At 44.8% G+C, this 576,716-nt stretch overlaps 1 protein-coding gene and 2 pseudogenes across 2 annotated transcripts; 2 read left to right on the plus strand and 1 right to left on the minus strand.

Moving 5' to 3' along the window:
* Positions 1 to 18,129: 18,129 nt before the first annotated feature.
* On the minus strand, positions 18,130 to 337,643 carry LOC146862017 (broad substrate specificity ATP-binding cassette transporter ABCG2-like). Of its 2 annotated transcripts, none has more exons than XM_085641178.1 (16): positions 337,502 to 337,643; positions 281,072 to 281,298; positions 221,971 to 222,030; positions 217,815 to 217,929; positions 199,052 to 199,204; positions 184,491 to 184,648; positions 163,241 to 163,392; positions 156,638 to 156,742; positions 154,941 to 155,188; positions 138,723 to 138,805; positions 121,528 to 121,617; positions 78,247 to 78,371; positions 69,498 to 69,652; positions 62,485 to 62,574; positions 27,997 to 28,106; positions 18,130 to 18,823 (listed from the first exon to the last, which is right to left on the minus strand). In XM_085641178.1, exons 2-16 carry the CDS (start codon positions 281,278 to 281,280, stop codon positions 18,676 to 18,678), a joined length of 2,001 nt encoding a protein of 666 aa, XP_085497304.1. In that variant the 5' UTR covers positions 281,281 to 281,298; positions 337,502 to 337,643; the 3' UTR covers positions 18,130 to 18,675. The 2 variants fall into 2 exon arrangements, with proteins under 2 accessions (XP_085497304.1, XP_085497305.1); XM_085641179.1 differs by lacking the exon at positions 337,502 to 337,643 and adding an exon at positions 313,590 to 313,729.
* Positions 337,644 to 452,547: 114,904 nt separating this feature from the next.
* LOC146862018 (glutathione peroxidase 1-like) lies at positions 452,548 to 453,708 on the plus strand (annotated as a pseudogene).
* Positions 453,709 to 457,685: 3,977 nt separating this feature from the next.
* LOC146862019 (glutathione peroxidase 1-like) lies at positions 457,686 to 458,852 on the plus strand (annotated as a pseudogene).
* The last annotated feature ends 117,864 nt before the right edge of the window (positions 458,853 to 576,716 follow it).

A 576,716-nucleotide genomic window follows, 5' to 3' on the forward strand; every position in this document is an offset into this window, starting at 1 on the left:
CTGCTTTTTGCAGCATACACAGAAAAAGGAGCAAGCCTCCAAGAATAGTTTTTTGTGTATGGAAGTAAGCCCCAAGCACAAAAACTATTCTGATCAATATAGGCGCCCTTGCGTTGTGACGCAAGAGTGCCTGCGTCGGCGCTAGGCAGCCAGAAGTGCACCGGCACTACATTATGGTAAAACTGGACCATATTCCAATACATAACGCACATTTCTGCTGTTTCTCTTGGATGCAAAGCAGCTGATGGAGCCTAGATTTCACCTAGGTTAGGCATTGCTCTGTTTCAAGTTTCAGACAGACTGCATTAAAAAAAAATGGCACGCAGAATTTTGGTGCAAGTAAAAGCACATGACACATGAATGAGGCCTGGTCAAGATGCTTTCAGTCTAAAGTGCTTTCATGTAAAAACATGCTCAATTAATTAAAAAGCCATGTTTAATGTGATTAGTTTGGGTTTAATCTCACTATAGAATGCACATTTAATTTAGAAGATGTGTTTTGCACTTTCTGAATTAACATGTGTTTTTGCAGAGTAGAAAAAAACTTGTGATTTCAGTTTCCTTTGGAAGGCTCACTGTGGCCTCTTTAGCCTTGAAGATAAGAATGGAATGTGTGTTCTCTCCTCCCAGCTCCTTTTCCTTGTAATCTACACCCTCTGCTCCCGTCTCAAGAGACCTTGGCTTTGTTGCATATTTAGATAATGCATATTCAGTTCATAACACATCTTTCTTAATTAATCAACTATGCACCAACACTACATGTGGGGCAAACGCATTTTGCATAAAAAGCTATCTAAAACATTAGAGCATTTTGCTATGAGCATGTATTAACTGTTTGCGCTTGGAAAATTTGCACTACTGCATGTTTATGCTATGTTGTACATTGCACATTTTGCATGTTGTGCACGAATAATAGAAACGCTGCTTTAAATTAATAGCTTTCGCTAGGTAATAATTAATACAGGATATTAGAATGGTGGGAGGTGAACATGATGGGCTTTATTAATAAATTAATATTCTTTTCTGTTTGTTTTACTTTAGTATACCTTTGGGCCCACAATAATATGGCTGCCTAAGAATCCAGCATGGCTGAGAATTGTTAGCAGTGTGCTGAATGGGAGACGCATGCGCAGAAGAATGTGCCAGCTGCATGAACTGCCAAGTCCCTCAAGTGAGACACATAGGTCAAGGCCACAATTATCTGCACACTCGTGTCACGTGCCAACGTACCAGTGTTTGTGGGAGAGTGTCATCCCTGTGTGCGATGTGAAAACAAGACAGAAATAAATTGATACATTTTGTCGCTTAAGATGTTGCAAGAGATGTTCTTATTGATACATGTTATGTATATTATTCTTAGCATTAAGCCCCTATTGATAGAACCGGTATGGGGTGGACTTGCGATGAGAACAGGATGATGAGACCCCCTATGTCACCTGTGCCAACCAATCACAGTGCGAGTTTCTACTGAAACTGCAACATTGTTAGTGTAGTCAGACAAGAATTAGAGTATATATAATGACCCCTTAGGGGCGTGTCAGATCAGATCTAACCAGATATCATTTGGGTTAGGTACGTGAACGTCACGGGAGCAGACTGGGTGGAGATTGCGTCCGAGGAGACACAGAGAAAAGGGGGGGGGCTATGCTCAGCTTCTGTGTCAGACACAGAGAGAGCAGCTGAGAGGATCAGAACAGGTTTAGATTTAGATGCTAAAACTTTAAATTTCATTCATTGACTAACTGGCTTTGAAAAGATGTATTTGTCTTATGCATTTATTTCTCTTTATGGGATATTTTTGCCCATTATTAATTATTAATTAGCCTTGCAAAAATCACTCTTGAATTATATTTTCCTGAAACTCTTTAAAGAGTTCTGACTGACATTTTATGCCTCATTCCCTTTCCTTTATGAAGTGCTTTGTATGCAACCTATAATATGTTCTGTATTAATTCTATTTTTCCTATTTTTCAATTCTTTAACCTGATTGATATTTGACTAATGAATAAAAGTCAGAGAAACTTAACTTTTGACTAGAAAATAAAACCCTTTAAAACTACTCACAACTCTCATTATTGCCTTAAATATTATTTGCATTTCATTTTCATGTTTATGCAAAGTCTCCTTCTGTTGATAACACGGTGGCAAAGGTCCATCCCCTGTAAGCGGTAACCCAGAGGTAAATGATGTTTTGTATTGAGGGATTACTATGAAATCACCGCTGGATCACAGCACATCAACTTCCCTTGCTGTGTTGTATTGCGGCAACGTTTAGTAAATCTGGACTTATATGTGGAAGAGGCCATGTCACAAAATAACACATTTTTTCAATTTGAGCCAGGTGATCACATGACATTATAGCACCCTGCTCTAGGGGAGCCGATTTAATCTGAGTCTTGACAAACTGTGCACAAATTTTGAAAGCTCAACGTGGCTAAAAAGATTACCTATATGTGCTGGGGAGGTCATAGACATTTTGTTGACAAATTGAGGGTGTGGGGAAATGTCATGGATTTGGCTAGGCTTAAGTATTGAGCACCAGTGTCCCCATGCAGTAACTAGCATCAATGGCACAATGCAGTACAAGTTTACTTGACCCCTTGCGATTATTAGCATTACACGGATAAAACAATACATACACCAATGGTCCCAGCCAGGAACGTGCATCAATGGAGTCAGTGGATGCCTCAAAAGTTGAAGGCAACACATAAATCAATGACCGTAAGAGTATTATGTATTAACAGACCAAGGCAGCACATGCATCAATGGCCCCTGTCATTACATGCATCGATGATGGCAGGTAGTATATGCATTAATGGTCTCAGGGAATAACACTCATCAATGGCATCAATGCTGCCAGACAGTATTGAACATCAGTGGGCCCCAGGCAAATCATGCACGAGTGGCCTTAACGAGTAAGTGCACCAATGGTCCCACACAGCACAGTGGTCAGTGGTTACAAGGGGTACATTCATCAATAGCCCAAGGGAGTACATGCATCAATAGCCACAAGCAGTATAAAGTCAATGATATTATGAAATGCACACAACAATGGTCACAATCGGTACATGCATAAATGGCGGCAAGCAATACAAGTGTCAGCTGGGAGTGATCATGGTACTCCAGCCAATGACATGTTGCTCACGTTAATCAAGTGACCAAAAGTGCCTCCTTCACAAAGTTAACCTTAGGCCACATCTGCCTTTGTCTGTGCTTGTCTAATATGATACAATCCACCATCACCTTTGTGCTGTAATGCCTAGATATTACAAATATACTGTACCAAGGGGTGCAACTCTGTCTACTTCAAAAACTTCAGACAATCCAGACTGAGTCCATTAACTTCTGCATCTAGGCATAAGTGATCACAACTCTATAGTGCTTATGGGCCAATACATGGAACTTAATCAAAGTTTTTCTACTTTGCTATCCTAGCTATCTACTATAATAATAGATGTACTTCCAAATATGGTTACACAAGTTTTAGAAAGACCCCACAGTTACCATCTCTCACTTTAGGAAAATGTATGTTGGTGTTTTTCCTCTGCGCAGATGGACAACACCATTGGCAAGGAAAAAGATCGTACATGACCACCAAGGACTTGGAGCAGTGTAAAGACCTGGATGTTCCCTAATAGATGACATGAGACAGTCAAACTCAATCTATTGATGGTCTAATTTACTCTCTCCAAGGAAGTAGAGGTTCATGCGTCCCCCATAGGAACCACAGCTTTGCTTTATTACCATCAAACTCAGGTCACCCTAAAGGAAGATGGTATGTTTATACTTACCCAATATTATTCAACCTGTGCTCCTCCAGCACAATCAAGACACACGCCCAGTTTCACAATCAGCACGATTTGAGCAGCTTTGCAAAATTCATGCACAATGTCCAATGCTTCCCATTTAAACCAGTCAGTGCGATAGCTGGCCAAATAGCCATCTGAAGTAAACACAACCAGGGCTTTCTTTCTACGCTGCTCGGCTTCTCTCCATGCTTATGTGCAGCCATGTCTTTGCCATGAAACTTTGGTGTAGGACTGTATGAATATTTAACTACACAAATTGTTACTATTAAGGTAAATCCCTGCCCATGTGAACTATAGATATTAAAGGAAACAAAGGTCACCTTATCAACCATCACCAGATCATCCATGCACAAAACAATGCAGCAGCCTCCTATTCAACCACTAAGAAGCGTTTGGGGGCCTTGTCAGGGGTGTATGGCACTTTACAAAAGCTTATAGATCACCAGATGCCATACAAAGGACTCAGGAAGTAAGATGCAGCATTGGTCTCAAGCAGTACAAGATTGACGGGAACAAGTATTTCATGCATCTATGACCTCGGGCAGCCATACATCATTGGTCCCAGGATGGGCATGTACTTTGGCCAGAAGCAGGACATGCAACCATGGCAGTGACCACCACCAACAAAGTCCAGACCTTCATTAACACCAGTCTGAGGAAATTCATCCAAATCTCAGTGGCGGTTCCTCCGCAATGGCAGAGGAGTGTCGCTCCACTGCCTGGCTCAGAGCCAGCAAATGTGAAATAAATGGTTCTTGCATCTTTTTGGTTTGCATTTGCTGGCTCTTAGCCAGTGCTGTAGGGAGGGGCGGGGCTGAAGTATGGGAGGAGGAGTGCTACATGTACTCCACTCCCTAAGTGCTCCTGTTCTATTGCACACCAATACTTGGGTCAAGATCAAGCTGGGATCTGGGACGCACCTTTCAAGGCGAATTAACACCACCAAAGGCCTAAAACAAGGGTGCGTTCTAGCTCCCATGCTGTTTAACCTCTTTCTAGCAGACCTGCCAGGGGTACTTGATAAAACCAAATCGCATGCCCCGCGGTTGGGGAAACATCTTGTTATCAAATCTTTTATATGCAGACGACTTGGTTTTAATAAGCCGGTCTCCAATTGGACTCCAACACCTTCTGGATACCACCAATACATTTTCACAAAATAATGCATTAAAGATCAACTTAAACAAGTCAAAAGTAATGACAGTGAATTATAACAAAACAAAGAAACTTTCATGGTTCCTGGAAGGGCAGAGGCTAGACCGGGTAACCAACTACAAATACCTTGGGGTACTATTGGACAGCAGAGGTTTATTTATACCTCGTTTAGAGGCCCTGTGTTGGAAGGGCACCACGTTCTACTTTTCAATGAAGTCCCTGAAGAAAGTCCTCCCTGACCGAACACTAGATCCTCTCTTACAAGTGATCAGAGCACGCCTGCAGCCAATGCTCACATATGGGAGTGAACCAATGCAAGGTAAAGATGCAACAGTTTTAGATAAAATAATCAGTAGAACATACAGAGCAATTTTCCAGCTGCTCAACTACGTGCCGCCTGCCCAAATACGTCTTGAATGTGACCTTCAGAGACAAACAGTGGAGAGAAGAGGCGCTTATATAAAAAGCTGGCGTAAAATCAGAGGCGCAGAGCAAGGATCCTTAAATGCCCACCTCTGGACTGAGCTGTCAACCCAAGAAAAATCATCAGCCAAGATGTACCTATTGGAATCATTGGAATATCTCGAACTGACACACCTCTGGGAGTCATCCATAGATAATAAAAGCTTCAAAAAGGTAGTAAAAAATGTAACAAAATTGATATCAACAATAGAAGATAAGGAAATCCTGGTCAAGAGGGCTCATGGATGGACAGTGCTGAATGATTATAAAGCTCCTAAGCCACAAGCATACCTGAAAATGGGACTTACACAGAAGACAAAATAATTTTTTTTAAACTGCGCTTTGGCACTCTACCAATTCTTCCTCCCTGGCACCCTGGAAAAGGAGAGAAGAAGAACAGCCCTGCCGTTTTTGTGGAATAGGAAAAGAGGACCTAACACATATAATCTGTATCTGCCCAAGCTTGATGGACATAAGGCGCACCTTACTCCGAGTAATATGGAACCAAAAGGGCACAAGAAGCTGCAGGCAGGCTGTGAAGCTGTGATTTAACCCAGAGGAGACCCAACTAAACTGCCGACTAACAAAGTACTTCGACATAGTGGCTAGGAGACTTAAGACCTAGCAAAAGGCGTAAGAAAGAACAGTAAACAGTTATAACATTTAATCAAGTACAGTGACAGCCTGTCTAGAATCAGGCCTTGTTAAAATTGTGTCCTGTACCCAGAAGCACAAACACTTTATCGTCCTCGAAATGGACTGCACCGATAACAAACTGAGACAGCCTGTCTAGAATCAGGCCTTGTTAAAATTGTGTCCTGTTCTCTGAAGCACTAGCACTTTATCACCCTGGAAAAGGACAGCACAGATAATAAATCTGAGATTGATACGACCTTTATTCGAGATTACATTTTTAAAATGTAAAAGTAGAAAGATAATGCTGAACATAATTTTAACGTTGAATGTTTTTATATTGTGAGTTTTAATTAACAGTACAATAAAATTATTATTATTATTAAGTGCTCCTATGGCTGGCCGTCTCAGGCCGACCAAAACACACATGCACAATTGGGTTTTCTCCAGCCCACCTGAATTGAGCAGCCAGGCTGGAGAAACCCCACAGACTCCCTGGACTGAGCGGAGCATCTTTCTAGCCCGCTCAGGCTAATCCCCGCCCTGCTCTGCAGCACAGTGATTGGATGGGAGTCTGTCCTAGGGGCTGCTGAACTAGGCAGGAAGAGGAGAGGTGGTGTGACACATCGCTGGAGGCGGGCGATGGCTACAATTCTAACCACCACCGCATGCAACCCCTCCCGCACTCCCTTCACGCCCCCAATCATCCTTTGTTTATGGCGGTCCCCACTGCCAAATCTGTTGACCAAACACCATCAGCAGCAACAACCTTTGGCAGCACGCTTCCCAACTTCCTGTCCATGAAGAAGTCCTAAAAAGATGCTGGGGCTGGATAGGTCACATCCTCCGCAAGTTTGCGTCAAACACCACCAGGCAAGCCCTGACCTGGAACTCTCAAGGGAAAAAAAAGAGAAAGGCCAAGAAACCCTTGGGCCGACTGCAGGGAGACGGGCTACACATGGAGTCAGATTGAAAGAAAAGCCCATGACAAGATGACTGCAGAGTCCTGGTTGATGGTCTTTACCCCAGGAGAGTAATTGGCATAAGTAATTAATGCAATGGACTCAGGCAGTATATTGCAGCATTGGTCTCAAGCAGCACAAGATTTGATGTGCACAAATATTTCATGCATCCATGACCCCAGGCAGCCATACATCACTGGTCCCTGGATATACATGTATTTTGGCCAGAAGCAGGGCATGCAACCATGGTGGTGCTCTACGCTCAACACTGTGCCAGCCACAATGCCCCATACTGACAGTCAGTGATGACAGTGCATGCAAATCAATAGGTCACCTATTGTAGTTACTGCTATGGGCTAGTTTGGTTGTAAAGTTTAGTGAGTAATGTTTCTCTTACTTTGCAATATGTGCAGTGCCACCCAGGATTGATCTGCAACAGCCAGGGCGGACTTGGGGATGTATCTGGACTGTAATTTACAGGAATTAGTGACCCAGGAGTCAACTGGGACCCAAGGATTTGGACAGTGGGTAAGACTAAGTGAGTGGAGGAGGGCAGCACAGCAGATGAAGGCTCTCCGGATCCTGCAAGCGATTGGGTGTCAGAGCTTGTACCATGTATGTCTCAGCATAGTTGGAGACAGCACAAAAAGCACAAGGTTAGTTCTTGCTAGCCTTTGAGATGTGTGCACACTAAGCCCAGCACTACATTACAGAAAAAAGTACGTCCCTGCTGCCTCTAAAGAGGCAGAGTATGTGCAGGAAACATGGGCACTGTGTGACACTAGCAGTAACGAGGCAAGCATTGCGTCTCTAGAGAAGTGGAAGCGTAACACTGAAAAAAAAGTGCATCCCTCCTCACCCGTACTCAAAAAACTCCTGTTGCAACAAAATGGCCCACATGTCATGGTGGCGCTGCCGTCTCTTCCGTTTCTGCCGAGTGGCTCGCGGTTCCAGGAGGTTCCCAGGAGGAGACCAGTGGTACGCTGCTTCGTTCCGCTGCCGCAAGGGCCCCACGCCTCTCGGGAGGAATCCAGCGGCACATCGTTGCCCCTCGTGTTGCTTGCCTCTCGCTCCCTCGTTGGACCTTGGCTTGCCCAAAGCGTATTTTTGGAATCCGGGGGTCCTGGTGCCTTCCGCTGCTTCACTGTTGCACTGCCTGAAGGGACAAAGACGTGGATGCGGACGCTGCAGCACCGGCTGTATCTCTCTCCTCCGGGGGGCCGGGAGCTGAAGGACGTGTGGAAGGAACAGAGAGAGGGAGGACCAAAGCGACCAAGGGACACGAGGCAAACGAGGAGTATATAAAAAAAACGGAGGGTGCTGCCTCAGGCACAGCTAAGCAGGTGAATGCTCCACAGGAGGAGGAGAGGGTTGGAGGGCTGACTGAAAGGAACTTTCTTTGGGATATGATTCACTGGTGCACCCCGGAAGACGCTCTATACTAGTCAGTCAGAGTGTTCACCAGTTGGGCCGGTATCTACAGATCTATTGTGGCCCCGCCCCCTATACCTTTCTCAGGACCACTCCAAGAAATGCGAGTGTAGGACCTGTTCTCAGCTCCTACAGAGAGTGTGACCCAGGTGAGTGCAGAAGCGGCCTGGCTAAGCCCAGGTGCGGCTTGTGCTCTGCCTAGGATCTCCCACATGCTTGGCCACATAACCACAAAGTCATAGAATACAAGGTGTGCTCTGCCTGCTGTGGACATTTGCGAACGTATCTTACCTGTGCCCTGGTTGTGCTTCTTGTTGAGTCCCTGGACCCATGCTGTTGCTTGCAGTTATCGTCGTCCCCCTGCCGCTGCCGCAGTTATAATCCCCGCGGCCGCCGTGTGCAGCGGGACTACAGTCCCCAGGATCCTTAGCGGGGGAAACCCGCCAACGTCAGCAGCTTTGCGCACAGAGGCGCATAAATCAACAGTCAGTCCCCGCGACGCGGGATCGCGCGCGGGTCGGCGCCGGGCTAAGCCCGGGCCCTCTGTGGCTGAAGTAGGCTGGGCTGGGCCTATGTATTTATATTTAATTGTACAATTTTATTTTGTGTTGTATTCAGTGTTACACGTTTATTGTATTGCATAATAACGGTGTGAACATCCTCCTGCTCATTAGGTATTCTTCGTAACTTACCTTCAAATTTTCAATTATTTATTGTTTAAATTGTTATTAATCCCACTCATTCGGGGTTCTGGTTTTTCCTGTTCCTCTTGTACAAAGATGTCGGCTAAAAAGTTACGTTCGGGGAGATTATTAGGGGGAAGGGCTTGTACGTTGTCAAGATCCAACCGTCTTAGTAACAAGACCGCCAGTAATCTGGTATTAAAGGGTCAATGCCAGTTGCCACAACTATGGGAGAAGAAGGGCCCTTATGTGGGGAATAAAGATTATGCGGACTCTCTGACTACTGAAAAATCTTGCCCAGTGCCCCCTGATAAGTCTGGTGTCAATAAGGGTGTTTCTTTTAATTCTGAGTTTGGGCAACAAAATAATGGGTCTGCTATTTATAAAGGGTTATCACCCATTGATCCCATGGGAGGTTCACAACTAAAGGTGGACAGTAAGGGAGAATCTCAGCTGTTTAGTATTGACCTGGAGCTTTGTGGTCGATACCTAGACGATGGTTCTTTGAAACTACCTGAAGCCTTTAAGTCCCCGATTGGTGCTACTCCCTCTGGTCTTTTGCTTTATAGTAGTACTCCCTCCTTAAAATCGCCAGATATTTTTTCTCAGTATAATATTTCCAAGAGCCCACTCCTTAATTTATCTGGCATTGGTCATATGGGTCTTCCTGGCTATCATAAAGTGGAAAAACCGATTTCTGAATCCTTGATCGCATTGGAACATTTGCTGGCTTCCATCTTACAGTTATTGAGTAAATTTGTGGGAAGCTCTGACTGTATTCTGGAATCAGTTACTCAGATATTAAATGTTTTATTGTTAAAACTCCCGGAAAAGGTTCCTGATTTAGTTTCTAAAGTAGGTCTGCAGGAGCATGTGGTAGGTGGTGATCACTTAACTGTAAATGTAAATTCAGTTCAAAATAATCCCGTGGCTACCCCTAAAAATGAGCCCTTTTTAGCTTCCAAATTACCCCTATCTAATTGTGTAAAGATTTTCGACCCCGAAATTGAAGAAGAAAGTGTAGAGGTCGCCACTCCAAAAGCTGAAAAAGAGCTATTTTCTATTTTTGTGCCTGAAATGAAGGGGATAGGGGTGGTTGAAAAAGGAAAAATCAGAAAACAAAGAAAGAACATAGGAAAAAAGAGGAAACCAATCCGTAAATATAGGAAGAAAAGGCAGAGACAAATAATTTTTGAGGATTCTCAGGTTTTAGACACCAAGGCCCATATTTCTGGAGAATCTGTGGGTAGGGAGGCGGCCACTCATTCTTATGACATTTTGAAGCCCTCAGCATTGGGCATAGAAATCTCCCCTGATTGTCCAGTCTCTCCTGGGAATGGCCCCCCCATTGGATGTGGGAGGGTTGGCAATTCCTCCCTTGGTGGTAGAGTTGCCCGGGTTGGTCCCTTCGTTGTCTGCATCTCTTGATCCTTCCGCCCCTGCTTTCCATGCCCCGGGTGGTGGTGCGGTATGGCCTTATCATCCACCTACAAAAATATCACAAGTTTTTGTAGACACTTTGACTGTGGATTTTTTATCGTTATTTGATTCAGATTTACTTTTAAATAGAGCATGGCTACTTAAGTATTTTAAGGATATAGAGAGCCTAAAATTAATTCAATCTAACGATATTGATCTAGTCGTTATATCAGGAACAGTCGCCGCACCCTTTATTAGGGTAAAGATTTATTCTAAACTTATAGTTAATCTTATTTTGCAACAGGCTGAGAGTTTTCAGTGTAGGGGAATTGACGTATTACCTGTTCTGTCCTTTGAGAGAATTAGCTTTCCTCATAATAGACTCTCTCAGCAGGGCATTGTCCAAGATAGTCTCCCTCCCTTAACTGATGATTTAAAGATTTCGGTCTCGAAAAATATACGTCTGGTGACGCAAGTAAAGCCTGTTCCGTTAATCCAGAATATTCCCTCAATAGAAGATAATCTACTGTGGAACTGGTTGCCTGGTGCTTTGGCTACTAAATCTTTAGACAATCCTAAGCTCTTTCGACACCTTTAGCAATAATTTAAAAGTTATCTCTTGGAATGCTGCCGGGATAAACAATAGTCCCGAGAAATTACAATACTTGTTTTCTTTGAAAGTCAGCATTATTTGCATCCAAGAGACTTGGTGTGTCAGCAGATTGTGTGGAGGGAGAGATTATTTCGTTCTTGAGGCAATGGCTTTGCCTTCAAAGAAAGGGCAAGCAAAAGGGGGAATTGCGTGCCTTTTGTCGAATAGATTCAAATGGAATTTTACCCATTATGTTGACCCAAGTAACCTTTTCCAGGCGGTGACCCTTTGCTCTTCTATTAGCAGGGGAAACAATAATTCTTTGGTAATAATAAATGCATATATTCCCCCGGATGAATGTTTTAATTCCCTATTGAAGCAAGTTTTTTCATATATTAAACAGATTAAAGAGGTAGAATCGCCCCCCCATGTGTTATTAGTAGGTGACTTTAATTGTAAGGTTTCTAACTCTAGTTTAGAGTTATTTAGCAACAAATGCAAAGAAGAAGCATATTATATTCCTCAGATTCTCTTCCCTAATAAAATTAAAACTAATAAGAGAGGGAAGTTGTTGCTGGAAGAACTTTCTGCAGCTGAGGGGTTAATAGTGAACGGTAGACTCCCTTCTGACGTCCCTGCAAAATACACTCATAGAACCTCTCAAAGCCAGTCAACCCTGGACTATGTAATCACTGATTATGGTATTTTTTCCTTAGTGAAAAATTTGGTGGTTTCACCGACAACTTTTCTCTATTTTTTCCAAATTCCGATTCATGGTCCCTTAATAGTGATATAGTTAATTTTCATAGGGACTCTGGAAGATGTTTTTGGAATTTTAAAGCCAAGAAGGGCCTGGAGTGTATTTTAGGCAAAACTATTTTAGAATTGAATGATTGGCAGGGTTTTGAATTGATTTATTTTGAGAATTTTATGAAGGAGGTTATTCGTGCTGCTAAAAGATCCACCTCTTCCGTAAAAAGGATCCATGTTCCTAGTTCAATTATCCCTTTAAATAAGGAAATAAATAGATTAGTGCGGGAGCAATTCCTGTGCAGATCCATTGAAATAAAAAACAAAATATATTTGTTAAAAAGAAGGAGAAGCAGAATTAGGAAGAAACTTAAAAAAGAAAAAGAGGACTCTCTTTGGATAAGTTTACGGGAGGCTGTCGCTCATGGCAAAGTCAGACAATTTTGGTCCCTTATTGGAGAGGGTTGTGGTGTCAGAGTTAGTCCTCTCCCTATTCCTATTGCTGAATCGTCATGGATCTCCTTTATTTCCAGCCTATATGCTGGGAACGGCGTAGTGTTGGAAAGTGAGCGGCCCTTTAGAGCCATTAGAGACGTTGAGTTTTCCATTGAAGTTCCTTCAGAGAAAACCATTGAAATGGCTATTAAAGATATGCGTTCCTCTGGAGCAATGGGGCCTGACAAACTTCCTATCTCGATATTGAAGTTAGACCCTGTTTTATGGAGCAAGATACTTTTTCCTTTATTTAGAGCGTGCTTCCTTAGTAAAACTGTGCCTTCTTCTTGGAAAGGGAGCATTTTGGTTCCTTTATTCAAGAAAGGCGATAGGGATAAGCCAATGAACTATCGCAAGATAGCCCTTCTTGATGCTATTGGAAAAGTTTTTTCCAAATGTCTTCTATCTCTAATTACTGATTGGGTTGAGGTGAATCAGATATTACCCCTCGAACAAACTGGTTTCCGTAAGGGGCATGGCACTTTGGATAACCTTACAGCCCTGCAGGTTATTTTGGAGAAATATGTAAGAGTTCGGGGAGGAGGAGTGTATGCGGCTTTTATTGATTTCTCCACAGCATTCGACAAAGTAGATCGCCTTTTGCTGTGGAGAAAGTTAGCAGCTTTGGGTATGCCCCCACCTCTATTAGATCTAGTTCGATCCTTACATACAGACACTTGGTGTCGAGTGCTACAGGGTGGAGAAAGGGGCTTATCACGGGCTATACCATCTATTAATGGATTAAAATAGGGTTGTCTTCTGGCACCACTACTGTTCTCCCTGTATATTGCTGAGCTTCCAGCTTCGCTTGCATCTTGTGTTGGCATAGCCCCGGTAGTGGGGGGCTCTTCTATTTCCTGCCTTTTATATGCAGACGATATTCTTATCCTTGATTTAACTCCTAAAGGTTTAGCTAATCGTCTGCAGGCTTTACATCATTTTGCAGAGACCCACTTCATAAGGATAAATGCCACAAAAAGTAAAATTATGTGCATTACAGGGAGGAAAAAATCTAAATCTGAGAATTTTGGCTGGTCAGTCGGTGGTCAGAAATTGGAGGTGGTTAAAACATATACCTTTTTAGGAAAAATAATTTCTGCAAACCTGAGTGAGAAACCTCATATCGATAACAATTCTCGTAAAGCCCTGTCCCAAGGTAAAAGTTTGAGTGCTCTTTATTCCGCCACAGGGAGAAGACACTTTGCTTGTTTACTCGAGGTTTATAGGGCAAAAATTCCATCAACCCTCCTGTATGGAATAGAAGTGGTCGATCTAAAGCATTGGGGTTTTCTACAGACGGTCGAAGGAAAATTATTAAGGTCTATAACCTCTCTTAAGTCTGCTTATTCTGTAGCTTCCTGCAGACTTGAGTTTGGTCTCCGTAGCAGTTGGGTGCAGGGCCTATCTGCCCTTAGTACGATGGGTTGCCAGCCTCGCTAGAGGTGAAATGGGGACTCTGAGATTCCTTCTCAAGGGGGAATTGTTGGGAAGTTTTAGAGAGTACTCTCAAATTGTTAAAAATTTCAGAAAGGCTGTGGCTCTTCTTGAATTAGATGAGAGCACTATTTTTGTTATCTCTCCCTCCCAGCTAAAATCTCTTCTGAAACAGGCTTCCTGGACTCTTTGTTTTATGTTGGACAAAAAGTCCATGGTAGCTAAGAAGGGAGGTGTTCTTCTGACTAATACATACCTTAGGAAGTTTGTCCAACCCTATGTCATTTGGAATTTACCTCATGGTATTCGGAGATTTTGGTTCCTCTTGAGGCAGGATCTATTGCCACTTAATACTCTTTTGGCAAAATGGTATGGGTCCTCTCCTTTATGCAACTTATGTAATATGTCTGCACAGGATCGTAATCATGTATTGTTTATATGTCCGGTATTGCGTCCACTTCGCTTAAAGTGGTTAAGATCAACATGTTTGCAATTGGGTATCCTGGATATGAACTCTTTTCTGCAGGCTTTATATACTCCTCCAAATGAAATGTTTTGCTTCAATATTTTTAACTTTTTTAAAGGTTTTTTAGCTATTTATTGATGAAATATGGAGGTCTGTGTCGTAGTCTGTCTTTTTCAGCGGAGAGTGTTGTAATTGTTATTTTATTCTTTGGGAATATGTATTTGTATTTGTGTATTTTGTTTATGTGGCCCTCTTCGGAGTGCCAAAACATAATAAATAAAATTGAAGCCCACATGTCATCAATGCGCTTTATGGGATTTACAGCACCGAAGTTTGGATCGCGAAACATTTTTGACTGGCTGGTGCTATTTCATGTCCTTGGTGGTAAGTTAAGACAGTGGTTGGTGCAACCACCTATTACCACCATATTATAAACTCAGTTTTCTGGCGCAGGTAGCGAATAAGAATGTTTGTGCATATATGCGGTGTGGCATTTTGTTGTAGTGGTGATATTTCCTGTTGTTTTTTGAGCCACTCGGTTTCTGGGTTGTATTACTGCATTTTGCTGTGGTTGTTTTTTATTGTGGCTGTGGTGTTTTGTTGTATTTTGTCCCATGATGTGTTAATTGTGTTATCTCGCTTTGTGTATGTTAATGCATTATGTTCAGTTATTGATTATAGATATGTTAATAGATACTGCTACATTTCCAGCCAAAAGCAGCACATGCCTTTAAACTTCCCATGAGAAGCAACCATTTACCATTGTTTAGGGTGGTAAAAGAGCACTGATACTGTCCTTCAGGTATTTAAGACAACAGTCAGCCCATAACTGTGGCAGACATTATCCCTTATTACAAGTTAGGTGGAGAAAATTTAACACGTTTTTATGTTCTAATTGCACTTTGCCTAAGTATGAGTTGTTAGGTTTTTTTTGCTCACACTGTATGGGAGGAACTGACTTGATCTTTCCAATTGGCAATTCCAGCCAGAAACATCACATGAGGCTTTGGCTGCAGCCGCCATGCTGCACTGCGCATTTTTTCCGGGTGCATTATTCCTAGTCCTGTGTAGTGCTAGAGGCACTCTTGTGGTCTGACACCCTATGATGACCTTTGACTACCATTATTTTAGTTGACTTTGGTGTGTTATTTTATCCTAGCCTGAATGTACGATGTCCTGCATATGCCTGTTTCTCTTAAAAGTATCTTTCTTGTAATCTTGCAGTCTTTGAGTGGGAGCTGTCACGGAGTAGAACAGCCTTGCCATGAACAGAATGTGTGGGATGTGCATTTGAAAGTGTGAGGGAGAGAGAGGTGTGGAATGTACTTTTTGGTCTTGAAGTGCAGTGTTGTGGGCAGTGATGCACAGATGTACTTGGTGTTGTACATTGAGAGATGAAGTATGTGATGCTATAGGACATTGAGAGATGAAGTATGTGAATCTATAAGCGGTTGTGCACAATTGTGCATTGTGTTGCACATTGATGAGAATTATGAAGTTCTTACTATTGGCTTTGACATGGCCTCATGTCATCCTGAATTCTGACTCTGCCTTGCTTTAGCTTTTTCTGCGTGTACAGCAGTGCTTGCAAGTTGTTTGGGTTAATCACGTTCAAGGATTGTTTTTGTGAGAAATTGATTAATGTACCCGGAAGGCTTTGTGAGCTTCGTCAAGATAAAGGCTGGAACATGCGAGATTTGGAGAAGGGGACGTGGGAACTCCTTCCTGCCATGGGAATGCTTGCTTGGAAGCTGGCCAGTTCTGGTAAGATTCCTCTGGCGCGGGGGAAGGTCTCTCCTGAACCTTCTAATGTGTTTTGAGATTATAAAGCTGAGGGTTGTTGACTTAGAAACTGGGAGTTTGGAATCCGAACGGGGACGGACGGGTCTACTTCAGAGCGTGGAACTCTGGTTGCTGAGGCTCTCAACCACAGCTGTTTAACTTCCTCAGTCAGGAGTGGGCTGAGTTGCAGTGTTTGCACCAGGTGAAGTATTGAGTTTTGGTTATTGCCATTGTGATGTTTGGCCAGTTGCTTTGATCATTTGGGGTGTTTTCTTTGTGATGTGTGAGTGAGTCATGGTGCACCTCCAAAATACTCATTTGATGTATATATAGCTTTCTGATCTCTTGCAAGACGTCCCAGTATATTTGCTTGAGTCTTATTTCATATTCTTTGCTGCTTGTTTATTCATCAGTATTATTCATGCATAATATTTACCAAGTGTGTTATTATTGCTTGCATATAAACATATATATCTCTACATATATTTGAATGTTTTGCATTTGGCATCTGGGAAAGCCTTTCTGTTAGAGTGCATTGTGTAAAATAAAACCCCAAGTCTTATTCTAAAAGAGAGAGTCCTTGCATTTTGTAAAATAAAACCCTTTTATAAAGGTGTTGTTTGATTTGTGTTTATGTCTCCTGCTTCGCCTTGTGGGTTTGAGCTACCGTGTGGAAGATTCTGTATTATCTGAGAGGCGAAAGCAAGACAGTCCTGCTAGACAAAAGCTTCCCCTTCCTTCCCTTATACCCCCCACTACCCTTTCCTCAACCCCACCCCACGACACAGGGCCGGTTCTAGGATTTTTGGGGCCCCGGGCTAAGGGGAATGTGCGAGGCCCCTCTAATTTACATAAATGACACCTTCAGGGCTCCGGAAGCTGCTTTGTGCAGACTCCTCCTGGGCTGCAGCTCCCTTCTCTGCCACCTACAAGCACCTATTTCACAGCTCATATCAGGCTGAAGGTGTGAGAATAGCTTGGGGGCTGAGAGTTAAAACAGTGCAGACGGTAAAGTGCTGACAATGCATGTCCCGCAGTGTCTCTGAATGGGCAGCCAGGCAGGAGGCCTAATTGCAGGACAAAATGCGTCTCCTTGCAACTGGCACAAGATGAATTGTCCCCCCCTCCCCCCAAGGCCTCCCTACACCACCCCTGAGAGGCCCAGGGAGGGGGCCCCTCTTGTAAGCTCAATTGCAAACGGACACCTTTCTTCAATGGGATCAGCAGGGGCACAAGAGGTTTGGTGGTGTGTTGCACTGCTGCGGGCCCCATGCTGGTGGGCTGAGAGCGAGGCCCTGGGCAGCTGCCCATACGCCCATGCCTAGCGCCGGCCTGCCACGACATGCCAGCACATATATTTATCACCTACTCAGAGCAGGCGATGTTTGCAATAAAACCCCATGGAATGGCGAATTACATAGGTTTTCAACGGGGGTCCTGCACTGTGATTCCCCATTTCATGGGGCTCAACATATAATTGCACAGTACTGGGGTGATATTACAGAAAAATGGCATGTTATTTTACTGTGGCCCCAGCACCGTGCACCATATAATCGGGCCATTTGTCTTAACTCAGTGCCCCCGTTGCTTACTTTATGTAGTCCTGCCCCTAGTGGCTGTAATTTGAGCTATCCCAGAATGTGCAAGACATTTACAATAATTAATAGCTGAGAGGTGCGGACCTACTACCTTTTCTCTGTACAATGTGTGTCGGTGGTACAAGCTCACAAAAGCAACCAAAGCTGTCTCGACCGAGACCTAAAAAGAAAATTTCATTAACATAACGGGAGGCCTATTTTCTTCATACTGAAAAAAACACAACTCATTGTTTTTTTTTCTTTCTCTAGACATTGACACGCTTTCCCTTCCTGTTCTAGTTGCAAGTGTAGCATAATTCTTACAAAGAGTCCGAGAATTCAGCATGCTAGACATGTAAATAATCTTCATTCAGCGAGAAGCCTTCTTAGACGCAGACAAGTAATCTCTAGGCACCGCCATGAAGAACCATCATCTCTCGCCCACACTTATTCACAAAGTCAAGTACAGACACAGGAAGCAAATTAGGAACACCATTTTAATAAGGATTTTTTTTTTTTTACAAAAAAAAATTCAAAGGAGAATTTTACAAGAATTAATTTGATTTCAAATTAAATATTGATTAATTTACTGTACATTGCTTATGACACGTTCTTGAGCAAAGTAAGAAAAATAAACGAACATAGTTTAATAGTGTTTTATCATACAGTCTATGGTAACAGCACTTTTTTTGCAAAGATATAAAAATACAATCTGTTGGAAGCAAAATATTCATAATTGAAAGGATAATAGAAATACGATAAACTAATGAGGCATTTTTAAAACACATAATTATCCTATGTAACTGTGCAATAAAATGACAGCTGTTTGATGAGAGGCATTCCTGAAATACGTTTCCAAGCAGTCCCCTGTCTCAAAGACCCTTAAGTAGTCAATAAAATCCCCTGTCTCAAAGACCCTTAAGTAGTCAATAAAATCCCCTGTCTCAAAGACCCTTAAGTAGTCAATAAAATCCCCTGTCTCAAAGACCCTTAAGTAGTCAATAAAATCAGTCCAGGTTGCTCTCTCAAGTCAGCTTCTTCATGAAGAACAGTTTCAAATAGGCAATGCTAAGAAATATGATGGTCATACACCCCAGGGCCACGTGATTCTGCCATATGTCCCACGGAGTGTGACCAAGGCCCTGCAGGGTCAAAAACTGCTCGCCAGTGTATCTGAAAGTCAACAGAGAAAAAACACAGAGGTCAGTAACCGTCTCATTGGAGTGTGCATTGTTTTCATGATGGGTTATTGTTTACAGGGTGCTAGCTTTACATTGTGTACATCGATCGCAAAAAAAAAAGTTAGTTTTTTGTTGTTGCAGCTTTATATAGCGCGACTCAGCCCAAGGCGCTTTACGTTAGCGCCAGTTACACTACAAAATGTCTGTCTCATTCCACTTCACTGGCTGTTGCAGTATTTCAGATGCAAAAAGTCACTCCCATTGTCCTTGAAGGCTACCACACAGACATGTCCAAAATAGACCACCACATCAACTTTATACACCTTTTGGGAAGAATGACGTTGTTTTTTTTTGTTTTTTTTAAACAGATTAAGAGTCCCATATCTCACAGGTAATCCTTGGCCTCGGGCTGAAAGGGCCCCTGCTCCACAAAGGTTAGGGGTTTCCGTGCAATACAGGGGTCTGTGTTACACCCCTACCGTGTTTTTCGAATATCCGTTCATCTGGAACAACAATAACCAGCGATCAGAGGTAACTGAAAAGTAAAGAGCAGGTTTAAAAACCCTCATAATAAATACATCCGTAAAAGGGGCAGAAGTGCTGAGCTGCTGCCCGGAACGTGCTTAACTGGGGCCCTAGCATGATGCCATTCACAACCGTGTCTGTGAGTGGCCCTTTTAATTGGCGTAAGATGTATATTGCACCTGATAAAATCAGCCTCCACCTGATCAAAATGAATTGGGAACGACTTGTTGGGAATGAAAAATACGATGATAAATAACCAGTCTTTGAAGAATACCATAAGGGATCCCCCCTCCTATCCAAATATTGGCAGGATTGACTTGCAGTTATTTACCACATGACTCATAATTACGAGATGTGCGGTACCAGCAGTTACCGCACAATTCACTAGTAACCTGGCCACCTAATAATTAGGTCCTTACTGTGAAAATCCCTGTAAAGTGAGTGCATGCGCTGCAGACAGCAGAGCACAGCAACTAGGGCAGTAATCACCTGAATGTGTAAGAGACTACTCCATCTAGCCGCAGATTACTTTCCTTAGAATAATCCCCAGCCGTCAGACTAGATCCGGAAATTGACCGTGAGCAGTACCCCTGCGCCGGTAGGTGGTGTCGTTTGGCTCCGTGTGGCGCATTGGTGTCGTCCGCAGTGCCTATATAGGTACCACTCAGGCATGCGGACATCAGATATTTTTTGCGATTTTCCAAGCCAGAAGCATGGTGCCATGAAGTACACTGACTAATGGTGTGGAAAACTAGGGCTCTGAAAGGGGAAAGCCCTGTCAATAGAAATCAGTTCACAGAGCGCGTCAGGATCTATATCTATGTCTAGATAAGAGTCTCTACCATTACCGTAAAGGCGTTACCCAACGTAAGTAACATGTTTATCTTCTAGCTGCAGATTCCTTACCTTAGAATAGACACTTAAGAGATACCTCCACAGAGGCAGGTCTGAGGACCAATTTCCATGAGGAAGTCCTGCAGGACTGAACAGGCAAAGTGCCCATCCCTACGGACCTGACTGTCCAGACAGCAGTGTTTGATAAACGTGTGCAGAGAAGCCCCCTAGCTGCCTGGCAGAAGTCCAGGACCTTAACTCTTCAAGCTAACGCAGTGGTTGCTGCTTTAGCTCTCATAGAATGAGCACACAAACCCTCTGGAGGGTGCTTCTTAGTCAATGTGTAGCAGATTTTGATACACAGTACGATCTATTGTGAGATGGTCCTCATCTGTACAGCACGTCCTTTTTTTGCTCTGACATACTCCACAAAAAGAGTAGGTCGTCCACCTGGAACTCTTTTGTGTGGTCAAGGTAGAACAACAACGCTCTTTTTGGGTCCCAACAGAGAGTCACTCCTTTTCCTTGGCGAGATGAGCAGACCGTGAAAAGTAGGCAGAGTAATGGTGTGGCCTACATGAAATGGAGTGACCACCTTCGGAAGAAAGGACGCTCTCGTACGAAACACCATTTTGTCTGGGTAGATGTTAAGATACGGAGGCTTGGATGACAAAGCCTGAAGCTCACTGACCATCCGGGCAGATGTTATTACCACCAGGAAGGCCGTCTTGATGGTAAGGAGCCTGACAGGACAGTTTTGCTCAAATGGAGTGCACATCAGGAACGTCAGGACCAGATTAAGGTCCCACTGAGGCATAACGAAAAGAGTGTGACGAAACATATGTTGCAGACTTTTCAAAAACCTATATACAATAGTGGATTGAAAAAGGGAAGGATTGGTCAGGCAAGTGAAGAAAAGTAAATATTGCAGAAGATATCCCTTAACAGTACCCAGAGCAGAGCCTTGGGAAAAGGAAAGAACAAACAGGAGAACCTGAAAAAGTGGGGGCAGAAAGGTAATCAATATGTCTTTCTGTACACCATGCCACAAATTTTTCCCAAAGGCAGGCATAAACCGTCTTGGTAGAAGGACGCCTGGCTAAAAGATAACACTACAGACTTCAGGAGGAAAGTCAAAAGCTGTCAACTGTTGCCAATTAATCTCCTCGCAAGAAGGCGGTGTGTTGACAGGTTCAGGTGGAGAACTTTCCCGCTGCTGCGACAGAAGATCCAGCATAGTCAGAGGACTGATGGCCATGCTCAACTGGTCAGGATACCTGTTCCTCCGTGCCCAATCTGGAGCCACAAGGATGACTTGAGCCCAGTCGTTCCTGATCTTGTTTTTGAACTCTGGACAGGAGTGGTACGGGCCGAAAGGCATATAGGAGGCCTGAACTCTACTTGAGATGAAAAGCGTCTCTGAGCGAGATTCACTTTGGAAACTCCAGTGCGTATAATCGCTGACATTGCATGCTCTCGTCATTGGCAAACAGACCTAACCAAGCTGAAACCCCCTGCTGAAAAAGACCTTACATCACCTCCGGATGGAGACCCCATTTGTGATCCATTAGGCATCTTCTGCTAAGTTCATCCCCTCTGGTTTTCAGAGAACCTGCCAGATGTCGAAACACCAAGGATGTGTCTTGCTGTTCCAGCCATGTCCAGAGACGCAGGGCCTCTTATCACAGGGTCCATGACCCCACCCCAACCCACATTGCTTGTTGCAATATCATGTGGCGGTGGTGTTAACCATGAACACTTGCACTAGCCTTACCTGGATGAAAGGTAGAAAGGCTTTCAATGCCAGTCGGAGCTCCAAAAGATTGATGTGGAGTCTGGATTCCGCTGGAGACCAGAGTCCTTGGATCTCCACATCTCCCAGATGGCTGTCTCATCCCAGGAGTGACGCACCTGTCACTACCATCGGATCTGGTTGGGAAAGGGAAAGGGGTCTGCCGCTGACACAATCGAAGTTTGTAAGCCACCACCACTGCAGGTCCTTTGCAGTTCCCTCCAATATCTGGGCAATGTCGGAGAGCTTCCCCTGATGTTGCACCCACTGGAACTTCAGGTCCCATTGCAAAGCCCACATTTGCCAACGATATTATAGCCTCAACATCCTGGACTCGCCATTTGGAGTATAGGCCCAAAACTGCACAGTTTCCAGAACAGCCCTGATGAAAGGGAGCGTGTTTGAGGGAGTCAGGTGTGACTTTGGCACATTGATAATGAATCCCAGCAAATGCAGGAGGTCTGTTGTAGTCAGAAGATGGGAGACAACAGCCTTGGGAGAGCCCATCTTCAACAGAGAGTGATCAAAATAGAGGAAGACTGGCATCCTTAATCTCTGCAGATGAGCTGCAACCACTGCCATCACCTTGGTGAACGCCCGAGGGACGCTGGTGAGACCAAAAGGGAGCATGAACTGAAAATGCTCGTAGCCCACTGTGAACCGCAGGTAATGCCCGTGGGCAGGCAGGACGGGAATGTGAAAGTATGCATCCTTCAAGTCCAACGCTACCATTCAGTCTCCAGGGTCCCAGGCTTAAGTAAGAGTGAGCATCTTGAATTTCTCCTTCTTGAGGAAGAAATTGAGAGAGTGCAGGTCGAGGATAGGATGAAGGCCTTTGTCCTTCTTGGGCACCAAAAAGTAGCGAGCACACTCTCTATGAATCCTTTGGCCAAAAAAGCAGTCACTTCCCGGCAGATAAGAGATAGGTGGTCTTCTCTCAGCCTCTTGTAAGTAGGTGGATTGTAGGAAGGTGTCGTCTCGAAGGGGAGGGAGTAGCATCCTGGACAGTCTGCAAACCCCACCTGTACGATGTTATAGACTGCCAGCAGCGCAGTTTATGGCAAATCCTGCCGTCCACTGTGTGCCCATGATGATAAACGAGCTGACTAGGAGGGTTTGGAGGCTGCGGCTGCTGAGGGGTTGGTGGACTGATGCAACCGCTGGCCACCCAGCCCACAGGGCTGGTAGGTACCATGTCCATGGCCACGCAGAGACTGGAACGTTTGAGCACTGTGGTGTCATGGCCGGTAAGGGCACAGCTGTACCCCCCTTTCATGGCCATGCAAGAAGGATGGGGGGTGACGAGGGGTCATAGAAAGCCCCAAAGACCCTGTCATAGCCCTGCTGTCAATAAAGCGCTTCAGTGCTAAATCCGCCTTGTCTCCAAAGAGATGGGAGCCATCAAAGGGCATGTCTGAGTGAAAACTGGACATCCCCAGACAAGCCAGTAGTCCAGTGGTTCCCAAACCTTTTCAACAAGCAGCTCCCTTGACATATTGGCCATTGGTTGCAGCTCTCCATTATGTTTTTTTTTTTTGGGGCAGCTGGGAGAAGTAAGTCCGGCCGCGGGAGCACTTCCATTTTTCTCCCTCAAAATAATTGGGCTGAAGCCGATGAAAGTATTATAATCATACAGCCTCCCTCTTGCCTGCAGCCCCCACAGGACCAGCAGTGTGCACATTCACGGGTGCAGGTGCAAGGCCCTTCCCTCCAGCCTTTGCTGGACACTCTGTGCCAGTGGTGCTCCTAGAGTGTCTCAGAGACGATGCATTTACCTTCGGCCTCATCTTGGTATGCTTGCAGGACGCACACCATGCACACATGGAGCAGCGGTCATCCTGGGCCTGCTCTCGCTTCTCCACTAAAGCTCACTCAGTATGCCAGCAGCCCTCATTCTACATCCCGGTATTGGGGGATTCACTTTGTGCCTGCTGCCCCATCTCCCCTCAAGCCCCATCAGTTTGTCAAAGGTGGGAGGTCATCACCTTGGAATTGCTGCCCCGTGTACACTCTATTCCCCTCACAGTGCTAACAACCCTCACTCAATGCCGCAGCAGGAGAGGGATAACCTTTGGCCCGCGGCCCCTTTTTCCCTACCGATTCCTTGGTGTGCCAGTTCAGTGCTGGGGGTGAAGGTGTGTCGCGGATGAATATTGTTATTGTTTGTCTTCGTTCTTATTCGTTATTTGACTTTAAAACGACCCCAAACAACATTGGATGTTGTGTTTAGCAGTGTCGATTTGTGTCCTCGTCATATGTAGTTCTATTTCTGCTTCCATGAAAATTAGAACAAACTGTGGGGATGAAACCCTGTTACTTCCCCGCACTGTTCTTCTGCAACTTGTAAGGAGGATGAATTTTAATTTCCTTCAAATAAAAAACAAAGTTTCACGGAATGTTTAACGTTTTATTATTTTTGCAGCAATCCCCGTTTGGGGTCCGTATTCGACTTGCTCCGATCAAGAAGCCAGGGAGCTGCGCTATTGTGCTTCCTTTGATGTCCTGGACTGTAGTTCGAGCTCAGTAGGTTGAGCCGAGATTAGTGTATAATATGCACATTACAGATTCTAATGCAGGCTGGGTGGACTCACACTTTCATTCATCTTTGCACTGAGTTAGAAGTATGATTATTCCATCCCAATACCATTTGTAAGATGCCTTATTTGAATAGTTAGTGGTGTAATAACTGTGCTTCTAATAGCCCATTGCAGTAACCTCGTGGTTACAGTGAAGGCTACAGATCAAGATATTGCATACTGTTCTCTCCCTGTGTAGATAGTGGGATGATGCACCTATTGTAACCATCTCTGTGTAACCAGCGTGAGGCATTTTAGAATCCCCTTATGGAGGAATCAGCGTTTTTATGTTTTGGTTCCTCTAATGACAAGTTGTTGCATAAAATACATCCTGAAAACTGAAACACCGATAAAGGCATTTTGCTATATAATGTACTGTAGAAAAGAAATATTATTTCTGAACATTCTGAACTAAGAGTCTTCACCTGGAAAATTAAGACGCAGGCGAATTCTGATATTCATTGATTTATGCCCTTGCTTGATTGACTCGTTATAAGGAAAGGCAAACCAAAAACAGAGATGCGGGAATATATGAGGGAGCTTTAGTGATTCCAAAACTGGTGCGCATTGGTTCGCGGCTCCCCTGGCTAATTTTAACGGTGCATTGGGGTGCCACGCTGCAAAGATTGGGAACCGCTGCAGTAGTTCTTAACCAGGTGGGGTGCTGCAGGGCCACTGTCGGCAAAACAGCTCTGCCTAGTGGGTCAGTGGTGTCTAGTCCACCGCAAATGGTGAACTCAGCTGCATCCCTCTTGACAAAGACCTGGGAAAGCACGTCTCGAGCCTCCTCCAGGACCATTGGCAGCACCTACGCAACCATTTCCCACAGAGCACAGAAATAGCAGCACAAAAGGCACACAGTGTTTACAGACCGCAGTTCCAGGCTGGCGGAACAAAACATCTTCTTCCCCAAACTGTCCAGCTGCTTGGATTCCCTGACTAGGAGTGCATTAGGGAATGCACCAGGATTTACATGGGACGTCGAGGTGTGGACCACCCAGCTCTCGGGGTAGGGTGAGGAAGTTTGGGTCCCTTGGAGGGGGGCGGTGTCATCGGGCAACTGTCCTATTTAAAAGTGCCCCTGTGTAGGGGGTTGGACCAGGTCCCAATTAGGACGTCCTTAAAGGCTTCATTGAATACGAGTAGCTGTCCTGAGAAGGACAACCTGGTTGCAGCACCTCTGTCAAGACATTTGTCTTGACTGCCACGGAGGGTAGACTAAAGTCAAGGACCTCAGCTGCCCTCCGCACTACCATGGCGAATGACGCCCCTTCCTCCATAGCCACAGTAGGGGTAGAAAGCCTGCTAGTGTCTGTAAAAGTGTCCAGCCCACTGGCTTCACCCAGATTCTCACACCAGTCCACATTTCCTATCTCATAAGGCTGGTGGCAGTGATCCCTCCCATTCCTCCCTGAGTCCTGTCCAGTAAGAATAAGGCTCATACTCCAACCTGGACAGCAAGGTTCCAGTCGGTGCTCGGTGTCAGAGTTGGGGAAGAGGATTGGGATGGCGGAGCCACTGGCGTAAATCTTGAAGGGCCCCCCCCCCGAACCCACTTGGCTTGAAGGTGCACCGGGAAGAATGGGCTGCCCAAATATGAGGTGCATGCCCTCATAGAATTCTTTTAGAGTAGGGCGGGGGTCGCTCCAGCTCATGGAAACCCGTGGAGGCAAGGAGCCGGCACAGGTGCTGGCTCAAGTGCAGAGCTAGGCCCCCAGTGGTGATGCTCTCTTGTCTTGTCGGCCGCCGTGAAATCAAAGCACGCTTCAACTTCTTCTTCATGTGGGACTTTGAGTTACTCAAATGGCTCAATGACTTGGAGTGCGATGACGGCCTCGGGCTCCACAACCGCTCCTGGGACCTTGATCGTCGTGGCATTGAGTCAGCAGAAGCTTGAGGGAGCACTCCCTCAAGGTCTTTGGGAGCATAGTGCAGCAGTTGGGACAGGCCTTCAGGTCGTGGTCCCGATCGAGGTCTTTGTCTCATAGCCACCTGACATAGGATGGTTCTACACTGCCTTGTGCTTAGCTCTTCATATACAGGAATTAAATATTTTTGTGCATCTTTAGCCTCCACAATCCTCTGCTCCACGGCTGATTTCCTTTCAAGTACCTCGCCATCAGCCTGCTCAACCAGGAATCTTGATGCCCAGCCAATCTCTAGCATGTGACTAGAACCATTCTGCACTACAGCAGCTGCCATGTTAGCCATCAACAACGCACCCTGTGTTCCTGTGGCCATCAATCAATCAATCAAACATTTGTAGAGCGCACTACATACCCATGAGGGTCTCAAGGCGCTGGGGGGCGGGGGGCGCTACTGATCGAAGAGCCAGGTCTTGAGTAGCCTCCTGAAGGTCAGCAGGTCTTGGGTCTGTCGTAGGCTCAGTGGGAGGGTGTTCCATGCCTTGACGGCGAGGTGTGAGGAGGACCTCCTTTGCTGTACATCCTCAGACCTCAAACTCTACTGTTTAGTGATGCAGCCTTCTCAGTGATAGCTGCCAGTGAGTGGGAGCACTTTCAGCTTACCTTCTTTCAGTCTCATCATTACACAGCTTTTGCTTTAAGTCTTAAAATTCTTTATAAATGTCAAATAACATAACAAATACCAATATATCCCATCTCCCCACCTAACCCAAATATTCAAATTTGCATCAAAACATTAGATACATTTCCCAGTCGTGTACATAATTCTCTCCACTGCTGACACTTTTGCTAAGGGGTACACCTAAAGCACAGTGTGTGCACAAACTTACCTCGGAATTCAAAGCTATGAATGGTATCTCACACCGCGTCACCTCACTTTCTATACTCAGCCAAACAAACCTCGTGACTGTACCTGAGACATTCTTGGACCTTGAATGTTCAGAGCAGTCAAATTTCCAGATCCTTCACCCCCATCACCCAAGATGTACCTACTCTAGGGGCATCAAAACTCCCGAGTCCCGTTTTGATTTCTCTCAATGCCCACCTCTTTGAAATCAATAGCTCTAATATCTACCACTCTCTCTCACCAACACATTTCTTGCAATCACATTTTTATATTTTTATACTACCTCTGACATGAAAATACATATGTATGTAAAAATATGTAAAACATGTCTCCTATTTTGATGCATATTTAACTTCCTTTTTATGTCTGTCTGCCTCTCAATGACTGCTGATCACACTTCCATCATTTTATCAGTGATTTAACATGTAACCCACTCACAGTGCAACACACCGCACACCTTGTTTGAGGAGCTTTAAAACTGCAATACTAACAATACCTTATTTGGATGTCTAACCTTTATCCAGCACCACCCTGACTGCTGATGGAGTCGTTTGATATTTTGGAAGCTGGAACAATCAATATTTCAAAGTACCAGAAGAGTCTGCTCTGTGGAAAGGAACGTTACAATGTGGACACAGAGGATGCATTAAAAGTCAACACACTTACAGACTGGAGCTGGCACTGCTACTACTGCAATTTCCATCAGTGAAGCTGTTGTTGCCGTTGGATTGACTTTGGTCAAATACCAGTCCTATAAATTCATTCACTTCTAGAGCCTTGCAGAGAGAATAAAACATAGAATTGATTAGAGAGAAATTTAGGGTGAATTCTTTCCAAGCATCTGTTTTAGAGCAACATCACAAGTCAAAGTGTCTCCATTGTTTGGTTCTATGTAAGACTGGAAATGTTATTTATGTAGACCTCAACAGAAATCAACAAAGCACAATAGAGGAAATAGAATAGTGGACATACTAGAGTAGATATAAATTTAAAAAGGCAATTAGAAGCGTGCTCATTAGGATTAGACATAATTAACATTAGTGCGTTGTTCAAACTTTTTATAGAATGCTTTAAGACTAAAGGGCGTAAGAACATGGTACTCTGTAACCTTGAAGCAGAACCACCGGAGGGATGAGGGAGCCAGAGAAGCTGCAGTCACAGAGATTCTAGCTGGAAAGGTATCTTCCGTTGTAAACATATACGCCCCTCCCCACCTTACTGAAGGCTTTCTAGAGCATATAAATTGATTGATTTCCCAACACCCTGATCACAGGCAGCAACCCTAATTGGGTTGTCCATCTGGATAGACCTAATAGTGGCACCTCACGCATCATGATCCGATCCCTCTGGCAAAATTGCTGTCTGCAATGAACTTCCGAACTGTGCAGCACCAAACCTATCCATGCACGAGTAGTTACCCTTCTACCTGGGCAACCATAAGTCATACTACGAACTAGATTATTTGTTTATGCCCAAGATAAATCTGGGTGAGGTTTAAGGATACAAATAATGGCCCAGGGGCTCTCAGACCAATCACCCTTAAAAATGACACTAGATGGGACACATGGGTATAGTGGGAGAAGTTAGCACTTTAATACCTGGTGGTGGACAGACAAGTCGTTCAATCTTTATGTCAATAAGACGATAAAGAAATGCTAGGCACTAAACGCTGGTTCTGTACACTTTGGGGGGTGTTTTTGTACATGTAGGGCAGACTTATTAACTACATAGCCTGTCACAACAGGTGTCAACAGGAAGTAGGCTCTTGAATGGAGGCTCTCCTCCTAGAGTTGGAAGCAGCATACGTAGCCGCACAACAGCCACAATCCGTAGGAACATTAAACACCATTGCACTGGTTTGGCCCAGACACTGAAAGTGGAGTTATGACTAGCCTGGCTAGTGTCACAGATCAGGGTCTACCACAGGGACAACAAGTCCAACAGATTGTTGCGCTAGTGAAAAGAATCTCACCGGAATGTGTGTAGCAGAACACCCTAGAATGTGAACACCATCCCAGAATGCCACCGTATAGTTGGTGTTTTCGACACACACTCCACAGCCGTAGCCAAAATGCATTGGACTGTACATGAAGCAATAAGTAGAGTTCAGCTGAGGCCTCCCCATGCGGCAACTAAGTGCAGAAAATGAGCTGCTTTAGAAGTTGATATTAGTGAGGGTGAGTTGTCAGAGGTCCTCTGGCAACGGCAAGGTGCGAAAGCACCGGGCTGCAATGGCTTTCTGGCTGAATTCTTTAAAATCTTCAATGTCATGTGCTGTTGTACTGCCATTTAAGACTGTGCTCGATGAGGTGCAGGTGATTGGCCTGCTCCCCCCAAGACCTGAGCAGAGCTAAAACCTGGTACTCCACCGGACCTCTTCCGCACATCATACACTGACACATCTCACTCAAACACTGAGGTGAAGACTTTTGCCAAGGTTCTGGCCACTAGGCTGGAAAAGGTCATTCAAATTAGTCATTCATCCGGACCAAAGTCGCTTCAAGCCAGGTAGGCCAACCAGGCATAACATCAGGAGGCTAAGGAATCTTTGGTGCAGTCAGCTGGCTGCGGTGCCCAATGGCCCTGCTGTGGTGAATTAGAAGAAGGGGTTTCACTCTGGAATGAGAGAAGATTTGTGGTCTTGGAAGGGTCCACATAAGTCCTTAGTTCAGACAATACATGTGGCTCTTATATACAGATCAGCTGGCCAGAGTCAGAGTAAGCAGCTGCACATCCGGGGCATTACGCACACAACAGGGTACAAGGCAGGGGTGCCTTCTCTCTCCGCTGGTGTTTGCCATAGTCATTGAGCCACTGATGGATGGCTTAGGATCAATGCACAGGATTCGGGTTTTTGAGTGGGCTTCAGGAGTATCAGACTGCGTCTCACTGCATGCAGATGACCTGTTCATCTAACTCCCTCAGCATCAAGACTCCGGAGGGGGAGTCCTCCAAGTTTTACAGACATTTGCCAAATACTCCAGGATGGTGGCAAACCCCAAGAAATCTGTGGTATACCCAATTGGAGCAAAGATGGAAGACAGAGTGGGCTCACAGCCTGAGATCTTGAGCAAAAAGTTAAATACTTTAGTGTATATATCTGTGAGGAGGTGGCAACGGCAGAGGAGCTTAATATCCAATATCAAACCAATAGATTGCACAGCGATCCTAACCTCTGGACTCCACTCCCAATGTCACTTTCTGGGAAAGCGGGAATTAATTAAAATCTGCTACTGCTGTACCTCCTATATCAACTGCAAACCCACCCATACTAAATCCCCTAGAAATTATTTGTGGGAATAAAAACCTAAATCCATAGATTCCTATAGAACAGCAGTCCTCCTGGGATAGCAATGGCCAAATGGTATACATCATGATAAAATGGTGGGATTCGGACCACAGATATTCCTTCGTAGTACCTCACCTTCCACTTGATTGTGGTAAACGAAAGGCCTGATTAGCTTTATGAAGAACTTGCATGTGCAGTGGGCCAGGATGAAGGACCATGGGCTGTGTAGAATCACTACAACACCTTTAAGGGTGTAAGGTGGACCTTGGACATCTCCCTAAGCAGCAAGGGTAGTGATATGGTTATGACGGGAAACACAGCAATACAATGGATGTCACCAAAATCTTTTTGGGTAAGAAGAATGTATCCAAAATATGTCACTGGTGATAAAGACACATCTAATCTTAAAAAGGTAAAATCTGCATCGAAGGTGGATGATAGAGAAGTCGATGATGATGAATATCAGGAAACGGAGATAGAACCAAGATCAGATGCCACTGCTCCACAATTTACACTGATGCAACCAAATTTTCTACTTAGGGTCTATACGATACCGCAGCAGTTGTGGCACCTTGGCAGTGCAGACTCAACCTGCTGTTGTAAATGCCAAACTGGAATAAGGGACATTCTACACAGGGTGTGGTCCTGCCGGGTGATTCAGGTATATTGGCGGGGCATAATCTGCACTGTCAGAAATTACCAACTGGAGAATTGAGATGGACCCAAAACTTGCTTTCATACACATCACCTCTAGTCTCTACACAAGCAGACACAAACTGGCCCTACGTACCCTGGCATTTGCTGTGGCAAAGCGCAGCATTGCATAAGATGGATAAATCATGATCTGCTTAAAAGCCTTGGCACGGGGGATGGTTCACTGAATGCCTTGTGAAAAACTATTGAGCTCAGGGTAGCTCATAAAAACACTCAAAGGTCTGAGGGGACTATATGGAGTACTGCGAAAAATAATCTGAATTAAATTGGTACGAGAAATAGGTGTTATACATACTAGTGTACTGTCATCAACAACAGACCCAAACCCCTGGGGGCAGCAAAATGTTACTGTGGGAAGACTGCAATCAAGTAATGATGTACTGGTTGATTTGTCATAATGTGTTTGGTTGTTCTGAAAAAACTAAAAAAAATCTTTTGGAAAAAAATATACACAATCAACTACTGAGATCGTGTACACCATATTTACATAAAGTGCTGAACCGTTGTTTAAGGGAAGGACCACGGATGCCCCAGTTACAATTTTTAATAGCAGACCCCTTATCTTAACAACAATATCGTTCTTCTGATCCTATGCTCTGGCAATACCTCTAAATAAAGTTGCATTCTAATAACCAGGTTGTGTCCAATCAAGCTTTATAGAATTCCACTTTTGAAAATGCACTTGAGGTACTGCCTTTTTCTGTGTCGATTTCAGCTGTCCCTTTACAAACCCCTTCGATATTTATTTACGCTTTAAAGCATAGAAACATTTTTGAATTCCTATTAAATTAATGAGCAGATCACAGTGGCTTGGGTCAAAGCAAATGTGCTCAACTGTGCGAATTCCAGTCATAGTGCTTGGATCGACTCTGAGGCCCCAAAGTAAAGGGCTTGCATAATAATTTCCCTTTTATTTTCTGTATCGAGATCCATGACTCAAAATGTATATATTTGGGCTGTTAGGTGATTGGGATGTGAGCCCTGGTCAAGCAGTAACCACAATACTTATCAGGCTGAGGCATAAGCCAACCCTAAATTAACCTGTGATCAACACTCTGGTAATCTGGCACAGAGCAGTCAGACTTAACTTAGAGGCAATATTTAAACTATTTCTGCAACACATTAAACAGTAAAAACACCACACATATAAGATCCTACCCCAAGTTAAACAAAAAAGAGCAAAATGTAATAAAAAAAAACAAGACCAAAATGTCCAAAATAGTATCAGTAGAACGGGAGTTATGAATTTAAAAAAAATCAAGTTTAAAACAGCGCATAAGAGTACAGCGAACCAACCGTGGCCATCTAGTCACGTTAGACCGGGCCAAAGGTAAAGTTCCAGGCTGACCGCGATGGTGCACATGTGAGATACAGTTCCAGATTAGTCCCACTGAAGTTTTACTTTTCCAGGGTTTGTGGCAAGAGTCCTGTTTGCATTGGAGAGGGTTGCGAGGAGCACGTAAAGAGTCATGGGAGGCTGTCTGCATGGCGCGCAGAGCAGGCTGGGCGTCGCGGACAGGCAGACTGTGCTGCTGTGAAAGAGCTGGGCTGGCAGTGCCTTGCGCTCGATTACGGTGTGAGTTGCGGGGTCTCGGTGAGAATGGGCCCATTTGCAGTCGCGAAGAGCCCAAAAGCTTGAGTGAAGAGCCTATGAGCCACACCAAGGCTCCAGGACAAACCAGGCACCACTTGGGGGTCAGGAACTCTCTGCAGTTGGGTACTGGAGCTGGTTGGGGGAGTCTTTTATGTCCTTGAGGCTCAGATCGGAAGGCCAGCAGACTAGTCCTTGGAGTCACTCTGGGGTCCTGGGTTCAAGAGGAAGTTGCAGGTCCAGTTCTTCCTAAGGCAAGAGGGCAGCAGGTCAGCACAGCAGGGCAGCAGGTCCTTTACAGCAGTAGTCCAGCAGAGTGACAGTTCATCCAGCAGCAAAGCAGTCCTTCCTGGCAGAGTTTCCACATGTTCAGAAGTGTACTTAACCGTTAGTGTCTTAGGTCCTTCTTTTATACACAGTTGTGCCTTTAAAGTGGGGGGAAACTTTTAGAGGGATGCCTTTGAAGTGTACAGACGCCTGCATTCCTGGTCCTGACTCCAGACTAACTACAAAGGGTGTGCAGCCCTTTGTGTGGAGACAGGACCCATTCAATTAAAGTGTTATAGGACTGGGCCCAGCTCCTCCTGCCCATTCTTCCAGTGATGGCCCATCCAGTTACACCCAAGCTCCCAATTGTGTGTGACTGACTAGGAGGAATACACAAAGCCCAACTGTCAACTACTCCCAGTCATGTTACTCAGACAGGCTGCAGGCAGAAAATGGCTAAAGTAAGAAGAATGACAACTTTCTAAAAGTGCCATTTTCAGAATTGTAATTTAAAATCCACCCTAAATTAGGTTTTAAATTGTGATTACGGAGACACCGAACACAAAGGGGTTACTTGTTACCATTAGGAAATTAAATTTATAAAAATGTAATAGGGTAATCCCAATGTTATCCTACAGGAGAGGTAAGCCTTGCAGTAATGAAAAACAAATTTAACAGTTTTTCACCACCAGGACATGTAAAACTTAAATGTAAGTGTCCAACATTTTAAATACATTGCAACCGTTCCTCTGGACTGTCCAGGGTCTTCCCTAGCAGTGATTTATTAGTATTAAAAAGGAATGTTTGGGCCTGGCAAAGGTTCATTTGGCAGGTTGGAACAGTAGTTTAAAGCTGCACACACAGGCTCTGCAATGGCAGGTCTGAGACATGTTTAAAGTGCTATCTAAGTCGGTAGAGCAATCAGTGCTGGAGACCCACTAGCAGCATTTATCTTATAGGTCCTGGGCACATGTAGCGCCACTTTTCTATGGACTTAAAAGTAAATTTAATATGCCAATAAAGTATAAGCCAATTCTTTAGCACTGGTAAAGTGCACAGAATCCTTAGACCAACAAAAAAGAATTCAACAAAAAAGAAATAGGAGGAGGAAGGCAAAAGAAATCTGAGGATTGCCCTGCAGTAAGGACCAAGTCTAACACGGCCCCCCTCCAGCCAAAAGCCAGGGTAGACTAATCCCTGCCCAGGTGATACAATATGGATGAAGGCCCTGTCATGCAGGAGCATTTGTCAGCTCTATGCCTCTCCAAACTCAGTTGATCCCTCTATCTATGAACTCCTGAGCCACTAAACTGATTCATGGGGAACCCTACTACTAGTCTGTGGAACCCATCTGGGCAGCACCTAGCCTTAACTTCCACACAGATGCATTCCAGTAGACAGACAGTACCACCATGGCCAACTAAGTGATATGGCCCATTCCAAAGTGATGCGACCCATTCCACCCCTTCTGTCAAACTGTTGGGGCATATCTGCAAAACAAAGACAGAACACGTGCTTCTTTGCAATCAAATTGTACAGCGCCTGATAATCCTTTACTTCACTACCCTTCATCCAACTATCCAGTGCCTTGCAAAAGGAATCCACACAAGACACTGTTGGGTCAATGTGTGATGGTCTCTAAACCTCTGTCTGTACTTCTCTGGGGTCAGACCATACTTCCTGACAAGGGCATCCTTCATGGAGGATACCTCATCCAGACTCCTTTCTCTTGGGCCAGTACAGTGTCCCTCCCCTCATTTGGGATAAATGCCTACAGAGACTAAACCCCCAATCCTCCTCAGGGATCTTGTGCATCTGTAAGGCAATCTCATAAGCCTCAAACTACTCCTCAATATCATCTCGCACAACAAAACCAGGCACCAGACCTTTGGGAATATGGGCACTCTTGTCTACAGAGGCAAACCAATCTTGGGATGATCATTCAGAAAGGGCCAAGTCCAAAAATGTTCAACTGCATAGGGAAATGAGGCAGGGATTTTTAGCTTTCGCAAGTGAATTATGTGCTAAAATGCCTCTCTCAAACTATTTCTAAAATACCCTCCTCCCCCAAATGAGCCAAGGCTTTACCAACCTGCTGATTAATCAATTAAGCAATGAACTCAATACCCCACAACAAATAAACATAATATCCATTGCCTGCTCCTTAACACCAGATCCCTGGTGAAACATCAATTAGAGTTTCACGAGCTTGATCTCACGCTGAACATAGACATTGCCTTTCTAACAGAGACATGGGCAGACAAGAGCTCTGACCCCAATAATATTGCTGCTACACCTCCTGGCTACACTATTTTTTAGATCAGAGAGGCAACACAAAAGAGGTGGAGGTCTGGCGATTTTATACCGGGATAATTACAAGACTAGATTTGGACCATTACAAATGTTGGACCTTGAAGCTATGACCTTCTCGATCGAACCTCCAGCCTCACTTGCTATCAAAGGAGTTCTGATATACCGCCCCCCAGGAGATAGGAATTGCTTCATTGATAAAGTCAGTTCCATCATGGAAACCGTTATTATTAATGAAAGCTATATGGTGCTGGGAGATTTAAATTTTCACTTAGAGAATATGGAAGACCCTAACTCACTTAAACTTATTGACCTCATGGACTCATTTCATTTTTCATAAAACTTTATTCGGTTTTACAATGTGAAAACCATAAAAGTCACAATGTATATACACATCCCATAAAAAAAAAAAGAAATACATTAAAATAATTTACAGTCCATAGCCATAAGAGATTACAAATAAAATATGGCAGGTACAATAAGTACGTTTCCGTGCTAAAAATAGGGAACACATAAGAGGTATACCTTAAAACTATGAGTACCTCCTCCCCCTGAAATAACTAATATTCCAGGCAGGCCCTGGTTCTCACCAAGGATTTCAAATAGCCTACAATGAAGATTATACAGTCTGGTTTCAACAGCTGTAAATACAAAAGTGCTGGGCGAACCTGGCTAAAATTAAGCCTCTTTAAGAGGGGGAGTAAAAAATGTCTCCGAGGTACTTCATAGAATTTACAGAGGAACATAAAGTGTAGCAGGTCCTGTGGAAACAGGTTGTCGCAACCACAGGGTGCTAACACCTGTCCTCTGCTGCACCCTTTCGGAACGGCAATTAAAAGATGAAAAAAATCGAGACGAAACCTGGACAGTAAAAACCGCTCATAGGTGGTCAATGTTCCCAAAAGGTATGGCTCAGCCAATGGATGGGTTTTTAGGGTCAGAAATTTACGGACACTTGGTTTACATAATTCCTGTTCATCTCTTTCTAGCTTCCTGGTGCAAATAAATGCTTTTTTAACCAGTTCCACATCTTTTTTTGTTATAGTTGACGGTTTTGAGAAAAGATCCGGGTGCCCCAACTCCGTAAGGCGACCTCTAACATACTGCAACCATGGAATTCTGGACATTTGTTCCAGGGTCATACAGTCTGTTAGGATCTGCTGGGTGAGCTTTAGCTCCTTGTTTGACCAGCACTTAAGCCAAAACACTAGGGGACGCAAGGCAATAATATCAGCTAAAAATGGGGCCCCCAGTTCTTCATGAGCTATTAGATTAGATAAACAGGTTGGCATTCCCAATAGGTGCTTTAAAAAGTTATTCTCTGCCACCTCATGGACTCATTTGGACTGCCCTTAGTTAGTAAAGGTCCAACACACAAAGCTGGCCACATATTGGATGGTATATTTTCCAATTGGGAGAATCTTATGATATCTCCATACCTCCCATTAACTTGGTCAGATCACTGGGTGGTTACTTGGTCACAAAATTAGGACAACATAGACCAACAACACTACATACTACTAGCAGAGCCTGGCACAAAATTAAGCCAGACGCTCTGGCAGAGGCAATTGCCACTGCCTCCTGCCAACTAGAGCTGGATGCAGCCGCAGATCGCAATATTGAAATCCTCTCTTGCTGGCTGTATACCATGGTGGACAAAATAACTCCCATCTCTCGAACATCAAAAAAAAGAAAGGAAATTGTCCCAACCTTGGTCTAATGAGAATTTAAGACTATCTAGATAGGAATGTCGTAGACAGGAACAAAGATGGAGCAGAAACTATGAGGCAGAGGAGAAAATAGCATACAAAGTGAAACTTGCAAAACATAAAAAAGATATGATAAAAGCCAAAACAGACTATTTTACGGAAAAAAATAAGAAATGCCTGTGACACCAATAAAACTCTTTTCTCGGTGGTCAACAGACTGGTTAAACCTAATAAGACCAGCCATAAGGAATCAAGTCAGGACTTCTGTAATGTGCTGGCAAACGTTTTTCAAAAAAAGGTGACTGACATCTATGATAAGTTCACAAGTATTGACTGTCAGAGTAAATTTAAACCAAATCCCAAGAAAGATCTAACTAGCTTTTTTTAATTTAAAAAGCCCTTAGATGAACAACTATCAGACCTTATTTTATCAATTAAGTAAGGCTCTCCAAATGACCCCTGCCCGCCTAGTATAATACATTTGATTCCTACACAATTGGCAGTGTATCTGGGCTCTATCATAAATATTGTGTTTGCCAGCGGAATTTTCCCTACTCAATGGAAACGGACTTCAATACTCCCTCTTTTAAAGAAAGACAATCTTGATAGTTCAGAACTATCGCCCCATTGCAAGATTACCCTTCGCTGCCAAATGTATTGAACATTTAATGAACAAACAAATTACTCAACACACTGAATCTAATTTCATACTAGATGAAACACAACACGGATTCAGGAAGCATCACAGCACTGAACCAGCCTTAATTACTGCCACTGAAGACATTCGGTCAATTTTAGACGAAGGAGGTGCGGCTGCTCTGGTGCTGCTTGATCTCTCGGCGGCCTTCGATAATCAGCCATGAGATCTTTGCTGTCCGTATGCAAGAAGCAGGAATAAAAGGCACGGCACTCGAACTTTTAAAATCCATTCTAAACAATCGGCAACTTAATGTAGCAATGGGATCAGCAACCACTAAACAATTTTCTTTACCATGTGGAGTTCCACAGGGCTCTGCCCTGAGTCCCACACTTTTTAATCTATATGTTGGACCACTTGCCTCAATAATAAAAAAAGCAGGATTCATCTTGGCTTCCTATGCACACAGATTGTGGTGTCTTTAACAAATGGAGAAAAACACCCGGTGAGGCCTTTAAGATCTGTATGAAGAATGTGAGTGACTGGACGGATGTCAACTGTTTGAAGTTGAACACAGCTAAAACAGAGGTCATCATCTTTGGTAATAAACATTCTCTCTGGACACCTGACTGGTGGTCACCTGCACTTGGTGTGCTAACAGCACCCGCTGCCAAAACCAAGGACTTGGGTATCATTATAGATAAAGAACTTAAATTTAAGGCCCAAGTTAACAAAATCACAGCCATCTCTTTTTGTGCCATTAGACTAATTAACAAGATAAAGCAATTTATACCAGAGGATCTCTTAAAAACAGTGACCCTGGTTCTGGTCCTCTCCCGCTTAGATTATTGCAATAGCCTTTACCTTACCATCAATTCAGGCCTGATCAACAGGCTCCAGATTGTACAAAATGCGGCGGCTCGCCTCATTTTGAATATCCCTAAAAACGTCTCCCAGTCAGGCAGAGATGTAAGTTTAAAGTCCTATGCCTGGCTTTTAAATCATTGCACAATCTGGGACCAACACAGTTTAGGAACAAACTAAAATGGTATGTTTCCAATAGACCCTACGGTCCAGAACAGCTAGGAACATGGCAATTACCCCCTTCAAAAAGGCTACTTGGGGAGGCAGGAGCCTTTTCAGGTCAGCAGCTATGCTGTGGAATACATTACCCATCACCTTAAAATCAGCTCCCTCCTTGATCTATTTTAGGAGAGGTCTGAAAACCTGGCTGTTTACACAAACCGCCTAAATCGCTCAACATGTTTACGGCCTTGTACAGGTGTTCTTACTGTTCTCAGATCATGCATAGCGGCAAGATGCCTTCGGGTATAAGCTGCGCTTCATAAATTTTAATTCAATTCAATTCAATATTATATTTATTACTCAAGTAATCACTTTGTCTATGTAGATTAAAATATGGATATAATGCGAACCAAGTTAAAAGGATCAATAGTAAAATGTGCAAATATCAGTGAAAAATCAAATACATGGACACAAAAAAGGAGCAGGAAAATAGCCCTACTTTAGACCATTCCGTTTCCCTATCCACGGAGGCACACCCCTATCTGCTCCTATTAAGAGTTTATAAAAAAGTGGAAAAGTGAAGGGCACTTATTAACTTTAGAATGCCTGAAGGTATCTCAAGTGCAGGAATTTGTTTCCATTAAGTGGGGCTATCGACTCAATCAAATACTGTAGAGAAAATTAATAAAAGTCATGTAGATCAGCTTACACCTGGTTCCAACATAGCTTTCCAATACAGTTTGAACTGAGACTATTCAATCAAGAATTGCTAAACAATTGAGTTTAAATCCTGTGGATTAGTAGGGTATAATATCCGTCTCAATGGCCCAAGTCTGGTGATGCTCTAAAATGCTCCTACCAAAGATCTCCCCCACACAGTCTAGGAGCAATATTTGTACATATTTTAGAAGTAAAGTTTGTGAGCTCTTTTGTATAACAGATGTAAAACACTTCCATCCTGTGAGCTGGGATTGGTTTCTCCATTAAAGAAGTAATGAGATAAAGGGGGTAATAATTACCCCAGAGGAGGGGATTCCTTTTCATGGCTGCTATTGCGATCTGGCCGGGCCCCTTCACACCTGAATACATAGCTTCACAAATAATTCCATCTATCAGTTATGTTGTCAGGGGACTGAGCAAAAGGAAACTGGTTAAAGAGTTCAGTTTCTTGGGATGACCGAGCAATACCTGTATATTATTTAATGCACAAAGATTTGAAATATAGTCAGTCTTCTCTTGCTATTTACTATAGATCTACATAGCCAGGACAGAATTCACCAAATTTGTCTTGAGCTGCAATTCAAGTTAGGCCACATTAGCTCTGCATTTCTTCTGATAAAGAAGTTTTGATGTCATGATTCTAACTTCCTCAAGGCTCTGAACAACATGCCAGGTTCAATTATTAATTCTGAAACTGCTTGTGAGTCATGCAATTATCCTCATCAAAACTTAAACAACCTTTTAAATCTGTGTTAGTTCTTTTTCCCCTTTTGGTTTGATAATATCCCCCTTACTGTTATTTAACAAATACACAAAAGCAATCAGTATTCTGGATAAGGATATTGTATTTTTTAGATTCCAATGTATACAGCCACATAATTTCTCACCCTCAACATGACATTGACTCAGTTTTCAATTTGATGTCCCATAATGTGGAACAGACATTTTTTTCCTCAAAGCAGAGTGATCGCTAAGGGTATTCTCTCATACCTGTGCATTAGAAAGGAGCCCAGAAATTCCACAGGTGGTATTTATATATATATATATATCAGGGACGGTATAGGTAGTTGGACATTTTACTCGTACAAAACCAGAGAAATTCCTCTGTTATAGTTAGTAGAGCTAACAACGAAGCAAAGCAGAGTTTGCAATGACAGGGCGGGAGCCGCGCTGCTCCAGTCCTGTCACTGCAAACAGCAGTATTCCGCGGACATTGCAGGAGCCAGGCCTGGGGGGTGGCGGTCCCTAGGGCCATCAAAGGCTCCAGGAGAGGGGCTGCGCGGCCCCCCTCCCAATGTTTGCATAGCCCCAGGGGAGGTGGTTGTCTCCGGGGCCTGGGGTCTGTAAAGGACCCCCGTATTTAAATATAGAGTGCCCAGGGGGAGGTGGTGCTGCCCTGGGTGGTGTTCCCCGGGACAGTATGGGGGGTTCAATCCTCACCACACTAATTATTTATTTATTACGGGGGCCCCTACTACATAAATTAAATTGCCCCCGGGACCTGGCCCACCCGGGGGCTTTGAAAAACGAAGTGCGGGAGAACGCGCTTAGTCAGGGTGTTTTACGCCCTGCCCCCTTTTCTTGTTTTGAATGCATCTCTAACCTTTTTCCTTCTCCCTCCATACCGAGTCACAAGATGGCTGCAAACACTTCCTGGTTTGAAGTGTTGGCAGCCAATCAGAGGCAAGCTTGTGCTCAGGAGGGCTCAGCTAAACAGAGCTCATAATTTACAAATATCAATATCTGTAAATCTTTAAATATCTCAAAAACTACTGAACGGATTTACACCATTTAAACAAAAAGCGTGCTTTCCAGACCAAGAGCTATCTCTCTGCCAAATTTGGTGTAATTCCTTTCAGCAGTTCAGGCTGTAGCCATGTCTAAAGTTTCCTATGGAAATTAACATGGAGAAAACACGTTTTGGGACCCCTGTTTTTACTCACCCCCCCTCCCCTTGACGAATCACCCCTAAACGTTCAAGACAGGAACTGACCTAAATAAACAATTAGTTTTGAAAATTTCGTGAACATTCGCCAAACAGCGTCAAAGTTATCGGCAAATCAAAAAATACTTTTCCTATGGAAATTAGGTTCTATCTATAACTACCTACTGGTGACCGCCAGTAGGTGATATATATATATATAGGCATTTTTGGGTTTTGCGTGCATGGACTGCACAACGCGGCGCCCCCCCGACCTGGATTTGTTAAAGGTATCGGGGAGAGGGAGCAGATTGACTGCTAGTGGGCTGACCAGCAACGATGGAGTCTGCCAGGACGTTTCCCACAATCCTATAAGGAGCTGGCGGCACCAAACGTATTATCATATACGAAAGCGGGTCACTGTACCGCGCTCTGAACTATGGACTGTCTTGTTTCTTCTAGTGGGAGTCTAATGCACAACGTACGAGGATCCTTTGTTTGGAAAGAGGCTAGTACTGACTAGGTGGAACTTTCCCTGTCCTCTTTCTGTTGCTATAACCTTCAGCCAATGGGAATCCTCGGAAAGATCTTTTATCAAAACCCCGCGAAAACCTACCTTTTGAACTTTCAGCCAAACACCCGGCATTGAGAATGGCATCCGCCGAAACGTGTCTGCCAGGAGCTGATGGTGTGGACATCGCGTTGATTCTTTCTGTGCATCCTGGAGGCATTAAAATTGTGTTGACCAGCCCAAGCAAGTGTCAGACCCGTTTTTAGTGAAAGCGGGATTTGAGATATATATATATATATATATCTATACATACACAAACACACACACCCACATATAATTGTTGATAATCTGGTAATGACCTTGCACATAGGCTTTCCAAACAACAATTAGCTAGTAAACAGCTCATCTCTGTATATTTAGTGAATTAGTTCACACATCACACTTTATCTGCTTTTCAGTAGTGCTGGAATGTTGATGCAGGAGTATTTTAAGCAACCTTCAAATCTGTGTTTCTGTATGTGAATGAATCATGAATAGACTTTAGATCTGGAGTCCTTCATAATTAGAACTCGATCAGCACAGTCCATCTCAATTACTGTTGTAATAAAATTAAAACAACATCAGGATTGAGCAGTATTGTGGCCCTCGGGTGAAGCTAAACATTGAATAAAATAAAGGACTGTTTCTGGCCAGATAATAACATGGAGAAATCAAACATAAACCCTGAACAGCATTTCTAGGGTGATCAAAAACCCCACACTTCCAGGACTATTCTATAGATACTACAGTGGCTATTACGACCCATTCCATTACCTTTCTTTGAACTGTTTGCAGGGCTACTACTTGCATCATATTTGTGAACTGAAAAATTACCAGCAACCCAGGTTTCTTGATTTGAAATAACAATAGCTTTAAAGCCTTTTAAAAATCTGATTTTATGATCTCCCTGTCAAATTCTGTGACAAAATCGGCAAATGTTGGTTACAGCAAAGCAGAGGCAAACTCTTGGGGTTTGTTGCATTTAAGCACAACTACACGGACCAGACTGAGCTACTCTATGATGGACCTATTTAGTTGGTTCTTGGGATATTAGATAACTGTCCCTCGAGTGATATATGCAACTTTTGATGGGAGATAAGTCAAAGGCTCTAGATACATCCTAGTTAAATCAGTTGCTGGAATAACATCAATTTTCGAACTGCAGAAAAAAAATCACAATCGTTCTATACAATTGATAGAACTATTTTTGTTGTGACTAGACTTAAGGAGATCGAAATCATTCTGAATCGTAACCAAGCTGTGCTCAGCATTCTCATCTGGGAGCACATATGGAGAAAATTTAAGATTCTTGTTCTATTTAATTGGGTCTGTCATCACAAAAGAGATCTACAAAGTCAACAGTTAATGTTATGGTATTCTCTTTTTCTGAGGTCGGTGGGATGTTTTTTCTGTCACTACTATATATCTGAACAGAATGCTTCTGTTGTAAGTAGAATGCAAAAAGAACAATTGATGAACAGAAGGTTGAACAATGTCAAACAATAACCCCGGTACAGAGATTTGGGCCTGAATCCATTGTTTTTTTGCTCCCAATGCCATTCCAGTTTAAACCCAGTCATATCCAAATCAGCCTTGACCCTGCTCCCCAAGGGAACAGTCCAGCCCGAACAGACTGGTCAGGTCCTCCCTGGACCCAAAACTAGCATCCTGGGTCTAAACTGAATTCAAGCTAGCCTGGCTGATGAGAGGGGATGCCCCGAAACTGGTCCCAGGATGCTTGTTTCCAGTCCTGGGAGGCCCTGGCTTGACCGTTCGGGCTGGACTGTTCCCATGAGGAGCCAGATCTAGACTGATTTGCATATGGCTGGGTCCAAACAGGGGTGGCACAGTGAGCAAAGGAACAATGGATTTAACCCAGATCCTTGTGACTGGGTGTGAATGTTTGCATTGTTCAGCATTCCGTTCACCATTTGTTTCTTTTGCTTCTGTTGTAAGTAGGTCACTTATCCTATGGCCTCAGAGAATTGACATCTCAAGTAGCAAATTAGGTGTTACAAATAATTCCTCTGCAAGTATCTGTTAATAGGAAAACAGTTATATAAATCAAGAGTCTCTTTAGCAGTATATACGGTACTGCTAGTTGTGGAGCACTGAATTCTATGTTGGGTTAAATAAACTTCAAGGAATTAGACTAGGTAATTCTAGCCTACCAGTTTCAGCATAATAAAAGGGCAGAAATAGAATTATGTAAAGCTGAGTTCTCAAAATAATGTATAATAGCAGTGGTTTAGGCTGCCTTCAATGAAACCTGGAAAGACAAGGAAGTTGGAACGGTTAATGGAACTTCTAGAGAGCATACATGCATACAGAAACTGGCTAGATGCTTAGTTCCAAGAGGCAGCCTTATTCTCTTTGACACAATAGTTCTGAAACACTATTTACTAAAGTTTAACTTCAACCATCACTCAAACTTTAAACTAGAATTACAAACACCATACAAAAATCGTTATCTAAATGTGCCATGTTTAGTCATATGCATCAACTACTACTTGACTAAAGAATCCTCTACAGTTCATCCATAAGGGCCAAACATGGACTTTAGCATTGTCAACGGTGTTCCAGTGCTCTCCTCTGACTCTTCCAAACTTCTGTGGCCTCTGACAATCACAGTTGCGATGAAGCCACTTGCTCGCTCCAGCTTAACTCAACTCATCTTTTCTGATCTCTGTTAGAACAAAACCCCATGGCAGATTAATCTGTCACCAGAACTGAAAACCTTAAAATCTCAATTAGCCTTATGGCAAAGTGACCCAGAAGTAATCCAGAGGTTGTCACTACAACCTGCACCGAAAACTGCCTTTTCACACTAATGCACTCGTGTGCATCCCACACTGCATGCCAACTCCTCTGTCGCCCAGTTCCCTGAGTGATCAATGAGCGAACCAGCAGAGAGAGGATTTGCAAATGAGCAGAAGGGCACATGCGCACCCAGCCAGTACGGTGGGAGGGAGGAGTAGTGCTTCAATCCAATGAATCAAAAGTTATTATGTACATTTTGTTGGCAGAAGATGAATAAGACTAACCTCTACAAGATCAGATTGCATGGAATGAGTTTGGGGAACACACTGAAATATTAATACCATTTTTAACGCAAGATTATACTCCGCTATGGTGAGGACCTCCAGTTGACCAGTTGCATGTGTTTTATATTATATCTCAATGTACTATACATAATTTGGATACTAGAACATATGCATAGATCAGAAAAGGCAAAAGAAGAGAAACCAATACACACCAATAACCCTTTTTAAATGCAACTTCAATAAACAATCAAAGGAATTTTAACCATTGCTGTTTTTGACTGTTCAAAACCTATACCTACCGCTTGGATCAAGTAGAAACTATCTGTAACTCACTCCCTAGGCACTGAATAACACTGTCACAAAGCCATAGTAACAGAAAAAAAGATTTCCAGAAAAAGGTGAAAACTCTGGATAGACCGCATAAAAAAGGACGATTTTCTACAGAATGGAATTTAAAATGATGTGAGACTTTTCCACGACTGGATTAGGTTGAATGTGAGAATCCAAATAGGTGGATTTGATGTACTGTCTTGCAGGACAGGCAAATATAAGTGAAAAATATTGCTAAAATAGTTCATCGGTAGGAATATGTGTTAATAACTTACTTGTGAAGAGAAGCAGTACAGGGGAAGGGAGCTAGTGTAAATAGTTCAGTTTAATTGCTTTTTTTAGAAGATATTTTTATTGGCGAGTCAAAACAGAAATTAAACATATGGAACAAGACAGGCAAAGCAATACAATCAACCACGCCTCTCCGGCCATATGTTCGTACAAGGATAAACATTACAATCTAGAGCCAAAGTAGTTTCACCAAGGACCCCACATTTTGCGATGTTTATGTGGCCCTGTGCTGTGTATCCCGGGTCATTCAATTTGTATCACAAGTCCATAGCCCGCTGCCAGGCCTTCAAGTCGGGGCAGCAGCTGAAGTCCATTTCTGAGCTATATCCCTTTTACCAAGTAACAAACCCAGCCCCACAAAATATCTTGCAGATCGCTTCCGACCCAGTTCATCCAGCAGTCCCAGGAGGCCAATCGGGGTTGAGCAATCAACTTGCCTTCCCAAAATCCCCGACAAAACACCCAAGAGTCGGGACCTGTATCTGTGTATGATTCGGCATGACCGGACTACATGATGAAAACCCGCCCGTCCGCTCAGCACCTATGACATGAGGACATTGAGAGGTTACTCGACCTAACGGTGGCAATGTCTGATATGTAGCATGCAAAACATTCACATGAATCATCTGGAGCTCAGAGGAGATGGCCCATTCTCTTGGGCCATAAAAGCCTCCCTCCATACCCGGCCTTCTAAAGAACCAACCAAGGATTCCCACCAGGCGCGGAGGTTAGCAAGTAGGTTGGGAGAGTTAGTGACCAGGGAGCAGTACATTTGAGAGATCCCACCCTGCCGCACAGGAGCCATGAGAACCTTACCGTCCATGGGATTGAATTCAGGGACCTCCCCCAAGGAGGACCGGTGGGATGACAAAGCGAGGTGAAGCTGCAAGAATTTGAAAAACTGGGAGTGGTTTAATTGGAAGTCAGCCTGCAAATCAAAGAAGGACTGCATATGTGGGCCATGCCACACGTTGCCCAAATGTGGGATCCCGAACAGGTTCCATCTCTTAAACCCCTCCAAGCCATCCACATGGTGAAAAAGAGTACCCCTCCAGAGGGGGGTCTGGAGAGTCACCATATCTTTCCAGCCGGTCCTTTCATGGCAGCCTGCCACACCCCAAAAATCACCTTGGTTAAGTCTTGGAGGGAGCAGTGGATCAGCAACCCGTACAGGCAGTCCAGGATTGCATCCCATGACATAAGCAACAGTTACACCCAGTATGCTGTGAGGCCCAGAAGTAGAGTTGCAGGTTGGCCACCGACAACCCACCGTCAAAGGTGGACGGTACGCATTTAAAGACGTTGATAGGGGAATCCGATGGGCCCACAGAAAGGGGAGCAGCAAGGCCTGTATGGAGCAAAACAAATGGGGGGAGAAAGCAAAAGACATACAATTGATGGAAGGAATGCAGAACAAATCAAAACATTCACCCTCAGTCAAGAGATCTGGGTTAAATCCATCTTTCTTTTGCTCACCATGCCACCCCAGTTTAGACCTGGCCATATGCAAATCAGTCTTGACCCTGTGCCTCATGGGAACAGTCCAGCCCGAACTGCCAAGCCAGGCCCTCCCTGGAACGGAAACAAGCATCCTAAGACCGGTTTCGGGGTTTCACCCCTCATCAGCCAGGATATCTTGAATCCAGTGGCACAGTGAGTCGGAGACCCACATGTGGGCATTCCCAGTGCACTTAGGGCGAGAAAGCAAAAGACACACACATGATGGACAATATGCAGAACAAATCAAAACATTCACCCCCAGTCAAGCGATCTTGGTTAAATCCATCATTCTTTTGCTCACCATGCCACCCCAGTTTAAACCTGGCCATATGCAAATCAGTCTTGACCAGGTGCCTCACAGGAACAGTCCCGCCCGAGCTTCCAAGCCAGGTCCTCCCTGGACCGGAAACCAGCATCCTAGGACTAGTTTCGGGGTGTCACCCCTCATCAGCCAGGATAGCTTGAACCAAGTGGCACAGTGAGCCCGGGACCCACGTCTGGGCATACCTGGCGCAACCAGTACCTGGGGATGCTGTGGGGAAAGTTTTACAAAACATATAGGAGGCGTGGTAACACCATCATATGAAACAAGGCAATCCTCCCTATGATGTTAAGGGAGAAGAGAAGACCACTGCTCCAGTTCTTTGCCTTTGCCAGCTACCAGGGACAGCAGGTTCAAGGACCAGGCAAGATTGGGAAGGAGCGAGATGTAAACGCCAAGGTACAGGAAGCTTAACTGACAAAGTGGTACAAGGGCCCACCAGTCGTGATCTTTCAGTGAGCCCATCAGTGGGAATAACAAAGCCATAGAGTGGTTAACCAGTAATCCAAATGCCTGGCCATAAAGGTTCAGTATGTGCAGCATTCTAGTGCCTGTTGCCACTGGGTCATTCAAGAAGAGCAGCACATCATCGGTACAAAGCACGATACGGTTCTCTTCAACTCCCACTGGAACCTCCGTAGCTGTGCATCGCAGCGGACCCACATTGCCAGAGGCTAAATTGCGAGGTCAAAGAGAAGGGTGGACAGGGAACAGCTCTGCTTGGTATCCCTCTGAATCGTGAACACCTGCGAAAGGACACGATCTCCCGAATCCTGGCTGGGGGACCAGAATATAGCATACGGACATAGAATATAAAGTGGTGCCCAATGCCCATTCAAGCCACAACATCCCAAAGAAAATCCCAGTCAAGGGAGTCGAAAGTTTCTTGGAGGAGAAGAGAATTGGATCCTGGCAGCAAATGGCGGTATGTCACCTCAGTCTGCAGTCTGTACGCTGAGGATATAGTGGCGTGAGCTGATATTGATTGGGGTGGATGAGCGTGGTGAAGACCCGGAAGAGGCTGTTGGTCAGCACTTTGACATATATTTTAAGCTCAGAGTTGATAAGTGAAATCAGGCAATAGGACACACAATTCACTGGAGACCGCACCGCATTATGAAGGACCATTAAGTTTGCCTCATTTAACTCTGCCGAGAAATGACCCTTGGTTAGCACATCGTTGCAGAGTGCCAACAAGTGGGGTGATAATGCTGGCTGAAGTTTATTGTAGCACTCGAGCTGGAAGCCATCGGGTCTCGGTGTCTTGCCGGAATTCATGTCAGAAAGGGTTGCAGCAACCTCTTCAAGGGTAATCGGTTCATCCAGGTTAGAGGCATCTGCCACCGTATGAGAATGCAGTGGAAAATCTGCAATCAGAGGGGGAAGAGTACTCTTGGATGGTGAGCATATAATGCACAGTAGAAGTAAGAAAATGCTACGGCGATATTGCTGGTCTCAGTTACCAATCCACGCTCAAGAACCTGGATACTAGAAACCACCTTGTCCGCTAGGCCCCAGCCAGGACAGAACTTTGCCTGCCTTAACGCCCTAACCGTGGACCCTGCTCTGGGAAGCCTTCCAACACTGTCTGGCCTCATCCAGGTAGAGCTGCAGCAACAAGAGCCTATCCAGTGCGAGCGGACTGTGCCTCCGCCTGCACTATGCAGGCTTCCAGTTCTTCAACTGCAATAACCTCTGCCTGTCCTGGTGTGGAAAGTGTGTACAGGCGACCCTCTCATGAACGCATTATCGGTGGCCCAAAGTGTGACCAGTGAGTCTACTGAACCCATGTTTAGCTCCTAGAAAGCGCCTAGTTCCTGCGACAGGTATTCCACTGCAGCATTGTCCATAAGGCACCACACATTAAAGCACCAGATTGGATGTTTACCTTGCGCCTCATGGCCCAGGTAGGCGATAACTGGAGCATGGTCAGAAATACCCTGGGAAGGATCTCTGATCCCTTAGTAAGGAACAAATTGGTATTGGGCATGAAACATAGTTGATGCAGAAACTGGTCTTATGATCTGCTGAGGTATGAATGTAAGCTTGTGTGCGGTGTTCAAGTTGTGCCAGACATTGCAAAGGTCAAGGCAAAAAGTCCAGTGTGTGAGGATTAAAGCCGTGAACTGTCGACAATGGAGGACATCTTCATATTAAAATCCCCGCCCACAATGGCGACTCCTCAGGGAAGGCACACCAATACCTGAGTCACTGTGTCTAACACAGGGCAGGGAAACTGGGGGGGAATATAAACGCACAACAAATTGTGGGCCTTACCATTAATTAACCCCTCAATAGTGACATACCTGACCAAGGGTCTGAAGAGCTTCGGGTGATCACCATAGGGGGACGTTTGTGAATCAGGATAGCTATGCCGCTTGAGACTTTGATAATAGACCTTGCATACCCATAACGGGCCAGGAGGGGGCATTGTGTACCAAGCAGGTGTGTTTCTTGTAGGAGCACATTAGGGGCATGACGTTTAGCAAAACTCAAAACTGAACTCCGTTTAATGGGATCATTAAGACCGTTGACATTCTATGTCATTAATTTAAGAGCCATGGAATCTCGAGTGGGGCACAAGGGTCTGGGTAAAACCCAGGCGTACATCCAGTGGAGAAAAAGGACCAAGGGATCTCAGCCTGCCTGGAACAAAACAAACACATGTTCTGACAGTCTCAAACACCCCGAACAAATCAATCGATCAGGATTTTTATGGTACTGCTAATCACCCGCAAGGGTATTCAGGTCCTGGAGGTTCTGATGCTCAGGTGGAATCAGTCGAAAAGCCACGTTTTGAGTTCCTTTCTGAATTCCTGCAGGGAGGGTAAGGTGTGGAGGTGGAGGTTGTTCTAGACCCAGTGCAGCCAGGTAGGAGAAGCATTGTCAGCCACTCTTGCTTCGGAGGATGCGGGAGGTCTGGGCGAGTGAGAGGGAGGCAGAGCACAGCTGTCTGGAGGATAGGTGAAGCTCAGGCGGTGGTTGATGTATGTTGGTCCCTGATTGTGCCGTGCTTTGTAGGTGTGGGTTAGCAGCTTGAATTGACAGCTCTTGTTCACGAGGAGCCAGAGAAGTTTACGGAGGTGAGGGGTGATATAGGTCCAGCTGGGAGGATGAGTCTGGCTGCTGAGTTCTGTATGGTCTGTAGTCTTTTCAGTGGGTGTATGGTGATTCCTGTGTAGAGTGTGCTGCCGTAGTCCAGGAAGCTGGTGACAAGGGCTTGGGCCTGGTGCTGACTGGGAGTCATTTAAAGATTTTCCGAAGCATGCGAATTGTGAAGAAGCAGGCTGAGGATACTGCATTGACCTGGATTTTCATGGTGAGTTTGCTGTCCAGAATGATGCTGAGCTCCTGGCGTGGTCAGTTGCAGTGGGTGAGGGCCCCAGTTTTGCAGGTCAGCAGGAGTCATTCAATGCAGGGTTTGTAAATGACTTCGGTCATGCACAGGGTGAAGTTGGTCCTGTGGTAGACAGGTTTGCGGATAGAGACAGAATAAGCTGGGTGTCGTCTGCATCTGATAGGATGTTGAGTCCGTGTCGATGTTGGCCAAGGAGGTCAAGTACGTGTTGAATAGGGTAGGGCTGAGGGAGAACCCTTGGGGGACGTCGTAGATGATGTTCTTGGGAGCTGAGGTGAAAGGCGGACTCTCGGCTTCTTCTTATGATGCAATCCATTTGAGGGTGTTCTCTTGGATCCCAATATGATGGAGCCTTTTGATCAGGGTGTAGTGGGACATGGTGTGGAAAGCTGCCGGGACGTTGAGGAGGATCAGAGCAGCCATTTTTCCTTGGTGTAGGAGAGTTCTGATGTTGGTGGCTGTAATCAGTGCGGTTTGCATGCTGTAGTTGGAGTGGACACCTGATTGGGATGGGTCGAGAAGGTCGTTGTTCTCCAGGTAGTCGGTGAGTAGACGTTGAATGGCCTTTTAGAGGACCTTGGTGGGAAAAGAGAACAGGGAGATGGACCTGTAGTTCTTGGGCTCTTTGGGGTCCGTGGACATTTTCTTTTTGGTAAGGGGTTGACTTCAGCATGACAAACCTCCCCCCTCCCCAGTTGCTGTTAAATAGAAAACATAATCCAAATTCCAATGTAGCTTTCAACCCTTTACTGCCATTCACAAGCAGAACCGACTGTGAATTCAAATACCTGCCAGAAAAATGGGAATTTTTTAAAACTAGTAATAATGCAGTTATTTAAGCTAGATTATTTCAGCATTTAAATAAATCACATATGCATGAACATATTTCAATAAACAAAAATAAATTCAGTGATTGCCTTAGTGCAAATAAATTTGCATTTATCAGGAAAAATTATACTGTTTTGAAATGACTACTACATGGTTAAATGTATTGTAGAGTTTCGAACGTCAAACTGTGTTAGGGAATGCCATTTCATGAAAAGAAACATTATCTGTAATTTTTCATCTTTGACCTTTTGACTGCAACTGGATTTCACTTTTTGAATAGCCACCTTGTTAATGGGAGCTGAGTAAAATAATGCTTAAAAATAGGTGGCATCTCTTACCCCTGTGACAAGAATTGAACCAATTTATTTGGAAACTGCCTCTAGCTAATCAATTTATTTGTAAATTTCCGGCGATTATGATCAATAGCTATACCAAAGCAGACAATGGGAAAGAGGGGCAGGGGGAAATTGGATCCAACTCGTAACTTGGGCTGCATGCGATATATCTTATCACATTCACCTGTGTGATGCCGGTAGATGCCACTGTTTTTAATATGTAGCAAATCAAATCATCAGCGGGAATAATAGGCGAGAGGCACTTTAGAATTGATTAAATTCAGTTTGCTGGTCTGCCACACCATAGATTAGCCCTTAGTGAACGTACGGCATGCATTTTGAACACCGTTTGACATCAAGGCTCAAATGTCCATCAGCAGGTACAGACAAGGGTCAATGGAAAATGGATTTCGCTACTCAATTTAACATGCCTACATCCACGAGGTAAGCTATAACATTTAAACAGTGCTTTAAAAGGGATGGCCACTGGATTAATGTTCATGCCCACGGTTATCACAAAGTAGTGGTGACAGCATGTCGTCTTCTGTAAATTAGTTACATGACCAGAAGTTTTTTCTCTATGATAGTGAAAGTCTATTTCATCCATTCTTGTGGCTGGATGGTGGAGATCCAAACACTGAAGCACTACCTTTAGAAATCCGATGGACTTTGTTAGCAAAGGGCTGCAGTTTAATTCTTACCTGCACTGTAATTTTATAGATGGTTAGAGGGAATGCAGTTTCTGTTGTCGAAGGTGAGGGAGTTTCTAGGCGGGACCTGCCCTTTTGTCTATCACTGATTACTGCTTCAGAAAGGCTGATGATAGTCAGATGCAGAGAGCTCATATTCCTTTGGGACCTTCTTTTGGAGACTTTTGCTTGGAGACAGCCACATTACTACCTACTGTGAGAGCTATCACCCTGTGCAAAGGCTGTGTCTGAGGATTATGCAGAAAAGGAAATTTAAGAGAGACCCATCACAAACCGGTTCTGAAGCATTAAACGTCAATCCATATTCCCTTTTCTAGAAAATATGATTACAATTGGGATACACACCACTCCATTTTGATGCAGTTACACATTTTTCATAACCATGCAAAGGAGTGCTCCACAAAGTAGTCAAAGGGCTAAAGTGTGTCTTGGACTAATTTCTGCATAAAAGCCATTCTCGCAAAGGTGAGGAACATCACCTGAGGTCTGCACTTTCTGCTGGAGGAGGAGCTTAGGCTCTACCTAGTGGCTATAAGGCAACCACACCTGCTGAGAGAGAGTGCCTAGCCCTGAAGTAGGTGAGACTGTCCATGAAGAGAAGCCCAGAGTGTTCCTGGTGTGAGGTACACTCATAGAAAGAAAATTGTCCTACAGGTGAAAACTAGAAGTAACTTGTTTCATGAGAGGCCCCCCATTCTTTATGAGTGGTTCTCATATAAACTGCACCAATACTTTGTAAGTAGGAGCAACACTGTGCCATATGACAGCCTGATATGTTGCTGCTACCAATGCTAAAGCGGATTTTGACAAGCATAGAAGCCCGCAAATGCAGAAGACGTATTATTGCTGATAAATGTGTTTGGAAGCCACAAATGCCTTGCGGAGGTATCTGTCTGCATTCGGCCCGGAGGGGCCGCAACTGCTGAAGATATTTCGCTGCGTAGGACTGACTCACTGAGTATTCCAAGCAATTCCTGTCCTGAAGGGAGGTTCCGACAGTGAGAAGCTGCCGCTGTGAAGAGCGGTAATGTGGGTTGAGTGTGCCACACCACTAGATCTGCAACAACCTTCCAACAGCTAAAACAAGGAATCTGATATGAGAATATATGACTTTTGTCCACATCATCCGGGGAGACAATAGACATTAGAGAAATCTTAGGAAGAGGAGATGGCACCAAGAGGGACTGCAGCACTTCACTGAATATTGCAGCAGAGGTTACAACGCTGCAATTCCAGTAGAACAGTATTTTATTTTGCTGTGAAATTAAAGTAATTTTTTTAATTAAAAAAAAAAAAGCACTGGACTGGACAATACATTGTTAGTCGGTTGTTGAGTTCTCAGATCTTGTTCCTCATACTACCTTTCTGAGAAGCCTTTAACTCCTCACCATCATTATCATGACAGTCAATTTTGGAAAGGGTTGTACTTGGGCCAATTATCAGAGCCACAGTAGGATTTACCCAAGGATATGGGAAGCAAATTACCTCACCACTACAGTTGCAACCAAGTAGCTTCTGTCTGCCCTGTGCCCCCCCCCCCAAGCAAGATCCAACAGACTCTAAAAGGGGTGTGATCTTAGACGCATATCTAAGAAACCACCACAGGAAACTTATTGTTATGAAAGGCATGACCTAACACATGTGAAATAGAATCCTGTGCTTGATAAATTTGAATACAAATAGAATCCTGTGCTTGATAAATTTGAATATAAATTAAAGGTATAAGGGAAATTTATCAGTAAGTTAGCCTTGGCTTTTTGCTGTCACTACCCTTATTCAGTCAAGGGTACAAAGGAGGCAAGTTGATAAAACAACTGAAATAAATTAGTATCTTAGGCCCTGGGACACCAATGGTAACAAGAGTCACACAGTGGACTTCAGGTGGTGATCAGCTGCAGATTTGGCTTGCGACAGGCAATCCAATACATTTTGTTTTCTTTAAATGGTAATGGGCAGAAATAGGCTGCTCTTTAGGGTCCTGCACCAATAAGCATTTTCTGCTCTTGCTCACTTACAATACTGTAAATAGCTAAGAAAAAAGGTTATGGTGTGGCATCCTCTGCTGAGATGCAATAAGAGTACTACAACACTGTTAGGAATGTGATGACGACTTCAGAATGTTTTGGGGCATCTTTCAAAGTAAGGGAGAGAGGCTGTGCAAACAAGAGCCAGTGACTTAGGAATTAGTTATGGATAAACGCAGATGTTAAAGCTCACTTATTGCACTGTTGGATTTATTTTACCTATTAACATGGAGATACCATCAGCAGGCAATGTTCTGCCTTCTTTTGGCCCTTCTGATGTGCTTCAGAGTCAATGATGCCTCCTGGTATTTAAACTTCTTCCCTGCTAGTAGCTCTTACTGTGGTATTTGCCTGTTTCACTGATCTTGTTGACACTGGGTCGATCTTGAAGACTCCTGTTCTGCTGCTGGAGACCTGGCACATTTGTTCAAGTACAGCATCTGGTATTGGACTTGGGGACTGGTTCATTCTCAACTCCACTTCCTGTTTCCCCTGTTACTTGGTGCTAGGAGAATGTTTGACAGATACCAAATATTTGGTGATGGTTTGTGTGAATCATGAGCCCCCACTAGATGTGCTGCATAGATTCCAGGCCTCTGGGTGTTATTTTACCTCAGTTCCATGAGGCTAGGTGTTCTTTTACCTCTGGTGCAGGCATCAAACTGTTGCCCATCACTCTGTCACATTGTGGTGCTTCTCATTCCTCTCACTCTGGGAAAGGGTACTGCTTAGATTTTCATTTGACATTCAGGGTAGTGAGGGAGAGCAGGAGACTATGCAGTAGAAACAGGTACAGCAAAGATGAAAACCCCACTGAGTGGACAGTGAGTCAGAGAACAATGCCAAGTTCAAAGGAAGTGGGGCCACAGGCAGGGACTTGCCTTTTTAGTGGGAGCTGTGGCAGGTGGGCAAATTACCCTCAAGTGGATAGTGGCAAAATGATCACCAGAGGTAGGCCAGACCACTAAGTTGTCTCCCCAGAATCACTGTGAGAGCAGGACCTGTAATACAACCTTAAGAAAGAAAAGCTCCCCTGACCTATGCAGGACCCTGAAGACATCTAGACTCTCGCTGGATGAAGATTAGACAAGGTCAAGCAGGAAGTCTGTATGAAGACTAGGCACATACTGGTGCCTACAGGCCAATCACTGCCATTGAAAATCCTAGAGTACCACTGATCTGAATTCAAGGGTGCAGAGAGAGAGGGGAACTGATTTCAGCACACTGGTTTACATCTTATTTGACTGTGTGACATAATTACTGTGAAAAGAGACAGAAGTGAGACAGAGCCAAGGTGCTACTTGCTGATGCCGAAGATCTGTTTCAGCTATCTAGATCTGTTCTAGTGGTTGGGTGTATTCGTGAGGTGAAAAACCTGTAGCTAGAATTATTGATCACAATGGCACTTTATACCACTCAAACAACAGGAATGGTTGAGACACATGATAAAATGCTGAGAGAAAAAATACATTGGACAAGATCAAATGGGAAATTTTGGAGCAAAGAACTGTTGACTAAAATAAAAAATGTATTGGCCACCCCCAAATACAACAACCAGGGTTGTTTAGAGTTAGGATACCAATCTCAGTCATGAGTTCAGCTTGGGTGATTGAAAAGAGGTCAAGAGAAGGCAAAGTAATCTCCAAAAGAAAAGATTGGAGAAATACAGAGAGCAAGAGAACATAAAAACTCAGAAGGAATGGTTTAATCAAAAGTGGCAAACGTTACCAAGATAGAACTGGGAGACTGTAGATAAAAAGAAACCCAAAAAGTCGGAATTGTCGGTCTCATGACAGTTATTAAATGATTTACTAACTCTGTAAAGACTAAAGAGTTGAGGATTTAAACAGAGTAATTAAAATGAGACAAAGTAGTGAAGGAAAGTGAAGATAAAAAGAAAAGTAGGTCTTGTGAAAGACTTGTGGGAGGTCACAAGCAAAAGGGACAAGAATAGGAGTGAAGAGAAAGAAAAGGAAAAAAAAAAGAAAGGAACCATGTGTATTAAGTCATCTTGAAATTCCTCAGAAGTATTAAACATACACATACATATAAATAAGTGTTAAATAAAGATTTCTATTTATTCTCTCTGTAGTTATAATGTAAACTTGTAACTCTAAGTGTCCTGGTAATAGCATTTATCGTTAAAAATAATTGTGAAGGGGCAAGGTGTGTTGTAGCCCGTGCTGGGAAGTAACAAGGCGACTGGAACACTTTGTCAGGAATGTATCAGTAAAGTGATGATCTCTGTATAATGTATTGGGGCTTCTTTCTTGTACTGGGGAGAGTCAGGGAATGTGCAACCAAGACACCTGGAAGGCCAGAATACCATTCGGCTGTGGGAATAACGGCTGTGGCTGAGGCATTAATGGTAATAAACTTAAGTTGTTGAAAACTCTATTTTTGCACTAAGACATTTGTCATAGCTTTTCACATTAGTAGTTGTCAAATAGTTACACAAATTCTTGTAAGATTCACCTTGTACTTCATTTCCGCCCTATTTCCACTGCACCTGGGGGTCAGGGCAGGGGTGCCAATTCCCCTTACTACTCGCACTAGCGATCAAACCTCAGGTGGGATGGCTGAGAATAGACGCCTTGTTCAAAGGCTTAGAATGGGCAACAGGGATCTAAGAAAATATTGAATTATATGCGGACGAGGTCCAAAATTTTCTGTACGACACCCCCGGGGTCAGGGCCCGAGCCCTTCAGAATCTGTGGATTTTTGGGGCTTTATCTGGGCTAGGTATCGACAAACCCAAATCAGTCATCTACCCGATGCGATGTCCTCCATTGGTGCTGCACTGGATGGACGGTATCCAGGTCCTCACATCAGGGCTTCCAGTACCTGACGTTCTATGTGACAGAGGAAAGTGTGAGAGCCTGGGTGTGCAACATCTTGACACACCTGGAGTAAGTGACTCGAGATGAACGGTTCTGGACAACCTTACCATTATTGATCCTAGGGCGCTCGGTAATATGTAAAATGGTTATTCTGCCTCACGTGCTATTTCAACTGCAGAGGTACTCCTTTCCACTCCCACACACCCTGTTTAGGAGACTGAAGGCCTTGCTGAGAGACTTTCTGTGGCAGCACTATACCACTTAGGTAGCTCTTTCCAAAAGCTAAAAAACCCAAATACAATGGAGGCATCACAACCCCCAAAATACTCTGGTACTACTGGGCATCTCATCTCATTATTATCAATGAATGGTGGTTTGATACTGTGGTTGACCCCGCCTTTGCCACCAAAAAATGGGCAATGCAAGAGACCCCTCTTTTGCATCTGTTATACGGGGGGACACCTAAGGGCGACCTCTCGATCCTAACTCATGTGACTTTCCAGGTATGAAGGGAGACCCATAGAGCTCTTGGATGGGCAAAAGGTCTAACACACGAGACTCCACTGTGGTATAAAGCCTGGCTGCCGCAGGTCATGGCTTTAGAAAGCTTTAAACCATGGGATGTAATAGGCATCTCAAGGTTAGGAGATGTCCTATTGAGTCTAACAGTGAAATCCTTCCAAGAACTGCAGGCGAATTATAATTGAACCCACTCACAATTTTTCCAATACTTACAATTGCATCATGCCCTCATCCCATACATTAAGGGGCTCATGGACCTATCAGCCCATAGCTCACTTGAGGATAAGATACTCCTAGGTGAGGTGACCAGACACAAAATTTAACAAGTATATCGATCACCACTGGTACTCAATACACTTGATTCCTTTGGGTGCCTCCGAGAGGTGTGGATGGGAGATCTGACGAAACTGACCGATAATGACTGTAGTTATGCCTGTGCCTCACCCGGCATAGCAGCGATTGCTTTGAGATTCTGTCTAATACAATGGAAATTCCTTTGTAGGATACACCACAAGCAGGAACTGTTGTGGAGAGGGGGCGCTGTTGCCTCGCCGATCTGTCTGGGATGCACTGTTGAACTGGGCGATTTCCAACTCACAATCTAGTCATGCATGCATCTTACCCCATTCCAGGAGGGGGTGTTGGCATGCCAGAAATAGGTGCTAGTATGGATGCTACCCCAAGACCACAAATGTGCCCTTCTCAATGTTACAGAGGAGACGTATGCAGACACCGCACAGTTTTGCTGTGGCTGGAATAGGTGGTGGCTAAATGGGACATCACTAGGGTCTGAAAAGATAGAGATCCCCCATTCTTAGAGGTGGAAATCCAAGCTGGACCACTGCACGAGCCTGGAAATCCCTATTGACAAGGTGAGAGGCTACCCGCTAAAGCATTATAAGTGAGGCTTTCAGTTTTCTGTTTTTGCTGATTTTTACAGATAAATACAGACAGAAAACAATCTATTTCCTTTATGTATTTATTTTTAAATATGGAAAAATACATAAAATTTATACAGTCTGCAATGTCACCTGGGGTTGGAGGCAGGAAGAAGGTATGATCAGTGTGGTATGCCACTGTTTATCCTGTACTCTTTAACGAAGGGCTTCGTTGGTCTGGCACATGTTGGTTGATACGGTTATTTGTGCATATGTCTGGTGTATTGTTTTTCAACAAAAATCAATTAAATGTGTTGAAACAAAATATTCAGCTTGTGCAACATTCTTTATCAACCTAATATGTGATCCTTGGGGGAAAACACATAAATTAGTTTGTTTGTGATAGAAAAAAGTGTTTTATTCAAAATGGGACATATTCGCAAACTGTATTTTGCAGTATGTTTAGTAGAACAGTACTACAAAATACTATTCACAAACCTATGAGTGTAAGAATTCTCTGTAGGGAGATCCTCACACATGTATGTTTATGACTTCGAAGTAAGTGTGGGAGGAATTAGGGAGAATGGCTGGAAGAAAGGAGCACATTTGCTACGAAATCGGAGGGTTTAGGGAGAAGTACGAGGGGCTTAGATAGGGTTAAGGGATAGACTTGCACCCACACACAAAAAAGTAAGCCCATTATTATTTACAAACTGCAGTTCTCATGTTACTGCAGCTAAAAATGGACACGACCCAAAACAGTAGTAAATTACTCCAGCTCAGAGGTGAAGTAAGTTCAGCACCACACATGGCCAACCACTGGTACTGCAACACCATCCCATAGAAAATCATTGATGTAGGACTTTTTTAGTTTTCCCTATACTTTAGCATAGGGAGACTCTAGAGATGGTAAAGTATATGGAAATGTAAAAATATTTATTAAACTTGGAGAAAGTAGCAAAAATATTGTTAAAGTAAATATTTATGTACATAAAATGTACATATTATTATAAAGGTAAAGGAAAAGAAAAAAACTGCAGCGCTATTAAACTCTAATTAATTAAAATATATTAAATTAAAAAAGTTTTTCTAAAGTTAAATTGAAAATTAAATTTCTTTCCTAAAGTAAAGAAAGATATTTATTTGATTATGACTTAATAATTATTAAAAGTAATATATTATTTTTGGATTTTTTCCTTAACAGTAAATTATACGTGTATCTATTTTTAACGACTTTAAATATTTTGATTTAATGTAAAAAAAAAAATGTAAGTTGCTATCACCAATATTGTCTAAGGGAGGGTTTTGCAGTACCAGTGGTTGGCCATTCGTGGTGTGAATTAACTTCAATTCTGAGTCAGACTAATTTACTACTTTTCTGGGTCTCTTTTTGGCTATAGTGACTTTAAAAACACAGTTTGCGAATAGGAATGGGCTTACCCTTTTGTGGGTGGGTGCATGTCCCTCCTGAAACCTCATCCTACCAACACCATAACCCTACCTTACTTCTCTGTGAACTCCAATGACTGTCTAGTAAAAACGTCCTGTTTTTCAACTACTGCAGCTGGTACCTCCCACATTAACTACTCAGTAGTAAACTTACCTTTGTAAGAATCTTCCAATAAAAAAAGATAAGACTAGGTGGAGAGTTACACTCGTGGGTTTGCGAATAGCATTGTAGTACTTTAGTAGTTCTATTGTTAGTACTGCTAAACATACTATAAGTTTGTGAATAAGCCTCTTAGTCTTCAATAATTATACTTTCAATAATGTACATTGATTATTTTTCCCTCCTGTGAGTTTTATTCGTAAATCCCTATTGCTTCCAAAAACAGAGTCTCTAGTAGCAGTTTAAAATATTACTAAATAATGCTATTTTATTAGGAAAGTCTTTGTTCCTTCTAATTTCTGTTTGCGGACCACAAAGCAATGGGGGATATCGGTTATAGTCAATGTTCTATATTTGCCCTGTGCCTCATGTGTTCAAGTGTGGCAAGACATGCTTATACCTAGACTGGGGCAGTCAGTTTATATGGTAAGACTCGCTAGGCAGACTTGATGAACTATAACTCGCCCCTCTACCATGCACAGTGTTTTTATAACTGATGTCATTTGAGATGTCATGAGTGCTTAGTGAAAGGTATGAATTAACATTCTATCAGTGATTAATATGAAATCCTAGAGGTGAATGGAGAAGGCATGAGTTACAGTTCATTTAGTCTGCCTAGCAAGTTCACAACACAATGTACGGAGGGGCACAAGTAATATTAAGTTTTGGGTGGTGTGCAAATTATAACTGTAATGTATACCTATGACTTTCGAATTTCCAATGTGTGTGTAGTTTAAGTTGTTTTGTATACAAATAAATAATTACATTTTCCTAACTATAGCCAATCCCCAACCTTTGTTTTGTTCATTAAATTTCTATTTTTTTTGTTTGGAAAAATTGTTTTCCAGTCATATAATGTTGTTTATTTTGGTATTAATTATTTTAGAGGTATACATTTATTTACATCTGAATAGTACTGGGTACTTCCATGAGAATTTCTTGGTGAGTGGCATAGAGTGGAGTGGCGTAAAGTAACGTACAGTGGGGTGGAGTATAGTGATTTGGAGTGGGGTACAGTAGAGTGGCACAGAGTGCTGCGTCTTTGAATATAGTGGGGCAGAGTAGAGCACAGTGGCGTAGAGTGCAGTCGAGTGGCATCGAGTAGAATGGCGTAGAGTGGTGCAAAGTAGAGTACTGTGGCCTAGAGTGTAATGAGAAGAGTGATGAATACTGCATTAGATTGCTGTAGAGTGCAGTGGCATTGTGCAAAGCAGGGTACAGTGCAGTGGCACAGAGTACAGTGGCATAGAGTATAGTAGCCTAGAGTAGAGCAGTGGAAAGTTGAGTGGTGTAGAGTGCAATGGCGTGGAATGGTGCAGAGTAGAGCTGCACAGGATGCAGTAGCATAGAGCGCAGTGGCGTAGAGTGGTGCAGAGTAGAATAGTGGCATACAGTGCAGTAGCGTAGAATTGAGTGGGTGGGAGGAGAGTTGTGCAGAATGCAGTAACATACAGTATAATGGCTCAGAGTGAAATGGTGTATAGTGGTGTGTTGCACAGTAGAGTAGCATACAGTACAGTAGCATAAAGTCGAGTGGTCAAACTACAGTAGAGTGGCGCACAGTGCAAAGGCGTAGAGTGGTGTGGAGTGTCGTAGAATGGAGTAGAGTGGCATAGTGTAGAGTGATATAGAGTGGAGTGACAAAGAGAAGAGTGGCATACAATAGAGTGGAGTGTGGTTGATTGATGAAGAGCTGCAGTATGTGGCGTGGCATACCATAGAGTGGCACACCAACAATATACTTTGGTGTTAGACATGTTCTTCACGATAGTAGAATAACGTAACAAAAATAATAGCATAACTATTGTAGAGGGAAATGTTCCACTTACTCCTAGGCCATATCGAGGAATACTGAAGTATTTCAGCCAGTTCAGCCAACCCATAATAGATGGCAAATTAACAAGAAGGCCAGAGAAAAGCTGAGAAGAAAAGAAAAAAAGGTCAACAATTAGATTCCCTTTGATTAATGATCTAAGTCCAGCACCTTAATGGATTGTAATTTGCTTTAATTTAAACATAGCAGAAAATAACCATAAATAAAAACACTTTCCCCAGACCACTAGGGAAATAAACTACAAACAACATGTGCCCCAGACAGCACCCACCAGTCATAGTTCAGTTCGAGAAATGCCTCTTTCATAATCCTCACCGCCTATTTCTTTGCTGTGAGGCTAACTTTTAATTACAGAGTTGTGTTGTGGTTCCATATCCAGATCCCCCTAAGATGACAGTAACAATTAACAATTCCTTTAATGGGGAAGGCACAGAATAAGTTGAAAAAAACCGTCCAAGTTTAGGGACTGGAGAACAACACTTGCTTCCATGTCCTTAATAGAAATGTAATATCTTACAAACTAGATAGGAAATTTTAAATTCTCTGTCAGGACTTGAGTCCTCAATTATGCTGTTTTAATACCCACCAAGGCAATTTCTGAGACAGGTTAAAAATAAAACTTCTTAAATGCAGCTTCTGTTGAAACACTGTCTCTCATGATACCTTCAAATCAGCTTCCTGACAAAACTGATGAACGTCACTTTGATGCCAAAGATTTTGCAGTTGAATCAGATCTAAGAAGAAAAATATTTAGGAAAGTCTCCTGCTTGAACTGATGGACCCATCTTGTTAAAAGTAATTGAAGATGCTGGGAAAAAAGGTTGCCAAACGGAATCTACAGCAGTTTAGTCTTTCTAGGACAAATGGGTCCCATTATCTGCTCTAATATCTTCAGACAATGAACTTCACACAATTAAGAGTGCCATGGGGAAGCTAGATACTCGGTCAGTGGAGCATCCTTCCAGCCAAAATTCAGTGCTTGGAATTTGAATCACTCCTACAGGAAATCAGTCAGAACAAAATGGGTAACTTGGGTGACAACTCCTTCCAAGAAAGACTATGATTACTCACTAGTTCTCGAATACATGATCCACTCTATTCCTATCCTACTGCTGGGTGTATTGACACCCCGGTGGCCAGCCAATCTGAATCTATGCAAAACCTGCCTGCCATACTATGCTCGCTAAATAGATAAACATTGACTGGCACATAGCTGTCCAAGATGGCCTATCTAGAGGAGTTCACAATGCAACAGCCCTTCCTGTTATTTACCAAGAAAAGTTCACTAAAGGCCCTAGAAGCGTTCAAAAGGGATTGACAAATAGCCCATTTGGCATCTAGCTCTAAAATCTATTCATCAACTATATTCTTCTGTCCAGGGAAAAGTGACTGCATCTCAACTCTACGGGTTGCAAGAGGATTTTAGTCGAATTCTATTCTGAAGGCTCAAACTAACTGTAGGACCCACATATCAATCATTATTCCCCCGGCATCTGTGAAAAAACAAAAAACTCTTCCGCCTAGAAAAGTTCAGCTACAAATGTTCCTGTGCTCGGATGGGCTGCTTTGGCAAAACTGACCTGATTCTCAACGGGAAGAAGATATTAAAGCTCCTATTGGCCTACCAACCTCTGCCTCTACTAGGTGCCTTTGCTCTCTGTCGACCTAATATTTGGCTGTCGCTGAAAGAGTCTCTTGACATGTCTTGCCCTTCCAGTAATCTTACAGGACAAGACCGTGTGAATTGTTTACATTACCTTGAGTGCAGTGAATGCGAACTTGCTTCAACCTTTGACAAAAGCATTTTCAAAGTGGCATCCTTGGGCATTAGATCGATCTTCTGGTGAGGCTATTTGAGACCTACTCACATCTGAACGAAGCCTCTTTTTTATTAAAATGGTGGCGTTACGTTCCCCAGCAAGACCTAAGGCACATTATGACCAGCTCAGGAGTATCTCTGAATAATTTTGTAAATTGGCTTCCTTTTGTAACTTGACAATTTCCAAACTTTTTGGGAGCAGCCCATACAAGTCCAACAATCTGACCTGGCATGCTCACCAAGAACTGCTAATCTTTTTAACTGAACATTTTGGAAATGTGCCCATGTATGTGAACATTTAGATGGCAACTCCAGGATGAGTGAAACCTTGCTTCCATTAAGGATCTAGGATATGCTGCCCTTAAAGGTTCCATGACCTCTCTAGAGACTTGTGGAGATGTCAGTACAGCACACAGGAAACCAACTTGGGTAAAGGTGACCACTGTGAGAAGGTGGCCTGATATATGCTATATATGCCCACTAGTTCTAGTGGGCACCTTGTATCAGTCCAAACAACCCCTTATGGTGATATGTTAAAGACAACCTTATGTGAAAGCTATCCTAGTGGTAGCTATGTAGAGCAGCCTTCAGGCTAAGTCTTGAAGGAATGTAAAGCAGCTTGTTTTACCAGTCTATAATCTCTTGAATGATCAAATGAAAAGACAACCACACCAGGTATATATTAAAAATATATGTATTTAAGATAACACACCCCTCTAGTCTCTTTATGAGACTAGAGTTCAAAGTACTTTAGTTACAAGTGTTTAAAAGCATCAGTAAAAGCACAAATACACGTTTGGGCCCTAGGGGCGTACCAAACCATATACTAAAAAAGTGGTATAAGAACCACAACTGTAATAGGCTCTAGGCCTATTGCCTCTAGAATCGCTGGGACCCCAAGGAACCACCCAAGGCGGTGACACAGGGGACCCACGGGAGCCGTCGCAGTGTGAAAACACAACCGCGGGTTCCTATTATCTTCTATGGGGAATGTCGCGGTTGTAATTTTAAAGATTAGGGACACTTCTAAACGAGTCAGGACCAAACCCTTTTGGACTTAGACAGTTCTAGGGTTAGCACCCACGAGAGCACCGGAGTACTCGAGTTACCTCACCCAGGGAAGCCGGGTGCATAGGTGGCTTTTGGTTTCGGGTCGCGTCGTCGATTCCAATGGAAGCCTGCAAAGAACTGCTGCTGCCGTGAAGAGGAGAAGTGTCCAGAGAGATCCAAGCCTGGATCTAGGATGTAAGGAACCTGAAAGCAGAGGGGACAGAGTCTGGGTCACTTGCCAGTGACCTAGGGCAGGATGGACCAATGCCCACAGATGTCGGGTGCTTCAGGTGAGTTGATGGGTGTCTTGACTTTTCAGCCACGAGGTCCAGGAGGCGTCGACAAAGTCCATGAGCTGGATTTGAGCTGTCCCACAAAGTCTGTCGATTGCTGCGGTGTCGGCGACCAGGAAGGACCTAACAAGCCTTGGCAACGGCAAGTCACAGGGAATCAGAGAAAGGACTGCGGTGTAGACCAGCAAGGTCTGATGGACTCATCCAGCAAAGGAAAGTAAGAGCAGGTCTGGAGCAACCAGAAAAGCCCAAGCAGAAGTGGAGTTGCCTTCGTGGGGACCTGCTAGCCAACGGGCTAGTGATCGCAAAGGAGCCTCAAGCAGTCACACTTGAAGCTAGCCCACGGGTCACTCGTGGAGTGGAGGCCAACAATCTTTGATGCAAGAGGTGCTCAAGGCTGGGGCTACTTGGAGCCCAAAGCACAACTTCGAGGATGACCAGGAAGGTAGTGTTGCTGCAAAAGTTTGCGGTGTCCAGGGGTCATGGTTCCACATTACCCACGATAGCCCCGGGCCTCAGCTTTGCTGTGGACTCAGGGTAGCCTCGGTGAAGTCTGGAAATCCACCTCTGGGGATGCAGAGACTTCGGCGTCTGGCAGAAGCTTCAGTATTGCAGACCAGTCAGTTGCTTCTTTGGTGCCTGCCAAGCAGGGGAGTCACTCCTTGACCCCAAGGGAGATTTCTACCGTCTTCTTGTCGTGATAGAAAGTCGAAGGTCCAGGATATATGTTGCAGAGGTTCGTCCAGGGTAATCTAAAGTCCTAGGGACTGGATTCCTATACTTATACTAAGTTTAGGGGATGGACTAACTCTAAGGCCCCACCTATGGGTGGACCTGGGGTGGGGGTGGTTACACCCCTTCCCCTTTGTCCAGTTTCACGCCAGAGCAGGTGCTGAGTGCCCCTGCAACCGGTTTGAACTGGGCTATGCACGGGGACACCTTGTGTGCCCCAGGCAGTGTCTCAAAAGCATTCTCTGAATGCACCCACCCTGCCCCAATACACAACTGCCTGTCTGGGGAGGTGGTTACACCTCCCTGTGACAGGAAACCTATTGTCCAGGCCTCCCCTGCTGGAGTTTCCCCCAGCAGCAGGAGGCCAGACCCGTGTCTGTGGCAGTGGCATCCATTTTGTGATGCCAGGGCTTTGGAAAGTTTTAACCGGGTTTAGCCAGTATGAACATGTCTCTCCCTCTAGAAGGGTGGAATGCTACCCCCGCCACCAGGACTGGCGGGGGGGCAGTATTCCACAGTGTTTGACACCCAACACAACATGTTTTGATGCAGCCATGCCAAAGTTAGCCTTTACCGCGAGGTTATAATGCACTTAAGAATATATGGTATGGCTGTATTACAGAACAGCCATAAGGAAGTATTTCCGAATGCTGCAGAGGGGCTCAGCTCATGCTTGGGCACCCTCTCACATAAAACCAAGAACTCTGCCTTCAGGATTGTCAAGACCTGCCATAGGAGTGGCTTATAGGTTTATATGTGTCTGTATAAGGTAGCGATATAGGTAGCCTATACCACAGTAAGGGGTGCAAGCACACCCTTACCCAGGCTGCAGTAGCAGACCTGTGGTGTCATTTTGAAGTGCTTCCCAGGGGTGGCAGAATACATGCCGCAGCCCCTGGTAGGCCTCTGAGGTACCTATGCCCTAGGTACAGAGTATACCATATACTAGGGGCTTATAAGGCACTCCAGAATACAATTAGATATGTACCTAATGTACATGGAAACCATTTTAGAGAGGAAGCATCTAGGCTGTGGTCCTGATTAGCAGGGTCGAAAAACAGTGAAACACCAGCAAAAAAGTGGGGGTATCCATGTGAAGCAGATCCTACTCTCCTACAACCACTCTGTGGATCGTGGAGGCCATCTGTGTCAAATAAGTCTTCCAGTTCCTGCGGTCTCCTCTCTTCCAGCAAAATGAATGAGGTGTCAAACTACTGTGGCTTTTTCTCACATCTCCACTTTCTCCTAGCTCCACCAAACAGATGTCAGCATTGGGCCCTTTTTAATCCCCTCTGTCAAGGCTCAGGTTGAATCTTCATCTGTGTTGTCCTCTTTTCTTTCGGGCTTGGAGTCAAGTTGTTAATTTAGGACGAGAATCAGGAAGACCCTCGGCCTGGTCATGGAGGCCACCTAGCAGAAGGTCTGATGCACTCCGTTAGGTTTGAAATGGATTTGAATCAAATCAATAGATTTCCCTCTCTTTATTGGAGCTTTGTCCTGGAGGGGCCCAAAGGGTGCTTTTGCACCTGAATAATCATTCGGAGTAAGCATTTGGGCGGGCTAGGGAAAAACAAATCAGAAAGTTGTTTCCCAAAGTGTTTTAGAGCTGCACAAACAGCCTTTCTCATCAACCTTAGCAATGAAAGGTTGACGTCTTTTAACAGACCAGCATCCAAACACTGGCCTTCCTCCTCCTATGTATTCACCATTGAGCCAAGAGGCAATACTGCTGGAGGGCATCACGGCTCGCACCTTGCCCATCGCAGGGTGAATGGCTGTTTGCACAGCCCTCATGTCTATCTGATAAGCATAGCAAGCAGAAGAAAAGAAAGCGAAGGGCTCAGCATCAGAACAGCAGGCTGTGAGATAAAGCAGGAATATGTCTCTGTACATCTCTCCCGCCTGCACTACCTCTGAAACACAAAGAGCTTTGAATTTCCACAGGTGTCGGGATATCTGGAAACAACTCCATTCTCAATAATAGAGGCAAAGGAACGAATACACAAGGCGGGCCAGGTGGTGGTTTCATTCAGACACTGAGTCCTGGAGATCATTCTCCTTCACTTGAGAGGTGAGGGAATGGCCATTTAAGGACAGAAGGAGGGATGCAACAGCGAACCATGTGACACCAAACTCTCTGTGGAGCAGACGCACTGCCCTAACTGTGACTGTGGTGGCATGAGGGGCGGGCGTTCTTTTTGCAGTCGTCATTTAGCTGTTCGCACATCTAAAATGCCTGCCTCAGAACGAGGCACAAGAGGTTACAAATTATCTATCCAGATATGAACATCCTTCTCTCTCAGCCCTGTGTTTCTTGGGACCTAAGGGATCACACCAGCCCAGCTGCCGATGCTGCAAGAGAAATGTGGATAAAAACAAACTGGTTAAACTCAGGGAGTCCTCTAGAGATGAACAACAGGGTCATTTGAGGCCGGCAGGGAGCGCTGGCCTATCCACCTAATTCAGATTTCCCACCTGCTTGGCAGGGATCTCTGTACTGTGAATGCGGCCACCACACGGCACTGAAGGTTTGACAAGCAGGCACAATGTTGACAACATCCACTATGCAAATTAGATCCAATGCACATACATTTCTCACCCTGTATGTCAGAGCCATTCTCCATTTTGCCTGCCCATAACTGCCATGCCTTACATGTCTTGTGGTGGACGGACCCCCAGCTCTGCTGACAGTGGGACCCCACTTCTAACTGTGGCGAGAGAAGCACAGGTGTGGTGGGACAGCAGGTAAAATAATTCCCAAAGTTTGACCATCATGGTAATGTAGCCCCAAACAGGTCTTCCACACAAACACATACAAAGGAGCATACATTTATTTGTGTATAGCTACTTGGGAGGACACAGACTTTTATTTGTGCCTTAGGTAGAATCTGCTGGCAGTGCACAAATGGAACAAACCATTTTATACCCATTTTTGCACTACCAGTGATTTAGATGTGAGAGCAAGTGCTCAATACACTTTACTTCTATCTCATAACATTTAATATTAGCCACACTTTTAGATGCATTATAGAGGTTGTAAGTAGCAGTCTGAAAAATCAACAGGGGAAATAATATATATAAGATCTGAAGAAGGTATATCTGATCAGAACTCACAAGCATTAAGACGAAGCAGACGGTGATGAGAAGGTTAGCCACTGAGACCACGTCCTGTCCTGCAGAAATCGCAAGCCCCATGGAAGTGGCTGTGTAGGAGACCATTATAACTGTGAACATTGTGGTAAAGAAGGCTCCAGCAGTTTTCCTTAACCCTATGAAAGAATAGATGTTAATGGCACAGGTATAATCTTCTAATAGAGGTGCCTGCCTAAAATACTCATATGATAAAAATTAAATTGGCTAGTTTTACAGAAAACAATATTTGCCAGGTGACTCATTCCTTAGCTAGACTATCATTTGAAACAGTTGACAATATGTTTGTATTCTTATTTCAGTGATATAACAACGTTTCTACCAGTTGTTCTAATAGTAGTGCCTGCCCTCGAGGTGGAAATATTAATTACCTGTTAGAAAAGATGCCCTGTGGATGAATTTCCTTTACTCTTTTTTGCATCTTGGGTGACAAAGAGGAGCTATCTAAGGGTTTTGGGGTGAAGCGAGGCAATTATTCACCGGCACCGATGCCCCTCTGGGAGCAATACCAATGACATTTATCGCCAAGTTCCTGAACTACACAGAACGACACAACATATTGCAAGTGCTGGGATTTAAAGGGAAATCTTGTTCTGCTCCCAGAACATAGTGTTTTTCCCGGACTAAACAAAGCAAGTCCGGCAGCAATGAAAACCCTTCCAAGGTGTCAAGCAGAAACAAAGGGACAGGTGTACTAATGCATTTTCTTATCACATGTCGCATACACTGCGATTCAGTAAAACATGCTACGGAATATCTAAATGGGTTAAGAAAATCATAAGGAATTGCTATTTGGAAGGGGAGCGTTTTGGGCGTCCCTTTCAAATAGTGATTCCTTGTGGTATTTGTTGGACCTGGCCCTCTTTGCAGGGTCCCCCTCAAACATTTTGCTTTTTCCCTCCACTTTTTGCTGAATTTGTTTTTGTTAGCCCTAGGACTCTGTGCACTTTACTAATGCTAACCAGTGCTAAACTACTTGTGCTCTCGCTTCATAAAATAGGTTTAATTGGCTTATACCTAATTGGCATATTTAATTTACTTATAAGTCCTTTGTAGATTGGTATACCATATACCCAGGGCCTGTAAATTAAATGCTACCAGCAGGCCTGCAGGAGTCATTGTGCTATGCACTTAAGTAGCACCTTACAACATGCCCCAGGACTGCCAGTGCAGCCTGAATGCAGTTTTAAATTGCCATGTCAACTAAGCATCAAAATCCCCTTGCCAAACCTCAATCTCCCCTTTTATTACAAATGAGTCATTCCTAAAGTTGGCCCTAGGTGGTCCATGGGGCATGATGCTATGGAATTAAAAAGTCAGACATAAACGTTCAGATTGAACATGTCCTGGTAGTGAAAAACTCCCAAATTTGTTTTTCACTACTGTTTGGCTTGTAATAATAAATCCTATTTAATGGGAATGTTAGATTTTTTATTACAATTTTGCAAATGGCACTTTTAGAAAGTTGCATTTTCCTGCTCTTAGCCCTTTTGTGTGTAGCCTGTCTTTGTTTCCATGTCTAGTTGCAACTGACAGTTAGACTTTGTTAATTCCTCCCAGACAGTCACACAGTATAGGGATTACTTGTGCCTGAATGGGCCATCTGCTGGCAGGAGGGAGCGTGGAGATGAGCACAGCCTCACTTACAACTGAACATCCTGTGCTCTGTCTGCACAAAAAGGACCCAAGGACCTCAAATTATCACTACAGCCAGCATGGAGCCAGGGCAGGGAAACCAGGAGATTCCATGCACTTCCAAACCACTGTCTAGAAGCTTCTCCCACCTCCCAGAACCAAGGCACCAGGGTGTAAATATAGGGCCTCAGACACCAATTCTTCAGTTCACTACTAGACCTGCGCGAGGACTCTCAGAAGACTGCTTGCTGCTGTTACCTGCTGTGCACTCAGGCAGACTGCTGCTGTACCTGGAAGGACTGCTTTGCTGCCTGGAGACTGCCTTGAACTTTCAAAGGCCAGCCCTGCTGCTGAGCCCTGCATCTTCACCTGCACCCAGGACTACAAGAAGTGACTCTAAGGGCAAGTTTGCTGGGGGGAACAACCTTTACAACGCAATTTTTACAACACACTACCATTACAACGAAACTGTTACAACGCGAGTGCATTGACAACGCAGGACATTACAACGCAAGTCTTTACATCGACTTGCACTAGATGGCGTCTTAACATTAAAAATAGTGTAGTTTACTATCCCAACACCTTCCCTACTGTTACGTGGACTGGAGTTGGAATAGTAAATTACACTTTTTTAATGTTAGCACGCCATCTAGTGCAAGTCGATGTAAAGACTTGCGTTGTAATGTCCTGCGTTGTCAATGCACTCGCGTTGTAAAACTTTCGTTGTAACAGCATGCGTTGTAACAGCATGCGTTGTAACGTCATACATCCGTTTGCTGGCCTCCTGTTCAGAACAATGAGGATATAAAAGGCTCTCACCATCTTGAACCCAAACATGGACCCAGTCTGAGTGAGTGCTGAACCCCCAATAGGTGTCCCACCAGTCCTGGACCCTTGGTTGTGGTGCTAAAGGAGACCACGTCATCAAAAACCAAAACTGAGGACTTTGACAAATTTTGGACCAAAGGTGCTCTGAGAACCAGGAGGAGACTTGGACCAACCTGCTCCCCTACCCGCCCAAAGTGCATCGCCGGTCAGATTGACCTTGCAACTTCTCCTGCTACATTCTTCCCTGCTGCATCAAATCCTTTTTTGCGTTCTTTTGCAAAGGGGTATACGACCTTGAGGAACGGTTTTCAGCAATCGCATTGTGCTTCGTCTGGCTGGAGATTTTTGACTTCCATTTCGGCGACTAAGTTCGAATGTAGAAATCTTCACCGCAGGCTCACATCAAGGCCATCCAATGACAACGCTCCCTCCTCTGACACCTCCAGCAGCCTTGCCCCGCTGAACTATACCTTCTCGTATTTCTCAGAATTTCTTCAGTGTTCAAAGGTAATCGCAGACTGGGCCCCATCCACTTCTTTTATCCAAACCGTGCTCCATTGCGGTCAGGGCCGGACTGGCCGTAGCGGGCACCGAGCGTTTCCATGGTCGGCTGGAAGGGTGGGGGCCGGTTCTGTACCGGTAGGGGCCATTTTTGTTGCAGGGGGCGGTTTTGACCCCTTGTAACAAAAGTGCAGCAGCAGCAGTGTTCGAGCCCTGGCAATTACATACGACCCGTCTGGTTTTCGATCCCAGTCCGACCCTGATTGTGATCGGCCATATAATTTCGACATTGACCCGGTCTCCCAAGACTAGATGTCCGTGATTGGCAATTTGGTCTTTTAGGCACTAGATTTTTCCTAAAAACTTAAAAAACTCATAACTATGGTTCTCCTGATTAGATTTCTGTTGTTTGGGTGTCAAATATGTTTTTTTAAATCCACCCTATTTTTAGGTCTCGCCTGACCCAGCGCATCCGCTGATCTGGTGAGACTTTTTGTGAGGGCTCAAAAAAATGCTACCATGGCCAGCCTACAGCTACAGTGCATGTGCGCGGGCGCGCGCTTAGGAGCCGAGGCTGGCAAACCTCGTCATGCTCATTAAGCGCCCGCGATCACTTTCACTTTCGCCCGCGATCACTTTCGCAGCACCCCTTTGATGTTCTCGTTCAAAGAACATCAAACATCAAAGAACATGTTGTTGTGTTAATGCTTTTCTGCGCTCGTTTGACTTACAATGTGCTTTCTCTTTCTACAAACTCGATGTTTGTGTTCCTTTATTTTGAGATGCTTTTAGTATTACTGTTTTGTGACTTAAAGAACATTAAGGAAATGTTACTGTGAAACTGGACAACGTTCACAGTGTTTATTTCTGATCACAGCGGCTGCTTCATGTCCATTGCACCATTCAGGGAGTCCTTTCCTTAGCGCTTTCATGAGGACATGATGAGGAAGCTGGAAACTTTTGGCACATTTTCTTTAAAAGCACAGCATGTTGGCGACTGGTTAATCGATTACACCTATGTAGCGCTTTAGATCTCAAAGCGCTATGGTGGGTGCAGCAGTTACAACTCATGAAATATGGGGTGCAACTCACAAGGAGGGGGCAGGTTTGAGTGCACATTGGCTGCAATCAAACTCTTAAGATGATGGGCTGTGTGTATCCATTATCAGCACTCAGTCTTCGCTAAGTGATCTTGTTTGTTTTGTTGCTGTGTTAATGCTTTGCTGTGCCTGTTTGACTTACAATGTGCTTTCTCTTTCCACAAACTCTATGTTTGTGTTCCTTTATTTTGAGATGCTTTTAGTATTACTGTCACACACACAACCACACCCACAACCACACGCACAACCACACACACACACAACCACAACCACACACACAACCACCACACACACAACCACACATACAACCACACACACACAACCACCCCCCACACAACCACACCCACAACCACACACAATAACCACACAACCACACACGCAACCACATGCACACAACCACATCCACAACCACACACACAACCACACACATAACCACACCCACAACCACACACACAACCACACACACAACCACACCCACACAACCATATTCACAACCACACCCACATCCACACACACGCACAACCACAACCACAACCACACACAACCACAACCACACACACACACACACACACACACAACCACACACACAACCACACACACAACCACACACACACCCACAACCACAACTGCACCCACACACAACCACACACACACCCACAACCGCACCCACACACCACACCCACAAACACCCACAACCACACAACCACACGCACAACCACAACTGCACATACAACCCCACACACACACAACCACACACACACAACCACACACACAACCACAACCACACACATAACCACCACACACACAACCACACATACAACCACACACACAATCACCCCCACACACACAACCACCCCCCCACACAACCACACCCACAACCACACACAATAACCACACAACCACACACGCAACCACATTCACACAACCACATCCACAACCACACACACACACAACCACACACACAACCACACCCACAACCACACACACAACCACACACACAACCACACACACAACCTCACCCACACAACCATATGCACAACCACACCCACATCCATACACACGCACAACCACAAACAACCACAACCACACACACACACACACACAACCACACACACAACCACACACACACCCACAACCACAACTGCACCCACACACAACCACACACACACCCACAACCACACCCACACACCACACCCACACACAACCACAACCACACAACCACACACACACCACACATACAACCACAACCGCACATACAACCTCACACACACACAACCACACACACACAACCACACACACAACCACATGCACACAACCACATGCACACAACCACACATCCACACACACAACCCCACACACACAACCATACACACAGCCACACCCATAACCACACCCACAACCACACAACCACACCCACACACAACCACACGCACAACCACACCCACCACACCCAACCACAACCACACATACAACCACACATAAAACCACACACACACCACACACAACCACACATCCACACAACCGTATCTGCACACACAACTGCACCCACAACCACACCCACACACACAACCACACAACCACACCCACACAACCACACACACAACCACAACCACACCCACCACCCCCAACCACATCCATACACAACCACAACCACACACACAACCACACACACAACCACACCCACACATACACACAACCACACCCACAACCACACACACAACCACACACACACACAACCACACACACAACCACACACAACCACAAAACCACACACACACAGCCACACACACAACCACACACACAACCACAACCACACATACAACCCCACACACAACCACACACATAACCACAAAAACCACACACACAACCACACATACAGCCACAAACACACAACCACACACACACACAACCACACACAACCACACACACACAACCACACACACACAACCACACATCCACACACACAACCACACCCGCACACACAACCGCACCCACACCCACACACACCACACCCACACAACCCCACACACACACAACCACACCCACACAGCACCACACCCACACACACAATCACACCCACAACCACACACACACACACACACAACCACACACAACCACATATCCACACACAACCGCATCCGCACACACAACCGCACCCACAACCACACCCACAACCACACCCATACAACCACAACCACACCCACCACACCCAACCACACCCACAACTACACACACAACCACACCCACAACCACACACACACAACCACACACACAGCGACACACACACCACACCCACACACACACACAACCACACCCACACACACAACCACACACACAACCACACCAAGCACTGGCATAGCCAATAGGTCTCGCCTTTGGGACCTTCTAAGTGTTTAGCCACGCAACAGTTGATGTGGTTGCACCAAGGATATTGTGCTGCATAACTAAATACTTAGAAGGTCCCCAAAGCGAGACCTATTGGCTATGCCAATGCTTGTTCTAAATTGGTTTGGGACTTTTCTTGTGCTGTGTTTTCACTGTACTACCGCTTGTGAGCTGCATAAATACTTTATGCATGGCCTCTAAGTTAAGCATTTTGTGCCAAACTACCTAGGTTAAGCATTGATTACTTTATTGACTTTTTGTGGTTCAATCTACAAGGTATTGTGAATCTTGCTTGACCAGGGCTTACACCCCAGTGAATCAACAACCCAATCTCTCATAGTATGTACTATTGTTTTGCAACGAAATTCAGTCGCAAAACAGTTTATATTTTACCAACATCTCATAGGAGGTAGTAACCTGTTTGCATACAGAAAATCCCTTTGTGAATGATCCATAAACATTTTCTTAGGAGCAGGTAGTGGTCTATGAGATCAGTGCGTACTTTTAACAATTGTTTTGATACACTTTTCTTTTTAAAAAAATACTAATTTTTCCTCTAAGGAAAAGGGATTTAACTTTTTTAATTGTTTTATTTAAAAAGCAATCCCAGACATGGTGTTCTTCTGATCTTAGCAGGCCACTATGCCTGATGGATGATATTCACAGTGATCACAATTTGCAATCTACTTCATAAATATAATGAGGTAGGTGAATTGCGATCCACTACGAATTGGGTTTTTAAGAACAGACCTATTAGTATATAGGTCAGTTTGCAAAAACTGAATGGATTTGGTAAAAGTAGGTACTCAATTTGCGACCACTTTTATGGACTACATTCTTAGTACATCTGGCCCTAAGACCCATGCAGCTTGACAACAAGCCATTATATCCCGCCAAATTAAACAGGGATGTTCAAGCAACGTCCCATTTCTTTAATACTTTTGAGGCCACATGGACCTGTGGGGAGGCACATGGTGAACAGTGACCTTGGGGCCATGTTGATGATTTTGGTGGAGCTCCAGCTATTTCCATTGAAAAGAGAGTATATTTTTCACCAATGCATCTTTGGAAAATGGGTAGAATCTCCTCTTCTCAATGCTTTAGACGTTACCCCACCATTGCCTGTCCCTAAGAGCTCAAGTATTCCACCCTGTCTCTTGGACGAGTAGAGAAAGACAAAAGTGTTTTATATGGACCAAGATAGGACTTCACAGAAAAAAATATTCAAATAGCAAAAAAAGAGAAAACCCCATGTTTATTCCAGAATAGACTCATGTCAACTAACTGACAGCATAGGTTATTGCAAACTGCAGAATTCCACACCTGTAGTTCTTAAACTATTGTCTGGGAACCACTGGGGGCCATGGCTGCTTATAAAATTATATATTAACAGATTAATGAAGTGTATGTGAATAAAAAAGCAACATGTAAAACTGAAGAATTTTAAATGTTCCTAAATAAGAAGAAATTTGAGGATAAAAATTAAGTTGGGGTCCATAGATTTATTTGCGGGATTAGTGCAAATGCAACAAACAGAATGAAGTATTGACAATCAGTGGCCCCATATGACTTTAGAAAAGCCCCAACCCTTCCCATTAAAATGATTATTTTTTATTGTTTTACATTTGTGTATTAAATAATATATTTAATAATTTGTGTATTTGTTTGTTGACTGCTTTCTTCTGATTTGTATGTATTGTTTTGGGGTTCAAATCATCGAAATTGCTTAAGACAGGGGTCCTCGACTTCTAGTAATGATTCATTTGGCATCTCCTGATTCTGATAGTGATTCATTGGGGGTCCCCAGATTCCAGTAAATGATTAAGTGGGGGGTCCACAGAAATCAAAAGGTTAAGAACCACTGTTCGACACATTACCAGAATCTCGGATTTGCACTTTATTGAGGTTAAGAAATGTGTGGAATTTACACAACTTTACTTGAAGGCAAAGTTTCCTGTAAAAGTATATTTTGTTAAGAAAAGTCTCATAACAGAGAATTTGCCAGGCTTTTCTCTCAAAAAAACATATTTTTTAATATTTTCTTATTCATGTTTTTTTAAATGTTATTTAAAAACCTTCTCAAAGAGCGTGAAAATTAAGTTTCCAAACTTCACACACTCAAATTATCCAAACACAGAACAAAAAAAGCTTTCTAAAAATTTGAGAAATCTCATATGCCAAATGTAAGCTCACTATACATACTTGTAGATGAACATAGCAAGGGAAGCTTTTTTTGTTTGTTCTATACACAATATCATACTTACCAATCATGAAATAAACAATGCAGGTGAAGATGATGCTTGGCAGAGTTCTCATGGGTATTAAATCAGCAAGTACTTTGGCAACAAAGTATGCAGAGAGCCGATAATACCCGCTGATGTACTCATGTCTAAATTCAAAACACAAAAATAAAAATGTTAATTTTTGATTTGATAAAAAAGTTTGGCTTTAACTGCATGCACTCTGTGACGTGTGAAGAAGAATGTGTTTGAGTGATGAGTATTAGTGTTTATGCTGATGAAGTCCATTATAAAATAAAGATACAGCCTAGGTTTACAGCCATTAAGGCCTTGGGCCTCAAAAATTCCTTCCAACAATATATTTTGCTAACTTAGGGTCTCAACTGGGTTGTGGCGAAGTGGGAGGAATGTCATAAACTAGTGGCACTCCAACCCCACCCAACCTGCAGTTCCCCAGTCCTATCTACAGTTGAGAACCAATTTGTTAATGTCAGTGGAGCCTCTGTGGGTGTTCGCCCAGGTAACCAGTGACCTGGTAGTCCATCTGCACAGGGTTGCTGGGCTGCATGGAGTCATACCTCCCTCTGAATTGAAATTGCACAATAAATATCAACGCAGGAACTGTTAACCTATGGCTGTCTGTTTTTATTTATTTCCATTTTTCTACAGTGCAACTTTACCACGCTCTACAGCCCTTCACACAAATGTTATGATAGCTATTTATTTACAATCAAATCAAAACAAGATTCTAAACAAGTGCCATAAGAGAAAACCAACTAAAAAAACAGGATCAGGAATACACTGAAGAAAATGGTTATAATCTGAGAATCTAGGAAAAGGTAGGAATACACAGGGAAAGGAAAATGGAGAAGAGAGAGTGGCCTCTCGTGGATATAATGAGAAGAAATGTTAAGAGTTATTGTGAGGAAAAGTAGAGAATGGGGGCAGGAGATGTGAACAACGATGCATGTATGTCTTCAAGCCTGGGTATTAATCGTATGGACATACTTTTAGGTCTTAAAGAGCTAATACATTGTACTCCAAATTAATGCATCTGCCTGTAGTGCTAAACGTTTTTCCAATCTAGCGTTTTAGTTGAAACAATTTGTTGACTTAAGTTGCCTCCTTCCACTGACCGTGATGTGCTCATTAAATAGTCAAATTCATCGACCATAGCTATTTAGTCTCACTGAATGGTGCTGTGCATGTGTACTACTTCAATTGCCTGTGTATTGGCATAGGTATAGGGCACATTTCACCCCTTTGCCATATACTAGTGACACAGTAAGAAAAATAAGTGTTATATTAGGTGGCACTATTATAGTCTTTGAATAGGTTATCACTGCTTCAGAGACTTTTAATTGTGTGCTGGACCAATCGGCGGCAATTTAACTTTATTGACAGCCCCCCATCATGAGGGACCCTCTGGATGAATATCCCTTTTCTCATGCCTCAAAAACCTGATCAGTGTACACTGGAAGTCCGGAACCTGGTATGAGTGAATTAGGTTTGGTTTAGGTGTTTTTCCGAAACACCCACACTACACTAATTTGCCCTACATTCCTCAAGACATCTCCGATCAGTGTACAAGCAAAAAACATGCTGAAATTCATACGTGTCCTTGGTTTTTAACTTGCAGGGATGCAACTTCCATTAAAGGCGACAGGCATTAAACTAATATGTTTTTAATTCCTTGAGGACTTGACACTCACACAATCACCTTAGGTTCCCGAACCCTTTTAGGGACTTCTTTGAGTGAGGGTTTCTTAATTGTGGGCCTCTGTTGAAGAATAAATACATTTGGGATTACATCTCCAGTATCCCACACCACAGATAGATCTCTCATTCCGTGAACCTTAAACAAGCACCATTGGTGAGAATCTCAGTACACAGTAGGAGTCCAACTGTTGCTCCTGTGAGGTGTCACTTCAACATCACAGTGGTTGTACCTTTAGCAACTTTTAGATTTTTTGTGTATGTCTGACTGCTTTTATTTCTGAGTCTAACATTGGTTAGTCCAAGAAGAAGCAGGTAAGAGGACTTTGTTTCCCATCACCCATCCGCACAAGAAGTGACATCATTGTGTTTGCCATCATCCATCTGCACAGGAATGGACATCACTACCAGATTTCTCCTTACTTCAGTTAACTACTCCAGGAGTTCCACCATCCAGGTGCCCCCAGCAAAGGGTGAACACAGATGCTGGTTTTGCCTGTTTGGGTCTGTTAGGGGCACGAACGGACTTGGGCCAGAAACCCTGTTTCACTGAAACCTACATAGGCTCACCCGGAAACCCATATTGCCAATCCCCACAATTACACTTACACCAAGATGACAGACACACACATTATTCTCAGAACACATACACACCCTCTCATATCACACAAACTACCATACACCTTCAAACTTCAGAACACAAATTTCAAATAATGCCCACTACCACTCTGCAGTACTCCATGCACCAGACATCACATACATCATTTGGTACAAGCTTCACGCCCTCTTCATTACAGAATCAATGGATCATCTCCACACCCCTAGACATTGCAGACATCCTTCTTTCCACAGCTTACTTCATCCATTATGTGGACTGAACACATAACAAGGGAGCAGGCCTCCCTGTCATCCATAAGTCCTCTTTTTTACAAAGCGACATGGCCAAAGAGGAGATAAAGGTGCTTATCTATGATCAATTAATACAACCCCTGGCAGATCATCCTGCCTGTTCTTCAACTGTCCTCTCTCTAGAATTATCTTAGAATCCCATTAGAACACTACAGAATCCCAACAGTGACAAACAGTATGAAAACACTACAACTTATGTCCTTTACCAGAAATAGAAACATATCAACATTACAGAAATATTCAGGCAACAAAAGTGACTTTACATATTAACAAGCATATGCAATTCAATCGGTCTCACCTTTGGGGCCTTATATGTATTTAGCTATGCAGCACACTAACCTGGGTGCTGAAACATCTACTGTTCTTTAACATGGAGGGAAAGTAAGCACCAAACTGCTTGACACTCCAGGTATGGGAACACATGGAGAGAAATATTGCCTTTCAGCGGCAAATGGTTTAGTCCTAAACTCTGTTTTTAATATAAAATCAGGGCCTTCATGGTCACGTCACTGAAAATACAAGATTTGAAAAAAATATTATTGCCTAAGGGTGCTTGTGGAAGACAATTTCTATGGACTGGAATCTAGAGAATGCTAAAGTGATTCTGGCATTTTACTGACCTCTGCTGTCGTTTTCTATCAAGAAAGTTAAATAGAGGCAGTTGCCAGAAAAATAAAAAAAAGAAAGTTCTTAAGCAGAAAGCAATTCTGGTATTTTACTGACGTCTACTGGTTGTTTTTTATCAAGACAGCTAAATAGAGCCAGTTGAACACGTAGAAAGCAATTCTGGTATTTTACTGACCTCTACTAGTCGTTTTCTATCAAGACAGTTAAATAGAGGCAGTTGAACAGAAATAAAAGTCCCTAAGCGGAAGCAGACAAGTCCTAGGGCTGATCTCCAGATCCCAAAAAGTACATACACATATAAGTATATACTAAAGTATATACATGAGGTCTTGAATGCTCAACCTAAAAATGGATTAGAAACATTCATCTTTACAGCATCATATGGGAAACAAAGTGCATTATGTTTTTTTTTTAATTTTGAACTTATTTAAAAAACTGCATTGTGCTTTGTTGTTCATTTTTAACTCATTTACAAATACAATGTGTGATTACTATTATACGAGTTCTTACTGGCTTACTGGTGCAATACACATTTTAACGCCAACTTGCCTTTCACTCACCATGTGGTTCTCAGAAACTTTAGAAGTCTCTTTGCACCTCCGCGCATCATATTCTAAATCACTGCACACCAACACTTTTCTCATATTCCACCACTTTCCATCTGGAAGACATACGTTACCTCTTGCTCGGCACACCCTCATGAGATGTGACCATTTTGACATGCCTTTTCTCTAGTTAACAAGTCTCACTCGAACCCAATCACCTCCCTTCACACTCTTACACAACCTACAATTTTATATGGTGTCTTTGCGCATAGTATGCTTGATAATCTTTAACTTTTTCTCTCACATCGCATTTGTCAAATTTAGGATGTGTTGTCTTCTGAATCCAAGATGGGACAACCGTCGAGCACGGCACCCAACCTTTTAGAAGAAAAAAAATAGGCTCACCAGTAACCAAATGTGGAGTAGTACGAAAACTCCACAACATTTTGTACCCCTCTCCTTCAAACTAGGCCGGCAACCACGGCCAGTTGAAAACTCTCTCCTTCTACCCTCTTAAAGCGCTCCATCAAACCATTTTCACTGGGATGATAATCTGCAGTTCTATGATGTTTGATGCCCTTTTTTTTTTAGGAAAGCTGTGAATTCCCTTGACAACAGCTGTGGACCATTGTCTGTCACAATTTCACCAGGGTAACCTTCTTGTTTAAACACTTTTTTGCACACTAAAAGACTTGAAAGTCCTTCACTACTCTCAAAAAAGCTAACTACGGCCATTTGGAAAAGTAGTCAATCATTACAATTCCATGTTCACTATCATCATCACCCAAACAACCATAAGGGCCCCTTACATCCATTACTACTTTTTCCCACGGCCTCCGGCGAAACTCTACTGGTTCAATGGGTGTAATTCTGCAAGTGATAGAGCCAATTGGCAGTTCATGGAGTTGCTCTCCCTGCATCTTTTGCGGAAAACAAATCAATTAACGGTTTGTGATCAGTTCGGAACATAAAATATGTCCCGCGAACAAAGATTTTGAAATGATGAACACTCCAACATGCTAACGCCTCCTTCACAACCATACAATATGTACCCTTTGTACATGAGGCAAAAGCCACCCCTCTCTCACAACCATTTCTCAACTGCATCAATGCTGCACCAAGTCTATGTTCACGGGGATCAGCAACAATGATTATCTTATCTTACAGATCGAAAGGTTTCAAAGCAACTGCTTTACTGATTTAGATTGTCAAACGCTCTTTGACACATATCCGTCCACTGATATTCCACTCCCCTCTTCATCAAAATGCTCAATTCTTGCAGTTTCTCTGCAAAACTTTCCACAAATTTGGAGTACTGTGCAAGACCTATAAAATACCGTACTTGATCTTTATTCACTGGTGGAGGTGCCTTTTCTACAGTTTCCACCAATTTCATCTTCGGTCTTACTCCTTCATTCGACAACATGTGCCCCATATATTCTGTTTCTCTCACCTTAAACTTACACTTCTTCAAACTAATCATCAAACCTGAATCCTCCAACTTCCTCAGCACCTTCTCCAACACTGAGTTATATTGATCTTTATTGGCACCCCAAATTTAGACATCATCCTGGAAGCATAGGACATTGGTTACACCACTCAGGATTCCCTGTTTAATTCTTTGAAATGCTGCTGATGCTGAGGCTAGACCAAACAGCATATGGATGAACTGAAACGCCCCTTCAGGAGTTACAAAAGATGTCAAATGTTTCGACTGAGGCTGCAAACAAACTTGGTGGTATGCACTTGACTAATATAGTGGGGTAAAATACTTGGCGCTCTTCACACTCATCAGCATTTCATCAATTCAGGGTAAAGGATGTCAACCCAAATACTGTTGTTGAGGTCTCGGAGATCCACACCCATCCACAGCTTGCCATTAGGTATGTGAACCAACACAATGGGACTGAGCCATTCCGAAGATTCAATGGGCTCAATCCCCCATACTTCACACAATCGCTTCAGCTTTTCTCTCAACTGTTCATGCAACACTACAGGCATGGTACGAACCTTGTGTACCTTTGGCATCGCTCCCTTTTTCAACACAAGGCGGTGCTCAAATTTATAGAACAGCCCAACTTTTCAGGAAACACCCTGGGAAATTATGAGCACCACTTGCTGACCACTTCATCTTCCATACGCAGTACCTGGTCTGAGTGATCTGGGTCAAGTAAACTTCCCAACTCATGTTGCTCTTTGCATCCCAACAATATTCTCCCAATTTCAACTACATACACCTTCCCAACAGCTGTTATGCCTCAATATTCCAAAGTAGTCTTGAAATACCCCACTGCAGGTAATTTTTCCCTGCAGTATTCCATCGGTTTCACATTTGTGAGAACCAATACAAAGTCCCCCTAATGTTTCCAAGTCACACTGTCCACAAAGGTAAAAGGTGAACATGAATCTGCCACATATCATATTATCTTAACTCCTGTTTACTTTCAGCACACACCTCGGAGGATGATAAATGTTTTTCTCACTATCCATGTTGCCTTTGTACACGTTTACATCACAAACTACTATTACTTCCACATCGTTGTTGGATTCGGAATCAGATGTCTCCTCTTTTTGGCTTCCTAGCACATTCCCACTTTGTTTTTCACTGCCCCAGCCTACATCCTGTATACCCATGAAATATGACCTAAACTTAAACCACACAGCCTTTGTAGTTGGGCATGCATTTGATTCTGTCATGTGTCTCACACTGCAGCACCTGTAACAATTTTTCTTTCTTACATCTACCTGTACTCCCGGTGCTACATTCTTCGTACTAAATATGAACTTATTAGTGACCACACAAGTCTCATTATGTTCCTCCTTCAGCCCCACTTTACTCCTTTTCAATTCCTTTGCATAATGAAATGTGTTTTCCATGTGTCGTGCTATCCTAATTAACTTTTCTAAAGATGGATCTTTTAATCCCAACAATTTCTCCTGTATATTTACGTTCTTCTTGCAGATACTTAAACTTACATGTAATGGCCAGTGTTCTCCACACCACTACATATTGTCTATCCTGGTAATTGAGCACGTCAAAAGAACTTGTGTCTCTCCATCACACACTTACTTCCCAAACTTTTCCTCTAACACTTTCATTGAACTTAAGTATTCATCTGCCAATGGTTCATCAGCGTCTGATCCTGCTTCACCCTCCTCTTCCCCTCTAGACATGGGTAAGGTTTTCAATACCTTCTGACCCTCTACCCCCAAACAATGCTTTAACAAGGCTAATTTCCTTTTTGCCACTTACACATCCCCTCCAATAGCCTTGAGATAAGTTTAAAAGGCTTCCTTCCAATCCTCCCACATCATAACGGGCAAACCCGGTTCCTGTAGAAACATGGGAGGAGCAGAACTATTTTGGGTCGCTATAACTATGCAAGTTGTACAACACAAAGTAAAACAATTAAAGTAGTCACTGCCGTCTATAGAGTCATCGTTCATAACAACAAACTTAAATGAATAAAGTAGTCACTGTTGACCAACTGCTTTTTTTTTCTTCCTTAAAAACTAAAACCGGTCACTAATCCTGACGTCACCATAAGGTTCCACTATGGGGCTCTAGTCTTATTTTCTGCTGCTTATTTTAAAGTCCTGTTTCTACTTTGATGTTTGCATTGACTGGAAACACATCCCCCTTTTCCTGTCTGAGCTGCGCACTTATCAGAATCACTCGGCACAAGAGGTACAAGTACGCTGCACAGATGTCTCTCACAGCTCACAAGATGTAAGGGCTATTCTCTTTTCTTCTTTATTCATGCCATATGATGCCTTGCCCTCGACTGTGTGGCTGCAAAGTATCCAATCTAACAACCTAAGCGCGTTGCAGCTTACAGGCATGCCTCGTGGTGCAGCGCCCGCACAGCTGCACTACTCACTGCACCAGTAACGTCACGTGGCCTATTTTAATCATGCATCGTATTCTCAACAAATTCTTTTAATTTGGGCAAATGATTAGCTCGACTGGCACCCAGTTCGCAGCCAACACTTCTCAGCTCACCGGCACACAGCTCACAGTCAACACCGTGCAGTTTGTGTGAACAGGATTCTTTCCTCTGCCCTCCACTCCTCCATTCCACTCCAGCAACCGTTACAGCCTACAGTAACTCAAAGGGGTTGCAGACAGTTCTCTTAACAACACGTATCCCATCCTCATTACCACTTTTGCATAACCACATGGCCAAAGAGGAGATATAGGTGTTTATTTAGGATCCATACATACGATCCCTGGAAGATCGTCCTGTCTATTCTTCAAACGCCCTCTCTCTAGAATTCCATTACATCACTACAGAATCCCCACAGTGACAAACAAAGAAAAACACTACAACACTCTTGGTCCTGCAGCCTAGGCAAATGACACTCAACCACTTAGAGCTACTGACATACCACTTGTGACTCTCTACAGGTCAGACCACCTCCTTCCATTCATATACAGGCCTCCGGGGCAGAACGAGGACTTCACTGATGAATTTTTAAAATCTCTCTGCCACCTCACCCATCCAAAACACCCATAACTTCTCTAGGGTGACTTCAACCTCCCAGGCAGCTCAAGCTAAAAATAACACAAGAGACACCCTACTCAACATCATCAACACAATCAACGTGATACAGCACATCCTCTTGCCGAGATACTCCAAAGGTCACATCCTCAGCCTCGTCATTTCAACATCACCAACAATCCAATGCAAACCATCCATACTCTAAGACTCAACAGACCACCCTCCCATCCCTATCTCGCTGCTCAGCATCCTGCCAACAAAAAAAGTCACCCCAGACGAGAAGACCAAACCTTCATATATGTAGGGTGTTAACAGATTATAGTTACATATAAATCATGTGTTGGTGGTGGTATGCTCATTCTATTAATTCTGGAGTTCTCAGGTGATTTTACCATGTGAAAAATGCTGACCCACTTCTGGGAATTGGATCAGCTTGAGAGAAATCAGTTTTCTCTAATGAATTTCTTATAGAAATTATGAAAGTTGCTCCAAATGCTAAAAATAAAAAAATTTCCCAGCCATGTTAGAATAACTTCTGACATACTGAGTAAAACTTCTTCCACCACAAGATCAAGACGCTCTACGACTACTTCGACAACCAAGACCACGGCACCGCCCAACAACCCCCCCCCCTCCCCCCCTCCCCCCGCCCCCAGTGATGCCACCCAGCATCCACTCCGGAGCACAGCACATCTTCCACAGGGCCGCCATTGCACCCGAACTACAACAAAATATCAACTGCTCCCTCGAGACAGCCACATTCCCCGACAAATGGAAATGCGCCGAAGTCAAACCCCTCCTCAAGAAGCCCTCAGAAGACCCGACAGATCTCAAGAACTTCAGGCCCATCTCACTTCTCCCCTTCACCACCAAAGTCATTGAGAAAGTCGTCAACACTCAGCTAGCGCACTTCATAGAAGCCAACAACATCCTTCACACCTCTCAATCCTGATTCAGCAGCAACCACAGCACCGAGACCGTTCTCATAGCCACAACCGTCGACATCCGCGCCCTCCTTGACCAAGGTCACACAGTAGCCTTCATCCTTCTAGACCTCTCAGCTGCCTGCAACACTGTCTCCCACCGCACACTAGCTGGCCAGACTCCACGACGCCGGAATCCAGGGAATGGCCTTAGACTGGATTCGATCATTCCTCTCAGGCAGAATACAAAGAATAAGACTCCCGCCCTTCCTCCCTGAATCTACAGAGATCAGATGCAGAGTACCCCAAGGATCCTCCCTCAGCCCCATGATCTTCATCATCTACATGGCCTCCCTCACAACCATCGTCAGAAAACACGGACTCAACATTATTTCATACGCCAACGACACCCAGCTAATCCTCTCCCTAACCAAGGAACCCAACATCACCAGGCACAGCTTCCAAAAAGGGAAGAAGGACGTTGCAACCTGGATAAGCAGCAGCTGCCTGAAGCTCAACTCGGAGAAAACAGAAGTCCACATCCTCTGCTCCACCCTTTCCACAAGGGACAACACCTGGAAGTCCCCCGCCTTCGTAAATCTACCCAGCCCTACAGACCACGCTCGCAACCTCGGCATCATACTCGACTCTTAACTCACCATGAACTGCCAGAACAACGCCACGTCCTCCACTTGTTTCAAAACCCTTTGCATACTTTGCAAGACCTTCAAATGGATCCCCCCCGACGCCAGGAAGACTGTCACCCACGCGCTCATCACCAGAAGACTCGATGAAGAAAATGCCCACTACGCTCAAATCAACAAAAAACTCCTCTGCAAACTCCAGACCATCCAGAAAGCCACAGCCAGACTCATCCTCGACATCCCATGACATGACCACATCACCCAACACCTACGCAACCTCCACTGGCCCCAGTCAACACCAAAAATAACCTTCAAACTGCTCACACATGCCCTTAAAGGCCTCCATAACACCACACCCCAATACCTCAATGAACGAGTCTCCTTCCACGCCCCCAAGAGAAACCTTTGCTCTGCCGACCTAGCCCTAGCCACGGTCCCCCACATTCACAGGGCCCGAGTGGGTGGCAGATCCTTCTCCTGCATCGCAGCCAAGACCTGGAATGAACTCCCCCTCTGTATCAGACAAAGCCCGAAACTGCACCAATTTAGGAAGGACATTAAGACCTGGCTCTTTGAATGACCTACGTAGCTGCTCATACCCTCCCCTCTCCGCCTTGAGACCCACACAGGTGAGTAGCGCGCTTCAAAAATCGATTGATTGAACTTGCACTTCCAACAGCAGCACCAGCCAGCCAGTTGATTTCCCAGTGTTCTACTGTAGCACCCCAACATGTTCTGATGAACAACTTCTATATTTATGACAGATGTGTGGCACACCCAATACCTTCTTGATTAAATCAAAGCTGTACAACGTAAACCATTTCCTTTAAAAATGAACAAGATGAAGAGGTTATTTTTGCCACAGAAATTAAAGTTAGTGGTCTATAAACTAAAATGAGAAAAATCTTCTATGATTTCTGAAATATCTTTCTCATCAATGTCAGTAAAACACTCTGACATGCAGACTGAAACATGTACTTTCAATACCAGCAGCAGTCTATCATTTAACTCCCCAGCATTCTACTGCTGCTTCCCACACTGTTTTAATGAAAAACTATATCACTAAGATTTTGCATTTATGTCAAAAGTGTTGCACTCCTGAAGCCATCTTGATGGATTCAAAGCTGTAAAACCTAAAGAATTTACTTTAGAAATGCAAAAATTTATGGGGTTCTTTTGTTGCAGAAATTATGGTTAGTTCGCCAAAAAGCTAAAATGAGGACAGGGCCTCTACAGAGCCTAAGCAATTAAATCAAGTCCTGATGTGGATTGGATACAGGGTCTGGCATTAGGCTATGAGTACGATTGATTTTTCATCAGTGATCTCATCATTGATGTAATTTAACATGTTATGAGTGATGTAATATGTGAGGTTATAAGCAGGACATGATGGATATGCAAGTTACAGTTAGTTCACTAAAATATAACCGGTTCATTTCAGTGTTTTTTTTATTTATTTTTTTAAATATCAGCTTGTGTCTAATTCTACTAACTATAATGTCAATTTAACCATTGTTACATATACTAACTATAATATCAATGTAACCGTCGTTACACACACACACACACACACATATATATATATTCTTTTGTAAATGAAGTAAGGCATCTATAGGTAATCAGTCCAGTAGCCAGTAGTGTAGATTATAAACACAGGTTTATTCAGTCTGTTACATCAGTTCCAGGTAACTGGTAAGATGGTAAGTATGCTCCACCGGGAGTAGCAACCTGCTAATCAGCCCGACTCATTCCAACTGACCACTCATACAAACCATGCACTCATGAACATTCTATTACATCACATCCACACTGGCTGAGCAGCAGCGAACTAAGAGATAACAGGATACTGTTGTGTGTAGATTAAGATTCCGTATATAGGTTTCCCGATTTATGCCCTTATATAGGTACAATCCATATTGCCCTTATTTAGGCCTAGAAAATCCAGCCCTTATTTAGGCATTGTCCATGCTAACCAAATACAGGCATGGTCTCCTACATCCGTCCATCCACATCACAACTAGTTCTTGGAAAACCAGACTCTTAAGCCGTTAGGAAATTCCCTTGTTTGGATATTGATTTCTCCAAGAACTCATTTAGTATGCATGAACATCTATTCCTTAGGGGTTCATTCATGACGTTCCGATGCCTGAATTTTACGTCAATACAGGTATTCTTAAACACCTTCAAGGTATAAATATACCTGCACTTGCCCTGGCAAACCACGGTTCCGGCACGATTCAGCTCGACTGCCTACTCGCGGTTCGCCACGGCAAGTTCCAAAGGAAATCGAGTTCCAGCCTGCATACTCACCAGACGCTGTCATCCTCTTCGCAGAGAATCCAGCTCCAGTGTTTCTGACTCCCCTTGCGGGGTGTTAGATATCGAGTCCCGGAAAGAGATTCCAACCTCGCACATTCTAAGGTATGGAGCAGACTAGAACTTAGAGAAACTTTTGGCAACTCTTGGCAAAACTAAAACTATAGCTATAGCTAGCTATACTTTAGAAAACAGCCTCTACTTCTACCTCGTACTACACTTAGGTTAGGTACACTGGGGTAGAACTATTTAGAAGCATCAGATGAGTATTCACCTTTTAGCCTGTGTTATTTATGTATGTATTTTAATTAATATATGTCATAGCTACAAACCATGCTATTGCAGTATTATTTTATCTTACTGCTAACTCTGTACATATTGTACTTTGCAGCCTGTCTTACGATTGTAGCAGTTCATATCTCTTGCATGAGAAATAAGACTGTTCAATAAACCCTTTTTATTGAAACGCCCGTCTCTCTATTTCTGTGCAACTCTGTAGAAACGAGGCATGCACGATTGATTGAGTGAAACTGTTATCTATTGTTTCCTCGGTTCTGAGATTGTTCCGACTCTAAAGGAAACAAAGTTGTCATGTTTATGTGGTTGTCAGAAACTAATCCCTTCTTGTGTATTCAAGAAGTTTCTAGTGACCTCTGAGTTAGCTGGCACACACAAGTAATTAAGTTTAATGTACTCGATAGAGACATACTGACCTCAGTCCTATATCAAATCTATAGTGTATATTATTCCAATGTGCAGAGCCTATCAGGGATATAGGAACTACACTACAATACAACATATCTCCTCCCTTCAGAAAATATAAGCAAACAACAGGAAGCTTGGTGAAAAAGTACACATTCCACACCTTCTGTAAATATATGTAACCAATCCTTAAATTATAAAGAAAGATGCATTACATAAATTATTCAATCAGATCGTCCTCTAAATATAGTCTCCACTCCTCAACTTTTAAAGAAAGATCACATCCCATAAATTGTTCCTACAGATAACACTATTGGACTTAATTACGATGTCGGGCGGATTAACGTCCTCTGGTCGGTGGGTCCGACCGCATTATTTGTATGCGACCGCAGTCGCCTACAAATAATGCGGGCAGGGCAGGGCAGTCAGAAACATCAATTTTTTAATGCAAGCTTATGCGGCGGGAGGAAAACGCCCGCAGAACAAGCTTCCATTGAAAAGTGGATGTTTTCAAACATCCCTGCACCGTGTGGCAGGCACCTCACGGTGCGTGCCCACCTTGCAGGGATGTGTAGAGGGGCACCATAGGTGCCCCCCAGGCCACAATGCGGAGGGCCAAGGAGGTAAGGGGCCCTGCTAGGGTCACTTTCCAGCAGCCTTTCCATGTCAGAAAGGCAGATATGGAATGGCTGTCAGAAACCGGCATCATAATCCCGACAGTGGAGCCACTGTCATTAAAGAATTATGAGGTGTTTCCGATGCCCCAATGGGCTCCTTGAGCCCGTCGCGAAGTGTTGGACAGTCCCTCTGCCTGCTGCCTCCAACCGCACGCACTGTAATGCAGTGGTGGGACCGCTGCAGCAGACAGCGGTCAGACTGCAAATGACAAGCCGTAGGTTGCGTTCAGACAGCCATCGAAATCGAGCCCTATATAGCTTTGCCGCTCATTAAATTGTAACGAAAGAATAAACTGCATAAATAAATTATTCACACACTCTATACTTCTTCTGCTCCCGCTAGAGAACTCCTGTAATATTTCGATTGTTCCTACAGATAACACAATATATTTTCTCCACTGTTTAAATTGTAAGGAAAGAACACATTAGATATGTAGCTGGATACATCATATAAATATATCCACTCCTTAACTTGTAAAGAAGAAACACATTAGATAAATTATTCATACGAATCACACCTTGCAGGACAAGGAAACCAACACTCTCCCTACTGCATACCTCGCAGGACACCATTACTGCATACCTTGTTGGAAAATGAACTAACGCACTCCCACTACCGCATTCTTGCATGAACAAAGGAAATTACGCTCTACCACTACTGCACACAAGGGAAGCTCTCCCACTACTCCACATATTGCAGGACAAAGGAACTAACACACTCCCACTACTTTATACCCTGCAGGACACCACTACTGCAACCTTGCAGGAGAAAGGAACAAATGCACTCCCACTGCTGAACACAGCAGGACAAAGGAACTAATGCGCTCCCAATACTGGATACATTGCAGGACAAGAAGTGAGGCTCTCTCACTACTGCAAATTATAGGTACCTTCCAACCATGGGTATTCCACTAACAGGAAGTCTTCGCTCTGGGTGTCTTCCAACCCAACCCATTCCCACACACAGTGAATTATGCAGTGGGTATATTCCAACACACATTCCACACACGGTCTCAAAATAAGGCCTAACCCAAACACACATCCACATATAAAGACATTTCACTGTGCAACGCAAAATTGTAATACGCACTCCTTACTGCAAAAGACACATGCAAACACTCACCCACACACTGCTCACATGTATCACACACTACAGCAAACAATAGCCCATTAGGCAAGGTAAACAATAAATACAATAAAACATTCATGGCAACAAGCATAGGCAGATGTAGGGCTTAAGAAAGATGCACAGTGTGTTACATGACATTAGCTATCAATAACAGTCAGGTGTTGGATGAGCGACCTCTCACCCGAGCTTCTTACAAAATATCCAAACTCTCAAAAACCATCCAAGTATTTCACAAAGCATTGTGGAAAGTCCAAAATAATTTCTTTGTTGTAGGCAGTTCTTTTTTGTTTCATAGGTGTACCTGTCACTGAGGAATGCACCAAATACGTGATGACAGGCTGGAACAGATATTATCAAAACGACAATGTTAAGCCATTTCCCAATCCAAAATGGCGGCTCAACGTAATGAGGTATGGCAAAGCAGCCAATGTTGCCAGATTGGGCTATTTCCCGCACAATTGGGTGACATTTTTCCCAATTGTGCGGGATAAACACATAGCTGGCGGGGGGGTACTTTTTGGGCTTATTTCCAACAGTTGTGCGCAATGTTTTCGCTGGGGCGGTGCCGACAATAAACCAACTAAGCAAACCAGTGGTGAGCAGTGGCATTCTCATCAGCCAATGAACGCAAAGCGCGCTGCATGGCGGAGACATCATTGGAGGAGGAGGCGGAGCATGCTAGACCTCTGCTGAAGGTAGCAGTGCGTGTGTGTGTCTGTGTGTGCAGATGCAAGCGCACCTGCTGCTATTGCTAACTTGCTGGACACAGTCTCTTTGGGGAAGCGTGCCGTCAATCTAGTAGCGAGGGAAAGCGCTACTAAGGACGGCCCTGGAAATACTGGATGCCCGCCCCCCGTGCGCTTTATTAAAAAAGTGCCGCTCGCTCGCCGCTCTCTTCATCGGAATAGGCGGCCCGTAGGGCCTGATTCCTAGCAGTTTACTGGCAGCTATGTGCAGAACAAATAGACCGACCAGCTGTCCTGTTCTCCAGCCTCAGTGAGTACCTGTCAAGCTGGAGGTTAGGTGGGGAGAGGGACTTTCAGTGAATATTAGAGCAGTTTAGGTGTGCTCAGGCACTTCCAGGGTTTGTTACACCGCTTAGAAGCGTTAGGAGTCAGTAGGATCAGGTGATTTGCCTCAGCTTCATTTTCTTTTCATAGCTTGTCCTTGCTTAAATGAGTGTCATTTCTTATGTTCATCTGTTTATATGAACTTAATTTCTTGATTTTGCTCGCAAAAAAGTGTCACTCTTAGTGTCATATATTTAACAGTTGAATGTCATTCATAAGTATTCTGAAACCTTGAAAATGTCACACCTAAGCACTCTTAAAACGTGGCAACTATGCAGTCTATTTTCATGTTGAATAGTGCCCTTCCATTTCTGGTGCTTTACAATAGTTTTAAGATCTTTGTAGAGTTTCTCGCTGCTGAAATGGCTGTAATTTGTTACATACGTTTCCCTCATCTTCGTTGCTTGATTTTTGTTTGCTTGCGAGAAAGTGTCACTCATAGTCATTGAATGTCACTCATAATTACATTGAAATTATGAAAATATCACACATAAGCAATCTGAAACCTTGCCAGCTATGCACTGTGTCACTTTTCTCTCGGGTCTCAGACTGTCAGACCTGGCCTGGTGGTGCAGCCCTGTGCTGCTTTGGCCGTCGACTCGTGGGGCCTGGCCGCAGCATGTAGAAGCAAGCACAAATTGAAGTAAGTTCATTTATAGTAAGTATGAATGATAACTTTGGATCTAGCTATTGCTATATAATAATCTCAAATAAGTGGTTTCTGATTACTATTTCTACATAATTTGAAAGTTGCGAGTTTGGGCTGGTTTTTGGGCTGAAACTGGTCTAGTTGGGCTTATTTTGGGATTATATTTGAGTGGCTTTGGGCTTGGGACGGGTCTAAAAATCTGGCAACACTGAAAGCAGCAATCAACCAGTGCGCATTCCACAGCCTCTATGACCTCAGACGGCTGCGTGTGTAACATTTCACCCTGCTCATAAATTCGAGCACAAGAAACAGGCAGCAGCACCACCACCAGACAGAATGTGTTGTGAAGAGCACGAGCGGCACCCTAACGGTTGGGGATTTGCGGGCAGCCACAGCCTTGCAGCAAATTCAAATGCCGCAGCAGCCCATTTGAATGCCGCATCATGCACACACACTCCGCCGCATCAGTCACTTTACCGGTAAGCGTGAGCGCACCATGCCTGAAAGGCACGTAAAAAACTAGCACGTTGAGGCTTACCAGAGCATATTTAAGGTTAAATAATCCATATTAATCCTCAAAGCACCTCTATGTCATAGGATAAATATCATACACCTAACTTTCCAGGCCAGTTAAAACATTGTTGGTTCCTCTACCGTAAACACTGCCATTGGTTGAAAAGTAGACTGACCCCAGCCCCTGCCAGTTCCTTTACTAAACAATGCCAATTTCTCAAAATAAGCGCTACGGTGTCCTTTGAAATAAATGCAGGCGGTTTCTTTAAAGTTCCTCACAGTGGTGCGCTTCAAGCTGACTCCACATGAACGCTGCAGCTTAAATACGCAAAGTATTCTCATGGTACAAATCCTAACAACAGGACTGATCCGGCAAGACCCTACACTGGCCCCATCTGTCTCATTACGCGATCACTTCTTAACAAAAGTATTCACTTGCTGTTGCTGTGTCCAAAAAGGTCACAGCACCTAAAGACATTCACGGCTCGAGTTTTTCACAACTTGTTGTACTATTTATATAACAGCACTGCCGGTTTATTGCAAGTGCACCTCCAATAAAATAAATGCTGTCACGACACTCCAGATGACTCTTGTTTTTGAGGTTAACAATCATAGACTTCCAAATGACTGCAGGCTGTCTGACTTCAAGCCACACACACCCATAACTTCAATTCTGTAGGCTGCCTGTTGTGATGAACACCGGTGGGGCATCCAGGACATTACTCAGGCGTTACTAGCTAGCTTCTTTTAAGTTCTTGTGCAGTTTCTTAGCTTCTCACAAGTGGTTTTTTTTTCTCAATCTTTGCCACTGTTTTAAATGAAGTAAGGCCTCTGTAGGTAACCAGTCCAGTAGCCAGTAGTGTAGATTATAAGACCAGGTTTATACAGTCTCAGTTACATCAGCTCCAGGTAACTGGAAAGATGGTATGTATGCCCCGCTGGGAGCAGCATCCTGCTATTCAGCCCCACTTATTCCGACTGACCACTCATACAAACCATGCACTTATGAACATTCTATTACATCACATCCACACTGGATGGCAGCAGGGAACTAAGAGATAACAGGATCCAAATATCTGGGTATTTATATTACACGGTGTTGTTGCTACTGGGTAGTTATAGTTAGGATTGTGTTTCTATAGGAAATTCCTTTTTATAATAACATTGCCACTGTTTGATGAATCTCCATGAAACATTTGAAAAAAGTACTACTTTTGGCTAATATGCGCATAGAAAGTTTCGGAGTGATCTATCAAGTGGGGGCCAAGAAAACAGTCATGTCCCAAAACACTTTTTCTGAATTAATTTTTCCATTGGAACTTTAGACTCAGCTGCAGCCCAAACCGCTAAATGGATTTACACCATATTTGACAGAAACCCGGGTATTGGTCCAGAGAGAGTACTTTTTGTGATTTGATGTAAATTCATTCAGTACTTTTTGAGCAATTAGTGTCAAAAACATTGTATATTTCACTGTGCCGAGGATCCGCAGAGCCAACATATCTCCTGCTGAGATCTGACTGGCTGCCACCACATCATTCAGGAAATGGTGGCAGCCATCTTTAAACTCAGGACTTAGTTCTACAAAAGTGCAAAGAATGATTTGCATATGGCTGGGTCCAAACTGGGGTGGCAGGGTGAGCAAAAGAACAATGGATTTAATCCAGATCTCTTGACTGAAGGTGAATGTTTGTTTTGTTCAGCATTCTGTTCATCATTTGTTTGCGCAGGGTTTCTCAACCCCAGTGGGATGAGTATGCCCAGAAGAAGGGCCCTTGCTCACTATGCCACTGGATTAAAGCTAGCCTAGCTGATGAGGAGTGATACCCCGAAACCAGTCTCCAGATGCTCGTTTCCGGTCCAGGGAAGACCTGGCTTGGTAGTCAGGGCTGGACTGTTCCCATGAAGAGCAGGGTCAAGACTGATCAGCATATGGCTGGGTCCAAACTGGGATGCCAGGGTAAGCAAAAGAACGATGGATGGATCTCTTAACAGGGGGTGAATATCTGATTTGTTCAGCATTCCGTCCATCATTTGTTTGTGCTGCATTGTTCTTTACTAGCAGCGGTTTCTGCATGAGGGTGGGGAAGAATCGCCCCCCGTTCACCGCAGCTGCACTAAACATGAAAAATAAAATTGCAATCGAAATATTTAATTGGCATGTTATGTTTTATATGGCACGCCGCAGCAGCCAGCCTGCCCCAAAGCAGGGGAAATGGGGGCTGTTTGGCCGCATAGAGGACTGGAGGAGATATATGTATGCTCCAAAGTACACATGGCAGTTTGGCTGGCTCTCTTGCGCTGGCCAAATCGACATGCGCACTTTGTAGCTCTTCACCCAGCTGTGGACACCAAGCACAGCCATCCAGAGCCTGAAGGAGCGTCCAGCCAATCATGGCGCTTCTATCATGCTGGTTACTGGCATAAGAGTAAGATTGGTTAATGGAATTGGCTGGAGCAGGAGCACTCAGAGCCGAGAGAACTGATTGAGGACGAAGTTGGACATGCAGCAAGCAAGGTAAATGACTATTTTTTTTTATACATAGTCACTCACCTTGCCTGCATGCACCCACCACCCATTTGCCCATCCCACAAATATATGTACCTGCCAGCCGCCCCTGTTCTTTACGCAAGTCATATTTCTTCTTTGGTGATCAAGCTGATGTGTATGTGTTCAACCGTAATTGAGTTGTGCTAAGGGCACATATATTGTTTATAAGCATTCTTTCTTTCCACTTAAATTTGTATTTCTTCCATACAGACTATTTGCTGGTCAATGGGAGACTAACTGACTCTTCTTCATATTATAATAAAAATAATACCAGCATCTGTAAAGGGCGCAGCTACCTCAGGCGAGGTGTCTCAGTACTGGGGGCCTTCGGGAAGAATAAGTGAGGTACTGCCCAGTCTCACAAGGTGCTGAGCTAACCTGTTGCCAGCGCCGGGGATTGAACCGTGAGCCCCTGTGTTCAGAGTCAGCCGCCTAGGCCGCTGCACCACACCTCTTCCCTATTATGCAGGGGGCCCTCATCATTTTGTGTTATGCCACTATTTATAAACAGAGAAGGCCTGCCACCTTCTAGGAATAGGGCAGAGACTACAGCACCCTGAGTCACCTTTATTTTGTGCATTATCACCTTCCACTGCCTACTGTCACTAACACTGCACCTCTGCTCTGGTCTCCTTTCACCATGGCTCTTGCTTGTAGGTGGCGGCCATCCTTACTCTCATAGCACGTTCCTCAGAGCACACAAAAATCTGTTGCAGAAGGAACTCAAGACATCCTTATAAATTGGCTTCACTTTTATGTGGGGCCAACCTAGAGCACTCAACATTCTGGAGCAACATAAATTAAGTTCAACAAAGACTGTCAGAGTGAATGGCACTCGGAAGTACATGCAGACCCATCAATGAGTTGTATATCAACCTATTCCAGACTCTAATTTACTGCCAGAGGATTAGTTTTCCTTCTCTGTTTCCAATGGACTGGATTAAGCCCAATGCAACCTAATTTCACGAGTCCCCCACCCTCTGCTATTATCGTACCCACCTTCTTGCGATTCCCTTCTAATATTTATTTGTCGCAGCAGAGGAGCAATTCTGCTTTTGGCTCTGCTTGGGAACTGGACCTCATGCTCATGGTGTCCTATGTGCTGTGCTTTCACCATTGCCTATTTGGAGGCATCAGTCATACCTTGTATGGAGGACAACCAAGATAACATGGAGGGGATCCCAAGATTGCACCTATCCAGGACCTCATTACAATGTACACTGCGCCCGAGAATGCCACTCTGCAGATTGTCTTCACTCAAGCATGATCTTGTCAGGTTCCATGTGTAATTATGCATGTGTAATACATGCAAGCCTGCTTTCTCTGTATAAAAGCCGGTCTCTGATTTCCTTGTTACAGGTGACTTGTGATGTCTTTAGTCACCTGTAATAATGAAATGACATGGCTGCTCAACTGTAATAAGTTATTACGGCAGAGTGGATCCGGAAGCCAAGGTAAAAGGAAGGTCACAGAGCATCATTACAACCATTGTTTAAACTAAGCAGCAAAAACAAAAACCTACTTTTCATTCTTGCAGGGCTTATTTCTCAAAGGAACAGTGGTGAGCAAAAGGAGGCATGTGAACATATACATATATATTTTTTAATAAGAATCGAATAGTTCTCTATTGTTTCAGCTGAAATAGCCATACTATACAAACATTCATTATAATTTGTTAAGTTCAAATAGGTGTGACAGTTGTCACAATGCAATTATATATAAGCTCCATTCAACACTGTGCTCGAAAGCAATTGTATATGTACAACTCTTAAAACATCTAGTAAGTTCATCTTAATTTGAAAACCCAAGTTCATGTTATGACCTCACGATGGAACAAACACAGTAGTGGTAAATAAATTACTCGAGTCCATCCTATAGCAAAGTTTGAGGGCTTCCTTGCAGTGTTGTGTGTTACATTTTTAAAAATAAGTGACGTAAATAGCAGAAGCGCCCTGTGCAGCTAAGAACTCTGCGGTTGGGGGGGGGGGGGGGGCATTCGACAGACAAGAAGGGAAAATATTTATTTATTTACTTTTTCCTCGTTGTCGTCTGTCAAACACCCCCCACCCCGCCCTACCACTCTTACCTGCACGGGCCGCTCCTGGTAAATAGTACCTTATGTGCTGCATTACCTGCAAACCTGAAGTGAGCTATTGTCTGTGGACCTCCCAGGGCACAGTTACAGGTGTCTAAATGTTGTCCGCAGTCTGACAATTCTTTAGTGAACAACAGTACCTGTAGAGTAGCAAGTCTGAATTTGATGTATAGGGAACTTTTTTCTGCAGGAAAGGTCATATCAGTGTAAGGCTCTAAACAGGGCTATAGTTTATGACTTAGATGAATATAGTAAAGGGATTTTTTCCCAGTCTCATCCTCTACCTTCACATGGCCCCAAAATTGTTTTTTTTACAATTAGTACAGTATCCCTATTCATCTGCTCAGGACTTTAAGTGGGAAGAAAAACTAGGGGATGTCACTCAAAGGGGTGTGGCCAATGTAATTAAGGGGGGCTTAAAAACACATAAGCTAGAAATCTATGCTTAGCATAGTGTGCCGCCTACTTCTATTTTGCTGTTTCTGTCATTGCATCCGGATATATGATACAACAAGTAACATCATACCTACAAGTGAGGACTGTTGCCTTTAACAATGGTTAAGATAAATAAGCATCAACTATGGCTTGTACATTATATTGAAAAAGCTTCCACTTAAATCCCTGGTGACAACAACGTTGCTGCCCCTGAGTTTCAAAAAGAGAAGGGAAATCCAGAGAGAAAATGACTCTCTTTAAAGGATTTCCCTTCCCCAACAATGCTCACTTGGCATGACATCATGCCGTAACTTCTCCACTAGTGAGAAGTGAGCAGTGTGAGCACGCGCACCTCGATGTGCCTGCTGTCACTGCAGGCCTGAAAAAAGGACCACCTGTGCCAGGGTACAAAACATAGCCAGATAGAGACCCGTTTTGAGGCCTCCTTTAAAAAACTGCTGGTGCTCAGCACCGGTGAGACCTGGCCCACTTAAAGCCCTGCTGCCAGTGTACGTAACTTTTTTCACATGAGAGAGTTAGTATATTTCTCACATGACCACTGTGCAGCCAGCTGCCATCTCCAATGTTCACTAACAGCAGAAGCTGCCAAGGATTCAGGGTGCCATCTGTGGCATTTTCATAATTTTAGTGTAATTATGAGTGTCATTTCAAATATGTGACAGTCAGTCAGTATATATCTACCATCCTGTCTAGGCTAACGCATGTATTCAGAGGGCAAAACATGCCACAGGTGTTTTCAGATTTCCATGATTGCCTAAAAGAGATTGAAAATGTCTGCTTTGGAAGGGCCCCTACACACATGTAACTATTCCACATCCTATCACCTACATTTGTTTGTCTCTGCTCCCACTCCGACCCCTGTCCTCCTTTGCACTAGAGCTTTTCAGATACCAGTTTCCAATATTCCACTCGCACTCCTGGAGTCCTACTCTCAAGCATATGAGGCTACTCAAGCAACTTTGGTTACTGTTTGGTTTCTGTCACCAAACTTTTCTTGCGGGGAGAACCCCCCCCCAAACTCCCCCTATTAGTGGTCGCTCACTGCGCTTGCTCACTATACACCTTATGGGGGCTGGTGTTACTTGTACTTTGTGCGCTCTGATTCACTACTCTTGTGTCTGTTTTTGGTGCTCTCTGTAGGAATGTCTATGGGTACATATGACTGGGTGACCCGTTGCTCTTTAAGGTCATCATCTACTATTTACTGGCCTTTGAAAGTTAATCAAATTAAATATGCAATGAAAAAGTGCTGTAAAATGCACTATTTTGGTCTTTTCCCAACATTTTCTTGGGGGGAGAACGCCCCCACACCCCCTAGTACTGGTCAGGCTCACTGACTACGCTCACTCGCTACGCACGGGCTCTTCTGCCAAAATTGGCCAGGGCTACCTTGAGTTCCCAGTCTGGCCCTGGCTGTATCCATGGTCCCCATATTTTTCGAATTTACACGGGCAACCCCGGGAGCGGTATAATGACTGTTCCGCCAGCTAGCTCCAATCTAGATCTTCTTTCCAGTCCTTTGTCACCAGAGTCCTGCTTGCCCCCCATAGCCTAGCTAGGTTGCGCTTCACCACTGCTGCAGCCACCCTGAGCCAGGTGTTAACATGATTTGGCCACTTCTCTTCCACTGACACTCCCAGCAGTAACCCCTTGGCTTCTAATGGCACTGACACACCCGTCAGCTCCCTCATTATTTCAGTTATTTTGGACCAAAAAGTTTATATGTAAGGGCAGGCCCAAAGTGTGTGGTAGAATGTGCCCAGCTCACCAGATCCTCTGGGGCAAAAGGCTGAATCTATCCGAACCATCTTAAACACTCTCAACCTAGACAAGTAGGACCTGTGCAATATCCTTAGCTGCACTAAATGATATTGAGCCCTCATCGCTATCTCTCTTGGGCTCTGCAATGCTTCGCTCAACTCTTCATCCTCCATGGGTCCCAGGTCTGCCATCCAGGCCTCTCTAAGTGGGGCAAGACGGTCTGGCATATTATTCATAATCTTTCTATACATCAGAAAGACAGCCTTGGAGGTCATCGGGTCTAGTAACAGTCTGTCCTCCAAGAGGAGCAGACTGTGACAACTTCCCCATTCAGAAGATGACATTCCATGGCGTGTTGCAACTGCCAGTTACAAAATATTTTGTCTGTGCCAGGTCATAATCAGTCTGTAGTGTCCCAAATATAACTAGGGTACCTGCCCTCCATACATCACATAACATATCGATCCATATTGTGTGCCATTTTGTGTATGTTCACAGTTTCTTGACCTCACCCAGGTTGTCGCTATCCAAGAGTGGGGTTTCTGTCATAAGTTTCCCCTCTCATCCCAGGCATCTATTGGCTGCTTTTCATGCTCGTAGTATCGCCAACGTGTGAGGCGGGAGCCGACTCTCTCCCCCCTGCCATATAAGAGCGCTGGAAAATCTCTACTCCCCATGGCCAGGCAATCCATTCTATATGCGGGCTTCATCCGGTCCCAAAACACCAATTCATTCACTACTACTAGCTGGACTGTCCAGTAGTAGACTTGAAGGTCTGGAACTGCCAGTCCCTCATCATAGACACCGGCTGTAGTTTCGCCAACGAGATTCGGGCTGCCCCGCCATCCCACAGCAGGGACCTCAAAATATCATTAATTCTACGGAAGTAAGATTCTGGGATTTTAAATGGTGTATTCTGAAGGATGTATAACACTCGCGGGAGGGTCATTATCTTATAAAGGACCCCCTTTCCCATCCCCAAGAGGCGGAGTGTACACCAATGGCCTGAATCTGCCTGTAAGCAGTCGATTTTAGGGAGAATGTTATGAGATAAAAATAGTTGTTCGTCACTAGTGATGTTAATCTCCAAGTACGTGAACCCATTCGCAATCACCGGGGCTGGGCATCGAGTTGTTAGGGACAGGGGGCCCGGGGCGAGTGGGAAAATCAGGGACTCGTCCCAATTAATTTGTTATTCGGCATAGCTCCTGAATAAATCAAACTTATGCAGAGTTCTCTGTATCAAGGTACGGGGTTTACTTACATAGAGTAGGATATCGTCCGCATAGAGTGATATCTATTCCTCCCAATTATGATCAACTACAATTCCACGGATGAGCGGATCTCCACGTACCCATGTTGCCAACGGCTCCAGTGCCAGAGTAAAGATCATGGGAGAAAGTGGACATCCCTGTCGTTTGCCCCTCTGTAGCTCTATCACACTGGAGACTCAGCCATTTACCCGCACCCTGGCCTTGGATCCCTCAGAGTAGACGAACCCAGGCGCAAAAGATAGGGGCGAAGACCAACCAGGGTAATAAAGCACATATCTAGTTCCACTCCACACTGTCGAAGGCCCTTCGGGCGTCGAGAGATAGAACTGCCACATCCTCCACCCCATATGCCCTCGTCAGGTGGAGCAGCCCATAAATCTGTTTTAAGTTTAAACGTGTACTACATCTTCGCATAAAGCCGGATTGATCAGGGTGTATAACTGATGATATAACACCTGCTAATCTGTTTGCCAGGACTTTGGCTAGGACTTTGGGCTCTGCGTTAAGCAGGGAGATTGGCCGGTACTATGTCCACTCCGCTTGCGGCTTGCCTTTTTTGGGAATTACCACTATGGTGGCAGTTATTTGGTCTTCGGGTAGTTGTCCTTTCTCCTTGGCCTCTAGGAACATGTTCAGGAGGTGTGGTGCCAGTTTTTAGGCTGCTTTCTTGAACAGCTCAAGAGGCAAACCATTTGGGCCGGAAGCCTTACTGGACTGGAGTCCACTAAGAGCCCCCGCTATTTCCTCTGCCATTATGTCACTAGCTAGCGTCTCCCTGTCCTCTATCGCTAGGATACTTAGGTTCATTGGTGCTAGAAGTTCTGTGCAGTCTGCGCTAGATCTATTGGACTTGGGTGCGTATATATCCTAGTAGAAATCTGCAAATACATTGGCTATTTTCTTATCTCCTGTGTGTACCACCCCTTCGTGGTCTAGAATTTCCGTCACCCAGCTTCTCTCACTATCTCTTTTTTCAAGCCAGGCGATAAATGTTCTGGCCTCGTCTTCTGTAAGAAAGTGGCTCTGTATATACTGCACCAAAGTAAGGTTCAGTGTGCACAGAGTCCACGGTCCCCAGAGGTTTGGCAGAGGATAAAGTTAGATATAACCTTACTTTCTAAAGTGGTAGCTTGGTCGAGCAGTAAGGCAGTATCAGATGACAGTGTAAAGCATTTGTTGTACACACTCAGTCAGCAAATGGTCTCACACACTCAAGAACTGAACTCTAGGCCAATTGTTTTGTATATAAAAATATATAGTTGTTTTATTTTAGAACTAACAATAGGTATCAAAATACTTTCTCAGAATAAAATGCTATAGTTGTATACTTTCAATAAGCAATAGACTTTTAAATGCAATAGTTACAGTTGTTGCAATAGGCAACACAATTCAAACACAATTATAACATTGAGCTCAATGGGAGTTTTTAAGTAAAGGCAGTTTCAGTTACTTTGCGTATGATTTTCTTACTCAGGGTTGGATCCTGGATTCAGCCCTTGTGCATTTCCTGTAAACAGTTGAAAGAAATCGTTTTTGTTACACAGGCGATTTTTTAGGGATATTTGTATGTTTCAAAAATCGACACTTAGAAGAATTTCGGGCTAAAGCCAGGCAATGTTATCCTATGGATGAAAATCGATAAGTACAGTTGTAATTACTTTTCAGGGTTAGGGCTGGGCACCAAGATCCAGCACTGGGATCTCTCCTGATAACAGGTGAGTAATTTCGTTTTTCATTGATCGGGCGATTTTTAGTGAATATTTTAAAGTTTCAAAACTCAACACTTAGAAGTATTTCCAAGTGAAACCAGTCAATGTTACCCTATGGAGAAATTGTAGGTTATCGGCTTTCAGGTAAGTACTCGACTGGCAGAATTAAGGTTCTGGACATAGACTCCGGGGTCTCCCAGGGTCAGGTTGGTACAGTTGGTACACCCTCAGCAGCACAGGGGCAGCCGGGTGCAGAGAGAGTTAGGCCCAATGTTTGCCTATGGCGGTAGGGGGACCTTGGTTGGTGGCTGCTAGCAGGCAGGCCACGCGGCTGTGGGATCTGGGCTCCTGGTCACTTACACAGGGCAAGTGAGGAAGTAGAATAGGATAGATGTTGCACTCCCAGGGGCACTCGGGCGGCTGGGTGCAGGGTGCTTTAGAGCCGCCGGGCGCTCAATGTATTTCAATGGAGAAGCTACCAGATGATCAAAGGCTGCAAGTTCGGGGACGGAGATTCTTCAGGTGCGACCACCACTTCGAGAGGTAAGTTGGGAAGCTGTAGGTCAGGTAGGCACCCAGGAGCTGGGCACAGGGGTCTGCAGGGCGCCGGGTGCAGGGGTGTCTTTTCACATTAGGAAATCTTCCCCTCTGCTGGTCGCAGTTGGAGGGGTCCCTGGTTCTGAGGCTGCAGGCGTAGTTAGGGGCATCAAGGAGGGTCCTTGGGTGCTGGATTCTGGGTCAAGTCACCGGGGGGACGTCCTCGTGGTCTTTGTCACAGGCCAGGCTCGGCGGGTGCAGAGTGTGCAGGAGTAGCGATTCCTGGCTGGCACCAGGGGTTTGTTACTTGCTTTGAGCAGAACCACTGCTCGTGGGAGTCCCAGTCTTTTAGAGTCACAAGGCAGTCCGGTCCTCCAGGGTGTTTGAGGTTGCTGACCACTGGAGACGCCGGGGTTTAGAAGGAGCAGGTTCGAGGGTCGACAGGCCTGTAGGGCTGGGGCATAGTCAGTTGGTGTCTTCCTATTGTTAGCAGCTGCACGTCAGGTCTTCTTTCTTCTTGTTCTTCTTGCTTGTTTTGGATTCGGGATCTGAGGAAGGAAGGTTCAGGGGGCCCCTAAATACAAAATGTAGGGGCGTTACAGGTAGATTAAGGGCAGGGACCAATGGGTCCCTTCCTGTACACCCCCTATCCTGCCACTCTCCAGTGGGAGGGGGGCAGGAGCCTAGCCCTGATAGGGCAGGGCTCCCCATCTTCAAGATGGTGAGAGCCTGGAGATGTGCTTCACCTCACCTCCCCCACCTGAGGGGTGGGGTTGGCAGAGGCTGGCACACCCCCTTTCCTCACTTTGGGTTTCCCACCAGTCTTCCCACCAGAGTGGGAGCTGGAACCGGTGGGGACCAGTTGCTGAGTACAGCAAGTGGTCTGGGGAGGCTCACAAAGGCGGCATGTCTTTGAAGCGTTCCCCTGCCCATCCTGGGGGAGGTGACCTAGCACCTCGCCCAGGACGTGCATTGTTGCAGGCCCAGGAGAGCGGATGGCTCTCTACCCAGGGGTCCAGCAACATGTCTGCTGGGTGGCAGCCTAGGCAGCCTCTCAGGCAGGACGTGGACTGTGGGTTAGGTTCAGGGGGCAACTCTAAGTTGCCCCCTGTCGTGCATCTTGCATTAAATCCCACACTGGCATCAGTGTGGGTTTAATGTGCTGAGTAGTTTGATACCAAACTTCTCAGTCTTCAGTGTAGCCATCATGGTGCTGTGGAGTTTGTGATAATGACCTCCCAGCACCATATAATCTTAATGGCAGCACTGCCTTACAGTGCTCAGGAATGGACCTAGGTACTGTAGGGGTACAGGGCTCATGCACCTGTACCCTCACCACTGGCATAGTGCACCCAGCTAGAGGGGTGACTGAGGTATGCCAGGGCAGTTTGTTTGTGGGCATGGCACACAGAGATGTGTGCCATGTCGACTCTGTTTTGTTCTGCACCAAGACACCCAGCCTGCAAGGGCAGTGTGTGTGTGTCAGGGTACAGGACCTCCAAGGGTGGCACAATAAGTGCTGCAGCCCTTAGGGGCCTTCTCTGGTCACAGTGTCCTGGGTACCTATGGTACCATTTACCAGGGGTTGACATGTGGCCAGAGATGCCAATTGGGTTTAGGCTTCAATGCAGTTTTAGGGAAGGAGCACAAGCCCTGGGTACCTGATTGGCAGGAGCCTAGGGCACACTCAGTCACAGTACATCAGCAATTCAGCAAAAAGTGGGGGCATACTATGCAAGAAAGATGGCCCTTTCGAAAGGTGAGGAGACTAACCTTGCCCTATGGAGTCTTCATTGTCTAAGTGGAAGAACCTGGAAAGTCCATCTGCATTGGCATGGGCAGTCGGGCAGTCCCAGGTCTGTGGTCCAATTCAAAGTCCATTCCCTGTAGGGAGATGGACCACCTTAGTAGTTTTGGATTTTCCCCTTTCATTTGCATTAGCCATCTGAGAGGTCTGTGGTCAGTTTGAACCAGGAAGTGAGTACCAAACAAGTATGGCCTCAACTTCTTCAGGGACCAAACCACAGCAAAGGCCTCCCTCTAAATGACACTCCAATGCTGCTCTCTGGGGAGAAGCCTCCTGCTTATAAAGGAATAGGTTGGTCTTGGCCTTCATCATTGGTCTGGGATAGGACAGCTCCTATCCCTAGCTCAGAGGCATCAGTCTGCACTATGAACTGCTTGGCATAATCTGGAGCTTTTAGAATTGGTGCTGAGCACATTGCTTCTTTCAGGGTGTCAAAAGCCTTTTCGCAACTAACTGTCCAGTTAACCTTCTTGGGCATCTTCTTGGAGGTAAGTGTTGTGAGGGGAGTCACAATGGACCCATATCCCTTCACAAACCTCCTGTAGGACCCAGTCAAGCCAATGAATGCCCTGACTTGGGTCTGGGTTGTGGGAGCTTCCCAGTCCATGATGGCCTGGATCTTGGGTTGTAAGGATTGTACCTGGCCTCCTCCAACAAGGTGGCCCAAGTACACCACAGTGCCCTGCCCTATCTGGCATTTGGATGCCTTGATAGTTAGGCCTGCAGTTTGCAGGGCCTTTAAAACCTTCCCAAGGTGGATCAGGTGATCCTGCCAGGTGGAGCTAAAGACAGCAATATCATCAAGATAAGCTGCACTAAAGGACTCCTGCCCAGCCAGGACTTGGTTCACCAACCTCTGGAAGGTGGCAGGGGCATTCTTTAACCCAAAGGGCATCACAGTGAACTGATAGTGCCCATCAGGTGTGGAGAATGCTGTTTTCTCTTTTGCTCCTGGGGCCAAAGCCAATCTGCCAGTACCCTGCAGTTAAGTCAAAGGTACTGAGAAAGTTGGCTGCCCCTAGTTTGTCTATCAACTCATCTGCTCTTGGAATGGGGTAAGCATCCGTCTTGGTGACAGAGTTGAGCCCTCTATAGTCCACACAGAACCTCATTTCTCTATTTCCACCCTGTGGATGAGGTTTGGGGACTAGAATCACTGGGCTGTCCCAGGGGCTCTCAGAGGGTTAAATAACCCCTAACTCCAGCATCTTGCTGACTTCAGCTCTGATGCTTTCCTTGACTTGGTCTGACTGTCGATAGATCTTGTTCTTGACAGGTGCACTGTCACCAGTGTCCACATCATGGGTACACCAGTTTGTCAGACCAGGGGTCAGGGAAAAGAGGGTAGCATACTGTTGCAAGAATTGCTTGCAATCAGTCTGCTGTTTGGCAGAGAGGATGTCCGAAAAGACCACACCATCTACTGACCCATCTTTTGGGCTATAGGAGAGGAGATCAGGGAGAGGTTCACTCTCTGCTTCCTGTTCCTCATCAGTCACCAGCATGGTGATGTCAGCCCTGTCATTGTAGACCTTAAGGCGGCTTTTGGGTGTCCTGCTAGTGCCCAGGTCAACTAAGTAAGTGACCTCACTCTTTTTCTCTAGGATAGGGTAAGGGCCACTCCATCTATCTTGGAGTGTCCTTGGTGCCACTGGCTCCAAAACAACCCACACCTGTTGCCCAGGTTGAAATTCAACCAGTGCAGCTTTTTGGTCATACCAGTGCTTCTGAAGCTCCTGGCTGGCCTCAAGATTCTTGGATGCCTTTTCCATGTACTCAGCCATTCTGGACCTTAGGCCAAGCACATAGTCCACTATGTCTTGCTTGGGTTCTTGGAGAGGTCTCTCCCAACCCTCTGTTACAAGACAGAGTGGTCCCCTCACAGGATGACCAAACAAAAGTTCAAAGGGGCAAAAAACCCTACTCCCTTCTGTATCACTTCTCTGTCAGCGAAAAGCAGGCATGGCAACAGGACATCCCATCTCCTTTTGAGTTTTTCAGGGAGTCCCATGATCATGCCTTTTAATGTCTTGTTGAACCTTTCAACAAGGCCATTGGTTTGTGGATGGTATGGTCTAGTAAACTTGTACTGCACTCGACACTCCTTCCACATGTGTTTCAGGTAAGCAGACATGAAGTTGGAACCTCTGTCTGAAACCACCTACGAAGGAAACCCTACCCTGGTGAAGACACCCAGGAGGGACTTAGCTACTGCAGGGGCTGTAGTAGTCCTTAGGGGAATTGCGTCAGGGTACCTAGTAGCATGATCCACTACTACTAGAATGAATTTGTTCCCTGAGGCTGTGGGAGGTTCAAGTGGACCCACAATGTCCACACCTACCCTTTCAAAGGGAACCCCCACCACAGGTAGTGGTATCAGGGGGGCTTTGGGTGGCCACCTGTCTTGCCACTGGTCTGACAGGTAACACAGGAGCTAACAAACTACTTCACCTTTTGGTGCATCTGGGGCCAGTAAAAGTGACTAACTAGCCTTTCCCATGTTTTGGTTTGTCCCAGATGTCCAGCTAGGGGGATGTCATGTACCAAAGTTAGGAGGAACTCCCTGTACTTCTGTGGCACTTCCATCCTACTGGTGGCTCCAGGAGTGGGGTTCCTTGCCTCAGTGTACAGTAATCCCTCTTCCCAATAGACTCTGTGGGTGCCACTGACATCTCCCTTTGCTTCTGAAACAGCTTGCTGCCTCAGGCTTTAAAGAGTGGGACAGTCTCGCTGACCCTGGCACAGCTCTTCACTAGAGGGTCCCCCTGGGCCCAAGAGTTCAACCTGGTAAGGGTCACGCTCCATAGGCTCAGTTCCCTCTGGAGTGTCCAAGTCCTCTCCCTGTGGAGAGGGGTCCTGAGTTGTTTGCTGTACAGAAGCTGGTCCCCCAGTCTTCTTACCTTTTCTCTTGGTTGGTTGGGCCATATTTTCAGGCTCCAAACCTACTTTTTCACCCTCCTCTTGCCCTGTGCTCTAGTTTGCACACACACCAATTCAGGGATACCCAGCATGGCTGCATGGGTCTTTAGCTCAACCTTCAGCCCAGACTGAGGTTTCCACGTCATTTCCCAGCAGACATGCAGCTGGTAACTTTTGAGAGACCACTACCTGTTTCAGGTCAGTAACCCCCCTCCCCCCACCTAATGTCACCATAGCCATTGGATGATTAGTGGTAACACTGTCAGCATTGCTGACTGGGTAAGTTTTCCCAATCAAGTATTGCTCAGGGGAAACCAGTGTGTCTCTCACCATAGTGACACTGGCACCTGTACCCCTCAGACCTTCTACCCTAGTTCCATTAACCCAGGGGTATTGTAAATACATCTTTAAGTTGGGTGGCCACACAGCTACAGTGGCAAACTCAACTTCCCCTTCTGAAACTAGAACTGCTTCAGTGTGCATCTAGATTTGCTCTGGGCACACTGTTGATCCCATCTGTAGACTGGCCACCCCAGGTGTAGCTGTACTGGTTGCCTTAGGGGCTTTGTTGTGGGGGCAAGAATTACCTACAGTTAAGTGCCCCAACTTCTTACAGTTGTTACACCAGGCCTTTGTGGGATCAAAGTTCTTCCCCCTATAAGGCTGAGGCATATAGGGAGTAGTTTGGGACCCACCCCCCTGTACAGGTTTTTGGGGCCCTTTAGAAGACTCAGACTTTTTATCTTGGGGATTCTCACCACCTTTCCCCTGGGGAGGTTTTGGAACCACATTCTTCTGCTCACCCCCAGTGGTTACCCTTGTCACCCTAGTCTTGACCCAGTGGTCTGCCTTCTTTCCCAATTCTTGGGGAGAAATTAAACCTAGGTCTACCAAATGCTGATGCAACTTTTCATTTGGGCAATTACTTAGTATATGTTCCTTCATAAACAAATTGTAAAGTTCAGTAAAATCATGCACATTATGTCCAGCTAACCAACCATCCAGTGTCTTTACTGAGTAGTCTACAAAATCAATCCAGGACTGGGTCTTGGTTTTGTGAGCCCCCCTGAATCTAATTCTATACTCCTCAATAGTGAGCCCAAATCCCTCAATCAGAGTTTTCCTCATGAGGTCATAGGACCATGCATCTAGCCCAGAGAGGGTCAGAAGCCTGTCTCTGCAGTTACCAGAGAACAGTTCCCACAGGAGTGCCCCCCAGAGAGTTTTCTTCACTCTTCTCATTTCACAAGCCCTCTCAAAGGCTGTGAATCATTTTGTGATGTCATCACCCTCCTCAAATTTAGGGACAATCCCTTTGGGGATTTTAGGATCAGAAGTTTCCTCCCTATCCTTAGTTTTAGTATTGCTGCCACCATTGATGGGTGCTAAACCCATCTCCTTTCTTTCTTTCTCTAGAGCCAGGAGTCTGGACTCTAGATCCAATCTTTTGGCCAGCTTTGCTAAAAAGCTGTCCTCTTCACTGGGGAGTTCCCCAGTGGGTTCTCTGAGACCTGGTCTACCTATGTGGTTTCTAGGTCCCCAGAGGATGATTCTTGGAGTGAAGGGTATGGGGGCCCTCTCCTCCCTAGGGATGACTAGAGGGGGTCACTATCCCCCTCATCCTCTTCTCTTCCCTTTCCTCATCTGTCTGGTCATCACCATGTTCAGATGGGTGATTCTTTGCATACTCAGCCAGCAGCTCCTGGAGCCCTGGTTTGGTTGAATGCAGGCCCATTGGTATACTTTTAATTTGCATAAGGACCTCAGTTCCTTGAAAGACAAGTGTAAGTAAGGTGTGAGGTCGAGCTCCTCCACCAGGTCCTGCATGGTATTACTTTCACTAATAGCTGGGTTTCTTTGAGACATTCTAACCTGACAGTTCTAACCCTCTACCCTTGACTACAGTGACTTTTATTTCTCTAAAATTCTAATGGGACTTAAGCAAGGCCTTGACAAGACTTTTAGTATTTTTGGAAAGACCAATTTAGGGAATCAGAATTCTAAAGGCAATTTTAAGAGTTCTGTTGTGTGATCAGATGGTAACCAAGTAGTACAACAAATGCAAGTTTGTATCCCATCGCTGATCCACCAATGTAAAAAAGTGGCTCTGTATATACTGCACCAAAGTAAGGTTCAGTGTGCACAGAGTCCACGGTCCCCAGAGGTTTGGCAGAGGCTAAAGTTAGATATAAACTTACTCTCTAAAGTGGTAGCTTGGTCGAGCAGTAATGCAGTATCAGAGGACAGTGTAAAGCATTTGTTGAACACACTCAGTCAGCAAATGGTCTCACACACTCAAGAACTGAACTCTAGGCCAATTGTTTTGTATATACAAATATATAGTTGTTTTATTTTAGAACTAACAATAGGTATCAAAATACTTTCTCAGAATAAAATGCTGTAGTTGTATACTTTCAATAAGCAATAGACTTTAAATTCAATAGTTACAGTTGTTGCAATAGGCAAAACAATTCAAACACAATTATATCATTGAGCTCAATGGGAGTTTTTTAAGTAAAGGGAGTTTCAGTTACTTTGCGTATGATTTTCTTACTCAGGGTTGGATCCTGGATTCAGCCCTGGTGCATTTCCTGTAAACAGTTGAAAGAAATCGTTTTTGTTACACAGGCGATTTTTAAGGGATATTTGTATGTTTACTTTTCAGGGTCAGGGCTGGGCACCAATATCCAGCACTGGGATCTCTCCTGATAACAGGTGAGTAATTTTGTTTTCGTTGATCGGGCGATTTTTAGTGAATATTTTAAAGTTTAAAAACTCGACACTTAGAAGAATTTCCAAGTGAAACCAGTCAATGTTACTCTATGGAGAAAAAGTGAGTTATCGGCTTTCAGGTAAGTACTTGACTGGCAGAGTTAAGGTTCTGGGCATAGAGTACAATTTCCATTACTCCTTTTCGTAGAAGAGATAGAACCTCCTCTTTTAAAAAGGTGATATGTTTCCGTGGCAAGTTTTGCATTATTTTTTAAAGTTCTTTTTATTTAACATAAGTGGCACAGTTATGTCGTTCATTTACATTGCAAATATTAAATACATACAGTCCTACAGAGTACAGATCGTGTAAGTTTTGCGTTCTTGGTGGAATTGTGGGTGGTGTTTGTTTGAGGTCTAAACAATACCCGCCTTCGATTATGGATAGTACCTGTTGGTCCGTGGTGATTTCCTGCCAGTGTGGACAGAAATGTTTTAACCTTCTCCCTACTGGTGTTATATGTGGTTGGAGGAGGTGTAGGTGGTCACTGTTTTGAAGGGTTGGGAGTTTTAATAGAGGTTGCATGGCCTCTACCTCTATTTCTATATTTTGTTTTATAGAAGATCCTATAATAAATGGACTCTGATAGGAGCCCTGTTGTTTATGACCAGTGCTGGAATCAGTGGAGGAACCACCTCTGGCTGCACCCCTGCATTGACCCCTATGAAAGGAACCATGGTGTTGAAACGTGTGTAGGGCCCCCATTGCTTTAGCAGTTTCAGTGTCTTTTGGTTTAGAGTTTTTCTAGCATTCCATCCACCTGTGGCCAAAATAGATTTTGCCCATCAACTGGTAAAAATAAGCAGGTGTTTTACATACGGTTTAAAACCGGAAACCCTGAGCCATGCATGGCGTCTGATAAAGACACTGGAGTTAACCTCATGGGTGCCTGTGCCTGCAGAGTCTAAGGTACATTGTATAGTGGCACTAGATATGGCCCGGCCTTCTTCCAACAATTGTGTAGTACGTTGTTGGTATTGATCAAGGAGGTGTTGCACCAATCCTGAATTTCATCCCATGTGGCACGATTATATCTGGAGAGTAGCCCCACATTTGTAATACGCCGTGGTTGGCTGCTTGTGCTGCAACACACTTACCAGCGGCATCATATTTCCTACTTTCTTCACCCATGAGCCTTGTGAATTTGCAGTTTTTCTGATTGTATGTACCACTAATGAATCTGGTGTGTTTTGGCCCCAAATATAGTCAGGTTCCAATGGGCATGCTTTATATATTTTTTTTAATTCTCGGGGTAATTACCCTGGATTTAAATGGCTACTTAAGTATGTCATGTGTGGAAGACAGAATACCTTAAAACATAGGGACCGACTCCATCTAATCTATTAAGCATCTCAACTAGAAAATCATCTTCTTATGGGATAGTGTGATATGCAGCAGCCCTACTAATAAGATCATAGCCTGATGTTGTATCATCTGGTGGAGAGGGTTTGGATTGGTAGGTGTTATGATCTGTATCATCCAGTGGATCGGTATCATAAATATCCCATGGGTCAGGGGCAGTGTTGTGGTCTCCCTGTGGATCTGTGAAATAAGGGGTATTGAATTCCACAGGTTGATCATCACCAGTAGGTGACTGATCTGGTGAAGTATGTGGTTGCTCAGAAGGCAAAAGTTCTGGAGAGGGTGTCTGCACTGGCCTTGCTGGTAGAAGGTAGAATAGGTGAAGATGGAATAGAAGGTGAAGGATTAGGAGGATGAGAAGGAGGGAAACAAATCGGGCTTGTGCCTCCGTCCTTGTTGATGCGCTGGTTCAGACCTAGGAATGTCCTCCTGAAATGTGTTCTTCCTTTTGGGAAGCATTTGGGAAAGAGGTGGTGGTGGTGGTTTAGTGCCTAGTTTATCAGTGTCCAGGTGCACAAAAAGAGTCTTCTGTCCCTTGTCTAGTTTGTTTTACAAGAGCTCATGAATGGGCCACAATTGTTCCTGCTGTGGCTCTGTGCCACCTTTGGTGTATTTTGGCATGGAAGACATTGAAGAGTTTTTTTGTGCCGGTTGCAGTCTTTTGGGTATATGCTTTTGATGCTGAGGACTTTGAATATGACCCATTTTTTTGGTTGCCGTGCATTTTTGGATCAAGGCTATTTTCGGATCCGATGTGCACTGCTTTGGCTCAGAGAATTAACCTGATTAGTGTGCCAATGTGTTTCGTTGCTGGCACCAAAACAAGCTTTAATGCTTTATATTTCTCAACGTTAGCCAAAATCTTTCCAGGTGGAGTGGCCTTGTGTTTGTGTGCCTGTTGGTGGAGACCTTCATTTGCCCAAGGGCAGTGGGGCTCTGACAGCCAGTTTGGGTGGTTTAGTAGGGGTTTGGGCATCTTTCACCAAGGTACTCATGTGCCTCTATGTGGAATCGGGGTCGGAGTACGAGCTGTTCCCACTGCTAGCTAGCAGTATCTGCACATTTCCGGGTCCGCTGTTTCCAGTTCGAGGTCTGGCAACTGCTCCCGAAGATGTATGGTATGTCTTCTGTGTGTTGCTGCATGGTGGTGTGGGCCCAACTACGCTCCCTTCACTGCTGAATTGTTTTTTTCGACGGAAACACCACGCAGGCCTCACAGGAAGCCTCGTTGTGTTCTGGTGAAAAACAGATTGCACACCATGTTGATCGTGCCTGAATACTTTGCGTGACAATCGGGGCAAAAGCTGCAGGGCATGTTTTCCATCCCTCGTAGACGGTTCCCAGTAGAATGGAGGCGAAGAAGCTTTGGAAGGTCAGGCCCGAGTGGGTGCTGATAAATGACCAATAACCCCAACTAAGTTGTTCGGAGAGAAATCCTTTGTATTGGGGAAAAAAAGAGTTTCTGCAAAGCCTCGGTGAGAAGCTTCAGTCCCAGAGCTGCAATATCGACGTCCAAAACCGATGGCAATTAAGCACAATCTAACAAAGAAGACGCACAACATTTGGAAAACACACTGGAGGAGTAGTCATTATACCTCGTGACTCAAAGACATCTTCAAAGAAAAACAACTATGAATCATCCAAGCCCAACACTAGAATGTGGGATAATACTAAGCATATGTATCTACAGCCGACACATGCTACGAATTCAACCATTGGCAAAGCCAGTACATATGGTATTCATTTGACAACGCAGGCAAACACAGGCATGAATAAATGTATTCTGATGCAATGGCTGATGTGGAGTATGTGGTATTGTGATCATGTGGTATTAATGGTGGTGCAGGTAGTACAGATGGTCATGTGGCAATGCTGGTGGTGATATTGCTGCTGTTGGTTTTGGTGGTGGTTTATTGGTATTGTGGTGGTAGATTTTGGGATAGTATTGGCAGTTGTTTTATCGGAAAGGTGATATTGGTATTGGTGGTAGTGAGGTACTGGGTTTGGTGTGGTACCAATACTGATGGGGGCAGGGTACTAGTGGTGTCTTATTGTTGGTGTTAATTATGGTTGTGGGAATTGTGGTGGTGTAGTATTAGTAGTTTTGGTGGTGGTGTGGTATTGGTATTTGAGTGTTTTTGGTGGTGGTGATGTAGTTGGTACTAATGGTATTAGTAATGGTGCTGATTTTAGCGGTGGGATTGGTGGTACTGACAATGTAATGTAATGACATTTGAATTTGTGGAGTGCTGCTGATCACCCATGAGGTTATCCAAGCGCTGGTATCAATTATCATTCTGGTTTTGTTTTTTGGTTGTACTGTTGGTTGTTGTTTTATTTTCAGTGGCATTAATGCTTGTAGTATTGCTGTGCTGGTAATATTGGTAGCGAACTGGTAGTCTTGGTTTGGTGCTAGTGATATGGGTGGCTGTAGTATCTTTGGTGAGGTATTAGCCGAGGTCCTTTTGGTAGAACTGTGTTGGTGGTATTGGTGGCGGTGGTAGAATTGGTGAAGGTGATGGTGGAGGTATTAGTTATTGTATTGATGGTGATGGTGTTGGCAATGGTACTGGTGAGAGTAGTGGTGTTAATATTGGTGGTGATGTGGTATTGGTGGTGGTATGTTTAATTTGAGCCAGTGGCTGCAGGTGGGGTCGACCAGCACTCCTTTATTGGGGACCGGCACTTACTTTTATTCTTTCGACTTTGATGCAGTGCAAGATAGAATAGGAAGAATGGAAAAGGAAGAGAAACTTGGCAAACAGTGACAAAGGGAGAAAAGTGGAATGAAAAAGAACATGCTAGAATAAAATAAAGGGGCAGGGTTTGTATGGTGATCGAAGAAAGAGGCATGAAGTTGAATCAGGACTACACAGACTCAGTGTCTGGCAATCCCAACATTCGCCAATGCCGGCTGTGAGCTTCTGAGAAAAACTTTGGGCACCAGGCCTTAATATTTCACAAATTAAGCGCTGGGGACTGGTGTAATTAGTGGTGGGGTGTTTTTTTCAGAGAGTCGCGCCTATGTTCGTGGTGGGCTATTCGTAATGCTGCCATGCTTGCCATTACTAACGCTACTATTTGTATTGTTGGAACCTTTTAGAATTTTTGGACCTTTTTAAAAATACATTTGTTCATTTTGTACCTTTGCACTTTGCTCTGTGATCCTCGCTCCTAGCACACCCTCACTTCCTGCTTGAGCACTTCCGGTGACATTTACAGTCTAGTGCCCAGAAAAAGCCAGCTGCCGCACAGCAGGGCTGAGTGGTGGGTGGGAGGAGTCGCAGGCCTCATATACCAAGCTGTAGCAAGCGCGCAGCGGGTGCGCCACAGGCGCGCCCAAGGCAAGCCCGTCTGCGCCCGTCCGCGCCCGAACGGGACCAGGGGCCAGGACCGCTGGCTCCTGCCTCCTGTATTCCTTGGAGGAACTCCTGCGATTAAATCAAGATATAGTGCCACTTAATAACAATGTAGCAGCTGCACTTAAATCGGAAGGGCGGTTAAGGCTACAATTGGGAACGGGGAACCAAAACCACACAACCCCCTACCCGAGGCCGCCTGGGCCCGCTAGCCCTAGGGGACTTAGATTTGCTACCCTTAACACCTGTTCGTTGCAGAAACATATTCTGGCGGTCTTCTCACTACTTCAAGATGACACCCTGGATATATTAGGAATCACAGAAACCTGGCTTGAGGAATCCTCAACCCCGGACCTGGTAGCCGCTATGCCTCCGAACTATGCGGCCCTCTACCACAATAGACCTGGCAGTTCTAGAGGGGATGGGGTTGCAATCCTTTACAACCACCTTCTTAAGGCTGAGACTCTTTGCGCAGAAAGCATAGAGGGGGCTGATGTGTTAGGGGCGAAGTTCTGCTCTCAGACGGCCTGTTTTGTCCTTCTGATAGTGTATCGCCCCCCGCGAACGCCGCCCAGGTTCGTTGAACTCTTTACAGAACTAGTCCACGATATCCGTTCATGATACCAATGTATTGCAGTGATGGGGGACTTCAACTTCCATTGGGACCAGATTCCCAAAGAGAGCCAGGCCAAACAATTGGAAGAGGCATTGATCGCGCTAGAATTCTGCCAACTAGTGAACAGCCCCACCCATGAGAAGGGCCACACACTTGATTTGGTTTGGACATCCCATCCGCTCTCCAATCCCTTAGTTATCAGTCCTTGTGCTTGGTCTGACCACTATGTAAACTCTTTAAACAAGCAACCCGTTACCCCCTGGAATGGAAAGTGCTACGGAACTGGAATAAAATCAGAGCCGATGACCTGGTTACTATCCTCAGTACATCTACCCCCTTGAGTATAACTCAGGGAGACCTTGACGCACAAAGCGCTGCCCTTTTGACAATGCTGAATAGCGCTATTGAGACGCTAGCTCCAGCACGAAGGGAAAGGACAAGGGATAAAGGGAAAGGGGCGCCCTGGTTCAATGATGCTTTACGAAATATGAAACAAACTCTCCGCCAATGTGAGAGCCTGGCGGAAAGCGTATGACCCAGGCGCTCGGTTAGAATACCACCCAATGTTTGCAGACTACAAAAAGGCGATACTAACAAGAAAAGCAGAATTCTATGAAGCGAAAATTGGGGCTGCTAACAACACACAGAAAGAGATTTTCCAGATCCTGAAAGAGTTAAGACAAGAGAAGGAACAGAAGCCTTTGTTCTGTAGGGAAGATTGCAATAAGTTCCAGTCCTTCTTTACATTAAAAGTGAAGGATCTTCTGATGAAAATCCATCTTAACCCTATGCTCCCCTGCCCGTTAGTACCTGCACTCCCGCCCCCCATCTTTGATAAACCTCTGACCGCCTTCCCCATGCTCACGCATGACTCCCTGGCTTTACTAATAGGGCAAGTGAAATCAGGGTCGCCTGCTGACCCTTGCCCACCAAGGTTTTTCAAGATGGCATTTCCCGGGATAAAAGCTGAGGTTCTTTCACTGCTCAACCAATCCCTGGAAGCAGGGCACATCCCTAACAATTTGAAGGAGGCACGCGTCATTCCACTCTTAAAAAAATCTGGGGCTGATACAAAGAATTTGAAAACTTTCCGGCCAATTTCCCAACTTCCATTTCTTGCAAAAGTACTGGAACAGTATGTACTCTACTCATTATCACACCATCTTGAGGATAACCATCTCTTACAATTTAACCTGGCTGGGTTTAGGGCCCACCACAACTCGGAATTGGTTATGCTGTCAGTACTAGATGAACTAAGAGTGAGGGCAGATAAAAAGAAAACATGTGCCCTGATTTTGCTGGACCTATCTGCGGCATTCAACATGGTCAATCATGAACAACTTTTGTCGCGGATCTCAGAGCTGAAAATCCAGGATACGGCCCTAGTGTGGCTTACATCCTTTTTGAGGGGTCGCTCCCAGAGAGTACAGCTGACTGACCATGTGTCCAGCCCAGGCACACTGCCATGTGGGGTACCACAGGGTTCGGCACTGTCGCCCTTCCTTTTCAATGCCTACCTCCAGCCCCTGATAGCTGCGCTGAATCAGATGGAGAGCCAGATCTACAACTATGCCGATGACACCCAAATTATCATCCAGATAGACAACTCCCCGACCGCCCACTCAAGAGTTCAAAATATCTTAAAATTCACGGTCAACTGGATGACGGCCAATTCCCTCAAAATCAACACAGATAAGACAGAGGTACTGGCCGTCAATACTGACACCAATCCCTGGAACGCTCTCTTCTGGACACAAGAGCTAGCCAACTATCCAGAGCCAGCCGTGGCCATAAAAAGCTTGGGAATCAAAATCAACGCCAAACTATCCATGACCCAGCAGGTGTCAGCAGTAGTGGGCACATGTGTCGGCTTGCTGAGGCAGCTACGTATACTTGCCCCCCTTCTCACCTTCGCCACACTCAGACTGGCTGTACCTGCCTTAATATTGTCGAGATTAGATTATGGCAACTCCCTGTATATAGGCCTCCCGGGAAAACTGCTGGCCAGATTACAGGTTATCATGAATGATGCTGCCAGACTAATCTTCAGAGTGCCTAGACGAGCTCATGCCACCCCCCTTTTACGCCAGCTACACTGGCTCCCGGTCAGGCAGAAAACAAAGTTTAAGGGCTCCTGCATTGCGCATAAAGCCATCTATGGCCAAGCCCCGAGGTATATCAAAGACCGCCTAGTCAAATACAACCCGAGCAGAATACTACGGTCTGCAGAGAACACCTTGTTGGCCTGCCCTCGCTTTTGCTTGTCCTCCAAAGGAGGAAGTGCTTTCTCAACCTCCATCCCCCAAATTTGGAACAAGTTGCCAGAGAATGTACGCAAGGCGCATACTCTACTTCCCTTAAAGACCGTACTCTTTTTGGAGACGTGGGGCACAATTTAATTTATACCATCTCCACCCGGGCTAGGGCAGGGCTCTCTCACAGCGCTTAGAGACCTGACGGTGATAACACGCTTTACAAATGACAATTAACATAACATAACATAATTGTTTTTGCAGCATTGATGGCGACATTGGTGGAGGTATTGTGGTGTTGATGGCAATATTAATGATGATATTGTAGGTGGGCTTGGGGGGATGGTGTTGGCAGTAGTGGTGCTTAATGTCTGTTAAACCTACACAAAAATACAGTAAAATCAAATACATCAGTTTATAATTATATCAAGATCCAGCGATGAACAATGATAAAATACTGATATTAGTAATGTGGTAATGACTGTCTGGTATGGTTGGTGGAGTCTGGTATTGATGATGGTGTTAGTCGTAGTGGCATTGCATCTAGGAGACAAAGAACGGAGCATAACGAAAAGTATAATTGTGGAGTGCTTTTTTAGATGCCAAATAGTCTGTTACACATCGCAATAGAAGCACTATTGAAGAGATGGACATCAGACATTCAATAGCATGACGTAAGAGAGAAATATTCATCTGGGTGGAGCCAAAGCCCACTATATATCCATTTTAAAGAATTGGTTATAAAAGGTCTGGCAGACAGTCTGTATCCAGACCTAAAAACTATTTGAAAAAGTAAGATCCAAGCCTGAGGTGTGTGTGGTATGGTAGAGTTCATGTAAAAAAAGTTTTAAAAGTAGACACTGAGATTTTTAGAATGACCACAAACATATCTTTCTTCTTACAACATCAACTTACATGAATATCTTCTTTTCCACAACAAAGAGCTCGATAACCGATATACTGCTGAAACAATGATGGACAGCAAAGAAAAACAATACACCCGCTCTGTGGGAAATAAAAGAAAAATAGGCTGCTTTAATACAGTACTTCTCACTTGGAGGGATCTTTATAGTTATTAAATATAAGCACGTTGACTTTATAAATGGTACAATAAGCATTTAGACACACCAACATGACCTATGAATGGCTAAATGGAAAATGTCAGCTCAGTGACGAGTTAGTGATTTCCATAAGCTTGCACTGAAATATAATGACTTGTAGATCGGCACACTAGTTTTCCCCTTTCGACCCCTGTCTCAGTGTTGGTGGTAACTGCTCAGCCTAGGCTGCATGCCTTATTGCGCACCATCAACAATCATCATCCTCATTCATTTACTTTATTTCAATCATAGACCATAAAAGCAATAATCATGATAATTCAGTATGAATAAGTTACTTTAAATCATGTCTGAAAGCAGTACATTAAGGGAGAATATTACAAGCATAACAATAATTAAAACACTAGTCAAATCCATGAAATCACATAGCACAATTCTGGAAGTACAGTTAAATGTCCTCAGCTGATGCGCTGGGTTGCAGTGAGAGGTAAAAGATGTTAAAACTTTACACCGAATGGCCCAGATGTGCTCTAAGAATTTGGCAATTGAAAAAACTATAACTGCTGACTTAGAACTGGCGGGGACCAGCCCAATCGGACTATTACTTAAAACAAAGCATTGTGAAGGCCCAAGGTGGGTGCTGACGTGATGTGATCTCTGCCCAGTGCTCTAAATGCTATCAAACAATCAAAGTTCCTTACCACACATGAACATTGCTACATGCCCATGGCCTTTGTCCTACAGTTTAAGTGTAAATCATGTTTCACAGTTCAATCCTGCAAAGTCCAAAGCCCCCCATCACATAACGCGGGCAGTGGGAGTACTAATTTAACACCTGTTTCCACTACATCTTTGGACTGACTGGTGTTTTAAATAGTTGAAGAGCTAGATAAGCTGTACTTTACCACATTAGACCACATTAGACAGTGTATATGGCTGTTTGTCACTGGAACATCAAAAGAAATCCCAGTTTGTGGCTGGAATTTCAGAGGCATTTGTTGACATCTCTAAAGTAATAGGTAAGCACAACAGAGGACAACACAGCAACATAAAACAAAGAAAAATAAACAACACCACAAAATAGTCAAAATACAAAACAACCTCAGTGCAATACAACAATAACACAATGAATTAATACAGTACAATAGCACAAAACAACACAACACATTATTATCACCACAACATGCAAAACAATAAATATGAATCAAATTATCTGTACCTCAGATCTCCAGCTATGCTATCTTTCATAGATTCATTTACGGATCATTCCCTAGCTCGAGGTTGGAGTCCCACAATAACCTTCAAATAGCAAATATCCCTTAATAATTGCATGAATGGCATGACCTTTTTGTAAATTTAGCACTCAAACAATCTCAGAGGGGAAGACCTATACTTTAGCCAATGAAGACTGCTCCCTTGCCCCAGAGGCCACAAATCTCCGATTTTGTAGCACAAGAATATTTAAAAAATAGATAGGGGAGGATTGTGGGTCGCAAGGGAAAGTTTGAAAGACACTAACACTGAAGAACTGCAGTTAACAGGTGCGTAAATAGTTTCTTCACCAGCACTGAATTGTTGCAAGCTTGAATCAAAATAGTGGGCAGTCTAGAAGAACTAATAGAACTATACAACAAGTCACTAAATCCACGAGAAGAATGCATATATCAACATTTTTCATCAAATCATAGTGGAAAAAACTCAATTGATATCATCTACTGAAACAGATTGAGGAGAATGACTTGTCCACCCACAGACTCAGGCATTAATGCACCATGAATGTATTTCCATGTCACAACCCTACATATATCAGATAAAAGGACCTCTGACATACAGAGCTGCAGCCATTCCAGCTCTCTTATTGAGTGCACTGTTTCAGTATCATTGATCACATGGGTAGCTTTACTATAATAAATGGTAATCGTTGCTGCTCTCCATCTGACCATTCTTTGTTTTGATAAGGGTTGGACGCTTCGAGGATGACCAAAAGAAACAAAAAGCTGATCAGTTCTTCTGAAAGTGTTTACTCTGTCAATGTCGAATTTGAGACACCTTTGTATGTCGAGCAAATGTAAGGACTTTCCTGCATCAATTGTTGGGTTCTGAAAGAATGGCCTTATTACTACTGGTTCACTGAGATGGAAGTCTGACATCTTCGGTATCAGCAGCGGTCCGTGGAGGGAGTTCCGTGGGGCGGAAAGGCGGGGCGGGGGAAGGGCAGGGTGGGGGGTACTAAACACCGGAACATCGATAATTGGAGGTAAGTAAACAATTAAATAAATAAAACGAATTTCGTAGCGCGCCCTGCATCATAAAATGCGGTGCAGCGCGCACTACGATATTCGTTTTGTTTATTTAATTGTTTACTTACCTCCAATTATCCATATTCCGGTGTTTAGTACCCCCCACCCTGCCCCTCCCCCGCCCCGCCTTTCCGCCCCACGGAACTCCCTCCACGGACCGCTGCTGTTCGGTATGAACATTGAATTGGTGCTTAGCACTACTCTTTGTAAAATGTCATAAGACAGGTTAACACTAGCTGAGTAGCTACTTTCCAAGAGAGAAATTTAGGGCCAGATGTAGGTAAATTCAATTTTGCGAGTCCTTAATAGCGATTTTTACCGAATCGCTATTAAGAACTCGCAAAATGGAATGTATGTGGGAATCGCAAAAATATTTGCGATTCCTTAATATTCCTTAATTGCGAATCGCAAATTAAGATTCACAATCAAGGAATACCTTCCCATTCATTCCTATAGGCCAAGAGGGCCATAGGAATGAATAGGATTTGCGTACGCAATTTGCGAGTAACCAAGAGGCACTCGCAAATTGCGTGTGCAATTTCAAGGGTGCAAGGGTTCCAAAAGGACACCCTGTTGCACACCTGAAATGTGCATGTGTGCACATGTGGCGTATTAGGGCATGTATGTGTGCCACATGGCACTTTGAAAAAAGCCAAAAAGTGCTTTTTTTTAAAGGAAATCGCAAAATACCACCAACTTGAAGTTGGTGGTAATTTGCGATTCCTTAAGGCAAAATCGCAATTTGCGATGCCTACTAGCATAGCATTTATGGAATTGCAAATTGCGATTCTCTAAATGCTTGCATGCGCAAAATAAGCAATCGCAATTTTTGTGATTCCTTATTTTGCAAGAGGGTATTTGCCTACCTACATTGCTCACAGCCAAATTGCGAATTTCAGTGTTTGCGATCGCAATTTGGCTTCCTACATCTGGCCCTTAATGTCTTCCCTGTAAACAGGCTCAGACGGACTTTTCACTATATTTCTAAAAATGTTACTGAGTTCCTATTTGGTTGCCACTGTTATGACAGGCAAGAATGTCCTAAATATCCCACTGAGAAGCTTTCAGATGATCCTTTCTAAAAAAACAAGGAAGTATCCTCAGCCATTCAGAATCATGAAACGGCTTGATAGTGTCTTTTGATTTTATTGGATAGAGACTTTAAGTTAAAACACCACAAACAGAACTTTTTAAAACCAGCTTGGCAAGTCTCGCTTCTTGCCTGAGACAACATAAAATGACATTTAGTGAAATATCTAGGTTAGATAATGCCAGGTGTTCAGGAGCCTTGCTGATAACTTGAGTTTATATTGGATGATAATGAAAGACTTTCCCTGAGCTCTTGGCCAAAAAATCTGGTGGATTGCCAAGAGAACTGCTCATGGAGTCCAATACATAAAGAAGGTCTGTGAATTATTACTGGTGAGAGCCAGCTGGCATATATAGGAATCAGTTTACAGCCCAAGGTTGCCCCCTATCTCCAATTATTTTCATGCTTGCAATGCAGCAACTGGCTTGTGCACTCCGACAACACGCCACGAGTTGAGTGATACAGGCAGACAATCATTGGCATATAATATATGTGTACATAGACAACACTCTGGTGTATCTATGTGAGGATGCCACTGTACCTCTGAGTCCCATGGAGCTACCGAGGCAGTTCGTGGATGCCTTCTGGATTGAAGGTGAATTAGGATAAATTCCAACTATTCCCACTGACATTCCTTTTCCCAGCACAACAACCGGCACTCCCGAACACCATACTCTTGGGACTGTGACACTCTCAAATATTTGGGAATCCTGGTCTATCATTTGGACAGGGATCTGCTGGATGGTAACATTGGAAAGGCCATCACTAGTGCAAGAACTTCCCTTCCATTCTGGACCACATTGCCGCTCGCCCCTCTGGGTCGCACAGCTCTAAAAAAAAAAAACGCTACTTCCCCAGATTGCTATACTTTTTTTTGGGCCCTTCCATTGCCTCACCCCAAAAATGTTTTAAAGACTTGCAAACACTCCTGATTGCACTAATATGGGGTAATTGTAGGAAGCGAGTGACGATTGATAAATATGCCCCTCTATCAGAGGGTGGCTTGGGTGCCCCAAACTATGAATATTACTATGCACCCACTCAGTGGTTGGCCAAAATATTTTGGAACTGGGCCACTGGTCAAATAAGATACATCCCCCTGCTGTACTGGAATAATTGCTGGGTTCAGTGGGAGTGGTCTTCCGAGGGGCTGGCATATTCTTATGCACACAGTCCGTACGTGCTGGAATACCTATCTGCTTAAGAAGTGCCCTCCCCCTGATACATCTCTGAACTATCTCTCCTGGCAATGCTGGGCTGCATGGAATAGGGCTCCAGACTGGAGGCCACCACATGGATACATTTTGTGTCTCACAACATGGGGAGACCGCTTCACTGACAAAATCCTCTGCATATTTGAGAATCTAGTGGATGACTAAGGTATACGCCAGATTCTTTCCTCCTTTACGCATCGCTAACCCATCACTTACATACTGTTTGGCCTAGAACGCATGACGAACCAGACACATCCAAATTCCTCCAGGTAGTGCTTACACACCAGGTTGGCAGCTGCGCTGTTACACAACTATACAATTCCCTACCTTCGAGTCCCTCACTACTCTCCATGCCTACTGGGAAAAGGCACTATCCGTTACACTAACACACAAACAGTAAACACAATGTTTAGGGGTCCCAAAGAGAATTTTCATGAAAGCCAGACTCAAATATACTCATTTTAACTATCTTCACCATACTTACCTTTCTCCCCTCCGACTGGTGCGTATATATCAAGGGGCATCGGACCCCTGACCATGCTGCCAAGACAGTGCAGCCAATTTTATCCACATGGTATGGACATGTCCCCAATGGATTCCCTACTGAGATATGATAACTTTTCCGAGGCTCTCGACAGATAACTCCACACAGATGGTTTTCATTATCTCTTAGGGGTAACCTCCAGCACGAACAGATCTCTTGACCTGGAACTGGTCTTGGCCAAGCGAAGAATAGCAATGAGCTGGAAATTGGCAGTGTCCCCCCAATCCGATTGTGTCTCTCTGATCTGCGTGCTGGAATTAAGGTAGAACAGGAAGCGCACACACTGGGACAGGCCGACAGACCTCATCTCACCCCCCAGACTAACAGAAATATCTCGAGGTAGTGGAGTCTAGATTTGTGGGTGCCCCATCCTGAGAGGGTTTGGGAAACTTGTCTGACCCAGGGACCAGCGGCATGACCATCTCTCCCCCCACACGCCCTTACATACAATGGCAAAGTCCACTAATCAGAGACACTGAGAAATCAACCTCCTCCCTCGTTCTTGTCCCATTCGAACACCATAACACAGCTACCAGCTGTCACACGATTATTTATCCACATTTTGAACTGTTCTTATAGTGCTTAGTGATGTGTTTTATAGTGAGCAATTGTTTTTGTTATCGCTATGACCTGAGCACATACGTGCAGAATCATATTCGACCTATCTGCAATGCACACATTGAAACCCCTTCCACAGATGTAGATATCTTTTCAGGAACATTGCTTAGATACATGAGCGTACTCCTTGTTGGGGGCGTGGCTTACCACGCGGCGAGAGCGGACATGCCCGGGTAGAGCTCCTGCCTGAGCTCGCCTGCACCGGGCCTTTTATCCGCCAAAAACCTCCTTTTCTGGCCCGAAACTGCCGGCGGACCTGCTCCGGCGTCTCCTGCATGCCCTGGCCAAATTTGGGGCTCATCGGAGGCACCGCGCACCACCGACGCCGACGGCGAGACTGGGGCCGCCCTGGGGAGCCCGCGCCTGGGGAGAACGCCGGCGCGAGTCCGCGGCTTGAGGCGCCGCGCCAGGCCTCGAGGGACCCGGCAGCCTCCCGCGATCCAACACCATAGCTGGCCCTAATCTGCTCCCTGCTACATGCCCTGACCAAACTGGGGCTCCTTGGCGACGTTGCACGACGCTGCCACCAACGACGGGCCTGGCGCCGCACCGACGAACCCACACCTGGGGACGGCGCCTACGCGAGTCCGCGGCTTGAGCTGCCCTCGCAGGCCCCACGCTGCGGCTTAGGATACGCCCTGCGACTGCTGTCGTGACCCCCTGGGCGACGGCGACCCTTGGACCCGAGACGCGACGCGGGGAACTCGCCCCCCCCCTCCCCCCCCGCTTTGACCTGGGGGCTGCTGCACCGTAGTCTGGCCTCCTTCGCACAGGCTCTCCATAGACCACCATGCTGCGCCGCCTGCGGCCGCACTCGCGCTGACGAACCTCCAAGAGATTGGACCTGATCGGAGCTACGCGGGTGCCCTGCTCCCCTGGGAGGAGACCTCCGCCCTGCGCTGCTTGGAGCTGCTGGCTCTACGGCGGGTGAGGCGCGGCCTCCACCGGCGATCCCGGAGACGCCGGGGTGACCTGCTGCGGCCGACGGGCCCCTGCCACACAACGCCGGGGGTCATTGCCTTGCGCTCGCCACCAGCCCCATGCCGGGAGGAGCGCGGACACGCACTGGATCGGGGTCTGCGGGGGCAAAGGGGAGACAAACGAAAACGGCGCACAAGATGGACACCGACCACGTGGCGGCGAAGCTGGACAGCGTCTTGGCGGCCATGGAGCGGATGGAAGAGTCGCTGCAACAGACGCGCGCCTCCCTGGAGGCCAGAATAGATGGCGTGGCGATTGACCTAACCCATCTCCGCGCCGACCACAAGAAGCTGCAGGCCCGCACTAAGACACTGGAAGATGGAGTGGCGGCGGTTGAACCATTGGTGGCACAAACAGACAAAAAGGTGCGTGACCTCCAAACCAGAATGGACCTCTTGGAGGGCAGGGCTGAGGATGCAGAAGGACGGGCACGAAGAAACAACATTCGCCTCGTGGGCATCCCAGAGAAATGGGAGGGAGCGGATCCCGCACGTAAGGTCGAGGACTGGCTGCGAGACCTTCTTCCAGCTGGCACACTTTCCCCCCACTTCGTGGTGGAGAGAGCCCACCGAGTGCCCATGCGGCCGCTCCCTCCGGGCTCTAACCCCAGGTCATTCCTCCTTCGAGTACTCAACTACCGAGATCGGGACGCGATCCTACGCGAAGCCAGGAACCTCGGGGAGGTCACCATCGAGAACGCTGCGGTGATGTTCTTCCCGGACTACACTGCGAAAGTTCAGGGACAGAGACGCTCCTTCCTGGCTGTCAAGCGGAGGCTGCGAGAGGCAAACCTAAAATACTCGCTACTTTTCCCGGCTAAACTACGAGTCGTGCTACGTGACAAGACCCACTTCTTTATGAACCCTGAGGAGGTTGCGGCCTGGCTGGATGGAGGTATGCCTGACGCGCCGCGAAGGGCGCCGGGGGCCAACGCGATGGGACAGTCCAGGGGCCCGGGGAGGCGACGCCGCCGACGATCATCCACGCCACCGCTACACGGGGAGGCAGCACGCCACTCCCCGCCGGCGGCTCTGGTCCAACAAGAACAACAAGATGCTTTACGCAGAGTGGCGGAAATCAGCAACTCCCCGGCGCCGTCGCTCCACCCGGGCGCCAGCCCAGTAGCGTCTTCTACAGATGACGAGGCGATATATGGGTTACCGGACACGCAGAGCTCTGGGGGACCCCCGGAGGTCACACCCCAGACTGTGGATCTCTTTGGTTGACGGCGGCTGGCCCTGACTGCTGCTCCCTACATAATGAGAACCCGCCAGGGCTCCTGCCTGGCTGCCCCGCTTGGCCCTGGGGCTGTCCTGGACCTGCCACCGATCACACTGCCGCTGCCCTGGGGAACCGAAATGCGGCGCTGGCCACTGTAAGTACTTTACCTACTTGTTCGTTTGCAGCTCACGCACCTCCGCTGCGGACGCGGGGGAGCGCCGGCCCGCAGCAACTTGACCAGCCTGGGAGGAGGGGGCTTACACCTCCCCCTGACACTCTTTCACACCCCGGACTAATACCTGAACGTACAGCTGCCGCAGCATGGAATAGGAGACGCTGGGCGTCCGCTGGCCAGTGGAGGCTTGCATGCAGCACCCGGGAGGGACACTGGGCACACCCGTAACTGCATTGTTTTGTTTCCTGTTTGAACGCAACCACGAGCACCCCCTTAGACTGTATAGTTTGCGAGCTCACTTGAGTGTTTGGACGGCGACCTGTTGTGTGGCCGACCTTTTGGTATTTGGACTTTGTTGCCATGTTAAGGCTTTTTGTATTCCCCCTATTCCCTACCCCACTACCCTGTTGGAGATCATGGTACTGCGAATATGACACCTATGACAGTTGCACGGCTGGGACGGGCTACTGGAGCTGGGGGGTCTCCGACCGGGGGACCACACCTTGGGAGGAGGGATGGCGCGCAGGCATGAGTAGCTGACATGACTGATATACAAATATGCACCTGGAACGTCAGGGGAATGCACACACCAACCAGACGCTATCAAATCTACTCTTACCTAAAGCGCCACCGCATCAACATAGCACTGCTCCAAGAGACCCATTTAAACGGTGCTGAGGTGCAAGCGCTGCGCCGTCGATGGCGGGGGCAGCTTTACGCTACGGAGTACTCCTCCTATGCGCGTGGCACGCTGATATGGATACGCCCTGGGACCCCCTGGGTAACTACGGAGGTGGCGGTGGATGGGGAGGGCAGATATGCGGCTGCGCAGGGCAGATTAGATGGCCAGCCTCTCACGCTAATGTCCCTCTATGCCCCCAATGTAGATCAGGGCGGCTTTCTGGCGCGAATCTCACAGGTCATGGCACCATGGCACGCAACCTCGTGGGTAATAGGGGGCGATTACAATTGCACACTAGATACAGCGCTGGACCGCTCCTTCCCACCCCCCGCTAATGCCTCTACACGGGGAGCCACCAAGGCGTTGCTGGAGTGGGCTGCACAGTGGGACCTACATGATGTCTGGCGGCAACGCAACCCGGGGGCGCGGACATACTCTTACTACTCCGGCGCTCACGACTTGCACGTCCGCCTGGACAGGTTCATGGTTTCCGCTGCCCTCCTACCCCACGTGACAGACACACAATACATGGGCCGCACGCACTCGGACCACAACCCACACTTCATGTCACTGGCCTGGGCGCGTCCGCACCCTCCTGTCCCCACTTGGCGTTTGCAGCCTGCGCTGCTGCTGGACGCGGCTTTCCGAGACAACTTGCTCACATGCATTGCGCAATACTTCGAGGACAATGCTGGCACGGCGTCAACTCCACAGACGGAATGGGACGCCTTTAAGGTAGTACTCAGGGGACATTGCCTACGCGCACAGGGACACATAAGGCTCCAATTGGAGAGGGACCTGACCAGCTTGGAGTCGGACTTACTGCCACGGGAGGAGGGGGCTGTGGCTGGCGATGGGGGTCCGCTACAAGAGGCCCGCGCAGAGCACGTGCGCCTTTTAGAGCGGCTCCGAAACATAAACTATGCCGCGCACTCGGCGAGGACGCATCACCTGGGCGACAGACCTGGCAGACTCTTAGCGTGGCTCATCTCTCAGGAGACCCGCTCGACACCAGTGGCGGCTGTACAGACGGAAGGGGGGGACTTAGTGTACACGCAAACCGGTATTCACGAAGCCTTCACGGCTCACTATGCAGGGCTGTATCGCTCCCGTTTGACGGCTCCTCCTATGGCTATTGCTGACTACCTCTCCCCCCTGCCAATGCCGCACCTAACTATTGCGCAGCAGGACGAACTAGGTGCCCCCCTGGAACCTGATGAGCTCCGAGAAGCCATCTTTAACCTGTCAAATGGTAAAACGCCGGGCCCGGATGGACTGCCGGCCGAGATGTACAAGGCCGGCTCGGATATTCTCATTCCGGAGCTGCTGAAGATGTACACCGCTGCCCCCCACATTAAATGAAGCCACGCTGGTCTCTATTCTTAAACCCGGCAAGGATGGTGCACAGGTGGGCTCTTATCGCCCATTGGCACTCCTGAACACAGATTATAAAATCTTGGCCTCTACCTTGGCTAGAAGACTGGCCCCCCATGTGCCCACCTTAGTACACAGTGACCAGAACGGGTTCGTCCCCACACGCCACACTTCCTTTAACATACGCCGCCTCTTCCGGGTGCAGGAGTACGCTACACGGCAGTGGCCGCGAGCGGGATGCCTCATATTGGATCTAGAGAAGGCTTTCGATTCTGTGGAGTGGCCGTACCTGCGGGCGGTTACAGAGAAATATCGACTGGGGGGGGGATACCAGACTATGATTGGCCTGCTCTACGGCAGACCGACAGTCCGGGTTCGCACGGGCCGCCTCATCTCGGACACCATCCGGGTCTGCAGGGGCACCCGCCAGGGCTGCCCGTTGTCGCCACTGCTGTTCTCACTGGCCATGGAGCCATTGGCCACGACCCTTAGAGCACACGGGCTGGAATGGGGAATCCCGCTGGCGGATGGAATACACGCCGTGTCACTGTATGCAGACGATTTGCTACTGTACGTCAGGGACATAACCGCCATCCCTGCCTCCCTCGCTGGCGTTTTCCGCACTTTTGAAGGAATATCGGGCCTCAGGGTTAACTGGGCCAAGTCGGGGGCGTACCCCTTCAACCCTGATGTACAGGAATGTGACATCCGGCTGGGGGGAGACAGGCTACAATGGCATCCCACCACTTTCCGATACCTCGGGATCCAAATCTACCGCACACCGGCGGATGTCTTGGAAGGGAACATTTGCCGAGCGATCGCTTCTATCCGAGCGCAAATTAGCTTTTGGAACACCCTCCCCCTGAACGTGCCCAGCCGTGTGGCGCTAGCCAAAATGATTGTGCTACCTCGCCTTCTCTACTACTTCGCGAACATGCCTCTGTATGTGCCCGTCAGGCTCTTTCGAGACCTAGAGGCACTGCTCCGTTCGCTCATCTGGAACAAGGGAAGGCCGCGAGTGGCGCTGACTAAATTATATATGCCCACAGACTCGGGGGGTCTGGCGGTTCCTAATCTGGAGCTGTATTACCTCGCAGCGCAGATGCAATGGGTGGCGGGATGGCTGAGCGGCAAACACCTCGAAGACACGGCCACACATATGGCTACAAGGACGCAAACGCACATTAATGCGCTGTTCCATCCGATAACCCGCGCACCCTGCCCCTCCCAGATCTACCTGGCAGTGGCGCGCAGATGCTTTCTGAGGAGCCTTCGTCTCACGCGCGCTACGAAACCTTATGCCCCTAGCGTACCACTTTTGGGTATGCCCAGCCCGACGGGGCCGCTCACGGAGACTCGCTTAGCTGGCTGGGACCAGGCGGGAGTGGACACGCTGAGTGACCTATATGCTGATGGCGCATTGCTCACGTTCGCCAACCTGTCTGAAGACTCGACCCTCCCGGCGGGGCAGTTCCTCCTACATGCTTCCATTCTGCGCACACTCACGGCTTCCTGGGGTGACATGACAGATGAGCCTCCGACACATACCTTTATGCAATACCTACACGTTATGGGCCATGGCGCGCACGTCGTACACTGGCTGGCGCAGGCGCTGCAGACGCACTCGCAGCCATCCACAATAGCATCGAGGGAGCGCTGGGCGACGGACAGGGGAAGAGACTGGACGGATAAGGAATGGGCGATGATACTGGCCGGCCCAACGAACATCCCACGCAACCCCCGCTTTAAACTTATACAGTACTACATCCTGCAGCGCGCATACCTCACCCCTGATAAAATTAACAGATATTTCGCGAGGACAGACGCAACCTGCCCGCGCTGCTCCTTGCCGGGAGCGGACCTTTTACACATGCTATGGCACTGCCCGGAGATACAGGCATACTGGGGCACGGTGCTGTCACTGCTCGCGTGCGGCGCAGATGGGCGGCTCCCGCACACATGGGAAACGTGCATTCTAGGGCTCTACAGGCGCACAAAAGACAATAAGGTGCAGGCACGCTTTTGGGACATGGGTCTTATCACGGCCAAACGCATGATTACCAAGCGCTGGAAGGCAGTGGCTTCCCCGCACGTACGCCACTGGAGAGCCTCCTTTGTTAATTGGGCGCAAGCAGAGAGCGCGGTGCTCCTTCGCGAGGAAACGGCAGGGCTCCGGAAGTTCCCCATCGCACACCTCTGGGACACTCTCCTTGGGACATTCCAGGGGGCTTGCCGGGATAGGGGGATAACCTGAATCCCTGAGATATGTTGCACCCCTGCTGACGGGACAGCGCCGGCCTTGGGGCTGCTGGGAGGACGACGCTTATCTCCCCCCCCCCCCCCCCTTTTTGCCCCTGCTTGCCCCTGACGCCCTGGGGATACTGGTGGGCGGGTGCGGACGCGGACACTAGGGAGTCTTGACCTCCCTGAAAGCCCTCTGTCTCTTTTGTTCCCCTCTCCTGACTTGCGACCCCCCGCGCACATCGCGCAGTCCTGCCGAGCCCAGCCTGACAGCCAATGACCCTCCTGCTCTGCCGCAGACCGATCTCCCCCCCCCCCCTTCTTCACTCCCCCTCTCCCCCTCAGCCCTGTTTGAGTTTATGACCTTAACCCTAGCACATCTTTTTGCTATGCATACACGGGATAGATAAGGACTATGATGCTGCACACCAGGCTCGCCAGCTCTATGCGCTGCCATATGTGTAGCTGTGAGCTATACTGGGTTATCCTTGCCGCGCTGCGGCCTGCACTCTGAGCGCGCTACTGGCGTTCGACCACCCGGAGGCCTCTACATTCTGGGGACATGGTGACGTCCGCTGGGTCACTGACTTGGGGCTTGGGTGGCAGCCGGCATAGCTGTGGAGTGGGCTAGATCACAGCGCCATCCTCTACCGTTGATAGCATGCACCTGAGACACCTCTAAAACTAAAAAAGCACATACGTAACATTCCGCGCCTACTCCCTTTACAACGCACACACCCCCCCTTCTGCGTGCATGTCATCCTGAATAATGCCGCCGGACCTCCGGGTTGTCGGCTAAATGGCCGTGTTCTTATCTCTGGTGATGTACACTTGATTTAACTGCTTTACCACCTGGACAGTGAATGTGCGTTGTAAGATGACATAAATGTGCACAATAAAGGTTTTAAAAAAAAAAAAAAAAAAATGAGCGTACTCCTTGTTGTCAAATATGTTGTTGCTCACAGTATCAATAAAAAAATATTCTTAAAAAAAACACAGCTCACAGAGCTTTTGCTTGATTTTGCTGCTCACCCGTGGGTCAAGAGGAACTGGTGAAAAAGAGAAAGCAAAGGTTTTTCAAAATGACTTTGAAAGGTATTCCCCCTCGCGGTCTTAGTCCCGGTTGAGAAAGTACCAGTTATTTTCTATTGCTCAATGTCATAAATAGATCTAGATTTTGTTGGCCCCCCCAGCAATCAGGGCCGGACTGGGAACCAAAACCGGCCTGACAAAGTGCTCGGCCGGCCCCCACGGGGCTGGCCGAGCTCTTTGCCAGGGCCGGTTTTCGGCCGATTTTGTTACAGGGCCGATTTTGCAGCTACGCCGTGTAACAAAAACGGTTCCCAGGGGCCCAAAACCGGCCCCCACCCATGCGGCGCACGGGGGGATTGCCCGGTGGCCAGTGCCCGCTACGGCCAGTCCGGCCCTGCCAGCAATGGAAGATCTTGGTTTAACTCTCTTTCAGGACTCGCTCAAAGATCTCGGCTGAGAGAGTTTGCCCATGTGTTTTGAACCCCATTCCTTGATAAGAATTGGAATGTTGGATACCTTGTGTGTTAATGTAAAACTTCATTGTTGTATTGTCAGTTTTTATCAAAACTAGTGTGTGTGTGTGTGCTATTCTTGTAATTCAGCGCCAAGATGCCCACGAGGAATGTGACGTTACAACGCGATGATTTACATCACGGTACATTACATCGCAGTTATTACACTGCAAGTCTTTACAACGACTTGCGCTGGAGGGCGCTGGACTTAGGAATAGTATGATTTACTATTCCAACTCCAGCCTACGTAACAGTAGGCAAGGTGTTGGAATAGTAAATCACACTATTTTTTAGTGCATAGCGCCATCCAGCGCAAGTCGTTGTAACGACTTGCGTTATAATGGCCACGTTGTAAACGTATCGCGGTGTAACGACCGCGTTGTAAAGGTCATTTGCCGCCCATGGGTAAACGTGCACTCTACAAATAAATGGTAGGATTGAAGACCTCTTTTGATCACTTTGAGTTTGAAAACATTGATGTGGAGTGGACAAACAATGTCGCAAACAGTATAGCTTCTCGATGGAACAAAATACCTACTGTTTGGTTGAGCTTCAAATGCCTCCATATCATAGTATCCTTTACTACTAGTGTGATTTATATCCTGTTGTTGAATGGTCTGGTGACTTGCAACCAACGTGCATCCAACACCTCGTAAGGAGGATGCATGCCAGTGCTTACTGTGAGCCGGTTGTTTCTTGTGCTCAGCACTGGCACTTAATTATCAACACCCGCACTTTTCATGAGCAACAGTTAAGGACATTTATGGTAGGCACGGAGTGATTAGGTGATCCAGAATCACAGGATGTTGAGCTAACTTTGAGATTCGAACCAGGTTCCCCAGCTACACAGCCGGCAGCTCTAGCCATTATGCCATATTCTCTCCCCACTACCATGGTTAGTAGTTGGTTCTGTTAGGACGGAGCTAATGAGAGAAATGGGATGGTGCAAGCTGCCTCCTGACGAGAGCCCTGGCACTTATTTTGTTTTTTACAAATGAATCACTGATGCATGCATAGACCGCAAACGGATGTCAGTGGAATGCTTGTAGTAACGGAGTTCAAAACGTTTGGAAAGTATTTCCATTACAGAGTGAATTTTTTTATCTTAACTGCAAGTACCTTGCAAATGGCTACTGAGATGGATTGAACAAGGCATTTAGCATAACCGTATTGTAATGGGTGAAGTGTTTGATCTCCAGTCATTTGGGTCCAAAGATTTCAGTTTTGGAGACTTTGCAGGGGAATGGCATGCACGGAAAAGGTTTCGCTTGTTGATTCCGACTACCTACCAGGGCAATTTTGTTTTAGAAGCCAACAGAACAACATGGGCAACCCTAGTAACTAAGCCTTTTAATGCACAGAATATATACACAGAAAGACTTAAGCCCTTCTAGGCCACCAGCAGTTCATGCAGTGGAGATCAGGGGTGCTGTGGGCCAGGGAACCCTGGAGGTCAGTGTAGAACTGCTCAGGGCATCTGAAACTGATTAGAAAATTTAATAATAGTAACATAATAATTAAGTGTATATGAGTAAATGAACAACATGTAAAATGTTATATTTTAAAACGTTCTGTAAATGTGAAGTCGTTTGAAATTGGGGACTAAATATTAAGTTGGTATCCTCAGATTGATTCATGGGAGCAGTGCAAGTGCATCAAACATATAGTATGGGCAATGGGGTGCCTCAATTGAATTTAGAAAGAGTACAACCTACCCATTAAAATTAGAATTTTGATTTTTTACATATTTGTTGTGAGCTGGAAAAAAAATCATAATTTGTGTATTTGATGAATACTTTTTTCTGTATGTTCGCACATTGTTTTGCGATTCAAATCATCGAAACTATTTAGGCTAGGGTTCCCGGTTACCAGTAATGACTCAGTGGGGGTCCCCAGACCCCATTAAGGATTTAGTAGGGTCCCTGGATTCCAGTAATGATTAAGTGGGTGTCCACAGAAGTCAAAAGGTTAAAAACCACTGATGTAGATTGTCTATGATAGGGAAAAAACATATGGGCAGATTTATGAAACATTGTACTCCGGGATTGTGTGTCAAAAGTGAGGCAAACTTATGTTTCAAAGTAAAATGCAATTTGGGGTGGAAAGTTGCCTGAATGGAACACAAAGCAGTGTGTTGTGCCACTTTCTTTTACTTTGTGATAAGAGGGGCATTCCATGGGTGGTAGTTTACATGGGTGCCCAATGAAACCACGCATGGTTTTGATGCAAAAAGCTATATATTGACATTAGACAGAGTTTTGAACAAAGAAATAATGCCTCTGAGTAAACTTTTCTGATTTTACATGTTTGCTGCACTGTCTAGGCATAGTATTTTCTAGCACTTTACTATTCGATGACTTAGATCAGGCTCCCTGGTTATAATCAACGCTTGCACTGAAACGCAATCTGGATCTTGAACAATATCAACCCACATAAGCAAGCGAAACAACACTTAATACACATGCGATAAGACAACTCCACATGTAATTGCCGTAACGCTTGTAGTCCCGTCAAGAACTTGATACTCACATGTTTGCACTATTTTGTCACACCCTATCTATGGCTCGTCCTTTCTATGAACTGTCTCCCTTACTCAGGAAGTGTTTCTTTTAATGCAACGGATACATTCATTACAATTTCACAAATTTCAAGCTGTTTTATACTTTAATGGACTTAATTGCCTAAATAAAGTTTTGTTAAACTTGAACTTGAAACTGTAAGGGTACCCTCTGAGTACAAAACCTATGCAAGACTCATGCACACACCCTTCCACTTTGGTGCAAAAGAGTGTGCGTGGTGCTCAGCACCGTGAATGTGTCCCAGTGATAGCGAGAAAGCAGGACAGTGATTTATCCTAATAATGTACCTCGGGACCTGTTCAAATAGCTCATCTCACACTAAAATAAAAACATATTTATTATCCCTAATTCAACTGTTAAGGTCAAAACAAGTTTTACAATATTAATAGATTATTGAAAAGGAACCTCTAACTTCTTCATAACTTCAAGCACTTGTTGCCCATTTTGACCAGGACCAGGCATTACAAAAATACGATTTTATTCACGCACCTGTTCTGCTTTCCAGATTCATCCAACTTCACTCCAAAGAATATGGCACCAACAATTAATGAAAGAATAATAGTGACGATGATCTAAAAAGAGGAAAGTATTTTAATATTTTATTTGAAACTACAGTAATTATAACTATCGTCCTACACAATTAAGTTGTGTTTAAATATTCTCCCTCCAAATTATGCAAAACGCCGACTATCCCGTTTAACCCCTTCACTGCGGCGGGAATTCCGCCGCAGCGCTGGGGGGTGCGGGGGGGCAGCGCGGTGGCGCTGTGCTCATGACGGAGCCACTCCGTCATGAGCCACGGTTGAGCTGTGCTCATGACGGAGCGGTTCCGTCATGACTCCGCCCAGTTGCGTTGTCCCCCCGCACAGGCGGGGAAACAGCGCCGCGTGGGCGGAGCGGCCGCCAACGGTCGTGGCATGACGGAACCGCTCCGTCATGAGCACACGGCAACCGTGGCTCATGATGGAGCGGTTCCGTCATGAGTGGGGAAGGGGTTAAGGAAAACAAGAAGACACAACTCTGAACATTTTGTAGTTTATCTTGCAAAACAGTTTACCAGTCATACCTTTCTCTATGTAAACGTGTGGACTAGTAAGAGATAGCCAGGTCAAGGAATCATTTCCAGATCTAAACCATGACCTCCCCTTGAGCAGAGAGGGATACCAACCCCCACAACATGGACTGCTGAGAACTGGCTAACCAACCACTAAAAAAACGTTCAGCTTCTGTCAAGCGAGGAACTGCTTTAACGAAAATGTCAATCTGAGATCAAATATTTTTCTGTAGCATTAGAACACATTTTTATAGGGCTTTCCTACTTTTTAAGTGCCTCAGTGCACTTTCCGATAGGGCGAATATGCAGATACTCCTTTTGTTGTGCATGGTCGCAGGAAAGCTTGCAGAGGGATTCCCTATGAAGAGAGTGTTTCGGTTTCATGTGTGATGTCTAGAGGTTGTCCTCCAGACTTGTGCATGCTTTCATAGCCGGGCCGCGTGCATGGGGCAGAATGTGAAAGCAGTGTGAGGGAAAGCGTAGCATCGTACACAAAAGAGTATTACGTGTAGTCAGGGAGTTAGCCCTAATTGTGCAAGCAGCCACATTTTTCCTGCTCTTGCAAAGTTCAGTAGTTGCGGATAATCCCTTTTTTTTTCAAAGCTTGCTCCAAGGCTTTCGCGTCTGGACAGGAGAGTAACTTACGCCAGGTTGGGTTTATTAGGAGATCACTGTAGAGTGATAGCAATCTAACCCATGCAGGCACTGGTAAGCCACCAGTAATACATAGAGTCAACCTAGAAGCAACAGACGCCCAATCCCTGGAGGTGCTGTTAACCCATCAGTACTACTGTGTAAGCTGCATGCTAGGAGAAACAGAAGGCCAACTCTTAGCGGCACTGTTCAGCCAACAGCAGTGTAATGTCTGGAATCCACACAGGGGCAACATAAAGCCCAAACACAGGAGTTGCTGTTAAGCCACCGGTCCTTCAGTCAACAGTAATGTAGAATATGCCCACCCAGAAGAGACAGAAGCCTAATTCCTGGGGGCGCTATTAAGCCAGCTGTAAAATAGTGACGTAGGTTAGAGGATAGTGCTATTGTCAAAGGTTTTTGATGTCTACCCAGCAGCAGAAAACTCAGTGGGACCACAGAAGTGGGTCGAAGCAGTCCATCCCGAAGTGGAGTAGCAGCAACCTAGGATACAGCAGACACCAAAGTAGTAGAGCTATATGTATGTGTCACCTCAAAAGCTGAAAAGGGGAGCCATTATTTTGGGTGTTGTTTAAGTATACTTATTGGGTAGAAAGGGTGAGAAGATAGAAGAGTATTTGGAAGAATAGAAAATCCAAGGACAAGAGATGATGGGGATAGACAAGAGCGATAAGAGAGTAGACAGGAAAGGTTCTGGCAAAAGGTCCTTTCAGACCAATACTGGAGAACGCCACTGGAGCACACCGTTCACCTTCCAGCCTTTACCTGGCTTCCTGGGCTAGGCACACAGGGAGAAGGAAATCAGAGAGGTGGTGTAAGAGGCCGGAAGGGCCCATAAGGGAAGCATACCATCAGGGAAAATAGTGAGACTCTGGCCATGATCCTGCAAGACTGGAGGGACATAGGAAAAGGAGGAGACCTATAGTACCTGGCGCGGCGGGCACAGGTAACTGCAGTGGGGCGGTGATGGGGGAAGTCAACAGGGGATGGAATTGGACTTATTTATTTATTTAATTTTCCCTATTAAGTCCTCTGACGACTCCCCCCTTCACCCCCGCCTCGTCCTGCCTCACCGCCCCACAGTGGTTACCTGTGCCAGCCGCGTCTGTATAGCACATTACAGGAGTGAACCTGTAGAGGGAGTTGAAGGAGAAGAAAGAGTGTAAACAACAACTTCAATGCACTGTTGTTAAATATAGTGACTCCAAAAATGCATTTAATCAACTTAAAAAATATAACATTTGCCTTAGGCACAATACCAATTAAAAATGAAGGCCTATAGATGTCCCCAGGAATAGTCAGTACACATTTCTTCAGGCACTTTACTTTGTTATAATAAGCAAAGCGTGCATACCATTAGGACCACCAAAGCCTCCAGAAAGACAGACAAGCTGGATGTTTCATGACCATGCCACCTGCTATGGAAGAAGAAGGCACATACAGGCAAGAAGAATCCAAGCCTAAGATACATGGAAGGACTGGAAGAGGAAGTTTGAGATGCAGGATGGGAAAGAAGCCAAAAAACCTTGGCCATGCCCAAGAAACCTGGAGTCTTATCATAACTATACATACATCTTCCATGTTCTAGTCCTTATTCATCGGGCATACTAAAACAAGAACAAAATCTTGAGGCCCGGTCCAGATAATGCACAAAGCCAGGACCTGCCACTGTGTGTCTCCACGTTACAAGAAAACAACTCTCTTGTCCCAACCTCGAGAAACCTTAATTTTGTCATTGCAATGAAAGAAATACTTAATAAACATTCAAGGCAAATCCTATTGTAGACAGGCGCTGCAGCCTTCTACGAGAAGTACTGGAATCAACGATTACTGGACATCTAATCAGTCTACAGAGTGCAGCTCTACATAAAGTGACTGATTACCAGTGACAACAGTGATTAGCATGTTTGCAGACAGAGACAGTGTAACATGCATCCAGGTAATGCAGTTTAGCCTGCTTCGTAGAAGGCTGAGAAGAAAATGAAGTAAGGTATCACCACTTCCTAGGTTTATGAAGGATGAGAAACTCCTGCCTGAACCAGGTCTATTCAAAAACAGGAAATGTGAAAGTACAACCATTAAAAGTGCTTGTACAAAAAGAAATGCAAGTCACTGCCGTTAAGGCAAACTTCAGAATTGGTATCTGTCATTCACATATTACAAATTCTTGAAGCGCAGAACCCACAACAGTCACAAACCTAAAGAAAGCATCCATGCCAGTATCAGGGATCTATGCAAAGAAAGACAATAGAAACTTCAAAGCAACTGGGCCACCTGCAGATCCTCATGGACCTAGAACTCCCAGGGATTTTTCTGAATTACTAACAAGCTGGCTGCTGTGTGCAGAAAGGTAGTCAGACAGCCACATGACCATCTACTTTTACTCCTTCTTGCTTGTTGTGAAGGCTGTCAACTCCAGCCACAGAGCAACTTTCTATTGGAATCTTTTAGGAGGGCTTTACCTCAATTTTTTGGGTGGTGATGAAATTGCATTTAATCTTATAGGAGATACCGACTGAAAATAGATACCGGCCTGCCTTGATTCTTAGCACCTGCAGAGACGGTCTCATGACTGTAATTCTGAGAGACCTACTGCTTAGTCATGCTTTCTACGAAATACCCTGATGAGCAGGAGCACAACCAGTCACCTGAAATAAAGGTAAAGCCGGATTACGCTGCCAACAGCCTGTATTGCTGCAGGGGCTAACAGATTCAAAGCTAGCTTCATTAGATGCTGCCTTGGAGAATGATGAGGTATCCTAACTGACCGCAAAATCTTTATAACCTAATAAGAGAATCCTCATCGCCCAAACGAGTCTGTCCAAACCAGATACTAGGGTCGATGACAAATCACTAGAGGAATTCACCTTTATATCTATATTCAAATCATACAGTGTGCTTAGAGGCCTCTTTAAACAGACTGAAACAGTGTATATAAATCCAACAGCGAAGAATGAAAGGTGATGGATGTTCATCCACTAGCCTTCAGTCTCGGAAGCGAAACCCGCAGAAGATTGGGCTGAGAAGATTCTGTCCACCCGATTGCCCTCAGGTGAGACTGTATCAATATGAACTGAGTGAAAGATCAATGAGTATTGAATCCACTTGGACAGGTTGAAGACATGTACCCCTGTTCCCCAGATAGAAAAAAAGAGAAGCAGAGCTATTTTTTGATACGGTCACTCTAGGGAGCTTCAGGTGGTCACCTACGAAGACTGAGAAAAGGACATAAAGAAGCAAACAAGACCACAAAGCAATTCCATCCCTCAAACTTCTTATTCATAGACAGAAAGTATATATTAACACAGTGTTCATTGGGAAATATTGTGGTTAAAACCTTAACATAGTACACAAATATAACATAAAAAGGGAGGTCACTACATTCTTTGCACATTTCAACTACAGTTTTAAAAATCTTCCTTAACATTATAGCCACCCTAGGACTTGACATCTGATACAATGCATCAATGCCATGTGTAACATGTGTTTCCCTTTAAGCAGATTTTTATGATGTAGAAACTACTGCCTTAAAGCAATGGACAAATGAGAACATAATGCATCTTTAGACATGCAAATTCCATACCACATTCACAAGTATAACTTCTACCTGCTTTGTTCTTTCACATTAATTTCTTATATGCCATTTGTCCTAACCTGAACTTCAAAAGATGACATGTCAGGTCAGATGCAGGTACCATCAGTAAATTTAGAATAAATTCCAGACTTGGTCTTTACCACCACTAATGTTCTCAGTAAGCTCTTCAGCCTGATATAGGACTGACCTTCTTGCATGAATATGTTTGATATCCTGAGCCCACTAGTGCAGACTCCATCTGTCCAATCTGGCCACAAGACCCCTTACCTTTCTTATTGCACCTAGTAGGCCTTACTGTAGTCAGTAAGGGAAGCTTAGGAATTTAGTACTGCCTCATGGCTGACTCAGGAAAACTAAGTTTCTTGATTCTGACGAATTCAAATGCACTCCAACATATGCTAGCATGTGGGATCTTAAGTCCTTCATCACACATTTAGACCAGTATTTGAGGAGATCTCTCCACAGTGCTCCCTTTCTCCAGGGAAGCAAAAATGTGTTTGAGGTTGAGAAGATTCCAAAGGCTAATTCCACATGCTTATTACACAGGATGCAGGAAGAAGCTCTTAGGCCATGTTGCATGAGACACATTCAATGAAAATGGTGAGTCTTTCTTTGTACCTTGATATGTCCTCTCTTTTTGTTTTTGTCACCTGGAAATCTGTTCCTGTGACAGCTTTAAAATCATACTGTAGGAATGTGCCCTTTTTGTATGGTCACCTTCACACTTTTTTCTCCAATGCTGAGGATTTTGCCTCTGAAAGTAAACTGGCGTCTACTAACCATATGATGTATGTGAATTGGTAACCCCAATTGGCAAGGACATTACCCGCTTTATAAGTCCCTAGTATGTGGTATCAGTGGTATGGGAGTTAAAGCGGTCCCAAGGGCCTGCAGAACAGATTATGCTAACTTGAGTGACTCAGGTAAATATAAAGAGATGACAGCAGGCCTACTATTGAAAAGTGCAGGAACAGTGCCAACTGCTCCAACTCGACTTTGCCTTCACTTTTGAGAAGTGGCATAATATGGGTAGAAAAGGTGCTACCTTCCTCAGGATGTGGCCACCCCATGGGAAGATTTGCTACTGGGGCTAGTAGCCCATTGGCTACCAGCAGCCACACCCCAACACCCTAAAACTAGGATTCAAGGGGCTCCCCTGGCACCTCAGGTCTGCTTGAATTGTCACCAAGGACACAAAAGAGACCCATGACTGCCACTTCAAGACCTGCACAAAGCAAAGGCTTGATCCTCTGCACCTGTGACAACTGCACAACCACAACTCGTCCTGGGCCAGATATCAACTCCAGAGTAAATAAAAACCTCTCTGCAAGCCAAAGGCAACTCCAGAACTCCCTTGGACTAGACGTAATGGTCCCATGCAACCCGCAGGCAAATCTCACTCTCAGAGCCAGAGAATCACTTTCCATTGTGTCCATCAAGAGATCGTCCAAAAGTAAATGGTTAGTGCATTGTGGGAAATGTAGTCCTGATATCCAACAAGATACAGGTGGCTAATGTTTTCCACCGGACACTAGGACATCGAAGTAACAGAAAGATGTGTTTGCTACTTCCAAGGTGTGTTGGTGGCCAGCCCCGCTACCCCTACCTTTACGCAAAGCTGTCCCTTGACAGAAATGCGCAACACCTTCAACCCAATGCCCCAGTGGCCCCGTTTTCAAGCTTTTGTACTCATTTCCTCACCAGGGTTGTCCATGCAGCAAAACCAACATCCATGGCTCCCGTGGTCAGCACCACTCTGTGATCAGGCCCAACAAGCCAAGAAAAATTAAACTGACAGTCGAAGCCTATATTTCTTTTGAGTCCTGTCAATCACTTATTGTTCATGTTGGTACTCTAAAATGCTTAACACGTTCCTCTAGCGTGACTACTCTGTGCCCCTCTACCAGAACTGAGCTATGGATTTATTGGTGTAAATCTAAAGGACCTATTTAGAATAGGGTGAAGATATTGCATAGTGAAGTCTAACCAGCCTCACTACATGATACCCCACTTTCCTCCACATACTCTTGGAATGTTTGTCAGTTCTCCATAGTATAAATCTGCACCAGTTCAAAGGAATTCAATATGGGTGCATATTGTTCTGCTTTTCTTTGTGAAGAGTGTCCAATGTGCACACCGTTAGCACAGATGAGTTCATTTTGCTCTTGACCATGCAACTGCTCCACACCTGGTGCAAGAAGTTGGAAGAGTCAGCCGGTGCCACACGGAATGCATCGTGCAGCACAACCAGCATTCATGCACCAAACCCAGAGCAGCAAGCAGGTGTAACAAGAATATCACCCAGTGCCTGACAAACTATTGTCTAATAAACAGTGAGCCTCCACTCACAACTCCAGTTCCACCAGGCTAGCATCAAACCTGCTTGGAAAGTTGCCCAGAAGCTCTGTAATAGTCACTCTAAACCACACCCTCTCCTCTTTGTGAAAATAGTGTCCTTTGATCAACCCTCAGCATTAGGGCGACAAGTGCTAATAAGTACCGCTCCCATTAATCACTCTCCTCAAGTGGGTGGTGGGTCAACTAGGGGCAGAGCAAGGTCAAGGACCAGTAGGGACACCCCGGCATCAAGTCAACTATCTTCCAGGATACAGGAAAAATCTGAATTGAGATTGAAGTAAAGCCCTAGCTTCCTCTTGGCTGTAGCCTTTTTGTCTTGTGCTATACTGTAGATGAAGGGGGTGGGGGATAGGCCTTGGAATGTCCCAGGCCATTTGGTTTCATCCAGTCGCTTATATGGTAAGTGACAGATCTACACACTCATGGTCATCACTAAAGACTATGTACAGCTGTACGTCCTACAGGTAATGGAAAAGGTCACATTCAGGGCATGAAAGGTACAATAACACTTCCACAAACAATTGTATGTCATGTTGCCCACCAAGCATTTCCTGCCTCCATTTTCCGATTATCTGTCATAGTCAGTCTTAAGTAATAGATCCTTCCCCAGCATCCCCTCAGCATTGGAAAAGTACTGTCCCTTTAAAAAAATGGAAATCAGTGCCCTGCTTTCCTATCATGCCTTTGGCTTTTTCCATGTATCCTAGAAGACACTGTGCTCGCCGGATCCTAAACAAACAATTTTTGATGACTGCTGAAATAGTGTTAGGTCAGATGTGTCTAATTTATGAGGACATGGCCCTACTTATGGTCTAAATGGAAACAAAATGTATCGAGTACCTCTTTTTCAAAATGTAACCAGATTTCTTAGAAATCACTCAAGCGCTAATTTTTAAATGCAATAAATGACAAGGTTACAGTAAGACACTGTATTACTTGGTTAGCCTACATGGATTAGGAACTCAGGAAACACCTGACTAGGTATGAACAGGACCTTATATGAACCTAGAGCAAAGAGGAGCAGGTCAGGAAGCTCAGTGAGGTATTCGCTGAAATATTTTGCAATGCCAGGCCTGGGGTGGGAGCTGCATTATTAATTTCCAGTTCACTGTCTAGAATATCAGTGTAGTGGTGAACGAGATTCATATCAGGGCGCTTTGGAGAAGGAGTGCCAGATGCTGTTTAATTAAATGTGTGTCACTTATGCATATTAAGGATATAATCATGATATCATAGGATAGTCCTACTGCTTTCCTAGCACCATAGTGGTTCACAACTTTGTCTCTTACGCTTACCTGCAACACAGTGGTGTTGCTAGACATTTTGCTGCCCGGGCGATCCATGAGTTTGCCGCCCGGTGCAGGTAAGAGTGGTGGGAACAACAGACCACGACAAGCGGGGAGGAGACAGACGAGAAAAACTTTCCTTGCGCTCACCGCCGCCCCCAAAAAAGAGCTGCCTGGGCTGACTGCTTCCCCCTAGCTTCGCCACTGCTGCAACAGTAGGACATTGGAATGGATGAACAGTCCAGCTCAGACACAGTGAGCAGTGACTGGCTCGGTTTCCAAACTCTGGTGTCATACATTAAATCCAAGAAATTTCGAGTTAAAACTTATAACATGCACTTTTGAAAGTATAATGATATAACAACCGGGGCAGCGATGTGCTCTGCACAATCCTTCTTGAAATGACCACTAATCAAGTATCTTTCATGGATTAACCATGACCTCTCTGCCTCACTCCTCATGAAGAGCAGTCTAACTCGACCCTGCTCTGGTAAATGGTGAAAGGCTTGGCTACTTGAACTTTTTTCTACAACTGAGGCTAATCTAAACCAGAAAGAGACTTTAGCTACACATCCAAGCCTTGTGCTGGAGATGCAGCACTAGGGAAAGTATTTGAACCCAACACCCCTGAACCCTCTACCACCACCAGCGCAGGCAGATCCACACTGCCAAGCTTCAGATCGTCCTACGGACACAGCAACAGAAACATTCTTATTATCTCGGTCTATGCCTGAACCAGTAGAAGCTATAGTGCTGGTAGAAGTCATTGATGTTAATTAGGGGCCGCCAGAGGTCACAACTGCGACCCCTAAGCCACCCACTGCGACTCCTGCCACCTTGCTTGTGACTCCTGGGGTGGCGCTGCCGCGCCACAGCATTAACAGCATCATCCAGTCCGGGGTCCGGTGTTCCGTCGGTCAGAGCTCCCCGTTTGTAAGTTTGTGCCCTATTGTTTAGTGTGCGCATGCGTACAATTCTAGACACATGTACTATGTATTTTGTCATCCAACGTGTATTTCTAATCTCCCCGCGGGATACCAATGTATTTGTTCACAGAGCAGTCAATAAGCAGTGGCGCGAAGCTCCTCCAATGACAGCCTTGGAAGCTCCAGTGGCGCGAAGGGCTACCAATGACAGCCCTCTTATCAAAAATGATTGCTGTGCCCCTGCGCTACCTGCCCACGTCCTGGAAGCCTTTGCAGGCAGCAGTCGTGCCCATGCAGACATCGTACCCATTGTTTTAAGTAAATCATATTTAAAATATAAAGCACGTGTTCCAGTATTTGCACAGTGAGTATCCATCCACATTTGTTTACGTGGGGTTATTCTATGCATATGTAGAGCTCTTGTTTGGTATCTCGTTGGCATCATTTCTTTAGCATAATGAGTGGTGCCCGCTGCCATCCCAACTGCGCTATATCGAGGTTGACAGACAACTTAACACACCCTGCAGAAAGATAGAGCAATTTCTATTGTAGATTTTTACCATGAATCATGTTATTCATGGAAATTCATGCCATACCTGATAGATTTCTAAAGAAGCTCGCGCAATGTTGTTTGCATTTATTTTTTCAAGAGTTTCAGTCGCGCACTGACACACCCCGTGCACTACAGAAAATGTGCGGGTCATGCATGGGTTGCAGACCTCAGTATGTATTGTTTGCCTTACTGTCTTTTGAAATAAGTGAAGTTTGAAGAGGGTGTGGAGTAACTGCCAGAGTTGCCAACCTTGGAGATACGAGTCTCTGCGTTGGCTCAACATCCTTGGATTCTCAGCAAATAATACAATCTCCCGGTGCCAACCAAAAATTAACGTGTCTTAGTGTAATGTAACTGGTACTATTGTAAAGTGCTCCAGTACCTTCTGGTCGAGTTCGCACTACATAAAATGGCAAGAAATAAATACTGGTAATGGGAAAACACCCCCGTGCCATTAAGAACGTGACCCGGTCCAGGTGTCTCTGGTGGCACTGGGCACCAGGCAGCAATAAGAGCTCGGGCAAACCGTCAGGCATCTGCAGCGACACCATACAGCTCTGCAGAACACCACACAATGATTCTCACTTCTGCTTGGGACGCAGCAAAGGGCTGGCATTACTGGGCCAGACCGGCGTGGGCGTGCAAACATGTCTCGTTTATCAGTCTTGTGCTTTGCGTTAATTATAGAAGCACACTCCACTCGTGCCAAAGTCCACAACAGTCAATTATCTTCTATTGCACTTTACTGCACTTCTTGGTTCACCATTTGCATTCAGGGTCAGGCGTGTCTGTAGGGCAATTAGGCAATGCCCGATGGGCTGCCCTTCAGATCAGTAAGTGGGTCAGGCTAGACTGGTGGTAACGGGACCAGCAGGGGTCAAATAACCGAGGTGAAGGGTGTAAGATGAGCAATCTTGCACATACATGCGTTTTGATCTGACTGTAATTAAACATGGACCACTGCTAACACCTCCTTCGCATAGGGCCTGGGCGTTTGACCCCCCCTAGAAGCTCAGGCAGAGAATAACCAAGGTACTATGTTTAATCCGATATGTTTAGTCAGACTGCTAGTTTATTCAAGTAGAGTGCTTTACCAGGCACTCCTAACCAAATCTTTAAAATAAATTGTACATCATTATGTATTTCCAGTGATTGTGGATGTAGTACTGCCAAATGGTGGTAAGAGAAAAATAAGTGGAAGGAAGTTAATCCTTGCAATAGTGTAAAAGTGAAACATATCAAAAGTACTCAATAGAGGCATATTAAAACCGGACCACCTATGGGCCAGGTGTTGTGGAGCAAGGCAAACTAGCGGAATACGTTTTCCACTAATTTCCTCTTCTCAAAGAACACAGGGTCCTTGGGGTGTTGTAGCTCACGTTATCCCATCAGATGTATTGGTGGTTTACAATAGGAACCAAATATCACTTGTGTGCCCATGTGGGTAAAAGGTACTTTCCAGTTCCGGCTGTAGGTCTCATAGCCTCGTTAAATCTAATACAACCCGTTTTTTACAGCCATGGCACAGTAATGTGTGACAGGCAGAGTAAATCATGGCTGCCAGCTGATTGCCTGATAACTCTCAGACCTCTTACAGACACTGCTACCCCCTCAGGTCACCTGTGCAATGGTTTCCACGTCGAATCAGATTTAACATTCAGCCAGCCATCAATGTTTATGTAGGTGCCTAGTCAATAGCTGTTTTTAGATGTACCACTTTCTAAATTTCCACAAGCTGAGGCTCGATACCTCGTGCATATTTAGTATGTTTCATAGAGTAAAGTGTTCAGTCAGTATTCGTTTACATTTCACAGTAGAGGTTCTTAGTCATAAAAGCACAGTTTGCTTGAGAAGAAATTTGGCAAGCACTGTTTTGACTCTTTTGGGTCCCAATTTGGTCTGGAGTCAAGTGTGCAGACGAGCAGACTAGCATGGGACCGAGAGGCCAGGAAACATTTGCATACTGTTTTACTTTAAACAATGCTCCCTGCATACGGTGTTCAGCTATGGACGCAGATTTGTTTCGACAAATCTCTGTGTGTGAAATAAGAGAAGTTGTTTAAAATGTGTTGTCACCTATGGTTCATTTTGGTTTTTAAAGTTATGCAAGTTCATTGCACGCGTCATGCAAAAAAGAAAAAATTATTTGGACTAGGCTATGTCCTGAAACATGTATGTATGTATATCTGAGCTCCCCGCACGGCAGCAGTGTACTCTGATTGGTCAAAGGGTTGTCAATCTGTAGTGGCGCGAAGCGATACTAATAACAGCCCTGGAACAAAATCTAGTCAGGGGCAAGAAGAACGCATCTATCACGCTGCTATGCAGAATCGGCCTTCTCCGGATGGGCCGGCAAAGGACAGCTACTCCTCATTCAGTCTCTATTCCTTTTGAGGCCTATGCCAAAAGTCTATGCAGGATCACAAAAACAGCAGCTGCCATGCAGTTTTGGCCTTCTCTTGATGGCCAGGCAAACAACAGTTACCTCTCAAACAGTCTCTATTCCCCTCGAAGCCTAGGCCACCTGAAGAAATCTGCCAGTAAAATCTCAGGAGCCAGTACCCTATGAAGGGTAAAGACAGAAGCTATCACGCTGCCAAACAGTATCGGCCTTCTCCAGATGGCTACGCAAGCAACAGCTATTTCCCAGTCAGTCTCAGTCTCTTCTCACCTTAAGGAATATATGCCTCCCGACTATATCAGCCAGTTGCCACAGAAGTCAGTAACCTATGCAAGCACACACAGACATCAGTTACCATGCTGCCAAGCATATCCTCCTCCTCCTCAATATGGCCAGGCAAGCAACTGCTGCTCACCAGTCAATCTGTTTTCATCTAGAACCATTCGCTGTCCGAAAACATCAGTCAGTGATCACAGAAGAAAGTATCCTCAGCAGGGGCAAGAAGACAGCATCTACCACATTGCCATGCAGTATCTACCTTCTCCTAATGGCCAGGCAAACAACAGTTACTCCTCAATCAGCCTCTGGCCTCCTTGAGGCTTGTGCCACCTGAAGAGATCTGCCAGAGATCGCAGAAGTCAGTAAAGCACAAACTTGCTGCCCATTTAGGTTTTTTTCGTTCATAGTGTATATGCAGCCCCATCACATCAGCTTGTCAGGTGTAGAAATATGGAAACCGTATTACAAAGCACCGCTAGCCACCGTGATGTCCTGCAGCCAAGCACTTCATGTCCACCTATGCGTTCTCTCATTAAGACTGGCAATTATCAGTTTATCAGTGCATCAACTATTCTTTGTACCAACCAGCATCCTTTTCAGAGATCTGTATATCATAGCTGTGGCACGGTCAGCCTATCCTGCATTTCATATCAGCTGAGCATCAACATACCCTCAAGTCAGTCTCTACATAGGAGGATGCCCCAAGCATCACAAGAAGCAGCTGCTGCTCATACCAGCAGATACACTGCTAGGTGGGAACGTGTGAGCTGTAGGCCTCTTTCTATCTGCACAGTCAGCGCCCACTTCTTTTCAAGAAAGCTGAGCAGCAGCATCTCTTCTTATCAGTAATGCAGTATCAACATGACAGCCAGTATCTTTGGCCATGTGAGTAAAATCTGCCCACATTTTCTTAATTCTCTTTAAATTGCTAATGCAGATATTAATCAACACATGTTCTGTACCAGCGATGCGCACGTTTTCTGTAGAAGAAAGTAATAATAGCAAAGAGGGAAAGGGTCGATGGTTCCACCGGTTTAGAAGTATGTACACCATGTCATGGAAAGGAAGGTTGCTGGGAGAACTACACCTGCAGTAAATAGCACTGTTATCTATGTGCCAAGAGACTTCGATTTAATTACAAATTATTCTCAGTTTCTAAAACCAAATGATAAAGTGAACTTGTTTTGAATATTATAGGGCTATCAGCCTTCCCATTTTATACAATATTTGATAATGATAATGGCTGATTTCAACATGACTAGTGTATTTTCCATTGTTGTACACTATTTGATAGGTTCTTAATCAATGCTACATTATCTTTATTGTATATCTGAAGGTACCCCCTGAAACAATGTATGCAGCTGCATTTTCAATAGGATTTGAAGTATTTCTGTTTATAGGGTACTTCTTTTGCATCTGTAGAGATTTTCTAGCCTCTGTGTGTGCTGTAAGTAACCAAAGGTTAGATGCATCACTTCCTGTGATAGCACCAAGTCAAAGGTCATGCAATGTTGCTTCCTTTGATTTCATGAGGGTCCAAAGGTAAGGTGATGTCACTTTTTGTGATGTCACCAGGTCTATGTTCCTATTATGTCTCTTCCTGTGACATCATCAGGAGGGGTCAACGGCAATGTGATGTCACTTCCGCTACCCGTGAAATTCTTATGAATCGGCGTCCATGGTAGAAGTCAGATGGCTAGGAAGCTGTAATGGCTTATGGACTATGCTTTCACTTGCCCACACTACAGTTTGTATGTACCACGATTCCAGGAGTTGATTTGGGTCCCAAGTGCTTTTCTACCAGGGCCTCCAAGTACTAGAAAACATTTCTGGGACAATGTGGTAGGATGTTTTATGGCTCTGTAAGATGGACACACTATTGTTAAGGGCAGTAATATGTTTAATATTACTTCAGTTTCTTCTACTGCAGGACTAGCATCAATAACCAGCATATAAAAAGGTTTATAGCAACAATATGTTTTCTTTGATGTTTTCGACAACAGTGCAGGTAGGTTAAACGTTTATGCAAAACAGAGAGAAGACATTTTGTTTTCAATGTAGACATTTACCTAAACTGTCCACACCACAGTCCCTTTCAATGTAGTGAGCAAAGGAGAAAAATACGCGTGTACAACAAAAAGGGAACATCATGCTGTTCAAAACATGTCTGAAAAATGTGCCTAGCTACACATCCCACAGGAAAATGCGCTAGTTAGGCAGTTCCACTCTGTCCTAAAAAGGTGAAACAAATTGTAATGTGGAGTGAGACATGCATGGTGGGCACAGGCTATGGCACATGAGAAGGCAACAGATGTCTCAGTGGGCTAAACATATGTAGCTTTTTTGCTTGCTCTTCCTATAGGCAAAAAGTGGTGGTACAGCAGTCCCGTAATCCCAACTTCAGAGCATCTTGTGTTAATAATTTCCTCAGCATTATAGCCCACTTTAATTGTCAAGCACTATCCAGCCTGGTTGTCCATGGCGCCATCTTGTAGCTGTGGTGTACCAGAATATAGTTATCAGAATATTGCCTGACAAAAAAATTGTGTCCTAAATATTGTTTGCTGAAAAACTGCCCCTCTCTACAACTAATGGGACAATGCTTTTGTGAACAATATTTGGGCTGCAATATTCATGTCCGACGTTATTTCCGTTTATCATATTCTGGCATACAACTGTAGCCTTAATGCACATGGGATGTCTATAATATAGACGGAGTAATGTGCTGTAAGGCTAAAAAAAAACATCATGGAATTATATCAACCATTCCATAACCCCCCTCGGAGGGGGTCAATATAAAATATGCATGACTTTAAGGGCTGAGAAAGACCTGCAGTGGGCCGTAAGCCAAGTAGAACATTCCACCAGTCTATTTCTGTCCATCTTAATTAAATCCAAAATCACTAAATGGAAATCAGCATGGGGACGGCCTCATAGGTCATGCAGTGTACTTCTTCTGCAGCTCTAGGTGAATGAATGGCAGTTTGTGGTGGGCCCCAGTTTGTCGGTATGCAGGTTCTCACAGTATCTGCTAGTTAGCAACAGCAGGAGTTATGGAAGCCGACAGAGCTTCTGTCTTTCCCTGTGTTCTACCAAACTGCGTCTTTCCTGCAATTTAGAAAAAGTAAAGGGAGAGGCAGGGGCTTCAGGGGCCTACGTCGTCGTCGTCTTCTTTTCCGTTGCTGCATGGGACTTGCAGCAAGAGGTGTGGGAGAATGAATGCACAAGTCCCCTTTCTTTTTCTATGACCAGTGCCATTGCCCCTCCCACTCCAGAGCAAAATCTCTACAGATCTTGTGGAGAGGCAGAGGAAAAGCAGAGGCTGCAAATTAATGTAGACCGTGACATACCTATGCTACTGCTTAAGAGCTCGCTGCCTTCCCATGGGTTGCAATGCTTTTATTTTTACTGTTTATCTCAGTTTTCCTCTGTTTCTAAGGTTGCTTCAGAGGACATCCTATATACCATAAATAAAGACTTGACTATTTTCTTGTAGTCTAGTTATATGCATTCAAATGTTGTTCTGAATAAACAAGCTCAGCTTTAGTAAGGTTGAATCAATTTAAATCATAATATACAAAAAAAGAGCCAGTAAACTTACCTGAGCTACTGAAGCTTGTGGGTTGCCTAACAAATTTTTGACTGTTCGTTTAGACACCCACTTCAGCTGGTGAAAGAATGATGTGGTGTATGTTATCTGTCTGCTAAATATATTGGTCTTCACTCTTTCTCCCACGGCCATTTTCTGTAATTCAAATTTGACTTCATGGTAAAGGTTAGTGTTCTGATAACACTCTGCTAATTTCTCGACAACCGTTTTGTCACCAACTTCCTTTTTTTCAATGGGATCTTTGGGTGAAAGAAAAAAGAAACATTTTTAATTTTAACCTGGTATACCATTCACAGAATAGCCTGTACACCAAATAGTGCATTAAAATTGTCAGCAATATTTCAAACTTTGAGAAACATATTACAAAGTTTAGCTGATACATTTTGACAGAGGAAAATACATCATATGAAATAAAAAGGGAGAGAAGGAAATTCTTCTCTGTATCTCTATGAAGGCCAAGAAGTAAGTGTAGGTGCACTGTTGACAGGAAAGTCTCCTGCCATAATACAGACTTTTGGGAAACGATCTGTTTTATAAACTGACTGTCCCTGATTAGCTTGAACCTTGAAGGTAGTCATTGGAACTTAACTAAAGTATTAGTGCGCAAAAGATATCTTGACATTATTTGGGCTCTTTGGGCATTTTGGTAACTGGGACTAGATAGTTTTAATAAATAAGGGCATACTTATGCACAGAAGAAACTTGAAAATGTCACAGTCGACTGCCAGAATTTAGATTTCAGAGTTAACTATGCTTTTTATGAACATCCTCAAATGTGAACGTTTGAAACAGTATACTACTTTACACATCACCCATCAAGCTTTCTTATATATCATTATGTAATTTTAGAGCAGTTTTAAAGGTGGCATTCTAGTCTGGCCATGGCTGTTTTAACAGTTTCAGTTCTATTCTTTTATGGCAGGTCATGTTTACATGTGGGGTTATCTTTCTAACCCAAACCCAGAGGTCGGAAAAACGTCCACTGGCCCCAACCTCATTTGACATTGAAAATGGGCACAGCCAAGCAAAGCACCATGGAGTGCAGGAAAGGGCAGGTGGATAACCTAATGGGTGTCTATATGATGGCACACAATATCCAACAAGAGGAAAGTAACTGTAAGTAGCCCGTGGAAAGCGTTGATAGACTACTGACAAAAAATGCAATTTACAGAAACTCTTCCGGTAAATACCAGCTAGGATATTAGATCTACTGGTGGTTCCTCTCGTCCAAATCCTTAAGTGAAACATGCAGTGTATTTGCAAAACAAACTACTTTGACCACACAATGCTTTCTTTATTTTCATCTCAACATTTTGTGATCTTTTATTCTCTGAATACTTGAGAGTGCTGGCTGAGTGTGTGGAAATCCTTGTAGTTAAAATTATGTGTAGAACATATAGGAGTAGTGTTCTAGGGAAAGCAGAAATAATCTATGTGCTTTTGTTTTTGCCAAAATACAATTTGGATACAACAAACATTTTATTAAAAAAAAATTAAAGATCAAATTAAATTTCTACATTATTTGTGAAGGTATGAAAGCAATGTTTCCATGTATTTAAAATCAGGCAAACAAACTATATTCCTTCAATGATACTGACTGAAGGAAAAAATGATGTATGCAATGCCACAGTGTGACTGAGTAACATATTTTTGGAAATATGCATAAAAAACAATAAAAATCCACACACCGAAATCATCGCGATCCACATTATTAAATGCCACAGCCGTTGAGTCCCCATTGATGATATCCAGAAAAAAGTCTGCTGGATTGTTGTATGGCTCACATTCATACCCTGCAAAAAGAAAATGTTGTTTGCACAATGTATAATTTGTTGTTCAAAGAAAACAAACATATGCAATGTCTGAAACGAATTATCTGGGTTTATGTCAATACTTGTTATTACAATGAATGATCATACAAATTAAATTAGGCAAGAAGCCTTGGACAATCATTTTGGACATATATCGGGCATCATTCAATGTGTCACAGTATTTGGAGTGGTATAGCTACAGAAGGAAAACTCTAATACTGTTGTGTGTAACATTTTCTTGGTTCAGGATTTCCTCCCCATTCAGGGTCAATGCTATGTTAACGTTACGTTAAAATGCTTCAATAGCGCAAACAGCTACCCACTCGGGGTTTCATGACACTTTTAGCAACAGATAAAGTTTATACAGACAACAGTGGTTCAAAACAGCCAGATCTTAATTAGTCTGCAACAAGTGGGCAGTGATGTGCAGGATCTCAGGCGTTCTAGCCGAGAGTTCCAGAGCTTAGGGAGGAGGAACGTAAAAGAGCGACCTCCCATGCGAGTGAGTTACATCTCATGGAGGCTTTATCGGACTGAAGTAGAGGATGTTACCGGAGTCCAGGCGAGATAGGATAAGAGCCTCGATGACAGATCTTTGGGCAGATATGGTGAAGTTCTAGATGAATTTCGTAAGCCATTTCAGGGTAGCAAAGCAAGTCATGGAGACCTTTTTTACCTGTGACTTCATGGAGAGCTTATTGTCTATCAAGAAACCTAAGGTCTAAACTTTGGAAGCAGGAATAGGTATATTACCCAGTGCCGCTGGCCAATGTTGGATTTTACCATGGATCATCACCTAGTAATGGTGGATTAAGTATTAATACTGCATGCTTTCTGCAGTTCAGAGCTGCAGTGCCCAAAAACAACTATAGCTTTTGTGCACAAATGGTGCAAAGTCCCAACTCTTCCTGAATCGAGAATATTGGCACACTCATAATGAGGGCCACAACCACCAGACTGATGTAAAAGGGATTGGCTATAAGTAACTTTTGACTAATAACATTGTATTATAAAGAGACTTACCATTCAAGAGTGGTTTCTCTTTTTAATCCTTTCAATTACAAGCAATTAGTTTTCAATCAAGTGCCTGAGTCACAAAGGTATTTCAGATTAAGGACCAGAGAAAGTGAAAGATAGGTTATTAGGAAAAAATCGAATGTAGGAAACATTGTGCATTTTGCATCTTGAAAGTATATTTGTCTGGGTTAATAGTCTTCAAAAAGAAATTGTGTTATTTCATTATAGGTTACTGGAAATATATAAATGTTAATAATGGTATCCTTAGTTCAGAATTCCAAGCTTTTAAACAGGGAACAATATTCAGGCTGTCAGCCTTAGGGTGGTCTTTCCCCAAACCTTTTGCCTACTTACCTCCAATTTTTGTAGGATTTCGGTTTTGTTGGCCTTAGGATTCTGTGCACTTTACCACTGCTTACCAGTGATAAAGTGCTTTTGCTCATTCCTCTAAATGTGGCTTGATTGGAATATACTTAAATGGCATATTTAATTTCCCTTGCAGAATGGTATACCACATACCCAGGGCCTGTAAAATAAATGCTACCAGTGGGCCTGCAGCACTTATTGTGCCACCTACCTAAGTAGCACTCTAAAACTTGTTCCAGGCCTGCCACTGCAGCCTGAATGCAGGGTTACACTGCTATGTCTACCTGGCATTTAAAACACCTTGCCAAGCCTTAAACTCCCCTTTTATTACATATATGTCACTCCTATGGTAGGCCTATGTAGCCCAAAGGACAGGGTGCTGTGTACATAAAAGGTAGGACATGTACTTTTAAGTTTTACATGTCCTGGTAGTGAAAAACTCCTACATTTGTTTTTCGCTGCTGTAAGGCCTATCCTTCCCATAGGAGAACATTGGGAGTTGCTTATTACATTTAATAAGCTGTAATTCCTAATTGAGAGGAGATAGAGCTGTCATGTTTAGTCCCTATGGAATGGTAATGATACATCATTAATGCCAAAGTTGGATTCATTGTTTCAATTTAAAAATGCCACTTTTCAAAGTTGGCAATGTCCTGCTCTTAAACATGTGTGCCTGCAGACTGTCTCTGATTGCATGTCTGGGCTGGGAGACAGCTGGGCTTTGTGCATTCCCCCTAGACATCCACACACAATAGGAGCTTAGGTTAACTTGATGGGCCATCCTGGGATGATGGGAGAGGGGAGCTGGACACAGCCTCACACTTATACCTGAAAAGTCTGTGTCCTATCCACACAAAAGGGCTGCATAAACCCCTCTAGTGAGTTAGGGCAGGAGGAGAGGATCTCTGTGCACTTCAAAGACTCTTCTTTGAAGTCTACCCCACTCCAAAGGCACCCCTGGGTATAAGAACTGGACCTCAGACCCTACAACATCAGTACACTTCTGGACCTGTGGGTACTCTGTCAGGAAGAAGAACTGCTGACCTGCTGAAGGACTGCCACTCTGCTGGACTGCTGCTTTGGAAGAACTGCTTTCTTGCTGTGCTGAATTGCTGCCCTTCTGGTCTGGGTGAGAAGGACTGGAGCTGCATCACTTGACCCCCAGAACCCAGGGTGACTCCAAGGACTAGTTGGCTGGCTTCCTGATCCAAAGTCTCAGTTGACATAAAAGACTCTTGCATCAGTGAGTCTGCCCTGTCAAGTAGTGCCATACCAGTCCTGGACCCTTGGAAGTGGCCTAAGGTGCTTGCTTCACCCAAACCCACACATCTGTTCTCAAACCGGTGCATCAGCGCAGTTGTCTGGATAAGAACCAGTGCATCGCACCTGTTGCATGACCAAAACCACCACATCAGCAAGGATTGATGCACCACCTTCAGAACCAGCACTGGGTGACGCTCACCTAGACTCGAGGTCTTCCCATCTCTGAAGGCGAGAACTCCAGATAGCTGCCCTTGCGCTCATCGGAGCAGACACATTGCAGCTGCTTCACGGATCAGGATCAGTGCACTGTGAGGATGGACACAGACGCATCGGTTTGGCTACATTCCCTATCCTTTCCATCGACAGGGTCCTCGAAACAACTTGGACTAAGGTGCTTTTGCCCAGCGGGCCAATCCTGGTCCCTGTAGCCAGCAGGCGTGCCATTGTGGTCATCCTGAACGTTATTTCTTTAAAATTCAATTACCCGGTTTTACTCACTGGATTATTGTAATTGTGGTCTTGTTTTATTTAATAAATTAAGAGCTATTTTTCTAACTTGGTGCGGAATCTTTTTCTTTGGTGTTTTCACTGTTTTACTGTTTGAAATGTTGCACAAATACTTTACACATTGCCTCTTAAGCTAAGACTGACTGCTCCGTGCCAAGCTACCAGAGGGTGGGCACAGGTTAAATTAGGGTGTGTTTGCAACTTATCCTGACTAGGATTGTGGTTACTGCTCGAATAAGGCTTTACCCAGTCAGCCAGGAACCCAATTTCTAACATATGTTATATGTTAAGTTACCAAATTTGTAAAGCTCGGCAAATACATTGAAAGGTGTACTGGCTCCATGTAAACACAAAAAAGAAAATATCCAAATCAAAGTACAGTGACAGAGCTGTCAACCAACTGGGGATAAGCTTGACTGGTCCTAATTATTGAAAAGCCAGGTCTACAAAGCCTTCCTGAACCTTAGTAAGAAGGGGCAAGAAATAAGTGACCTGGTAGCTCATTCCGGAGCTTTACTGCCAGGCCAAAAAGGCTTTACCACCTGAGCAAGACCTCTAAATCTGGGCACAACCAACAGATGCACTCTATAGAAATGCAGACACCATGATAGTGTGCAACTGCGAAATCTTTGTAACACGTACTCAGAGCCACTGTAATGAACTGCTTTAAATACAAGGCAAAGGGATTTAACGATAACCCTCTTTTTCACAATGAAGGGATTTTAGGGCCTCAGACATTAGAGAAAAACTAGGGATCCCAAAGACCAATCTGGCCACTGCAGTTTGTATTCCTTAGAGTTTCTTAAGAAGACCTTCATCCAGCCCCATGAATAAAAAATTGCAGAAGTCGAGGCGACCTAATATAGTCACTTGGATCACCACTCGGTGAGCTGATTTAGGAAGAAAGGGTAAGACCTTCATAAGCATGGGGAGAGGAGTTGGCCTAACGGCTAGGGCGCTTGACCTCGGACCTGGGGAACTGGGTTCGAGTCTCGGTAATGACGCTGAACATCCTGTGATATTGGGCAAATCACTAAATCTCCCCATGCCTAACAAAATATGAATGTATGACCTCAAGTAATGTAACTGGTGTTATGTAAAGCGCTGATACCTGATTAGATTCGGGTCAAGTTCGCGCTATATAAAACTCTGAAAAAAAAAGGGTAAGGAGGAAAAACCTGTTGCTGCAATATGTTTTATTTGGCTCGATAGGAAAAGTTCTGATAGGAAAACTGCCTGGGACCTATTGATCAGGTAAGATCTGCACCACTCCAATGTCTTTCCTCCAGTGCCAAATCCCTGTAGCCCATGGATGTCGATTGACCAAAATGCCTGGGGTAGTGGAAGTGACAACACATGCCCTTTCACCCCTTCCAATGATGTCACAAGAAATGACATCACAGGACCTTTGACCTGACAACATCACAGGAAAAGATAGTTACATCGGGGCCCTATGTCATCACAGGAAGTGACGTGACACAGCCTTTTGATCCAGTGCCATCTGATGCATGATCTTTGTTTGGCTGCACCACACAAAGACTGGAAAATCTCTAGCAAGAAAATATTAAATACACTGTATACAAATATACTTTATTTAAAACGTGTTGAAATGGCTTCCACATGCATTTCCTCAAGCAGGGAGTATGTGTCTTGTCCCCAGGTAGATCGTCTGTGGCGACAGGTAAGGGAAGCTACTTCGGGTGGCACGTAAAGCGTTGTCCACTCAGGAAGAGAGAGTTTCCCCCCTGCGGCCTATCTGATGACCGCCGGGCCGCTTCTGATCCCCCAGATTTCCTCCGCATCTTGACGCCTCAACTGCAGACCAGGGAAGGTAGGTGAGGGCACTCTCGATGTCCAGCAGGTGCCTCCAGAGGTGCAGTGCAAGGGGCCACCGTTGACTCCTTGGGAAGGTCGGCCCCCACCGTTGATGCAGAGAGTGCCCCTCAGCGGCGGGGAAGAGGAGACCTCAGCTGCAGGAAACTTAAACAGGAGTTGATTGGCGTGTTTCTCCACTACCTTTCCAGCAAATGGCAAAAGAGAGATCAGTCGAAAATGTTTAAGAATTTCAGGATTTGTGTACCCCTTCTTTAAAAGCAGCACTACCAATGCTTTTTTCCATTCCCCTGGAACACAACCACTCTGCAGCGAGTTATTGCAAATCTCAGGTAGTTCAGCCAAAGGCTTCAGCTGCCACTTTCCAGTGACAGGGGGACAGAGGATCCAGTGGAGACCCTCATTTTAGGGCAGCCGGGATTGTAGTGAAGATGTCAGGCATTAATGGCTCCCTATTCTTACAGACAGAATATGGCTGTGAAATCTGTAAGGGTCAACAACATATCAAATTTGGAGACTTGCATGACAGAACTGTGGGAGGATATTTCAGAAGAAAACTGGAAGAAAGTAGAACCCAACACCTCTAAGCGAGCCAATGACCATAACACTTGCCTCATCACAATAATGAACACAGAAATGATTAGACTCCAGTGAAAGCGGTCCCTACTTGCTTTACGAAACAATGATAAATGCAGGTCTTGTAACAGTGGTCATGGCACTAATGTCCATAACTGTAGTGGAGTGATAACATTTTGGACAAAAGAATTTGAAAGAGATAATTTTGTCATTATGGGGGATCTTCTATAGCCGAAATCTATAGCAATTTTACACCTTCTCCCTTGAGTTTCTGAAGCACATAAGAGAGTTTGGGATCAAGACCTCGATGGCGGTCAAAGGAATGATCCTGAGACAGTGGTAATTGAAGCACACATCAGTTGTCAACTGAATATGACTAAGTGAATGACACGTCTTAAAAAATCAAAAATTGTTTAGTCATAACAACATGTTTGATGCTTTCAATAAATTATATTATACAAAGTGAGAAGATAGAGGAAGCATGTTTGTAATGGACTATCACATAGAGAGTCAGGTCTGTCTTGTCTCTTTTGTTCTTCTTCCTGTTTTTCCTCACCACACTCAGTAGAAGTGAAATTCCGGTTAGGTTTTATAGAATGTTTTGGTCTATTAGGTAATAAAAATGTATAAATGCCTTAGATGCACCAGGGCGTGGGAGATGCTCTCAAAGGTATAAATTAAATGTGCATGCTTATATTTAGCCTGAGTTTACACTTAATAGCTCTGGAGTATGTGCTGAAACAAGTGTAATGAAAACAAAATACTCCTGAGATTCAGCACGAATCCTTTATAAATGTCAGTGCATTTTTGTTCACTTAAGTAGCTATTCGTTTTCGAATCAGATGTGAAGTGTTATTTCTGACATTCCATTCAATACCATTTAGAAACTCCTGAGATAAATCATTAAATTGTACATACCAATAGAGCTAAAATATGATAAAGCTTCGTTAGAAGGGCCATGGTACATCATTTTCCCGCTAGCGAGCAATGTCAGCTTATCAAACAATTTGAAGATGGAATAACGTGGCTGGTGAATAGAGAAGATGATATTCTTTCCTTGCCGAGACATCCTAAAAGTAAACAAAGAAATAAAACACCAACAATCAGACATGGTTCAATCCTTTCTATTTGAATTCATAGAATTATGAACATTAATGTCACACTTTTCATAGATGCCCTGTTCCCTCGCATTTATGTTGGATCAGTCACAGTAAGTGGATTGTTTTAAATTCATACTTTTCAAAGACAACTTAAGGTGGGATCGATTTGGCAACTAGGACTCCGGAAACAGTCTGCTTAGATTTAAAATCAATCTGCTGTTTCTAGAATTTGCACAGCTGTCCTCTAGACTTTTATTACTAGAGGCTGTTCGGAATCCCAAACCGAGTAATGGAGAAGTGATTGTTGATTTTGAGATGTCCATGAGCTTCTTTAATTGTAATTATAGTCATATTGGGAGCAGATATACATGATTCTTTGGCCAGCCTCAGGCCGTTTCGTACATTGATGTTAACACTTTTTTGTCATAATTGAGGAAGCTAGATTTTAGAGTGCCTTCTCTATAATTAGCTTTACCAATATCTATTTTGTTTACTAACCTTTTTTCGAATTTTAAGGTAAACAATTTCCAAATATATTTGAAGTGGAAAATGAACTACAGAGAAAATGGAGGTCCAGGATAAGTCCTCTCTCACACACAGTTGTAAAAACGTCCCTGATTTTTTTGTTTCTTCAGTGGGCCTCAATATAGTTATGGTTTGGTTTTCCAAAGAGGTGCAACATCAGAGAATCCATCCATCCATCTGGCTTCTCACATGGTCTCCCCATGCTTTATGAATATATGTGATTCACCAACACTTTCAGAGATTTAAGAAGTTGCTTGGACGTTAAAGTGCTTATTCAAAGGTGAAAATATATATTCCTTGTTAAAAACAGCAACCATGTTTATACATACACAGTTAATTCCTGTTGCGATAATGCAATAATTAATTAGATCTTCTGTGTAAAGACTCTTCGTGTCACCTTTCACCTGTCCTCAAGCCCTCTGAAGATCATCTGAGTATTGCACAGAGACAAGGTACCAGAAACCCCACTCAGAGACCAGTAGACCACAAGTCAAAACAATGTAATGTCATTTAAAACATTCATCCTTCCTTATTTGATGAGACAAGAAAAATGACGTTGGAATGCCTATTGTTATTTCCGAGGAAAAGAAAAGTTACAGCAAATACAGACTTTTATTTTTATGATGCAAATTTGCCTCACATCTTCTGTTTTGATCAATAATGTTGGCCATTTTGATTATCAGGATAACTGATATTACATCAATGTGTTCTGAGGTGGAGTGTTATTCCTGCTTTAGCCCGGTGTCATGAGCAGAGTATTAGTAAGATGGGCTCTGCTGGAAAAGGCAATTTGGCCAAATCTATCTGAGTAGCCTCCATCTCCGTTCTATTTACCAAAATATACCTTTTGATTATCAATTATCAAGGCCTACCATTGACTCTTTTGAAGTATGTTTCCAAAGATCTTGTTTTTTTGTCAAAACATGTTTTACTATTTCATCTTTAAAAGGAAAGGGACCCCCATAAGGGGAATCTGAGTAATCAGAAACCATAAAAAATAGACAATGTCTCCCTTTTTGTTTTAGAGATATGTATCCAGGATATCCCTTTCATTTAGCAATATAAACAGGTGCACATATAGAATTAAAATCTGAAACCAGAAAGCAGTTAGTGAGTTCTTCCATGGACAAAGCTGTGTGATTTTTGAAACAATAAATACAAAAACATACATTTCTAAACAGTCTTTTAAGAAAAGGTCACAGGCAATATATAATTTTTTCAGCATAAGTGATAAACAATATTTTTTCCTATACAAAACAGACATCACGGAAGATGTGCTGTAGACCCAGTGATTATGTTTTTAAGCAGACTGCTTCCATAAAACAAATTAAATAAAATAACGTTTGTTGTTTTTGATATTTGATCAGTGCTTTGAAATCTCCTAGAATTAGCTTTGATTGTTGGTATGTCATACCTTGCTAATTTCTACTTTGGGTAAGAACCCCCTAAATTATATCAGCAATTCTTCCATGTTTTAATAATTCTTGACCCAATAAAGAAAATGTTCTCATTCGTTTATTTGGTTTAATGCTTCATTGGTAGGCTTTTTGAAGATCTACAAATTACAAATTATCATCTCAAAGAACTTTGCTTTTATATGAGAAACCACTTTATTGGGCTTCTACATATGAAGATGATGCATGATGTATCACAGAGGTGTGTCAGAGGCAGCTGAACCTTGCGTGGCTCCAATAGTGGGAAAACTTTCAAGTTAGAAAACAGGATACAGCCTTCGGTAATGCGTAGGAAGTAGATTGAGGTGTTCCATTAAGAACCAGGGGATTATGGGTCTAGACCCGCTATAGGTATGTGGAGGTGGATGTATGTCGTTACAACGCACACTTTTACAACGCATGCACTTACAACGCATTTTTTACAACGCAAAATCCATTACAACGCATTCCATTACAACGCATGACACTACAACGCATTTTTAAAAACTACCTTTACAACGTATTCCATTACAACGCATACTACCTTTACAACGCATACCATTACAACGCATAATATTAAATTGCATTTAAGGTAAGTATTAGATAGTATAGGGGTAAAAATTACTATTCTAACTCCAGGGGGTGCAACAGTAGGGTAAGTGTTGGATAGTATAGGGGTAAAAATACTATTCTAACTCCAGGGAGTGCAACAGTAGGGAAAGTGTTGGATAGTATAGGGGTAAAAATTACTATTCTAACTCCAGGGGGTGCAACAGTAGGGTAAGTGTTGGATAGTATAGGGGTAAAAATTACTATTCTAACTCCAGGGGTGCAACAGTAGGGAAAGTGTTGGATAGTACAGGGGTAAAAATTACTATTCTAACTCCAGGGGGTGCAACAGTAGGGTAAGTGTTGGATAGTATAGGGGTAAAAATTACTATTCTAACTCCAGGGGGTGCAACAGTAGGGTAAGTGTTGGATAGTATAGGAGTAAAAATTGCTATTCTAGCTCCAGGGGGTGCAACAGTAGGGTAAGTGTTGGATAGTATAGGGGTAAAAATTACTATTCTAACTCCAGGGGGTGCAACAGTAGGGTAAGTGTTGGATAGTATAGGGGTAAAAATTACTATTCTAACTCCAGGGGGTGCAACAGTAGGGTAAGTGTTGGATAGTATAGGGGTAAAAATTACTATTCTAACTCCAGGGGGTGCAACAGTAGGGTAAGTGTTGGATAGTATAGGGGTAAAAATTGCTATTCTAACTCCAGGGGGTGCAACAGTAGGGTAAGTGTTGGATAGTATAGGGTTAAAAATTACTATTCTAACTCCAGGGTGTGCAACAGTAGGGTAAGTGTTGGATAGTATAGGGGTAAAAATTACTATTCTAACTCCAGGGGGTGCAACAGTAGGGTAAGTGTTGGATAGTATAGGGGTAAAAATTACTATTCTAACTCCAGGGGGTGCAATAGTAGGGTAAGTGTTGGATAGTATAGGGGTAAAAATTACTATTCTAACTCCAGGGGGTGCAACAGTAGGGTAAGTGTTGGATAGTGTAGTGTAATATTATGCGTTGTAATGGTATGTGTTGTAAAGGTAGTATGCGTTGTAATGGAATGCGTTGTAAAGGTAGTTTTTAAAAATGCGTTGTAGTGTCATGCGTTGTAATGGAGTGCGTTGTAATGGATTTTGCGTTGTAAAAAATGCGTTGTAAGTGTAGTGCGTTGTAAAAGTTGCGTTGTAAAGGTTGTTCCCCTGTGGAGGCCAAACTGCACACCCAAGTGAAAAGGTGGGTTATCAGGGCACTTCTGAACATTAGGGGACTTATTTAGAGTTTGGAGGTTAGGATGCTCAGTCACAAATTTAACAGATATCCCATTTGCCTCTTGACAAGTGCTATAAGATATAATGCACTTGTAATAAGTCGAACAAGATATTTTAATGCACTTGTAATAAGTCGAACAAGATATTTGTCACGTTTGTGATTGAGTAAACCATCTGCCAAACTCAAATTAGGCTCTTGGTCTTTTTGTAGTCTCAAGAGGAGCACGTGTATGCTTCCAAGGATGGTGCTGTGATAGTGGGGAAATATTCTTAACTTTGGAGATAGAATGGGCAAGCTTGCAGCAAGCAGCTGTGGGGGTTGTTTTTCTTTTTTCATAATATACACATAAACTGAGCTTACACTAACCAAGGTGGCATTTACATTATCCTCCATCTTGCATTGACATGCTATTCTTCGTGTTCTAAATAAACAATTGTGAGATTTACAATAATTAACAGAGTGTGTTCCCAGAGGCTTTCTCTCACTGTACCTAACCAAGGACACTTCAACTGTCCCAGGCTGTCGTTATGCAATGATCAATTGAATTACTCGAGTAAACTGTGAGAATGACTAAAATCCAATATATTATTACCATGCGAGAATCTGCAAATGCATTCTGTGGAAAAAAAATTCTGCTTGTTCGTTCCCTATTGATACATATTCTGAGAACCATGTATTTGTGTAGAATATATGAATGTCTTTGTACAAAGTCCTAAAAAAATGACGTGGTTTTTTTTTGTATTCAGGAGACCCCACCTTTAGAAGGCAAATCTATGCTGGATTTCAAATAGATTTTTATGATTTGCTACTAAACTTACTTATGGCAAGTTCTATGTAAGCTGCCTATTAAATGTCGGAATTTAAAAAGTATGTCCACCCTACTTTTTAAACCTCCCAAATTCAAAGAGAAAAGATCTTACAATCTTGCTTTCACCGATTTTGCTCCAAGAATTTGGAACGCTCTGCCTCTTGAGATCAGATCAAATCCTTCCACTGCATCTTTCAAGAAACATGCCTATTCTTGAGTGAACATTAACAGCATCAACTTGTTCTCATGCTCGGTCTACAAATTTGAATCTTATTCTACACCGTTGTTTTGATTTATTGTATGCTTGTAAAGTGTTATCTTTGCTCTAAGGCACTTTTGATACTTTACTGGTCGAGCCAACTCCCCCAACCCCGGATCTTGATTGTTTCCCCCCTTTGTTTGACAGTGTGTGGACTCAGCTACACCATTTGTACCATTGTGTTTGGTTTTATTCATACTTTCGCCACATCTGTACAGTGCTTTGAGACCCGTAGGGGTCTTGTTCGCGCTTTATAAAAGTTTCAAATATATAAATAATTTAATTCTTTATATAAATTTTTGAAACAACAACTCTTGTCTTTCATTCTTTCAAGAATGTTTCAGCATCGGCTACTGAACTTAATCTAATAGAAATAGTGATGGCTCCAGTCGAGGAGCACAAAAGTCTTTATTGGGACTACTCCACTCCCAGTCCTAGCCATTGGTGTGCCCCATTAGTTGGAATTTAGGGTAAGTTTGCGCGGCAACAGATCTGGTAGCAGAGGTGATGGTTTGGATTGGAGCCAACCCAAAATTGACAAACTAATCAGTTATAGAACAGAGTAATGCACCTTCATGGTCCAGACAGTTTCCCTGAGAACTAAATTGATCCAGTCCCAACCTGATACTACATCCGGAGAGTCAAGGTGGCTGAAGAGAAGAGAAAAGCGAAACCAAAGAGGGAGACAAAATAGTGAGGAGGAAGAAACCTTCTTAGATGAGCTCCTTAGCACAAACTACCCCCATATAATGCCACAGGTGTTGCACCAAGTGCTACTGCCCCGGTAACGACAGACGGAACAGTTGCAAACTCCTCTACAGGGGTCCATGCACCCCCAAGTTATACAGAAACTACTGTCCCATCATTTGCTCAGACCCTGTGCCCTTAGCAGTAAGCACTATGCCTGTGTCAAGTGACATAATCATTTCACTGGCTGAGGCACTTGTTAATACCATCCAGAGTCAACCTATCCCAAGTAGACCTCAGGACTCAGCACCAAGGCCTGGAGGGATGGTACCGATATCCATACAAGGATGGAACTCAGTCAATAGGAGGTCAGATAACTAGTACAGAGGTGCCAGTTAACTTGCTAAGTGTATGACAAATCTCACAACAAAGCAATCTGGCCCAACTTAAAACAGAATTTCAATAAATTGTTAAGGGAAATGTGGGGATGATGTATGTGGGGAGGGATTCTCCAGGACATTATGGGGAGGATGCGTTGTTTTACATGAGCAAGGAGACAATGAGAGTGGCAAAAGAGGCGCATTCAAGGATGGAAAAGGTGGTGAATGAATGCAGAATTGTTATAGGCCAGCAGAAGAAGGTGCAAAAGAATTCTAGGAAGGTAAAAGGGTGAGAACGAGAGGAGAATGTTAAAATTGAGAAGATTGAGAACACGTGTGAGAGAATGAATTGAAAACATCAGGGAATGGAGTGATACTGAAAAGTTTAGAGAGTTGTGGTTCACGAAGGAGAAGGTCAAGGTGAATCAGAAGATGGAGATGTCCTAGGATGGTGAAGAAGAAGTCACAGGAGGTGAGCTCTGGGAAGTGCAGGGAGGAGCAAATGTACATGTCCCCTGTCCCATGGTCGAGATCAGACCTTTTCCATTTTACAAACACACTTCCAAAGCTCAGAGAGAATCCTGAAGAACGGTACCCCCAGATGGAAGAAATTGTGACCATCTCCAAAGTTCTGTGGGAAGACTTGAATGTGTTATTTGCGTTGACGGTCCTATAGGACCTGTGAGCAGAGTGTATAACAGCAGTCAATTGGCCAACACAAGAACCACCTCGTGGCATGGACAAATGCCCCTTCACCCAACGTTAAAACCAAATACGACAAGGTCATTAAACACCTAAAGATGAAAGTTCCCAAAAGGAGATGAATTGACCCAACATTTTCAGAATCTCTCAAGAGCCAAAAGAGTAGGTGTATGCCTACTTTGAGAGACTGATGCAGGTGTTAGATGAATGACCACCTAGGAGATAACATGGGAGGAATTTTGCATCCTTTGTGGATGAACTGAGGCCAGAGATAAGCAACCAAATTGTCCTTTGATGGCAGAGCAAACCGGTTGGCGAGATCTTACAGTATATGAAATATTGCAGAGACATGTTGTAAGCAAAGTGAAAGAGGCTTAAGGAGAAGTACATTATAGCCCAAACAGAGTTGTCCCAGAATAGAGGGGCTAAGGGACTTAAAGTTTTGTTTCAAGGACCATACCCCAGTGTTGGAATGGCAGTGCAAGGAATCTCCTTGAACTACAGTGGGAATGTTCTAAATCCAGGGTAGTGCAAAATTCCTTTAACCCAACCCAGATGGAGGGAGGTTTTCCATATCCCGAATCAGGCCACAGAGTACCCCAAAATCCGATGATGTCACAAGGATGCCCAGTCCCCATAACGTTCAAGACTTCCATAGATTTCAACATGGACCAATGACGCTGCCTGAGGGGGGAGGAGTAGGGTGTACTTGGCGTAGTCCTGAAAGTGGATGTGAGTGGACTAAATGTAGATGGATAGATTAATTAACATCCATTATCTTTCCTCACAGACACAGGAGACACTCATTCAAAAGTTAGAACAGGTGAGGTCCTAATCTACCCCTCTCAGGAAAAGAAGTCCAAGTCATAGGCATTACAAATCAACAGCATGCCAACCACATTACTGTTCCTGTGCCAGTAAAAATAGGAGTTATTAGAGCCCAGTACTAATTTATGATTTGTGATTCTAGCCCCGTAAACCTGCTAAGTTGTGATCTTCCCTGCAAACTCAACTGCTTCATCTATTGCACGCAGGATGGGGATCAGAATCTAAATGCAAGCAGATAACGCAGAAATGTAAATTGCAGTCTCTGGAATCTGTTGTCAGGTTATACCCGGGCATCACAACTAAGAACTTGGCAGTGGATTTGAGAGAGGAGGTCTGGGATTTCACTGGAAGAGAGATTTGATTGATTAAAGGTGCTAAGCCCCTAAAGGTGACCCTTTGACCCAATACTGTCTTTCTGCAGATTTACCCATATAAAATGACCCCACAATCTATCGTAGGGATCACCCCTGTCATTGACAGTATAATAGAAAAAGGCATCTTAAAGAAAGTTATCGGGAGTCCATGTAACTCCCCAATCATGACCTTACAGAAAGGAACAAAAAAGGGAAGGTTCATTCAAGACCTCTGAAAGATCAACAAAATTGTTGTTCCATGCTATCCTGTGGTACCGAATCCAGCCTTGATTCCGTTACAAACTCTCCCGGAGGCTGAGTGGTTCACAGTCATTGACCTTTGTCAAGCCTTCTTCTCGGTTCTGTTATACGAAGAAAGACAGTTTCTCTTGTATTCCAGTTGCAAGAGAAGACCCTAGTTTGGTATCGTGCTCCACAAAGCTATACACATAGCCCATTCTACTTCAATCAGATACTTTAAAGAACCTAGAGTCTCTGCAGTTACTGTGTAGTTCGACATCAATACAATACATGGGCGATCTTTTGATCGCCTCGATGACTAAGGAATCTTGCAAACAAGACACGATTGCTTTGTTCAACCAATTAGCAGAGAAAGGGCATAAAGTCTCACCTGAGAAATTATAATAGAGGGAAGGTATGCACTTCAGACATCAGATAGAGAAGGGAGTGAGGTGATTTTCCCATGAGCACATAGAGACAGTCTGTAAGATGAGGTTCCCAACTAGTCGGAAAAGTGAGAATGTTTTTGGACATGGTTGGCTACTGCTGACAATGGATCCCAAACTCATCCTTTGTGGCAAACCCTTCAATAAGGCTGACACACACTGATGCCAATTACCCGGTTCTAAAGGATGAATACAACAAAAGAGAGGGCCCCTGTGCGGAACTGATAACAAGCAGGCGAATCATTCGCATTTTGGCATTCCGGTTCTAAAGGATGACAAAAGCATGGAAGCCTTCTAGGAGTTCAAAAATTACTTTGCAGTGCACCCACACTTGAAATGCCAGAATATGTGAAAGAATGTGTGCTTTTTTGTCATGAAAGAGATGGAGTGTTCTTTCTGCACTATCACAAGTCCATGGGGAGACTACGCGCCTAACAGAATACTTCTCAGCTACTCTTGATCCGGTGGCAACAGCGCTGCCGGATTGTCCCAAAATGATGCAGCAGTGAGCCTTAGCATACAGCAGATTGAAGGGATCGTGATGGGCTACCCCTTATTTGTAATGGTACCCCACTCCATTGAGATCCCATGACCCATTCCAGAACTCAACACCTGACAGACAGCGGTCTAACCCGCTATGAGAGAATCATTTTGACAATGGAAAATGTTTCTATTTGGAGTCGTAACACACACTAAACTCTGCTTCTCTATTACCAACTCCAGAGGGAGCTGTGTTAGCATTACTGAGTTGTGCACAAAACAGAGACCCAACATACTAGATGTGCCCCTTCCTGAATCTGACCTGAATCCTGGGTCTTGCTTGATAGACTGATGCAGTATCTTAAGAGCCGCTTATGCTGTATGTACAATGAGCAGAGTTATAGAAGTGTCTTACTTGTGCCATGTAACGTCTGCACAAGTAGCTGAACTGATTGCCCTTACCAGAGCCGGCTGTACCTCAAAAGGCTTACAAATCATTACTTACACTGACAGCCAGTATGGTGTTGGAGTTGTGCATGACTTTGGCCAGCTATGGTCATAGCGAGGATTTCGGACCTCAGCTGGTACCCCCATCCGGAACGGGTTGTATGTTTTGAATTTGTCAGGTGCTCTGCAAATGCCAAAGGAAATTGCTGCTGTGAAACATAAGAGTAGCAGTTGTTTTGGTCACCAGAGGCAACTGTTACTATGCCGAAATTGCCTGATACTGCACTTGAGTCCAGCACCTTCCAATTAGATGAACCATGTAATGCAAAAGGAGGAACTGGATCCAACATGCTCCTGAATACTATACATACTTTCAATGAGTTGAGAGAACTGCAAAATACTGCCCCACAGCTAGAGAAAGACAAATGGGAAAAGATGGGATGTGTGAGGGATGTCAAGTGAGGGAAAACAAGTTCTTCCTGATTCCCTCATGCCTGCAATGGAGTGACATATACATGGTCCAAACCATGTGGGCAGAGATGAAATGGTGTCTACCTTCTGCTTATATGGCAATAACCCTCATTTCAGAACAATGGCAGAAAGTGTGTGCCAGAGCTGTGTTATCTGCCAAAAACAAAATGTGAGCAAAAGAGTTGCGGTGGCCATGAGCAACATCAGGAACTCTGATGGTCCCTTCAACCATCTCCAAATTGACTTTGTGGAGATGCCCCGATGTAACCAACTAAGGTATAGCCTTGTCACTGTGTGTCTGTTTTCACAATGAGTTGAGGCATATCCTACCCATAGATGTGACAGTCTAACAGTCACCAAACTATTACTGTAGGAGTTCATACTGCAATTCGGGATGCCAGTTCATCTTGGATCGAATCAAGGAACTCACTTCAAGAGTGAAGTGATGAACTTACTGTGTTCAACTTTAGAGACTGACCAGAGATTCCACTCTAGCCACAGGCCTGAGTCCCTGAACGGGGCAATCAAAGCTGAACTGGCTAAAGCCTTTACCTCCATGTCGCTCAAATGATCTGATGCTCTTCCTTTAGTGCTAATGAGTATCCAAAATATCCCCTTGAAAAAGAACTGGATTATGATTGAAGCTATGTATTACATGAAAGCAATATGTATGTCTTGAAAAATGCAATAAAGTTTGTTTGAATAAAAAGTAAAAGAACTGGATTGTCTCCACATGAGGTGATGATGGGGAGAGCTATATGAATCCCTACTATCCCACCGCAACCCTTGTGAACATCACAGATGACCTGGGAAGGACTGTCCACTGTGATGCGTCTATCTATAATAAGGCTGACCCTGCTACTCCATTTGTCCGAGTTTCGCCAGTACATGACCTGAACCCTGGTGATTGGGTTCACATCAAGAAGTACATCTGCAAGTCCTGCTTGCAGGAGCGCTGGAAAAGGCCTTACAGGGTGATCCTGGTACTGCTGTCAAGTGCACTGGTCTGCCAAATTGGATATATGCCTCTCATACCAAGACGGCGAGGCACAAAGAGGAAAAAGTGAAGACAGCATCCACTAATTCCTCAAATCGCCCCAGGTTTGAGGTGTCTGAGACCAGACACAGGGTTCAGAGTCTCCATAAGATGTGCCTCATCCAGAGTAAAAGACTGATGATGGTGCTGTCATTCCAGCGACCACTGGGATACCGACCTCTGGATTGAGGATACTCATTCATCAGGACAGCAAAAATTCATAGAAGGCTAAATAAATCGGCTGCAGCAAATCCTGCAAGGAGTAGAGGGTGGGATGGAATAAGGAAGCTCCAACTTGGAGAGTGAATCAGCTTCGTCAGAGCCTGAGATCTCAAGCACTTCCCAGGCTCAAGGTCTAGCTGAAGAGGGTTGCCTGAAAACTACAACCGCCCGAAAAAGACTGTTTACATCTAAGAAGAAACAAGAGTCAATTAAGGAAGATTCTGAGTGACAAGAATGGGTTGACCACATTGACATTGTGGATGAAAGCCTGGGCTTGATCAATACCAAACGACCCAAAAGAGAGAGAAAGATCAACTGGAAGTATTCAGGCCCAAACTGGACATAGCTCACAAAAATCAAGTTTGACTCTGCTTGACTGACATTGACAAGCCTGCCCGTGACCAAGACATGCCACAACAAGAGCTTTTTCACAGTGACTACTGATAAATGTTGAAAAACTGTCAGAAAGTTAAGGTAACGGTCAAAGGACGTTAGATCCCTTAGACCTCCAGTTGATGCAGAATAAAACTCCCGGTAGCTTTCGAGATAGGGTAGAGACAATAGGATAGTACCTGGAGGAATAATCCTTTTATTTGAGATTTCCTTGGTCTGATTTATTGTAACGGTTATGGAAGTATGGTATTGCTTAGTTTGCTCTCATCTTCCAGCTTCTGCAGTCAAAGGAGCAGCGGATTTTTACTTCCCCCGTCCTACTCTTTCTCTTAATCCGTTTTCTTAAATCTTTTCTATCAGGAAGATACCATCAAATTGTTCTATTCAGACTTTAATGATCCCTCAGCGAATGTGCCCGTTGTCAATGGGGAAAATCTTTATTCAAGGGCTACTAAACATATTTCTCGCTTTTACAAAGGGTATCAATCAAGGGATCAGCATAAGTATAGGATGAAATTCTGTACCACTATGAAGAACATGACCATTACTAATCAGAGCCTGTATGGTGTAACCTACAAAATTAATAAAAGATGAGAGGGTGTTTGTAGATGAACTGAATGAAAGGATAAGGATAGATGAAGAAAGGAATACAAGTGCAGAACACATCATTGAGAAAGGCATAGAGAGTTTAAAGGAACCGCACTCAAGACTAAATATTATTGTCAAGAAGAAGCAGGGCGCAAAATATTATAAAAATGTTAGTAGACCTGCAGGTCTAGTAACTTTAATAATCTACTTAACCTCACTGTAATGTACTTGACCCGTGAAGTGGTCTGAAATTGTGTGATCCTAGACAAATATTTTGTCTTATGGAGCCGCCTTTTTTCTTTATTATCACATAAGAGAGCACCTTCAACTATGGAAGTTCATTATTTCTGCTGTCCAAAAGAACGCTTTACTAACTAGATAAAGTATTTGCTCAATGTATAACAAGAATCAAGGCCATATAGGGTACACAAGATCTCTGGCTTGCCTCTTAGTTCAATAATAGCATTGCCATCTGGGCAGGAGCAGTAATTCCCGGTTCATGTTTAAAAACACACGTTTCATAAATATATTACCAAAGCATGATGTTCGAATGCCCTGCCATTTACAGATAGCATATTTTCCATTGAAATAGCCACAAAACCGTCCCACTAACATGTAGTTTTACTGATAATAGCTCATAAACAATGTTTAGAAATTGGGTATCAGGAAAAAAATATTTAAAATTTGCACATCACCAAGTAAAGTTCTAATTTGTTTTGATCCTATAAACATATTTTTTTCACCACAGAATTACAAAAATGGGCCTTCATAACTAGTGAAATATATTTGAAATGTTTGAACAGTTCACTTAGCTATTTCAGTGTTGTGTTAGAAAAAATCCTGACATTTTACAGCCTTTTGTTTCACATGCTTTGCACAGTTCAATTGTCACACAGTTCACTTTTTGTGCACAGCTCAACGGATCGATCTCAGAGCAAGTGTGATGCGGTGATTGCACTTTAAACCGCAAATGAGCTGAGCTGCATAATTTTGAAACGTTTGCAGTCTGAAAGTTGAGTGCAGATTCTTGAAAAATATCTTTAAAACAGCTAAATTATATTGCATCAAAAAAGACATATTGTACAATTCAGAAACGGCAGGATCTTACCTGGGGAGTAAGTTAGACTGGTTCTTATACTGTGAGAAACTTGCAATTTGTTCATAGTCATGACCATAGAATCATACACTCTTTACCCTGCATAGACCTTACATATCCATCTCAATATGATAAACCTCAACTTTGGTAACAAAATATTTGATTATGCTAGTTCTGCCAGAAATGTTAAAGGTAACATGCACAGGAAAGTCAGACTTTTTTTAACATTTAAAATGTGATGGGTATAATTGGTCAACCTCTTTCAGAGATTTTTGCCAACGTTATTCTCCATTAAATCAGGTGTGAGCTTTTTATGATTGTCATAGGCAACAGCCTCCCTAACGTCTGTTGTGAGTTCAGCCCATTTTCGTATTAACATTGTCTCTGAATCGCATCATAGAATTAGAGGAGGAATAATTGAAACAAGAGAGTCATGATGCTATAATATTAAAGGAGAAATTAATGGCATGTTCATAGAATCACAGATGTGAATAAAGAAATTTACTGGGGAGAGAAGGATCACTGGCATGCTTTCAGGTGGAGGGGAGGGGCAATGCTAATCTTCTGGAGCTCATCCTGGGAGTTTGCAGTAACCGGGTTATGTTGCATTACCCACAACAGCCTGGTAGTAGCCCAGAAGGAACATAACAGAGACAATGAGTTCCAGGAGCACTTGCTCCTCAATTGCAACCAGGGAACCAGATCCTGTAAAGCAACGGGGGCACTGGAAGTGCATAAATTCAAGCTGGTACCTGCATAGCATCTACTTGGCACAGGAAAATACTAGGCAAATGGTGAACCTATGTATTCGCCCTTTGTCCATGGAAGAGGATGGGCCGGGTCATCCCTCTTCCCTGGACCATAAGGTGAACTTCAATGCATGCGTGCTCATGAAGGAACTCCCCCACATCTCTAGGTATGGTAATGTGTTTTTTTCTGAAGGCCTTTTTAGCTAATTTATTTGAATTGATTTCAATTTTCCGCTTAACTTTAACTTTGGCCAGCTTCTACTTATAGGCTAGCGGTACCCGGGCAGCCATCTTGAGTGGAGTATTTTAAGTCTGAGATTTCCTAGAAGTCTGGCCCTTAAAGTTGTGTCCTTTTGTGCAGTAATGACAGTGAGCTTCTCAATTTGCCACGGTCTTCTGAATAAATATCAAAGCTGTGGAGAGATCTCAGTGTCACAAGACACATTGATGAAACCCTTCAGTTGTTGAATGATTTCATTAATTAAGTGGAGCATGTACTAGATTTACTTTTATTTAGCAAAGCCACTTAGTGAGACTTTGGCCAAAATGTCTCTAAAGTTTACGAAACTTTCCCAGAATAAACTGCAAGAAGTTTAAGAAGGCTACAATTTGGGACACACCATTTAAGGGAACTGAAGTAGTATAGATGGGTAGCTGTGATTTATGGGGATGTTTTTCACTGAGGGGTTCTGAGTGATATCAGATGGACAACAAGACTGAGACTCAATTGTTCTCAGAACTGTGAGGTGAAAAACCTCCCTGTAATTCATTATTATCCATTTACAATTTTATGTGATGTATGGCCCACTACCACCCACCCCAATGTCCTTCCACATGTACCCTCCCCATTTGCCTAAACTGAAAAAATAATTTGCATACTGCCACTCACCCACGCCACCCTCTCTTAAACTCTGCTCGCCTTTGCCCAAATACATAAGAAAATACTTAGCCACCTGCTAACCACCCACATTACCCTCTATGTTTTTCTTCTCCCTCATCACCTATGCCCCGCTCTCCGCTCTGACACAGACTATTCCTTTGTCATGATTTGGAGGTCTTCATAGAGTTTTGGCTTTGCCAGTTTTCTAAACTGGAGCAGGGTTGGGGCAATCTTGATGGATACAGAGATTTCATTCCAGATAATTGGTACAAAAACGCAGGTCTGTTGCCTTGTTTTTTTCTTTGTTGCACTTTTTCATATCCAGCCTGAGAGTGTCCTGTTGCAGGAATGCAGAGAGCTACAGGAAATAATGAGCTGGTCAGACAGCTAGGTGGGAGTATCAGCAGTGCTGGCTCTGTAATAAAGCAGACCGTTTTAAAGATGGTGTGGGCTGACAGGGGGAGGCAGTGGAATTCCACGAGGGTGGGGGTAATGAGGTCATAATTCTTCAGACCATTGATGTGGCTTGCTGTGCAATTCTGGATACCCTTATGGAGAGCAGGATGGAGCATTTTTGGACATTTCACAGTGGCAAAAACAACAGCACACTCTTGAACCCAGCATTTGCCCTGCAGTGATTACCTTTTTTTTGTTTTCTTTTTTTAACAGGTGGTGCCCTACTTGTCCCCTCTCTAAAGGCATTTCGTCACCTCCAACTGCAGTGATGTTAAATTATGCGATGCAGTGTCAGGGGTGCAATGTCTGTTGGCAAAACAAATGTAGCACAAAGTTTGCATACCAGCGTGGAGTGTAGGGGACAGTGTGTTGCCACAATCCAGATGCTAATGTAAGAGTTCTTAAACTGAAGTTTGGAAGTTGCTTTCTAAGAGGAACAGCATTATTTTGTTCAGCAGATACAGCTTGAACCAGGCTGTGTTGGGGTTCTTGGTAGTATCTTCCTGGATCTGGAAGCCAATCTGAAGGGCAAATATGAAAGACTTGGCATTGTTGAAAGTGGTGGTTTGAATCCATTTAGGTTCATATCATTAAACCAGGTTTGGACTGGTTGATGCTTGTTGTTCTTGACCAATAGTAGGAATTCTAGTCTTGGTGGAATTGAGCTTTAGGTTTGATCTGGAAATCCAGGTGAGGATGAAGGGCAATCTGCACTTGTAATACTGGATTTCTGTAATAGAGGAGATTTTTAAGTAGGGGTGTGTACCTTTGACATCTTGGTGAATTTTGATGCGGTTATAGAGGAGTAGAGTCCCAAGTATCTCCAAGTAGAAGTTAAAGAAAATGACTCACAAGATGAAACTTTGGGAGACTCTGCAGGTGTTAAGGATCTTCTGGGACATGGTGCATATGTGACTGTAAGAGTGTCAGTTGCATAGATAGGAGGAGAACTAGTAAAGGGGATTGACAGTGAATCCTTTTCAAGACTTCAGCATGTGGCTGAGAATGAGATGATCAACAGTGTGAAAAGCTACATAGAGGTCCAGCTACATGAGGAGGCAAGGTTAGGGGGCTATAGTTAGACCTTCTAAAGTTAGACCTTCAAATCATTTCATGGACCTAATTCTGGGTGGGTATTGCTTAGTACCTGATTTTCCAGCTTATTAGTGAATCTCACGCTTGCACAAGAAGAGTTCCCTAACTTCCTCAAATTTGGTCATGCCAGTCCCCTACTGCACAAACCTTTGATGGACATGAGGGAATCTCAAAAAATGTCATTTTGACTCGGGTCTTAATGAAGTTATTTATATCTGTGGGGCACCAAAATTTACAAAACAAATCACAGATAGTGATCTGTTTGATGAGATTCAATCGGACTTCTGACTGAACAGAACATATCTGCTTCAGTCAGTCGATAACGCATTTCGCAATCTAAACTTCTCATCATTCTTCACTTCTCTCCTGAAACTATCTGGATCTCAATCGAATTCTCTAAGAACGCTTGGGAACTGATGGTGTAGTCAAACTCTACAAACGGTTGAAGGTCGGATTAGTTACACCAGTCCCTTAAAAACTGTGTTTTTCCTTATCGTCACATTTGATTTTAATTCTAGATTCAGTTAGTGGTATCTTGATTGTAAACCTGCATCTCTGACATCCTTGGGTGTCATCCTTGGTAAAAGACACGACCTTCAAGCACAAACAAATGTAATGACTAGGAGAGGACTTTTTACTACTATTTCTTTAGGGGATTTGTCTGTTTCTCTCAAAACATGACCTAAAAACGCTTATACATTCTCTTGTGTTGTCCTGAATGGACTGTGCCAACTATGACCGGGCTTCCTAAAGTACACCTTGACCACTTGATGGCAGTGTTAAATGCAGCGGTACGCTTTAGAACTGGAACTAAATAACTCCAAAAATGTCCATTCTTGTATTTACTGCCCCAATAGCTCCCCTTGAAAACCAAGGCACTCTGCAAGATGGACTGTTTCACCCACTATATTTTACCTACCTCCATCCAGTGAAGCATTAGATTGTTGGGTGGGCTCATATCAGTAAATAATACTACAACTCTTCTCTTAGAACCCTCAGATTTAAAAGACAAACTCACAATGGCAGAATCCTTTTTGGAGAATGTGACAAAAATTTTGAATTTTCTTTCCCTAGGGTCACATCCTTCTGCTTCTGTGCCTTCTGGAATGAGTTAAAACATATTATTCTCCAAAGACACTTCCTGTCCCTTCTACTTTCTGTATTTGTGTGCCTACTTTTCTGATGCTTTCTTTAATTTACTCCCGGCTCGTCTCTGTATTGTAGCCTCTCTGTATTGTAGTTCTTTGCATTTTTCCTCCTCTCCCTTTCCTCCCATGTGTTCTTTTATGTTTTCCAGCTTCCTTCCACAATACTACCCATTTTGCTTTACTATTCCTACCAGTCCCACAGCTGTTCTCTTACCTTGGTCTCCTTTTTATGCATGTGCAATCATGAATCAGTTCCAACGTTTTATCTTATTTTTGCCTTGAAAATATGTCCTGGTATTTATATATATCCTGTTTGACTCACTTCTACTGTGTAATTGGTTTCTTCGAACATGCAGTTTTGAATGTCATTGTGGGCAGTTTTGAACATTACTGTGGCCATGTCACTTTCTATTGTAACTTTGTCAGTCCTACTATAAAGTAGTCCAACACCTTTGGGTCATGTCCACCCAATATAAAACTACAAAAATAAAGAATTAACTAAAGCTCAACCCAGTCTCACCTAAACCATACATTTCCAACATGAAATGGCAATATGACTTATCTCAGGGTTTTCCCCTTAGGGCACTCCAAGGAAGGAAATCCCAAATAAATTAAGCAGCACAATTACTCACTATATGACAGAGATCCAAGAAGATACATTTATTATAAAGGAAAGTTTTACAGGTCACCCTTCTTTCTTACCAGTCCGGACATTTTGATGTTTTGGAAATCTGTTAAGTAATTGGTAATTTTTCTAATAGTTAGCTGAATTTAGAGAAGCATCCCTCTTTCCCAACTTTATTAGCATCTGCATCAAGATTTATCAATATGAAGAAACTATCGCCTAGTTTTAGTCTGCGCTTGAAAAGAATAAGGCTATGTGCAATGAGTATGACCCGCTGGTTTTGTCAGAGACCATCCCTGAGATTTGCAATAGGGCAAGGATGGGGTCCAGAGTGTATGAGTCCAATCAACTGGATGGGTAATGTTTATGTGTCAGCCAGGCATCAACAGGGCCTCAGTCATGAGAAATTTCCCCCTTCAACAAGGGTAGGTTTGTCGCTGGACATTTGCACTGATCTTCTGTAGGTAGTAGGTATAGCTAATGTATCTGATTTTAAAGTTTGAATGCAGAACTAACACAAGCACTAACACTTTGCCTTCAAATTTCTCCAATATTATTTCAGTATACAGAACCTCAATATCTTTGGGTGGTTTAGATAGAGAAATGAACACATATCAATAATTTCAAGATGTGTGTCAGAATATTGCTATCAAAATTATAATTTGACAGAAACATTATGTTCTAAATATCTTTTATAAAAATATCATCCCCTTTAGGTGGACAGTTTCTATGATTAACTGCAATGGGGCGATATTTTTGTAAACAATGTTAATATTTTTGCCTGATGATAATCTGGTTATTATATTCTGGTAACATTTTGTTATTTCTGCCAAATATCAGCAGTACTATACAGGTCTATATAACTACTACTTCCCAGGAATGCATATAGTGTAATCAGAGAAGCCTGCCTGCAGCAATTTGGGTTGAAATGACATAATTCATCATACTGTACTAATATGATTTCTAGATATTTAACTTCAGAACTATACCGATTTACGGATTGTGGTTTCTAATTACATAATTTAAACTCTGTAATCTTTAACAAAATTAGATAGTGTTGGACTTGGCCCTTTTGGCAGGTTTGCCCCCCACTAAACATTTTGCCTTAAAGTCTGACATAGTGTTGGTGGTTTTAGGCCTCTGGGCACTTTAGCACTCTGGTCCAGTGTAAAGTGTGTGTGCTCTCTGTATATATTTGGTGAAGGTGGCCTGCCCTCCCATAGGAATGCATTGGGGATAAGTGTGTCCGTGGTAATTCCTGGTATGAGAGGAGCGCAGGGTCGAGTTTAGTATGTATGAACTCGTGAGAATAAATGCTGTGCGATGGTATGCACAGATTTATGATGACTGGTGGAGAAATGCCACTTTTAGAAGATGGCATTTCTGTATGCTATGTGTCTGCCTGCCTGATGTGAATTGCATGTCTGGCTTGTGAGTGACAGGAGCTGAGAGGTGTGTGTGTGGCTCCAGGAGGGGCAGGGTGAGTCAGCGCTAGGCTGAATGGGACACCTGGGCTAAGAGTAGTGGGAGGGGTAATCCCCTGACTCTGAATAGGATGGTGCCTACCCTAGTGAATGCTGTCTCTGCCCCCTGTAGTGTGTCTGATCACCTAGCCCCCACCTGACAAAGGGGAAGAGGAGCTTGCAAAACAAAGTGCTCCAAATATCCCCCGAACCAGTTTCATCTGGTTCCCCCATGCCCTGCACTGCAGACAAAGGAATTCTGAGTATAAGTATAGGGGGTGTGACCCCATGGTGTTGTTCAGTTCTGGTGTGCTGATCCTGCTGTGGCATGCTGCTGCTGGGGCCCAGGAGGACCTGCCAGGAGGGCTGCCATCCTGGGCCCAGCATGGCTCCCTTGATCCCTAAAGGAACTTTTTGCTGGACTTACTTCGCAAGTGGCCATGTCATGTGTATATAATCCCCTGTAAATATTGCCCAGTGCTAGTTGGCACAGTGTATATTGTGCGATTACTATTCTAATGTTTTTTATGATAATACAAAGGCTATTTTTGATATAACCTTGTGTGGAAGTCCTTTTGTGGTGTGCCTAGTATGTTGTTGCTGTGGGTGTTGCGCAAACGCTTTACACATGGCCTCCGGGATAAGCCTGACTGGTCGTGCCAAGCTACCAAGGGGGTGAGCAGGGGTTATCTTTGGCGTGTAACTCCCTTGCCCTGACTAGAGTGGTGGTTTCGCCTGGCTTGGGCACAAGCCTTAGCCAACCAGAAATCCCATTTCTAACAGATAGTGATTGTGTTGACTTGCTATGGTTGAAGTCTATACAAAAAACTTGCTTCCAAATTCAGTAGTGCATAAAAATTGGCAATAGTGAAAACTGGGATTTCGTTATTTCGTATTATTCTGCCTGCCACCACAGGAGTCTAGACTACGTTTTGGTGGATGGAAACCCTCAATGCGATGTGAATATGAGATATTTTCGGGGATCGTTTAGTAAACACTTGCCCACATTTTGGTTAATAACAAAATGGCCCTGTCCACTAATAATAATGTATGGGACAACCCAAAGAAGTTCCTAAATGAAATATTAGTACTAGAAAATTCGTGATGAGATGTTAAGGTTCTTTTTTTTAAAGAAACTTGGCCGGAATATTCTTAATGCATTTAGACAGGATTTCTTTTTTTAAAGCAGTCTTTAATTTCATGATCAATTTAACAGGCTTTACATCACAAATACGAATGACGACTGATTACAAATTATCTCTGGTGGGTAGCCACAAGAAAATGTGTGCCCTCTGCTTAGGTCAATGAAACATATTGCATCATACACGGCAGCAACAGCTCGATTTTACTGTCTTGGAAGACACTGCTCCATTGCTCTCATAATGCCGCGCTGATTAATATTATTAGTCAGCCAGTGTTGTTCTATATTCTAGTTACCTTTTCAGTAGCAAGAGGACGGCGTTGGCGGTGCTGGCATCCAATCCCGTGGTTGGCTCATCCAAGAACAAGATGGAGGGATCTGAAATGAGCTCCATACCAATGTTGGTCCGTTTTCTCTCTCCACCAGACACGCCCCGGATGAACTCGGTGCCAACCTATGGTTAAGGAACCACAGAAGCATATTTCACAAACAGAACCTATGATCAACATGCTTTATCTCCAGGAGTTTTGGGCCCGCCACACAGGATACCCCTTTGACCCAATTAATGATAAAAGGATATCATTCAAAGCAAATGTGCATAATTGCCAAGTTTTCAGTTTGTTTATGTGTGACATTTCTGTAGTTTCAGTGTGCATATGAGTGACATTCAGCAGCTAAATGTGTGACACTTTGAGTGACACTTTCTCAGAAGTAAATCAAAGCAGTAACTAGTCTGTGAATTTTTCATTATAGCATCTACATATTAACATGCCAGTTGGAGCAAAGCCTTCTAGATTTACAAAAATGCAATGAAAACACAGCATGATCGGTGTTACCGGTTAGGGGCTATGGCCGATGCATAATGAATACCAACCAAAAAAATGCCAATACTGATACCATTCCTTCTCTCTTTGTCCAACACCGCCTGGCCTGAAGGACGCCGTGCTTGGGATACTTTTTAAGGCGTGGGTCAACATTGACCGTATACTGTTCAAGGAACCTATCCTATAATACCATCTTGACTAAAGACTCCAGACTGAGGTTGCAAAGCTCCTGAAGCTGCCCTCTTATGAACAGAATTCCATAGGGGCACAAAAAGACAAGTGTGTCCTTTAGACGTTTGATCCCAATACTGTAGGGACACAGAAGAAGGACCATAAGGTCTGCTCTACTTGAGAAGAGGAAACACTCATTGGAACATGACTGATGACTGATGAGCCCTGAAGAAGTCCTTTAATAGGACGAAACACGTTGGCTACTGTGGAGAGAAGAAAATAAAGATTCAAAGAATAAAGAATTGTGTGAACTATTTCCCCTGGTGGAACTGATTTTTTGTGTGTAGTGTGTGCGGATAAAATCATTTTTTGCAGAAGTCCAGCCAAAAAGCAGGTGTCATTGGTCTACTGGTCCCAAGTTATGTTGAAACCCAAAACCAGCGCTTCCCTTCAATTGCGGCTAGTGTCCGACTTGGGTGGTGACTCTTTCAGGTCCACCAGACCCAAGTACAGCTGTTTGAGTATAAGGACTTGGTCTCCCAGGCTGCGCTTCAGCCATCATTGACGATCAAGCGATTGTGGCTACCAACTCAACAATGCTGTAACAGGAATACCGCCACAGAGTGAACCCGGTCTTCTAATGTTTGACCCTCACTCTTTGTTTTAACCTTTCCAATTAGCAAAACAAATAAACTACTTTTTTGACTCAATTGGGAATTTTTAAATTCACTGTCACCTCACACGAACCCCGCTCCACAGTAACCTGGCGTTGTAGCACACTGGGATGGCCTTCGGCCATACCCAGTGGAGCCCGATGATGAAGCATGTCACCAGCCAGGTTGGTGAGTGAGGGCTTTCTACTAAACCTTCTATGGCTTAGTTTTCCTTAAATAACATAAAGTGTTGTTTTGAGTCAGCAGACTCGTGCTCCTATGACCCTAAGAGGTTGTGCCCAAACCACACGTACTCTGTTGTTTTCTGAGTAACAGGAAGTCAGCCAACTGACTCTGAAGTTTACCTCTTCTGTCTCGGGCTCAGAGACGACTTTCCTTGGGCAGGGCACCACATGCATAGTGCTCTCTTTGCTAGCACAAGGATCAGCAGGTGCAGTCCAGACTTTGGTGAAGCCTCTCTTTGCCAGGTCCAGGGAACAGCAGGGCAAACCTTCTTTGGCCCTCCTACCAGTGCAGATGTGTTCTGAGATTTGGGTGCAAGGGGTGCCACTTTTATGCCACAGCTTTGCCTCTGGGAATATGGTGATGACTAGCCAATGGGCTACAAGGTCCCCTGCAGCCTGATTTCCTGCAATGTGTTGCATCTGGCTATCCCAAAGTACAATATTCTGCCCACCCCCAAGATGGCAAAACCCTTCCCTCGGAGTGTGGAGCAGCCCCTCTTGTGTGTGTCCACCATTTGCCTTTTAAAGGGTACTTCCCCTTTGAAGCTCACCTTTTGGGCTCACAGTCTGTTAGGGCTTCCTGCCATAGAGCGGTAACATCTCTTTCAATGGTAGGCCTCTATTGTAGCAGAAGGCTGTCTTGTGGCCAAGAAATTGTAACTGGACACATATTTACAGAGTGGTGACTGTCTACAGTTGCCTTTTAATCAAAAGTTACATTATATTTGAATTGGGCATCAAGTTGGGCTAAATGTAGCAATTCGGTTGATACCATGGAGTACCAACTTTAGTAATCCCATTCAGAGGTTAGCACAGTTCAGTTGTAAGTGTGTAACAGTGTACTTTCCAAAGATGCTACTAGCCTTTACACAGTTAAAACAACAATTTGGGGGTTTTACGCTTAGGACATAAAAACACATCCTACTTTTTTTATATAACTCACCCTCCCTTAGGGCATGATAGACCTATGTTAGAGGTAACTTACAGTAATTAAAAAGTAAGGTCTATACTTTGTAGTTAGTTGAAATAGCCAAGTGGAGTTAGCAGTTTAAAACTGCTCTTACAGTATGAAGTGGCAGGCTTGGAGGCATGTTATACTTTGTCACACTGGTGGCGGCACACTAAGTGCAGCAGACCATGATGGACACGTTAACTTACAGGCCTTGGGTATCCCTGGTACCATATACTAGGGACTTATAAGTAAGTTAACTTATGCCCATTGGGTATAAGCCAGTTAACCATACACTTTTAAGGGTGAGAGCACTGGCACTGAGATCTGGTTAGTAGGCCTCATCACACTCTCAGAGTAATTACACCAGTACATAATTGTCAAAACAAGAGGGGCAACAAGTGAGAGTGAGCCTGCAAAAAGCCATGCATTCTCACACCCCACGAGCTAAACGCGCAGGAAAATAAACCAGACTGTTGTTGGTTCTCTTCGACTATTCAGCAGGAAGGATGGGGAAACTGGCTGGCCTTTGCAGGGTCTATTCATTCTCACATTGTTCTGCAAGGATCAATCCCTAGAGGGAGTTGATCCACCTCAAAACTGACAGGCCCTGATATAAAGTGGGCCTTACATAGGACTGTGCCTCTATTTATTCTTCCTTTTACATGGGTCAATGACTCCTGGTCTCACTAGCCCCTAACGTAGCTGGGGCAACACCTAACTTACCCACTGAGGCAACCCACTCGTGTGTAGCCCCACCAGGATAAACAAGGTCAGTGGGTCCATTGTACCTCGCATGATGGGACTGAACCCCTATGACAGAGCCAATGCTGCCCCAAAGGCAAGGAACCAGCAGAGACCATTGAGAGCTGTCAATGCCCAGAACCACACATCCAGCTCTTGACTGACAGGTGGATATGCTACCTTTGGGTTAGCTGTTGGCCTCACAGCTTGACAGGGACTCAACAGGTCTACCTTGGGGTGCGACTTATATATATTAAAAAGGAAGGTCTGGACTTAGTCATCAGTTTAAATGGCAAAGTTAAGTTAGCAATTTGAAACTGCTCTACCAGCCTGCAGCGGAAGGCTTGTCACACTTGTGGTGGCACAATAAATGTTTCCGTCCATGGGGGACACTTTAACTTATAGGCCCTAGTTACCCCTGGTACTGTATACTAGGGGCTAATAAATAAGGTAACTTATGAAATTGGGTATAAGCCAATTAAACATACAAATGTGAAGATTGATTAGGATTAGGGAGTGAGGGCGGGAGGCTATGACAGTGGAGAACCCCGCCTCCACCTAGCCTCAGGTGACCGCTGCTCCTCCTCTCAGTAATGGAGCACGCCGGGCAGGAGAGCTGAGAGTCTAAACGCCGAGCAGCTCTATGGTGGAGACACGAGCAGAAAACTTAGGCGGCTCGTTGCTGTGTGGCTGGCGTGTGGTATAATTCTCTTCTCGAGTCTTGGACATCGATATTGAGTCCAGTGGATGCAGCAAATTTGCGGGAGGCGGAGCGGTCGGAGACGCGACGCCGGGTGCTGAGTGCCGGGCGCTTACTGCCAGGTCTTTCACGGAGCTGGCTTTGCATGGAGCACAGAGAGTGGAGAAAGCAGCTGCCATTTTTTCATCTTAAAGGAGAGGAGGGGGAGGAGGTGAGGTGGCGGCCCCGTAACAGCCAAACTGATAGTAGTGGGTGAGCGGCAATTTGCGCAGTGGAAACAGGGCAAGTGGTAGAAAGACTGCTACCATGTCATTTTGCAATAAGTGATGCAGAAAAATTAGGAGAAAAAAGGGATAAAGTGTTTTTCAGACCGTTCTATGAAGAAAATTAACTCTTAACTGTAGCACGAACAATAAAGATGAGGAAGCAGCTAAAGCTTGCGGCAGCAGCTGCCAAAATTGATGCCGCGGCTGCGACTAAAGCCAAAAAACGCATAGTGCAAACCAGACTCAATCAGCAATCAGCCAAAGCGGGTAATAAAACTCTGCATGGGGAGATGAGCTCTAGCCCTGAAAGTTCGGAGACAGATGCCTCTGAAATTCAGCACGGAGTGGAAGATCCTAATGAGACAAGTATAATAGAGGGCTCAGAAATGGAGAGGAAAGATAAGGAACAGGACATAACAATAAGGGTTCTCTCAGCCCGGAAAAAACAAGAGCTGAAAAATTCTAGAGACTTTCCTCTATTTGTAAAAAAGAACCTCTTACCTATTACCGTTCAAGTACCCGTGAAGCATAGTCAAGGTTTGCCTGGGGAGTCAACATTTGATACCATTAGGAAATACAGCACAGCTCTCCTACACACGATCATCACCACTAATGTCTAGGTCACCACCGCCGCCGTCGCCTCCCCTCTCAGGTACTTCAGCTCAGGTGTTGAGAGCAGGCGAGACATTGACTGAAGGAGCTGTCCCTGTTCTCGATCAATCTAGTCCACTGGTTGCAACAGGCCGGCTTCCGCACTTCTCCTCTGAAAAAACTGTAATACAACATCAGCTTGAGGGTTGCTCACCTTTTGGGCTCACAGTCTGTTAGGGCTTCCTGCCATAGAGCGGTAACATCTCTTTCAATGGTAGGCCTCTATTGTAGCAGAAGGCTGTCTTGTGGCCAAGAAATTGTAACTGGACACATATTTACAGAGTGGTGACTGTCTACAGTTGCCTTTTAATCAAAAGTTACATTATATTTGAATTGGGCATCAAGTTGGGCTAAATGTAGCAATTCGGTTGATACCATGGAGTACCAACTTTAGTAATCCCATTCAGAGGTTAGCACAGTTCAGTTGTAAGTGTGTAACAGTGTACTTTCCAAAGATGCTACTAGCCTTTACACAGTTAAAACAACAATTTGGGGGTTTTACGCTTAGGACATAAAAACACATCCTACTTTTTTTATATAACTCACCCTCCCTTAGGGCATGATAGACCTATGTTAGAGGTAACTTACAGTAATTAAAAAGTAAGGTCTATACTTTGTAGTTAGTTGAAATAGCCAAGTGGAGTTAGCAGTTTAAAACTGCTCTTACAGTATGAAGTGGCAGGCTTGGAGGCATGTTATACTTTGTCACACTGGTGGCGGCACACTAAGTGCAGCAGACCATGATGGACACGTTAACTTACAGGCCTTGGGTATCCCTGGTACCATATACTAGGGACTTATAAGTAAGTTAACTTATGCCCATTGGGTATAAGCCAGTTAACCATACACTTTTAAGGGTGAGAGCACTGGCACTGAGATCTGGTTAGTAGGCCTCATCACACTCTCAGAGTAATTACACCAGTACATAATTGTCAAAACAAGAGGGGCAACAAGTGAGAGTGAGCCTGCAAAAAGCCATGCATTCTCACACCCCACGAGCTAAACGCGCAGGAAAATAAACCAGACTGTTGTTGGTTCTCTTCGACTATTCAGCAGGAAGGATGGGGAAACTGGCTGGCCTTTGCAGGGTCTATTCATTCTCACATTGTTCTGCAAGGATCAATCCCTAGAGGGAGTTGATCCACCTCAAAACTGACAGGCCCTGATATAAAGTGGGCCTTACATAGGACTGTGCCTCTATTTATTCTTCCTTTTACATGGGTCAATGACTCCTGGTCTCACTAGCCCCTAACGTAGCTGGGGCAACACCTAACTTACCCACTGAGGCAACCCACTCGTGTGTAGCCCCACCAGGATAAACAAGGTCAGTGGGTCCATTGTACCTCGCATGATGGGACTGAACCCCTATGACAGAGCCAATGCTGCCCCAAAGGCAAGGAACCAGCAGAGACCATTGAGAGCTGTCAATGCCCAGAACCACACATCCAGCTCTTGACTGACAGGTGGATATGCTACCTTTGGGTTAGCTGTTGGCCTCACAGCTTGACAGGGACTCAACAGGTCTACCTTGGGGTGCGACTTATATATATTAAAAAGGAAGGTCTGGACTTAGTCATCAGTTTAAATGGCAAAGTTAAGTTAGCAATTTGAAACTGCTCTACCAGCCTGCAGCGGAAGGCTTGTCACACTTGTGGTGGCACAATAAATGTTTCCGTCCATGGGGGACACTTTAACTTATAGGCCCTAGTTACCCCTGGTACTGTATACTAGGGGCTAATAAATAAGGTAACTTATGAAATTGGGTATAAGCCAATTAAACATACAAATGTGAAGATTGATTAGGATTAGGGAGTGAGGGCGGGAGGCTATGACAGTGGAGAACCCCGCCTCCACCTAGCCTCAGGTGACCGCTGCTCCTCCTCTCAGTAATGGAGCACGCCGGGCAGGAGAGCTGAGAGTCTAAACGCCGAGCAGCTCTATGGTGGAGACACGAGCAGAAAACTTAGGCGGCTCGTTGCTGTGTGGCTGGCGTGTGGTATAATTCTCTTCTCGAGTCTTGGACATCGATATTGAGTCCAGTGGATGCAGCAAATTTGCGGGAGGCGGAGCGGTCGGAGACGCGACGCCGGGTGCTGAGTGCCGGGCGCTTACTGCCAGGTCTTTCACGGAGCTGGCTTTGCATGGAGCACAGAGAGTGGAGAAAGCAGCTGCCATTTTTTCATCTTAAAGGAGAGGAGGGGGAGGAGGTGAGGTGGCGGCCCCGTAACAGCCAAACTGATAGTAGTGGGTGAGCGGCAATTTGCGCAGTGGAAACAGGGCAAGTGGTAGAAAGACTGCTACCATGTCATTTTGCAATAAGTGATGCAGAAAAATTAGGAGAAAAAAGGGATAAAGTGTTTTTCAGACCGTTCTATGAAGAAAATTAACTCTTAACTGTAGCACGAACAATAAAGATGAGGAAGCAGCTAAAGCTTGCGGCAGCAGCTGCCAAAATTGATGCCGCGGCTGCGACTAAAGCCAAAAAACGCATAGTGCAAACCAGACTCAATCAGCAATCAGCCAAAGCGGGTAATAAAACTCTGCATGGGGAGATGAGCTCTAGCCCTGAAAGTTCGGAGACAGATGCCTCTGAAATTCAGCACGGAGTGGAAGATCCTAATGAGACAAGTATAATAGAGGGCTCAGAAATGGAGAGGAAAGATAAGGAACAGGACATAACAATAAGGGTTCTCTCAGCCCGGAAAAAACAAGAGCTGAAAAATTCTAGAGACTTTCCTCTATTTGTAAAAAAGAACCTCTTACCTATTACCGTTCAAGTACCCGTGAAGCATAGTCAAGGTTTGCCTGGGGAGTCAACATTTGATACCATTAGGAAATACAGCACAGCTCTCCTACACACGATCATCACCACTAATGTCTAGGTCACCACCGCCGCCGTCGCCTCCCCTCTCAGGTACTTCAGCTCAGGTGTTGAGAGCAGGCGAGACATTGACTGAAGGAGCTGTCCCTGTTCTCGATCAATCTAGTCCACTGGTTGCAACAGGCCGGCTTCCGCACTTCTCCTCTGAAAAAACTGTAATACAACATCAGCTTGAGGGTTGTCTTCAGGCCCAGAAAACTGCATCAGTTTTTTCTAAAGATAAGACTCAAGTTAAGGACAGCTCAGACCCACCAGAGCTGCTACCGCAAAAAGATAAACTTGGGTCGCAGCCAAGACTCGAAGAACCTGAGTCTGAAACTCAAAATGATTCGACTAACACACGCCAGATTAATATCAAGACGATGTTGAATCTAATACTTGAAAATATTCGAGACATGAAGAAATCTCAAGAAATCGGGATAGCGGCACTTCACTTTTGACTGGGGAAAATCGAAGAGGCAGTTGCGAGTTTTCCCCTCAGAATTCAGGAAGCCGAAACGAGGATATCCCAACTAGAGGATCAAATGAATGCTATGCTCCAGCAAGTAAACCTGGCGGCTCATGATAAAATAATCTTGGAGAACAAAATTGAAGAACTCGAGAACCATTCTCGCTGTTCAAATCTGCGGAATGTGGGGGTCCCGGAGGGGCGCGATGGAGCCTATACGTATCAGTGGGTGGAGACATTTTTCAAGCAAAAGGTCTCCGAGTTTCTGGAGATTTAACATTGACCTGGGCACATCGCGTTCCAGCTCATCTCCCTCCAAACATGAAGTTCCCTCAAACAATACTAGTCAACTTTGCGAATTACCGTGTCAAGGAGAACATTTTGAGGATTGGGTTCTTGATTTATTTTACACAAATGAAGGAACAGCCAAAATGTTCACTGTTTGGGGGGGGATTTACAGCTGCGGCCCGGGGTCAAATGATTGCAGTATCTGCAGGAAAGATGAAAAAACATTTAGTTAAAATTGCAGAACTCCAGCTATCTCTTCAAAACGCTTCTAGATTTCATAATTCCCCAATACGGGGTCAGTGGGAAGAAGCAAAAAAGACATTGAGAGACTATTTTATTCTTGAGGAAATGAATAGCTCCCAAACCTATTTACAAAAGGTTTATGAAGAAAGTCAAATGGTGGGGAAAATGCTAGCTTGGTCAACAAAAGAAAGACAGGAATCAGCCTGTGTTTTGGAGATAATAGACCCCAAGTCTAATACAGCAGTAACAGAGCAGATATTGCCCGGGTCTTTGTTGAACATTATCAACAACTATACACCTCTAAAAATGTTGTCTGGCCTGAAGCGATTCATGAATACTTTGCAGAAGTTAAACTTCGCTGGGTATCTATAAACTCTGCTGCCCATCTACAAAATGAAATAGCAACATCTGAGATTTTGACAGTTATAAAGTCCATGGCGGGGACAAAAGCCTGTGGGGAAGACGGCTTACCCATTGAGTTCTATAACATTTTTGCTAAAGAGCTGACACCCTTTCTTAAGAAACTATTTAACCATATTAAAACTGGTGGTGCTGTTCCTGCAGAATTCAAGAGTGTGATCGTAGTCAGTTTTACGAAAAAGGGTAAGCAACACAATAATGTGAATTCATATAGACCCATTAGTCTCTTAAACGCAGATTACAAGATCTTGATGAAGATATGGGCACAGCGATTTACCCCTCTGGCTCAGGGAGTAATTCATGTCGATCAAACGTGTTTTGTCGAGGGAAGGACTATGTCCTCCAATACTGGCTACTTGATTCAAGCACTAGAATATTTTAAATGTTAACAAGACACCAGCCTGCATTATGATGGTTGATGCGGAAAAAGCTTTTGATTTAGTTAATTGGGATGCTTTATTTTTTGGGCTCGAAAGGTTTGGTCTCCCGGTTCAAGTTATCTCTACACTACAAAACATCTATCGGGGCTCAGGCCCAGCTAGTAATTAATGGTAATCAAATAGGGTCAGTGGATATTAATCGGGGGACAAGACAAGGCTGCCCCTTATCACCCTTATTGTTCACCTATAGAACCCCTAGCGATTAAAATAAGGGGAAATATGAATATTCAAGCCCCGATTCCAGGCATGGTAAAATTAAAGTTATTTGCCGATGACCCTATTCTATTTCTCTGTCCAGAAAAGTCGAATACAGACCAGACTCTGGCCGAATTTAGACAATATGAATTAATTGGGGGTTATGGAATTAATCCAACAAAAAAATAGATTATAATATTAAACACTGGAGTCGAGTTCTTGCCAGATAATTTAAAACAGCAGGCTCTTAATACTGATCCTATACGCTATCTTGGGATCTTTGTTACAGGCCAATATGGCCAGCTTGTTAAATTGAATTATGAGGCAACTAGTATTAAAATACAAAATTTATTGGAAAAATGGGTAAATCTCCTGTTAACTCTGATAGGTCGTGTGGTGCTTATTAAGATGTCCATATTACCTCTATTAATTTTTCTTTTTTCTAACATCTCTATCAAGATTAATGCTAGCTATTTTAAAGGGCTCGACTCCATGAAAAGATCATTTATCTGGAATAAAAAGGAGTCTCGAGTTAAACTTTCGATTTTACAACTAGATATAAACTCGGGTGGCTTAGCATTACCGCATGTCCGCACATATTACGAGTCAGCATTCATGGATTTTGCAGCTTGTCTTTTGTCTAATACAAGATGTATAGATGATTTTTTCATAAATAAGATGATCCAAGAAGCGGGAACACAAATCCCCACTTTTCTGAAAAGTTCTAAACTTCCCAAAAAAACAGGTACAAAACGCTTCTGAATTTATCGAGAAGACTTCAGGTTTTTTTCTTACTGAGCGTTTTTTTTGGTCTTTAAACTTAATAATTAAATTAGTCTAGAGACTTGGGTCTTTATAGCCATTCCAACCATCTTAGAACTTGGCAGGATTTTGGTTTGGGTATAGTCAATCAGTTTTTTATTCGGGAGAGGGTGATCACTTGGGAAGAAGTTCTGACCATCTGTAATGTTCCGAATAAGTCTTTATTCTTTGAATATCTCCAAATAGTTCATTTTTTAAATAAATATAAGTTAATATTGAGTTGTTCCCCTTCTAAGACAGCTACCGCTTTGTATTCCGTTAATATGAAAGGGGTGAGAAATGGGTATCGTCTGATATGAACCCAAAATGAATCTTCTTTGGTGGAAACGTTTCTGGAGAAAGCTGCTTTAGAAACCCTATGCTCTTTCTCTAGGCAAGAATGGCAAATCATATCAACGACTGGAAAGAAGACTCTAAGAGCTGCTAACTTTAAGAGAATGGCCTTTCTTTTGCATTGGATGGCCTATTATACTCCAAAGGCCTTAAACAGAATTTACCCTGAGGTTGAAAATAGGTGTTTCTTCTGTCTCACCCCAATGGAAGTGGGTTGGAGGCACATATTTTTTACCTGTCCAAAGCTGGGGTTGTTTTGGGGAAAAAACTTTGGGCACTTTAGTCTGGCAATTCAGAAACCTTTCACTCCAATAGCAGAAGCCGCCCTCTTTGATATAACAAATCGGGAGGTTATACTGCTTAAATCAGAGGGCTATTTTTTAGCTATTTCAATGTTGGTGGCTCGTTCCTTAATTTTACAAAACTAGAGATCCGTGGAAGCACCTTTGTATGAGAAATAGCTTAATCAGATGAGGCGTACCAAAAGATTTGAAGAAGTTTATGCCAAACGAGTGGGGGCAATCAAAAAATGTTCCTTTACTTGGAAATATTTTACTGATTGTGAAACTTGAGTTGTCTCAGTTAATTGATGAGTAAAAACAAATTCGATTGGTAAGGAGTATAAACTCAGGCTTATAAAGTTTTTGTATTCTGTTGAACAAACTGTATGGTGAGATATATTTTTTGTGACGATTTCTTTTGAATTGTATTTAAGGAATTAAAAATTTTTTGACTCGTATTTATTTTATTTATAATACGAAATCATGTATTGTCTTTCCTGGACGCCATGCTCAATAAAAATATATTTTTTTTAAATGTAAGGGTTGGAGCAATGGCACAGAGGTCTGATTAGCAGGCCTCAGTGCATTTTCAGAGTCACTACACCTGTACCTTATAGTAAAATAATCAGAACAAAAAGTGGGGGTAAACCTGCAAAAAGCAATTTCCTCACACTACACATTAAGTACCACACTTGCCATAGATTCAACGAGGACTTGTGTTTTGCACACACAGGCTTTAATAAATGTGGTTGTTGATATTGCTTGCTTTTATGTTTTACATATGTTACTCAGCACATTACATCAACATATGAATCCATAGAAGGATGACAAACACACATATATATGTATTATATATATATACACATATATATAAAAAAAAACATCAATATCCTTCTACTGCAGCTAGTGAAAGACTAGTTCCAGCATCACCAACAGGCTAGTTTTTGAGCAATTGTTGATTAATTAGACAAGTAAAAGAAGACGCGTTTCGACCTCACTCGGTCTTGGTCACATATATAGCATTTGCCACACTTAAAAAGAGTTCTATTTAAACTCAAAATCAAAGATCAAAAAACACAGGAGATGGGCTGATTCACAAAGGTAAACTTACACTTTTGTGTAAGTTTACTACTATTAGGTATTCACAAACTACACGCTATTTTTCATAACTCCACACTCCCTATATGTGTGCAGATACTCCACAATCAGGGAGGAGGACTCTGCAGAACTAGGTATAGGGAGAGCAGAACTGCAAAACTCCACATGTAGTTTGTGAATGCCTAAAAGAAGTAAACCTACACAAAAATGTATGTTTACCTTTGTGAATCAGACCCATAGTATCCAACAAAGTAAACACTGATTATGTACTTACGTACACTTTTTCACAGTCAATGTAAGTCTGGATGACAGTTGTTGACATTTTTGAGAAATTCTAATATTCACAGTACACAACTAATTGCTTTTCTTAAAGGCGAAAATTCAGTGGTGATGTCACACTTCTCAATAAGTGATACGTGCCAAAACGTTTCAATCTCCTTCATGTGGGAAATTATGTTACAGCAAGGCCTTCCTTAGGGCAATTACCTTTCACAATGGCACACCACTGAGCTGTTCTGAAAAAGCGGATTCTTCTGCTATGTACTTACTGTGTCCCTTTTTTTTTTGGTTGTCGGTGGTCCTAACCCTTTTTCCAGTCCTCTCGATGCTCGGCTCACTCTCTCCCCTATATAACGCCTCTCATTCTGGATGACAGCACTGTGCTATGATTATTGCACTGGATTTCTCTCAGTGATTCAGTTTCCTGGGGTGGATTCATGAGGCAATTTACTTCCCCAATTTAATTACGATCTGGGACACTACTGTGATCAAAGCCTCGCTCTGATGACGTCACTGTTGTGCAGATCTTTCTAGGACTCCTGGGGACTCGAGCGTATCTCAGAAATCCAGAAGCAGACAAAATATGGGCAAAACAAGTGAAACAGGGCAGGATTTTCTTAACAGCTCAAGCTTGAAAAAGGTATGTGAATGCTACTGCTGTTAGTAGGGGTGCTAGAAGCAGGTCAGAATCCAACCTAACCCACAGCTTTTTCCTAATATCCTGACTGGACTGGGCAGGTCTACACATTTAGCATGCCAGAATGTTATAAGTACGAGGTTCGTGCCCCCACCCCCAAATAGTTTGAGCCAGTGGCTGAACATCCAATCCGGAGTTTTAATAGGCATTGCCAAAATTGAGATCCTGTGTCAAACATCCATGCAGAGACGAACCCGCGTGTTATCTGCACCCATGTAGAAATGGATAGCACTAAATCGTATGAGACAGAGAAATGTCTAAATATAAATGATGAAGGGAACAGAGACAAGGCCTCTAGCGAGTGTACAGCAGGTGCATTCATAATCGGGCTCAGCCCTGCAGAAGACCCACTGCCACCACCCCTACTATTGCACAACAGCAGCTCTTCCCCTATGGTGGAGGAGCATCTCCCCCTGCCAGAACCTTCAAAAATGTGAAACATTAAACGATAATAAACCAGTTTTATTATTGTTTTATTTTTCTTGTGCCGAGTCTTGGGTTCTGGCCAGGGTGGTGACAGGCTGGAGGTAGAGTGGTGGGCACTGCCTTTACTGCGCATGTGGGTTTTGCCGGCCGTCTGAGGCTGGCCAGACCCACATGTCCAGCGAAGCTCTCTCCAACCCCAGCTGCATTGCTGGGGTTGGAGAGAGCAGGCACAGGCTCCCAGTCTGTCCTGGAGCACAAATCATCAGCGCTCAGGCCAATCCTGAAGCTGCTGTCATTCATGTGAGCAGCTTCAGGATTGGCCACAAGGCAGACTGGGAGCCTGTGCCTGCCTGCAACGGAGAGGAGAGGAGCAGAACGACGCAATGCATCAGGGCGGCAGGTAAGTTCTCTTTTTTTCTATTTGTCTACGTCGTCCCCCATTCCCCCACCTCCCCAACCCCCTACCCTGCTTCGCCTCTTTTCCCAGACACAAGCCGGTCCTGCTATCGCACTGTTACCCTACCTAAAGGTAGGGGTCATATATTTCTTGTTTGAATTAGGGTCATAGGCATTTGTACTACTCCATTGGAAGTAAAAGTGAGAAATAATCTAAACAATTAAAATCACTTTGCATCTGATGTCCACTTAGGTTTATGGTATCCAAGTTGTCTCTTAACCACGGTTACATTTATTTTATAACATTCTCCTTGACATAGAGCGACCCAACCTACCCACAGCACTTACACCTCCTTTGTGCTTAATGACACTCAGAATGTGGGACAATTCATGAGACGTTCCATTACCTTGGAATCGGCCACTTTGGTCAAACCAAGCTCTTTAAGGATCTGGTCAATTCGTTCATCTTTCTCTTTTTGTCTAACGGATCTCGGAAGTCGGAGTGCTGCTGAGAACTGCAAATTTTCTCTCACTGTTAAGGTCCCCATCACTACATCATCCTGGGAAGAAAACAAAATGGAAACATGTTATTTTTGTACCGCTTTCATCAACTTTCCCTTTTTTCCATCATGTGTGTATTTGTACCAAAGAGAAATCTATACAACGTAAATGAACGATGACCTGCAGCAGGTAGATGGTGTATAGTTTTATATAATTGTTTATAACACATTTTATTTAAAACTATGGTAAAGGGGCACACAATTAGCAAGAAGTTTATAGACATTGTTGGTCCACTGATAAAATAGTCAGAGTCCGTTTCCGTTTGACTGTAGGTGATTGGAACCTTAACCGCAGTAGTACAAAGCAGGACGTTCCCATTTGAGAGTTGAAAAAGGAACATTTTCTGAAATGAGCTAGTTACGTTACTGAAGAAAATAACTATTTGGAGACTATCCCTAAATATTTCACTAAGACGCAAGGTCATGTGACAGATGTCTTCGAGAGGATAAAAGGCAGGAAGACGCCCGCGCGGCTTTCTTTGAAGCACTTGGGCGCGAACGTCGCTGGCCACTCTAATATATTCTGTCGTGGGTAAGCATGGCTAAATTTGCCTTAGGATGGATATTGTAGCGTATGTGGGGACGTTCGGGGGGCTTTTGGAGACGGAGCGTAACATGCTGAAAGTTTGGCCTGTCCGGAATATTACCTGGGGCCGTAGTGAGATTTTAACCAAGTATTGTGCTTATACGATTTTTGCGAGCACTCCACTTTGAGTTGATTTGAATATGACGCGCTTTTATCACAAGGTGTCTATAGCCGCATGATAGAGAGCATTGATTGCTTTATAAGTGGGGTTTCAAGTACAGACGGTATTTTGAGAATGGGGAATTACATGTATGCAAAAAATCCCCGGCTTTTTATTAAGCATTGATAACTGGTTGCGTTCAGACCTTTTTTGTGGGTGGGATACGGGAGTATTTATATATTTGTGTATAAGATCTGTCGGAATATTATCTGGGGCCGGATTCGGGTCCTAATTTGGTATTATGTCTACACAATTTGTATGTGAACACTCAATGTCGAGTTAAATGGAGTATGATGAGCTCGAATTAAATTGACTTTAGACATGACATTATGAGGAAACCTATTGGGACTCCTCGCTATTAAACATATTTAATGAGACAACAATGATATAGTGTAGTGGCTTTAGGGAGTTATATGGAATATATTTTATGAATGTTGATATAATGTAGTGCGTTACATATTAAGTATTATTTTATTATGGGGGGCGTGGCTAACCGAGCAGCGAGATGGCCGCTCTCTGAGCGAGCTCCGCCGGCTGCACATTTATAAATCCTTCATTATCCTAAGCGACGCTACCGAGGGGCCCGGCTTCCGTGTGAAACTGATGCGGCAGCCCGGAGGCACGACCGACTGGATCCTGGCCGCTCGCGAGCGGCTGCGCGCCGAGACCTGGCGACCGTGATTGACGCCGGCCTGACTGCTGGAGCCCGCCTGCAGCTGCGGAACTCGAGGCGGCGGTGACACCTGGCTGGACCTCGGGGATTACTAGGCCCACGGAGATCGGCGGAGAGAGGCCACTCAGGCGCCCTTGAGGCGAGACTGGAGGCTGTCGGCGGCCACTACGCGGTGATAATTGTGGAAGGAGGGAGCGGAGCGGCCAATCACCAGAGGTAACAGATCGGGGGAAGGGCTGAGGCAGAGGCGCGACGCCGCCATTTTGCGGTGCGTCCGGGTCGTTAGAGGAGAAGCTGCGGACCCGTGGCGCACTACAGCCCACACTGTGTATGCCCCTTGCTTGGCGTGCCCCGGAGCCCCTGCTGATCGCCGTTGGGTGTTCAGGTGTCGACCTTGCCCTGACACCAGGAGCTCCGCTCCCGGGCACAGAATAACGTGCTGACGGCCTCGGCCTGCTTCTGCCGGAGCCTCTCAGGAGCCTCTCACGTGCTTTGTCCTCCACTAGGAGATCGTGGGGGAAACTTGGTGGGGTCGCCGTAGGACACTGGGCAGCCCACTGTGATTTGGCGCTTCTGCCCCCGAGTTCCCTCTTGTGACGCCTCGCACTGTGCCAGTCAGCTCTAAGGGCCTGCGCGGCGCGCCGGAGAGCGCTTTCTGCCACGGCCTGCGCTCCGCGCCCCGTGCGAGCCAGTGATGGGGGGCACGAAGGATGCCAAGCAGCCTAAATTGACTTTTGACCACAAGCAGAAGGCCAAGCAACAGGCAGTGGAAACGGGGGCCGCGTCGTCACCTCCTAAGAGCCCTGCGGCCGAAGTTGATTTTGGCGCTCTAATGATGGAGGTCAGAACTAGCCTGAAGAGTATCGACGCAAAGCTGGATGCTATGGCTGCACAACTAGAGGCGGTAAAGTCCAAAGTGGACGTGCACGAAACGAGGCTGGACTGCCTAGAAACCAGACATGCCGAGTGTGCCGAGTTTCAGCAACAGGCGAAAAACCAGATCACCAATATTGAGCGCGAACTGGAGGCCATGCGAGCAAAGGCGGACGATCTGGAAGCGCGTTCCCGGAGGTCCAACGTCCGAATCACGGGAATTCCGGAGACAGACAACACCGGAAAGATGGAGGTCTTTGTGTCTGATCTTTTACACGAGCTGTTCGACCCGGACCTGTCCCAGGTGTTCACGGTGGAGAGGGCGCACAGGACACTGGGCAAGAGACCGCCACCAGGCGCCACCCCACGCCCTATATTAGTCAAGCTACTCAACTTTCAAGACAGGGACCGCATCCTGCAGATGGCCCGTGAAAAGGGCAAGATCATCCATAAAGGGAATCATATCTCATTTTACCCTGATTTCACCCCCCGTGTCCAGGCAGCCAGAAAGGAGTTCATACCTGCGAAGAAGCTCCTTATGCAGGCCGGAGTCCAATACTCCTTGTTATACCCAGCAAAATTGAAAATCTTCCATGAACGAACTGCTCACTTTTTCACCGACGCTAAGTCAGCCCTAAAGTTCGCTAAGCACATCAGTGGCCCTGGTGCCAGACGTAAGTCGCCGAGGCTGGAGGAGGACGCGGCCTGCACGAGCGACAATGATTGAGGTACCGAGGGTAATGTGATCCGTGTTGGCCCCTTCCACTAAAGCTGTCATTTGCTGGACTGTTTGGTCCCCTCTGGATGTGAACTGGGGGACGCTACTGGAACTGATGGAGCTGGCCCGCTCATGTTGGGAGGGTCTTGGTTGCTGATTGTGTCACAGGTCTGGGGCATATTGGACGGCAAACAGCTCCAGTACTGTTTGTTCCATGCTGCTGGGCACCTCTTGGGTGTCGCTTAGAACCTTCAGTGTGCAGCCACCCTGTGTATTCAGGGGTGTCAGCTGGGAGCGCCTCGCCCCATGGGGAATCTCCTGTTGTTTTTGTTCTCGGTTGACTCAAGTGCGATTCAGAGCACAAATGGGATTCTAGCGCAACCTGTTTGGGGGGTTGGCGTGGGTGGGGGGTGGGGGGGAATGTTGAGTGTTTGGTTACCGGTGCTGATGGAGCGTATTGCAATCTATCATCTCATGACTGTGCTGCGCGGGGGTAGGCGGCGGTCTGGGCCTGTTTGTGTGGGGTGGGGGGTCGGGGCGGCGGCCTGGTTGCCCTGGATGTGCCACAGACATGGGGGGAGTTAAACTGTGGACTTGGAACATTCGTGGCCTTGGGGACTATAAAAAAGCCAGATTGATGCATACCATGTTGACCAGACACAATGTAGACATTTGCTTGTTGCAGGAAACTCACATTAACTCGACCCCATCGCCCAGGCTGAAACACCACAGGTGGTCGCATGTATATTCAGCTATATACTCTAACTATGCCCGGGGGGGTGGCTGTCCTTATACGGAAGGGGTTGGATTGGAGAGAACATCATTGTGTGCTGGATAAGGAGGGTCGTTATGTACTGGTGCATGGCTGTCAGGTCCCCAACCAAGAGGTCACATGTCAAGAAAGGAATGATGGTGGCTGTGTTGTCAAGACTGTGCAAACAGCATTTGGTGCGAGGTCGAATGCAACATGGCGGCAGAGCGTTCCATAATCCGAAACGGGTTAGCGCTCTAGTTGATCGGGCAGAATTGCGTGATACCGGTGAGGCGCGCGGAGAGCTGCGCACTTCACCTGAACCGTGAGAGGAGTAGGAGGTACCTTCAACGCGTCGCGTTTAGTCAGGGAAAAGAAGATACGCGTCGCGAGAATTCTGAGGAGAATTAGAGATTGGAAGCAGCCAACAACCCCAAGTAAGACTGTTCCATATTTTCTACCACAGAAAACGTTCCGAACTTCGCAGCAGCGGAAGTTTAACTGAAGCACCGGTTCATGTGAATGAAATTACAGCGTTCAAAAGACAACACAAGTTCTGACGTAGCATAGTTTTTTGGGTTCGAGTTGAGTTAGCTCAAGTCAAAGAATATAACAGGTTTTCAGGTACACAGAGTAGTTCCGAGTGAGTTCCGATTCCTGTCAATAAGAAAACATAGGGAGTGGATACTCTTGAGGGCAGAATACAAATGACACAGAAAAGTAAGAACAAAACTACAGAGAAGCAACAGTAGTTAGAACAACCAATAAGAGGTGAAGAAGAATAAGAAAATAAACCAAGGCTTCCGTTCTCTGTCCAGTAAGTGAGTCTTGAGAAAAAGGGGCTAGAGAGAGATCAGGAAGGGAGAAGGAAATATAATAACACCAGATTTTTATCTTACAGCGAAAAAACATAAGAACAGAAGAACGAGTAGCATAGAAGAGAAGCAAAGGCACACAGCAATCAGGGTGGGTACAATAGAGAATAAGGAAAGACACAGGAAGGAAGAAAAGGGAAGTAGAAAGTGATTTACATGTAATTGTTTATTACAGCTCACGAACAACAGCAAGAGCCTGAGAAAAGATAGACTACATAAGAAGAAGCAGAAAAGAAGACCACCAGTGTGTGCATTCTCTTCTCTGTCCAATTCCCCTTTCCCCCTTGGGGCTCTTCTGGCTACGCATTTAGAAATTGTGGAGGCCGGGGAGTTCAGAGGAGGAATTGGGAGCTTGCGTCATCCTGCTCCTGTGTCAACCACCAGCGAGAGAAGAGCTGGTTCTGACAGAGTGAAGTGCCCACGAGGTATTGGCACCTGAGCAGAATGGCGGAAGGTTTGGATTTGAAGAAGCTAGGAAACATTTTGGATGAGATACAAAGAGAACTAATTACCGTTAGAGAAGAAAACAGGGAACTCAAAAAGGACACCACAGAATTGGCGCAAAGAATAGGGAGTTTGGTTGCGGGAGATGAGTATAAGATATCTTCCCCAGTTTTGGGTTCATTTGAGGAAGCAACTCCGTCCCAGTCAAGGGGTAACACACAAGTAATACATTCTTTATCCCCGGTGATTCCCTTAGCACCTCCAGAACGCTTTAGTGGAGACCCCCAGAAGGCCCAAGTCTTTTTAACTCAATGTTCCTTGCACTTTATGTGCAGACCAGCCTTGTTTCCTGATGCTCAGTCTCGAGTGGCATTTATCCTTTCCTACTTAAGTGGGGATGCCGCAGCTTGGTCAATGCCTTTGGTCACCAGAAACGACCCTGTGCTATTCAATTTAGAAGACTTCAAGAAAGAGTTCATGCGAATTTTTGACCGTCGGAAGGTGTCTCAAGCTACCGACAATGAACTTTTAGAGATCCGACAAGGAAACAGAGAGTTAGTTGCATACTTGGCCCAATTCAACAAGTTGGTGTTAGAAACGGAATGGCCAGAGAACAAACGAGCCGCAGTATTTTATCGGGGGCTAAAGGATGAGTTAAAGGATGCCTTAGCACAAGTTCCCAATCGTCCCACAGACATCTCTGCTTTGGTGGATCTAGTGTTGGAGATCGATTTTCGCCAGAGCGAGAGAAGAGGCGAGAAGAAACGAGATTATCGACCCAGTGTACCGCGTTTTGATAGAGCCAGATATGAACCTCACAAGGAGCTAGATACCAATCGCGGAACCGAGCCTATGCAAATAGGAACTATCCGTGGACCTCTTACAAAGGAGGAGAAGGAGAAGAGGCGGAATAATAAGTTGTGTCTCTATTGTGGAGGAAGTGGGCATTTTGTTCGAGATTGCCCCAAGAAGCCCAAGACGCAGTCGGCGGAAAACGCCACGCGCCACCAGTAGCTGGAGTTGGACTGGTGGTTGCAGAAACAAAGTCAGCTCCAATGAATCATGCTTTGGCAAATACGTTACAAGCAGACACTCCTCATTTGGTGATATCTGTCACTCTGAGCTATCGAGAACAAAAGAGAAATCAAATAGCTGTGATGATAGACTCGGGAGCGACAGGTAATTTCTGCGATTTACAATTCGCAAGGAGAATTGGATTACTAGCAATCCGAAAGGAGAAGAGTGAGCCCGTCAGAGCAGTGGACGGTACTAATCTGTCATCAGGCCCCATTGTGAGTCACACAGAGCCAGTGCATCTAGAAACCACAGAAGGTCATCATGAAATATTACAATTCAATCTAATAGACGCTCCGCAATTTCAATTGATCTTAGGGTTACCATGGCTCACGGAGCATAACCCCACCATAGATTGGGCCGCAAGAACAATGACCTTGAACTCGGATTACTGCAAGGAAAATTGCTTCAAAGACTGCAAAATTGAAATAAAAGAATCACCTGCTTATCATTTAAGTGTAAATGAAAATTCAGTTTGTTTGATAGACACGGTAACCTTGCCAAAGAAATATGGAGAATATCAGGATGTCTTTAATGAAGCTGAAGCAAAGAAATTACCTCCTCACAGGGAGTATGATTGTAAAATAGACTTGGAACCAGGAGTGAACTTACCCTGCAGTAGAATCTATGCTTTGACCGAACAAGAGGATAAACATTTAAAGAAGTATCTGGCGGAATACTTAGAGAATGGGTTCATCCGACCTTCGCAGTCTCCAGTATCCTCCCCTTTGTTTTTCATTCCAAAGAAAAATGGAGAATTACGCACGTGCATAGACTACAGGGCAATAAATCGAATAACAATCAAGAATCGTTACCCTTTACCTCTGATTTCCACTCTTCTGGACCAGGTGAAAGAAGCTAAAATCTATACCAAGCTTGATCTGCGAGGGGCTTATCACCTGGTTCGAATCAGAGAAGGCGATGAGTGGAAGACGGCGTTTAGAACGAAGCAAGGTCTATTCGAATACCAGGTGATGCCATATGGGCTATGCAACGCGCCAGCTGCATTTCAACATTTTATCAATGATGTATTGAAGGATTGCATAGACCAAATAGCAATTGTGTATATTGACGACATATTGATTTACTCGACAGAAGTAGAGACACATGAAGAACATGTCAAGAAGGTACTACAAAGACTTCGTGAGAATGGGTTATTTGTCAAATTGGACAAATGTGCATTTGATGTAACCACAGTCGAGTTCTTGGGATTTGTACTTGCTCCAGGAGGAATCACCATGGATGAACATAAGATAAAGGCTGTGACTGAGTGGAAATCCCCTACCTCAGTTAAAGAAATCCAAAGTTTCATAGGATTTGCCAACTTCTATAGAAGGTTTATTCAGTCTTTCTCAAAAAAGTTAATCCCAATCACACGTTTATTGAAGAAAGGAGTTCCTTTCCAGTGGGATGCGGAAGCAGAGGCAGCATTTGAGCAATTAAAGAAGGATTTCACCACAGCGCCTATTTTGTTGCATCCAGATCCTGCAGAACCATTCTTTGTTGAAACGGATGCGTCAAATCTGGCCTTGGGAGGAGTGTTATCGCAGAGACACAAAACTACAGGTCAGCTCCATCCAGTGGCCTTCCGCTCTCGAAAATTAACACCTCCAGAAATTAATTATACAATCACTGAAAAAGAATTACTGGCCATAAAGGATGCTTTCAAGGAATGGAGGCATTATTTGATGGGAGCTCGACATGTAGTAACAGTGTATACTGATCATCGAAATTTGAAGTTCCTAAAATCAGCCCGAACTTTAACTCCCAGACAGCTACGCTGGTCCTTGTATTTCTCTGAATATGATTTTGTAATCACCTTTCGACCTGGAGCCCAGAATGGAAAAGCGGATGCCCTATCTAGATTAGAGACGGAAGGAGTCACGGAAAAGGTTCTGGATCAGGCAATAATTCCAGCGGAAAAGGTGATCAATGCCGTCTTGCAAGAAACCGTAGAAAATCAAGAGAAAGAAGATCCTTTGAGTTGCGAAGAGATGAGGAGTTGGTTAAAAGAAGATTCCAAAAGAGAAATTCGAGAAGGACTACCCTATCACCATGGAGCATTATACTTGCCCACTCCAGAGATGCAGTTAAAGGCTTTAAAAGAATGTCATGATAGCATCTTATCAGGACACAAGGGAATTAACAAGACTAAAGAATTGGTACGCAGACGATTCTGGTGGCCAAACATGATCAAGGATATACATCAGTATGTGGCGACTTGTGAGACTTGTGCAAGAGGAAAATCAGAAAGGAAACGTCCACAAGGCCTGTTACAGCCCTTGCCCACCCCTCCGTTTCCCTGGCACACTGTGACCTTAGATCTCATAGTAGATTTACCCTCTAGTCATGGTTATGATTCCATTCTAGTGTGTGTGGACGCCTTTACAAAGATGGCGCATTTTGTGCCCTTGAAGGGGGTACCTTCTGCCCAGGAGTTAGCAGATGCTTTCAGTCAGCATGTAGTTCGTGCACATGGTATACCTAAGGTTTTGGTGTCAGATAGGGGCTCTCAGTTTCTGTCACATTTTTGGAAGGCATTCACCAAGCGTTTAAACATAGAGAATCGATACTCCACTAGCTTCCACCCAGAGTCAGATGGGCAAACAGAACGCACAAATCAGGAACTGGAGCAATATCTGAGATTGTGTCTTTTAGAACAGGAGGGAGATTGGCCTGATTATTTATGGGCAGCAGAATTTGCACATAATAACACTACAAATGCATCAACTGGATACACTCCATTCTTTCTGAATACAGGTAGACATCCACAACATTCCTTAAACTTCCAAGAAGTGGGTGTTCCAGCAGTATCCAATTGGGTAGAACAACTGACACAAGCCCATAGTAGAGCTATCAAGAATCTGACAGTAGCGAAGGCAAAATATAAACACTACGCAGACAAAAAGAGAAGAAAAGAACCAGAATTGTTGGTAGGAGACAAGGTTTGGTTAAGTACAAAAAATATTAGATTAAAAGGGGTTAGGAAGTTCCAACCACGATACATTGGACCTTATCCAATTGCAAAAAAGCTTAGCACCTTAAATTATCAGCTAAAATTACCTAAGAGGTTGCGGATACACCCAGTTTTTCATGTTTCTTTATTAAAGAAGGCAGAACCAGAAGTTAGATTGAGTAAGACCCCAAAGCCAATTCAGACTGAGAAAGGAAGCGAGTTTGAAGTTCAACAAATTTTAGATTCCAAACTACAGAATGGAAAGTTGTATTACTTATTAGATTGGAAGGGTTACGGTCCGGAGGAAAGATCCTGGGAGCCAGAGTCTGAAGTGAATGCTCCACGACTAGTAGCAGAATTCCACAGAAGATTTCCAAGCAAGGTCCGGAAGGAAGGAAGATCTTTGAGGGAGGGTACTGTCAGGTCCCCAACCAAGAGGTCACATGTCAAGAAAGGAATGATGGTGGCTGTGTTGTCAAGACTGTGCAAACAGCATTTGGTGCGAGGTCGAATGCAACATGGCGGCAGAGCGTTCCATAATCCGAAACGGGTTAGCGCTCTAGTTGATCGGGCAGAATTGCGTGATACCGGTGAGGCGCGCGGAGAGCTGCGCACTTCACCTGAACCGTGAGAGGAGTAGGAGGTACCTTCAACGCGTCGCGTTTAGTCAGGGAAAAGAAGATACGCGTCGCGAGAATTCTGAGGAGAATTAGAGATTGGAAGCAGCCAACAACCCCAAGTAAGACTGTTCCATATTTTCTACCACAGAAAACGTTCCGAACTTCGCAGCAGCGGAAGTTTAACTGAAGCACCGGTTCATGTGAATGAAATTACAGCGTTCAAAAGACAACACAAGTTCTGACGTAGCATAGTTTTTTGGGTTCGAGTTGAGTTAGCTCAAGTCAAAGAATATAACAGGTTTTCAGGTACACAGAGTAGTTCCGAGTGAGTTCCGATTCCTGTCAATAAGAAAACATAGGGAGTGGATACTCTTGAGGGCAGAATACAAATGACACAGAAAAGTAAGAACAAAACTACAGAGAAGCAACAGTAGTTAGAACAACCAATAAGAGGTGAAGAAGAATAAGAAAATAAACCAAGGCTTCCGTTCTCTGTCCAGTAAGTGAGTCTTGAGAAAAAGGGGCTAGAGAGAGATCAGGAAGGGAGAAGGAAATATAATAACACCAGATTTTTATCTTACAGCGAAAAAACATAAGAACAGAAGAACGAGTAGCATAGAAGAGAAGCAAAGGCACACAGCAATCAGGGTGGGTACAATAGAGAATAAGGAAAGACACAGGAAGGAAGAAAAGGGAAGTAGAAAGTGATTTACATGTAATTGTTTATTACAGCTCACGAACAACAGCAAGAGCCTGAGAAAAGATAGACTACATAAGAAGAAGCAGAAAAGAAGACCACCAGTGTGTGCATTCTCTTCTCTGTCCAATTCCCCTTTCCCCCTTGGGGCTCTTCTGGCTACGCATTTAGAAATTGTGGAGGCCGGGGAGTTCAGAGGAGGAATTGGGAGCTTGCGTCATCCTGCTCCTGTGTCAACCACCAGCGAGAGAAGAGCTGGTTCTGACAATGGCTCACTGCAGGGTAGACCGCTAGTTCTGGCCGCTGTATATGGCCCCAATGTGGATGACCCTGAATTCTTTCGCAATGTTTGGGCGCAAATTGTGTTGCTTGATTGTGACCTGATAGCGGTGGGGGGGGACTTCAACGTGGTGTTGGACGACGAATTGGACAGAAGGGGTGCTAGTAGACCTACACATGCGAGGGCGAGACAGGCGTTGTTGGATGTGCTGGAGGAGGGGAGACTGACTGATGTGTGGAGACTTCGGCACCCTGGGGAGAGAATGGGGACCTGTATCACGTGCCATCACGACGCTTGGTCCCGCCTAGACATTTGGCTGCTGTCTCCTGAGGTGGCTACATGGGTGGGGGAGGTAGATATCCAGGCTAGGTCGCTCTCGGACCACGCCCCCTGCATGCTTGAGCTACGGATACCTAACGTGGCCCCTAGGGCGTTTTCGTGGCGGCTGCCGCCCCACGCTCTTACAGACCAGGTGTTCACGGAAGAAATTAGAGATGACATTGTCAAGTACTTTGCGGACAACGAGGGTTCGGCCTCTTCTGAGGCCGTGGTGTGGGACGCCTTCAAGGCGGTAATACGGGGCCAATGTATAGCTCGACGGGCAGGGGTGCTACATTCCATACGTCAGACACTGGCTAAGCTAGAGCAGGAACTCAAGGAGCTGGACTCGGCCTTCTGCCGAGACCCGACGTTGGCTATTGCAGGTAGTCTTAAAGCAAAACTGTTGGAGTTCAACGAGGAGGCGCAGAGAGAGGTGAAGTTCTTAGGGAAACAGGCCGAAGCCCGCAGATACGGGGAGGGTGATAGACCGAGCAGGACACTAGCTAGGCTGATTGCTCCCCAGGCTCAGGCGCGCTATGTACACACTATCATGAACAGTGAGGGGACACAGGTCACGGGCCAGGAGGCGGTGCTGAAGGCCTTTGCCGATTTTTATGCTTCCCTATACACGACCAAACACTCTGCTGCCCCGACTTCCCTGGACGATTTTCTTGACTCTATCGCCCTTGTCTGGTTCAATGACAACCATAGAAAATACATGGACCTGCCTGTCTCGGCCCAGGACATAGCTCAGGTTATCAAAAGCATGCCGGCTAATAAAGCTCCCGGCCCAGATGGCCTCACCACAATGTTTTACAAGACATACGCGGAAGAACTGGCCCCGAAATTGCACTCTGTATTCGTGGAGGCGCTGGAGCTGAATGCTCTCCCAGACTCCATGCGCGAGGCACTCATTGTCACTCTATTAAAACCCGACAAAGACGAACTGTACCTGGACTCCTATCGTCCCCTTTCTCTCATAAATGTTGACGCTAAAATCTTTGCCAAGGTCATTGCGGACAAACTACAGCCGCTGCTGCCGATCATCGCTCTCCCGGACCAGTCAGGATTTATCCCTGGCCGTGCCACCTCGCACAACCTCAGAACACTATTCTCCATCCTACATTATCTCCACCCCTCCGTCCAGGCCGCGGTCGTGTTTTTAGACGCGACCAAGGCCTTCGATTCGCTAGAGTGGCCGTACCTGTTTCGTGTCTTGGGCAGGATGGGCTTTAGTCGTAACTTTATTACTCTCATCCAATTGCTATATGACAGACCTCGCGCTCGGGTGCGAGTGAATGGCCTGGTGTCCGAGCCCTTTCCCATCTCCAGGGGGACTAGACAGGGATGCCCACTGTCGCCCCTCCTCTTCGCTATTGCGATGGAGCCACTGGCGGCCAGAATACGCCAACACCACACGGCGAGAGGGATAGGCTTCAGCTCTCGCAGTCTGCTGATCTCACTTTATGCAGATGACGTTACTCTGTATGTCTCCAGCCCCGCGGAGAATTTGAACCCATTGCTTCGAGAATTTGTACGTTTCGAGGGTCTGGCGGGCGTGTCTATAAACTGGTCCAGGTCAGTTGCGTTCCCTCTCACTGACGGGACAGCCCAACCTCCTTCGGACTACCCCCTACGTTGGGAGACTGACGCGGTCAAATATTTGGGTATTTGGATTAGTCGCGACACACAGGAACTATGGTCTCTTAACTTCGGCAGAGCGGTCGACTGGCTGGAGCGGAGGGTGGAGGTCTGGAATAAACTTCCCCTGTCCCTGGTCGCGAGGGTGGCACTGGCAAAGATGGTAGTTCTCCCGAAATTCCTATATCTGTTCGTTAATCTTCCGCTGCCCATGACTGCGTGCTTCCATGCACGAGTCCGCTCCCTGCTTGTGTCTCTGGTGTGGGCTGGGCGGCAGGCGCGGACCTCTTGGGCTTTGCTCACACTCCCGCTGCGACAGGGGGGCCTTGGAGCGCCTGACCTTAAGCTTTACTCGCTGTGCGCTCAGGCTCAATTTTTGCACTTCTGGGTGTTCCCCACCCCCTACCAGCCGCATGTGGCGGTGGAATTGGCCGCGGTTGCCCCGCTGCCACTTCGGGTGGCGTTGTATGGCAGGGTTTCCCGCCCCTCGAAGGAGGTGGACACCGTTGAGATGATCCGCTGGTCATGGAAGGAGCTACGCCGGAGGGCGGGCCTTCCCTTGCTCTATGCGCCGGCCATTCCGCTGCGTAGCAATCCGATGCTGCCTTGCCTTAGCGCTAGGGGAGATGCCATCACGCTCCAGGGGAGACGGGTGGCCACTTTCGCTGACATCTACCCTGATGGGACGTTTGGTGAGCTGGGTGTCCGTGAGGACGGACGGCCTACCTCGTTCTCGGACGCGCTTCTGTATCACTCTCTCCGGGAGTCCTGCAAGAAGATGTGGCCTCAATTCCCCGAGGAACCCCCACAACTGGATGCCCTCCAAAACTTGCTGTCACGACCCTCCCCCGCGAAACTAGTATCTAGACTATACAACTGCATGCAGGAGCAGGCCCCGCTCACCGTGCCTGGGGCCAAACAGGCTTGGGCCACAGATCTGGACGATACCCTGTCAGATGCTATGTGGGAATACTGCTGTACGCAACTCACAGCGCTGTCACCGAACTATAGACTTCGACTGGTCCATTTTAAATTCTTGCACCGGTACTATCGCACACCAGTGCTGCTACACCGAATGGGGATCCGCACTGACGCTTCCTGTTGGAAGTGTGGTGGAGCTGACGCGTCCTTCATCCACGTGGCGTGGAGCTGCCCTAAGCTAGTTGAGTACTGGTCAAGCATCTTTGAGGCCATCAACCGCATTTTGCACAGGACGGATGAACCCACTCCGCTTTTGGGGCTCCTGGGATACGTTAAAGACACCGAACCCGCTGACAGGAAACTGCACGCGATGCTGCTACTTTACGCTAAACGCCAGGTGGCGCTACACTGGGGCCGTGGAGCCTTGCCTACGTTCGCCGCAAGGGTTCGCGACGTTACATATGGTCAGACACAGCTCACGACCTACTGGGAGACGATGCCCACCGCATCCAGGCCCAACGACATCTGGGAACCCTTCCTGCAGTGGACAAGAGAGCGGGCGGGTTCGGCTGCCTCTGTGGACTCCCCCGGGACGGGTGTTTCGGATGACATGGGGTGAACCTTTGAGCACTGTACGCATTGTGATGGAAGGATGGATGCTTGTTTGGTGGGTGTGCCTGAGGGCTGTGGAGTGTGTTGCTCCTGCCGGATCCCGTGCCTGCTGCATGCCTGTAGGATTTGACGTGTTGCCCCCCTCCCCGTCCGGGCGTCTTGCTGCTTTGTCCTGCCGCGTCCCCCGCCCCCCGCCCCCGCCCTATAGCTGCTGCTTTGCGAACCTCCTGCAGCCACCAATGCTGCTTGTAGTCGTCCCTCTATGACGGACGGGTCCTGGTATGTTAGCCCCTGCGTAAGCGAGCTGAGATGTCTGTTGGTTTTCTGCAATAGCTCCGCACCGAAAGTTTGCTGTTTCCCTCCGATTGTTGCGGGGGGGTTTGGAGAAAAGGTGGTAGTGGACGATTTACTTATAAGTTACCCTCTCCATGAGCTGCGGTCCTAGTACTCGCCGGAGTGTCAGGACGGGACCGTGTGCCTAGGATTCGATTCCAGTTCACAAAACCCAGAAAATGTAAGACCCTCCACTCTTCACTGGTCGCGCCGTTGTACTCCTCACCAGGGCCGAGGGTGTGTCTCTCCCTGTATGTTAGGATGCTGATATTGTTTATGACTCCTGATATGGTACACCTCCATTGGAAACATTTGTCGATATCGCGGCCTGCCTCCGGGTTGTTGGCGTGACGCAGTGTAACCATTCCTTTGCACAATAAAGGTCTTAAAAAAAAAAATAAAAAAAAAAAAGTATTATTTTATTATAGGCATAGTAGCCTCTTAATATGATCGTGGTGGGAGCATAATGGGACCAGCTAAGCCTGTATTGTAGGTAAGAAAAATGACTATATGGAATAATATAACAAATATTGTAATTGTTAGAGAGCCACAAACCACTTCATGATAGCAGTTGTAATATTTCTTTGGCAGGCAGAGCAGTCGAGAAGGACGTTGAAGTCAAATTAGGTTTGAAACTTCAAAATCGGATGACAGTATTTCTAACGTGACAAAACAACCAGTTGTTAAGAATTAATGGTAGGTACATCATACTGTTAGTCTTAATAAATTGATCAAGCACTGTAAATATAAACTTTAGATAATTACTATTTGAGGACATTTAGAGGCATTCTAGTTCGACTTGGTTATGTAATTTTAGAGGGTCTGTCACAAACTTTTGAAGTCATCTATACAATATGGGACTAAATTAGAGCGTATAGCCAAGGATTGTGCTAAAAAAGATAGGACATTATATATAGATTAGAACAGGCCCCAAGAGCAATAGGGGCAAGAAATTGGTATGGAATATGTAAGTGGTAGCAGGAATACAATTTGACTTGCCTTTTTGCATTCTTTATAAAAAATGTCATTACCAACCCAATATAATATGTGTAGGTTGCTAAATAATTTGATATGGATTGTAAACATTTTAAGTATTATATGTAATGCCCAGTGCTTTTGGGAAGCATCTTCTGTCTTGTTGGATAAATGTGTTTTTATAATATGTGTTAATTGAGTTGTAACAATTGTATTATATACACATTTTTAAAAATATTTTTTACAACCCTGATGAAGTTCTTTGTAGAAGAACGAAACGCGTTGGCTGCCTACGAATTGTGAAAATTGAAAAGAAGAATAAAGAGAAATTTGTTTGGAAAAATACACAATACTGGATGGACATTCATATAATTATTGTTTTTGTAGACTTGATAGAGTGGTGCAACCTACAGTGGGTTTAAGTTCATTTTTGATCTTGTGGATCACCCCCTAGAAACAGCGGGGGTAGTGGAGTTGCAAACTATATTAGCTAAACAGCTTGTCTATTTAATTTGAAATTTAGGAGGGTAGGTAGGAAAAGTTCTGAGGGAGGTGCGACTCAAACCCTTTTGGGTTTGTTGAGTTGAGCTGTTTCCTTTTTGGTCTTACATTTTATTTAAAACTATGGTAAAGGGGCTTCAAAGTCTGTTGATGTTCAAACCCATTTAAGTAAATTTGTGCACTAATCTCCTAGAGGACAACACAGGATATAACAAGGCAACATTCAGCTGGAAAAAGTGTAGATCCAACCTGATTAGGCAGAATATAACAAAGGCTAGGAGCACTGATCACTCAAGCAAAATTAGTATGTGGAATCCCCAGCTCAAAGTATATTGGCTCCACTTTGAGCCTTTAGAAAGAACCACAGTAACAACAAACCTCTTAGTTTGTAAATCAGACAACTGATTTTACAACAACTCACGAGATCATCTTAGATATATACGGAAGGCACTAGGGACATGTTAGAAGCATGACATGAAAGACTGCATGAATTGTGCGAGGGGAAGAGGAGGGCTACCCCACAACTGTAATGTTCTTCATTGAGTAGTCACTGACTGATAGTTTAAGGACAATGAAGAAACAACTGAGGGTGAAGTAATCCCTACTCACTGGTTCTAGTGACTGGAAATACATCTGAAGTGACCATGTCTCAGCAAAGACACAAGGTCAGAAGGAATAATTTTAACAATAAAACATGTTGCCTAAAAGGGCAAGCTTGTATGCGAGCGTGCCTTGGTGGCCAAAACAGTGTTCTTCACTAATACATAGAAAATAAAACACATTCTACAGTATAATAACAGGGTATCATTCTTACTAAAAGACCTCCCAATTATCTGTTAACTATAAGGAAATGTCATGGAATCCTAGTCCTCTTAGCAACCCTCTTGAAAAACCCATTCTATTGTACTCAAAGAGACATGAAGCTCTTGCTAGAGCCGTATAATCAAACTGAAGTGATTGTATAAACTGAATGCTATTGACATGGCCAAAGAACATTTAATTCTAATACTAGGCTTGTCAGAGTAACAGCCTTATACATAGAGAACTGTAAACCAGAAAGCTGTACGCTACCAAAATGCTGCATTTTGATTCTCTTCTAGTGGTCGATATCCACCGAAAAGATTAATATCTAGTACTTGAGACAAGCCTCATTACTGTATCAACCACCATCACTAAATCGTCTTCTCCTAGCAGCTGCCTGCAAACACCAAGGAGTTCAAATAGAGGACCAGAGTACTAACCTAGCTCACAGAATGCCCCATGTGCTGGAAAACGTGCTGCTGCAGCAGACAGCTTTACACTCATTGATTTTCATGTGCAGAAAGCTGAATATGTGTATGAACAAGGTTTTCATCTCTGCTGCTACAAAGTCCAAAAATACATGAGTCTCCAACAACATTCCTTTCCATGTGTTTGTATTACATATTTAAAGAATTCAAGTTCTTTAAAAAAATGTGTTGTGCATATCTGCTTTGACTGTGTTTTAAGAAAGATGCCCCAGTGTTTTGTCTGCTGTGCAGTGTTGGTTACTTTAAAATATGTTATAATTAACTAACTACCTTTGGGTGTAGTTGCTCATAAGAAAAGAAAAAAACTTTCTTATACTCAATAAATGCATATTTTTAAATGGATGTATCATGTCCTTATGCTTAACTTACTATACAATGACACAGAAGACAATGCACATACATACAGGGAGATTCGGCTTCTTACAAAAGGAAGTTCAGAAATGAAATATTTGAACAGAAGTGCATTTGAAGAAATTGGAAACACCTACTCTACAGGAAAGGCTATAAATTCAAGGTTTAAAAACCAGCTACAATCAGGAGTGCCTCACTCTTGCTTTGAATCAGAGAGTTAGGGTTCTAGTTGTTCACTAAAACACTGTTGGAGGCTGCAGTAAAACCCTGGGAAATCAGGTGACAGACACCTGCTGCTGTTGGAGGCAGTTTTATGCAAGACTTATTTCATGGATGACGAAGATGTATGACAATTTATAGAAATGTTGTCCTCATTTTACCTTCTGAGGCACTAACCATAATTTCCATGGGAAAATAACGAGGACAAACCATTGCTCTCAAAGATGGGTAGTCACATGCCAGAAAAAGGAGAGAATGTTTCACAGGGCAAAATCCCCTTAGAACTCACTACAATTTCTAAAAGCAGTAGAACACCAGTTATAAATTCTTCATATATTCATTATCGTTAGTGATAGTTTGTGTGCCTTTCTATATACTCCTTATTGTATTCCTCAAAAACAGGCATTTAACTGCAATGCATTTCAATAGTAAAAACAAATACAGATTCCTATCCCCCAAAATTTTTAAAATACACTTCTATGCTTCCACAAAAATAACCATGCAAAATCCAACATACAACAAACAATTTTGTGAATTGCACCCCAAATTTTAAGGGTCTACATTACAACAGCAATATTATCCAAGGGGGAGGATACTTACAGTTAGTTATTGACTGGGGTGGAGAAAGCCCCTCCCCAAACACTTCTAGTCAATAACAATCTTGGAGTAACTGCTACGTTCAACAGTCTTGCTTAAGTATTGGGTAAAACATTAATATAGGCTAACAGAGAAAGACTTACTTGTACAACATAGCCAGAGATGCATTTGAAGTTGGGGGGTTGAGGGGCTCCATCGATCAGTACATCTCCTGACAGCCCATGCGGATCTTTCCTCGCAGCTAAGACATCCAGCAATCTTGGATCAGAAGGCAAAATTATTAGCATTCACAATTAGTATCATACTTACAATGAAAAGAACACAGATTCAGTTATTTGCAAACTTTCTAGTGTGTAAAACTTCATGTCTGAGCTTGGGAGTTACCCAAAGACTCAGACACCCCCATATGTTTGTATGACAGAACATTTGCAAAGTTCCAATAAACAGATTTTAAAAATGTGTACTTTATGAAAAACATGAATAAACAACCGGTGTGGACAGTGAAGTGTTCAAAGTTTTACTAATCACGTGGTCTGAGTGAGTGGGGGTGTGTGTGTGTGTGCGATTTGCATATGACTTTTGACCACAAGGACAGATTTGCCCAAAATCTGGCAAATCACCTTAGTCAGCTACGCTCTGGAATATAGATCCAAACATGGGAAAAAGTTTAAAGGGGATGGAGAAAAGTGTTTTCCGATTATAGCTCCCTTATGAAATTTAACTCACACTTACAGCCTAAGAGATCTGATTGAGAAGGAAGTATTTTCTCCCGTCATCCCTTACGGAACCACAATTCCATAGTGGGAAGGCCATGTGCAGCAGGAGTTGATTGCCCATGGTGAATAGGACACAGTGCCTTGCCTGCGATTAAGATTTGAGCTGAGCAAAGTTTTCTATTTTTGATGGTCTTGCTCATGAACATTAGGCAAGTCATGGACCGGCAGCTGGCAAGTTCATAAGGATTTGGTGTGGGGTTCTACATAAGTTGGACATCTTGCATGTCCTGCGAGCCTCTGGGAAGATGTCTTGAGTGATGGTGCACTGATGATGGTGGGTAGGGAGTCAGAGACTTTCTTCAGAGACAACTTTGATGTTTTGGTATATTTGTATGCAATAGGACCTTGTGCTGGTTTTCTGGTGATACGCGGGGCTTGCCACATGTTTAGAGATAAAACAAAATCCAGAGCAACTCATTTTTCATTATTAACCAGGTAAGACACTTGAAAAAGCAAAAAGGGCATGCATTTGCCTTGTGAATAAAGAATATTAAAGTGATCCAAGAGAGAATATAATGGATATGTAACATATTTAATTAAACAAAAACTATTTACTCACACCGCTACGCTAAAGCTAGTACTGTCATAAAAATAGGAGGAATTAGCTTTCTTTAAGTTTAAACAACAGTTAATTAATTTTTATATCACCTTTGACTCCGTAGATTAGATCTTTTAAGGATTTTCTAGAACAGAATCTTTATACCAGGTAATAAACAAAGTGTGTGTGCCACCATAGGATGCCCAGTGTACATTATAAATCGATCCTTATAGGCATCATTACACAATATAATATAAACTTTAACACTGTCTACCTGGTGTTTTTCAATACATAAATCCCCTGACAATCCCACGAGATCCAGTCATGCTGCTTTACTATGACCCTGGCATTTATCAGCCTCTCTGCAATGGAAGCTTCAATCCAAGTTGAGCTGCCTGGAGGAGCACAGGCATATATTGATCCATTAAGTTTGCCCACACCAAGTACTTACATTGGTAAATTTGGAATTGTAATTCTTTCACCCAAGTTGCTTCCATCGGATTAACTGATTGAACAACTAAACAAGTCATGCAATTGGCAAGACTTCACATATTTATTTTCGGGGCTCAATCTGCTAGAGAAAATATGACTTCTGAATTCTTTCAAGTCTGTCAAAGACAAAAATATACTGAAAGATTGTAACACTAGTCTGATGACTACTACTACTAACATTTTATCAGATTCCTTTTCCATGTTTGCCAACATTAGGATGCTTCAAACCTGCATAACGTGCACATCGTTGCTTACCATAAAATAGGATTTTCCTAGCTTAAAGGAAGACATAGTTATGGTCCTTTATATAAAACAATTCTCGGCTTCAAACAGAGGTTTTACAAGCTACAACCATCTGGACAGCTTTTCAATGTTGTAAAAAAGGTGCACAACATAGATCCAGAATGGCAGGATCCATGCAAATTCTTCTGTGCTGTAACTAAGTAAATGATTTACATTCAGGTTTCTTATGTATAAATGTATCTATGTGGATAACTGGAAATTCTGTATGGGTTCAGCATTTCTAAACTGACATCGGACATCTCCACTGTAGATATTCAAATGTACATTTTTGCAACCTGGTAGACTCCTGTGCTACATAGGTGTAAAAGTCCCGGGGAATCTTTACGTTCTTTAAAATGTATATACTTAATTAATTCTATGTCTGATATGGTCAGAGACAAGCAGTGAGATGAACTGTGTCATATATCTTATGAAGTTATTTGACTTGTTAAAGGTTTCAGTAGTTCCAGTTTTATATTTACACCTTGGGGTGTACGGTTTGTTATTGCATTTTGAAACTTTGCTGATATGGATTAGTTAAGAAAGGCTAATGCAGAATACTTCCAACTTTATGTATGTATTTATTCAATGTCTCTTGCATAGTGGAGCATAATTAAGGCAATAAGATATAGTACGCAATATTAGAAGTGGAATTGCTAGCTTCTTGACAGGGTGCGCTGTCAATATCTCCCATTCAGTGATGGAGTTTTACTTCTCCACCATATTCGATCAACAACATGTACTGTTTTAATTGGTTTAGCATTAATAGAAATCATTAAAACAACTAGAGTTATTCGGACATTTTGGTAGTGTCTGAAAGTGAAAAACAACAGCGTAAGCAAGATCATTTCCCCTCTTTACATGTTGCAATATGTTCCCAATTACATTTTTGTAAAATACTAGACACATTTGTTTTACATGGCGAACAATATCTTTTGGTTCTACCTAGCTGTGAAAAAATGAACAACATATTATTAATGTATGAAGACTGCATGCTTTCTTACAGCTTTCCACATTTTGAAATAGCTAACTGTATTGTATGAGTGGCCTGCAGTAATGGCAAATATACAGTCTATCCATCATAACAGACTTTTATATTGTGCCCATGTGCATCTCTGCTTATTGTTATTTGTGGTGTGTGGGACCTTCAGCCACTTCTGCCTTTTCACCCAAGAGAGCTTTACATTCTGTACTGTTTTTATGATTCTATGTATATGCTCAAAAAGCAGCATGCAAACAGTATTGGTAAAACAAATTTATTACAAGTTGAATGTGTTACATATGGGGGGAATCAATGTGTTTCCAATATTGTACATCAACATGCTCCCTCGTTGTATATCACCCTCCACACCCATAATGTGCAAAGCCCTGTGCTCCAATGTTGTATGTCACTCCCTACTCTCTTCATGCACATCATTTGATGCTCACCTAATGCACAGCATGTAGTGATTATTGTGCGTCCCAGAGGAACATCACCACGTGCTCCCCATAAGGTGTAGTAGTAGTGCTTACTTGACGTACATCATGTTGGGCCCTCTGCTGCAAGTCATCCTATGCTCCACTGGTGTGATTCACTCTGTACCACTGCTGCTATGGACCGAGTTTCACAGATAGTCTGTGTACATTTATGCCTGTACTTTTGTCTGCGTGTGTCTATGCCTACCTGTATATATACACAGCTCTTTCAAGTTTCTCAGGTCCATGCGTGGTGTGCTGGTCCAGACTAGATTTTTTGTTTGAATTCTGAGACTTGCGTCTTGTTTATGTCTTTAGAAAACAGGACATGTCCCATTATTCAGAGAAAATAACCTGAACTGGAGCAGCATATCACGCATGGACCTGGGAAATTCTGCAGCTATGTATAAATATATATATTAGACCTTGTGAGCAAAGTGTGCTGATAGGTGTGTTGGTCGGTTTACATTCTCCATGTGTGTCCGTATGTTCTGTATGGGTGTATGCATTCTTCAACAGATAAATCTACTGATGTTATCAATGCTTGTTCTGTAGTACTGTGTACCCGGTCACTTTGGATCATTCATGAGGTAAAGAAGATATTTTCTTTTATGGAGAATTTGAAATACTTCAAACAAAAGATCCTCACACAACCTCATTCAGAACTTCATCATCACACTTTGAAGGAGTAGTTACAGTTTAACTTATCTTGACACTATTGTCATTAAAGATCACAAAAAAAAACATTTTACTTACGAAGACTTGCCGCTGCCTGTTGGTCCCAGGATTGCATTGAGTCCAGGTTTCATAATTCCACTGCAAGGCAAAAAATACAGTCCTTCAAAATATAAAAACAGCATTGAGAAGGGAAACGATTGGTGTTAATAGGGTCCTAGGTGAGTGTGGGACGGGAGTAATGTCAGGTTTGCACAAGTAAAAAAAATTATGAAACCATACTTAAGTCACAAATATTAAAAGGGCCTCAATTCATGTCTTCAGAATAAGGAAGAAATCATGATACTGTTCAAGATCATGATTTTCATATATGTGGTAATGTTTCAAAATAGGCGCAGGCTGTACCGGCAAACCACGGCAGCTATCTTTAAATAGAACATGCAGCCTTATCTAACCTGCATGTTCTGTCATTTAACATTTAAAGTTTCTTTCTTTTCATATTTCACAACATAGGTCCTTGTTTTATTTATTTGTATCTTCTTTTTTTAGAGGCAGACATGGAACTCAATCGCAAACGTAGTGGATGTCCTGTCCACTGTATTACATGTGTAAGTGATAATAATACACTTGTAATACAGCGGACAGGATTCCCGCCACATTTATGATGAAGTTCCATGTCCACTAAACTCTAAATAGGGCCCATGGTTTCCACGACTATATTGAATGTTTTCTGTTCATATAAAAAAAAAAATCTAGTTTTACTTTTTTCCCCCTTCAACTCTTCCACCGAACTTACAGACCCCAAGTTCCCTGATTTTCATTTGTTTCCATGTTGATCCATCACTACCGTCCAGCAGAACCCTCCTACTACTTCCTCCCTAGGGAAACTGTTGTTGTAAAGACCAAAGTAATTTGAATATTACTGAAAAGAAATCACTCTGCTAGAATAGATGCAGGAGCCTCCAGAAGGCAGCCATTATCAATGTACTCCTCTGCTAATAATCAGGATTCAGTCTCCACCCCTGCTTCCTATCTGCATGAAAGAAACCATAGCAGTGCTTGCTATTTAATGGAAGCTCTGATTGACATTAGAATAATGCTATCCCAAGACACATGCAACACGCCATTGTTAATGTATGGTAAAATCCATTAGAACATTAGAGTGCTGAGTGCTCAATTGAAGACAATGGGGCATATGTATCAAACGATTTTTTAATCGCAAACGCTGCAATGCGTTTGCGATTAAAAAATCGGTAATCGGGATGTATGAGCCAAATTCCATCGCAAAATTAAGGAATTGCTAATTTAGCGATTTTTTAATTTTGCGTAAGCATTTAAGAAATCGCAAATTGCGATTTCTTAAATGATATGTAAAAAGCACCCAAGTTGTGCGAATTATCCTTAAGAAATCGCAAATTACCACCAACTTCCAGTTGGTGGTAATTTGCGAGTTCCTTTCAAAATGCACTTTTTTGAATTTTACGAAGTGCCACGTGGCGCTCATACATGCCCTTAGGGCATGTATGTGCGCCATATGCACACACATGCTCATTTCAGGGGTGCATCAGGGTGTCATCATGACACCCTTGCACCTTTGAAATTATTCTCAAATTGCGATTAGCAAATTGCGATTCGCTATTTGAGAATTACTTCCCATTCAATCCTATGGGTCTCCTGGCCCATAGAAATGAAGGGGCAGGTATTCCTTAATTGCGATTTCGCAATTTGCTAATCGCAATTAAGGAATTTTAAGAAACCGCAAAAAATTTGCAATTTTTTAGATACATCCCGTTTCGCAATTCTCAAATAGCGATTCTTTAAAAATCGCTATTTGAGAATCGCAAATGGTGATGTTGATACATATGCCCCAATGTAGTGCCTGGGGTTTCTAATGGGTGGTAGAAGCCTGAGGCATCAACATTCCAATGTTTGTTCTCAGCTGTTGCTGTGAACAAAGGCCTCATGAGCCAGAGGGGAATTCAACCCGCCTTTGTTTTACAAATTAGAACATTCTACCCTCTAGTGGCAGAATGTTCTAAAAGCCTTAGAGCCCTCCGTAGTGGGCTCTACTGGCCATTAAGGACCCATTCCCTTGATAAACGCTGGAGCGGGCCTATAATGGCCAGTAGAGCCAGCAGGGCTCTAAGGCTATATTAGATCATTGTAATGTTGGGAGCTCCATTGAAACAATGGAGTGCTTAGGACTTCTAATGGCCAGTAGAAGCCGGAGCTCCAACATTCCAATGTTTTCCTTTACAGGTGTTGCTGTAAAGAAAGGCCTCACAGAGCTCGGGATCCATGAGCCCTTTGTTTTATTTATTGGAACATTCTGCCCTCTAGTGGCTGAGTGTTCTAATAGCTTTATAGCCCTCCATAGCAGGGCCATTCCGGCATTAAACGTAATCAAAAAGAATATGCAAAAATATATCAAACTATTTAAAAATATTTGTACAATAAATGAAAAATAATTTAATGTATTATACAAGGTTATTTGCTTATCACGTCTTTGTCCCAATGTTTACATGGATCTTTACACATACCTATTTAGGTACCAAGGAGTAGGATTAAAGTAACTGAGGTCAAGTGGGTGTTGTTTCGCAGGGTAAATACAAGGGTCTCTTTGCATCTTCCTATTTACAAAGCACCTTGGTAATAGCTCTCCCGAAAACCTTTTCCTCCTGATCAGACTAGTGAGCACACCCTTGGCGGCAAAACATGATGGAAAAAGAAATTGGTCTTCCCTTTTGCCCAAGCACTAGCATAAGAAACACCTGCACACGGACAGTAATGTTTTTTCATCATTGAAGGTCCTGGAGCAGATGCACCTAGAACTACTAAGCCTAAATCATCCTACAGATTCCCTTCTCTAAGATTGTCTTGTGTTTTTGGGGACACCACAGGCAGTCAGCAGTGTAGTACTTAAAATATGGGAAAGAGAGCGCTCTTTCCAAAGCGCCTTAAAGGAGGGTGGGGGTGGATATACTGCTTGTGAGAGAGGCTAAGAGTGTCCCATTTGTGTTTCACATACTCTTCCTCTGTGAGTGTGTACTGTGCAGCCAATGCAGTTAAGGTCAAGATGCCAGTGTCAAACTTATCACACAAACTCCACGCATTTGAGCAGAAGACAAATCAAAGGTGTCTAGGCCTCAAATGTTGAAATCGACTTGATGGACTTGAAAATGCCTGCTCCCGGGTTGACACCAACGTGGTTTGTGCCACCGGTCCATGACCACACTTCACTTCTGTATTTATTTAGTAGCTTCATAAGGTGCGTACAAGACCCGAGAGTGCGAGAAAGCTTCACATAGATTTGTATAATTCATTGTATAGAGCACACACAATTGAATGAAGAGTAGGTATACTACACAACGGATATGTAAACAAATTGACTAAAATAGAGTTAAAGAACGCATAGGACTAACTCAACATCTAAATAGTATTGCATCTATAGATTATGTACAAGATTGACAGCAGCAGTACATAAGATTGACAGTAGCAGTGCTTGAGACTGACAATAGCAGTACTTGTAGTAGCAATGGCTTTTGTAAAATACTACGATGAAGGAACAAAATGGTGGTTGAGTAAGAATAGTTTCAGCTCTTTTTTGGAGGACCGTGAAGACTTAAAGCTGAGGTTAGAAGGTGGAATAGAGTTCCAAACTCTGGGAGCACAGCCCGAGAACGCCTGGTGTAATGTGTGCTTTTTAGGTCTCGCCTGACCCAGCGCATGCGATGGTCTGGCGAGACTTATTGAGAGGGCTTCAAAAAGTGCTACCCGGCCAGCCTAGAGCTACAGTGCATGTGCGCGGCTTTGATGTTTGATCGTGATCACTTTCACTTTCGCGGCCGCATAGCCAATAGGTCTCGCTTTTGGGACCTTATAAGTATTTAGTTATGCAACTGTTGCATAGCTAAACACTTATAAGGTCCCAAAGGCGAGACCTATTGGCTATGCCAATGCTTGTTTATATTGAAGACCGCTCTCAAATCAGAGAGTGCGGCACTACAGAGTTTGTGCGAGCCTTCTGAAAACTGGAAGTTTTTGGCCAAGTAGTGGGTGTTGTCCAGGGCACAAGTCGAGGATACACTGTAGACTGTGTCTACCTACTCTTTTCGCAGGGTGGATACCGTCTCCACTGCCAAGAAGTTGGGTCCCACAGAAATATGCTAATCTTGTCCCGGTGTAATTTTCAGACACTGGGACACTTTCAGCAGGGCCTGCACTGTGTTTGCTTCCATTCTGAGCAGCAACATGCAGGCAGGGGGCTTTGTTATTTAAATTCCAGCTGCGCTCAAAACATAGTTAACTCATCAGGCCCCCTTCTGATGGACTATCCTGGACATGAACTATTTGGAACCTCACACCTAGCTGCAAATGTGATGGAGTGAAAACAAAAGGCTCACAGCTTGTTATTAAATCACAGATACTTAAGAGAGGCATGCTTTTGCCTTTTTTCAGTCCCTGTATAGAAGACTTTTGCATTGACTGTAAGAATGTCGAATGTGTTGGTCTGGCCCAGTATTTATACAAATAACAATTTAAATACCAGTATTTTGTTTTATTTCTTTTAAATCGCTACACATCCCAATCCAGAGTGTCAGCGCGCTTCACAGCATACGTACACATTATTCATGCCCAATAAATCCTATGCGTGTAAATCAATGTAAAGGATGTGTTACATAAGACAGTGAGCGTTACACGGTGCAGGAGTCACATGTCCTTCATAGCTCACTGTGCTATATTAAAAGACTAAAATTTATGAACTGCAAGTAACAAAAGGACCTCTGTGTTAAAAGCAGTAACACACTTACCCATCTATATAAAATAAAAATCTGCTATCTATGCTATTTTGATTCAAAACTGAGACTAGACAAAACACAGATCTCTCTGGCAAGTGCATTAATCTCCAGAGTTATTTTACCATTATCATTATTACCATTAAATGTACTGGGCACACAAAGATCTGTGCAACAGGTGCCTTTTTCGGGGGGGGGGGGGGGGGTCATTGCACGAACTTAATCCCAAGGTATCTGAGCACCTTACATGAGCACCAGTTGCGATACAGAAGGACACATTCATTTTTAGTTAGGCAGGGGGAGATTAAGTGATTTGCCCAGAATCACAGGATATTAAGCGTCCGTGTCGAGACTCGAACCTGGTTCCCCAGCTTCGAGGTCGACCGCTTCAGCCATAAGGCCACAGTCTTAACCCCAGATTTTAAAATGCAGACTTTGCAAACTATTAAACAGAACAGATTTACTGCCAGGTTTCTTCTTGTTGCCAATTTCTTTGTGTCAGATTTTTTTTTTTTTAAATGTATGAATTTAGGCGCTAAAATGTACTCATGATAGACGTGCTAAACATGTGTGTGAGGTTTTAAGATCTGATGTCACTTCCTGTGAGGTTATGGGTTGTGATGCCACTTCCTGTGATGCCATGTGTTATGTCACTCTGTAATGTTACATACCAGGATGTCACTGGCATACTGTGTAACTTGGTTAGTCCTCTAACTTTTTTTATGGATTTGTGCCCAGGTGTTGTCAGAATGTAAACGTTTATGCTAAGCAATGCAACTTCTAAATAGGGTGACCACGTGACTCAAGGTAGCTATGGACACTGTCTTCACTATTGAACATTTCACCAACAAATCACTGATTTCAGGTGTGTTATTCTAATTAGTTCAATGGAAGCAAAATAAAAGACTGCACGCCGATAATGCTTTGGTATATCAAACAGAAGTTCAGGGCTGGAACAAATGTCCATTATCACCTGAAGGGAAGTAGTCATCCTACTTGTAAATCGATTTACTCTGGATGGGAAGTCAGCTCAGGTTAAGCAAACAGGTGTGACGTATTCATATCGGCCTGGCCCAGCAATAAGACAAGCGGCGCGATGAAGCCAGCGTGTTCTGCAGTGACGAAAAGACATCCCCTCAAGCACCAGTCTCCTGATGTGTGCGTGAGTCTGCGTTTCGTGCTGTTACACAAGTTCAGGCAAAGGGTCACAGTCACTGTTGTGTAACCACCTTCTTTGTGAATGTGGCTGCTTTTTGCCTACAGGCGTTTGTTGAGGTCATTGTGACACAAGGGTGAACATTCCAATGGTACCTCTGACTTGTCATCTTTCAAGCCCTGCACGCATCCTAGAAGTGTAGCTAAGCATGGTGTCTCTTTCATGTCAATAAATCTGTTTGGAAAGCCTCCAGAACTTCTGAGAAACACATCAAAACAATGACAAACTGATGATCAAAGCTGAATTATAAACATATTGAGCAACCAGTCATTACAGTTATTGAAGGGGTATTCTACTCTACATGTTCTAAAACACAGCCCTTAATAACTACTTCTGAAGTGTAAATTGAAGCAAAAGAGTTAACAAGTGAAACAAATGATAAAATAAAAAAATATAAAAAACACGGATTGCGGTAAATAAATATATTGTTTACCAAAAAACAATCTGCATGGGAATTTCAGCTATTCACCTGTAACATAACATTCCAATATCTCTTCAATCAATAACTTTACACTAACAGAAGGCATAAAACGAATGGCCCGTTTTAGATCTTGGCGATCTGATGATGATCCCGCCATCACTTTTTCAACAGTTTCATCGCCTACCTGCTTAACGGCCCGCCTGCTCTTTTTGGATGCTAGCGGGTGCATGAAGGAAAGACCGCCAAGTGCCCCAGACTCCGCCAGCAATTTTCACCCACATGATGGCGTCATAAGCAGAAGCTGCTGTCGGCTGGAGTCCAGCCAAGATCACTGCCGGGCCAATCATGAAATGCCTTTCCATCGAGGAAACAGTGGCAAGGATACCCCCTACTTTGTGTTGGTAGAATCGAAGGAAATGAGGTAGAAACATACCTTTTTTCTGTTTCCCATTTCCGTTTTCATCTTGAACCCCATGGTCCATGTTCTCCCTCTGTTGCTATTTATGACCACAACGCTAATCAACTCCGTTGTCGCCAGGATCTAAGGTCAGCTTCTTCTACACTTTTCTTACTATGAATAGTGTGCTGACAATTGCTTTAGTTTTGTGTGTTTTTACATTGCTCTTGAATACATTTTTTATGTGTAATGCGTTAGTGTACATTTTAGAACTTATCGTATAAAATATTAACACACCAGTCTTGACAGACTCTTAAAAAAAATGTTGTTGTGGTGGTTGTGGGTGCTGTCTTGATCCAAAGAATTCTTCCGTAAATGCTTATTGTGCTTTTCAGCATGCATGTCAAGAAAGGTTCTCTATGTTTTAAATCAGGATGGAAAGAGATGATCAATTTCTGCAATGAAAATGATCATTCCCCGACTATATCAATTCTCCTACTTTGGAATTCCAAATCAGCAAATCCATAGACAGTATTTCAAAATTAAGCAGCAAGGATGAGAGATCACTAAAGCCTGCACTTTTCTTGTGCTACATCTTTGTTGAGGAGTCTTCAATGACTATCGATTAGGAACCGGTTTATGTATAAGATTCTGTGGATAGTCCACTGTGAGATCCAAGACTCTCCTTCAGTTTTCATTTGAGAATGTCTTTTGACAGATATCCCCAATTGTACGCTTCAGTGAGCTTCTGCAATCCAACTTCAGACTTCTAAATTTGGGAAAGAACGGATCGGTAAACACTGCTTATCTATCTAGACCCTGGCCTTTGGACTCCACTTCCACTGCCCTTTAGAAGTATTCAATCACATCTCATGTATCATCGGTGGTGCGCTTAAGATGTCTCTCTGTTCCAATCATGTAGAGGAAGTGTTGTGCCTTTATTGATCTTTAGTGAAAATAAACCTTCATCTGCTTGAGGGCTCTATTAAGAACCACATAACAAATAAACTGCCTTCTACAAGAGCTACTGAAACACATTTTAAGCTTGAATGGTGTTATAACTCTTCTTCGGTACATGCCCGCCCTACCTAGCTTGCTTAGTCTTTTGGCTTAGGTCTGGTCACATTGCCTCCAAAATCAATAGGACACTCTCTAGCTCCCCCTTCACAACAGTCCCATCTTGCCAGTAAATGAGCCAAACATTTGAATTCTGATAGAGTAGCTCACATTTCAGAAGAAAGTTGGCAAAACATCAATAAACTAGATTTAAGTAAACAATTTCTCCTGATATGATTATTCTAGGCAGTACTGACATGCCCCTTCTGGATGTGCTCCTAACGATTGCTGTAATGGTTATTTTACCAGAATGGAAGTTGTTTAAACACCTTTGTTTTCAAACATGGCGGATGTGGGTCTCATCCTAAGAAGTGCTCACAACTCGCATTCAAACGAATGGACCTTCCCACATATTTCCTCTGTAATTTGGGTTTCTTTGGACACGTTTGCTGCTCTTGAGGGAAACTGATAGCCTTATAGACTACATCACTGCATTAGCTCCTACGTTCCATATGGGGTATTGCTGGGCACCCACCCAATTCCTCCCCCTTTATCCCTCCCCCTTTTCTACATGTATTAATTGTTTCACACAGTTGGTTGCTACACCTTTCATACATTGTACTATATGAAGCCACCCCACTACATGAATACAACCATTTTCCTCATTCAACTATGCATAAATCTTGTAAAAGACATTATCAAAAGGTACAGAATTATTATTCCCTATTGTTATAGGAAACATTTTGTATATATTTTTAGACCACTACATTGAGTATCAATAACATTAATCTTGGGCGTAGTTTCCGTAGTAGCGCTACGCGTACCGACGCGAAGTGCACTTCGCACTACACACACTACACGTAGCTACGCGAACAGTGTAGTGCGGTAGGGAAATGCTGTGTGCACTGATTGCACAGTGCCAGATGCTTGTCCGCACTGTGCAATCATTGCAAACGGCATCTTGCACAGTGCACGCGGTCGTTTTCTGCCGCTCGAGCAGATTTGTACTAGAGCGGCAGCTTTCTCAACGCGGACTGGTAGTTTCTCATTGCGAGCGGTCGCGAGCTTACGCGACCACTCGCAATGAGATACCTGACCTCCCCGCGTTGAGAATCACTCCGAGAGGTTTATTTTCCACACTCGTGATCGGCAACTTGATGTAGCTGATCGCGAACGAGGAAAAAGTCTCGCCGGGATGTTGATTTTGCTCGCTCGCGGTCGCCAACTTGATGTTGAGGACCCCGAGCAAGCAAAAAATGACCGCTACGCGTTTTTTCACTGTGCTACGTGCAATTCGTGTAGTGCGTAGTAGCGCAAACTACGCACGCTCCGCGAACATAGCGTAGTACTACGCCCATGGTTAAATAACATACTTCCAGGCACTAGTACCAATTATCTACCCTTCTGTGACTTTGCTGCTCGTGCATGACTTTCACCATCTGTCATATAATAAGTTGGGGTGCAACATGCTACGTTTGTACTCTTATAATGATCTATTGTTTGTATGGCAAAGAAGTCTATTATACTGTATTGTGTATTTTGTACGTCACAAGGTCTATGCATCCTTAAACTATCATATGATAATTTAAATGCCATTAAAAAAACCTTTGTAACATGAAGAAGGGCACTAATTGAGCCTTCAGAATGTATTCTGTATTCTAATACTGTGCTATCCTTCTTGTTTCAAAAAATAGGGCCACCAATTGACAGAGTCTATTACTTAATGTCTTGCCTTCACACCTTTTCCTGTTTTTCTTCACTCTTTATGCATGGTGCCAAATCTTTCACACTTGGGCAATGACATTCATGTGCGTTCCTAAATAAGGAGTAAAGGCCTCGCCTGGTACCAGTACCAGCAGCCCTGTTAGATATATTGATTGGATAGCAGATAATTTGGGGAAGATCCAGGAGAAACATGGTTTGTGTCAGTCATTGCCATGTGTGTATGGCACTGAAAAGCAGCGATGAGAAATGCCATGTGGTATTACCATTTCAACTCCCGGTAATGTTGAAGATGTTTTGTTAGCGGTGCAGAGCTAAAAAAATGTTTGGTATCCCAAATAGTGGACAATTTTTTGACCTCATTCGGTCTTCAACATATCAATAATCATGATATAAAGAAGGAGGCTTGAGTTTGTGGCTGGACAAACAAGAAACAAACTGACTGAAGAAATTGAGGAATCAGTTATCTGGCTTGTTGTAAATTTAGAGGAGCTTTAACACGGTCAAAGTGAGACAAACCTCAATTGAAACAAATGCCGCTTTAGGTAAATTTATCCTGACAACAGGAGCACCCACTTTCGCAAATTAATATAAAAAAAGTCTCCATTGACCAGACATGCCACACTATTCAAAAACACTTTTAACTCCAGTAACAGTTATAGTATAACATACTTGGGATATAGAAGTGAAAGATATCCAATTAATGTACCAAAATTAATCAAATATGCAAATTTACATTTGAGGAACAAGACAATCGTACGTTTAATATCATAATTACCTTCTTTTTCAAAACATAATCGTTTTCACTCATTTGTTGTTCAGAATTGCAGCCAACAAGTGCTTTGCAGGATTCAACTCCACTTTTTCGAGGCTCAATCTATTATTTCTCTGAACTACAAAATGCCATGAACCTTCTTATGTAATAGACTCAAGGTGCCTTGTATGTCTACATTGTTAACCTCATTGGTCACTTTATCATATGTCTGAGGTGATTTAATTGTTGATATTTTGAGATATATTTTCTTCAAAGTAGTATCAGGAGGATTTTTCTTCCAGACCATAAGGGCCTGATTAAGAGTCAGGCGGTCTTGGTACCACCAGACTCTTGGTGGGGCGGTGGTGGTGGTCTTCCAACCACTACATTATGACCTTGGAGGTTGTACTGCCCTGTGACTGCCGACTCGCTAGGTATCCGCCGTTCCCTGGTGGGACATGGCAGTCAAGAGGCATCAATATGCTTGGCGGGACCACCGAGGTTCCGCCAAGCATATTACAACTTTCTTCATCTCCACTGATTTCATAGGGGTCTTTCTTCCATGAAAACAAAGTGGCAGTGAGGACAGAAAGGGGGCCTTCATGCATGCACCACAAGTTCTAGCACGGCATGGGCTTCTAAGTCCATGCCGTGCTGGAACTTCCTTTGACGTTCCTATTACAGTGCTTATTTTATAGGCACTGCTGTGGGAATGCCAAAGAATCGCCTGCTAAGGACTACAAAAGTTATTGCCGACGCCGCTGCACCGTCAAACTCGTAATCGGTCCCTTAGTCAGTGATGCCCATGTAAGCTTTAACTAACAAAAGTCTTTAACACTAATAACTTTTAAATAGTAATTTTACACCCGTAGGAGGAGATCTACACCAGCGGGGTCGAGATCTCCAACTCGGGGTCAGGGATCTCCCTATGGTAAAGTATAGGGAAAGTCATAACACACATTTGTTTAAAAAAATATTAAAAATATTTTAATACAAGGTAACATTGTAAATTCATTTAAAACGATGAACATTGACCTAGAAAGGATAATATTAAATGTTACAGCACATTAATTTAACAAATTAAATGTTTATTAAATATATAAATAGAGTTTTTCTAATTCAAGGTATACATATTTTTCAATACATAATTTTAAACCCATCCTCACAAGCATTTTAACGTGTAATTCATATTTAGTACATTTAAAACATATTTAATTGAAATGAATGTTATCAAACATTTTAGTTTAAAATATTTAGCTTAATTAAAATATGTTTTTAAATAAGTTAACTATTAATTTGTAGAAGGACACAAGATTTCACATGTATTTTAATATGAATTTTAACACTAGAAAAATGATCTATATATTTAAATTCAAATTCAAAATAATATGATTGCTTTGAAATGATTTCCTATGGGGTGCCCCTTTAAGATCCTGCCTCCATGATTTTATATAGGAGTGTGTTGCAGTCCCTGTGACTGACCATGTGCAGTGCTAGACGTCTCCCAAAGCTAGACTGGAGTACATTTACAGCTGTTTTGTGGCGTTTTGCACTGTTGTAACTTAAGACATGTAGTTTGTGAAGAGCAATGGTCTTACTCTTTTGTGTTTGGTGTTTGTATCCGAATATCCTTCCCTAAATCTCTTCTATTTTGTAGTAAGTATTCTCCACTTTCTAGCCACTCCTCTTAGTCCCTCACACATTTACTGCTAAGAAATAAGCATAGATGTGTGGAGAGTTTCCCATAGAAAAGAAAGGAAAGGTGGGCTTGGAAATATCCTCCTGCAGGTTTGTAAATTGCAATTTGTAGTAAGTAAGTAGTACTACTGTATGTACTAGAAATTGAAGATTGTGAATTGGGCCCAATACTTTTGTTACAGGATATGCTTACAAAGATATTCTGGTACTGAATCCCTACTGAATTCAGTACACACAAAAGGATAGGTTGGGGTGGTCAAATTCAAAATATGAGTCTTACGGAAAAGAAGAATTGACAAAGCCAAAGGGTCTGACCTTTCTTTTAGCTGCAGTGTCTCAAGTCATTACTCACATTACCCCCAACTACCTAAACAGCAAACTGGTAAAAGCTGGAAGATCTAGAACTCTGAGAAGCTCCAACTCACTTCTTCTCATCCCTCCGAAATTGAAAAGAAGAACCACTCAGTCCTGATTCTTTTCTGGTAACGTACCCAGGATTGTTGAAGATTGCATTAATCTCTTAGCATGACCTGAAAGCCATTTTGTACTTGGCAGCCATTTTAGTTAGCTATGTGCTGGCCATTTGCTGTTTCCCTCTCCCAGAGTCTTGCACATGCTCAGATGGGCCTAGCTAGTAGAATGCACCTGTTCCTAATATAGAACTGTCAGGCTGTTCTAACAGATGTCAGCAACTTATTACTCCTCCTACTTGTTGACTGTGCAGTTTATGTATGACCATCTATGTGCATAACTCTTCTCATGTGTACTTGTACCGCCTTTTTTCAGCCCCTGTGTGGGTATATAATGCCCCTGTACTCCTTAGAAAATGTCTCATACAGTGATTTGAGAATACTGTGCGACGCATTTTTTCCCTCTTCAGAGGTTAAATAAAAAGATGTCTTTTATATTTCAGCTTCTGTGCCAAACTCTTCTTTGTTGGTTTAAAAGGACCAGGTATATCAGTGAAGCCCCTGAGAAGGTTTTGATTTCTACAGGATGTGGAACTCACTCCCTATAGACTTCAGATGCAACCCCTCCTTCCCCTGCTTCAAAAGGGATCTGAAACTCCTTCTCCTCAAGAAATACTTTACCGTCCAAGTCAACAAACCTATACTTCAATAACCCAGCTGACTCCCTGCTCACTTGTCCATCAAGGATAGATGGTTATCTGACTGTTTCAACCTCCCGAGCTTCCTCCCTCCCCTTCACTGTTATGCCTAATTATAATGTTTTGATTATAGCTTTATGCATCCTTATGTGCTGCTATGTAATGTATGCCTAATTATAATGTTTGCTTATATTTGTATGCATCCATATGTCCTGCTATCTAATTCAACTTGTTTTCCCTTGTGTATGTAAAGCGCTCCGATACCCCCGGGTCTAGCTAGCGCTATATAAAACGTATAAATAAATTACTCTTGAATTTAAAAAAGCTTAAAAAACTGTTTCATAACATTTCAGTACCTCAAGTCTTTACTAGATGTCGCTCTCGAGTTGGATGCAACTGGTTCAAATGTCCTTCACAAAGCTAAGGGGCTGTAGCTTCAACATAAATATGTATATATACACTTTACTGCTTAAATAAATTTGTGTTATTCTTCTTTAAGATATAAACACACCAAAGCTGGTTTACGATGAGAAGTCAATATTGTAACCTTCAATAAAGGTCTTGATTACAATGCAACACTTGTGATGACAACCTCTTATACAAAGATACCTGAAATCACTGGTAAATTTAAGCGATTTACACCAAGGGGCGGATTTACTAAGTTTTAGAGCAGCGCAGTGTTGCAACCAAGGTTGCAGCTGGGCATTGCTTTAAAGGGACAGATCAGAATAGTGGCCTATCTAATAAGAAATGGTGCTGTTTTTCTCTCCTGCATTGCTGGTGTACTTTAGGCTGCCAACGGTGTGTGAGTTCTGTCAAGCATATGATTTACAATGGGAAGAAGCAAAATGTTAATGGCAGTTGAGCAAACCAATAGATAAAGGAATTTGATGAAAGGTCTTTTTATTTATGTATATATGTATTTTATCTATGAACTTTGAGACTGGCAAGACATTCAAAAACCTGCAGTACCTCGAACGTTAGAGATTCCTCTCAAGTCATACGCCAAAGCCTGAAAATTATTTTCATGAAGCAGCAGTACCCCAAGTAGTTACTAGGTGTGATTCTCTAGTCATATGCAAAAGTTTCAAATGACCTTCACCAAGTTGAGGGGGGGATGTGGCTTTAACATATAATGTGCATACACATTTTTGCTTTTGTAATGATTTGCGCTTGTTTTCCATAGTATCAATAAATTGGCCTAAGTGGTTTATGAGGTGTCAATATTGCCGACGATTTCAATAAATGTCTTTATTTTTTTATAAAATTATGACACCCTAATATACATAGGTACTTGCAGTTTCTGGGAAATACAAGTGTCTTCAAATGTCTAACTTTGGGGGATTGTTTTTGTAGGTGAGTGTGTACATAAGCACAGACAAAATGAATTCACTCAAAGTGAAGGTATTCAATAACTGAATTGGACTAACTCAGTGTACTATATTGTGTGCTGTGGTGGGAGGGAACATGATTTGAGTGGCATTTGACCTGCCAATGATTCGATAAAGTGGATTTGAAAAACTTCTGTAAGCATGTATTTTTATTATATTTTTGGAAAATGTGGCTGCATGACAGCTAAACCTGTCTCTAGGCCAGACCTAAAAATGAAACAAATCTTGAAGGTGACAGAAGTGTGACTTGCAGTGTGAAGCTATAAACGTATATACACGTCAGTTACAAAGTAATGTGTGTTCCAATCAGACATGACCAATTTACACGGGTTCCATGATTCTTGATCTATAGACAGTGATGCACCAACCAAAAACAAAGTGATGTCCTAGACCGTGGCATATGATGCACCTCCCTCCGACACCGATTAGCTCCTCAGCTCCCGACACAAGCCTTACATCCTTGTTGGTAAAGTGTAAGCATGTAGGCGTGTGATATTATGAAGAAAAGATGAAAAGAAAAAGCAGAAGCGCTGTAATGCAGTTTCAGATGATCACACTCCCTTTAGGTCTTGCATTAGCCAAGATATCTCGATTTTACTCAAATTATACGAATAGTGTACTTACTTAAAGGGACTTTCAACCAGCCCTCTTCATCCATTGTCTGTTAATATGTTATTCATATTTTTCATCTGTCGACTACAGTATAAAGACTGTAGCAATTGGACAGCCCACTTCAGCAATTGGCTAACTTCTAACTACACTGTGAGTGATGCGTTCTGCCGTTCACATGGAGCACATCGACACAAAGTAGTTCCTCTAAGTGTCAGGGACTACTTAAGCAATGTGTGCTTTTTGGGCTGAAAATATTTTGGCTTTTAGCAAACATTTGTTTCTTAGACGAATGAGAGCCTGGCAGCTTCCTCAACAAGTTTCCTAAAAACTTTGACAAAACAAAGCGAGCACAGACAACATCGAAATGCTGGCAGTGAGGATCCAGACGGAAGACAGAAGGGGGCTACGTTTTTAAACCATAAAGGTTTATTAACCCGTTCCGTGCTCATGACGGAACCACTCCGTCATGAGCCACGGGTGCGCTGTGCTCATGACGGAGTGGTTCCGTCATGCGGCCGTTGGCGGCCGCTCCGCCCACGCGGCGCTAATTCCCCGCCTGTGCGGGCGATTAGCGCAGTGGGCTGAGTCGTGACGGAACCACTCCGTCATGAGCACAGCTCACCCGTGACTCATGACGGAGTGGTTCCGTCATGAGCACGGCGGCACCGCAACTGCCCCCAAACCCCCCCAGCGCCGCGGCGGAATTCCTGCCGCGGCGAAGGGGTTAAAGATTCAAAAGATTTTCAGTTTCAAATTCATCAAATTAATGTCAATCGGTGATCAATACATGAACTCATTAGTAAATATGAAGTTCAAATCAGTCAAAGTCATAAGTAAGAGGTCGAAATATCAGAAATCGCCTCAAAAAGGAATGGTACAGTCAAGTCAGTTCTCTCATAAAGAGAGCACTGTGCTCTGAGATGCCTGGAAAGGTTCTGACAAAGTTCTGAACTCTTGTTTACATTGAATTAGCTTAAATCACACAGTTCTAACATTTGCTACACCTACACATGGTTCCTAAAGATACTTCAATCAGTTAAGGCACACAGGTAAAATCTAAGGCCCTTTAGTTTCTGAAGATCATTCACGAAGCAGCTTCGCTAAGCGTCCTTCAAACTCTCAATTATCTGCAAAAACAAGATACACTGGACCAGCCTGTCCCATGCAGGTGTATTGTGGCAACTCATTAACCCCTTCGATGCTGCGCAGATTCCGCCGCTGTGCTGGCGGAATCTTGCGCGGGCGGGTTCATGACGGAATGGTTCCGTCATGAGCACAGCTCAACCGTGGGTCATGACGGAACCATTCCGTCATGAGCACCGAAGGGGTTAAAGCATTCTGCAGATATCACGTAAAAGGAAACATTCCACACGAGAAAGAAAGCAAAGGTACATGGTGCCCGTTAATTGGGAGTTCAAGCTTCTCCTAGAAATAAAATGCACGTTGCATGAAACAAGATGGATCCCAAACATTAGCCCTACTATACATGAGCCTACATAGGGGTACCAGGCTACTATGGATGACCACAGATACCCAAGGTTCTAATTGCGCTTAACCACATCCAGAGAACGGAGGGTCCTGCTCGTTGGTGCAATTGTGCTGTGAGCACTCATACATTTAGGTCTATAGTGCAATTACAAGTGAACCCATGCTACCTCCATCACTAAAAATGTTTCTGGGCCTGAAAAATTAAAAACTACCCCTTAATTTGAGAAATGCTAACACTCTCTTCTTGAATTGGGAGGCCTCCCAGTTCAGGAGTATTCCCAAAGAGACAGTAGAATATAAGGCCTATCTTGCTGCCACATTGTTAATATATAAGTTGCATCTAAGGAAGGGGCATGTGTGGGATCAAAATCCTGTACATTATTCCTTAATAAAACAATAATAACAGAATAATAATAATACTGAAACTGACAATAATTTCAGTACCTTGCTATACTTCCCTCCACACTGCACTTTTTGCAGTCTCTAAAGGCTATACATAATATCTGTGCTCTCTGTAGATATTTAATCAGTCTTTTGAAATATACCCTTAGCAACAGTTGACAGATTCTTCTCTTGGAATGTTCACAATGACAAACTGTTTTTTTTTTCCATTTAGAGGGCACGATCATGTCTCTCACCCTTAAACACACTGTTGTCGGAAGGACTCCGTGACCTCTACCGCCTCCTCACCTCTGCCTCCGTTTGCGAGTCTGGCTGCCAAACTCCTCACCCTCACCAACAGGAGGGCGAGGGTTAGGGTTAGCGTTAGGGTAGTCACATCTTTCCTCGTGGGGCATGGCATCTTCAAGACAACAGGACAGTTTGAGAATGCCTCTCAGTCAACCGGGCCCCAGAATTAGAAAAATTCCTTTTTAAAACGTTTATGGAGTTTGCACCCCACAGAAGCAATTCAGGGAAGAAGGTACAGGCCTGAATTAACCCCCGCTACCCGAGAGACATGAACAATGCATGCAGCAAAAACACACAGGATTTATGAGAGTGCGCTCCAAAAGATAGTGGAGAAATATATGACAAAAAGTTGCGCTCGAAAAAAGCACCGTGGGTCTCGCGAGCAGGCGCGCAACACCAATTGGGCTCACCGGGCTTCAGCCCCCCACGTCGTGTGTGACAGCCCGGCTGAGACAGCCTCGCGGGCTGGCGTCCGTCTAATTGCAGCCGCACCAGAGTACTTCACGGGTCTTTAAAAGACCATTTACTCGCTAATGAGGCTTTTGTTGTGTTTTCACCCCTTCTTACAACCATTCTGCCTATGGCTGGAAGACTTAGCCCCCACGAAATCTTTTTCAGCACCCCCCCCCCCCCCCCCCCGAAATTTGGCTCTAGTTGCCTGCCTGCTCGCGAGAGTCACGATTAATGGCACCGAACAAGGGATGTTATGGCGTTCTGTTTGACGAAATGTAAGTGAACAAAAAAAAAATGTGCAAGTGTATTCACGCCTCTGTTTATAAGGACACGAGAGCAGCTCTTCAAGGTTTCAAAGATGCATTCGTACATTTAATGGAGGTGACAGCTAGCAATCCTTTGCACCAGCCTCACTTCTGGCCACGTGCAGTGTGTCACCTTCAGTTACAGACAGCTATCGCCGTGGCTATTTTAAGAGTCCAACTAGGCCGGTGCTCAGGGTACTTGCACGCGGGTATTATTCCTACACTCTGTTGATGCTTCATCCCCGAGTTTAAGCCCGCCGGGCAACCTACTGTAGCCCTGGAACTGCCCAAGAAAGGCGCATCTCTAAATCTCTTCACACCACAGCCCGCAGCCTGAGACAGACAATAGCAGCCGCACTTGCAAAGGAAATGCAATCATTGGAATTCTCGGACAGCACGCGAGGGACAGGTTCTACAAGCCGGGTGGGTGTGCACTCCCGCATTTGCAAATATCTGCGCTCTTGGAGGCGGCCTCTTCACACGCCACCCGCCACCTTTAACACAGCTGACTAAAACACTGCGCACCCCTCGTGCGCAGCCGGGGCTTTCTTTTACCTGAACTCTTTCTTGTTGACGACTTTGGTGCACGCAGCTCAGATTAAAATAGCACATCCACAATGAACCATGGCGGCTCCCTATCAACAACACGCATTGGCTTTCTCAATGCTTTTTAGCCATGTTGTACAACAGGTGTGAATTATGGCTGAAAATGTAAAAATAAATAAATAAAGCACAATGACGCATCCGGTGCTGGAAAGTTGAACATAAGGCAACATGGAGGAAGGGAGATGAGGTGATACAGCGGGCAAAAAAGCAATATGACGCGGTCAGCAGGGGCAGCTCTTCCGCTAGGGTGGAGGAGGAGCGTCGCCACACTGCTCGCAGAGCAGAAAAAAATAAAAAATAAAATTTATAAATTGGTTATCATTTTTATTTTTTTTTTGCTAAGGGGATGGGCTGTGGTCACAGGGGGAGGAGTGGTTTGCACCCTCCAAGTGTGCATGCCTGCTTGGCCGGCCATCTGCGCCAGCCAAACAGTCATGCACACTATGCATCTTCCCTACAAGGTTGGAATGCAAAGCCTGGTGAGGAACATGCACAGGCTCCTTGTCCCGTCTGAGCGCCGAACCACGGTGCTCAGTCCAATCACAACGCTGCATTGAAGCATTGTGCTTGGCTATGGGGAGCCAGGGCGCTTCCTGGTTCAGATCCCGCCAAGAAGAGCGGCAACACGACGGAGAGACGGCAGCCATTTAAAAGGTAAGCGTTTTTTTTTATTTGTTGGCAGTCAGCAGTGTCCACATAATAGTCCTTTTATTTTTGTTATTGCAGCTAGGGAGGCAACATAGACAACGGATGGAGGGCAGACGGGTGAGGTGGCAACACAGACCATGGTAGGAGGAAGGGAGGGGTGAAAAACACAAGGACGTGGGCAACAGAGGCAGACTCATAATGCTTTTAGGTCCAGCCTACAGCATTTGCGCTCCAGGATCTTCTGTTGTATGTACTTTGTGGGCTCTGGAGTATTGCCGCAAAACTTGTCTGCTTCCGCTTTCTTTGCTTTCTGCTTAGGGACTTTTTCACCATTTTTTCAGTGGCTACATGTGTGTGACCCTTTATTTTTTGCTCTCTGCTCCACCAGCATAGCTCTAATAAAGGTACGCTTTTACCTGCCGGCGTCCGTGACATTACTGCACCATCCGTGCCCCTCCCGAGTCCCAGTGCACCCTCAGTAGCACCGCCCCCAGTTCAGTGTACCGGCAGGCCTCCTATTGTGGCCAGAGCCCAGCTTCTAACCTCTCTGCCTCCTCCATGTTGTTCCCTAGCCCATGATGTTACCGGTTCAACAGAACACCAGCGTTTTCGATGAGCCCCGACGTTGTTGATGCCATGTTATCATTGGCACCACCGCGGAGGATCTTAGAGGAGGCAGCTGGGGCCAGGAGCAGCAGCAGGTGGCAGAGTAACAGGGCTCGGCTAACCCTCACACACCCATGCTTCAGGAGCCGCTTCATCCCTCCTCCTCCCACTTTATATTATGCACGAGGGCTGCATAAAAACAACTGTGTCCACCTCTCCTGCTGCCTCTAGCAGCTGTCCCCACTCTCTCTTTCTTCCTCTTCTTCCCTCTCTTTCCATCTCTGTCTCGCTCCTCCTCACTCACTGAAAACCGTGACTTCAAGAAATGGCTCTTACCCTCTCTGTTATCTCTTTTCCTTCATTCGTTCCCCCCTCCGAAATAGACCCAAAAAAAACACTTTTACTGGAAAAATTGTCGTTTTCTGTCATTTTACTATTCCAAAGTGCAGCCTCAGGAAGGAGGGAAAAGAGTTTTAAAATACAAAAAATATCTAAATAAATAATGCACACAGAGTGGTCGCAAAGTGATCAGATTGGTTCTAATCACACCCAAACACATTAGTGCCACTTTACAGAGTTTGCCAGTGATGCGCTACTTTTGTTTTCTTGACTTTCTGTGAACACTGTTTTCCTCGGGTTGGGAAGTGCAGCTACCATGGTGGTTCTGCAATACCGGGTTGCTGTATGGAGAAGAAAACTTTTAATGTGATCCTTTTCAGCTGTTTTCCTTATTTTAGTTCATAAACAGCCTCATGCATCAAGCCAAAATCCAGTCGGTAAAATACCGAATCGCAAAAATCACCCGTTACCGATTAAAAAATACCCACTTCAAATGCATGAACCCAAAACGTGAGCAAATAACGAATCGCAAAAAATAAATCCGCCAAAATACCGAATCGCTAATAACCAAAATGCAAAATTACCGAATCGCTAAATACCGAATTAGCAGTTACCGAAATCACTATTAGCTCCCGGAAAGTGCCAATAGCAAATAACGAATCGCACCCCAATGCAACAACAGTCGCTAATAACGAAAATCCCAAAAATCGCTATTTTGCAAGAGCTAAATAAGGGGAATCAAAACCTGGAGGTAAAGTTAAAAAAAAAAACGCAAATGCTAAAAAAAAAAATTCAACATGTGCAAATGATTGAGGCAATCACAAAACCCTTAAATGTGGCCCAGGAGACCCTGTTGGCTCCCACAAAATGGCTGCTCTCTACGTGCTTGCAAGGAGGATGCGTATCAGTGCAGAAGGACAGCGCAGGAGAAGGGTCCAGGAGCGAGTTTTCAGACTGCGCATAACCTTGCTCGGGCAGAATGAGGACGAGGTGTACGAGAAGTATCGCCTCAATCGTGCAATGATCATGCACCTGATTGCAGACCTGGAATCATTACTGCAGCACCAGACACACCGGACCAATGCAATCCCTGCGCACGTTCAGGTCCTATGCAGCCTGCACCTACTGGCCTCAGGGAGTTTCCAGGGGGTAATTGCGGTGGCCGGAGGCGTATCGCAAAGCGCACTGTAACGCTTCTTCACGAAATTCCTAGATGCCATGCTGACAATGCTACACACCCACATCAGCTTCCCCACAACCCCACAGCAGTTGGACCGCACCAAACAGGCATTCTACCAGGTGGCACAATTCCCACATGTGATTGGATGCATCGACTGCACGCATATCCCCATATGTCCACCCGCAGCAAATGAGTACATATTCCGGAACCGCAAGTCATACCACTCAATCAACGTGCAGGTTGTGTGCGATGCCAATAACATCATAACGAACCTAGTGGCACAATTCCCAGGGAGCACACACGACTCCTACATCTTCCGCCACAGTGGAATGCACAGGCGACTAATCAACGGAGAATTTGGAGAGGGACTCCTGCTAGGTATGTAAAAATACGCTTCTCCACACCAACACCACACATGTATGTATATCACCAATGCTAAGTCTATGCTTCTATCTTCTAGGTGACAGTGCTTACGCCCTGCGTGAATACATACTCACCCCATACATCAATCCAGCAACCCCGCAGGAACATCGCTACAACGCTGCACACATCAGCACTAGGAATGTCATAGAGAGGACATTTGGGATTCTGAAGAGTCGCTTCAGAATCCTACACAAGACTGGCGGCGCCTTGCTATACAAACCTGAAACATGCTGCCGGATAATTGCTGTATGTGCAATGCTGCACAACATTGCGACCAGAAGGGGGATACCCATAGAGGTGGACAGGGATGACGACCACCGGGATGACCAACCACCCGCCCAACGACGACAGGCACACGTCCCTAACACAGCAGAGGGCCATAGGAGGCGGACATACATCATGCAAAATCATTTTTGAAACATGTGAGAATGAAACATTACAAGTTAGTTTGGGGTGCAACTGTTTAATGCACAGTAGCACTGAGGTTTGTGCAACAAAACTAGCTATGTAAATCATGCTCCAATTGCATAAAGTAAAATAAAAGGTGCCTTAAAGTCACGCCTGTGCATACTCAGTAAGTGGATGTCCATGATTGCCCCACCATGGTCCTGTATGCATGTCCAACTGTCTAGTGGCGCTTCCCACGTACCCCAAGCCTCCGCTCAGGTGTCTCCAAAGCCTCACCACTGCCTGTCCCCGTGGATGCCCGCGAACTGCGGCGCCTGGTGCTGCCCTCTGCCACAGACACACTGCTCACACTCGAGGCAGCCTCACTAGCGTCATCCCCCCCCAAAGCTGCAGCACTGCATGTGCTGCTCTGGAAGTGTTCCACAGCAGTGGTCAACTGCCCCAGTGCCTTTGCCACATCCCCGCAGAAGTGCCCAAGGTCGACCTGCAAGGACACAGTGCGGCGTGCCAACACTGCGGGACTGTTGCTGTGGCGCGTGATAGCCTTAGTAGCAGCAGCGGAACGCAACAATTGCTGTCGGTGCCTCCTCTTCTGGCACTCATGGCCCTCCCTCATGGCACTGGTGAGCTCTTGTACATCTTCCCTGAGGTGAGCATTACCACAGTGCTCATGTCCCTGACCGCCGTGCCCATGGCCGTTACTGCGGCAGTCATGGCTCTCATTTCACGAACAAGGTGCACAATGTTGGTGCTGATGGTTGCCATGTGGCGGCTCTGCACGCGCTGGACAGACAGCATCCTCTCCTCAATGCCAGGAGTGTGTTGGAGATCAAGGTTGCCTGAGGAGACCGAACGTTGGCGAGACCTGCGCCGCTGTGTTAGCCTGGCGCGGACAGGTGGTGCATCAGGTGGTGTGATGGCGCGCTGACCGTGTCCCGTTTGTGTGGTGGGTGTTTCCATCACCGCCAAGGGCGCAACCTGGGACCTGCGCCGCGGCGCTTTGGTGGCTGTCGTAGCAGCAGCTGGTGTGGCTGGTGCTAGTGGTGCTGGTGTTGCTGGTGCTGTTGTTGCTGGTGCTGTTGTTGCTGGTGCTGGTGGTGCTGGTGGGGTGGCAGGTGTAGGTGATGTGAGGGCATCCTGCGCTGTCTCAAGGTCTGATTCAACCGGTGTTTCGGAGATTATCAGCCGGCCGCTGTCATCTGAATCCCCAGGTGATGCATCTGTGTGTGAAACAGTGCATGGTTAGTGGGATAGTTAGACCTACGTAGTGTTGCACACATACATGTCCCTCTGTGATCCACTAAACATACTGTCTATACCCAGCTTCTACTGATCTGGTGAATGGTTATTGCATTTACCCCTGTACATGCACACTTGCCTGAGTAGACTACAACTCCCATGATGCACTAGTGTTAGGAGTAAAGCTGTGTGTTGCAAAGCTGCATGCACACTCAGCTCCTGCTGGGGGCCTGGAATGGGATTTACGCTATGCTGGGTATGGCAACACGCATGCATCTTACCTTGGGCACTTGTGGCTGCGCCGGACGTGTCCATCTGGGTCACTCCCACGACGGCTTCCCGCTCAATTGTACCTTCCACCAGCTCCTCCAGGGCAGTGTTAGCCTGGACCGTGGAAGGGCCGCCTCCCGTTCTGCTAGCGTCCCGGAGCCTCTCTGCTATCCTCTCCTTCGCGCGCTTCCGCAGGTCGTACCACCTTTTTTTTAGGTCGTCGATGCTGCGGGGCGTCACACCAACTGCATTCACCCTCTCGCGGATGCGCAGCCATATGCGGCGCTTCTCCGCCTCAGGCACCTTGAGGGACAGCTTGCCGAAGAGGCGATCGTGCTTGCTCGAGACTTCCTCAATTAGGTGCTCCAGCTCCCTGTCGGAGAACTTGCGCTTGCGCGCAGCCTCAGCGCTGGATGGGGCTTCCTTCTCCATGGATGGTGTTTTTTGGCAGATGGAACAGTCTGTGTGGCTTCAGTCTGCACAGGCAGTCTGCAGTCAGTGCTCCTGTTTGCTCCTCTGTCGATGCAATGAGGGTGGGGCTGCTGTATTTCCTGGTTGGTGATGTCATCTGCACGTTCCCGGTGCGACGCGGTCATTTGCGATTTCGCTAATACCGAATTCGCTATTTGCTAATTCGGCTGCTGTGTTTAATGGAGTCTTGCGTGGCATGGAAATTCCGAGTACTTGGCTGGGGGCAGAGGTGGTTCCTATATTTTAAAAAGGGCTCGCCCCTGCTCCCAGCCAACTATAGACCAATCAGTTTAATTGAAGTGTCACAGAAGCTGTTTGGCAGGATGCTGCTGAATCGGCTTCAGGACTGGGTGGAGGAAACAGGCGCCCTCAGTCCGTACCAGGCGGGATTCAGAAAGGGAGTCTCCACAGTGGATCAGGTTTTTCGTCTGAACGTTATCTACTGGAGGGCAGCAATATTGGAAGGGGGTAGTTTATACACTATATTTGTGGACCTGAGGGCTGCCTTTGACCTAGTGCCCAGAGGAAAACTCTGGAGTGTTCTGGCTGAGATGGGGGTCCCCCCAGACATCCTGATAATTTTAAAGAGATTGCACCATAATAACTATGCCCGGGTCAGGTGCGGGAAACTTGGGGAACTAACGGACAGATTCCCCGTTGACAGGGGGGGTCAGACAGGGCTGTGTATTGGCACCGACCCTGTTCTGCCTCTTCGTCAACGGGGTAATCGCCCATCTCAATGGAACTGAATACACTGATGCCCCAAAATTGAATGGCAGCAGGGTGCCTGCAATTATGTTTGCGGATGACACCCTGCTGCTGTCCAAAACTCCCATGGGGATACAGAGGATCCTTGATTCTTTTGTGGCTTTCTGCACAGATAGGGGGTTAGAAATTAATTCTACCAAATCCAAGTTTATGGTCCTGAACCCAACCCCAAGATCACGCCCGAACCCTTTACTGGGATCAACACGTTTAGAGAGAGTCTCCACCTTTGAATATCTAGGTGTAACGTTGAATGAAACCATGTCTTGGGGAACCCACCAGACTAGGGTTAATCTTAAATTAGTGCAGACCACTGGCGGCATCGTTCGGTTGATGAAAAACTCGACATATCGACCGCTGGGGCCGCTTATTCAGATATACAAGGCTCAGGCAAGAGGAGCTCTGATGTACGGGGCGGAAATGTAGGGTTACACAGCTTCCTGCAGCTTGTCTATAACTGAGAACAACTTCATTAGACAGATAGTAGCACTCCCGTCCAGTACCCCGCTCCTCCCCCTGAGGATGGACCTGGGCCTGAGACCAATAGCAGATGAACTAGGTCTCAGACCCATAGTCTACTGGCGAAGGCTATGGAGCAGCGAAGAACTTTCTTCGTATAGGGCGGAACTGAGGGAGTTTCTAACCCACCCTAAAGCTCTACAGATTCCGTGGATAAAATATATAAAAAAGTCCTGTACGGGATTGGGGCTCCCCGACCTGTGGTCGGATCCTGCTAATGCCTCACTAAGGATCCCACGAAGAGCTTTGGTCAGTGCTTACCACGAGCAGAAATTATCTATGGCCTTAGACAGCAAGGATGAGGGGTCACTAACATTTGTATTCGCGCAAAGCAAGGACTCATACCGGCTGGAGAGGGTTCTGGACGCTATGTCTCCTGTGTTGGCCAGGAAGCTATTCCTCCAATGGAGATATGGCACATTGCCTCTGCGATCTTACACCTGCTCCTGGTCAACACTGCCATCTACCAAGCTATGTCCGGCATGTGCGGGAGCAGAGGAAAGCGATCTGCATGTGGTCTTGTTTTGTCCAACTTACAAGGCCGCCAGGAAATATTGGCTCCTACCACTCATTAGAAACCTTGGTTTTAGGGAGTACCTCCCGGTGTATAGAATTTTAAAAACTGACGTTTCAGGTCCAATTGTGTTTGCACTAGCCAAATTTCTTACTAATGTCTGGCATATTCGCACCCGTATTTTAAAGTCGCAGGCTCCCACCTAATTTTAAGTTCTAATTTTAATTGTATGGTCTTTTATCTGATGTGTTTCCTGTTTACTTTCTGATGGTTTTACATGTTCATTGTGCTTCTTTTGTACATCTTTTATGGCCAAATCGGCCGAAATAAAGATTAAATTAAATAAAAAATAAAAAAAAATTCGGAATTACCGAACTCGCTAATAGCTATTCGGAGTTTGCATGCCCCGCTATTGTATAATCGGTAAAATTAGCGATTTTTAAGGAATCGCTAATAATTACCGAATCTGTTGATGCATACCCAAAAGCGATTCCTTAATAACGATTCCTTATTTCTCGCTATTAAGGAATCGCTTTTGGTTTGCTTGATGCATGTGCACCAAAGTGTGTACCGCAAATCTGTTCAGAGAAGTGTTCTTTCTAAATCATACTGCTTACATTTTGTGAGGATATAAACATTTTACATTGAAATAGGTCACGTCCATGCCCTGTAGTCATGTCCTTAACTTTCAGGTAAAAACACTCACTGATTTCTGGATAATGAGTGAAAAAGCTTACATTTCACATGCTTTACTTAATCATACATTCGCAATGAGTGTTCGCTTTTTCCAGGATGTTACTTTTTTTTCCAGGCAGCACAGTACTCTTGTCTAGTGCATAATTTGAATTAAGTCACATGCAGGCGTTTATAGCAGTGGAAAGTGTGGGCTAACCCTGAAGGCCTGTCCACCACAATCCATACTGAAGTTTACCTCCAGTCTTGTGGGCAAGCCTACGAAGCAGCACACCCTAGCGCCACAGTGAGTCTGTCACTAGGGTCACAGGACCCTTGAGGCCAGTCCGCCTCACCCATTGGTACCTCCTTTGGCCTTGTTTCAGCAGTAGTAGTGCAACTCACCAGGGATCGGCAATGCAGGATCTGTATACACACCAATATAAGTTCACAAACTTCACGGTCTAATCGCTTCGTGCACAAGAACTTTTAACATGTGGTGCCTGCTTTGGGGCCACTGGAATTATGCAGCAATGGAGGACAAAATTATGTTGCAGTGTTGACTAAATTATGCAGCAAAAAAAAAAAAGGCTGCAGCGTAATGAGATACATTTTCTGATACTTTATTTTTTCATTTTTACACATACTAACAGTCTGCAAAGATTTTGCCTCATTAGTGCCAGTGTAACATACAAATGCAGCAGTGAGAAAGTTGACCCGTCAACCTTTGCAAAGGGCCCTTCGCAGCAACACAAGTCACATTTTTTGGCAACTTTTTATCCGTCTGAGCTACAAACAATTTTTTAGTTAAAATCGTCAGATTATGCAACAGATGATGTATTATGTGGCACTATGGAGAGCCATGATTATGTAGAGAACATTTGCATACTAGGATGTTTTGCCATTCATGCTTGAACTGCTCTTGTGGAAAATGGGAGGAGAATTGCTGAAGGCAGAAACTGTATGGCTCGGAGACAAATGGCTTGTGATTCCACTTTTAAGTGTATTTGAGACATTCTGTGATTGGAAACATATCCCACTTTGTGAATGTATTTTAAAATCAATAACTTGTAATAAACCTTAAATAAACATGTTTATCCATTGGTTAAATTAAATAATGTAATAAGCTGTAACTGGTCAGTGAGATGCCAAACAAATACTAAAAATGTTGATGTTTTGCTCTTTCTAGCCACACCTCTGACTCTGACCACTGACCCATTCCTCAGGTTATTCTCACTCTCTGATTCGTGGCCCACAGTCCCGCTACCTTTTTCCCCCTCACTTCTATCACTGATCTCAGAGCCCTCCCAGTCACCAGGACTCTGGCACACAGCATGTGTTTATTTAGGTGAGCCCAGCCCCTTCCCCACTCCTGCACCACTGCCTGGATTCATGCATGCTGGATATCATTTTAAGAAGTACCTTATGATATTATGCGGCGCAGCTTAAGCCTCAGGCTTCAGACACCATGCACAAGGGCTTCAAATCCTGTTTTTTCCTTCAGAACAAGCTGTCTGCTCCTTGGCAGATCCCCTTAAGTCCCTCTGCCTTGGTTGCCTTACATTATAAACCAAAACGTGAGTGTTCCTAGTTTTAGTGGGGAGGCCCCCCACACCGCCGTCCACTTCCCCTTCATACCTGCCCGTGAGCTGGTGACTTATAAGTGAACTTCTGCTTTTCCTTAGCATAATTTTCTGTTTAGACTGTGTTCTTTGTATAATGAAGTAATGGGTGCCGAGTTTATTGATCAATGGTGCTTATCCCAAACAATACTGGTATATCAGTGGTAGGCAGAGCCCAGAAGAATGTTACCTCTGATGTGTTGAATGGCAAAAACTAATCCCAGTCGGTATGCCAGCCCGCAGCCAGCTTTCAGAGTACACACATCATTTTAACCAAGTTGCATCTACTGATCATCGCTGCAACATGGGGCTCAGTGTTAGGCGCTACATGAAGCACTACTAAACAGTTTCAGTGCCATGCTGTCTAAGGTGCAAGCCTTTAACGCCAAGGCATCCTAATGCATAGCTCTCCTCTCATTGGCACCCGCGGCATCATCTAAGAAACCTGACAGACAGCCCAGGAGTCTGATTGTTTATTCAAGTGTGGCTTTCTCTTTCGTTTTCGAAATTCAGTGGTTTGAGAAGAAATCTGTTCACCCTGTGTACACATCAGCAGGGAGACAGAGACATTAACCTTGCTGCGGCTAAATAACCAGGCAGGCAGCAAGACAAGCCAAGAGCCATAAAGTATGTTGATAGTGGCCAAGGCACTGTGTGTTACCAGCATTGTGTACATGTATATACGTTTAGTGTGTGAGAGCAGTATGCCATGTTTATGTATGCATGTGAATTGCCACTTGTATAGCAAAATGAAAATCTTGTGTTTGATTTTGTCATGTGCGCACACTATATGTGCACAAATGTAGCGTTTGTTGCCATGAGTGTGTCTATATTATGTGTACATCTCCACTAAAATGATTAAGTTAGGAACTTTTACATTATGTGCTCACCGCCAAGCAGGATTTAGGTTTGATTGGAAAACGCCTTTTGTTGAACGCCCATTGCCCGCTCTCCCTACCCCGCCCTACCATCCTCCCTTCTCAGTGATGGTGAGAAGTGCAGGCTCACTTTAGCCGCGTTGCTGGTTATTCAATTACACTTCATGTCGCATCAGTGCACCACCAGCTCAGCACAAACTCAGCATTATCTCAGCATCAGTGCAGCACTCGGCACCACTTCTACATCACTCAGCAGCACCTGAGCATCACCGCTGCATCACTCAACCCCGTGCAGCACCATCTGAGCACCAGCGCAGCACCAGCGCAGCACCATCTGAGTACCACCTCAGCAGCAGTGCAGCACTACCGCTGCACAGGCGCAGCACCAGCTCTGCAGCAGTGCAGCACCACCTCACTACCAGTGCTGTTTATGGTTGTCCCCTCCCTGCCCCCTAACAAAAAAAAGCTATAATAAACAAGCATTAGGATAGGCAGGAAGAATTTGCCAGCATTGCAATAACAAAAAAACTAGAAGAATATTTTTATGCCAATTCGTTTTTTAACAGGGCCGCTCATTTCCACATAATATCTTCTTGGTTATATATAAAATAACAAAAATGCTTACAACACTTTTTTATTATAACTTTTCAAAATGTTGCCACACTGCTCTACACCATAGGTTAAAGACTTTGGCAAAGCCAATAGCTGTAGCTAAACACTTATAAGGTCCCAAAGGCAAGACCTATTGGTTATGCCAGTGCTTGTTTTGTTATTGCAGGGGGTAACACAGGCTGTGGAGGGAGGGCAGACAGGTGAGAGGGGCATCATAGACAATGGAAGGAGTGACGGTGGGTGGGAGCAAGTGAACAGGGACAATGGGAGGGAGGGTGGGGCAAGCCAGCAGGGAAAACGGGAGGGAGGGTGGGGACAAGGTAACAGGGACAATGGAAGGCAGGGTCGGGCCAAGGCAATAAGGTCAATGGAAGGATGGAGGAAAGATTTGAGTAAACCAGTATGGACTTTGGAAGGAGAAAGTGTGCATGAATAGGGGCAAGCAGGCCAAAAAGGAAGGAACACAGAGTGGTGAGAAGTAAACGAGGGAGCCAAAAGAAAAATATTCATTCTGGTAGAGAGTTTAAATGCAAAGTAAACAAGCATTGGCAACGCCAAAAGGTCTCACACTTGCGAGAGTTAGAGCTATTGGCATTGCAAATTTCAATGCCTTTCATCCATGTGTTGTGGAGTGGAGTAGATGTATGTTGTATGGAGTAGAAGGTTGGTAGGATTGGAATTCTTAGTTGTGGAATTATGTGGTGTGGAACTGTATGGTGTGGAGTGGATGTGTGTAGTGGAATTATGTGGGTGTGCAGTGGAATTATGTGGATAGTAATTATGTGCTTTTGAGTGTACTGGAATTATGTGGAGTGGAATTGTGTGTCGTGAGTGTTATTATGTGGGAATGGTATTTTATGTTTTGGAGTTTAGTCATGTAGAATTTTGTGTCATAATGTGTTATTCTGTGGTCAAGATTACGAGTGTGACAATGGAATAAGCTTGTTTTAAGAAACATGGACCCTCTCTGAGAAAATGTCTCAAAGATGTATGTTATGGAACTGGTATGGTGTCAACCTAATTGAGTAGGAATGTAGCATTTTAAATAGCAATAAGGTAAAGCTATGTGGATTACATTTCTGTTGCCTTCTGACATCCGGTAGCTGTTTAAGAAATCCCTGAATCTGACGCACTGCTGGGAATATATGACAGCAGTCACTGACAACCACATCTGAACTCTGGAAAGATAACAGACTGATTTAGGATGAAAACCCTTGATCTCGCTTCTTATTTCATAACACATTAGTGCATTTTTTAATCTAGTGTTGTAATGTGTGATGTGCAGCCTGGTGCATATGACCACCCTTAATGAGAAAAGGGTAATTAGTGAGCTGGAAGTGACGTACTCACACACTCCACTAGGCATGTGCAATCAGAGAGTCCATAGCCTCCAATAAGCATTGCATTGGATATAATTGTATATTGCCCGGTTCTCGCTTTTTGTACTTTTATAGTCTGGAAAATGAAGAGAGGCGCGTTCAACAAATCTTTTGAGACAGGAACCTGAGCACTACCGTTTTGCATACAATGCAGTCATTAACTGAGTGTTATTGTCTGCCATGATGCCTCTTGATGGGTTCTCCACGTTTGTGAAAATCAACGAAAACGACATGCTAACCAGCAAAAAGCGGCTTCTGTTTGTGACAATGGTCAGCACATAGTCATGGCCAAAACATTGTGGAATTTTAATGTTTTCTTGTTTTAAATTTAAGAATTCGGTTTCCTCGCCTGTACTGCATTGAAGATGCATATGTTGTTGCAAATGTAACAGTTTTCTGCGGTGAAATGCAGATCCACCTGCAACAGAGGAAAAACCTGGGAGGAGGAGAAGAAAGGGGGGCGCCATTGGCGGGGAGAAAGCAAAAACATGTCACAAAAGAGGCAGACGGGGGAAAAGAAAGAGGCAGTCATCGAAAAACAACATATCCGGTTGATTTGGAAGTGAGCAGAAAGATGGGAAGACATATGGAAGAGAAGAAATGTTATCCGGTGGAAAAAAAAGAAAAACGTGTGAAGAACAGGAGGCAAAAAAAGGATGCTGAGAGAGAAAGAAGACTGGTTACAGAGTTAAGAGGAACAGGAGAAAATGGTAGAAAAAGAAGATTAGGAAAGGATAGGATAGGATGAGGAAAGGCGTGGAAGAGAAAAAGAGGGCACCAGTGAGTAGAAGTCGAAGAAAAAAATTAATGGGGTCTCACATGAGAAGGCTCATAATGCATGCCATGAGTGTTTGGTGGCGGGTTTTGGTCAGTGTTATAGTCTAGTGTGACCAGAGCCGTTGTTTTAAAAGCTGTAACACAGCACCTTGACCAAGCTTCGGCACCCCTGCATTCACTACAGGCATCAGCTGCTGCTGAGCACAAATAGGAGGAGTCCAGCATGCTGGTCTCTCCCAGGCGGCAACAGAAAGGGGCATTTTCTGGGGAAGCGGTGGGTTTCATAGGTGACGAAACAAAAGACCTATAAGAAGGAGTGAGCAAGAGACTGATGCAACAAACAGCAAACAGAGCATGCGCACAAACAGGGCCGGACTGGCCATAGCGGGCACTGGGCATTTCCCCGATGGGCGGCCAGGATGAGGGACGTTTTTGAAGCTTAGCTGCAAAATTGGCCCCTGTAACTAAATCGGCTGAAACTGGCCCTGGCAAACAGCTCGGCCACACCCCCAACTGCAGGAGGGGGTATGGGGGCCTGCCGGGCACTTTGCCAGGGCCGGTTTTGGTTCCCAGTCAGGCCCTGCGCACAAAGCGGTGGCTTTTAAAAACGAATCCAGACTACTTATACAATTCAGTGTATGTTGAAAAAGTATCAATCTAAAATATCCTATCCCAGCACAACAAACTGAGAAACTCTGAATTGGCCATCCAAAAAGTGCTTTATGGCCTCATTAGGGGTTGCAGTGTGCTACACATGCGCTACAATACTATCATAAAAAACATCAAGGATAATATTTGGTGGAGGCATCAACTTACCGCCCAGTGCATGCAGGGATTTGTATTCTTACTGTAGCTCAGCTGCAGGGACAATCATAAAAGACTGTTCAACTACAGCCTGGGATTGATACATTATATCCCAAGACACTTGGAACCATCTAGCTTCATTAAAGTTGTTCTGCCTGCTCCCCCACCATCGTTTCAACCAACATTTCTCTTTTCCTGCTGCCGTTTGTGCAGAATAAATCTTTGGAGCAACATTGTAACAGGTTATAAAGGGGTTTAAGACCCACACAAAGTAGTGTTTTTTTGAGTAGAATAACCTAAGAAGGGATTGATCTCCACTGAATATAATAAAGTGATGCTAAGGCCAGAGGAAGCGGGCTCAGGAAATGTTTTTAGTCTTGAATCTATTGTGTAAATAACAGAGGAGTGAGTATGTAAATGACCGTGATTTTATCCTCAACGTAATGCCAATTTAATAAAAATAATTTCCTGTATCAGAAAGTGCCTTCAGAGCCAGTTCCAGCAGTCAGGGTGGGTGGGAGGAGACAGAGCTAAAAAAAGCATGAGCAAAACCAAGAACAAGAATTACTGGCCTATTTACAATAATTTGTGCGCTATGAACCTAAAGGCAGGGGGAGCAGCTGTGCGAACTCGTACCCTTCAGAGGTCTCTGGAGACACCTCTCAGCGACACTTCAAAGTAAGGACCAGAAAACAAAACCCATCGGATGAGCGTGTTTAAATCAGAATAGAACCAAATGTATCGTATTGCAGAAAAAACACTACAAACACATAAAAAAAGAAAGCCTAAACAAAGGACATTACAATACTATTTTTGTTTTTAAAAGAGCTCCCGTCGACTAAGCACGTTTTGGGCAGAAAGTAAAAAAAAAAGCTTGACAAAAGCTATAAACCAGAATGTTTACCAATACAAACAAAGGTGAACAGCAAGATGTACTGTATGTGCTTTCACAAAAGTTTAGTTTATATGACAAAGCGCCCGTTTACTTTCAACAGCACACATAAATAAACATGCAAACATCAATAGATTAACATTCAGACTTAATAAACAAAAGTTATTTTAATTCTGAATTTAAAAAACAAAAACACATCATATGAGAGTGTTTAAATCAGAACACAATAACTAAATTTACCATATTGCCAAAAAAAAACACATATAATGTATTGCTAGCTGTGGTAAAGCACAAATGTAATAGAGTCCACAATAATTCAGGCGGAGTAAGTAAAATATATAAGTAGGCACGTTAATGCAAATTGCTTGCATGGATTAGTTTATGAGAACGCGTAAGCAGATATGCAAGAAAACCATGTATTGCCCCAAAAAATAACCTGCTAGCTGTGGTAACTGAGGGGTGTATGGATAGGACTTTACAAAGCTTACACCAGGAGACAACATAAAAAAACATTTGTTTGATACACATGCTTTAGCTTTTGGGAAGACTATGCTACCCCCATCAGCACCTCAGTGTGCTCAGCCTAGGCAAACTTTGAAAATGCTCGCTCCGAGGAAACGCTTGAGGGAAGTGTTTGATTTGATTAATTCATGGCGGTGATTCCCAAAAAGCATACGCCTACATTAAAAGTAAATTGCATCAAGCGCGGTGTCCCTGAACAGAGTCCTGTGCTAATAAAGCATAAACAAACCACACAAACAAACTCTTGAGAGAAGTCCCGGGGATGAACTCTTAAAGCACACGTCCAAAGTAAATCGCATCAAGCGCGGTGTCCCTGAACCGAGTCCCACACTAAAAATGCATATACAAACCACACAAACAACACAATACCGTCAGATTAAACGTGTTAGCAAACAAAATAGATAGTCTAATGAAAGTAACCTAAATCAGCAGAAGAGAAAAAATACAAGTGACAATGGCAGTGTCCATGGGCGTGACCAACACACCAAAAGGTGGGACACATGTAAACGATTTACCACAGAAAACCAAGAAATTTTCAAAGGTACACGAAAGAATGAAGGAATGAAAACAAATAAGCGTGGCGAAAGCCCATAAAACAGAGACTGTATGTCTCGAACGAGACAGCACATGCGCTGCCTATGCAAGACCTAAAGGCAGTAGCTCAAATAAGAGCCGTGGAAGGACACAAGTAATGCATTTATGCTTAAGTGAAGGAACAAACACACAAAGAGGAAGAAGCCAACAGTAGCAGACCAATAAGAAACAAGCAAAGGGACTGGAGTCGTTTTGGAGTACTCAGACAAAAGTGTTGTTTTGAATTAAAAGGGAAGCATTAGTTATTCATTACATACACAAATTTCTGTCTGGTATAAACAGGGGAGAGAGCAGGATTCAAGTGTTGTATGTAATTTACAGGATAGCATTAGTTAAGCAGTGAATGCACAAAGTGCAAAGCACCATGCTCTATGGAATTTACAGGATAACATTAATTATGAGGATAATGCACAAAGTGTAGCCTGGCGAATATCGAGCTGGGGCACATTTTAAGTGCACTTTGAAGAGGTGTATGGAATATTCAAGAAAGAGTAGCTTTTGCAGGGCCACTGGAACTATTATTTTTCTGCTGCTGTATTTTCTGCATGATTATGGATTTGCCACACTTGCTACATAATCCATCAAATGCTGGATAATCTGTATATTTGAACAAACAAAATGGACTGGTCACCTCTCTATTGCTTATTGCTATGTTTGAGGGTCAAATTGGTACTGATGAGGTGAACCATATGTTTAGACAGTATTAAGAAGTGTAAAAATATGAAGTAATGTTATCCCACAATATGCAACATACATAGGGCCACTAGAAGTATGTGATTATACGCTTACTGCTTTTTTTCTGCGTAAATATGGATTTGCTGCATTTACCACATATTCCATAATCTGCTGCACAATCTGCAGATTTTAATTAAAAAATTATTTTTAGCTCAAACAGGTCAAAACTTATTAAAAAATGTGACGATATCCGTTTACGCACATTGGAAGGCCCTTAGCAAAGGTTAACTGGTCATTTTCCACCCGCTTATTTCTGTTTTTGGTTGTTAAAATGATACTAATGAGGTGAAATCTTTTCTCTGACAGTATTACCATGTGTAAATACGACAAAATAATGAAGTAATGTTGTCAAACAAGAAGACAGCTGCGCACGTGCTCCAGTCTTAAACTCGGCTTCAGCATTACACATTTTTGGCCACGCCCACTCATCTCACTACGTCATCAGTATGGCCGCGCCCCTGAGGACTGGGCGTTACAGTAGAAGAAGGCTCAGAAGGGCAGTCAGGAGCACACGTGATGGGACAGAAGCCGCGCAGCATGGAGCAGCTCCAGCAGTGAGTATGGGTCTGACAGAAAGCACTTGTATTTATCCCACCACCACAGAGGAACGCGTTCCTCTAGTCACTGTTTCCGTACTGAGAGGGAAAGCCAGAAGGGTCAATTCTGTGTTGTTTGCGTGTTACCAGGAAACTAGATAGACGAGTGTTCGAGTGTGTGCTCAAACACAGTACAGCAAAGACCTGCTTTAGCTTTATTTCTGTGTACGATTTTTCACAGATGGCGAATTAGAGTGCTCTCAACACCTTCACTTTTTTTGTGACATGTACACCTGTTTGTCAAGATATTCAAACGGCTTAGAAACTTTCGGGATGTCAAGAGAATGCGCCGTTTAAATGTAATTTTTGCCACAGGAAGAAAGCATTTATTGCAGCACTGAAAGCGATCGCAAGAGCGATCGCTATTTCAAAAAAAAAAAAAAAAAAAACACGCCCGCTAGTGGTGCAAGCGCCACATGTTTTCAATTATCGCACCCGTATCTGGGCACGATAATTGAAACCACATGGGCTTTGGTGCGCGTATCAGACACCATCAGGCCATGGGCGGAGCAATGCGCCCGCCTTTGGCCTATTGCATGCTCTGTTTAAAAAAAAAAACACGCACTCAAAGCCCAATAGCGGAACCCAAAAGGTAAAGCACATGCAAGCGTGTGCGATTCCAGGTTCCATTGTCAAACCCCGGACAAAAGAGCTCTCGCCTGGGCGAACAGTGCTGAGCCCTGCAACGCAGGGCGCGAGCCTTAAAAAGTGGTGACGAAGGGGGAGGGGAGCATGGGGAGAGCGCAGGTTTAATAATTAATAAATTAAACTTACCAGACTGACAACCGCCTCGCACCTCAGTGCTCCTGTGCTTCCTGCTCCCAGCAGTCCCTGGGACAGCATCAGAGACTCCCAATCCAATCCCAACTCTGCTCTCATGCTTCATAAGAGCAGCCCAGAGATTGGCCTGAGCGGGCTGGTTTAACACTTGCTCAGGCACAGGGAGTCTGTGCTGTTTCTCCACCCCGGGTTTGCAATACACCTGGGTTGGAGAACCATAACTCCGCATGTCTGTTTGGCCAGCCGTCTACCAGACATGCGTACGTAGCAGCACACATCACTCCACCCTATGTGCCATGGCCTGGTCTGCACCTCCCTACACACACTGGCTCAGCCAGCAGCTGAAAAATAAAATGATAATGAAATATTGTTTTATTTTTCAGCTACTGGCTCTGAGCCAGAGGGGTGACACTCCTACGCCATTGCGGAGCAGCCGCTGCTGCTTAAATGGCTCCCATACTTGTTAACAACATTTTTGCTTATATCCTGAGGAAAGGGCTGCTGCTGGGCTTTTTATGCACTGATGTCAGGAATAAAATAGGCGTTGTGGTACCTGCAGATGCGTGTCTTCAATATGTACAATATGCTCTTGATGTTGCAGGGCTCACACAGATCTGTGGCACACTGTGATCTGCTGGTGCCCTTGTGGTGCAGATGTGGCACAGACAGATCTGCCAGTGCCCTCCCGGACCAGCATCAGGCAGGTTCAGATGAGCTTAATTGGACTCACTCTCCCGTATGCAAGTCATAAGGGGCCTCGCAGGGGGCTGAGTGCATCGGGATTAACCTGGAATTAACTGGATGGTGAACATGGGTCCCTGCCATCACAGTAGGAGTGGGTGTTAGCACAATGCAAACACCGTGTGGGCGGAGAATCTCACTGGCAAGAAGTGACTTGGGTAAAGGGTCCCTGCTGAGAAAGCAGTCTGTCAAGGCATGTGGGCCTCAGCTTGCCCAGGGACACACAGCATGTTACTCTCACCCACAACAGAGCTTGGTAGGAGGCAAGGCAACACAGACAATGGGAAGGGGGTGGCGACAAGGTACCTCAGACAACAGACGGAGGGAAGGCATGTAAGGGAAGCAGGTAGACAGGGAAGAATACAAAGAGGGGAGAAGTACACAAGAGATCCAGCTGAAAAAGATGTCTCTGGTTGAGTGCTCGAGCACAAAGAAAAAGGAAAATTTAGGAAATTGAGCAGAGGATCAGCACGAGTAATGCATCCATGCTTCATGGGAGGGACAAACTCATGAGGAGTAAGGAAGTCTGCAGCAGCTGACCAATCAAAAGCAAACAAATGAAAGTGACAATGAAGCAAACCAGTGGAATAGGAGGTCTTTTAGTCCACTGATAGAAAACAAAATATCTCGAAGAGACAGTGTAAGAGCTGTATAGGCGAGACCTAAAAAATCTGTGCTCACACAAGGTCGGACTGGGACAGAAAATAAACCCAGGCAGCAAATAAAACACAACATAGCCCAACTAAAGTTTTCCGTGCTTGAACTAGTGGACCAACATCCAGATACTGACCTCACCAGAAGTCTCCTTCAACGAGAGACATATTGGATTAAGCGTCTGGATACTCTAGTTAACAAGGGAATGAATGATAAAATTGATTATGTCTGTTACTTATAAAACTTTGTATTTTTCCAGCCTCGACGCATGACAACTGACTGTTGTTTTTCTCTAGACACTTGTGTTATTCTTTTTTGACTCAGTGTTCACTACATTTGATTTTCCCTCACACCTACAATGAGCCTTCCACCACCAGGTTCTTTTTTCATATTTTCCGCTTAGTAACCGTTCCAAAATGGCCGCCCTCTTTTCATCCATCTTCCCCTCACGATGATTTCGACTTTTCTTTCGTTCCACATCCGTTTCATTCTCACTCCATTTTTCGCCCCCCTTTTAAGTATAGTTGTTCCCCCAGTTGTTCCCCCAGTCCGACTTTATTACAGTTTCACCCGTGATTAGTTCGTAAGCGCTTCTTCCATTGAACAGTCTACTTCTTACACATGGCCGCTGAGCTTTCAGCATCCACCTGACAGTGTTTCATTGTCGCGAGATTTCAACGCTCACACTCGCAAACCCGGAAGTATTTCTACCTGCTACCGGCTTCGACCCAACACTATCCGATGAAGATCGTGGTCCCAGAATCTTCGTCCACCACCCTGTAACGATCTCAGATTTAGAGACCACGCAGATTACGATCCCAGTAAGTTCATGGCGATTTCTTTCTATATTTCATTCCCGCGATGTTTCTCTCTAGATACGATCTCATCCTGAATTTTCCTCCTCAGAACGGGTACTTTTTTCTTCAATTTCGAACCAGGTATGAAACCATTATTTCTTTGCATGAAGCCATATGTCCCTATCTTTTCGATCACTTTCCCTGGTGGAGGTATTACTGACACACATCCTTTTTCTGAGTGACACACTGACTAGCATTTACATAGTTAGTATTGACTTGACTGATATGACGCGTTCCATAACATCTTCATTACTAAAGTTAAACGTAATTTTTATCTTAGAATCCCAAGCCCCTGAAGAAGAGCCGAGTAGGCTCGAAATGCATAGGGCAACCTAAAGAATGCATTGATCGACCAAGGAGTTTATCAATTTAAACAACAAGAAATGAACTATATTATATCCAATGAATAAAATTGTGATGTATTGAATGCAGAAGAATGTTTATGTTTCATTTCAACTGAAAAGTACAGAAGTCAAACAGAGAGGTTTATAATTTTGAAAGAAATGGAATACCCAGCAGCAACAGTGCGCTGAGATAGGGTCCCACTGGCCCTTTATTTGTTGTGCATAGATTTGCAAGTATTGACTGTCGCTTGCCTCCTCAGCAGCACGCTTTTTTAAAAAAAAAACTATCAACTAAACTGAAGTCTTCATAATAACAAGGGAGTGCCTCCTCTACCTATTTTGGTGTCCAGTTTCACAGTCATCAGACGAGAGCACCCAGACCATGTCATTCGACACAATCTCAAGTTTAACAGAAAACAGAGCTGGTACTCTAGCCTACACCACTGAACAAGCATCAGAAATTTACGCACTCATCCAAGATGTTAAAGCGTCTGATCTACAAGGAAGTTCCATAATTCAACAACTCAAACAGTTAGAATACACAGTCAAGAGGGAAATGAACCAACGTCTTCATGCGTCTACATTGATACAATATCACCGAGCAAAAAGGATACCACGAGGTTTGAGAATGACCATTAAACCTATGCTGTTCAGGTTTCACTTGAATAAAGACTTTATGGAACGGTGGTACTCAATCCTGAACAAATGTTCATTAGATTTAATCCTACTATTAGTTGAAGAGTTGTCAAAAGTTATTAACGAGTTAACTCATGAGATAGACGAGATCAAACATAACTTGTCTTTACGCATGGGGGAAGAAGATCTCAAAAAAGCCTTGGAAGACATCAATAACAGACTTGATAAATACACTAAAGAAATCCAAGAAGGAAAGTTACGCAAATTCAAGAGGGATACACTGGATTATAAGCTGAACGAGGTCTATACGTGGGCAGATGTCTATGCACAACGTAGAGTATATCAAAAGAAATTCACAACCACTACCTCATCAGAAGAAAGCCTAGTCACTGATACTGACACAGCAACAACTAGACCATCAGCAAAAAGTCAACTTACAGTTTCAGATATCTCCAAATACAACACTGAACAATCTGCGACACCAAGTTCAACGCATTTTTTATCCAGGGACCAAGACTCCAATCAACCACCAGGTCCGTCAAAAAACGTAAAACAAGGAGAAGTCACAGCAAAAACAGCACGCACACGGAGCCAGAAACAAACCTAGTAGTGAACATTTCCACAAAAGAGTTTACTCCAGCTCAAATTCAAACACTGAACAAAGGATTAGGATTTGTCCCCACTTACGACACAAATTCACTGGAGTGCGAACTAGCTCTCTTTAAATTTGTACGAGTCTTACTACTACGCCACTTTTTCACTAATGTTCTTCCTCCTAAACCAGAAGAGGAAACTACAGAATTTTTGGAATTTCGCCCTAAATCAAAGTACCAAGCACCCGTTTCTCACAAGATACTCGATTCATTTGACAACTTAGTGAGGAAAGATTTTCAACAAATCAATTTCAAAAAATCCAAAAGAACGAATCTAACCAAACACGAGATATATACTTTCAAGTCATTACAAAGAGACTCTGACATACAAATTCAAAGAGCCGATAAAGGAGGAGCCATAGTGTTAATGGATCGTTCTTTCTATTTCAATGCTGTACAGGAACATGTGGCAGACACTCAAACTTATTTGCAACTGGATAAAGACCCCATAACAGATTTAAAAAACCCCCTAGGAAGTATTTTAGAACATGCTTTAGAGATGGGATGGATCAGTACAGCTACCAAACAATTCCTTACAGTGGAGTATCCTCGGAAACCTATTTTATATATGCTCTCGAAGATTCATAAAAATTTACTGAATCCTCCAATGCGACGGATCGTGACAGGTTGTGGTACCATTTTTGAACCCCTTGGTCACTACATAGACTATTTTTTGCAACCCTTTGTACAAGGTTGGCACTCATACGTTAAAGACACTAAAGATTTTCTTCAGAAATTGGAGAAGGTTATTCCTGCAGAAGAAATGATGTTTTGTACAATAGATGTAAAGTCATTGTACACTTCAATCCTGCATATAGCAGGCATGGAATCAGTAGAATGGGCACTGCTGTGCCAATCCTCACTAAGAGCGGATAAGGTTTTCATCTTAGAACTTTTACACTTCTGCTTATACCATAGCTATTTTTTCTGGAATGATTTATTCTTCCTGCAACAACAAGGAACATCCATGGGCTTTGCCGGGGCTCCGGCGTACGCCAATACGTACATGGCTAAATTCGAATCAGATCATATATACAATGATACTGAATGGACCCACAATTCATTGCTATACTGTAGATTTATTGACGATATATTCATCTTATGGACAAATACTCAGGAACTCCTTGAGGAAAAAATAAGAGACTTGAACCAGAAAGATGAACATATTCAATTCACACTTCTAATCAATCATTCCAAGATATCGTACCTTGATGTGACTCTCATCAAAGAAGGAAATAAGTTCAAAACTGAAGTGTACAAAAAAGAAACAGACGTTAACAGTGCATTACACTTTCAAAGCTTTCACCCCAACAGTCTTAAACAGAACCTACCACTCTCTCAATTCCTAAGAATAAAAAGGATCTGTTCCAAACCAGAAGACACGGAGAGTCACTCCCTACAACAGCAAGAGATGTTTCGGAGAAGAGGATATCCCGAAGAAGTGGTAGAATATGCCAAACAACGTTCAACCAAATACACCAGAGAAAGTTTATTAAAAGTACAACCACGCAAACAAACAACAAGACAAGTTTTTGTGTCTAAATTTTCCACTGCATCCAGCACAATAAAGAAAATAATAAGAAAGCGCTGGGAAATGCTTCATAATGAACCAGATTTCAACGATATCTTTAAAGATCCACCAATGTTTGCATATCAACGTTCGAAAAATATCAAAGAAATAATCAACACACCCACAAAACAATATCACACCAACTATAAAGGAATGACTAAATGCCGAAACTGTGTCCAGTGTAATAATGTGATTGTGGGGAACATTTTACATCATCCTCACACAGGAGAGAAGATCAACCTTTATCACAACTGCGACTGTAATTCATTGAAACTAATTTACTACATCAAATGTCCATGCGGAAAACTGTATGTCGGCAAGACTGAGCGAAAGATCAAAGTTCGAATATCCGAACATAAGAGTACAATCAGGACACAGAATAAAAACAGCAGTTTAGCCACCCATTGGAATGAGGAGAAACACAACATAGCCCAACTAAAGTTTTCCGTGCTTGAACTAGTGGACCAACATCCAGATACTGACCTCACCAGAAGTCTCCTTCAACGAGAGACATATTGGATTAAGCGTCTGGATACTCTAGTTAACAAGGGAATGAATGATAAAATTGATTATGTCTGTTACTTATAAAACTTTGTATTTTTCCAGCCTCGACGCATGACAACTGACTGTTGTTTTTCTCTAGACACTTGTGTTATTCTTTTTTGACTCAGTGTTCACTACATTTGATTTTCCCTCACACCTACAATGAGCCTTCCACCACCAGGTTCTTTTTTCATATTTTCCGCTTAGTAACCGTTCCAAAATGGCCGCCCTCTTTTCATCCATCTTCCCCTCACGATGATTTCGACTTTTCTTTCGTTCCACATCCGTTTCATTCTCACTCCATTTTTCGCCCCCCTTTTAAGTATAGTTGTTCCCCCAGTTGTTCCCCCAGTCCGACTTTATTACAGTTTCACCCGTGATTAGTTCGTAAGCGCTTCTTCCATTGAACAGTCTACTTCTTACACATGGCCGCTGAGCTTTCAGCATCCACCTGACAGTGTTTCATTGTCGCGAGATTTCAACGCTCACACTCGCAAACCCGGAAGTATTTCTACCTGCTACCGGCTTCGACCCAACACTATCCGATGAAGATCGTGGTCCCAGAATTCTCGTCCACCACCCTGTAACGATCTCAGATTTAGAGACCACGCAGATTACGATCCCAGTAAGTTCATGGCGATTTCTTTCTATATTTCATTCCCGCGATGTTTCTCTCTAGATACGATCTCATCCTGATTTTTCCTCCTCAGAACGGGTACTTTTTTCTTCAATTTCGAACCAGGTATGCAACGATTATTTCTTTGTATGAAGCCATATGTCCCTATCTTTTCGATCACTTTCCCTGGTGGAGGTATTACTGACACACATCCTTTTTCTGAGTGACACACTGACTGGCATTTACATAGTTAGTATTGACTTGACTGATATGACGCGTTCCATAACATCTTCATTACTAAAGTTAAACGTTATTTTTATCTTAGAATCCCAAGCCCCTGAAGAAGAGCCGAGTAGGCTCGAAATGCATAGGGCAACCTAAAGAATGCATTGATCGACCAAGGAGTTTATCAATTTAAACAACAAGAAATGAACTATATTATATCCAATGAATAAAATTGTGATGTATTGAATTCAGAAGAATGTTTATGTTTCATTTTAACTGAAAAGTACAGAAGTCAAACAACAGAGAGGTTTATAATTTTGAAAGAAATGGAATACCCAGCAGCAACAGTGCGCTGAGATAGGGTCCCACTGACCCTTTATTTGTTGTGCATAGATTTGCAAGTATTGACTGTCGCTTGCCTCCTCAGCAGCACGCTTTTTTTTAAAAAAAACTATCAACTAAACTGAAGTCTTCATAATAACAAGGGAGTGCCTCCTCTACCTATTTTGGAGCAAATAAAAGTGGCCCACATTAGTGAACTAGGAAGTCAAAAATATGGGCAATGTTTGCAAATTGCTGAAGTTTAGAGCACGCTAAATAAGGGTTCTGCAAGGTTTGGAAGACATGGCTTTGAACTTGCTGCAGGCAATGTTGGTTTTAATAGAGCAGAACTCAACAGAAAAAACCGGCCAAGCAGACCATAAAACATGCTCACAATCAGTCAAATAAAACGGCCCACACACTGACCTGTCAGACCAGCACCTCAGGCACTGCCTGGCTGCCCGATAGGCCAGTCTGACCGTGCTGTACAACAACAGCGATGAACCCGCTGCACTGTCATCTCCAACAAACCCCCTGTGTAAATGTATGCCGATGTATCTGTTACTGCAAGGTAACCAAGGCCACATTGACAAAGGAGTATTTTCCTTTTACTAGAAACATATCTTAAATATCTTAGAAGAGCGGGATAATGAGGGCTACAGTAATGTTTCTATGTGTACAGTGTTATCTATTTGATGAGATAGAATTCCATTTTACTTATAAAAGTGCATAGTTGGAAATGGACATAGGCAGGGGAAGAAAGGCAGGTATGTCCATTATACTAGCAGCCCTCTACGCTGTTTTGCTATTTTGCCATTCACAAGAGTGCAGAAGCTCGCGAGGCCACCTACGTGAAGGTGGGACCAAAGCCAGGAAGGACTTACTGTGCTGTAGGAAGCACCATTGTGGAAGCAAGCATTACCTACCTAACAGAGGAAGGCTCACCCAAGGACGTTTTGTTTGAATGAACTCCTCATCGAGTAGATTTAATAAAATTGGAAGGGCAATTGTGTGGCGGAATGCAAAACAAAACATAGTGCCTATTTTGTAGACATTATAAAGGCCTTTGAACACAGTGCAAAGTTGCCAAGGTCTGTGTAAGCTTGTACACATGTTAGTAAATCCTCCCCTGAATCGGTGACAATGTTGTTGGAGGCAGCGAAGGCGGGGAAGAGGGATAAAAGTATGCGTACAGGGGTAGCCTGAAATGTTATTACGATGTAAGACGGAAATCTCCTAGTCATGGTCATCGAAACATAGAAGTCTTCCTACAATGACTGTGTAACTTTTAATGGGGCTAGCGATTTTCATGTACGCAAGAGTCGAGGATATGGATCGCGCATCTTTGGATTGTTCAGGGATGGTGCGGAGGCCAGGGCCTTGCACTAAAAGTGCCAGAGTAGATTTCACCTTAAATGAGACCATCGCAGTTGCCTCTACTGTTGACAGCATAACTGCGATGCAGCATGCTACGTCCAACTTGCCCTTTAACACTAGAGCACTCCTAAACATGTCACTAGAAGGCTTTTGACTCTCTCTCCACTTGCAGTCGCATTCATTTAAGACCAGGAAGAGCACTGAGTGAAGCACCAGGCATGGACAACAGACAATAAGAGGATGGATTCAGAGCCATTTCAAGGCATGGGGAAAGTACATCAAAACACAGATTGTTTTAATTCGACAACAAGGCGCATGCACCTATATAGAAGCTTAGTTTGGATGGCTGGTCTGATCCTGCCTTAACCCTCATGCTCTCCAGCAGTGGATGGTAATACAAATAAAAGGTAATCTTTCTGTCTCGAACCTCTCTTGTTCCTTCCCTTCACCTCTTTTACCTCATTCCTCCATCTTTACCTCCCCCTCTCTCTGCCTGCCTTCACATAGAGTTAACTACCACATCTCACTCTCACCTCACATCTCTCAAAATACACCTCTCACTCCACTTTGCTCTACCACTGGATGTCTACCTCCATCTCTCTTACAACTCCTCTTACCTCAACTCTCTCAGTATCCCACCCCTTTCTCTGCACCTCAGTGGTCTGTTGCCATCTGTCAATGCCAGGACATCAATTCCTCATCACCTTCTGCCTAAAACAATAGTTCTGCAAAAACAATGACAGATATGCACAAGATAACCTAAAGATACGAATGCAACCCTCTATGCAAATTGTCAACACAGCATATGAGTTCTGAGGAAATGAATGACAAACCAGTCCCAAACTCACTATAAGAAATGCTACCTATGTAAGTGTGCACAAGCTCTGTCTCTCACAGAAGTGCAAGCAGTAAAGAAGAGTAGCAGTGAGAAACATGAACAAGTCTGCCTAAAATAACTGAATAAAAAGAGAGAACTCTGGCCAAACAAGCACCTGAATTTTCAGAGGCTTGGTCTCTGGTGAGTCATGTGCTAATTGAGACTCGCTTGAGTGGAGTTCATGCTCCTTTCAAACCAACTGGCAGGAGATTCGTAGTCTCTTTTGCCACAGTATTTTGCCACATTATTTTCCATCTTCTGACATTCATTGACCTAGGCAGGCAACAATCATACAAAACAAATTCCTTAGGGGTGCCAAACCATACAGAGGTGACAAGTGCCTCAGTCAGGACAAAAGCCTTAATTTCCTTCCAAGTCGAGAGTTTCCACCTGGCTTTGGAGGTAACAATTTTCATGCAGGGCAACTCTTTAGTTGCAACAACCTGCCAGCTAATGGTATCATGCCATTTACTCAGAAGGTAATCCTCCCAGCAAGAAAACGGTACTCAACACCACATCAAGTTACCAAACTACATCGAAACTTATCATACTCCAATAACGAAAAATAAACTTTTCCTCCCTAGCATATTTGATTCCACAGAATCTTGACCCGCCCACTTCTTTATAAAGAGAAATTGCGATTCTCCTATTACCATGAAAAAAAAATCTGGACTTCATTAAAGACACGGAGGCCAATATTATGCATATTTCTTTTAATGTAACTCCAAGCCGCCACTTGAAAGAATTACATCACAAAGTGAAAAGGTTCCAGAACAGAACATTAAGAACATACAATAGCCTTGAGCACAGAACAGTCTGCCTATTTTAAATGTGGTGAAATAGGAAATAGTTTAAAAAAAAACTCTTCTTTCGCTCTTCTTCTTTAAAACCAATAGAAATGAAAAACAAGGAAGGTTCAGGAAGTCCAAACTTCGGATGGTGAATCGATTATGAAGGGTTACCTGAAATGAAGAGAGGTACAAGTACTCCATAGGAATGAGAGGTGGAAAAGGCGACAAAGACAAGCAATAACATCAAAATGTTATTTAAATAATCATTTAAAGACACTTAGATATGAAATATATACCATCTAATAAGCAGAATAAAACTTAACCATCCATGGGAGGGGTGGGTGGAATAATGTTAGCCTCCGTGTCTTTAATTAAATGCAGATTCTCTTGTCATGGTAATAGGAGAATCACAATTTCATTACAAGACCGGAGGCTACCATTATGCATGTTGGTAGCTTTGTAAGACTACGTCAGACATATGTTCAATTGGTTTGCTGTAATGTTGTGTAAAAGTGTTTGCATTAGACCAGTCGGCCGCCTTGAGAATGTCATCTAACTTAACTCCAGACCAGAAAGATTTACTGGCCATAGCACCTCTGAGGAAATGTGCTTGGAATTTCCTTAAGTCAATGCCTGCTAAATTCATTGCGGATTTAACCCATCTGGCAATAGAAGCAGAAGTTATTGCTTTGAAAGGTTTAACAAAGGATATGAGTAACTGATTCACACCGTGAGCACGAAGACCATTCATTCTGCAATTGTATTCTTTCATTCAATCTACAACACAAAGTTTTTTGCACAAGTCAAAACGTGGATCAAAAATTGAATCTGACATAGTTTTTGTTCTTCTAATCATCTCAAATTTAACTCCAAACATATTATAAGATCTATTTGTGACTTTAAGAGGTTTGACATCAGAAACCCTTCGGCAAGACATTAAACACAACAAGGTTGCAAGTTTAATGGATAGACCTTTCCTATCTAAATGTGTGTTATCCGGCCAATTTGTGAAAAGGTCTACAATTAGTTCTACGTCCCATAGCGACTTGTATTTGGGTTTAGGGGGTCTCGCTAGTCTGATCATTTTTAAGACTCTACAGACTATGATGTTCTTACCTACCGTTTTTCCATTGACAAGAGCGTGATCTGCAGAGATAGCCGATCTATAACAATTAATCGTTCTATAACTGAGACCCCTTTCAAACTGGCTACAAGGAAGTTTACTATATGTACAACAGGAGCCTCTACGGAATCCAGGTTCCTCTACAGGCACCAACGTACTCATCCTCTCCAAATGTTGTTATACCTATAGTGTGTGCCGGGGGCCCATGACTCTCCGAGGAGAGTTGAAGCTGTCGACGAAAGTCCAGACACTTCATTGGATTTCCTGACCCTTTCCAGGTAAGAAGGTTCAAATTCCCAGCCTGTAATAGGGGGTGATCTCCTCCATTTAAGTCTGTTAGGAGCTCTGCCTCGGCTGGAATTAAAAAGGGAATGTTGCCAGCCAATTCCAGAGTAGTGGGGAACCATGCCTGAGATGGCCAAAAGGGGGTTATTAGTACTAGAAAGCATTGGTCTTGTCTCACTTTCTGTAGAACTCTCTGAATCATGGCAAAAGCAGGAAATGCCTATGCCTTGAATTCTTTCCAGCATTGGAGGAAGGCGTTTACTGCAAGAGCACCCGGGTCTGGCATCCAGCTGAAGTATTTCTGTAACTGGAAGGTTAGTCTGCTCGCAAAGAAGTCTATTTCTAATGGGCCCCATATTTTGTTTAGAGCCCTGAAGGCAGATAAGTTGAGTTTCCAATCGCTGTTAACTAAAAGAAATCTCGAGTTCCAATCTGCCGATACGTTTATCTTCCCTGGGAGGGATTCTGCTCTTAGAGCGATCTTGTGCTCCAGGCAAAACATCCAAAGTTTCTTTGCTAAGTTCGAGAGATCTACTGATTTTGTCACCCCTAAACGATTTATATAAGCTACTGCTGACATATTGTCCATCTTCAGAATGACTGATCTCCCTTGGAGTGAATGTTTGTAGCTCACATGTACATATAGACCAGCAGTCAGTTCTAGGTAGTTTATGTGATGGCAACACTCTGCTTGTGACCAGACGCCACCCGTGTTCTGATCAAGACGGTAAGCTCCCCAACCATGATGGCTCTGATTCCAGGATGAATTCTGGTGTTGACCCAAATATGGCTTTGCCATTCCAGGCACCAAAATTCTCTAAACACCAAGTCAGTTCTGATTTGGCATCCTGATCTAGGGATATCCGATCTCCGTACCAAAGGCCAGATCTTAGAGCTCTCGCTTTTACCCTTTGAAGAGCTTGGTAAAAGTACCCAGGAAGATGGCTTGAATAGATGAAGAGAGGAGGCCCAGGAGCCTGGCTAGTTCCCTTAGAGTTAAGCTTTCTTGTTTCAGAACAAACCTTATTTTGTTTCGGATTTTGGTTATTTTCTTTGAGGGTAGTAAAAGGAGGCATTATGTTGTGTCTACGGTGAACCCTAAAAATTCCAGGGTTCTAGAGGGAGTCTGTATCAATTGTTCTTTGTTTATAATGAACCCTAGGCTTCTTATGAGATCCAGAACTGTCTTCAGATCTTGAATTATTTGTGTGTGGTGTTGGGACATGATGAGTATGTCGTCCAGGTATATAATTAGTAGAATACCTCTTTCTCTTAGGAGTGAGGCGATAGTCTGAAAGGAAGGGCTTGAAATTGGAACAGATGGTTGTTCCACATAAACTGAAGGAAGGGTTGATGAACTTTGGCCATCGGGATAGTAAAGTATCCATCCTTTAAATCTAGTTTGACTGACCAGTCTCCCTCTAGTAAGAAATCCCTCAGGAGGTGGATGCTCTCCATCTTGAAGGGCCAATAAACAAGATTTTGTTTAGTTCCCTGAGGTTTATAACGGGTCTCCATCCCTTGCCCTTTTTTTGAACGAGGAAGAGTGTACTTACAAATCTCATCGACTCCAATGGTACCTGTATTATTGCACCTTTCTGAAGCATTGAGGTTATTTCCTCCTCAACTATTTTTCGTTGTTCTTTTGTGAGTGGGATGTCTCTCGGGTGAGATGTTTGTGTAGGGGTTTCTACGAAATCTATCATGAAACCGTTGACAGTATTTAACACCCATGGGTCTTAAGTGATTAATCTCCAATTCTGATAGAAAAACTTGAGTCTGCCTCCCACCTTTTGAGGGGGACGAAGAAAGAAGAGGGGGTAGGGTACTCACTCTGAAAGTGGTTGTTGTTGGAGACTCCACGTGATCTGAACCCTCTGTTGCGTGAACCTCAACGTCTCTGCGGGTAGAATTGGGGAGGGATGGAAGGTTGGTAGCCTCTTCCGAAACCTCTGAACCTCGAATTATGGCCTCGGGTTGAAGCGGCCGGAAGAGAGGCCCCTTCTTCCGGCCCGACCAAAAAGGTTTGGGTTGAACACACTTCTCATATTGTGTTGTGCTTTGTCCAGTACCATGAAGGTTGAGACATATTTGCTGAGGGACTTGATCATGTCTTCGCCGAAGAGTAAACCTTTAGGGTTTTGGGAAGGTTCCTTGTCTGCCATATCGCTCAGTTTGGGGTTTATTTTTGAAAGGACTACCCTTCTTCTTTCAGCGTTGAGGCTGGCGTTAGCATTTCCCAGAAGGATCATTGTTCTCGGTCTTCATCCCCTGATTAACTCTGTATCTAGGGATGTGCCATTAATGTGGCTTTCTTCAGCCTTATCAATAATCCTAGCCAAAGGGCCCAAAATGTCGAGTAGATGGTCTTGAGAGGCTTTAAGAGACCTCTCCATCCCCTTCCTGGGGTCTCTCCCGAGTTTGAAAAGGAATTTAACTAGTTCCGGTTCGAGGTTGGGGGTTTGACAGATTTTATCTTGAATAGAGGGTCTTGAGCATTCAGCTCTGAGAATGTTACGGGTATCTTTTTCAAGTAAGTTCCTAAGCCATTTCTTAATAAATTCAACTACATGATCTTGTGGCCACCATTCCAAGCTTCTCAGATGTTTAATGTTGTAGGGTGAGAACATTTCTTCACCCAAAGGGTTAACTATATTGTCCTTTGAAGAGGACGCAAGTTAGTCTTCAGTAGGTTGGCTATTGAACTTGTGATTGTCTTTATCTAGATCAAGGATATTCATCAAAGATGTTAGTAGTTTCATCATCCTCTATTTCATTATCAGTAAAGTGGCAGTGAGCCCTTTGATAGTTTGTGCCGCTAAGGACACCCATATGTTTTGTGCCGCTGTGGACACCAGTGTAGTTTGTGCCGCTAAGGACACCTGAAGAGTTTGAGGTGCGAGAACCTCCATTAATAGTTGAGGTGCTGAGACCTCCTGTATTGTTTGAGGTGCTAGGACCTCCTATTGTGCCCCGGGGGGGTTGGGTATTCAATATTTTTATTCTTCTTTAGTCTTTTACCCCTATTTTCAGTGAGATCATCAATGACTTGTAGGTTTTGTCTCTTGCCTCGTAAGAGCGATCGTACTTCAGGCAGAATAGACCTTGGCAACGGGAGGACTCAACGCTCTCGTTGACAAGGTGCATTTCTCTAATGGCTTCAGTAACTCCCAAAATAGAGAGGGAGCCAGATCCTCGCATCGCGTCTCATCATGAGGGGAGAGAGGCACCGATAATTAACGGGAATGTCTCTCTCCCTCCGTGCCGCCGTCGTTAGCTCAATCGGGTAAGGCCCAGCGAGACTAAAAGGTTTCAGAAAAGCAGCATACAGTATTATGGAAAACAGGAGGAGGGTTGAGCTCCGGTGACCTTTGGGGGAGAAGAAAGAAAACGAAAGGGTGAAAGATATCTGTAAATTGGAGATCGGTAGAGAATAAAGTGGGTAAAGAAGGGGGGTTAGTCCCAGAAAAGGTGCCTTAAAGGGGAATTAGAAGGATAATTATTATCAATTTAAGGTTAATAAGAGTAGAAGTATTAATTTAACATTAAGTAGTAAAAAGTTGAACTTATCTGCTTGGAGCCGCATTTAAAGAGGCAGATTGTTCTGTGCTCATGGCTATTGTATGTTTTTAATGTTCTGTTCAGGAACCTTTTCACTTTGTGATGTAATGCTTTCAAGTGGCTGCTTGGAGTTACATTAAAGAAATATGCATAATGGTAGCCTTCAGTCTTGCAATGAAATCTGCCCATATCACCGCATGCCACTCGTATGCATCACGCCGGATGATGCAGCTCACCTGGAAGTAACCCAGCATGCAAATTTCCTCTCAGAAATGTTCCCTCGAACTCAGAACAGTCTGGTAGCCAATTAAAGAGAGGTCACTGCTCATCTCTGTAGCACACTTCATGGGCATCCACTCTACACTTCTTTGGTGATGTCACGGGGTAGATGACATAGGTGACCTCTCCATAATAAAGGTTACCCGGTTCCTTTCAAAATGGAAATAGAGAGTGTAGGTTCGAGGACCTAGCAACGTAACCTCCATTTACACTCCGAGTAGGAGAAGTTTCCTTGCAGACAAGTCTGGTATTACAAAAGGTACTTTGGCAATAATGATGCAGCTGCCTTCCAATCAGCACTGCAATACTCCTCTAAGTAACTCAAAACAGAGTTGCACTTTTCCGGGATTACTGTTGAGCAAGCATTACAATTTGAGTGCATATAAGCAAGAAGTAAATGAGTCATGACAATGATCACAATCAGGGTCGGATTAGGATAGTGAATAGTACCAGGCGCAAAAACAAAAAAACATTAGTAAATTAAATAGCTGAAAAAGTGGCCATGTTTGCAAATTGGGGCAGTATTGAACTTATCCGTCCAAATCACCTTGTGGGAAAGTGACAGATCCCCTGGTATGCACCTAAATAACAAATGGTGAAAATAAAGCACCATAACCACTTAAGACGTCAAGGTGGTTATTGATGATTATATCAAGTACGTAAGCACGTCCAAACCACTTTTGTATGTTCCAAGCTTTAAGGGAGCAGGCATGGGACGACCTAACACAGGCGAGTGCACAAGCTGACAGCGCAACATTTTGGAAAGTGGTAAACAGCTCCCTTTTCAAAGATAATATTACGACAAAAGTAGAGTGTGTAAATCCAGCCGACCTATGGGTTAGCCACTTTGAACAAATATATTCCAAGGTTGTTACTGAACAAACAGGCCCTTCCTGGGTACCGAGTGTCTTACCACTCGATTTAACTCTGGATATAAAAGAGGTTCAGAAAGCGATTGAGGGTATGTCTGCCAGGAAAGCTCCCGAACCTCTATAAGTCAGACCCGGGTCCATGGGTGAAATTTTAACCGGAGTTTTCAATGCGGCCATAAGGGTAGGTCAAACACACTCATGGTCAACGGCGGTGATATTGCCTATTTTTAAAAAAGGGGCTAGGGAAGACCCGGGATGTTATCCTCCAATTTCTTTGTTGGACAGCAAAAATAATGCAAAATAATGCAAAAATAATGGGTAAAGTAATTTTAGATCGCCTAGCAACCTGGTTGGAAGAAAAGGAAGTGCTGTCAGAATTACAATTTGGTTTTCGCAAAGGTAGGGGTACAGTGGAACAATGTATGAACCTATTCATGATTACCAGTAAATATACCCTAGCCAAAAAAGGACGCATGTCATTGGCTTTTATGGAATTAACGTCCACTTTCGATAGGGTAAATAGGTCCAAGCTATGGTATTTGTTCATAGAAATAGGGATGGACATGAATTTAGTACGTTTCTTGCACTGGTCCCGCTTTAATCTAACTGCCTCTGTAAGGTATAATGAGGATGGCTCCTTATCTAATGCTTGGAAGGTAAAAAGAGGAGTAAGGCAGGGGTGCATTCTTGCCCCGGTTTTATTTACATTGCATATAAATATCTTGGGGGCAGTGCGGTCTAACTCTTGTCTAGACATTCCTAGAGTAGGTTCTAAATCAATCCTAGCACTTTTATATGTGGCTGACGCAGTTTTAATTGCCAGGCCCCCAATAGCGTTCAAATCTTTAGTTAATACTTTTATTGATTTTATGGTAGCTCTTGATCTTGCGGTCAATTTTAATAAATCTCACATAATGTCAATTGGTTACCCAAAAAGGGGGATTAAATCCCTTCCTTGTAAAGGAGGAGTGCTAACCAATGTGCCCACATATCCATTTTTGGGTGTATTATTTGATGACAGGGTTGCATAGCGTGCTCTAAAGAAAAATACCCTGGCAAGAGCACTCGGAGCCTCACTGGATTTCGTCAGAAGACTAGGGAGCAAACCCATACAACCACTGCTGAAAATATATAACAAGAAATGTGTCGCTATGACATTGTACGGTAGCATGGTTTGGGGGTTACAAGGATTGTAACGAACTTCAAGTGATAGAAAATAAACATTTACGAAAACTCCTGCTGGTCCCTCCAACATTCCAACTTTTATTATACATGAGGAACTAAAGCATGGCTACTTGACAGATAACATTGCTTTGTCATCCCTGATATGGTGGCTAAAACTTTGGTCCAGAGAAAAGCCAAATCTAAACCAGACTATCTTAAAGGACTGCATGAGTTTGGACAGAGCTGCAGAAATTCCTTGGTTAAATTACATTTCACTGCAGCTTTCAGCTATTGGGCAACCAGAGCTATATAATCAACCCAGAAAGCTGCACCCTGAAACTGTGAAAAATCTAAAAACTCAAGTTTTAATGAGGAGACAGTTGGATAGAGAAGCAAATGAACTTATGAAATCTACATGTAGACATTTTATCATTTTAAGTCCTGGTATTTTAACTCAACCATTTTGGTCTTTTAAGATAGGCTCCTCGCAACCATGTGCATATGATAATTTTTCTGAACAAGACCTATTGCACTTAATGTTCTTTTGTGGTTTTTATACCGAGCTGCGAGTTGAATACATCCTACCACTTTTAAGAGATTGCCAATTTGCACAAGTAAGGCCAGTATTGATCTACCTACAAATGCTTTCTTCCCCATTTGTTTGTTACGGGGTCTCACGTTTCTTATCAGGGGCAATTCCTAAACGAAATAATATGGTGGGTTAACAACTATGACTCGGGTCGTTAGAACATGTCTCACTCTGAATTTATTTTAACCAAGGTTATTTTTTATCTATAACACACATGTTTTTATGTAAAATTTACTTTTATGGCCAGAACGTGGCCAAATACATTTTTTAATTGATTTGATTTGAACTTGTAAAGTTACGCTGTATACATTTTGCAGCTATGGAAGACGATATGGATTTGAGCTTGCTGCAGGGAATGTTTTAATAACTGTAAAAACCGGCCGAGCATATCATAAAACAGGCCCTCAATATAACAAAACAAGCATTGGCAAAGCCAATAGGTCTCCAAGAGCTGTTGGCTTTGTCAATGTGTTTTTTCCGTGTTGTACACCAGTGTGGCTGCTGTTCAGCATGGCTAAAAGTTAGTGGTATGGAATGTCCTAGAGTGGAGTGGGGGAGTAGAGTGTCGTAGATTGGAGTAGGGTGGAGTAGAGTGTCACAGAGTTGAGTAAGGGGCAGTAGAGTTCAGTGGTTCAGTGTCGTAGAGTGGAATGGAATAGGGTGGAGTGGATTGAGGCAGTGGGGTTGATTGGAGTAGATTGGGGTGGATTTGAGTGGGTGGATGGGATGGGGTGGATTGTTGAAGGGTGGACTGAAATGGGGTGAGGTGGACTGAAATGGGGTGAGGTGGATTGGATTGGGGTGAATTGGTGTGCTCTGGATTAGATTTGTTTGGGGTGGAGTGGATAGATTGGGGTTGGGTGGACTGGATTAGAGTAGGGTGGTTTGTAGTGGAGTGGGGTGGACTGGATTGTACTGGGGTGGATTGGACTGTAGTGGGGTAGATTGGTGTGTGGTGGGCTGGATGGATCGGATTGAGTGGGGTGCATTGAACTGCGGTGAGGTGGATTAGACGGGGACGATGTGGAATGGATTGGATTGAATTGGATTGAAGTGAGGTGAGGTGGATTGGAGTGGGGTGGATTGGAGTGGGGCAGTCTGTTTTGTATTAGAGTGGGCAGATTGTTTAGGATTGAGTGGAGTGAACTAGATTAGAGTGGGTGGATTGGAGAGTGAGTGGGTGGATAAAATTAGGATAAAGTGGATTGGAATGGGGTAGATTGATTGGGCTGGATTGGTGTGGGGTGGATTGGATTGGAGTGAGGTGGATTGTGGTGTACTGGAGTGGAGTGGGGTGTGGTGGATTGGACTGCAGTGGAGTGGGGTGGATTAGGCTGGGGTGGATTTGATTGTAGTGGAGTGGGTTGGAATGGAGTGGGGTGGACTGGAGTGTGGTGGAATTCAGAGGGGTGAATTGGATTGGCGTGGAGTGGATTGGAGTGGAGTAGACTGCACTGCAGTGGGGGTTGATTGGATTGAAGTGAGGTGGATTGGATTGAGTGGGGTGGACTGGATTGGGGTGGGGTGGAGTGGGGTGAGGTTGAGTGAGGTAAATTGGATTTGGCTGGATTGTGGTGGATTGGATAGGGTGGGTGGATTAGATTGGGATGGGGTGGATTGTACTGGATTGTGTGGGTGAGGTGGATTGGATTAGGGTGAGGTGGATTGGATTAGAGTGGGGTGGACTGAGTGGGGCAGCCTATCTTGGATAGGACTGGGCAGATTTTTTGGATTGAGTGGGGTGATTGGATGAGAGTGGGTGAAATGGGAAGAGTGAGTGGGTGCATTGGATTGGGATAAAGTGGATTGGAGTGGGGTAGACTGATTGGGTTGGATTGGTGTGGGGTGGATCGGATTGGAGTAAGGTGGTTTTTGGTGGATTGGAGTGGGGTGAAAAGGGATGGAGTGGGTGGATTGGAGTGGGGCAGATTGGAGTGGGGCAGATTGTTTTGGATTGGAGTGAAGCAGATTGGAGTGGGACAGACTGTTTTGGACTGGAGTGGGGTAGACTGGAGTGGGGCAGACTGTTTTGGATTGGAGCAGATTGTTTTGGATTGGAGTGGGCAGACTTTTTTGGGCTTGAATGGGCCGATTGTTTTGGTTTGGAGTGGACAAGATTCGAGTGGCTCAGGCTGTTTTGGATTGGGTTGGGGTGGATTGGAGTGGGACAGACTGGAGTGGGGCAGATTGGAGTGGATTGGAGTGGGGCAGATTGAAGTGGGGCAGATTAGAGTGGGCTGGTTGAAATGGGGTGGATTAGAGTGGTGTAGATTGGAGTGGGCAGATTGTTTTATATTGGAGTGGGACAGGTTTTTTGAAAGAGGTGGATTGGAGTGGGCAGGTTGTTTTGGCTTGAGTAGGTCAGCTTGTTTTGGATTGGCGTGGGGCAAATTGGAATGGGCAGATTGTTTTGAATTGGAGTTGGACAGATTGTTGGATTTGGATGGATTGGAGTGGGGCAGATTGTTTTGAATTGAGTAGGGTAGATTATTTTGGATTGGAGTAGGGCAAATTGTTTTGGATTGAAGTGGGGCAGATTGGAGAGGTACATATTGTTTTAGATTGAAGTGGGGCAGATTAAAGTGGGATAATTTATCAGTTGCGAAATAACACCAGTTTTAAGAAGAGTGGGAGATATATTGTTTTTGGTAGTGTCTTTACCTGAATTGAATTTCATAGGAATTTCTGTCTCAGGTAATAAAAGGCCATCAGAAGTCCCCTGACTAACATTTTCTCTGAATACTCCCCTCCTCTATACTCAGGGATTCATTTATCCTCATTCTGACCCTGCCTCCTCAAATCTCACTTTAGAGGACACTTAGAAGTTGACAATACTGTGCCACTGTTACTTCTGTGCCGCCACCGACACCAGCAATGATACTGGGGTACGGATCATACTCAATCACTGATGGCACTGGACGACTGACGGTAATGAGAAAGTGACACTACTGAGCCAATTTTAAGTCAGTATTATTCACAGTGGTATTGGTCCGATGATGATCAGTGGGTACTGAGTAGCTGATGAAACTGACCTTACGGTAATATTGCCTGCGCCAAGTTACTGAAATAATTGACTGGTGACGATACTGAGCCTCCAACAATATTGACCAATAATTATACTGAGTTACTGAGGATAGAAAGCCATTGAGGATACTGAGTCATAATGCTCAACAACGGATAATACTGAGCAATTGGCAGTAGTGATTTACTAATGATAAGTCCTTACAAACACCTCTCTCTGCCTCTTTTTTATCTATCAATTCCCACTTTATCCTCGGAATAACAATCTACTCTTTAGTCTCCCCAGCTGCAATACAAATACGTACATTACAGCTTTAAAAATAATATTCAACCTTCCGTAGAAGGCGTAACGAGGATTATCACAATGTGAATCGCTGCTTCCATTGTCTGTCAGGGAGGATAACCAGCACCAACACCATTGCACGCATATGTTTCTGCTGTGCAAACATTGTCTTCTGTCGAGCATAATATTCTGATAGGCACATGCATGATTTATCACTACAGAGAAATATTGCTCGTGGGTATGGTCCATGTTTAATTTTTAATAGAATGAGTGAAATGTAATGAAGATTTGTATAGCGCTTCCAATACCCAAAGGTGTCTAGGCGCTGAGCCAGAAGGTACTCGGACCTTTAAAAGGAGGGAAAGTTACTGATTAAAGATTGCCAGTACCCTAAACTGCTCTGAAACCTGCAGCCGGTACAGTTAAATGTCTGCACACCGAACACCAAGGCTGCATAGTCGAGCTTCAATCTTACACTCTTTAATCAACTTCCGGACAACAATCCTGGCAAGAGTGACACTTATTATCTGCCCCTGAATATTTTTTATACCTGTGAAGGTCCTCGAACTCGTCAACCCGAAAAACACATCTTTGTATTTAAATAGAACTTTAAATAGGACTTATCCTACAAGTGAAGCGAGCATGTTCTGGGCATTCATTCACTGATGCACAAAAGAAAATGATACAGAAAACGTGTAAATTGATGAGAAATGTTCGCAACGTAGCAACACAACAGGCCAGACTAACCACCATAAAACATTTTCTACCCTCAGCTCTCTCTCGCTTTCCCTTCAGGACTCCCCGTTCCTCGAGTAACCGATGGAGAAACATTAGATACGTACTTGATATCAGATAGTATAGTTTTTTCAACAACTGTTGGGCGACAAATGAGGCCACTTTTCAGCTTCACTGTGTAGCAGATGTTGTGGAAGGAGAGGGTGCTTCCTTTGACACTTTTCTGATGGCCATTCAAGGACACCTTCTTCACATGAAAGCCATTGGTACTTGGTTCCGACATGGGTATTACGGTGTGGTCCGGCACCTCCGACATGAGGGATGGTAGGTACTCCTAGCGACAAAAAAAAAAGTTGGCGTAAGACGTTTGGTTACATTAGTTGGTAGAAAATAGTATTATTACAACCATGACAAAGGTAATTCTAGGTATGGCCATGCATGGTGTAAACTGCTTATTCAATCCATCTCTCGGTCTACTGATATCAATACATGTTTTCGCTGTGATATTCAAGGATTTTATGTCCAACACCAAAATGCCCGCCCACATTACTGCTTACCTAATGGATTTCAAGCTCCCAGGGAATGCTTCCGCCAAAACCATGAACGTAACATTTGTTTAGGCATAGGACTACTTTGAACTCTTCTCTCGCATAAAATCTCTCACCCATACAACAGGCAACAGTTAGGACCTCTTTAGTTCTTCTCTTTCCACACTCACTTGCATTACACTGTTCTGCCTAGACTGGAGGGATCACTGCAGCATCGCAACACAACACAACTCAAGGATATCCACATTGAAATATAAATCAAGCCCTGGCACACATAAAATAGTATTCAAAGTCAATCACGTGTAGTCAACAAACAAACATGACATATGTGGATGATTTTTAATGTTCTCTTGTAGTAGCTCCAGTCAACACATGTTTCGTCGTTCGGGACAAGAGACCCGCGACTTCCTCAGGGCTGGAAAACATATACAAAACAAAGTATAAGCCCCTACATATGGGCACAGTTGAGGCATATGGTACATGTAATGTGCAAGTGGTCCCAAAGAAGAAAACACATGTATATGAACAGTATCCTAAGGGAATACAAGATCCGATCTGTGTGGTCAAAGATATCCACTGCGTCATTGTTTAGAATATGCACATTTACCTTGCCGCTATCACGTCGCTTAATGTAATTATTGCAACACTCAGCTTGCATGCTACGACGTTGCACTACCATATAGATGCACCATTCACTTGGGATGTGGGTGATTGCAGGAATAAACCTGAGGTCTATAGTATTTTGATTATCCCTATATTTTATTGACAGATTTAATAAGGACTGAAATATCTACGCTACTTTGGACTTTCCCAGCCGCTATTAGGCTGGGATTGAATTATACCCAGTCAGAAGGTATGTCCTGATGACAGCTTTTGGTTGCTATTGGCCTTCCTCCTCTTCTCTGTTGCTCTATATCTAATCCAGGGAGGTATACAGGATTATAATATGTTTTACGTTTTTCAGGCTCATTACTAATTCCGGTATATATACAGGTAGGCCTGGGCCTACACCAAGTAAAACATCTTTGCTACCAGCTCACACCAATAACATAATCAATATGCGCACCCTTCCCCTTTCTTTATGGGTGTCCCTACCTTTTCTCCCTGCCGCACCTGATAGCCCTTCTACCCTGGTTAACGGCTTTCGGGTGTATATTCTGTTCGGTCAACCACGTCAGATATTATGCGACACTACTGATCTATGTAACAGACTAAGATATAAATCTGATTACATTAATAGGCACGTACGCGGTGGATATCTCTGACCACAAAGATCTGATCTTGTATTCCTCTAGGATACTGTTCATATACGTGTGTTTTCTTCTTTGGGACCACTTGCACATTACATGTACCATATGCCTCAACTGTGCCCACATGTAGGGGCTTATACTTTGTTTTGTATATGTTTTCCAGCCCTGAGGAAGTCGCGGGTCTCTTGTCCCGAACGACGAAACACGTGTTGGCTGGAGCTACTACAAGAGAACATTAAAAATCATCCACATATGTCATGTTTGTTTGTTGACTATAAGTGATTGACTTTGAATACTATTTTATGTGTGCCAGAGCTTGATTTATATTGTCGTACAGATCCTTGGATCTGAACTGTGGGGCATTGGGTTATTACCCCCTCCTTGGGCACCATATACCTAAGAAGTGCAATATCAGATACACCGGTTATAGTGAGCACCACTCCCACCCAGGGCACAATCATCCCACTCGTATTCCATTTGGACTGTATCTGGTAGGGCGGCTCCTACGGTCACACATCTTGAGATAGAAACGATGATAGAAATAAGGAAGCGGAAGACATATTTGAGAGCTTAGCGAGAGGTGAGACAGTGGTCACCTCCTTAGCAAGTGGTAATCCCAACAAAAAGAAAGAGGGACTTAGAGAGAAATTCATAAAATTGGAAAAACTACGTATGGCTGAAAACTCAAAATGGTGGGACGGTGCAACACTTGGGCAGTACATCAGGCTCAAGAGAATACCAAGGGGGCTTCGTTCACAGATCCTCCCTACACACAATGATTTAGATGAGGAACTTTTGTTAATCTGGGAAAAAGAATTGACATCCAATTCCAATAAATTAATGGAAATCCTGATTGAAAACTCAGAACGTAAAGTTAAGAAACTACAGGATGAGATAGCACAGCTGGAACTTGAAATTAGAGATCTTTGGCTCAAGGAGGCCACTGAGAAAAACTATGAGATTTTAAATGAGGTAATTCACAAACACCAGGAAGACATCAGACAAAGGAAAGCTCGTAAACTTAAGAGGGACGAAATAGACTATAAGCAAGGTCGCATTTTACCTTTGCAAAGAAATATGACCATCTGGTAGATAGGGATAATAAGAATGGGACCAACCCTGCACGCATTATGACTCCCGCAAGTTCCAGCTCAACCTCAATTAATACCATGCCTAGCAGCAGTGATGCTGAATCAATATCCTTAGATAGTAACCAGGATAACAGTTTTTTATGAAAGGTCAAAAGAATCCAACGAGGGAACAGAGACCAACCAAAACGAAGGGAAAATATTACAAGAAAACCAGGAGGGGCAAGAGAGGAGGGAGTAGAGGAGGATAAACAAGGAATGAGACTGAGATCGTGGAACAAACAGAACTAGACCCAACCAAAATCAAAGGTGTAGCGGTGATCAAACTAAGTAATCAAATACTTACAAGAGACATGATCACTGTACTTGAAAAAGGGATGGGATTTTGTCCTAAAGAATATGGGGAGGTGTGTAATGGTATGATTGATTTATTTAAGTTCACAAGGAATCTTAAATTGAAAAAATACTTTGAATGTAACCAAAGACCTAATAAAGCAGTGAAAACATACCCTTAGGATGTTTTTCCTGATGTATCTACTATACACGACATTAGGGATACGGAACTACTACTGTCTCTAACTGATGATGACCACGACCACATGACTGTTGATGAACTGTTGTGGGAATATCACATAGAAACTGACACGAATGTGACCAGTGGATTTAGGAATAAATCCAGATGGACCCCCATTTTGCCCAGTGGTAACAATATCGATATATTTCACAAACTAGCCACAGAGAACATGTATAGTTATCTTAATCAGGATCACAAACACAGGCACAGATTAGTAGATAATCTGACGGTGAATGAACGTAAAGCTTTGAAAGACCTGGGTCAATTATGTAATATTAAGATTAAAGAAGCCGATAAAGGCGGAAATATTGTTGTCATGAATATCACAGACTACAATAGAGAAATCCTATCTCAACTGGGAGATGACACTTGTTACGAAAAACTAAAGGACAATCCAATGGGCCCACTGACAACACTTATTAACACACATTTGAGGGAATGGCTCAACAATGGGCTCATTGACCAAGATGAGTTTCTCTATCTTAAAGTAGACAAACCTAGATTTCCTTGCATTTACGCCCTACCCAAGATACATAACAACCAACAATTTCTACCGGGTAGACCAATCATCTCTAGTATAGGGGGCCCCACTGAGAAACTATCCCAATACATGGACACATTTCTACAACCAATGGTAACTAACTTACCTGCACATATTAGAGATACCAAACATATCCTAAGTATACTGTCAGATGTCACATGGGAGGAAGGTATGATCCTAGCAAAACTAGATGTCACTGCCTTATACACAAACATTAGAACTGAATTGGGAATCAAAGCAGCAAGAACATTTCTGAGTCGAAGACCAGCTACACAGTGGGCTCACATAGAGATGATCATTACCATGATTGAGTTAATCTTAACAACAATGTCTTTCTATTCGAAACACAGTGGTAGAAACAGATACAGGGAGTCACCATGGGATCCAGGTTCTCTCCTTCTAATGCCAACCATTTCATGGGTTGTTTTGAGGAGGAGTGGATCTGGGGCCCAAGGGGAACACCATGGAATGAATCAATCATATAGTGGGGGTGTTACATCGACGACTGCATCATGATATGGTCAGGTACCATGGATAATCTGACAAGATTCTGTGAACATCTGAACTCCAACGATATGGGGATCCACCTCACATACAACCTGAGCACCACAGAAATAGAATTTCTGGATGTGACTTTATAAATAGAGGACAAACAGATTCAAAGCAAACTTTACTGTAAACCTGCCTCCTGTAATGCAGTGCTGCATGCAAGCAGTTCACATCCGAAACACCAGATAGAATCCATACCATTTGGTGAATATGTGAGGGCTAGGAGAAACTGCAGTAAAAATAAGGATTTCATTGCATGCAAGGAGGACATGAAGCATCGCTTCAGAGCTAGAGGCTATAATACACATACAATTGATATAGCAGAACGAAAGATCGCACAAACCAAAAGAGTTGACACCCTCAAAGATGGCACACACAAGAACAAGACATCCCCCAGAGTGAGACTGGTGACCAACTATAATGAGGGCGCAATAGCTCTAAGGAACAGTATGAAAAAACACTGGCGGGTACTAAGTACAGATAAAACACTGAAGGAATTTATTGCTAACCAACCCTTGATCACATACAGAAGAGGCAGGAATATTAGATCATGGATAAGCCAGAGTTACCCTAAATCCGTAACAAAACACAGCTGGCTGACACAGGGATGTACCGGCTTCCACAAATGTAGCAGCTGCAAAATTTGCCCCCTAACCATGAATAACACGAAAACCTTCCAGAGCCATCAGGTAAAATTGTATGAGATCAAACAAATGATCAACTGTAATAGTCGATATGTGGTATACATGCTCATATGCAAATGCAGCCTCTTCTACTTTGGCAGCACAATTAGGCCACTCAAAGAGAGAATTAATGAACACCTTAGGGCCATCAAGCACCACGATCCCAGATACTCGACAGCGACACACGTCAAAGAATGCACATTACAGGGGACACACAAGAGATTGTCCTTCTGTGGGATTGATCGGATTGATGCGGACCCCAGGGGGGTAATAAGGAATTACACCTCAGACTGAGGGAAGCACTATGGATAATGAAGCTCCAGGCGTTAGAACATGGTATGAATACAGACCATGAATTACACTACTTCCTGGGCGAATAAACACCTGACCATATCCCACACCTATCCATATACGAACAAGACAATACTGACACAAGATTTATATCTCTCTAACTTGTTGCCAGAATGAGAAGATAGAGTATCCTGTACTGTAATAGTGCGTCGAGATATAATATGTAACATTGTGAAAGATATGTTTTAGACAGGCCACAAACAAGTACCTACGTTTGTATAGGCATGTGTTTGGACTACATGTGTCATTCAATAATCAAGACATAGGACCTGTATAGCTAATATGTGACAGCAGACTGTTGACCAATGTAATAACATATACTGTACATATGTAATACTAGAATTGTCAATAATAAGGATTCATGACCTGCCTAAGATACACTAGTGCTGTAAGATGGTGTATTTGGCGCATGCAATAACATAATAGCCTTCCCTTGGCGTACTCTAATCCTACTTTTTCAGATTTTCTCATGTATCCCTCCTCATAAACTTGATAGGTATACCCATTGCACCTTATATATACCATGAGTCTGGGTGACGTATGGATATTACCGCCATCCTACTAGGGATAGTGTAGTGCTCCGAAAAATTACTGTATTTATCCTTATACATCCGTGCACACATACATACGCAATTCTGATCAAATTTTTCACCCCGGTACTGCAGAATTATATGGATTTCCTTATGAAGTCAGGGGCTTTCCTCTAATTGTCGGGCAGACACACATACGCAATTCTGATCAAATTTTTTAACCCGGTACAACAGAATTACTTGGATTTCCTTATGATGTCAGGGGCTTTCCTCGTATGGTCGGTGTTGTACTTGGCCCTTTTTGCAGGGTCATCCCTGAACTTTTTGCCTTCCTCCTAAATTTTGTCTGACCTGTTGTTGGCTGTTTTATGACTCTGGGCACTTTACCACTGCTGATCAGTGCTAAAGTGCATATGCGCTCTATTGCAAATTGATGTATGGATTAGTGATTCCATGATTGGTGGATTTGGTTTACCTGTCAGACCCTAGTACAGTGCTCCAGGAGTGCCCAGGGCTGGTAATCCAAATACTGCTGGTGGGCTTGCAGCACTGGTTGTGCCACCCACAGAAGCATCCTGTAAAAGTGTGTCTAAGGCCTGCCATTGCAGAGCCTGCATGCAGTCTGGTACTGTCATGCTGACTGGGCAAGTGCACCCACTTGCCAGTCCCTACACCTTCCCTTTTCTGCATATCAGACACCGCTATTGTAGGCCCAAGAGCAGGGTGCATTGTAAGTATAAAGTAGAATATGCCCTGGTGTGTGTGGCATGTTCTAATAGTTAATTACAGCCATTTTCGTTTTTCACGATTGCAAGGCTACCTGTTCTCCATAGGCCAGAATGGGCTGTTTGATTATTACATCTTATAATCCTAAGGGAACATGGTAGAAATTCGAATTTAGTATGCCTGAACTCAGAATGATAAAATGCATCTTTTAGTGATGTTGGTTTCAACATCCTGTGTTTGAAAATACCACTTTTAGAAAGTAGGTATTTTCTTGTCTAACCATTCAAACCTGGCTCTGCTAGGTTGTGTATTCCTTGTCTGGAGTTTGAGTGACAGGGCTGGGGAATTCCATGAGACAGGGTGAGGCAGCCCAGTGGTGAATAGAGAGATCTGCATCTAGATGGGAGGGAGGAGTTGCACCTGGGACCTGAATAGGGATGTGCCTTCCCTCCACAATGCTGGCTCCACCTCCTGTAGTGCGTCTGATGTCTCTGCCCTGCACTCTGGAAGGAAAGAAGGAGTAATGTAAACAAAGAGCTCCAGGACTGACGAAAAACTGGTTTGGACTAGGCAAAGGCCTCTCTGCCTTCAGAGAACAAAGGAAAACTTAGTATAAATATTGGGACCCCAACCCAAGAACTTTAGATCACTTTGGGAAACAAGAAGAAACCTTTGCTGAGGAGTAGAACCAGAAGAAACTGAGGATAGACTATCCCTAAGCTGGAGTGCTGCTTGGGGGATTGGCCTGCAGTGGTTGCCTGACTGCCAAAGAAAGGAGAAAGGACTTTGTGTGCAATTTCATTCAACTTGTGTAAGGATCTCCAAGGGCTTGGAAAAGAGCTTGCCTCCTGCTGAAGTCACAGGGACAACAAACTTCAAACCCTAGCTCCCCAGAGTTCTTTGGAAGTGCCTGCTGCTGTTTTGGGCCTTCTGAGGGACTGAGTGTCGCAAGAAGCTGGAAGCACGACTCACGGAGAAGAAGCGTGTCGCATCACGAAACAAGGGTGACGCCGCTGTAGCTGACGCACTGCACCGCATCATGAGAAGCGTCACGCAACACTGAAGAAGTGTGTCGCCGTCGCAGCCGCTGTAGCTGTCGCATTGCACTGCATCAAGAGAAGTGTTTCGCATCGAGGAAGAAGCGTGTCGCCGTCGCAGCCGCTGCCGTCGCATCTTGGATGTCGCCGCTTTAGCTGTCGCATTGCCCCACATCAAGAAAAGCGCCTCGCATCCACGGAGAAGCATGCCGCCGTTGGAGCTGCTGCCGTCGCAACACGGAACAAGGGTGTCGCCGCTGCAGCTGACGCATCGAGTCGAGTCTTCTCGCAACCTCGGAGAAGAGTGCCGGATCAGGAAGATCTTCCCATCTATTTTTTTGCACCAAACTTTCATCGCATCACCATCGTTGCAACACTTTCGTTGCCCTGCGTGACGCATCTAAAGGTACATTGAACTAAAAGTGTCGCATTTAAGAACTAAAGAGAACTAAGCTAAAACTACCATTTTAAGTAAAAGTATTGTGGATTTTTGTCGTTTATGGTCTTGTGTTAAATCTATATAAAGAATACTTATTTTTAATATACAACTGTGTGGTGTCCATCTGTAGTGTTGTCACTTGATTACTGTATGTGTTCACAAATGCTTTACATACTGCCTCTGAGATAAGCCTGTCTGCTCGTGCCAAGCCACCAAGGGGGTGAGCAGGGGTTATTGTAGGAGTGTACCCCCTTAACCTGACTAGAGCCACGGGTCCCTATTTGTCACAAGTGCAGACCTGTGCCAACTAGACACCCCCAAATCTAACAGTCGGGCAGACACATATAACAATCCCCAGGTAACTTAGGACATTAGGTATTTTCCTCCTTGTAGGATTGAGATACGTGCCAGATAGAGACATGAGAGCGCACTCTTGCAATTCAAATTGTTACATATTGGTGGTCATGCACTGATATCTATGGTGATGGATTCTAATATCGATAGTATACTAACGCTGAGCGTTTTTTATCTTTTATATAAATTTAATTATCAGTAATATTCCTGATAAATATCAAGTGTGGTACTTTCTTTGATCACTGCAGAGATACTGGATAATATGATTTGTGTCTCATATGCTTTTACTGCATTACAGACAGGACCCCACACCTAATATGGCGGCTATTTTCTCGTTTAGCTCCAATAGACCGCGTGCTAGTTTACTGGGCTACTTTAAGGCCCTTGACTTCCGGATCCGAAACCCATACGGCCATACCGAGGTGCCGGGATCGGAGGTCATCGCAGACGCTGCCACACACAGGTATTGACTGCAAGCATCATAGGAATACAGACATTTACTTTGCAGCTCGTTACTGATAGCTTCATGTTAGTTCTTTCTATTCACAGCGCATTGCGAACTTTTCAGACTACGCCGCTTTGAACCGGAATGAAGGTCGGGTAAGTGGCAGTTATTCAGACACTGGGATCCAATTTTTGATTGCCGCCAATATGCCGCAACGTAATCCGTTGACATTAAATATAATATCGTCCCCTTAAGTAGTTTCGACACACCACCCTGATAATATCACATGCACATGTCAGCTGTATTACACTCTGCCTCGGAACCACTATGGCCCTTATTGGTGCGCCCTCTAGCTTAACCGGGCTCTCTATTCAGTATCACCGAAATATATGGCAGCAATTATATACTTGGATCAATTCGGGGATCATAAGACACGTATTGTGTGAGAAAGTGCCATCTTTCTTGCATGGTATGCCCCCACTTTTTGCTGAATTGCTGATTGTACTTTGACTGAGTGTGCCCTGGACTCCTGCCAATCAGGTGCCCAGGGCCTATGTTCCTTCCCTAAAACACAAAACACAAATTGGCAAACCCTGGCCACATGTCAGCCACTGGTAAATGGTACCCTAGGTACCCAGGGCCTTGTGACCAAGGAAGGCCTCTAAGGGCTGCAGCACTCATTGTGCCACCCTTAGAGGCCCTGTACCCTTACACACACACATTGCCCTTGCAGGCTGGATGTCTGGGTACAATACAAAGTTGACATGGCAAACATTCCTGTGTGCCATGCCCACCACCTACACTGCCATGGCATACATCAGCCACCCCTCTAGCTGGGTGCCCTATGCCAGTGGTGTGGGCACAGGAGCATGAGCCCTGTGCCCCTACAATACCCAGGTCCATTCCTGGGCACTGTATGTGCAGTGCTGCCATTTAAGAGTACATGGTGCTGAGAGCTCATCAAACACGAACTCCACAGCACCATAATGGCAACACTGAAGACTGAGAAGTTTGGTATCAAACTTCTCAGCACATTAAACCCACACTGATGCCAGTGTGGGATTTGATGTACCAAGCACCCCAGAGGGCATCTTAGAGATGCCCCCTAAAACCTAACCTACAATCCACGTCTGTTCTGAGGCTGCCTAGGCTGCCACACAGCAGACACTTTGCTGGACCCCTGGGTAGGAGAGCCCCTGCTCTCCTGGGCCTGCAACAATGCACATCCTGGGCGAGGTGCTAAATCTCCTCCCCCAGGATGGGCAGGGGGAAGCTTCAAAGGCATGCCGCCTCTGTGAGCTTCCCCAGGCCACTGCAACGCCCCACTCTGGCGGGAAGCTTGGCCGGACACCCCAAATAAGGAGAGGGGATGTGCCAGCCTGCCAACCCCACCCCTCAGGTGGGGGAGGCGAGGTGAAGCACATCTCCGGGCTCTCGCCATCTTGAAGATGGGAAGCCCTGCCCAATCAGGACTAGGCTACTGCCCCCTCCCACAGGAGAGAGGCAGAATAGGGGGTGTACCCACCCCAGGACAGGGACCCATTGGTCCCTGCCCTTCACCCACCTGTAACGCCCCTAAATCTAGTATTTAGGGGCACCCTGAACCTTCCTTCCCCAGATTCCAGATTCCAAAATCCGAAGAAGAGCTAGAAGATAGAAGACGTGCCCTGCAGCTGCTAAGAAGAGGAAGACACCAACTGCTTTGGCCCCAGCCCTACCGGCCTGTCGACCCTCGAACCTGCTCCTGCTCCAACCCGGCATCTCTTGTGGCCAGCAACCTCACAAACCCCGGAGGACCTGGCTACCTTTGGACTCTAAGCCCCCTGAGACTCCCATAAGTAGAGGCTCTACTCAAAACCTACCTCTAATCCCTGGCAGCAACCCGGAACTGCGAACCCAGCACACTCTGCACCCGCCAAGCCTGGCCTGTGCCGGAGTGAACAAAGACCCGAGGACGACCCCACGGCGACTGTGACCCCGAGTCCGGAACCCAAGGACTTCCCTCGACACTCCTGAAGAAGCCTGCAGCCTCAGAACCAGGTGCCCCCCCAACCGCGATCAACAGAGGGTACGATTTCCCGACACCAAAAGGCACCCCTGCACCCGGCGCCCTGCGGCTCCCTGTGACCAATCCCGGGGTACCTACCTATCCTCCAACTACCCAACTTACCTCTCAAAGTGGTGGTGGTACCTGAAGAATCTTCGTCCCCGAGCTTGCAGTCTTTTTCTAAACCGGAGCTTTCCCATTGAAATCAATTGTGCGCCCGAAGGCTCAAAAGCACCCTGCACCCAGCCGCCCGAGTGGCCCCGGCAGTGCAACCTCTACACCTATCTACTTCCCCACTTGCCCTGAGTAAGTGACCAAGAGCCCAGCTCCCACAGCCGCGTGGCCTGCTAGTCAGCAGCCACCAACCAAGGCCCCCCTACCTCTCATAGGATAACATTGGGCCTAACTCTCTCTGCACCCGGCCTCCCCTGTGCCACTGAGGGTGAACCAACTGTACCTACCTGACCCTGGGAGACCCCTGAGTCTATGCCCAGAACCTTAACTCTGCCAGTCGAGTACTTACCTTTAAACCGATAACTCAATTTTCTCTATAGGGTAACATTGACTGGTTTTTCCTGAAATTTCTTCTAAGTGTGGATTTTTCAAAACTTAAAATATTCACCAAAAATCAGCTGAGTAACGAAAACAAAAATACTCACCTGCTATTAGGTAAGCTCCCAGTGCTGGATCTTGGTGCCCAGCACTGACTCTGAAAAATACTTACAACTGTACTTACCAGTAACTCAATCTCCCATAGGAAATCATGGACTGTTTTTCTGTGAAATTTCTTCTGTCAATTTCTGCAAACTTTAAATATTCTTTAAAAAGCGTATAATTTCTGAAAACGTAATTACTTACCTGTTTTGGATAAAGGTCCCAGTACTGAGTCTAGGCACCCAGTACTGGATTACAAAAGTAACGAGAACATACTATACCTGCAACTTGAATTTTCTGCCATAGGGAATCATTGACTGTTTTCTATGAAATATTTTCTAAGTGTCAACTTTTAAAATAGCAAAATATTGTCTAAAAATCATCACAGTAATTAAGTCGACTTTTATCACTTGATTCCAAGTACTGACCCAGGACTGAATCTAGGATCCAGTCCTGGAATTCCAAAAGTAATCCTAAAAGTAATCTGTTGCAAATAACTTGAAACTTCCATTGAACTCAATGTATTATTGTGTTTAAAATTGTGTTGCTTATTGCAACCACTTGTAACTTTCTACAAAAGTCAATTGCATATTGCAAAAGTATTTATATGAAGCATCTCATTCTGAGAAAGTATATTTTAATACCTATTGTTGGTTCTAAAATAAAACAAGCATATATTTTTTATATATAAACCAGTGGCCTAGAGTTCAGTTATTGAGTGTGTGAGACCATTTGCTGACTGAGTGTGTGCAACAAATGCTTTACACTGTCCTCTGATACTGCCTTACTGCTCGACCAAGCTACCACTTTAGAGAGTAAGGTTATATCTAACTTTAGCCTCTGCCAAACTTCTGGGGACTGTGGACTCTGTACACCCTGTACCTATTTGGGAACAGTATATACAGAGCCACTTTCTCACATATTGTCTATGATTACTCGCACTATGCACGCAGTGTCCTAATTTCTGTGTCGTAGGCTCCTGCTTCTAATAATCCAAGTACTGCACCGGCATGCCGGACTATTCATCACTCATCACTGATTACTCGCACTATGCAAGCAATGTCCCAACTCTTGTGTCATATGACCCTGTTCCTAATAGTTAAAGTACTGCACTGGCATTCCGGATCACTCGTCATTGTTTAGAATATGCACATTTACCTTGCTGCTATCACATTGCTTAATGTAATTACTGCAACACTCAGCTTGCATGCTACGACGTTGCACTACCATATAGATGCACCATTCACTTGGGATGTGGGTGATTGCAGGAATAAACCTGAGGTCTATAGTATTTTGATTATTCCTATATTTTATTGACAGATTTAACAAGGACTGAAATATCTACGCTATCTTTGGACTTTCCAGCCGCTATTAGGCTGGGACAGAATTATACCCAGTCAGAAGGTATGTCCTGATGACAGCTTTTGGTTACTATTGGCCTCCCTCCTCTTCTCTGTTGCTCTATATCTAATCCAGAGTGGTATACAGGATTTTAATATGTCTTACGTTTTTCAGGCTCATTACTGATTCCGGTATATATACAGGTAGGCCTGGGCCTACACTCAGTAAAACATCTTTGCTACCAACTCACACCAATAACATAATCAATATGTGCACCTGTCCCCTTTCTTTATGGGTGTCCCTACCTTTTCTCCCCGCCGCACCCGATAGCCCTTCTACCCTGGTTAACGGCTTTCTGGCGTATATTCTGTTCTGTCACCCACATCAGATATTATGCGACACTGCTGATCTATGTAACAGACTAAGATGTAAATTTGATGGCATGAATAGGCACGTACGCGGTGGATATCTCTGACCACACAGATCAGATCTTGTATTCCCTTAGGATACTGTTCATATACGTGTGTTTTCTTCTTTGGGACCACTTTCACATTACATCACATTACATGTACCATATGCCTCAACTGTGCCCACATGTAGGGGCTTATACTTTGTTTTGTATATGTTTTCCTGCCCTGAGGAAGTCGCGGGTCTCTTGTCCCGAACAACGAAACACGTGTTGGCTGGAGCTACTAAAAGAGAACATTAAAAATCATCCACATATGTCATGTTTGTTTGTTGACTACAAGTGATTGACTTTGAATACTATTTTGTGTGCCAGGGCTTGATTTATATTGTCGTACAGATTCTTGGATCTAAACTGTGGGCATTGGGTGATTACCCCCTCCCTGGGCACCATATACCTAAGAAGTGCAATATCAGATACACCGGTTATAGTGAGCGCCACTCCCACCCATGGCACAATCATCCCACTCGTATCCCATATCCACATTGAACACCAAAAGCCACCGCAGGTTGCACAGACACTCAAGTCTTGGGTTAAGGTGCCAACTTTCTAATTACACAGTTCCATATACAGGTAGCCCCTGGTACATTGCGATCCACCTGCGTGGAAGAAAAGCCATAGGGCAGAACATATTTTCTGGCCCAAGTAGAAAAGGATGAAGAATGCCACACCTGTGGTACTGGAGAAGAGTGGCCTAACATTCCAAGTATAGGTGTGTGATGTTCTGGACTTTGTCTCTACCGTCCCTCTTAGCTAATCATCACCGAGTGCATCCACCTTGACTTTTAGCAAACCATGAACTGAGACTGTAACTGTTGGCCAATGAACACAGACACTTAATCGATCTGTTCAACACTCCTTTAATCGGAAATTCACATGATGTCACTTCCTACGACACTGTGTGTTGTAAAGGAGAGTGATCCAGTAGAGGACTTAGGAGGCTGGTATCAATGCAAAGTATATCATGAAGAGGTACCTCCAAGACCATCAATCAAACCTTTACTCTATTGAAGAAACAGGACAGTTGTTTCTTCAAGCTTCCATAATTTGGCCTGTTTTCACTTCGTAAATTATTCAATGCTGTACACTGAACTGTATCGCGCCACAACATGTTTCTCAAGAATACTTTTCGGGAAATGACCAAGGAGTCCTCTTTCTTAGTTTATTCATTTTTTGAAAGGACAATTATAAACACATACACACGTTTTACAGGGGATGTTTTACATACATTTGAAAAGAATTATGTACAACACCACACTGGTATGAGAAAAAAAACATTATTTGACATAGTTTGTTATATATTTAAGAAAGAATTAAACAAAGCAAAGAAAGGAAAAAAAGGGGGCTACACAATTGCATATCCAGTGTCCTACGTTGTCAAATGTAAGGGGCATTTGTCATTAAAGCCCTCGTTCATGTAGTCTTCAACAGTACTATTTGGCCCTATAACAGTAGTGGTCAGAGCTTAAAATTAGATTTTTTTTTTTAAATGCATCTGTGATGCGCAGTTTTATGCACAGATGTTGTACTCAATGGATGCTCCTCGCCCCATTTGTGTCAGCGCACACACAAATGGGGCGAGGAGCATCCATTGAGTGCAACATCTGTGCATAAAACTGCACATCATGGATGACAAAATCAAATAAAATCTCATTGCGACATCGTTTTAAGCTCTGACCACTACTGTTATAGGGCCATGTAGTACTGTTGAAAACTACATGAACGAGGGCTATAATGACAAATGCCCCTTAAATTTGACAACGTAGGACACTGGATATCTGTGTATCCCACTTACCTTTCCTGTATGTTCTTTGTTTAAATCTTTCTTAAATATGTAACAAAATATGTCAATGTTTTTTTGCTCAAACATGTTTGGTCCTAAACCAGTGTGTTTTTGTACGCAATTCTTGTCAAATGTATGTAAAACATCCCCTGTATAACATTTGTATGTGTTTATAATTGTCCTTTCAAAAAATGAACGAACTAAGAAAAAGGACTCCTTGTTCATTTCCCGAAAAGTATTCTTGATGAACATGTTGTGGCGTGATACAGTTCAGTGTACCGCATTGAATAATTTACGAAGTGAAAACAGGCCAAATTATGGAAGCTTGAAGAAACAACAGTCCTGTTTCTTCAATAGAGTAAAGGTTGATTGATGGTCTTGGAGGTACCTCTTCATGATATAACTTCCTATGGCACTGGTACATGGGAACAAGCGAGGGGAGAATTTTTGACAGGAAAACTAAACAAACATAATTCTTCTGGATATGGGACCTGGGGGCATATGTATCAAGCGATTTTTTACTCGCAAACGCTGCGATTCGCAAAAAACAGCGTTTGCGAATAAAAAAAAAATTGCTAAACGGTATGTAGGAGCCATTTTTCAGCACAAATTTAAGGAATCGCTAATTTTGCGATTTCCTAACTTTTCGCAAGCATTTAAGAAATCGCAAATTGCGATTTCTTAAATGAAATGTAACAGGCAACAAAGTTTTGCGAAAAATCCATAAGAAATCGCAAATTACCACCAACTTCTAGGGGCATATGTATCAAAACCCGAATTTGCGAATCTCAAATAGCGATTTTTTGAGAATCGCTATTTGAGAATCGCAAAATGGGATGTATTTAAAATATCGCTAATATTTAGCGATTTCTTAAAATTCCTTAGTTGCGATTAGCAAATTGCGAAATCGCAATTAAGGAATACCTGCCCATTCATTTCTATGGGCCAGGAGACCCATAGGAATGAATGGGAAGTAAATTCTCAAATTGCGATTCGCAATTTGCTAATCGCAATTTGAGAATAATTTCAAAGGTGCAAGGGTGTCAAGATGACACCCTGATGCACCCCTGAAATCAGCATGTGTGGACATATGGCGCACATACATGCCCTAAGGGCATGTATGTGCGCCACGTGGCACTTATTAAAATTTAAAATAGTGCATTTTTAAAAGAATTCGCAAATTACCACCAACTAGAAGTTGGTGGTAATTTGCGATTTCTTACAGATTTTTCGCAAAACTTTGTTGCCTGTTACATTTCATTTAAGAAATCCCAATTTGCGATTTCTTAAATGCTTGCGAAAAGTTAGGAACTCGCAAAATTAGCGATTCCTTAAATTTGCGCTGAAAAATGGCTCATACATACCGTTTAGCGATTTTTAATTCGCAAACGCTGTTTTTTGCGAATCGCAGCGTTTGCGAGTAAAAAATCGCTTGATACATATGCCCCCTAGTTGGTGGTAATTTGCGAATTCTTTTAAAAATGCACTATTTTAAATTTTAATAAGTGCCACGTGGCGCACATACATGCCCTTAGGGCATGTATGTGCGCCATATGTTTAGACATGCTGATTTCAGGGGTGCATCAGGGTGTCATCTTGACACCCTTGCACCTTTGAAATTATTCTCAAATTGCGATTAGCAAATTGCGAATCGCAATTTGAGAATTTACTTCCCATTCATTCCTATGGGTCTCCTGGCCCATAGAAATGAATGGGCAGGTATTCCTTAATTGCGATTTCGCAATTTGCTAATCGCAATTAAGGAATTTTAAGAAATCGCTAAATATTAGCGATATTTTAAATACATCCCATTTTGCGATTCTCAAATAGCGATTCTCAAAAAATCGCTATTTGAGATTCGCAAATTCGGGTTTTGATACATATGCCCCCTGGTCATCTACCACTCAGGACACAAATTCTCAGATATTCATACATACAGCTCAAGTGGCTCCATCATACTTAAGCTACAAAATGACAGGCCATAATGTTACTTAATCACCCTAGTGTGAATATTTAAGCCAGAGCCTCAGGCTACACAGCCTATTAGAACCCACTGTATCCCAACCACTAGGCAAATCCACCAGGTGGGGAAAGAGAACAGCCTTGTGGGTCGGTCTCTGCGTTATGATGGTGAAAACACCCCCTCCTGTGTGTAAAACTCCAAATAAGGCCCTTGGTCTTAATTTGTAGTAGTCCGCAATACAAAATAGAATGCTGAAATCCCCATAAGGATGCAGTTTGTCCAAACTTTTATTAGAAAATTAATATGTTGTACTAAAATACACACTATAGTCTGAGGGCTTTTTGCCGCTGTATGGTATGTTAACTTGTTTTTTTTATTTTGTGCCGCATGTTGCCTGCACCTTTGGCAGTTCGTAAGTTGCTGTAAGTGATCTGCCACATGGCTCTGTGAATGAGTGGCACTTAGCTCTGTATAGCAGGTTGTAATATTAGGAGGTGATACCTAAGATTTTTTTTTTGTAAAGAAGAAACATTTCTCCGTTTACCTCAAGGTTAAGCAGTCCCCAATGAGTGTTCGAGAGGGCCTCCACTCCCGCTGTCCCTGCACATGCCCCGATTCCTTCTTATTTTGCTTGTGAGGCTTGAGTCAGGTGGCCAAGGTTGTCTGGCCCTCAACACGCAGAGGGAATTTTGGAGCCTATTGCCTGAAGGCAGTATTTAGACAAACCGCTCTACAAGAGAACTGCATTTCCCTTAGGACATGGCATGCCAATGACGCATTTTATCTTTTGCCGTTTCCATAAAGTAACCATAATAGACTCTCTAGATAACCAGCCCCAGTGATCACTGCTAGTAAATCCAGTTGTATGCTTGTCGTTTCTCTCCAGTCACTTTTTCATGGCGCAAGCAGGGGCCCCAACCTACCAGGGGGTCCCAACCCTTTAGGGGGGCCCACTTTAGCAGAAGGCCAACCAATATATGTAAGATATAGGAGGCTCCGGGGCCCTTCGCCTCATTCTACAGGGTGGGGGGCTGACATTTTATGACACTGGACATTCCTGTTTACATTGGTCACCTGAGCATTTCCTTTGAGGTGGAATCTGTTCTTCTTTGAAACTTTACAAACACTAGGACGCTTGCTGCCCCTCTGCATGAACAGGAACTACCTCTCCTGTTTCCACAAGTAAGCGATATAGGGTTTTTTAGTCAGTGTTGGCTTGGTGTTTGGCATGACTTTGCCTTTCGTTGGATTATTTCGATATTAGTAGCTGGGAGACCTAACCTAGAAGTTACTTTCTGGTGTGTGAATCAACACTTGAAGTTCCTGTGTTTTACTCTTATCTACACATACCTCAAGGTGAATAAAACCTTTCAGTTTTCTGTGATAATCCATCAGAAAATGGTGCCCTACCATGGAGGGAGTTCCAGAGCGGGCGCCTCTTGCCTACTATAAATGTATCATAAAATGTAGTCTATACTTGGGGGTACAAACGATATTAGCCAAGTCTGATGTTCAAATAAAAAATTATGAAAAGGTTATGGGGATTTTGCATGATTTCCTGGTAAAAAAAACTCACCTTTCATTAAGTAACCGGATACTACCTTTCTTCCACTACTATTCTTTCTGCATTCAAATACATTTTCAAAAAACGATGACAGTTTTTTTTTTGTTGCATAATACTTAGTCCACGCTACATTAGTGGCAGCCGCCATAAACCCTTTAAAAAATCCAAAATCAAAATATCAACACACTCCCGCTTTGGCCCTGGCATAGGTACCATGGCATGCCATAGGACACAACCACACCTCCACTTCCTTTGAAAGTCTAGCTACTTGTGGGTGTGGTTTTCTCACACTTGCTTTGTGGTCTTATGAAAATGTTTTCTTATCTTTGACTGTCACTCGAGGTTAATTTCTCACTACTGGATAATCTGTATGCAACCGCAAGTTTTTTCTATTTCTACTTTGGTTTGCTTTCCATTTTTAATCTCTTTTAAACTAACTCTCTGTGTCTCAGTCAAAAACAATGGCTCATTCAGTAGATATTTAAATAGTCAGATTAACAATAAAGATCACAAGCAGGAACAACATGAGAACCTAAAGACTGGAAATGAAATCAGAGGTAACCAACCAAAATATAAAAAAGAGAAAACAATAGGAAAACTAATTTGAATTCATTCTATTTATTATCGTGACACACATTGACACAAAAACAAAATAGTTGGTGCTAAGAAAAACATATTGGTACAAACCGGTGCAGTGGTCAAGCGAAGCAAGGTGAAACAACTAATGTGTAAGAAAACACACACAATTAGCTTTTCATTGGATAGGAGCAAATACGTAACGGCATATAACAATCAAAATACACCATCAACGGATGAAAGTCATTTACTCTGTGCTGCTTTGAACGGAGAAAAGTACAGTCTCGCACTTTCTTAGCAGTATTGTAAATAATAGATTTTTTTAATGGCCAACACAATCTCAGGCGAAAGGACTAGTGAGTTTGCCCTGCTAAGAGCGGTTAGAGCGTTGATGTTGCGAGCCTTAAGTCAATAATGTGACAGGCTCTTCATCAGGACGAAAAGAAGGAGTTGTGGATTTGCCATTTACGACGAAGGAAGAGGATGCTAAGAGTCTTCAGAAGACTCGCTTTTAACTTTGGGGAAGAGTTGGAATGATTTCTGCCACTCAAATCTCACCAGCGTGGCTCTTCAATCAGCTCATGTCGCTGAAGCTGTAAACACCTCTCCCCACTGTGCAAAGTGGGATCCTTCTGAACATTCTTAATCCTGTCCTTTTAAGGTCTCGCCTGACCCAGCGCATGCGCTGGTCTGTCGAGACTTATTGAGAGGGCTCCAAAAAGTGCTACCAGGCCTGCCTAGAGCTACAGTGCATGTGCACGGGCGCGCGTGCCGCGATTTTCCGTGATTACTTTCACTTTCGCGGCCGCTTTGATCGCGATCACTTTCGCTGCCGCACGGCCGCTTTGCATAGCCAATAGATCTCGCTTTTGGGAACTTATAAGTATTTAGTTATGCAACTGTTGCATGGCTAAACACTTATAAGGTCCCAAAGGCGAGACCTATTGGCTGTGCCAATGCTTGTTCTCGGTTGATGCCAAATTCTGACTGATTGCTAGATGGTCCCCTATAACTCATTATTCTTGTCCTTATAATGATTGGGTCCAAATAAGGATTTGAGGGTTGAAACATATTCTTACATCCGCAAACCACAACAAAATCATTTTATTTAAGGATTTCAGTTTGTACTGTGGTTCTGAATACAGTTTTTTTATGAATCACAGTCTGTGTTCATCACCGTATCAGCGTTTACATCATTTGTTCACTGCCCGATTGACACTCATAAGTTTTAAGGAATTTTTGCAAATCAAATTTAGCATGTAATGAAATTAATTGAGCTCCAATAAGCTATGCCTCAGCATCTCTAGTCACAGGCTGTTTTGTACATTTTTTTTGCTGAGTTTTATATAGCGCGAACTTGACCCGAATCGGGTATCAGAGCGCGTTACATGAGCACCAGTTACCTTACATGAGGACACGAATTAATTTTTGGTTAGGCACTATGGCCGGACTGGCCGTAGCGGGCACTGGGCAATCCTCTGGTGCGCCGCACGGGTGGGGGCCGGCTTTGGGCCCCAGGGGGCCGTTTTTGTTCCAGGGCCGTTTTTGCAGCATAGCTGCAAAATCGGCCCTGTAACAAAATCGGCCAAAAACCGGCCCTGGCAAAGAGCTCGGCGGTACCCCCAACCCCCCGCGGGGGGCAGGGGTGGGGGGCGGCCGAGCACTTTGCCAGGGCAGGTTTTGGTTGCCAGTCCGGCCCTGTGCATGGGGAAATTAAGTGATTTGCCCACAGGCCCGGACTGGCCGTAGCGGGCACCTGGCAATCCCCCGGTGCGCCGCACGGGTGGGCGCTGGTTTTGGGCCCCTGGGGGCCGTTTTTGTTACAGGGCCGTTTTTGCAGCAAAGCTGCAAAATCGGCCCTGTAACAAAATCGGCCGAAAACCAGCCCTGGCAAAGAGCTCGGAGGCACTCCCAAGCCCCGGGGGGCCGGCCCAGCACTTTGCCAGGACCGGTTTTGGTTCCCAGTCTGGCCCTGTTTGCCCAGAATCACAGGATGTTCAGCGTCATTGCTGAGACTCAAACCCAGTTGCCCAGATTCGAGGTCGACAGGCCTGGCCATTAGGCCAACTCCTCTCCCTTAAAGCAAACTCCTTTTACTGATATGAACGGTAAAGGTTTTTCTTTCAATCCCTGTAGTACATGATTCCATTGGGAGCCTTTGTCTTTAATATGCAGGTAAAAATCCGTTGTAACCACTAAATATGTTTTAATATGCAAGTTTATTTAATTTAATAACTTTATTGCATGATTAATTAAAATCTTACAATTAGAAAATCTTCAATACACTGCCATATTAAACCATAACTATAAATCGGATGCAAGTTTACTTGTTTTCTTAGCCTTCATCACTCTGTGGGCCCCTAGCAACAGGAAACATCTTAGCTTCTCTATTAGTAATCACAGTCTGCTCACTTACGTCTTCTTGCTATTTATAGATCTATATTTTCAGTGCAACAGGCTTAGGAGTCATTTAAAGACTGGTGAAAGAGGAGCTCTGCCACAAATCGGCAGAGTTTGCCTCCACCAAACTTGTGGGTCCCCTCATTAATTTCTTGGGATAACGCCACTGACTGATCAGCTGCAGAGTCTTTGATGGCAGTAAGTCATTGGCAACATCCTAGCACTGGAAGCCCACCACATTCAGGGCAGGAGTCCCAGTGCTTATTCTCTCTGCTCCTGTGCGCTATGCAAGTCATGGTGGATCCAGGCAAGGGAAGCCAATGAGTGCCCCGGGCGTTTGGGGCCATCATTATCATCACTCCACCTTTTGGGGGATTGTTCCCGCGAAACAACAAAAAAAATGCAGCACGGGCCGCCATGACATGAAGGCCCCTCAAGCACTAATTTCTGACGAAAGTTCTCCAACCATGTCAGCAGGAGAATTTACCATGAAGGTCCACCATCACTCTAAATTGTACAGCGGTCTGCTGCCTGGGAGGGGGGGGGGGGGAAAAGAGTGCATGCAAGAGGGGATCCGCCACCCTGGCATACCTCCTTCTGGGATCTCTATGTTTTTCCAATATAGCCTTAGAGCCTGACATAGACTGCCATTAAAAACCCTCTCCAGAGTTAATGGACCGAGCCGAAGGCGAGGGCCTTTAACAATGGAGCGCTACTTTTATGGTCTTTAAAGCCCGCTACGGAGGGCTGTAAGGCTATTAGAACATTCCGTCCCTAGAAGGCAGAATGTTCCAATTTGTTGTACAAACACCTCACAGAGCCCAAGGTGGTAGAAATCCCCGTCGGACTCTGTGAGGCCTTTGTTCACAGCAACAGCTGTGAAGAAACATTGGAATGTTAATGCTCCCGGCTTCAACCAGCCATTAGAAGCCTGGAGCACTCCATTGTCTTCAATGGAGTTCCCAACATTCCAGTGTTCTAATATAGCCATATAGCCCACTGTAGCAGGCTATACCGGCTATTAAAGGCCCGCTCCAGTGTTAAAGGCCCGAGCTGAAGGCGAGGGACTTTAACAAGGGAGCGGGACTTTAATAGCCGGTATAGCCCAGCAACAAAGGGCTATAAGGCTACTAGAACATTCTGCCACTAGAGGGCAGAATGTTGCAACAAATAAAACAAAGGCCTCTCGGAGTTCGAGGGTTTAGAGGCCTTTGAAAACAACATTGGAATGTTGATTTGTGGGCCTTTACCGGCCCGTAAAAGCATGGAGCACTCTATTGTCTTCAATGGAGCTCCCAACATTCCAATGTTCTAATATATTATAAAACTTTGTTGGGCAGCTTTTTACATTAACAATATTCAATTTCCACATCGAGCAAGCATAAACCTAGCTTTGTACTAAACAAAAAAATTCCATTATTGTGCATTGTGGAAGTGACAATGCACTTGCTCTCGAGTTTATTATATTTAAATGGAGTAGCTAGATTTTTTAATGGGCAGCCATGTTGGACTGCAGTGGATACTTTATTCTTGAGTGGTTTCTCAGAGGATCTAGCAAGAGTTTGCCATTCATTGGTTAAACCTACTCAAAGCGCCCACCGCACACAGTGCTGTCGCTCACAAATCCATTCTGAGTTTCCTACAATGAGTTGTTAATTGACTGAACGCCAAAGCATTTGTTGCAAGGGGACCACCTCCATGGGTTAATTTATCTACTTTGCAATAGTTGCATAAGCTGTCCACCTATCTCACCCTATTCCTGTCTGGTGTATTCGAACATGGCCGTATCTGTATAAAAAACTTGTTAACAAAAGATTGGCTGGCTTTAAAGCGGAAAGAAATCATACTTTTTGCGAGACCATCAGTAGATCTGACCAAACAAAAATACTGAGGCACAAGTATGCACCACTAATTGGCACCAACAAAAACGTGGACTTTTTCAGGCATTGAACCCAGGAGGTCTGACGGAGCACATACCCAATTAGACGACTGAACTAACTTTAATAAATAGAACAATCCTCAAGGTATGCCCCTGCTGGACAGTTTTTGGCCTTCAATGGCTTGCTGAGCTGAAGTCTACGAAGCAGTTGCAACATGGACTTTCTTGCAGAAAAACACATTATGAAGGCATGGCGGACCATGCTCATAACCGCCATGAAACCAACCTGCTCTCTTTGAAAACAAAGCTTGTTATTCTTACCAGTTCTCAAGGCTTCCTTAGTAGATACAAACAAAGATGTCCACTGCACAGTCCTGTGAGCAGAAGAGCTTGCAAGAAACTGAATTACTCCATTCTCCCTTCTGATGGGCAGCTTGGACTGTACCACCAGAAAAATACAGAGCAAAATGGGCATATCTGGCCATTTGAACAAAGAGTAATAATGCAAAAGCCCCTCCACCTTTTATAAGACGGTTTAAATATGATACCAGGTATACCATCAATGACAGAGCATGATGAATCTTGAAACACTTGATAAACTAAGTTTTGTTAAAAGTTTTATGGCTGAACTATCCAATTGCCATTCTTCTAAAGTTGGCTTAATTGTATTTTTGCCACAAAACAGAACAATGTTATGAATCCCAGCTTGCTCTGTGGAATATAGGTCTTTGTCCCGCAGTCTTTTTTCCCGCATGGAATCACAAAGCGGTCGTTACAACGACCGCTTTGTGATTCCGCATACCATTACTCCGCAAGTCGGCACAACGACTTGCGGAGGGGGGGCGCTGGATGTTGGAATAGTATAATTTACTATTCCAACTCCAGTCTGTGCGGACACTAGGGAAGGTGTTGGATTTTAAATCCAAAACCTCCCCCCACAAGTTGTTGTTCTGACTTGCGGAGTAATGGTATGCGGAATCACAACGCGGTCGTTGTAACGACCGCATTGTGATTCCATGCGGGAAAAGAGTTTAGTCATAAACGTTGTTTACCTGTTCTGTGATATGCAGATCAGGGCTATTACAAATGTCCACATGCCAATAACCGCAAGTGTACAAAAAATATGCAAATGCTTTGATTCTAGCTTCTTCTCCATTATCAATCAATATGCTTGAAACCCCAATTTGTATTGCTCCTAACCTTATGTTAAGATACTGAAGCCTCTTCTTTGTTCAGCCTCAACGTCAGAGTTCTCAGTCATGGTTCATTATGAATTCTGTTTATAAGGAGCATGACTTGCAGCTTTGCATCGACCTGGCATTGGTGGTCAGTGGTTGCCCACCAACTATTTAAGGGGCCAGCCGCCATGGATTAGACATCGGTGATGAAAAACGATTGGGAATTATTTAATCTTTGCCCTCACGTGAGTCCTGGGCTCACAGTGCCACTGGAATCAAGCTATCCTGGCTGAAGAGGGGTGAAACCCTGAAACTGGTCCTAGGATGCTTGTTTCCGGTCCAGGGAGGACCTGGCTTGGCAGTTCGGGCTGGACTGTTCCCATGAGGCACAGGGTCAAGACTGATTTGCATATAGCCAAGTCTAAATTGGATGGCATGATGAGCAAAAGAATGATGGATTTACCCAGATCTCTTGACTGGGGGTGAATGTTTTGATTTGTTCTGCATTCCGTCCATCAATTGTGTGTCTTTTGCTCATTTGTATATTACCTGCTGAGCTTTGATGTGAATGATGTTTACAATCATTCTTATTCAGAAGAATAAAGTGTAATAAATGATTGTATAGTATAAAATATCAATACTTGGGTATTAGTACTGTATTACTTGGGTTTTAGTACTGTATTTAGAGATCAGGTGGGGTGCTATTGTATCACCTGCACATTTTCTGACAAGTTTGTCTGACTACTATCATTATCGCCTATCCGGGCATAATAGGGCGGGGTGGCTGAGAGAATTCTGCAGGTTTTCATTTCTTCCAAAGGGTTGCATTTTCCTTTTCTGACTTGGGAACTCTTCAAGGTGTGACCCCAATATTTTGGAGGTAAGACTGCATGTGACACAGTAGTGATGGGGAGTCAGTCAAGTGTATTAGGCTGCTCGGCATGTGACTGACACCACACTAACTCTATTCCTCTTAAGTTGGAAAACAAATGACTACTGCCCAATCGGCCTTTCAGGTATAACGACAACATTTGGCTGCACTACTAATCATTGTACCAGTGGCCTGACTTGTGGCTGAATATGAACCAGCTCTAGAAATCTTTCAGAGGTCACTCAAATATTTTTATTGGGTTGATTAATGAAAATCTTACTATCTTCCCCATGTTAAAAATCTATGTAAATAAGAACTGTTTTACAACATACAACAATTCCAGAAAAATGACTTCCACAGGGAACTATGTTATCGGACTGGTCTTTACCCAGGCCAACTGGTTTTTCACTGGTTTTCCTGTCCTGTGATCAACTATTCCTCACTGCTGCTGCTTGCCAGTGGTCTTGCTGACATTGATGGGATATAATCCAAGGAGGGTCATCTTTCAAAGATGATCATGACAGGTGACTACTACTGTGTTTGCCAAGTACCCCATGTCATGTGTGACACTTTCAGCTCTCCTGAGCTTCGTAACCTGCAGTTCCCTTCCTTCTGACACATGCAAATAAATGTGGGTTCCTAAGCCTTTACATCAGCCCAAATGTGAGATCTGCAGAAATATTTAAGACACAAAGGAAATTGTAGGCCATACTGCTATCCAGTGGTGGCCGACGGAGACAAAGACCGTGGGTCAGATGGAGGGGTGCGGGAGGGAAGAGGGGGCCGGTGGGAAGCGCGCGGGGGAAGAGCAGGGGGTGGTAAAAAAAACAAGACTTAACTTGTGCTGTCGGCAGCTTTGCGCTCCTCTCTTCCAGGTCCCAGCAGTCTCTGAGACAGCATCGGACTCCCCATCCAATCCCGGTGCTGCTCTCAAGCATGAGAGCACCATGGGGATTGGCCTGAGTGGGCCGAAAAGACGCTCGCTCAGGCACAGGGGGTCTGTGCTATTATTTCTCCCACCCCGGCTGTACAATTCAGCCAGGTTGGAGAAACCTAAGTGTGCATGTCAGTTTGGCCGGCCTGAGATGGCTGGCCAAACTGACATGTGCACATATCATTCCTCCTGCCCCCACCCATGTTCTGGACCCGACTCACCATGAACACGATGGCTCAGAGCCAGTACTTGAAAAATAAAATGATAGTAACATACAATTTTATTTTTCAGCTACTGGCTTTAAGCCAGTGGGGCGACGCTTCTCCACAACTTCGGAGGAGCTGCCGCTATCTCAATTTTTCATCCTGTTTTGAGTCAAGTCAGTCTTATCTAAAATCGTCGTTCGTAATTACCATCATATTGATTCATAAGAAAGAATCCCCAAAAGATCTTACATTTTAGCAACCAAGCAGGTAAATTGATATTGACTCCAAACCCTCCGCCATGTCATCACAATAAAGCTCAGCTCTGAACAGAAGAGAACAATGACTTCTTTCTAGGTGAAGGCTGGTTTTGGGTGGTCTTTTTCTAATGTGGGCTATGTCCTCACATTATTACATGTAGTGCCCAAGATCATTACACATAAATGCCTCTTTTGTGGATTTTTAGACATCTCATCAACGTATGATCAGATAAAGCAGAGACTCAAAGTGCAGGGTATGGAGGGTGGACTTCTCTCCGTTAAAGGTCCCAGATACATATAACTGCACTGCTGACACTGGAGCAACAAGTGTAATGGAACTCTCAGTTTAAGGCATTAGAAGGGGAATGACAAAGATGGGTGCTGGCACTCACACGGTTCTTAATCTAACTGAACAATACGTAGCAGGCCATTCTGTGGGGCTCCAAAAACCCCAATGATCAAGGATCTTGAAGTCCTGCTCTTCCTGTATGCCAATCAAAATTAACATCTACGAAACAAAGATTTGATGAGGGAAAACCAAGAAAGGAAGTGCCATCAATAATTCCGACTTGGAACAAACAGCTTGAGAAGGTTAGGAAACCTTAATTTTGAAAAACCTCAGTGGCACCCTCCTCAACCCCCCCCCGTCTATAAAGAGCAGTCAGTGAGGCCACAACAGTGTCTAGAATCATCACAAAATACGTGAGATATCATGTAAATCAAATTACAGCTCATGTTAAAACCATCCTCAAAGTTAAAATTGGGGGTATTTTGAGATATTGTGGCAAATTCTGGGGTTTACAAATGGTGTAAATTAATCAGCACTTTGAAAGAACATTTGTGAATTCACTTGTTTTACTCTTCAAGAGATTAACAAAACCACTAATGAGTGGTATGGCTATGATTAAATAATAGATAGATTTAATAGAGCTTGAGTTCACAATGAACCAAAAAGAGAACTCCCACAAAGCTCCTAGTAGACGTGGTATTGTCAGAACACATGCGGCTGGAGAAAAATCCTAAACAACCCCTGATGCTGAATGAGAGACTAGACAGGTGGGATATGAGAAAGCTGCAGCAGGAGAAAGAACATTATTTCATGAAGGAGAATCTCCTGTAGGTACAGTGCATTCCATGCTGCAATGTCCTTCAAGAAGTGTTGGGTCCACAACACTTCATGTCTCAAATCAATAATACCCTAGAAAGAAGGCTGGTGTGGGCAACTCGTGTGTTAGCTGAATGCACGTATATTAACAGCAGACAGCCCTTTAATGGGGACAATAAAGAAGTTCCTAGGAATGTCATTTTGTTGTGTTCAGGATGTAATAACATAAGGAATGAGAGAGTGGCATCAGTTTGGTAAGGGCTGACATTGACATTCAAAATAGCACCTAAATAGACCATTTAGTTAACATTCTGTCTAAGGTAACTGTTGGAAAGGTAATATCTCCTGCATGGTTTACTGTCATGCTGTCTGCCGTTAGTACCCGTTTGTGAGTGTCTAGTATCCTGCTTTTTCATTATGGCTCCAGCCTCATGCTAATCTAGCCTGGGTGAGGAGACCTCAGTCCTGGACCTGTCCTGGTGGGAGCACCAAGCTTGCCCTCATTTGTCTGGCAATGGAATACCGTCCCTGTTGAAAGGTTTAGTAAGGAGAGCAGTCGTAGCAGCATATCGTGATTTGTGAATCAGTAGTTGTGGCCACACCTCATTGTCTGTGGTGCTGGAGTGGAGACCTATTAGCGCAGAGAAATGGAACTCCACATGAGTGGGCCAACACAGATCCTAACACTACAATCCCAAGTGTAAGTCATTTGTGTATTTCCGTGTAGTGTGTAGCATATGTATTTTGTGTGTGGGTGGACCAGTGGGTTCCATTTTGGAATCCCTGGCCAGTTCATGTGCACAAGATGGGAGATGAGGTTGTTTCAATAGACAGTGGACGTGTATTTCTGACTTTCCTGAACTAGAGGGAGGCGATCAAGACCCTGAGGTGTAAAAAAAAAAAAGGAGACCGGGTTCCCTTTGGAAATTTAAGTCATTTTCCTGAAAGGGGCTGCTGATTAGTCATTGTGAGCACTGCCATTTGATAGATGGGGGTGTGAAGGGTTTGTGTGTTCAGAGTGTCAAGAGTGCTTTGGGAGAGGTCAGCCTTGTTGTCCCATTACCGATCAAGTTTAGTGTATGTGTTGATAACCAGGTGCAGAAAGCTCACACCTTTTTGTGCCTCTTTTGTGGATGCTCCAAACCTGAGACAACTCTGCTGAGAGCAGCATCGCTCTATACAAAGGCTGTATCTAGAAACCAGCCTGGGTAGGACCCATAAAAGAAGACTGAGAATCCTCATCCACAGTCTGTTTTGAATGTATAAAAGTAGGAGCTGCTGACATCCTTTTTCCAATTCCAAGTTCTCTTTGAACAAGTAAAGGAGTACCCTGCAGAGTACTCGAAGGACTGCTGTGCAACCAGAGTTGTTGTCTGCCTAACATCCAGTTTCACAAAATTGAGAGGACATTATCTGGAGTATGACAGGGAAGGAAGAAGCTGGTTCCCTCTCTTGAAGCACCATTAAAACAACTTACCTGCTCAAAGGAGAAAGGAGCCTGCCAATCCTGCAGAAGGTGTGGATTGTCCAGGGTGATCCTGAAGCATCGAGTTCAGGATTTTGAGGGTCCGTCCACCCAGGAAGAGAGAGGACAGGAGACTGATCCGCGCGTTTCAAGGACGTGATCAGGGTCTAGCAACAAGTGGTTCAAGTCAGGAACTGAAGCAGCATTGTGAAGTGGTGCCGAGCGAACTGTGCTTTGCCCACATCTTCAAGCTCCGTCCAAGGAAACTGTGCAGCTGCATCACTGTGAAGTTGGGCCAGAGTGCATCTTTGTGAAGCTGTTCCTAAGGTGACTGAGCCACTGCAAAATCAAATTCTGCTTCCGTAGACGGCACTGCAAAAAAGACAAACTGTACTTGAAAGGAATCTTCACCAACCTGTGCCATGGCAGGGTTGTGTTGCCAGAAGATTGCATCAAGGTGGCCCAGTGACCTCATGGCCCGCAGTATCAACTGACCCAAAGCCCAGAAGTGGCCCTGCAACTGCGGCAATGCTGGGACTTGCACACCTAGAAATACAGCCCTCCATTGCTGCCTGCCACAGTCGCAAGGTGAGCACAAGGGCACCATAAGCTGCCCAATCACCTCCCAAAAGAGGGCGAGAACAAAATGTGTGCCCTGGGATCCTTACCGGTCATGCCCGAAGAACAGACAGAACTCAGTGGACTACTCGAAGAGGGGTAGAACTGTATGTGGGCTTGATACCTGCCCTTAACAGAACTCAAACACAGGAGAAGAGGAGAGAGAGAGGATGAGGAGGGTAGTGAATGCAGGTTCTCGAGTGCAGCAACCCTGTGTCAAGTATTCTTATATGTGGCCTGTAATGTGCAGTATTGAGTTTTCTATGTGTATTAATAGTACTTTCTTTTATCAAAGACAAGCATTGGGTTAGACAATTTGCTCTTGCGCTGCTGGATGATTATTGAGTTCTGAGCTTGAAACATGCCCACACTACCTCACTGAGAAACCGGTGACTCCTTGCCGTAGCTACCACTGTGAGTCAAGTTATAAAGGGGTTGCAGGGACATAGTAAGACGGACCCTGGGAAAAAAGAGAGAAACGACACCAACCCTCTCAGCTGTGACCCAGTAGCACGTGCTTGCCCCCTTGATTCAGAATGGGATCTACCAGTGACCAAGTCAATAGCAGTTTTTATATAGAGTAAGAACTGTTCAGATTGTCTGTGAATTCAAGTAATATGGCTTGTGTTCTTCTTGTAATATGTGGCAGATGACCAGTGAAGTGGAGTTCGACTTCGCTTTAGGATTAAAGCCTTATTTAGGGCTTGGGGAACAGGGTCTCTTGCCACAAACAATGGATATACTATCCTTCGCATTACAAGTGCCATAGGCTATAAACGCACTTGTAATACGGCCAATGTGATACCCAGATTGCGTGTCTGCAAAACCCTGAGTATTGTAGAGTATGATACTTATATGCATACAGTTTCTGCCATAGGTTGGTCCCCTAAAGAACTCCAGAGACAGGAATCAGGACCATTGTTAGTCACTCTGCATACGTGAAAAACATATATATATATAAATATACTGACCACCACAGGAACAGGGCGGTCATGCGTTCAACTACCCAAGTCACTTCAAAGGGGTTTGTCTACTTTATAATGTGATATACCAAGCCAACTCTCCATGCTCTTGGAACGTCTTATTGTGCCCAACGCATTGGTATGGTGTATATTGTCCAGGACGTTGAACACCTGACCGCCCGGTTCCTGTGGTGGCCAGTATATTTCTACATATTTTTAATCACTCGTATGCAGAGTGATTAATTAACTATGGTCCTGGTGAATGCCTCTGGATCTCTTTAGATGGCCAACCTATGGCAGAAACATGATGACCGATATCAAGGGATATATTGATTTAATCCCTAGTCCTCTCGCTTTTTAACTGTGTCCCTGAGGCCACCCAATAAAGATTTAGTGGACGCAGAGAGAAGAAACGGAATATTAAAATGTCATTGCGGTATTTCTGAGATTGTATGCTCCTTGCTTGAAACAGTGTGGTTGTAAATTACAAAAAAATTCTTATGAGTGTAAAGTTTGCGGATGTCGACGCCAACGTTGTCCTGCGTGTGTGAAACCACAAAAATAATTTCAAATGTGAATATATGCATTTTAAGAAAGGGGTCTCTCGTCAGCCACACAGATGGTAGCCAAAATGTTAAACTTGTTTCGGCTGACAAATGGATTTAATATTCCTATCAGTGTACTGAAACGTGGGGCAGTATTAACGGCTGGTGTGTTGCGCTTGAAATAGTTTTATGCAAAATTCCGGGTAATGGTGAACGAGATTTGGCACCCGACTACCAGTGACCTGGGCTGCCCGCACACTGATACGTTTCTTGCGATTCAATAAAGTGTTCGTTTTATCCAAAGCATGGAGTATATTTTACGTTAAATAAAATTATAGTTAGGGAAGTGTCCGATAAAACGTAGAATGTTGTGCCAAATAAACACACATGTGCATAACAGCATAATGAAATATTTGCGGTCGGCGCATCTTTTTTTTTTTAGTAATGTGGCCGCATTCTTGCTCTTGGCACCGCTCGAAAATATTATGTGGTGATTACGAAAATATTTAGCACATGATTGACTATTTACTTTATTAAATCGTGGTCGTTCGCTTTTATCAGGACAAACCTCATCCCATAAACCACTGAACAGATCAGCTCCAGGTGCCCTCCAATTGCTGGGCGAATTGGGGAGGAAAGTAAAAGAAACAGGTGCGCGGAATGTACCGTCGGGTAAGGGGCGCTTCCTGCACTTACCCACTCTGCGATGGCGCTTTATGTCTCCGGTGTCCAGGCTTTCCAGCCTCTCTCGGGCTGCAGAGCGGGGTAGGTGTCCGAGGTCTGAGGTGAGGTAAAGCCCGCCTCAGTTCAGACGGGTGCCGGCCGCGGGATGCTGCAGTCTGGCCGCGCCTCCCCTCTCCTCCCAGCCTCTAGTACAGACCCGCGAGGGGGGCGGAGTCTCCTCCGCCCGCGTGTACCTGTCCCAAACCGGCAGGTTGCATAAAGAATTCAAGTCCCGGCTCTTAGGTAACGACCACTGGACACTCGAATTTGAGAACCGCCCGTCGCCCCTTCTAAAGGAGCGCGAGACCAGGCTCCTTGCCAACGAACGAAGCCAGTTGATGCTATCTTTTGTAGATTTTGCACGGACGATAAGGACGCAACACTAACTCGCCTTTTAAGAAAGCCCAAATATTTCTCGAAGAAGTGAGCGGCCTAAGATGTTAACTAGGAATCCTCTCTGGAGCAGGTGACCGCTGTAATTAAAGGTGTGGTTTGAAAAAGGCAAATTAAATTCCTGTACATCCCGTAGTGTGCCACCTGACCAGGATTTTGAGGCCTCGCTGTCCCTGAGCTTTCTGCTAATACATCCAACAATATTACCAGGGCAGCTGGAATTAAGTGATTGTATAATAAAAAAAAAAACTTCCATGTTCACAGTGCTTTCAGTCACCTGCTGGGGCCTTGTAACACTGTAAATCCACGTTACTGTTCCCCACTGTTGAACCAATTATTCATTTCTGGGTCTAGTTACACAGACATCTACAGTGATCACAACCTTTCAAAACGTAAAAGAAAGGGCGAGGATGTGGCCTAAGGGTCAGGATGGTCGTCCTCGAAGATTTGAGTCACGGCATGGACGCTCAACATCCTGCGATTCTGGGTAAATCACTTAATCTCCCCGTACCTAAAAAAACCCAAAATGAATGTGACCGTCTGTAACATAACCGGTGCTCATGAAAATCGCTCTGACACGTTCGGATCTAGTTCGCGCTACATAAAAGTCCCCCCCCCCCCCCAAAAAAAAAACCTCTATTTCCCAAATATTACTTTAACTTGCATTTATATTTCAATCAAGGTGTGTTATATGTATTTACATGAAGGTGAAAACCAACACAATAATGACATAATACGTTGCTCGTTTTAGCCACTCTTTGTCCCGACCCCAAACACACACGCCCCTCCCCCATCCACTGAGGATCACAGTTCCCAAACTTTTTGATGCACTTCAACCTGTGAACGGCCTTGCTCCTTTTTTTCTATTACATAATTTGCCATTGGTAAGCACAGCATGTGATACAAGAACTTCTTTACTTAAATCGGGCTTTGTGTGCTCACTGCTCTCACGCGTGAAGTCGTCTTTTCCATTTTAACATCCTGCTCCAACACGTCACCTGGTGACGTATTGGGTTTATTATAAAGCCGAGTTGTGCCCCCTGCGCCCCAGGGAGAGGCGTTCTCTTGGGAGGGCAGAAGGAAACAATAGCCCCGGCTCTGCGTGACTCGTCAGGCAGGTCGCTGAGTGGGTGCCCACAGGAATCATTAGAACCAACCTAAGGCGTTTGCACACATTTTATGTAACTGCACTGCTCGCGTGTTACCGCTCATCACCACTGCGTGTGCAATGAGAAGGGTTCCAGAATGGGGCTATGGGTGCACATTTTCATTACGCTTAAAATGAGTCTAAAAGCTTCTGCTTAGCAGCGATTTTGCATCTTACCATAAAAATGTATATTTTGTACCAAATTTACAGGCTTCCTCTTAAAACGCTGGACAAGCAGCAAAAAGGGTGCAAATTGTCATTTGTTGGAATGTGCACCTACATTTCTTTGACCTGTCCCCAGAATGACGCCTACGGACGGATAAAGCTCGTTCAAAGAAAGCCGCACTATTACACGCACCTTTCAGTGGGAAACCACAGGCCAATTAATTGTGTATTTTTTTTTATACTCAACATTTGTATAGCGCACTGCTGCCACTTTTGCAGCCTCGAATCGCTCAATCATATTTCGTTTTACACACTGGAGCAAACTTGCACGGTTGAAATGTGCGTGGTTGCAATGTGGCTAGGCAGCACGGGAAGGTTACAGTGGCTGGTAGAACGTTCTACGTGCTACGTCAACGCGTGCAGATTGATAGCGCTTTTAAGCTTCATAGTCTACCTACCCAAGGCTTTATCAGTTCTACAATATGAAAACTATGGGCTCGATTACAGCAGTAGGCCAGCACATTGAATGTGAAAATTGTGCACCCTGCACCGACTCATTAGCATTAGAATGTGAAAATGTAGATTTTCCTAATAAGTTATGACGGAAAGTCTTAATTTTATTAAAGACACGGAGGCGAGTATTATGCTTTCTTTTCTTGCATTTATTCCAATAGCAGCAAGATAAGTACAAAACTACACTCCCCAGAAGGCTGTAGGAGAAAACTACTGGCCAATGGGGAGACCAATAACATAAAATAAACCAATCAGGTCAGGCCAACCATATAAGGACCTATCTGACCGCAAGCAGTCCTCTTTTCTTGTGCGAGTTAGGAAGAAGACGAAAACAAAGGAACCAAAAATAACAGTAGGTAAACAGTCAATATCCAGGCAAACAGTTCTTGAGTGAGGAACACCATGGACGAAACATCCTGAGAAAACCAAGATGGCAGACATAAGGACGTCGACGTCAAGGACTCCGGTGAGGTAGGACCAGACTCACAAGGAAGGCGGTGGTAATGCTGGAGTACCTAAGGGGGGGGGGGAAACAGAACAAATTAGAGCTGTTGTGGAGGGATAATACTCGCCTCCGAGTTTCTTGAAAACATTATCATTAGACCAATCTGCTGACCTAAGGATATCTTCTAGGCGTGAGCCCGACCAAAAGGCTTTAGAAGCCATGGCACCCCTGGTAGAATGAGCACCAAACACCGAAGCATCAAGGCCCACTAGAGACATGATCCAACGGACCCAACGGGCCAGAGTAGCAGAAGAAACAGGAAGGTGATGTTTGCGGAAAGAAATGAGCAGTTGGGTATGGGAAGAAGTCCTAAAGTCAGCAGATTTTTGTTCATAGGCTTTTAAACAGCGACCCACACATAATTTCGGTTGAGCTGGAAAGTAAGGATAAAACACTGACTGTAAATTTGTTTTTGTGCGTCTCTGCACCTGAAACAACACTCCAGTAGGAGAAAACTGCCTTGAAGAAAGGTCTAAAGCCCTAACATCAGAAACACGTTTAATGGAGACTAAACACAACAACATAGTAAGTTTTGCAGATAACATTTTCAGGGATAGGGCAGCATTATCAGGCCAATCCATAAACCATTTAAGAACCAAATTAACATCCCATAAAGAAGAATACTTAGCCAACGGAGGTTTGGAAAAACGGATTCCTCTTAACAAACGGCAAACCAGCGGATGAGAGCCAACCGGCTTATTGTCAATGGGATGATGATTAAGTGAATTAGCTGATCTGTACAGGTTCACCGTGCAATAGGACTTGCCAGCGCTGGCCTCCGAGGCCAGAAAATTAACCACAAAAGTCACAGAGGCTGAAAAGGGATCGATAGACCGTTCCAGACACCAGCTTGACCAAAGAGACCAAGCGGATTTGTATGCTCTGGAAGTACCGGGAGCCCAGGCCCGGCTGATAAAGATTGAAGCTTCCTGAGAAAGGAGTTGGTCAGTAGAGAGAGGCCGGAGAGCTTCCTGGCCGAAAGAGTCAGAGACCGATCCAGAATGAGGGAGTGAGGGGAACCTCGAGGGTCCAGAAGAAGATCCGTGGAATGAGGGAGAAGGACCGGAAAGTCCACTGCTAGTTCCAAGAGAGAAGGAAACCATATCTGGGATTGCCAAAAGGGCACTATCATGACTAGAGACGCTTGCTGGCGTCGAATCTGGGAAAGAACCCTGTTCATAAGAAAGGGAGGAAAAGCGTAATTGAGATGAAGTGACCAATCCTGAAGGAACGCATCGGTCGCTAAAGCTAGCGGATCCGGGCGCCAGCTGTAAAAACGAGGTAACTGGGAATTGAGGCGGGATGCAAACAGGTCGACGAAGAAAGGACCCCACTTGAGAGAGAGAGAATGAAACACGGAGGGAAGTAATCTCCAATCGCTGGAATCCCGGAGATACCGAGAGTGCCAATCCGCGACGGAATTGAGATCGCCGGGGAGATACTCGGCTTGGAGGGAGAGATTGTGGGAGAGACAGTAATGCCATAGACTCTTGGCGAGTTCCGCAAGGGGTTTGGATCTTGTGTCACCGAGATGGTTGATGTAACGGACCACAGAAACATTGTCCATCCTGAGAAGAATGGAACAACTTACCTTGTTTTTTGCGAGACTGCGGATTGCAAAGGAGCCGGCAAGCATCGCTAAACAGTTGATGTGCAATGACGACTCCTCTAGAGACCATGTACCTCCAGTCGAGATTGGTCCACAACGGGCGCCCCAACCCGCCAGGCTGGCATCTGATTCTAATACAAGATCTGGGGCCGTGGCGAAGATAGTCCTTCCGTTCCACGCATCTAAATGGTCTATCCACCATTGCAGTTCGGAACGCGAATCTCGGTCTAGGAGGATAAGATCTGAGTAAGCCAGCCCCTGACGTAGATGTCGAATTTTTAGGCGGTGAAGGGCCCGATAATGAAGAGGACCTGGGAAGATGGCTTGAATGGAGGCGGAGAGAAGCCCCACGATCCTTGCGAGGGAGCGAAGGGAGATGTGGGAGAGAGAAAGAACTTGAGAAATTTCTGAACGAATAGCTGCGATCTTTTCGGTAGGGAGATAGAGAGACGCTGAGGGAGACTCCACGCGAAACCCCAGGAACTCTACACTTTGAGAGGGAATCAACATGGATTTCTCTGGATTGATCAGAAAACTGAGATCGAGCAAAAGGGATTGGGTCACCTGAAGGTCCCGCAAGAGACCTGGTTTGCTCGCATTCATCAGAAGAATATCGTCCAGATAGATGATCAGGCGAATTCCCAAAGCTCGAAGATAAGCCACCACAGGTTTCATGAGTTTGGTGAAACACCAAGGGGCCGAAGAAAGCCCGAAGGGGAGCGAACAAAACCGATAAGTGACGCCCAGCCATTGAAACTGGAGGAACTTGGAATGCAAGGGATGGATAGGGACTGTCAGATATGCATCTTGAAGGTCCAGACGGACCAACCAATCGCTGGTTCGCAGAGTGTCGTGCAAGTGAATAATGGTTTCCATTTTGAAATGTCTGTAAACAACAAACTGATTGAAAACTTTGAGATTGATAACAGGACGCATCTTTTTGTTCTTTTTGCGAACCAGAAACAAGGTGCTGAGAAAACCCGAGGGGTCGAATGGGAGTCTTTGGATAGCTTTCTTTGCCAACAGGGAAAGAATCTCTTGAGAGATCAAGCGCGACACGTCGGCGGAAAAAACCAGAGGAGGAGGCAAAGTAACCTGGAAAGGAGGAGCGTAAAACTCTATGAGATAGCCTTGGACGGAACTGAGAACCCAAGGGTCTGAGGTTAAAGTTTGCCATTTGCTTAGAAAAAGAGCTAAACGCCCTCCCATGGGAGGGCCAGAAGACAGGCTTACCTTGTTGGGAGAAGTTGGAGTTGTTGTTGTTGCCTCTGTGGCCCCTCTGTCCACGACCCCGGAAGCCACGGCCACGCTGGGGGTAGAACTGAGGCTTGTACTCTTGAAATCCGGCGTTGGAGGCACCTCTGGAACCTTGGTAGGTGGAAAAGCGGCCGGAAGAGCGGCTCCTGCCTCTGCCAGCCCTGCCAAAAACCAGAGGGGCAAAAACTTTTTTGATGGAAAGCTGGGCCTTGTCAAGAGAGGCGAAAGTAGAAACAAATTTAGACAGGTCTTTGACCAAAGAATCACCAAAGAGTAAACCGTTCTCTTTGACTCCAGGGTCCTGAGAAGCCAGATTGGCTAACTTAGGGTCTAACTTAATTAGGAGACCTTTGTGCCTTTCATGCGTAATGGCGGCATTGCCCAATACACAAAAAGTACGCTGGGCCCAAAGTGAAACCTCTTCAGGATTTAGCACCAACTCCTCAGAGCGCGCCGACTCTGCCATATCCAGAATGCGGGCAAGGGGGCCCACCATATCCAAGAGTTTGTCCTGACAAGAGGCCCATGCTCTGTCCACCCCCTTACGAGGGTCCTTACCGAACTTAGAAAAGAAGGTGATGAGCGGTTGGTCAATAATGGGAGTGACCGTAATGTTGGAGGCCAAAGAAGGTTTGGGGCATTCAGATTTTAATTTAGCTCTGACTGATTTATCCAGAGGTTGTCGCAGTTTGGAAGATATATACTCTCCCACATGGGAAATGGGAAACCATTCCGTAGAATTCGGATGTCTAATCAAAGCAGGATCAAACATGGGCATTCCCTCTGAGTCCAGGATAGGTTCGGACTCAAAGGGTGATAACTTCTGCTTCTTGGGCGAAGAATCGCCAACACCAAAAAGATCAAAAAGAGTGTCTTCATCTGTGTCACACAAATCATCATCATCCGTATCCTGGATGGTATTAATGACCAGCTTCTTAGGAACCTCCACATTTTTAAGCTTGGCTTTACTTTTGCCAAATGTCAAAGTAGTCCCCTCCTTTGACTGAGGCCTGGGAGGAATAGCATCCTCAATCTTGCGCGAGGAAGCCTCGCTAACCACACGTGACACTTTTTTGGGGAAAATAGTGGAAGGAACCAGTATACGTTTCTGCTTTCCCCCACAGACTGGGCCAAAGCTTAGGTCATTATACGAATTAAAGAATTTTCCATGGTTTTTGACACTCTCTGCATGGAGTGTTCAACTGCAGTCTCCACAGAAGAATTAATAAAGTGGCTTAAATCAGATTTAAAATTAGTATTTTCCTCATTGTCAAGCTCAGGAGAGCTGGGAATCTCCATTTTGCCAAAACTGGTAAATAAAGGGTTAATTGAGAGAGAAGAACAAAGGGGGCGTGTACCAACGAACTTGCCGGTGAAAAAAGAGCTTGAGGAGGAATGCCACAGAGACCAGCAGAGGAGCGCTGAAGAGACCGTATGAGCAAAGCTACAATAGCAGGGCAGACAGCACTGAAAACGGCAGAAAAAACGAAGCGTCACTGAGGCAGCAAGCGTGAGGGGAGAAAAACCGGCAAAGGTAAACAAAGCACGCGCGCGAGCAGACGCGCTGAATTTGAATCGAGGGGGAAAGTAAACACGGAGTTTAAAACGAAGCCGTAACCACGGCAACCTAGCGCATTAAACGCACATGAAACCCAAGCGTAAGCAAGCAGCGTTAATACATTCAATTTGCCCAAACTATGAAAACACAAAAGCTAATGAAGGAGAAACAAAATAATCGACTTATCTGACTGCGAGTAGCAAGAAAAGAGGACTGCTTACGGTCAGATAGGTCCTTATATGGTTGGCCTGACCTGATTGGTTTATTTTATGTTATTGGTCTCCCCATTGGGCAGTAGTTTTCTCCTACAGCCTTCTGGGGAGTGTAGTTTTTTACTTATCTTGCTGCTATTGGAATAAATGCAAGAAAAGAAAGCATAATAGGAGCCTCCGGTCTTGCCATAAAATTGTGCACCGACTCATTAGCATTAGCAAGGGGTGGGCAAATAAGCAGATGCTCATCTAATGCCCCATTCCTTGGAAGGCAGAAAAACATGCCATAGCCATTTGCGATGTGTGCAAAAACAAAAGCTCATGTTTACTCTTTTCTCCTCTCATTTGCACAAGGTTTGACGTGCTGTTAGAGAGAAAATTTGCACCAGACTTGTAATCCTTTTTGAGAACATTCAGAAGTTGTGCCAGGATTTGCAGGGGTGGCTAAAAGGCATGCAATGTGCAGTTGCGTAAATATGCGAGTTTTCTGGTGAAACTGCCCATTATTATGGGGAAGGCAAAGCTGATGTTTGGACTATATTTTAGGATCGATTCTGTTTATTAACGGTCCCCACCAAAAAAGGACACAGCATGTGGCCTACAACCCAACAGGTTCATTGATTTTTCTAGATTGCTGTCAGCAGTATAAGTGTATATCGTGAGGAGAGACTGAGATTTGATGTCAACAATTAAACCAAACAAAAGGAAGCACAACCCACCCCACCCTCCACCCTCTTTCCTTTCAAACTGCTTCTAGAGGGGAAGACAAGCAGAGGTCTAGTAGCCCCCCAACCCGAGACCCTATCAAGGCCACTTTGAAAAGCGCCCATCAATGCTCAGAGAGGAAGTGTCTGGAATCAGGCGTGAAATGCAAAGATAGGATGGGCAGGATGGCTCCCTAAATTCCATAGAAAGAAATGAGATAAAAGGAGCCCAAAGGTCGAAGTAGGAGGAACATCCAGGAGTGACCGCTAAGGATGGCTTCTCCATCCGCAGCATAAGCCACAGTTGGTGCAACCACGCGGTGTGATTCGGTGTTTTGTCAGTGCCCCTGGAAGAGAGTACAATCTGATGAGCTGCGTTCAGTGCCAGGGCTATCTGCCTCCCCCCAGAGGGAAAGCAGGGAGAATGTTAATGCATTTGGGAGCCCCAGGATAGCATAATACAGCCTGGGTGGAGAACATGCAAAGAGCGCATGACTGTTTGGCAGGCACCAGATGGCCGGCCAAACAGCCATGCGCACTTACAGTGTGCCACCACTCCTCCCACTGTTCCTCTGTCATCAGAGCTGCCCTGCCTGCAAAGCTGCAGCAACAGGAACAAATACAATGATAACCTCAAGTTGTTATCATTTTATTGATCCTTTATTTCACTGCTGCAAAGCAGTGGGGCCATGCTCCTCTGCCTTAGCGTCAGGCCCGGTTCTAGCGGGTGGGCCGGGTGGGCCAGGCCCACCCAAACATGAGTCTGGCCCACCCAAACAGGAGCCTTGGCCCTCGCAGTGAGGGCTTGAAGGCAGGGGCGCAAAGCCATTTGGCTCCGAGTGCTTCAACCCCCAGTCGTGTGTGTCAGCCCAGGCTGAGACAGCTTCCCGGGCGCACACACTCAGACAGTTTTAGAGATTATCACAGCCGCACCGGAGTACTTCACAGGTCTTTAAAATACCATTTACATGTTAATGAGGCTTTGTTTATTTTTGCACCCCTTCATCTCCACATGGCGAAAGGGACAAATCCTTTCTTTGACAAAGGTAACCTTTGCCTACTGTCCTGCTGCGTGGATATTTCTTTTTCTATGCAGTGCAGGAGAAAAGAAGTTTGTTTATTCCTATTCACCTTTCCTGACCCCTGCAGCAGCTTATCACATCAGGCTGTGACACAACGTTTGACTAATGGAGTAGGTAAGAAAATTTGTTACTATTTGTTTTTCGGTTTAAAATCTGCACAGGCCCAGCAGGACACATACTTCGTGTGTGCTTCATTTAAACAGTTTTTATCATTATCATGGCCGATGCAGGACAACAATAAGACAATACAAAATGCCCAGATAACTCTGGTGATTAATGATCCTGCTGGAGAGCAATCATTTGTCTGTTAGTAGTTTTTAAATGTAGATGAACTGTAGTTTATGTGGAAGCTCAGTGGGTTACTGCCTTTGTCACAGAGATCCTTGTGTTACTTGCAGTTTAGAAGTTACAATCCTAACATAGGACAGTGACCAATAAACTGTCACCAAAGAGCTGCATACTAACATGAATGGTATAGTTAGAACTTCGCTTTTTCTGTTTTGTGATATAGTTAGAACCTCCTCAGTCTTTCATTATTCTAATGTTGGTAAAATGAGTATGTTTGGGCAGATATACATTTTTATCAGTAAAGCTGACCCCCATGGAATACTCTTTAAATCCTAAGGTTGTGTTTCCCCAGACCAAACCCTCTTAAAATGCCCACCAGTATGGATGACATGTGATTCCTACACCTTGTAATCCTCATTGGCTTATGTGACATTCCCTCTAGACTGATTTATATACTTGTATGATTCATTGTCTCTGTATAATGTGTGCGTGGTGTAAAGTACTGACACACACTACACTGATATGAGTTGCGCTATACAACAAATGAAATGCATATGAGAGAGGGGCTACTTAAAGATGAGGGGCACTGTTGGAGGATGGCAGTGAGGGAATCAGTGTAAGAGGTCATGGGGTGGAGGGGGAGCTAGGGAGAGACGAGGGGCACTAGTGGAGGGTGGTAGTGAGGGAGTCTGATGAGGAGGTCATGAGGGGGAGGGGCTAAAGAGAGATGAGGGGCACTGGTGGAGGGTGGCAGTGAGGGAATCCAAGGAGGAGGTCACGAGGGGGAGGGGCTATGGTGAGATGAGGGGCACCTGTGGTGTGTTTCAGTGAGGGAATCCGAGGAAGAGGTCAATAGGGGGGGCCATGGAGGGATGAGGGGCACTGTTGGAAGGTGGTAGTAAAGGTGTTTACGGAGAAAGAGGTTATTGGTGCGGCGCCAAAAAAGACTTTCGCATCAGCGCTAAAACCGGCCCTGTCATGGCCTTTCTGTTTTTGTTTATTTAATAGGCAGTCGGGTCATAAGGGCTACTGTGGAACATACATTAGTGCATGCTAATTATATTTACTGCTATATTCAATGTTTTAAGTTTGAAGGTGATTTTAATAATGTTTTTACCGGGAAAAATGAAAGTGGAGCCCGATAATGCCTGATATGGGGCTGGGGCACAAGGTCAGCTGTGAGATAAGGTCCACTGGAGAGGAGTAGTGGATAATCAAGCCTGTAAGGGAGTGCGTTGCAGAGTCCGGGGTCAGGTGGAGGTAGTAATGAAGAGGGATTCTCCCTGAAGGCTCGCACAGAGGGAGCCCGAGTAGTGTCACTTGCCTGATACTCCCACCTCAGAAACCTCCTCTTCCCATCAAAGGAACATTACATAGAAAAAACACTTTTTGAGAGTGATAATATTTAGAAAGAGATTTGAAAAAGAGTGCGTTTTACTGGGCCTTGTAAGACTAAGAAGAGATTAAGGAGGGCCCTGAAGCAGGCCTGCCTAGACATATATGCGACAAATCGAGCCCGCAGTGGCCCACCCAAATGCACCCTTGGCCCACCCAAATAAAAATTCCTGGAGCCGGGCCTGCTTAGCGTAAAAGCCGCCACTGATCTAACCTAATCCCTGCAGTAGCAGCAACATCTGACCTCTAATCCCGTCTCTTCAAAGTGACGTCACCACTGAGCTTCCCATCCACTGTTGCTACTATCTGCTACTCTGCCATCAGGATCAAGATTCCCATTCTAATGTGACATCAGTGCCAAGGTGCCCATCTCCTCATAGTGATAGCACCAACATTCCCAGGTACTCATTGCAACAACAAAATCAAGATTCACACTCCGTTCCCTTCTCAGCAAAAAATAGCCAACCTGAATAATGCTAGGGTGGCCACCTCACTCCAGGTCATCACGGATACTGCTTCAACAGCGTTTTATTTGTAAAAGAATAAGTGGCAGCATCCAAGGTTTTGCTCGGAAGCCAGCAGGCAGCGCTATTCGATCAGCTTGAATTTGTAGAGCGAGGCTAATCACCCTTGAGGGTATTCAGGCGCTATTGAATGTTAGCACGCCTAATACTAAAGCTGCGTGGTCTTGATTCTACCCCATGCCTCTAGAACCAACTACCAGACACTTCCTGGTTGTTTATCTCACTCATGCAGGTTCCCGTTTCCACCTTTTATCGCTGTATTTCCATCTTTCTTTTCCTCCTTCTTCACCCTCTTGCTGGGGCTCAAAATCTGAGGAGGAGAAACAAGTGCCAGTCCCTAAAAAAGAGGGTGGATGGGCATCACATGCAACCACTGGCTCAAATTAAGCACTGGTTTCCAGTCCCGGCCTTCTATGTGAAAAGCTACTGCATTCTGGGCATTGTAGGGTTAATTTGCTAACAGTGAAACAATCACATTTAACTCACCAGCAACGATTTGTAGGTTAAAAATCCTGAGTTGGAGGCTGTGCCCATGATATCGAGTAAGATATATGCCTCATTAATGCCAAACAACCACTGCAGAGGCTGGTGTAATTTGCAACAAGTGAATTACAGACTGGCAGCCTCCTGCTTGGTTCCTTCTCACTCTTGCTAGAGTGGGGTGAGCTGCTTTGTTCTAGAGTGACTGTTGGTGAAGCCATCCAATCACAAAGGAGCACAGCTCATGACAAGCATTCATTCATATAGTCTCTGAATTCGAAGTCATCGCTCTGCTAAATGCCTCTCACCTGGGAGCGCCAGTGAGACTAGGCCCATGTGAAAGTTAAATTATGCCAGCGTAAATTTCAGAAATGCGTAGATTCCCAGGTCATAATTACACATAGTTAACGGAAGAAAATGTCTGCGAATACATGGGAATCATGGGAATGGCCAGAGCACCAGTTGATGTTGCTCACGTCACTTATGTTGTTGTGCCTTTTTTTACAGCGAAAAGCAGCCGTGCATCAAAATTTGACGTGAGGACACATTTTGCGCTAACATGTGGTGCTAGACGACAGACTTGTATTTGGTGGAATTATCACAACATTTTGCATAATTAAGTGAAAGTTAATCACACGAATTTCGCACCCCACTACTAACGCTTGTCCCGTCCCTCATGAGTAAATATTGGACCAGCCCCTATATACAAGTAAAAAAAAAAAATCTATGCATAAGGCCTGTTAAGATACGTGCAGACTGGACAGGGCCATAGTTAGAGTCAGTGGAAATATCCTTCAATCAAATTCCAGCCATCAAGTCTTAACACTAAAATGTTGTCAAAAACGTGTGCGGAGTTATCCGCATCACCAGACTTCTACAACCACTTGGGTGAAATTGGTTTCCCTGTACAGAGCAGAAAATGTTCAGGGATTCTAGTTTGGCAGCAGAAACCGCAGTATCTTTGAGGAGCAGCGTGGCCAATGGTACATAACTTGCTTCTTAGACATGCTCAAAGGTGGGTATGCGTTCTCGGTGTCTAAGGCACTAGATTTGACAAAATCCTGCTTTGATTTTCCCCATCCTGCCCATGGCCTTTCTACATCCAGAAATCTGGAACATGGCCTGCTTGGCATGGCATATTGTTCCTTAGTAGTTCGAATATATACTTATGATAAATATTATGTGCATTTATTGAGAGTATTTAACAGAAGAGCCCTAAGCAAACCCATGCAACTGAGGAAAATTAGATTGATTTAAACAAGAATGGGAAACTTAGACAAGAATGGAGGCAAATGTTACACGCTAGAAACAATTCTTTAATGTTACATATCCAGGTACATCTGATTCGCCATGTGTCCCAATTCATGCTACTGTTTAAATACTATTTATCAACAAGCATTGGTAAAGCCAATAGGTTTTGAGTATGGGAGCTATTGGCTTCGCCAATGGTTTTTAGCCATACTGCATAGCAACCTCGATGCTGCACAGTCTGGCTGAAGGAAATAAACTTTCCTTTTTAAAGGCACTATGACGTAGCAGGTGCATCTTTTTATAAGTGTGCGCACCACTCATGCACGCCTACAAAATGACGCAAGTATTATTTTTCTTTATTGAAGAGCTTGTGAGGGGTTGAACAACACAGAGGGCCGTGTTGGGAAGCACCACGGAGAGCTGTGGGGGGGGGGAAGCAACACACAAGGGGCAGTGGAGTAACAAAATTTGAGGGGGCCCCCCTGCAAGATGTATGGAGGGGTCCCCGCTCCGAATTTTATCAGGAACTCTCGGGCGAAAGTACTGTGCTGAGGGGGGCACCTGCAGCTCGGGGGACCCGTGCACTGCGGGGGCTGGGGGGGCTGTTTTACACCCCTGGCGAGGGGTGGAAGCATCAAAGAGGGTGTGGAAAGGAAGGAGAAGTGACAGATGAGAGAAAAGGAGGGTGCAGGTGTAAGGAAGCAACATGGAAGGCAAGGGTGGGTATAGAAACAACGGGCAAGACAGCAATATGGAGAGGGTGGGGTAGAAGCACACAGGTGAGCAAAGAACAGGAGCATGGAAAGTTTGTGGTGGGGAGGAGAGGCAACGGCAAGAGAGAAGGAGAGCACAGTCAGAGGAAACAACACGGAGAGCAGGGTGGGGAGGAGAAGCAATGGGCGAGAGAGAAACATGGAGCAGGCGGGGTGAAGAACACGGGCAAAAGAGAGAGCAACACAGAGCACGGAGGTGTGGGGAAAAGAAGCACACTAAAATGACAGATGGAAAAATATGCAGTCTTTTGGAGTATTTCAGACAAAAGGAAAGGTAGGACACAAGTAAATTGGAAATACTCTGGGGGGAGTGTGCCAGACACACAATGGACGAATAAGAAGCAAGCAAACGAGGGAGATAGATAAGCCAACCAATTGTAATCAATGGGTCCGCTCCAAGCCCCTGTATGTTCTTGGTAAGCCCGCAATGTCTCTCAACAGGCAGCACACGAGTGTATGGTAAGATAGATTGAAAAAAGACGCAATGCATCTCACCGGTTTTAAAACCACGTAACTGGCTTCTGATGCACAGATAGTGCTTTCTTAAAACTGCATGCATCACTTATAAAGACCAGCTACTTCACAACTGGACAACAAACTCTATACGGAGCAACTTAAACCAAATAAGAGAAGAAACTTAATTTGCTGTCACAATCATCACAGCAAACTCTGATAAACTACTCAAAAATCAATTTGTATTAGACCTATCCAGTTGTGTGTTTTAATAGTTTTTTTCTGTATATTTCTCTGTGTGTGGTATGGATGTTGGGATGGAAGAATAGTATGCAAGATGAGAATGTAGATATTTATGTCGTCTGTTGAGGGGCAAACTCAATTGTTCAAATATTGTGATTTGAGACCAATGTATTTGATGTTCACATTATTGACCACTTGTACTCACTTGCTTCCAGAATATTTGTAAATCACAAAAAACAAAATATAGAAATGAAATATGAATATATTTTTTATACAAAATTTTTTTGTTTCTCGTTAAATAAAAAAAACAAAGAAAAAAAGCAATAATTGTGTGTAGACATTGTATTTATGGGGAACACTGAGGTGCTGTTATTTTGATTTTTGAGAGTATTCACCAGAAAAAAAGTATGAAAGGTCGGTAAATAGGTATAAATCTTATATATTTGTTCTTCTTCCCCCCTCTTGGACCTTAAAGTAACTGGGGAACACCTTTTCCCATAATCACTTATAAACAGGCGCGTAGCTAGGGGGGGGCGGTGGGGGCGGTCCGCCCCAGGCGGCACTATTTTTAGGGCGGCAGCCGCGCGGCACTGGTGGCCCGTTGCGGCGGCCTTTATAATTTATTTGGGGACACTGACACTACTGTTACAGTAGTGTCAGTCAGTGTCCCCAAATAAATTATAAAGGCCGCCGCAACGGGCCACCAGTGCCGCGCGCGCGGCCCTGTTTAAAATGTAAGCGCATGCGCACCGCCCGCCACCACCTAGCATAGGCCCGTGACGTCGCAGAACACGAGCTTCTGCAAGGTTGACAGCGATCCGGGCGGAGGTGGTGGCAGGCCGACGGAGCTGCAGGCAGAGAGAAGATAGATACAAAACAAATCTGCGAGTCAAGAAGCGATGTACCGCCCTAGGCTCGAAGCAGTTAATTATTCGGGGAAGTGGACTACAGGCAGGGCAGAGACCAGAGGACCCTCCACGGCACTTTCTGAGAACGCCGGGCGCAAGTAAGTGATTTTAGATGAAGGGGAGAGGATGTGGTCCCTCGGCTGGCCTAAACTATCGCCTTTGATGCTGCAAACCAGAGTTCGAGCCTCGAGGTCACCACACCAGGTGCTGGCTTCCTGGCAGCGCCGTGTTTGAAAGTTTTATTATGCTTTTGAAGCACCTGCTGCAGCGTTTCTCCCCCCCCCCCCCCATTCCCCCCAATTACCAGGCCTTACATAAATGTCAAGATAACTCGTGTGATTAATTACCTTCCTGGGGAGAGATCAGCATTTTGTATAGTTGAGGGTGCAGAGGGTTAATATTCCTGCTGCAAAGAACGTGTACCAAGTAGATTACAGAGTGCGTATGATGCAAACAGATCAGCAGGTTACTGCTATCAAAAGAGACATCCTTTTGTTACTTGCAATTTATAACTTAAAGTCCTAATATAGTATAGTGAGCTATTAAGTTTCATCCTGGAATTGCATACAGACTGCAGAGTATACATTATTAGAACATTAATTAATGTTGCAAAAAGGGTTAATTTGGCTTGAAATCGATTCTTATTATTAAAGAGAACTCCCAACTACGCGGTTTCATTTTCGCCTCGGAGTTTGTGCTTTTCCACACCAAGCACTCTTAAACTATACTGCCTATCAGTATGGATGACATGTGACTCCTACACTTTTAGTCCTTTGGCTTATGTAACATTTCCTATGTCTCTGTGTAATGTGTGTGTGATGCAAAGTGCTCGGACACCCTACACTGGTATGAGTGGCGCTATAACTAATTCAGTGCATCTGAGAGAGTGTGGTTATGGAGACTTGGTCACTGTTAAAGGGTGCTAGCGAGAGATACCCGTGGTGGTGGAGGTGGTCATTGGGGGGCGCCAACAAACGTCGCACAGGGCGCCACCAGCACTTAAGCCGGCCCTGGCTCTAATACCTTCGGGTCGAGTTTGCGCTATATAAATATGCAAAAAAAAAAAAATGTCAAAGTACACAAGTTTTGTGAGTTCTGCTATAAGCACAGTTGCTCCAATGTGCTTCCGTGTTCACACTCCACTGAGTGGGGGTGAAGGAGGGTGTGTTTGTGATATGTTTATAGCTTCTTTAGTTTCTTGAATTAAACTTGCCATGGGTTTATGGTGAGCCTGTGTGTCAGTGTTCAGCTGTGATATCTAGCAACCATATGCATGACGTTACACATTCTGCAGTAAACATGTGGTAGGTGCATAACATCTTGAAATAGTTTTTCACGTGTGATGCACTGGACAGTCCATGAACTGATTGGCTACAGACCGCCACTGTTTCACAGCCTAGCTAATGCATGCAGTAGATGACCCGAGGCCTGGTGATTGCGTGCGAGTGAGCAGGTGATTGTGTGCGAGCAGGTGATTGCTTGGAAGTGAGATCACAGAGAGCCATCACTGGGTCTGATCTGTGGAAGTTCTGCATGCTTTCACAGATACACAGCACCAAGTGACAATGGCTGTCTCTTCAAAGCACCAGCCATAGTCTGTGCCTACCTGCTCCACAGGGTTGTACGTGATTTCATAGAAAAACGGTTAAATGCCACATAAACTGACTGTTGGAAACTTTCGGGATGAACTGCATTTACCATTTCATAGAAACCGATGAATAGATTTAGCATGCTTATTGTTTAAGGTGTAAATCAAACCCTTCAGGATTCATGATTGCAAAAAAAATCACAATATCAACACTTTTGTAAAAATGCCTCGCATTTTACAAAAGTGCCTGTGAAATTTTGATAATGCTTAAACTTTTGCCCTCCCCACCGCCCGCTCGTGAGGTTGGATCACTGCATTTGTAAAATGTTTTAGTGGCGCAGGCCCTGCGTCTTCTGCAGCAAAGCAACTCTTTCTCTCCTCTTCAGCGCGAATATCCAAAATCAGCCTTGCCTCAGCTAATTTAGCAGCAGAAGTAGGCTCCAGCCCCTGAAGGTGGGGCTAATATGTGCGTTCTCTCTCTTTAGTAATATAAAACCTGCGGGACTGTGAAACTGAATAGCTCCTCCGCACTTCTTTCTGGATTGATTAGTTATGTTTCAAAATGTGCACACACTGCACTACGATGCCGAAGGAGTGGGTGGAGGAGTGGTAATACGTCAGCAGCCAGCAAGAAGGCCCAGCAAGTTAAGACCTCTAGTTTTACCTGCAGGTCAGAAGTTTGAATCGCAGTAAAGTGGATCTTAGCCTTTCATCCTTTCAAGGTTGATAACCAGAGCACTCTGTGAGTAATTATAGAATATGTTATTTAATTTGGAAAAAAAATCCAATTTACTTTTATTGTAGTAATGCTTCAGGTACCAATAACTCTTATTTATTTGAAGTTTTTGAAAAGTGCTCTTACAATTGTCCTTTCTCACATTCTCCATGTATCCAAGGCTGACATTCAGTTCTCCAGTGTGCAGCATTGAAGTAACAATTACCATGCAGCACTGTACCCTGCCTTCTCATCACACCTCATTCCACCCTGGCCCACTCCTTCCTGTCCCACCCTATACCACAACTCTACCCTGTCCCATCAAACCAAACCCCCACCATGCCCATCTCACCCCTTTCCCTCACATCTCATTTCTTCCCTCACATCTCACCCCACCCCATCCCATTTGCATCAAATCCTACCTCACCATCTTCTCAATCCATCCCATCTGAACGCTACAAGATCAAACCCCAACCCCACCTACCCTCTCCTCATCTCATCACATCACCTGGCATCATAGCCCATCCCAAAGACCACCCCATCCCTTTTACTTTCCCATCCCCTATCCCATTGCATTCCATCCCACCATTCTCCCATCTCTTTCCATCCACTTACATTCCATCCATTACACTTCAGTCACCATTGCATCTCCCTTCCCCACCCTCCCTTTTCCCATTTCATCCCATCTTCTCACGCCCCATCTCACTCACCTGATTCCAGGGGCGTAGCTAAGATGGGGGCGGTCCGCCCCAGGCGGCACTATTTTTGGGGTGGCGGTCGCGCAGCACTGGTGGCCCGTTGCGGCGGCCTTTATAATTTATTTGGGGAATCTGACACTACTGTTACAGTAGTGTCAGTGTCCCCAAATAAATTATAAAGGCCACTGCAATGGGCCACCAGTGCCACGCGCGCGGTCCTGTTTGAAGTACGAGCGCGTGCGCACCGCCACCTGCTGCTTGCAACTGCTGCCTGCAGCGTACGCACGCCGCCACCACCACCTAGCATAGGCCCGTGACGTCGTACGAGCTTCTGCGAGGTTGACTGCACGCTGGGCGGAGGCGTCCGGGTTCATTGTGCGCGCCGCCTGGGGTCTGGTCCGGGTCGGGACACAAAATAGTGCTTTCGCTTCCTGTGGACGGCGCTGTGCAGCGGAGCTTGGGGTGCCTAGGCTTGGAGTCTCCTGGTGCTTGCGAGGACGAGACATTTAAACCTGGAGCACTGTTTGTGGAATGTAGCGTGAGGGGAGCTTCATTCAAACAGGTAAGCCCCGGCGCAGTTCTTGTCTATTAGGTTCCTCTTGTGAGAGAACTGGGGACAGAGACAGGAAACGTTTATCCTTGCACACTTCGTTACTTTTTAATATAATTATGTGAAATGGTGACAGGCTGTGCCCTTACAGCCCTAGATGATGCAGACTTGATACATACAACAGTGTATTCCTGGTGTACCTACATAGAAGTTTGATTCAAACTGTTTGAACGTCAATATTCAAGCTTAATTTGGGAAATTTTATAAAAAAATAATGGAAACACAATTGTAAGCAGCTAAATATAAAAAAAATTGACAAGGACAGTCATTTTGATTTCTTTTGTTTTTTTAAGTGGAACGGTCTCTTAAAGCTTCGCTAATTCACACACAGCATAGGGACAGTATGGACAGCTGGTATGCAACGTTTCCAAACACACAGAGCATTGTTTAGCATGTGTAGCAGTAGTTCTGTTATGTTGACCTGCCAGATATGGTTCAGAGATAGCCAATTACTTGGCCTCGGCACTTTATGCAGACATTGTGATTCATCCATCAGAGGTTTTCCAGTAGAGGAACTGAATCACATTAATGTGGGTGGCTGGCTTGGAAGACATTGGTTATCCTCATAGAGCTGTTCTATAAAGGGAGTTGGGGGGAAGGAGGAGAGACTCTTGACACTTTCCAGCCTAACCTGTGTTAATGTTGAGTGTGTTTGGGGGTTCTGCATGGTGGTTCACAGTGGAGGTTAGGGCCTTGAATCCTTCCCCCTAATTAGTGTCAGCTATGGTAGTGTTGTTTGAAAGTAATGCCATGTGCCCTTCTACATGACACAGGTGGTTGATGCAAGAGTCATTCTAGTGCAATATTTGTGGATTTTATGTTTCTCCTTTGGTATGCATTGTTCCTCATCTAGGTTCAAATTCAAACATTCCACCCTAGGTTCTTATTTGCCTGCATCCTTGTAGTTGGAACTGGCCTGTCTCTTGCTTTCAATGTCTCTGTTGTCTTGTTCTAGCCTTCCATTTCTACTCTGCCTGATGTTTCCCAGCCTAAAGCTGCTCAATATTAAGGTCTCTCTGTCTCCAAGGCCTATCTATTGTGTCTCCCGGTTCCTTTGTTTTACCTGTCCCACTAAAGTATGAGAGGCTCTCTTTCTCCAAACGCCATCCTGAAAGCATTAGTTCCCGAACCCCTCTTGTTCACTGGTTCTCTGTTCCCTAGTTGCTTAGACACCGTGCAGACAGATTGTCAGAAGGACAATCACCTATTCAGGGATAGCTCAGCTGCTATTAAGGCATAGCTTTGCTCCCTGTAACTTGTTTGGGAATGCTCTGTTGTCTGGTGAGAGTAGCTCTGCTGACAAAAAACTTAAAGGATAGATTTGCTGTTTGTACTGAGTAAGAAATTAACCAGAAGAGCAAGGGATTGATCAGATGAATGGTACTAATCAGCTGCCTTTGACATGTGATGATAGCTGTGGTCACTGTGGCACGTAAGTAGTACTTTTGCTATCTGTGACATATGAGTGATACTTGTACTATAAGCGCTGAGTGTGGAATAAGTCTTCATCTGAGCTAGTGGTGGCTGTGCTGTTAGCGCCAGTTAGACATGTGGGCTATTGCACCTGTCTCTGGGTAAATGTCAGTCTGTACCCTGCCCTTATGTTGATGTCTTCTTGTAATTCTCCTCAGGAAACAGCAGGGATAAACTGACCTCTCTGCTTCCATTCTCTCATTGATACATTTACCTGCGAGCACAGGCAAGCCTTTCTACTCTCTCTTCCTAAATAATGCATTCATCTGTAGAGCCTAGAGTTCTAGAGAGAGTTGAATGTTGTGTGAGCTATTTACCTTAAGCATTTTGGCTTGTGAGAGGAAAGGAACACAAAAGATTGAGATACAAGAGAAGAACCTGGTATTCTCTGATCCCAGGGCACCAGGGCCTAGGTTACGAGAGCTCCAGTTGTGATCGCAGGTTGCCAGTGTGATTGCTCCAGTTAGTCAGCAGTTGTCTAGGCGCATCCAGGTCTGTGTCCACTAAGGTTATGAACCTTTTGAAATGCGTAAGGGATCTGATGAAGGGCTTTATTCCTGGATGTCTGTGAGTAGAGCGATACCAGTAGTAGCAAGCTACTACTGTCCAATGATTGAGCCGTGGACATTTTGAAACACACATGCGTAAAAGCACACATAACTTACTTCATATCCGGACTTCTTTTAAGTGGTTATTTTTCTCCAGACCGTGTCTCTCGGACCTCTTTCAAGTGCGTGCTGTTCTTTCTCCCCCCCCACCCCCCCCCCCCCTCCCCCACCGGGGCGGCAATCTGAGGGATAGCCCCGGGCGCCACAAGCTCTAGCTACGCCACTGCTTATAAAGCCCTACACCAGGGTCGATATTACAGATAGGGCACATTGCCCTGCTCTTTACTATGGTGCACACCAGGTCAGTGCCCCTTATCACAAGAAATGCACTGACCCCAGCACAGGCTCCAACTCGTCACTCCTGCCCTTGGGACAGCCCATTAGTGAAATGGGTCCAGCTGTCTGAAACTCCTGGTCCTCCTTTCATTGTGCAGGTGACAACTGTCCTGGCATTCAAAGGGGAGGAGAAATCCCCTTGCCCGCAGGTGTAGTGAGTGCCTGTACCCAACTGCACGGGGCTGTGGGGGTTAGGGGGGGGGTTTAAAGGACCTTCCTTTCCCCATTCCAAGAGGCACCCTTGTGGGTGCACTGATTGGGCACCATTTCTATGTGGTGCACGGTTAGAACGCCCAATGACAGTTTTCTAGCCTCTGTGCCGGTTGCACAGGTGTCAAGCCCCATGCACAGGCCCAGCTCTAGGGCCGTGTGAACAGTGCCACCGCACCGGGCGCTGTCTTTGAGAGGCACTGTGTTTTCAAGTATATTTGTTTTTTTAGGCACCTGCTGCCGCGTTCCTTGCCTCCAGCAATTTTCAGGCAATAACAAATGTGTAAAAATAACTCGATTAATGTTCTTCCTGGAGAGCGATTGCGGTTTTAGCTAGTGGCAGCAATGAATCATCATAAGGTAGCTCAGAGGGTTAATTTGCCTGCTGCAAAGCACTTGTACCATGATGATCACAAAGTGCATATTATGTGGCTAGTTCAGTGGGTTACTGCTTTCTTCAGAGAGATCCTTTTGTTACTTGCAGGTGATAGATTAGAATCCTAGCATAGAACAGTCGGTTATTAAGTGTCATCAAAGAGCTGTGTGCAAACTGCAAGGTATAAGTTAGAGAGTCGTGATTTTTTCCCCAGTCTTTCATTATCCTAATGTTGCCAAAAGGGTACATTTGGGTAGAAATCAATTTTTATTATGAAAGGCAACCCCCAACTATCATGTTACATTTTAAATTCTGAGTTTGTGCTTCTCCGGACCAAGCACTCTTAAACTATACTGCCTACCAGTATGGATGACATGTGACTCTTACACCTTGTAGTCTTATGTAGCTTCTTCTATACATTGATTTACACATGAATGATTGATTGTCTCTGTGTCATGTGTGGGATGTAAAGTGCCCTGACACCATACACTGTTACAGTTGCGCTATTAAACAAAAGAAATGCATGCTAGAGAGAGTGTTTATGGAGTCTTAAGGGGCACTGTTAAAGGGTGGTAGTGAGGGAATCCACGGAGAAGGAGGTCATTGGGGCGCCAACAAACATTGTTGCATGGGGCGCCACCAGCACTAAAGCCGGCCCTGTGCATGCAAATGAGGAAACTCCTGGTTGCGATTACGCAAGAGGTACATATACACACAATCTGTATTATTAGAGAGGGGTCAAGGATCTGTGGCTCATTCTGTAATACCAAAGTGCTCCAAGGGTGCATAATAAATCATGTGCCCTCGCTCTTTAGAACTGGGGTACATTTGATAATATAGCCCCAAAAATCTTTGCAACTGTTGCACAAGCTGTAAACGTCCTAGGTAAAAACAAAAATTAATAAATAAGGAAATGCTGTGGAAATCCTGAAATGCAATAAATACTCAGGCAATGCTTCTAGGGTGCTGCAACAACCTCATACGCTGCCTTGAAGAAAAGGATAAAAGAATTCCTATTCAAACATTGGAATGTTGAGCGCTCCATTGAAGACAATGGTGTGCTCCGGACTTCTAATGGCAGGTAGCAGCCCAGAGCATCAACATTCCATGGTTTGTTCACAGCTTCACCTCCGGCACGGACCTTTAACACTGGAGTGGGCCTTTAATGGCCAGTAGAGCTCGCTATGGTAGGCTCTGATGCTATGTTAGACTGCCGCCCCACAGATGTTGGTCAAAATGTTAAACTTGTTTAGGCTGACAAATGGATTTAATATTTCTATCAATTTATTGAAATGTGAGGCAGTTCTCATGGGCTGGTTTTGTTGTGCTTGGAATAGTTTTCTAAAAAATTCCGGGTCATGGTGGGCAAGATTTGGGACTTGACTTCCAGTGACCTGGCAGCCCGCACACCGATACGTTTCTTCAACGATTACGATTCAATAAAGCGTTTGTTTTATATAAAGCTTAGCGTATTTTGTACATGAAATCAAATTATAGTAAGAGAAGTTTCCGATAAAACGTAGAATGTTGTGCCAAATACACACATATGAGCGGCCGCGCATCTGTGTTTGTTAGTAATGTGGCCGCATTCTTGCGCTTGGCACCTATCTAAAATATTATGTGGTCACAGCGAAAATATTTAGCACATGATTGACTATTTACTTTATTACATCGTGGTCGTTCGCTTTTATCAGGACAAACCTCATCCCATAACATATGCACAGATCAGCTCCAGGTGCCCTCCAATTACTGGGGACGTTGTGGATGAAAGTAAAAGAAACAGGTGCGCGGAATGTACCATCTGCACTTACCGACTCTACGACGGCGCTTTATGTCTCCGTTGTCCAGGCTGTCCGGCCTCTCTCGGGCTGCAGAGCGGGGCAGGTGTCTGAGGTGAGGTAAAGCCCGCCTCAGTCCAGACGGGTGCCGGCCGCGGGATGCTGCAGTCTGGCCGCGCCTCCCCTCTCCTCCCAGCCTCTAGTACAGACCCGCGAGGGGGGCGGAGTCTCCTCCGCCCGCGGGTACCTGTCCCAAACCGGCAGGTTACATAAAGAATTCAAGTCCCGGCTCTTAGGCAACTACTACTGGACACCCGAATTTGAGAACCACCCGTCGCCCCTGCTAGAGGAGCGCGAGACCAGGCTCCTCTCCAACGAACGAAGCCAGTTGATAGTATCTCTTGTAGATTTTGCAAGGACGATAAGAACGCAACACTGAGGTGGAAAAAAGTTCGCAGACTCGCAATGTTAACGCGCCTTTTAAGAAAGCCCAAAGATTTCTCTAAGAAGTGAGCGGCCTAAGAAGTTAACTAGGTCTACTCGTGGCCGCTGTAATTAAAGGTGTGGTTTGAAAAAGGCAAATTAAAATCCTGTACATCCCGTAGTGTGCCACCTGACCAGGATTTTGAGGCCTCGCTGTCCCTGAGCTTTCTGCTAATGCATCCAACAATATTACCAGGGCAGCTGGAATTATGCGATTGTACAATAAAAAAAAAACAATACTTTCCTGTTCGCAGTGCTTTAAGTCCCATGCTGGGTCCTGATAGCACTATAAATGCGCGTACTATTGCCCACGGCTGCACCCATGATTCATTTCTGGGACTGGTTACGCACACACACATTTACAGTGATCACAACCTTTCAAAACGTAAAAGAAAGGGAGAGGATGTTGACTAACGGCTAAGATGGTCGACTTCGAAGCTGAGAAGCCGTGTTCGAGTCTTGGCATACCTTGTGATTCTGGGTAAATAAAATTAATATGACCGTCTCTAACGTAACTGGTGTTCATGTAAAGCGCTCTGATGCCTTCGGATCTGGTTCCCTTATATAACCCCCCCCCCCCCCCCCCCAAAAAAAAACGTATTTCCCGAATATTATATTAACTTGCATTTATTGTTCATTTAAGGTGTGTGTTATATGTATTTACATGAAGGTAGTGCAAGCCAACACAATAATGGCATATTACCCTGCTCTTTTTTTAGCCACTTTCTGTCCCCACCCCAAACACACATGCCCCACCTCCCCATCCACTGAGGATCACAGTTCCCAAATGTATTGATGCACTTCAACCTCTGGACGTCATTGCTCATTTTTTATTTTATTAAATGACCATTGATAAGCACTGCATGTGATATAAGAACTTCTTTACTTAAATCGGGCTTTGTGTGCTCACTGCTCTCACGCTTGAAGTCGTCGCTTCCCATTTTAACGCCCTGCTCCAACACATCACCCGGTGACGTAGTAGGTTTATTATAAAACCGAGTTGTGCCCCCTGCGCCCCAGGGGGAGGCGTTCGCCTCGAAGGGCAGCAGGAAACAATAGCCCCGGCTGTGCGTGACTCGTCAGGCAGGTCTCTGGGTGGGGGCCCACGTGAATCATGGGAACCAACCAACCAACCTAAGGCGTTTGCACACATTTTATGTAACTGCACTGCTCGCGTGTTTCCGCTCATCACCACTGCGTGTGCAATAAATGTGGGATGAGAAGGGTTCCTGAATGGGGCTCTGGGTGCACATTTTCATCACGCTTAAAATGATGCTTAAAGCCTCTGCTTAGCAGCGATTTTGCATATTACCATAAAAAAACGCATTTTCCACCAAAAATAGTGGCTTCCTCTTAAAACGCTGGACATGTAGCAAAAAGGTGCACATTTTCCTTTATTGGAATGTTGCATCAACGTCATTTCTTTGACCTGGCCCCAGAATGACGCCTACGGACGGATAAAGCTCGTTCAAAGAAAGCTGCACTATAACACGCACCCCAAATTTCAGTGGGAAAACACAGACCAATTACATGTTTTTTTTGTTTTGTCTTTATAATTTGTATAGCGTACTGCTGCCACTTTTACATCCACGAAACGCTCAATCATGTTTCGTTTTACGGGAGCAGACGTATGCGGTTGACTGTGCGTGGTTGCAATGTGGCTAGGCAGCACGGGAAGGTTACGGTGGCCGGTAGAAAGTTCTACGTGTTACGTCAACACATGCAGATGGTGTGCTTAAGCTTCATGGCCTACTCAAGACTTAATCAGTTCTGCAACATGAACGCTATGGGTTTGATTACAGTAGACCTGCAAATTGAGGGGCAGATTTACAAGCCCCTTGGACCCCGGTGCGTCACATTGCGCACCAGCGGCGCAACCTGCAGAGTGATATTTGCAAGCAGAGCATGTAAAGCCACCCTGCTTGGCTTTACCTATGCTTGTAAATATCTCCCCTTTTCACGCAACACTTTGCATGTTAGGGGCGCGAGATGGGTGTTCCCACGCAACACATGTCCACTGATGCATTTCCAGATTTATGAGGAATCGTAAATCTGGAAATGCGTCATAATGCTTTACCACGCTAGGGGTGCCGTAGTGAGGTGCAACAAGGAGAAATGTTTTAATTTTTCCTCGTTTTTTTGCTCTTTCAATGCATGCTGCATTCTACAGCACACATTGAAAGAGGAAATCACCTCAATTGATTGTTTTTGTGCAGGAAGGTGCTCCTTCCTGCACAAAAACAATCTCCCCACGAAGAAGGCATCCGTGCACCATGGTGCAAGGGTGCCTGCGCCGCACATGGCAGAAGTTTGTGAGTCAGTAAATCTGCCCCTGAATGTGTAAATCGTGCACCCACTCATTAGCATTAGCACGGGTTGGGCTAATAAGCAGATGCTCATCTAATACCCCATTCCATGGAATGCAGAATAACATGCTATAGCCATTCCGATGTGGGCAAAAGCTCATATTTGCTCTTTTCTCCTGTTATTTGCACAAGATTTGACGTGTTGTCAGTTACGGGAGCAAACTCCCACACTGAGTTCAATTTGCACCTGACTTGTAATGCTTTTTGGGGGCATACAGAAGGCTGTGCCGAAAACAGGATTTGCAGGGGCATGCAATATGCAGTTGAGTAAATATGCAAGATTTCTGGGGAAATTACACAATATTATGGAGATGACAAAGCGGGCGTTTGGCACTATATTTTATTATGAAATGTGCCTCCTTTGCAGTTTCGGACTCAAGGATGGACTCAAGCAGTGCTTTAAGTGGGAAAAAAAACCTGGGGGTGCTCTAAAAGGGGCGTGGTTAATGTCTTGAAGGGGCGTGGCCTATCCGAGTAGGGGCGTGGTCTAAATCAAAATAACTAGCACTGTGTGCTTAAGAAAATCATGAAGTCACATCCAGCAAAGGATAATAAAATAGGCAAAAAGGTATATTTATTAAGTATAACCCATAAAAATACCAAACACTTTAAAAAACATGTAAAGAATATTTATATTACTTAGAAATCTATTGCAGGATTCCCCAAAACCCTCGAAGATATTCAGTGTGTTTGTTTTGCTGGGTTTCTCACAACAATTTTCTTCAGCAGACCTTCTACCTTTTGCAAGCCAACTCTTTACATACAGCTTTGGGTCAAATGTTTCAAATGGAGGACCATTGAGTTTTATCCATAGGCATGAAGATTTTTCCATTTTCTTTCACACACGGCCAGATGACATAAATTGAGGATTTCTTAACTGTGACCTTTATCTGTCACATGGCTGTAGTCCATAATTATATACTTTAACTCCTGTCAATATTTTAGTAGGAGGACACACACAATTTTCTTTTGTTAAATTCAATTCATTCTAGATGTGACATTAATTTTTGTAAAATTACAGTTTATGAATCTTATCCTTTTTCAGCTCAGTCCAAATGGACTTCAGTACCACCGCCATCGAATCGGGGAATGGGACCGCTGGCCTTCAAGGTGGAGGCCCCACGATAGGCATTACAATGCGACTGCCACTACGGTGTTCGCAGTGCCTATCTTTGACATTGCAGCAGGTGCTGCTGGCTGCATCATCCGCCGCAAAGAAAAAAAAAAAGGAACATGTTAAATATATCGGTGCCTGCCACATGGTTCAGTGATATGTTGTGGGGCATCATAGATGCCCCCCAGGACCCATGTCTGAGGGCCAGGGGTAAAGGGGCCTGCTACGGGCCCCCAATGTCCCTTTCGCCAGCATTTCCATGGCAGGTGAACCGCCATTGATAAGCTGGCGGCTAAGGGACATCGTAATCCCTGCTGCAGTGCATGGTAGGCACCACCAGCATTGTAGGAACCACGAGCCCCTCCACCACACCGGCGGGCTCAAGAAGCCCGTCGGGTGCGTGGTGGTTGGTCTGTCCGACCGCCAGGTAACCACCCGCCATTGTAATATGGCGGGCTGTGACGCAGTCACCAATGGCGGTGGGACCGCCACCGACGGGGTGACGTGGTGGTCCCACAGCCATTATAATCACCCCCTAAGTTTGGTGTGCATGCAAATCCTACATTGCCAACCCCTGGCAAGTTGCACTGCTAGTGCTGGAAAAAGGCCAATGGAGGTACCAATGGGTGAGGTGGACTGGCCTCAAGGGTCTTGTGACCTCAGTGACAGATTCACTGTCGATCTAGGATGTGCTTCTTCATATGCCTGCCCGTAAGACTGGAATTGAACTGCAGTATGGATTGTGGTGGACAGGTCCACCTGCGGGTGCTAAGACACCTGGGCTTCTAAGGTCTATCGGGCCTTCTAAGGTGTAGCATCGGAATAAGCTCTGTCAGGAGTGTGGTATGGTGAACTGGTCATGAAGGTCTGAACATGGTTCTCCAGTTCCAAATTCAGCAGCTCTGGCCAGAGTGCCACATTCTCTCCGACACTGAACACCATACTGCCCCACTGAGAGAAACTCGCACTGCCTTCAGCACAACTCAATTGTGCTGCGACTAAATTCAAATTATGCACTAAGCAACAGTAAAATGCTGCCTGAAAAAAAAGGAATAACACCCTGCAAAAAGCAAACACTCATAGGGAATGCATGAATAAGCAAAGCATGCGAACTGTAATCAGAAAAAAACATGGTTACATTAACGGTTTTAAACTCATTATTCAGAAATCAGTAAGTGATTTTGCCTGAAAAGTTCAAGACATGGCTACTGGACCAGGAAGGGACCCCTTTCAATGTCCATTGCTTATATCCTTTCAAAATGTATGCAGTTTGGTTTAAAAAAGACCACATCCCCAAACACAGAGCCGCATTTTATAAGCTAAAATAATTAAAAAGTTGGAAACGATCATATTAAACGTTTCCACAATGTGGAAATATGGATTTTTATGATCAGTTATGTCCCCTATCTTGGACCCCAACGGTTTCATGTATAAATCACAAGTACATGTATGTTCCCTCCAGTTTTAGTTTTGAAGACGCAAACACATGTGCGTCCACCGTCAACATGTCCTCTTTCAGATCCGCCATGAATGGGCCGGATATTCTATTCCTAAGTATGAAAGGCCACCGGCTTTATATGGTTCATTTATCCCATTTTACAGTCCAGGCGAGTAGGCCCTGATTCTGCCATTAAGCCTTTTCCTGCCTTCTGCCTCTGAAAGCTCCAGTCTGAGCTCGCATCTGTATCCATGAACTTTGTCCTACTCCCTGCGCGGCTAACGGTGCCTGACTCGGCCTGTCTGCCTGCCAAAAACTGTATTTCACCTTCAAGATTATCTGCTCTGCTCCGCTCCTCATCCGATGCATTCCTGTCTAGCAGTTTAGGTAAACATTCCTCCAGCTACCGTGCAAAGGGGCCAGGCCTCGTTGTCTTTATGCAAGTAATTCATAGCCCTGTTACCATGGAATATTCCTACCCCCTCGCATCTAGTGTAGACACTTAGACGCTTGTACACGCACTAACAGTCAGTAAAGAATATGATTCTATCCTAAGAGACCTCTCTTTTTGGATAACACAGTTCTTTAAACATAGGATATTAGATATGATTTGGGATTAGGTTGACATAACCCCAGACTTTTGTCTCCACATGTAGAGCTAAATGTCAAGTCCCCTTCTCTCCCCAGTTGCACGTCAAATCACACGTCATGCTGCTGCGCGCGCATCTCTGCCAAGTATTTTTGCTGACATTGCGAAATTCTTTCATGGAACCACCCATTTGTGACATCATACCTAATGACGTTCTTTAGTTACGCCTAGTTACACCCATTTTAGTTACGCATGTATGTTTTTATCTCTGTTATCAACTGTTACGCCTCCTGCATCTGTTTCACTGTAATGCCTCTTCTATAAAAATGATTACCTGTCAATAAAGTGTGTTCCTTCACTTCCTGAACCTTCGTGGTGATGGAATATGGAGTCCACAATTCGAATTGTTATTGGAATAAAGCCCGTTCCGAACCTCTAATACCACGGATTCTGCCTCTTATTTTACTGAGCTATTCTTATTAATTTTCCGCATCAAATTAAGTACCGGTAATTAAATTATTTACCACATATATGGCGCCCGAACAGGGACACTTTCTCATCTCACGCGCCGGAGGTGCGTTGCAGGCCCGGTCTCCTGCCACAGCTGGACGGACAACAACGCGTACCCACAGGATTTCCTGTATCTCCCTCCTGCCGAGCGGGGGTAACTGAGGCTGCGATCAACACCCAGACGAGGCGGTGAGAAGTGCGAAGTATCCCGACCAGAGCCTAGCTGAGAGAGCAAGATCCGAGGTATACAGAGGCCCACCAGGTTCCGAAGTTCCGAAGTTTCGAGTCGAGTCCAGTCCGGTCCAAGTCCAGTATAGTTCAGTTCAGAGGCCTTCCGTTCCGAGCTACCCGGTGAGTACCATTGCCGGGGAGGCGTTCTGACGTGCACATAGGTTGTGCCGGTCAAGACGGGTTTGGGTACACAAATCCGGTCTGCACTGTTTCAGCAGTGTATCTGTACTGTTTAGCAGTATATCAAGTATGTCTAGTATATAATTCAGAATTACCTAGTTAGTGCCGAGTATTATGCTTAGTGACTAGTTCCCTAAATAGCCATCATTGTTGTTCATTAAATGTTAAATGTCAAATGTTTTAAAAACGTTCTGCATATTGTGGTGTGAATGACTGTTCATTATTGTGTTTTGTTGTATTAAACGTGTTCAAAATTAGGTATCAGATCAGTTCTCAATATGCCGCTCTTTTCGAAATTAAGACAGATCAAAACTAGAAAAGGGGTACTCGAAGAAGCTGTTCCCATTCCTCCTAGGGACACTCCAGGGTACTTCATGTATCATAAACATGGCCTAGACGCCATATTATTTCTTGATTTATGGGTAGACTACACCAAGGAATTACCAGAAAGTCAGAGGTGGCCCGCAGCTGGGACCTGGGATGCAGATTGCATCATGAAAGTAGAGGAAGAATTATGGAAAAAGAAAGCTAGACAATCACAGAAAGATGCCATTGAATTATGGCGTAAAGAATCATATAGACGTACAGAAAAAGCACTCAGACAGGAAGAGAAAAGTAAGGAGAATTCAAATAAAGTCCGAGAAAATCTATTAATTGAAGAAGGTACCCGAGCAAAATCAGAACAAGTAGACAGACAAAGAAATGCCCTTATGAATGGTATGTATCCTCTTCTGGCCGAAGGGTTACCTAAGGCTACTCCGGAGATACCAAAAGACTTGCCACCTCCATTGTTTCCGATAAAAGCACATCCCAAAGGGCATCCCAGAACAGCAGAAGATGTTTTCCTTTCCTCTTATTTAGACGACGCAGCTCCCGAGTATGCTAATACTGCACCACATAGACCGCCTGCCGAGGGGGTTCAACGCCAAGACCCTCCGTCTGTACCTCCGCAACAACAAACTCCGACACAAGTTCCGGCAAGCACATCTGTTTCTACAGCTGTACCCACACCTATGGTTGCTATATCACGTTCAACGAATCCTTTCACGTCCAGCACCCCAGGTGGTGCTACAGGAGGTACAACAAACATTTTTTCCAAACCACCCAGAGTAATTAAACTTTCCTTTCAAGAATTAGCCCACCAACGTACGCCCAAACTAGTAACTCCTGACATGCTTAAGGAACTTCTAGTAGATTGTAGATATGACCCTGTGCCCGGCAAAGAGGACGAAATGCTGCTGGCATCATTACGTATCCGACGAGCTGCAATATATTTAGGGAGGCTACCAGGAATGACTACACATTTAGAAAATATATATCACTTTGTCCAGTCAGGACGAGATTCTGAAAGTATTAATAGAGCCATGGAGTACCAGAAAGTGGAGATACAGGGGGAACTGTTACGTTTCCTCATAAATTGTGTGATCAGAAATCAAGACCGACCAGGGGTAAATCCGGAAGAAATGCGAATTCTTACCACATGGAGTCGGAATATATCAGAGGGGAGACATGATAAACTATTAAGTATAGTAGCTATGTGCCGAAAGATCCGCAAAGAAGTAGAACGAATACACGAAGAAAGATTAGCGGTAGACCAGCCTGAACAAAACGAGGAGGAGGAAGAATTAGAACTGCCCACAGGACAGTTAGAAACAATGGCCTATGTAGGTAGAGGAAGATCTTGTAATAATACTAGATGCTTTACTGATCCGATACGTCCGATACGTCCAGATAATAACAGAAATTTCCAAACCCCTATAATAAATATAAGGTCCCCCGAACATTCGTTCCAAGCCGCTGACAAATTACTCCGAGAACGAAGGGGTTATCATATACTCGATTCTATGGACGAACAAGAATTAGCCAGGTCAGCCGTTCACTGGGTTGACAGTCCCGGAAAATATAGTGATGATACACTAGCACACACGTTTTTGAACCTCACCCCAGATGAACAGCGTTTAGCTGGTATCTACATGATTCAACAACTCCTTATATTATATAACAGCCAACACTCCGATCCTGGTCCCTTACCTGATATATTGACTGAATTACTCACGAATAAATGGAGAGGTTCAGGTACTGAGTTAATTAGAGAAATACTAGAATCCAGAAAGCAGTACCTTCTTTTTGTATGCCCCGAACATGTCTCACTGCCCATCAAGGAAAGAACGACGTATTATATGGATAGACAGAATCCCTTACGCGAAGTGCACCCGATAAAAGGTGATGACAATCAGTTTAAACGTGTGTTTGTATACACACCCATATCTAAAATGGAACTGTTAGAAATGAAGAAAGTGGTACCCAGTCATGACAAAGACCCAGCGGGTTTCCACCGTGAAATTAAAGACATGTTGCTCATGGGAGAGTATACCTATCCCGACATTATGAAAATATTAAAGGTATTAATGCCTGCGGGCATTTACGAAAAACTCAAGGAAAAGGATTGGGAGGTGGGAGACCAAAAGATAGATTGGACAGCATTAGAAAACGAAGAAACAGCTCGAGGTCCAGGTTTAGGGCTCGGGGAAAAGACCAAAATACTACCAGGTTTATTAGTACAGGTACTGCCACGTTTATTAACTACGAAAAAGGAAGACTGGGGTGCAATCTCAGCCTGTAAACAAAAGCAAGATGAAGACACTAGTGATTTTTATGCCCGATTCGAAAAATGTTTTGGTATAAATAGTGGAATAAAAGCAAGTAGCGAATCGTATCCACATCTGTTTGTGACAAAATTAGTTGAAAATGCCTTGCCCCAAGTTAAGAATAGAGTATTGAAATTCGAGAGTACCTGGCAAGGTAACACTCCGTCACAAATGTTACAAATGCTACAGTACCATCACAATAGAATTAGAGAGGAACAAGAACATGAACAAAGACGCATGAAAGACACGAAAATGAAAATGCTAGTTTCCCAGACAGTTCCAGCTGACGGTCATAAAAAGGGTATGACACAGTCCAGTGTTTCAGCAGGTTCTGTAAAAGGGACATGCAACTATTGTAAACAGCCAGGTCATTATGTACACGATTGTCCAGTTTTAAAACATAATATCGCCATAGGTAATACAAAAGAAAGACCACGGCCACTTAGACAGGATCATAACCAACAAGGAGCCCCGCAGCATGCACAGTCCATGCCAACTCCGCAACAGTCTATGCCAGCTCCACCACCGCAGCCTATTGCTGCCACACAAACAACCACACAACAGATGTACCAGACCGCACAGTATGACTATCCTGATTATCAACGATACTCATGAAACAGCCTAGAGAGGGAAGTTGGCTTACCCCTTATCGAGGTCCCTGTAGATCAAGAAGGACCTTATGTACACAGTGAACTATTAGGCCAAGATAGAAAATTTTTACTTGATACAGGGGCGAGTCGAACAACCATAAAACGTAGTGAAGTTCCAGGGGCACCCCTCTCAGGCTCACAGAATATTTCCCTTGGTTTTTCAGGAAAACCTATCATTAACGAAGTATCACAGCCTCTTCCACTTACGATTGGTCCCTTGACACGAACTACAGATTTATTGCTTACTAAATCATGTCCAGAAAACCTGTTAGGTATAAAAACATTGAAAGCTCTAGGAGCTATAATATGTTGTTCTCCGGAAGGAGTAAGATTGTTTTTACGCGATTTCAAAGGGCACTATGTGTCCCGAGACATGGATCACCGACTGCAGACTTTACCCACACATTTATGGGCACAAGGCCCTACAGATGTTGGTTGCATGAACATTACACCATATCGAGTCACACTAAAGATAGGAGTGGTACTACCACGAATGCGACAATACAAGTTACCCCCAGATGCTGTAGTGGCTTTACTGCAAATCATTGACGAGCTTATTACCCAAGGAGTGGTTGTGGAAACCGACTCCAATGTATGTAATTCCCCGATAATTCCGATTCTTAAACGAACTGATCCAAAAGCCCCGCCAGTATATCGATTGATTATTGATCTGCGCGAATTAAATAAATATATTGTACCACAATACCCCGTAGTCCCAGACATTTCTTCATTACTGACAGCCATTGATTCCGAAGCAACATTCTTTACTGTAATTGATCTCAAGAATGCCTTTTTCAGCGTCCCAATAGATCCGGAAAGCCAATACTTGTTCGGATTTAGTTTAAATGGACGAAGCTTTAAATTCACACGCGCACCTCAAGGATTCACAGAAAGCCCCAGCATCTATAGCCAAGCACTGAAACGAGAACTTGACAGTATCCACATGCCAGTCAACACTGCCCTGCTTCAATATGTCGATGATCTGCTGATCACCGCTAGAAGCGAACCTGAATGTGAAAAAGCCTCACTGACGGTTTTACAATTTTTGGCCGAAAAGGGGCACAAGGTGTCCCCTTCTAAGCTGCAATTCTGTGTCCAGCGAGTTGTTTACCTTGGGCACTCGCTGTCCAAGGAGGGAAGGCAGCTTACGTCAGATCGCATCCAGTTAATTGCTAACATGCCAATACCCAAGACACAAAAGGAGGTACGGGCTTTTATAGGCCTCACTTCATATTGTAGGCAGTGGATCCCTCAGTATGCATTTCTAGCAAAACCACTCATTCAGTTGACAACACAGGAGGCAGCCACATCGACTGTCCTTCCTTGGACTCAGGAACATACACAAGCTTTTGAAAGCCTAAAGAAAGCTTTATGTCAAGCACCTGTTTTAGCAACACCATGTTACAATAAACATTTTACGTTCTTCGTTACAGAACGCGAAGGTACTGCCTTGTCAGTACTCACACAGGAACAAGCAGGATCACACAAACCATGTGCTTATTTTTCTAGTACATTAGATCCCGTAGCTCAGGCACTTCCAGCGTGCCTAAAATCAGTGGCAGCAACAGCTTTAGCAATCAGACAAAGCGATGCCATAGTGTTAGGACATCCATTGACAGTACAAGTACCACACGCAGTAGAGGTTCTCTTGAACCGCACGCAAACACAACACTTGACTATAGCAAGACTCACCGGTTATGAATTAACATTGTTTCAGCCACACATAGAAATCAGACGTTGTAATACGTTAAATCCTGCCACACTGTTACCAGTAGGTGGAACAGATCCATTGGCACATGATTGTGTCGAAGTTATTACTGTCACGACGAAACCCAGACAAGACTTGACAGACATCCCTTTGACAGATCCAGACTTGACATTGTATGTAGATGGTTCATGCATGAGAACAAGTACAGGAGAGTTAGTGGCCGCTTACGCAGTCACAACAGACACTGAAGTCATTGAAACAAATTGCATAAATACCTTGTCAGCTCAAGCAGCAGAGCTCATCGCTCTGACACAAGCCTGTATTCAAGCCACAAATAAGAAAGTCAACATATACACTGATTCACGTTATGCATTCGGAGTTGTACATGACTTCGGCGTGCTGTGGCGAGAGAGAGGTTATTTGACTTCTCATGGTGCCCACATTCAGCACGGACCCCTCATTCATGCCTTATTAGATGCAATACATCTACCCACTGCAATATCAATTATGAAATGTAAAGCTCATACGAAAGTTACTGATATCATTTCCCAAGGCAATGATCTAGCTGACAGAACAGCTAAACAGACTGCTCAAACTCACACATCTGACATGACAAAGACAATAGTTCCGACACCAACACGTTGTATGACGGTTAAGGATCCCGCTCTTGACGTAATTGACATACAGACACATGCTACACCAGATGAAATAAAGAAATGGACTGAATTAGGAGGGATCCAAACGGATCAAGGATGGATTACGAAGGAAAAATCTGTATGGTTCCTTCCTGACTCTATGGTTCAAGTTATCATTAATACAATACATAGTCCAGCACACCTAGGAGAAAAAGCTATGCTAGACAGCATTCAACACATTTGGTTCAACAAACATTTACGAGCAGCAGCTAAACAAAAAGTTCGTACCTGAATGATCTGTTGTCAGTTTAACCCAGGTAAAAGCATTCCCGTAGAACAGGGTGGATTTCAGCCTCCTGATCACCCTTTTGAAGTCCTCCAGATGGATTATATCCAGATGGAACGATGTCGAGGATTCAAATATGTTCTTGTAGTTGTCTGTGCTCTTTCCCGTTGGACAGAAGCATACCCGGTTTCAGATTACACTGCCCCGACTACTGCCAAACAGTTGGTTCGAGAATTCTTCCCACGGTACGGTTTACCACGTGTTGTCTACTCAGATAACGGCCAGCCGTTCTCATCCGAACTAATGAAACACGTTTCACTTTTGTTAGGCTATCAATGGAAATTTCACTGTGTCCGACACCCCGAGGCAGCAGGTCTCGTGGAACGACATAATCAAACTCTGAAAATTAGATTGTCCAAAATATGTAGGGAGAAAGGTGTCGATTGGGTAGTAGCCTTACCAGTTGCACTCTTTTACATAAGAATGGTGGCGCACTCTCGAACAGGGCTATCCCCTTATGAGGTGATCTTTGGCAGACCACCAAATATGTGGGGGACGCCTATACCGCGCAAAATAACTGATGTTGACTGTAATATGCTGACAGATTACCTGGCTTCCTTGATGTCTGCACTACAATCTTGTCGTTCACAGGTAGCTGCAGCTTTTCCCGACAACACCGAGGTGAAACCCCATGACGTAGTTCCCGGGGACCTGGTGTTAGTGCGGAATTTTGACCGGAAGACTCAGCTGGATCCTAGGTGGAAATCGCCTCAACTTGTACTACTCACTACGAGGACAGCCGTGAAGATCGAAGGTCGCAAAGGATGGCTACATTCAAGTCATATCAAGAAATTTCATGGACTACCGTTTGATGTAAACGTTACACCTCGCGTGTCTTCACCGATTGACTCAAAGCTTCCTTTGGTTGAACAAAGCGATAAGGAACTATACAAACTAAAATTACGGTCTAATAAGTCAGACAATTTGATTGTTTAAGTCCTCTCCAAGGTGAATCGGTCGAATTTGTCTCTGACATGTATCCCCTAGACCTGAATAGAGAAAGAAACCGAAAGATGCAGTTGAAAAAGCATGCGTACTGTAAATCACTGCGTAGTCATTGCACAGTGACGTTATTAATTTTGTTTTTCTTAAGTCTTTTAATAATAGCTGCAAGTATATTGTTGCACATATATTATCCTATTTCTAAACATGTTTACAATGTTACTGCTGAACATTCTTTTAGTGAATTACCCCCGCATGAGTTGTCCTATAGATTTGCGCTGCGCAATAACACTTTTATTAGTATGTTACATCATTCCCATCAGACTAGCAATGCTACAAATTGTTGGATATGTGGCCGACTCCCTCCCTATCAGAACTATAAGGGAATTCTGCCTCTCTTTCCATATCCGTTCACACACAATGGCTCCTGTGGAGCATGGTTTAGTTTAATTAATTCCCTAGATTCGAATTCCGCAGTTTATCAAGACAACTGGGTATGGGGAAACCTGAACTTAGTTTTGCTTAAAGTCTGCTACCCTAACAAGGAGGGACTTCCCAAAAGAACAGGAACTGATCTAGAAAATGAAGTATACGGATTAGGTAATTTCACGCTTAATCTCATGATCCTGAATGTTGAATCCGAAGCTGCACCAATTTTGCCCGCTATGTCAGTATTTCCAGTTAAAGGTGAATTGTGTGTAAGAAAGAATGGTTCCATACATATGGGCCATAGTAGATGCACCACTGTAATAGAATTCAGTGATCAAGGCAAGTCTACATTTAGAGCTTCTCGCCATTCCTACTTCGTATGTGGTCAGACTGCATATATACGCCTACCTCTAGATTGGGATGGTACCTGTTACATAGCATTCCTCCTACCACCTGTTTTCCTAGCTCCTCCTGATTATCATAGAAATACTCATTTAGTACACAATAGACAGCAGAGAGATCTCCCAATCGTCGATTACACTGAAACAGCATGGGAAAAATACACAGATTTCAATAAAGGTTTCTTCCCCTATATAGGTACAGTCACTAATAGTAAGTTGATACGTAGATTAACCAGAACCCTTGAAGCAGTAGTAAACGAAACTATTTCCGCCTTAGGCAATTTAACAGAAGAGCAGTCTGCTATGCGGATTGTTGTGCTTCAAAATCGTCTTGTCCTTGACGTCATCCTGGCCGATAGGGGCGGAGCTTGTAGGGTCATCGGATCAAGTTGTTGCATTTTCATACCAGAAAATTCGCCGTCAGTATATAAAGCCATAACCCGCCTTCATAAGATTGTAAGCCAGATACACCAGAGTCCAGGCACCTGGACTTGGTCCGGTTGGTTCTGGGGCGTGTTGTCAGCCTGGGGATGGAGAATGCTCTCCTTCCTAGGTATTGGCTTTCTCATACTATTCAGTTGCTGCTTTTGTCTACAATGTGGGCCAGTGATTTGTGGTCTGTGTGCCACCTCGTGTATCCCACATCCAAGTTTTCGTTCGAGATCCCGGAAGAAGAAAGAAGAACAAATGATGTTATATGAACAGATCGATGGATTGATGAAGATCGATATCTCTTAAGGGCCAGTAGGGGACAAGGAGGGAATGTGGAAATATGGATTTTTATGATCAGTTATGTCCCCTATCTTGGACCCCAACGGTTTCATGTATAAATCAGTACATGTATGTTCCCTCCAGTTTTAGTTTTGAAGACGCAAACACATGTGCGTCCACCGTCAACATGTCCTCTTTCAGATCCGCCATGAATGGGCCGGATATTCTATTCCTAAGTATGAAAGGCCACCGGCTTTATATGGTTCATTTATCCCATTTTACAGTCCAGGCGAGTAGGCCCTGATTCTGCCATTAAGCCTTTTCCTGCCTTCTGCCTCTGAAAGCTCCAGTCTGAGCTCGCATCTGTATCCATGAACTTTGTCCTACTCCCTGCGCGGCTAACGGTGCCTGACTCGGCCTGTCTGCCTGCCAAAAACTGTATTTCACCTTCAAGATTATCTGCTCTGCTCCGCTCCTCATCCGATGCATTCCTGTCTAGCAGTTTAGGTAAACATTCCTCCAGCTACCGTGCAAAGGGGCCAGGCCTCGTTGTCTTTATGCAAGTAATTCATAGCCCTGTTACCATGGAATATTCCTACCCCCTCGCATCTAGTGTAGACACTTAGACGCTTGTACACGCACTAACAGTCAGTAAAGAATATGATTCTATCCTAAGAGACCTCTCTTTTTGGATAAAACAGTTCTTTAAACATAGGATATTAGATATGATTTGGGATTAGGTTGACATAACCCCAGACTTTTGTCTCCACATGTAGAGCTAAATGTCAAGTCCCCTTCTCTCCCCAGTTGCACGTCAAATCACACGTCATGCTGCTGCGCGCGCATCTCTGCCAAGTATTTTTGCTGACATTGCGAAATTCTTTCATGGAACCACCCATTTGTGACATCATACCTAATGACGTTCTTTAGTTACGCCTAGTTACACCCATTTTAGTTACGCATGTATGTTTTTATCTCTGTTATCAACTGTTACGCCTCCTGCATCTGTTTCACTGTAATGCCTCTTCTATAAAAATGATTACCTGTCAATAAAGTGTGTTCCTTCACTTCCTGAACCTTCGTGGTGATGGAATATGGAGTCCACAATTCGAATTGTTATTGGAATAAAGCCCGTTCCGAACCTCTAATACCACGGATTCTGCCTCTTATTTTACTGAGCTATTCTTATTAATTTTCCGCATCAAATTAAGTACCGGTAATTAAATTATTTACCACAACTCTACCCATCAACCAGGTATTGCAGTCCCTTTAGGAATGGCGCTCTTACCCACCCTGGGAAAACAATGTTGTTCAAAGAAAGAAGATAAAAAGAAACTAGCGCTTTCACTGGCAAACTCTGTAAAGTGGCGCTAATGTGTGTGGGTGTAAATAACAGTCTGGCCTGTCTGCTGTCCACTCTGTATTGCTTTATTTAGGTATTTAACTATTTTTTCTCTCCATTCCGAGGTTTTTCTTTTCAATCGAAAACGGTCAGAAAATGAGGACATTTACAGCCAAAGTGTTCAGCCTTTTTTGGATCAATTTCACAGGGGAACAAATAAAGAAAATGAGAGGCAAGAGAGAGTACCTTAAGAGCTGCCTCTTGAAATCAGCACGTAAGCAGGAGCGAGACAGAGACAGAAAGAGATGGAGGAATAAAGAGAGGAGGGCAGCTGCCAGAGGCAGATCAGGAGTAGTGGACACGGTCCTTGCCATGAAGGAAAAGAGACAGCGTTTATTTTTTCTCTGTTCTCTGCCCTTCCCAGAACGGCTGAGCCTTCCTGCAGCATAACAAAAGGCAGAGGGCGGGTGGCCTCTGACTCCAGGCAGGTCAAGTGCAGGGCCATTAGGTAGCGCTTTCACGTGCTAATGGCCCTGTGATAACAGAAGGGAGAGGGGAAATTCCTTTGTCCCCTCGTCCCCCCCACCCTTGTCCCCCGTGTCCCCCCACTCCAAAATCTGGGGGGGGGGATATATCCCCCGCATCCCCCACACTTCCTACGCCCATGAGTGCAGCAACAGTGGGCAGAGTCTGAGCACCGGCAGTTTTTTTTTGGGCCCTCAAAACAGGTCCGAAAAAAAAAAAAATAAAGAACGGACTACCTTTAGTAGCCACGAAAATAGAGCCCGATAGAGACCCGTTTCGAGGGCCCCCAAAAAAAACTGCCGGTGCTCAGACCTGGACAGACCCGGCCCACTTAAAGCCCTGGACTCAAGTGCAAACAGCAAATGTAATCCGCTCGAGCTCTGTCAGTCGTGTTGTTTCTGTGCGCTCCTCCTGCATTTTTTGCTGCTACCAGCATGTCAATACGCGGCGTGCCATAATAATTTGGTTTTGGGAATTTCCCGCAACAAACGTCACGGCAAATTACAGAAATTATGCAAGATTTCAACGGTGTAACAGAAATTTCACCCAGTCCTAATTTGCAACCCAAACAGCAGCTATTATTGCTATCCTTGCCATCATCAGTGAAACGTATTGTCTTCATCCAGGTTCAATTTACTGTCACCGGGACACATTCAGCAGCACGCACGCTTTCTTTTCTTTATATTCAGAGCAACAGCCCTCAAGGGGTTGAGGGAGGTTTCTATCATTCAGTTCCATTTGGACTCAAAACAAATGACTCACATTTAAGGGCTATGTGTACTCCTTTTGTTTGAACCTCCTCCTGGCTGGGGGATGGCTGGAGCTATAATTGCTTAAAGCCACTGCCATTGAGGAAACTATGTAGTATGCCTAATCCCAAATGGGAAGGGGTGGGTTCATACAACATGGGAGGTTAGACCACTGCAATAATATCTCAAACGAAAGACCTAGCGAGTAGCACATTCAGTTATTAATTTACTTACAAATGTCCAAAAGATTAATTGGTTGATCATAATCATTTCTTTCATTCCATAAAGTCAGAGATTCATTAAGCAATATATATACATTTAGAGGAACATGCTACATACATCGAAAACATTCAAAGAATAAGTAACACATGACAATGGTAGACATTAGAGCAACTTTGTTACCCAAAGAGAAACTGTGTAAGTCGTTATTGAACCTCTGAATTTATGGATTGAAAAAAATAATTATGATCAACGAATCAATCTTTTTGTCATTTGTATGTAAAGTTATATCTGAATGTGTTACAACTGAGGAAACCAAGACATTCAGCTTGTCAGTAGATAAGTGACTAAGCTACACTAGGATTTGGAGACAGTTTTTCAGTTTCCAAGCTCTGTATGTGAGAGATATGCATGCACAGAAGGTCGGATATATCTGTCTATATGAATAATTACACTAATAACAATATATAGTACTAAAAAGTCTTTATTGCTACCCAAAGGAACCCTTTTAGCAACCTTAGATTAACAAAAGCGGGTGAAAATAATCAAGATTCTAAATGTATGCCTTGCAATCTGCATGCAGTTCCTTGATGTCAGTTCATAACTCAATGAGCTATGTTACAAGGATTTTAACATGGTACCTGCAGGTAACACCATGATTTCTGCAACTGTCTACCTAAATCCCCGACCTTCATGGTACACGTTGTGCTTTGCATCAGGCACAATAACAGTCTGTGCTTTTTATGATGAGTCAATCCTGTGACTGTTTTACACACAGATTTCTCCTTCAAATGCATTCATCACAAAAGCTATCTTACTGTTTTAATGACCTGAAAATGGCTGGGTAAACAAAAATCTCTGCAGCAGGTGTTTTAACCTGTAACATATTTAGATTAAAGATCACATTTGTCCTAGCTGACAATTTCTTTGTGGCACAGCTTTAGAAACAGAGTGCACCCAAATTGGGGGCACTTGCAGTAGGAGCAGGCCTAGGGGCAGAGCTGGCATTACCGCAGGGGCTGTAGGGATATTCATTTCTGTTTAGGGTGGGCACCCATTAACTCAGGCTTCCGCTGGGATGTGAGGGCTCTGGGTGGTGGATGCCAGAGGTGGTTGAGCGGTTGACCTCAATTGGTCTCCGCATGGCAAAACAGCAATCAGTTGACCTCTTTGTGCTCCCTGACTTCACCCTTTGCTCCTGCCCTTTAGTGACCCATATTAAGGAGCTTTTATTCAAGTCAAGTCAAGTCAAATAAACTTTATTTCGGAGAATATCTCCATAAAAGATGCATAGAATTATACTATTATAAAAATATTTAAAAACATGCATGGAATTAGTTAAAAAGTGGTTTAAAATATTTAAAACATTTAGAACACCAGGACATCTATATGGCCGCTCGTTACAACAGTCATATACAGTTTAAACCAGTACAAATTGAATCAGGTGAGCGTTTTCAGGTACCGTCTCCTTGTATGCCAGAAAGCCCCCAGAAATTTGGCCACAGCAAACACAATATGGGCAGCCATTTCACTCTTGAGGATTCTAAAGGCTTCATGACACCTAGTAAAACCCAAGTTCCTGCAAATGGGGATGATCCATTTTCTCCGCGCCTCACTATAGCCCGGACAAAAGAATATTATATGCAGTTCAGTTTCATCACTTACTCTGCATGCCGGGCAAGTGCTAGGTGCGGACTCAATCCAGTGACTAGTGAGTGCACGGATTGGCAGGGACCCATGCCTCCATTGCAGATACAGCTTCCTTATTAGTACTGGGTGTATATTGTCCAGGGCTGGTTCCAGGCTATAAGCATTTTTAATACAAATAAATTGCTCCATGAGGGTCCCAGGGGTTGTGCAGGGGTGCAATGTGGGAGCCTTGGAGTCATAGTACATTTTAGTGAGGGCCTTTTTTGGAAGCCTGGGGCAAGCATCTAGAGGATCATTCCATAGGGTGTCAAGGCCTAGACCCACCAGACTACTCCTTACAAATTTGAGCCAACCAATGTTCCCCGAATTCGGAAGGCTAAGGACTTCCTGCAAGCCCTGCCTATAGTGGATCAATTCGGGCACCGCCCACAATCTATGCCAGTAGATCAGAGGGCGGAGCGCCAGATCTTCTTCCAGGGGTCTAATACCTAAGTCAAGTCTTAGTGGCACTAAAGGTGTACTTGGAGGGAGGGCTACTAAGCACCTGAGAAACCTGTTCTCCTCCTTTGCCAAGCAAGACGAGACTTTGTGGCCCCATAATTCACTGCCATAAATAACGGCTCCTCTGGCTTGCGCCCTATAAATGTGGAGCGGAGGGCCTATAGGTTTAAGAGTTGACCTATTCTTCCCCAACAGCCTTAATATCCCACCCACATGTTGTACTAGTTTTAGCTTTGCTTTCTCCTGATGCGGACCCCACCCCATTTTCTCATTGAGGGTTACACCAAGATATTCAAAGGTGTTAACCCGTTCTAGCGTATTGTTCCCTATACGGGGAATGCAGTGGAACCTAGGCGGGGGATTGAAGGCCATAAATTTGGTCTTCGTGGTGTTAATCTCCAGTCCGTGCTCTCTACAGAAGTCCACAAAGCCATCCAGAACACGCTGGATTCCCATCGGCGACTTGGAGAGGAGGAGGGTATCATCCGCAAACATAATTGCCGGAACCCTCCTTCCTGCCAGCTTTGGGACGTCAGAATTAGGGACCCCGTTAAGGTGGTCAATTACACCATTGACAAAGAGGCAGAACAGGGTCGGTGCAAGTACGCACCCCTGTCTTACCCCTCTGCCAACGGGAAACTTGTTGGATAGGGCGCCCTGCTTACCACACCTCACTTGAGCATAGGTGTTGGTGTGAAGTCGAATAATCATCGACAATAAATCACTTGGTACCCCCCCTCTAGCCAGCACTTCCCACAGCTCACCACGTGGAACCAGGTCAAAGGCCGCCCTCAGGTCCACAAATACAGTATAGAGGCTGCCACCCTCCAATTGTATTGTTTTCCAATATATGAGGGACAGCCTGAAGACCTGGTCTATGGTAGAGACCTTTTGTCGAAACCCAGCCTGGAGGGGGCTCAAGATTTCCCTATCTTCGATCCAGTCCGAAAGTCGATCCAACAGAAGCCTCGCGAAAAGCTTCTGGGGGACGTCTATCAGACTGATCGGTCTGTAGTTGGCTGGAAGCAGAGGTGAACCCCTTTTAAATATAGGGACAATCTCTGCCCCCAGCCAAGTAGAGGGAACCGCCATACCGTGGACAATGGCATTAAAAAGTACGAGGAAGTAGGGGGCCCAGATTCTAACCTCATGTTTTAAGAGGTCGCCTGGGAGCTTGTCAAGTCCTGGCGCTTTTCCCGAGGAAAGGCGAGCAATCGCCATTTCCAGATCCTCCAAGTTAAAATCTTCCATCATGGAAGAATTACCAGTGGTTAGGGACACTATCTCTCCAGCCTCGGTTCCCAGGTGATCCAGCCCAGCTACACTATAGAGGGATGAAAAATGTTCCTCCCACGCTTCGGGCGCAATATTTGCCTCTATAGCCAGAGCAGGCTCAGCAGAGCCATGTTTCACTATTTGCCAGAACTTCCTGGGATCTCTGACTTTGAGAGCAGATGTCATTTCTGACCAGTTCTCCCAGTCCCAATCTATTTTGGCATTTTCAAGGAGGAGCTTATAAGCGGCCCGCTTTTCCCTAATAACCAGATGGGCCTCCCTGTTTTTGAGTGTCTGGAGAAGGTCTGCCTTGGCTTTCCTGCAGCTGGCATTGAACCAGGAGGCTCTTTCTCTCCTCGCTTTCCTCTCCCGAACCACCGGGTTCAATACCTCAGCAAGGTTAACCACCGGGTTCAATACATCTCTGTCACTATTTTTAGGGGCTTGTGAAGGTGGTGCTTTATTTAACTAAATTAGTTCCTTTTTTGGGGTGCCTTGTTTTTGCTGTATTTTCGGGGTGCTATTGGCTCATGATTGGCGTGGATAGGGGTAGACACCTTTTGTTTCCCACATCAAATTCCATAGAACAATCCATAGAAAAATGGTTGTTTTTACCTTGTTTGTGGCGTTTGGGAGGGTCTTGGTGCCGGGGGATGGAGCGCTGCTTTCATGGCTATTCTAGCCCTTTTGCGGGGTACTCCACCTTATTGCCCTTTGGGAGTGGGTAGATGGGCCTGAACCAGGGACCAAGTTATAATTTGGTTGACCAGGCTCACAGAATGATGTTAGGGAGTCCTGACAGGGGTGTCTATGGCATGGGTTTCAGGTCTGCATAAGAGTTGGCCTTGTTCTCCGGTAGGGGAGCTGATTGTTTTTGAATTTTGGTTTGGGCCCTTGGTTTGATCAAGGTGCTAAGGTAGGTATTGGTGGGATACTAATTGAGTGGCCAACCATGAGTGTACTCATTTTTATTAAATCAGTCCACAAAAGAAGGAAGGTGCACTCTATCACGAGTAATGCAAGGACCAACACTTGTAGTAGAAAAAGTTTCTTCTTTATTCGTAATCTTGTTTAAAAGACAGGCACACAGCCAACGCGTTTTGTTCCCCTGTGCCTTGGGAACTTCGTCAGGGGTGTAATAATTACAAAAACACCCACATAAATATACACATATAAGATACATATATAAAATACATATATAAATTACAATCTACAACGTATAAACATCACTAACAATTATATAAGGAATAAAACAACATTCTTAAAAGACCATGGCAGACTCAGAAGTTGTATAGAAGACACAAATAGCAACCAACGAATCCCAAATATTAATCAAAAACACAAACAAGGTTTTTGCCATTTCAATGTGATACATGCCTGTTCGCAGTGGCGGATAAGGGCGGTAATGTTGTGGTTATGAATCATAGTCGCTACATGGCTGAAATCGTGCGACAACTTAGCGATACTGGTTGCTATCAGCAAGTTACAACTAATCCGATCAAGAATATCACTATGTTGATCAACACAAACCTATGCGGGTGGAGAGACACTGGGCTACTATCTGAGGATGAATTTAGATATTTGAGAATTGAGAAACCCAAGTACCCCTGCATCTATATACTACCCAAAATTCACAAGGGTGGTAATTTCACCCCAGGCCGCCCAATTATCTCTGGGATTGATTCTCCCACTGAAAAACTTTCCGAATTCGTGGATCGGAAACTTCAGAAATATGTCCTAGACCTTCCCTCATATATTAGGGATAGCAAGGACATTCTGGGTAAATTCAACAACTTCCAGTGGTCAGATGAATTATGTTTTGTCACCATGGATGTGGTAAGCCTATATACATGTATTCATAAGAGCTTTGGCATGTTGGCTGTTCGATCGTTTCTAGATAGAGAATCTGCTGACCATCATGATTCCAATGAAATGATACTTGATATGATAGACATCATCTTGAGTAATAATTTTTTCATACATGACAGGACCTGGTTCCGCCAAATACTCGGGACTGCCATGGGTTCAAAATTTGCTCCCTCTTACGCCTGCCTCCTTATGGGGTGGTTTGAGAGGGAGTATGCCTGGCATAGATGTGCCTCCCCCTGGACGGAATACATCGTGTTCTGGGGGAGGTATAGCGACGACATCATCATGCTATGGACTGGACCCATGGAATGACTTCATGATTATCTAAACTACTTGAATGACAACCCCTTCAATGTGAAGCTCACTATGACATATAGTAAAGAAAGGATCAACTTTCTTGATATTGAGTTTTACATCAAAGAGGGAACGATACAAAGCTCCTTATACAGAAAGGAAACGGATTGCAATGCGGTACTGCATGCTGACAGCGCCCATGCCATTTCGGTCATCAATAACATCCCCTTTGGGGAGATGACCAGGATAAGGAGAAACTGTAGTGAGGAGGGCATATATCAGAAAAACGTTTTGAAGTCCAAACAACGATTTCTAAAACGTGGATATGACAGGAGGCTCCTTGAGAAGGCCATTAATAGAGCACAACGACTTAAGAGGGAAGACACCCTCCGAAACAAACCCATTACACTGACCCAAAAGAAAAAAGAGGGAATAATTAGGTTTACCACTCGGTATAACAGTAACAGTGGCCAAGTGTATAAGATCTTAAAGAAGAATTGGAGCCTGCTTAAGGACATTCCGGGCCTTGAGGGACATTTGCCCAATGGACCGGCCATCGCTTATCGCAGAGGAAGATCCTTACGGGATATCCTTTGCACGAGCCATGTGACCAACACACTGATGACTTGGTTGCCATCCAAACCAAAAGGTTTTTTCACCTGCGGTTCATGCAGTATTTGTGTATTTGGAAAAAATAAAATCACCAGTTTTACCTACAACACACCTAAACTACACACAATTACACATTTCATTAATTGCAATACAACCCATGTGGTTTATGTTTTGGGATGTAAATGCAATGTTATCTATGTAGGGAGCACGGTGCGTCCTTTAAAAATTCGTATTCAGGAGCACCGTAGAGCCATACTTAATGTAGATACCCGTTATCCCTTTAGTGAACATGATATGAAAGCTCATCCCGGTGACATGTCATTTTGGTTCCATGGTATTGACCATGTACCAATTAACATCAGGGGTGGTGACCGAGAGCTTCAAGTGAGGCAGATGGAGGCAAGATGGATTTGCCGTCTGAGAGCCACGCTTATGGGCCACAATACAGATAGGGAGTTTCATTACTTCCTGGGATAATGTACAGTGAAATAACATGTGACTCTAGGGCTATACTATGATATATTAATGCTTTCTGAAAGAAGTATACAAGAAGTATTGTGTCAAGTATCTGTTCACTTCTGTCTTTACAATGTCTCGTTAATATATAGATGTTTTATTTATTTATTATTTAATATTTTTTATTTATGTATATTTTTTCTTATTCTTTTTTTTACATACTTTTTCCCTCTTTTCTTACCTTTTGCTTTGGCGACTATAATCTCTTAGATCTGAATCGAAAAATCGCATGGGAAGTACAATATTTCATGTGAGGATACATTATGATATTCAAACTTTTCCTGGCTGTTATCCCTACAATCCTTTGCAAACTTTTCTGGCAGAGGCATCTATGACTTGGGGTGCTTGTTGGATTGGTTGTGGGGTTGGCAAGTTTACATGTCACTGGGCGAGTAACTTGCCGGTGTATGTCTGCCCTCGTGGTACAGTTGGTCTTGGATGATGTCTGCGATCGGGCTTTATTGACCGTTCGCTCCAGTATGACCACCATTTTGGTGGGGTTAAAATTTAGGATCTTCTCTTGTTTATGCTTACTAGACGCAAACAACGTGATATGTGGTAATTTGACCGAGGGAGTACTTTCTTCTTCGATGAAGGATGTTCTTATTATGTTTCTTCATTGATAATAAATAATAATAATTTTCTATTTTATTTTTATTTTTCCTTTTTATGTAACTCATACAGCTATCGAACTGTGCCATATTATGTTTGTGGATCTTTGCATTATGAACCATGCCATTCCAATATGGCCACCACTGTGGTGAAAAAACTGTTAGGACTACTCTTTGTTTATTTCCATGAAAACGTATGTGACGTGAAACGCGGTCACATGACGGATGGAGCGCGTCCTTTTAACTTCGATGGAGGACGATCTTCCTCCTTACGAAGATTAAGCAGCCATCGAATTGTGTTGCATGCAGACTGTCCTATATAGGTAAGTGTGAAGCGATGGACTCTGCCGGCACTCCATTATATTAAACGAGTACTACGTATCCCAGGCACGGGCATCGGTTTTTTGAATTTAGCGTCCTGTGTTATTTTCCTTCAATTTAATAGATATGCCATGAGGACTTCACCGTTACTCGAACCCTGCAATATTTAAGCAGTGTAATACGGGAGATCTATTGGATATATATTAAGGTGAGATCTTGGGTAGGAGTCTACCACTTAATTGGTGGGTGCATGTATTTCAACTCAAATGACACGTTATGGCAATCTTACATGAGTACAGAAACCGCACGTGTGGGTGTCTGTCTTTTTAGCATTTAACTGTGGGTTTTATATATAATCAACTACTATTACGATTAGCCCGTCTTTTTCGTCTTTTTGCATGACTATTTCAATTATAACTTGATTTACATTTGACCTAATGAGAATCTCATGATATATTGTGTTCCCGATATAGGGACTTCTAAATAATCGTCCTTATTTGGGTGTGATACCCATTGAACTCTTATTTTAAAGTGGTTGTTTTTTTCTTCACATCTCACTTCTATGTGTTTCTATGCAAATGGGCGGTTTAACATTTTTAACATTTTCTATGTTTTCCCAGAACCATACGTACTGATGTCGTTCATATAAGATTATACTCTTGTCGGTCATCCCTATTTGATGTTCTAGTGCACACTTTAGAAACTTGTAGTGAGGTAAGGACGACTCCATTTTGCTTGTTTGGCTATATTCCTTCCTTCATCGGATGGTTTAATCACGTTTGGTGCTTCCGTTGCTCGTGACGTTTAACTTTTTTTATTGCACAACACTGTGGCCCTTTCCTGGTTTTGTCTTTAAGGACTTTTTGGATTCCCGTGTCTCATTGGAGAGGCTGGTCACAACAAGCTCTTTGTGTTTCCAGTTCTTTGTGGTCCAATTGTGGTTATTTCCCTCCCTTTCTCCCCCCCTTTTTCCGCTTTCTCATGTTTATCCACTTTTCTCATTCTTCTGTCACGTTTGTTCATTTATTATTCTGAATTATCCTGCATCTATACTGTTTTCTGTTTTTCGACAATGTGATCTGTGTATAATCACTGTGCATTGTTACATGTATTGCAAGTAGTCTATAATATATATGATCGTATATTGGTTATGTCATATGTTGTCTTTCTTATGGTGAAACAATGGCTCGTGTGGATTAATATTTACCAATACAATGTATAATACATGATAACGATCCAAAAAAGGGTTAGGTATGATGTCAGAAAGAAAGGCACAGCCATACACATTAGGTCTTTTGTAGAAGATTTGAAAATTGTATGAATATTGTCAATGTGTATTGTGAATGTATGTCCACTTTCTAAAAAAAAATTTTTTTGTTATATAAAAGAGAAATATCTTCTACAAAAGACCTAATGTGTATGGCTGTGCCTTTCTTTCTGACATCATACCTAACCCTTTTTTGGATCGTTATCATGTATTATACATTGTATTGGTAAATATTAATCCACACGAGCCATTGTTTCCTCACAACACATAATACCCAGGCTCCTTGTGGGTAGGGTTTCCTTGTTTCCTAATCAATAAGTCTTTCTTATGGTGCCACTGCGAACAGGCATGTAGCACATTGAAATGGCAAAAACCTTGTTTGTGTTTTTGATTAATATTTGGGATTCGTTGGTTGCTGTTTGTGTCTTCTATACAACTTCTGAGTCTGCCATGGTCTTTTAAGAATGTCGTTTTATTCCTTATATAATTGTTAGTGATGTTTATACGTTGTAGATTGTGATTTATATATGTATTTTATATATGTATCTTATATGTGTATATTTATGTGGGTGTTTTTATAATTATTACAGTCCTGACAAAGTTCCCAAGGCACAGGGTAACGAAACGCGTTGGCTGTATGCCTGTCTTTTAAACAAGACTACGAATAAAGAAGAAACTTTTTCTACTACAAGTGTTGGTCCTTGCATTACTCGTGATAGAGTGCACCTTCCTTCTTTTGTGGACTGGTTGTATTACAAGTATCTTTAGACAGCGGATACTGGAAGCTGTGGCACTCATATACCTATACGGACGATACATGGAAATTAAGTGCTTGACCTAAGTCAGCTGTTTATTCATTTTTATTAAATAACTGTTCAATAAAGAAAATAGATAAGTGTTGAATTTGCACTCTAAAATATGAAATGTTGACTTTGCTTGATTGTGATTTATATGTAAATATGACATTTAATACTGTTTTGCAAGGGCGGCTCGACTGCCTTTCAGCAAGCAAAAAAGGAAAAATAAAATGATAATAATGTGATGTTATTATCATTTTATTTTTCTGTGCTAGGGCAGTTTTGTGGGGCGGGGCTATGCTGCGCAGGGTGGAGGAGTGGTGACACCCTCTTAAGCGCGCATGAATGTTTGGCCGGCCAAACATTCATGCACACTTTATATGCCCAGGCTTCCATTTCCCTTCTGAGCGCACAACTACGGTGTTCAGACCAATCAGAACGCTGCATTGCAGCCTTGTGATTGGCTTAGGGGTGCCTGGTAGCTTACTAATCACAATGCTGCTTTGCAGCGTTGGGATTGGCTCAGGGGAGCCTATCCCGCTTCCTGTTCCAGAATCCAGGAAGAGGACGGAAGAGAGACGGCGGCCAGCTGACAGGTAAGTGATTTAAAAAAAAAAAAATTATCCACCCCCTTACCCCCCACCCTTTCTGCATACCCCACCCCACTACTAATTCGCTAGACTAGCCGCGACTGCTGTTTTGGTGCATACATATGCCCCATACTGGCTCCACTCCTCCTGGCTCCAGCTCTCATGACTTCTGCTGCCACCCCTTAACCCCCCAGTTTATGGGGTCACAGAGTAATTTGTTTCCTCCTCCTGTACTGAGAGGTCCCTACGTTTGGAAGCATGCAAGAGAGGAGAGGTCCATTCTAGTACCTTTCTCAGTTTTCTTATTTCCCACCTCCACATCCAGCAGGGCTTCAAGCATCGATTCATGGGTTCATTGCAGAGATCCATGAGTTCTGCCATTTCCATCCTGGCTGCGGGCCAATGAATCTTAGTGCTTAATTTGTAAAAAATAATAATAATAGATGCCAGGGCCCTTGTCAGCAGATTATTGCAGCTTGCACCACCCTACCAGTACTGCCAATGACAGTACCAACACACCTACTAACTATCACATGCCTACAATTTGTGACAATTTATAATTGTAATATACATTAAACATGTCTAATACCTGCTGCCCATGCTTTTCTTATAGCTGTGGGTTGTAGGCATAAGTAATTTTTAATGTACATTGAATTACCAAAAAAAGATTGTGCTCATATCAAAATTAGACATTAGACAAAATTAGAGATTGTGGCAGGCTGTCATAAGTGCCAGTGTTGATAATTAACTGCTGGTGCCGAGCACTGGAAACCACCGGCTCAAATTAAGCACTGACCTGCTCTTTGTTCTCTATCAGCCAGCGGTAGCTCCTCCGTTATGGTGGAGTAGCATCACCCCACTGCTGGAACCAGCAGATAAAAACATAAAAAATAAAATGATAATACAACATTTTATGATCATTTTATTTTTCATCATGGAGTCAAGTCTTGAGGGTGGGCCATCTTGACAACAGCAGGTTCAGCAGCAAGCACGGGGGAGGAGTGGTGGGCACGGCACGTGCGCATGTCGGTTTGACCGGCTGTCTTAGGATGGCCAAACTGACATGCACACTTAGCGGCTTATTTTCCAGAGGCCTGGCCGCCGGAGCATCACTTTTTTCGATGCTCCATTGGTACAGGCCTCTCAATCATATCTATAAGGTGACGCAAAGCCACTCTGCGTGGCTTTCCATGGCATCATAGATATGGGGTAAGGTAAGGCAGCGCAAAGCGTTGCATTGCCTTACTCTGCATCAAGGAGGCGTTCCAGGGGCATTGTGGTGGGTGTTCCCACGCAACACTTATGGATATTGACACTGTCCCAGATTTACAGGATCAGGTAAAACTGGGGCAGCGCCAAAACCAAGGGGAAATGTTTTCATTTCTTCTAGTTTTTCCTCTTTCCAAGTGTGTTGCATTCTGCAGCACACTTAGAACAAAGAAAACGTCTCTCTGGATTGTGTTTGTGCAGGAAGGTGTCCCTTGACATTTTCACCAGTAGCGGTCTGCAACATTTTGAACAGCACAGAGACCGGGATTGCACTGAGCCTGGTGAAAGAGCATTCCATGTCTAGAGCATAGTTGCTTAGGCCTTGGCTGAGGTGTTCCCCATAACAATGACTTACTAGGTGTCTTCGCTACTCCTTAATATAGGGGAAATGGCCATACTGGACACATGCTCTCCCTCCGCCATTTCCACAGATTGAGTAGGGAAGGCCTCTGTTTTGGCGGAATCTAGGGTTCAGTGACAAATGTGCCTCTGAATGGCCGCAGCTGGAGCTACAGGAAGTCACTGAAACAAGCCTGCATGATATGGCTTCATTTACAGCAGTGAGAGCAAGTCAGTGAGTGACAACAGCAGGGCTTTAAGGATGCTGATGGGGATATCAATACTTGTTTTAATGCATGATGAAAAGGAAAAAGTTAACTATCACAAAATATGTAAGTAGAGTTTATGTTTTGTTTCCCACGTGAAATATGCAGTTTTTAAACTGGATTAGGCAACTTTTAAACTTCTAAAACCTAGCTGCACAAGTGGCTTCATGATTTGTATAACAGTTCAGACCAACTTTTCCATTGTAACCAATAGCATTTTGGATACTGGGGCGTTAAGCCGACAATGACAGTATTAAAAGCAAACTATAAGCCCCACAATTCAACATGCTGCTGGCTGAAAGGCAAGGGCTGGCTGAGGGTAGGATATTGTATGCCACAGTGCCATCTGGCGCACTTGTGAAATGTATAATAAATTCTAGTTCTGACTTGTGACCGATTTATTTGTAGTCAATCAATCAAGGATTAAACAGCCCAGTCAGTGGGGGAGAGGGAAGTGGTAACCTTTCACGTGCAGATCCAAGCAGATCACGGATAATGTTGTAGCCGTAACACGCCTTAGAAAAACAAACAGCCATGCTAAAAAGAGGTTATTCACCAGAAGAATGGGAGCAGTAATAGAAAAGGCATTTCAACGAAGATTAGAGGAAGGAAAAAGAATGTGCTGGCTCCAGGACCACTGGAATTGACCAGGAGCGGATGGCCACAGTATGTGGCAAAGGTGACTACATTTTTGTTTTAATTCTTTTTATTGGTAGTAGGAAAATCACGAACAATGTACATACATGGTTTCAGAAACATCGATAATTATGTGTTCTCCCTGCCAAGAGACCCCTTGGTACAGTTCTTATTACATAGAGCGGCAAATTGCAGGCATCTTACATAGGCTGATCTCCTGTATCAACCCAGCCCTCATTTCAAGTGCAACATTTCAGACATACCCAGGGGGCGGGCTTCAGCTCATATTGCCCGACCTATAGTCACTTCAGTGCTACCCCAAGGGTGATCCGTCTGTAATTGTTATTTTCCCGTCATATTACTTCTTTTAATTTGTTCTTGTTTTTTAACAAACCAAACGTTTAAACTTATTGTTGCTATTGACAGCACCTGGTGGTAAATGCATCCTCCAACTCATTGTACTTGTGTCTCTATGTTTGAGGTCCAAGAGAGGTTTTAACGGTGTGCAGCGTCACTCACTCCCTGTCCCTATCCCAATCTGGGGTGTGTCTGGGTGGGTGAAGAATAGTACGAAGGGGGCATATGTGGGGGGTTGACTAGTGAAGAAGACATAGCTAATCTACGGGGTCTCTGAGGCATGGGAATGGAAGCCAGCTGGTGGTCAACACCCGGGTGCATTTTGTGGACGAGGAAATGTTGCCTCAATGAGGGGGGGAGCCCAGAGTTGTAGTCATTCTGAAGCTATGGGAGAGCCCGCCGGAGAGTTACTCCGTGTGGATGTTAGGGTCTCGTTCCGAGGGTGATCACTGTTGCTCCCTCCAATGTGGTCTATCCCTGGCATACTCTGCAACATAATTCCCCAGGTCTCTAAATCTCGATTCGCGTTCTCGTCCATGCGGACCGCGCATAGACCGCGTGCTTCTGCTGAAGAACCAGAACCTTTTGGGCCTGGCGGCGCAGGGTACGCCTTATATCTCCTGGATTCACCTGCACAGCTACACAGAGACACAGGACACTCTGTCGGCGTTAGAAGATCAGATTTATTAGCTGCAGCTAGTACAGTTATCCCAGAGGTACACAAGGTAGGTTCTCAGGAGACTGCCACTTCACTCTGTGGCGCACAAACTTATATACCATATAGAAACATATACATTAACCAAATACACACCCAGAACAGATAAGAAAAAGCCAATAAGGAAAGTTGGAAAACAGGACAGAACCAACAGGAGAGATTGAAAAACAAAAGTGTCAGATGACTCGAAGAAACCTCTCCTCCAACTATGTTTGTCACCCCTCCCTCAATCTAATTTATTAACGGATTCGTAACTAACTTGCAGGTGGCAAGATACGTTTGTGTGTTGGAGGACAGTTGTGAAACGAGAGTATGCTAGCAGAGGACAGTGAAGGCCAGACGATAAGATAAAGTCAGAAAAGAATAGTGTGAACCAACAGATAGTTGAGACGGGGATTAGAAAACCAGACGGGGATTAGTGTACTCGGCCAGTTCTAACACCAGCTTTGTAAATAGAGGCAGAAAGGCTGTTTTTTAACACGAAGCTGCAGAAAAAGCAGAATAGACTTTGTTCGCCGTGCTGCCTGAGTGATGGCAACACAAAATGGCGGCGGAGCACAAAATGGCGGGTTGATTCGATCGTGATCGGAAACCGAAGTTCCTCAGACCCTCCTTTTGCCAGAACTCAGGCAAGATAGACTCATGTTAATCTGAGTCAATGTCGATAGCCATGAGGTCATCGAGCTGTTGCTGTAACATCATTCTTATGTTTTCTGTTACTTGTGGTTTGGGTTTAGGGATGCACATAGTAGCACATAGGTCACAGATGGCGGGACCACAGTATATACAAAGGCAACAGGAAAAGATAATGGTCAGAATTATTCCAAGGAATGTCAATACTTTCCAACCCCATTTGGACAGTAGTCCCCAAAACCACTCCGTAAAAGACCAATCTCCTTCGTCCTGATGAATCGACTCAGAGATTATGTGCACTCTGTCGGCGTTAGAAGATCAGATTTATTAGCTGCAGCTAGTACAGTTATCCCAGAGGTACACAAGGTAGGTTCTCAGGAGACTGCCACTTCACTCTGTGGTGTACAAACTTATATACCATATAGAAACATATACATTAACCAAATACACACCCAGAACACATAAGAAAAAGCCAATAAGGAAAGTTGGAAAACAGGACAGAACCAATAGGAGAGATTAAAAAACAAAAGTGTCAGATGACTCGAAGAAACCTCTCCTCCAACTATGTTTGTCACCCCTCCCTCAATCTAATTTATTAACGGATTCGTAACTAACTTGCAGGTGGCAAGATACGTTTGTGTGTTGGAGGACAGTTGTGAAACGAGAGTATGCTAGCAGAGGACAGTGAAGGCCAGACGATAAGATAAAATCAGAGAAGAATAGTGTGAACCAACAGATAGTTGAGACGGGGATTAGAAAACCAGACGGGGATTAGTGTACTCGGCCAGTTCTAACACCAGCTTTGTAAATAGAGGCAGAAAGGCTGTTTTTTAACACGAAGCTGCAGAAAAAGCAGAATAGACTTTGTTCGCCGTGCTGCCTGAGTGATGGCAACACAAAATGGCGGCGGAGCACAAAATAGCGGGTCGATTCGATCGTGATCGGAAACCGAAGTTCCTCAGACCCTCCTTTTGCCAGAACTCAGGCAAGATAGACTCATGTTAATCTGAGTCAATGTCGATAGCCATGAGGTCATCGAGCTGTTGCTGTAACATCATTCTTATGTTTTCTGTTACTTGTGGTTTGGGTTTAGGGATGCACATAGTAGCACATAGGTCACAGATGGCGGGACCACAGTATATACAAAGGCAACAGGAAAAGATAATGGTCAGAATTATTCCAAGGAATGTCAATACTTTCCAACCCCATTTGGACAGTAGTCCCCAAAACCACTCCGTAAAAGACCAATCTCCTTCGCCCTGATGAATCGACTCAGAGATTATGTGCAACTTGGAGATAGCTTGGTATACTGTCGGAGCGTCATTAGGTATGAAAATACAGCAACTTGACCCGATCAATTTGCACACTCCACCACGATCTGCGAGAACAAAATCTAAGGCAACCCGAATTTGTAAGGTCATAAGACGGTCCGCCTGTAGTTCTGCCGTGATATTACTTAAGGCTCCTACAGTGATATCTATTGTAGTTTCTACGACACGAACCAGTTGCCTTATATTTCTGCTGTTAGCCATTGGACCCCAGAAGGGAAGAAATCCTTTTAGGAAATCTCCTCCCTCTTGTCCTGCTGTATCTTTCGAATCAATAATCCCTCTGCCGTATCTGTTTCGATGATGATTTGCGGAAGCAGTGTAAGTAGGGGGAAGAAGGAAAGCTATATAGCAAGTCCCAGAGAAACCCGTTGGCAACCACGTATAAGCCCTATTGTAACAAATGAAATATGTGCCTTGAGACGACACTAGAGGAGGCGAGTTTTGAGAGGAGTAAACGTACGTGTGGGAACAGTTATTTCTTTGTGTGGTGTCAGAAGAGCGATCGTTAATTTGTAGACAGAAATTTCCCTGATGAGGAATCGTCCAAATCGGTGGAGATTTTCTTTGTTTGACCTTATCATTAAGGCTAGTGACGTAATGGGTGACGTTCCAGTTTGTATACGCTTTTCTTTCATCAACGGAAATATTACTATTTTCAATGATTTTAGCCATTGCTACCATTCCCTTAATTAATGAGCTATGACTAAAATCCGGACCACCAACATATGAACTAATGGATCGTTTAAACTTGCTTTGGTAGGCATTGGAGAAAATGACAAAATAAGCCCAAGCAGAACCCTAAAAAAAAAACGGAAGAACTAAATATGGCATTCCTTTCTCTGTGGTATGTGGCATAAGTCCACACACCCAACAGTCAGTCGTGTTGACCACTAATTGGTGTTGGTGTAACAATTGAACAAAGGAATTGTTGTAATATTCAGTTCTTCTAATGAGTTCATGTTGAGGAAGGGTATGAAAGAGATGTGGAGAGACAGTAGAAGAAGACGAAGAGGAAGAAGGGGAGACAACTTTTTGCTGCAGAGCATAAATAATCCAACCTATAAATGCCAAAGCAATACACAATAATATAATAATACATAAGGTTATATTAAAATGACTGTACATTACTTTACAGGATTCTTTCTTCATTTCATTCTTTCTCTCTCTTTTGTTTTGTGTAGTTTCCATCTTTCTAATGGATGCTCACGGCAATCTTCCTCGATCACTCAATCACGATTGTCTGCCGTCCTATGACACTGCAAGTCCTGTAGGCCTATTGCCACTACTCAGGTCGCAATTAATACTCCTACAGTGACCCTGCAACCAGGACAGAATATTACACAAGAGAGAAATCTTAAGAGTTCTTTGTTCTGGGTCTTAGATTGTAGTGTTCTTTTCCAGGAGTGTTTTGATCTTGAAACAATGTTCGTGGATTAGTCGTATCTAAGCGACGATATGATAGTATTGCTTCCTGCAGAATGTAGTCATCCTCCTTCTCAGACAGTGTCCCATTCAGGCGAGCATCACTAAAGGGCACGAATTGTGGAACCTTTTCACTTTCAGAGTCACCAATGCCCCTGCGCACCCATTGATCATAAGGTAAAGGCAAAGGCACCTGCTTACAATGCACGCCGTGAATCCAATTTTTCTTTCCTTCGACCTTAACTGCTGTTCTCGTGGTGAGCAAAACCATCCGGGGCTCTCTCCACCTGGGTTCCAAATTTCTCGTCCTTTGGAAATTCTTGGTACAGACCCAGTCACCGGGTCGGATGGAATGACCTGGGTCGGTGGAAGCCTCCGGTAAAGCACTCTGAACCTGTTGATGGAGAACATGCAATTTAGTCGTAAGATCATGCAAGTAGTCAATCAACATTGGATATGGCAAGTCAGAGTATTTCTTAGGGCGAGGGACTCCCCATACATTAGCAGGGCGTCCAAAAACCACTTCGTAAGGGCTAAGTCCCAAACGAGAGTGTACTGCAGTTCTGGTGGACAGCAGAGCCAATGGTAAAGCATCGGGCCAATTGAGTCCTGTACTAGCCTGAACCTTTGCTAATTTTAACTTTAAGGTTCCGTTGTAGCATTTTACTAAACCCGCTGACTGTGGATGATTTGCCGCATGGAACTTTTGCTTGATACCAAGACCTGCACAAACTTTTTGCATGACTTGGCCAACAAATTCGCTCCCATTGTCACTCCAGACAATGCGCGGCAAACCAAACCTGGGGAAGAACTCTTTTAATAGAACTTTAGCTGTTGATAAGGCTGTGTTGTCTTTTAAAGGGTATGCTTCTATCCATCTTGAAAAGGCACATACTACTACCAGAACGTATTTGAGGTTATTGCATCACTCCATATGAATATAATCGATCTGCAACACCTCAAATGGATATGTCGGAGGAGCAAAGTGACCGGCTGGGGTTGGGGTTCCCTTTCCCGGGTTGTACATTAAACAAATAATACAATGTTTCACTACATTGTCTGCGCATTTTGGGATTTGTTCGTTTTGCCACACTGGAGCCAGAAGTTTGCATATACCTTTTGCACTTAAGTGGGCTGGACCATGCGCCATAGTAACCACTGGGAGTACATAGGCATCTGGTAACAGCCAACGTTGGTGTTCAGATAATTCCACCCAACAACCCATCTCATCTAACATTCCTGTACTTTCTCTCCACTTGCTCAACTCTTTCTCTGAAGCCACTTTCCACTGTATCCTCATACATTCCCCTCTCTCTAACCCATTTTACAGGACCCGCCACATACATTTGACTTGTTGCATCTCTCGCTGTCTTTTTCGCTATTTCATCTGCAAATGCATTTCCTCGGCCAACATCATCTGTAATCTTTTTGTGTGCACTACACTTCAAAATCGCTATTTGGGTGGGTAAGACAAGTGATTCAAGGAGATCAGTCACTAACTGGCCATGTTGTATTTTGGTGCCATGTGAAGGGAGGAATCCCCTTTCCTACCAAAGACGCCCAAAATTAAACGCTACACCAAAGGCATACTGACTGTCGGTGTACACGTTCACTTTCTTTCCTTTTGATAGTACACATGCTCTTGTTAATGCTATCAATTCTGCTGCTTGAGCCGAATTGTGTCTGATGCGTGCTGTTTCCACAACTGTATGCAAAGTAGTTACAGCATAGGCTGAAACTGTATCTCCATTAGGCATTTTAAAACAAGAACCGTCTACCCATAGAGTTCCATCCGGATTCTCTAGCGGCGTATCTTTTAAGTCAATTCTTCCTTTTGTATCTTCCTCAGTACGAAAGAATCAATCATGTTGCTCCTCAACACTTTCCTCATCTGGAAGGGGCAACAGAGTAGCCGGATTTAGGGTATTACATCGTTTGATGTGTGCGTGACTAGCCAAAAGCGTCAGCTCGTATCCAGTTAAACGAGCGCTCGTAAGATGCTGCGTTTTTGTTCTGTTTAACATAGTATCCACTGCATGTGGTACCATGACAATGAGAGTGTTATCTAACACTATTCCAGCAGACTGCCGAATAGAAATTGCTGCTGCTGCTGTCGCTTTGAGACAACTGGGCAATGCTTTAGCTACAGGATCTAACGTAACCGAAAAATAGGCACATGGCCGCTGTTTGTCTCCAAATTGCTGTGTTAAAACTGATAACGCACAACCTTCTCTCTCGTGAACATAGAGCGTAAAAGGCTTACTGTAATCAGGAGTACCCAATACAGGGGCAGAACACAGAGCAGTACGTAAGTCAGTAAAACTCTTTTGGCACTCATCAGTCCAAGGAAGAGGCTGAGGCGTATCTTTCAAAGTGAGTGCCAACAAAGGCTTGGCCAACAGAGAGAAGTTAGGGATCCACTGCCTACAATAAGAAGTAATACCTAGAAAGGCACGTACTTCCCTTTGTGTGGATGGCACAGACATTTGCGTAATTGCCTGAATTCGTTCTGGGGTTAATCGCCGTCCCTCCTTTGATAGGAGATGACCCAAATAGGTAACCTCTCGACAGACATATTGTAATTTGGAAGGTGAAACCTTATGATTCAGATTAAACAAATGGCGTAACAATGCAACAGTGACATTTTTGCAAATATCTTCTGAATGTGCAGCGACCAACAGGTCATCCATGTACTGGATAAGGGCTGCACCAGACGGCAAATGAAAAGTATCAAGATGACATTTTAAAGCTTGGCTGTAAATAGCGGGACTTTCACAATAACCCTGAGGTGCGTGCTTAAACCGGAAGCTTCGGCCTCCAAGAGAGAAGCCAAAAATGTCTCTACTCTCTTCTGCAATGGGAATACTAAAGAAGGCATTCTTTAGATCGATAACAGAGAACCAAGTCGCTGTGGAAGGTATCATCGTCAACAGAGCAGTGATATCTGGAACAACAGGAAATTGTGGCACAACAATTTTGTTTACCTCCCGCAGATCAATTACGAAATGATATACAGGTGGTTGGGAAGGATCAGTGCGTTTAAGAACAGGAAGAATAGGACTATTGCATGTGTTACCTCTTGTTTCTTCAACCACACCCTTTTGAATTAAATCATGAATGATTTCCAAAAGCGCTTTTTCACCTTCAATGGAAATTCTATACTGCGGAATGCGCGGCAATTCAACATTGGGCTTGAGGGTGACAACATAAGGTGGAATCTCAAGACAGCCTACATCATTCGGACCCGTGGCCCAAAGCGTTGCCGGAAGGGAAAGCAATACAGGTGGGAACTGATCTTTGGACAAATACATTGGGGAAATCAATTTCTGTCCTAAAGTAAGATGTACACCAGAAGGAGAACAATATATCGTAGCATGCGTTCTTTTCAATAGGTCTAGACCCAACAGATTCTCACCACAACCATTTGTTAACAGAAGTGGAGCTTCCAAATCGTAAGGACCACTTGAAATAGGCAAAGGGCAAGAAACCTGATTACGAACAGGGGCGCCAGAAAATCCTACAGAAACATTTGTTAAGCCAGAAAAAGGTGCCCCAGGGAGTTTAGAATGAATGATAGAACTTCTCATCGCCCCAGTATCTAGAAGAAATGGCTCTAAAACACCCATTGTAGTGACGTTAACATAAGGTCCATTCTGATCTACTGGAACCGACACAACTCCCTTACTTTGTCCATGGCTGTCCTAGTTGGCATGAAGACTTTCATTCCCGTTTTCAATATAATGGTCTTCATTGTAGTACTGAGTAGACCTAACATTCTGCTGATCGAAGTAATTCATGGAATTGGGAGAAGGAAGGGCACGCTGTTCTTGAGTCAACACACCTCGACCTCTACCTCTGTTTGCTGACTGGAGGCCAGCACGACCTCGTGGAGCAGATAATGCTCCATTGCGCTGTAATAAAACCGGACAACTACTCTTAAAATGACCTTCCTCTCTACAATAGGCACATTGATTAGGTCCTAACAAAGGTCGCGGAATGTATGGCTCAGGCTTTTGATACAACCTCTGAAACTGCGCAGGCTGTTGAGACTGAGGCTGGACATAACGAGGAGGATAAGCTTGTTGCAAGAGAACCTTCGTTTTTAATTCTTTCGTCTTTTTCTCTTGCTTTTCTTTTTCTTCTTTATCTCTATTTTCGTAATATTGTGCAGTAGCCAATATCTGGGCAGAAGAAGAAACAGCCCATGAACTTTCAGAATCTTTCAATTTATGTGACAGCTTGGGAAGCAAATTGAATACGAATTTGTCCACAAATAATCGCTGTCCACCTTCTGTAGCCATGTCTTGACCACTGTGATCAATAAATGTCTCATCGAAACGAGTAAAGAAATCAGAGACACTTTCATCTTTCTTTTGTTTGCATGCTGCTAGTTTATCCCAATTAACTCTCAATGCAGGCATCATAGTTTTCATTAATGTAATAATCCTACCAGGGAGTTCCGAAATCAAAGCGTCAGGCTTTGCACCACCCACTTGGTCTCTATCAGTGGTAGTTATAACATCCCAAGTAGCACCTAGTTCCTGCGCGTGATCCTCTTTACGAATCTTAGCCCATATTGTCTGTGGAACTACATTTCCCATTAACATATCAATATCAGCTAGGTTCATGATGCAGGCGTCAACTGTCTGTGATAATTCTTTATAATAACCTGCAGGGTTTTTACGAGGATCCGGTAGAGTCTGCTTAAGAGCCAAAACTTCAGATCTCTTCCAAGGAACATGTACCCATATACGTTGAAAATGAGCAGGAATAAGTGGTACGTTACCTGCTGCTGGAACCTCTTCCTTCCATACTGGAGGAACCTCTCTCATGGGATAATTTTTCAGTGCCAATTTAACCGACGGATCAGAATCAAGAAAAGCTTGAGAGAACAATAAGGATCTATAGGAAATAAGTGTCCTTACAGCTTTCTCAACCTTAGAACCCACAACAAGTCCTTTATCAAAATCAGTCTGAACATCTAACAGATCTTGTGGGATCGGACTCGAATTCACATCTTCCCATTCTTTAATGAGAGTATCGCACATTGCATTAAAAACATATCTTTGAGTAGGCGCATTCCATTGTGAAAAAGTAGACATAATATCGGGCACATTGTATTGAGGACCCTTTTTGATCCATTTACGTGCAAGAGAGTCCAACTTTTCTCGTTCTTCAAAATCTGGGAACTGACTACGAGACTGTCTTCGAGCAAAAGCCGGAGACATATTTAAAGCTTCGAAGAAAGAAGATAAAATACCAGTGACAGGGTCTGTGAGACGCTTACGCACAGACGGAGAATTGGACATAAGAATTGGAGACAAAGTATTGGGAGAACTAACAGAAGGAGAGCCGATAATTGCAGGAGGAGCAGAAGGCAAAGGAGATCTAAGATCAGGAGATGAGGGCAAAGAAGTCGAAGTTAATGGTAAAACCGGCAAGGGCGGTAATACTGGAGGAGGCAAATGCGGAAGAGCCGGAACAGGCGGAGGTACAGCTGGCGGCTGGACAAGCTGTAACAATTGGGGTGCGTTGGCACTTTGTGCATAGGGCGGAGGCAACCTCAATAAATGGGACATTAGGGGATCTTCTTCTATTTCTTTCTTATTATCGGAAGGGGAAACAGGCAACACCGGATAGCATTTATCTATCGCCCTGCGATGCTGTCTCCCTGAAATTTCAGTTGCATTATCAATTTCATCATCTTTGAATTGTTGGGCAGCCTGTATAATTGTCATACCCTGTGCTTACCTATCTCGTTTTGCTTGCTTAATTTCTTTCTGTTTGGCTTCCTTACGTCAAAGGCGGAAAGAGTCCAACATTGCCGGCCGGGCTTTTCTTTTGAATAAGACTGCTTCTAAATTGTCTAACACATCAGAGTCGAAACTACCATTTTCTGGCCATTTTAGAACACCATCTTTCTTCGTGCATCGGGTCCATGTTTCGTTAAAGGCAATGGGGCCAATACCATGTTTTGAATAGAGCTCATATGTGGGAGTTCCAACCGAAGGAATCGGACAAGAGTCCTCAAGTCGGGAATCCCTATTACAACCAAGGCAACAAATTCTTCCAAACTTAGTCAGACCAGGCATCTCGTGATTTCACCGGACTGTTCACAAACTTCAAGGGGGTAAAACTCAGTTTACGCAGCACAAATGCACTTACCCTCGGCTTCGGCTATTGCAATAGTCGAATCTAAGGACCACAAATACTAAGGAAACAAAGAACAAAAATTGTGGGCGCGACCCACGAAGATACTTAACTAAGGACGTCTTCTCACACCAACAGAGGCCCGTCTATCATCTCGCCTTACCATACATCACCAAAGGAAGGGCCAAGGCAGGGCGGCAGTCAGGCCAGCAGTTGTTAGTAGCCGTCAGTAAGGAGTAACCGCGCTGCAAAAGACCTTCGGACCACTTTCGACATACAGGGGTCGCTTAATGTGGCTCGCGAACCCTCCGGAATTTTCTTGCGGGGTTCCTCGCGACCTTCGGGCAGAACCGGTACCACTGAAGCCGCCCCACATTGGGCGCCAGTTGAAGAACTAGAACCTTTTGGGCCTAGCGGCGCAGGGTACGCCTTATATCTCCTGGATTCACCTGCACAGCAACACAGAGACACGGGACACTCTGTCGGTGTTAGAAGATCAGATTTATTAGCTGCAGCTGGTACAGTTATCCCAGAAGTACACAAGGTAGGTTCTCAGGAGACTGCCACTTCACTCTGTGGCGCACAAATTTATATACCATATAGAAACATATACATTAACCAAATACACACCCAGAACACATAAGAAAAAGTCAATAAGGAAAGTTGGAAAACAGGACAGAACCAATAGGAGAGATTGGAAAACAAAAGTGTCAGATGACTCGAAGAAACCTCTCCTCCAACTATGTTTGTCACCCCTCCCTCAATCTAATTTATTAATGGATTCATAACTAACTTGCAGGTGGCGAGATACGTTTGTGTGTTGGAGGACAGTTGTGAAACGAGAGAATGCTAGCAGAGGACAGTGAAGGCCAGATGATAAGATAAAGTCAGAAAAGAATAGTGTGAACCAACAGATAGTTGAGACGGGGATTAGAAAACCAGATGGGGATTAGTGTACTCGGCCAGTTCTAACACCAGCTTTGTAAATAGAGGCAGAAAGGCGTTTTTTTAACACGAAGCTGCAGAAAAAGCAGAATAGACTTTGTTCGCCGTGCTGCCTGAGTGATGGCAACACAAAATGGCGGCGGAGCACAAAATGGCGGGTCGATTCGATCGTGATCGGAAATCGAAGTTCCTCACTGCTACCCCTTATTCGCAGAGGTCCGCCCTCCATTTCCCAGGGAGGGGGGCTGTGGCTAGCTTCTAGTTGAGAGCTATGCGGCTTTTCGCCAACACCGGCCCAAGCATGGTGAATTTATGCTGCATGCGGGTTATGGCCCTAGGGATTGGCAGCACCCCCAGCAGACAGTGTTTGACTGATGGCTCAATTGGGAGCTTCATTGCCCTCCGCAAAATGCCCAGCACTGTGCTCCAGTTGGAGTGGATCATGCGACAATCCAGGTCACATGTACGAAGTGGGCAGAGGTAGCACCTCATCTCAGGCACTTACATGAGTATGATGGGTTAAACTTGGATAAGTGCAGGGGAGTCAGGTAGGTGCGGTGAAGGTAGTTGAACTGTGTAAGCTTGAATCAGGCATTGCTCGAGATGTCTTGGACCTGCGTGAATGTGCATTTCCATTCCCCTTCTGTTAATGACACATGTAGATCCTCCTCCCACCTGTCAAGAGTCTCAGTTAAGTCAATTCTACAATCTGTTTTCAGGGCCTTGTGTAGCTGGGATATTCATCCTCGGAAGGAGCTTGGGTCTAGAATTGTGCACAGAGTGCTCGATTCCTCTGGCTCGTTCGGAAACGTAATCCAGATTTCAATGATCGTGCGTGTTATCATCGCATACTGGAGGAAGTGGCCTTCCGGGAACCTTTACTGTTCTTTTGCAGCCTCAAAGGACAGGAAGGAATCGTTAAGGTATAAGCCCCCCGCCGAAGTATAGTCGCCCTCACACCAATGGGCCACATCCATGATCGATTGTATCTGGCAGAAACCAGGGAGCCACTTCAGGGGGAGAGTGCTGGCATAAGGGGCCTTCTGCAGCACGAGGGCGACCGCTTGTTTCCAGGCCCAGGTGACCTGTTTCGTCATGAATGGGCAGTCCGGAGAGGTCCTCGCACCCATCATCAGGTACCTAGGGAGGTCCGCTTCAGGGCACCATCCAGCGAGTAGCCTTTTTTACGTGTTCGAACAGTCCGTGCACCATAGCACCGCACACTGGAGAAGACCCGTGATGTAATAAAAGAAATAAATCTGAAGCCTCAGGCCACCCTGCTCTATGTCCAACTTGTGGAGTTCGAGTTTGACTCTGCTATGTTTACCTGCCCAAACCAGTAAGACCAGGAGGCTGTTCAAAGTAGCATTACTATTTGAGCTTCTCTCATGGTCTTCGGGAGTATCCCTGTCTGCTTTGCCTCACGTAGGGTCTTCAACAGCCTCGGGAGCAGCTGGCCCGCGAATGCCCTGTAATATTCTACTGGGAGGCCATCGGGCCCAGGGGCTTACCCGCCTGCTATGTCTGGCACTGCCTCCTGTAAGGAACCCATCCAACTGGCTAAATGATAGTATGGTAGGGGGTAGACGCTCTCTCTTGAGAAGCCAGGCTAACAGCTTCCCGGTTTGATCACATTCTTTATGTAGGATCTGTCGGTATTCTTGCCTAACCAGGCAGTCTAGCCTGTCCCATATTTCTCCCACTCGACAGTTCCTGAAACTGGGCTCACACTCTGTAAAGTGTTCAAGTTATTCTCAACGGCCACAAGCTCCCCCTCCAGCAGTTGTTTCATTCCGCCCACCTTTGACAAGCATTCCCCCCGCAGCACCACTTTTAATGCATCCCACTCCGTGTCCATGGCAAGTAGACAACCAGTTACTGTTGAAGAAGTTAGCGATTGAAATACTGAGCTCTGTGCGGAATATCTAACCTTTCAGTACACTGGGCTAGAGCCGCCAGAGCGGGACCGTGGGCCTACCGCTCCTAGCACCCCATTGTAGTATTACTGGGGCATGATCCGATAGGAATCTCCCAAGTATACGTATGCTTTGGGCATGTTCGGCTGTCCCCAAAAGGGATTGAGGCGGCTATAGACTGCATAGGTCGGGGAAAAGCATGTGTATTCACACTTTGTCGGGTGTACTGTCTTCCACCAGTCCATGCACCCCAGCGTCCACATCAACCACCAGAGGGCCTCTACCATGTTAGGTTTTGAGTGCAATTTCGGGGGGAGTCTATCGATTGACCCCTCTAACACAAATCGCCAGATCACAGGAGAGGTTTGCCTGCATGGGACATTATTAATTCTTCAAAACCTAGGTAAAAAGCGCCGTCGTCTGTGTTGGGGGCATAGATATTCAGGAGGTAAACTTCAGTGCCTTCTACCACTCCGTGAACCAGTATGTATCTCCCCTCTATGTCTGCGGTATAGCTCAGAACCCAAAATGGAGTTTGTGGGGCTATCTAGATTGCCACCACCCATGCGTAGTTGGAATATGTTACATCTGACCCATCCACTTCCTGAATAGCTTTTGGGCCTCCTTATCGGTTTGGCGTGTCTCCTGCAGCATGGCTATATGGGTCTGCTGCTTACGGAGATATGTTTGTGTCCAATGCCTGTCATGGCCTTTCCGCCAGAGCTGTAGTCGCATTAAAAACAGGTAACTGAACTGTCTCCCCCCACCCACCGGGTAAACACATGATAAACCAACCGTGCCTTCCCAATCAGATCCTAGCATCATAACACCCACTTAAAGAACAAAAGTAAACTCATCTGGCATACAACCTACCAAGTAAGCAATATACCAAGATTAAACTAACCACACCCTTTCACAATCAATCACATCACACTCGCACTGTGCATATTCCTGTGCGAGGATGCAGGGGAATTCCGTCCACGCACCAAGTCGAGAACTCCCATGCCCCTACTACATTCACTCAGTCATTTACATTCACCAGGCACGCGTACTGCAGTTCTCGACTAATCAGAGTAGAGAGAAGGGGAAAGAAAAATGCCCAATGTCCATACAGAACCTAAAACTATCGAGGAGAAAATGAAGAATTGGGAAGGGGGCAGGAAAAAGAGGGGAGGAGCCCAAGGGAAAGAGGAGAAAAAGAAAAAACAAAAAAAGGGGTGATAAAAGAGCCAAAAGGAGGTAGTGGGGAAGTGGGGGCGAGGATGGGAATCCATAGTGTAGAGCTATACAGAGGGTGGGATAGGCGTGGAAGAAAGAAGAGAAGCGAGGTAAAAGAGGTGGGGCGGCCGGCCAGTCCATGAGGTCAAGCCGATCAGCCACGGTGCCATAAGACAGTTCAAGTCCACAGTAAGTGTTCTCGGCAGATGTCCGGCGAACCGCTTGAGGAGCATTGGCCGAGTCACAGTTCCTCAGGATTACCACAGTCCACTGACCTCCTTGGGGCGCCGTGTGGCCACAGTCAAGATTCAAGAGACATCAGATCCATGCAGCATGCTCAAGTATTGGAGGTCTGAGGGGTATCCTCTACTGTGTCCCCGGTACTGACTTCGAAGCCAACTGTAGTCACCACCTCCACCAGCGCTCTGGCCTCTTCACGCCCCACCAGCAGGAGTGCCTGGCTTATTTGGGCTGCCTTGCCTCCTTCGCCATCTGAACTGTTATGTTCAAGATCTAAGGAGCCATCTTGTTGCACCACTACTCTTTGTATGGACCGGGAGGATTGTTTGTATCGGCGGCCGCACTTCTGTGCCTTGCACAGTGACCAGGGCTCTGCCGGTAGCTTGCCAGAGCCCCTAGGGGGCGATATCCATTCCTCCCCTCTCACCTCCAACCAGCTCCAGGCTGCTTCGGGGTTGGTGAAATAATGGGCTTTGTCCTGGTGGATTACTCGGAGTTTGGCTGGGTATAGTAGCATGTATTTTAGGTTCATTGCCCTGAGCTTCTGCTTTACACTGCTGAAAGACATTCTGAGTTGCTGAACCATTCATGTGTAATCGGTAAAGATATGCATCGTGTGGTTCTCGGAAACTGGATCGCCGCTGCGCCGGGCCTCCCTAAGGTTGTGATCCCGATCTCTGTTTTTTTTTTTTAAACTTTATTTACCATTTCAAACAATAAAAATCATCAGATACATATTCTCATTGCTACACTTTGAAGAAAAAAAAAAGAAAATGAACAGAGCATGAGATTAACACTTTACCACAGCCAAAATGTATTTATTTTTATTTATTTGAAAGGTTTTATAGAGCGCGAACAAGACCCTTGCGGGTATCAGAGCGCTTAACAGTCGAATAGAGTTTTTATACATAAATCACACGGAAATTGTAACATCTATACAGAAAAAAAACATAATGCACGAACACAATGAACCAGTACAACGGACCTCTAACCTCTTCAAACAGTGAAACAGTAAGATGGGATGTCCAAAACTTAGCTGGATCCTTGTCATAGTCCGGGTAGTGGTAACACTATAGCAGATCACAATTCCTCAATGGACAGTACTCAAGTGAATTTAGCCATGAGAATTAATTTTACTTCCTTTTTGAACGATGTAGAAGAGGTGTTAAGTCTGGTTTCAGGTGGTAGAGCATTCCAAATTCTTGGTGCCATCCCTGAGAAAGTACGGTTGTAAGTCTTTTTCTTGTTGAATCTCTGTGGTTTTAGAATTAGGTTTTCCGCACTTCTAGAGGATCTGAGCCCTCCGGAGATTGTTAGCTTTTGTGATAGGTATCTGGGTGTATCGTGGTGTATGGCTTTGTGCGTCATGCATGCTATCTTCAAGTGAATACGGGCTTCCAGGGGGAGCCAATTCAGGGATTTGAGGTCCGGTGTGATGTGTGTATTTCTTTTAGAACCAGTGATGAGTCTCGCTGCAGCGTTGATTGTGGCTTAGAGGTGCAGTGGTTGCCTTGGATAGGCCACAGAGAGAGACACTACCATACTCGACTCTGGGGATGACAAGTGCTTGAACTGCGTGCTTAAAGTCCTTGGTAGGCAGGAAGGGTTTCAGCTTCCTCAGTGTGTTTATCTGGTAGTTAGCTCCCTTCGTAGCGTTGCTGATATGTTTTTGCATACTGAGGTTACAGTTGAGAGTTATTCCCAGAGATTTCGCTGAGTCAAAAATGATTGGTTGGACGTTGAGTGCCGTAAGGTGTTTTAACCATTCTTGCATTAAGGGGACTTGGGCGGGTGGAGCTATAAGCAAGAACTCGGTTTTTAAGGCATTTAGTTTGAGATGGTTTTTTGCCAGCCATAACTGGGTATTCCCCAGCGTTGTGTTGAGCAGTTTGATATCATCTAGGGTGTGGATCTTGAGATATAATTGAGTGTCGTCAGCGTACATATGATATTGCACGTTAGAGGCTTGAAGAATTTCGGTGAGGGGTTCCATGAAGAGGTTGAACAAAGTCGGGGATAGAGCAGACCCTTGCGGTACTACTAATGTTACTGGGACGGGTTTAGACATGGCGTTGTTGATCTTGAATTGTTGTGTTCGATTATGGAGAAATGAGGTGAACCAGTTAAACACTGTACCTGATAGACCCATTCTGTGCTTCAGCAGGTCCAATAGATTCTCGTGTTTGACCGTATCAAATGCTGAGGATGGGTCCAGCAAGATGAGAAGGCATGCACCATTCTGATCCAGGATTTGTAACGCGTCATCAATTATGTGTGTCATGGCTGATTCTGTACTGTGACCTGCACGGAAGCCGGATTGGAATTTATTAAGCAGGTCAAACGGGTCGATATGCTTTGTCAGTTGGAGGAGTACACATTTTTCCAGAAGTTTGGCCAGTGTGGGGATGTTGGAAATAGGCCGATAATTATTTAGATCCGTGGGGTCGGCCGAAGGCTTCTTAAGAATGGGTGAGACCTGGCCCACTTTGAGGGTGTCCGGAATGCAGCCTTGTTGAAGTGAACTGTTTATGATCTTAGTCCAGAGAGGCAGCAGAAGTGGGATAAGGGTTTTAACCGCGTTAGCGGGTAGGGGGTCGGAGAAGTGATTGGCAGGGTTCAAGGCCCCAAGTATTTTACCAATGGCTTCTTCGGAGTATGTCAAAAAGGATGCCCAGTCGGCCTTATTTTTTAGGCTAGGCTGTGATGAGGGATGGTGCGTTGCCGTTGGCCTATTTGGGTGGGTCGTCTTGTGCTGTCCCGTGTGTAGGATTAGATCATTCAGAAGGTCCGTATTAATATTGTCTGTCTTCATGGTGAAGAAGGCGGAGAATTCTTCACAGTTGTGTTGCTGGCACTCTATGTGTTGTGGACGTTGCACAGGGTTCTTAGATTGGGATTTGATAAGCTCAAAGAGTTTTTTGGGACGGTTTCTTGCCTGGTCTAGTTGGTGGCTAAAAAATTCTGCTTTAGTGCGCTTGATCTTTCTGAAATAAGCGTTTCTCTTTTTCCTTAGTGTATTTAGGTGATTTGCTGAGGGAGTTGACCTCCAGGTACGTTCCGTGGCTCGAAGAGAGCGTCTGTCTTCGTTGAGCATTCCATTGTACCAAGGCTTGGAGTCCTTAGTGGAGGCTCTCTTCAATTGCAGGGGGGCTACCTCATTTATTATCCAGGTCATGGAATTAAGGTAGTGATTGGTGAGGACCTGGACTTCTGAGGATCCCATGGGGGGCAGAAGTAGGTTGTAACTGGAGGATGGAAAAATAGTGGGGTTGATTTTTTTAATGTCTCTTTTCCAAATTTTCGGTCTTGTGGATTGCACAGAGATTGGTTTCGCTATTTCCTCGATAAAAAAGGTGATGACATGGTGGTCAGACCAGTCACATGGTTGGATAGAGTCTAGCTGAATGCAATCTCTTTTAGAGATTATTAGGTCCAAAATTGAGCCTTTGTCGTGTGTGGGGCTATTGCAGCTTTGGGTGAGGTCTAGGTCTTGTAAGAAATTTTTGAGGCTGTTGACCGCTGCATCCTTGTGGTTGTTCCAATGTAGATTGAAGTCGCCAAGGAATATTTGGGTATTTTGGCGCCCGGTGTTTGTTGAAACCAGGTCCATGAAGTGTTCGGTGAAGGCCAGGTTGTCGCCTGGTGGATGATAAATCGTGTGTAGGGAGCGTAGTGGTTTATCATTAATGGAGATGGTGAGGCAAATGTATTCGCAAGATGGAAATACCGGAGCAATTGTTCTGCTTACTCAGATATTGCTTCCGTGTATGCAAGCCATGCCTCCTCCTGTTTTATCAACCCTGTCTAGTCTTTTGATATCATAGTTAGGGGGTACTAGTATGTCCATGATCGGAGAGGAGGATTCATTTAGCCAGGTTTCGGTAAGCAATAATAGGTCGGGTTCTTGAGTGAGGATGATGTCCACTATTTCTGCTGCGTGTCTAGCGGCCGATCTACAATTTAAGAGGATGCGTTTGAGGCGGGGGAACGGAGGGACGATGTAGGTTCATGGATGAGGGGGACTCTTTTTAGGTTGTTGTCGATGATGCCTCTACTGCTATGTTTGGTGGTTCTGTGTGGGTTGGGGGGATAGTTGGGATGGTCATAGCAGAGGGCGTGATGGGGTTCGAAAGGGGGGGTGCATATGAGTGAAGTAGCGCTAGTAGGTCCCTCTCTGTCATCGAGTTATTAATTCGTCAAGGGCGGGTAGAATTATTCATGAAGGGCACTGATTTCCAGTTAGGTAAGATCGGAGATGAGGTATTTGATGGCTGCATCAAGCGCCCGCTGGCTTTGGGATGACTTGTAGCTCCAGAGAGCCATGGATGTTTTTTGTAAAACAGCTCATTAAAAGCTTGTATTTCTACTTTGATTTGATGTAGTGCGGTCATGATCTCATCTAATCTGGGGTCTGGAATGATTAGGAGAGGGGTTGTAGGCTGAGATGTGTCAATAGTTGGGAGGGTTGTGAGTTGATCGGGTTCCTGGTCTGGTGAAGAAATGGGTGCGGTGGGAGGGGGTGCCGTGGGTGTGGATGGTTGGTTGGGGGATGTGTAGGGTGGGGCTGTTGGCGTGAGTAGCTGGGATGGGGGTATATGAGGTGTCCTTGGGGCCAGAAGGTGCTCCGGTGGAGGTGTATCATTCGTGTGGTGCTGGGACGTCTTCTTGTGTTCTGCCAACTGAACTGTGTGTGGTAGGGTGGGCTGCAGGCTATGAGTGCAAGGCGTCTTGGTGGTTAGTGGCGCTGGAGTGGCTGGAATTTTCGGTGTGGCGGGGAGGGTGATGGCAATCGGTGCCACTGTGTACGAGTGTAAGGGGGAATGGTTATCTGTTGGCGGTACAAGTGCTGTCACGGTACTGTTGGTTTGGAGTATTGTAAGAGGGTCAGGCAATATGGTTGTTACCTTAGAAACTAAGGTGCCTGACGGTTGGTGTACTGACGGAACCCGGTTGTGGTGCAAGCTTGGAAGGATGATGTGCTGCGTGTTGTAAACAGAAGTAATCTGGTTGGCGGTTGCATCTAAATCAGGTGGGGGGAGTGGAGGGGCTGGTGCTGGGGCAGGGCTGTCACTGGGGAGAGGTGCTGGGGTAACTTGTATGGAGTTGGTGAGTGTGGCCTGGTTGCCAGTTTGGGAGTTCGAAACTTGATCTTTAATGATGGGGAAGATGCTATCCAGGAGGTTTAAATTACGGTCAGTGGATTGCATGAGGATGGTCCGTTGTTGTAAATGGTAATGGTTGCTGTTGCGTGAAAGAACTGGGAGGGGGAGATGTAAATAACTAGGCCGTGTGCTGATTTCCTAGTGGCCGCAATCGTAAATAAGGAAAGGACGGCTTTCCTCCATTGCGCTCTTCGTTTCGTATGAAAGATGATATCGGTAGTAGTGTGCCCGTTGCGTGGTGAGAAGTAAGGATCAGCGATAGGCGTTTCAGGATGTATTTTTATGAGATTGTGTTTAAAGCGTTTGGCTGCTTTTTTAGATAAGTTGGGAGGGTAAATGATGGTGTGGGTATGAGTGCCTGTGAGTTCCATGGTGGGAGGGAAATAAAAGGACGATAAGGGTCTCGCAAAGTGTATAGGGCTTGGGTTGTTATATAAGGTTGGATTGTGGAGGAGGGTGGCTGTGTTAAGGGGGGGTAAACCACTGTGGGGGAATGTAGAGTTGGGTCTGGGTGGGTAGAAAGAGTGGAATCAGATGGCTATCTGAGCTGACCTGAGTCGCACTGTGACCGCTGGGTAACGGCAGCTAGCTTAGTATACAAAAAAAAAAAGTCTTTATGTAATGAACCTTAGGGGCGGGGACAGGAAACAAACTACATCCGTCGTGTAGCGCCGCGCAAGCAGTGCGGGGAGAAGTGCGCTAGATCTGTACCTTAATAATAGGTCCTAGTAGCTGAGTAGTAGGATGAAACTTAGTATGTTCTGGGATAATTACTAGGTAAAGTAGCCCTTCCAAGATGGCTGCTTGATTGACCTGTGATAGTGCTGATCTGGGAAGTAGTCCTATCGCTCTTGCAATGATAGGGACCTCACTAGGTGTAGTCCTCTGTCACTTTCCATGCAGTTGAATAGAGGTGTTGGTCCTTTGTTACTGTTTAGCAGTGGTTAGTGGGCCGAGGTCCTATGTCTATTTTCCTGAATTGGGCTGGGGAGGATAGATCCCTATCTAATTAGGTCATTGTGTCTGCGATTTTGATGAGGGAAACACCAATGCTATATGCCGTGGGAAGACAAAACAAAATGGGAGCCCTATGCTGCCCCTCTGCCTAAAGACCAGTTCTCAATACTATAGTTCGTTGTTCTGGTGCTCAGCGTCCTGCGAGACGTACACATAGTGTATCAACCATTATAACCGTGTTTATCACAGCGCTCCCGCCATCAATGAAAAGCTCAGACTGATTGATTGATTCCCCACAACCTAAATCGACGCTCTGATGCGGTCATAGGGATATGCGCACAACGCGCTTGTTGATCAGACCGCGCTAACAGGGATAATCGTGTAGTTACCATCCCTAGCCAACGGAGCTCACTTGAAATGTCAATTGAACGTCAACTCCAAAAACAGCGAGTCCTCTGTTTCAATGCAATACACATTTTACCTACGGGTGAATAGCTGAGCAAACACACTTTAATATGACATGTGAAACCTCAACCCACCCCAGTGGGGACTATCCCAGATAGATTTTGTGGTGAGGAGGGCTGGCCAAGTTCTAGCAAATAGGTTTTTATGGGCCCCCATATGTCCCTGGGTCTGGAGGTTGCAGGTAATGTAGAGGAAAACAAGTTGATGTTCGTGTTGCAGTAAATCAGGCTATTTAACCATGCCTTAACAGTAGGAATATGCTTGCTCCCCCAGGCCACAGCTATTTCCCTTTTCGCTAATAATAATGCTATTGAGGTGTAGCGACAGAGTTGTTTGGGGATGTTCCGGACATAACCCAAAAGTGCAACTTGTGGTGTGGGCTGCAGATCGAAATCAGTCATCCTGCTCGATGCAACATATACCCCCCTCCAATATGCAGAAACTTTCGTACAATTCCAGGTCATGTGGGTAAAGTCAGCTTATAGTGAGATTTAGGGTATGTGTGCGGTCTGTAATGATCAATGGAGTGAAGTCGCGCTGGAGACATGTAGGCCCACCACAAGAATTTGAAGTGCAGCAACATATGTTTGCTATTCAATGAGACTTCCTTAATTTGTGAACAACAGAAAGCCCATTGTGTGTCATCAATAAGGTGTCCTAAATCCAGTTCTCAAACCGCCCGGATTCTAGTATCTCTAGCAGGTAATATTGACATAGAGGTTTTATACAATTTGGAAATTAAGTGGTCACCCTGTGCGCTAGTGATCAAGGTTGTACAAGGCAAAAAGTATTCCGGTTCTACGGGAAATTTAGACAACAGCGCACGGAGTGCGCAGCATAATCTGTTATGTGTAAATTTGTCCATGAATGAAGCATCTAGGAATCTGTCATCCTCTGCACTATGAAATATCTGCCCACTTGGGAATAAATCGCCGAAGGTGAGTAATGCGTATTTGAGTCTCCTTTGGAAAAACTTTTCCTCAGTGATAGGCACCCATGGGTTACTTGCGAGTGGGATAGCCGACAAATATAACTTGCGCCCCCCCCAGTGACTGAAGTGAGTTTGCGCCAGGCCAAGCTGGTCATGGGGACCGTTTGTATATCAACTGGGTCTCTGGGGAACCCTTTGGGTAGGATCGTGTTGAGTGGGGCCGGGCTAACCAGGTCAGCTTCAAGCTTAGAGTAGGGTATGCAAGCATCCGGGTGGTACCAAGAGTATGCGTAGCTGCACTGCACAGCCAATTGATAGATGTGCAAATTCGGGACCCCCAAGCCACCTCTCTCATATGGAAGGGTCAAAAAGTCCCTGGCGACCCTGTCATTTTCCCCACCCCATGCAAGTCTAATGAGGTGCGACTGCAGCGTAAGAAAGAATTTGTTTTGGAGTGGAATCGGTATATTTTGGAATAAATACAGTGATCTCTGTAGTTGAGGATCTTAGCAATGAGGGTGCGAGGTGCAGCCCCACCGGGGTGGGTGGGTTCCAGGACCCGGTGTGCCTGCTCTTTCACAAAGCAAAAGGAGAGAGGCGCCAAGGGGAGAGTCATCTTGATCCATTTTACCAGGAACAGTTCAGGCTCCGAACCCTCCACACCCTCCGGGAAGCCCACAAAGCGGAAGTTTTATCTGTGGGAGCATCCCACCGTGTCCTCAGCCCGGCGCTCCAGCATGGCCGTTTTTGCAGTTAATTCTGTTAAGGCAGCCTTCAGGGAGGAAACCTCTGTCTCCAGTGTTAACACCTTTTGGTCCGTGACTAGGGATCTCTCCCGAACTGCCCATAGGTCGACCCGCAGCAGACCCACATCCAATGAAACTGTGTTGATCTAGGCCTGGACCAGCTAACTAGAGGCCTCTATAGCTGCAAGAATCTGAGTACAGGAGGGCTCGCCCGTGGGGCCCACCGTGACAGGCGCAGATGCCTGCAGAGGCTCCGAGCACGCCTCAGTGCCCTGGGCCATGAATTGGTCCATTTTAGTTTGTTGGACCCCTCTTTAGGGCCTGTCTTTTTCCATGCCAACAGTCCTCTGTTACCAATATGTGGGCCAAGATCCAGTCGAAGCAAGCTCCCCTCTGATCTCCCACTACCCGAGCCTGCCCCGGTCTGCTCCAGTCGGGGGGAATCTGGCCAGCCCCGTGGTTCACCCAAACAAGAAGGCCCAGAGTCTCAAAAGGCCACTGGGGGGAGCCAAGGAGTGAAGGCAAGGTTCGCAATCTCCATGCGCTGCCCAGGGGCGTGCCGCTCAGGCGCGACTGGGCCACTAAGCACTCGGCTACTATTTATTCGGCACCCGTGGTAGTGGGATGCTTCAGGTAATGCGGTGCATGGGCCCCTGCCTCCTCCGCGCTCCACCCCTGTGTGGTCTATGATGGAGCCGGCCCCCGATGGCTCTCGCCCTGGTCCACTGTTCCCAGGGCCCCAGACGCCACCTCTGGGGGCCACATGCTCAGGGGGCGCCTCTGTCAGCTGTTCCCAAGGTATGCTAGTTAAAGTCCCCAGGAGAAGGAAGCAGCAGAGCCCCCTGTCCCCTTCTGGTCCGCTCTTGGCCGGTCAGGCCGCCTCCTCACCTCTGGGCCTTCGCTCCACAGGCCAGTTCGTCCATCGGCTGTGGTGTCACGGCAACACCCTTTTCCTGGGCTCTTCAGGCCGCAGCCTGCTTGCCGCTGTGGCAATTCCAGGGTGCCGAGTCATGCCTCCCTTACCCCACAGGGCACCCCCTCAGCCGCCCCACCTCAGATCAGTGTTGATAAGTCACCACAGCTAGGCACTGGGCCCGGGGCGGCAGCCCCCAGCCCCCGTGCCGGCTCGTTGCGTGTCTCACAGCGCGCCCGGCCCTCTGGGCACCGGCCGGACCCCCAGCCCAGCTCTGCAGCCTCAGTCAATCAGCCGCCACAGGTCACTCGTTTCCCTCTCGGCACCACCTCAGGCCACCGTGGAGTCCCCCAGTCATCAAGGGGGCTCTGCAGCAACAATCAGTCAGGGTCTCAGTCGCAGGCAGCCCGCGCCGCAGGCTCCGAAACCGGCGCCCACTGCTGAAGGCCACCACAAATGTTCGCCAGGGAGTCCGCTCGAACCAAGGTGGTCCCGAGATGTGTATGATTCAGGATAAGGGCACCTTGGGACCCGATGGCAGGATAAAAGCAGAATATTAGGCGGGCCAGCCACGGAGCTCTTTAGGAAGCAGCCGTTGCAACCACCATCTTGGCCACACCCCCTAAAGGTGACTAAATTATGTGGAAAAAACATACCTTTTCCAGTGTTGAGCAGCAAATTTTGTGATAGTTTTACTTTATTATTTTGTCTTGTGTATGGTCTGACTTGGCACAGTAACTGTCACCAGCCAATATGTGCATCACTAGAGGGGCTATGGCTCCACCTTCATGTTGGGATCCAGGAGTACATGTTTTGATTGGTCAGAAGTTGTGTGCATCCACACAGAAGTGCTTGCCCTCCATGCAGCTTTGATAATTATGTTTATTTATTAAATGTTCCTGGGCATACACATGACATTGGAATGCTATTAACCCCTTCGATGCTCATGACGGAACGGTTCCGTCATGAGCATCGGTTGAGCTGTGCTCATGACGGAACCGCTCCGTCATGAGCACAGCCCCTGGGGGAAGCGCTGGCGCTCCCCCCCTGGGGCATCGATCGTGCCCCCACAGAGGGGGATGGCAGCGGAAGAGTTTCCGCTGCCACCCCCGAGCCCCCCCACGCTTCCTGGTGACGTCAGCGCGCACAGCGCGCGCCGGCGTCATCAGGAAGCGTTGGACACGCTGGAATTCATTTCTTCCAGCGCGTCCAACGGGAAGGGTAAGTGTTTTGGTGCTGTGTTGCGGGGGGGGCGGAATTTCAGGGCCTTGAGGCATCGGGGGAGAGGAAAGAGTATTTCCTCTCCCCTGATGTCTCAATGCTGGGCATTCCTGTCCCACGATCGCGCACAGCGTCGCGATCGTGGGACAGGAATGCCCCCACTAGACCCCAGGGATGATGTTTGTGGCCATTTTGGAAGCGACCCCTTGGGCAAGGGTCGCTTCCCTGGGGGTGAATATTTGAAAGACTTTTCTGCCCCCCCTGGGGGCGATCGGTCCACTTTCGGTCCGTTTCTGCCCCCAGGGGGGGCAGAAAAGCCCACTAGACACCAGGGAATTTTGTCATGTCGTTATGGGAAGCGACCCCTTGGGCAAGGGTCGCTTCCCTGGGGGTGAATATTTGAAAGACTTTTCTGCCCCCCCCTGGGGGCAGATCGGTCCACTTTCGGTCCGTTTCTGCCCCCAGGGGGGAGGGGGCAGAAAAGCCCACTAGACACCAGGGAATTTTGTCATGTCGTTATGGGAAGCGACCCCTTGGGCAAGGGTCGCTTCCCTGGGGGAGAATTTCTGAACAGACTTTTCTGCCCCCCCTGGGGGCAGATCGGTCCACTTTCGGTCCGTTTCTGCCCCCGGGGGGGCAGAAAAGCCCACTAGACACCAGGGAATTTTGTCATATCGTTATGGGAAGCGACCCCTTGGGCAAGGGTCGCTTCCCTGGGGGAGAATTTGTGCACAGACTTTTCTGCCCCCCCTGGGGGCAGGTCGGTCCACTTTCGGTCCGTTTCTGCCCCCAGGGGGGGCAGAAAAGCCCACTAGACACCAGGGAATTTCGTAATATTGTTATGGGAAGCGACCCCTTGGGCAAGGGTCGCTTCCCTGGGGGATAATTACTCCACAGACTTTTCTGGCCCCAGGGGGGGGGGCAGAAAACCCCTTTGTGTCGCTTCCAGGGGGCAATTTTTATAATATGTATTTGGCCCACCCACCCCGGGACAGAGTAGCCTTTTTTTCCCTTCTGTTTTTTCCCTGCTGTTTTCTGCCCCACCTGGAACATAACCCGATTGACCATTTGGGTAGTAATATAGCATGTTGTAATGTTTATTGTTTTATTTTTTGTGAATCGCAATAGTAATGTTTTTTTTTTTTTTACTTTTTTGTTCTAGGTGAAGGCTTTTGCTCTTTTCAGTTTGCCGAGTTGTTTCTGGCGGTTCTGCTGTTTGTGTAGTTTGGTAAGAGACTCTTTTTTGTACAATGTAAATGTGTTTGATTTCTCTGCATGAATTTTTTTTGCAAATGGTGTAATAATAGCAGTATGTTTGTTTTTTGAGTGTCAAAAACTTTTTGCATTGGTGCTCGATGTGTATTTTGTTGTCTTGTGAGTAATTTGTTATTTTTTCTTCTTTCTAGTTTGATATCGTTGGTTTTTGCTGTGTCACTGCAGAGTTGGTTTCTGGTGAGTGCAGCTGTCTCTTGTAATTGGATTGTATAGTTTTTGAGTACATTGATCTTTGTGATAAAGGTACACATTTCTTTACTTACTTGGTTTGCACATTGTTGGTTGTTGTTGACTTGTTTGTGCAGTCTTCTATCTTAGTAAGTATAATGGCTAGCCGCAGGATGACTGCTCAGCAGGTTGTTGGTTTGCTGTTTGAGTCTTCCTCTGATATTGGTTCAGAGACTGACTCTGCATCTGAGGGAGAGGTGGCAGGGGACGATTCTGGCAGTGAGTTGTCTCTCCGTATGGAGTCATCGGATGATGAAGATACTCTTAGTGCGGATGAAGTGCCTGTGTTAGAGGAGGAGACTGATGTGCCGATAGTGCGGCAAGAGGCATCTGGGTTGCAGGCTGGGGCTGCAAGGCTTCCCGTTGGTGTAGTGCGGCAAGAGGCTTCTGGGCTGCAGGCTGGGGCTGCAAGGCTTCCCTTTGAAAGTGATGACCTCTGGGTTGCCCCTGGCGTGGTGCAGCCGGCATTGCCAGAGTTTACTGGTGTTCCAGGGTCTAGAGTGAATACTGAAAACTTTTTGCCGGTCAATTTTTTTCAGTTGTTTATGGACGATGTGTTTTTTGCAGAGATTGTTGAGCAGACTAATTTGTATGCCGAACAGTTTTTGAGGGACAACTGTGCCAGTCTTAAGCCACACTCTAGAGCTACCCGGTGGACTCCCACAAATGTTGAAGAGATGAAGAAGTTCTTGGGTTTAACTTTTTTGACGGGCTTGCTAAGGAAGCCATCAATGTCTTCATATTGGTCTAGCAGTCCCTTGATGGCAACGTCTATTTTTCCGGCAGTCATGAGTCGTGACAGGTATTTGCTACTGCTTCGGATGATGCATTTTGTTGATAATGGTTTAGCGTTGCCACGAGATCACCCTGACTGTGACCGTCTTTTTAAGATTAGGCCTGTCCTTGATCACTTTGTTGATCGATTTCCTGAGATCTATGCTCCTGGGAAACAAATTGCAGTGGATGAGTCTTTGGTGTTATTCAAGGGCCACTTGGTTTTTAGGCAATACATTCCTAGTAAGAGGGCACGCTATGGAATAAAGCTGTATATGCTGTGTGACAGTAGGACTGGATATGTCTCTAATTTCAGGGTGTACACCGGTAAGGAATCTAGGTTTAACCTCCCTGGTTGTCCGTCCACTTTTGGAGTGACTGAGAAAATTGTTTGGGAACTTGGAAGAGGATTTTTTAACAAAGGCCACCATTTATATGTATATAACTTCTACACTGGTGTGCGGTTGTTCAGGGAATTGGCCAAAGTGGACACTCTTGCTTGTGGCACAATCCGCTCTAACCGTAAAGGTTTCCCGAAAGAACTTGTTTGTCAAAAGCTTGTGCGGGGACAGTGCAGTGCGTTGCGTTGCCAGGAGCTTCTTGCTGTGAAGTTTACAGACAGGAGAGATGTCTACATGCTGACTACCATCCATGATGAAAGCACTGCACCTGTGACTGTTTGGGGTCAGGTCGCTGAAGCGCGCAAACCTGTGTGCATTTTAGACTATAATAGGCACATGGGTGTTGTTGACAGAGTAGATCAGAGGTTGGAACCTTACACTGCTCTTCGTAAGGCTTACATTTGGTACAAGAAGTTGGCTATCCATCTTTTCCACATGGCAATGTTTAATGCTTTTGTTGTGTTCCAGGATTCTTGCCCAGAGTCAAAGATGACTTTTGCTAAGTTTCAGGAGTCTGTAATAGGCAGCCTTGTTGTAGTGGAACAGGCAAGTGTTCCTAGAGTTGGACTGGTGGAGGATGTTGCTAGATTGAAAGAACGCCACTTTCCAGATCACATTCCTCCCACACCCGCAAAAGATTTTCCCAGTAGGAGATGTAGAGTTTGTTGGCGAAAAGGTTTGCGGAAGGAGAGTCGTATGTACTGCCCCGACTGTCCTTCTCATCCTGCACTGTGTCTCTCTGCTTGTTTTAGAGCGTACCACACACAAAATAATTTTTGGGAGGATTCTTGAGTGGTAAAGTGAACTGCCTGGTCTGTATTCTTTGGATAATTTGATTCTGTTTCAAGGTTGGTGTTAGTGCAATGTATTTAGTTGCTGATTTTCTGTTAGAAGATTTGTATCTATTTGCAATTTGTTTGTGTTTTTATTTAAAAAAAAAAAAAAATCCTAAATGTGATGGCGGTGTGTGTAGGCTTGCGCTTGGCTGTTGGTGTGTGTGGACTGGCACTTGGTTGGTGGTGTGCGTGGAATGGTGCTTGGCTGGCGGTGTGCATGGACTGGCGGTGTGCGTGGACTGGTGCGTGGCTGGTGGTGTGTGTGGACTGGAGCTTGGCTGGCAGTGTGTGTGGAATGGTGCTTGGCACGCGGTGTGCGTGGACTGGTACTTGGCTGGTGGTGTGCGTGGACTGGTGGTGTGTGCGGACTGGTGCTTGGCTGGTGGTGTGCGTGGACTGGAGCTTGGCTGGCAGTGTGCGTGGAATGGTGCTTGGCAGGCGGTGTGCATGGACTGGTACTTGGCTGGCGGTGTGCGTGGACTGGTGGTGTGTGCGGACTGGTGCTTGGCTGGTGGTGTCCGTGGACTGGTGCTTGGCTAGCGGTGTGCGTGGACTGGTGTTTGGCTAGCGGTGTGTGTGGACTGGTGTTCTGCTGGCTGTGTGTGAGTATTGACTTTCTGCTGGTCACTACACACACTGCTAGCTGAGTGCCACTCCACGCAATCCATCATCTGGATTGTGGGCGTGTGAAAGTGATGGGCCCTTGAATGGCGCTGTGTGCTGGTGTGAGTTTTGTTATGTGATGGGCCCGCGGCTGGCGGTGTGAATGGTTTTGTATGTCTCACACGTATGAAAGGTGTATGAATGGCCTGTAAAGAGGTTGGTGCCTTGTCGTGGCTTTACAGCTCACGAGCTGTGAGTCAATGGTGCAGTTTCTCGCCCTTTCAATTATTAACAGTGCATTTCATTTTTGTGAAATCACTTGCTAATACAATTGTATCTACTGAACCATCACTCACCCTCGTGAAAAATCCAACCAGTATGTGTGTGTGCTTGCGGATTAGATGGCTGTGCAGTAATATTTGTCTTTCTGAAGCAGGGTGTACCTTGTCCCTTTTTGGTGAATTTTGTAATGTGTTGCTTTTGTGCCTGGTGGTGCGAATGGTCTTGTTTGTATCACGTATGAAAGGTGGGTGAATGGCCTGTAAAGTGGTTGGTGCCTTGACGTGGCTTTACAGCTCACGAGCTGCGAGTCATTGGTTTGGTTTTTTGTGAATTTAATTATTGACAGTGCATTTCATTTTTGTGAAATCTCTTGTTAATAAAATTTAATACACTGAACCATGACTCGCCCTCATGCCAAATCCAACCAGTATGTGTGTGTGTTTGAGGAATAGATGGTTGTGCAGGAATCTTTGTCTTTAGTTTCTCTGCCAAGTTACACTTTCCATGCAAGAATAACCCACCAACTGTAGATATTGTCGGAAACCCATGGGAGTTCATGGTGATGTCTCTATTGTGAATTACAAAAAATTTTTTATCCCCAATGTCCTGCAAACCTCAAAATGTCTGCCACATTTTCTTTGCAATATTATTCCAAAATTCTCACGCTGTAGGAACAATAGTTAATCTGGTTTTGCAAGGGGGGTCACTTTGGTTTTTGGCCCGGTGCTCGGCGGCCATCTAGGGAAACCTACCAAACCCACACATTTCTGAAAACTAGACACCCGGCGGCTTCCAGGGAGGTATGGCTTGCGTGGATCCCCCAACGTTTCCTTACCCAGAATCCCCTGCAAACCTCAATTTTTGCTGAAAAAATCACTTTTTTCACACATTTTGGGGTGGGAAAGTAGTGGCATCACCGGGCTCACACAAATTTACCACCACCCAGCGTTCCCCCAGGTCTCCCGGTAAAAATGGTGCCTCACTTGTGTGGGAGGCCCAACTACCCGCGGCAGGCAGGGGCCCAAAACGTAGTGAGGCGACATCAAAATGGCCTATCGCAAAGCCACCTGGTTTTGCAAGGGGGGTCACTTTGGTTTTTGGCCCGGTGCGCGGCGGCCATCTAGGGAAACCTACCAAACCCACGCATTTCTGAAAACTAGACACCCGGCGGCTTCCAGGGAGGTATGGCTTGCGTGGATCCCCCAACGTTTCCTTACCCAGAATCCCCTGCAAACCTCAATTTTTGCTGAAAAAATCACTTTTTTCACACATTTTGGGGTGGGAAAGTAGTGGCATCACCGGGCTCACACAAATTTACCACCACCCAGCGTTCCCCCAGGTCTCCCGGTAAAAATGGTGCCTCACTTGTGTGGGAGGCCCAAGTACCCGCGGCAGGCAAGGGCCCAAAACGTAGTGAGGCGACATCAAAATGGCCTATCGCAAAACCACCTGGTTTTGCAAGGGGGTCACTTTGGTTTTTGGCCCGGTGCGCGGCGGCCATCTAGGGAAACCTACCAAACCCACGCATTTCTGAAAACTAGACACCCGGCGGCTTCCAGGGAGGTATGGCTTGCGTGGATCCCCCAACGTTTCCTTACCCAGAATCCCCTGCAAACCTCAATTTTTGCTGAAAAAATCACTTTTTTCACACATTTTGGGGTGGGAAAGTAGTGGCATCACCGGGCTCACACAAATTTACCACCACCCAGCGTTCCCCCAGGTCTCCCGGTAAAAATGGTGCCTCACTTGTGTGGGAGGCCCAAGTACCCGCGGCAGGCAAGGGCCCAAAACGTAGTGAGGCGACATCAAAGTGGCCTATGGCAAAACCACCTGGTTTTGCAAGGGGGGTCACTTTGGTTTTTGGCCCGGTGCTCGGCGGCCATCTAGGGAAACCTACCAAACTCTTGCATTTCTGAAAACTAGACACCCGGCGGCTTCCAGGGAGGTATGGCTTGCGTGGATCCCCCAATATTTCCTTACCCAGAATCCCCTGCAAACCTCAATTTTTGCTGAAAAAAATCACTTTTTTCACACATTTTGGGGTGGGAAAGTAGTGGCATCACCGGGCTCACACAAATTTACCACCACCCAGCATTCCCCCAGGTCTCCCGGTAAAAATGGTGCCTCACTTGTGTGGGAGGCCCAAGTACCCGCGGCAGGCAAGGGCCCAAAACATAGTGAGGCGACATCAAAATGGCCTATCGCAAAACCACCTGGTTTTGCAAGGGGGGTCACTTTGGTTTTTGGCCCGGTGCGCGGCGGCCATCTAGGGAAACCTACCAAACCCACGCATTTCTGAAAACTAGACACCCGGCGGCTTCCAGGGAGGTATGGCTTGCGTGGATCCCCCAACGTTTCCTTACCCAGAATCCCCTGCAAACCTCAATTTTTGCTCAAAAAATCACTTTTTTCACACATTTTGGGGTGGGAAAGTAGTGGCATCACCGGGCTCACACAAATTTACCACCACCCAGCGTTCCCCCAGGTCTCCCGGTAAAAATGGTGCCTCACTTGTGTGGGAGGCCCAAGTACCCGCGGCAGGCAAGGGCCCAAAACGTAGTGAGGCGACATCAAAGTGGCCTATGGCAAAACCACCTGGTTTTGCAGGAGGGTCACTTTGGTTTTTGGCCCGGTGCTCGGCGGCCATCTAGGGAAACCTACCAAACCCATGCATTTCTGAAAACTAGACACCCGGCGGCTTCCAGGGAGGTATGGCTTGCGTGGATCCCCCAACGTTTCCTTACCCAGAATCCCCTGCAAACTTCAATTTTTGCTGAAAAAATCACTTTTTTCACACATTTTGGGGTGGGAAAGTAGTGGCATCACTGGGCTCACACAAATTTACCACCACCCAGCGTTCCCCCAGGTCTCCCAGTAAAAATGGTGCCTCACTTGTGTGGGAGGCCCAAGTACCCGCGGCAGGCAAGGGCCCAAAACGTAGTGAGGCGACATCAAAATGGCCTATCGCAAAACCACCTGGTTTTGCAAGGGGGGTCACTTTGGTTTTTGGCCCGGTGCGCGGCGGCCATCTAGGGAAACCTACCAAACTCTCGCATTTCTGAAAACTAGACACCCGGCGGCTTCCAGGGAGGTATGGCTTGCGTGGATCCCCCAATATTTCCTTACCCAGAATCCCCTGCAAACCTCAATTTTTGCTGAAAAAAATCACTTTTTTCACACATTTTGGGGTGGGAAAGTAGTGGCATCACCGGGCTCACACAAATTTACCACCACCCAGCATTCCCCCAGGTCTCCCGGTAAAAATGGTGCCTCACTTGTGTGGGAGGCCCAAGTACCCGCGGCAGGCAAGGGCCCAAAACGTAGTGAGGCGACATCAAAATGGCCTATCGCAAAACCACCTGGTTTTGCAAGGGGGGTCACTTTGGTTTTTGGCCCGGTGCGCGGCGGCCATCTAGGGAAACCTACCAAACCCACGCATTTCTGAAAACTAGACACCCGGCGGCTTCCAGGGAGGTATGGCTTGCGTGGATCCCCCAACGTTTCCTTACCCAGAATCCCCTGCAAACCTCAATTTTTGCTCAAAAAATCACTTTTTTCACACATTTTGGGGTGGGAAAGTAGTGGCATCACCGGGCTCACACAAATTTACCACCACCCAGCGTTCCCCCAGGTCTCCCGGTAAAAATGGTGCCTCACTTGTGTGGGAGGCCCAAGTACCCGCGGCAGGCAAGGGCCCAAAACGTAGTGAGGCGACATCAAAGTGGCCTATGGCAAAACCACCTGGTTTTGCAGGAGGGTCACTTTGGTTTTTGGCCCGGTGCTCGGCGGCCATCTAGGGAAACCTACCAAACCCATGCATTTCTGAAAACTAGACACCCGGCGGCTTCCAGGGAGGTATGGCTTGCGTGGATCCCCCAACGTTTCCTTACCCAGAATCCCCTGCAAACTTCAATTTTTGCTGAAAAAATCACTTTTTTCACACATTTTGGGGTGGGAAAGTAGTGGCATCACTGGGCTCACACAAATTTACCACCACCCAGCGTTCCCCCAGGTCTCCCAGTAAAAATGGTGCCTCACTTGTGTGGGAGGCCCAAGTACCCGCGGCAGGCAAGGGCCCAAAACGTAGTGAGGCGACATCAAAATGGCCTATCGCAAAACCACCTGGTTTTGCAAGGGGGGTCACTTTGGTTTTTGGCCCGGTGCGCGGCGGCCATCTAGGGAAACCTACCAAACCCACGCATTTCTGAAAACTAAACACCCGGCGGCTTCCAGGGAGGTATGGCTTGCGTGGATCTCCCAACGTTTCCTTACCCAGAATCCCCGGCAAACCTCAATGTTTGCTCAAAAAATCACTTTTTTCACACATTTTGGGGTGGGAAAGTAGTGGCATCACTGGGCTCACACAAATTTACCACCACCCAGCGTTCCCCCAGGTCTCCCGGTAAAAATGGTGCCTCAATTGTGTGGGAGGCCCAAGTACCCGCGGCAGGCAAGGGCCCAAAACGTAGTGAGGCGACATCAAAATGGCCTATCGCAAATGTCCCATCACTACGTTTTGGGCCCTTGCCTGCCGCGGGTACTTGGGCCTCCCACACAAGTGAGGCACCATTTTTACCGGGAGACCTGGGGGAACGCTGGGTGGTGGTAAATTTGTGTGAGCCCGGTGATGCCACTACTTTCCCACCCCAAAATGTGTGAAAAAAGTGTTTTTTTCAGCAAAAATTGAGGTTTGCAGGGGATTCTGGGTAAGGAAACGTTGGGGGATCCACGCAAGCCATACCTCCCTGGAAGCCGCCGGGTGTCTAGTTTTCAGAAATGCATGGGTTTGGTAGGTTTCCCTAGATGGCCGCCGAGCACCGGGCCAAAAACCAAAGTGACCCCCCTTGCAAAACCAGGTGGTTTTGCCATAGGCCACTTTGATGTCGCCTCACTACGTTTTGGGCCCTTGCCTGCCGCAGGTACTTGGGCCTCCCACACAAGTGAGGCACCATTTTTACCGGGAGACCTGGGGGAACGCTGGGTGGTGGTAAATTTGTGTGAGCCCGGTGATGCCACTACTTTCCCACCCCAAAATGTGTGAAAAAAGTGATTTTTTCAGCAAAAATTGAGGTTTGCAGGGGATTCTGGGTAAGGAAACATTGGGGGATCCACGCAAGCCATACCTCCCTGGAAGCCGCCGGGTGTCTAGTTTTCAGAAATGCATGGGTTTGGTAGGTTTCCCTAGATGGCCGCCGAGCACCGGGCAAAAAACCAAAGTGGCCCCCCTTGCAAAACCAGGTGGTTTTGCCATAGGCCACTTTGATGTCGCCTCACTACGTTTTGGGCCCTTGCCTGCCGCGGGTACTTGGGCCTCCCACACAAGTGAGGCACCATTATTACCGGGAGACCTGGGGGAACGCTGGGTGGTGGTAAATTTGTGTGAGCCCGGTGATGCCACTACTTTCCCACCCCAAAATGTGTGAAAAAAGTGATTTTTTCAGCAAAAATTGAGGTTTGCAGGGGATTCTGGGTAAGGAAACGTTGGGGGATCTACGCAAGCCATACCTCCCTGGAAGCCGCCGGGTGTCTAGTTTTCAGAAATGCGTGGGTTTGGTAGGTTTCCCTAGAGGGCCGCCGCGCACCGGGCCAAAAACCAAAGTGACCCTCCTTGCAAAACCAGGTGGTTTAGCGGTAGGCCATTTTGATGTCGCCTCACTACGTTTTGGGCCCTTGCCTGCCGCGGGTACTTGGGCCTCCCACACAAGTGAGGCACCATTTTTACCAGGAGACCTGGGGGAACGCTGGGTGGTGGTAAATTTGTGTGAGCCCGGTGATGCCACTACTTTCCCACCCCAAAATGTGTGAAAAAAGTGATTGTTTGAGTAAAAATTGAGGTTTGCAGGGGATTCTGGGTAAGGAAATGTTGGGGATCCACGCAAGCCATACCTCCCTGGAAGCGGCCGGGTGTCTAGTTTTCAGAAATGCGTGGGTTTGGTAGGTTTCCCTAGATGGCCGCCGAGCACCGGGCCAAAAACCAAAGTGACCCCCCTTGCAAAACCAGGTGGTTTTGTGATAGGCCATTTTGATGTCGCCTCACTACGTTTTGGGCCCTTGCCTGCCGCGGGTACTTGGGCCTCCCACACAAGTGAGGCACCATTTTTACCGGGAGACCTGGGGGAACGCTGGGTGGTGGTAAATTTGTGTGAGCCCGGTGATGCCACTACTTTCCCACCCCAAAATGTGTGAAAAAAGTGATTTTTTCAGCAAAAATTGAGGTTTGCAGGGGATTCTGGGTAAGGAAACGTTGGGGGATCCACGCAAGCCATACCTCCCTGGAAGCGGCCGGGTGTCTAGTTTTCAGAAATTTGTGGGTTTGATAGGTTTCCCTAGGTGCCGGCAGGGCTAGGGTTCACAATCTACAGCTAGTCACTTTGCCAAAAAAAGGGTCATTTTTCACTGCAAAACCACGTTGCGTTTTGCGCCGTTTCCTGTCGCGGGCACTAGGCCGACCCGCACAAGTGAGGTACCATTTTTCTCGTAGGACTTTGGGGAACGCGGGGTGGGTGGAAATTTGTGGATCCACGCAGATTCCAGAACTTTCCATCACAGAAATGTGGGGAAAATGTGTTTTTTTTGTCAATTTTTTACGTTTGCAAGGGATTCTGGGTAACAGACCATGGTGGGAGGCAGTCAAGTCACCCCATCCTGGATTCCCCTGGGTGTCTAGTTTTCAAAAATGTATAGGTTTGCTAGGTTTCCCTAGGTGCCGGCAGGGCTAGGGTTCAAAATCTACAGCTAGTCACTTTGCCAAAAAAAGGGTCATTTTTCACTGCAAAACCACGTTGCGTTTTGCGCCGTTTCCTGTCGCGGGCACTAGGCCGACCCGCACAAGTGAGGTACCATTTTTCTCGTAGGACTTTGGGGAACGCGGGGTGGGTGGAAATTTGTGGATCCACGCAGATTCCAGAACTTTCCATCACAGAAATGTGGGGAAAATGTGTTTTTTTTGTCAATTTTTTACGTTTGCAAGGGATTCTGGGTAACAGACCATAGTGGGAGGCAGTCAAGTCACCCCATCCTGGATTCCCCTGAGTGTCTAGTTTTCAAAAATGTATAGGTTTGCTAGGTTTCCCTAGGTGCCGGCAGGGCTAGGGTTCAAAATCTACAGCTAGTCACTTTGCCAAAAAAAGGGTCATTTTTCACTGCAAAACCACGTTGCGTTTTGCGCCGTTTCCTGTCGCGGGCACTAGGCCGACCCGCACAAGTGAGGTACCGTTTTTCTCGTAGGACTTTGGGGAACGCGGGGTGGGTGGAAATTTGTGGATCCACGCAGATTCCAGAACTTTCCATCACAGAAATGTGGAGAAAATGTGTTTTTTTTGTCAATGTTTTACGTTTGCAAGGGATTCTGGGTAACAGACCATGGTGGGAGGCAGTCAAGTCACCCCATCCTGGATTCCCCTGGGTGTCTAGTTTTCAAAAATGTATAGGTTTGCTAGGTTTCCCTAGGTGCCGGCAGGGCTAGGGTTCAAAATCTACAGCTAGTCACTTTGCAAAAAAAAGGGTCATTTTTCACTGCAAAACCACGTTGCGTTTTGCGCCGTTTCCTGTCGCGGGCACTAGGCCGACCCGCACAAGTGAGGTACCATTTTTCTCGTAGGACTTTGGGGAACGCGGGGTGGGTGGAAATTTGTGGATCCACGCAGATTCCAGAACTTTCCATCACAGAAATGTGGGGAAAATGTGTTTTTTTTGTCAGTTTTTTACGTTTGCAAGGGATTCTGGGTAACAGACCATGGTGGGAGGCAGTCAATTCACCCCATCCTGGATTCCCCTGGGTGTCTAGTTTTCAAAAATGTATAGGTTTGCTAGGTTTCCCTAGGTGCCGGCAGGGCTAGGGTTCAAAATCTACAGCTAGTCACTTTGCCAAAAAAAGGGTCATTTTTCACTGCAAAACCACGTTGCGTTTTGCGCCGTTTCCTGTCGCGGGCACTAGGCCGACCCGCACAAGTGAGGTACCATTTTTCTCGTAGGACTTTGGGGAACGCGGGGTGGGTGGAAATTTGTGGATCCACGCAGATTCCAGAACTTTCCATCACAGAAATGTGGGGAAAATGTGTTTTTTTTGTCATTTTTTTACGTTTGCAAGGGATTCTGGGTAACAGACCATGGTGGGAGGCAGTCAAGTCACCCCATCCTGGATTCCCCTGGGTGTCTAGTTTTCAAAAATGTATAGGTTTGCTAGGTTTCCCTAGGTGCCGGCAGGGCTAGGGTTCAAAATCTACAGCTAGTCACTTTGCCAAAAAAATGGTCATTTTTCACTGCAAAACCACGTTGCATTTTGCGCCGTTTCCTGTCGCGGGCACTAGGCCGACCCGCACAAGTGAGGTACCATTTTTCTCGTAGGACTTTGGGGAACGCGGGTGGGTGGAAATTTGTGGATCCACGCAGATTCCAGAACTTTCCATCACAGAAATGTGGGGAAAATGTGGTTTTTTTGTCAATTTTTTACGTTTGCAAGGGATTCTGGGTAACAGACCATGGTGGGAGGCAGTCAAGTCATCCCATCCTGGATTCCCCTGGATGTCTAGTTTTCAAAAATGTATAGGTTTGCTAGGTTTCCCTAGGTGCCGGCAGGGCTAGGGTTCAAAATCTACAGCTAGTCACTTTGCCAAAAAAAGGGTCATTTTTCACTGCAAAACCACGTTGCGTTTTGCGCCGTTTCCTGTCGCGGGCACTAGGCCGACCCGCACAAGTGAGGTACCATTTTTCTCATAGGACTTTGGGGAACGCGGGGTGGGTGGAAATTTGTGGATCCACGCAGATTCCAGAACTTTCCATCACAGAAATGTGGGGAAAATGTGTTTTTTTTGTCAATTTTTTACGTTTGCAAGGGATTCTGGGTAACAGACCATGGTGGGAGGCAGTCAAGTCACCCCATCCTGGATTCCCCTGGGTGTCTAGTTTTCAAAAATGTATAGGTTTGCTAGGTTTCCCTAGGTGCCGGCAGGGCTAGGGTTCAAAATCTACAGCTAGTCACTTTGCCAAAAAAAGGGTCATTTTTCACTGCAAAACCACGTTGCGTTTTGCGCCGTTTCCTGTCGCGGGCACTAGGCCGACCCGCACAAGTGAGGTACCATTTTTCTCGTAGGACTTTGGGGAACGCGGGTGGGTGGAAATTTGTGGATCCACGCAGATTCCAGAACTTTCCATCACAGAAATGTGGGGAAAATGTGGTTTTTTTGTCAATTTTTTACGTTTGCAAGGGATTCTGGGTAACAGACCATGGTGGGAGGCAGTCAAGTCATCCCATCCTGGATTCCCCTGGATGTCTAGTTTTCAAAAATGTATAGGTTTGCTAGGTTTCCCTAGGTGCCGGCAGGGCTAGGGTTCAAAATCTACAGCTAGTCACTTTGCCAAAAAAAGGGTCATTTTTCACTGCAAAACCACGTTGCGTTTTGCGCCGTTTCCTGTCGCGGGCACTAGGCCGACCCGCACAAGTGAGGTACCATTTTTCTCATAGGACTTTGGGGAACGCGGGGTGGGTGGAAATTTGTGGATCCACGCAGATTCCAGAACTTTCCATCACAGAAATGTGGGGAAAATGTGTTTTTTTTGTCAATTTTTTACGTTTGCAAGGGATTCTGGGTAACAGACCATGGTGGGAGGCAGTCAAGTCACCCCATCCTGGATTCCCCTGGGTGTCTAGTTTTCAAAAATGTATAGGTTTGCTAGGTTTCCCTAGGTGCCGGCAGGGCTAGGGTTCAAAATCTACAGCTAGTCACTTTGCCAAAAAAAGGGTCATTTTTCACTGCAAAACCACGTTGCGTTTTGCGCCGTTTCCTGTCGCGGGCACTAGGCCGACCCGCACAAGTGAGGTACCATTTTTCTCGTAGGACTTTGGGGAACGCGGGGTGGGTGGAAATTTGTGGATCCACGCAGATTCCAGAACTTTCCATCACAGAAATGTGGGGAAAATGTGTTTTTTTTGTCAATTTTTTTACGTTTGCAAGGGATTCTGGGTAACAGACCATGTTGGGAGGCAGTCAAGTCACCCCATCCTGGATTCCGCTGGGTGTCTAGTTTTCAAAAATGTATAGGTTTGCTAGGTTTCCCTAGGTGCCGGCAGGGCTAGGGTTCAAAAACTACAGCTAGACTCTTCGCAAATAAAGTGTAAATTTTCAGTGTGAAAATGTGGTGCGTTCACCTTAGGTTTTGAGCCACTTCCTGTCGCGGGCACTATGCCTACCCACACAAGTGAGGTACCATTTTTATCGGGAGACTTAGGGTAGTTCAGATTTGTAAAGCAACTGTTATTACCTATTGATTTTTTATGCATTTCTCCCTTCCAAATGAAAGACATTGTGTAAAAAGAAAGTCATTTTGAAAAATGACCAATAATTGTCATGCAAATATGAGTATTCCCAATTTCGAAAATGTGCAAATATGCACTGTTTCTAAACTCTGTAATTTGTTCCCATTTCAGAAATACATAGGTGTCTTTCATACCGATTTTTCCATGTATACATTTTCCCACAATAATTGCTATATACCCAGAACAAAAAAAAAAAACATTACAAAATGCTGCTCAGTTTTCTACTCTGGGTTCGTTGGGCTCTTGGTGAACCTACAAGTCCTATATGTCCCCACAACCAGGAAGGTCCACCGGATGTAACGGTACATTGCTTTCAAAGAGATGTCATAATTCGAAGAAGTTACAGGTGAAAACGTTGACTCAAAATGCTGCTTTTTTCAACAAATTTTTAATTTTTCCTATATTTACCTGTAAGTTTCTATAAAGAAACCTTGATGGATCTACACAAATGACCCCTTGCTGAATTCAGAATTTTGTCTACTTTTCTTTTCAAAAATGTATAGCTTTCCAGGATCCATTATTGTTTTTGTACCCATTTCTACCGTTAACTGGAAGGAGGTTGAAAGCACAAAAAATAGCAAAAATAGGGTATGTCCCAGAAAAATGCCAAAACTGTGTAAAAAATTTTGGTTTTCTAACAAAATTCTGTCATTCCCTAAAAGCTGGAGAAATGGTGATTTCAGCCCCACAAACCCTTTTTTGATACCATTTGCAGAGAAAAACCCAGAAGCTTTCATTTGCAGCCCGTTTTTCCAATTTTTCACAAAAAAAACAAAATTTTGCTGTATTTTGACTAATTTCTGGGAACCCTGTAGGAGAATCCACAAACCCTGGGTACCTTTAGAATCCCCAAGATGTTGGAAGAAAAGGACGCAAATTTGGCATGGATACCTAATGTGGTCAAAAAGTTACAGGGGCCTAAGCGCGCACTACCCCAAATAGCCCAAAAAAGGCTTAGCACAGGAGGGGAAAAGGCCTAGCAGCGAAGGGGTTAAAGTGTCTTAGATAACTAGATAATTTATTTTGTTTAGTTGTGGCTGCAGCACAGATGGGAGGAGGGCAGTCAGTAAGCTACATGGATTTCTAGGTCTGGCTTGAGAGTGCCTCTGTCACCTGACCTTCTAACCTCCACCAATATTACTCTCCAGTCCTTTGCTTCGACACAAATGCATATCTATTCCCGTGTTATTTACTTTCAAAGCGTCACATTTCTGCACACCATTCCTTTAAAACCAGACCTATAGACACTGCCAATGCTTGTTATAAATGTCTGCGCTAAAGTTTCCCATCATTAGGACCAGTATAACAGCAATAAGCAACTAAAGGCGACCTGTTAACCTTTAAGACATGCCTTCGGCTGCGCGGCAAAATGTGTTGCATTCTCAGTTAACTTTTTCTCCATTCGCGCTAGAAACAAAATATTATATTCAAATTATGCAGTGGATGAATGATAGGCGGCAAATGCAGCAAATCCATAAGTATGCGGAAAACACCGCGGCAGTAGAATTGCATAATTCCAGTGGCTCTAGCTGGCCCCCACCGCCTTGAGCCCATATTCGGCCTAGCCGCCTAGCGGTTGGTGGGATTTTGGTGATGCACCCTAACTTGAACAGGTGCAGCACGTGCTGCAGTCATTTCGCGCTAGCATCAATCAACGCTGGAAAAACAATTAAAAGGTCACCCGTATTTGGTGGGGACATTTTGCATAGCGCAGAGAGAAAGAGAGACTTTCGTTTTTAGGAATTTTCCTCTAAGAGGTGTTGGTGATTCCTGCGATGGCAATCGATACTTCTTTTTAAAGAATATTGATTTTTACACTGTTTTCAGAGGCAGTATTTTCCAATTTACCCTTTATGCCAATCAGAGTGGGATCTGTGATCATGATCTCAGCCACACATGTTAACATATGTAGGATTCTAGACTCTAATTTTGGACGATATCAGCGAGTGGCCTTCTAGTCACTAGACAATCTGCTAAATGCAAGGAAAGAAATAAGGGGGCAAAGACAGAGCCCTGGTGAAGGCCCTTTCTAGTGGATCCTCTTATTGAATAATCATTTGAGGCCCTAACAAACAGGTGTTTGGGTGCTACACCCTCCTAATAAATGCATTTTCAAGTAAATAGTAGAGTGCAGGTGCTTTCAGTCCAGTATGGTGTGGTGTCTGTCACATTCCAACTCCAACTTACATACATACACAGAGATAAAAACACACCCTTTCCCTCCCACTCTTGGTTTTGAAAGTCTTTAAAAAAAGTTGGTCATTTTATAAAAATTGTGCTTTATCATTTTTCTCACTTCATAACCCCACCAGTCTCTATTCGTCTCCCTTTTCACTGCCTCTTAATACCAACGCATGCGTCCTGTTTGTGGTATAATATATATTAACATTATATTTTTAGAAATCTGAAGCTCACCCCCCACAATCTTAATAATCAAGCTACACTCATGCCAAGAATACTCCTATCCAAGTGTCAGAATCAAGGGTGAGTATTAATCCAACAATAATGATGGCATCCCCATTTTTCAATTTAGACCACAGGCAAATGAATTCCACTAGGCCAAAAGCAGTGCTAAAATCAGTTTAAAATAATTAAAAGATTGCCACTTCGTACGTGGAGTTTAATATACTCAAGGTGGTAATCCAGTGGGGACACAATGGGTCTTAAACCAGCTGGTTCCATTGATATTTTTCTGGTGCATATGCCCACGACTGAAGATGGAATAAAATGTCCATTGAAAAAAATGCCTGTTAGCCATTAGGTCAATCAATCAACATTTCTTGGCGCTACATGACTTCCTTTTATAAATCGTCAGCAAGTGGCTACCCTGCCATGACATATACATGTTTTAGATGAAAGTACTCCTTTAAAACATTTGGCTACAAAAGTCTATTCACATGAGTTTGCTGGTAAACCTTTATGGGAACATCCTCAGGCCCTTATCTTATTAATGATTTGTTACCTTTGTTCAAATTCATCCCTTAAGGAACAGTTGGTCTTGAGTATACATCATCAAATGTGACTGACTCATACTTAGTACGTTTGCCTCCAAATCGAGTGAGTAAAGCTTATAAATTTAGCTAATACATATGGCTTCTCTTACAAGACACATTGATTTTTGCATTGATTGCCTGGAAAGTTCTCTAACATATCTTCAAAAGAACTTGGTGTGATATTCTTTAATTGAAACAAACATGTTAGTCCAAGCTTGTGTGATAAAGCCTTATAGCCTGCCATATTGGGCTATACTGTTCATTAAAGGCCCGCTCAAGCTTCGGCTCGGGCCTTTAACAAGGGAGCAGGACTTTAATGGCTGTATAGCACAGCTACGGAGGGCTATAAGGCTATTGGACCATTCCGTCACTGGAGGGAAGAATGTTCTAACAAATAAAACAAAGGCCTCATGGAGCCCAAGGGGATTGAAAGAGTCTCATTAAGTACCAGAGTTGATCAGATTTAGGCAAGACAGGTGCCAGTCTAGAAGCCAAGCTCCTGCCTGACAATCTACAGCAACACCCGCACAGCTTATGATTATCCCCCCATCATGATCCCTTCCTTTGTCTTAATCGAAAAATATACAGCAGACCTTCCCAAGTCTCATCCTTTGCCAATACAGTTGCAATTTTTACGCAAACCACTTTATTTCCTGGTTGTTGAGGTCCACGTTGCCTTTACCATTTCCTGTATGTCATGAGATATTACCTAGTGAACAGTCCCTTTAGTGCAAGCAAATAGGCTTGAGGAGAACATTTGACCATGGTAAGTTGGCCCAATCAGTAATTGCTAGTTTTGAAAAACAAAACATAGACCGTTTGAGTTATTTATCCCAGTTCAATCTGTTGTTAATAGAAGGGATCTTGCCTGATGAAAAATGGGCTGCTTTATTACATGTGGCTACAGACCACTTCAGCTGTCATTCGGGCCAATCACTACAAATTAATTAATATATATATATATATGCATATAGTGGGCTTTGAGCCAGTCATTAGCTATCTTTATTCAGCTCACAAAGAGAGAGAGGGACCCAAACACCAAAGGAGAAGGGTTCCAAAAAGACCTTTAGTCAGACAAAGACCCCTTTGGGTAGATATGTAAACATAAATCCACACTAGCAATCAGAACCCAATGTCACCGTTATGTAGACAATGCACAATGCACAACGGGATAAGGAAACCAAGCACCAAACACAACGCTAGATAATCAGTACCAATTTAATTTATATACGTTATAATATACACAATTTGCTCTTAATTGAACGTACATTGGAAATTCATCAAAAAGCACAATTTAAAACAGCCATATATAGATTAATATAATTAATATAATTTAAAAACATACACACAATGAAAACTAAAAACAATAATAAAATTGGGAGAACAGGAAGGAAATTGATTCCTAATCACAGAAAGAACTACTAAGTCATGTACAGATCAATTGTTATATTTCAAGAGAATTAATAGTCTTTTCTAGATAACAGTTGTCTACATAGATTTATAGTAGACTTTCCTTTATCAGTGCATCGACGCGTTTCGGTGGGCACTATATTTTGACCATCACCTTCTTCAGGAAAGAACAATAACTCCCAACAAGTTTAAAACCAATTCTGTAATAAAAATAGAAATAACAAATTATAATTTATTCAAACCATTTGCTACTTCGTCCCCCCGGCCAAATACATTGTCAGAACACCGGTGACACTCATAGACTTCCACATTCATTCAAGCCAACAATCATACATCCAAAGTGCTCGATAGACACTATGAACAGGAAAGAACAAACACCTTATGAATGTTCAAAAATGGGTCTGAAACAGCCTCAATAGGACGCGTCTATTCTGCGTGGGTAGGGGAAGTTTTTGCTGATGTTCTCCAGCACTTTACTTGCACCACTCCTTCATTTTTTTGTTGTTGTCTGCCAGTGCTTTTGGGAAACTAAAAGAAAGTTGAAGTTAATCTGTTACAGGATTTAGATGCAATTGGAATCATTATAATATAAATAATGCAGGATAATTGAATTGTCAATTGGTCAGAATGAAAAGCTAAGAACATTCAGTGGATGGATAGGAAATTTCTTCTGATCTAATTCTACGTGGAACAGGACAAGGAAAGTTACTAGAAGACAGAACCTCACAGAAAAATTATTTTTTAACTGATTCCCCGCAGCAGAAGGTAAGAATAAGTATGTTTTTAACAGGCATAATCTGCAAATTGAATGGAAGGGAATAATTTCCCCCTTTATTTATGTCTTCTTCAGCCTATACATATCTTTACTTTTCTTTATTTTTCTGTTCTATTTTTAATTTTTCAACCCTCTTTTCTTTCCACCACTTAATAGCCTCTACCTCTACACTTGAGTATTAAAAGCTTAGGTGCAGTAGACACCTCAACACCCTTGCAGTCATCCTAATCATTCGTGGACGAGCGGTAAGATTAAGATCAAACTTCAGAAGTGTCAGATTAGTAATATTTTCTTCAATGAGGACCCTGGGCAGAGAAAACCTGGCTAACAGGTTTTGGGTTATAAGTGTAGCCCAACATCTAGACACTGGAGACATGCCAGGCACATTTCAAACTACAAAGGTCCTGTTTATTACTCAAATAGTTACTTTTTGTTGAAGTTAAAAACATGTGACGAAAAACCTTTTAAGTAACATTAGGGGATATAAACAATCTAAAGAAACATGGTCTGTGACATGGGTTGTTCTCTTAGTGAGGGAAAACAAGAACAACTGAAATCAAACAGTTAAAATCTTGACAAGATGTCAAGTGAATAGGATTCATGCTAATATTAATGACCCTGCTCAGATGTATAATGGAAATAAGATGAATGGTATTATCTTGGGAAACTGTGTATGACCGCTCAGTTATGGTGTGAAAAATTGAATGAATAAAGTTAAAAATATATATATTAATGACCCTGTCAAATTTACAGCCACCAACTTGGTCTCTGGAATATGGTGGCAGAGAAGTGGTGGCACAGTGTCACCATCATTTATTTTCAATTAATGATATGCTAACTTGTAACATGCATAACTATTACTTACGTGTGTGCACACATTATTTTACACTTAGATTTAGTGAAGCAAGTGGTTAACATGTTCTCAAATAACTATAGTTAGAACATGTGCATCTTAAAAATGACACGAGCCAACATAGGCCTTAAGTGCCAGACTCCATTGTGAAACAAAACATTGCTTTTCTGCTTGTTGTGCATAATTCCCTTTCTCGGTCAGGGAGCAGAGTCGCAGTGTATTATTTTTTGTTAGGTAACTGTGTGAAGGTCATGTTTTTACAAATAATTGGTTGGAAGATGATTCTCAGTGCCTGCACGAGATGGGAAACAGAGGAGGTGGATAGTTCATTGTGAGATATAGTGAAGGGCGCGATTGTGCTATCCGTGAGAAGAAGGCTGACACCAAGCTCATTGTGAATGTTGATTTTTGATTGGTTCTCACTATGGTGGGAGGACGTCCAGTTCCCACTCTTGAGACCCCATGTTCCTTTTATTACTGCTCCTAAAGATAGCTTCTCGTGTGATCAGTCTTTGCCTTGTCCGGCTAGGAACCTTCGGTTGGTTCTTTCTGAGATATTATACTTACTGACACCTGCTGCTTATGAATATCCCGATCTTGCCTGCAACCTTAGCTTACAATTAGGGAGTTTCCCCTTGGAGGGAACAGAAACTGCATATTTGCTGATCTTACCCTTAAAATAAAATGTTTCTGTCTTTGCTATATGACTTGGCTGAACTATATTAAAAAATGTGCTGTATTCAGGTGATTACTGATTTATGATTAATCAACTTGATTGAGATTGTAACTTTACTAATGTGCTAATAAACCTTCATGTTTTGCAAACGTATTCCTCTTTGTCGTTACTGTGGGGCAGAATATGCTTCACTGCTATTGTTGTATCTGTGTTCCTTTGAACCTCAACTCGACAAAAAGATCCATCCGCATAGGTAGAATACAGTTTTGACTTTGGGCCTAACATGCATGGTGCAAATCTCATGTTATCATCCTGCGCTATCCCCCCCTGCAAGGCTGCCTGTTTGAGAGGAGCCAGATGATTTTCTAACTGCCTTCGCATGGTTGAAATGAAAAGAAACAGTCAGGATTATTGGAGAAGAAATTCACGGCGATGCGCCCAGGAGCTCTAACTACATTTCACGAGTCTCAAGATCCTGGACCGTTTTAAATCATTATCAAGAGTTTCCACAGGCCCAGAAAATGTAAGCCTCGATTAACACTATGAATTGAAGAACAGATAATGGACATCTGTTTGCACCACAATTGAGAGCCCAAACCAAGTCCGAGTCCTGAAGAGAATCCCAGAATTGTTGGGGATTCGAAAATCGTTGGCTGTTGAGTGTGGGGGACGGTAGAACAGGGTGTGCCACGAGTAGAAATTATTTCCCCCTTGTTCTAGGTTGTCAACACCCTCAAGTAGGATATGCATCTCCACTTTCTGTGATTTCAATATTTGGGTGGTTCAGTCTGGCGAGTACAGGACCCAAGCCTTCCTTATTTTCACTAATATTGGTGACCAGCAGCAGTGGCCTGTGCAGGTAAGAGCGGTAGGGCCTGGTGGGGCCCGGTGGGGGGAGGGGGGATTTCGACAGACGATGGCGAGGGGAAATTAAATAAATAATTACATTTCCCTCGTCTTCTGTCGAAATTAATGCCCCCCCACCCAGCCCCACTGCCCCGCCTCTCTTACCTGCACGGGCTGTGGCTGGGGACCAGGCAGAAACCACAGGGCCATGCTTTTGAGTTTGCTAAAGGTTTGCTTTATCATAGAGGCAGAATGGAACTCACAATGTGCATACTATGCCTCACTTGCTGTGCACACGATCATGTCTCTGCTGTCAAACTATTAGTTCACAGCACCTCTAGACTAATCGACTCATCTCATTGTTGGTTCTAGTTCTATTTCCTTTCTCCTATTTTTCCAACTTGTCCTATTCCAAGTCTTTGAATGTTTCTTGGTCTGACCTACTGGCACTATTCTCTCTCCAGCCGACCCACCTAAGGTGTGGATTGATCCTACATTAACTCAGACTTCAAGTCTTGTGATCAGGACAGCCAATCTTCCCTTTGGCTGCTGTTTCTTCTACCTCCTGCCATCAACTTAATTTACCCCCACTTTTGTACGTTTATTGAATACTTTTTACTTTGACTGTTACCATAAAACCACCCACTTCTGCTGTTTCAGCCCTTGTTGAGGTTCCTCTCTTCCTCTTTGCCTGTTGTTCCACCACCTCCACCAATACCCAAAAGGTACAGATGTGCACTCAGCGTCTAAACAATGGAGGGCCCTTATAAATAATGTTGTTGTGCTTCTTCTAGTCAAGGGACCCAGATATTCCCCTTCCCAACTCTTTCCTAGCCCTGTAGCTGGTTTTCATGCCCCTCTTCGCACCTGCATTGGTAGAAGTTATGCGCGTATCACGTCTGTGCAAGGCTGTCTATCCTGTATCCTAAACTCAACAAATCTTTCTTCATTAGCTTTGTTCGTTTGAGGCCTGCTACCCAGATAGTCATTCTTCCTTGGTATATCACCACCAGGGCAGGCCATGATCTCACTCCAGTCATTACTAAACACATGGGCATCAACTGATACAACACTGAGCCCCGCTAGCCTGATCAGTGTTGTGTTTTATTTGTGCTGTTGTGTTTTTGTGTTGCTCTGTTGTCGAATTTTACAGTAGGTGTTGTGTTGCATTCCTTTTTTGTCAGTTATGTTGTGCCCCCTCATATTTTGGAGAGTTATTTTGCTTTGTGTTATTGTTTATGTGTCTGGCTTTTTTTATATGTGCACTTTGTTGTAATGGGCGCAAATGGTTGTGTGATCTATTTGGAGGCACAAACAGAAAACACAAATACAGGGACCCATATGTGCACATACCACACCTAGATGAAATAATGTGCACACACACAACACACATACAGGCACATGGCATCAGACAACACACATGTGACCACATGCAGTCATAGGTGGATGTTGATTAGATGCCTGGAAGAACTGATGGCAGTGTAGTTATACACATAGATAAAAAGATGGCTGAGGGGCCATGGATGCATACAGTAGTCGGCGGATGGATGTAAGTGTGGGTAGCTGGGTGAATGGTGTGGATTGCTGGGTCAATGCATGGGTGGGAGTGGATAGGTAGGTGCTTGGGTGAAGGTGAATGCTGAACACATGGGGCTGGGGTAATGGATGTATAGGTGTGGGTCAATGTTTGCGGAGGGGTTTATGAAAATCTATGGATAGAGGGAAATAGATGATTTCATAGGTGGATATGTGAGTGCAGAAGAGCGACTAGATAGACAACTATTGTAGATTGATGGGTGCAACATAGAAAAGGGGCGGAGGATGATTGGATATGATTGCAAAGAATAATTAAATAGAGATTACAATGATCTACTAAATTCACTAACACGTTTATGTTCAAAATCATCACCATTGTACAGCATCGAGAGGAGTGTGAAGACACTTTTAGGTGCAAATACACATTTATATTTAAAAAAAATCACATCTTTACACACATTTCAGTGAAAAATTATCATGGGTGCAAGTCTGCAGTGATGTTGTATCACATGGTGCCTGGCTCATGGTGCATGAATGTTTGTAAACATCTATTTTCCTAATGCGGGTTGTGCAGTTGCCCTTTTCAGCCCACTGCACCAGCCGCATTAGGAAAATGTATGTTAACGACCACCTCATGGACGGTTGCATCCACATTAGTTGGATGGAACCGGCGACTACTAGTCGGTCGTTTTCCATTCCGACACGATGCCGGCCGGACGCTCGTCAGACCGGCATCGTAATTAATGCCTTTGTGTTGTAAAATCACTGTCGTTGCAAAGTGAATTGGGTAGTCATGTCACATTGCTGAGAAAAATCTGAGTGAAAAACTATGTCTTTATGCAAAAGCACCCTTGCTTCATCATCAGCAGTAGTCTAGAAACATCAGTAGCACAAAAACAGTTAAAAGCAAACCAAATGTAGGTGCAAAATAACATTTGCATGCAAAATTATACTTAGGAGTAAAATCATAAAAAATACAAAGTTGAGGAGCACTGTTGGTTAGACCAGTGGTTCTATAAAACACCAGTCACTTTTGTCCCTCTAATCCCACCTCTATAATTTCGGAAAAATATAGGATTAAAAGAAACAATTAGTGAATATCTAGTTAAATTTCTTTCCATATAAAACACATCAAAAACTACAGCCAACGATTTCATCCCAACAAGCTGGGGACTTCTCCAGGGCTGTTAAAAAACACACACAAGACAGTAAAATCAAACACAGGAGTAAAATCATACTTGGGGCATCATCAGCAGGAGAGTGGAAACACCCTAAAGTGCATAAATCACACTATAGGTGCTAAATCAAATTAGGAGCAAGAATATCCTTGGTGCAACATTCACGAGTGTGGAAACGCATGTATCAGCTAAATTGCATTTAGACGCAAAAATCAGCAGTTGTTTGAAGGCACGTTCAGGTGCAAAGACACATTTGGGAGTCAAAAATACATTTAGGAGCAAAGTCATTCGGTGACAAGTAAGCAGGAGTGGGGAGAGGGGGGTACATTTAGGTGTGAAACAAAAAAAGTAGCAGTCTTCCAGACAGATGGACAGCTAAAAGGGTCTGACCCACAGACCCGCTCGGTATATTTTTTTGTATTGATAACATGAACTCTGTCGGTCATCTCTGAACAGATTAATACCCCTGTGAGCTGATCACTTTATTTAAGCAATGGGTGAAGGAGGCTGACCCAAAGACCCTCTCTGTATATGTTTATGTTTTGGTAACATCAGCCATGGCGCACAACTAAAGCGGTCTCTGGCCAGACCTAAAAACAGTGTGCTTCCTTTGTAGTATAAATGAATGTCATTCTCTGCAGTTTCTTTGATGAAAACATATTTTACATCAGACTGTTTCCTAAACATGACACATAAACACATAAACAAATGTGTATTATACAATGTCTCTAAAACTAATAATTAAATGCAGTTTTCTACAAAGCATGCATTGATCAGAGGCCCAAACCGGAAAAGGAGGGCTGAATTATGTGGAATTTAGGTGATTTAGCAAAAGGTAGGTTTCTCTGAAAGGCCAGTAGGGCTAATCAGTTAAACGGCCATTGGAAAGGTTCTTATTACTATTGACGAGGAAGCTAACACAGAAATGCCACTATAAGTCGCCATATGGTGTAAAAAATAAAGAAATAAATATATATATATATATATATTCACTGAAAAAACCATAGGTTTCAGGGCTGTTATAGTTAGCTGGGCATTTCACTTGTACAAAACCATTCAAATTCATCCGTTATAGTTAGTTGTACTCACTATAACTCGCGCGCCCGCAATCCACTGCTGATGATGTCACATATTACATCATTCATGACATGGTCAGGACATCACTGATGACATCTCAAATGACATCACTGATGACATCATCCAGTGAATGTGGTTTGGTTTGATAGTTAAATATGTATGATATATATAGCAATCGGCATTGAAGAATGAGTGGATATATAAATATAAATATCTGAAAGGAGGATTTAGTAGCACTGTGATTGACTGTTTACCTCACTATTTTATAGTGTCTCACTATATATATTGGATAGTGACTAAACTGTGTGAATATTTGTATCACTTTGTCAGTTGTTGTGTAAACTGCTGTACCAGTTGGTTACTAGCTATGTGAAAGTCTATATTAGTTGTTGATTAGTTAACTGAGTATTTGTATGGGAGAGTGAATGTGTGTGTGATTCGGTGGGGGGTGTGTGACTGCCGAAAGATGTGTGAATAGTGGATTCAGTAGGTATATGAGGTTAAGACTACATGTTATAACAGTTGTTTGGGTGAGTGAATATCTTTATGGGTGTGCTGATGAGCAAATATATCTCTTAATGGTACATGCCCAACAAACTAGAAAAATAAATGGCAGTGTATGTGACAGTTGTTGTATATAAATAAGTATACATAAGACTCAGTGATTTTATGAGTGACTGTATGGATAACTGTATACTTGTAATCGTGATTTTATAACACACTAAGTATGAGTTACTATCTATTTGAATAAATTAAGTGGTGTTTGTATAAGTGTGTAGCTGAGTACATGTAAGTAGGATTCGTTGTTTGCATAAATGAATAGGATGTGTGCTGGTGTGTAACGTCGATATAGGTGTATAAGTATATTTGATAGTGTTCTATTGATCATTGACAGCATGTATGAGTGAATCTATAGGTAAGTGATTAGATGTGTGTGTAGTTCTAGGAATCACTGAGTGGGTTTTTAGGTCTCGGCTAGCGAAGGCTGCGCTTGCACAGTCTCGCTGGCGAGCTTTAATGACTTTCAGAAGTGGGGCTTGAACCCGCCCCTCTTCTTCCCTCTTCTCCATTGGCTGGCCTCTTAAATGCTGGTCAGCCATTGGAGAAGAGCTTTGTTTCTCCAAACAAGCCCTGTCTTTTTCGGATTCGGGGGCGTGTTTTTTCGCTTCTTTCTCGTTTCGTACTCCCTGCCCCTTTTACACGTGGTGGGCGTGATCTTTTTTTTTTTTTTTTACATCGGAAGGTTCAGCCATTTTATGCGCGGTCCTTACGGAGCGGGACGTGGGGTTGCCTCTTCCTTGCTGCTCGGCGTTTCCTGGATCGGCGTTTCAAGTCCGGCGTTTCCTGGCTCGGCATTTCAAGGCCCCTTTCAGGTAAAAGCACTCACTGATTTCTGAATAGTGAGTAAAAGCGTTAAGGTAACAATGTTGTTCCTGCTTGCATTTCACATGGTTCACGGGCGGCAGAGAAGTAACAGGACTCTGTCTTTTCCTTCTTAGAGAAGAAAAATACAGTGTCCGCTTCTGCTCTGCTGCTTCAGCTGCCCCCCCCCACTCTTTCCCCTCCTCCTCACCCCTCAAGCTCGGCATTTCCTGGCGTTCGAGGACGGGCGGCAGAGAAGTAACAGGACTCTCTTTTCACTCTTGCCCAGAGAAGTAAAATACAGTGTCCACTTCTGCTCTGCCGCTTCAGCTGCCCCCCCTCTTTCATTCCTCCCTCTCTTTCTGTCTAGCAGTTCTTCTCTTACTGAAAACCGTGACTTCAAGACAAGGTTCTCACTCTCTTTCCTCTACTTTCTTTTATTTGCTCCCCTGTGAAATCCTAAAAGACGAGCGCTTCGCAGTTTCAGCATTTTATTTACCTGTTGAATCAGAGTGCTTCGGCGGACCCTTTCAACACATCGCACATGGGTGCCTGTGCCCCCGCTCCCACACGTTCTGTGTGCCGGCAAAGCCCTCCGTTCTCTTTGTGTGCTGCTTTTTCACTATGTTCCTGGAAATATATAAACACTTTACAACCTATTTCGTCCTTACCTTTTCTCAGCAACTTAATTCTTCAGGCGTAGTTAACGACATTACACTGGGAAGCAAAATAAAAAGCTAACAGACACGGAATCCCGTAATATCATGATGCCCCCCCGCCATGCCCTTGTTCGATTTTACTCCACCCCCCTCTCCAGTGGTCCCTGGGCAGCAGGAAGCACTACACAAAGAGACCACACACAGACTGTTTGGATACACTCGGAGATTAGTATAACTGTGGCTGAAAAAGTTGTGCCTACAGAGGGGATGCCTAAAATATTACTGCGAGCTGCTTAAGCAAAATGCCCGTGCACACACAACGCAAACACACTTTGTGCAAACGGCTGGGGATAAAAACTTTCACAAACCACATTTGGGCTTTTTGACTAATAGTTTCTGCACAAAGCGCCACAGACTGCCCCTTGTGTGCTCGAAAGAGTCCTAATGGTGTCGATAGGGGGCTAACAGAAGCGAGCAGGGTCTGCGCTTCCCAAAGTTAAAAGGACAAAAATGCAATAAGGCCCAAGGGCAAGACGCCCACTGACTTCCTAAAACAAGCATTTGCAAAATATTTAACATTTCAAAGTGAACGTGATGATTTTCAGAATGTGTAGGAATGAGTCCTTGTGTAATGTAACTGGTGCTTATGTAAAGCGCTCCAAACCCTTCGGGTCAAGTTAGCGGCAGCAAAAGCAGTTCCCTGCAGCTCCCCTCTCCCTCTCCCCCTGCCCCCCACCTTCCTTTCTATGCCCTCTCGTGCCTACTGTCCATTCCCTACTCCCGCCCCGTTCCCCTGCTCTGCCCAGGTCCTTGCTCTCACTCCTCTCCCCCCCACCCCCCTTCCGGCTTTCCCATATCGGGGTGTGTCCGAAAATATTATTTTTCCCAAACTTATTGCTGCCTGCAAACCACTCTTGCTAGGGGCTGTGGAGCAGGACTCACAAATACCCTCGGGCCTGTGTGTGTTGTGGTGGAGGGTCAAGCTGATTGGGTGTCACAGCAAACTGTTTTTTAGGTCTCGGATGCGAAGGCTGCGCTTGCGCAGTCTCGCTCCGAGATATAATGTTTTTCAGAAGAGGGTCTTGAACCCGCCCCTCTTCTCCCCTCTTCTCCATTGGCTGGAGACGATGTGGCACTATGGCCAGAGCTGCTGAATTTGGAACTGGGGAACCAGGTTAAGCCTTAATAACCAATCCACCTGACCACTCTCCTGAGAGAGCACAATCCCATGCTAGACCTTAGAAGGCTTCGCAAGACCTTAGAAGCGCTGGTGTCTTAGCACCAGCAGGTGGACCCTAGCACTGGCAAGTCTGGGTTAACCTTCAAGGTTTGTCCACCACAATCCATACTGAAGTTCACCTCCAGTCTTGCTAGCAGGCCAATGAAGCAGCACAGCCAAGAACAACAATGACTCTGTCACTTAGGTCACAGGACCCTTGAGAATGGCCAGCTCTAGGGCAGTGCAACCGGTGAGACCGGGCGTTGACTTTGGGTGGAGACATTATGTTTGCAAGTAAATTAAGGTTTTACAAGCGCTTGCTGCCTCCTTCCTGGCCTCCAGCATATTTCGGCAACAATAAAAATGTCATGATGACTCTGGTGTTTAATGTTCTTCCTAGAGAGAGATCGGAGTTTTGTTTAGTGGAAGTTTTGACTCCTGGAAAGGTAGCACATAGGTGCTTGCAGCAAAGAACATGTACCATGCAGATCACAAAGTGCACATAATGTAAATAGGCCAGTGGGCTACTGTGTGTGTGTGTGTGTGTGTGTGTGTGTAGGTGGCTCTGTGGGTGGCTCTATTTGTGTGTGGGTTGCTCTATGTGAGTGGCTCTGTGGGTGTCTCTGTGTGTGTGGGTGGCTTTGTGTGTGTGGGTGCAAATGCAATAGGTCTCGCATATGAGAGTGATTAAGCTATTGACATTGTACATAACAATGCCGTTTCTTTAAATGTTTTAAGAACAAAAACATAAACAAAAATAATGTCATGAGCAATGCCAATAGCTCTAACTTTAACAATGCAGAGACCATTGCATTGTAAATGCTTGTTAGAAACTTGCATTGGTGTGTCAATGGATTCAAATATGGTACTCTGTATTTTACAGTGAGTGACGAAAGGTTATACTAGTGTATAATGAGGTGTATCTGATTGTCACGTGGATGATGTCATCAGTGATGTCATCAGTGATGTCATTTGAGATGTCATTACTGATGTCACTGACCATGTCATTAATGATGTAATATGTGACATCATCAGCAGTGGATTGCGGGCGCGCGAGTTATAGTGAGTACAACTAACTATAACGGAGGAATTTCAATGGTTTTGTACGAGTGAAATGTCCAGCTAACTATAACAGCCCTGAAACCTTTGGTTTTTTCAGTGAATTTCTAAGGTTTTTTAAATGCTAATTCCTAACTATAACATGTCTAAAACCTATGGTTTTTTCAGTGAATTTTGAATGTTTTTTAAATGATAATTTTTAAATGTAAGAATAGTTATATGTATTTTTTTATACTGATTTTTACAGATTTTTAACTGTTTATTTTTACAGATTTTAATTTTTAAATTACATTATATATTTTTAATATAAATGGAAATAAAAATGTTTTTTAAAATATTGAAACTGAAATACAGTTTTTTTTGTTGTATGTATAAGTGCAGAACTATAAGTGTGTTGGTTAGTTAGGATACTGCATGCATAGTGGATAGGGGTTTGAAGCAGTCCATGTGTTAATGCCTGGCTCGCTGCATGAGTACTTGGATACTGACTGAATGATTAGAGTACTGCAAGGGGAGTGCCTGGGTGAATTTATAAGTGTTAGAATTACTTTTCAGAATCAGTACTGGGCTGAAAGATGCAGCACGGAGGTCTCTCCTGATAACAGGTGAGTAAATCGGAATTTGTAGTGCGGCTGATTTTAGATGAATATTTTAAAGTTCCAAAACTGCACACTTAGAAAAATTTCCAAGTGAAACCAGTCAATGTTAGCCTATGGAAGGAAATTCAAGTTACTGGTAAGTACGGTTAGAATTACTTTTCAGGATCAGTACTGGGCTCAAAGATGCAGTTCTGAGGTCTCTCCATGTACTATTAAACAGGAACAGATGTGGGAGCACACCGCTTCAAATCCCAGCAAGGTTCGCCTCTGGCATTGTAGTAAATGCAGTTTCAGTTACTTGCTTGCTTCAAGACTGTTCGAGTGTTTCGCCACAGTTGGCGCAGATAGTGCTGATCTCTAGACACATGGTTCTGGTTTTTTAACTGTCATCAGTAGAGATTACAGTCTTTCAAATGTGGGGTTTGATGAGTAGGCTCCCAACATCTTTCTCAGGTCAGGTACTTCTCACAGGCATGCGGGTGCTTCATGCACGAGCTCGTCAGCTCAATGACTCACGGGAATACTATTAAACAGGAACAGGGGTGGTAGCACACCGCTTCACCTCCCAGCAAGGTTCGCCCCTGGCATTGTGGTAAATGCAGTTTTGGTTACTTGCTTGCTTCAAGAGTGTTCGAGTGTTTCGCCACAGTTGGCGCAGATAGTGCTGATCTCTAGACACGTGTTTCTGGTTCTTTAAACGTCATCAGTAGAGATTACAGTCTTTGAAATCTGGGGTTTGCTGAGTAGGCTGCCAACATCTTTCTCAGGTCAGGAACCTCTCACAGGCATGCAGGTGCTTCATCCACGAGCTTGTCAGCTCAGTGACTCATGGGAGTACTATTAAACAGGGACAGGGGTCGGAGCACACCACTTCACCTCCCAGCAAGGTTCGCCCCTGGCATTGTGGTAAATGCAGTTTCAGTTACTTGCTTGCTTCAAGAGTGTTCGAGTGTTTCGCCACAGTTGGCGCAGATAGTGCTGATCTCTAGACACGTGGTTCTGGTTCTTTTACTGTCATACGTAGCGATTACAGTCTTTCAAATGTGGGGTTTGCTGAGTAGGCTGCCAACATCTTTCTCAGGTCAGGTACCTCTCACAGGCATGCGGGTGCTTCATCCATGAGCTCGTCAGCTCAATGACTCACGGAAGTACTATTAAACAGGAACAGGGGTGGGAGTACACCGCTTCACCTCCCAGCAAGGTTCGCCCCTGACATTGTGGTAATTGCAGTTTCAGTTACTTGCTTGCTTCAAGAGTGTTCGAGTGTTTCGCCACAGTTGGCGCAGATAGTGCTGATCTCTAGACTCGTGTTTCTGGTTCTTTAACCGTCATCAGTAGAGATTACAGTCTTTCAAATGTGGGGTTTGCTGAGTAGGCTGCCAACATCTTTCTCAGATCAGGTACCTCTCACGGGCAAGCGGATGCTTCATCCACGAGCTTGTCAGCTCAATGACTCACGGGAGTACTATTAAACAGGAATAGGGGTGGGAGCACACCAATTCACCTCCCAGCAAGGTTCGCCCCTGACATTGTGGGGATTGTAGTTTCACTTACTTGCTTGCTTCAAGAGTGTTCGAGTATTTCGCCACAGTTGGCGCAGATAGTGCTGATCTCTAGACTCGTGTTTCTGGTTCTTTAACCGTCATCAGCAGAGAATACAGTCTTTCAAATGTGGGGTTTGCTGAGTAGGCTGCCAACATCTTTCTCAGGTCAGGTACCTCTCACAGGCATGTGGGTGCTTCATCCACGAGCTCGTCAGCTCAATGACTCACGGGAGTACTATTAAACAGGAACAGGGGTGGGAGCACACCGCTTCACCTCCCACCAAGGTTCACCCCTGACATTGTGGGAATGGTATTAAACCCAATTGGTCGCACACTGCTACACCTACCAGTCGTGTTCCCCCAATGAAAATGGTCCCTGAAGGTCAGCGTCGGCGGATACACCTATGCTCGAGTGTGAATGCAAGTATGCGTGGCGTGTGCCATCCCTGGACACGTGTTTCGAGGTAGTTGCCTCTCGTCAGCAGGGAGCAGGAAAATGAGTGTGGGGTTGCTGTGTAAGCTGCTAAAATCGTTATCAGGTCTAGTACCTCTCGTAGCGCGCAGGTGCGTAACCAAAGTCCGTCGACTTCACCGGCTCAGAAGAGCCTGAATAAAATTAAACCCAATTGGTCGCACACTGCTACACCTACCAGTCGTGTTCCCCCAATGAAAATGGTCCCTGAAGGTCAGCGTCGGCGGATACACCTATGCTCGAGTGTGAATGCAAGTATGCGTGGCGTGTGCCATCCCTGGACACGTGTTTCGAGGTAGTTGCCTCTCGTCAGCAGGGAGCAGGAAAATGAGTGTGGGGTTGCTGTGTAAGCTGCTAAAATCGTTATCAGGTCTAGTACCTCTCGTAGCGCGCAGGTGCGTAACCAAAGTCCGTCGACTTCACCGGCTCAGAAGAGCCTGAATAAAATTAAACCCAATTGGTCGCACACTGCTACACCTACCAGTCGTGTTCCCCCAATGAAAATGCTGAGTAGGCTGCCAACATCTTTCTCAGATCAGGTACCTCTCACGGGCAAGCGGATGCTTCATCCACGAGCTCGTCAGCTCAATGACTCACGGGAGTACTATTAAACAGGAATAGGGGCGGGAGCACACCACTTCACCTCCCAGCAAGGTTCGCCCCTGACATTGTGGGGATTGTAGTTTCACTTACTTGCTTGCTTCAAGAGTGTTCGAGTATTTCGCCACAGTTGGCGCAGATAGTGCTGATCTCTAGACTCGTGTTTCTGGTTCTTTAACCGTCATCAGTAGAGATTACAGTCTTTCAAATGTGGGGTTTGCTGAGTAGGCTGCCAACATCTTTCTCAGGTCAGGTACCTCTCACAGGCATGCGGGTGCTTCATCCACAAGCTCGTAGGCTCAATGACTCACGGGAGTACTATTAAACAGGAACAGGGGTGGGAGCACACCGCTTCACCTCCCACCAAGGTTCACCCCTGACATTGTGGGAATTGTAGTTTCACTTACTTGCTTGCTTCAAGAGTGTTTGAGTGTTTCGCCACAGTTGGCGCAGATAGCGCTGTTCTCTAGACACGTGTTTCTGGTTTTTTAACCGTCATCAGTAGAGATTACAGTCTTTCAAATGTGGGGTTTGCTGAGTAGGCTGCCAACATCTTTCTCAGATCAGGTACCTCTCACGGGCAAGCGGATGCTTCATCCACGAGCTCGTCAGCTCAATGACTCACGGGAGTACTATTAAACAGGAATAGGGGTGGGAGCGCACCACTTCACCTCCCAGCAAGGTTCGCCCCTGACATTGTGGGAATTGCAGTTTCAGTTACTTGCTTGCCTCAAGAGTGTTCGAGTGTTTCGCCACAGTTGGCGCAGATAGTGCTGATCTCTAGACACGCGTTTCTGGTTCTTTAACATTTATCAGTATGGATTACAGTCTTTGAAATTTGGGGTTCGCTGTGTAGGCATCCAACATCTTTCTCAGGTCTGGTACCTCTCACAGGCATGCGGGTGTTTCATCCACGAACTTGTCAGCTCAATGACTCACGAGAGTACTATTAAACAGGAACAGGGGTGGGAGCACACCGCTTCACCTCCCAGCAAGGTTCGCCCCTGGCATTGTGGTAAATGCAGTTTCGGTTACTTGCTTGCTTCAAGTGTGTTCGATTGTTTCACCACAGTTGGCGCAGATAGTGCTGATCTCTAGACACGTGTTTCTGGTTCTTTAACCGTCATCAGTAGAGATTACAGTCTTTCAAATGTCAGTCCAGTATATATAGAGCCACTTTCCTACACCATCCCCTCCCTTCACCACTGTGCAAACACGCCCTGTGGCGCATTTTAAGTTGGGGAAATAATTCCCCTTCAATCTTGAGGGTCCTTAGAGTCCAACTAGCCCACTAGGTACATTCAGTAAGCGCCACAGAGCTGCGTAGCAGAGAGATGTAAAAAGGCGCACGGCCTGCACCACCTCTCTGCAACGCAGCGCAGTGGCACTTCCTGGAAGCACCTGGTGGGCTACTTGGTACCCAAGGTCCCTCAGGATTGAAGAGGAATTTTTTCCCCAACTTAAAACGCACCACAGTGCATGTTTGCCCACGTCACCTCAAGCCCCGTCCCCTCCCTTCACCAGTGTGTAAACGCACCCCATGGTGCATTTTAAGTTGGGAGATTAAGACCCCTTGAATCTTGAGGGTCCCTAGGGTCAAACTAGCCCACTAGGTCCCTCCAGTAAGCGCCACAGATCTGCGTTGCAGAGAGGTGTAAAAAGGGGCGTGGCCTCTGAACACATCTCTGCAACGCAGCTCCCTGGCGCATACTGGAGGTACCTGGTGGGCTAGTTGGCCCCCAGGGATCCTCAAGATTGAAGGGGAATTAATTCCTCAACTTAAAATGCGCCACAGGGCGCGTTTGCACAATGGTAAAGGAAGGGGGCAGGGCCTGAGGTGACATGTCTGCAAACATGCCCTGTGGCACGTTTTAAGTTCCTGAGGTTCCCTGGGGGCCAACTAGCCCACCAGGTACCTCCAGTATGCGCCAGGGAGCGGCATTGCAGAGAGGTGTTCAGAGGCCATGCCCCTTTTTACAACACTCTGCAACGCAGCTCCGTGGCGCTTACTGGAGGTACTTGGTGGGTACAGGGGACCTCAGGATTGAAGAGAAATTAATTCCCCAACTTAAAACGCACCACAGGGCGTGTTTGCACATATATCACCTCAGGCCCCGCCCCCTACCTTCACCACTGTGCAAACGCGCCCGTGGCGCATTTTAAGTTTCGGGATTAAGTCCCTTTGAATCCTAAGGGTCCCTGGGGTCCAACTAGCCCATCAGGTACCTCCATTAAGCGCCACAGAGCTGCGTTGCAGAGAGGTGTGAAAAGGGGCGTGGCCTCAGAACACCACTCTGCAAGGCAGCCCCCTGACGCATACTGGAGGTTCCTGGTGGGCTAGTTGGCCCCCAGGGACCCCCAGTATTCAAGGGGATTTCATTCCCCCTCTGCAGAGTGATGAAAGGAGGGGGCGTGGCCTCCGGCGCGAGGCCGGTCTTTTTTTTTTTTTTAAAGAAGGGGGCTGTGTAACCCCCCTTCCTTTTCCCCTCCTGTGGCCACTTAAGGCCCCGGGGACCCCATCCCCTGGGGCCGACCATTGATTTATTTATTTTAATTTTCTTAATGGGGGAGGGGGGCCGCGTGGCCCCCCTCCCAGGCCACTAAGAGCCCCGGGGACCCCATCCCCCGGGGCCTGGCCTCCGTTGGGGGCTGTGGGGGGGGGTCACCAATCCCTCCACGGTCCCAGCCGGCTCCCCGCCTCCTACGGGAGCCAGCATTGCTTTTCCACATGGAGAGCAGCTAACATGCTGCTCCCCATGTGGAAAAGCAATCTGCTTTGTTTCATTGAAGCGAGAGCAGGTTTCCTCCTGCTCTCGCTTCACTGAAACAAAGCAGTTTGCAATGGCAGGGTGGGAGCCGCGAGGCTCCCGCCCTGCCATTGCAAACAGCAGTGTCCCGGGGGTGGGCACCCTGGGACACTGCAGGAGCCGGTCCTGGGGGGTGGCAGTCCCCAGGGCCATCATTGGCTCCAGGAGGGGGGCCGCATGGCCCCCCTCCCACTTAATTTAAAGCCCTGGGGGTGGTGGTCCCCGGGGCTTGGGGGTCCGTAACGGACCCCCTATGTTAACTAATTAGTACCCCGGAGAGGTGGCGGTCCCCTGAGCGTGTGGGGGGCTCGAGCCCCCCCACACAGGTATTTTATTTATTAATCAAGCCCTGGGGGGTGGCGGTCCCCGGGGCTGCGGGGGGGCCATGAGCCCTCCGCAAATATGTAAATAAAGTCCCGGGGGGTGGCAGTCCCTGGAGCTTGGGGGGGCCTTTGAGCCCCCCAACCATTTCTTACAAAGCCCCAGGGGGTGGCGGTCCCCGGGGCTGGGGGCCCCTCTGGGCCCCCCATTACTATAAAATATTGCCCCCAGGACTTGGCCCCCCCGGGGGCTAATTGTAAACGAAGCGCGGGAGCCCGCGCTTCGGTTTTTTTTCCGGCAGCGGGATGTGCGGATCCTAAGCACATCCCTTGTGGGACCCCCTGAGCAGGCCTACGGGGTCAGGGTGTTTCTACTTTGCCCCCTTTTTGCGTTTTTTGCGGGTTTTTTTGTGCTTTCTTGTGCCTCATTTCTACCGAGGCACAAGTTGGCTGCCAACACTTCCTGATTCAGAGTGTTGGCAGCCATTTAGCATAAAGCTCATGCTCGAGAGGATCTGCGGCCCTAGATATATCTATCTTTTTAACTCTAATTTTCTCAGGAACTACTGAACGGATTTACACCATTTAAGCAAAAGGCACGAGTCTGAACTGAGGACTCTTTGCCAAATTTGGTGTAATTCCGTTCAGCAGTTCGGGCTGTAGCTGCGTCAACAGGTCCTATGGGAAATTGCATGGGGAAAATGCGTTTTGGGACCCCCTTTTTTCTCGGCCCCCGCTTGACGAAGTACCACAAAACTTTCAGGATACGAGCGGACCGGAGCTGGCCAAAAGTTTGGAAAATTTCACGAAGAATCGTCAACCGGCTCCAAAGTTATTCCCAATAGAATGTTGCGGATTTCCTATGGAAAATAGGTCCTAACTATAACTATCTACTGGCGACCGCCAGTAGATATATATATAACATCAAATTTGGCAAAGAGGTAGTCCTCAGTTCGGACTCGTGCCTTTTGCATATATGGTGTGAATCCGTTCAGTAGTTCCTGAGAAAATTAGAGTTAAAAGTACATAAATATCTATGGCCGTGGAGATCCGCGCACCCTAAACGCACCGTAAGCGCACCCTCCCCGAACTAAGCGCGCACCCTCCCGATCGCGCGCTGAATGCTAATTGGCTGTCGAGTGTCTCTCTACATTCGAAACCAGGACCTGTTGGCGGCCATTTTCTGCCTCGATAGAAGCGAGGCTGAAGAAGCAAGGGAGATAAGTGTGTAAAACATATAAAGGGGGCAGAGTGGAAATACTTTGACCCTCTAGAGGTGCTTAGGGGGTCCCAGAAAGACCCCCTGGGGCCCCCTTTTAAAAAAAAAAAAACGTCGAAATGTGCGAACCGTGCGCGCATCCTATCGCGTTGGGTGCTCGGATTCTCGCGCGTTGGGTGCGCGGATCCACGGCAATGTTTTTTGAAAAAAGACAAGAAATCATTGGTTGTATGACTACTTTCTACACTGAAAGGTAGGGTGTATATTTCTGTTTTTTAAAGGTATGATTCTTATTAGTTAACAAAAACAGATTGTAAGGAACATTATATATGATAAGCTCATATGTTGAAAAGTCAAGCACACTTCCTGTCTTGTTTAGTAACATTGTGTGCTGAACTTGTGAGCTCAGTGCAGTGTTCCATGAGCTGTTTCTATGGTAACAGGCAGAAGGCAGTTTGGGGGAAGGGTTGAAATGTATTTCAGTTGGAAAGGGTTGAAATGTTTAACCAATAGAAATTTGTGTTTGCTTTTGAGTTTATGTGTGAAGGATTGTGATTTGATGTTTACATGTATATGTGTGGAAAATGAAAGGGAAACTTTTCCATTCTTTGTTTTTGCTGAGAGGTGCACAGTGCAGAGATTCTGTAAAAGAAAATATGGTGAGTGACTGATAGACTTATTAATCTACAAAAGAACTTGAAAGATGAGTTATTTAATTGTGAGGGGATGTATGTAGACAATTTTGATTTTAATCAGACTAATGTATTTCTCCTGCTAAAGTGTAGGGAGTACTTTTTTTCTCTACAATCTTATTGACAGTGTGTGTGCATGTAGAAACCATTTTGTGATAAGCATTTGTGTTTTTCATGTGTTTGCAGACAGATAACTGTGTTGTTTTTATATTTTGGTAGAATTAGAAACCAGTCATTGTTTATGAATTTGTGAAATGAGTTATGTTATGTTTCTATACTAAAATGTAGTACTACTTCTAGATGAAGAAATGTGTTTTGGTATAGTGCAAGGGATAGTGTTGTTTGTCTAGAATCACACAGTGGGTCTGTGTGCATTTGGGAACCACTGTGAGAGAAGCATTTGGTAACATTGTGTATTTGCTGACAGATAACTGTTTTAACTTGTCATGTTGTGAAGTTTTAGTAGCATTAGAAGAGAGTTATGGCTTATGATTTGATTAAATGAGTCAGGCTTTGACAGAAAAGTGCAGTCCTGAAATATGTAGATTGTGTGCAGTTCCGTTACCAGTTGCACTGCAGTGAATGAGTTTTGGTAAAATCCTAGGGATAGTGGTGCTTGTCTAGAATCACAGTGTGAGTTAGTGTGTATTTGGGATCAGTGTGAGAGAAGCATTTGGTGACATCATGTATTAGCTGACAGATAACATTTTAAAAACCTGTCATGTTGTGAAGTTTTAGTAGCATTAGAATCCAGTCTTTGCTTATGCGTTGATTAAATGAGTCCTGCTTTGACACTGATGTGCTGTACTTAAATATGTAGATTGTGTTCAGTACCATTAACTCTTCTAGACTAGTGAATGAGTTTTGGTAAACTCCTAGGATAGTGTTGATTGTCTAAAATCACACTGTGAGTCTGTGTGCATTTGGGTAAGGATTGTGAGAGAAGCATTTGATAACATTGTGTATTTGCTGACAGATAACTGTTTTAAAACTGGTCATGTTGTCAAGTTTTAGTAGCATTAGAAGCCAGTCTTTGCTTATGCTTTGATTAAATGAGTCAGGCTTTGACACAAAAGTGCAGTCCTGAAATATGAAGATTGTGTGCAGTTCCCTTACCACTTTCACAGTAGTGAATGATTTTTGGTAAACTCCTAGGTATAGTGGTTGTTGTCTAGAATCACACTGTGAGTCTGTGTGCATTTGGGAACCACTGTGAGAGAAGCATTTGGTAACATTGTGTATTTGCTGACTGATAACTATTTTAAAACCTGTCATGTTGTCAAGTTTTAGTAGCATTAGAAGCCAGTCATTGCTTATGCGTTGATTAAATGAGTCAGGCATTGACACAAAAGTGCAGTCCTGAAATATGAAGATTGTGTGCAGTTCCCTTACCACTTCCACTGTAGTGAATGAGTTTTGGTAAACTCCTAGGGATAGTGGTGCTTGTCTAGAATCACACTGAGTTAGTGTGCATTTGGGAACCACTGTGAGAGAAGCATTTGGTAACATCATGTATTTGCTGACAGATAACGGTTTTAAAACCTGTCATGTTGTGAAGTTTTAGTAGCATTAGAATCCAGTCTTTGCTTATACGTTGATTAAATGAGTCATGCTGTGACACTGATGTGCTGTACTTAAATATGTAGATTGTGTGCAGTACCATTAACTCTTCCAGACTAGTGAATGAGTTTTGGTAAACTCCTAGGATAGTGTTGCTTGTCTAAAATCACACTGTGAGTCTGTGTGCATTTGGGTAAGGATTGTGAGAAAAGCATTTGGTAACATCGTGTATTTGCTGACAGATAACTGTTTTAAAACCGGTCATGTTGTCAAGTTTTAGTAGCATTAGAAGCCAGTCTTTGCTTATGCTTTGATTAAATTAGTGAGGTTTTGACACAAAAGTGCAGTCCTGAAATATGAAGATTGTGTGCAGTTCCCTTACCACTTCTACAGTAGTGAATGTTTTTTGGTAAACTCCTAGGTATAGTGGTTGTTGTCTAGAATCACACTGTGAGTCTGTGTGCATTTGGGAAGCACTGTGAGAGAAGCATTTGGTAACATTGTGTATTTTTTAGCAGATAACTCTTTTAAAACCTGTCATGTTGTCAAGTTTTAGTAGCATTAGAAGGTAGTCTTTGCTTATGCATTGATAAAATGAGTCAGGGTTTGACACTAAGGTGCAGTACCATGTACTATTCTGTTCACTGTGGAAGAACTGAAAATTTAAAAGTTTTTCCTAAGCACTGTCCTAGAAGTAGTCTGATTATTTAGTCAGTTTCTAAGTACCAAATAGATTGCTTCAAATGTCTATGCAGTATGCATGTAGTGTTCTAACATACTATATACTTGTCTTTTACACCTTCAATTCCCTAGTCAGTATCCATACACTTCCAGGAAACACCCTGTCACTTCCTTTGCAGTCCTCTAGAGACCCATTCAACAGCATGTACTAATCCATTCACTGTGCCAAAACCCAAACACTTTTAAATTCACAAAGATACTCTCTTTCCAGTACTCTAATGATTCAGTCACTGCCTAAGTATTCATGCACTGAGCCAGGTCTTAGCACATGGACTTCTTCAAACCCCTATCCACTATGCATGAAGTCCTCTAACCACCTGCACACTTGTCTTTCACACCTTCAATTCCCCAATCAGTATCCATTCACTTCCAGCAAACACCCTGTCACTCCCGTTGCACTCCTCTAGTGACCCATTCAGCATCATGTACTAATCCATTCACTGCGCCAAAACCCAACCACTTATAAATTCACCCAGGCACACTCCTTGCAGTACTCTAATCATTCAGTCAGTACCCAAGTACTGATCCAGTGACCCAGGCCTTAGCACATGGACTGCGTCAAACCCCTATGCACTATGCATGCAGTCTTCTAACCACCTAGACACTTGTCTTTCACACTTTCAATTTCCTAGTCAGTATCCATACAGTCCAGCACTTGTCACTGCCTTTGCACTCCTCTAGTGACACATTCAGTACCAAGTACTAATCCATTCCCTGTGCGAAAAGCCTAGCACTTATAAATTCACCTAGGCACTCTCCTTGCTGTACTCTAATCATTCAGTCAGTACCCAAGTAGTTATGCAGTGAGCCAGGCCTTAGCACATGGACTGCTTTAAATGCCTATGCAGTATGGATGCAGTCCTCTAATCACCTACACAGTTGTGTTTCACACCTTCAATTCCCTAGTTAGTATTCATACTCTTCTAGCAAACACCCCGTCACTCACCCAGTGTGTCTCCTTGTAGTACTGTAATCATTTAGTCAGTTAGCATGTAGAGTTTTAGTGAGGTAGGCTTTAGGGCATGAACTGCTTCAAAGTAGTATGCACTATGCATGTAGTGTTTTAACCATCGTCACACTTGTGGTTCAGGGACATAGTTTCTTAGTCAGTATTTATATAAAATGTGTTTGTACAGTAATGGAATAGTATAATTTTGAAAGTTATTAATATACATTTATTTGTGATTCTTTTTTACAGATACAGAATAAGAGTGTTTCTCATCTGTTTGCACTCTTCTCGTGCAAGATTGTTCGGATGAAGGGTCCTTAGGTGTTTCATCATACTTGCCGTGCCGCATGAGTATTTTTTGTTAGGATCCCCTCGTAACAGAACTCTTTTGAAAAATCTTGTGCATGATCAAGGTGGCATAGGTCTTTGTTTGCCCCTTGGGAAAAGTAAAAAAATTTCTCACCACTGAAGAAAAACGTTGTGGGCGTGGTGCCTTCTGCAAAAAAATTTCCTCAGATTCGGTAAATATTTTAAAGCGCCAACATTTACAGTTTTTGTAAGTTAAACGTATAAAATTTTGTTAGCTGCATGCATTTTATATATTTGTGATTTGTTTCTTGTGGTATTTTGTTGAGAATACCATGTTGGTTTTTTTTTAACAATCTTTCTGATTTTCCAGGTCTGTCGTCGACATCCATGGTCTCCACAGGAGTGTTCTGCCTTGTTGTTTTGTATTGTTGTTGTTACATTTTGTTTATTAGTTTATCGTTCATATATATGTTAATAAAAAAATTAAGTTTGAAAATAGTTTATCGTTTACATATTTTTGATTATAAAAAATAAAGTTTGAAAAAAAATTAATAACGTTTTTGGTTGTTCTCTTAACTGCTGTGTGACTCTTTCTTGTTCTTATTACTGTTATTTGATGGAGTCCACCATGGTGTTACATTTTAGGGCACTTATCGCTGGAATACTGGTGATATCTGCAGTTTGCACCAACTTCTGAATAGTGTGTTAGATTTATCTCAACTTTACTTCCGTTAAAGTGCTGATAATGAAATGGAGACTAGCCGTTCTCGTGCAAAAAGACACGAGGTGCACCTTTCCAATTTATTCTAAATACTAAAATCCTGTATTGAATTGCACTGAGGTGTTGGCTGCACTTACAGTGTACACACAAAATCTATTAAGAAATCTCATTGTATTTATATTGATTGGGAATAGTGCGTCAGGTGCTGGATCTTGACGAGATACACTGCTCAGTTCGTATATTGTTCTGCACACGAAAAAAATCACATCACACCTTTCACACCAATTGCAATGCGAAACAAATTCCGGCGATAAGACACATTAGCACCAGGGATTTTACACCTGCTTTCTGCTGGTGTTAAGCAGGACAACTACCTGCACCATGAAAGGGAACACATCCAAGAGCCACACCAGAACACCCACAGGTGCCATAGAGTCAATGAGCATGATACAGGGATACCCATGAGGGCCAGAAGACTCATCTCAACAACTCCAGGACCGCCAATGCCCCCCAAACCCACATCTTAGTAAGTGTGTCCCTGTGGTCATTGTCTTAGCATGATAGGCACGAGCCCTGCAACATCACAGTGTGCTGTCACCTCAGCGTTGGCAGTGAGCCTGGACGTGTAGCTACGCACGCATCCTCCTGCATGCACAACTGGCGTGTGCTGGTCTGGGGTTCACAGGTCAGTGCAGGGGTGTGCCTATCCGGCAAGGGGAACGGGGTGTCTCGGACATGTCCGTGTACAGGAAGTGCGGTAAGTGTGTCTGTGTTCTGGTGTGGCCTGCTACAAGAGCCGCAGCAGTCGATGTTGTAAAGTGGCATGCACCACCTCCAAATGGCACTGTGATGGTGTAGTTGGAATGTAGCAGGACATGCGCAAATAGGCATTACAATGGTGTGCCGTACGAGTGCATGAGATACAACAGCACAGCGAACTCGACCATGTGCCACATGCTGGGCATCTCATCCATGATGACCACGGTCGCAGACATCCCACAACAACAACGACTGGCCTTTGTACACATCCTGTATGAATGCAGCGTGGTTTTCACTTCTATGCTCGTTTAGTGGTGTGATGTTGGTGAGTTGTGTGACTTGTGCTCCTTGTTGGTGTGTTTCATTTTGGCCATTGTTAGTCTATTTGTGTGTTGTACTTAATTGTGCATGTGTGCCATTCTGCCCATCTCCCCCCTTCCCCCACACCCTACTTCTTCCTCTTCCTAGTGCTGTTGTGTCTATAATTTTGTTGCTGCACACATAAATACATGTAAAGAATAAATTAGAATAGTTCCTTGATTCTTTTAGGTTTCAAAACTTCTCTATTGGTTTCTTTTTAATTTTCCTTATGAACCGTTTTTTTAATATTCAACAACACATAGAAGTCAGAAGTGCAACGTATTCTATCAACACACTTTCTAGAACATTCTACAACACGTGCAGGTTAAAAGTTCATCAATTTTTTAAAACTTAGCGATATTTTTTTGCAACATTTTCTTGAACATTTAACGACGCGTGCAGGTTAAAAGTTCACGATTGTTTTAAGTTCCAACAGTGCCTTCCAAATGCAAGTAGCAGGTGTGGTTGAGCTGAGCAAATGTTATCCTATGATATGTACTCCACGTTGAAACTGCTTTTTCTTAACCAATCACAAAGATGCTTTTCCACAAAACTAATGTGCACCCTACTTTTAAAAAAGAATGCTTTTCATGATATCTTTAGAGATAAGTTATAGATAGGAATTAGCATTTAAAAAACCATTGAAATTCACTGAAAAAACCATAGGTTTCATGCACATCATAGTTAGGAATTGGCATTTAAAAAACCTTTGAAATTCACTGAAAAAACCATAGGTTTCAGGCACGTTATAGTTAGGAATTAGCATTTAAAAAACCTTAGAAATTCACTGAAAAAAACATAGGTTTCAGGGGCGTTATAGTTAGCTGGACATTTCCCTCGTACAAAACCCTAGAAATTCCCCTGTTATAGTTAGTTCAGCTAACTATAACTCGCGCCCCCGCAATGCACTGCTGATGACGTCACATATTACATCACTCATGACATGGTCAGTGACATCACTGATGATATCACTGATGACATCACTGATGACATCACTGATGACATCATCCATTGAGTATGTGTTTCTGAACAGTTTTAATAAGTTTCATATATATAGGGAAAGGCCTGTTGAAAATAAGTGGGTGTACAAGTGTGTGAATGGATGATTTTCTAGGTGTGTAACTGACTCTATAAGTGAGTCATTAAATGTATCTTACTGCAGACTAGTGACTAAACTGTGTGAATGTCTGTATGTGTCTGTGTGTTGGTGTATAAGTGGCTGCATGGTTTTGTGAATAGCTATATGAGTGTCTATATGGGTTATTGATTGGTTGTCTGAGTATCTGTATGGGTGCCTGAGTGTTTGTGTGGGTAGGGTGTGTGTGACTCTGTGACTAGATGTGTGAGTGGGTGATTCAGTGGGTGCATGGTTTTAAGAGTGCATCTGTGATGGACTGTATGGTTGGGTGAGTGTATGTATGGGTGTGTTAGTGATTGAATGTATATCTCAGTTGTACATGTGTCAGTAACTACATATGTGAAACGCAGTGTATATGTGTGTAAGAGTATATAACTATCTATATGTGAGAGTGTGTGATTTTGGAAGTGGCTGTATGCGCCATAGTGCAAGGATATCTGTGTCATGTGCTGTTTGTTTTTCTGCAGGAAGACACAGAATTTGTTAGTATTTGTATGAGTAAGTGAACTTGAGTGTGTTTAACTATATAGGTGAGTAAATTGGACTGTGATTAATTATTTGCATGACTGACTAGATGTGTCAGTACCTCAATGGATGATTGGCGGTGTGTGAGTGTCTATATAGGTGTATAAATGCACAGAGTAACTGTAAGTATGAGTGAGTGTACAGGTGAGTGAGTGGACATGTATGTAGACCTAAAAGTCAATGAGTGGGGGTGTAGTTATTGGTATTGGAGTATTTATGGTTGTCAAAATGGCCAGTTCAAATTTTGAGTCGGTGTATCAAAGGTTATATTAGGGTGTGAGAAGATGCACTAATTTATCACATGGATGACGTCATCAGTGATGTCATCAGTGATGTCATTTGAGATGTCATCAGTGATGTCACTAACCATGTCATGAGTGATGTAATATGTGACGTCATCAGCAGTGCATTGCGGGGGCGTGAGATATAGATAGCTGAACTAACTATAACAGGGGAATTTCTAGGGTTTTGTACGAGGGAAATGTCCAGCTAACTATAACGCCCCTGAAACCTATGGTTTTTTCAGTGAATATATATATATATATATATATATATATATATATATATATATATATATATATATATATATATATATATATATATATATATATATATATATATGTATTACCTACTGGCGGTTGCCAGTAGGTAGTTATAGTTAGGACCACGTTTCCATAGGAAATCCGCAACATTCTATTTTGAATAACTTTTGCGCCGGTCGACGAATCCTTGCGAATTTTTCAAAATAGGTGGGGCGCTACGCTCCGCTCCTACCCTGAAAGTCTCGGGGGGATTCGTCAAGCGGGGGCTGAGATAAAAGGGGGGTCCCAAAACGCGTTTTTCCCATGCATTTTTCCATAGGACCTTTAGACACAGCTACAGCCCGAACGGCTGAACAGAATTACTTGAAATTTGGCAGAGAGGTAGTCCTCAGGTCAAGGAAGTGCCTTTTGTAGGTTTGGTGTAAATCTGTTCAGTAGATTCTGAGAAAATAGCCTTTAAATCAATATATATATCTGAGCCAGCTTACGGTGCGCTTACGGTGCGCTTACCTTACGCGTACGGTGGCGTGCGCGAGCGCGATTCTGATTGGCCCTTAGATCTTAGTAAACATTCGAATCGGTCGAAACCAGGAAGCGGCGGCCGCCATTTTCTCTCTCGCACTCTGAGGGGGGAGCTGATAAACAAATGCCAAAAACATATAAAGGGGCTGTTTAGACAGCGCCCATGCACATAACCATGTTAGTTGAGTCTTCAAAGATCCCCCAAGGCAAAAAACGGTAATTTTTTTTTTTCGAAAATTTCGGCGATTACGCTTACCGTACGCTTACCGTACGCGTACGGTAAATATTTATAAAAAAAAAAAACTCCACTCTCTCCACCCCGTGTGCAAATGGTGGCCGAAGGCCACCATTTGTGCATGGCATATAAGAGCACAGCATTTCCCCAAAAAATTTCAACAGATTACCTATCACAAGGAAGCGCATAATATGTCCTCCATGTGCGCACGGTGCGCGAAGCGCATCGTGCGTACATGGCCCATCTAGCGTAACGTGGGTACGCGGTGCGCGTAGCGCACCGCGTGCCCACCGTGCGTGCACGGCACTAACTGCGTAAAGTGGGCGCGCGGTGCGTGAAGCGCACCGCGTGCTCACTGTGCGCGCACGGTGCGCGAAGCGCACCGTGCGCGCACGGAACGAACTGCGTTAAGTGGGCGCGCACGCCACGAATGGCGTAAAGTAACTTAGCATTTAAAAAACCGTACAAATTCACTGAAAAAACCATAGGTTTCACACACGTTATAGTTAGGAATTAGCATTTAAAAAACCTTGCAAATTCACTGAAAAAACCATAGGTTTCACACATGTTATAGTTAGCGGAAATTTTACTGATAAAAAACCAATGAAATTCCCCCGTTATAGTTAGTGCAGGAAACTATAACTCACGCGACCGCAATCTTCTGCTGATGACATATGTGTCTTTATGAAAGAAAAATATTTGTAATATATGTATAGCTAAAAATTTATGGAAGAAGACATGGGCAAATAAGTGTCTAAATACAGTATTAGCATCAGCAGAGGATTGCGGTCGCGTGAGTTATAGTTTCCTGCACTAACTATAACGGGGGAATTTCATTGGTTTTTTATCTGTAAAATTTCCGCTAACTATAACATGTGTGAAACCTATGGTTTTTTCAGTGAATATATATATATATATATATATATATATATAATTCACTGAAAAAACCATAGGTTTCAGGGGTGTTATAGTTAGCTGGACTTTTCACTTGTACAAAACCATTGAAATTACCCCGTTATAGTTAGTTCAGCTAACTATAACTCGCGCGCCCGCAATGCACTGCTGATGACGTCACATATTACATCACTCATGACATGGTCAGTGACATCACTCATGACATCACTGATGACATCTCAAATGACATCACTGATGACATCATCCTTGTGATAGAGTGGCAGACCTCCTCTCTCCCTAATATAACCTTTGATACACACATTCAAAAATAGAGACTAAAATTTTCAAAACAATGGACATACCAATACCAGTTACAACAACCTCTTCAGTAATTCTAAGATCCACATACACATCCACTCATTCACCAACAGTCCAATACAGTCACTCATACATGTACTCACTCATCATATGTACTCATACACCTATACATCCTGTTACACAATGCCACTCATCCATAGAGTTACTCACACACATAGTCACTCATGCTAATAAAGAATCAAACATACATTTACTTGCATATACAGTTATACACACACCACCACACTTACTTCTACGGAAACTTACACATACTTAGTCTTTTAAACAATCACTTATAGAAACACATACTTATTCATACAGGAACTCTTTCAATCTCTCACTCTCACATATACTCACATATATACACCAATGGTCACATATACTAGTTTAAAACATATGTAGTTACTCATAAAGACACTATTGAGACAGTCATTCACTCACTAACACACCCATACACACACTCATCCACCCATACAGTCCTGCACACATACTGTGTTCAACACATACAAACAGTGAGTCACTCATTCATGCACCTATGCACTACGTAATACCCCCCACCGAACCATGCAGACACTCAGACTGATACTCAAAAAACCAACTAATAACCTATATAGACACCCATGTAGCTACTCACCAACCCATGCAGCCACTTATACACAAAGTGAGAGACTGATACAGATATTTACATATTTAAACATTACTCACTAAGCCATGTATTCACTATGATACACTTAATCAGTCAGTTACACAATCAATTTTTCAAAAACAAATCATCCATTTAGACACTTATATACCCATTTATTCTTCCATCGACCTTGAGATATACATATATAAAACATATTTAATTTTCAGAATAACACACATTCACTGGATGATGTCATCAGTGATGTCATCAGTGATGTCATTTGAGATGTCATCAGTGATGTCATGAGTGATGTCACTGACCATGTCATGAGTGATGTAATATGTGACGTCATCAGCAGTGCATTGCGGGCGCGCGAGTTATAGTTAGCTGAACTAACTATAACGGGGGAATTTCAATGGTTTTGTACAAGTGAAAAGTCCAGCTAACTATAACACCCCTGAAACCTATGGTTTTTTCAGTGAATTTCTGAGGTTTTTTAAATGCTAATTCCTAACTATAACGTGCCTGAAACCTATGGTTTTTTCTGTTAATTTCAAAGGTTTTTTAAATGCTAATTTCTAACTATGCCTACAGAGATAGGACATGTGAAGAAAGAAGAAAAAATGCACAGAAAGAAACAAAAGAAGTGCAGAAAGAAGCAACAGAAGTCCTCAAATACGAAGATAAGTGCAGGAAGAAGGATAACGTGCAGAAAGAACAAAAAGAAGAGCAGAAAGAAGCCTTGTTGCAAAATCATCCTGTACCCTCAACTTTTTCTGACGGATACTGGTGGTAACTGAGTCTGACTAACCAGTCCTAGAGCCAGTGCTATGTTCAAAGACACTTAGAATACAGTGAAAACACCTACATACACTAGGGAACATTATGCGTTGGGGTCCCCCTGTGATTAGCCTTACCTCCTCTATAAGCCCCTAGTATATAATAGGGCATGGGGATTAAAACTACCTCTTAAAACAGGCCACAGGGCGTTTTTGCACACGTTAACTCAGGCCCCGTCCCCTCCTTTCACCATTGTGTAAACACGCCCTGTGTCCGTTTTTAGTTGGGAGATTAAGTTCATTTGAGTCCTGAGGGTCCCTAGGGTCCAACTAGCCCACTAGGTACCTCCAGTAAGTGCCACAGAGCTGCGTTGCAGAGAGGTGTAAAACGTGGCACGGCCTGGACCACCTCTCTGCAATGCAGCTCAGTGGCGCTTACTGGAAGCACTTGGTGGGCTAGTTAGCCCCCAGGGGCCCTCAGTATTGAAGGGAAATTAATCCCCAATTTAAAACGTGCCATGGTGCGTGTTTGCACACGTCACCTCAGGCCCCGTCCCCTCCCTTCACCACTGTGTAAACGCGCCCTGTGGCTGTTCTAAGTTGAGAGATTAAGTCCCCTTGAATCCTAAGGGTCCCTAGGGTCACACTAGACCACTAGGTACCTCCAGTAAGCGCCACAGAGCTGCGTTGCAGAGAGGTGTAAAAAGGGGCTTGGCCTCAGAACACCTGTCTGCAGCGCAGCTCCCTGGCGCATACTGGAGATGCCTGTTGGGGGCACGTTTGCAGAGTGCTGCATGGAGGGGGCATGGCCTCCGGGACGATGCCAGTCTTTTATTTATTTTATTTTTTTAAGAAGGGGGGCTGTGTGGTTCCCCTTCTTATTCTAATTTATTGGCCCTGATGACCCCATCCCCCAGGGCCTGTCTCCTAATTATATTTTTTTGACCCCAATCCCCAGGGCCGGCCACTGTTTTTTATTATTTTTAAAAAATATATATTTATAGACACACCTAGGACATGCTGGACAAACCGTACGTACCTATCACCATGACGATTTGCGTGATATTCATTAAAAGGCGACTATGCATGCAATTAATCCACGTGGAATGTATTTACACCACTAGTGAAGCTCTGACATGTCTGATGCTCTACCGTGCCTAATCCCGGTAGACACCCTTGTCGTTTATTTATACAAACATGGGTAGCTATTGACGGGCACATTTAATACACATGCACACTAAGCCATTCAAAGGGGATTCGACAAAAATTCGACCAAAACAATGCAAGAACCCCCCCTCACAGTTAATAAAACACACATCCACTGCCGGATGTGTAATACTTTTTATTTTACTCTCTGGAAAGGGGACGAACATCACTTGCGAGTCACAGCGCGCTCCTGACAGAGCCCAATGCTGTGTTACACCCACCATTGCCTGCCGAGTGCCACACACCTCTGTATTGTATTCCACTAGCTAGTGCATATGCTATGACACTCTCTAGCCCATGTGCACTGTAACACCACCCCGTGAAAATGTCATGCCACACTTGTCTTCGCACGGGTTATATTGCCCTATCTAACGTGCCTTCCTCGATGCCTATGTTATAACGCACAGTGCTATGCCATACATATTACAATTTGGGATCCATATCTGTGTCACAGTGCATATGCAACGTTACACTCCCCAGCACATATTTTATATTACAACTTTAGAGACTAGTTAGGTTACACAACACTGCCCTGTGCATATTACACTCCAAGGCGCATATCGCATAGCACGCGCTAGTGCCTGTGCTATCTCGCGCTCTCCAATGAATCTGTCATTGCGCACAATGTATTGCATATTATATTTCACGCCTGGTTCATCTTATATCACACTTTTTGGTGCATAGTTTATACCATACACTATATCTAGTTTTCATTTTCAATCGTGCTCTCAGGACTATGTTCTATATAACACTGTGTTCACCTACCCTTTTCACGGGCATTACATTTTGCGATAGGGGGTGGAGGGTCAGGGGGTGTTTTTGCCAAGTGAGCCCGGAGTCACAGTCACTAACGTCTTCTTCTTCCTGAATAAAAGTGAGATTATGCTGCATACTTGTTCATATTTTAAGTAGTTTGCACAGACAAAATGTTTTAAAAACAATAAAGTTTCTAATACCCGCCTTCTCTGAACAGTTAGCTTGCTGCCCCATCCCCCTCCTCCCTATCCTCTGTTGTGTGAATCCATGGACTAGCCTCCTCCCTCCTGCCATGCATGGTCTGATGTGCTGCCACTGCCCTCAATTTAGTATGATGTACCAGTCCACTCCTCCTGCCCTCCATTGCCCAATTCTATGCCCCATCATTGACCTCCTGCTTAAACTCTGTGCTTAGCTTGCTGCCCCTATTCTCCTTCCCCCTGCCCTCCGATGTCTTTGTGCATGCCCCTGCTCCATCCTTTTTGCCCACCATGTCCCATGGACCTGCCACTCCTATCTACTCTGAGTGTTCTGTTGAGCTGCCACTCCCCTCCCACCTGCCTAGCATTGTCAGATGACTGTAACCTGTCCCTGCCACCTCCACCCTGCCTGTCCACATGCCATGCCTCTATCCTCTTCCTCCTGTCCTACATGGTCCATTGTACTGCCACACCCTTCTGCCCTCCCTGGTCTGTTGTGCTGCAACTGCTCCTCCTGCCTGCCCCGTGTGGTCTGTTGTGAGGCCCCTTCCCCTGAACTTTCTTGTCTGTGCACAGGTCCTGACCCTCCCTTCTATCCTCCATCGTCCTTTGTGCATGCCCCTGCACCCTCCTTCTTGCCCATCATAGCCATTGTGCTGCCACTAACACTCCCACTTGCCATGCATGGTCTTCTGTGCTGCCATGGCCCCTCCCACCTTCCCTGTGTGGTCAGTTAGCTGCCCCTGACCCCCTCCCACCTTCCCTCCATGGTCTGTGTGTATGCCATCACAGTCTCACTGTTGCTCTTCATGTTGTGTCTTGCTTCTAGTGCCCATCCTGCCTGACCTCCATGGCTATCTTGCTGCTCCTGCCCTGCCCCCTTGCCCCCAGCCCTCTGTTTACATGTGCAGACCCCTACTCCCTCCCTCCTGGCTTGTCTGTTCCATTGTAATGCCCCTGATCCGTCCCTCCTGCCCTTTATGGTCTGTTATGCTGCAGCCTTCTCTCCTGTCTGTCCATTATGGTCAGCTAGCTACCATTGCCTCTTGCCCCTCTGTTCTCTGTTGTCCATGTGCATGGTCCTGTCCCCTCCCTCTTGCTTTCTATGGATTGTTGTGCTGCACTCCCGTCCTGCATGCCCTGTGTGGTGTATTGTGCTGCTGCAAACCCTGATGCCTGCCCTGCAGGGTCAGTTTGGTGCACCTCTCCATGTCTCTCCTGTCCTCTGTTATCCAAGTCCATGTCCCTATCCCATTTCCTTCCATGATCCAATGTACCATACTTGCGAACATTTTGAACTTGGTAAGAGGGAGATTTTGAAAAAAAACTGGGGTATTGATTTTCCCCTTTGAGTTACATTGAAAAAGAGGATATTGTAGACAGGAGACAGATCAAATAAAGCCCATTTGAGCTTAAAAACATTGGACGTTTCCTGGCTGTATCGGGTCTGTTGGCATGTATGGTTGTACTACCATTGCCTCTTCCTTCTGCCCACAATGGTCTATTACATTCCCACAGCCTTGAAGGAGGGTAGATTTTGTATCACAGGGGGCCCCTGTCCCGTTCTGTCCACACCTGAAGTATGAGACCCTTGTCCTTGCCCTGCCAGCCGCATTTGTAGGCCGTATTAAATTGACCAGCGGGTCCTGTGTTGCTATATAATTATCCCGAGACATCCTTACCACTCAGCCAGCATAAAACCCCTGTGTAGGCCCTTCTGTTCAATATGTAGGCCTCTTTGTTAAATTGACCATAGCTCTGCAATTTTAGTGTATAGCAGTCTGAAGGCAGGTCTGCGAGGCCTTCTGCTCCAAACTAGTAGCCCCCACCCTACCCGAGTGCTCCGTGCTCGGTATCAAAGTTCAACATCCCCCTGAAGCTGTCGACATACAGTAGGCTGCATCCTGGACTGGTACTTGCTTCCTGGGCAGGTTTCCCGCTTTTAAGGAAGTGGCAACCGCAGAGCGTCAAGTTAGGAGAACTGAGGAGATTTTATACATGAATATATTGAATTCCTGTACAATACCCATTATTTTCTGCTTGCTCTATGGAACTTACGATAAGCGATTGGCCTGAGAGACTGACCTTTTCACCCAGTCCATTGTCAGCATTAAGTGGGTAAATGACGAAATGTCTGGTAAAATCTGCAGACGAAGCTTTTGGGTAGCATACGTAGGTAGATGTAGCGTGCAAAGGAGCCCACAAAATGATATAAAAAGGGAGCACCCACAGATATCGACGGACAACCTCGCCGTCTGTATGTAGGTTAACAGGCTGTGCAGGTTTTCCCCAAGAACTGGGAGCTCTTGTCTTCCTTTGCTTAAAATGTCTTGCTCTGCTTTGCTTGAAGTATCTTATTCTATTTTACCTATATGAAATGTCATGTTATGTTTAACCATTGTTCTCTTTACTTTTGCATTTAAAAGATGTTGTATTGTAATTGCAGGAATGCTTGCTCTAAGAGTAAATGTGAGTGTCCCTAGGTAACATTTTCCTTGGTGTAACTTGTTTCTCATGATGCATTTATAGATGTGTTTTCTCTCTCTCTCTGTCAGTCCATTAATTGAGATACAGAGAATATCATGACAGCTGTATGATTATCTGGATTCTGTATTTTGTACTTTATGTCTCTATTCTGCGGTTTCTTTGAAGTTGCATCTTCTCATTAAACTGCCATTGTATTCTGCCTCCAATTCCATGTCTCATATGTCTGTTTTCTTCATTTTTGGAGCAAGCGTTCCTAGGCACCCCGGCTCAAATTAAGGTGCCCCTTTTGTCCCTGACTCACTCTCCTGCTCAGTTCTGTGGTGGCTCCCGGGGCTCTGGGGACCGCCCCTAGCTTCCTTGACCCGTAATAGATCTTCCCTCCAACAGCCTCTCTTGCAAGTCCTGTATTGTTGGTTTGTTGCCCCTGCCCCCCTTTCCACTGCCCTCCATAGTCTGTTGTGCTTCCACGGCCCTTCCTGCCTGCTCAGTGTGGTTAAATTGTTGCCTTTGCACCCTCCTACCTGCCTTCAATTTTCAGAGTCCGTGCCCCTGGCCTCTGCCTCTCAACAGTATCCTAATGAACAACTAGATTGCTAACATTCTATATTTATTACAAGAGTGTGGAACGCCTGACATCATCTTAATGTAATCAAAACTGTAATACCTAGAGCATTCCTTTAGAAATTACATATATGAGAGGGTCTTATTGGCTTCAAAATTATGGTTAGTGCTCTAAAAGACTAAAATAAGGACATATTTTCTGAGTTTTCAAATAGCGAGAAAGCACTTTTAAATTATTTGTTATCTTTATGTTTTTTTTTCTAGTTGACAACTTGATTAAATGTTGCACATAGGGGAGAGGATGTGGTGTTACTTCCAGAACTGCAGACTTTGCAACTGGGGAACCAGGTTGAAGTTTCTGCTTCAGCTCGACATTCTGTGATTCTGGTCAAATCACTTAGTCTCCCCATGTCTACAACCAAAATGAATTTGTTCTTGTGTGATGTAACCAATGCTCATGTAAAGCACTCCAATACCTGACAAGTCTGCACTATATAACACTGCAAAAACACAAAATAATAAGTGTTTTGCACACTTCTGTCATTGGGCTATATTTGGGCTATATCTGGGTGATTTTGGGCTACATTTGGGCTCTTTTGTCTCCGGTGGCCATCTTGGGAGATTTATTTGTTATGAAGTTTCCTAATTTCCTCATGTACTGCAGTCTCCTCAGTCGGAAATGCTTTCAGTTTTTTACTTTGATTCCATCATGAAGGTATTCAGATATGTCACACATTTGCCATAAATTCTGAATGTTAGCACTCTAGTTGCTCATTAGATCACTGTAGTAAAACTACTGTTCACCATGGAAGTCTGCTCCTGGTATTAAAAGTGCATGTTTCAGTCTGCATGTCAGAATTTTTTAATGAAATAGAAGAGGATTTGAGAAGTCACTCAAAATGTGCCCTCATTTTCTTTCTTCAGCATTAATCATAATTTCTATGGCAAAATGAACCCCCTCATTGTGTTCCTTTTTAAATTAAATGTTTTAAGTGTTACCAGTTTATTCCAATCAAGATGGCTTCAGGTGTGCCATACTTTTGTCATAATGAAGACAGTAAGTGCTCTAGTTGTTTTTAAGAACATTCTTTGACATTCTGTCATTGGGCTATACTTGGGCTACATCTGGGTGATATTTGGGCTACATTTGGGCTCTTTTGTCTCTGGTGGCCATCTTGGGAGACTTATTTGTTATGAAGTTTCCTAATTTCCTCATTTACTGCAGTCTCCTCAGTAGGAAATACTTTCAGTTTTTTACTTTGATTCCATCAAGAAGGCATTCAAATGTGTCACACATTTGCCATAAAATCAGAATGTTAGCACTCTTTTTGCTCATTAGATCACTGTAGTAAAGCTACTGCTCACCAGGGAAAACTGCTGCTGGTATTGAAAGTGCATGTTTCAGTCTGCATGTCAGAATTTTTGAATGAAATAGAAGAGGATTTGAGAAGTCACTCAAAATGTGCCCTAATTTTTCTTTCTGCAGCACTAATCATACTTTTTATGGAAAAATGAACCCCCTCATTTTGTTCCTTTTTAAATTAAATGTTTTAAGAGTTACCACTTTAATCCAAGCAAGATGGCTTCAGGTGTGCCATACATTTATCATAAGTAGGACGGTTAGCGCTCTAGTAGTTCTTTGGAACACTCTGGAAAGCTGCAGTAGAACACAAAGGAATCAACTGACAGTCTCTGCCCTTGTTGGATGTACATGTTTTACTGAGAATGTCAGACTTCATTCTCACATGACTGAGAAAGATAATGTGAATTTACAGAAAATAAGCTCTCAGTTTAGCTTATAGATCACCTTCCAAACCTCTGTGGTAAAAGCATGAGAAAATATTTTTCTCTCAATCATGATATCCCAGCAGAAGGCTTTTTCACATGGTGAAATCACCTTAGAACATACCACAATTCCTAAAATGAGTATGGTACCATCAACAAATGATTTATAATGTAACTAAAGTCTTAAAACCTTCTATTAACTGCAATGCTTTTTAATGAGGTGCTATCATGTATATTGGTCCCAAGATGGCTGCCAACACTTCTTGGATGAAGTGCTGACAGCCAATCAGATCTCAGGATGAGATGTGTGGTTAGGCTCCGCCCACATATATATTGATTTAAATGCTATTTTCTCAGGAACTACTGAACAGATTTACACCAGACCTACAAAAGGCACTTCCTTGACCTGAGGACTACCTCTCTGCCAAATTTCAAGTAACTCCGTTCAGCCGTTCGGGCTGTAGCTGTGTCTAAAGGTCCTATGGAAAAATGCATGGGAAAAACGCGTTTTGGGACCCCCCTTTTTTCTCAGCCCCCTCTTGACGAATCCCCCCGAGACTTTCAGGGTAGGAGCGGAGCGTAGCGCCCCACCTATTTTGAAAATTTCGCGAGGATTCATCGACCGGCGCCAAAGTTATTCCAAATAGAATGTTGCGGATTTCCTATGGAAACAGGGTCCTAACTATAACTATCTACTGGCGACCGCCAGTAGATAATATATATATATGAATACGTATTCTACTAGCCTGCTTTTGAATATTGTATGGGGCCCAGAGGCGCAATTAGAGCCAAATTTCGGGGGGTGGGGGGGCTACTAAACATTTCGAGGGGGGCTAATTCTTCCAGCAATAGGCAGAGTGGAGGTGAAGTGGTGAAAAAACAACAAAGACTCGTTAACAGGTAAATGGTCTTTTAAAGACCTGTGAAGTACTCGGGTGCGGCTGCAATAAGCTCAAAAACTGATGGAGCCCGCATTGTTTTATAACCTGGGACCCGCAAAAACCTCTGATAAGGCTGGTCACTTACACATTGTACTAACTTCTGAAAGGTGAGAAAGGCTCTGAGCTCTTCAATTTATTCTTCTTCTCTGGTCGGTGAATCTTATAGTTGCATGAGAGGTAAAAGTAGGTTAGCACAGATTTCAAATCACATTAACTGTGAATCATTCTCCTGCCATTTGAACCTGTAGCCTGTTCTGAGGTGAATCATGTCTCGGCAACGATGCTTAACATCCTGTGATTCTGGGCAAATTACTTAGGGCCAGATGTATGACCATTTCATCTAGCGCCTTGCAATTTGCGACACATTGCGAGTCCGCAAATTGTGAGGTGCTAAATGAAATGTACAACAGTGTGTTTGACACTGTTTGCGATTCCAAATGGGGTCGCAAATTGCAAGGCTCATTAGTATTAAAGAGCCTCTCGTAATTTGCGAGCCCATTGGGAATACCAGCCCTCCCAGGGATGGTGGCCTGCTGGGCTCAGCAGAGCACCATGTCTGTGACTACTTTTCAATAAAGCAGTTTTTTTAATGCAGCCTGTTTTCCTTAAAGAAAAACGGAATGCATTAAAAAAATAAAATGAAACGTTTTCGTTTCATTTTTTAAGGGCAGGCAGTGGTCCGTGGGACCGCTGCCTGCACTTAAAAAAGAGAATTTGCATGTATTTGCAAAGGGTAAGGGATCCCGTGGGGACCCCTTCCAATTTGCGAATGCATTATCACCTACTTGAAGTAGGTGGTAACTGCGAGTGTTTTGCGACCGCAATTGAGGTCGCAAAACATTTGTACATGGTTTTGAGACTCGCTATTTGGAAGGGAACACCCCTTCCATAAAGTGAGTTGCAAAACCTAGTTAGCGAGTCGCAAAAAATGTGCGACTTGCTAAATAGGCTATGTCCATGGCCCAATAGGTTTTTGCATGCGCAAACGGGTTCGCAAACCCGTTTGCGCATGCAAAAATGGGTCATACATCTGGCCCCTAATCTCCCTGTGCCTAACAAAAATTTATGTTTCCAACTGTAACAAAACTGGTGCTCATGTAAAGCACTCTGATATCCGAAGTCTCGGGTCTAGTTTGCGCTACATAAAACTCTAAAAAAAAGAAATCATGGCTGGAAAACATTTCTATGATTTGTCCGCGGAGGTGCTTGCTTCTGGAGAGAAACTCCACTTCAACGCTTTCAAGGGCAAGATGGTGCTCATCGAGAACGTGGCGTTCCTCTGAGGCAGGACGGTATGGGATTACACCCAGGTGAACAAGCTCCAGCGAACCTTTGGGGATCTCGGGCTGGTGGTACTGGGCTTCCCGTGCAACCAGTTTGGGCATCAGAACACCAGTAACGAGGAGATCCTGAACAGCTTGAAGTACGTTTGTCCGGGTAAAGCAGTGAACGAGGCCTATAAAAAGAAGTTGGGGGACTGACCAAGTTAGGCACTAGGTAAGTGACATCATAATGTGTGCCATCACTGCACATGACGTCACGACGTAGCACTATAAAAGAAATAAAAAAGTGCTATTTAAATTATTTGCGTAAATACTGGTACAGACCACCCCATCTGAGTCATACAGAGTTTGCAATTATATACAGGGACAGAACAAAGGCAAAAGCATGCATCTCTTAAGTACCTGTGAGATAGCAAGCTGTGTGCCTTGTTTCCCTCTGTGGCATTTACATTTGTGTGAGGTTCCGGGCTGCCTCCTGTCAAGATATTCAAAGAAAAGGAGGCCTAATGGCCCCTTAACTTCGGCCTGGCTGGAAGGTAAAAATAAAAACACACCCCTCGCTGCTTGCACATTGCTGCTGGAAATGGAAAGCAGACTACGTGCAGGTGCTGCTGAACGCTTCCCGGTGTCTTACACCAGGACAAGTTCAGCATATGTCTGTTGGGCCCAACTTTTTGGCAGGGGGGACAGCGTCCTCCCTATGAAAATAGTGGGTGGACGCCTTGTACCTGCGTGTACCCGCGACTCGTGCCCTGGGGTAAAGGGTATGAACCCTGCTTTGTTTGAGAAGTCCGATGTGAACGGTGAAAAGGAACATCCATCTTCACCCTTTTGAAGGAGCAGCTCCCTTACCCAAGTGATGACTCAGTTTCCTTGATGAATGACCCCAAGTCCATCAACTGGTGTCTTCAGTCTGCAGGAATGACATCTCTTAGAATTTTGAGAAATTCCCTGTGGGCCCAGACGGGCAGGCGCTTTGAAACCATCGATATCCAAACAGACATTGAAGATCTGCTGAAATCATCGCAAATAACCAGCTTCTAAAGTACCACGTGTTGTGTAGATTGGAGTAGTGTACAGTTCATGTGAGTGCCTGGTGGATTGTTGTATGCAGTCCTAATTAATGAAAGGCTACCAAAACTAGCAGAATGAGCTTAGGTAGTAAGAAATTCACATGTGCTGATAGAAAAATGAGGCTCTCCCTAGCCTAGAGGTGCATATTTAGTCCTTGCTGTCACATCAACATGTGCGTATTCTTGAAACCCATGGTTTTCCATACGGCTACATCATTAACTTTTGTTAATCGATTGCTGATATTGGTGCTGAATTTGAAGTGGCCACAACAATGACTTCTCTGAAGAAGTCGATGCATTGGAGGGAACGAAGCAATGTAGATGTAGGCATGAAAGCAAGGAAATTGCTAGCTCTGTTATATGAATGGAGAAAATGCTTCTTTAGCTGAGCAGAATATGACCATGGCCACCACGCTACTTTGAACTACCAAAACCCTCTGTGAGGCTCCTTACGTCACTCAAGGTCAGCCAACGTTGGCAGTCTTCACCATAATCTGAAATTTGTTGTTGGACAAAGGTTTTCTATTTGTATTTAAGAGATTTATATATTTATTTTTTGGGTAGGTCTTTCTAAAATCATCTGACCATGCAGTAAAGTCTTCAACTCCTGAATGTTTATGTTCTTGTAGGGGAGTCTTTATAAAGTGGTCTGGGCATTTGGTGGTAGGTATGTCTGCCCCTTGGTAGATTCCTACAGCCATTAAGTGTATTGTTGCTTTTTTGCTCACTGGGTATGTGGCAAAGATGGCCAGGCTGAGGGCGCCCATGTTAATGCACCGACATAAACTGTTGATGAAATGACTATATTGGCACCTCTCTACAAGTTTGCTGTGACGATATCCGTTTAAGAGATTTTGTTTGTTGTGCTCGCTGCTTTTGGATGTTATTGTTCATGGATATTCTACTTATGACGGTGTTCTTTTAAAATATTTTATGGAAGAGCACTCGATGTGTTTTGTAAGAAATCCTATTAATGGCTACCAGACAATGACAGTGTAGGCAGAGCAAGAGCTGTAAATGGCATTGATGATTTTATGGCAATAAAATGATTTACATTAACAGTGTAACAACTCAGACACACAGTAAGGCTAAGACTACTGAATAAGGTTAAAGGGTTTTATTACAGACCCAGAAACAAGCTGATATATGAGTCTGAAAAGTATATTGTATAATATAAAAGGATCCAAATAAATCCGAATCTCCTAATGAAATTCAGTCCAAACAGCAAGAAACATATGAGAAACCCCATTGCTGTGATACAAAAGATGAGAAAAAGGATCTGAAGATTACATTTCAGAATTTGATTCTTCTGCCTATTTATTAGTATCTCTAAAATAATCTAACTAACCCTAGTCTGTGCTCAATTTGAGGAAACCCAAAATTAGTCTAAGGAAAGCAAGGTACAGGTGTCATTATAAGTGAGTCTTTCTTAAAAGTACTCCAAGTCTAAAGACTGTATAGCATGAAGCCACAAAATGAAAGGAATAGCAAAGAGGTCTGAACTTCATAAAATCCTATTGACACATAAGGTGATCAAGGTAACCAACACCATCCTCTCCAGTACATTTCCAGCTTCTACCGTAGCAATTGGCAACTTTCTGTGTTTCTCCCACACTCCAACTGGGAACATTCGATCAAACTTGAGCTTCTCCTTCTCTGCCATGAGAACCCGTCTCCAACTTCGTTAGTGCGCCTTCTTGTTGCCGTACCCTACCATCGCTACAATACACAATGCCTTTTTCACTAACCAATAATCCTTGGCCTGCACCTGCATTGGAGAGAAATATGCAAGGAAGCAATTCACATGTTAATAGTTAGACATTAAAATCCCAAGAGCTTAAGGACTTTGAGCATGCTAAATTGACAATGGGATATTATGTGCACACATGGTCACATATCAATACAGCAATATGATTGCACTTTATATGAGTAATCCTGGTTACATATGTCTTAACTTTTGACTAAGTGTTACAGCTTAAAACATTTGTGTAGCTATGGGTGGGAACTAGAATTTCATGTGAAATCTTAAGTAGTATTCACACGTTATATGTTTCTATTGTTCTTTCATGGAACATTTCATAAATAGATTTGAAACTCCATTCTTTATTAATATTATTAGATCACACTGAGTGTACAGAGTGCTGACTGCACATTATCATAATAAATCTGTGAAATATAAGGGTGGAGCCAAAAGTAAACTGCTCCAATGACCATTACGGTTGCAGAGGGAGGGGATGGCATTGATGGCTAGTAAAATCCGCAGTCCTCGTGGCACCCTATTGACTTCTGCATATTTTTCTAATGATTTCTGCTCCCACCATTTAGTCATCTCTGACTTCATTAGTTTCTCTAATCTCTTTAAAAGTGACTTGACTTCACTCTCCGGTTGATTAATTGATGTAGGTTGAGTGCTTCCATTGTTAGGAATTGTGGGTAAATTTTCAAATAAATCTGCAGCTGCTGCTTCCCGTTCTTTAATCGTTTCATCAGCCATGTCTTCGTCTAGTTATTGCTTGTAAGATACTGAATATGAATTGTATTGGAAAACATATATATATGAATACCCATTCTACTAGCCTGCCTTTGAATATTGTATGGGGCCCAGAGGTGCGATTAGAGCCAAATTTCTGGGGGCGCGGGGGGGGGGGGGGCTACTAAACATTTTGGGGGGGGCTAATTCTTCCAGCAATAGGCAGAGTGGAGGTAAAGCGGTGAAAAAACAACAAGGACTCGTTAACAGGTGAATGGTCTTTTAAAGATCTGTGAAGTACTCGGGTGCGGCTGCAATAAGCTCAAAACTGGAGGGGCCCGCGTTGTTTTATAACCTGGGACCCGCAAAAACCTCTGATAAGGCTGGTCACTTACACATTGTACTAACTTCTGAAAGGTGAGAAAGGCTCTGAGCTCTTCAATTTATTATTCTTCTCTGGTCGGTGAATCTTATAGTTGCATGAGAGGTAAAAGTAGGTTTGTACAGATTATTTCAAATCACATTAACTGTGAATCATTCTCCTGCCATTTGAACCTGTAGCCTGTTCTGAGGTGGATCATTTCTCGGCAACGACGCTTAACATCCTGTGATTCTGGGCAAATCACTTAGGGCCAGATGTACGACCATTTCATTTAGCGCCTTGCAATTTGTGACACATTGCGAGTCGCAAATTGTGAGGCGCTAAATTAAATGTACAACAATGTGTTTGACACTGTTTACGATTCCCAATGGGGTCGCAAATTGCAAGGCTCATTAATATTAATGAGCCTCTCGCAATTTGCGAGTCCATTGGGAATACCAGCCCTCCCAGGGATGGTGGCCTGCTGGGCTCAGCAGACCACCATGTCTGGGACTGCTTTTCAATAAAGCAGGTTTTTTTTTTAATGCAGCCCATTTTCCTTTAAGGAAAACGGGGTACATTAAAAAAAAAGAAACATTTTTGTTTCATTTTTTAAGGTCAGGCAGTGGTCCCTGGGATCACTGCCTGCACTTAAAAAAAGAATTTGCATGTGTTTGCAAAGGAGAAGGGGTCCCCCGGGGACCCCTTACAATTTGCGAATGCATTACCACCTACTTGAAGTAGGTGGTAATTGTGAGTGTTTTGCGACTGCAATTGCGGTTGTAAAACATTTGTACATGGTTTTGAGACTCGCTATTTTGAAGGGAACGCCCCTTCCATAAAGGGAGTTGCAAAATCTATTTAGCGAGTCGCAAAAAATGTGCGACTTGCTAAATAGGCTATGTACATGGCCCAATAGGTTTTTTGAATGCTCAAACGGGTTCGCAAACCCGTTTGCGCATGCAAAAATGGGTCGTACATCTGGCCCCTAATCTCCCCATGCCTAACAAAAACGAATGTGTACATCTGTAACAAAACTGGTGCTCATGTAAAGCGCTCTGATATTCAAAGTCTCGGGTCTAGTTTGCGCTACATAAAACTCTAAAAAACATAAATCATGGCTGTAAAACATTTCTACGATATGTCTGCGCAGGTGCTTGCTTCTGGAGAGAAACTCAGCTTCAACGCTTTCAAGGGCAAGATGGTACTCATCGAAAAAGTGGCGTTGCTCTGAGGCATTACGGTATAGGATTACACCCAGGTGCACAAGCTCCAGCGAACCTTTGGGGATCTCGGGCTGGTGGTACTGGGCTTCCTGTGCAACCAGTTTGGGCATCAGAACACCAGTAACAAGGAGATCCTGAACAGCTTGAAGTACGTTCGTCTGGGTAAAGCAGGGCACAAGGCCTATAAAAAGAAGTTTGGGGGACTGACCAAGTTAGACACTATGCAAGTGACATCATAATGCGTGCCATAACAGCACATAACGTCACGACGTAGCACTATAAAAGAAATAAAATAGTGCTATTTAAATTATTTGTGTAAATACTGGTACAGACCACCCCATCTGAGTCTTACGGAGTTTGCAATTATATACAGGGACAGAACAAAGGCAAAAGCATGCATCTCTTAAGTACCTGTGAAGAGATAGCAAGCTGTGTGCCTTGTTTCCCTCTGTGGCATTTACATTTGTGTGAGGTTCCAGGCCGCTTCCAGTCAAGATATTCAAAGAAAAGGAGGCCTAATGGCCCCTTACCTTAGTCCTGGCTGGAGGTAAAAAAAATAAAAAATCACCCCTCGCTGCCTGCACGTTGCTGCTGGAAATGGAAAGCAGACAACGTGCAGGCGCTGCTAAACGTGCCCCGGTGTCTTACACAAGGACAAGCTCAGCATATTTCTCTGGGGCCCAACGTCTTGCCAGGGGGGACGGCGTCCACCCTGTTAAAATAGTGGGTGGACGCCGTGTACCTGTGTGTAACCGCGACTCGTGCCCTGGGGTAAAGGGTATGAACCCTGCTTTGTTTGAGAAGTCCGATGTGAACGGTGAAAAGGAACATCCATCTTCACCCTTTTGAAGGATCAGCTCCCTTACCCAAGTGATGACTCGGTTTCCTTGATGAATGTCCCCAAGTCCATCACCTGGTGTGTCCAGTCCGCAGGAATGACATCTCTTGGAATTTTGAGAAGTTCCCTGTGGGCCCAGACGGGCAGGCGCTTTGAAACCATCGATATCCAAACTGACATTGAAGATCTGCTGAAATCATCGCAAATAACCAGCTTCTAAAGTACCACGTGTTGTGTAGATTGGAGTAGTGTACAGTTCATGTGAGTGCCTGGTGGATTGTTGTATGCAGTCCTAATTAATGGAAGGCTACCAAAACTAGCAGAATGAGCTTAGGTAGTAGGATATTCACATGTGCTGATAGAAAAATGAGGCTCTCCCTAGCCTAGAGGTGCATATTTAGTCCTTGCTGTCACATCAACATGTGGGTATTCGTGAAACCCATGGTTTTCCATACGGCTACGTCATTAACTTTTGTTAATTGATTGCTGATATTGGTGCTGAATTTGAAGTGGCCACAAGAATGACTTCTCTGAACAAGTCGATGCATTGGAGGGAACGAAGCAATGTAGATGTAGGCATGAAAGCAAGGAAATTGCTAGCTCTGTTATATGAATGGAGGAAATTCTAGCTGAGCAGAATATGACCGTGGCCACCATGCTACTTTGAACTACCAAAACCCTCTATGAGGCTCCTTGCGTCACTCAAGCCCGGCCAACATTGGCAGACTTCACCATAATCTGAAATGTTTTGTTGGACAAAGGTTTTCTATTTGCATTTAAGAGATTTATATATTTATTTTTTGGGTAGATCTTTCTAAAATCATCTGACCATGCAGTAAAGTCTTCTTGATTTTTAAACTCCTGAATGTTTATGTTCTTGTAGGGGAGTCTTTATAAAGTGGTCTGGGCATTTTGTGGTAGGTATGTCTGCCCCTTGGTAGATTCCTACAGCCATTAAGTGTATTGTTGCTTTTTTGCACACTGGGTATGTGGCAAAGATGGCCAGGCTGAGGGCGCCCATGTTAATGCACCGACATAAACTGTTGATGTGATGACTATATTGGCACCTCTCTACAAGTTTGCTGTGACGATATCCGTTTAAGAGATTTTGTTTGTTGTGCTCGCTGCTTTTGGATGTTATTGTTCATGGATATTCTACTTATGATGGTGTTCTTTTAAAATATTTTATGGAAGAGCACTCGATGTGTTTTGTAAGAAATCCTATTAATGGCTACCAGACAATGACAGTGTAGGCAGAGCAAGAGCTGTAAATGGCATTGATGATTTTATGGCAATAAAATGATTTACATTAACAGTGTAACAACTCAGACACACAGTAAGGCTAAGACTACTGAATAAGGTTAAAGGGTTTTATTACAGACCCAGAAACAAGCTGATATATGAGTCTGAAAAGTATATTGTATAATATAAAAGGATCCAAATAAATCCGAATCTCCTAATGAAATTCAGTCCAAACAGCAAGAAACATATGAGAAACCCCATTGCTGTGATACAAAAGATGAGAAAAAGGATCTGAAGATTACATTTCAGAATTTGATTCTTCTGCCTATTTATTAGTATCTCTAAAATAATCTAACTAACCCTAGTCTGTGCTCAATTTGAGGAAACCCAAAATTAGTCTAAGGAAAGCAAGGTACAGGTGTCATTATAAGTGAGTCTTTCTTAAAAGTACTCCAAGTCTAAAGACTGTATAGCATGAAGCCACAAAATGAAAGGAATAGCAAAGAGGTCTGAACTTCATAAAATCCTATTGACACATAAGGTGATCAAGGTAACCAACACCATCCTCTCCAGTACATTTCCAGCTTCTACCGTAGCAATTGGCAACTTTCTGTGTTTCTCCCACACTCCAACTGGGAACATTCGATCAAACTTGAGCTTCTCCTTCTCTGCCATGAGAACCCGTCTCCAACTTCGTTAGTGCGCCTTCTTGTTGCCGTACCCTACCATCGCTACAATACACAATGCCTTTTTCACTAACCAATAAAGCCTTGGCCTGCACCTGCATTGGAGAGAAATATGCAAGGAAGCAATTCACATGTTAATGGTTAGACATTAAAATCCCAAGAGCTTAAGGACTTTGAGCATGCTAAATTGACAATGGGATATATGTGCACACATGGCCACATATCAATACAGCAATATGATTGCACTTTATATGAGTAATCCTGGTTACATATGTCTTAACTTTTGACTAAGTGTTACAGCTTAAAACATTTGTGTAGCTATGGGTGGGAACTAGAATTTCATGTGAAATTTTAAATAGTATTCACACGTTATATGTTTCTATTGTTCTTTCATGGAACATTTCATAAATAGATTTGAAACTCCATTCTTTATTAATATTATTAGATCACACTGAGTGTACAGAGTGCTGACTGCACATTATCATAATAAATCTGTGAAATATAAGGGTGGAGCCAAAAGTAAACTGCTCCAAGGACCATTACGGTTGCAGAGGGAGGGGCTGGCATTAAACAGAGTTTGAATCAACCCCATTTAGACTTGGTTCTGAAACATAGAGATGGTTGGGGAGGAATCAGTCAAGACCTATAGGGGTGGAAAAGTGTCATCTTGGTTCTGAAAGGCAGACAAGATTGGGGAAGGAAAAATAAAATCTGGTGCCACCATCTGTACGAATTAAGCAAAGTACGTGGCCATGAGACACATAAGGAGGACCCGTTGCAGCATGTCTGCACTATACAACACTCCCATAACTATCCTGGGTGAGTTAGACTTGAGTGAGCTTGCAGCCCTCTCTCCCTCGTGTTCTGTTAATGGAGCCCTAGCTAGCAGAACTGGTAGTGCACCTCAAGTCTGCCTACCTGCCGCCACGTTCATATTTTAGTACCAGAGCCCTCACAGGCAACTCCCTCAATTCATCTCAATTCTTCAGTACAGAGTCCCCTTGCGGTTGCAGTACCGAAATCCTTACCAGGAGACCTACCATCTCACCCTTAAATCTGTCCTGAAGTAATTAACCGCTGCTGTTCCCAGGCCACCACCTCACAAGCTGCCCTGCGAATGCACTTGGGGCCTGGTGTGCAGCACCATTCCATTTCCATGGATGGCTTCTCTAAAGCAGTGCTGTCAACAAACATCAATCCTGACCTGCAGTCCTTTGCCCCTATTACAGAACCAAAACTCTTATAAGCAGCTCTGCCAATGTTCTCCTCTACAGCCTCTTCTGCTGCTCTCAGATTACAGCCCCCCCCACCAAGAAGCAGCTTTGCAAATGCATCTCCTGACCTGAAGCCATATCTTTCTCCCATTCTAGCACATGAGGTTCTGGCAATGCACGTCAAGTGTCCAGCATGCACGCCGCCTGCAATGCTGGACCCACAACCCTCGAAACCAGCTCTTCCCATGGACGTCAAATACGACCTGCAGCCCCATCCTCCTCTTGATCCAGAACCAGAGCCCTCTGAAGCAGACCTGCGATGGAAGCTCAACCTACTCTGGCAATGGAACCATTATCCCAGGAAGAAGGAATCTTGGAGTAAAATGTGTGGTGTCCTGCATTGCCATTCGCAAGGATTGACTATAACCCGGCTCATTGATTGAGGAGATAAGAAGTTGAACTTAATGTACAAAATAAGGACATTAGGTGCTTCCAAGCACGGGTACTACATTAGACTGAGGATTTCACTACTCGGGGTCAAAGGCAGTCGCGGCTCCTCAAGGCAGTGCTGCGGGTCGGTGGGGAGGGGCAGGGTGGGGGGTAGTATACGCCGGCATACGGCTGACCGGAGTGAAGTACATAAATAAATAAATAAAACGAATTACATTGCGCGCGCTGCAATGCCATTTGCGTTGCAGCACGCGCAATGTAATTTGTTTTATTTATTTATTTATGTCCTTAACTCCGGTGGGCCGTATGCCAGAGTTTACTACCCCCCACCCTGCCCCTCACCCGCCCCACCGCCCCGCAGCACTCCCTCGAGCAGCCGGGAATGGAGATCCAAGATATTTTTTATTTAATCAAAAACAGTGTGGTTCGGAATCTCAAAGCCATTTGCTCACTTTTTCAAACAGGTATGCAAATGACTTGATTTACGGCTGTTAGCTCACGTATGAGATTCTCAAAACATCGATTTAAGTTAGTAAAAATATTTACTCACACGCATATGTATGACAAAATCTCTCGTAGGTGAGGAGTGACCAAACCAGGGTGCAATTTCCTCCTGAAGTATATTCACACCTACAAAGTTACATCGCTGTGGGTATTCACAAATATTTTCATGACCTATTCACACTAGGGACACTGTCAGAGTGTCAGAGATGTATTCCTGTCAATGGTATTACAAAATTAACATTCACTCCAAGTAGGGAGGGTGGTGCAATGTCCTTCCTCCGATGGCCCCAACAATGTCAGACCCTCGGAGGAAGTTTTCCATTGACGGAGGCAACAGGGGCCCCACCAAGGGAAAAACAAGCATTTGCAATGCAATAGGTCTCGCATTTGCGAGAGTTTAATCTATTGGCATTGTAAATGACACTGCCTTTTATTTAGGTTTTAAAAACCAACACGTAAATAAAAGGCATTGCCATTTACAAAGCCAATAGCTCAAACTCTCACAACTGCGAGACCTTTTGCATTGCAAATGCTTGTTCTCTATTATACCTGTGATAGACAAGCCCTAAAACCTTATTATCGGACATGCTGCACTGCATGACGCTAGTGCAGCATATCAGATATGTTTTGTGTATGTGTGAGGCTGAACTATAACAGTTCCCGCCTGATATGTGCAAAACAGGTAGTGCAGCCCTCTTCTACTGTAAACCTGACAATACAGCCTCAATATGCTAACAAACGATCTGTGAGATCATTTATTTTCATATAAAAGCTGTGCTATGCTGAGCAGTAGTGGCAGAGGGTTGGCGCCATGGGCCCCTTGGGAGCAGCCGCAGCTGCGCCAGGGGAAGAGTCTCATTTGCTTACAAAACCATGTGCATTCACACCAGTGGCTCACTTCTTTTTCCCTTTGCCCCCCCTGGCTGGCGCCAGCAATATTAATGTAATTAAATGCATTTTACTACATTTTAATTTGAAAAAACGTAATTCACCCACACCAAATCACTCCGGATAACTGTACCTTTTCAAATGAATTGTTTGCATTTCAAAGGTAAAATACTTCACAATTGGTGCTGCTGGCCTACTTGCAAGGAGGCTCAGGCAGGAATAACATCCGGCGCACAGGAAGGGCCTGCCAGAGATGCAGTGCTGCTGTCTTTGGAGCTGAACCCTGGCAGCAGGTCAAAAATCAATGCTGCCAGGCTTTGCATATTGTTGTTTACCTTACAGTAAACACATTCTTTGGTTTTATGTTTGGACGTTAGTTAACATATATTCCTTAGTTTCTTATTATAAAAAACCAATGCCGAGCCCAATTCCTTTAAAGTGGATAAATCTTATTTATTTCATGAAGCTAAAAACGCCAGACGCGTTTCGGAGCAGCCGCTCCTTGAAACTCTAAAGTAATTAAGCTCGGCATTGTTTTTTATAATAAGAAACTAAGGAGTGGATTACTGTGGTGCGTGACCTCACCATGAGCCCACCGCCGTTCTGAGGCAGGAAAACTCGCGAAACTGCTGGAATATATATTCACTGAAAAATTAAAGGTAACTGTGACATTACAGTTAGGTATTGAAATGAGGTAGAAACTAAGATTAAAAATATCAAAAACCTCACAAATTCACCAGGCATGGTTTATTGAGCCAACTATAACTTGCCCCCCACCATGCTATGCTTCTGACCTCACATATTACATCACTTAACATATTAAATGACATCACTGATGGCACTTGAGATGACATCACGCAGCACAGAATTGTGTTTTATTGAAAGCTTCCTCGCAGTACTTGCTGAAAATAAGGAAGGCAGGATAGCCTTGTCAAGTTCTTAAAAAGACACAAGAAATGTTACATGAATAGCATCGAGCCCCTCGGAATGGGTTCCCTGTTGACCTTGCTATGGTAAAGTTAGCGAGCAGTGCAACACAGGCTGCTCGCTGGTTAAACATGGTTTTCGGATGGACCGAACTTTTCTTAGTTTTAACAGATAAAGTGTGGTCCATTTTAGTACCAACGGCAAGGCCCAGGCTTAAAGTGAGTACAAACTTAGGCATCCAGTCAGTTCGCATTCAAAACTGTGGTAATTGCAGAAATGTGGGGTGACAAGAGATTTTGGCTGCTGCAACATTAACGAGGCTGTTAGACCGACACACAGGAAACTATCAATTTATGCAACTACCCGCATCTGTTCACCTTTGTTGTGCAAGTACAGTTTACAAGCACTTCTCGGAAGGGACGCGTTTTAATACTGCAGGCTCACAAGCCGTATGGGTATGAGTGCTTGGAAGGCCACTTTGTGCCATGGAGGCGCGCTCACATCTGACCTATGTACAGACATCCATACATGGGAAGGGAAGGCAGCGTGTGGATGCGGGGGCCGGATTCCCACGCAGCTCCCCCCACGCAGAATATGCCCCTTTACAGCGCTTTCATGGGGTCACCGCACAGGTGACTGGCCTATCACAGCATCAATCCTTCCGGCCGCCACACGTTGTGATAAGGTTTCACCAGCTCCAGTAAGGCACAAAGTACGGAAATATCAGAGGAGGGGGTGCACAAAGAAAGAAGCAGTGCACGCATCACTCTCCCAGAGCAGATACATCAGCAAACTCGAGTTATTTGGAGGGTCTGCACTGCTCGTTCTCTGACAGGATGGCGTGCTGGGCTCCACCGAGGGCTTATCTTAATTTTTACAGCGTGCTACTGAAGTATTTCATGGAAAAACGAGATGCGGGAGCTGCTGGTGTGCGCGCGCGGTTGCGAGCAGCAGCATATGTCTCCAATTATCGTGCCCGTGTCTGGGCATGATAATTGGAAACATATGCTGCTGCTGCACGTAACAGACACCAATAGGCCATGGGCGGAGCAATGCGCCCGCCAATGGCCAATTGCGTGCAGTCTTTGTAAAAAAGACGCACGCAAAGGCCAATAACATGGCCCAAAAGGAAAAGCACACGCTCGTGCGTGTGCGATTCCTAGGGCCGTTTTCAACCCCTTACAAGAGGTCTCTCGTTGCGCGAGCAGTGCTGCGCACCGCAACGCTAGGTGTGAGACCTAAAAAGGACACTGTTCAAGGCACTTTGCATTGTTCACAGAGCCTCCAAGGAAAAGCATAGCTATAACTACAAGCTAATTTCATGCAATGTAAACAAATCAGAACACACTACTTTCTCAGTACCAGCCACCAAGTTCTGGAACACACTACCGGCCAGCATTAGAAGCATCCAGGAGCCTATACATTCCAGAAGACAGTTAAAAACATTGCTATTACAAAGACAACTACATCACCACACACCCCGGCAACAGAACCTGGAAAGACAGTCACACGCTCAATCTTTAGCTCACAATTCACAGATTGGAAACAACCCAACCAGCAAACTAGTTTTGATAACTAAGTAGGTAAGTATGTTTTGGTGCATTCCCAGATTTACTAAAGCTAGTAAACCTGGGAATGTGTCAACATGCTATGCCTTCCCCAGTGAGGCACACTTTCTCCTTGTTATGTGCTGCATTCTGAAGAACACATAAAAGAAGGAATATGCCTCTGAAAGTTGTTTTTGTGCAGGAAGTTGCCCCTTCAGGCTCAAAAATAATCCTGCCTGTAACACAGACACCCTTGCACCTTGGGGCAAGGGTACCTGTGTTGGCCAAGGCTGCACATAGTGTGCCAGCGCTAGAAGACAGAAGAAATGTGCCATATCTTTGTAAATATGGCAAATATTTCTGCTCTCAGTCTTTCACGCAATGGTGTGCAGCAAGTTGCCTTGCTGAGTTGCGAGAAATGTTAGTAAATCTGCCCCAAAACCCAGTCCAGTAACCGGCAATGCAGACTATAATCATAAGAAATACCATAAATGGAGCCTGCGGAGCTGTTTAAAGCTGCCAGGGACTGAAAAACCATAAACAATAGTTTGTGTCTGTGTCTCTCACACCTTATCATCCACCACACTGCTACAAGCTGCAACCCATAAAACTATAAACGCACCTCGGTGGTCATAACCAACAACATGAAAACACTTCCTACATTGGATCACAAAACAAAGACAATACACACACACACACCACCACACACCACCCTATAGGGTGTAGCTTACTGCCAATGTAGGTAAGCTCTTCAGTGCCACACATAGGGGTAATAAGCTCTATACAAATGGGCAATACAATACAATATTCTTCACTTTCATCACCAAGATTTGTTTTGATCCTGCTAAAATGTTTGCTTCCATCATACTTCAGAATTAATATACAAAAAATGTATGTTAAATATGGGTACAGTTCATTTCCAGGTATAGTATGTTTTTTGTGAATTAGAAACAAAGTGACATCCTACAGTCTTTCCTTTTGTACTCCCTGTACATAATGCCAATGGAATCATGAGATTCTGCTTCCATGGCACTATGCGTTTTCAGCATAATTATGAATTTATCGCATTTGCTACATAATCCATCATCTTCTGCCTATTCTGCAGGTTGTAACAAAAAACTAATTTTGTTTCTAGCTAAAACAGATCAAAATGAACTACAAATGTTGCAACATGTGCTCCAGTGTAATGGAAGTTCCTTTGCAAACGTTGAATGGCCACCTTTTAGCTATGCAGAGTTGTATTTGGATGTGGAACCGGTACTAATGAAGTAAAGCCTTTGTCCAGACAGTGCTAAAGTTTAAACAATTACAAAATAATGAAGTGATACGATAAAAAAATTGTCAGAAGTCAGACAAATTTAAAATGTCTCTGAATATGCAGCAAATGTAACAAGATAAAAACAACACTTAGAGGGATTTTTATTGCTCATTCATCTTCTGAAATCCTGCACCTCTAAAGTGTGGCAGCTGCTTCGCTTGTTTGGGGGGGCAAAGATTATTCTGGGGTGGCCCGGCCCTCAAATGCCCCCCCCCCCCCCACACACACCCCGTGGCTACGACTCTGGGTGTCACATCGCGATATGGATTAGTCACAGTGGCAGGGAGACCCACACTGCCAATCCCTAGTGGGATACTTGTTACCTCATTGTTTCATTATTGTTGCTATCTTTGCCCTTAAAGTAGAAAGAATGAAGAAGAAGGCAGTTTTGGCAAACTCTGCTGAGCTACTGGGGTCATACTCTTCTTTTCATTTCATTTGCGGACTTTAATAAATCCTATTTGTAAAGCGCGCAAGCATATAACCCGTTAAGGTTTAAAGGTGCTGGGGACTGTCGGGTAGATTAAGTGAGGTATTGCCCAGAATCACTTGATGCTGAGCTACGCTGCCACCGGTGATCAAACCGTGAGCACTATGCTTCTGATGGACCCCTCTGCCCGCTGCGCCACACCTCTCCCTTTGAAATATGGGCAAACATTCATGAGGTTTTGCACCTGCTCAAATCTTGAACCAAATAACATTTTTACAATTGTTGCTGCTTGTTTAAGAGGGTAAGGATAAACAGTATGTGAGTCAGAGTGACAGGGAAACAAATAACGAAGAAATAAATTGTGTTCTTTGTTTACATTGTAATAAAAAGCATATATATTTTCCCTCCATCGTGTTTTGAAGAATTGAGCCTAGGATGATGCAGAGTAGAGTGTGTTTAACTTCATTCTTGAAACTCATTATTATGAAGGTTTACTTCTTTTTGGAACAGTTGTGCAACAGCAAACCAAAAATGCTGTACAATGTCGAGGCAAGAATATCTATATAAATGTATATTAAACCGAGAGTCAAATCAGAGGCAGGAAGATGTAAGACTGCAGTGGTGCAAAGAACCAAATAAACAGTATTTTTTTGATGATTGAACAGGAACAGAGCAAAGAACTTTCGCTTTAGTCGATTTTACATAAATATTTTTGTTTATTAAAAGTATGCAGAGTGTTTTTTTAACAAAGAAGTGCTGATGGATAAATCGTCCTTCATAAATAAAGGAGGCAGTCGGATTTTGCTGCTCGTGCATTTAGAAAGGGGCAACACTGTTTCTCATGTCAATTTGACGGAATTTCAATAACAACTTGCTGGACGTCACACGAAGCGGGCTTTGGCACAACAAACACCCCTCTTTCAATAGGAATTAGGTCTTGGGTTACAGCAGAACACGAACCCACATAAAAAATAAGCGCGGGCGCCTCGCGCTGAAAGGAAGCAGCAGGGGGAGGGGAGAGAGGAGGGGGCCTGCGCTTCCCTTGCGGGAGCGAGAAAACATGCTAACTATAACTCGCGCACCCGCAATGCACTGCTGATGATGACATCACTGATGACATCATACAGTGAATGTTGTTTTGTTTCATATTTAAATATGTATTATATATATAAGCAATCTGCATTGAAGAATGAGTGGATATATAAATGGATAGAAGATTTAGTAGCTGTGTGATTGACTGTTTAAGTGAGTAATTAAAAGTGTCTCACTAAATACATGGGTTAGTGACTAAACTGTGTGAATGTCTGTATCACTCTGTTGTTGTGTAATCTGCTGCATCAGTTGGTCACTAGCTACATGAGTGTCTATATTACTTATTGATTAGTTGGCTGAGTATTTGTATGGGAGACTGAGTGTGTGTCTGGTTGAGTGGGAGATGTGCGACTCTGTGCATAGATGTATAAGTGGTTTATTGACTAGGTGTATGAGTTTAAGAGTGCATATGGAAACAGTTGTTTAGGTGAGTGAGTGTGTTTATGGATGTGTTGAGTGAATATATGTGTCAGTGGTACATCTGTAATGAAGTACAAAAATAAAAAGCAGTGTATGTGACCGTTGGTGTATATAAATAAATATTAGTAAGAGTTAGTAAAAGTAACTGTATGGATGAGTGTATACATGTAATAGTGATTTTATAACATAGTAAGTATGAGTTACTTTTTGTATTAATAAATGAGGTGTTGTGTGTATAACTGTGTATGTGAGTAAATGTAAGTGGGATTGATTCTTTGCATGAGTGAATAGGATGACTGCATAACCGACTAGGATGACTGCTGATGTGTCAATGTCTATATAGGTGTATGAGTGCATTTGATAGTGTTCTATTGATTAGTAACTGCATGTATGAGTAATTCTGTGGGTGAGTGGGTAGTTGTGTGTGTAGACCTAGGAATCAGTGAGTGGGTAAGTAGTAACTGGTATTGGTATGAAGATGGTTTAAAAAATGGTACTCTGTATTGTATAGTGAGTGATCAAAGGTTATACTAGTGTGTGATGAGGTGTATTAGCTTGTCACATGGATGATGTCATCAGTGATTTCATCAGTGATGTAATTTGAGATGTCATCAGTGATGTCATCAATGATGTACCTGACCATGTCATGAATGATGTAATATGTGACATCATCAGCAGTGCATTGCGGGCCCGCGAGTTATAGTTAGCAGAACTAACTATAATGGAGGAATTTCCATGGTTTTGTACGAGTGAAATGTCCAGCTAACTATAATGTCCCTGAAACCTATGGTTTTTTCAGTGAATTTCAAAGGTTTTTTATATGCTAATTTCAAACTATAACATGTGTAAACGCGCCCCCTTACGTGTTGTAAATTGTGGGATTAAGTCCCTTTGAGTCCTGAGGGTCCCTGTGGGCCAACTAGCCCACCAGGTACCTCCAGTAGGTGCCACAGAGCTGTGTTGCAGAGGTGTTCTGAGGCCACGCCCATTTTTACACCTCTCTGCAACACAGCTCTGTGGCGCTTACTGGAGGTACTTGGTGGGTTAGTTGGCCCCCAGGGACCCTCAGGATTCAAGGGGACTTAGTCCCCCAATTTACAACGAGCCAGGGGGTGCGTTTGCACACTTGTTTTATCAGGCCCGCCCCCTCCCTGCACCACTGTGCAAACACGCCCCCTGGTGCGCTGTAAGTTTGAGGCTTATGTCCCATTGAATCCTGAGGGTCCCTGACGGCCAACTAGCCCACCAGGTACCTCCAGTAAGCACCACCGAACTGCGTTGCAGAGAGGTGGTCCGAGGCCACGCCCCTTTTTACACCTGCCTTACCGTTTAAGTGGCGAGCGATCTATCAGAGTTCAACTGTTCTTCTGCTTAGCATGTTCTGAATAATGTCTACATTTGCACAAACTGCCTGCAGAAATATCCGTGACAAACCTTTGAAAAAGGACTGAGGCACTTTCATAGGTCTGAATGGAGGGCTCAATTATGTGACATCGCACTAGTGAAATACTTTTCCTCAGACTAGAGGCACGGAAACAAACTATGCTAAAAGCGAAACCATGAAACTGCAAACAGACATCTTTGTAAAGGAGGATACGAAACGAGGCAGTGCATAAATTCCTCATCATGTAGGGGGTCGTGCTGGAGCAGTGTTTTAGGGTTTAGGGTAGTGCAATGGTATATGTGTAGTGTAGGGGGTCATGCTGGGGTAGTGTTTTAGGGTTTAGGGTAGCGCAGTGGTGTTTGGGTAGTGTAGGGGGTCATGCTGGGGGTAGTGTTTTAGGGTTCAGGGTAGCGCAGTGGTATTTGGGTAGTGTAGGGGTCATGCTGGGGGTAGTGTTTTAGGGTTTCGGGTGGTGCAGTGGTGTTTGTGTAGTGTAGCGGGTAGTGTTTTAGGGTTTAGGATAGTGCAGTGGGGTTTGGGTAGTTTAGGGGGTCGTGCTGGGGTAGATTTAAGATTTAGGGTAGTGCAATGGTGTTTGTGTAGTATAGGGGGTCGTGCTGGAGGTAGGATTTTAGGGTTTAGGGTAGTGCAGTGGTGTTTGTGTAGTGTAAGGGGTCGTGCTGGGGGTAGGGTTTTAGGGTTTAGGGTAGTGCAGTGGTGTTTATGTAGTGTAGGGGGTCGTGCTGGGGGTAGTGTTTTAGAGTTTAGGGTAGTGCAGTGGTGTTTGTGTAGTGTAGGGGGTTGTGCTGGGGTAGTGTTTTAGGAATAGGGTAGTGCAGTGGTGTTTGGGTAGTTTAGGGGGTTGTGCTAGGGGTAGATTTAGAGTTTAGAGTAGTGCAGTGGTGTTTGTGTAGTGTAGGGGGTCGTGCTGGGGTAGTGTTATAGGGTTTAAGGTAGTGCAGTGGTGTTTGTGTAGTGTAGGGGGTAGTGTTTTTAGGGTTTTGTGTAGTGCAGTGGTGTTTGGGTAGTGTAGGGGGTCGTGCTGGCTGTAGATTTAGGGTACTGCAGTGGTGTTTGTGTAGTATAGGGGGTCGTGCTGGGGGTAGATTTATGGTTTAGGGTAGTGCAGTGGTGTTTGTGTAGTGTTTGCGGGTTCGTGCTGGGGTTAGTGTTTTAGGGTGTAGGGTAGTACAGAGGTGTTTGTGTAGTGTAGGGGTCATGCTGGGGTAGTGTTTTAGGGTTTAGGAAAGTGCAGTGGTGTTTGTGTAGTGTAGGGGGTAGTGGGTAGTAAAGTGGTGTTTGTGTAGTGTAGGGTGTCATGCTGAGGGTAGTGTTTTAGGGTAAAGGGTAGTGCAGTGGTGTTTGTGTAGTGTAGGGGGTTGTGTTTTAAGGTTTAGGGTAGTGCAGTGGTGTTTGGGTACAGTAGGGGGTCATGCTGGGGGTAGATGTAGGGTTTAGGGTAGTGCAGTGGTGTTTGGGTACTGTAGGGGGTCGTGCTGGGGTAGTGTTTTAGGGTTTAGGGTAGTGCAGAGGTGTTTGGGTAGTGTAGGGGGTCGTGCTGGGGGTAGTGATTTAGGGCCTCATGTAGGTAGCCAAATACCGGTCGGTAACGGCCGATTTTCGGTAAATATGCCGTTACCGACCGGTAATCAGACAAGTGAGATGTAGGAGTCCAAAAACCAATTTTCGGTAAATATGAGGCGGTAAATACCGATTCATATTTACCGAATTCCAAAATACCGATTCAGAGTTACCGAATACATAATTAACGAATCGGTAAATATGAAGTGGTAAATATGAAGTGGTAAAAATGAAAATGACATGTAGGAGCACTCGGTAATTAAGAAATCCAAGAAAATCGGTAAATTAGAGTCGGTAATTAACACGGATTGAAAGCAGGTGGTAACCATCAACAATGCATATGAGCAATCCCAAAATGCTACAGCGTGGACAACATGGCCGCTATGTACGTCATTGCAAGGCGCCTACGTCTACAGGCAGCAGGACTGAGGGTGTGGCGACGGGAGGAACAAATCTACAGACAGCGCATCACACTATTCCAGCTGACTGATGCAGAGATACATGAGAGGTACAGGCTAGACCCCGAAACCATCATGGACTTAATCAGGGACCTACAGCCACTCCTGGACCATCCAATAAGAAGGGCGCACGCCATACCCCCACATGTGCAGGTGCTCTGCAGCCTACATCTGCTGGCATCCGGCAGTTATCAGGTGGTGATAGCTGCGGTGGGTGGGGTATCCCAGAGTTGCCTGTCACGTTTCTTCAGGAAGTTCCTGGATGCCATGATGCAGAGAATGCACCACTACATAAGCTTCCCAAACACACAGGCTGCACTGCAGAAAACAAAAACAGACTTTTATCACATGGCACAGTTCCCCCATGTCATCGGCTGTATTGATGGTACACACATCCCAATCTGTCCACCAGCTGATACAGAGCACATCTACAGGAACAGGAAGTCCACCCACTCCATCAATGTGCAGGTGATCTGTGATGCAGGGAACATCATCACAGATATTGTTGCAAAGTTTCCTGGGAGCACCCACGACTCTTACATCTTCCAGAATAGTGGGATCTACACACGACTGAGTGCCGGAGAATTCGGAGAGGGATACCTGCTAGGTAAGTAACAGTGACGCCCCTTGAAACCTGCAAATCATAGTGCATAGAGGCATGTAACTGATGGTTCCCTTTTACTCATCCAGGCGACAGTGCATATGCATGCCGGTCATTCATCCTCACTCCCTACCTACACCCAGCAACCCAGAGTGAGAGACGATACAACGTGGCACACAAAACAACACGCAATGTGGTGGAGCGCACGTTTGGACTACTGAAGAGCAGGTTCCGCTGCCTGCACAAGAGCGGAGGCGCACGCCAGTACAAACCCATCACCTGCTGCAAGATTATTGCCACTTGTGCAATGCTGCACAACCTTGCCACGAAAAAAGGTACAGATGTGGAACTGACATATTTTGAGGACAACGAGGATGAGTCAGGCCAGCCAGAGGGCAACGCAGCTAGAGTGCCAACTGCAATCGATGGGAGAGAGAGACGGGCAGATATCACATGCAACTATTTCTGAGTAAGTAAGGGGACACAGCGAGTTGTGAGAAGTCCTGACGTAGTTTTAATGTGGCACCACGCCATGAACACATGAACAGGCCAATCTGGCAATATACCATCTATACAAGGAGTATGTCCAGGGTTACGTCACCCAATGGGAAGTGGCTAAGCAGGGCTACATCAATGTTTGCGCATACGCGCTGCAGTGGTGGATTGCACGGCCTGTGCATCCTCACTGGAGCCAACCCCAAGCCGCCTGCTGCTCCTGCGTGCTTCTGGGACGGGGGGTGTGATGCTGCTGCTGGTGTCGATGCTCTCCGCAGCATCCCCTGCAGCAGTTGTCAACGCCTGACTAGTCAATAGCACCCCTAGTGCACTTGTCACCTGCACCATCCCCCGAGACAGGTCGCTGCAGCACTGTGTTAGGCCCTCCTGCATCGTCACAGAGCGCCGGCACAGTAGAGAAGTCGCAGTTGCCAGACGGTTGAGTGCCCTGCTGGTAGTGTCCCTTCTCTGGCGTTCCCGGCGCCGTGCTTCGATGTCAGCATCTAATTTGCTGCACAACTGCTGGATTGACTGGGACATGTCCCGAATGCCCGCAGCCATGCCGCTAATGTTGGTGTCCATGTTGACTAATGTTGTCTTCATCACCCGCATGTGCCTCTGGACTGACATGACTGCCTTTGATTGCAGGCGCTGTTGCTTCAACATTTGGCCCTCGAGCCCCAAGAAGACACCATGGCCGTCAGTGGGTGCTGGTGGACTCTGGACACGCGACCTGCGGCGCCCTCTTGCTTCCGTCTGTGCTGCCTGTGAGGTGTGGGGCACAGTGGCATGGCTCCCTTCCTGGGGCCCGGTGCGGTCTTCTGGGCCCATGCTGTCGTCTGACGAGGTGTCTAAGGCTCGTAGCCTGGCTGCTGGACGCCTCCTCATTCTCACACCTGCAAGCGGAGATGTGGCCGGTGATTCGAACATGAGTGGCGATGCTGGCTCTGGTGGTGGTGATGCTGGCTCTCGGTGAGGTGATGCTGGCTCTGTGTGCGGCGAGGCTGGCTGTGTTGGTGGTGCGGCTGCCAGTGGGCCTGCTCCCTGGTCTGAACTGGTGCTGGCTAGAGGTGATTTATGTGGCCGGTGTGCCGTCTCTCCTGCAGCATGCCCTGTCCTGCATGATGTCACATCTGTGGACAGAAATACAACATTGGCTCAGTGTCCCCGAAGGGCTGCATTGCAAGCGTCACAATAAATCATTTCACATTCCAATATGTCCCCTGTCTCCTTGTGCCTCGAGTGCGTGACATGCCTTGTTGCCCTGTAACATGTACGTCATGGTTAGTGTTGCCCTGACTACATCTCCCGGAATGCATTGCCTGTCTGCACTGACACGTGTGGACTGCAGTGTGATTCTCGTTTCACAATGGGGGATGTGGGATAGGGGTAGGGGGGGCTACATTGCTGTGCTTTCGTCTTACCTTGGTGTGTTGCGGCTCTGGCAGAGCTGTCGGCGTCCCCAAGACCCACGACGCTCTCTTGCTCGATTGTGGCCGCCACCAGCTCCTCCAGTTCGGTGAGGGCAGGTGCCCTGTTGGTTCCACCTCCGGTCTGGCTGGCCTCCTTCTGGATGTCGCCCATCTTCCTCTTGGTTACAATCCGGAGGTCATACCAGCGCTTTTTGAGGACCTCAATGTCCCTGTGGGTCACTCCCACAGCATTGACCTGCGCCTGGATGGCCAGCCATATGTTGCGCTTTTCAGCCTCAGGCACTTGCAGGGATTGCCTTCCAAACAGCTTCTGGTGCTGCTTCACCACCTCCTCCACCAGCACCTGGAGTTCCTTGGGGCTAAATTTCAGCTTCCTCCTCCTTTCCCCTCCGTCTTTCTGTGTTCTCTGGCTGGACATGCTGTTCGTTTACCCGCTCGCACATGCAACGGCTCCCTGCCTCTCCTCTGCACTCCAAGCTTCTCCAGGGTCGGCTAATTATGTACACCTGCCTGGGTTTGGCCACTTCGGCTAATTATGTACACCTGCCTGGGTGTGGGCACTTCCTGGTTGGGTGGGCTGTCGTTGCACTGGATTAGCTGTTTCGTCAAGTCATGTGATTTGATTTACCGAATCCGTACATACCGATTCGGTATTTTCCGATTCGGTAAATACCACCTCGGTATTTACCGATTCGGTAAATAACACCTCGGTATTTACCGAATCGGTAAATACCACCTCGGTATTTACCGATTCGGTGAATTCCGATTCGTGATTACCGAATGTTACCGAATCGGTAACTGTTACCGAATTTTTACCTACATATAACTTACCGATTCTAATTTACCGATTCGGTACGGCTCGGTATTTAAGAACCGGTAAAATTTATTTACCTACATGAGGCCCTTAGTGTTTAGGGTAGCGCAGTGGTGTTTGTGTAGTGTAGGGGGTTGTGCCGGGGGTAGTGTTTTAGGGTTTAGGGTAGCGCAGTGGTGTTTGGGTAGTGTAGGGGGTTGTGCCGGGGGTATTGTTTTAGAGTTTAGGGTAGCGTAGTGGTGTTTGGGCATTGTAGGGGGTCGGGCTGGGGGTAGTGTTTTAGGGTTTAGGGTAGCGCAGTGGTGTTTGGGTATTGTAGCGGGTCGTGCTGGGGGTTGTGTTTTAAGGTTTAGTGTAGCGCAGTGGTGTTTGGGTACTGTAGGGGGACGTGCTGGGAGTGGTGATTTAGTGTTTAGGGTTGCGCAGTGGTGTTTGGGTAGTATAGGGGGTCGTGCTGGGGGTAGTGTTTTAGGGTTTAGGGAAGCGCAGTGGTGTTTGTGTAGGGGGGCGTGCCTGATGTAGTGTTTTAGGGTTTAGGGTGTCGCAGTGGTGTTTGTGTAGTGTAGGGGGTTGTGCCGGGGGTAGTGTTTTAGGGTTTAGGGTAGCGCAGTGGTGTTTGGGTAGTGTAGGGGGTTGTGCCGGGGGTAGTGTTTTAGAGTTTAGGGTAGCGTAGTGGTGTTTGGGTATTGTAGGGGGTTATGCCGGGGGTAGTGTTTTAGGGTTTAGGGTAGCACAGCAGTGTTTCGGTAGTGTAGGGAGTCATGCTGAGGGTAGTGTTTTGGGGTTTAGGGTAGTGCAGTGGTGTTTGGGTAGTGTAGGGGGTTGTGCTGGAGTAGATTTAAGGTTTAGGGTAGTGCAATGGTGTTTGTGTAGTGTAGGGTGTAATGCTGGGTGTAGTCTTTTAGGGTTTAGGGTAGTGCAGTGGTGTTTGTGTAGTGTAGGGGATCGTGCTGGGTGCAGTGTTTTAGGGTAGTGCAGTGCTGTTTGTGTAGTGTATGGGGTAGTGTTTTAGGGTTTAGGTCAGTGCAGTGGTGTTTATGTAGTGTAGGGGGCTGTGCTAGGGGTAGTGTTTTAAGGTTTAGGGTAGTGCAGTGGTGTTCGGGTAGTGCAGGGGGCCGTGCTGGGGTAGTGTTTTAGGGTTTAGGGTAGTGCAGTGGTGTTTGTGTAGTGTAGGGGTCGTGCTGGGGGTAGTGTTTTGGGGTTTATGGTAGTGCAGTGGTGTTTGTGTAGTGTAGGGGGTCGTGCTGGGGTAGATTTAGGGTTTAGGGTAGTGCAGTGGTGTTTGTGTAATGTAGGGGGTCGTGCTGGGGTAGGTATAGAGTTTAGGGTAGTGCAGTGGTGTTTGTGTAGTGTAGGGGGTTGTGCTGGGGTAGTGTTGTAGGGTTTAGGGTAGCGCAATGGTGTTTGGGTAGTGTAGGGGGTTGTGCTGGGGTAGTGTCTTAGGGTTTAGGGTAGCGCAGTGGGGTTTGGGTAGTGTAGGGGGTCGTGTTGGGGGTAGTGTTTTAGGGTTTAGGGTAGCACAGTGGTTTTTGGGTAGTGTAGGGGGTCATGCAGGGGGTAGTGTTTTAGGGTTTAGGGTAGCTCAGTGGTGTTTGGGTAGTGTAGAGGGTCGTGCCGAGGGTATTGTTTTAGGGTCTAATGTAGCCCAATGGTGTTTGGGTAGTGTAGGGGGTTGTGCCGGGCAGGGGCGTAACAAACACCCCCGCAGCCCCCGCGGTGCGGGGGGCCCCACTCTTCAGTAAATGAAGGGGGCCCCCTCAGCTCTTCGGTAGAGAGCTGTGAGAGAGAGGCTTGCTCTAAATCAAGCCTCTCTCACTCTAACTAAAGCAGCCTGCACGGAGCATCTGGCTGACCCAGGACTGAAGAGAAACAATATAACAAGTTACATTGTTTCTCTTCAGTCAGAGCCACCAGCCAGTCCCGGAACAAGGATGGGGGTGGGGGCCCCAGAGAGAGCAGGAGGCAGCACAGCATTCCCCACAGGGCACTGCCTCTGAGAAGGGAGAGGGCAATGATGGGGGTGGGGGCCCCAGAGACAGCAGGCAGGAGGCAGCACAGAGGAGAGCTGACAGGGGAATGGATGGGGGTGGGGGCCCCAGAGACAGCATTCACCACAGGGCACTGCTCCTCTGAGGCAGCACAGAGCTGACTTCAGCCAGCAAGTTTGCAGCTCCAGAAACAGGATCTGCTGGGACACATCAGAAGGTGAGAGTTAGAGCTATTGATGTTGTAATGGACAATGGATTTTACCTATGCGTTTTCTGTTTGGAGTGGAGGGAATGTGTGTGGTGTCAATTGGACGTATATGGTTTGGATTGGAATTGTTGGTTGTGGAATTGTGTTGCGTGGATTGGATCTGTGTAGTGAAATAATGTGGCATGGTGTGCAGTGCAATTATGTGGTATTGAGTGGAGTGGGATTGTGTGTCTTGGAGTGGGATTATCTGGAATGGTATTTTGTGTTGTGGAGTGGTATGTAGTGGAGTTTCCTTATGTGGTGTGCTGTTAAATATTATAGCATGATGTGGAATTTGTGGTGTAGATTGGATGTATGTGGTGTGTTGTGCATTTGTGGTGTTAGTCTGAATTATGTAGTTTGTTGTGAATTATGTGGTGTGGAATGGAAATGTGTAGAGTTGAATTGTGTGACGTGGAAGTTGCGGTGTTGAGTGAAATTATGTTGAGTGGTATTATGAGGCATGGTGTGAAGTGTAGCTATGTGGAGTGTTGCTACGTGGCATAGACTGGATTTATGTGAAGTGTATGTATGCAGTATGGAGTAGAGCATAATTATGTGGAGGTTAATTATGTGGAGCTGAATGGTATTGTGTGGAGTGTTATTATGCTGTGTGATAAATTGTGTGGGGATGAATTGTGGAATTGTGTGACGTGTGGAATTATGTGGCATGGTGTGATGTATAATTATGCGCAGTGGAATTATGCAACATGTTGCAGAGTTGTATTTTGTGGAGGGTAATTATGTGTTTTAGAGTTGAGTGTAAATATTTTGTGTGGAGTGTAATTATGTGGTTGGGAGTGGTATTAAGTTGTGTGGAATGTGATTCTGTGATGTGGAATTATGTGGTATGGAGTGAAGTGGAAATATGTGTATTTTTTTGGATTGTAATTATGTGGTATGGAATGTTGTAGGGTTAAATTATTTATAGTTGAATTGTGCAGTGTGGATTTATAAGCAGGGGCGTAACACAGGCCCCAGGGGCGTAACACAGGCCCCCACAGCTCCCGTGTTGCGGGGGGGGGGGGCAGCGCTCCAGAGGCCTCCTCAGCGGTGCCAGCAAGCACCACAAATCCGTGACTGTCTGGGATAGGTAATTAATTAATATAGGTAGGTTATGTAACTTACGCTTGCTCTAGACTTTTCTTTATAAATTAAATGGTAACATTTAAAAAATGGTAATGGTGCACACTGCGCAGCGTGCAGATGTCTCCGTCGCCGCGTCTGCGCGGTCTTACTCTTCACCCTTAGGGTGGGGCTGGTGACCAATTGTCATGCGCATTGCTGACTGGTGAAGCGAGGAGGCATCCCAGAGGCCAGAGTGGAGACAATTGAGAGTTAACGTGCGGCGGCGACTACCTGCCATAATTTAATTATTTCTCGGGCTAGCCTTATTTGCCCTGTCTTCTGCGGCTCGCGCAGGTGAGTCTGTCTGTTCGCCCAGTCTGTGCCACCCCCGCAAACAAGTGCACCCCACCCAAAATTAATTGCGACAACCACTTGTGTGCGTAAGGTCTCCAGTTTAATGTGAAGGCATTTAGTAAAAGAAAGGCGCCTTTGGTACATGAAGGTTGTTTGGAAAATATGGGGGGGGTTATGTTACACATTAAAGATTAAAAGTGCGTGTCATCAGTTTCACCTGCGATTTATATTGATTTGCGGATTTTACAGAAAACACAAAAATCGTCATTGAAGTTTGTGGGCGCAAGAAAATATACCCTTCACCTATGAATTTACACCTTAGTCTGTGACTTTGGGAGAAGTTTCCCGGTTTCGCCCGACTTTGTCAAAGCAAAGTGATATCCATTTCCCCCCAAAACTGACCCGATTTCTTGTAGCTGATTTCTAGTTGTCAAGTGATGTCGGTTCTGAAGGGGCAGGTCCAGCTGAACTGGACATCAGGGTGTGAGTGGGGCAGAGAGGGGGAGGATTGGGGCTGTGTTGGCAGTGGTGCTACATAAATTGCAGCTTGCAGATAAAATGGTTTCTATCTGAAACAGTTAAAAGTTACTCAAATACAGCAACATGCATTGCTGCACAGTCAAATGCCCTTCGCTAAAATTGACAGGCCATCTTTCAGTTACTCTTTGTTGTTTGGTTGTTAAACTGAGACTGAGGTGAAACATTTGCCAGAACAGTCTTAAAAGGTGCAATTACAAAAAATTAAGTAAAAGTATCACAAAATGTGCGGCATTAGACTGCATAATTTGCCTTATCCTGCTGCATAATTGAGTACCTGCAGCATAATTCTCATGGCACTGCATACCATGTACTTCCCCTCTGTTTACTGCTGTCGAAAACAGCCACCAATCCTACCCCATTGATATGAAAGGAAAAAAATAACATTTACAGACTTTCTATGTTACGAAGCATGTTCTACCAGAGGTTGCCTGTGACTTTCGTGGAAACAGGCACCAGCGTGTGTAACTCTCTTCTCTTTCTGGACTTTTTTTTTAACACCAGCACAACCTACCTCACTTGCGACCTTTGAACTGTTGGGCGCTCCATGCACTTTCCCGCCCTGAAGCCGTCGTACTCCACTCAGTAGCAGTAAAAGCATCAATGTTTCTGGTCCATAAATGGCTCCAAATCCCTGACTCTGTGGGTGTGACAAGATCACCCAGCATCCTGGCCCAAACACCTGCCAGCCCCACAGACCTCTCCAGGCAAAGAAACCTGCCAGCCCCACAGACCTCTCCGGCCACAGAAACCTGCCAGCCCCACAGACCTCTCCGGGCACAGAAAACCTGCCAGCCCCACAGACCTCTCCGGGCACAGAAACCTGCCAGACTCACAGACCTCCCCATTCAGAGCAACCAGCCAGCCCCACAGACCTTCCAAGGCACAGAGATCTGCCAGTCCAACAGACCTCTCCGGGCACAGAAACCTGCCAGCCCCACTGACCTCTCCAGGCACAGAATCTGTCATCCCCACAGACCACTCCAGGCAGAGAAACCTGCCAGCCCCACAGACCTCCCCAGGCACAGAAACCTGCAGCCCCACAGACCTCTCCGGGCACAGAAACCTGCCAGTCCCACAGACCTCTCTGGGCACAGATACCTGCCAGTCCCACAAACCTCCCCAGGCACAGAAACATGCCAGTCTCACAGACCTCTCTGGGCACAGAAACCTGCCAGTCCCAAAGACCTCCCCAGGCAGAGAAACCTGCCAGTCCCAACAGACCTCCCCGGGCACAGAAACCAGCCAGTCCCACTGACCTCCCCAAGCACAGAATCCTGCCAGTCCCACTGACCTCTCCAGGCAGAGAAACCTGTTAGCCCCACAGACCTCCCAGGGCACAGAAACCTGCCAGTCCCACTGACCTCCCCAGGCACACAAACCTGTTAGCCCCACAGACCTCCCAGGGCACAGAAACTTGCCAGTCCAACAGACCTCCCCGGGCACAGAAACCTACCAGCCCCAAGCAGAAAAACCTGCCAGCCCCACAGACATCCCCAAGCACAGACACCTGCCAGTCCCACAGACCTCCACAGGCACAGAATCTGCCAGCCCCACAGACCTCCCCCAGCACCAAAAAACCTGGCAGTCCCACAGACCTCCACAGGCACAGAATCTGCCAGCCCCACAGACCTCACCAAGCATAGAAACCTGCCAGCCCCACAGACCTCCCCAGGCACAGAAACCTGCAGCCCCACAGACCTCACCTAGCACAAAAACCTGCCAGCCCCACAGACCTCTCCAGGCAGAGAAACCTGCCAGCCCCACAGACCTCCCCAAGCACAGAATCCTGCCAGCCCCACAGACCTCCCCAGGCAGAGAAACCTGCCAGTCCCACAGACCTCCCCAGGCAGAGAAACCTGCCATTGCCATAGACCTCCCCAGGCACAAAAACCAGCCAGTCCCACAGACCTCCCCAGGCACAGAAACCTGTTAGCCCCACAGACCTCCCAGGGTACAGAAACCTGCCAGTCCCACAGACCTCCCCGGGCACAGAAACCTGCCAGCCCCAGAGACCTCCCCGAGCACAGAAACCTGCCAGTCCCACAGACCTCCACAGGCACAGAATCTGCCATCTCCACAGACCACTCCAGGCAGAGAAACCTGCCAGCCCCACAGACCACCACAGGCAGAGAAACCTGCCAGCCACACAGACCTCCCCAGGCAGAGAAACCTGCCAGTCCCACAGACCTCCACAGGCAGAGAAACCTGCCAGCCACACAGACCTCCCCAGGCACAGAATCCTGCCAGTCCCACAGACCTCCCCAAGCACAGAAACCTGCCAGTTCCATTGACCTCCCCGGGCACGGAATCCTGCCAGCCCCACAGACCTCCCCGGGCACAGAAACCTGCCAGCCCCACATACCTCCCCAAGCACAGAAACCTGCCATTCCCACAGACCTCCCCAGGCAGAGAAACCTGCCAGCCCCACAGACCTCCCCAGGCAGAGAAACCTGCTAGACCCACAGACCTCCCCAGGCAGAGAAACCTGCCAGTCCCACAGACCTCTCCGGGCACAGAAACCTGCCAGTCCCACAGACCTCTCTGGGCACAGATACCTGCCAGTCCCACAAACCTCCCCGGGCACAGAAACATGCCAGTCTCACAGACCTCTCTGGGCACAGAAACCTGCCAGTCCCAAAGACATCCCCAGGCAGAGAAACCTGCCAGTCCCCACAGACCTCCCCGGGCACAGAAACCTGCTAGTCCCACAGACTTCACTGCCGGGGCACATGAGAACGTTTTTCTCTTTTTGGGCTGTGGCCAAAATAGAATAATCTTACTATGGGCTAATTATTGTTGCTATGTCAGTGCAAAATGAATTTGTTCTGTTTCTTACCTGGTGTTAAAGTGGATGTCTTATGGCCCAAAGTTGTAGGTCTGTTGTTTTTCTAATGAGATAGGTCCATAACTGAAATAAGAGGCATGTCTGGCATCTTCACAGTGGTGTAAGATAAGCCCCCGCAGCCCCCTCGGTGCAGGGTGGGCCCTCAAGCTCCAGGGGACCTCCGCTGCAAAAGTGGTAGGTGGTGGCCCGGGGAGGGGGCCCCCTCCGTGTACTTTGCAGGGGGGCCCCTTCAACTTTCGTTACGCCACTGGTGCGGGGGGTAGTGTTTTAGGGTTTAGGGTAGCGCAGTGGTGTTTGGGTAGTGTAAGGGGTCATGCGGAGGGTAGATTTAAGGTTTAGGGTAGTGCAATGGTGTTTGTGTAGTGTAGGGGTAGTGCTGGGGTAGTATTTTAGGGTTTAGTGTAGTGCAGTGGTGTTTGAGTAGTGTAGGGGGTCGTGCTGGGTGTAGTGTTTTAGGGTTTAGAGTATTGCAGTGCTGTTTGTGTAGTGTAGGGGGTAGTGTTTTAGGGTTTAGGGCAGTGCAGTGTTGTTTATGTAGTGTAGGTGGTTGTGCTGGGGTAGTGTTTTAGGGTTTACGGTAGTTCAGTGGTGTTTGGGTCATGTAGGGGGTCGTGCTGGGGTGGATTTAAGGTTTAGGGTAGTGCAATGGTGTTTGGGTAGTGTGGGGGTCGTGCTGGAGTAGTGCGTTAGGGTTTAGGGTAGTGCAGTGGTTGTTTGGGTAGTGTAGGGGGTCGTGCTGGGGGTAGATTTAGGGTTTAGGGTAGTGCAGTAGTGTTTGTGTAGTGTTTGCGGGTTTGTGCAGTGCTGTTTGTGTAGTGTAGGGGGTCGTGCTGGGGGTAGATTTAGAGTTTAGGGTAGTGCAGTGGTGTTTGTGTAGTGTAGGGGGTCATGCTGGGGTAGTGGTTTAGGGTTTAGGGTAGTGCAGTGGTGTTTGGGTAGTTTAGGGGGTCGTGCTGGGGGCAGATGTAGGGTTTAGAGTAGTGTAGTGGTGTTTGGGTAGTATAGGGGGTTGTGCTGGTGGTAGATTTAGGGTTTAGGGTTGTGCAGTGGTGTTTGTGGGTTTGTGCTGGGGTAGTGTTTTAGGGTTTAGGGTAGTACAATGGTGTTTGTGTAGTGTAGGGGGCCATGCTGGGGGTAGTGTATTAGGGTTTAGGGTAGTGCAGTGGTGATTGTGTAGTGTAGGGGCTAGTGTTTTAGGATTTAGGGTAGTGCAGTGGTGTTTGTGTAGTGTAGGGGTCGTGCTGGGGGTAGTGTTTAAGGGTTAAGGGTAGTGCAGTGGTGTTTGTGTAATGTAAGGGGTAGTGTTTTAGGGTTTAGTGTAGCGCAGTGGTGTTTGGGTAGTGTAGGGGGGTCATGCTGGGGGTAGATTTAGGGTGTTAGGGTAGGGAAGTGGTGTTTGGGTAGTGTAGGGGATCGTGCTAGGATAGTGTTTTAGGGTTTAGGGTAGTGCAGAGGTGTTTGGGTAGTGTAGGGGGTCGTGCTGGGGTAGTGTTTTAGTGTTTAGGGTAGCGCAGTGGTGTCTGGGTAGTATAGGGGGTCGTGCCGGGGATAGTGTTTAGGGTTAAGGGAAGTGCAGTGGTGTTTGTGTACTGTAGTGGGTAGTGTTTTAGGGTTTAGGGTAGTGCAGTGGTGTTTGTGTTATGTAGGGGGTCGTGCTGGGGATAGTGTTTTAGGGTTTAGGGTAGTGCAGCGGTGTTTGGGTAGTGTAGGGGGGAGTGCTCACCAGAGAGTTAACTGGAAGTCTACTGCTTGTATTGAAAGTGATTGTTCAGTCTGCATGTCAGAATTTTCTAATTAAATAGAAGAGGATTTCAGATCTCTCTTAAAACATGCCCTAATTTTTCTTTCTACAGCACTAACTATCATTTCTATGACAAAATGAAACCCCTCATTTTGTTCCTTTTTAAATTAAATGTTTTAACTGTTACCAGTTTATTCCAATCAAGATGGCTTCAGGTGTGCCATAATTATGTCATAAGTAAGACTGTTAGTGCTCTAGTTGTTCTTTAGAACACTCTGGGAAGCTGCAGTAGAACACAAAGGAATCAACTGCCAGGCTGCTCCTGTTGAAATATAACAGGAAGATATTTGAGATCTCACTTAAAACATGTCCTCATTTTTCTTTCTACAGCACTAACCATAATTTCTAGGACAAAATGAACCCCCTCATTTTGTTCCTTTTTAAATTAAATGTTTTAATTGTTACCAGTTTATTCCATTCAAGATGGCTTGAGGTGTGCCATAATTATGTCATAAGTAAGACTGTTAGCGCTCTAGGTGTTCTTTAGAACACTCTGGGAAGCTGCAGTAGAACACAAAGGAATCAACTGACAGGTTGCTCCTGTTGAAATATAGCAGGAAGATATTTGAGATCTCACTTAAAACAAGTCCTAAGTTTTCTTTCTACTGCACTAACCATAATTTCTATGACAAAATGAACCCCATCATTTTATTCCTTTATAAATAAAATGTTTTAAGTGTTACCAGTTTATTCCAATCAACATGGCTTCAGGTGTGCCATAATTTTGTCATAAGTAAGACTGTTAGCACTCTAGTTGTTCTTTAGAACACTCTGGGAAGCTGCAGTAGAACACAAAGGAATCAACTGACAGTCTCTGCCCTTGTTGGATGTACATGTTTTACTGAGAATGTCAGACTTCATTCTCACATGACTGAGAAAGATAATGTGAATTTACAGAATATATGCTCTCCTTTTAGCTTCTGGAGCACCTTCCAAACCTCTATGGGACAAGCATGAGAAAATAGTTTTCTCTCAAACATGATTCATGATATCCCAGCAGAAGGTTTTTCGCAAGGTAAAATCACCTTAGAACACACCACAATTCCTAAAATTAGTGTGGTACATCAACAAATGAATTCTAATGTAACTAAAGTCTGTTATTACCTTTTAGAGTTCTCCTTTTGGTGACCCTCAAAACCTTCTATTCACTACAATGCATTTCAATAGGGTGCTGTCTAGTATATTGATCCCAAGATGGCTGCCAGCAATTCCAGGATGAAGTGCTGACAGCCAATCAGATCTCACGATGAGATGTGTCGTTAGGCTCTGCCCAGGTATCGATATTTTTTCTTTTTATAATTTCTCATGAACTACTAAACAGATTTACACCATTTAACAAACAGGCACCTTTCTGAACCAAGGGCTATCTCTTTGCCAAATTTGGGGTAATTCCGTTCAGCAGTTCGGGCTGTAGCCGCGGCTAAACTTTCCTATGGAAAATTGCATGGGGAAAACATGTTTTGGGACCACCCTTGCCGAATCACCCCGAAACTTTCAGGATAGGAGCAGACCAGAGCGCCCCACGAGTTTTGAAAATTTCGCAAAGATTCGTCGACCGGCGCCAAAGTTATTGGAAATAGAATGTTTCGGATTTCCTATGGAAAATAGGTCCTAACTATAACTAACTACTGGCTACCGCCAGTAGGTAATTATCTGTTGGCGGTCGCCAGTAGATAGTTATAGTTAGGACCTATTTTCCATAGGAAATCTGCAACATTCTATTGGGAATATCTTTGGCGCCGATTGACGAATCTTCGCGAAATTCTCCAAACTTTTGGCCAGCTCCGCTCCGCTCCTACCCTGAAGGTTTTGCGGTGATTCGTGAAGCGGGGGGTGAGAAAAAAGGGGGTCCCAAAACGCGTTTTCCCCATGCAATTCCCCATAGGATCTGTTGTCGCAGCTACAGCCCGAACCGCTGAACGGAATGACACCAAATTTGGCAAAGAGGTAGTCCTCAGTTTGGACTCGTGCCTTTTGCATATTTGGGGTGAATCTGTTCAGTAGTTCCTGAGAAAATTAGGGTAAAAAAGTTAGTGATATCTATGGCCGCGGAGGATCCGCGGACCGTACCTGCACCGTAAGCGCACCCTCCCCGAACGGAGCGCGCACCCTCCCGATCGCGCACTGAATGCTAATTGGCTGTCGAGCGTCTCTCTACATTCGAAACCAGGAACTGTTGGCGGCCATTTTCTCCCTCGGTAGAAGCGAGGCTGAAGATGGAAGGGGAATAAGTGTGTAAAAGATATAAAGGGGGCAGAGTGGAAATACTCTGACCCTCTAGATCTGCTTAGGGGGTCCCAGAAGGACCCTCTGTGGCCCCCCTTTTTAAAAAAAAAAAAAACGGCAAAATGCGCGCACGGTGCGCGCATCCTATCGCGTTGGATGCATGGATTCTCTCGCGGTGGGTGCGTGGATCCACAGCAACGTTTTTGGAAAAACGACAAGAAATCATTGGTTGTATAACAACTTTCTACACTGAAAGGTAGGGTGTATATTTTTGTTTTTTAAAGGTTTGATTGTTATTGGTTAACAAAAACAGATTGTAAGGAACATTATATATGATAAGCTGATATGTTGAAAAGTCAAGCACACTTCCTGTCTTGTGTAGGAACATTGTGTGCTGAACTTGTGACCTGTGAGCTCAGTGCAGTGTTCCATGACCTGTGTCTATGGTAACAGGCAGAAGGCAGATTGGGGGAAGGGTTGAAATGTATTTCAGTTGGAAAGGGTTGAAATGTTTCACCAATAGCAATGTGTGTTTGCTTTTGAGTTTATGTGCGAAGGATTGTGATTTGATGTTTACATGTAAATGTGTGGAAAATGAAAGGGAAACTTTTCCATTCTTTGCTTTTGCTGAGAGGTGCACAGTGCAGAGATTCTGTAAAAGAAAACATGGTGAATGATTGATATACTCCTTAATCTACAAAAGAACTTGAAAGATGAGTTATTTAATTGTGAGGGGATGTATGTAGACTATTTTGATTTTAATCAGACTAATGTATTTTTCCTGCTAAAGTGTAGGGAGTACTTTTTCTCTCTACAATGTGTGTGCATGTAGAAACCATTCTGTGATAGGCATTTGTGTTTTTCATGTGTTTGTAGACAGATAACTGTGCAGTTTTTATATTTTGGTAGAATTAGAAACCAGTCATTGTTTATGAATTTGTGAAATGAGTTATGTTATGTTTCTATACTAAAATGTAGTACTACTTCTAGATGAAGAAATGTGTTTTGGTATAGTGCAAGGGATAGTGTTGTTTGTCTAGAATCACACAGTGAGTCTGTGTGCATTTGGGAACCACTGTGAGAGAAGCATTTGGTAATATTGTGTATTTGCTGACAGATAACTGTTTTAAACCAGTCAGGTTGTCAAGTTTTAGTAGCATTAGAAGACAGTTATGGCTTATGCTTTCATTAAATGAGTGAGGCATTGACAGTAAATTGCAGTCGTGAAATATGTAGATTGTGTGCAGTTCTTTTACCACTTGCACTGTAGTGAATGAGTTTTGGTAAGCTCATAGGGATAGTGGTGCTTGTCTAGAATCACACTGTGAGTTAGTGTGTATTTGGGATCAGTGTGAGAGAATCATTTGGTAACATCATGTATTTGCTGACAGATAACTGTTTTAAAATCTGTCATGTTGTGAAGTTTTAGTAGCATTAGAATCCAGTCTTTGCTTATATGTTGATTAAATGAGTCATGCTTTGACACTGATGTGCTGTACTTAAATATGTAGATTGTGTGCAGTACCATTAACTCTTCCAGACTAGTGAATGCGTTTTGGTAAACTCCTAGGATAGTGTTGCTTGTCTAAAATCACACTGTGAGTCTGTGTGCATTTGGGTAAGGATTGTGAGAGAAGCATTTGGTAACATTGTGTATTTGCTGACAGATAGCTGTTTTAAAACCTGTCATGTTGTCAAGTTTTAGTAGCATTAGAAGACAGTTATGGCTTATGCTTTCATTATATGAGTCAGGCATTGACAGTAAATTGCAGTCGTGAAATATGTAGATTGTGTGCAGTTCCCTTATCACTTCCAGTGTAGTGAATGAGTTTTGGTAAACTCCTAGGGATACTGGTGCTTGTCTAGAATCACACTGTGAGTCTTTGTGCATTTGGGAACCACTGTGAAAGAAGCGTTTGGTAACATCGTGTATTTGGTGACAGAAAACTGTTTTAAAACTTGTCATGTTGTCAAGTTCTAGTAGCATTAGAAGCCAGTCTTTGCTTATGTGTTGATTAAATGAGTCAGGCATTGACACTAAAGTGCAGTCGTGAAATATGTAGATTGTGTGCAGTTCCCTTATCACTTCCAGTGTAGTGAATGAGTTTTGGTAAACTCCTAGGGATACTGGTGCTTGTCTAGAATCACACTGTGAGTCTTTGTGCATTTGGGAACCACTGTGAAAGAAGCGTTTGGTAACATTGTGTATTTGCTGACAGAAAACTGTTTTAAAACCTGTCATGTTGTCAAGTTTTAGTAGCATTAGAAGCCAGTCTTTGCTTATGCGCTGATTAAATTAGTCAGGCATTGACACTAAAGTGCAGTCGTGAAATATGTAGATTGTGTGCAGTTCCCTTACCACTTCCACTGTAGTGAATGCGTTTTGGTAAGCTGCTAGGGATAGTGTTGTTTGTCTAGAATCACACTGTGAGTCTGTGTGTATTTGGGAACCACTGTGAGAGAAGTGTTTGGTAACATCGTGTATTTGCTGACAGATAAGTGTTGTAAAACATGTCATGTTGTCAAGTTTTAGTAGCATTAGAAGACAGCTATGGCTTATGCTTTCATTATATGATTCAGGCATTGACAGTAAATTGCAGTTGTGAAATATGTAGATTGTGTGCAGTTCCCTTACCACTTGCACTGTAGTGAATGAGTTTTGGTAAACTCATAGGGATAGTGGTGCTTGTCTAGAATCACACTGTGAGTTAGTGTGTATTTGGGATCACTGTGAGAGAAGCATTTGGTAACATCATGTATTTGCTGACAGATAACTGGTTTAAAACCTGTCATGTTGTGAAGTTTTAGTAGGATTAGAATCCAGTCTTTGCTTATGCGTTGATTAAATGAGTCATGCTTTGACACTGATGTGGTGTACTTAAATATGTAGATTGTGTGCAGTACCATTAACTCTTCCAGAGTAGTGAATGAGTTTTGGTAAACTCCTAGGATAGTGTTGCTTGTCTAAAATCACACTGTGAGTCTGTGTGCATTTGGGTAAGGATTGTGAGAGAAGCATTGGAAACATTGTGTATTTGCTGACATATACCTGTTTTAAAACCGGTCATGTTGTGAAGTTTTAGTAGCATTAGAAGCCAGTCTTTGCTTATGCTTTGATTATATGAGTCAGGCTTTGACATAAAAGTGCAGTCCTGAAATATGAAGATTGTGTGCAGTTCGCTTACCACTTCCACAGTAGTGAATGATTTTTGGTAAACTCCTAGGTATAGTGGTTGTTGTCTAGAATCACACTGTGTGTCTGTGTGCATTTGAGAACCACTGTGAGAGAAGCATTTGGTAACATCGTGTATTTGCTGACAGATAACTAATTTAAAACCTCTCATGTTGTCAAGTTTTAGAAGCATTAGAAGCTAGTCTTTGCTTATGCATTGATAAAATGAGTCAGGGTTTGACACTAAGGTGCAGTACCATGTACTAATCTGTTCACTGTGGCAGAACTGAAAATGTTAAAGTTTTACCTAAGCACTGTCCTAGAAGTAGTCTGATTATTTAGTCAGTTTCTAAGTACCAAATAGATTGCTTCAAATAAAAGTGTTCTGACATACGATACACTTGTCTTTTACACCTTCAATTCCCTAGTCAGTATCCATACACTTCCAGGAAACATCCTGTCACTTCCTTTGCAGTCCTCTAGAGACCCATTCAACAGCATGTACTAATCCATTGACTGTGCCAAAACTCAAACACTTATAAATTCACCTAGACACTCTCTTTCTAGTTCTCTAATGATTCAGTCACTGCCTAAGTATTCATGCACTGAGCCAGGTCTTAGCACATGGACTACGTCAAACCCATATCCACTATGCATGCAGTCCTCTAACCACCTACACACTTGTCTTTCACACCTTCAATACCCCAGTCAGTATCCGTTCACTTCCAACAAACACCCTGTCACTGCCGTTGCACTCCTCTAGTGACCCATTTAGCATCATGTACCAATCCATTCACAGCGCCAAACCCTAATAAATTCACCCAGGCACTCTCCTTGCAGTACTCTAATCATTCAGTCAGTACCCAAGTACTCATCCAGTGACCCAGGCCATAGTATATGGACTGCTTCAAACCCTTATCCACTATGCATGCAGTCCTCTAACCATCTACACAATTGTCTTTCTCACATTCAATTCCCTAATCAGTATCCATACACTTCCAGGAAATACCCTGTCACTCCCTTTGCAGTCCTCTAATGACCCATTCAGCAGCATATACTAATCCATTCACTGTGCTAAAACCCAAACACTCATAAATTCACCGAGATGCTATCTTTGCAGTACTCTAATCATTCAGTCAGTGCCTAAGTATTCATACACTGAGCCAGGCCTTAGCACATTGACTTCTTTAAACCCCTATGCACTATGCATGCAGTCTTCTAACCACCTAGACACTTGTCTTTCACACTTTCAATCTCCTAGTCAGTATCCATACAGTCCAGCACTTGACACTGCCTTTGCACTCCTCTAGTGACTTATATTCAGTGCCAAGTACTAATCCATTCCCTGTGCGAAAAGCCTAGCACTTATAAATTCACCTAGGCACTCTCCTTGCTGTACTCTAATCATTCAGTCAGTACCCAAGTAGTCATGCAGTGAGCCAGGCCTTAGCACATGGACTGCTTTAAATGCCTATGCAGTATGGATGCAGACCTCTAATCACCTACACAGTTGTGTTTCACACCTTCAATTCCCTAGTTAGTATTCATACTCTTCTAGCAAACACCCTGTCACTCACCCAGTGTGTCTCCTTATAGTACTGTAATCATTTAGTCAGTTAGCATGTAGTCTTTTAGTGAGGTAGGCTTTAGGGCATGAACTGCTTCAAAGTAGTATGCACTATGCATGTAGTGTTTTAACGATCATCACACTTGTGGTTCAGGGCTATAGTTTCTTAGTCAGTTTTTATATAAAATGTGTTTGTACAGTAATGGAATAGTATAAATTTGAAAGTTATTAATATACATTTAATTGTGATTCTTTTTTACAGATACAGAACAGGAGTGTTTCTCATCTGTTTGCACTCTTCTCGTGCAAGATTGTTTGGATGAAGCGTGCTTCATCATACTTGCTGTGCCGCACGAGTATTTTTTGTTAGGATCCCCTCGTAACAGAACTCTTTGGCAAATCTTGCGAGTGAAGAAGGTGGCATTGGTCTTTGTTTGCTCCTTGGAAAAAGTAAAAAATTTCCTCACCACTGAAGAAAAACGTTGTTGGTGTGGTGCCTTCTGCAAAACATTTTCTTCAGATTCGGTAAATATTTTAAAGCGGCAACATTTACAGTTTTTGTAAGTTAAACGTATAAAATTTTGTTAGCTGCATGCATTTTATATATTTGTGATTTGTTTCTTGTGGTATTTTGTTGAGAATACCATGTTGTTTTTTTTTAAACAATCTTTCTTATTTTCCAGGTCTGTCGTCGACATCCATTGTCCCCACAGTAGTGTTCCGCCTTGTTGTTTTTTGTTATTGTTGTTACATTTTGTTTATTAGTTTATTGTTCATATATATGTTAATAAAAAAATAAAGTTTGAATTTTTTTTTCATTTATATATTTATTATTAAAAAAAATAAAGTTTGAAAAAAAAATTAATAACGTTTTTGGTTGTTCTCTTAACTGCTGTGTGACTCTTTCTTGTTCTTATTACTGTTATTTGATGGAGTCCACCATGGTGTTAAATTTTGGGGCACTTATCGCTGGAATACTGGTGATATCTGCAATTTGCACCAACTTCTGAATAGTGTGTTAGATTTATCTCAACTTTACTTCCGTTAAAGTGCTGATAATGAAATGGAGAGTAGCCGTTCCCGTGCAAAAAGACACGAGGTGCACCTTTGCGATTTATTCTAAATACTAAAATCCTGTATTGTATTGCACTGAGGTATTGGCTGCACTTACAGTGTACACACAAAATCTATTAAGAAATCTCATTGTATTTATATTGATTGGGAATAGTGCGTCAGGGGCTGGATCTTGACGAGATACACTGCTCAGTTCGTATATTGTTGTGCACACGAAAAAAATCACATCTCAACTTTCACACCAATTGCAATGCGAAACAAATTCCGGCGATAAGACACGTTAGCACCAGGGATTTTACACCTGCTTTCTGCTGGTGTTAAGCAGGACAACTACCTGCACCATGAAAGGGAACACAGCCAAGAGCCCCACCAGAACACCCACAGGTGCCATAGAGTCAATGAGCATGATACAGGGATACCCATGAGGGCCAGAAGACTCATCTCAACAACTCCAGGACCGCCAATGCCCCCCAAACCCACATCTTAGTAAGTGTGTCCCTGTGGTCATTGTCTTAGCATGATAGCACACTGTGATGTTGCAGGGCTCGTGCCTGTCACCTCAGCGTTGGCAGTGAGCCTGGATGTGTAGCTACATACACATCCTCCTGCATGCACAACTGGCGTGTGCTGGTCTGTTGTTCACAGGTCAGTGCAGGGGTGTGCCTATCTGGCAAGGGGAACGGGGTGTCTCGGACATGTCTGTGTACAAGAAGTGCGGTAAGTGTGTCTCTGTGTTCTGGTGTGGCCTGTTACAAGAGCCGATGCAGTCGATGTTGTAAAGTGGCATGCACCACCTCCAAACGGCACTGTGATGTTATAGTTGGAATGTAGCAGGATATGCACAAATAGGCATTACAATGGCGTGCCGTACGAGTGCACGAGATACAACAGCTCACCGTACAAAAGAGTGGGGGCTCGTGGGAGGGAGGAGCAGCCATTTGGCAACATAGCACACAGTGAACTCGACCATGTGCCACATGCTGGGCATCTCATCCATGATGACCACGGTCGCAGACATCCCACAACACCAACGACTGGCCTTTGTACACATCCTATATGAATGCAGCGTGGTTTTCACTTCTATGCTCGTTCAGTAGTGTGATGTTGGCAGGTTGTGTGACTTGTGCTCCTTGTTGGTGTGTTTCATTTTGGCCATTGTTAGTCTATAAGTGTGTTGTACTTAATTGGGCATGTGTGCCATTCTGCCCATCTCCCCCCCCCCACTCCCTGCTTCTTCCTCTTCCTAGTGCTGTTGTGTCTATACTTTTGTTGCTGCACACATAAATACATGTAAAGAATAAATTAGAATAGTTCCTTGATTCTTTTAGGTTTCAAAACTTCTCTATTGGTTTCTTTTTAATTTTCCATATGAACCGTTTTTTTTAATATTCAACAACACATAGAAGTCAGAAGTGCAACGTATTCTATCAACACACTTTCTAGAACATTCTACAATACGTGCAGGTTAAAAGTTCATCAATTTTTTAAAACTTTATGATATTTTTTTGTAACATTTTCTTGAACATTTAACGACACGTGCAGGTTAAAAGTTGACGATTGTTTTAAGTTCGAACAGTGCCTTCCAAATGCAAGTAGCAGGTGTGGTTGAGCTGAGCAAATTTTATCCTATGATATATACTCAACGTTGACACTGCTTTTTCTTAACCAATCACAAAGATGCTTTTCCACAAAACTAATGTGCACCCTACATTTAAAAAAGAATGCTTTTCATGATATCTTCAGAGATAAGTTATAGATAGGAATTAGCATTTAAAAAACCTTTGAAATTCACTGAAAAAACCATAGGTTTCATGCACGTTATAGTTAGGAATTGGCATTTAAAAAACCTTTGAAATTCACTGAAAAAACCAAAGGTTTCAGGGGCGTTATAGTTAGGAATTGGCATTTAAAAAACCTTAGAAATTCACTGAAAAAACCATAGGTTTCAGGGGCGTTATAGTTAGCTGGACATTTCCCTCGTACAAAACCCTAGAAATTCCCCTGTTATAGTTAGTTCAGCTAACCATAACTCGCGCCCCCGCAATGCACTGCTGATGACGTCACATATTACATCACTCATGACATGGTCAGTGACATCACTGATGACATCACTGATGGTGTGTTCTAAGGTGATTTTACCTTGTGAAAAACCTTCTCCTGGGAAATCATGAATCATGTTTGAGAGAAAACTATTTTCTCATGCTTGTCCCATAGAGGTTTTGGAAGGTGCTCCAGAAGCTAAAATGAGAGCATATTTTCTGTAAATCCACATTATCTTTCTCAGTCATGTGAGAATGAAGTCTGACATACTCAGTAAAACATGTACATCTGTGAGAAGTTGGCCTGGTATATGCTGGTCACTAGTTAAAGTGGCCACCTTGCACCAGTACAATTCGACTCTTATGGTAGATAGGTTTAGGACAACCTTTTTAAGAAAGCTATCCTAGTGGTAGCTGTGGAGTGCAGCCTTCAGGCTAAGTCTCTAGAGGAATGCAAAGCAGTTTGTTTTACCTTATAATCTCTTGAATCACTAAATAAAATATATATGTATTTATTTCTAACACACTCTACTAATCTCTTTATGAGATTAGAAGTCAAGGACATATGCACAACTCAACATTTCACAACAAGTTAAGCACAAAATGGCTGGGGCCCTAGGGGCGTTCCAGACCATATACTAAAAAAGAGGTTTAGGAATATCGATTTGAGAAGAGACAAGGCCTAGGGCCTTCAGATGCGCTGGGGCCTCACTAATCCACCCAAGGCAGGTAAGTAAAGGACCCACGGGAGACGCATGCAGTGTGAGAACACAGCTGCGGATCCCAATAGACTTCAATGGAGCAAGTCGCGTTCGGAATTTTTAAGTTTTAGGATACTTCGGGAGAGTCTACAAGCAAGTCACTTATAGGGTAAGTAGTTCTAGAGCCAACACCCACAGGAGCACTGTAGTGCTGGAGTTACCTCACCGAGGGAAGCCGGGTGCATAGGTGTCTTTTGATGTCGGGTCGCGGCGTCGTTTTCAATGGGAGCCAGAGAAGACTTGCTGCTTGTGAAGACAGGAGAAGTGTCCGGTGGAATTCAAGGCTAGATTTAGAAAAAAGAAGACTTGAAAGAAGAGAAGACAGTGTTCAAAGTCACTTGCCAGTGACCCGGGGCCAGGAAGCTGGATGCCCACAGTAGTTGGGTGATTTCAGGTGATCACGGGTGTCTTGACTCTTCAGCCACGAGGTCCAGGAGGTTTCGACGACAACCAGGAGCTGGATTCTGCGTGTCCCACAAGGTCTGCAGCTTACTGAGGTGTCGTCAACCAGATTGGAGCCAACAAGCCTTGGCAACAGCAAGTCTTGTGGAAAGTGAAGAAAGTCAGCGGTGCAGACCAGCAAGGTCTGAGGGACTCACCCAGCAAAGGTAAGTCAGGGCAGGCCTGGAGCATCCAGGGGAGCCTTTGGTTCTCTAGAAAAGTCTTCTGGGGACCCACAAGCCAGCCGGCAAGAGATCGCAAAGACGCCTCAGGAGGATTCACTCACCAGGAGCCCACGGTCACTCGGCACAAGGTAGGCCTCTGCTCTTCAGAGGAAATCCTGCTGGAGGCTTGGACCATAAGTGGTCCAAAGCACAAGTTCGTAGAACGTCGTGAAGGGGTTGCACCCAACAATAGTGCACGGTTCCCGGGTATTGCTGTTCCTCGTCACTCGTGGGGTCCACTTGCCTTCGCTGGGGACTCACGATGGCCTTGGAGAAGTCAGGAAATCTTTGTCCGGGGCTGCAGGTACTTCGGACTCCAGCAGGAGCGGGAAAGTTTGTGACTGTTGATGCAAAGTTTGGTGCCTGCCAAGCAGGGGAGTCACTCCTTGACTCCAAGGAAGATTATTCAGTCTTCCAGAAGTAGTGGAACATCGAACGTCCAGGATTCTTCTTCAGCGCATCATCCAGGGATATCTAGTTTGCAATGACAAGGGCTCTTCAGGATTCTACCGTGTTTCCACAGTGGGTACCTGTCTATCCCTCTAGAAGGGTGGGATCATACTCCCACACCAGTTACTGGTGTGGGGGTATGATTCCAAAGCATTTGACACCAACGACAACATGTTTTGATGCAGCCATCCCAAAGTTAGCATTTACCGCTAAGTTATAATGCACTTAAGAGTATATGGTTTAACCGCATCCACAAACAGCTACAGAGAATAGACTCTGAGAGCTACAGAGGGGCCCTGCTCAGGCAGAGGCACCCCCTCAAATGGAAACCAAGCACCCTGCCCTCATGATTGTTAGGGCCTGCCTTAGGGGTGACTGATAGGTTTATATGTGTGTGTAAGGTGAGATATAGGGAACCTATACCTCAGTGAGGAGTGCTAACACTACCTCACCCAGGCTGCAGTAGCAGGCCTGTGGTGTAAGATTTAGTCTGCTTCCCAGGGGTGGCATAATACATGCTTCAGCCCCTTGTAGGCCTGTGAAGTACCTATGCCCTTGGTACCTAAGGTACCATATACTAGGGGCTCATAAGGTACCATAGTATCCAATCACTAGTGCATCTAATATGCACTCCAAGGTGTTTAGAGGGAACAGAGAGGCTGGGGCCCTGATTAGCAGGGACCCAGCCAGACTATAGCCAGAAACCAGTGTAAACATCAGAAAGAATTTGGGGGCAACATAAGTGCAGATCCTACTCTCCTACAACATCAAACAAGGGCAGAGACTGTCAGTTGATTCATTTGTGTTCTACTGCAGCCTCCCAGAGTGTTGTAAAGAACAACTAGAGTGCTAACAGTCTTACTTATGACAAACTTATTGCACACCGGAAGCCATCTTGATTGGAATAAACTGGTAACATTTAAAACATTTAATTGAAAAAGGAACAAAATGTTGGGGTACATTTTGTCATAGAAATTATGGTTAGTGCTGTAGAAAGAAAAATTAATACATGTTTTAAGTCAGATCTCAAATATCTTCCTGCTATATTTCAACAGGAGCAGCCTATCAGTTGATTCCTTTGTGTTCTACTACAGCTTCTCAGAGTGTTCTAAAGAACAACTAGAGCGCAAACAGCCTTACTTATGACAAAAGTATGGCACACCTGAAGCCATATTGATTGGAATATACTGGTAATACTTAAAAACATTTAATTTAAAAAGGAATAAAATGAGGGGGTTCATTTTGTCCTAGAAATTATGGTTAGTGCTGTAGAAAGAAAAATTAGGACATGTTTTAAGCGAGATCTCAAATATCTTCCTGTTATATTTCAACAGGAGCAGCCTGGCCGTTGATTCCTTTGTGTTCTCCTGCATCTTCCCAGTGTGTTCTAAAAAAACAACTAGAGCGCTAAGTCTTACTTATGACAAACTTATGGCACACCTGAAGCCATCTTGATTGGAACAAACTGGTAACACTTAAAACATTAAATTTAAAAAGGAACAAAATGAGGGGGTTCATTTTGTCATATAAATTATGGTTTGGCTGTAGAAAGAAAAATTAGGACATGTTTTAGGAGAGATCTCAAATATCTTCCTGCTATATTTCAACAGGAGCAGCCTGTCAGTTGATTCCTTTGGGTTCTACTGCAGCTCCCCAGAGTGTTCTAAAGAACAACAAGAGCGCTAACAGCCTTACTTATGACAAAAGTATGGCACATCTGAAGCCATCTTGAATGGAATATACTGGTAACACTTAAAACATTTAATATAAAAAGGAATAAAATGAGGGGGTTCATTTTGTCCTAAAATTATGGTTAGTGCTATAGAAAGAAAAATTAGGACATGTTTTAAGTGAGAGCTCAAATATCTTCCTGTTATATTTCAACAGGAGCAGCCTGGCAGTTGAATCCTTGGTGTTCTACTGCAGCTTCCCAGAGTGTTCTAAAGAACAACTAGAGCGCTAACAGTCTTACTTATGACATAATTATGGCACACCTGAAGCCATCTTGATTGGAATAAACTGGTAACAGTTAAAACATTTAATTTAAAAAGGAACAAAATGAGGGGGTTCATTTTGTCATAGAAATTATGGTTAGTGCTGTAAAAAGAAAAATTAGGGCATGTTTTAAGAGAGATCTGAAATCCTCTTCTATTTAATTAGAAACTTCTGACATGCAGACTGAATAATCACTTTCAATACAAGCAGTAGACTTCCAGTTAACTCCCTGGTGAGCACTACCCGTTACACTAACCAAACACCACTGCACCACCCTAAACCCTAAAACACTACCCCCAGCACGACCCCCTACACTACACAAACACCACTGCACTACCCTAAACCCTAAAACACTACCCCCTACAGTACACAAACACCACTGCGCTTCCCTTAACCCTAAAACACTATCCGCAGCATGACCCCCTATACAACACAAAAACCACTGCGCTACCCTAAACAGTAAAATACTACCCCAGCACTACCCCCTACACTATCCAAACACCTCTGCACTACCCTAAACCCTACAACACTACCCCAGCCCGACCCCCTACACTACCCAAACACCACTGCACTACCCTAAACCCTAAATCTACCCCCTGCACGACCCCCTACACTACCCAAACACCATTGCATTACACTAAACCCTAAAACACTGCCCCCTACACTACACAAACACCACTGCACTACCCTTAACTCTAAAACACTACCCCCAGCACGACCCCCTTCACTACACAAACACCACTGCACTACCCTAAACCCTAAATCTACCCCCAGCACGACCCCCTACACTACACAAACACCACTGCACTACCCTAAACTCTAAATCTACCCCCAGCACGACCCCCTACACTACAAAAACACCACTGCACTACCCTAAACCATAAATCTACCCCAGCACGACCCCCTACACTACACAAACACCACTGCACTATCCTAAACCCTAAAACACTACCCCCGCACCACCCCTACACTACACAAACACCACTGCACTACCCTAAACTCTAAAACACTACCCCCAGCATGACCCCCTGCACTACCCGAACATCACTGCACTGCCCTAAACCCTAAAACCCTACCCCAACACGACCCCCTACACTACATAAATACCACTGCACTGCAATATACCCTAATACACTACCCCCAGCATGACCCGCTACACTACACAAATACCACAGAACTACCCTAAACCCTAATACACTATCCCCAGCGTGACCCCCTACACTACACAAACACCACTGTACAACCCTAACACATTACCCCCAGCACAAACCCACAAACACTACACAAACACCACTGCACAACCCTAAACCCAAGATCTACCACCAGCACGACCCCCTATACTACCCAAACACCACTGCACTACCCTAAATCTGCCCCAGCTTGACCCCCTACACCACCCAACCACCACTGCACTACCCTAAACTCAAAATCTACCCCAGCACGACCCCCTACACTACACAAACACCAATGCACGAACCCGCAAAAACTACACAAACACTACTGCACTACCCTAAACCCTAAATCTACACCAGCACGACCCCCAACACTACCCAAACAACTACACTACCCTAAACCCTAAAACACTACCCCAGCATGACCCCCTACACTACCCAAACACCATTGCACTACCCTAAACCTTAAATCTACTCCGAGCATAACCCCCTACACTACACAAACACCACTGCACTACCCTAAACCCTAAAACACCACCCCCAGAACGACCCCCTACACTACCCGAAGACAACTGCATTACCCTAAACCCTAAAACACTATCCCCGGAATGACCCCCTACACTACATAAACACCACTGCACTGCCCTAAACCCTAAACACTACCAGATACGCTACACAAACAGCATTGCACTACCCTAAAACACTACACCCAGCATGACCCCCTACACTACACTAACACCACTGCACTACCCTAAACCCTAAAACACTACCCCCAGCACTACCCCCTACACTACACAAACACCATGGCACTACTCTAAACCTTAAATCTATCCCCAGCACAACTCCCTACACTACCCAAACACCACTGCGCTTTCCTAAACCCTAAAACACTACCCCAGCATGACCCCCTACACTACCCAAACACCATTGCACTACCCTAAACCCTAAATCTACTCCGAGCATAACCCCCTACACTACACAAACACCACTGCACTACCCTAAACCCTAAAACACTACCCCCAGAACGACCCCCTACACTACCCGAAGACAACTGCATTACCCTAAACCCTAAAACACTATCCCCGGAATGACCCCCTACACTACATAAACACCACTGCACTGCCCTAAACCCTAAACACTACCAGATACACTACACAAACAGCACTGCACTACCCTAAAACACTACACCCAGCACAACCCCCTAGACTACCCAAACACCACTGCACTACCCTAAACCCTAAAACACTACCCCAGCACGACCACCTACACTACACAAACACCACTGCAGTACCCTAAACCCTAAATCTACCCCGAGCACAACCTCCTACACTACGCAAACACCACTGCACTACCCTAAACCCTAAAACACTATCCCCAGAACGACCCCTACACTACACAAACACCACTGCACTACCCTAAACCCTAAAACACAACCCCCAGCACAAACCCCTACACTACCCAAACACCACTGCACAACCCTAAACCCTAAAACACTACCCCCAGCACGACCCCATACACTACATAAACACCACTGCACTGCCCTAAACCCTAAAACACTACCCCCCACACTACACAAAAAGCACTGCACTACCCTAAACCCTAAAACACTACACCCAGCACGACCCCCTACACTACACAAACACCACTGCACTACCCTAAACCCTAAAACACTACCCCCAGCACTACCCCTACACTACACAAACACCATTGCACTACCCTAAACCTTAAATCTACCCTCAGCATGACCCCTTACACTACCCAAACACCACTGCACTACCCTAAACCCTAAAACACTACCCCTGGCACGACCCCCTACACTACCCAAACACCACTGTGCTACCCTAAACCTTAAAACACTACCCCGGCATGAACCCCTACACTACCCAAACACCACTGCGCTACCCTAAACCCTGAACACTACCCCCGGTACGACCCCCTACACTACCCAAACACCACTGTCCAACCCTAAACCGTGAAACACTACCCCGGCAATACCCCCTACACTCCACAAACACCACTGTGCTACCCTAAACCCTAAAACAATACCCCAGCACAACCCCCTACACTACCCAAACACCATTGCACTACCCTAAACCTTAAATCTACCCCATCATGACCCCTGCACTACCCTAAACCCTAAAACACTACCCCAGCACGACCCCCTACAGTACACAAACACTACTGCACTACCCTAAAATCTAAATCTACCCCAGCACGACCCCTACACTACACAAACACCACTGCACTAACCTAAACCCTAAATCTACCCCCAGCACGACCCTCTACACTACACAAACACCACTACACTACCCTAAAACACTACCCGCAGCACCACCCCTACACTACACAAACACCACTGCACTACCCTAAACCCTAAAACACTACCCCAGAACGACCTCCTACACTACCTGAACACCACTGCACTACGCTAAACCCTAAAACACCACCCCCAGAACGACCCCCTACACTACCCGAAGACAACTGCATTACCCTAAACCCTAAAACACTATCCCCGGAATCACCCCCTACACTACATAAACACCACTGCACTGCCCTAAACCCTAAACACTACCAGATACACTACACAAACAGCACTGCACTACCCTAAAACACTACACCCAGCATGACCCCCTACACTACACTAACACCACTGCACTACCCTAAACCCTAAAACACTACCCCCAGCACTACCCCCTACACTACACAAACACCATGGCACTACTCTAAACCTTAAATCTATCCCCAGCACAACTCCCTACACTACCCAAACACCACTGCGCTTTCCTAAACCCTAAAACACTACCCCAGCATGACCCCCTACACTACCCAAACACCATTGCACTACCCTACACCCTAAACCTACTCCGAGCATAACCCCCTACACTACACAAACACCACTGCACTACCCTAAACCCTAAAACACTACCCCCAGAACGACCCCCTACACTACCCGAAGACAACTGCATTACCCTAAACCCTAAAACACTATCCCCGGAATGACCCCCTACATTACATAAACACCACTGCACTGCCCTAAACCCTAAACACTACCAGATACACTACACAAACAGCACTGCACTACCCTAAAACACTACACCCAGCACGACCCCCTACACTACCCAAACACCACTGCACTACCCTAAACCCTAAAACACTACCACAGCACGACCACCTACACTACACAAACACCACTGCAGTACCCTAAACCCTAAATCTACCCCGAGCACAACCTCCTACACTACGCAAACAGCACTGCACTACCCTAAACCCTAAAACACTATCCCCAGAAAGACCCCAACACTACACAAACACAACTGCACTACCCTAAACCCTAAAACACAACCCCCAGCACAAACCCCTACACTACCCAAACACCACTGCACAACCCTAAACCCTAAAACACTACCCCCAGCACGACCCCATACACTACATAAACACCACTGCACTGCCCTAAACCCTAAAACACTACCCCCCACACTACACAAAAAGCACTGCACTACCCTAAACCCTAAAACACTACACCCAGCACGACCCCCTACACTACACAAATACCACTGCACTACCCTAAACCCTAAAACACTACCCCCAGCACTACCCCTACACTACACAAACACCATTGCACTACCCTAAACCCTAAGTCTACCCTCAGCATGACCCCTTACACTACCCAAACACCACTGCACTACCCTAAACCCTAAAACACTACCCCTGGCACGACCCCCTACACTACCCAAACACCACTGTGCTACCCTAAACCTTAAAACACTACCCCGGCATGACCCCCTACACTGCCAAACACCACTGCGCTACCCTAAACCCTGAACACTACCCCCGGTACGACCCCCTACACTACCCAAACACCACTGTCCAACCCTAAACTGTGAAACACTACCCCGGCAATACCCCCTACACTACACAAACACCACTGTGCTACCCTAAACCCTAAAACAATACCCCAGCACAACCCCCTACACTACCCAAACACCATTGCACTACCCTAAACCTTAAATCTACCCCATCATTACCCCTGCACTACCCTAAACCCTAAAACACTACCCCAGCACGACCCCCTACAGTACACAAACACTACTGCACTACCCTAAAATCTAAATCTACCCCAGCACGACCCTCTACACTACACAAACACCACTGCACTAACCTAAACCCTAAATCTACCCCCAGCACGACCCTCTACACTACACAAACACCACTACACTACCCTAAAACACTACCCGCAGCACCACCCCTACACTACACAAACACCACTGCACTACCCTAAACCCTAAAACACTACCCCAGAACTACCTGAACACCACTGCACTACGCTAAACCCTAAAACACTATCCCTGGAACGACCCCCTACACTACATAAACACCACTGCACTGCCCTAAACCCTAAACACTACCAGATACACTACACAAACAGCACTGCACTACCCTAAAACACTACACCCAGCACGACCCCCTACACTACACTAACACCACTGCACTACCCTAAACCCTAAAACACTACCCCCAGCACTACCCCCTACACTACACAAACACCATGGCACTACCCTAAACCTTAAATCTACCCACAGCACGACCCCTACACTATCCAAACACCACTGCGCTACCCTAAACCCTAAAACACTACCCCGGCATGACCCCCTACACTACCCAAACACCACAGCGCTACCCTAAACCCTAAAACACTACCCCAGCATGACCCTCTACACTACCCAAACACCACTGCGCTACCCTATACCCTAAAACACTACCCCCAGCACGACCCCCTACACTACCCAAACACCACTGCGCTACCCTAAACCCTAAAACACTACCCCCGGCATGACCCTCTACACTTCCCAAACACCACTGCACTACCCTAAACCCTAAAACACTACCCCAGCATGACCACCTACACTACACAAACACAACTGCAGTACCCTAAACCCTAAATCTACCCCAAGCACAACCCCCTACACTACGCAAACACCACTGCACTACCCTAAACCCTAAAACACTACCCCCAGCATGACCCCTACACAAACAGCACTGCACTACCCTAAACCCTAAAACACAACCCCAGTTCAAACCCCTACACTACCCAAACACCACTGCACTACCCTAAACCCTAAAATACTACACCCAGCACGACCCCCTACACTACATAAACACCACTGCACTGCCCTAAACCCTAAAACACTACCCCCTACACTACACAAACAGCACTGCACTACCCTAAACCCTAAAACACTACACCCAGCATGACCCCCTACACTACCCAAACACCACTGCACTACCCTAAACCCTAAAACACTACCCTCGGCACGACCCCCTACACTACCCAAACACCACTGTGCTACCCTAAACCCTAAAACACTACCCAAACACCACTGTGCTATCCTAAAGCCTAAAACACTACCCTGGCATGACCCCCTACACTACCCAAACACCACTGCGCTACCCTAAACCCTGAAAAACTACCCCCGGCACGACCCCCTACACTACCCAAACACCACTGTCCAACCCTAAACCGTGAAACACTACCCCGGCAATACCCCCTACACTACACAAACACCATTGCACTACCCTAAACCTTAAATCTACCCCAGCATGACCCCCTACACTATCAAAACACCATTGCACTACCCTAAACCTTAAATCTACCCCAGCATGACCCCTACACTACCCTAAACCCTAAAACACTACCCCAGCACGACCCCCTACACTACACTACACAAACACTACTGCACTACCCTAAAATCTAAATCTACCCCAGCACGACTCCCTACACTACACAAACACCAGTGCACTACCCTAAAACACTACCCGCAGCACCACCGCTACACTACACAAACAACACTGCACTACCCTAAACCCTAAAACACTACCCCAGAACGACCCCCTACACTACCTGAAGACCACTGCACTACCCTAAACCGTAAAACACTACCCCATACACTACACAAACAGCACTGCACTACCCTAAAACACTACACCCAGCACGACCCCCTACACTACACTAACACCACTGCACTACCCTAAACCCTAAAACACTACCCCCAACACTACCCCCTACACTACACAAACACCATGGCACTACCCTAAACCTTAAATCTACCCACAGCACGACCCCCTACACTACCCAAACACCACTGCGCTACCCTCAACCCTAAAACACTATCCCCGGCATGACCCCCTACACTACCCAAACTCCACTGCGCTATCCTAAACCCTAAAACACTACCCCCGGCACGACCCTCTACACTACCCAAACACCAGTGTTCTACCCTAAACCCTAAAACACTACCCCCAGCACTACCCCCTACACTACGCAAACACCATTGCACTACCCCAAACCTTAAATCTACCCCCAGCACAATCCCTACACTACCAAAACACCACTGCGCTACCCTAAACCCTAAAACACTATCCCCAGCACGACCCCCTACACTACCCAAACACGACTGCGCTACCCTAAACCCTAAAACACTACCCGCAGCACGACCCCCTACACTACCCAAACACCACTGCGCTACCCTAAACCCTAAAACACTGCCCCAGCACGATCCACTACACTATTCAAACACCACTGTGCTACCCTAAAACACTACCCCCAGCACGACCCACTACACCACCCAAACACTACTGCGCAACCCTAAAACACTACCCCCAGCATGACCCCCTACACTACCCAAACACCAATGCGCTACCCTAAACACTGCCCCAGCACGACCCCCTACACTACCCAAACACCTCTGCACTACCCTAAACCCTAAAACACTACCCCAGCACGACCCCCTACAGTACCCAAACACCACTGCTCTACCCTAAACCCTAAATCTACCCCCAGCACGACCCCCTACACTACCCAAACACCACTGCACTACCCTAAACCTTAAAACACAACCCTGTACACTACACAAACACCACTGCACTACACTTTACCCTAAAACACTACCCTCAGCATGACCCCCTAAACTATACAAACACCACTGCACTACCCTAAACCCTAAAATACTACCCCCTACACTACACAAACACCACTGCACTACCCAAACCCTAAAACACTACCCCAGCATGACCCCCTACACTACACAAACACCTCTGTACTACCCTAAACCCTAAAACACTACCCCTAGCACGAACCTGCAAACTCTACACAAACACCACTGCACTACCCTAAACCCATAATCTACCCCCAGCACGACCCCCTATACTACCCAAATACCACTGCACTACCCTAAGCCCTAAATCTACCCCCAGCCCGACCCCCTACACTACCCAAATACCACTGCACTACACTAAACCCTAAAATACTACCCTCTACACTACACAAACACCACTGCACTACCCTAAGCCCAAAAACACTACCCCCAGCACGACCCCCTACACAACACAAACACCACTGCACTACCCTATTCCTAAAACACTACCCCAGCAAAACCCCCTACACTACACAAACACCACTGCACTACCCTAATCCCTAAATCTACCCTCAGCATGACCCCCTACACTATCAAAACACCATTGCACTACCCTAAACCTTAAATCTACCCCGGCATGACCCCTACACTACCCTAAACCCTAAAACACTACCCCAGCACGACCCCCTACACTACACTACACAAACACTACTGCACTAACCTAAAATCTAAATCTACCCCAGCACGACTCCCTACACTACACAAACACCAGTGCACTACCCTAAAACACTACCCGCAGCACCACCCCTACACTACACAAACAACACTGCACTACCCTAAACCCTAAAACACTACCCCAGAACGACCCCCTACACTACCTGAAGACCACTGCACTACCCTAAACCGTAAAACACTACCCCATACACTACACAAACAGCACTGCACTACCCTAAAACACTACACCCAGCACGACCCCCTACACTACACTAACACCACTGCACTACCCTAAACCCTAAAACACTACCCCCAACACTACCCCCTACACTACACAAACACCATGGCACTACCCTAAACCTTAAATCTACCCACAGCACAACCCCCTACATTACCCAAACACCACTGCGCTACCCTCAACCCTAAAACACTATCCCCGGCATGACCCCCTACACTACCCAAACTCCACTGCGCTATCCTAAACCCTAAAACACTACCCCCGGCACGACCCTCTACACTACCCAAACACCAGTGTTCTACCCTAAACCCTAAAACACTACCCCCAGCACTACCCCCTACACTACGCAAACACCATTGCACTACCCCAAACCTTAAATCTACCCCCAGCACAATCCCCTACACTACCAAAACACCACTGCGCTACCCTAAACCCTAAAACACTATCCCCAGCACGACCCCATACACTACCCAAACACGACTGCGCTACCCTAAACCCTAAAACACTACCCGCAGCATGACCCCTTACACTACCCAAACACCACTGCGCTACCCTAAACCCTAAAACACTGCCCCAGCACGATCCACTACACTACCCGAACACCACTGTGCTACCCTAAAACACTACCCCCAGCACGACCCACTACACTACCCAAACACTACTGCGCTACCCAAAACTCTAAAACACTACTCCCAGCATGACCCCTTACACTACCCAAACACCAATGCGCTACCCTAAACACTGCCCCAGCACGACCCCCTACACTACCCAAACACCTCTGCACTACCCTAAACCCTAAAACACTACCCCAGCACGACCCCCTACACTACACTACACAAACACTACTGCACTACCCTAAAATCTAAATCTACCCCAGCACGACTCCCTACACTACACAAACACCAGTGCACTACCCTAAAACACTACCCGCAGCACCACCGCTACACTACACAAACAACACTGCACTACCCTAAACCCTAAAACACTACCCCAGAACGACCCCCTACACTACCTGAAGACCACTGCACTACCCTAAACCGTAAAACACTACCCCATACACTACACAAACAGCACTGCACTACCCTAAAACACTACACCCAGCACGACCCCCTACACTACACTAACACCACTGCACTACCCTAAACCCTAAAACACTACCCCCAACACTACCCCCTACACTACACAAACACCATGGCACTACCCTAAACCTTAAATCTACCCACAGCACGACCCCCTACACTACCCAAACACCACTGCGCTACCCTCAACCCTAAAACACTATCCCCGGCATGACCCCCTACACTACCCAAACTCCACTGCGCTATCCTAAACCCTAAAACACTACCCCCGGCACGACCCTCTACACTACCCAAACACCAGTGTTCTACCCTAAACCCTAAAACACTACCCCCAGCACTACCCCCTACACTACGCAAACACCATTGCACTACCCCAAACCTTAAATCTACCCCCAGCACAATCCCTACACTACCAAAACACCACTGCGCTACCCTAAACCCTAAAACACTATTATTATTATTATTATTTATTTTTATAAAGCGCATAGTCACCCGGAGGTATCCCAGCGCTAAAAACCCTAATTCAACAAATCTGAGGCCCGGGAGCTAAGAGCAAAAGAGAGGAAGGGTGGGAAATCAAAACAGGGGGGGGGCATGGAAGCTAGGGAAAGAGATGTGTTTTTAGCAGCTTCCTGAAGCGCAGATATTGTGGTTCAAGACGTAAGTCATGGGGGAGTGAATTCCAAAGACGGGCAGCTTGTACCGAGAAGCGTCTTCCTCCTGATCGGGCTTTCCTGAATCTCGGGGTATTGATGAGGTTTTCTGCGTTAGAACGGAGGGATCTAGTGGTAGTGCAAGGGGTGACAAAATTGCTGAGGATTGGGGGGCCTTGGTTATGCAACGTTTTGTGGACCAGGCACAGGGCCTTAAATTTGACTCTCTCCCTTATGGGGAGCCAATGGAGGAGTTTGAGAGCGGGTTTAGCAGATGATCTGGCCGGGGTGTTTGTGATGATCCGGGCAGCAGTGTTCTGAATTCTCTGCAATTTATTAAGGGTCGCTTCGGGAGCGCCCAGATAAATCACGTTACTGTAATCTAGTCTCGATATTATGAGACCTTGGATTAGCAGTTTTTGGGATTTAGGGGGAAGAAGGGGCAGGACTTTCCTCAAAGATTTTAGAAGACCGAAGCAGGTCCCTGCTACCTTCTTTGCTTGCGGAATAAATGAGAGATCGGAGTCGATCCATACTCCCAAGCTTTTCACCTCCGTTTTTGGGTCAGGGAGAGGACCTAGACAGGCTGGCCAACTATCCAGGGGGAGTGAGGTTCCTTTCGGGCCAAGTATAAGGACCTCCGTTTTTGTCCCGTTTAGTTTTAAGGCTGATCTATTCATCCAACGATGAACCTGCGTAAGGCAGTTGAAGAGATCAGCTTTCTGTTGTTTGGGATGGGACAAAGACACCACTAATTGTGTGTCGTCAGCATAGCTGACGACGCTCACTCCGAATGGGGTGATAACCTCCTCCAATGTGGACATATAGATATTAAATAATGTGGGGCTCAGGGAAGAGCCCTGAGGCACACCACATTGGAGGGGCATTTCGGAGGAGCGGGCGTTCTTCTCCCAAATCTGATAGGACCGTTGGGCCAGGAAAGATGACAGCCAGGATAGGGCTGTACCTTCCACTCCAACTCTTGCCAATCTTTCGATAAGGAGTTGATGGTCGACGGTATCGAACGCCGCGCTAAGGTCGAGGAGGATCACTGCCACAGATCTTCCCCCATCCAGTAGCGCTCTGGCCTCCTCTACCGCTGCCAGGAGGGCGATGTCCGTGCCCTGCCCTGGTCGGAAGCCCGTCTGGGAACTTTTTAGTTTGTTATTGGCCTCTAGAAACTGCGAGAGTTTCCTGTTGACTAATTTTTCCGCGATCTTGCTGACTCCTGGGAGTAGGGAAATGGGCCTGTAGTTCGCCAGGTTCTCAGGATCGAGAGAAGGTTTCTTCAGTAGGGCTTTTACCACAGCTTTCTTCCAGCTCGAGGGTACGACTCCTTGTTGGAGTGAGGTATTAATCAAATGAGTAAGGGAGGGGATGATAGTGGGGGCTACCTCCTTAAGGATCCGAAGAGGAGCAGGGTCCCTAGGGGAGCCGCTCTTCATGGCGTTGAACGTATTTCTCACTTCGTCTATTGTGACCTGGCCCCATGTGGACAGACAAGTGGACGATGTCGTGTATTGGGAAACAATTTCTTCCCCTGGACTCGAGGGAGGAATTGAGTCCAGAATAAGTCGGATTTTGTCATGGAAGAAATTAGCCAATTTTTGGCATTTCTCCTGGTCTGCTTTAGGGTCGGAAGGAGGTCCCAGTCCTTGTTCTGGGGGTTTTGAGAGCTCTTTAAGGATGGCGTATGCTTCCTTACTGGAGCATCCCGCTTTTTTTATTCTCTCCTGATAAAACGCGCTTTTGGTTTTGCGAATAGCGATTTTGTAGCTTAGAAGAGAGGTAGAGTAGGTGTTTTTATTGGTTCCTGATTTTTCACGTCTCCAGGCGCGTTCGGTTTTTTTGCACTCTTGGCGCAGAGCTTTAAGCTCTGGAGTATACCATAGAGCGGGGGAAATTCTCTTGGGCTGTTTAAGGGTCCCACTATCCCCAGCACGACCCCCTACACTACCCAAACACGACTGCGCTACCCTAAACCCTAAAACACTACCCGCAGCACGACCCCCTACACTACCCAAACACCACTGCGCTACCCTAAACCCTAAAACACTGCCCCAGCACGATCCACTACACTACCCAAACACCACTGTGCTACCCTAAAACACTACCCCCAGCACGACCCACTAAACCACCCAAACACTACTGCGCAACCCTAAAACACTACCCCCAGCATGACCCCCTACACTACCCAAACACCAATGCGCTACCCTAAACACTGCCCCAGCACGACCCCCTACACTACCCAAACACCTCTGCACTACCCTAAACCCTAAAACACTACCCCAGCACGACCCCCTACAGTACCCAAACACCACTGCTCTACCCTAAACCCTAAATCTACCCCCAGCACGACCCCCTACACTACCCAAACACCACTGCACTACCCTAAACCTTAAAACACAACCCTGTACACTACACAAACACCACTGCACTACACTTTACCCTAAAACACTACCCTCAGCATGACCCCCTAAACTATACAAACACCACTGCACTACCCTAAACCCTAAAATACTACCCCCTACACTACACAAACACCACTGCACTACCCAAACCCTAAAACACTACCCCAGCATGACCCCCTACACTACACAAACACCTCTGTACTACCCTAAACCCTAAAACACTACCCCTAGCACGAACCTGCAAACTCTACACAAACACCACTGCACTACCCTAAACCCATAATCTACCCCCAGCACGATCCCCTATACTACCCAAATACCACTGCACTACCCTAAGCCCTAAATCTACCCCCAGCTCGACCCGCTACACTACCCAAATACCACTGCACTACACTAAACCCTAAAATACTACCCTCTACACTACACAAACACCACTGCACTACCCTAAACCCAAAAACACTACCCCCAGCACGACCCCCTACACAACACAAACACCACTGCACTACCCTATTCCTAAAACACTACCCCAGCAAAACCCCCTACACTACACAAACACCACTGCACTACCCTAATCCCTAAATCTACCCTCAGCATGACCCCCTACACTATCAAAACACCATTGCACTACCCTAAACCTTAAATCTACCCCGGCATGACCCCTACACTACCCTAAACCCTAAAACACTACCCCAGCACGACCCCCTACACTACACTACACAAACACTACTGCACTAACCTAAAATCTAAATCTACCCCAGCATGACTCCCTACACTACACAAACACCAGTGCACTACCCTAAAACACTACCCGCAGCACCACCCCTACACTACACAAACAACACTGCACTACCCTAAACCCTAAAACACTACCCCAGAACGACCCCCTACACTACCTGAAGACCACTGCACTACCCTAAACCGTAAAACACTACCCCATACACTACACAAACAGCACTGCACTACCCTAAAACACTACACCCAGCACGACCCCCTACACTACACTAACACCACTGCACTACCCTAAACCCTAAAACACTACCCCCAACACTACCCCCTACACTACACAAACACCATGGCACTACCCTAAACCTTAAATCTACCCACAGCACAACCCCCTACATTACCCAAACACCACTGCGCTACCCTCAACCCTAAAACACTATCCCCGGCATGACCCCCTACACTACCCAAACTCCACTGCGCTATCCTAAACCCTAAAACACTACCCCCGGCACGACCCTCTACACTACCCAAACACCAGTGTTCTACCCTAAACCCTAAAACACTACCCCCAGCACTACCCCCTACACTACGCAAACACCATTGCACTACCCCAAACCTTAAATCTACCCCCAGCACAATCCCCTACACTACCAAAACACCACTGCGCTACCCTAAACCCTAAAACACTATCCCCAGCACGACCCCCTACACTACCCAAACACGACTGCGCTACCCTAAACCCTAAAACACTACCCGCAGCATGACCCCTTACACTACCCAAACACCACTGCGCTACCCTAAACCCTAAAACACTGCCCCAGCACGATCCACTACACTACCCGAACACCACTGTGCTACCCTAAAACACTACCCCCAGCACGACCCACTACACTACCCAAACACTACTGCGCTACCCAAAACTCTAAAACACTACTCCCAGCATGACCCCCTACACTACCCAAACACCAATGCGCTACCCTAAACACTGCCCCAGCACGACCCCCTACACTACCCAAACACCTCTGCACTACCCTAAACCCTAAAACACTACCCCAGCACGACCCCCTACAGTACCCAAACACCACTGCTCTACCCTAAACCCTAAATCTACCCCCAGCACGACCCCCTACACTACCCAAACATCACTGCACTACCCTAAACCTTAAAACACAACCCTGTACACTACACAAACACCACTGCACTACACTTTACCCTAAAACACTACCCTCAGCATGACCCCCTAAACTACACAAACACCACTGCACTACCCTAAACCCTAAAATACTACCCCCTACACTACACAAACACCACTGCACTACCCTAAACCCTAAAACACTACCCCAGCATGACCCCCTACACTACACAAACACCTCTGTACTACCCTAAACCCTAAAACACTACCCCTAGCACGAACCTGCAAACTCTACACAAACACCACTGCACTACCCTAAACCCGAAATCTACCCCCAGCACGACCCCCTATACTACCCAAATACCACTGCACTACCCTAAACCCTAAATCTACCCCCAGCTCGACCCCCTACACTACCCAAATACCACTGCACTACACTAAACCCTAAAATACTACCCTCTACACTACACAAACACCACTGCACTACCCTAAACCCGAAAACACTACCCCCAGCACGACCCCCTACACAACACAAACACCACTGCACTACCCTATTCCTAAAACACTACCCCAGCAAAACCCCCTACACTACACAAACACCACTGCACTACCCTAATCCCTAAATCTACCCTCAGCATGACCCCCTACTCTACACAAACACCACTGCACTACCCTAAACCCTAAAATACTACCCCCAGCATGACCCCCTACACTATATAAACACCACTGCACTACCCTAAACCCTAAAACACTACCCCCTACACTACACAAACACCACTGCACTACCTTAAACCCTAAAACCCTCTCCCCAGCATGACCCCTACACTACACAAACACCACTGCACTACCCTAAATCCTAAAACCCTACCCCCAGCACGACCCCCTATACTACACAAACACCATTGCACTACCCTAAACCTTAAATCTACCCCCAGCACGACCCCTATACTACCCAAACACCACTTCACTACCCTAAACCCTAAAACACTACCCCCTACACTACACAAACACCACTGCACTACCCTAAACCCTAAAACACTACCCCCAGCATGACCCCTACACTACCCAAATACCACTGCGCTACCCTAAACCCGAAAACACTTCCCCCAGCATGACCCCCTACACTACCCAAACACCACTGCGCTACCCTAAACCCTAAAACACTACCCCCAGCACGACCCCCTACACTACACAAATACCATTGCATTACCCTAAACCCTAAAACACTACTCCAGCATGACCCCCTACATGATGAGGAATTTATGCAGTGCTTCGTTTCGTATCCTCCTTTACAAAGATGTCTGTTTGCAGTTTCACGGTTTCGCTTTTAGCATAGTTTGTTTCCGTGCCTCTAGACTGAGGAAAAGTATTTCACTAGAGCGATGTCACATAATTGAGCCCTCCATTCAGACCTATGAAAGTGCCTCAGTCATTTTTCAAAGATTTGTCACAGATATTTCTGCAGGCAGTTTGTGCAAATGTAGACCATTATTCAGAACATGCTAAGCAGTAGCACAGTTGAACTGTGATAGATCGCTCGCCAGTTTAACGGTAAGGCAGGTGTAAAAAGGGGTGTGGCCTCAGACCACCTCTCTGCAACGCAGCTCTGTGGCGCTTACTGAAGGTACCTGGTGGGCTAGTTGGCCGTCAGGGACCCTCAGGATTCAAGGGGACTTAATCCTCAACTTACAACGCACCAGGGGGTGCGTTTGCACAGTAGTGCAGGGAGGGGACGGGGCCTGATAAAACAAGTAGGTAAACGCGCTCCCTAGCTTATTTTAAATTGGGGGACTAAGTCACCTTGAATCCTGAGGGTCCCTGGGGGCCAACTAAGCCACCAAGTACCTCCAGTAAGCGCCACAGAGCTGTGTTGCAGAGAGGTATAAAAAGGGGCGTGGCCTCAGAACACCTCTGCAACACAGCTCTGTGGCGCTTACTGGAGGTACTTGGTGGCTTAGTTGGCCCCCAGGGACCCTCAGGACTCAAAGGGACTTAATCCCACAATTTACAACACGCCAGGGGGCGCGTTTACACATGTTATAGTTTGAAATTAGCATTTAAAAAACCTTTGAAATTCACTGAAAAAACCATAGGTTTCAGGGACATTATAGTTCGAAATTCGCATTTAAAAATCCTTTAAAATTCACAGAAAAAACCATAGGTTTCAGACATGTTATAGTTAGGAATTAGCATTAAAAAAACCTTAGAAATTCACTGAAAAAAACATAGGTTTCAGGGATGTTATAGTTAGCTGGACTTTTCACTCGTACAAAACCATAGAAATTCCTCCATTATAGTTAGTTCTGCTAACTATAACTCGCGCGCCCGCAATGCACTGCTGATGATGTCACATATCACATCATTCATGGCATGGTCAGTAACATCACTGATGACATCACTGATGACATCTCAAATGACATCACTGATGACATCACTGATGACATCATCTGCGTGACAAGCTAATACACCTCATCACACACTAGTATAACCTTTGATCACTCACTATACAGTACAGAGTACCATTTTTTAAACCATTTACTTACCAATACCAGTTACTACATACCCACTCACTGATTCCTAGGTCTATACACACAACTACCCATTCACCCACAGAATTACTCATACATGCAGTCACTAATCAATAGAACACTATGAAATGCACTCATTCACCTATATAGACATTGACACATCAGCAGTCATCCTAGTCGGTTATGCAGTCATCCTGCTCACTCATGCAAAGAATCAATCCCACTTGCATTTACTCACATACACAGTTATACACACAACACCTCATTTATTAATACAAAAAGTAACTCATACTTACTATGTTATAAAATCACTATTACATGTATACAATCATCCATACAGTCACTCTAACAATTACTAACTCTTACTAATAGTTATTTATATACACCAACGGTCACATACACTGCTTTTTATTTTTGTACTTCATTATAGATGTACCACTGAGATATATATTCACTCATCAACACATCCATAAACACACTCACTCACCTAAACAACTGTTTCCACATGCACTCTTAAACTCATACACCTAGTCAATGAACCACTTATACATCTATGCACAGAGTCACACATCTCCCACTCAACCAGACATACCCTCAGTCTCCCATACAAATACTCAGCCAACTAATTAATAAGGAATATAGACACTCATGTAGCTAGTGACCAACTGATGCAGCAGATTACACAACAACAGAGTGATACAGACATTCACACAGTTTAGTCACTAACCCATGTAGTTAGTGAGATACTTTTAATTACTCACTCAAACAATCAATCACACAGCTACTAAATCCTCTATCCAGACATTTATATATCTACTCATTCTTCAATGCAGATTGCTATATATATAATACATATTTAAATAACAAACAAAACAACATTCACTGGATGATGTCATCAGTGATGTCATTTGAGATGTCATCAGTGATGTCATCAGTGATGTCACTGACCATGTCATGAATGATGTAATATGTGACATCATCAGCAGTGCATTGCGGGCATGCGAGTTATAGTTAGCAGAACTAACTATAATGGAGGAATTTCTATGGTTTTGTACGAGTGAAATGTCCAGCTAACTATAACGTCCCTGAAACCTATGGTTTTTTCAGAGAATATATATATATATATATTTCCTACTTATAAGGACTGTCAGACAGGTCTCTTCATCCATTGATCTGTGGATGTGTCATTTATATTATTTTCCACACACTACAGCCTACAGTTCTCAGTTAGTGGGTCACCTCACGGGCTAACTTCACCCAAAATGTTTTTGTTTGATTTTAGGCGGGAGCGGCCAATCCATTGGGGCTGAGGAGCCACACCCCTCCACCTTTCCCCCCTCATTAACAGTGTCTGTCAGGCTACACAAAGGTCAGCTTGAAAGACACTGTTCAATTTCAGTTCAAGCAGTCAGGAACCAGACATGCACATTAAGCGTAAGCTCCTGACTGCCTGAGCTGAACTTTGCTGGGCTGAGAAAGTCACAGCTGCTGTGGGCGTGACATCCTCAGCTTAGCAAATGTCCCTGAGGCCCTCCCCTCAATGATGAGGGGTAGCGTCACTGATTGCTGTGCACCTGGACGCTTCAGTTTTAAGCTCTGAAGCGCCCGGGGTTGAGTGTCAACCAGTGACACTTCATCACAGAGTGGGGTGGGTTCAGCAGCCTCACTGACCCCATCCCACTCTGTGATGACGTTGGGACTGCTGCCTTCCCTCATTGGCTGACCTAAGATCAGCCAATGAGGGAAGACAGACGTCAAAGCCTCCTGGAACTTCAGATGCAGAGCTGGCTGCAGGTAAGTGTTTGTTTTTCTTTTACACAGTTTGGTGCATGCGTGTATGTATGAATGTTTGGTGAAGGGTGTTTGTGTGTGTGCGTGAGTGTGTGTGAATACATTGCTTTGAGTGTTGTGTGTATGTGTGTGTGTGTGTGCCCTGTCCGCCCCCTCCCTCCAGAACTTACCGCCCGCCACTGATTTTAGGTAATGCTTTTATGTCTCGTCTGCCGACAGCATATGCACTGTCGCTGCGAGGGGTATTGTTTACTATAAACAGTTTAGAGTCCGCCCATTACTTGCCCTTCATTGGCATCATTGTCACTCTTCTTTTCTGCTTCCTAACTGGGCAGTGCGTGATGTGCGTCGCTTTCTTTGCTTTCTGTGGAGCATGGACCAAGCACAGATTGATTCATCTTATTTAGTGTCCGTCTGTTCCTCATGCTGTGATTGAGGTACTAATTCCTCTTCTTCTGCCACTCCCTTCTCTGTGGTGCTTCTTCCCCCTCCCACTTAGCCTTTCTCCATGATGCTACTTCCCCTCCCACTGCAACGTTTGTGAGAGTGATCATAGTGCTCCCCGATTTTCAACTCTGGAATATCTTTGGTTAAAACCTCCAATACTCTTTTTTTGTTCTCCTCTTCTCACAACACGGTGATTGTTAATCACTATCATTCTCTGTCATGATTGCGTACAGAGCATGTCTGCTACTCCTGTTTGAAGAAGCCTTTTAATATTTTCAGCTCGGCAAAAGTGCTGTGAGTTTGGCTCTATCTCCTTTATCCCCAGCCAGTACGATACATGCTTCTACCTCACTAAAAAGCCCCTCCCAGTCTAAAACACATTTATTTGTAAAGAAACCAGTTCTTGCAGAAGTGATGTGCATACTCAAAAGCTGCTGCATTGGATCAAAGGCATCAGATGTTTACATAGATAATAGATTGAGATAATTTGTGTATTATAATTGCATTTTTATAGTACAAGGCATTGAAGCACTACAGGGCAATTCAGTGGACACTCAGGCAACTTCCACTACCATACAATGCTACTCCACTCCACGATGTCAATCTACTCCACAAAATACACTCCACACCAGGCAATGCTACTCCACGTCGCACAATGTCACTCTACTTCACACCATACAATACTGCTCCACTAAATAAAATAACACTCCACACAATGCCACTCCACGACACACACTGCCACTGCATTCCACTTCACTCCACTCCAAGCCACACAATGCAACACCACTCCATACAATGCATGCAATTCCACACCACACAATGGCACTCCTCAGCACAAAATGCCACTCCACATTACGCCCCACATTGGTGCCCCACTAAACTTCACTCCAAAAAATATCATTCCATTCCATGCCACACAATGCCACTCCACCCCACAAAACAATGCCACTTCACACCTCACAATAACACTCCACAGGACACAATACCTTTAATCTCAATGCTACTTCACACAGTGCTACTCCATGCTACAGAATGCCACTCCAATCCCATCAATGTTACTCCACACAATGCCACTCCATTCTACTCCACGCCAAACAAAACCACTTCACTCCATGCCATGCCACATTATGCCATACCAATCCACACCAGTCAATGCAACTCCATGCCACACCACACAATGCCATTTGAGTCTACTCACACTACACAATGCCACTCCGCACCACACAATGTTCACTCCACACAATGCCACTCCACTGGACGCCATACAATGGGACTCCACTCCACACAATACCACTCCAAACAATGCCATTCCACTCAATGCAACTCAACTCCACCTCACATAAGCCACTCCACACTATAAAATGCCACACCACTTTATACCACGCAATGCAATCACACTCCACACAATTTCACTCTACTCTAAATAATGTCATCCACTCCTCTCCAAACAATACCACTCCACTCAGTGCCACTTCACTTCACTCAATGCCACTCCACTCAATTATAATTGTATTTAACTAGCGCTTACTACCCCTGACGAGGTGTTGAAGTGCTTTGCAGCATGCCACTCCACATCATTCAATGTCACTCTACTACATGCCACACAATGCTACTCGACCCTACGCCTGTTCACTCAATGCCATCCCACTCCACTCTACACAATGCCATTCCACCCAATGGCACTCCAGTCCACACAATGTCACTCTACTTCACTCCACACAATGACACTCCACACTACACAATGCCACACCACGCCACACTATGCTATTCCATTTCACACCACATAATACCACTTCATTCCACCCAATGCCACCCCACTCTATGCCCCATCACAGCAGATAATGCCACTCCACTCCAACAAAGCCAACAGACATCACATAGGTGAGGCCTATTGGCTTTACCAATGCTTATTAATATTGGCAAAGGCTCAGCAGCTCCCTGAACAATTACATTTTTAAAAATCCATGACAAAACAAGCATTAACTAAGACAAAGGCTGGCCGCAAACAACCTACCTATTGGCTTTGCCAATACTTACTATGTTTAGACTCAGCGTATTAAACCTGGCATCCTTGGTGTGGTTCACCTAACTGTGCGCCTTCACACCTCCTGTCTTTGCTGACTTCAAAATTTACTTGATGTAAAGCAATCTGATACCCTCGGGTCCAGCTAGCGCTATATAAAACTCCTAAAAGAATTTATTTTTTTTAAACTTCATTTTTGTTGACCGTAGGATTCTGCACACTTTACCACTGCTAACCAGTGCTAAAGTGCTTGTGCTCTTTCCCTAAAATATGCTAACATTGGCTTATCCACAATTGGCATATTTAGTTTACTTATAGATCCCTAGTAATGTACACTATCTGTGCCCAGGACCTGTAAATGAAATGCTTCTAGTGGGCCTGCAGCACTGATTGTGCCACTCACTTAAGTAGCCCTTTAAACATGCCTCAAGCCTACCATTACAGAGCCTGTGTGTGCAGTGCTAAACTACCATGTCGACCCGCGAGTTAAACGTCTTGCCATGTGTAATATCCTTACATTCCCTTTGTTTTTACTAAATTCACTAGTTTCTTTAATGTTGCTCACATTGCAGTCATGTTGCTTATGCTTGAAAGTGCACCATGGTGATAGAACCTGGTGTAGTGATGACAGTGCTGTTAATGGTCAGTTGCACCTGACATTTCTTGCTGGATGGATGGGATCACTTTACTGGAATAAACTTCACAACAACTTTTACATTTTGGAGTTTCCTCATCTTCATTGAAACTTGAATTTTACACTGGCGACGAACTGCGGTCTATACTCACGCAACACCATTGTGATCCCAACATCAAACAACATTTAAGGACTTTTCTGGACTGGATTATCAAAAGACTGGTATTCTTCATCTTTATGTGAGTACCATTTATCACTTTAATGAGCTTCTACTTTAGAGCATCCGCCGCACATCTCACCTCTCAATTTTAAAATTCGTAGAGGTTGGGAAATTTCGGTATGGGCTCTACCTTGGTGTTGATAATTCATGGACTTTATCAAAATTAGTGAATTATCATCGCTTGGCTCTCACAGCGTTTGATAACTTATGGACATTTCATTATTAGTGACCTATCATAGTTTCTCTTGCACAGCGTTTTGATTGTGATTCTGCTATTGACATGCTCAGAGACTGAAAAACTGGGGAAGTGTTTTCTCTTACTTGGAGATGGGGGCTGTATTTGAAAGTTGTCTGCTCTCCCCTTTCCACAGCGTTTATAAGTAACTGCCTAAGTCTACCTTACATCGGTTCTCAGCTGTTTTTGGATATTGGGCAAGAAAACTGTAAGGAATTCGTCTAAGCTTAAAGAGACCATCCGCTCTGCCCGTTTTGCCATTTTGAATTTATTGCCTCTTGTTTACATTGAGGAGAGAGGCCTGGCATCTTTCGAAATCCACAAGCGCATGCTGTTGCATTACTCAAACTCCAACTGCATTCTCAACCATTCGCGTGGTTCAGCCTACCTGTATTTAGGACACGCGAAGGTTCCACGCTTTCTTTCATTGTCATCGCATTTGAGTTCATCTGTCTCAACCACCGTCGTCATCTCGTCACGTCACGCAATGTAGCTTATGTGCGTAACGCTGCATGGAGTTCATATTTATTTTCCTCACGTTTATGGAGAAACAAAAGATTTCATTCTTGGACAGCATGTGCGCCGGCTTTTGTTAAAGTTTATTATTTTATTTTATTTTTTTGAAATTTCTTCAGCGCTTTTTACCGACTGAACATTCGGAGAAGGAACTCTTTCAATTTTCGTCTCCTCGAGACGAATCAAGTAACTGAATGCGTTAACTTTTACCACAGTGCTATCTAGTGGTACTTTAATGGAATATGTTTGAGTTAACATTTTATTTTCAGATTATCACTTGTTAGGAGCAAGGAGAATTTCTAACAGTGTGTTTTATTTCAGGCAAGGAGCATTCTAACCTAACAGTGTTTTAAAAAAAAAAAATATTTTATTACAAGGAACGTTTTGATATTGCATATTATTTAAAAGCATATTACTTCAGATACCTTCAGCCAAACTCATTGCTGTTTCTACTGACATAACTCATTATAGTACCATTTCATCCATTCCTTTTTACTGACTTTTAAGATTTTACTTCATGTTTTGTTACATGTGGAATCATTTATAAATTAACATCTTTCTTTAGAAAAGTCACTAACATGCAGAACGTAGCTACTCCTCCGTTCTTTCTATCCACGCCTGGTGATCCCCCGATCAAATGGCAGAAGTGGAAAAAGGTTTTTGAGAGGTACGCAAAGGTTTGTGGTACCGATCTTAGCGCTGAGAGGCGGATGTCTCTTCTTCTTCATTGCCTCAGGTCTGAGGGACAAGAGGTATTTGATCACCTACCCGATGTGGACAACCAAACCTTAAATGAATATGAAATATGCATTGTGAAACTTGATAAGTATTATCTGCCTAAGGGGAGTGCCATTCTTGAACGGTACTACTTTGGTAGAAGGACACAAATTGAAGGAGAATCAGTTGAAAATGATGTCACCGCACTTAGGAAGTTAGCGTCCTCGTGCAAATTTGGTGCCTGTGTGGAAGAAAGAATTAGGGACCAATTCATGCTGAGGTGTAACGTTGAAAAAGTCAGAAGTGATCTTTGGCAAAAGGATGAACCCACTCTTGATGAAGTTTTATCTATTGCCAAATAGATTGAACCTTCTTTGAAATGTGTGGATATAATTACAAAACGTGAGAACAAAGATAATGCCATTCAGTCAGTAAAAACTAACTCTAAAGAAAAAGACTTTAAGAAAGGGTCTATTACAAGGGGTCAGAAAAAGAATGGGCGAGATTTAAAACTTAAAAGTAACAGATGCAGCAGTGAAAATCACCTGCCCAATGATACGAAATGTCCTGGACTTAAGGCAACTTGTTCAATATGCAAAAAGGTAGGGCACTTCACATCTGTTTGCAATGTCAAGAAAAACAAAGGAAAGGTTCTTACAGTAGTAAACAAAAGTGACAGTGATAGTGACAATGAGTCCGATTGTTATTGCGGACAAGTCGTTTCACAAATTTCAGATAATCATAAAAGTCCACTAGATGAAATAAAAGTGGAAGGAGAGGTGACTAGAGTTTTGTTTGATTCAGGGGCGAAGATCACCATCATTTCTAGACAATTTTTCATGAACAAACTTGCCAAGGATGTAAAGCTCATCAAAGCTGATATAAGTCCTACTGGATATGGAGGTGAGCCCATAAAATTTCTAGGGTACTTCACTGGATTGATAGAATACAAAGGTAGACTTACCACGGGGAAGAAATATGTTTCACATAAACGAGATAGTATCCTCAGTTGGTTTCATCAGAAAGACCTTGGGGTGATGTTAGACCCCAACACTAATCCTCCCATTTTATTAAGAGAACATTTTCAAGTTAACAATGTATTAGTTTAAGATGGAGAAAATGAATTTACCACTCTTTTGAAGAGAGAGTTTCCTAACGTCTTTAAAGATGTATTAGGGTGTTTGAGAGGCTATGCTCACAACATAAGATTAATTCCTGGAGCAGTTCCCATAGCTTGCAAAGTACGCAATGTCCCATTATCGGTGAGAGAGGAGATGAAAGGGGAGCTGGAGAAGTTAAAGAAAGATGGTATAATTGAGGAAGTAGATGGCACTAGGTGGTTGGCGCCAGTTGTAGCCTCACGAAAATCGAACGGAAATTTGTGCCTTTGCATTGATTTAAGAGAATTGAATATACAAGTTATCATTGATAAATATCCATTGCCAAAAATATCTGATATGTTAATGCTTTTACAAGGGGCAAGTGTTTTTCTACTGTGGATTTACAATCTGCTTATCACCAGATTAAATTGGAAGATGAGTCTAAAGACCTTACAGCATTTATCATGCCCTTTGGGACCTACAGATTTGTTAGGCTCCCATTTGTGCTGGTATCTGCAGCTTCTGTATTCCAGAGAGCTTTAGAACGGGTCTTGAAAGGCGTAATGGGTGTGAAAATTTATCAAGATGATGTGCTTGTATATGGGAGGAATGATGAAGAACATGACAAGATTCTGAGAGAAGTCTTTAAGAAATGTCAAGAATACAATCTTACTGTGAGGATTGACAAATGTAAATTCAAAAGGTCATCAATTGATGAACTTGGACACACCATTTCAGGTCAAGGTGTGCAACCCAAGGCTCAACTTGTAAGTGCCATTCAGAATTTAGCTTCTCCATCCAATAAGGAGGAATTGATGAAATTTCTTGGAATGTCAGAATATTATAGCAAATTCATAAAGGACTTTGCTGGAATGTGTGTCAATATGCGGAAATTGTTGTGTAAGGGTGTCAACTTCATTTGGTCAAATGATTGTGAAAAAGAATTTATTGCTGTTAAGAACATACTTAAGAAAACTCCAAAGTTAAAAAGCTTTGATCCAACCAAAAGAACTGTACTCATTACAGATGCCAGCATGAAAGGTTTGGGTGGTGTTTTACAGCAAAATGATGGTAACTCAGAGATTGTCATTCTGTTCCTATCGCGAAGTCTCAGAGGTGCAGAACTGCGTTACTCTGTAATAGAAAGAGAAGCACTAGCTGTACACTGGGCGATAAAGACACTCAAGAACTTGCTCTGGGGTGTGAAATTTGAATTAAGGACAGATCATAAACCACTATGTCAGGTTTTCAACAGAAAAGGCATAGATGCCATCTCAGGGAGGATTTCTAAATGGGTTGTAGCACTTCAAGGATATAACTTTAAGGTTGAGTACTTACCAGGTGCAAGGAACAGTGTTGCTGACACTTTGTCGAGATTGGTGGTACAAAATAATGGTAAGGATGAACTAGAGGAGGATCATATGAATGAATGTGTTTGCACCATTGAAGCTGGTGGAATGAAAGAAAATACATGGCGAGATTAATGTGCTAAAGATAAAGTATTTGTTGAGTTAATATCTCTACTTAAGAATGGTTGGGAAAAGAAAGTCAAGGGCGAGTGTGAAAAGTATTGGCTGGTGAGGGCTGAGTTAGCTGAAATTGAAGGTCTTATTTTTAAAGGTCCTAGGTTAGTTCCACCCACCGCACTGCGTGAAGAACTTCTTGTTATAGCACATGAGGGTCACCTTGGGATGTCTAAGCCCAAGGAGAGGTTAAGACTTAATTATTGGTGGCCAGGAATGGACATACAAGTTGAACGACTTGTGAGAGATTGCATACCTTGTTGCATGAGTGGAAAGTGTCAGAAACCAAGGGTCCAAACCATGGTAATCAGGGAAAAACCAAAGAATCCATGGGAAGAATTGTCTTTCGATATTTTAGGACCCATTCGTGGAAATGGTACTGAGTGTTATGTCTTTGTCTTGGTTGATTTATATTCCAGGTGGCTAGAAGTGAGAATCACTAAGTCCATTGATACCTTGAATATGATTGAATTTCTTAAGAACATTTTTGGGAGAGAAGGATTACCTGGTGCTATATTGACCGATAATGGTACGCAATTGGTCTCATCTGATATGGAGGATTTCTTGTTGAAGTGTTCTATTAAACACAAGAAGTGTGCATTATATCACCCAGAAAGCAATGGAATGGTGGAACGCTCTAACCGTGTTTTAAAAGAGACCAGTGACTTAGCTAAACTTAATAGCTTGGATTGGAAAAAATAGGTCATTAGGAAGGTTAAAATTTACAGAGTTACCCCCATGCCATAACTGGTCGGACTCCGTTTGAGCTGCTTAAAGGAAGAAGTGCCAATACTTTTGTTGCTCCTTTTTGGGTCAATGACATTGAATCCAAAAAAGGATTGGTAAGTTCTGATGATGATTGGAAACTCAAAGAGTGTGACAAAATAAAAGCACCGAAAATTTATTATGATCAAAGAAAAGCAGTGAAAATCACAAAAGTCAAAGTTGGTGACTTACTTATGATCAGAGCTCCCATTGGTAGGAAAGGATCTGATTTGATTCAGAAGCCTCATAGAGTTATCAAAGTGTTAACTAACGCTATCAAGACTGAAGATTCACGGGTTTGGAATCTGAACAGAGTGATGATTATTAATAACAGTAAATTAAATGTCAACAATGATAAACCATCTTCAGTTGCTTCCCGAGTCAGTCCAAATGTGGATAGCAGAATGGAAAGCCATTCTAGGGCAATAAGGACCTCCAGGTTACCTGCGAGGATGAAGATTTTCAGATGTGATGATGTTTATTTCACTTTGTTCATATTTGATTTTTTTTTATATGTTTATATTTTCTTTGTTCTGTATATAGGGGGATGGTGTGTAATATCCTTACATTCACTTTGTTTTAATACATTCACTAGTTTCTTTAATGTTGCTCACATTGCAGTCATGTTGCTTATGCTTGAAAGTGCACCATGGTGATAGAACCTGGTGTAGTGATGACAGTGCTGTTAATGGTCAGTTGCACCTGACATTTCTTGCTGGATGGATGGGATCACTTTACTGGAATATACTTCACAACTACTTTTACCTTTTGGAGTTTCCTCATCTTCATTGAAACTTGAATTTTACACCACGCTCAAACCATCCTTTTTAATACATATGTCACCTCCAGGGTAGGGCCTGAGCAGCCAGAGGGCAGGGCGCAATGTATTTAAAAAGCAGGACGTGTATTTTTAAGTTTTGCATAACCTGGTAGTGAAAAACTCGAATTTTTCACTACTGCATGGTCTGTCTCTCTGACATAGTAACATTAAAGTTACCATATTATATTTTAGAAGTCTAATTTCCAAATGGAAAGAGATGACCTATTCAAGTTTGGTGTCTCTGGAATCAAAATTTAAAATCCTATCTTATGGTGAAGTCGGATTTTAAATTGCAGTTCTGAAAATGCCACTTTTAGAAAGTTGCCATTTTCTTACTTTAGCCATTTGGTGCCTACTGCCTGTCTCTGATCACATGTCTGGGTTAAGTGACAGCTAGAATTTGTGTATTTCTCCTAGACAGCCACACGCAATGGCAGCTTAGGTGTGACTTGATGTGCCATCCTGGCAGGATGAGAGGGAGGAGCTGGACCCAGACTCACTTATACCTGAAGAGGCTGTGTACTGTCCCCACACAAAGGACTGCATGCCCCCCTGTCATGGATTTGGAGCCAGGGCAGGGCACCCATGCACTTCAAAGACTTGTCTTTGGAGTCTCCGCCACTTTAAAGGCACCACTGTGTATAAGTACTGGACTTCAGACACCACCACTTCAGGATAATTTGGACCTGTGGATACTCTGCCAGGAAGCAGGACTGCTATGCTGCTGAAAGGACTGCCACTCTTCTGGACTGCTACTCTGCTTGACGCATGCTTTACTGTGCTGACCTGCTGACCTCTTGCCTGGTTGAGAAGGGCTGGACCTGCATTCCTTGAACCCAGAACCCAGAGTAACTCCAAGGGCAGGTTGAATGACCTCCTGATCTGTAGCCTTAGGGACATAATAGGCTTCCAACAACCTTGCATTTGCACCTGGACTCTGCCATCTGTGAGTCTACCCTGCCAAGTGGTGCCACCCCAGTCTTGGACCCTTGGAAATGGACCTAAGGTGCTTACCAGCAGAATTGACACACCTTCTCTACTGAGCAGTGAATCCTTCAGCTGAACTGAAGCATCTCCTCAGCTGAGTGGCACATCCTCGAGCAGAACCTATGCACTGCTGCTGTTGCGTGAATTGGGCCTGGCGCAGGTTGTCATCACCCTTGCATATCTGTGGAACCTATGCATCGCTGATGGTGCAGTGCATCTCCGACCCAGGTCCTCGCATTTCTCATTGACGGCAGCTCGACAATGAAGCTGGCCTCCACATCACAGCCTTGCAGCTCCTCGGCACTGACACAATGCCTCAGCTGCGTGCTGCATCCTTGACACCTGGACTTTGCACCGCAAGCCTAGCCAATAGGATCCTCAAAGAGAACGCCCAGGACTTCGCACTGCAGCCTCACCACATCTCAGAACTGATGCATCTCTTTGACTACGCAATGCTTCTTGCCCCAGATCCATGCAACGCTCCGCAAACTTTGTGCTGCGGGCCTAACCTGGTCTCTGTTGCGACCCTAACCTGGTCCCTGTTGCGGCCCTCGCAACATCGCGGTTGGCCTGAACCTGTGACTTTGTCCAGTTCTGGCTTGGCCAAATATCCTTTGTTGACGTTTTGTGCTTTTTGGTGCTATTTTACCTTAAAACTTTGAAATTCAATATCTCAAGTTCGATGAAATTGGGTTTTTGTTGTTTTGCTTTAGTTTTATTTATTAAATTATTAAAGTATATACTATTTTTCGAAAACTGGTGTGGGATCTTTTTGTGTGTTTTTTTTACTGCCTTACTATTTGAAGTGTTTAACAAATACTTTACATATTGCCTCACAATTAAGCCTGACTGCTCTGTGCCAAGGTACCAAAGAGTGAGCACAGGTTCATTTGGGGTTTGCTTGTGCCTTAACCTAAGTAGAATTGTGCTTGCTGCTTGACCAGGGTTCACACCCCAGTCAACAAACAACCCAATTTAAAAACACACTGGAGTAAAGGCATCGGTGAAGTCGCAGAATGCCGTATTACTTGTCAGCTTTCGGGCAACACTTTGCCTATAGATTATCATTCTTTTATCCTAATCTATGTTTGCTCCTTGTAACTGCAATTTAGCTGCTCATGAAATTGCTCAAACTTCTTTTTATCTCATATTTCAAAAATACTCATTTCCTCCGCAACATAATCAAGTTATAAGTGACGTATTTGCTAAGAAACCGATGATGACCAAAATCTTCTCCAAATGTGGAAATGGTGATGTCTGTGGTATGTTTTGTGGGGATGTGTGTGCAGTGCTTAAGCAGCTGTTCTTCTAATTCTATTGAACAGGATGGGGGGAGGGTGAGGACTGGATGCTTTCAATCTTATGCACAGTCAAAACTTTGGTCTCTGCCCACATGGAGATCTACAGTGGGTTTTTAAATCACCACCAAAGAGACCAAGATTCCTTTGTGTTTAGGCCTACATTAGCTATAAATATACAATTGTGAAATTTTTCCTAATCCTAACCTCTCTCCGATTACAAACTGAGCATTAAGATATTTCTCTAATGTTTCTTAATGCTAAGTAAGGGGAGGGGTCCAGCACAGAAGATGGATAGTCGATATCTCTATGTTATTCTCCACTATCAGTGGGGAAGGAGCTACAGCTCCTGCTGCCTTCTCTGCAGATTCCATCTCTTGTGTAGCCCCTTGCCACAGGGAAAGCATGGGCAAGCCGAATGCCTCTATCACTGTAGGCCCATGTGGCTTCTGAAACGCCTATTTCAAAAAGGGAGGGACAAAGAGCCGGCTTATGAGGTCCTGCACACAGGCTCCCAAGTAAGGATAAGATTTAGAGATGGAGCTGAGGTGACCAGAATCCCTAGTGGTTTAATTCTGCCCAGGGGATATAATCGTTAAGGCCCCTGATATGTCCTCCCAGTTTGAACACCCAGCATGTGCTGGTCACCTCAGCTCCATGCCCCAGTAACAACCTCCAACTCATGATACCAGAATAACCATCCCCGGCCTCCACATACCATTGAAGTCCCTTGTCCAGTCCTTACCCACACCCAGCATACACCAAGAACGAAGTACTATTCTTTGCCCCCTGGGCCCCCTGCCACACCATGGACCAGTGCCCCTCAACCAGGCGGAACACAAACATTGGTCTCCCTGAAATGATTGAGTACCACCTCCTTCCGTGTGCCTTGACTCACTGCAATTGTATTCCGTTAATGCCCCTTATGAGAACTGTTTCTTTTAACCATACTTGCACCTCAACCAGTTTATGCCCTATTCATTGGAAGTGCAACTCGCCCTCTTCCTAAGTAATTACACCATAGTGACCGCAGGCTTTATCCCCTCCCATTACCTGCATGTGCCTACCCACCACAGGCTATTCCCTCCCGTGTCCTCCACAAGAGCTGTCTTCCGCTCAATAAAGTTTTTTCACAACACACCTCTCCAAGATGGCCGCATTCTGATTGATGGTCTAGTGTTTCACATAAATACAGGCAACCCGGAAGTTGCTGTTACGGGGCCCTGGAGCTAGGGTAGGTGGATGGTAAGTTGCTAATCCACGCCCATCACCGGAGCAACGAGGTGCTCTGGCCATTCCCGTCAGGCTCTTGACGTTGTTCTAGGGGTCTACTGAACTCCCCAGTACACGTCAACTAGGGCATTTCTACAGCCTCTGGTCATTTATGCCACAATTCTGAATACCAGGGGGTAGTGCACGAATTTTACTTTTTCTTTATCGGTCCTGACAAAGTGCAAATTGACCTGTTAGGGGCAAGACCAGGCACGAAACATGTTGACCATCCACACATAGATTGCCCCCAAGGAACATTATCTCCCACACATGGGCACACAATTGGTTTTTAATTAGTCCAGAGCTACCTATTTCTATTAAAATTTGATTTAAGAGGACTGCTCTATACCTATTTTAACTTTTTTCACCTCATTGTGCACTACCCAGCCCCCACAACCGCACGCACCTTACGGCTTCTTCTTCAAAAGATCCCCGCCAAAGAGCCCCGGCTTCGGGAGCCCGTCAGGCATTGCAGCGCTGGCCTGATGAGGGGCACCCACCCAATGATAAAGCAGGACACCTCTCGGGGTGTGTGAGGGCATCACAAAGAAAGACCTGTCCTCCCCCCACGTCCTCACAGGAACTGCACACCTTCACTAATTCTGAAAAGCCTATACACAGTACCCTACCGAGTGAAAATCAGCTGACTCGGTTTAAACCAAGTGTCACTGATTTTCCTTGCTATTGCACCACTTGGCCACTTGATGGAGCCAAAGCGTTAGATGCAAAGCCCCAATTTAGGGAAGCATATCTGTAGACGGCTGCTGCAGCAGCAGTTTAATAAATGCCTCTGCTGGAATTGCCGGCACATGACGAACCGAACATTATTAAAAAGCATGTTTTAATTACACAATAGGCGTATATTGCTTCGAGCGCATAAGCTCCCCACCATCCCCCCAGTGCACGCCTCATTTAAAACAACAACTGGCGCGCAGAGGTGTTATTCTGGGGGCGCGTTACCAGCACTGCTTCACTGGTGACATCTTTGTAAAATACCAACACATGAAACGTGTAGTGGTTTTAAGACTTATAGTGTTGGGATGTGGCATGTTATGTACACAAGGAGGGCCGGCGAACAACTACACGTGAGCACACACTCACAGCTATAGAATACCCCTGCGGACCGGTCTAAATGCACCGAACCTTCCTATCAAGTGCGTGCACCCCAGATCCATATACAGCACCGGAGAAGCGTTTGTGCATTAACCCAGCCTACAATGCACGGGCCGTGGGTGTGGCTGAATTCAGGCCTGTGCGTAGCAGCATCTTAGCATCGGCGACTGGAATGGTAAACTTAATATAGGACAGAATTTTTTTTTACGGCAATTCGTGCATAGGACATTTTGGCAAATGCTTTTGAATATGTATTATTACAGTCTGTTTTGCAGGCATGGATCCTGTAATGTGTGAACCCACAGCTTTGAGCACACGTGTGTAGTGCACATCGCATGCACCACCACAGAACACCAGTGGTGAGCCCCAGTACAGAACATCCTTCTCCCACAAGATGGCTCGTCTGTACTGGGCACCTCAGCCGGGCTGAGTACATTCCCTCAAGCACGAGAGCTATGTATGACTCACGAGCTTAAGTGGCACACTGCACGCCTTGGACAAATTCACACGGCAACCGTGCTCCCGTCTGGGCGTAACAAGCAGGTCTGTAGCTAGACACCGGTGACAAACAGACCTTCACATGAAAAACAAGGCTTGGTTAGGCTGAAAACACGCTTAAGACTATCTGCCTCTCGCCCCTCACCGAGGGCGCTGCAATGTGTATTTGGGAGTTTCACTTTCTTCTGCTCTTTTTGGAGTTTAAAGCACTTCCCAGACAAGCCGCTGGAAGTGACAGATGAGCCAAAACATGGCGCTTCTAGCGGCTCACACCCTACCCGTGAATGCCGCCTGAGGTACCCATCAGACCCCTCATGCACCAAACCGTGGGGGTGCACCAGGCGCGCAACACCCATTGGGCTCACCAGGCTTCAGCCCCCCCGTCATGTGTGTCAGCCCGGCTGAGGCAGCCTCGCGGGCTGGCATCCGTCTAATTGCAGCCAGACACGAGTACTTCACAGGTCTTTAAAAGACCATTTACTCGTTAATGAGGCTTTTGTTGTGTTTTCACCCCTTCTTAAAGCCACTCTGCCTATGGCTGGAAGACTTAGCCCCCCCCCGAAATCTTTTTCACCCCCCCCCGGAATTTGGCTCTAGTTGCCCGCCTGGGGCGCACGAGTAATCCCGCTGCATCCGCCTCACGTTAATCCACTGAACTCGGAGACAGTAATTTGTTAACGAGTGCCAAGGATGCTCGCGTCGGCACAGGTAAGAGGGTGTCGGGGTCAGCGCGTGCGCTCAGATGGGCTCTGCAGGGGTAGTGGTGTGTTTCAGCTGTAGCCCCTTCTCCCTGGAGCTGATCGCGAGGGGTTCCCTCTGCAGTCAGAGTGCGGCCTCACACTGCCCAGCATGCATCTGCCAGTTAGTGCCAACGCAATCCAAGCGGACCCACTCACCGGCACGCCAGAGCCACTCTCTCGCAGGCCGGGGACAGGCACACAAAGCCCTGACAGGTCCCGGATTCATGCAGTGTCTCCGTATTAGGCGCACGTGTCAGGCAATCGATTGAGAAAACAAGGGCCACAAACACTGCAAACGGATTGTGCTGCGCATCGATCGGAGGGGGTGCGGGTCTTTAATGCACTACCAATCTTCATGGGTGCTAGGGGGCAAGACCGGCGCGGCCCCTGTGCTCATCACCACTCATGCACCAAGGGGCCCTCTCCCCTGCCCCATTTTTGACCGCTTTAACACCTCTGAGAGCATATGAACCCAGTTCAACTCATATGTTTCAGAACCTGGCCCAGACAATGTCAACCTTGAGGTGCACCAGTATTGGCATGGAAAGCTACGTCAGTGGCCAGAGTTGGCAAATTGTGTACTGTCTGTTTTGGCGTTGCCAGTCTCAAGTGCCAATGTCGAGAGGGCCTTTTCCCAAATAAAAGTGTACATGGGTAGGAAAGAGAGAGCGCGAATGACCAAAGATCCACTGAAAAAATATTGTATGGTGTACTACAATAAATTCGACTTGTAAAAATGTATTTTAACCTCATATACACTGTACATAGACTGTCTATATTCCATGCACCAATTAAGAAAACAAACAATAATAAAAGCAAAGCGTCCCATAAACACCGGTAAAACACCGTTTCAGGTGTTTTTTATGGCGCGAAAGTTAGTAACCACTGAAAAGCACTGTTTTTTTGAGGTATTGAAATCACTGGAAAACACTGAAAAAACACCACCAGAATTTACCAAAAATAGAAACTGAAAACAGGAAAGCCTAACTGTAATGTTGATATGAGTGAGGGGCTTCGACATCTGGCACCTCTGCCTGCTTTGGAATCTTGATCGGTCGTGCGTGAGCTGGAGTTGTGTGACGTCACCTTGTTCCAAGGGCTGCTTGTTAGATGGTTCTGGGCTAGCACAGGAGGCTTGATGGCACAGGTGGTCACCTAAAAAAGGACTTTATTGAATCTACATGATTTTGTGTAATCTCGGGTAGCCAGCCCTGCAAGTATCACACATCAGGCATTAGACGTACGCATTTCAGTGTGGTGGTCCGCATCACCTCACTGAAATGCAAAGTCATGCATTTATAGCGCCTTCTCAGCTGTTGGGAGTGCTCTTTTCAGTGTGTGTCTGAGCAAGCTAGTGGCAGCGTGCAGTCCGCGCTTCTTGCAGCAGGCTTGGGGGCTGGCTCAGCTGAGCTTGCTCCGGCTTAGTCTCCAATGTAACCCATTCACCTGACACCAGTGTGGCATCACCACTGACGTCACGAGAGCCAGTCTAATTTTGCCCAATGAGACAACAAGACAGACTCATGTGTCACACGCAGGGCACCACCATGCACAAGTTTCAAACAGAGCAGGCAGCTCACGCCGTGCGATGTAAGTACTACCAATTTCAGATCCACCTGCACCCACAACCCGGCCACTGCTGGAGTGGTGCCTCAACTGAGCCTGCATTGCAGTCAGGCAGTGCAAAGCCATTATGCCGCCGTGAGTAGAGAGTCCTGGTCCAGCAGGGCCGGACTGGGAACAGAAACCGGCCCTGGCAAACTGCTCAGCCGCCCCCCTCCCCCTCTCCCGGGGTGAGGGGAAGTGCAGCCAAGCAGTTTGCGAGGGCCGGTTTCGGCCGATTTTGTTACAGGGGGCCAATATTGCTGACCCCCCCCACCGGTAACAAAAACGGCCCCCAGGGGCCCAAAACTGGCCCCCACCCTAGCGGCCTACCATGGAAACACCCGGTGCCCTCTATGGCCAGTCCGGCCTGGTGGACCATCTGTGGCCTGTGCACTGCCCGGCCAGGGGAAAGTCTGTCATCGTGGGTGGCTCGTTAGAAGAGACACAGACCAGTAAGTGTGACCGTCAAGTCACTGGTATCTTAAGGTACTTTTGTGTGTGCAGCGCCTGCCTCAGCCTCTAAGTCTTTCTCCTGAGAAGCGGCCTGCCCGGTGCAGCGGTAGACTGGGCAGCCACCGCACTCCGAGTCAGTCTGAATCATAGTTTAATTTACTTTTGTTGTGTGCACAGCAGCCTCAGCCTCTCACTCTCCTAAGCTTGCCCGGTGCTCCGAGCCACGAGTCTGTCAGCTGTCGTGACTGTCTGCCCTAAAGGAAACTCCTGCTTAAGAGCAACCCCCTCACACTACAGTTTCTACACACAAGACCGTAGGTGCAGTGGGCAAACTGTACCTGCTGAAACACAGATAAGGCCAAAGCCACATGCTGCACACCTCGCTAATATCATTTATGTGTCTTACTGTGCTACACTTGTTTGACCTCATGCTGCTCATGTTTCAGTATATGTCTCTTGCATGTTTCAGTGTATTTGCCACCCACATTTTTCAGCCCATGTTATGTGCATGTGTCAATCCGTGTGTTGTGCAGATCATGTTTCAATGCCTACTATTCAGAAATGTCAATGCATGGGCATCCCATGTTTCAATATATGGGGCATTGGCATTTCACTACATGTCCACTCAGTGGCGTAGCTAGACCTATTGCTGTCCGGGTGGACCCTGAGTTTCCCGCCTGGTGCAGGTAAGAGCAGAGGGTGCTCAACAGATGACTTGTTCTCAGGGGGGTAGTCAGCAGATGACTTGCACACCACTCCCCCCCCCAGCCAGTTACGCCACTGGCTCCACCGCATGTTAACCACGTGTTTAGTGCATGTCATTAACATGAGGCAAATGGATGTCATGTTCACGTTTCAGTGCAGCAAATCTTGAAAGTCATTTGCCTGCATGTCTGAGGTATTTCAATTACTGCACTTACCTATTTTTGTTGCATCACATGTTCACCTTACAGTTCATTTTAACTAAAGGTTTCTGTTTTCATAGCTGTGTCACAATTACAAAATATGAGCATATTACATACATTTGCATAGCGCTGTATTGGCATTAGCACGGGGGCAGCCTGCTATGAGAATGCCAGTCTGTTGACTCAATGGACTAATACTTTCCCCTTGAGACATGAGAGAATGATTATTGTAATTTATTAGCAGGCTGAGGCACCTGGGATCCATGTAGGGGCCTCCCACATCCTGTTTGAGTATATTTACAGTCTGTTGGGTCCCACGTGGAGTTCCTGCACAGACTCTTCTCTGTGTGTCATGATGCTGCATTAATTTGATTGATTGCAGGGAGGAGCCAGGAGGCCCAGTCAGTGCAGGCTGGCTAAGGCAGGACCAGTTTAATTGTTTTTGATTACACATTTGTTTAACAGTACGATCAGGTTACAAAGGCACTAGGTTAGTGCCCTTCCATTTCTGGTGTTTTGCACAAGTTTAAGATCTTCTTAGTATTTCTCATTGCTCAAATGAGTGTATATTTTAAAATTATTTTTATGTTTCCCTCATCTACATTGCTTGATTTTTGATCACGAGAAAGTGTCACTCATAGTCGTTGAATGTCTCATAATTACAGTGAAAATGTCACACATAAGCAATCTGAATCCTTTAATTTAGTGAAATTACCAAAACATTGCATGGAGTTACGCAAAATACATCTCGCACTGAAATATTTACTCAAACGTTCCATTCGGATTAAAAAATTGAAGTCGAAAATGTAATTTCAAGTATATTTTCAGCTGCTAGCTTTCAAAACACCGACGCTTACATTTGGATTTGCAGTTCTATTTTACAAAAAGTACCTGACCAATCTGTTTGGATAAAAAAAAAAATCGATCTGAAATGTTTGTGGAAAACCCACATTAAAAGGATCTGCCACTCAAGTTCAAAACACTGCAGCACGCATTCAAACTTGCACTTTTGTCCTCAAATATTACCTGGCCTTCTCAGGTAAAAAATCTACCTGAAGTGTAGCTCAAGTTAAAAAATTACCCAAACAGTACATCTCCCGTTAAACTTTCTCTCTGAAATTACGGAGTAATTGTGTAATCAGCATTCATGACAAACCATACACACAAAAGAGTGAATTCATGTGCTCGGGAGGCGGTAACAGACAGATTTCAAAATGATGATGACTGCAAGGGAAAAACTACTAGTATCACTAGTGGAGGATGAGGTAATTTGATCATGGTGCCAAAGATTCAAAGTTGTGTTTAATGATAAGTTATCGTTAAAGCAAATGGGGTGACCCAGTATCCCACAGAACATAGGAAATCAATTGGTATGAAAAACAATTGGTTCTGTAGGGTATTTCTCTAATAAACGTAGTTCTTCCTTATTCAATTTTGGCTCGCCACCTCTTTACAAGCAAATAATGTATTTAAAAATTTGCCAGATATCCACAGATATACGTATATAACGAGTCATTGACACGAGAAACGTTAAAGAATCAGGAGGTATATTAACATTCATATACCATGAGTGCTTATACTAGACCACAGGGCCATCGGTTTCATATATACATAGAGTGTACAAGCAAAAATGGGTGCAAAATACACAATGGGTGCAGAGTGTCACAAATACAAACATTTAAAGCCACAAGTCATTACATATGTTGCACAACAGCATAAAACAAGAAATTCAATGATAGTGTCCAGAGGTAGTTCAAAAAAATTCAAGCTTATGTCTTTAATGCTAGGATGTGAGGTATGCTTGATCGCAATACGGAGCACAAGTAATAATCTTCGCTGTTTCAACCCTATTAAGTCATGTGCTAATATCTAGCATCACTACGGGTCTTCATCAGGACCAAAGAATATGAAAGTATGGCCTGTGTGGCAAAGAATAATAGGTGTCAATGAGATGGGTGATATAATAAATATGCCTAGTTGTTTGAGAATGTGGTCCTTTGAACATCTCACCTTAATGAAATGGCATTTGGTTTGAATCCAGTGTAAATCGTAAGTGTTGCCTCTCCGTAATGAGGGCCCTACGATACGTTACCTAAGTAGAAGAGTAAAAATCTTATGCCATGCTTGAGATTTTGATTGTATTCCTAATGTTACTGTTGTGTTCTGTGATGCGAATTAGATTTTTCTCTCAGATTTTTCCTACATAAAGTTTCCCACAAGGACATTTTAATGCGTAAATTACGTTTTTACTGTCACAGTTAGCTGAGTGTTTCAAATGAATTGTGTTTGCTTTGGAGGGATGTGTTACTGTGTTACTGTGTTCCCTGGAATTACGTTGTTGCAATACACACAATTTAAACACCTTTGCAAGCCGTTGTGGTTTTACTCCTGCTATGGTTTCTTGATAGACAAACATGGGTTTGTCAGAAAACAATCCTTGTAAATCCGGCTCATTCTGCAAGATTTCTCATCTTTTGTTCATGATGGTTTTTATGGCACCAGCTTTGAGGAATATTTCAATACACACACCATTCTTTTGGTTTCCTTCCTTTTTGTTTTGGTCAACAAGTTATTTCCCTCCATGCGATCTACCCTGCTTAAAGAGTGTTCCAATATTTCAAGTGGGTAACCTCGGTGTTTAAAACGGGGGCACCATTGAATGGAGTATGGCATTGTTTTCGCACATCATTCAGTAAATGCAGAGGTGTTTCACTGTTTTGACTCATGACAAGAAGCACGATGAATGCACGAGATCAGGTGTTTTCTAACATTTTTTTAGTTTTCACTCATGGTTATGTTTGAAGGATGTGATTAGGGGTGGGCGGAAATTTTTTAAAATCTCCGCAAACACACGGAAATATCGCGAAGATGCAGAAGTTTTTTTCCCGCCCGTTCGTGGTATTTTCTGCGTGGTCGCGGCTCGCCAACTTACCCATGCGGTTGCTCACGGGCACGGCCATCTTGTTTTCACTTGTCTCGCGGTGCATGATCGCAAGAAGAAAGACGTGATCATGCGACGAATGATGTTACTGCGGGCGCGAACTGTCGCGAGACAGCGCAAATAGCTACCAACAATCCAACATCTTGTGGAGAATGCGACCGGATCGGGAAAACTTGTCGGCGAACGCGGGGATTCAGGTAAGGCGATCGCGCGCACGTGAGAATGTATTATTTTACAGCGCGAGCAAGCAAAAAATTTCCCGTAAATTGTGGATTGCGGAAATTTTGACATTTTCACGCTCTCCGCGGAACGCGAAAATGTCAAATTATCGCAATTTCCGCAAGCGGAACGGGTTTTTTAGCCCAGGCCTAGATGTGATGCACATGTTATTTTATATCACGCATGATCACGAGCCTGACCACGGGTCCACTCATCACATTGTTGATTACCTGTCCATTTGTTAATTGATGTGGCCATCTGCATTCGGTGCACAAAAGACTTATAGGACCTTTTATGATTATTTACACAGACCCCTGAAGAAGGGTCCCATGACCCGAAATGCATTGGGTAAAATGAATACATTGGCATACCGGCGAAGTTGGCTATGTTGGATGATGATGATAAACATGAATGCGTGAGATACACAGTAGAATACAAGCAGGAGGGTTCAGAACGAAGTGAGACAATAGCAGGCAAGTGGGGATCCACTACCAGCATACTGTTCCCAGGATTGATAAAAGTGCAACACAGAGACATTGCACTTATCTGGTCAGCACAGAGTGATAAAAGTGATTAACAAGAAGTAACACATCCAAAAAAAAAAGGGAACGCAGTTGGAACGTAATGAGTTAATTCAACAACATTACCATAATGTTCAAAAAGTTTTGGAAATTTTACTTCAGAAAGGTGTCACATTAAGAGGAGATAAGTATACCTTTCATGTAACAGGCATTGAGAAATTGGGTCTTGTCTTGCCATGTGAGGGTGTCAAACCTAGACCTGGGCTAATGGAATCCATACTTAAAGTCCCATCTCCCATAAAGACTAGTTACAATACTACAGATGTGTACATTGTATGAGAAATGTATAAAGGGTTTTGCTGATGCAAAGAGGTTTTGAGACCTTTGTGAAGAAATCCTGGCACTCACAACATTTCAGATTAAATTGATGACAGTAATCTGTCAGTCTAACCCAAAGAGAAAAGAAGGAAGAGAGATTCCTCGTAACACAGGAAACTCGGGAAATACAGTCATGTATTTAATCATTGATTTATTTTATAGTGACAACGTAACAGACTTAGTACAAAATGTTGCAAGGACTAGAACATATCAGTTGTGTTAGCAAAATCATAAAATCTCTTACATGATGTGAATAGTAGTCCAGTCCTTGTCGCAGAGAACATGAGAAACCACCAACGCTCGTTTCGTCTCCACCCGTCTCAGCCCTTGTAATGGTGCGACGGCTGAGACGGGAGGAGACGTTTTCTTTAAAATAGAGATCGGCGCAGAAATGAGGGACTTATCATAGTGCCCCAGATGCCGTATTGATTATCTGCAAGGTTACAAGGAATATTGCTTTTTACCTCATGAATACGATCCTTTCGGGTGCAGATTTATTTTACAATGTGCGATAACGGAGACCGAAGATGAATGAGACACTACTACTATTAAACTTTGAATGCTGATTTTACAGAATCATTACGATTACGTTCTTCGAGCAGTAAAACTTCTCCGTATAAATGTTGACAATTTTGAGCCTTGAGAAAGTCACGGTGGGGACGAAACACGCGTTGGCTGTTTCTCATGTTCTCTGCGAGAAAACAGAAGGGTTTGGTTGGGGCGGGCGGGCAAGTGGGCGGGTCTGCTGGAGGGCAGGGGAGGAGTGGCTTGCCAAATGCTGTGGGCCTGACTGTTTGGACGGGCCTCTGGGGCCGACCAAAACAGGCATGCAGCCTACATGGAGAAAATGGCCTCCCAATTGACGCCTGGCTGGTCGAGGTCCCCACCAATCACAATGCTGCCATTGCAGTGCTGAGATTGGCTTATGGGAGGGGAGGGAGGCTGCCTGCTTGCTGTTCCTGCCGGAGGCAGGAGAGCAGGAAAACGCAGAACATGGCCAGGAGCTGAGATGGCACGGGCCTGGGAATGTAATATTTTTTTTCTAAATAACACCCTCTCCCACACAAAACCCCGCCACCCCACCCGTGAGCCATGCTGGCTGCGACTGTGTATTAAGATTGTGATATATGATTGGTGAATGGTTTTTCTCCCCTCTACACTTTCAAGCAAGCATGGTCTATTGGCCAAGGGTCTAGAGCGTGGAACCCGGCTCCATCACTCCTTCAGCCATTTGTAAAAGAATGTATGTATCACCTCACTATTGATTAAAGTGTGTATGCTTTAGGGGCTGTTTTGAGCCAAGTTGATGGTTAAAGGAGTATACTATAGGCTTTGCTTCAAGGACATTAATTCTTACAGAGCCTCTCTACTGTATCAAAATAGAAATGTTGGCTTGTGTGTGGAGTATTGAAAAGCTTAAGCCGTATGTATGGAAAATACTTTTTGTGTTAAAATCTGATCACAGACCACTGATAGATATCCTTTGGGGTGTCAAAGTTAAAAAAAAAACTACCGCTAGGCGTGCTCAATGCACAACAAACGTATTAGGGTATAATTTTAAAATAAAGTACATTCCAGGTTCCCAAAATATACAAGCAGATTGCTTGTCCAGATTACCTATTGAAGGGAAAAGTGCTGAATGTGCCCTGATATCAAAAACTGTTTATTTGCTAAAACAACGGAAGTTGGAAGTGGGTTGTGATCCTGTTTTACAACAAGTTCTGAACAATTTAGTGAAAGGTTGGCCTAGGGAAAGCGCTATATCACCAGACGTGCAGCCCTTTTGGAAGTTAGGAAACAAATTGTCTGGGACAAGGGGAATTTTATTCCATGGTGGAAAACTGGATCCACCAATGTTTTTTGGGAAAAACAATGAGACTTGTGCATTGCGTCATCTTGGTTCAACCCTGATTGAGCAGTGCATTAGAGAAGAGTACTGCTGGCCTAGGATTCATACTGATAAAGAGATGTTTATTAACTATTGTACTAAGTGCTTTAGTAGTGATAAGCGGCTAGTAACTGTGGCACCTACAGAAACTGCACAGTTTGCAAATGTAGAGGCCTGGTAAAGGGGCTAGATTTTCTGGGTCCATTCAAGGACTCAACTTGGTCAGTAAGACTGGGGGGTGGGGGGGGGGGTAGTTTCAGATTTTCAAACAATCACACTGGCATGGAATGTTAAAATACATTATTTGATAAGCAGCGAGAATGAGAGGGGCTAAAGTTGCAGTGGAAAGGGAGACATATGTGGATGGGTAGGGGGCTAATTGAGAGAAAATACAATATTTTGGCAAATAACCAACCTTTCTGAAGACTTTCAAAACAGGGAGGGAGAAACTATGCGTGTTTTTGCCTGTGTTTGTAAAATTCCTGGTGAAATCCGACAGAATCCTCACAATACCCGACTGAAAGCCCCTGTGCGCCCAACTATTTATCAGAAAATACTTTTATTGGGGGATGTAACACCCAAAACACCCCCACCACCCCGGAAGCTACGCTTCTGGGTCCATTCCAGATTCTTCAGGCACAGTTAAGATGTGTACTTGATTTCAGATAGCGCGCAGCACAGCGGGAAAGGGTTACGGATAACCAAAACAGAGCGTATAACCATTTATACCACGCGCTACAAACAGTTTGCCATGTTGCTTGTTATAGTTCTCTTTCTATTGTTTTAAGACTAAAGTTTGGGCCCATATTATACGTCCGGTCCTCTGACGGACTGCAGAATTTGACAGAGATTAGGCACAGGTTATAGATGAAATATTCCCTTTATGAGGACCTAGAACAAAAGGAATATTTATATTTACATCTCTCTATGGTACATCTACATACATCTCTTCATCATTATAACAATGAATAAATGACAGACTCAATTTCTCTGTTAGTATGCCTTTATCTTTTTTCCTTGAAATCATATAGAATGGTTAAACATAGACACAGTGTTAAATCTGAATACTCCCACAAAATACAATTTAGGTATTCACAGAAACATCTCAATTAAAGGACGAGAGTTGAGTGGTTAGTGTAAGAGACAAAGAGCATTTTCAATAAGAATAATGCAAATACAGAATTTCATACGAACCTAGAAAACTACAGCACAGCGTGTTGATAGATGGAAATGCTAACCCTCCGGCCGGAAGGGAAAGCTGGGCTATCCTCACAAGGTATGAGGAGAAAATGTAAGGAGTCAGTTCTCAGACAGCATAAGCCAGAGAATAACGAAGAGAAGCAGCTCACACAAACGCAACCCTCTCTAACCGAACCACCACACACCAGCCCGCGCCTGAATCTATCACTAATAGTTATAACCTAGTGTTAATCAGTCCAGGCTTATTCTTGTAACAAAATCCAGGGAAGTGCTCCTCTGATTGGTTTACAGTCACACCACTTCTGTCGCTTTTTACTTTTAAGTGTCCATTGTTTTAGTTTCATGCTATCATCATCGTCCTTCAGTAGAGGAAACCAAATCTTCTCTGTCCTCGATACACACATTTTCAGATGCACTTTTGAAACATTTTCCAGCACAGTTTATCACAGGAGCTCGCTTTTCCTGCCACAGTAGGAATCATTGTAGATACGCTAAACACATATCAAGAATCCCAGAATAAAGAACAAAATAGACAGCTTTGAAGAATATAATTTCTTTTCTGCATTTCTACATTCTAAAGCAAATTAACCCAAGCGCCAATGCGGAGGCCTTCTTGTAAAAACGTGTAGTTTCTCTAGGGAGAAATAAACAGGTTTATTATGTGTTCAAAAACTTCATTTCATAATTTCATTTAAATATTTCACTAGTATAATAAACATAATCCTTTGGAAATATTATTCTATAATCAATATTTGCTTAGTTCGATTGATAAACAATACACATTTTTCTCGTATTTTTCCCTCATATTTTTACTCTTAGTACAGATATCGTTTGTGACCTACTAAAGCACAGTGTCATTTTTCCACACCTTTCTTATTTCATTTTCTCAACTGCATGTTAATTATTTTTCAATTAATTTCAAACTTTGTTAATAACTCACACCATGGAAGGTTTAATCTGAGCCAGTTTTATTTACGCAAAACCCTGCTCCATCATTTCTCATGTGCCATTACGCCCTGAAAATATATCATATCATTTGGCATGAAAATGCTGCCTATGACAGCAAGGAATTTTGGGAGTGTCAGCTGCAGTGAGAGCTGGTGAGGCTGAACCGCAAAGTTATTATTTCTACATAATTAATTACTATAAAGAAATTCAGAGCATACTCATGTGTATCTGTGTGCCTGTCAATATCCAGCATCAGAATGGCTGGTTTTCTTTGCCACAACTGACTGTTTTGCTGACCTCCAAAGTGACTGTGGTCAGTTGTTTGCTCTTTAGCCTGGTTTTACTAGGAGTTTAGTCCAAGCTCCATTATACATCTTTGTTTAGCAGCATCCAAAGGCCAGAACTGTGCTGCTTACATTTCATCCCTCTTGGTTTCATTTCAACTGCTAGCCCATTTCAGAGTTTCTGAACCCTCAGGTGAGGTATCTCATCACCACACACTAGGGTGGAGATCTCTGAGCCCCCTAGATGGACTTAGACCAAAAACAACCAAACAGGCCTAAAACCAAGTCGCCTGCCTCTCAATAGGCCGGCCCCACCTACAAGAACTGTGAATGGGGAAACTCCAGCCTGTCCCACATATTCAGGCCATTGGTATTTAAAAACAAGTGGCAAAACAAAAGTGATGGATGTAATGTATGAATCATAACCCCTTACAAATGATTGGGGCATATTACATTGTATTTTTTCTTTTGCCCACTGTGCCACCACGGAAAAGGACCAATCATATGCGATTCAGTTTTGGTCATGCCTCAAAAGGGCCAATCTAGTTTAAGCTGCTGGGCCCCGGGCCCAGTGAACAGGATCACATGCAGTCTCAGGCGCGTTTTGGTCTTATTATACATCATCAGTGAGGCGATGCTCAAGTCCCTTAGCAAAACAAGCTACATCTGGGCTCGCATCTTGATACTGTTTCCATTCACAAAGGGGAAGCGTTTCCTTGGGGCCCCCTTTGCCAACAGGTTGCCACCTGCTTTGAGGTGTCATAAAATATTAATGCTTTGCGACCTCATTTTGGTCCCAAAACAATAATACATACTCCTACAATACAGAATTCTGAAGTGACGGTCCCCAAACGCCCCTACTAAATCCCGAATTGGTATTTGGTCGCAAACCCAAATTGCGATTCGTTAACAAGTTACCGAATTGCAATTTGGTGTTTGTACATTTAAAAAATGATTTTTGGGCCGTTTGCGATCACAACAATGCCTTGTACATCTAGCTCAACGCAATCTAGCCCTAGATTCGGACAATTTGAAAACCAGACAGAAACAGACAAAAGCCAAGTGAGCAGTAAATACGTCCGATCATTGGACTACCAGACATTTTAACTGGTCAACTACATTACTACTTTGACGACAATGCTGTAAGACATCACTGTAATTGCTGCAATGTTTTTAGATACATCCACGAGAATGCGGAATAAGGGTAACCTTTTATCATCGACTAATCCTTACTTGTACAGCTTAACAACGGAATGGGGTGGCTAAGGCTCACAGAAATAGTGCTGCCATGACAGCCCATTACAGCCATATGTATCTACTAGTGGATTTCAAAGAAAGCAGTTACAAAGTTTTCACCACTTGACGATGTTAAATATTCACATCTTCAGCTTTCTCCTACCATCTAGTGGTTAATTGGTAATTGCATCTTAAATGTAAAAACATTTTCTTTGAGGTCTTTTTAGTATTGTTGAATCACATTTGAGCAAAACCACGTGGGTTGCCCAAGAGAAGGGTTTCAGGTATTCCCCCATGTGTATGTTTCTCATGGTTTATCTTTGCTTCAGGCACCCAGGAGTTAAGTGGCTACAAGTTACATGCAACTTGGTGTCCTGTAGGGTGACCAGAATTACAGAACAGGCAGTTAGAACATACAGAAAATGCAATTCTTAAACCCAGAAGCTTGCCAGTTATTTAACTTGCTTTCTTGAAACCACTGCTAACAATCCCTGCTTTGTAAAACATAAAAAAGCACCTCGTGCCATTTTCAGTCGACCTCTCTAAAAACCGGGACAGGAGCTAAATTTCCTGAAATCTGCCGGGACAGCAGGTGAAACACTGGGACCGTCTGGGCAAATCTGGGACGCCTGGCCACTCTATGTCTCTGTCGTTACTGCAGCAAGCGTGCACGTGACATGCCACATTGGCAACGAGAAAGCCGTACAGACTCTCCACGCATGCTGACACCCAACTGCCAAGTCTACACTGCTGCTGTGTACAGCATGGCAGCCCGTCTCCCTGACCGCAACTCACTGCCAGGCCTCATGATCTGTGCTCCGCCGAGCATGGGCGTAGGAAGTGTGGGGGACACGGGGGATATACCCCCCCCCCCCAGATTTTGGAGTGGGGGGGACAAGGGTCGGGTGGACAGGGGACAAAAGAATTTCCCCTCTCCCATCTGTTATCGCAGGGCCATTAGCGCGCGAAAGCGCTACCTAATGGCCCTGCACTTGACCTGCCTGGAGTCAAAGAGGCCACCCGCCCTCTGCCTTTTGTTATGCTGCAGGAAGGCTCAGCCGTTCTGGGAAGGACAGAGAAGGAAAAGAAAAACGCTGTCTTTTTTCCTTCATGGCAAGGACCCGTGTCCACTACTCCTGATCTGCCTCTGGCGGCTGCCCTCCTCTCTTTATTCCTCCATCTCTTTCGGTCTCTGGCTTGCTCCTGCTTACGTGCTGATTTCAAGAGGCAGCTCTTAAGGTACTCTCTCTTGCCTCTCCTTTTCTTTATGTGCTCCCCTGTGAAATGGATCCAAAAAAGGTGGAACACTATGTATGTAATATCCTCATTTTCTGACCGTTTTCTATTGAAAAGAAAAACCTCGGGACGGAGAGAAAAAATAATTAAATACCTAAATAAAGCAATACAGAGTGGTCAGCAGACAGGCCACATTGTTATTTACACCCACACACATTAGCGCCACTTTACAGAGTTTGCCAGTGAAAGCGCTACTTTCTTTTTATCTTCTTTCTTTGAACAACATTGCTTTCCCAGGGTGGGTAAGTGCACCATTCCTAAAGGGACTGCAATACCTGGTTGATGGGTAGAGTGGAAACGTTTAATATGATCGTTTTCAACTGTTTTAATTATTTTAGCTTATAAAATGCGTCTGGGTGGTCTTTTTTAAACGAAACTGCATACATTTTGAAAGGCTATAAGCAATGGACATTGAAACGGGTCCCTTCCTGGTCCTGTTGCCATGTCCTGAACTTTTCAGGCAAAATCACTTACTGATTTCTGAATAATTAGTTTAAAACCGTTAAGGTAACCATGTTGTTACTGATTACAGTTCACATACTATGCTTATTCTTGCATTCCCTATGAGTGTTTGCTTTTTCCAGGGTGTTATTCATTTTTTTTTCAGGCAGCATTTTACTGTTGTCTAGTGCATAATTTGAATTTAGTCGCAGCACAATTGAGTTGTAGCTGAAGGTAGTGCGAGATTCTCTCAGTGGGGCAGTATGGTGTTCAGTGTGGGAGAGGATGTGGCACTCTGGCCACAGCTGCTGAATTTGGAACTGGAGAACCATGTTCACCCTTCATGACCAGTCCACCAGACCACACTCCTGACAGACCTTATTCCGATGCTATACCTTAGAAGGCCCGATAGACCTTAGAAGCCCAGGTGTCTTAGCACCCGCAGGTGGACCCCAACAGTGGCAAGTCTGACTTAACCTTGAAGGCCTGTCCACCACAATCCATACTGCAGTTCCCTTCCAGTCTTACGGGCAGGCATATGAAGAAGCACACCCTAGATCGACAGTGAATCCGTCACTGAGATCACAAGACCCTTGAGGCCAGTCCACCTCACCCATTGGTACCTCCATTGGCCTTTTTCCACCAATAGTAGTGCAACTTGCCAGGGGTTGGCAATGTAGGATTTGCATGCACACCAAACTTAGGGGGTGATTATAATGGCGGTGGGACCGCCACGTCGGCGGCGGTCCCACCGCCATTGGTAACTGTATTACAGCCCGCCATATTACAATGGCGGGTGGTTCCCTGGCGGTCGGAAAGACCAACCGCCACGCACCCGACGGGCTCCTTGAGCCCGCCGGTGTGGCGGAGGGGCTTGTGGTTCCTACAATGCTGGTGGTGCCCAACATGCACCGCAGTAGGGATTATGATGTCCCTTACCCGCCATCCTATCCATGGCTGTTCACCTGCCATGGAAAAGCTGGCGAAAGGGACATTGGGGGCCCGTAGCAGGCCCCTTTACCCCCAGCCCCCAGACATGGGACCTGGGGGGCATCTATGATGCCCCCCTACATTTCACTGCACCATGTGGCAGGCACCGCATTGTGCCTGCCACATAGTGCAGTGATATATTTAACATGTCCCTTTTTTTACATTGCGGCGGATGATGCAGCCAGCAGCACCTGCTGCAATGTAAAAGATAGGCACTGCGAACGCCGTAGTGGCAGTCGCATTGTAATGCCTATCGTGGGGCCGCCAACTTGAAGGCCAGCGGTCCCATTCCCCGATTCGATGGCGGACGTACTGAAGTCCGCCTGCCATTGTAATCAGCCCCTAAGTTTGCAAACTTCTTGGTCTCTGCTTCATGCACAAACACTTAACATGTGCAGCCTGCTTTCGGGCAACTGGAGTTATGCAGCAATGGAGGCTAAAATTATGTTGCAGTGTAACTATAAAAAGGCTGCAGCGTAATGCAGTACATTTTATGATACTTTATTATTTTGACATATTTATACATATTAACAGCCTCTGCAAAGCTTTCGCCTCATTAGTACCTGTGTAACATACAAATGCAGCAGTGGGAAAGGTGACCAGTCAACCTTTGCAAAGGTAACCATTATAATAAAGGGGGTAACCCAGTATAGTGTCAAAGGACCTGGGTATTGATCAGTAAAGAGATCAATTGGTCCCAGACACTCCTAATTACACTCAAATCAATACCTGTAGGAGAGTGTAGTATGCAATCAATTCATACAACCGAAAATATATAATGTAAAGGCACAGTCAACAGGGAAAATCTCATAGATAAGAGGCCAACCAAAGTCAATTAAATTGCAAACATCAATTTATTTCCCGCTGAGTCATATTCATAAAATGAAAAACATACACAAAGGCATAGTATGCAGCATGTGATATTAGCACGGTTATTTCCAAGGAAGGAGAAAGAAGTGAAAGTAGGTGCTCATGTGTGGGGTAGAGAAGGAAGATGAAGATCATCAAAAGGCATTTAGAAAGAACAGTTCAAAACACTAAAGCAGAAGGGATCTGGCTTTAATTCCTGACAAGGCCGGTACCCCTACCGTACTGGGCCTACCCATAAGCTCAATCGCAATATTACATTTTGGTAAATGTTTCTCAATTGGAGGCACAGTAAAACTTAATCTGTGGTTGGAGTTGGGGGGGGGGGGGAGTAGCTGTTGGGTATAGGCTCACGGGGGAAATGTCGACGTTTCGACCCTGACGCAAAAGGGTATGTGGACTTCTCTGCTGCGGGTCTTCCTCAGGACAAAGGAAAGGGAACTCGAACACGGTCGTGGTGTGATGAAATTAAATTCCAGACTGCACTCTGTCAAAATATCTGAAATGACTTCAGGGTGGGGGAGAAATCACCGCGAGGTGCCGCTGAAATGTGAGACCTCAAATCTTAATTCAGAACAAGTAGGAGACGTACCACATTCGTCGGTGTCTCTGAAGGTACAACCTTGACTTTGGTTGGCCTCTGATCTATGAGATTTTCCCTGTTGAATGTGCCTTTGCATTATAAGTTTTCGGTTGTATGAATTGATTGCATACTACACTCTCCTACAGGTATTAATTTGAGTGTATTAAGGAGTGTCTGGGACCAATTGTTTTCTTTACTAACCTTTGCAAAGGGCCCTAAACTTCACAGCAACATAAATCACATTTATTTTAGTAATTTGTGATCCATTTGAGCTACAAAATTGTTTTGGGGGAAATCATTAGATTATGCAGAAGATGATGTATTATGTGGCAAAAATGATAAAGCCATAGTTAAGTGGAAAACATTTTACCACTTAACTTAATTTTGCCCCAACATTGTAGTTGATCAATTTGTAAGTTCCTGTTAGACCCGGCCCTCGTAACATAGCCAGACCTGACCCCTGCACCTCACACCAGCCCCGAGCCCACGGCCTAGCCGATCCTTCCCACCAGAACACACACACCCGACCCGGACTTCCCCGTCCGTGGCCTTCCTCCTTTCGGCCACACCGGGCCCGCGTGCCCACTTCATGCACCAAGATGGCCGCCCGGCCCCAGCGCGACCCTGGCCTAGAGGCGCCACTCCGGCTAGAGGACATCGCGCTCCCCTTGGGATGAAAAGGGAGGAGCAGTTTCCATCACACCTCTGCGCTTCCCTGGGAAGGTGGGTTTCGATCGACCCGCCGGCCTCCCCGAGGGCTGGCTCCACGCCTGCTGGGTGTCTGGGACTCCTCCCGACCCGGCCCTGAAAGGGTCAAAGGACAATGGCAGGAAACCCCCAACAAGCGACCCCCAGGTGACAAGACCCCTGCCTGCACAGACTCCGGACATCAAAGAGGAGTCGCCCTATAACAAGGGGTGCTCTGGGACTGTCCGGCAGATTCGCCTTGGAAACATCTGAGCCCTGCTGAGTGACTCGCGGCTCCCTGAAGATCGTAAGACCTCCGAACTTGTGCTTGAGCCCTGCTGAGTGACTCGCGGCTCCCCGAAGATCGTAAGACCTCCGAACTTGTACCTGAGCCCTGCTGAGTGACTCGCGGCTCCCCGAAGATCGTAAGACCTCCGAACTTGTACCTGAGCCCTGCTGAGTGACTCGCGGCTCCCCGAAGATCGTAAGACCTCCGAACTGGTACCTGAGCCCAGCTGAGTTACTCGCGGCTCCCACAGACTCTCTTGGTCCCGCCGGACCCCACGACGACAAGCGTATCCCCCAGCTCGAGGATTGTGAGCTGGGCGCCGGGTACGATCCTGCACCTGGTCCATACCCCAGAGGCTGTCCCGCTACCTCCTAACCCCCCTCCGAGACTTTGTGAGCCCGCGCTCCACTTGTATATATTTGCCTTGCCGATCATAAAGATCCTACAACTCCGATCTGATAAAGCTTGATTCTTAAGAACTCTCGGTGTGGTGTCTCTTTGTCGTGTGGTGCCGAGTGTACGATCCTAGATACGAGGTTCCTCCCCTGAGGAGTCTCCTGCCAGTGCCCGGCTACGATACTTTGAGGGTGGGTCTCAGGACAGTCAGGGCCCCCTCCGGGCCCCTCTGAGGTCGCCTTCTAACATTGGTGGCAAGCGACGGGATTCGGGCCCATAAAATCTAGAGATCGTACCGTGAACGGCTGACGCACTACCGACAAAGATGGCAGAAGGAAACGCCGTGGTTCTCACAGAAAACGACACCAGTACCGTGTTCCAGGTGGAACAGCTGGAAGAGTACACACACAAAGAACTAAAGCAATTCTGTAAGGAATTCAAAATCGCTACCACTGGTCTCAACACCAAAGAAGATATGCAAAAGGCACTGAAAGCTTGGGTGGATTCTGGAGCCTCCCGCCCAGAAGGAGCGGTGGAGCCCCACGACGAAGCTGGACCTTCCCAAGGAGAACGCAGCAGCAACCAGGTGCGAGGCTTCGTACCAGACGGGGTCCTATCCCCGGAGGAACTCGCAGACAGAGAAAGAAGTCGCCATCACGAACTCGAATTAGCCAAACTCAAAATTGAGGGCGAGTTGAAATTAGCCGAGAAAAAGCTAGCGGTGGAACAGCTGCGAGTGCAGGAAGAACTAGAAGAGAAGAAACTCCAACGGGAACACGAAGGAAGGAGACTTCAACTGGAACATGAACGCAGCTTGAAGGAAATGGAGCTGAAAGCAAAAAGTGAAGAAGCGCGGCCCCCGGGGAACCGGGAGGCGGCCTCCCCGGCGGAGCAGAAGGTCCACATCCCCAAGGATGTGGTCAAAGAATATTACAAAAACTATGACATTCAACAGTGGTTCCGGGCCTACGAGGTCGCCATGACCTCCCATTGGGTCCCGCAGAAGGATTGGGGGGCCGGGTTGTGGGGACGATTCCTGAGCGAAGGGAGAGACACCCTGCTCGACCTACCAACCTCCATGCAGACCTCCTATGACCACATGAAAGCGGCCCTCCTCACAAGGTACGGCCTCACCCCGGAGATGTACCGCCAACGGTTCCGGGACTGCAGGAAGATCCCGGGTACCACCTGGGTGGAGTATGTGAATTTCTTCAGCTGCGCTTTCGATGGGTGGATCAAGGGCAGCAAGGTAACCACCCTGGAAGAACTAACAGACCTTATGTTGTGGAAACACCTGGCTGCGAACTGTTTTGTGGAACTGCGCCAGCATCTGCTCAACAGCAAGCTCACGGATCCGAGAAAGCTGGCCGCAGAGGCGGATCGCTGGACCAACACCCGGGTCTCCCGGGGCCCTGTAGGAGAGTACCCCCGAGCCAGTCAGGGACCACCCAGCCAGAGAGGGGGGGATACCAGGGAGGGCAGAGAGAGTCCCAGTCTAGTCCCCCGAAGTCCCAATCTCCGCCTTTCCCGGCACCCCCACCAGCTGTATCCGGCTCCCCCCTGAGACGGGGCCACCGGGTGACCATCACTTGTTTCCGTTGTCAGAAGCCCGTGCATTACGCCAACGACCCTGAATGCCCCATGGCCCCACACACCACCCAGGCAGCACCCCCCGCTAGACAGATAGCCAATGTAGCACTGGGGGAGGAGGTTGAGGAGACCGAAGAGTGGGAACCCGCAGCCATGGCCCTAGTATCCTTAGGAGATAGGGAAATGGTCCCTGGAAGCCTCCTGCCCTCCAACACAAAGAAATATGGGCAGCTCGTAACGATCAATGGCCACCAAGTAGAAGCCCTCCGTGACACCGGGGCCAGCATCACCGGTGTCCTCAGTCATTTAGTCCACGAAGACCAGGTCCTCCCCAACGTCTTTTGCCCGGTCATTTCCGCCGACAACACGGAAAGCCTATGTAAGGTAGCCCTGGTGCCTTTTGAGTGGGGAGGGGTGGTCGATAAACTGAAAGTTGCAGTGAGAACCTCCCAGCCAGTCGACTGTCTCCTGGGGAATGACCTGGAAAGTTCCCCCTGTAAACAAGTCAAGCGCAAGACCCACCTAGGGATGATGGGCCTCCCTGAGTGGGTGTGCGCCACCACCCGATCCATGGCGGCCCGACTGACCCCCCTGAGGGAAGTCGACGACGCCCCGACCACCGAAGATAGGATGGTCCCCGCCGAGGGTCCCCACATCCCCCCACAAGAGGGGTCGGTCGCCAGTGACGAACCCCCGCCTTCCGACTCTGCCCAGGTCACCGAGTTAGGCGATCTGCCCGAATTGGCCCAGTGGCGCCACGAGGGGGGCCCCTCCCGAGAGGAGTTCTGCCGAGAGCAGGCTACCTGTCCTTCCCTGGTCGGGCCCCGGCAACAGGCAGAGGCCCAGGCCGCAGGGGACCAGACTGGGACGCACCGGGTGTATTGGGAGAATGACCTTTTGTACAGCGAGCAGAAGTCGGTGGAGCTAGGGTCCGGCCGGGTGCTGGTGGTACCCCTACGCTTCCGAAACCTCCTCCTAGGCTTGGCCCACGACGTTCCCCTCGCAGGCCACTTGGGCCAGGACAAAACCTACAGTCGCCTCGTGACTCACTTCTACTGGCCCAGAATGAAAGCAGATGTAGAAGCCCACTGCAAGTCCTGTCCCACGTGCCAGGCCAGTGGGAAGAGCGGAGGAAAGCGTAAGGCTCCCCTCCAACCCTTCCCTGTCGTCAGTACCCCTTTTGAGCGGGTCGGGATCGACATCGTGGGGCCTCTGGACCCCCCAACCTCCCAAGGGCACCGTTTTATCCTCGTCCTGGTGGATCATGCCACCCGATACCCTGAAGCCATCCCCCTGCGCACCGTTACAGCCCCCGTGGTGGGCCGGGCGTTGATGGGAATCTTCTCCCGCATGGGTTTCCCCCGCGAGGTCGTGAGCGATCGCGGTAACTTCATCTCCCGATGCATGAAGTCCCTATGGCAACAGTGCGGGGTGTCCTATAAATTCACCACCCCGTACCACCCCCAAGGAAACGGCCTGGTAGAGCGGTTTAACCGGACTCTGAAGGGGATGATCGCGGGCTTGGAAGAGCCCCTCCGGCGTAAGTGGGACATCCTGCTCCCCTGCCTCCTATTCGCCTACCGAGAAGTTCCCCAGAAATCCTTGGGGTTCAGCCCCTTTGAGTTACTCTACGGACACCCCGTCAGGGGGCCCCTCAGCCTGGTCAAGGAAGGGTGGGAGGCGGCGCCCCGAGGCCCCCCCCCCGAGATGTGTTCCGTTACGTCCTGACCCTCCGAAACCAGACTAGGAGGTTCCGAGAGATGGCCGAGGCCAACCTGGAGGCGAGCCAGGAGGAGATGAAGCGCTGGTACGACCAGAACGCCACTCTGGTCGAGTTTCAGCCGGGCCAGCAGGTATGGGTCATGGCCCCCGTGAAACCCTGCGCCCCCAGGATAAATGGACCGGGCCCTTCAAAGTGGTTGAGCGGAAGAGCCAGGTCACGTACTTGGTGGACGTCCAGTCACCCCGGGACCCCCTCCGGGTCCTCCACGTGAACCGCCTCAAGCCCCACTTTGTGCGGACGGAGCTGAGCCTCCTACTGGCCACTGATGACGGGTCCGAGGAGGAGTCGGATCCTCTCCCTGATCTCCTGTGCACCAAAGAGAAGGACGGCTCCGTAGAGGGAGTGAACCTCTCCCCATCCCTCACTCCCCAGCAACGTGAGGATTGCCGCCAGCTCCTAGGGCAGTTTTCCGACCTCTTCTCCCTGGTCCCCAGAGTCACCGACTGGTGTGTCCATGACGTGGATACCGGGGACAGCCCACCAGTGAGACACCGAGCCTACCGAGTCCCTGATCGGGTCCGGTCCTGTATTCAAGCCGAGGTCTCGAAGATGTTGACCCTAGGAGTGATCGAACCCTCAGACAGCCCCTGGGCCAGCCCCGTGGTCCTGGTCCCAAAAGCAGCTGCCCCCGGTGTCGCCCCAGAACTCCGCTTCTGCGTGGACTACCGGGGACTCAATGAAGTCACCCGAGCCGATGCCCACCCCATTCCCGAGCCGACGAGCTCATTGACCGGCTCGGGGCTGCTCGGTTCCTCAGCACCTTCGATCTCACCTGCGGCTACTGGCAAATTGCGCTCACAGAAGGAGCCAAGGAGTGGTCCGCCTTCTCCATCCCGGATGGGCACTATCGCTTTCGCGTGATGCCCTTCGGGATGAAAAATGCCCCGGCCACCTTCCAGCGACTGGTAAATAGAGTCCTGGCCGGGCTGGAAAAATTTGGTGCTGCATATCTTGACGATTTCGCAGTTTTTAGCTCTGAATGGAGTGAGCACCTCCAGCACCTCCGGAGGGTGCTGACCGCCCTGCACCAGGCAGGCCTCACCGTGAAAGCCAGCAAGTGCCAGATTGGGCAAGGTTCGGTAACCTACCTGGGGCACCAGGTCGGAAGCGGGCAGGTCGCCCCTCTACAGCCCAAAATCGACGCCATCCTGGCCTGGGAACCCCCCACTACCCAAACGGAGGTCCGAGCCTTTCTGGGCCTCACGGGCTACTACCGGAGATTCATCCGGAATTACGGCAGCCTGGTCGGTCCCCTCACGGGACTCACGTCCAAGAAACAGCCCAAGAAAGTGCAGTGGTCCCCTGCCTGCCAAGAGGCGTTCGATGCCCTGAAAACGGCCATGTGCTCTGCCCCCATCCTCCAGGTCCCCGACTACTCCAAAGAGTTTGTGGTACAAACTGATGCCTCCGAGCATGGCATCGGGGCAGTCCTCTCCCAGGTGAATGACCAAGGCCTAGACCAGCCCGTAGCCTTCCTCAGCCGAAGGCTGTTGCCCAGGGAACAGAGATGGAGCACCATCGAGCGCGAGGCGTTCGCCGTAGTCTGGGCCCTCAAGAAGTTACGCCCTTACCTGTTCGGCACCCATTTCAAGGTCCAAACCGACCATCGCCCCTTGCGATGGCTCATGCAGATGCGAGGAGAAAACCCCAAGCTACTGCGGTGGTCAATCTCCCTCCAGGGGATGGATTTCACCGTGGAACATCGCCCTGGTACGGACCACGCCAACGCCGATGGCCTCTCCCGGTTCTTCCGCCTCAGTGAAGAGAACCCCCAAGAGGATGGGTAGTTCTCTCCGGCTTTCAGCTGGGGGGGACGCGTGTTAGACCCGGCCCTCGTAACATAGCCAGACCTGACCCCTGCACCTCACACCAGCCCCGAGCCCACGGCCTAGCCGATCCTTCCCACCAGAACACACACACCCGACCCGGACTTCCCCGTCCGTGGCCTTCCTCCTTTCGGCCACACCGGGCCCGCGTGCCCACTTCATGCACCAAGATGGCCGCCCGGCCCCAGCGCGACCCTGGCCTAGAGGCGCCACTCCGGCTGGAGGACATTGCGCTCCCCTTGGGATGAAAAGGGAGGAGCAGTTTCCATCACATCTCTGCGCTTCCCTGGGAAGGTGGGTTTCGATCGACCCGCCGAGGGCTGGCTCCACGCCTGCTGGGTGTCTGGGACTCCTCCCGACCCGGCCCTGAAAGGGTCAAAGGACAATGGCAGGAAACCCCCAACAAGCGACCCCCAGGTGACAAGACCCCTGCCTGCACAGACTCCGGACATCAAAGAGGAGTCGCCCTATAACAAGGGGTGCTCTGGGACTGTCCGGCAGATTCGCCTTGGAAACATCTGAGCCCTGCTGAGTGACTCGCGGCTCCCTGAAGATCGTAAGACCTCCGAACTTGCTCGAGGATTGTGAGCTGGGCGCCGGGTACGATCCTGCACCTGGTCCATAGCCCCAGAGGCTGTCCCGCTACCTCCTAACCCCCCTCCGAGACTTTGTGAGCCCGCGCTCCACTTGTATATATTTGCCTTGCCGATCATAAAGATCCTACAACTCCGATCTGATAAAGCTTGATTCTTAAGAACTCTCGGTGTGGTGTCTCTTTGTCGTGTGGTGCCGAGTGTACGATCCTAGATACGAGGTTCCTCCCCTGAGGAGTCTCCCGCCAGTGCCCGGCTACGATACTTTGAGGGTGGCTCTCAGGACAGTCAGGGCCCCCTCCGGGCCCCTCTGAGGTCGCCTTCTAACAGTTCCCCAAACCCAAAAGTCGAGTTAGGGCACAATTTGCATTTTAAAAGCAGTCCTACAACACAGGGTTACTTTTAAACTGACCTCAGGCTTCAGCAGTGCACACATGCAAGCGCAGAAAGGGAAGCTGGCCTCTAAACTGCCATGCCCTATTATATTCTAGGGACTTAAAGGTAGTTCTAATCCCCCTGCCCTATTATGTACTAGGGCCTTACAGGAGAGGTCATGCCAATCATAGGGGTACCCTAACCCATAGTGCACCCTAGTGTATGTAGATGTTTTCACTTTATTTTTAAGTGTCTCTTTCAGAATAGCACTGGCTGTTTAGGTAGAGGCCAAGGTCAGTCAGTCGGGTAGTACCAGTCAGCAAAAAGTTGGGGAGTGCCCAGGGCACAGGGTGGCTTTGCAACACTAGAGAAACACAAACTCAGAATTTAAAACATAACACCATGGTTGGGGGGTTCTCTTTAAAAAATCAGAATTGATTTCTATCCTAATGAACCCATTTTCCAACATTAGGATAGGGAAAGACTGGGGAAAAATCATAACGTTCTAATCTATACCTTGAAGTTTTTATGCAGCTCTTTGATGACGGTTAATAGGTCACTGTTCAATGTTAGGATTTAAAATTATCAATTGCAAATACCAAAAGAATATCTCAGACTAAAGCAGTAACTCACTGTCCTATTTATATTATACGCATTTTGTGATCTGCGTGGTACACGTTCTTTGCAGCAGGCATATTACCCCACTGTGGCTACCTTACCACGAGTTAAAACTTCCACTAGACAAACATTCAATCTCTCTCAATAAAGAACATTAATCACTGAAGTTATCTTCACATTTTTATTGTTGCCTGAAAATTGCTGGAGACAAGGAATGCAGCAGCAGGTACTTTTCAAACCATAATGCACTTGCAAACACGATGCTCCCACCCTTAGTCATAGGCCCTTGTTTACTTTGTGCATTAAGATGCAAGATTCATATATGGTTTTTTAAACATTTGGTCTCATTACTGTATGAATGTAAATAACAATAAAGCATACATGCAAACTGTGACTACATGCCTGCTTTTCTCAATATTTCACTTTGTTTTGTTTAACGGGCGGTGATTTGTATAGGGTCACTGGAAAGTCCACAAGGTTGTCCCTGTTCCCCCCCCCCCCCACCGAATTTTAGTGTCTCCCACGCCCCTGCCGCCGAGGTCAGAGGCCCACCCAATCCCTGTTGGCCACCTCACCGCGGAGGACCAAAACGCCTGCAGTGGCCTGAGGCCTCCAGTCCACCAGCCGTGCATGGAGGACCAGATGGCATGCCCGTTTCCCCCGTTTCCCCCGGTAGCCTGTACCTGAAGCACAAGTGGTTGGGCCCTAGTCCATTGCAACTCGGCAGCAGGCTAGCCCACCCACTTCTCGCTTGGCCTGGAAGCTATCTGTAGCTCGTTTTGGTTGGCCTACCAGAACCACCCTGAGGCTACACCTGATGTTCTACCCCAGCAGGTGTTTCGTTGTTCTATAGCCACCTCTGGCGGTGTCACCAGCGCAGTTGGCCTCAACTCTCTGCAGTACCACGCCTAGTTTCTGCAGCCCTTCTACCTGCGGCCTGCTGCCTGCCCTGAACATTGAGGTTGGCAGGAAACGTCCCATCCTTCTACACCTGGGCAGCACCAATGTGTAATATGCAAAAAAAACTCCTCTCTGACCTATATTCCTTTTATTCAAAATATAATTAATACATGGGCTGACCAATAATTATAAGCCTAAATGCTTTGCATGTTAAATCATATTTACAAAGACTTTTTGTTTTTTTTATAAAAATATATTCTTTTTATTCATTTCACAATGTCATTTTTGTTATACATCAATCTTCATTATTTTCTAGCATGTGATAAATCATTTTCTATTAAAATAAACAATTTTTTTGGAATTTGTACAAAATCTGTAAGACCTCAAAACCCTACTCAGCAATTAACCAATCAATGTTCAGGACCACAATCATAACTCAAATACACTCTCATTCATACTACACACATACTTTATTGGTATAGGGAGTATCAGAATAACAAGACATCTCCAATAATAGGTTATGATGGAAATAACCTAGATAGGTCAGGGCGCACGTGGTCTACGCGCGTTTCGGTGGGATTACAGGAAACGAACCACCTTCATCAGGACCTCGCCCAACTAAGGTACAGTGTCGTTGGATTTATACCGAGTAGGGAAACCTAAAAACATGACAAACAAATATGTATTATTTTATAATCAGCCCATGTTTGATGCAATAATCATTTTCAAAGACCAATGATGAGTGGTGTATTAAGCCCAAAAAGGTTGTCACACCCTAAGATCAAAGGAAAGACAACACCAATATGTGCACTATAATTCCTGATACAAGTGATCAACGTTTATGTAGAGCAAGAAATAGTACAGGCCCAAATGTACCCAGTGATCACCATCCATATACCAAAGAAAGAATGGCTGTGAATATAATATATACAGTGCAAGTAGGAAAGTTAAAAGTTGTACGATCTTTGATCTATACCAAGATGTTCTAAGTTTCTATCCCTTACTATTAGATAACAGGTAGAAATTTCGTTCTTCAGATTTCAACTGGAGCAATAGGGCACGTGGCTTCTATTATGATAAAGGCAGACGCAATTTCTGAGAAAAAACGAACAATGGAATCAGTCGATATACTGCCTACTTATTTCAAAGGTCGGTTTGATATGTGACCATTCTGAAAAAAGAAAGCCATGTAATAATGGTAGTAATACCTAATGGGTACGTTGGACTAGATTTCACTAATCTGACGTGGTGTCGAGAAGAGAGACGACAGTATACTATGCATCATGGCATTCTAGAGATATAAGGTAGAAGAAAAAAGCTATTTAAGACAAGTGCATTATATATTGCGCTTTAAAATTTGTTACACTAGGCACTGCTCTATTATACAATGGTATTGGTGCAACTATTCAAGTGGTCACATACTCACTGAATATGGACTGAGTCCTAGAGTGTTTCGACCGGAAAAGTATTCCTTATTCAGATTTTGATGGCTGTGCAGCAATGCTGGGAAGTGCGCAGGAAAAAACCTCCTAGGGAAGGAACATATGGTAGAAAGATTGGCAGGCGTGTTTTGAAACACTAAAGGGATGAATACCTACATTAGTCCATCATTATGATTACACTGGTAACTACAAAAAACAGTTTATTATTCATTTGCATCTGAACCCTCGTCCAGTATTTATGTAGAAAAGACCGGCGCAATCCGGTTAAAGCAGAACTGCCTAGTCATCCAAGCAATAATAATACATACTGTGATGCGTATTCTAGCTTAAATGCTACATGGGCAAAGAGTGTCCTATTGATTGGTGAACTAAGAAATGATATACATATTCAATCAATGCCTTTTAAAGCTGTCAAAAATGTCTGCTTATGAGCTCCACTGACATGTGGGTGCAATGTGTACATAACCGCCTATGCTACACATATGTATCAGTATATCCATAGTTAATTGCTGTTTAACAAAATAGGTTCATGACCTGCGATGGTAATGTATACCAGCATCTCAAAAGATAATAAAAGATAACAAAAGTTTTTCAAAAGGGGCTTCATATATACGAGGCTTTATATGCCCAATGCTATGATCAATTGTGCGTAACAAAATCTGCTACAGATAAGGCAACGTTCTAAAGATTTTATGTGTCATCATATTTTGCCCTTGTAAGCTGGCCTACATAGGGGAAACCAGTAGAGAATTCAGAACGAGATACAGCGAACACAAGTCAGCTATACGAACTAAAAAAGTATCTTCCCCCCTGGTCACTCATTGCTTGAAAAAACACCATGACGAACAAGATCTTCGCTGGTGTATTCTGGAAAAAATTAAAACCAAACCTGGACAATTAAATGAAACGGTGCGCAAACGCAGAGAAACTTATTGGATTTTTTCACTAGACAGCGTTAAGAGCGGGTTAACCGAAGAAATTATATGGAACGTTACGAATCGTTAGATCTGTCTTTATACACACATCTATCCATCATATTCCTCTTTGTTTTTCTTCTATTACATTCTCACGCTGGTCTACACCAGCCTCTCAGCATCCTGGAATTGTGTTTACTTTATGCATTCTGCATAACCACAGTGATCCCACTGTACTGCACAATCCATCTTGTAATCCCAGGTTATCATGAGTAATTATTTGCCATAACATATGAGGATCACAGGCCATCTTGTATAGCTATGGCCATCTTGCCTTACATACCACAATATGACTATGCATTTGCCCCTAGGGATTTTGTAGAATTAAATGCCCTATTTGATCGGCATTCCTCGAATATAGATCTTCTACCTTACCCTCGCAATCCATCAGTGATGGGGTCACATGTCGGGTCTATATTTAAACTGCATCTCAGCCTCATGTCTATAGAGGTATTCATATGGCAATTCCATATGTTAAATACATAGTTCCACCTTTTTATTAATGCGTTTTGTTCCAATGTTATCACCAACGTGCAGGTTTGTCCTTTATTGCTATTATTACACCTCTATGACTAGTGTAACACTGAACTACCATACAGTCTTTTTTCTATACGTATTGGATCGCGTGTAAGAATCACAACTTAGAAGACTGCCTTTTTCCACTTGCGCAGTCCACCTTCTATGCCCATTAGCACGTTCTGACCCTACGTATTAGGTCGCATACTCTACACGCATGCGCGGCGTTCCCTTTTAAAGGCGCGGATTCTAACAACTCAATTACGGACTCTTTGAGACGCGGCGAGAGACGGTTGTTGACCCAGGCGAGACGTTTGTTGATCCACAACAGAAGAATCGACCGAAGAAAGGGGTGAGTAATATAGCATTAGACTACGGAGTAGCGATTTTTCCATGTCTAGCAAACCTTTAACGTTAAATCAACTCTGTAGGTATCTCTATAGTCATCACACTAGGCAGAGTACTTTCCTTGTCTTTCCGACACATAAAATCTTTAGAACGTTGCCTTATCTGTAGCAGATTTTGTTACGCACAATTGATCATAGCATTGGGCATATAAAGCCACGTATATATGAAGCCCCTTTTGAAAAACTTTTGTTATCTTTTATTATCTTTTGAGATGCTGGTATACATTACCATCGCAGGTCATGAACCTATTTTGTTAAACAGCAATTAACTATGGATATACTGATACATATGTGTAGCATAGGCGGTTATGTACACATTGCACCCACATGTCAGTGGAGCTCATAAGCAGACATTTTTGACAGCTTTAAAAGGCATTGATTGAATATGTATATCATTTCTTAGTTCACCAATCAATAGGACACTCTTTGCCCATGTAGCATTTAAGCTAGAATACGCATCACAGTATGTATTATTATTGCTTGGATGACTAGGCAGTTCTGCTTTAACCGGATTGCGCCGGTCTTTTCTACATAAATACTGGACGAGGGTTCAGATGCAAATGAATAATAAACTGTTTTTTGTAGTTACCAGTGTAATCATAATGATGGACTAATGTAGGTATTCATCCCTTTAGTGTTTCAAAACACGCCTGCCAATCTTTCTACCATATGTTCCTTCCCTAGGAGGTTTTTTCCTGCGCACTTCCCAGCATTGCTGCACAGCCATCAAAATCTGAATAAGGAATACTTTTCCGGTCGAAACACTCTAGGACTCAGTCCATATTCAGTGAGTATGTGACAACTTGAATAGTTGCACCAATACCATTGTATAATAGAGCAGTGCCTAGTGTAACAAATTTTAAAGCGCAATATATAATGCACTTGTCTTAAATAGCTTTTTTCTTCTACCTTATATCTCTAGAATGCCATGATGCATAGTATACTGTCGACTATCTTCTCGACACCACGTCAGATTAGTGAAATCTAGTCCAACGTACCCATTAGGTATTACTACCATTATTACATGGCTTTCTTTTTTCAGAATGGTCACATATCAAACCGACCTTTGAAATAAGTAGGCAGTATATCGACTGATTCCATTGTTAGTTTTTTCTCAGAAATTGCGTCTGCCTTTATCATAATAGAAGCCACGTGCCCTATTGCTCCAGTTGAAATCTGAAGAACGAAATTTCTACCTGTTCTCTGATAGTAAGGGATAGAAACTTAGAACATCTTGGTATAGATCAAAGATCGTACAACTTTTAACTTTCCTACTTGCACTGTATATATTATATTCACAGCCATCCTTTCTTTGGTATATGGATGGTGATCACTGGGTACATTTGGGCCTGTACTATTTCTTGCTCTACATAAACGCTGATCACTTGTATCAGGAATTATAGTGCACATATTGGTGTTGTCTTTCCTTTGATCTTAGGGTGTGACAACCTTTTTGGGCTTAATACACCACTCATCATTGGTCTTTGAAAATGATTATTGCATCAAACATAGGCTGATTATAAAATAATACATATTTGTTTGTCATGTTTTTAGGTTTCCCTACTCTGTATAAATCCAACGACACTGTACCTTAGTTGGGCGAGGTCCTGATGAAGGTGGTTCATTTCCTGTAATCCCACCGAAACGCGCGTAGACCACGTGCGCCCTGACCTATCTAGGTTATTTCCATCATAACCTATTATTGGAGATGTCTTGTTATTCTGATACTACCTATACCAATAAAGTATAAGTGTGTAGTATGAATGAGAGTGTATTTGAGTTATGAGTGTGGTCCTGAACATTGATTGGTTAATTGCTGAGTAGGGTTTTGAGGTCTTACAGATTTTGTACAAATTCCAAAAAAATTGTTGTATATGTTTATTTGAATAGAAAATGATTTATCACATGCTAGAAAATAATGAAGATTGATGTATAACAAAAATGACATTGTGAAATGAATAAAAAGAATATATTTTCATTAAAAAAAACAAAAAGTCTTTGTAAATATGATTTAACATGCAAAGCATTTAGGCTTATAATTATTGGTCAGCCCATGTATTAATTATATTTTGAATAAAAGGAATATAGGTCAGAGAGGAGTTTTTTGCATATTACTGTTTACTTTCCCCTCCAGCTCCTAGACCTTAATTACTCGTGAGGGGGTCCCTTTATTTACAAGTGAACAGCACCAATGTGTACAAATCTCCAAATCTGTGAAAGAAGCGGGCCCAACGCGCACGTACAATACTCTCAGGCACACCATGTAGGCACACTTTCAACCTTTTGCAAATGTGACGATGAGAGTTTTCTCCTCTGCCAGGGGCGGCGGAATCCGGACGAGTCGAGCGATGTGCACTCTGCCAGATGAAGAAGATGAAGTGGGAGCACAGTTCATTCAAGGTTGCGCCTCAGTGAAACTTAGAGAATGCATCTTGCAGCAGCCCAATGTGTCAATGGTGTACATCCTCTCCCTGTGCGGTCCAATGAACTCTCCAAATCAAAGGATGTCTACATGGACTCAGCACAACATATGCCCATCAATGCCACCCACAAAAAGGCCCCGAAGTAAAAGCCTGAGGCAGCCCGACCCAAGGCGGCAGGCCGGCCCTGCAGATGGTGCTGAGGTCCCTACTCATACTCAGGCAAATGCCCAGTATGAGGGAAAACATGCAATGCATGCAGGACACTGAATCATTTTTCCAAAGTATGCTGCTCTACCAAAGGCAAGCAGCAAACCAGACAAAGAAGAATGTCCGCTTTGTTGATGCGCACCTCAATGGACTGGCAGAGAGCAACAAGGTTGACGACGAGCAGGAAGTTGAGCACGTAGTGCAGACCGTCCGATTGCATCGTCACAGTTTACACCGCTCTAGTCCATGCTGGAGTTTCAATTAACCTCATAACTGCAAATTTGTACCACAACCTGCTGGCACCGTACTGCCCTTCATGCCAACAAAGTCAAGGTCTATGCCTTTAGTAACCACTTCCTCTGCAGTTGGCAGAAGTCTTCCACGTTGAGGTCACCCATTACACTGTGTCCACAAAAGCCCAAATCTATGCCTCGCAAGAAGGTACTGGCTTCCTCCAGAGTTGCTAAACAGCCCAAGATCTCAAGCGGATACGTTTCGCTTTCAGTATTCAAGGAAACAATATCAACTAACTTACGCAAGAGTTGCATCTGGTGCCTGGACGACAAGAGCATCTGCCTGCACATCAACGAGTCGATGAACCTGTAGCACTCCACCACCGCTAAATAGCTTTCCATCTATGTCCCTGAGGAGAGAAGGAATTGAGGCTCCTTGAAAAAGCTGGCATCATTGAATGGGTGTCTGGCCCGATTCCAATGGTCACCTCCATTGTAGTTGCAAAGAAAATGAAACAGCCTGCTGCTGTGCAGATCTGTATTGACATAAGGGTGCCCAACCTGACCATCAATGGAGAGCACCACCTGCACCAACTAATGATGCCATCACTGGAGAACTCTCCAGGTCAAAGTGGCTCTCCAAATTGGATCTGCGGTCTGGCTACCACTAGATGGCGTTGCACCCTGACTCATGGACCATAACCATTTTCTACACACATGCAGGTCTCTGACTATATACTAGGCTAAACTTTGGCATATCAAGTGCAGCTAAGGTCTTCCAGCACATTATCAAGGAGGTGTTGTCTGGCCTCTCAGGGATAATGAAAGTGAGTGGTCGTCTGGTGCATTCCCTAATGTTGTACAGCCACTTCACTCACCTCCAAGCCGTATTTACCAGGCTAAAGGATCATGTCTTAACTCTTCACAGGGAGAAATGTGAGTTTCTGAGGATGAATATCAACTTTTTTGGCTACCAGTCCTCCGACCGGGGAATAGATCCGAACGCAGCAAAACAAAGACATTCAAAACACTATAGCATCCACCTCTGTGTGAGGAGTCCGCAGTTTCCTTGGCATGGTAACTCACTGCAGCACTTCATAAAGAACCTGTCAGACATCACAGGCACCTCTGTCAAGTCCACCAGTCCATGGGTTTGTGGGGAAGAACAAGACCAAGCATTTCACAACACGAAGGAAGCTCTCTTCGCTGACACCACGTTAGTTTATTTCGACCCTAAGTATGAATCTCAGCTGCAGTGGATGCTGGCCCATTCAGACCAGGACCCATACTGTCCAACGTCAGGACTGTGGGGAGTGGGCCCCCATTGCCTACACGAGCCGGACACTCAGGCCTACTGAACAGCGGTATTCCCAGGGCGGAAGGGCATTGCAATCCACTGGGGGTGCCGTCATTTCTACGTGTACTTCTTTGGTCACCCTTTTACCATCATCACTGATCCTAAACCGCTAATTCCATTGCTTCGGGGTCCACATCCAAACCGCCCCTAAGAACTGAGAAATGGATCCTGCAGTTACAGGAGTTCAACTTTACTGTAGAGTACTGGCCAGGTGCTCTAAACCCTGCAGAATTACTGTCACAGCATGCTTGGCCAGTTACTCCCTCCAAAGCCAAGGAAACAGAGGAAACCCAGGAACTTGCATGTCTGGTGCTCGAGAGATCCAAGCCACTCCCCATGTCACTATTGGATGTTGTAGAGGCCATGGTACCAGATGACTGCCTACAAACTGCCATCCACGCAATACTAACAGGCGACTGGCCCCTCTGTTGCTCCTCTGTGCTTTGTACAGAAGGTGCTTTGTACAGAAGATGCAATGTTAACACTCCAATCTCTACATCACGATCCGCAAGAACTCTGTGACCGCGAAGGCTGTCATGTGAGGGTCACAACTAGTCCTCCCCAGCAGTCTGAGCCATATTGCTCACCTTTTAGCTTCTGGAGCCCACCAAGGTATGGTGAAGTCCAAAAATAGACTGAGAAGCAAGGTTGTGTTCCCGCCCTAGATTAACAAACGCGTGGGGGAGCTGGTTAGGGACTGACCTGCCTGCCAAGTGACCAGCCAGCCAGACTCCCCTGCACCTGTCATCACTAAGGAAATACCCACCTCCTGTGGTAGTGTGTGAGTGAAGAATTTGGCAGTATACCAGACGGCTCACACATGCTCATTCTCGTAGACATTTTCTCCCAATAGCCTAAAGTAGAGATTGTGCCAACCACATCAGCATCGGAAGTCATCCCGAAAGTCAAGAAAATCACGGCCTCTGATGGGTTGTTCAGAGAGATCTGCACCAACAAAGGCCTGCTGTTCAACAGTCGTGAGTGGACTGAAAATCTCAATTCTCGGAATACCAAACATCACACTGAGGTGGCCCCAGGGCAATGGGGAAGTGCAGAGATTTGTGAGGACTCTAATGAAAGTCATCTGCATTGCTGTAGCGAAAGCCTAAAATTTGGAGAGCTCCATCTACATGCTTTTACATAATTACAGGCTAACACTTTATTCCACTACAGGCATTGCCCTGAGCCGACTGTGTTGTTTTGGATGGGCAATAACGGATCCTATTCCACACCACCCCATGTGGGCAGATCAACCCGTCCCACTTAATTGCTCTGACTTTCTACAAGCATGAAACAATGAATATGCCTCACGCTGGTAACATGTCAAGGGTCCGACCTTTCACATGGGAGACAAAGTGTTGGTCAAGGACCAACACCCAGGAGGAAAGCTCTGCCTCCAATTCGAAGCGGGACATGGACAAGCACTGACATCCAAGGCACCATGATAACTGCCATGAAAGGAGTAGAAACTGTCACCAGGAACATCTCTCACTTAAAACAATTGTCCATAGTGCACAATGGCGCACTGTCAGATGGTGACGCCATGGACTGTACACCTATGTGCAGCCCGCTCCACCCCAATGAGACAGCAGAGAGGAGAGCTAATGGCACTCTGGCTACTGATGGGTCACCTTTGGCATCACCAATCGTTTCCCTACCAGTTGCTGGGCCGCCTCCAAGTGAGCAGAGCCTCGATGCATTCAGACCCCTTGAGGATGTTGAGGTCTTCCAAGCATCAACCCAGAGGTTGACTGCAGGCGGTATCACCTGAGATCCAACCCATCTCAACGGTATGCAGACCTTTTGGCTGACAAAGAAAGAGGGTGAACCGGTGCTGCTACTCTCGTGATCGAAGAAGTGCCTCCAACCACTGTCTGCGTTACTTTTACTGTCCAGTGACTGTTTAATGAATGTTCTGTTTTTGTTGTTTAGTTTCCTCCACTCAGTGTTAAGGGAGGGATGTAGTGTTGTGTCATGTTGGTGCAAACACCATACGGAATGCCCAGGGGAGGTGGGTTTCAGGTATTCCCCTGTGTGCATGCTTCCAATGGTTTATCCTGGAGTCAGGCAACCGGGAGTTAATAAATATAGCGTGTCGAATGGGCGGGGTGAGTTAAGTGTGCCCAAGTTACATGCAACCTGGTGTCCGTGCCGTTACTGCAGCAAGCACGCACGTGACTCACCAGAGTCTTCTACAATGGGTATGTCTGTGCTACTCTCGTGATCGAAGAAGTGCCTCCAACCACTGTCTGCGTTACTTCTACTGTCCAGTGACTGTTTAATGAATGTTCTGTTTTTGTTGTTTAGTTTCCTCCACTCAGTGTTAAGGGAGGGATGTAGTGTTGTGTCATGTTGGTGCAAACACCATACGGAATGCCCAGGGGAGGTGGGTTTCAGGTATTCCCCTGTGTGCATGCTTCCAATGGTTTATCCTGGAGTCAGGCAACCGGGAGTTAATAAATATAGCGTGTCGAATGGGCGGGGTGAGTTAAGTGTGCCCAAGTTACATGCAACCTGGTGTCCGTGCCGTTACTGCAGCAAGCACGCACGTGACTCACCAGAGTCTTCTACAATGGGTATGTCTGTGCTACTCTCGTGATCGAAGAAGTGCCTCCAACCACTGTCTGCGTTACTTCTACTGTCCAGTGACTGTTTAATGAATGTTCTGTTTTTGTTGTTTAGTTTCCTCCACTCAGTGTTAAGGGAGGGATGTAGTGTTGTGTCATGTTGGTGCAAACACCATACGGAATGCCCAGGGGAGGTGGGTTTCAGGTATTCCCCTGTGTGCATGCTTCCAATGGTTTATCCTGGAGTCAGGCAACCGGGAGTTAATAAATATAGCGTGTCGAATGGGCGGGGTGAGTTAAGTGTGCCCAAGTTACATGCAACCTGGTGTCCGTGCCGTTACTGCAGCAAGCACGCACGTGACTCACCAGAGTCTTCTACAATGGGTATGTCTGTAATAAAGTGCACCCCCGTATAAGGGTTAGTTTTAATCCACCTAATATCAATGAGTTTACATCCTTTCAAAGCAAAGATTGTGCATGACAAAAAGTTTGAAGAGACAGCAGAGTACAAAATCTCCCTACTAGATTCAGGGGCTTTTGCAATGGGTAAAAGCCAACAGGGATGATTGCCAAATAACTACAACTACTAGCGAAGTGGATCAACACTGATCCATCAGATAACCAGCGCTTCACACCTACACTGGCTTTTACTTGTTCCAGACATGCTTGCGCTTCTCAGACCTCGCTGTTAAGCAGTGGGGTCCACAAAAGTAGTTTAATCCAATAGGTTTATTCGTATAAAGACACCGACAGAGCAACCACCATCAGTCCTTCTCCCGGGCCAACCGTAGATGAGAATCCCGGTTAGCAGGACGAAGAACTGACAGATGGAACGTACATTTCCAAAGGTAAACTAAGTGAACATTTCTCGTGCTATGCGCAAGGTACAGAATAATACATTACCATTTAAAGAAACACAACACATCTTCCTCCTTAATCAAAAAAATAAAATAAAATAAGATACAATGCAAGTAACAATAAATTAAAGTATTAAAAAAAAATACAAATAAATTGTTCAACATCAATTTGATTGATCATCGCATATAAAATCATCCAACCATTTTGGTTTATTACGTGTGCGAGCAGAACGTTCACTGACAACATCAGTACAGTCTTCAGTGGTAACTGCATTAGAACATTCATCAGCATCACCAATAAAATTCTTAGTAGTGATAGCTGTCGCACTATTGCTTTCATCAGCAATTATAGATAGATCATTCAAAACATCTGTTGCCTTGTCAAGTTTATCATGTGTACATGTAGTGTCTGCTGAAACACCATCCCCTGGTATCGTGCCATGGGCCCCTGGATTAACACTAGTATCAACCATGTTGTCTGCCGTGAAAGAAGTTTTAACAGCAGAGGAGACATCAGTGTCATCAACAGGGCACTCTACAGCAACTTGATCATCAAGAGTGGTATCCCCCAAAACACAGGGATAAGAAATATTAGCACTGCTAGATTCATTGTCAATCAGGTCATCATCAATAAAAAAATATTGAGACGCTTTTCTTGACAAGGCTGGATCCTCAGTTCTTTTGTACAATTGAATTTCACTCTTAAGAACTGCAATTCGCCTTAAATTCCATACCTTCCCATCATGCAATTGCACAGCATTGCGAACATTTTTAACAACTTTCATTGGTTCAGAAAATTGGCTCTCTCCTTTCTTTACTTTCCAAGGTTTCTTGACTTTAACCCATGTACCTACTTTAATATCGCACGTTTTTACGTTACGTCTGAGATCAAAGACCTCCTTGCTTTTTAAGTGCTTGTTCTCAATTCTAGACCTCATGACTTTCATAGACACACAAGGTTTGAAAGCATCAAACATCCATTCTGGATTACATTTGGTTCGAACAGTCCTTCCTCTCATTACCTCAAAAGGAGACACCCCTAAAACATCATGGGGAGAGGTACGATACATCCAAATGGTTTTGAACAATTGTAATTCCCAGTCATCATTGTTACTGACTGCAGATTGTATAGCATTTTTTAATACCCTGTTAAAACGCTCAATCATTTCGTTTCCACTTGGATTGTACAATGATGTAGTGCAATGTCTAATTCCTACTTTATTAAAGTAGCTTTTAGCTATTTTTGAAGTAAATTGAACTCCATTGTCACTAATCAAAAGAGCAGGAAGTCCTTCACCAACAAAGACACAGTCCAGGAAATTTATAACCACTTCAAAGTTAAGCCTGTCAACAATTTTCAAAACTGGCCATCTTGAAAATAGATCAATTACGGCCAACACATACTTGTTTTGAGAACCAATAGGTCCCATTATATTCATGGCAACAGTATGCCAAGGTGCTTTTGGAATTATGGGATCAGCCATAGGAGGTCTAAGAGCGACCAGAGTTTTATCAGAATTTACGATGATCCTCTCAATGGCCAAATCCATGCCTGGCCACCAATACCATTGCTTAATCCTTTGTTTACTTCTGACAATACCACCATGTCCTTCATGACACATTTTAATGATATCATCTCTGATTAATGAAGGAGGAATGACTGTCTCCTCTCTTAATGTTCTCATGTGACATTAAAAGTTCATCACGAACCTCCCAGAACTGTTTAAATTCCTATGACAATCTATTCTTGGATGGCCACCCATTCGTAATAAATTCAGATAATTTTCCTAATACACTGTCCTTTTCAGAAAGCCTTCTCCATTCACATTTATCAATGTTAGGTAAACCCTGATCATGGACTAATGCAACTTGAATATTTTCCCATTCATGGTCTGAGCTGTCCAACATGTTTGTGGGCATTCGTGACAAAAATATCTGCCACTACATTTTCCTTACCAGGGACAATGATTTTATAAATGTAGTCTTGCAATCTTAAGGACATCCTAGCGATCATAGGAGAAGCGTTGAATAATCCTTCAGTGGTCAAGAGTTTTACCAAGGGTTTGTGGTCTGTGCGAAGGATGCATGGTTTACCCCACACAAATGCTCTAAAATGTTCCAGGGACCAAATGCAAGCTAAAGTCTCTTTTTCAATTACTGAGAACTTTTCCTCAGTAGGTGAAAGAGCACGGGAAGCATAAGCAATAATGAATTCCTTTCCTTCTGAATTAACTTGGGAAAGAACACCCCCCAAACCTTTATTGCTTGCGTCCACAGTAATAAAGTTTTTTTTAGATCTGGATCAAAAGCACTTAAAACTGGAGCATCAGAAATTGATCTCTTGATTCCTTCAAACTCTTTGTCACAATCAATAGACCAATTAAACTTATTCTTGTTTTGTAGTAATTGGTGTATGTTCAAAATCTTACTTGAGAAATTATGGACAAATTTGGAGTAAAATTCCACTAATCCAATAAATGAACGTACCTCATCCTTGTTTTTGGGTGTGGGGCGCTCATTATAGAATCTACCAAAGACGGCTTAGTGGAAATACCCTCACCACTAATTAGATGTCCTAGGTAAGTGATGGATTTTACAGCAAATTTACACTTAGTGTGTTCAACAGTTATTCCCTTTTGTTCCAGTGTATTTAATACCTCTTTGAGCATAGAATCATGTTCCTGCCTGTCTTTTCCAAAGACTAGAATATCATCTTGAAAACACCGTACTCTTTTGAATTTCCCAAAAAGCTGGTGCAACAATCTTTGAAAAATTGCCGCAGCTGAGGCAAGCCCAAAAGGCAAACGTTTATACTGGAAACATCCTGAAGGGGTAATGAAGGCAGTTAGTGGTTTACTGTCATTAGTCAATCAATCAATCAATCATGGAATTTATATCGCGCACTACTCACCCGGAAGGGTCTCAAGGCGCTTGGGGGAGGGGGGTCTGCTACTGCTCGAACAGCCAGGTCTTGAGCTGTTTCCTGAAGGCGAGGTGGTCCTGGGTCAGCCGCAGGTGGATGGGCAGGGAGTTCCATGTCTTAGCCGCCAGGTAGGAGAAGGATCTTCCACCGGCGGTGGCTCTCTGGATGCGAGGAACGGCGTCGAGGGCGAGGTACGCGGATCGTAGCTGGCGGGTGGGCGTGTAGAAGGTCAGGCGGTCGTTGAGGTACCTTGGGCCCAGGTCGTGGAGGGATTTGTGTGCATGGGTGAGGAGTCTGAACGTGATCCTCTTGTCGACAGGGAGCCAGTGCAGGTCTCTCAGGTGGCCCGAGATGTGGCTGCGTCGGGGGACGTCCAGGATGAGTCGGGCCGAGGCGTTCTGGATACGCTGAAGTCTTTTCTGAAGCTTGGCTGTTGTTCCGGCGTAGAGGGTGTTTCCGTAGTCCAGTCTGCAGGTGACGAGGGCCTGGGTGACTGTCTTTCTGGTTTCGGTCGGAATACAATCGGAAGATCTTGCGGAGCATGCGGAGGGTGTGGAAGCATGATGAGGAGACGGCGTTGACTTGTCTGGTCATCGTTAGGGAGGAGTCCAGTATGAAGCCCAAGTTGCGTGCGTGGTCCGTTGGCTTGGGTGCAGTGCCTAGAGCCGGGGGCCACCAGGAGTCGTCCCATGCGGAGGGTGATGGTCCCAGGATGAGGACTTCTGTCTTGTCCGTGTTCAGTTTCAGGCGGCTGATGTTCATCCATTCGGCGACGTCTTTCATCCCTTCGTGTAGGCTGGCTTTGGCGGTGTCGGGGTCTCTGGTGAGGGAGAGGATCAGCTGGGTGTTGTCGGCGTAGGAGATGATGTTGAGGTTGTGTTGGCGTGCGATGGCAGCGAGGGGTTTCATGTAGACGTTGAAGAGGGTGGGGCTGAGCGACGATCCTTGTGGGACGCCGCAGATGACTTCGGTGGCCTCAGAACGGAACGGAGGGAGGCGTACTCTCTGTGTTCTGCCGGCGAGGTATGAGGTGATCCATTCCAGAGCCTTCCCTTGGATGCCGGTGTCGTTGAGGCATTGGACTAGGGTGCGGTGGCAGACAGTGTCAAATGCTGCGGAGCGGTCTAGGAGGATGAGTGCCGCTGTTTCACCGTTGTCGAGCAGGGCTCGGATGTCGTCGGTGGCTGCGATGAGGGCGGTCTCGGTGCTGTGGTTGGTTCTGAATCCGGATTGCGATGGGTCGAGGGATCCGTTTGTCTCGAGGAAGGCAGCCAGTTGCTTTTTGACGACCTTCTCGATGACTTTGGCAGGGAAAGGAAGGAGCGAGATGGGGCGGAAGTTCTTGAGGTCGGTCGGGTACGCTGTTGGTTTCTTCAGCAGTGCGCTGGGCTCGGCATGCTTCCAGCTTTCCGGGAAGGTGGCTGTGTCGAAGGAGGTGTTGATGATGTCTCGGAGGTGGGGTGCGATGGTGGAGGTTGCCTTGTTGAAGACATGGTGGGGGCACGGGTCGGTCGGAGATCCGGAGTGGATGGTGTTCATCATGCGGGCCGTGTCTTCGGGGGTCACCTTGGCCCATGTCTGGAGGGTGGCGGCGGGGTGCGTAGGTTCGATCGATGGGTGCGGGGGTGGAGCGCCGAAACTATTGTGGATGTCAGCAATCTTGCGGTGGAAGTACGAGGCTAGGGAGTCGCAGAGGTCCTGTGAGGGAGTGATGTCGTTGTTGCCGGTGCTGGGGTTGGAGAACTCCTTGACGATGTTTAAGAGCTCCTTGCTGTCATGGGCGTTGTTGTCCAGTCGTTCCTTCAGATATTTCTTCTTGGTGGTGCGGATGAGCTGGTGATGTCTGCGGGTGGCGCGTTTGAGGGCGGTCATGTTGTCGGCGGTCTTGTCGAGGAGCCAGGTCTTCGAGGGTGTGGCAGGCCTTCTTGGAGTCCTTGAGTTCGTCGGAGAACCAGGGGGCCTTCTTGCTTCTGGGCCTGGTGAGTGGGTTCTTCAGTGGGGCGAGGTCGTCGGCGCAGGAGGTCAGCCACTGCGTGAGGTTGCGGGCTGCTGTGTTGGGGTCCGTTGTCCTGACAGGTGGGCTCTGGCTGAGGGAGGTGGCGAGCTGGCCGGTGGTGATCTTGCTCCAGTTTCTGTGGGGAACCTGCTTAGGGTGGTGGTGGATCGTGTCCTTTCTGAAGCTGAAGTGGACGCAGCTGTGGTCAGTCAAGTGAAGTCCGGTGGAGTGGCTGAAGGTGATGTGCTTGCTGGATGAGAAGACGGGATCGAGCGTGTGGCCGGCGTAGTGGGTGGGGGTGTTGACCAGTTGCTTGAGTCCGAGGTTGGCGAGGTTGTCCAGCAGGACGGTGGTGTTGCGGTCGTTGTTGTTCTCCAGGTGGAAGTTGAGGTCCCCGAGGAGGATGTAGTCGGTGGAGGGGAGGGCGTGTGGGCTGATGAAGTCCGTGATGTCTTCACAGAACGGTGTGCGCGGTCCCGGGGGCCTGTAGATGAGGGTGCCTCTGAGGGTAGTCTTGGGGTCGGTGTGGATCTGGAAGTGCAGGTACTCTGCGGCGTTGAATGCATCGATGGAGTCAGTCGAGATGCGAATGGTGCTTTTGTGTACGATGGCGATGCCTCCTCCGGTCTGGTTGATGCGATCCTTCCTGATGATCTTGTACCCGTCCGGGATGGCTATGGCGATGTCGGGGGCTGAGGAGGCGTTCATCCAGGTTTCCGTGAGGAAGGCGACGTCTGGAGATGCGGTGTCGAGGAGGTTCCAGAGTTCCACGGTGTGTCTGTGGTCGGATTAGTGAGAGGAATCTGATGATATGCGGCAGACAAGTCTATTGTGGAAAACCAGTTAGCATCCTTAATTAGAGTAAGCATCTCAGAAATGTTTGGCAGAGGAAACTTGTCAACCACGTTATTATTGTTCAGATGTCTCAAATCAATACAAAGCCTCAATTTTCCATTACTACGTCGTGCAACGACAATCGGGGAAATTCATTGCGAGGATTCAATAGGTTCAATAATGTCTGCTTTGACTAATTTTTCAAGCTCTAGATCCACTTCTTTCCTTAATAAAATGGGTATGTTCCTTACTTTATGAATCTTTGGACAAGCATCAGGTTTTAAAACTATTCTATGCTCAAAATCACTAATTTTGCCTATTTCCTTGCTGAACACTTTGGGGAATGAACTTAAAATATCTTTACACAAATCTGTGTTATCATCTAGTAACATTACAGGATCATCACTATTAGGGTTGAGTATAATTCCTAAGTTCCCTTGATCTTTCCAACCAAGTACTGCAGGACCCTTTCTTGAAACATATAGTTTCCCAAATGCTTCTCTTCCTTTGAATCTAAATAAGAGGGAACGGTAACCAACCATATCAATCTTTTCACCAGAAAAACCTTCAGGTTGGATATCAGGTGGAAGTAATTCCTTCCCTAATTTGTCTACAAATTTGTTTTGCCAAACTTCCTCATTTACACTGGTATATGGAGAACCCGAATCAGCATATACTTGTACATTTACACCACCAAATGAAATTAAACATAACGGTTTATTTTTGTTATCTGACTTCTTATCAATAATATTTAGTAGAAATAACTCTCTGCCCTCATAACCACCATTGGACTCAGCGCTTCTGATTATGTGGGAAGAGAGTCTTTTGACTAATTGTTCATCATCAGAAATATTTTCATTATCGTCAACACATTTCACTTTTTGAATTTTTTTTCCTGTGGCAGACTTTAGCAAAATGTCCCATAATGTTGCAATTGGAACATCTATGTTTCAATGCGGGACAAAATTTACTAGAAGCCAGATATGAGCTACTATCACAG

Source organism: Triturus cristatus, chromosome 2_2 (assembly GCF_964204655.1).
Source record: "Triturus cristatus chromosome 2_2, aTriCri1.1, whole genome shotgun sequence".
Taxonomy (NCBI): Eukaryota; Metazoa; Chordata; class Amphibia; order Caudata; family Salamandridae; genus Triturus; species Triturus cristatus.

Excerpts from the sequence above, each read along its gene's own strand:
- LOC146862017 (XM_085641178.1), bottom strand. The coding sequence starts at position 281,280 with ATGTCGGAGGTGCCGGACCACACCGTAATACCCATGTCGGAACCAAGT. Across the intron at positions 184,649-199,051 it reads CCAAAGTGGCCGATTCCAAG|GTTGGCACCGAGTTCATCCG; the intron begins GTAATGGAACGT and ends CCTTAACCATAG. Across the intron at positions 62,575-69,497 it reads TCTGCTTCGTCTTAATGCTT|CTTTTCTCTGGCCTTCTTGT; the intron begins GTGAGTTCTGAT and ends TTTTCTTCTCAG.